Source organism: Cynocephalus volans, chromosome 11, assembly GCF_027409185.1.
Source record: "Cynocephalus volans isolate mCynVol1 chromosome 11, mCynVol1.pri, whole genome shotgun sequence".
NCBI classification, from domain to species: Eukaryota; Metazoa; Chordata; class Mammalia; order Dermoptera; family Cynocephalidae; genus Cynocephalus; species Cynocephalus volans.
Genome location: NC_084470.1, coordinates 28,654,657 through 29,231,372, shown reverse-complemented (window position 1 = coordinate 29,231,372; position 576,716 = coordinate 28,654,657). Strand labels below are relative to the sequence as shown.

At 40.2% G+C, this 576,716-nt stretch overlaps 4 protein-coding genes, 1 long non-coding RNA gene and 1 pseudogene across 16 annotated transcripts; 4 read left to right on the top strand and 2 right to left on the bottom strand.

Annotated features, from left to right (window-relative positions):
• Positions 1 to 19,643: 19,643 nt before the first annotated feature.
• On the top strand, positions 19,644 to 29,440 carry LOC134391153 (uncharacterized). The gene is made up of 4 exons (XR_010024921.1): positions 19,644 to 19,690; positions 22,718 to 22,872; positions 24,712 to 24,906; positions 29,317 to 29,440. It is a non-coding gene; the product is annotated as an uncharacterized LOC134391153 (long non-coding RNA).
• A 160,907-nt stretch (positions 29,441 to 190,347) lies between these two features.
• Positions 190,348 to 374,764, top strand: ANKRD28 (ankyrin repeat domain 28). Of its 5 annotated transcripts, XM_063113786.1 has the most exons (29): positions 190,382 to 190,455; positions 227,426 to 227,498; positions 251,836 to 251,919; positions 285,857 to 285,935; positions 308,865 to 308,935; positions 314,309 to 314,509; positions 315,772 to 315,859; positions 327,359 to 327,501; positions 330,426 to 330,638; positions 336,411 to 336,489; positions 337,490 to 337,604; positions 338,982 to 339,064; positions 340,304 to 340,367; positions 341,950 to 342,018; positions 344,215 to 344,355; positions 353,015 to 353,126; positions 354,064 to 354,090; positions 354,434 to 354,508; positions 357,723 to 357,924; positions 360,688 to 360,775; positions 361,019 to 361,136; positions 361,648 to 361,867; positions 364,868 to 364,955; positions 365,049 to 365,132; positions 366,044 to 366,189; positions 366,826 to 366,908; positions 367,540 to 367,622; positions 368,647 to 368,738; positions 372,810 to 374,761. In XM_063113786.1, exons 2-29 carry the CDS (start codon positions 227,481 to 227,483, stop codon positions 373,094 to 373,096), a joined length of 3,153 nt encoding a protein of 1,050 aa, XP_062969856.1. In that variant the 5' UTR covers positions 190,382 to 190,455; positions 227,426 to 227,480; the 3' UTR covers positions 373,097 to 374,761. The 5 variants fall into 5 exon arrangements, with proteins under 5 accessions (XP_062969855.1, XP_062969857.1, XP_062969856.1 ...); XM_063113785.1 differs by lacking the exon at positions 227,426 to 227,498 and having other exon boundaries at positions 190,348 to 190,455; XM_063113784.1 differs by lacking the exons at positions 190,382 to 190,455; positions 227,426 to 227,498 and adding an exon at positions 249,206 to 250,700 and having other exon boundaries at positions 372,810 to 374,764.
• LOC134390833 (small ribosomal subunit protein uS5-like) lies at positions 190,636 to 223,751 on the bottom strand (annotated as a pseudogene).
• Positions 374,765 to 396,944: 22,180 nt separating the features above from the next.
• Positions 396,945 to 433,020, bottom strand: BTD (biotinidase). Of its 2 annotated transcripts, XM_063114511.1 has the most exons (5): positions 432,929 to 432,973; positions 406,068 to 406,137; positions 404,296 to 404,560; positions 399,364 to 399,513; positions 396,945 to 398,444 (listed from the first exon to the last, which is right to left on the bottom strand). In XM_063114511.1, the coding sequence occupies exons 3-5, from the start codon at positions 404,542 to 404,544 to the stop codon at positions 397,272 to 397,274; spliced, it is 1,572 nt and encodes a 523-aa protein (XP_062970581.1). In that variant the 5' UTR covers positions 404,545 to 404,560; positions 406,068 to 406,137; positions 432,929 to 432,973; the 3' UTR covers positions 396,945 to 397,271. The 2 variants fall into 2 exon arrangements, with proteins under 2 accessions (XP_062970581.1, XP_062970580.1); XM_063114510.1 differs by lacking the exon at positions 406,068 to 406,137 and having other exon boundaries at positions 432,929 to 433,020.
• A 199-nt stretch (positions 433,021 to 433,219) lies between these two features.
• Positions 433,220 to 466,069, top strand: HACL1 (2-hydroxyacyl-CoA lyase 1). Its single transcript, XM_063114481.1, has 17 exons — positions 433,220 to 433,314; positions 433,534 to 433,638; positions 439,998 to 440,038; positions 441,736 to 441,816; positions 444,099 to 444,171; positions 445,710 to 445,787; positions 446,699 to 446,793; positions 448,580 to 448,692; positions 451,402 to 451,537; positions 455,401 to 455,506; positions 457,327 to 457,410; positions 458,351 to 458,452; positions 460,218 to 460,372; positions 460,805 to 460,963; positions 462,507 to 462,614; positions 463,599 to 463,785; positions 465,925 to 466,069. Exons 1-17 carry the CDS (start codon positions 433,225 to 433,227, stop codon positions 465,955 to 465,957), a joined length of 1,746 nt encoding a protein of 581 aa, XP_062970551.1. The 5' UTR covers positions 433,220 to 433,224; the 3' UTR covers positions 465,958 to 466,069.
• Positions 466,070 to 517,788: 51,719 nt separating this feature from the next.
• COLQ (collagen like tail subunit of asymmetric acetylcholinesterase) lies at positions 517,789 to 576,228 on the top strand. Of its 7 annotated transcripts, none has more exons than XM_063113828.1 (18): positions 517,789 to 517,956; positions 546,573 to 546,670; positions 547,819 to 547,920; positions 551,031 to 551,075; positions 551,405 to 551,431; positions 553,143 to 553,214; positions 554,826 to 554,888; positions 555,380 to 555,406; positions 556,067 to 556,111; positions 556,295 to 556,330; positions 559,007 to 559,087; positions 560,080 to 560,178; positions 563,233 to 563,338; positions 569,168 to 569,307; positions 570,457 to 570,576; positions 571,063 to 571,149; positions 572,666 to 572,768; positions 574,641 to 576,228. In XM_063113828.1, exons 1-17 carry the CDS (start codon positions 517,851 to 517,853, stop codon positions 572,744 to 572,746), a joined length of 1,335 nt encoding a protein of 444 aa, XP_062969898.1. In that variant the 5' UTR covers positions 517,789 to 517,850; the 3' UTR covers positions 572,747 to 572,768; positions 574,641 to 576,228. The 7 variants fall into 7 exon arrangements, with proteins under 7 accessions (XP_062969898.1, XP_062969893.1, XP_062969896.1 ...); XM_063113823.1 differs by having other exon boundaries at positions 571,029 to 571,149; XM_063113824.1 differs by lacking the exon at positions 517,789 to 517,956 and adding an exon at positions 538,585 to 538,667 and having other exon boundaries at positions 571,029 to 571,149.
• Positions 576,229 to 576,716: the final 488 nt, after the last annotated feature.

Sequence of the window (576,716 nt, the reverse complement as noted above, 5' to 3'; positions counted from 1 at the left end):
ACTGTCTTTTAACACTGACCATTTACTAGCTTGAATGAAATAGAACCATAAATAATACATCTATTTTGTAGCCAGAGATGCCTGAACTTGTATATACAAATTGCTGCTATCCTCTTCGAACAGCAGTTATGAAAGCTTTAATCCTATTTATTTATTTTCTGTCACAAAGGTGGAAACTTTATCCAGTGCTATGAATACATCTGGAGAAGGGGAGAGTTGTGGCAAACTAACAAGACCTCAAGTCTTGGAAAAATCAGGCCAGAAAATTAAGTCAGCAGGAAGGCCAGCTTTCCAGACTGGCCTGAAACAGAAAAACTGGGTTCAATGGGCAGACGAAGCACATACAGCCCAACCATGGCCTGGAGCTGCCACGTGGTCACGGCAAGGAAGTTACAGTGACAGAGTGGTGAGAGTATAGGCTTTGGATCAAACAAACCAGGTTCAAGTCTGGTTTCCCCACATACCAGCTGTGTGACCTTGGGTAAATTCCTTAACCCCTCAATTTTGTCACCTGTAAAAATAGTACTGCTTGTGGCAGAGGCAGCTAGAGGTCTATCTAAGATATGTATTTCTTTTAAATAGTGCAGTTGTGGCTGAGAAGCAGTTGCCCAGCATCTAAGTTGGTCCATGTCACTAGATGGACCAATGTGACCAGAGGAATATGAGCAGAGGTCATGTGTGTCACTACCAGGTTGAGGTGACTAAGTGTCCAATGTGCCTTGTCCAGGCTATCATCCCCTTCCACGGTGACCTGATAGGCCATGAGTTGAAGATGGTGACATTACAGGATAGAATGAGCCTGAATCCTTGTGTCACACTTGGAAGAGAGCCACTCAACCAGAAACATGTGCATTAAACTTTGTGTGAGTGAAAAATAAACTTTTACTATGTTAAGACACTGCTTGTTACAGCAGCTAGCCAACCCTGACTCATACATTGTTTTAGAGAATTGTTACATGCACAATTGTAGATAATTATAAAAGGTTGTTTACCATCTGTCTTCCCCATTTGACTGGATGCTCCTTGAGACTCTATTGGCCCAGGTGATCCCTATTCATCCTACTGACCCAGTGCCTTACGTGTATCTGGTGCACACAAAGTAATGAGTAAATTTGAACTGGTTGTCTACAGCTTGATTGGGAGAAGAGAATTAGAATCTGGACTCTTTAGAAATAGGAAAAAGAAAGGGTTGGCATTTAAAAAGAACATTACATCAACACTTTATTACTGAAAGTAGTTGTTTAAACAATTGTCAAAGTGTACACACATAAAACCCCCACCTAGCAGTAAAGTCATAATTTGCCAGTTTGGCACTTTGATGCCAAGTGGGACCAAAGAAATGAGTTTTACCATTAGAGAGTTTTGGAAATCAAAGTTTACTATTAGATTTTCTTTGAAGTTCCACAAAGTTGTGTTTTGTATTGTTTGGTTGGTTGTGTTTTGTTTTTTGGCAGCATGCTGATATGGGGATCAGAACTCATGACCTTGGTGTTGTACGACTGTTTTCTAACCAACTGAGGTAAGCAGCCAGCTTGACATAGTTCAGTTAATTGAATGGTTGGCTTAACCACTGGTTCATGTTTCTAGCAGATTAAGTGTTTTTATCTAGTGAAGAAAACAATTGTATAAATGCAAAATTGGTAGCAAGAATTGTACCTGAAATTGATACCTTATTAGTAACATCTGAGTTTTCTCTTTGAATTATCAATGTGAACAAACTTAACTTGATTTATACAGCACTTTTCTTTTTATTGCTCCCAGTCCATTCTCACAATAATCATGAGTTAGGGCACATTTTATTGTCATCATTTCACAGATGGAAAATCAATGAAACAGAGTTGTGATTTGGCCAACGCTTCGTGGCTCATGTGAAAATCAGAAGCCAGGTCCCCTGACGCTCAGCATAGAACTTTTTCTCCATCACACTTCCCAGGTTGATGTGTTCCATGTGGATGATAGCCCAATAGGAACCAAATCAAACAGAAAAACCATTTTTGAGCCCAGTCTGGGCAAGTTCTCATGCTTGAGTGTCTTACAGAATAAAAAGTAAACAAGATACAGTCCTACAGTCCAACAACAGCCAAGCTAAGGAGAAAATAATCTTAAAAGGTTAACAGTTAAAAAAATAAACAACAGAAGAGACAAGGTAAGTCAGTGTGAGACCAAATAACAAATATGAAGCACATTCAAGAAATGTGATGGTGGTAGGCTGCTCTCCCCTGGTGTAGCTGTTGCTTATTGCAACAGCAAGAGCCACCGCCACCACGGTTGATGTGGTTTGGCCTGGGCTGAGGAGGCTTCCAAGATGCTGCAGTCCAAGTCCCATTAGATCACGATCCTTGGCTACTGGTCTGTGGAAAAAATTTCAGAAAAAAATTACCTGCATGCATACAGGTTAAAAGACCTGGATTAATTTAATGGGGATTTGAGGCAGGAGCTGACAGCAGCCCCCTCCACCCTGAAGCAGGCAAGGAGCATACCCATGGTCCTAGGCAGGAGCCAAGGGCAGCCTCCGCACCTCGCCTGAAAGCAGGCTAGGAGCAGGCCCAGGGTCCTAGGCAGGAGCCAAGTTGCAGCCCCTACCCCACCCAGAAGCAGGCAAGGAGCATACTAAAAACACCACTTCCACACAGGTGGCCCCTCATAGCCACTGTCATAGCCACAGTTATCACAAAAGTGGCTTGATGCCAGAGCAGTAGCCACAGCCACAGTGCAGGCAGCCCACTTGACTGCATCAAACAAGGGGAGTCACCAGATGAGACCTGAAAAAGAAGAGAACATCTCTCTCCTCAAAGCCCACTCCAGAGCAATAGAAAAAGCAACTTCTGTACCAGATGGCCAGACATCAACATAAAGATACTAGAAACATGAAAATCCAAGAAAATATGACACCACCAAAAGAATACAGTAATTCTCAAATACCAGACCCTATACAGCAGGAAACTGTTGAAATGACTCAAAAGGAATTCTGAGCAACAATTTTAAGGAAACTCACTGCGATACCAGAGGACTCAGTTAGACAACATAACGAAAAGAGAAAAAATCCAAGATGTGAAGGAAGAAATTTACAAAGAGATTAATACATTGAAAAAGAATGTAGCAGAACTCATGGAACTGAAAGATTCACTCAATGAAACAAAAAACACAACTGATAGCTTAAGCAACAGGCTAGAACAAGCAGAAGAAAGAATTTCTGATCTTGAAGATAGTCTTTTGAAAATAACCTAGACAGACAGACAAAAAAAAAAAAAAGGAAGAAAGAATTTTTAAAAATGAAGAAAATCTAAGAGAGCTAGCAGACAACCTTAAGCATGCAAACATTCCAATCATGGGTGTTCCAGAAGTGAGGAGAAAAGAAAAGGCAAGGAAAAACAATTCACCAAAATAATAACAGAAAACTTCCCAGGTACAGGGAGAGACACAAACCTTCAGATCCAGGAAGATCAAAATTCCCCAAACAGATTCAACCCAAAAAGATCCTCTCCAAGACACATTGTATTCAAAGTGGCAAAGCTCAAAGACAAAGAGAAATCTTAAAAGAAGCAAAAGAAAAGCATCAAGTCAACTATAAGGGAGCCCCAATCAGACTAACAGTAGATTTCTCAACAGAAACTCTATAAGACAAAAGAAAATGGGATGATATATTCAAAATACAAGAAGAAAAAACCTGCCAGTCAAGAATACTATACCCAGCAAGGCTATCCTTCAGAAATGAAGGAGGAATAATGTATTTTCCAGACAAACAAAAACTGAACATTCACCATCATATACCGGCACTGCAAGAAATCCTCAAGGAAGTCCTGCATCTGGAATCTGAAAAATAATAATCACTACCATGAATACACAAGAAAGAACAAAACCCACTGGCAGAAAGAAAGTGCAAACAAGAAAGAGAAAGAAACTAAGTCTTACCACTACAAAAAACCATAATGACAATGAAACAAAAGCAAACAAACTCTGTCTCTTTGAAAGACGATAGGGAAACAATTCATTTTTCTAAAACTAGTAAGTAAAAGGGAAGAGATGAGCATTTATCCTGTCTTTCCTATATGAATTGTTCCCCAGGGTAACCATAAATAGCTGAGAAAGGAACATTTCTGTCTAGTGAAGTATCCCAGCTAGTAAATAAAGAGGAAATAAAATAGTTAGATTATAGTATTTTGCAAACCTCTTTTGAAATAATAGATCTAGCAAATGATCATCAATGTCTGCTAATGTCACAGAGAGATGATCAGGCATAATGGGCCTCCTGCAGTAAGAACATACACCTCTGAAGCCAAATCTAACCTGAGTGAGATCAAGCCTCAGGATCCAGCAACCAATCACCAAGAAATGCAAGGGACAGTGGAACATATTAAATGACACTACTGGGATTAGGCCAGCAAATCAGATTTTGGGAAACTTTATGGGGTAAAAGGGAAAAAATTAGATGAGGGGGGAACCTATAGATTAAAAGAAACTTAAGAGACAGGTGACATACAACCAATGCAGCAAGCAGAATTTGTTTGGATCCTGAAGTAAACAAATCAATTGTAAGAAAGAAAGAGGGAGAGGGAGAGAATTGGGGAAATGTAAACATGTTTAATGTTTGATTACATCAAGGAATTATTATTGATTTTTTTTTTTTTTTTTTTTTTTGTGACCGGTAAGGGGATTGCAACCCTTGGCTTGGTGTCGTCCGCACTGCGCTCAGCCAGTGAGTGCACCAGCTATCCCTATATAGGATCTGAACCCGCAGCGGGAGCACCGCTGCACTCCCAGCACCACACTATCCCGAGTGAGCCATGGGGTTGGCCCTAGTATTGATTTTTAAAATGTGAAAAAAAGAAGAAAAAGAGAACTTTACTCTAGAAGGACAGAGTTCTGTGCCTCAGTTCTTGGCTTTGTGAGCTGAGAGCAGGTTAGTTAGATATTTGGGCTGTTTCCAATCTGTTGCTAGCTCAAGCAATGTTGCCATAAATAATGGTGCTCATATATCAATTTTGCATCTCTGGGATATATCACTAGAAGTGAAATTGCAAACGGTGTGAATAACTGTATTTTTGATAGCTGTTACTTAATTCTATCCCTGCTCCCCATCCAAAATAGTGCTAATTTATACCTCCACAAAGAATTATGAAAATATTGTACCTGTTTCTCCACAGCATTAGCAAAACAACAGCCTGGGCATTAAAAAAAGAAAAGAAAAGAAAAGAAAAAGAAATGTAAAAATGTGATGGCCGTTCAGAGGAGGAAAAGAACATGGAAGGCTGGAATATCAGAAAAGATTGTGAAGGAATTGGGATTTTAGATAAAGGTGAAATTATGCAATACAAATCATCTTATCTGCTCATCACCCCTCCCTATTCTTCTGGAAATGTATCCTCCTTTCTTTTGGGAATTATCCACCCGCACCCCCCATTCCAGTCATTTGGGATTAATTCTAGATGAAGCTGCCAATTTTAGGATCCCGCACGTTGGCCACTGGAGTGGGCATAGTAGGCAATTCTAGACAATTGGGATTTTTTTAAAAAAACAACAACAACTACGAAAATTGGAGCTAAGAGAAAGGAACCAGGACTGCCTGCACAAGACATGAGGAAAAGATGCTGGTGGCCTAAGAAGACACTGGGCTCTAAGAGGAGATTGGTCTGAGAAAAGGCAGCCGAGTTTAGAGATTGAGCAAGAGAGTGCTGGGGATGTTGAAGTACTGGGTTGCAGTTGTCTCAGAAGCCCAGCAGACCTCTGTCATTCCTGCAGCTTATCACATTGAGCCAATCGCTTTCTCCTTTTCCCTAATGATGTGGAACCCATGCCGCTTGAGAACATAGTCTTGACTACGGAGAGCAGGTAGAAAGTAGAGGAAAAGCTGCCCAGGCAGAAGCTACTAAATGAGTCCAAATGGAAAGAGGCCAGTTACTAGACTTTCCTTGGGGATAATGAAGAAACCAATGTTTCTAGAGCTGAGGATTGAAATACCACAGTCCTCAAAGAGGAATACCAAGCTTTGAGCCCTTTGAATTTGAGACTACAGCAGAGCAAATCAATGGAGTCACTGCGTGGCCAACCATGATGCGGAAGTGGATCTGCAGAGAGAAATTGTGGCTGATGGAATGGGAGTGAAAAGAGCACTAGACTCAGAGTATAAAAAGACTCCAATGAGAAAAGGCTTGTGTGTGGATTAAAGAAGTTCATGAATTTGGGAGAATATTATTACAAGTAATTTGGGAGCCATCTACATGAAGGTCACTGTTGAAGTCATGAATATAGAAAATTATCAAAGAAAAGAGAGTCTTTGATAGATGCTCACAATTAGTCAAAGACAGTAGGATCATCAAGGAATTAAGAGCAAGCAGGTTCACAAAAGGCAGGAAAGCAAAGAGTTTGAGGAGGGAGAGGTTGAACACTGGTGAAAAGAACCAGGAAAGCCACTGAGAAAGTTACAGAGAGAGCCCATTGAATTTGAGAAGCAGGAAGTTTTTGGTGAACGTGGAGATGGCCGAATGCCAGGCAAATGGTGGAGAGAAGGGTAGTAAAAGGTGAAGTGAGGTAGCAGGTGCTGTCAGTGCCCACCCACATTCCTCGGGCTTTCCTGTGGGCTCCTGCTGACTTTCCAGTGTGGAATCTGCCTCTCTGCACCTGAGGGATTTTTTTCTCAGAACCACAAAAGGCCACTCTGCCCATGATGGCCAGAAGAGGTAGGGAAATAACAGCCGTCAGGAGCAGCCCTCTGACTCGTGAGTTGGTGTATAAACATCCTGGCTCCCTTGCCCTGAGTGGCACAATTCCAAAGCATGCATTTTGCACCATTTCCTGGAGTCCCCCCTAGATTAAGCTCCAGCCGGTCTGCTATGGTAGCTGGCTTAATAGCGACACTTTTTGTTAGCTGTGTTTCCTTCCTGGTCTTCTCCAGTCTCGCAGCAGTGTGTTCCCTGCACTTTCCAAACAAAACTACTTGTACTTGAATCCTTGTCTCAATGTCTGCTTCTGAGGGAACCCAAACTAAGACAGGTGATCCTGTCATTTATGGCCCAAACTAGGACACATGTGAGAGTGAATAGGGGATGGGACACCGTTAATAATTATACCAGGACAACTGGCACAAAGCACAACTCTTCATACCTGAAGGTATGGCCTCCCTAGTTATATGCCTCTCCTTTAAGAAGATGGAGCGGGACCTGAGGAGAGAGATATAAAATTCAAATACCAATGCCTTATAAAAACAGAGAGTAAAGATGCCTTTTATTTAGCGAGCATTTGTGCACCATGCACCATTACCTGGAGGGCTCAAAGGCATATGTCAGCTCAAGAACAGGCAAATATCTCAGCAGGAGAATGGACCATAAGAAGTGGGTCAGTGTCCAGCCCCCAGGAAAATGAAGCTCATGCATTTCTGAAGTCTTGTGATTCTGGGCTCCAGGGATGCAAGTAATCCTGTCAACCCTGGTCAATAAGACGGTCATCTAAAAGCATCGCTGGGCACCCCCTTCTTGCTTCTCTCGCTTTCCATTAGTGATGTGAGTGCCGTCCTCTCTGTATCTGCTCCAGCAGACAAACATCCTTTGACAGCACTTTTATACCCTCTCTGTTGGCCCCAGAAGCCCAAGGATACCATCTGGAAACCTGAATTCTTTGCAACTCAAGGCCTTTCCACTTGAGATGTTTCCACATTTATTGTTTTATCACCTCTCCCTTAAATAGATTTTTCTCTCCAAGAAAATCTTTCAAGAAAACCACTCCATTTCCTCGCATGGTTGGAGAGGAGCCGCTGCTGCAGGGAAGAGCAGTCTGGATGTGATGGTACTGAGAAAGGGCAAGACAAATTTGTTTCCTTCCCCGTGCACATATTAATCCTGTCCCTTGATTCAAGATGCGAGAGTTTCTATTGATGTCAGTGGTGTGGCCTCAGGCCTCTGCTGCAGAAGCGACCTCTGCTCTCCAGCACCAGGTGTCAAGCTGGCCTGTGGTAGGGCTGTTTTCAGTAGCCTCCAGGATGCCCTGTTCCTGAGAAAGCATCTCATCCTTCTCACTCCCTTCTCTTGACACTCTGGCTTGCAGGTGTCCCACTTGAGTTTGGTGTTGAGGTGTAAGTAGAGAGATCGACATGTGCTGTGCTGAGCATCTTCTATGTATTAACTCATTTCATCCACATGACAATTCTATGAAGTAGATCCTGTTATTAACCCTGTGTTACAAGTGAGAAGCTGAGACACAGAGAGGCCATACAGCTTGCTAGAGTTCTCCCAGATAGCAGAGTTTGCAGATGAGCAACTGAAAACAGAGAAGCCCCTAGGATATGCCATTGGACATATAGGCAAGGCTGGGTTGGTCAGCTGGGTTGGTTGAGAAAGGGCCTCAGTACCACAGAGTTCTCATTAGCTTTAATGAGTTAAAAGCTGTTCTGTAGCTACATTCCTGTCCTAGACTTTGATGCCTGGGGGTGTGATCTCCCACAGATAGCCCAGGAGAGAGTTTATCAGGACACCATATTGTGCTGGGGTACCCAGGTCCTTTCCTAGCTCTTAACTCTGCCTGGGTCTTACCATCTCTTGTTAAGAGCACCCCTGACTTTGTCCCTGCACCACAGGCAAATTCATTACCTCCTCAGGAAAGACCCTGAAGACTCTTGCAACTTCCCTCTGCCCCTAGAGCTTACCCTCCCTGCCTGCCTTTGCTTGTCTCAGGAGTGTCATGTCTACGTTCAGTGGACTACTCGCTGAGCCAAGCCTCTCAGTGCTTCCCAAACATAGTCACAATTTCCTGCCTTGCTGTTTTTGCCCATGCTATTCTCTCTACCACAAATGGCCCATCTCTTAAGGTCTAAACTTCATCTGTTTGTCAAGGCACAGAACCATGTAGCCTCCACATGACGCCTTCACTTAGTCTCCCATGGAAGTCCTCTGAACCTCCTCTAAAGCTCTGTGGGCTTTTTGCCTACACCCCTCATAGTAGTACCTGTGTGGTGTTCTTCTTTGGGTTATGCATATTTATGTTCACATTTTCCTTTCCAGTCTGTAAGTTCATCAAAGGCTGAATCACAGTGATTCAACTGTGCATCTTCCAATTTGCCTCGTGGAGAGTCTGGCACGTAGAGTGTTTTTTTAATTAAAAGGGGGTGCACTTATGCAGACAGGACAAAAAGCAATCTCTGGGAAGAAAACCTTTAGGAATTGAAAATAACATATTTGCGGAATAGATGATGTACTTGATGTATCAAATAAAATTATATTTATATTTCAATTCCTGTCCTTCCTTGGACATGGGGTCCAGGGTACCTTTGAAAATCAAACAGACCAACACTCCACTTAAAAGAGTAGATTCCATCATTTAAGTATTTATGAGAGGGGGCTAGAGAGGGGTTGTTTCAGAGCCAAAACTTCCTCAGCTTCCTTTCTCACTTCCATTTTCCTTTCTAATTAAAAATCAGTGGAATATTAAGAATCCAAATCCAAGGGTTTCATATTTCCTCTGTACTAATTTTTCTCTTAAAAAAGCGTAGTCTGATGCTGAATTGATTACATAAGATTTATAGCTGGCTCTTCATCCTTCACTCTTTAGAAGCCGTGCACTGTCTGAGCAGACCTGGGGGATAATGGCTAATAATAATAATAATATTGTAGTATAGTATTAATGATAATAATAATAACAACAACTACCAGCACTTTACAGAATGCATTAGTCAGGGCACTGTGGTCACAAGTAACAGAAACTAACTGTGGCTAATTTAAACAGAAAAGAGAGGCATCGAGAACTGTAATAGATGCTATTGGTGCCCCGCCCAGATCCTCTTGACCTTTGGCACACTCATCAGCTCCTGTTAACGGGAACCCCTCACCTGGGGGGTTACCTTCTATCTCTCATATGACTGATTTGAGAGTAAAAAAGGCCAAACACCTTGCCTGAAGGCAGAACTTACTGTGGGGTGCAATTTACACCCCACAGCCTTCTAGACCAAGGCCAGACTCAGCTGAGATAACGTCTTTACTTAGCTCTTTCCCCTGCCCTATCCTGCCTCCCTCACTTCCTTAAGATTTCTCCTGAGAGCGTCAATAAGTCATATGCCAAGAATCCCCACCTCCAATTCTGTTTCTAGGGAACCCAACCTAAGACAAAAGGACACTGGGAAACTGAGAGAGGACAGGGCCCATGGCAGTCCTGGGAGTCTCCAGAGAAGGAACAGGGACGGTCTCGTCAGTCTCTCTCCTTTGGCATGAATCAGCTCCAGCCATTTCAAGGGTTTTTGTTTCTTTGTTTGTTTGTTTATTCGCTGTATTGAAGATTCAAATTTTCATAAACAGGGTCTGACTGGCTTATCATGAGTCACACGTCCATCTTAGCACAAGGAGGGAACAGGGAATCTCCCTCAATCATCTTACCAAACTATTCAGTTTCCCTGAGCTAATATTTGGGTGCTTTACCAAAAGAACAACAAATATCATCTAGACAATTACCATCTCATTAAATCCTTAGGACAGTGTGTGAGGCAGATGCTGTTTTAGTTGTCCTCCAAATGAATAAACTGAGGCACATTCAGGAAAGGCCAAGGAGCTAACCCAGCTCCCCTCCTCACCCCAATTTCTTGTTCCAAGATCCTACTTTGTAGGGTTTACTCCCCAACATCCATCCCACCCTCCATGGTTAGTAAGCCTGTCCCATGACTGCCTTAGTCCATTTTGTGCTGCTGTAATAGAATAGCCCCAAACTGGGTAATTTATAATGAACAGAAACTTATTTTTCATTTTTCTGGAGACTGAGAAATCCAAGACTGAGGAGCCAGTATCTGGTAAGGGCTTTCTTGCTTCCTCATAACATAGCAGAAGGTATCACATGGTGGAAGGGCAAAGAGAGGGAAAGTGTGAGCAAAAGAGGGTGAGAGAGAATAAAAGAGAGAGATAAAGTAAAGGAGGTTGAGAGAGAGAGGGCTGAATTCCCCTTTTATAATGAATTCGCTCCACGGTAACAGCATTAATCCATTCACTCCACCCTCATGCCCTAATCACCTCTCATTAGTCCCCATCTCCCAACACTGTTGCACTGGGTATTAAGTTTCTAACACATGCTTTTTAGGGGACACATTCAAACCACAGCATGTGACCCTTGGCAGCTGTTGGTTAAGGGATGGGCATGTGTTTGTGTTCTGGCCAATGGGATATGACAGGAATTTTCCTGGGCCTTCTGAGAACCATCTCCTTGTTCCTAAGAAGGTGACCCAAGAAGAGACCATCCCCAACTCTTCCTCTAGACATTGCTGAGTCTGGGTCTAACAAGCAAAAACTACTTCCAACATCTTGCTCACACTGTGGTTAATGCCAGCACAGGGAGGAGAACAGGACCAGGAGAATCAGAGAAAAATGGAGCAGGTCCTTGTGTGCCCTACCTGGAGCCCCCTGAACCTCTGAGCTCTTTGTTACATGACAAAATTAAATTCCCTGTTGTTGAGATATAGCTCAAGCTGGGGACTTCTGATACTTTTAGCCAAAGCATCTTAACTGATGTACTCACTGCTCTGGGTTGAAAAAGATACCAAAGGAATAAGGACAGTTTCAAAGATAAGTCCCAGGACATCTCACGATTTTGAGAATTGCCATTTACTAGCTGTGTAGCCTTAGTCATGTGGCCTCTATGAATCACAGTTTCCTCATGAGTAAAATAGAGATAATACTGGGCTGGCCCCGTGGCTCACTCGGGAGAGTGCAGCGCTGGTAGCACCGAGGCCACGGGTTCAGATCATATATAGGGATGGCCGGTGCGCTCACTGGCTGAGTGTGGTGCAGACAACACGAAGCTAAGGCTTGCAATCCCCTTACCAGTCAAAAAAAAAAAAAAAAGAAATAGAGATAATACTTCTGTTATAGTCTGATCACAATGTTTAAACAGGATCAAGCATTTAGAATGAACAACCCACCACCTGATACATAGAAAGTGCCCAATAATAGCCACTACATATACTCTTGGAAGCAAAGTTGAAATGAAATTTAAAAAGTGAATATCTATTGCTTTAACCCTGTTAGTGAGTATTCAACAATTTTTCCGCCCCCCATCATTTCTGATATTTATGCACATTTGTACCTAACTCAGCCATTGCGTCATCTCCTGTCACCCAGCATTTCTGTCAGCGCATCCACTTACAAGTTTGAACATATTTAAATTGTGAAGGTCTAAAAGGCAAAGATTCCTCCCCTTCTATTTGTTTGAATAGCCCCTAGCATGATTCCAGAAACATGCGAGCACTTAATATATTCTTAGCTCAGTGGTTTTTAACCATGGGTCAAAAATCAGATTCAATTGCAGTGGTTCTTAAACATTTTGGGGTCATGAACGCTTTTTGAGAATCAAATGAATGTTATAGACCAATTCTTAGATGAATGCACAGCCAAGCAAAATGTTCCCACACTGGTTCCCTCCCCTTCCCTCAGGCATGAGACTCCCTGGATTAAAGTTATTAAAATAAATTAAACCCAAAACAAAACAGTTAATAAGCATCTCCACGTACCAGGGGCTTCACAAAATACATCTCATTTAATCTTTACAAAAATACCCAGGTGAGGGGACTACTCCTGCCTTTTGTGTAGGTCCAGAGATGTTAGGTATCATGAATGTGGTCACCCAGCTAAGTGGTCTCACTATCCTAGATTATAAATCCTCTTTGTTCCCTTACAACCTACCATAGATCATCAACCAAGGTGACAGGCAGGAGCAAGCATTTTCATGTCAGTTTTGCTAGTGAAGAAACTGAGGCATCATGAGGAAAAGGCCACATGAGAAGTAAGGATGGTAAAATAAAGTCGACCTAGGTCATCTGAGCCTGAGGAGGGCTTCATTCGTTGGCTCCCTCCTCCTTCCATGCTCTCATATGTGCTGAGCATTGCCACGTGCCAGGCACTCTGCCAGGAACTGACATCGTGCAGCATTATACAGAGAACACACAGCAAAGAGGCTGGACCTGAGTTCTAGCTCCATCACCTAGTTGCTGTGTGACCTAACGGAAGCTGATCAATACCCTGAGCCTTAATTTCCCTATCTGTAAAGCAGGGTTAGTTAGATCTTCACTGCAGGGTTGCCCTGCAGATCAGATGGGCCTGCACAGAATGGGCACTGGACACAGGCCGGTTGATGACAGATTTGGTCTAATTTAGGTCATCAAATGAGAGACCCTTAGTGAAAAAAACAAAGTCTTGCCCGGGAGAGGGGCCCAGTAGAAAGGGCAGAGAGCAGGGGCCTGAGCCAACACAGGGAACGTTGACTTCCTCTTACCCTTCAGACCACTCAGCTCACACTCCTCTTTGTTTTCATGCTAGAGGGGAAAAAATATTTTCCTGGCAATTGGGAGGAGAATTTCTCCATTAATCTTTCCTTTGCACATTATTTCACCAAGATCTAAAGCGACACAAAATTATCCACAGAACTTCACACCAAGGAGGATGGAAAAACACACCCCCGCCAGGGCTGGGTGAAGGAGCTGTCTCCAGGCAAAGGAACAAGGGGTCTTTTCATCAGGGAAATATGTCAGCACCCCCCACAGCTGTACCCCAAGAGCACACACGAAAGAAGCCTCCCACAGACCTCCCCAAAGTATCTGAACAGTCCTGAAAGCGTGCTTTACAAATTTCTGGACATCCATGTAAAAGCAACATTCTTAAGAAGGATGAAGGATACACAGGGTGGGTGTGACCACATGAGCCCTGTCTTCTGCCCCAGAGCCTCTATCAGAGGCTAACCTCAGCTTTTTAATCAGTTTCCTTCCAGACGTGAGGGATGATCTTTCAAATGGACTCCTTCAGCCAGTCTAGCCTAATAACTCACCCAGATGTGGGTACCCAGATCTGGCATGGATCCCTCCAAGAGCAAGTGATAAACCAAATAAACATGGAGGAGAGAACCAAGCCAGACCTGTTGGCCCTGAATCCAGTCAGGATTGGCCAGAATGTGCATTCCCAGTGTTTGACAGAAAATCAGCCTCCTTGATCAATGAGATGGTTGTTTTGCCCCTGTAGAGCTAGCTATTGATTGTGCCAGCTGGCCTTTCCTTGCACACTGGGGTGGATCCGAGGGCAAGGAGGGTCAGTCAGTCATCTGAAAGTGAAGCATCTTGGCTCTGGACACCGCTGCTTCAAAGGCACTAGGCAAGCAGGGGAATGAGGGGAGGAACTAAGACGCTGTTAACCTGTGCATCTGTGCCTCCCAGGGCAAGTGATAAAGGGAGCGAGGGGCTGGTTCCAGTTCAGGCCCCACAGCTCACATCACTTCAGCCTCTCTCTAGTCCATCTCCAGGCCCCTCTCCCAACCCCTTCCAAAGAAACTCATCTCTCCTTTTCCTTCAGCCAAAGAAAGAAGCTCTCGTGCATAGACTCAAGGATAGACACCCAGGAAGCTACAAACCACCAGTTCCACAAGTAGCCAGACTCCAAATTCCAGTTTGGGCTCATATGGGACACCCTGTTGTCATTTATTTATTTATTTTATGGTGGAGGGGACATCCTGTTGCTGTTGTCTTTGTACCCATAGGGCCTACGATCTGCATAGCATGGTTAAGAGTACAGCTGGAGTGTGCAGAGCACTGATCCCTACACAAGCATCTTCCCATTTAATCTTCACTCCAACCCTAGGAGGATGAGGAGGAAGTAGCTGCAGAAGGTGACCGAGCTGGTAAGCAGGGATCTGAACCCACCACAGCGGAATGCTTTACCACCATGCTCTGCTGCCACCAACGGGTGGATGAGAAAGTGGCCCCTCTGAGAGGCAGTTTTCTCATCTATAAATGGATTGTTCTGATGCTTGCATGACTTCATGCTTGTAAACAGCCTCCTTGTGCTTGGCACATAGTAGGCCTTTTCCCCCAGTCAAGTAAAGATGTGAGAAATAGTGGGAGACATATGTTGAGTAAGGAAACTTTCAAGACATTAAAGTGCATGAAATGCATCCTCTCTGCCCCTCACCTGCCCTTTGTGAACACAGTTTATTGGTCCCTCTCACTGCCCCTCACCCTCTATGCCCAGATGCCCAGTGTTTTCCTGCACCCCACCCTCCTGTCACAGAGGAAAACATCTAAGACGGTAATCCTACCACAATGTTAGAGAATTAGGCTGTTTATCTTCTCCGGGGCATTTGCATTTTTTAAAAGGCCATGGGAGAGGAATGCTGGATCTAAAGACTACAGTTCCCTGGAGTTTCAGGCACTGAGGCATTTGGGGTTCTGCCATTTAGATGACCTACTCATAGTTAGTTCCAGAGCAGACATAAACCAGATGTCACATTGACCAAGAACCAGAGATGGCCCTCTGGTGAGAAGTACAAGTCCAGATAGATACAAGGGTAGCAGAAGGGTTGACTGTACTCCAAAGTCACCACCACTACCAAAAAAGATTACAGTAAGGAAAGAGTGAGGTGGGGCCCACCCTGGGCCATGAAGCAGAGGACTTGATTTCAAGTTCTCCACACTTCATCCAGACCAGACCCGCACCCAGCACTTGCTCCGGCTGGCCAGACTCTCCACACAGGGTCCCAGGGATGTCTCACATCCAAGCATGGGCTTGTCCCCCCAACCCCACCTCACCCCAAACCCACCACTCCTCTTGAATTGCTCACCCCACGACAGACTGATCTAGGAACCCCTTCATCATCAAAGGTCCCTTCCTGCCCTTCTCTTCCACACCTTCCATCCATAATGCCTGTGTCAAAGACACCATTCAGCCATCCATTCACTCAAACACTAAAAGAGACCTGACCACAGTAGTGAGCAGGACTGATGTGACCATGCCCTCCCCATGTCTTGCCTGGACTGTAGCCATCCCTGATTGACAGGTCTCCTCGCTGTCACTCTCTCTTCCCTCTAGTCTGTCCCCACGGCTGGCAGAGGGATCTTTCTAAAGAACTGCTTTGATCCTATTACTCCCTCCCTCCCTCTTTAGCCCCAGAATTATCATCCATAAAAATTCACAAGGATAAGCAACTTCACAGCATTCAGGTGAGGATTAAAGAGGTCATATTCTCTGACAACTCTCGGCTACTTTGTCAAGAGTTTTTTGTTTGGCAACAGGTATTCAAGAACAATTTGCTGAATTCATCTGAATAGCCTGGCTTTTGCCAGATTAGCTAGCTACCAGTTACCAGTGCTTACTGGCTCCCAGGTGCTGAGCCAGGTATTTTGTATACATCACCCCTTTTTATCTTCTTATCAGACCTATGAGGAAGGTTCTTTCATTGTACCCATTTTATATCCAAGGAAACTACAGCCCAGAACGCTAATGTATCTGTCCATGGTGCCTTGAAGAGAAAAGGCAGAGCTAAGACTCAAATCCAGGTCATTCTGGTTTTAAAGTCTAACCATGAGACTGAACCATTTCATGAATACGACCCCAAAAGCACAGGCAACCAAAGGAAAAATAAACAAATGGGATTATATCAAACTAAAAAGCTTCTGCACAGCAAAAGAAACAATTAAAAGAGTTAAAAGACAACCAACAGAGTGGGAGAAAATATTTGCAAAATATACATCTGACAAAGGATTAATATCCAGAATATATAAGGAACTCAAACAACTTTACAAGAAGAAAACAAGCAACCCAATTAAAAAATGGGCAAAAGAGCTAAGTAGGCATTTCTCTAAGGAAAATATAGAAATGGCCAACAGAAATATGAAAAAATGCTCAACATCACTCAGCATCCGGGAAATGCAAATCAAAACTACACTGAGATACCATCTAACCCCAGTTAGGATGGCTAAAATCCAAAAGACTCTGAACGATAAATGCTGGCGAGGCTGCGGAGAAAAAGGAACTCTCATACATTGTTGGTGGGACTGCAAAATGGTGCAGCCTCTATGGAAAATGGTATGGAGGTTCCTCAAACAATTGCAGATAGATCTACCATACGACCCAGCTATCCCACTGTTGGGAATATACCCAGAGGAATGGAAATCATCAAGTCGAAGGTATACCTGTTCCCCAATGTTTATCGCAGCACTCTTTACAATAGCCAAGAGTTGGAACCAGCCCAAATGCCCATCATCAGATGAGTGGATACGGAAAATGTGGTACATCTACACAATGGAATAGTACTCAGCTATGAAAACGAATGAAATACTGCCATTTGCAACAACATGGATGGACCTTGAGAGAATTATATTAAGTGAAACAAGTCAGGCACAGAAAGAGAAATACCACATGTTCTCACTTATTGGTGGGAGCTAAAAATTAATATATAAATTCACACACACACACACACACACACACATACAAAAAAAAAAAACCGGGGGGGGGAGAAGATATATCAACCACAATTATTTGAAGTTGATACGACAAGCAAACAGAAAGGACATTGTTGGGGGGGAGGGGGAAGGGAGAAGGGAGGGAGGTTTTGGTGACGGGGAGCAATAATCAGCTACAATGTATATAGACAAAATAAAATAAAAAAAAATATAAAGCACATAGTGGCATAACAAAAAAATAAAAAATAAATAAAATCTAACCATGATACTATAGACCCTTTCTCAATGGTTTATTTCTTGTAAACATAATGTTGGGGATTCTCCTGTCCTCATAGAAAAGCTTGGAGAATCAAATGAGTTATAAACCCAGAGTGGTCAGCCAGGGAGGGGCCTCACAGATCATTGAGTCCAACCTCCTCATTTTATAGATGAGGAAATTGAGGTCCAGAGAGGCAATTTACCCAACAACCAATGGCCGATGGCAGAAGCTGGAACTGCAGGTTTCCTAACACTCCCTTCTACAATTGCAAAAAAAATAGCATGCATACAGAAGATAAAATAGCTTAACGGAATATCAAAACTGAACACTCTTGTAACCACCAGCCATTTCAAGACATAGAACATTCCAGCATCCCAGAAGCCCCCTCTCATGCTCCCTTTCCTGTTTCCCTCCTAAAGATAACCACTATCTGGACTTTTATCATTTATTTGCTTCTCATTATACTATCATCACAAAAGTATGGATCCCTAAACACTATAATTTAGTTTTTCCTGACTTTGAACTTTATGATGTAACATCATAATACATATTCTTTTGTGCCTAACTTCTTGTGCTAAATACTGTGTTTATGAGTTTCATCCACGTTGCTGCACGTAGCTGTAGTTTACATATTATCACTTTTGTATAGTGTCTGTACTGGATTGAATAGCATCCCCCCCAAAATTCATGTCCACCCAGAACCTCAGAATGTGACCTTATTTGGAAGCTGGACCTTCGCTGATGGTTAATTTTAACTGATTGTTAAGATGAGGTATGCTGGGTTAGGGTGGGCCCTAAATCCAGTGACTGGTGTCCTCACAAGACAGCCATGTGAAGACCAGGAGAAATAGAGACACCATGTGAAGACGGAGGCAGGGATTGGAATGATAACAGCGACAAGCCAAGGAATGCCAAGGACTGCCAAGGATTGCCAAGGATTGCCAAGGATTGTGGCAACCACCAGAAGCTAGTGGTGGTCGGGGTGGTATTGCAGCAATGAAAACAAGCTCAATGTTCAGGTCAGATAAACAATTGTAGTCAAATTTTCCCTTAGACCCTCCACTGCTGACACCTTGACTTCAGACATTTCTGCTCTTTTGAGCCAGCCAATATGGGGTAATTTGTTATGACAGCCCTAGGAAATTAATACAGTATTCCCCTTTATAAATCGGCCACAGTTTGCTTATGAATAAACCACCGTTTCTTGATCCATTCTGTCGTTGAGGTGGTTTGGTTATTTCATGTTTGGAGGTGTTATGAATAACAAATGCCAATGTGGACGTGGTTGTTCCCACATCCTGGTGCAAAAGGACATGTATTTCTCTGGATGACATGCCTCTGTTGCCACGCTGCTTCCTGGGTAGTCATCTTCTTTGGCCATGGCAGTAGAAACTCCTGGTCCTGGTCATGAAGCACACTCAGATGAAGGACAGAAGGACAATAGCAATGCACCCTCTATCTGCCTCAGCTCCAACCCAAGCTCCTCCTGCCTCAACTCTCCTCCATGCTTCCACCCCTGGACTTGCTGTGGCCCTGACTCCTGGCATCCCTTCCTGTTTGCAGGGTCCTCCCACTGACTTTGGCTCTGCCCTGCCTCCAGCCAGGGTCTCTGAGAGCGGCCACTTTCTTCCTTTGCTGGTTGGCTGGGTTTGGGACTGGTCTATTCTTTGTTGCCCCTTGGACTCAGCCACCAGCCTCTCAGACCAAAAGTCCCTAACAATGGGCCCTTCTTGCAAGTGGAGGCTTCCTGCAGTATTTTCTCTCCACGTACCAGGAAATCCATTGATTTTAGAGAACGGCCACCCCGAGGGACAGTGAGAGACTAAGGGCAGAGAGCACAAGGCATCACGGGGCAGGAGATGTGACTGACATACGTAGCAGAAGCCGGGATGCTGGTGCACATGGCTGCAACAGCATCTCCCAGTGGCCAAGTCATGAGGGAAGAAAGAATGTTTGTGCAAACCACCAAAGGCCTGAGGTAAACGGCTGCCTTCACTCAGTGCCCATTCCTGAGGATGAGTCACTTCCTGAAGTTCCAGGGCTATGACTACAATTGTTTATCTGACACGAACATTGAGCTGGTTTTCATTGCTGCAATACCATCCCGAAGCATTCCGAGTTGTCTTTCTTCTGAGTAACAACATCCTCTTATTATAAATTCCGTATTTCATCTGGACCCATCTCCACAGCATTTGTATTACTCTGTACAACTTGTTCTGGGAAATTGTGAAAATAGCAATATTGAGGTAAATAGGGTTTTTTTTTTTTTTTCCTTTTATTTTTAGGGTAAGTCTACTTTTTTTATTTTAAAATCTGATGACAAGTCTGTGGTTAACCCCACCCATTGGTGCTCTGAAGCCAGGAATTAGATCTTTTTTCCTTGGGGATTTCAGCAGTCAATGCTCCTCCCCTGTTGCTCAGAGTCCTACCACCAAGAAGTCTAGGAAGATGGTGAGGGGCGGGGAGTGGATTTGAGAGCCAACATGCTTAGAGTTATGGTAAATGCAACATTTTTTAAAAGGGTTAGGGTGGGCCCTAAATGTCTTATCTCTCAACTCATAAGGAAATGATACTACTGTCTTATCTCCCACCTCATAAGGAAATGGAAGAGGGGATCTATCAATCAGGGTCAATCAGGGAAGACACAATGCAGGATATAGAAGAACATAGATTTGTTATAGAGATTAGCCCTTGAGTAATGGCGGGAGCTGCTGAAGATGTCTGTGCAAGGCTATTGCCTCTGCTTTAAGTGGAGGTCAATCCTGAAGTTACTGAAGGTCAAGAGGCCTGGCAGTTTGGAAGGAAAGCTGGACATGAGTCTGTGAAGACAACAGGAATCCATGAGGACAAACCAAAATGCATGAGGACCAGCTGAGACCTGTATCTTCCTCTCACCATCTCAACCTTTTTTTTTTTTTTTAATTTTTTTTTTTTTTAATTTTATTTTGTCGATATACATTGTAGCTGATTATTGCTCCCCATCACCAAAACCTCCCTCCCTTCTCCCTCCCCCCCTCCCCCCCAACAATGTCCTTTCTGTTTGCTTGTTGTATCAACTTCCAATAATTGTGGTTGTTATATCTTCTTCCCCCCCCCCCCCCGGTTTGTGTGTGTGTGTGTGTGAATTTATATATTAATTTTTAGCTCCCTCCAATAAGTGAGAACATGTGGTATTTCTCTTTCTGTGCCTGACTTGTTTCACTTAATATAATTCTCTCAAGGTCCATCCATGTTGTTGCAAATGGCAGTATTTCATTCCTTTTTATAGCTGAGTAGTATTCCATTGTGTAGATGTACCACATCTTCCGTATCCACTCATCTGATGATGGGCATTTGGGCTGGTTCCAACTCTTGGCTATTGTAAAGAGTGCTGCGATGAACAGTGGGGAACAGGTATACCTTCGACTTGATGATTTCCATTCCTCTGGGTATATTCCCAACAGTGGGATGGCTGGGTCGTATGGTAGATCTATTTGCAATTGTTTAAGGAACCTCCATACCATTTTCCATAGAGGCTGCACCATTTTGCAGTCCCACCAACAATGTATGAGAGTTCCTTTTTCTCCGCAGCCTCGCCAGCATTTATCGTTCATAGTCTTTTGGATTTTAGCCATCCTAACTGGGGTTAGATGGTATCTCAATGTGGTTTTGATTTGCATTTCCCGGATGCTGAGTGATGTTGAGCATTTTTTCATATGTCTGTTGGCCATTTGGATATCTTCCTTAGAGAAATGCCTACTTAGCTCTTTTGCCCATTTTTTAATTGGGTTGCTTGTTTTCTTCTTGTAAAGTTGTTTGAGTTCCTTATATATTCTGGATATTAATCCTTTGTCAGATGTATATTTTGCAAATATTTTCTCCCACTCTGTTGGTTGTCTTTTAACTCTTTTAATTGTTTCTTTTGCTGTGCAGAAGCTTTTTAGTTTGATATAATCCCATTTGTTTATTTTTCCTGTGGTTGCCCGTGCTTTTGGGGTCGTATTCATGAAGTCTGTGCCCAGTCCTATTTCCTGAAGTGTTTCTCCTATGTTTTCTTTAAGAAGTTTTATTGTCTCAGGGTGTATATTTAAGTCCTTAATCCATTTTGAGTTGATTTTAGTATACGGTGAGAGGTATGGATCTAGTTTCATTCTCCTGCATATGGATATCCAGTTATCCCAGCACCACTTGCTGAAGAGGCAGTCCCTTCCCCAGTGAATAGGCTTGGTGCCTTTGTCAAAGATCAGATGGCAGTAAGTGTGTGGGTTGATTTCTGGATTCTCTATTCTATTCCATTGGTCAGTGTGTCTGGTTTTATGCCAGTACCATACTGTTTTGGTTATTATAGCTTTGTAGTATAGCTTAAAGTCAGGTAGTGTTATGCCTCCAGCTTTATTTTTTTTGCTGAGCATTGCTTTGGCTATGCGTGGTCTTTTATTGTTCCATATAAATGTCTGGATAGTTTTTTCCATTTCTGAGAAAAATGTCTTTGGAATTTTGATGGGGATTGCATTGAATTTGTATGTCACTTTGGGTAGTATTCACCATCTCAACCTTGACCACATGTGTGACCTGCAGGCTGGGACCCTTCATCAGGGAGCTACACACACACCTGGCCACAGCTCTACCCTGTGCCTGACACTGACCTTCAGAAAGTGATGGCTCCTGCTTTACTTCTCCCTTCCAAATCTCATGCAAATGTCTCACATGGCAATCCTAGACCAGACCGTAGAGGAAAGGGCATGCTGTGAAATGTTGTTCTAGTAGCTAAGTCGACACAATACAAAACCATCACAGCAGCAGAGTTAGAAAAACCAGGCAGACGTTAAGCATGGTACTGCCTTCTATAGGCACCACTAAGCTGACATGTATATACTGCTTACAATGTGCCAGACACTCTTCTAAACACTTCACATATATTAACTCATTTGATTTTCTCAAGAACTCTGTGAAGTAGTTATTTTTATTATCCCTATTTCACAGATGAGAAAACTGAGTTATGGGGAAGATCACAAAGCTAGCAAGTGGCAGACAAATTCTAGTGTGACAGCAGTAATGCTGGGGAGCCTTTCATTCAACCTTATAATTTATGGCTTGCCATTTTTTTAATCCTGAATCCTGCTTTTCTTTAGTTTTCTATTTTTAACATACTTGCTTCCTCTCTGTGAGATCTGGGGGGCCCTGACTGAATTTTCTTGTGAGTGAATTATTCTAGTATGATTGTAGCTCTCCTCTTCCCTGCAATCCATGTGAGAAAGAAACCTATGCATTTTCTCATCTTCATTTCATTCCAGGAAAAAAAAATCTGCCTGAAAAAAACTCACCAGTGTTTTTACCAGGTTCATTTCTCAAGATCATATAAGGAGGTCATAAAGAGCACAGAATTTAGATCCAGACTTGAATTCCATCTGCACTGGTCACAAGCTAAGTGACCTTGGACAGGTTAAAGGTAAGTTTGGCTATTATTATATTTCTATCAGTCAGCTATTGCTGTGTAATAAATCAACCCAAAACTCAGTGCCTTAAATTACAATCATTAATTCTTGCTTGTGTGTCTGGAGTTGGCTGTGGTTCTGCTGTTCTAGGCTGGCTTCATCTAGGTGGCTCTGTGTCAGGAAGGGTCCAGCTGGGCTTGGCTCCTCATTGATTTGGGCTCATGTCTGCTCTGTGTGTGTTCCTTGTTGCCAGGAGGCAGCAGCTACCCAAGACAAGTTCTTCCCATGGTGATGGCAGAGGTACAAGACAGTCAGGCAGAATCAGGTACTACCCCTTGAGACCTGGGCTTAAATCTGTCATACCATCACTTGTACCCACATTACATTGGCCAAAACACAAGTGTAGGTCAAGGGAGTACAGATATGAATGGCAAATACAGGTGGCAGAGGGTGTGGACAGAGGGAAGGGAAAGAATTGGAGACAATAATTTTCAATATTATTACTATTAAAAAGCAAATACCTATCCTCAGGTTCCCTTTTAAATACATTTCTAGATCTCAGAAGTTTAACTTTCAGAATAATTGCAGGAGTGGATAATTCAGATTTGGACAGTTGACTGAGTGGCATTCAGAGGTGAATTTTAGGCATGTTTCTTTGCTCTCCTCTCAATACCTCTAGATCAAATTCTGCGTGTCATATCCATCCTACATTCCCGCACTCCACTAACATAGGCCCATTTATTGGTGTCGTCTACATGTTGGTGTCCTTCCAGCATCAATTCCATGCCCTGGCCCAGGGGACAGGGGGCCCATTTTAGGTTCTCACCATGTTCCATTCCCTTCCTAAACATCTCACCCAGGGATATTTTCTCCCACACACATAGAATTGGAACCATGATTCTCAAGGATTTTAGGGACAGGTTGTGTGCCTCCAGGAAGAAAAATCTGCTCCATCCTTGTCACTGAGGTTTGCCAGAAGCACACAGTTTGAATTTCCTGATGGGCTTCTAAGTGTCTGCATCCTGCATCTTCTTATTTATCTGTTAAGGTATCATTTTTTTAAAAAGTTTTGTTTTCATGATGGGAGGATGTTGTCCACATTTACTCTCTTGGGTGAGCATTATGCTTTTTGTTTTATGCTTTCTGTTTTTCTTCTGGAAAAAGCAATTTAAAACATTTTTTGGAGCAGAATTAATGTTGGTCAACTGAGTTCCCAGTAAGTAGGGCAGTCCTCCCCACAGAAGAACCCTTTACTTGCAGATGTCTTAATATCAATAATAGCATTAAATCAAAACCACATCCCATTACCAACTCCCCACCGCACTACAAGCTCCTTGAGGCAAACAAGTCATGTTGTCATGTTTAAATATGCACAGGGCCTGCCACGGTTGGAGCTCAAAATATCTTTGTTAATTAAATGAGTCAATTCTAAACCTCTGTGACACAGTCCGTGGTGGCAACACTTCTAAAAACAAGAACACTGTTAGGTTGAGTTGCTGTGGATTTAGGTTCTCATGGGAGTTATTTTACAGAAAAGGATTCATTCTAGGCAAAATTATCACACGGACGTAAAGTTGTCTTCAGGTCTCAGGGTCTCAACTCTGTGGGCCTTTACTCTCAGAGCCCTGCTCGCCTACATTTCTCTGGCCCCTTCCCAAGATGCAAAAATGTAGATGGAGTTTAGGGTATTTGTTTATTTTGTATTCACAATGGTTTATCAAGCATCTATTATAAGCCAGGCACTGTGTGTTAGGTTTTAAGGATTAAAAAGTCAAACATAGCATGGTAACTGCCCTTAGGGGATTCACAGTTAGTGGCTTAGATACTCATGTAAACTGATAATTATTACACAGCATGACAAATTCTCAGATGCTGCGGGTATCCGGAGGAAGTGTTCCTAGTCCTTCCTGGAAGAGGTGATATCTGAGCTGATTCTTGGGAGTGAGATGCTGTTCCCGCAGAAAGAACAGCATGTACAAGGACTTATGCTGGAGAGCAATGAACATTCTTGGAACACCGTGGAGTTCGGCATAACTGGGGAAAAGAGGGTGAGTCTGGGTGTGGCCAGAGAGGTTGCTAGACAGGGAATTGGAGCTGGGTCATGCCTGTCAACTCTTAAGGCCTGTTGAGAAATGTTAATTTATCCTGAGGGCTAGGGAAGTCACCGAAAGCTCGCAAACAAGAGAATGACCTGATCAGATTTGTGATTTTAAAAGATGTAGATTCAAATAGGGGAGACCAGTTAGGAGACCATTGTGATTATCTGCACAAGAGATAAGGCGTCCTGTCTAGTGACAGGTCAGTTGAAGTGCAGGGTTCACCTGCTAATGCCCCGCAGGAGCTCTGGTCTCTGTGCCTTTAACACATTACAAACTTTGGCTACTTCATTCACTCTTGACTTGGATTTCCTCCCTCGGTGATCTTTATCCTGCCAAGTTTGAAGCTGACAGCCTCCAGTGTTTGATAGTTTTTCGGTACATGGTTTCCAGACTTATTTCTTTTTAAGTGGAAAACTGCAGGGATTTTTTTATACTTGAAACCCAAGATTGCGTGAATGACTTAGTTCAAACTTCTCCCAAAATATTGACTTTGGGTAAAGACCAAATATCTGAATTTCAGGCTGGATCCTGAAGTTTGGACATCTTGGTTGTTTCTTCTCTTTAATAAAAAAAAAAAAAAAAAAAAAAAGAATAGCATGAGCAAAAGAAAAAGAAGCAGAAACTGGAAGAGAAGGGGAGGTTTCTCATTTTACTGTTTGAAGAATTAGCATCTGAATAATAAAATAATATGCACTTGAACGTCCCCCATCCTATAGAAAACAAGTGTCAAATTCTGAGACTTCAGATCAGAATGTCAAAGACTCAGCATTCTCCGTCTACACCTGACTCCACTGGTGCCTTCTGCCTGCCCTTGCCTTCTATCCCTGCAGTCTCGCCCTAAATCGCCACCACCACCAGAACAGGATCAAGAGTGGCCTCAGCTGTTTGTCACTAGGCTATAAAGGAGTTTTCTTCTAATGATTCTCCAAAAAGAAACAACTACCAAGTAAAATGAAAATTTTGCTTTCAATTTCACAGGCCCACAGCCCTGGCTATCTGTATTTGATTCTGAAGCTTTATCAAGCCAAACGTGATGCACTGGGTATAATCTATTCGCTGTCCCCTCACAACTATTAACTATTCACTATTACTGTATAAAACCACCCTAAAACTTAGGGACTTAGAACAAAACCATTTATTATTTCTCATAATTCTGTGGGTTGGCCAGCAGTGCGTATGCTTCACTGGCATTGGCTGGGATATTAGGATGGTTAGAAGGTCCTAAATGGCTACACTTGCATGGCTCGCAGTTGGTGCTGAGTGTAGGCTGGAGTTGATCCGGGGCTGTTGGCTGGAGGCCTCAGTCCTCTTGCACTTGGGCCTCTCACATGGCTCGTTAGACTTCCTTACAGCATGAAGCTGGGTTCCAAAGAGGGGTGTTCCAACAGGTGAAGGCAAAGCTGCAGTTCTCTTCTCACATGGAGCACTTCTGCTGTGTTCTGCACGTTAGAGCCAGTCACACAGCCAGCCCAGATTCAAGCAGAGGGAAACAGCAAGAACACATTGCATAAAAGCTATGGGATGAGAGATGTGAGTGAGACCACCTGTGGCAGAAAAAAAGAGAGCCAGTCAGAAGAGGCTGATTGCACAGCTGACTTCTAAGTGCTTAGGCCTGGATGGTGAATGATCATTGGTCACTGGGGAAGCCTCAGTGAGTAGCTAAGAACTAGGCCCCTTGTAAAGAATCCTGTTAGGCTTGTTGCTTGAGGGGCAGTCCTAAATATACTTCCTATAAAAATTCTGTCAGCCTCTTTAATTTTGGCTCAGCCCATAACCTGATCTTTATTTAAGTAACCCTTATAGATTGCTTCAAAATTAGTTGCCAGCTCTAGGCCATGAGACCCTGGCCAAAACTGATTGAACCAGGGGCAGGGGCCAGAGAAGCTGGACCTGGGGGAGACCAGCAGCCAGTGGGCAGGCCCCCTGTGCACCTGTCCAACAGGACCACTTCTTACCGGGTAGTGATAAACTAACATATGCAGATCCCCACCCTCGGGAGAGTTTAATGAAAAATGAATTAAAAGAGGGATGGAGAAGTAGAAAGATGCCAGTAATTGAGCAAACAGAGAGAGAAGCGCAGGCAGAAAGCAACTGAGTTGTGAGGGTGACAGAGTTAATGGAGGCGAAAGAAGTGGACTCCTGATTCTGGGCCGACTAGATGTTTGGGACACTGGAGCTACTGTTGGGCTGAGGGGTGGACATACTGCAGTTTTCTCTGAGACTGACCTCATCTCCTAGTGCTCACCAGTGCTCCCTGTGCCCCTGCCCCACTGGCCTTCTTCGTGTTCCTGAAACTTGCCAAAGTTCTGGCTTAAGGGGCATTGCACTGGTTGTTCCTACGCCTGGAGGATTCTGCCCCCAGACCTTCTCCCAGCCGGCTCCGTCGGAACTTTCAAGTCTTAGTCACAATGCTGCCTCCTCAGAGGTCTTCCTGGACCATGCACCTAACGTAGCCTCACACCCTTCTCTCTTGTCCCTCTTTATCATATCACCAGATTCCCGTCTTCGTAGCACTTTACCACCATCTGAAATGACTATGTTCATCTGTACCCTTTATTGTCTATTGAGCCTCACTTGAGTGGAAACTCCAGGTCAGCAGGAACCTCACCTGTCTTGTTCACCATTAGAGTCCCCAGAGCCTAGAGCACAGTCGGCGCTCAGTAAACGTTGAGTGGATAACAACACACTTGCTGAGGCTGTTTTCTGTGTCTTCCACTTTCCTTGTGTATCCTTACAATAAATGACCATCATCAAAGTTCAACTGAGCATTTTCCTCCATTCCTCACAGATTGAAAGAATCTCGCACCAACAATGAGCCTAAAACCTTCCTGGTAGAAGTCGTCGTGATGCCGCAACCAAAAGTCCTCTGGCCAGATGACCAAAGTCATAGAGCCCATAGATGGGAAAGCACTGATGAATATTTGAGTTCCCTAAACACAAAACAAAAACTATTCCCAAAATAAAGGCAAACCTAAGAATATTGGCTCCCCCTTAATTATCAGTATTGAATACTTTCCATTCTCACCCATTTAGGATAGTCAGGGTAATTTCTTTTTTTTTTTTTTTTTTTTTTTTTTTTTACTTTTTTTTTAAAAAATTTTATTTTGTCGATATACATTGTAGCTGATTATTGCTCCCCATCACCAAAACCTCCAAATTTCTGTTTGCTGGAAACTTTTGAGGATCTTCTTCCCCCCAACAGCCTATTGCTTGCCCTCCCACCACTACAAATATACATTTCAAGGTAATGCTTATAAATATGTTTGAGTTTGCAGAGGACATGCCAAAGAGGTGTGCATAGTTTTCCACATCTCGTCCTCTAAACCAGCATTCAATACCTGGCACATTTTAGCCACTAGATTCTATAGGCAGAGTATTTGAGGACAAAAGCTTGGAATGCCCTAAAAAAAGTTTGAGATTTAAAAAAAGATGACATTGTCTCTCAAGTAAAATAAATATAATTCAATAAATGTTTAAGTTAAACACATGTTAAACATTACACAATGTCTACTTGTCAACTGCGGTGTTCCTGGACTTCCTGGGGAGGTGGCGGTATCTTTTACTACAGTGGGGTGATGGGGATGCCACCAGAGGTAGCCTGCCTGGGGCTCCTGAGCATCTTAAAAGAGCTCTCACACTATTTGGTATCCCTGTCTTGAATGACATGGCCTCATCTACACATGAATTCATCTGTATGGGAAATTCCTGCCACACTGACAAGCTCTAGAGAAGTAAACATGTACATACTTGATTTTTTAGTTAGGAGCTTAGTATGTGACCCACAACCAGGATTCCCAATTTCCTGGGTCAGAACCAGTCTCAAGAACACTGTGTCCCATTTTGCCCATAGGTGCACAAACCCTTGTCAGCTCCCATGTCCTTGCTTTGGTTCAGAAAACATGGCCAAGTGTAGAGGACAAGGGCGTGCAGTGTGACTGGGAGAAGGCAGAGGAAGTGAAGGGGGACTCAGGGTCAAGACTCCTCTGACCACCTCCCAGGCTGCCTCTCTCTCCCACTCTCCTGCAGCAACAGGGAGGGGTTCAATGACTCATCAAGAGAATCTTCTAGAAGTCTTGGGAACTAGATTAGGAAGGAGGTGAGGAAGTGAGGAAGGAGCCTGGGGAGAGGGTGCAGAGGTTACAAACTCCCTTATTCAATTAAATGGAGGTAGGAGGTCACTTAATGGAAAAATCCTGTCAGTCCCTTGGAGATGAGTTGTAAGCCTCTATTTGTGTGGACAGTTTTCCATTCAAAGTTATCTCCCTGAGATGTCAAATAGTAATTTCCTTCTTCCACATTGGAGCTCCAGTATTCGGGCATGTTGCAAAGCATCATTAATATGTGTTTAATATTTTACAGGCAGTTGAAGAATGTGGAAATTTGCAACAAATCTAAAACAGCTTAAAATCACGGGTTTTTGTAAATAAAGAGCTTTGCAGTCATCATGTTTTCTGGTTTTTTTACGGGCTGTCATTCCAGACCATTCCAGAATGAAGAGAAATCGTCCTATTTTGAAAGACCTCCAAAGTAGATTCTGCTGTCTTCCTTCACCGCCTGTTCTGGTGTCTATGAGCTCTCAATGTTGGCAAGTTCTCCTCGGGATCTAACTAAATTCTGCCCGTGCGGCTCAGGCCACCCAGCCATAGGAGCCAAAGGAAGCTTCCACCGCCTTCAATATCATCTTCCTCAGGTTTCCAAGATGGTCAGTAAGCCTTTGCAACCCCGATAATCCTAATTTCCACAACTTCCCTTGGGATTTGGAGTGTCTGTTGTTGTAGAAGCTCAACGCTGAACTTCCCCCTCACAGAAGAGACCTCTTCACCCACCAGAGGAGGAAGCCAGCACCAAGCAGCATTTCAAGCCATGCCCAGTTTGGAGGGTGAGTGGGGGACTGAGTGACCAGCCCCTGCCCCTGCACCTGCACGGGCCGGCCTGTTCACACTCCAGGGCCTGCCTGCTGCTCAAGGAGTAGAGGCCATGAGTGCCAAGGAAGCATGGCCTCACCCAACAGGAAAAGGAAGCTCAAAAGCTGGGTCAGAGGGTGGGACACTGCTGGGGGATAGGATGCATCTGGCCTTAATGTTTCTGAGGAAGGAAAGAGAGGAAATCAAGTGCTGGTGGCCGTCTGGAGGCTGCCCGGCCTCTGAGAATTTTCCCGTATGCCTCTGAAGGTTCAAAACTGGCTTGAAAACCTCTTCCAGCTCACATCCCAGTTCCAATATAAAGGCAACACAAGAAAGAGGATGGAAATGACAATGAGGCAGCACACGAGAAGCAAATACTCATGGATAAAAGCTGTGTGGGGCTGGGCTGCCAGTACTGGGAGAGTCCCCCGTACACACAGTTAGGAGTTCACGGATTCCCCCAAGCCTGGGTAGAGTGTACGCTTCAGAATGATCGTCATCCTAGCTCGCACAGTGGTGGGTGTAAAAAGAATTGATCTTGATGGGAGAGGTCTGGGTTCTACCCCAGTCTCTGGGGAGCCGCTGGGAGTTTTAGGTTTTCTGGGCTTGATCAGTGGTTTTCACTGAGGCTTCCTATTTTGGGCCAAAAAATTTCACAGTCCCTCCACATGTGGAGTAATATCCTCCATAGTGAGCTGGGTTCTATAAGACAAAACTATTGCCCATATAAAATCTCCCTTTAAAATCCCTTAGATTACTCACAAACACAGAAATACACTATATTTTGAGAGGCATTTGTAAGAGACCCATTGAGGGCAGGTGACCACATCTACCAACCCTTTCTCAGCCTCAGCATCCCATCATTGAGCCAAATTGCCAATGCTATTAAATGATCATGGGTTTAATTTTGTTTTGCTGTTTGTGGGTTTATTTTTCCTAAATCCATATCATCAACTTTGTGTAGGTTCAATATGCATATAATGCAACTCTATCTTGAATATATTTTTAAATATTTATTGATTAAGAATACATTATGATAAATGTGAAAGCTTTTATATGCATTTATGTTTTATTTATTGCAACAGCATCTATGCACATTTGCAAAATCAAAGAGGGAGAGAAAGAAAGAAAAGATAAGCATGTGTGGTGAAGTGTGAATTATCCAGGTATAGATGATGCTAGATGCAGATGAATTCACTGGCCCCAGGCAATGCAGCTGAGATGGCCAACGAGAGCCAAATAAATGAGATGGTCTAAACAGTCCACAGCTTGAAATCTCAACGCATCTACGCTCACTAAACAAGTTCCCGCTCATTGACCTAGAAGGATACGTTGGATTTCAACTCACATTTCAAAAAGCTAAGGTTGAACAAGGGAGGTTTGAAACTGTTTTTATTTAGCCCCTTGATTCTAATTATACTTTATTTGTTACCTTGTCATTTTAAGGATGTTTGTGTGCTTTCCTATCTGCAGGTATCAAAACTCTCCTGGGAGGCAGATAAGAGCATGTCACCCATTTGTCAGTTTCAGGAGCTAAACCTCCAAATCCAAGGGTCTTGTCTGAGATGAGACAAGCTAAATAATATTAGAGCTGGAACTAGAATCCAAGTTTTCGAATGTGAAGTCCGTCTAAATTCAAAAAAATGAAAACACTTTAAATGTCACTATGCTTACCTGCAAGGGTTTGTTTATTCTTGTCTAAAACAGTGAGATGGCCTACGTGACCACTGACCTTCCCTCACAGCCCTGGAATAATTCTTTCAGTTCTCACCCTGGAGTTCTGGATGGGTGCTATTCACTGGACCCTGTTCATCTGCCCCCCTCTGGTGGCCGTTATACAGATAACAGATCGTAGAGCATCGAAGGCAATGGTTGCTTTCTCTTTCAACATTCATACAAACAGCACCTAATATGTGCCAGGCTCTGCACTAGGACATACAAAAATAAACAAGATAGGGCTACCCTCAACGGTGGCAGACAAACAAGGGAATAGATTATTACAGTGCTGAGAATGGACAAAGCATACGTGGGACACGTCATGCAGAGCTATGCAAACAATGCTGAGAGTGGACAAAGCATACCCAGAGTGGCCTTGTAGGGGGGAAAAGCCGGCAGTGCCTGAGCTGAGTTCTGAAGGACAGATGGGAGCAGGCGACGGGAGGTGGCATTAGGCATTCTGAGATCTGCCAGGATGCTAGTTCACGATGGTGGAATTTGGAGCACAGGTTTCAAGGTGGGAGGGCACAAGGTGGGGTTGGAGAGATTGGTTGGGCCAGATTAGGAAAGGTTTTTTATGTCACAGTAGCTTTTGAGCTGATATATCCTAGGCTAGTGTCCCTAAACTTTCTTGATCATGTTCACATTGATAAAAATATTTGAGTGTGCATCCCCAATATATAGATATTTATTCATTTTTACATTTTATACCCAGGCAGTATAGCATAAATGGTTAAGAGCACGGGCTTTGGAGCTAGACTGACTCGGTCCAAATCCTGGCTTTGCTGCTTACTAGTACTGTGACGCTGAGAAAATAACTTCTCTGTACTTTAGCTTCCTCATCTGTAAACTGAGGATAATAGCAGACCTACCCACCCCCTAGGGTTGTGGAGGATTAAGGGAATGAATTCATGAGGAGAATTTAGGACAGTGCCTGGCACATAGTAAATGTTATATGTTAGCTAATATTATTATAGAAGTTTACTATTTGGTGCTATTATAAAGGTAGGGTTGGGAATTACACCAAGTAGGGGCTCCATCTATTCCCAGAAAGTTCGTTTTAACATAAACATACTTCAAAATGTCAAGAATTATTCTAGTCTTCAAAATCTCCAACCTGAAGAGCAGACTACTCCCAACCAACCCAGCACAGAGCAAAATAGCTTTGTCATCTGCTGGTGGTACTTATACCAAAACTCATAGATTCAGGTAATTCCTCCACTTAATGCAAAGCAATGAGGTGGGGCATGACAGCCTGCATTCCTAATAAGCTCCCAGGTGATGCTGATGTTGCTGGTATAAATTCCACAATCTGGAATTTTAAAAGAAAAAATGTAAATATCAAATAAACTATTTTTTATTTTATTTTTAATTATTAGGATATAGCATTTTTTGTTCTCACTTTAAAAGGTATATTTTAGGGGACTCCCCACCCCTACCCACACCCAGGCAAGCAACGGGGCATGCACAGAGGCCTGATACTGGCGCTGTGCACTGCCGCCACCCCACCTGCAAGAACATCTTAGAATGTGTTTATTAGCTACGTGTTTCTTTGGAGTATGTGACTTGTCTGCTCATGTCCTTCACCAAATTTCTAAGATTTTTCTAATTCATTTTTAAGAGGTCTTTATGCATTAAGGCTGTCAGTCTTTGTGTGTTAAATTTGTTCCTTATCAATTGACTTTAAATTCAATTTGTGATGTTTTCCTTCGTTTGTATGTTGAGAAAATAATTTTCTATCAAACATTAAATTGAAAAATAAATAAACGTTGTGTTTTAGCAAAGGTAAATACACTTGGCTTTTTTTTTTTTTCACCATCTTGGCTTAACGCATTGTGATGTAGCCATTCACAGTTCTAGTTCTAAATTCAGACTGTTCCAGTATGTGGTTTTGAAATAACTGAAAAGGAACTTCACCAACATGCACAGATACCAAACGAAAGAAATGCTTTATAAACTATGCCTAATAAATAGTAATAAATCATTTTCAGTCTCATTCACCAATTACACAAAGGTCTTCGTTGAAATTTAGCTAATAATTTCTATTTTCCCTGATGTCAATCAGCTGTTCTTACAAAATAATTAGAAGGTTGTATCTTTTCACATTATTAACAAATTAGTATATTTAAGAAGATTTTTAGTCAGGTGAGAATATCCTGTTTCTAAGCTTTGGGGATTTTTTATTTATTTTTATTTTAACATTTACTTTTACATATTTATGGGACACAGTGTGCTGTTTCAATACATGCATATCCTGCACCTGTTTCCAAGTTTTTAAAATAAGCAGATATGATAGTTTTTATAGATGGTCCACTTACATCATTTTCAGCCTCAAAATCACGTAACTCTGGAGACACTTCAGCATCTATTTTCAGGATACTCCCGCCAAAGCATGCGTTTATTTGGAAAGGCTATTACTCTCTCACACTTTGTTACAGCATAACCTTTGCCTTGAAAAGACACGTGTGTTTATTTTTTAGGTGCATTTTACTGACACCACTTTTATCACAGAAAAGGTCAGCAAATTTGGAACACTGTTTATAAAAGAAAAATTCATGACATTTTAAGTAACTCTTCTAAGTACATTGCCACAAAGAAACCCTTTTTGCCTCATCTAGTTTTGAGTGTAAGACAAGCTGTATTCCTCATCCCCATTTATTTTACTTCTAAATAGGAAGTTGTAATTTGCTTTTCTTCCCCTTTTGTTGAAAAAAAATGTACACACACACACACACACACACACACACACACACACACACACACACCTTCACTGGGCCTACAGATGAAATACATGTCACTCCTGCTAGCATAATTTTAACCCGGTGGTGTGCTGTTCAATGTTTAACCCCCAGCTCTCTGAAAAGAAGAAAAGAAAGACCTCAATTTGTAGCATTTGGCAACTTCTATGGTCTAAATATTCCCACCAAGGTTAATTTCAAGCTACTGACCTCTGATTGAATGTTTCCATCATCAATACGTAAATGACCTCAAGAGCAAACATAACAGCAAAATATAATGAAGTAACTAGGAAGTGATGAGTTTTACGTATTTATTACTTTTGTTTTTAAAATAATTTAATTATAAGTTTATGTGATCTGATTTTTAAAAATGGCTATGTTTATCAACCAGCCCGCAAAACTCCTGAAAATTTAATAATATGCTGTCATGATCCAGTATAAGCCAACTCCACGTGCCACTTTGACCTTATTAAGCTGAAAGGGCAGAGCTGTGTGTGTGTGTGTGTGTGTGTGTGTGTGTGTGTGTGTGATGTAGAGACAGACTGACAGAGAGAAACAGAGAGAGAGAATGCACACACTCAAACAATAGTGTTTACTTCTGAAGGAAATGTTTTACATGAAACACTTGACTTTTCTAATATAAAAAAATTAAATTTTGAAATTAGAAGTTTTTCTTAAGAGAATAATTTGGTCAAGTTCTCACAGAAATGTTATTTGGAATTTACATTATATTAGCAGGTTGGTTTGGGAATAATCGACATCTTTTCAATATCGACTTCCAGGCTATAAATGAGCATGTCTCTCCATGTATTCAAGTTTTCTCTGTCTCTCAATAAAGTTCTGAAGTTTTCCTTATGCTAATCCTTTTTAATTGTGGTACTGAAAGACTCCCGCAGTGGGTAGTCAGTCAGTTCAGGGAGACCCTCCCAAGGAACAGCGAGACCACGGCTTCGGATGCAAAAACAAGAGGTTTATTGAACACACAGGTACCCGGGCGACTCAGTCTTTCGAAAGACTGGCGCGCCGAGTAGAGCTCCTGGGTCCTTTTTATAGCAAAAAGCGCGGGTACAGAAGCGAGAAGCAAGTTTAATTGGTCAGTTCAAATAAGCGCGGGTACAGAAGCGAGAAGCAAGTTTAATTGGTTAGTTAAAATCAAGCCAGGGGTGAACTTCGGTCAAGTGGGAGTCCTTGAAACAGCTGAGGGGCACTCTTGAAACTTTAACTGACTTGTCTATTTCTGGGAACTATCCGCCCTTGGCTCCGGGCTGGGGCCCAGGTGCATAACTGCAGATATCTCAGACCTGCCCTCTTGGCTGTACTTTCCCTATACCCTTGTAAAAAGCACTTCCTTCATTCCCCCATTTCTCTTGTGGATCGCTCTAATCTTAGAGCGGAGTTAAAAGTTATTTTCATTATCTATAGTCTGATATTTTTGTCTAAGAACCAGGACTTTAATTGTACTTATTCTATCATTGATGAATTGGACTAACCTGTTGATGACACAGGGCCCCAGAATGAGCAACAGAAGAAGGAGTACTAGGGGCCCGGCGATGGTTGATAGTAGGGTAGTGAACCAAGGGGAGCTATTGAACCAACCTTCAAACCAGTTTTGATCTTTTTGGCGCTCTAACTGTCTTTTATCTAGTCTTTGTTTGAGTTTGGCCATGGTGTCTCGTATCACACCTGAATGGTCTACATAAAAACAGCACTCCTCTCTGAGGGCCGCGCAGAGGCCTCCCTCTCTTAAAAACAGTAAGTCAAGGCCTCGCCTATTTTGGAGTACTACCTCAGATAGAGAAGTCAATGAGTCCTCTAACTTGCTGACTGAATCCTGGAGGGCCCGGAGGTCAGTGTCCATGGCAGTCTGGAGCTCGGTTAGGCCCCGCTGGAGGTCTATAGGTCCTTTAATCAGAGCAGCCGAGCCGGTACCTATACCTGCCACAATTCCCAGTAGGACAGCTAGGGTAAGTGTGAGAGGTTCTCTCTTAAACCTGGGATGAGGGTTGTCATAGGCCTGCAACAAAGTTTCTTCAGGATGGTAATAGATGCGAGGAATCAGCTGAACCTGGACACAGAAATCCTTAGACTGATTAAAAACTGAGAGGGAAACGCAAGGGGTGAGACCGGTGCTGCAAGCCCACCAGCTATGGTTGGAGGGGAGAAGGTACTGATGGTCCCCGGAGGAATTGATGGATAGGGTCTGGTTGCAAAGATGTTGATGGGTAGAAGGTATTGTTCCTATACATAACCCTTGTCCTGTGACCTCTGTGAGAGTAAGCTTTCCCTGGGTCCCCCAACGGCAACTCTCGGCGCTGGTATAATTGGCCTCTCCCAAAAAGGCTATTCCTTCATAGTAGGGGGGGCTTATGGCCAGACAGAGCCAGCAATGCTCTGTGGCGTTCGGGTTGGTGGCATTTAGAGCTAGGAAGGCCCCCTGTACAAGACCAAAGAGCCTGTCACCCGTGGTGGGGGGTAGAGTGCCTGGTGATAGGAGGCTCTGTGTAGCAGTGCTCCTTTGTGCCGCGGGGGGTTGCCTGCTAGTCATTGGGAACAGCTTGTTGCTAGGAGGTCCCTGTTCTGCAAGGACGGGGTCGGGGCCCACTGCCACAGTTGGCATATTGGTGATATCTAGGCGAATGGTGAACAGTACACCTGGATCGTTTCCCGTCAAATAGAACCTTAGTCCCCAGGTTCTTCCTTGTGCCCAATCTCTGGAATTTTTTCCTTTCTCTGTGAATTTTATTTTAAGGGGGTTACACCAGCCGGAGTTGTCACAGCTTTTACTGCTACCGTTACGTTCTACAGTTATGAGGTCCCATGAGGAACTAGGTCCCCAGTAGACTGTCCCCGTGGTTTCACAACCCCATTCTTTGCAATATAGGGATTCCAGCCCTCCGCACCTTCTAGCTTCTGAAAGGGTCCGGCCATCCCGGGGGCACACGTAGAAGGGGGAAGCGGCAAGCCTGTTTCTAGCTCGGGGATAGCTGCACCCTGGGACCCCCCAGGTGATCTGATTATAAGCTTTTGTATAGTCTGAGTCAGGGGGTCTGATCTGGGCCTTGGAGGCCGATACACTGGATCCCGGGATATCCCAGGTTTCAATACCCGCCGCCAGGGCACATACATCAGGTTTAAGATCGGGCCACCAAGTCCAAGGAGGCTGGGCAGCCTGTTTGACCCAGACAACGTCTCCAGTTTGGGACAGTACCTTCCAGGTGAGGGTCACAGGCCGGTGAGGGTTCTTACCCGGTGGACTCATTTTTCCGCCGCCGAATACGCAGCTTAAGAGGATGATCAGTCCTTTCCAGCTCCCAGGTCTCGTTTGGTGCCGGGGGTGGTGCAGGCTTGAGATGGGAAGCATGGACCCAGGCAGCGATGCCATCAACTTTTACTGCGGTCGGGGTGGTCAGCAATACCAGATACGGGCCTTTCCACCGAGGCTCAAGGTTGCTGGGTCGATGGCGTCTGACCAGCACTCGGTCTCCGACCTGGAACGGGTGGGGGACAGCTATGGTACCGGGCTGATATGCCTCTTTGATCTGGTCCCAAATCTGGGTCTTCACAACTTCTAGAGCCTTTAAATGGGTAAATAAGACAGGGAGAAAATTATCATCGGGACCCAGTGTTTCTCCCATCTCAAGTATGGGGGGGGTCCCCCGTAGAGGATTTCATAGGGAGTTAGACCGTACTGGCCAGGGGTATTCCTGGCTCTGAACAGCGCTAAGGGAAGGAGGGCCACCCAGTCTTTTCCACCGGTCTCTAAGGCCAATTTAGTTAAGGTCTCTTTGATGGTTCTATTCATTCTCTCTACTTGACCTGAGCTCTGGGGCCTATACGCACAATGTAACTTCCAATTTATCCCCAGTTGTGTGGCCAGTCCCTGGCTTTTTTACTGGTAGCAGAGGGGTGTTCCAGGGCGACTGGCAGGGCACTAAGACCCCTAGGTCTAAGAACCTTTGGATGTGGGGTCTGATGCCTTCCCGGGCTTCTTTAGTCATTGGATACTGTCGGACGGCCACCGGTGAGGCACCCGATTTCAGCTCTACTACCACTGGTGGGACTTGATTGGCTAGCCCCATGCCTGCCCTTTCTGCCCATACAGTGGGAAAAAGCTGGAGCCAGGACGGGTCGATAGAGGAGGGAACTGGCTTTTCATGTAGCCGGTATTCTTCTTCTAGGTTTAGGACCAGGCACATGGTAGAGTGATCTCCCCATGTTACTTGTGGGCCCTCTGTAGAAAACTGGATTTGAGCTTTTAGTTTGGTCAGGATGTCCCGGCCCAACAGAGGAGTAGGGCACTCAGGTATGACCAAAAAGGAATGGGTCACTTGCTTATGTCCGACCCTTAAAAGTCTCTGTGTGGTCCAGGGGTAGACTTTGCTGCCGGTCGCTCCTACTACGACTGTCCGCCTGGACCCTACCTTCCCCATGGGTTGGGTCAGTACCGAATGTTCAGCCCCGGTATCGACCAGAAACTCGATGGGGGTCCCCTCCACAGTCAGTGTTACCCTAGGTTCGGGGAGGGGGTCCGAACCCCGACTCCCCTAGTCATCTAGGGATAGAACCTTGGCTTCTCTGATATTCTTTTTCCGGGGACATTCTCTTGCCCAGTGACCCTTCTCTTTACAGTACGCGCATTGGTCTTTGTCTAGAGGGGGTCTTCCATCCCTAGGTGTTTTCTTTGCCCGGTTGCTCAGGTTCCCTGTCTGCCTATCTCTAGACCCTCTTTCACCTACCACTGCGGCCAAAATCCTAGTCAAGTTTTTTTTTTTTTTTTTTTTTTTTTTTTTTTTTTTTTTTTTTTTTTTTTTCTTTTTTTTCTTGGCGCCTATCGCGCCGTCTCTCTCTCTCTTCTGTCTCTCTTTTTTCTCTTTCTTGTTTTTCCTCTTCTGTCTCTCTCTTGTGGTACACCTTTTCTGCCTCTCTCACTAAATCTTGTAAGGAAAAGTCTTGGAGCCCCTCTAGTCTTTGTAACTTTTTCTTGATATCTGGGGCTGACTGGCCGATAAAAGCCATGGCAACTGCCGCCTGCTGTCCCTCAGAAGAGGGGTCAAACGGAGTGTATCTCCTATATGCCTCCATCAGGCGTTCCAAGAAAACCGAGGGGGGTTCTACCGGTCCCTGCAAGACCTCTCTTACCTTAGCCAAATTGGTGGGGCGCCGGGCTGCCCCTTTGAGACCTGCCACTAGAGTCCGGCGGTAGACCAGGAGACGCTCCCTACCTGCAGCTGTGTTGTAATCCCACTGAGGTCGGTTGAGGGGAAAGGCGTCATTAATGAGGTTCTCGAGTTGAGTGGGGGCCCCGTTGTCCCCAAGGACATTTTTGCGGGCCTCTAGGAGAATCCTTTCTCGCTCCTCAGTGGTGAAAAGAATCTGTAGGAGCTGTTGGCAATCGTCCCAAGTGGGCTGATGAGAAAACATAAGAGACTCAAGGAGTCCCGTGAGTCCTGCTGGATTTTCAGAAAAAGAAGGATGGTTAGATTTCCAATTATAAAGATCTGCTGAGGAAAAAGGCCAATACTGCAAAGGGACCAAGCCACTTGGCTCGGCTGGGGGCCCTATGGCTCGGAGGGGCAAAGCTACGGTGGAGTCAGGACCCGAGTCGCCTTTCGGACTGCGAGGTTGGCGGCTCCTAGTCCCTGCAGCCGGTCCTTCAGGGTTGGGGTCACTGGGTGCTCGTCCTGGTGCCGATCTGTTTGGTTGAGGGGCCAGAGGGGGCAGCGGAGCCGCCGGGTAAGGTGGGGTTTCAGAGAGAGAAAATAGGTCATCTGGTGTCGGGAGGACGGGGGGTTGGGGAGGGGCGGAAGGCTTCCTTGTAGGTGGCCTTTGAGTATTTTCTGATCCCGAAACAACAGCGACTTTGCTGGAGGGTGGCACCCAGGGAGGGGGATTCTGGGCGAGGTCTTGCCATACCACGACATAGGCAACCTGGTCCGGGTGTCCTCCGGTCTCCTGAAAAACAATCTTTTTAACTGCAAAAATGACAGTAAGATCAAAGGTTCCCTCTGGCGGCCAACCTACGCCGAATGTGGGCCACTCAGACGAACAGAAAGTCCGCCATTTTCCTTTTTTGATCTCCACGGACAGATTGTGAGCCCTGGTTTTGACATCTTTCCAATGATCTAGAGTAAGGGAGAGAGGCGTAAGGGCACCTTGCCCCATCTCGAAAATTTCCAATAGGGGAACGACGACGCAAAGACCTATCACAACTAAGACAAAAAGAAACCAGAAACGGCGACGAGACCGAGTGCCGTAGAAATAGAAGAAAGAGTCCGATGGCAGAGCGCGCCTCCCGAGACGCGGTGAGACCAAAACACAATAATCCTCTGCCAAGGGGTCCACCAGGCGTCCCTGGTCCTCCCCTGATCCTGGGACGTCTCCCAGGATTGCCGGGTGGTGAGCCCCCGAACACGTCTGTTCGCTACTCACACATCAACCCGGAACAAACCCGAAACCAAAATGTGCGCACCCTGAGGGACAGTCGAAATCACTGAGTCAGACACAGAGACGAGACACAGAAACGAGACACAGAAACGAGACACAGAAACGAGACACAGAACGACTGCTGGCCAGCTTACCTCCCGTTGGTGGGTCGGTGGTCCCTGGGTGGGGGTCTCCGATCCCGGACGAGCCCCCAAATGAAAGACTCCCGCAGTGGGTAGTCAGTCAGTTCAGGGAGACCCTCCCAAGGAACAGCGAGACCACGGCTTCGGATGCAAAAACAAGAGGTTTATTGAACACACAGGTACCCGGGCGACTCAGTCTTTCGAAAGACTGGCGCGCCGAGTAGAGCTCCTGGGTCCTTTTTATAGCAAAAAGCGCGGGTACAGAAGCGAGAAGCAAGTTTAATTGGTCAGTTCAAATAAGCGCGGGTACAGAAGCGAGAAGCAAGTTTAATTGGTTAGTTAAAATCAAGCCAGGGGTGAACTTCGGTCAAGTGGGAGTCCTTGAAACAGCTGAGGGGCACTCTTGAAACTTTAACTGACTTGTCTATTTCTGGGAACTATCCGCCCTTGGCTCCGGGCTGGGGCCCAGGTGCATAACTGCAGATATCTCAGACCTGCCCTCTTGGCTGTACTTTCCCTATACCCTTGTAAAAAGCACTTCCTTCAGTACTTGATCATATATAACTCTAGTTGCCATGGTGAATAGAATATGTTTTTTCTCTGATAGTTCCAAATTGGCTGTCAATATTATATATGCATGCTATTGCTTTTTAAAATGTATTTGTCATATGTTGACTTCTTACTGAAAGATATCCTTTGGCTTTTAAACAGTGTGTAGCAGGGCTGCAGAATCTTGGGCATAATCTGAGCCAGAATCAGGTGGTTCAGGATGGATCCTGGCTCCACCTTCTCACCACTCGCTGCCTACTTAACCCTTTTGGAACTTTATTTCCTTATCTGATAAATGGAAAAAATCATAAATGTACCTCTTAGGGTTTTTGTGAGGATTAAATGAGATCATGCCCATGAAGCACTTAGAAAAAGGCCCGGTAGGCGCGATACACTTGGCATATAAAAATAATTTTTTATTGTTGAGATTCTCCAGTTTGCCATGTAGATGATCACATCTGTAATAAATAATAATAATTTTATATTCCTTCTTAACAACTTGACATTTCTTTTCTCTCTCTCTTTTAAACTAAGATTATCAGGTTCTTTTCCTTTACCTACTGAATCAAATTGACTAAAATTTTGAAAAGAGCGTTAAATGATTATCATGTTACCGACCTCTCCAGCCTTATGCCTGACTTTGTTAGATAATGATTTAACCTCCCACTATTAAGTATGATGATATCAATTTGAGAAAAATATTCTTGATTCCATTTGTTTAAAAAGTTTTATTCTCTTCCTTTTACTAAGATTTTTTTTTAAAGGAATAAGTAGAAGGTAGAATCTCTTTTGGAAACCATCAAGTGTAAGGGTTTTTTAATCTTTTGACTATCGATAGGATGAATTATTATAAAATATTTTGATTCTTTACTATTTTAGTTACACAAGTAATATTTGAGCCTCATATCCTCACTGTAAAAATGTTAAAGAATACAGAACTATACAGAAAAGACAAAAGTTCCATCCCTTTTGTCCCACTAGTATTTCCATCAACCCCATTCTCATCTTTCAAGTTATCTCCTGTTGACATATCTTCTTTATATCCATGTACATATACAGGTGTACATACACAAATATCTAGCTCTAGTTTTTTACATTGATGGGATCATTTTATAATATGATATATCTCACAAGTTTGGTTATTTTGTGTGTGTGTGTGTATGTTTCACTTAATGTAAGAGATGTTTCTGTTTCAGTACGTAGACACACATTCTTTTTTTTTTTTTTTTTTTTTTTTTGTATTTTTTCATGACCGGCACTCAGCCAGTGAGTGCACCGGCCATTCCTATATAGGATCCGAACCCGCGGCGGGAGTGTCGCTGCACCCTCCCAGCGCCGCACTCTCCCGAGTGCGCCACGGGCTCGGCCCAACACACATTCTTTTTAAACTACTACCTTGTATTCTTTAGTATGAAGGTACCACTCATTTATATAGTCATTCTCTTGTGAATATTTAGGTTATTTCTCTTTTTTGTATTATAAAAGAAAAAAAGCTGCAGTAAACATTCTTCTACAAGCATCTTGTGCCCATGTTTCCTTATGATACAGAAACTATAAGAGGAATTGCTAAGTCACAGATTATATGCATTTCTAAATGTGATAGATTCTGCCAAATCACTCTGCCAAAAAGCTGTATCAATTTATTTCTCCATCAAAAATTCTTAAGATTTTCCTATTATTGAACTATGCTGCATTCTTTGAAAAACATTACTCATATTACATTGTTCTTTTGTTGTACTATTGAATTTGATCTGTGTATAGTGGGAGCCCCAAATCTGAAAGGGCACTCGCATAGTGTTCACCTATTACAAAGAACTCACCCGGGCCAATAGGTAGCAACATTGGTTTATTAGACTTATGGGAGGTGCTGATGGCAGCCAGTCAGCTAGAAATCTGCACCACCTTGGGGTACATACAACAGTTATATAGTGAACAGTTCAATGGAGGGGTGTAAATCATTTACATGCTTATGTGTGGACCCTCACCCAGCTCAGAGTTTGCAGGAGATCTGGCTGAGTAGATAAGTTAACCCCTCCCGGCACCAGAGTAGTTAACACCAGTGTCCTAACTCCGTTTATGTGCTATTTTATTTACTCAAGGCTCCTGCTTCCTACTGTCTTCCATTTGTCTTAGAAGAGACATGCCTTTCTTTGGGTAAACTACCTTGGCCAGGGGTAGTTTCCCAGCGGGGAGGGGGAAATCTGGTATGCATGGGGAGGGGAGATAGGTCTACGTCCCACATTTACCTTACAATGTGTTAGTATTTTATTTAGTATTCTTGGAAGTATATTTATACTGAGATTAGTAGATTTCCACACATGTTTTAATATCAAGATCACGCTAGTTGAGTAAAATTAAGTGAAACATGCTCCATCTTTTTCTATGCCCTAGAACAGTCCAAATCACATGGCAATTATGTGCTCCATGAAGTTCCAGTAGAAATAGCTTGTAAAATCTAGGCACATTTTGACAAGTTTCAAAATTTCTTCTACCATCATGAGTATATTTACGTTTTTTCCTTCACTAATAAATCTTGATAACTTGTGTTTTATTAGAAAATTATTCATTTTTACTCAGATTTAACAATGTAATTTATAATTTTATAATTCAGCATAATAAAACCTGTAAGTCTCCTCTTTACCTTTGGTTATATTCTTATCCTTTTGCCTGTTCCAATTGCTTGTTTTTTCCTCTTATTTTTCTTGATTAGGTTTGCAAAAAGTTTCTCTTTTTTTCTGGTGTTTTAAAGAACCGTCTATTTGACTTATTTATCAAATTTACTGACTTTTTCTTTCTGAACAACTAATTTCTGCTTTAATCTTATCAGTTTCTTCTTCCTATTTTCCTTAGTCATATTCTCTTGGCTCTGTTTTTCACTTCTAGTTAAACAATTTATTTATATTCCTTTTTCTTGTTTAATTATAAAAGGCTTTAAAATCCCTAGTTGTTCTATGTGCACAACCTTGGCTTTCTCACTTACGCAATGTTCTCTTTATCATTGTTTTCAAAATAATCTATAATTGCAGTTTTGACTTCTCCTTGATCCAAAAGTTATGTAGGAGTGTGTTGAGCTTTTTTTCCCCTTTATTTTGGCATTAATGTTCAGTCTCTCTGCATTGTGGTCCAAGACTGCGGCCTGCATGATTTCTTATCCTTGGAATGTATTAAAATGTTCTTGTGGTCTAATAACTGATCACTCTTAGTAAATGTCTGATGGGCCTAGAACAGAGGAGAAATTCTCTGCAGGGAACAAAGTGTGATATATGTCTGGAGTTGGGAAAATATTTTGATATAACCTAGTTCAAGTAAGACAACTGAATTGCCGAATGGAATTTTTAACTTGCAACAGACGTAAAGTCCTTTTTCATCACAACAGCCAGGCTTTGCTGAGATTTTAGAGGAAGGCAAAGGAGGAAGATGAGGGGTAAGAAGAGGAGGAAAGAGAAAGAAGGAAGGAAGGATGGTAGTTTGCTCAGAATTCCAGAAACTAGGGTTAAATATCAAGAGCCAATCTTAGAGGACTAACTATAGAGATTTATACTTTGAACCACAAGCTTGTGAGGACACAAGAAATGAGGTAGAAGCAATTTCTCATTCTCAAAGAGATAAGTGCGTAGGGCAAGAAGGAGAGGGATTGGAGAGGAATAAAAAAGTCAGATGCAGGTGAGTGTTCCTGAGTGGGGGCTCTGGTCCTGTCCCCTCCTCATGTTGAAACTCTGAGATGAGGAAGGAGGGACCTAGGTCTGAGGGTCCTAGGAAAGCCCTGTTTCTCCCTGTTTCTCGTGGAGCCCGAGGAGGAAGAAAACTCTCCAAGTGTTCTGTGCTAACATGGAGTGACCACCACTGAAACAGAAACAATAGAAATAGTGACAGGGCCAGCCTAGACAGAGAAAGGACTCAGGTGGGTCTCTCAGATGGCAGTTGAGAAGGCTGGTGGGAGAGATCACGAGGGCAAGAGGTACAGGGACCTGCATTAGAGGGCCCAAGCCACAGACAGACCTCAAGGGGTCTGCCAGAACTGACGTGAGACTGAAGACTCCTAGGGACCCTCAAACATAGGTCAAGCCAAGAAAACAGACCAGCTGTTACCTTTGGCCACCAAGGAAGGAGGCCACTACCAAAGACCAGGGAGGATAAGGCTGTGCAGTAGAGGACAGTTTTGTCTCACAAAACCTACTGACAAGATATTCAACCCCAAGGCCATGAGATCATCTGAGCTTCTTAAACCCAAAAGAAAACTGGAGGAATGGGAGGGAAATCCAGAAAGATACAAATTTTCTTCATATTTTAATATCTCTGCAATGGAGATACGAATTACAATCAATGGCCTCTTACACTTACTCTTAGTTGGCCAGTTTGTAGTTATAACGTAGTTGCCATTGCCTATTCATGTTGAAACCAAAAGCACCAGCATCAAAGCTTGAAGAATGAGTAGGTGTCAGCATCTTGGAAGAAAATCCCAAAGTAATAGGGAAGCGGTCATTACTCTTAGGAATAAAATAGGAATAGAGAAGGGCAAGAGAAGCAGGCAATAAAACATTCCCAACAGGAGTCAAAAGTAGGTGTTGCAAGTTGGGTTCCCCAGGAAGCAGACTCTGAAATGGAGATAACCAGGCTGAAGCTTTAGTGACGGTGTGCCCTTGGGATTAACACCTATGGAAGGAATCAGGATTGGGCAGAGACGAAAACTGAGCTGTAACACAGCACAATGAAAGCCTCAGCCCACCCCATGGAAAGTTTTGAAGCTGGGATGACTCTTTCCAGTAGTTCCTATTTGGAGCATTAGTACAGATCTTTATACACGTGCCTTGTGTTGCCCGGTTTTTAAAAGGAGGCATAGCCCTGGGTGAGGTGGTGCTCTCAAATAAGCCAATCCCCAAAGGGGACGGACAAGTGAGGACCAACTGCCAGCAATCCTCCCAGCAGCTGAGGGGAAAAGAGCATCCTTGCTGAAGAAGCTGGGTGCAGCCTCACAGCTCCCACCACAGAAGCCTGGCTACCAGAGCTCCTGACGGCAGGGAGGATGACATTAGGTGGAAAACAGAACATCCGTGACTCTGAGTCAAAAAGTGATACAGAACAATGGGACTCTGAAAATGGACGTGTTTTAGAAATCCTCAACCAATTTATTTTGTTTGTGTTTTCCTTTGTTCATATGCCCAAGCATTTTATATGATAGAATTCAGCATCTACTAATGTCTAAAAGAGATTTTTCAATAAATATAAAAATTATAAGTGATTTAAAAAGCATAAGAAATCTGGGGAAAGATGGGGCAAGATGATGGACCAGAGGTGCCCAGGGCATGTTCCTCTCACAGAAAAGGACAAAAACAACTAACAGACAGCTAAATATTGATGGGAGCATTGGTGGAAGAGTGCACTAGTTTAGCAGGAGATTGGTAAGATCCCTGAGGAACACAAAATCCCAGGATGATGGCATAGAGAGGAGAGAGAGGCACACAGCCTCAGCATCACATCTCTAACACCACGATCAACACAGGAATAATTTTCTCTTGCCATGAAAAGGTAGGCAGAGAACCCACACCAACCCCCATCCTCACCACAGAGGCCTGCAGATCCTTTCACAGGACAAGCCCGGAGCCATGTGGGGAGTGTCCTAGAAAACACATACTGTATCACTCTTGAACACTAGCACAAATGGTTCACTCCCCACCCTCAGGACCCAAGCCAGTGCAGGACAGCACCATCCTGAAACCAGAGCTACTACACGAATGAGCCCTGCCCTGGGGCCAATAGCACTGCTGCTTTCCCAGTGCTAAGCTCTGCCCTCATCTGAGCATACCCACAGGGGAGGCAACAATGCCCTGATGCTGATGGCTTGAAGCCTGGGTACACAGCAGCTGTTCTCTAGTTCTGCAGTCTGGGAAGCCAACCTTAGTCCTGCTGACCTGATGCACCCTCATGCCCCCAGCCAGAGATCAGACTGGCAGACCCTCCTCAGACAGACCACCCCTCGTTCCTCCCCTTACCTCCCAGCCCCACCAGCAGACTGAGTTGTGTGCATCTGAGCCCCCAACCTGGAAAAACAGCTCATGGGTCTCTATCCTAATGAATATACCCTCAGGCTGGTGGAAATAAAGTGTATCCACCCCTCCCAGAGAAGCAGCCAGGTGATTCCATCCTGAACAGTCCTGCATAGCAGCCTTGCCAACAATCCCAGAAGTAGCTGCACTGGCTCCCTCACTGCAGGCCTGCCTAGTGACCCTGCCCACTGCCCAGAAGCAGCTGGACAGGTCATTTCACTGCAGGCAAGGAAACACCAGATTTAAATGGTACCGAGACCAGTTGGACCTAACAGACATATACAGAGCATTTCATCTAATAGCTGCAGAATACACCTTCTTTTCATCAGCACATGGAACATTCTCCAGGATTGACTATATGTAAGTGAGGCCACAAAATAAGTCTCAACAAGTTCCAAAAAAATCAAAATCATATGAAGTATTTTTTCTGACCATAATGGAATAAAACTAGATATCAGTAATAAGAGGAACTCATAAAACTGCACAAATACATGGAAATTAAACAACATGCTCTTGAATGACCATTGGGTCAAAAAAGAGAGTAAGAAGGAAATCACAAAATTCTTGAAACTAATTAAGACAGAAATACAATACCAAAACCTATGTGATACAACCAAGGTGGTATTAAGAGAAAAGTTTATAGCAATAAATGCCTACATCAAGAAAAATAGAAAGATTTCAAATAAACAAACTAACAATGCACCTTAGGAACTGGAAGAGCAAGAACAAACTAAACCCAAAATAAGGAAGAGAAAAAAATAATAAAAAGACATAATAAAAATAATAAAAAGCAGAAACAAATGAAATTGAGACTAAAAATATAGTATAAAAGATCAAATGAAAAATTCATTCTTTGAAGGTAAAATTCACAAACCATTATTAGCTGGACTAACCAAATAAAATAAAATAAAATAAAAGAACAAATAAATAAAATCAGAAATGCAAATGGAAATATTAAAACATCACTGAAATACAAAGGATCATCAGAGACTATTATGAACAACTACATGCCAATAAATACGAAAACCTAGGAAAAACAGATAAATTCCTGGACACATATGACCTACAAAGACTGAACAAAGAAGAAATGGAAAACCTAACTAGACCAATAACAAGTAAAGAGACTGAATAAAAAGTCAGTAATAAAAAGTCTCCCAACAAAGAAAAGCCCAAGACCAGATGGCTTTTCTGCTGAATTCTACCAAAAACTTAAAGAACTAATACCAATACTTCTTAAACAATTTTGAAAAATTGAGGTGGGAAGAATTTTTCCAAACTCATACTATGAGGCCAGGTTACTCTGATACCAAAACCTGGCAAGTACACAACAAAAAAAGAAAAGTACAAGCCAATATCCCTAATGAACAGAGATGTAAAAGTCTTCAGTAAAATACTAGCAAACCAAATCTAACAGCATATCAAAAAGATTATACACCATGATCAAGTGGAATTTACCCCAGGGATGCAAGGATTGTTCAACATATGCAAATCTATAAATGTAATACATCATATCAACAGAATGAAAGAAAAAAAAATATGGTCATTTCAATAGATGCAGAAAAAGCATTCGATAAAATTCAACATCCTTTCTTGATAAAGACTGACAACAAATTAGGTATAGAAGGAAAAAATCTTGGTACAATAAAGGCTGTATATGACAAACCCACACCTGACATCATACTGAGCAGGGAAAAGCTGAAAGCTTTGCTCCTAAGAACTGGAACAAGACAAGGATGCCCACTCTCACCACTTCCATTCAACATAGTACTGAAAGTCCTAGCCAGAGCAACTAGGCAAGAAAAAGAAATAAAGGGCATCCACACTGGACAGGAAGAAGTCAATTTGTACCTGTTTGCAGATGACTTTATCCTATATATAGAAAAACCTAAAGACTCCACCAAAAAACTCCCAGACCTGATAAACAAATTCAGTGAAGGTGCAGGATACAAAATCAACATACAAAAATCAGCAGCATTTCTATATACCAAAGATGAACTTGCAGAAAAAGAAGTCAAGAACTCTATCCCATTTATAACAGAAACAACAACAACAAAAAAAAATACCTAGGACTAAATTTAACCAAGGAGGTGAAAGATCTCACAATGAAAACTATAAAACATTGATTAAAGAAATTAAAGAAGAAACAAAATTGGAAAGCCATCCCCATGCTCATGGATTGGAATAATCAATATCATCAAAATGACCATACTAGCCAAAGTAATCTACAGAGTCAATGGAATCTCCATCAAACTACCAGTGACATACCTCACAGGAATAGAAAAAACAATTGAAAAATTTATATGGAACAAGAAATCCCAAATAGCCAAAGTAATCCTGAGCAAAAAGAAGAAAGTAGGGATTATCACACTTCCTGACTTCAAAATATACTACAAAGCAATAGTAATCTAACAGCATGGTACTGGCACAAAAACAGACACATAGTCCAATGGAACAGAATAGAGAATTCAGAAATAAATCCACATACTTACAGCCAACCGATTTTGACAAAGGAGCCAAGAACATATATTGGGGAAAAGACAGTCTGTTTCAAAAAATAGTGCTGGGAAATTGGAGATCCATATGCAGAAGAATAAAACTAGACCCCTAGCTCTCACCATATACCCAAATCAACTCAAAATGTATTGAAGACTTAAGTGTAAGACCAAAAACTATTAAACTACTAGAAGAAAACATAGGGGAAACACTTCATGATGTAGGTTTGGGCAAAGACTTTGTGAATAATACTTCAGAAGCATGGGGAACAAAAGCAAAAATTAACATATGGAATTATATCAAACTAAAAATCTCTGCACAGCAAAGGAAACAATCAACAGAGCAAAAAGACGACCTGCAGAATGAGAGAAAATATTGGAAATTTTGCATCTGACAGGGATTAATATCCAGAATATACAAAGAACTCAAACAACTCAATAGTAAAAAAAAAAAAACCCAAAAAACAAATAATCCAATTTTAAAATGGGCAGAGGAACTGAATGGACATTTTTCTAAAGAAGACATACGAATGGCCAACAGGCATGTGAAAAAATACTCAATATTGCTAATCATCAGAGAAATGCAAATCAAACCACCCCACCTAGAATGGGTATTATCCAAAAGATAGAAAATAACAAATGCTGGTGAGGATGTGGAGAAAGGGGAACTCTCACATTGCTGGTGAGAATGTAAATTAGTACAGCCACTATGGAAAACAATGGAGATTTTGCAAACAACTACAGATAGAACTACCATATAATCCAGCAATCCCACTGTTGGATATATATCCAAAGGAATGTAAATCATCAAGTTGAAGGGATGCACTCTCACATTTATCACAGCTCTATTCACAACAGACAAGAGTTGGAACTAACCTAGATGTCCTTCATAGATGATTGGATAAAGAAAATGTGGTATATATGCACAATGGAACACTATGCAGCCATGAAAAAAATGAAATTCTGCCATTTGCAGCAACATGGATGAGCTTGGAGAAAAGTATGATAAGTGAAATAAGTCAGGAATAGAGAGAGAAATACCACATGTTCTCACTCACATGTGGAAACTAAAAAAAATGGAAGTAGAAAGTACAATAGTGGTAAAAGTGGAGGGAAATAGAAGGAGGAAGAGGAAGAGGGTGGTCAGTAAATATAGAATATTAGAGAGAGAGGAATAATGGGATCTAGGCTTCTGTAGTGATATAGAGAGACTACAGTTAATGACAAAGTACTGTGTGTCTTTGAATAGCCAGTCAAGGTGCTGAATGTTCATAACACAAAGAAGTGACAAATGTGTGAGGTGATAGAATATGCTAAGCATCCTGATATGATCATTGCACACAGTAGGAATATACCCAAATATCATATGTACTCCATAAATATATACAATTATCATGGGTTGATCAAGAAAAATAAATTTAAAAACAGAGAAAAAAATATATAAGAAATCTGAAATTTTCTTCCAAGCTTCTGACACCTACCCTTTTTTGCCAGCTTTGAGGCCTGATGTTCACACATGTACAGGCAACAACAACTACATCATTAGGACAACCATATCATGACCACCACCTATTGTAACTCACATCACCATATCTGAGATATTAAAATGTGTAAATTGTGTGTCCTAGAATCAATAGAACACAGCACTATTCAGCAACCTATATAAAGTTGCATCTTAAGATCAATGACTTTAGATTTCTGTAAACTGTTTATTAGAGTATAATTATGCACATTCAGTAAAGTACATATATCTTAAGCATAAGGATTAATAAACTTTCAAGACTAACCCCCCATGTAATCAATACTTAGGTCAACAAACAGCATGAGCAGCACCCTGGAATCCTCCCATGTACTTTTAGTCACAAGCTCCCCAACTGCACTAAGGATAAACAGTCTCCTGGCACCACACAGCATGGATTAGTTTTCCCTGGATTGGAACTTTATATTACTGGAATCATTCAGTAGGTACTCTTTTGAGTACAGTTTCTTTTGGTTAACACTATATATGAGATTCAGCCACATTTTTGCATATGTTTGTAGCTCATTTGTTCTCATTGCTGTATAACATTCCATTCAGTGAATATACCACAATTTTTTTTATTCAAAATATTTTAAAGTTTACTTGTAAATATTTACAGCTACAGTGTGTTGTTTCAATACATGCATATACTGCACAATGATTCACTAAGGGCAGATAGCATAGTTTTGTACTCATTAGTCTACCATTTTTCCTCCTCCCTATCCCCATTCCCCAGCCTCTGGTACTCTGGTAACCATCATTCTACTCTCTACCTCTAAGACAACCACTCTTTTTTTTTAGATTCCATATATGAGTGATATTGTGTGGTATTTGTCTTTCTGCACCTGACTTACTTCACTTAAAGTTATGGTTTCCAGTTCCATCCACGTTGCTACAAATGATAGGGCACCATTTCTTTTTATAGATGAGTAGCATTCCATTGTGTATATATACCACAGTTTTTATTATCCATTCATCCATCGATGGACATTTAGATTGATTCTGTTGCTTTGCCTCCCACGGATTTGTCATCCCTCTTCCCCTGGGTGATGGAGCCACAAAGGATTACTCAAAGCCCATCTCTTCCGAGCAGTGAGAAGCCCCAAAGGGGTTAATCTCCTGGAACCCTCAAGAGAAAGGCATTCCTTCCATTTGGGAAATTAACCACGAATTGGGGTTCTCTTCCTGCATTTATTCTCCAGACCAGGAAGTTACAGGAACAGAACATATGTGGGGTTATACTTTAACAATATAGGCTGGTAACATTCAGTAAAACAACCAAGGTGACATTCCATAATGCAATTTGCAAGAGGTTAAGTCAATCCACCAACAAAAGCTTGATCTTAGCAAACATTCTCTCTCCTTACAGCAATTTCCCAGTATCTTTACATATCAATCAGTAACCTGTCTCTCCTTTAGCCAGCAACCTTGCTGTGCTGCAATTCTTTATCTTACAACAGAGACTATAGCCTGGGGAAAATTTCCTTTCTTTTGCAAGGTCAACATTTTATATGTACTTTTAAGAAGTTAGGCTAAACCTGAAACTACAAGAAACTAGGCCCTGTGAAATATATTTGCTTTATAAATATTGGTGTATTCCACAGATTTCATCTCTGGCTAGATGGAACAGTGAATAGTGCAATTGCTATAGTGCTGTGAGTGCTAATATTGCTAATCATCATGGGAGTGCAGGTGTTTCTTTGATATATTGATTTAGTTTCCTTTGGGTGTATACCAAGGAGTGGGATAACTGGGTCTCAGGGTAGATCTATTTTTAATTCTCTGAGGAACCTCCATACTGTTTTTCACAGTGGCTGTACCAATTTACACTCCCACCAGCAGTGTAGGAGTGTTCCTTTTTCTCTGCATCCTCACCAGTATTTGTTATTTTTTGTCTTGTTGATAATAACCATTCTAACTTTAAGATGATATCATTGTGGTTTTATTTGTATTTCCCTGATGATTAGTGATGTTGAGCATTTTTTTTTCATGTGCCTATTAGCCATTTTTATGTCTTCTTTTGAGAAATATCTGTTCAGGTCTTTTGAACATTTTTAAGTAGGATATTTGGTTTCTTGCTGTTGAGTTGTTTAAGTTCCTTACATATTCTGGATATCACCTCTTCTCTGATGCATAGTTTGCAAACACTTTCTCTCATTCTGTAGGTTGTTTCTTCATTTTGTTGATAGTGTCCCTCACTGTGCAGAAGACTTTCACTTTGATGTAGTCCCATTTGTGTATTTTTGTTTTAGTTGCCTGTGCCTCTCACTCAAAAAAGTATTGCCCACTCCCATTTTGTATAGCATTTCCCCTATGTATTCTTCTAGCAGTTTCATTGTTTTGGGTCTTAAATTTAGGTTTTTGATCCATTTTGAGTTGATTTTTGTGTACGGTGAGATAAGGGTCCAGTTTCAATTTTCTGCATGTGGATATCCAGTTTCCCCAGCACCATTTGTTGAAGAGGCTGTCATTTCCCATTGCATATTTTTGACACCTTTGTTGAAAATCAGTTACCTGTAAGTGCATGGTTTCATTCCAGGGCTCTCTATTCTATTCCATTGGTCAATTTGTCCATTTTTATGCCAGTGTCATGCTGGTTTGGTTACAATAGCTTTATATTATATTTTGAAGTCAGGAAATATGATGCCTCCAACTTTGTTATTTTTCTTCAAGATTGCTTTAGCTATATGGGGTCTTTTGTGGTTCCATACAAATTTTAAGATCATTTTTTCTATTTCTCTGAAGAATGTCATAAGTATTTTGATAGGGATTGTGCTGAATATATAGATTACTTGGGGTAATATGGACATTTTGATTACATTCATTCTTCTGACCCATGAACATGGGATATATTTCCATTTATTTGTGTCCTCTTCAATTTTTTTCACCAATGTTTTATAGTTTTCATTGTAGAGGTCTTTTACCTCCTTGGTTAAATTTACTCCTACGTATTTCACTTTTTTGATAGCTATTGATAATGGGATTACTTTCTTGATTTCTTCTTTGGCTATTTCAGTATTGGTGAACATACCACAATTTACCCATTCTTATATTGGTAGACATTTGGATACTTCACAGTTTTTTACTATTATGAAGAGTGTTGTGTCTAAGTATGTTCAGGCTACCATAACAAAATGCCACAGACTGGGTGGCTTAATGGAAATTTGTTTCTCACAGTTCTGGAGGCTGGGAAGTCCAAGATCAGGGTGCCATCATGGGTGGGTTCTAGTAAGGGCTCTTTTCCTGGCTTGCAGATGGCTACCTTCTTGCTGTGTCTTCACCGGGTAAAGAGAGAGGAAGAGAAAACTCTCTGCATATCTTTTTATAAGGGCACTAATCCCTTCATGAGGGCTCCACCCTCATGACCTCATCTAAACCTAATCACCCTTCAGTGGCCCCATCTCCAAATACTATCACTCTAAGGGTTAGGGATTCAGCATATGAATTTGGGGGGGGGACAAAATTCAGTTAATAGCATGTTTCTATGAGCAACTCTCTGGTGGATATATACATAGGAGTAAATTGCTGGGTCATAATTAATTCAAATGTTCAGCTTTAGTAGATACTCTCAAATGCTTTTCTCAACTGGTTGTACCAATTTTCACACCTACTAGCAGCAATATATATGAATTCAAGTTGCTCCACATCCCTGAATGACAACAGAGACATGAAAAAAACACATTATTTGCTTCAGAGAAATTGAATTTACCCCTAATCCAGAAGGAGCTCAGTTACTGCATAAGTTGAATCCTTGGGAAACAGATCCTGAGACAGTTAGAAGTGTAAGAGATTAATTGGGGATAATGCCTGTGGAAGATAAAAGAGAAAGAAAGCAGGAGTGAGATGGAAAGTCTTCAGACTCTACCGCAGACCTTAAAAGAAAAAGGAGAGAATGCAAAATTGGGCAGGGGGAATCTCAGATCATAGTGAATGTCTGCCAAAGTCTTCATCAACCCAATGGAAACTGACATTGCCTGTTAGAGGAATCCACACTGGGCAGAAATGGCAAGACCCTAAAACCCCCTGCCCTGTTTAGTCATCAGTAGGGCCTGCCAAGAAGACTGTTGTCTAGACATAAATGCTGAGGCAAATCCTGAAGGTACTGACAGCTGGACACTGTCAACTAACTGACCTCTTGATGGCTCAATGGCAATTTCTTTCATGAAGGAAAATCTGGGTGCCGCACCTCCATGACTACTACAGTCCTCTGCTTGTGCCCTGTGATTCCACTTCTTCTTGTGTGTTCAGAGAACAGCTCTTTCGCGGTTCCCATGGGCCTCACTTTCTGAGAGAAAATTTAGAAGAGGGAGGTTAGAGGGACAGACTGCAGCCCCACTTGCTGGTCTTCAACTTCTTTGTGTACCATCTATTCTGAATGCATCTCATTCTCAGCTATTACTCCCGCTGGTCTAGGCGACTCACCTGGTAATGTGACCCAAACCCTCATTCCTGAGGAGTCTGAGTCCCTGGTGATCATACCCTAATTAAACTGGATTAGCTGCACTTGTCCATTTAGTCATAAACTAGGCAAAAGGTGCTGCCTCGGTTCCACAAATATTCCTCCATGCCCTCACTATCTAACACAGTGCTGGGTCCTGACCAATAGAATGTGGTAGAAATGTCACTGCTGTGCAACTTCCAAGGCTTAACAGCATCATGCTGTGAGGAAGCCCAAGTCCCTGGAGAAAGAGCAGCCATATGGAGGAGGCAGATGTGTGTAAAGCCAAACTTACAGCTGAGCCCTGCCACCATCTGAATGCAGCCAAATGAATGATCCCAGCAGACATTACCTGGAGCAAAAAGACCACCCAGCTGAGCCGTGGGATCCTGACCCACAGAATTGTAAACAAATTAAACGGTTGCTGTTTTAACCCACTAAGTTTCGGGGTAATTTATTATGCAGCAATAAATAACTACAACAGGTCACCGTAGTGCTTAGTGATAGAGGACCTTATGGAAACCAATCTCAATGATGACTCATAAACCCCTTAGATAAATCAGAAACGAAATCATCATCAGTCTGAGAGAGAAGCAGCAGAAAGGGAATTTAGAGACGATGACTCAGTAAGTCTGTCTCTTTAAAAGAAAGTCTTCTATTTGGTTTCCCAGGGCTCCCTGTCATAAAGGAGGCACTGGCTTTATTAATAGAGCAGCTCACATGATTAAGCTAATGTTTCTCTACTCCCCGCCTTCAACAACACCTCCCCCTCCCACCTCCACCTCCGGCAACAACAACAAAAACCCCTTGCTTGAGATTTACTCTGCGAGTATTGACATACAAAATCATCCAAATAAAAAAAATTTTATTGGATGATTAACTGAAAACACCACATTTTAGAATTTTCACATGGCTTTCTTGAACTTGATAAACAAATAAATGCAGAAAAATCCCAAGGGCATCTGTACTAAGCTCTCTGGTGAACTCCTTGGAACTCTACCTGCTAAGTCCAGATGCCGATGTAAGAGAAGTGATGATTAGATGAGGGACATGGGTTCCAGCATGAATGATACTGATTTCTACCCCCAGATGCTTCAATGTTTGCGACTCTGAGTAGGCGTCAGATTCCCTATCTCAAAATGGGGTAGACTTCATTCAACAAGTATTTATTGAGCTCCTATTATGTGCTGGCACTGTTCTAGACATTTGAGAAACATCAGCAAACAAAATAGGTAAAAAAGACAAAAATCTATGTCTTCTTAGAGCTTAGGGTTTTACCAGGGAGAGATAAACTATCAACATGATAAATATGTAAATGATATGTTATGCTAGAAGATGGTAAATTCTATGGGAAATAATAGAGCAGGGTGAGGAGGAACAGTAATAGAAGGGAAGGGGCAATTTGCAGCACTCAATAGTATCATACAAGTTAGGGTGGACATCATTGTGAAGGTGACATTTGCACAAAGACTTGCAGGAGGTGAGGGAGTGAGCCATGTGGATACCTGAGAGAGAGTGTGTCCCAGACAAACAGAACAATGAGGGTTAAGGTGCTGCGGTGGGAAATGCTCGTGAGTTTAAGGGTCAAGAAGATTACTGTGGCTGTCGAGGACTGAGGGAGGGAGGGTCTGGCAGGAAATCAGATACATAAAGGGTTAGGGGGATAGGGGCCGATCAAGTAGAGCTGTTAGCCCTTTTAAGGCTTTGGCTTTACCTCTGACTGAAGCGTGAGCCCTTGGAGAGTTCTGAGCAAAGGAATGACATATTCTGATGTGCCTTTTAACAGGGCCCGTCTGGCCTCTGAATTGAGAACAGACTTGCAGGGGACAAGGGCAAAAGCAGGCAGGTTACTGCAGCAGTCCAGGGGACAGATGAGGATCCATGCCCTATTTAATTTGCTTTTGGGGGCTCTGTCGAGTAAATGGCAAATAAGACCACATGCCTACCCTGCGCTGGGCTGTGGCGGGAGGCTGGGCAGGTCCCAGGTGACCTTTCCTGGGGTTTATGACTAATGTGATGGAGGTAGTGAGGGAAAGAGGGAGACCATGTGTTTCCTCTCAAACTGTTGGCAACTGCTCACCTTAGAGGAGTGGTGCCCGGCCAGAGGAAATCTCATCCTGGCTGCATGTGCATTTGGGGGAGATGGGTGATCATGCACTCTTTGAACAGGAAACTCAGCCAGCCAGTCAATAAATGGCTGGGTTTTAAAGACTGAAAATACGTCTGAACTGAGAGGTCTGACATCCAGGTCCCTCCAAAAGGACACCGTGAGGAGCTTGCAGCCAGGATATGCAGCAGGTCATGTGGGCTGGGAGGAAAGTGGGTTCTCCTGGACTTTTGAGGTTCCATTGTCACTTCCCTTCCGCATGATGCATGGAAAATCCAGTGCCCGCCCCACCACATTCAAGAAAGTGTTCAATGAATGCTGAAAAGAAAACTTTGGTCACTGGGCTGAATTCACCTATGATACAGGTCAAATATCTGGAATAACATTACCTGGTGATCTGTCTTGTTCCTCTAATCATCCCTAAACAAATCCACTTCATTGAGGGTTCTTATTGGTTGTGGTTTGGTCAATTAAAGTTGGATGCAGTTTATACAGATCTTTAGAAACCTTAAGGAAATTTAAATTTTAAAAAGTGATCCATAGTATACTCCACTGTCCCTTTTTTATATATGTGACCTCCATCTTTTCTCTTTCTACCCATTCCCCCAATCCCCAAGGCTCTGTTTCTTTCAACCAACACCTTTTGGGAACCTCCTATGTACCAAGCACTGAGCTCAGCTCTAGATTTTCAGAGATGAATAATTCAAGGTCTCTGCCCTTCAGTTGTATTTGTTCTAGGAAGCAGAGGGATCTGCGCAGAACCCTAACGTACTGTGAGCAAGGGCTGCCACAAAGAAGGGGTAGCTTACCCTCTGAATTGGGTCTTGAAGGGTGAGATAAAGAGGGAAGGATCTTCACAGCAAAGGAAATAACAGCTAATTATTACAACAGGCTCTCCCCAAAAAAGTGTGTGTATATGGGCTAGCTGGTCAGCTCAGTTGGTTGGAGAGTGGTGCTGATAACACCAAGGTCTGGGGTTCAATCCCTGTACCAGCCAGCTGCAAAAAAAAAAAAAAAAAAAAAAAAGGTGTTGTGTATACATATAAACATATAAGTTTTCTATCAGTAAGTTTTACTGATGGAAAGGATGTGTAGCACACAATTTACAAATAATAGGGCCGGCCCCATGGCGCAATCGGGAGAGTGCAGCGCTTGGGAGTGCAGCCGCGCTCCCGCTGCAGGTTCAGATCCTATATATAGGAATGGACGGTGCGCGAACCCGCGGTGCGGGCGACACCAAGCCAAGGGTTGCGACCCCCTTACCGGTCACAAAAAGACAAAAAAAAAAAAAAACCGAATTTACAAATAATAAAGAAATACACAATACTCATCATTGTAAATTCCATTTAGCCAATTAAGTCTCAGAAAATGCTTTTATTGATTTTACTGAACTCCTGTATCCACAGTCAACCTATGGTTGCAACTGACAAATGAGTGTAGCTATGGCATGGATATGTAGGTCAATATTTTTGTTTGCATTAGTAACATAAACATGAGACAAAAATGTACATCAGAACTTTACTCATTAGTCAATGACATGAAAAGCTACAACTTCTTTGCTGAATTGGGTAATAGTTTCAAATGCTGGAATAATATTCTGTCAAATGTGTGTGCTATTCATAATATAACACCTACAGACATGACACGTTTATAAGTTTAATCTGTATTATTAACATTTTCTCCATCATTTTCTTAAGTCTAAACAATAAATCAAGACTTGGTTTGCAGCACTTGCTGATTTCTGTGGTGTAAATACACTGTGGCCAATTTCAAGCCATCCCTGTGATGGACAGATGCGCAGTAGCAAGTTATCCCACTGCATTTCCAACATACAGATACAGTAGACACAAATAACTTCAAGAGTATAAGTAACATGCAGTAAAATAATTAGAATGTGATGAGTTTTGAGTATTTATTACCTTTGTTTTTAATATAATTATAAGTTAAGACAATTTAATTTTTAATAATGGCTGTGTTCAACAGCTGTACTGCAAAATTCCTGGAAATGGAAAAATTGGTTCTCACAAGCCTGTCCAAGACATCTTCAGCACACTACTGGTCCTAGCACACAGGAATAATTCAATAAACGACAGTGGACTTTCTTTCATTAAGAAAGAAAAATAGAAATGGATTCGCTAAGGTGGCTAAAATAACGATTGGCATGAGTCCATGAAGAAAGGGCTTTCCAGAAAGTACTGGTAATGTTTGTTCCTCCTTTGTCTGAGTGCTTTCAGTGTCATTTTCTTCCAGAAGTGTCAGGCCTGCTTTGCTCTGTGAGGGAGACAAGGCTCGGCTCCGTGGAATGACCCACATGTGTCAGTCTTTCTCCCAAGCAGGCTGAGCGTGATGAGCCTCCCCACAGAGCAGATAATGCTCCGACTTTGTGTCCAGACAACAGTGTTCGCCCCCACCTGACCTCACAGACTGTGTCATATGACACCGATAGATTGTCTCCAGCAGCTCAGCCATCTCCATGCCCAGCAAGATCCGGAAATATGTGACTTTGCCACAAAGAGCACTTCTGCAGTGGAAAATCAGGAAAATACTCCCTCCTTCTGAAATTCATGTGGCAAAACCCATGGAGAGTAAACTGCTAATATGGAAATAACAACATCCGTATGTTCCCTGACAGCAGCTTGAGTTCTAAAATATACTTCACCATCTCTGTGAGCTGGGGCTTAACTACCCGAGACACTTCCACCAAGTATCAGTGTGCTTGCTCTCAGAATGGCAAAGGACCAAAGTCTCCCAAGTGATGGTCCTGAGGGCTTTGTAAAATGTGGCAGCACCTTTCCCTTGGAAGCATCAGCAAGACTCTATTTGCCTACAGGCTGGAGACTGGGGACAGGCAAAGAGAAACAAAGAAAGACCAAAGTAAGGCATGTCCATAAGCCAGGTAAAGTAATGGCCCAGCTAGTAATCAACTCCCACTTCCCTAGATGAGTGTTCAGGGAAGCCTGCTCCATCTTCTTTCTCAATGGCCACAAGAAGATGGCAGGGAGGACCAGCCACACTGGACATCTATTACATTGTCCTACCACTGGCCCTTCTTTTCCAGATCTTGCCTTCCCATTTTCTAAGAACCAAGCCACATGGTTTTCATAGGAGCCACCACTTCGTTCATCATTATCCTGTTCCTCTAGCCACAAGTTATCAATTCAGAGATAGGCAGCATCCCAATTTAGCCTAATCAATATTATCTCCTAGGAAATTTTAACTCTGGGCTTTGGAAAGGGATGGATCTCTCTCCAGGCTGCTGAACCTGCTACATTAAAAAACTTTGGTCCAGTTGGTGGCCATCTTCCTCTGTGTAGACTAAGTTGGAGACAAAGCCAGTCATTTCAAGAGAGGAAAAAGAAGACCACAGAGAGAAGTGAAGGCGAGCCACGGCAAGAAGTCATGATCGTTTTCAAGTCTGCAAGTCCATTGAGATCCTAAGCCCAAATGCACTGCTGTCTCTAGGTGCACGTATCATTTTTATAAGGCTGTTAAGATCCTGAGGAAAGGATAAAATAAAGAGACAGCTTCTCCAGAACATTCCATGTGGCCAGCAGTATTCTCTTGTCAGTTAACTGATCCACCATATTGCTTCCTGTTTATCACTATGAAAAATGGTTATTTTTGAACTGCCATCAATGATAATAATAACACAAATGGAGCATTTACAAGAAGCCAAACACTGCACTAAGTGCTGTACATGGATTAGTTCATTTCATCCTCCCAACAATTCCATGAACAATTCCATAAAAAAGAATTCCATAAACAATTCCATAAAGAATTGTTGGGAGGATGAAATGAACTAATAGGTTCATACGTGCCCAGAGGATGCTGTTTTCTAGGATAGATGGGCTCTGTGTCTTGGGGGGGGGGGCGTGGACAGGGAGCCTTCAGCAGCAGCCCATACCCCACCTTCCCCAGACTTGCACCGGGGTGGAATTTGGAGTGATGGGAAGGTTTATAAGGGCCAGGGATGGATCTCTTCTAAATGTTATTACTTGTAAATAAAGTCTATTTTTCTTCTTTGAAAAAAAAATAAGAAGAAGAAATTGGAAACTAAATATACATCTCACATGAAGAAGCAATATAAATTATGATACATTTGCTTGATGAAATATATCACAAAGTCAGATTAAAGACATTGGAAAATGTCCACAATATATTATTCATGAATAAAACAGAGAGTGGTGTAACACTAATTTTGTAAAAATTTAAGGGAAGTAGGGACAAATCTCAAGCCACACATTCATATCTTCAAGAAAGTACTTCTTTAATTTACATTTTTCATTGCTTTCAAGGGGTGGAAACCAAATGTCCTCACTCCCCAGAGCTTCAGAACTCTCATCTGGTGACAAAAATGCCAAAGCATCAGGATCGACATAGGTGTGGGGAAGAATTCTTCTCTAGGTCTTGTCATCTACTCACACTGGCACCGCTCAGATACCTTCATGTACACACAGTCTTTAATTATTGGTCCGGTGCACACAGCCTCCCCTCTGCTATTTTCGATGGTTCCATCATTGTCTCCCTTGGGGAAGAGAACCCAGGATGCAAGACTCCACCTCAGGTATCCTGCCAGTGCCTCAGCAATCTTTGTTTCCTCATCTGACTCCTGATCTCTAACATTATTGATTAGTTTTGCCTGGTTTCAAACTTACTATAAATGGAATTATTTAGTAAATACTCTTAAGAATTTTGTTTCTTTCATTCAACATTATATTTGTAAGATTCATCCATGCTGTTCCATGTAGCAGTAATTTATCCTTTTTCATTACTATATAGCATTCCTTTGTACCTCCACTGCATTTTATTTCTATAATACCATAGGAGAAAGACAAGGAAGGCAAGAGTCACAGGCATGGCTCAATCCATAAATTCAGCTGCACAAATAATAATAATAATAACCTTATTATTACAAAACTATAATTAATTTCTACTTCAAGCCTCCTTCATATGATAAAAACTTTTTTTTCCTTTTTTTTCATTTTGCCTATCCAGGTCCTTCTTCCTTCCCTATCTGAAACACATCTAATTTCTGGAGAAGGAGCTTATTAAGATATAAAGGAAACAAACGTTTCAGAAGATGGCGGAGGCTGCTGCGGCTGGCGCGGAATAGCTGAGGTGGAAAAGGTGGCCACTGGGCCTCAGGCAGCCGGGAAACTTGTGGACCTTCCTCTCGCCATCTCTTAAGGGAGGACCGCTGCTGCTGACCAGTCGTGGGGGGTGACCGCCACTTTACCCCCGGCAGGAAAGGCTGCCTCATTTACAGGCAACAGCTTTGAAGTGTGGAGCAGGAAAAGAACTGATTCTTAGCTGCAAAAGCGAGTCTCGAAACAGGGAACACGGCGCCAGGGCTGCTGTGGATGCAGACAGGATCCCGGAGGCCGGGGCCGCGCTGAAGGTGGCCAGCTGCCCTATTCAGGATTCGAGGTTTCAGGCCGGCATTAAAGAAGATTCCTGGGAGCGCCCGAGCCGCGCCGCGACTGAACAGCCCGAGGCGGCAGCGGCCGAGAACTGGGAAAGGTGGCAAACCAGAGACAGAGCGAGCGCCCGACCTGGCACAGCACTGTGAGTGACCCCTGGCACAGCTCTGTTCGGGGGGGGGGGAGGAGGGTGGATGCCCACGCGGCTCCCACCTGCACCACCAGGCCACTCACTGCCCCGGTGCTGCCTCCATTTTCCCAGGTGCGGGCAGCCCCGCCCAGCTCGGCCATCACTGAGCCCTCCCACTTGCTTGGCCTGGCGTGGGGCTTTCCAGAGCCTGCGGACCGGCCTCCGCTCCCACTCCCTCCGCGGTTCTCTGGCAGGGCTGGTGGCGGGAGGCGTTCCCGGCCAGTGTCGGGAGGGCAAGGAAGTACGGGCGGGCCGACTGTCACTCCACCACACCCTGGACTCTGGCCCCAGGTAAACTTCCTGTTACTGGGAGGCAGATACCATCTCTGCGGCCACCAGTTTGGAAAAAAGCCTAACGAATTTCTGGTTGGGAATAGTGTGGTAGGAGAGTTCCCAGGTCCGCTTGAACCTGCCGGAGAGCAGGCTGCAGGTGGGCGCTAGACTCGGTTTATACTGGGGGGATACAAAGGTGAACAAGACCCGAGAAAGATCTACATAGTGCTACAAAGGCACCCAGAGAGACCGGTCGTCTGTGCCTAGCAGAAACCTGGTAGACTTCCTGGGCGAGGCGGTGCCGAGCAGGGTCTTGAAGGCCCAGCTGATAGACGAGGGGTGCAGAAGACATGCCCCAGCCCAGCACAGTGCGCACAGAGTGGGGAGATGTGAGGCCAGGGAGGCGGAGACTCGACAGAAACCACACACCTGGTGGGGTCGCCACTGCAGGATCTAACAGTCTGGGCCAGAGCACACGGAACAGGGAGAAGTCCTGCACAGGAAGTGAAAGCTCAACAGAGATCACACACCCTGTGGTACGTGATCCACCAGCCCAGCAGAGTCCAAGCTGACCAGAAAGGTGGCTCCCCGGAGAAGCCCAAGACCCAAGGCAACCACACACACAAGGCACTAGAGGCCAACTGAGCAGTCACGGAGGGAGCCATACGAAATTGGCAACCACAGCAACATCCTAGTTAGTCATTAGTCTTAAACTGGTGGACTATGAAACCCCCGGCCACAATGAATAAACACCAAAAAAAAGATACCAGAAATACAAAAAAATCAAGAAAGTACACCACCAAAAGGTAATAAATCTCAAACTCTAGATCCTATAGAACAAGAAGCCCTTGAAATAACTGATAAGGAATTTCGAGTGATAATTCTAAGGAAACTGAATGAGATACAAGAAAACTCAGCTAGACATCATGATGAAATGAGGAAAAGTATACAGGATCTGAAAGAGGAAATGTACAAGGAAATCAATGTCCTGAAAAAAAATGCAGCAGAACTTGCTGAACTGAAGAAGTTATTCAAGGAAATAAAAAACACAACGGAGAGTTTAACCAGCAGGCTTGTCAAAGTTGAAGAGAGAACTTCTGAACTTGAAGATGGGCTGTTTGAAATAACACAAGCAGACAAAAAGAAAGAAAAAAGAATCAAGGACATTGAAGAAAATCTGAGAGAGATATCAGACAACCATAAGCGATCAAATATCCAAGTCATGGGTATTCCGGAAGGGGAGGAAAATGGAGATTCCATTGAAAACATATTCAACAAAATAGTGGCAGAAAACTTCCCAGGTATAGGAAAAATCACAGATCTTCAGATCCAGGAAGCTCAACGATCTCCAAATGTATTCAACCCAAAAAGGCCTTCTCCAAGACATGTCATAGTCAAACTGGCAAAACTCAGAGACAAAGAGAGAATCTTAAAAGCTGCAAGAGAGAAGTGTCAAATCACCTATAAGGGAGCCCCAATCAGGTTAACATCAGACTTTTCATCACAAACCCTAAAAGCTAGAAAGGAATGGGATGATATTTTCAAAATACTAAAAGACAAAGATTGCCAGCCAAGAATACTCTACCCTGCAAGGCTATCCTTCCGAAATGAGGGGCAAATAGTATATTTCTCAGACAAACAAAAACTGCGGGAGTTCACTACCACACGACCACCCTTACAAGAAATCCTCAAGGGAGTACTGGGTTTGGTTCCTGAAAAATAACTACCACTGCCATAAAATCCCAAGAAAAATCTCAACCCGCTAGTATAATAAAAATGGCATTCATGAAGAGAAAAAAAGCTAACAAAAACACTATCTACAACCTAAGGAACCAACAAACACAGAAAACAAACAGTAAATCAGAAAGCAAGGAACAAAAGACACCTAAGACAACCAAACAACCAATAAAATGCTAGGAATAAATCAACACCTTTCAATAACAACTCTTAATGTAAAAGGCTTAAATTCCCCAATTAAAAGACACAGACTGGCTGACTGGATCAAAAAGGAGGACCCAACTATATGCTGCCTACAAGAGACCCACCTCACCCATAAAGATTCACACAGACTAAGAGTGAAAGGATGGAAAAAGATTTACCATGCAAACAGAAAAGAAAAACGAGCTGGAGTAGCTATTCTTATATCTGACAAAATAGACTTTAAACTAAAAACCATAAAAAGAGACAATGAGGGACACTACTTAATGATAAAAGGACTGATCCATCAAGAAGACATAACAATCATAAATATGTATGCACCCAATGTTGGAGCAGCCAGATTTATAAAACAAACTCTATTAGACCTAAAGAAGGAAATAGACACTAATACCATAATAGCAGGGGACCTGAACACCCCACTGTCAATATTAGACAGATCATCTAGGCAAAGAATCAGTAGAGAAACACAAGATCTAAACAAGACTCTAGACCAATTGGAATTGGCAGATATCTACAGAACATTCCACACAACAACCTCAGAATATTCATTTTTCTCATCAGCACATGGATCATTCTCCAGGATAGATCACATATTAGGTCACAAATCAAGTCACAATAAATTCAAAAAAATTGGAATTATCCCATGTATCTTCTCAGACCACAATGGATTAAAACTAGAAATTAATAACAAACGAAACTCTGGAAACTATACAAACACATGGAAATTAAACAGCATTCTACTTAATGACATATGGGTCCAAGAAGAAATCAAGCAGGAAATCAAAAAATTTATTGAAACTAATGAAAATAATGATACATCATACCAAAATCTGTGGGATACTTCAAAAGCAGTATTGAGGGGAAAATTTATTGCATTAAACTCTCACTTCAGAAGAATAGAAAGATGGCAAGTGAACAACCTAACACTTCACCTTAAAGAACTAGAAAAACAAGAACAATCCAAACCTAAAGTTAGCAGATGGAAAGAAATCATTAAGATCAGAGCAGAACTGAATGAAATTGAAAACCAAAAAACAATTCAAAAGTTCAACGAATCAAAAAGTTGGTTTTTTGAAAAGATAAATAAAATAGACAAACCATTAGCATGGCTAACAAAAAAAAGAAGAGAGAAGACTCAAATAACAAAAATTAGAAATGAAAAAGGCGATGTTACAACTGATTCATCTGAAATACAAGGAATCATTCGAGACTACTATAAACAACTATACGCCAACAAATTTGAAAATCTGGAGGAAATGGATAAATTTCTGGACACACACAAGCTCCCAAAACTGAACCGTGAAGACGTAGAAAATTTGAACAGACCAATAACAATAAAGGAGATTGAAGCTGTTATCAGAAGGCTCCCAACAAAGAAAAGCCCAGGACCAGATGGATTCACAGCAGAATTTTACCAAACATTCAAACAGGAATTGACACCGATTCTTTACAAACTATTCCAAAAGATTGAAACGGATGCAAATCTCCCAAACTCATTCCATGAAGCAAACATCATCCTGATACCAAAACCAGGTAAAGATATAACCAAAAAAGAAAACTACAGGCCAATATCCTTGATGAATATAAATGCAAAAATCCTCACTAAAATACTAGCAAACAGAATACAGCAACACATACGTAAAATTATTCATCACGATCAAGTGGGATTCATCCCAGGGATGCAAGGTTGGTTCAACATACGCAAATCAATAAATGTGATACACCATATTAATAAACTCAAACACAAGGACCATATGATCATCTCTATAGATGCTGAAAAAGCATTTGATAAAGTTCAGCACTCATTCATGACAAAGACCCTCTATAAGTTAGGTATAGAGGGAAAGTATCTCAACATAATTAAAGCCATATATGCCAAACCCACTGCCAATATCATCCTGAATGGGGAAAAGCTGAAAGCTTTTCCTTTAAGAACAGGAACTAGACAAGGATGCCCACTCTCACCACTCCTATTCAACATAGTGTTGGAAGTACTAGCCAGAGCAATCAGAGAAGAGAAGGAAATAAAGGGCATCCAGATTGGAAAAGACGAAGTCAAACTGTCCCTGTTTGCAGATGACATGATCCTATATATCAAAGAGCCTAAAACCTCTACAAAAAAACTGTTGGAATTGATAAATGATTTCAGCACAGTAGCAGGATACAAAATCAACACACAAAAATCAGTAGCATTTCTTTTCTCCAATAGTGAACATGCAGAAAGAGAAATCAAGAAAGCCTGCCCATTTACAATAGCCACCAAAAAAATAAAATACTTAGGAATTGAGTTAACCAAGGAGGTGAAAAATCTCTATAATGAGAATTACAAACCACTGCTGAGAGAAATTAGAGAGGATACAAGAAGATGGAAAGATATCCCATGCTCTTGGATTGGAAGAATCAACATAGTGAAAATGTCCATACTACCCAAAGTGATATACAAATTCAATGCAATCCCCATCAAAATTCCAAAGACATTTTTCTCAGAAATGGAAAAAACTATCCAGACATTTATATGGAACAATAAAAGACCACGCATAGCCAAAGCAATGCTGAGCAAAAAAAATAAAGCTGGAGGCATAACACTACCTGACTTTAAGCTATACTACAAAGCTATAATAACCAAAACAGTATGGTACTGGCATAAAAACAGACACACTGACCAATGGAGTAGAATAGAGAATCCAGAAATCAACCCACACACTTACTGTCAGCTGATCTTTGACAAAGGCAAAAAGCCTATTCACTGGCGAAGGGGCTGCCTTTTCAGCAAATGGTGCTCAGATAACTGGATATCCATATGCAAGAGAATGAAACTAGATCCATACCTCTCGCCGTATACTAAAATCAACTCAAAATGGATTAAGGATTTAAATATACACCCTGAAACAATAAAATTTCTTAAAGAAAACATAGGAGAAACACTTCAGGAAATAGGACTGGGCACAGACTTCATGAATACGACCCCAAAAGCACGGGCAACCAAAGGAAAAATAAACAAATGGGATTATATCAAACTAAAAAGCTTCTGCACAGCAAAAGAAACAATTAACAGAGTTAAAAGACAACCAACAGAGTGGGAGAAAATATTTGCAAAATATATATCTGACAAAGGATTAATATCCAGAATATATAAGGAACTCAAACAACTGTACAAGAAGAAAACAAGCAACCCAATTAAAAAATGGGCAAAAGAGCTAAATAGGCATTTCTCTAAGGAAGATATCCAAATGGCCAACAGACATATGACAAAATGCTCAACATCACTCAGCATCCGGGAAATGCAAATCAAAACCACATTGAGATACCATCTAACCCCAGTTAGGATGGCTAAAATCCAAAAGACTATGAACGATAAATGCTGGCGAGGCTGCGGAGAAAAAGGAACTCTCATACATTGTTGGTGGGACTGCAAAATGGTGCAGCCTCTATGGAAAATGGTATGGAGGTTCCTCAAACAATTGCAGATAGATCTACCATACGACCCAGCTATCCCACTGTTGGGAATATACCCAGAGGAATGGAAATCATCAAGTCGAAGGTATACCTGTTTCCCAATGTTTATCGCAGCACTCTTTACAATAGCCAAGAGTTGGAACCAGCCCAAATGTCCATCATCAGATGAGTGGATACGGAAAATGTGGTACATCTACACAATGGAATACTACTCAGCTATAAAAACGAATGAAATACTGCCATTTGCAACAACATGGATGGACCTTGAGAGAATTATATTAAGTGAAACAAGTCAGGCACAGAAAGAAAAATACCACATGTTCTCACTTATTGGTGGGAGCTAAAAATTAATATATAAATTCACACACACACACACACACACACACACACAAACCGGGAGGGGGGGGGAGAAGATATAACAACCACAATTATTTGAAGTTGATACGACAAGCAAACAGAAAGGACATTGTCGGGGGGAGGGGGGGAGGGAGAAGGGAGGGAGGTTTTGGTGATGGGGAGCAATAATCAGCCACAATGTATATCGACAAAATAAAATTAAAAAAAAAAAAAAAAAAGATATAAAGGACACAAGCCAATTACACTTGAAAATTTTTTAAATTTCCCATAAAGTATAGTATATATGGTTAGTAATGCAATCCTACATAGGAAGAAGTATGAGAAAATATATAATGTGTACAGTTATATATATAATAAAATTAAAATGTTCCAAAAATACCCAGAATCATACTCAGCGTAGCAAATGACTTATTTACCCTTTTGTGTGATGGCTTGGAATTGAGGCTGACTGAGTTAGCAGCAAATTCATACCTCTCGATCCATGGAGACCACGCACCCCATGGTGCCAGCACACAACCAAGCAGGTAGGCCTCGCCACCACCACACTCCATCCCCAGCCCGGCCGAGTGCATGCTGACCAGAGAAGCACCCCACTGGAGAGGCCCAAGATCCACAGAGACCACACGCCCAGCGGTGCCTGTGCACAACCGAGTGGGTAGGCCTCGCCGCTGCCAGACTCCATCCCTAGCCTGGCCAAGTGTGCACCAACCAGAGAGGCACCTCCCCAGAGAGGCCCAAGACCTGAGGCATCAGTGTGTGACCAAGCAGACACTGAGGTAGCCATGCCAAATTGGCAGCCCCAGCAGCATCCTAGCCAGACAATAATGTCAAACCAGTGGACCATGAAATCCCCTGCCACAATGACTAAACATCAAAGGAAAGATACCAGAAATATGAAAAATCAAGAAAGTATACCATCTAAGAGTAATAACTATCAAGCTCTAGATCCTATAGAACAAGAAGACTTTGAAATGTCTCACAAGGAATTTCGAGTGATAATACTAAGGAAACTAAATGAGATACAAGAAAACTCAGCTAGACATCATGATGAAATGAGGAAAAGTATACAGGACCTGAAAGAAGAAATGTGCAAGGAAACCAATACCCTGAAAAAGAATGTAGCAGAGCTTGCTGAGCTGAAGAATTCAATGAAATAAAAAACACAACAGAGTTTAATCAGCAAGCTTGCAGAAGCAGAAGAGAGAACTTCTGACCTTGAAGATGGGCTGTTTGAAATAACACAGGCAGACAAAAAAGAGAAAAGAATTAAAAGCATTGAAGAAAATCTAAGAGAGATATCAGACAACCTTAAGTACTCAAATATCCAAGTCATGGGTATTCCAGAAGGGGAGGAAAATGGAGATTCCATTGAAAACATATTCAACAATATAGTGGTAGAAAACTTCCCAGGTATAGGAAAAGACACAGATCTTCAGATTCAGGAAGCTCAAAGATCCCCAAACGTATTCAACCCAAAAAGGTCTTCTCCAAGACATGTTATAGTCAAATTGGCAAAACTCAAAGACAAAGAGAGAACCTTAAAAGCTGCAAGAGAGAAGTGTCAAATCACCTGTAAGGGAGCCCCAATCAGACTAACATCAGACTTTTCATCACAAACCCTAAAAGCCAGAAAGGAATGGGATGATATATTCAAAATACTAAAAGACAGAGATTGCCAGCCAAGAATACTCTACCCTGCAAGGCTATCCTTCCAAAATGAAGGGCAAATAGTATATTTCTCAGACAAACAAAATCTGCAGGAGTTTACCACCACACAACCACCCTTACAAGAAATTCTCAAGGGAGTACTGGGTTTGGTTCCTGAAAAATAACCACCACTGCCATAAAAACTCAAGAAAAATAAAAACCCACTAGTAAAATTAAAATGCCAAAATGAAGAGAAAAAAAGGCTATCTACAACTACAGAAAACAAACAGCAAATCAGAAAGCAAGGAACAAAAGACACCTAAGACAAACAAACAATAATCAATAAAATGCTAGGAATAAATCAACACTTTTCAATAACAACTCTTAATGTAAAAGGATTAAATTCCCCAATCAAAAGACACAGACTGGCTGACTGGATTAAAAAGGAGGACCCAACCATATGCTGCCTTCAAGAGACCCACCTCACCTATAAAGACTCAATTAGACTAAGAGTGAAAGGAGGGAAAAAGATTTACCATGAAAACAGAAATGAAAATGAGCCGGAGTAGCTATTCTTATATCTGATAAAATAGACTTTAAACTAGAAACCATAAAAAGATATAATGAGGGCCACCACATAATGATAAAAGGATTCATCCATCAAGAAGACATAACAATCATAAATATATACGCACCCAATATCAGAGCGGCCAGATTTATAAAGCAAACTCTAGTAGACCTAAAGAAGGAAATAGAAACTAATACCATAATAGCAACGGACCTGAACACCCCACTGTCAATATTAGACAGATCATCTAGGCAAAGAATCAGCAGAGAAACACAAGATCCAAACAACACTCTAGACCGATTGGACTTGGCAGATATCTACAGAACATTCCATCCAACAACCTCAGAATATTCATTCTTCTCATCAGAACATGGATCTTTCTCCAGAATAGATCACATGTTAGGCCACAAATCAAGTCTCAACAAATCCAAAAAAATTGGAATTATCCCATGTATTTTTTCAGACCCTGATGGATTAAAATTAGAAATCAATAACAAATGAAATTCCGGAAACTATACAAACACATGGAAATTAAATGGCATTCTACTTAATGACATATAGGTCAAAGAAGAAATCAAACAGGAAATCAAAAAATTTCTTGAAACTAATGAAAACAATATTATATTATACCAAAACCTGTGGGATACTGCAAAAGCAGTAATAAGGGGGAAATTAATCGCATTAAATGCTTACTTCAGAAGAATGGTAAGATGGCAAGTGAACAACCTAATACTTCACCTTAAAGAACTAGAAAAACAAGAACAATCCAAACCCAAAGTTAGCAGACAGAAAGAAATCATTAAGATCAGAGCAGAACTTAATGAAATTGATACCCAAAAAATGAAACAAAAGATCAACGAATCAAAAAGTTGGCTTTTTGAAAAGATAAATGAAATTGACAAACCATTAGCATGGCTAACTAAAAAAAGAAGAGAGAAGACCCAAATAACAAAAATTAGAAATGAAAAAGGCGACATTACAACCGATACCTCTGAAATACAAGGAATCATTCGAGAGTACTATAAACAATTATATGCCAAAAAATTTGAAAATCTGGAGGAAATGGGGCCGAGCCCGTGGTGTACTAGGTAGCGTGTGGCACTGGGAGCGCAGCAACGCTCCCACCGCGGGTTCAGATCCTATATAGGAATGACCGGTGCACTCACTGGCTGAGTGCCAGTCACGAAAACGACAAACAAAAAAAATCTGGAGGAAATGGATAAATTTCTGTACACACAAACTACTAAAACTGAGCCAAGAAGATGTAGAAAATCTGAACAGACTAATAACAAAAGAGATTGAAGCTGTTCTCAGAAGGCTCCCAACAAAGAAAAGCCCATGACCAGATCGATTCACAGCAGAATCTTACCAAACATTCAAATTGACACCAATTCTCTACAAACTATTCCAAAAGATTGTAAACAGAGGCAATTCTCCCAAACTAATTCTATGAAGCAAACATCACCCTGATACCAAAACCAGGTAAAGATACAACTAAAAAAGAAAACTACAGGCCAATATCCTTGATGAATATAAACACAAAAATCCTCAATAAAATACTAGTTAACAGAATACAGCAACACATACACAAAATTATACACCATGATCAAGTGGGATTCATCCCAGGGATGCAAGGTTGGTTCAACATATGCAAATCCATAAATGTGATACACCATATCAATAAAATCAAACACAAGGACCATATAATCATATCTGTAGATGCTGAAAAAGCATTTGATAAAGTTCAGCACTCATTCATGACAAAGACCCTCTATAAGTTAGGTATAGAGGGAAAGTATCTCAACATATAAAGCCATATATGATAAACCCACTGCCAATATCATCCTGAATGGGGAAAAGCTGAAAGCTTTTTCTTTAAGAACAGGAACTAGACAAGGATGCCCACTCTCACCACTCCTATTCAACATAGTGTTGGAAGTACTAGCCAGGGTGATCAGAGAAGAGAAGGAAATAAATGGCATCCAGATTGGAAAAGATGAAGTCAAACTGTCCCTGTTTGCAGATGACATGATCCTATATATCGAACAGCCTAAAGCCTCTACAAAAAAACACTTGGAGGTGATAAATGATTTCAGCCCAGTAGCAGGACACAAAATCAACACACAAAAATCAGTAGCATTTCTATTCTCCAATAGTGAACATGCAGAAAGAGAAATCAAGAAAGCCTGCCCATTTACAATAGCCATCTCAAAAAGTAAAATACTTAGGACTTGAGTTAGCCAAGGATGTGAAAAATCTCTATAATGAGAACTACAAACCACTGCTGAGAGAAATTAGAGAGGATACAAGAAGATGGAACGATATCCCATGCTCTTGGATTGGAAGAATCAACATAGTGAAAATGTCCATACTACCCAAAGTGATATACAAATTCAATGCAATCCCCATCAAAATTCCAATGACATTTTTCTCAGAAATGGAAGGAACTATCGAGATATTTATATGGAATAACAAAAGACCACACATAGCCAAAGCAATGCTGAGCAAAAAAAATAAAGCTGGAGGCATAACACTACCTGACTTTAAACTATACTACAAAGCTATAATAATCAAAACAGTATGGTACTGGCATAAAAACAGACACACTGATCAATGGAATAGAATAGAGAATCCAGAAATCAACCCACACACCTACAGCCATCTGATCTTTCACAAAGGCTCCAAGCCTATACACTGGGGAAGAGACTGCCTCTTTAGAAAATGGTGCTGGAAGAACTGGATATCAATATGCAGGAGAATGAAACTAGACCCATACCTTTCACCATACACTAAAGTCAACTGAAAATGGATTAAAGAATTAAATATACACCCTGAAACAATAAAACTTCCTAAAGAAAATATAGGAGAAACCCTTCAGGAAATAGGACTGGACACAGACTTCATGAATACGACCCCAAAAGCATGGGCAACCAAAGGAAAAACAAACAAATGGGATTATGTCAAACTAAAAAGCTTCTGCACAGCAAAAGAAACAATTAACAGAGTTAAAAGACAGCCAACAGAGTGGGAGAAAATATTTGCAAAATATACATCTGACAAAGAATTAATATCCAGAATATACAAGAAACTGAAACAACTTTACAACAAAAAAACCAAGTAATCCATTTAAAAAATGGGCAAAAGAGCTAAGTAGGCATTTCTCTAAGGAAGATATACAAATGGCCAACAGACATATGAAAAAATGCTCAACATCACTCAGCATTCGGGAAATGCAAATCAAAACCACACTGATATACCATCTCACCCCAATTGGGATGGCTAATATCCAAAAGACAGTGAAGGATAAATGCTGGCGAGGTTGTGGAGAAAAAGGAACTATCATACATTGTTGGTGGGACTGCAATTTGGTGCAGCCTCTATGGAAAAGGGTATGGAGGTTCCTCAAACAATTGCAGATAGATCTACCTTATGACTTAGCTAACCCACTGCTGGGAATATACCCAGAGGAATGGAAATCATCAAGTTGAAGATATACCTATTCTCCAATGTTCATTGCAGCACTCTTTACAATAGCTAAGAGTTGGAAACAGCCCAAATGTCCATCATCAGATGAATGGATATTGAAAATGTGGTATATCTACACAATGGAATACTACTCTGCTATAAAAAATGAATGAAATACTGCCATTTGCAACAACATGGATGGACCTAGAGAGAAATATATTAAGTGAAACGAGTCAGGCACAGAAAGAGAAATATAACATGTTCTCAGTTATTTGTGGGAAATATAAATAAATAAATAAATAAATACACAAAAAACTGGGCGGGGGGGAGAAGACATAACAATTACAATTCCTTGAGGTTGATACAACAAGCAAACAGATATGAAGTTGTCGCAAGGGATGGGGAAGAGGGTGAAGGAAGGGAGGTTTCAGTAATGGGCCACAATAATCAAACATATTGTATATTGACAAAATAAAATTAAAAATTTTTTTAAAATCATACCTCCCATAGCCACACACACACACGTGCACGCACACCCATTTCACTTGCACACCAAGCAAAAATGAGGGAGTGGAATGATGGATAAAATTACCATTAATGTTTAGTCTCTCTCTCTCTCTCTTTCTCTCTCTCTCTCTCTCTCTCTCTCACACACACACACACACACACACACACACACACAGGGATATTTGAATCAGCATAAGTACAACATGCCTGGAACACAGCTGCACTCTATTTGGGTAGCACATAATTATCCCTTCCAGACCATGAATGCCTGTATTATGTGCCCACCACTCTTTTCTTCCCCAGGAATTCTCCCTCACTCATTCACATGGTGATAACAGTAATGTCTATTTCTTATGTGACCTGATGGCCATACTTTGTTGGCTTATTGCCATGAAACTGTGGCAGCAAGTTAGCTTGTTAACTTACCAGAAACTGCTTGTGCCAGACCCTCTTGATTGGTGAGAGGCATGAGAAGGAAAACTGAGTTACCATCAATGGCCATTGCATCAGCTAGCTATTGCTGCATAACAAACAACCCCAAGACCTCAGTGGGATACAACAATAAGCATTCATTTAGTTTCTATTTCTTTGAGTCATTTGGAAATTAGTTGCTCTTGGATAGGCTAAGGTGGGAAGCTCTGATTCACATGTCTTTTATCACCTCTGTTATTCTCTATGGTGCAGTGCTTGGCTCGTCATAGTAGCAACTTAAGAAATGATTCTTTGATTGAATTTGGCTTATGTTATACAGCTAAGTAAGTATAAACATCTAAGTCGATTCTGACATCATGTATACTTTGCATCAACATGCTTATCTATTACATGTAACACTAACAATATGATAACTTGGAATTGAAGGTATCCTAAAGCTTCCTGGTACCCCACTCCCATCTACCACATGGGTCTCTTTAAAAATAACCCAAGAGAAGCACTTTCAGAATGGCAGAGTAAGGACTTCTGAAAATCTACTCTTCCATAAAGCAATGAGAACACTGGAAAAAACTGTCAAAATAAACTTCTGGATTTCTGGAAATTAACGAAAGGCTTGCAATAATCTAATAATCATTTATTTGAGAAAAAATGGCTGAATCTCAGTAGGAGTCACAAGTTTTGTAGCATTTTAACTTGGCCTATTCTCATTCCCATCTCTTCAGCTCAACGGCTACTGTGAAAACCAACAGCCTCATGATCATAATAGCTGTGAAAACCAGTAATCTAGTAGATATCAGGGGGGACAGAACAGGTTTGGAGTTCTCCCAAAAGCCCCATCCTCAAAGAATTGTTGCTATTGGGTCTATATGGCAGCATTGTGGAAAATCTCCATTCTCAGGGTTGAAGAACTCATTTCCCAATTTCAAAACTTACTATAAAAACTATAGTAATCAAAACAGTATGATACTTGCATAAAGATACACATATAGATCAATGAAATAGAACTCAGAGTCCAAAAATAAACTCTCACACTCATGGTTAATTGATTTTTGGCAAAGGTACCAACATAATTCAATGGGGAAAGAATAATCTCTTCAATAAATGGCAATAAATGGGACAAATGGATGTCAATATACAAAGAAACGAAATTAGATCCCTACCTCACACCATTTATAAAAATTAATTCACAATGGATTTTTAGATGGGTAGATGATTTCAATAGAAACTTCTCCAAAGAAGATATTCAAATCCTTATTACTAAGGATAATGAAAAGATACCCACCATCATTAGCCATTAGGGAAATGCAAAACAAAACCACAATGAGATACCACTTTCATCCACTAAGATTTCTGAAAATAAAAAGACAATAACAAGTGTTGGCAAGGATCTGGAGAAATTGGAACCCTCATAAATTGCTGATGGAATATAAAATGGTGTAGCCACTTTGGCAAACAATTTGGAAGTTTCTTAAGATGTTAAACATAGGGTCATTATATGATCCAGCAACTCCACTCCTGGGTACATAACCAAAAGAACCAAAAACATATATTTACAAAAAAACTTATACATGCCTACTCATAGCATGGACCCAAATGTCCATCGACTGATGAGTGAATAACTCATATGTAGTATATTCATACAACTGAATGTTATTTAGCAATAAGAAAGTAAAGAAGTACTGATACATGCTATAATATGGATAATATTGAAAACATATTGCTGGCCCCACCCCAGCACCCTGAACCGGCACCATGCAGGTGAGCCCACCAGCACCAGTGAGCCAGAGGAACTGTGTGGCTCCACATGGCCCCTCATCCTGCCTGAGACCCAGGGGGGAGCACAAGCCTATGGATCCAACCCACTGAGTTTGGCCCAACAGAACTCCACATGCTAGGGGCTCATTTTATGACCACAGAGTCTCAAACAGGAACCAAGTTGGTTTAACATAACCACCACCGACTGTGAAGCAAAGACAGTTCACCCCACATAGTAGCAACCAAGGCCACTCCACAGCCAACCTCAGTGTAAAAGAAGAAGCAAACCCCCTACCAAATGACCAAGCACCAGGGAAAAAATTCTAGAAGTACAAACAATCCAGAAGAAAAGACACCACTGAAAGGATACAGGAATGCTCCAAAGTCAGACTCCATGGAACAGGGAATCCTTGAAATGTCTGAAAAAAGAATTTTGAGTAATGATCTTAAGAAAACTTGAAGAAATAAAGGAAGACTCAATTGAGAACACAATGAAACAAGAAAAAACATCCAGAATATGAAGGAGGAAATCAACAAAAAGATTAATACCATAAAAAATAGCATTGCAGAACTTCTAGAAATGAAAGACTCACTCAACAAAATAAAAACATGACTGAGAGCTTGAGCAGCAGGGTAGAGCAAGCAGAAGAAAGAGTTTTAGAGCTTGAAGATGGTCTTTTTGAAATAACTCAGGCAGACAAAAAAAGGAAAAAAGCATTTAAAATAATGAGGAAAACCTGAAAGAGACAGCAGACAATATGAAGCACTCTAACATTTAAATTGTGGGTATTCCTGAAGGGCAGAAGAAGGGAAAATGTATCAAAAACTTACTCAAGGAAATAGTAACAGAAAACTCCCCAGGTGTAGGGTGAGATACTGATCTTCAGATCCAGAAGCTCAAAGGTCCCCAAACAGATTCAACCCAAAAAGATCCTCCCCAAGACATATTATAGTTAAATTCACAAAGCTCAAAGACAAAGAGAGAATTCTAAAGGAAGCAAGAAAAAAGCATCAGGTCACTTATAGGGGAACCCCCATCAAACTAACAGCAGACTTCTCAACCAAAACCCTACAGGCCAGAAGAAAGTGGAATGATATATTCAAAATACTAAAAGAAAAAAACTGCCAGCCATGAATTCTTTACCCAGCAAGGCTCTCCTTCAGAAATGAAGGAGAAATAGTGTATTTCCCTGACAAACAAAAGTTGTGGGAGTTCACCACCACATTACCAGCCCTGCAAGAAATTCTCAAGGGAGTCATTCATCTGGAATCTGAATAATGGTGACCATCATCACGAATACACAAGAAAGAGCAAAACCCACAGTTAAAACAAAAATGCCAGCAAGAAAGAGAAAGAAGCTAAATCATTCCACCTTAAATTCCCAACTCACATTGAAGAAGAGACATAAAAGGGGAAATAATGATCAAAAGATATTTAAACCACCTAAACACATAGCAATTAAATGATAGGAATTAAACAACACTTCTCTATAACCACTCTGAATGTGAATGGACTAAACTTCCCATTCAAAAGACACAGACTACTGACTGGATTAAAAGGATAGACCCAAGTATATGCTGTCTTCAAGAGACCCACCTAACCTGTAAAGACACTCATAGACTAAAACTGAAGGGATGGAAAAAGATATACCATGCAAATGGAAACCAAAAAAGAGCAGGAGTAGCTATTCTTATATTGTACAAAATAGACTTTGAACCAAAAAACATTTAAAAAGACAAAGAAGGCCATTATATAATGATAAAGGGAACTATTCAGCTAGAAGACATAACAATCATAAACATGTATGCACCCAATACTGGAGCACCCAGATATATCAAGCAAACACTCTTAGACCTAAAGAAGGAGATAGGACCTAATACATTAATAGCAGGTGATCTGAACACCCCTCTCTCGGTATAGGACAGGACTTCCAGGCAATGAGTCAACAAAGAGACACAGGATTTAATCTACACCCTAGACCAACTGGACTTGGCAGATATATACAGAACATTTCACCCAACAGCTAAAGAATACACTTTCTTTTCATCAGCTCACAGTACATTCTCCAGGATAGACCACCCATTAGGTCACAAATCAATTCTCAGTAAATTTTTTAAAATTGAAATCATTCCAACAATCTTTTCAGACCACAATGGACTAAAACTGGAGATAAACAGTAAGCAAATCACTGGAAGATATACAAATACATGGAAAATAAATAATAGGCACCTGAATGACCTATGGGTCCAAGAAGAAATTAAACAGGAAATCAAAAAAATTCCTAGAAACTAATAAAAATAAAGATACATCATACAAAATTTGTGGGATACTGCAAAAGCAGTACTAAGAGGCAAATTTATTGCAGTAAATGCTTATATCAAAAAAATGGAAAGACTCCAAATAAACGACCTAACCCTACACCTCTAAGAACTTGAAAAACAACAGCAATCCAAACCTAAAGGCAATAGACAGAAAGAAATAATTAAGATCAGAGCAGAACTAAATGAAATAGAGACCCAAAAAACAACAGAAAAGATTAACAAAACTAAAAGTTGTTTTTTTCGAGAAGATAAACAAAATAGACACACCATTAGCTAGATTAACAAAAAAAAGAGAGAGAGAGAGAGAGAAGACCCAAATAACAAAAATCAGAAATGAAAAGGGAGACATTACAACTGACACCACAGAAATACAAAGAATCATTAGAGACTATTGTAAACAAGTGTATGACAATAAATTTGAAATTCTGGAAGATATGGATGTTTCTAGACACATATAAATTACGAAGACTGAACCAAAAAGAGATAGAAAACCTGAACAGACCAATAACAAGCAACTAGATTGAAGCAGTAATTATCAATCTTCCAACAAAAAAAAGCTCGGGTCCGGATGGCTTTACAACTGAATTCTATCAAACTTTTAAAGAGGAGTTAATACCAATTCTCATGAAACTGTTCCAAACAATCGAAACAGACGCTACTCTCCCAAACTCATTCTATGAGGCCACCATAACTCTGATGCCAAAACCAGATAAAGACACAACAACAACAACAACAAAATTACAGGCCAATTTCCTTGATGAACCTAGATGCTAAAATCCTCAACAATATGTTAGCAATTAGAATACAGCAACATATTAAAAAAAATTATACACTATGATCAAGTGTGATTCATCCTGGGGATGCAAGGATGGTTCAACATATGAAAGTCAATAAATGTGATACATCACATCAACAAGCTCAAGGACAAAGACCATATGATCATCTCAATAGATGCTGAAAAAGCATTTGACAAAATTCAACATCCTTTCATGATAAAGACTCTCAACAAATTAGGTATAGAAGGAAAATATCTCAATGAAGTAAAAGCCATTTATGACAAGCCCAAAACCAGTATCATTCTGAATGGGGAAAAACTGAGGGCCTTTCTCTTAAGAACAGGAACAAGACAAGGATGCCCACTCTCACCACTTCTATTTAACATATTACTGGAGGTACTAGCCAGAGCAATCAGGCAAGAGAAAGAAATAAAGGGAATCCAGATTGAAGAAGATGAAGTCAAACTTTCCCTATTTTCAGATGACATGATACTTGATGGAGTTTGGATGTGTTGTCCCCTCCAAACCTCATGTGGAAATTTGATCTCCAATGTGGCAGTGTTGGAAACTGATTGAGTCATGGGGGTGGATCCCTCATGAATGGATTAATGCTCTCCCTGGGGGAGGAGGGATTAATGAGTGAGTTCTTGCTCTTTTAGTTCACATGAGAGCTTGTTGCTTAAAAAGACCCTGGCACCTTCTCTCTCTCTCGTTTCCTCTCTTGCCATGTGATCTGCTTGTACCTGCCGGCTGCCTGCCACTTTCCACCATGAGTAGAAGTAGCCTGAGGCCCATGCCAGATGCAGCTGTCCCAGAATCGTAAGCCAAATAAACCTCTTTCCTTTATATATTACCCAGTTTCAGGTATTTCTGTTATAGCAACACAAAACAAACTAAAACAATACTATATAGAAAAAAAACGTAAAGGTTATCAAAAAACTTCTAGAGCTGGTAATAACTTGCGTAACGTTGCAGGATACAAAATAAATGCCCAGAAATCAGTAGCATTTATATACTCAAATAATGAATTAACAGAAAGAGAAATAAAGAAAGTAAGCCCATTTACAATTGTCACCAGAAAAATACGATACCTAGGGATCAATTTAACAAAGGAGGTGAAACACCTCTACAATGAGAATTACAAGCCATTTCTGAAAGAAATTAAAGAAGACACAAAAAGATGGAAAGATATTCCATGCTCTTGGATTGGAAGAGTTAACATTGTGAAAATGTCTATATTACCCAAAGTGATCTACAGATTCAATGCAATCCCCACCAAAATACCAATGACATTCTTCACAGAAATGGAAAAAACAATCTTACCTTTCATATGTAAAAATAAGAAACCCCAAACAGCCAAAGCAATCCTGAGCAAAAAAAACAAAGCTGGAGGCATAATTCTGCCTGACTTCAAATTATATCACAAAGCTGTTGTAACCAAAACAGCATGATACTGGTATAAAAATAGACATTCAGACCAATGGAGTAGAATAGAGAACCCAGAAATCACTCCTCAGGCTTATAGCCATCTGATATTAGACAAAGGCAACAAAAATCTACATTTGGGAAAAGATTCCCTCTTCAACAATGGTGCTGGGAAAACTGGATATCCATATGCAGAAGAATGAAACTAGATATGCATCTCTCACCATACACTAAAATCAACTCTAAATGGATTAAAGACCTAGGTATAAGACCCAAAACTGTAAAATTACTGAGGGAAAATGTAGGTGAAACACTTCAGCAGTTAGGTCAGGGCACAGGCTTTAAGAACATAACCCTGAAAGAACAAGCAGCAAAAGAAAAAATAAACAAATGGGACTATACCAAACTAAAAAGTCTCTGCACAGCAAAAGAAACAATCAACAGAGTGAAAAGACAACCTACAGAGTGGGAGAAAATTTTTGCCAACTATGCATCCGACAAGGGACTAATATCCAGAATATACATAGAACTCAAGAAATTATACAATAAAAAATTAATGACCCAATTAAAAAACAGGCAAAGGAGCTGAATAGATATTTTTCAAAGGAAGACATACAAATGGCCAAAAGAGACATGAAAAAATGCTCAATATCACTAGTCATCAGGGAAATGCAAATTAAAACCACATTGAGATACCACTTCACTGTTTATAATAAAAAAAACAGTGAATAACAAATGCTGGCGAGAGTGTGGAGAGAAGGGAACATTATTGCACTGTTGGTGGGACTGTAAATTAGTACAACCACTTTGGAAAACAATTTGGATGTTTCTCAAACAACTACAGATAGATCTTCCATATGATCTTCCAGCAATCCCTCTTCTGGGTATATATCCAGGGGAATGGAAATCATCATGTCAAAGAGATATCTGCACTCACAGGTTCATAGCAGCTCTGTTTACAATAGCCAAGATATGGAACCAACCTAAATGTCCATCAATGGATGAGTGGATAAGGAAACTGTGGTATATATACACTATGGAATACTACTCTGCCATAAAAAAGAATAAAATACTCCCATTTGCAACAACACAGATGAACCTGAAGAAACTTATGTTGAGTGAAATAAGCAAAACACGAGGGATAAATACCACATGTGCTCACTCATATGTGGGAGCTAAGAGAGAAAGGAAGGAAGGAAAGAAAGACCACAGTAGTGCCATGATCCAACAGAGGGAGGGAACATTCCTAGGGCTACAAATTAGAGTGGAGGGTTGAGGGGGAGGGGGAGGGATGTTGGGGAATAATTGGGAGGGGACAAAGGGTACAAAAGTAATTTCTGGTAATGGGTATGTCCCCAGTATGAATCTGGCCCTCACATCATGGGCAGGAAGGGGGCAATCAGCTTTGTATCTCATGAATATTTGTAATAAATAAATAAATAAACAAAAGCCAGAAAAATAAAAAAATTTTTAAAAAAGAAAACATATTGCCAAGTGAAAGAAGTCAGTCACGAAAGACCACATATTATATGATTTCATTTATAAAAAGTGTCCAGAACAGGTAAAAGCATAGAGACAGAAAATAGATTAGTGGCTACTGAGGGCTAAAGTTTGGCCAGGGTAGAATGGGGAAGGCAGAATGTGGAGTTACTTGCTAATGGACATGCGGTTTCTTTTTGGAATGATAAAGATGTTCTAAAATTAGGTAGTGGTGGTGGTTGCACAGCCATGAATTACTAAAAACCGCTTTTAAGAGGTGAATTTTATGGTTATGTGAATTACATCTCAATAAAGCTATTATAAAAAACAACTCAGCCTTGTATTAAAGATTAATACAGGGTATGATCAGTATTTAAAAAACAATGTCATAAAAGAAGATTGGAGCTACATACTCAGCACCTCAAAATAAGGCTAAGCATGCTTCCACAATGCTTCAAAGGTGAAAATCATGAAGTATTTATGGTGAAGGTCCTGTTCTAAAGTGCATGTAATTTATCTTGGCCTGAGACGATAGGTGAGGAAGGCTGTAGAGCTGAGGGTCTGGAAACCATGCTGGTGTTCCTGGGAACTGCACAATCAGAGTTGTTGGTGTGACAATCAGAAGCAGGGTCTGGATGCAAGTGGGGTGCTGACAAGAGAGAAGTATTCTAGAGCACTGAGCTACATGTAGTTGCTATGAAAAAAAAAGGACACCTTTTTCTAGTTGTCTCTGACACTCAGGTTTTCTTTCCTTTTGTCCAATAATAGGGTCTCAGTGAGTTTTTGTGAATAGCGTTAATTTTGTCAATCAGTGGCTATCAAGACGTCAAAATCTGCCAACAAATATTGGTGCAACAACCAATTTATCCCCCCACCCACCTTTGTTAATTAGTCAAATGATTTATCAGCTGTAAGTGAAATTCCTAGTTGATAGTTTTGTAACATCTTAGCAGATAATTGTTTTTTCTTTTAAAAACATTGCTTAGGTTTTTCCGGTCAAGATGGCAGAATACATGGTCCCTAGCATCACTCTCTCTGACAAATCAACCAATTTACAACTATGAAAATGCAAAAACAGCCAAGCTGGGGCTGCTGGAGCTCAGGGGAAGAGGAGGAGAGACCTACAGAGTTCATGAAGGGAGAAAACACAATGAGAGAAAGAAAAAACTACTTGGAGTGTTTTGGGCTGTGGCTGCTTTAAGGCTGGAGCTGCTGAGCACACAGAGCAGGAGCTGACAGAAGCTGTAGCTGTGTCCTTCGGATGGAGCTGCTTGAAGGCAGCAGGGAAGAAGGGGGCCTTGGTAGCCCCCAGGACAGCAAGACCACTGATAGGGTTCCTGTGGAGCCACTCAGGAGCGAGGAGCCAGAATAAGTGAAAAAAAGGAGTCATTCAGAGGCCGGTGAGTCATTGCAAGGGACTGGCACATGGCCCACCCCATGGGAAGTGTTTATAGCACAGGCAGTGGGGGAGATGGGCCCACTGGGAGAACACTGGGGCACAGCAAAGACAGCTGATCTGCCACCCCCCCCCCCCAGTCAGTGCAGGACCACTCAGAGGAAACTGGTCAGGAATATAGAATTGCATGGGGTGCAGTTTGATGAAAAGACTCAGGCCCAAATCAGAGTTTCTACACAACCCAGGTGCACCCAGTCTCTGGAGAGCTGGAAGTACCTATAAGATCAACCATTAAACCCTGAGCTGCACAAAAAGCCTTCCCTAGGGAAACAGCAGCAAAGCTGCAATTTAGCTCAAACACACAGCTCAAGTACTGGTTCCCACAGGAAGTTCCCCCATTTTAGAAATAAGCAAAGGACAAAAAATTAGTTCTGGCCCAGGCACACCACCAGTGCCTCAGGGACTTCCAGGGGACCTGAAGCATGGAGTCAGGGACCAGACCCCCCCCCCCCCACCCACAACCAGGCACACTGCCAGTGTCTCAGGGCCCACCTGGGGTCACGAGGCATCAAGCCAGGGACTGGACGCCCCCTACAACCAGGCACACCACCAGCACCAAGGAGCATGCCAAAAACATCACATCCATGTGGGTGGCCCACAGTAGCCACCACAGTAACCATGGCTGCCACAAAAGTGACTAGACGTCACAACCACCATGCAGATGATCCAGCAGCCACTGGAGTGCATTGGCACAAGGAGAGTCACCAGCAGTGACCAAAGAAAAGAAGAGGATGTCTCTCTCCACAAAGCCCATTCCAGAGTGACAGAAGAAGCGTCTGCTCTATGATAATATTGGGGAACCTGAACACACCTCTCAGCATTGGACAGATCATCTAGGCAACAAATCAACAGAGTAACCATTACTCTTTCAGAAGGAGAGAAGAAATCTAGTGTTATCAGTGGTGGGAGGAGGGTGGGACAGGGGGAAGGGGAGAGATTGGACAAGGGGCATAAAGAATAAGTACAATTTGTAACAATATATATACTAGTAATATTGATTTGATCAACACATGTCAACATTGAACTCCCAAAATATATATAATCAATTATGATTCAATAAAATAAAAACATTGGTTAGTCAAAGTAAAAAAGAAATTTTCTGTATCTTATACTCCTTTTATATGCTTAAAGCATTTGTGTCTTTCAGAACTTGAGGGGCTTTCTTTTCAGAAGTTAATGAATGAGCTCTAAAGCACTTTTGCAACTTTCCTGTTCTTCTTTGCATTTCTTTGTTGAACACACAAACACATACAGAAACACATCTACAGCGAGTTGTAGATACCTAGTATCCCGAGAACGTGAATGTGCTTCTCTACCCTCTCCCAACTGCCTGTGTTCCCAATGGCATCGACATTTATTTTGGCTACTTGAGAAAACCAGAGCAGAAACAAGAATCTGTTTAAAGAGATATTTATCAGAATTATAGTAGGGTACGTGTTACTTTGAATTATTAGTCCAAATTTGTCATTTTCCTGTGGTGGAATTATCTTCATCTTGCTGTAACTTCATGGAGCCCTCCTGACTTTGGGCTGGATCTTGTGACATGAACAGAGGCTTGCAATGTGCTTGTATGGCTGGGCTGCTCTTTGTGCTCTGGTGATCCCCAGGAGAAGGACATACTCCGGGTAGCTGCTGCCCGTTTGGCCTGGGCCCCAGAACATAACATGTGGAGCTTACCTGAACCCAATCCTCATCCTGGAAACTGGAACAAAATGCCAGCCCAGCTAAATTATGGCTGACCCACAGAACCATGAATAGAGAATTACTGTTATAAGGCACTGAATTTTGGGATGGCTTGTTATGTAGCATTATTGTGGTAATCGCTCACCAGTGCACTTACGCCACTGTCTCCCCCACAGCACCCGGCTACAAGAAAACCACTGGCTCCAACCCATTGAGAAGAAAAAGGCACAACAGAGGGATGTGCCCAATAAAGTTGTTTGATGTGAACAAAAAAATACCCTTATTGTCTTTCTGACTTGGTCTCCTTCCCCATCTTATGGGATCTATCTGAAGCGTGTGTATTCAGAGAAGAAACACATGAAGGTGGCCCTGCATGACCTCACTTCGCAGAGTCACATGCCAACTCCAACAGTTCAGGTGAACATCAAAACATTTGTTAAAAGACCCCATACCCCAGGGTATCATCCCATTTGGACAGTGATTGACTCCCATCTAAAGCACATTGCCCAATATCTCTGAAGATTAAACACAATCATGTTTGTAAAACTGCGTCTGACTGGCTAGCCCGAGGGAGAGTCCCAGCCACTCCATATTTAAAGCAGGAACAGGAAAGAGGCTGATCACTGGCCATAGGGCCAGGCCTGCAGCTGTGGGAGAGGCCAGTCAAGCCAAATGTTCAAAATGGGTCATCAAAGGGGTGGTGGTGTGAGGGCCCCTTCATCAGAAGCTGGAGAGCAGGGACAAATGGGGCCCAAGCAGCCATGAATGCAGAAGAAAGGAGCAGTGAATCATCATGGGTGAAAGGAAGATGGTCTGCAAAAATTCCAGAAAAGTGGGGAAAATCCCCAGGACTGGGCTTTCTGTGCTCCTCATGAAGACGTGAATGGCTCCCCTAGAGGCATACAACCTAGGCCCTAAGAGATGGGGTAGGGGTAGCCACTTTGTGGCAAAACTAGTAAATAACCAAGCCAATTGCCCCATTCAAAATAAATATTTGATAAATGTTTCCTTTTCTTGTTTTCCCTAAATCTCCCTCCCTCTGTGATTTTTCTGAGTGTTGAGGGATCTCCTTCTTGACTCAAGGGACCATCTGTCTTTTGACTCTCTAAGCCTGCCAATCATCAGTTTTGGCCAAGTCTTTAGATAACTGGTCTCTCACTTCTGCGAACACTGGGTATTACTGTGTGTCATAGAGTAAGAGAGTGTCAGGCTGGCTGGTTAGTTCAGCTGGTTATAAGCATGGTGTTGATAGCACTAAGGTCAAGTATTCAGATCCCCAAACTGGCCAGCCACCCAGAAAAAAAAAAGACTGTCTATAAAAAACAGAGTATTAGAGTATTCACCTGTGTTAATGAAAGGTACTAAAGATACCATGAAAATTTATAATCTTTCGAAGTTAAAGTTGACCAAAGAGCAATGCCAAAATTTGGGAACCAGTTTCTTTTTTCCAGCAAGGATATACTGGGGACAATTAAGAAGCTTAGGTGGTGGGGTGAGTTTTCCTTATTCAGAAAGACCATCTCTCCTATCTGGCCTCGCACTGGTTTCCTCCAAGCAGGCTCCTACAATAAGTAAGGAAAGTCAATGTTAACAACTGACCCCAAAAATGCAAAAGCTCTGGCAACCCCAGGAAGACCCAGGGGAAGAAACACTGCTATTTCCAAGTTTTACTGGTGATAAAAAGAGGATTCCAGCCCAAAGAGCTGCCCAAAGAGAGTCTGCCAGAGAGAGAAGTGCAGAGCTGATAGGCAACGACAGAATTGTTTTTATTCTCACTTACTTTGTACTTACAATCATCGCTGAATTTCATCCCCCCAATAACTATTATCATCTGAGGTAGCTATTATCATCTCTGTTTTACAGATGAGGAAATTAAAATTCAGAAAGGCTAAGTAAGTTGCCCAAAGTCACTGAGCAAGTAAGTGGCACAGTCAAAATTCAAACCAAGTCAGTTTCATTTCCAAATCCTACTTTTTTTTTTTTTTTTTTTTTTTTTGGCAGCTGACAAGTACAGGGATCAAACCCTAGTGTTATCAGCACCATGCTCTAACCTACTGAGCAAACTGGCCAGGCCCAAGTCCTAGCTCTTAACCATTACCATACTTTCTCTCTGGGTCACTGTTATGGGTTGCATTGTGCCCCCATAAAAATTCATATGTTGAAGTCCTAACACCCAGTACCTCAAAATATGACCTTATTTGTAAATAGGCCCATTGCAGATATAATTAGTTATGATGAGATCATTCTAGAGGAGACTGGGCCTGTAAGCCAATAGTGTGGTGTATGGTGTCCTTATACAAAAGGGGAATTTGGACACAGACATGCACACAGGGAGAATGCCATAAGAACGTGACAGCAGAGATATGGGTCATTCATCTATAATCCAAGGAACACCAAAGATTGCCAGCAAACTACCAGGAGCTAGAAGAGAGGCCTGGAGTAGATTTTCCTTCACAGCTGTCAAAAGGAATCAAACCTGCTGATGCCTTGATCTTAGACAATAAGTTTCTGTTGTTTAAGGCACCCAGTTTGTGGTACTTTGTTGTGGCAGCCCCAGAAAACTAATATAGTCACCACCCCCAAGTGCACAACAAAGAGAACAAATAAAAAAGGATTAAGTCATAGTGCTTAGGAGCAATGAGCCAAAAGTTTAAACAAACGTTTGGGCTTTCACCAGGACATGTGTCTCTTGAATCTGTCTTTTTAGAATGTTCTCATCTTATTTTCCTTGGGTCTAGGAAGGCAAGAAGGACCTGTGGCTGCTTCCTGCTATGAAGAGGCTTCAACCTTAGAATAACATCTGGAAAGGAGCCAAAAAAAGGCCACTTGGTTTATGTGTATCCTAAACAGTAGTCCAGGAACACAAAAGCAGTACTGTAACCTGTGCACGGTACAGACTATTTCACCAGGCCAAAGGGCTCCAGAAAGAGCTTGGAAGCAGCATGCTAATCAGATTTTCCTTTTCCAGGGTTTTTTCCCTTGCATGCTTCTCCTTTGGGGACCACTGGAGAAGCCAATCAAATGTCCCCACCTTATGAATAATATACTGGGGCTCACTTCAGGCTATGCTGTTTCTGAAACACTTGGCTGTTCATCACAGAAGAGCTGATAGTATCCAAAAACAAAAAAAACAACAAAAAACCCCCCAGTATCTATAAGAAGAAAAGATCTGACTGATCTTCATGAATTAACTCAGGCTCCCAGAAGCAGACTCCGAGACAAGGATCTGAGTGAAAGCACCGTACTTGGGTGGCACAGGGAACACTATGACTTCTCACTGTTCGGAGCTCATTGCCCCCAGCCCCCTACACTTCTCCCTCTCCAGACTCTCTCTGAGCATGTTTGAGCTAGAACCTTCCTTCCACCTTTAACAAAACTTGGAAATAGCAGTGTTTCTTTCCTTGGGTCTTCCTGGGGTTGCCAGGGCTTTTCCTTTTTCAGAGTCAATTGATAACATTGACATTCCTCACTTGATATATGAGCCTGCTCAGGGGAAGCCAGTGTACGGGGCATGGGAAGGTGAGACAGGGACAGGGCATCTGCAATCAGGGGCATGTTAGTGTATGGCCACCCCTAGGGCAACCGGAACTTGATGTTTGGGAGAAACTCTAGGAAACCTGTAGAACACATGTCTCAGTATTTTCTCGCCAGAGGAGTCATCAACCCCATCAATTCTTGGTTGAGAGCTCCTAGGAGGGAAAGGAACATTAATTTCTCGACAGCTCTGGCCTGCAAAGTGGGCAGACAGAGAGGCCTCCCACAGCCTCAAAGAAAGCCCTTGGGCAAGAGATGCAGATGCTGGCAGTTGGAATTTGTTCTGAGGCACAATGAAGGCCCGAGGGACGTGGAAGAGACAGTTCTGTAGAATTTTATCCTCATCCAAACCAGCATCCCAATGCATTGGTGAACTAAGTTATTGAGAAAATTCAAGCTGAGCTTGAAAGGCAAATGATCCAGGGACCTGTATCACAAGAGTCATCAAATTAACATAAAAACTTACAGAAAACACTCATTTCTCCTTAGCAGGAGCACTGCTACCATAAAAGCAAATTTATTATCTAAAAGATCCAGAGAACTCCATATGGGATTGGGATCATTAATTTCAATAAATCTGGTACCAAAAAGAAAGTGCCAATAACTCCAGGGTAATGGTCTCTTACTCTCTGAATATAAATTTAGGATTTGGTACTATGAGTAGGTGACTAAGGGGACTGGGCTAATTACAGACAAGTGGACGTCTCTATTGTTTCCAGCATCAGAGGAACACTCTACTCACAAAATAACTTCTGGACTTGGGCTCGGGATTCTCTTCAAGCCCTGCTGTACCTTTCTATTCATCCAGGGCCAGGACAATTTCACCACTCCCTGCCCGTCAACCCTGAAGAAAGCACTTCATCTAGACATTTTCTCAGAATATCCTTCTGCTCTGACAGGTGACAGCATGACACAGGACAGCAAGTAATAGGCTGCCCACAGAATCCACTGAAACCCAGCCTTTCACATCAGTCCTCCTTAACATGGGGACGGGCTGCATTAGAGTCCCCATCTCCTCAAAACATCTGCTCTGTCACTTATGTGGGTGATATGTTCCAAGACCCCCAGTGGGTCCCTAAAGCCACAGATCATACCTAATCATATATTACTATGTTTTTTCCTATACATACCTACAATAAATTTTAGTTTATAAATTAGGTACTGTAAGAGATTAACAACAATAACTAGTAATAAAATAGAACAATTATAACAGCTTAATGTAATATAAGTTACGTGAATGTAGTCTCTCCCTCTCTTTCACTCTCAAAATATTGTAATACTTTTAGATGGCAATTGATTGCAGGTAACTGAAACCACAAAAAGCAAAACGGTGGCTAAGGGGGGGGACAATATCCATGCATGTGTTTTGTCTCTACAAACCATATTAGATCCTTGAAGGCAGAGACCATGAACTCTATGCATTAGGGTACTCCCACACCTTTCCCCTTTCTTTCTTGGAGGTAGAATTCTAATTTTGTTCAGAACACAACATGCTCAATCTTGGACAGTGAGACCTGTAGGTAAATCATTGTGACGGATCCTGAGGAAATGTTCACCTTCTGATAAAAAGAAGCAGACATGGTTGGCATTGCTGTTCCCCATTCCCCTTTTCCTAGTTTGTCTTTGTCTTATTTTGTTTTGCCTTGAATATAGCTGTGATGGCTGTGGCTGCAACAATGGCCTCGTAACCATGAAGGAAAGTCCAAAAGAATTGCACAGCTACTGATCCTGATGGACTCTGATATTAGTAAACTCATGAACCAGTCCAGTGATTGCCTACATCCAAACTTCCTGCTGTGTGAGAATAAGCTCCTGTCTGTTTAAGCCACTGTAGGAGAGTTTACTACTACTTGCAGTTTCACAACCCTGCTGGCCAGAAGGAACAGTAGAAATAAGAGGAGCCCAACCTCCACCTCACTGTGTTCACTTCTGTTTCCCAGATCTCACACAAGTACAACCACCTAATAAAACCTGTGTCTCCTATGAAACCTGAACTAAAATGGGAAATAATGAAATATCTTTGCCTTTCTACAATTTACCTTGCACACTACAGAAGGGTTGAAATGGAGGTGAGTGAGCCAATCTGTGATATCTGCCATATCATGATCATACCATGATTAGCAGAGAAATGGGGGGTCCCTAGGCAGCATTCCTAAGCAATGCCTGTTGATGTAACACACCAGCTTCTATAACAGACAGGCCCCCAAATCTCAATTGTTTAGCACAATGGAAGTTTATTATTTAATTCTGTAAAATCCAAAATGGACCTAAATAATAGTAAAATGGGGATGAGAGTGCTCTGTTCTATACAGTCATTCTGAGATTCAGGCTGATCTCTCCAAATTTCAACTGGTAGACAGGGGAAGAAAGAAAGTAAAGAACACATGCCCGCTTCTTAAAAGCCTTGGCCTGAGGTATGTGAATAGGTCGATGATCATGATTTCTGTTAAAAGTAACAACCACCAGTCCAGCATGTAAGGAGCTTGGAAGTCATCACTTCATCCTAACAAAAAGTAAAAAGCTGAATAAACTGAAAAATCAACAACTCTTCTTAGAGAAGTGAGTTCACAAGGAAAACAGTTGTCTGCACAACTGGAGAGACAGGAAAATACAGAGAATCACAACTTATTGGAGCAGAAATCCACAAGTAGATAACTCTATAGGAACCAGTGCCAGGATAGGAAAACCTGATCTGTAATTGACTAATCACTGGAGGCTCGGTGTGGACAAGTCTGAGAATTAAAAACTCCTATCTTAAGGGGAGAACCCACACTTTTGTGAGTATTACCTCCAGGAGCTCAAACAGGTCCTCACAATGAATACTATGGAAAAATCCCCTTGTGCTTCCGGCAGGAGGAGGAGAAAAAGAGCCATTAGGAAACACACCAGAGCATTCCACTGTTTTTAACAAGGCCTGTCCTGAAAAAAAACAATTTTACCAGAGCTTAAACTATTGGCAGCTTTTTTTAGAGCCTAATCAACCTTGGGGAATGGAAACGCCCAACTCCAGCTCACTCTAACCATCCTGTCCCAAATAAGGTAAGGGAATGGGTGCACTAAGCAGCACTTGGGAAGTTCACAGTCCAGGGGCACAGGCTCCCTAAAAGACTGAGACCAAATCAGAGGTCTACAGTATGCTTCCTCTTCCCTACACTCTACCACCACATTATGAAAGGCCTATTTACCTCATTTTCTTCTACCCAATACATTATGTCCAATGATCGCAAAAAAATTACAAGGCATACTAAAAGGCAAAAAAACCATTTAGAAAGACAGAGCAAGCAAGGATATTGAATCATCAGTCCAGGAAATTAAAACAAGTATGGTTAATAGGCTAAATGTTCTAATAGAGAAACTAGACAGCATGCAAGAAAAGATGGGCAATGCCAGCAGAGAGACAGAAATTTCTAAGAAAGAATTTCTGTAACAGAAATGAAGAATGCCTTTGATGGGCTTGTTAGTAGACTGGACATGGCCAAAGTCCATGAGTGGATAACTTCAAAAGGTATGACATATGCTGAATGGGAATACCAGAGGGAGAAGAAAATGACAAAGGAAGAGAAGAAATATTTGAAGCAATAATGACTGAGAATTATCCCAAATTAATGTCAGACACCAAGGCACAGATCCAGGAAGCTCAGAGAACTCCAAGCAGAATAAATACCAAAAAAACTACACATAGGCAAATCATATCGATTTTCAGAGAAATCAAAGTTAAAGAAAAAATCTTAGAAAAGGCCAGAAAAAAAAGCACCTTACCTATACAGGAGAAAAAAATACATATATATATTCAATTTCTCCACAGAAACAATGCAAGCAAAAAGAGAGTAGAGAGGAATATTTATTGCTGAAAGGAAAATATCATCAATCTAGAATTTTGCAAAAAATTGACCTTCAAAAGTGAAGGAAAAATAAAGAATTTCTCAGATAAACAAACATTGAGAGAATGTGTTGCCAGGAGAATTGCTTTGTAAGAAATATTATAGGAAGTTCAGAGAGAAGTAAATTACATAGGTTAGAAATCCAGATCTTCATAAAGAAAGGAAGAGCATCCAAGAAGAAATAAGCAAAGTTAAAATAAAAACTTTGGTTTTTCATGTTCTTAATTGATCTAACAGATAAAAGTGTTCAAAATAATAACAACAATGTGTTCAGTTATGTATGCTATATATGTGTGTGCATACATATGTGTATGTGTATGCTTATGTATAAATGAAATAAATGATGGCAATGATACAAGAGACTTGAGGGAGGAACTGGAATTGTTTTATTACTAAAAGATACTCACACAGTCCATGAACTGGTGCAGTGTTATCTGAAGTGGACTTGGATTAGTTGTAAAAGTATACTGCAAACTCTAGGGAAACCACTAAAAAAAAAAGTAGTAGTAAAACTGACATGTTAACAATGGACAAAAAATAGAATCATATAAAATGCTTAATTAAAACCACAAAAGTCAGGAAAAGAGTGGAAGATAAAAAGAGGCACAAAGAACAAGTATAACAAGTAGAAACAGTAACAAATATGGTAGCTATTAATCTAACTATATCAAAAATCACTTTAAACATAAATGGTCTAAATATGCCAATTAAAAGACAGAAATTATTAGAACAGATCAAAAAACAAGACCCAACTAAATGTTGTCTACAAGAAACCCATTTTAAACATTGCATTAGTCAGGGTTCTCCAGAGAAACACAATCAATAGGATATATTATAATTATATGAGAGGGATTTATTAGGGGAATTAGCTCACATGGCTATGAAGAAAAGTCCCACAACAGCCATCTGTAAACTGGATGCCGGTAGCATGGCTCAGTCCAAGTCCAAAGGCCTCAGAAACAGGGAAGATGATGGTATCCTTGGTGTAAGTTCTGGAACCCGAAAGCTGAAGAGTCTCAAACTCTGATATCCATGGACAGGAGAGAAGAGAGCATCCCAGCTCCAGCGGATCGAGATAGCTTCACCTCTTTCTTCTGTCTTTTGTTCTCTCTGGACCCCCAGTGGATTGGATGGTTCCCACCCACACTGAGGGTGGGTCTTTCACACCCACGCCACTCAGACTCTCATACTAATCTCTGCTGGAAACACCCTCATGGACACACCTGAAAAGATTGCTTTACCAGGTTTCTCAGCATTCCTTCATCTAACCAAGTTGACATCTAGAATTAACCTTCACAAACATAAAGACACAGTTTTGTAAAGGGATGAAGAAAGATATACCATGCTAACAGTAATCAAAAGAACACAGCAGTACATATATTAATTTCAAACAGAACACTCTTCAAAGCAAGGAAAGTTATCAGGGATAAAAAAGGGGCATCACATATTAGTAAAGGGGTCAATTCTCTAAGAAGGTATAACAATCCTTAATATGCATGCACCTAAAAACAGAGCATCAAAATACATGAGGCAAAAAATGATATAAGTGCAACGAGAAGTAGATGAATCCACTATTATAGTTGGAGACTACCACACACCTCTATCAGAAATGGACTGATCCAGCAGGCAGAAAACCAGTAAGGACACAGTTGAACTCAACAATACCATCAATCACCTAATTATAACAGACATCTATAGACTAATTCATCCAACAACAGCAGAATACACATTCTTCTCAAGCTCACATGCAACATTCATCAAGATATTCATAAACCACACAGTTGGCCATAAAACACACCTTAAATTTAAAAGAATAAAAATCATACAATGCCTGCTCTCAGACCACAATGCAATTAAACTAGAAATAAATAACAGAAAGATAGCTGGAAAATTCCAAAATACTTGGAGATTAAACAACACTCTTCTAAATGACACATAGGTCAAGAAGAAATCTGAGGAGAAGTTTTAGAATATTTTGAACTAAGGGAAAAGGGAAATACAACTTATGGAAATTTGCTTCCACCTTAGGAAACAAGAAAAAGAAGAGCAAATTAATTCCAAAGTAAACAAAAAGAAAAAAGAAAAAAAAATTAGAGCAGAAATCAATGAAATTGAAAATAAGAAATCAATAGAGAGAATCAAAAAAACCCAAAAGCTGGTCCTGTGACAAGATTAATAAAATCAATAATTCTCTAGCCAAGCTAACTAAGAACAAAAGAGGATACAAATTATTAATATCAGAAATGTAAAAGTACATATTACTACAGGGCCCATGAACTTTAAAAGAACAATAAAAGAATATTATGAACTATGTGCCCACAAACTTAATAACCTAAATGAAGTGGACCAATTCCTTAAAAGACACAATCTACCAAAACTTACACAAGAAGAAATAGACAAGCTGAATAGGCTTATATCTATTTAAGAAATTAAATCAATAATTAATAACCTTCTAAAACAGAAAGCACCAGGCCAAGATAGGTTTTCTGGTAAATTCTACCAGTCACGGAAGAAATTATACCAATTCTCTACCATATCTTCCAGAAGACAGAAGCAGAAGAAATACTTCCTAACTCATTCCATGAAGCCAGCATTACCATAACACCAAAACCAGACAAAGGCACTACAAGAAAACTACAGACCAACTACAGACCAGAACATCTCTGTTCTTTCATGAACATAGATGCATAAATCCTCAACAAATTATAGCAAACCAAATCCAACAATGTATAAAAATAATTATTCAGCACAATCAAATGGAATTTATTCCAGGTATGCAAGGCTGGTTCAATATTCAAAAATCAACTTATGTAATTCATCATATCAACACACTAAGGAAAAAAATTACATGATCATATCACGTGATATATAAAGAAGAAAATATAAAAATCACATAATGCAGGAAAAGCCTTTGATAAAATCCAATACCCGTTCATGATAAAAACTCTAAGGAAACTAAGAATAGAAGGGAACTTCCCCAACTTGATGAAGAATATCTACAAAAACAAACAGCTAACATCCTAATTAATGGTGCAAAACCCTAAGCTTTCCCACTAAGATCAGGAACAAGTCAAGGATGTCCCCTCTCATCACTACTTTTCAACATTGTGCTGGAAGTTCTAGCTAATGCAATAAGGGAAAAAAAGGGGAATAAAAGGTATAGTAATTAGGAAGGAAGAATTAAAACTGTCTTTGTTCACAGATGACATAATTATCTATGTAGGAAATCTGAAAGAATCTTTAAAAAACTCCTGGAACTATTAAGTGATTATAACAAGATTTGCAGGAGACACAGTTAGTATATTAAAGTCAATCACTTTCCTGTATACCAGCAATGAACAAGTAGAATTTGAAATGAAAACATAATACCATTTACATTAGCACTCCCCAAAATGAAATACTTAGATGTTAATCTAACAAAGTATGTACAATATCTACATGAGGAAAAGTACAAAACTCTTGATAAATCAAAGAAAAAACTAAATAAATGAATAGATATTCCATGATCATGAATAAGAATACTCAATATTGTCCAGATGTGATTTCTTCCCAACTTGATCTATAGATTTAATGCAATCCCAATCAGAACACCACTAAGTTATTTTATGGATATAGGCAAAATAATTCTAAAGTTTCTATGGAGAGGCAAAAGACAAAGAATAGCCAATACATTATTGAAGGAGATGAACAAAGTCAGAGGACTGACACTATTCAACTTCAAGACCCATTATAAAGCTACAGTAATAAGACAGTGTGGTATTGGTGAAATAATAGACATATAGATCAATGGAACAGAATAGAGAACCCAGAAATACACCCACATAAATATAGTCAACTGATCTTTAACAAAGGAGTCCATGCATTACAACGGAGCAAAAACAGTCTTTCCACAAATGGTCCTGGAACAACTGGACATCCACATGCAAAAAAAAAAGACTCTATACACAGACCCTTCACAAAAATTAATTCAAAATGGGTCATAGACATAATATAAAACACAAGACTAAAAAACTCCTAGAAAATAACATAGGAGAAGACTTAGAAGACCTTTGGTATGGTTATGACTTTAGATACAACACCAAAGGCATGATCTATAAAAGAAAAAATTGATAAGCTGGAATTGATTAAAATTAAGTTTTTCAGCTCTGCAAAAGACACTGTCGATAGAATTAGAAATCAAGCCACAGATGGAGAAAATATTTGCAAAATATCTAATAAAGAACTGTCATCCAAAATAAACAAAGAACCTTGAAACACAGCTATAAAAAAACAAACAATCCAATTAAAATATGGGCAAAGACCTCAACAGATATCTCACCAAAGACAACATACAGATGGTAAATAAGTATGTGAAAAGATGCCCTCATTATATGTCATGAGGGAAACACAAATTGAAACAATGAGATACCACTACATAACTATCAGAATGGCCAAAATCCAGAACACTGACAACAGCAAATGCTGTTGAGTGTGTGGAACAGCGGGAACTCTCATGCATTGCTGGTGGGAATGCAAAATGGTACATCCATTATTTAAGATGGTTTGACAGTTTCTTACAAAACTAAACATACTCTTACTGTACAATCCAATAATTTCATTCCTCGGTATTTACCAAAAAGAGTTAAAAACTTATATCTCTACAAAAACCTGCACATGGATGTTCATAGCAGTTTTATTCATAATTGCCAAAGCCTTGAAGCGACCAGGATGTCCTTCAGTAGGTGAATAAACCGGGATACATCCAGACAATGGAATATTATTCTGCACTAAAAAGAAATGACCTACCATGCTATGAAAAGACATGGAAGAAATAAATGCATACTACTAAGTGAAAGAAGCCAGTCTGAAGAGGCTACGTACTGTATTGTTCCAGCTATACGACATTCTGGAAAAGGCATAACTACAGAGACAGTAAAAGGATCAGTGGCTGCTAGGAGCTGGGGTGAGGGAGGGGTGAATAGGTGGAGCACAGAGGATATTTAGGTCAGTGAAGTTACTCTGTATGATACTGAAATGGTGGGTGCGTGTCATTGTACATTTGTCAAAAACCATAGAAGGTACTACACAAAAAATAAACACTCATGTAAACTGTGGACTTTGAGTGATAAGGATATGTCAGTGTAGGTTCATCAGCTGTAACAAATGTACCACTCTGTTTGCGGATGCTGATAGTGGGGGAGGCTGTGAGGGTGAAGAGCAAAGTGTATATGGGATATCTCTGTATCTTCTACTCAATGTCACTGTGAACCTAAAACTGCTCTAAAAACAAAGTTCATTGAATAAAACAATGTCTTGGCCTGGAACACATTCTATTGACGAAAACTCATGATATCACTCCCCCTTACATGATACAAGGGGGAAGGAACTATGGTCCGTGGCTTGGTAGCAACTTTCCAGCACAAGTCCACTCGATGGAAGGAAAGAACAACTCTTTGGTGACCAGCTACCTGTCCGCCATCAGCTAAATAATGACATCACTATGGATAGTTTCATCCCTAATTAATGGATTGGTGCTCAGTACATCCTTCTTAGGTAGATGGATGAATGAATCTTTGCATCTTGATATGGGTACTCTAAAGAGGCATTAAAATCTTTTTAATGTCAATATCCATAAGAATAATTTTTTATAAGAATCATTTTAATTGTTGCTAAGTCTTTTGAAGCAAGGGAAACATTTATTAATAACCTTGAATATATCTTTTTAAATCCATTTTTATGCCATTGGTAAATGATATTAGACAAGGGATTCTTAATCTAAGGAATATGTGGTTAGAAGTTTGCTGGGGACAGGAAGGATGAAGAAAAAACAAGGAGTGGTTGGCCGACAGTTACAAAATTACAATTAGATAGGAGGAATAAGTTCCGGTGTTCTATTGCACAGTAGGGTGACTATGGTTAACAGTTAAGTTTTGCGTATTACATGACAGCTAGAGGAGAGGCTTTTGAATATTTCTGCCACACAGAAACAATAAATGCATGAGGTGGTGGTTACTAACAACCCTGACCTGATCATTATACAACATATATATTTATCAAAACATCAGATTGTATTCCATAAGCATGCACAATTACAATGTGTCAATTAAATATTTTTTAAAGAGTTAAAAAAAAGGCAGGAAGTTTGTAAAGGTGAATGGGAAAAAAGTTACATCTTTATTTTCACTAACCATCAAGGTTAGTTAATTTCACATTTCCTTCAATTATGAATTTAGGTAACACACCACAGGAAAGTTAGCAGCACCTGTGACTCTCACTAAGAGAAATTACAGATATTTTTGTATTATATTACATATGTAGATATCTTGAAGTATTGCTTATGCTCATCATTACTTTGAAACTATTGTAGTCATTGAATCTGCTACTGAATCTTGATAATTCATGTGTTAGTAAAAAAGCACATTTGTCACCATTATATTTTAAATATTTAGAGAGCTGTGCTTTAACATAATACTATATGTTATATTTTATACATTTAAAAATGTATTCTGAAAAGGGTTCCCTAGGCTTCCCTAAATAGCCAAAGGGATCCGTGGATCAGGTAAGATGAAGCCCACCCCCCGCTCTACAGTAAGACTATTAGTACAAACAACTTTTCGCCATTCTCAAAGTAATATTTTGTTTTCTTCTCCCTACCCCACCCCCACCCCCTAGCCTAGCCCCTTTCTTCCAGTTTTTTGGGGTCTTGGGTTGTCCTGGTCTCTTCTCGGAGGCTGGTGGGAGGATCTGTTATAGCACATTCAGAACTCATTAGGGCCTGGACCAGGCAGTGCCCCGAGGGAAGGGGAAGCAGCGCAGCTCATTCTCTGATTCCTCATCTCACTTCAAATCACTCCTCCAGCCTGAACTGTGTGGACACTTTTCCAGATGACCCGAAGGCACCAAAGCAGCCTTTCAGTTTCTGCTTCATTCTTCCCTCCCAGCAAGCCCAGGGTTTTTCGCCTGACCAGACACGCTTTTGCAATGAGGTGCACAAGTGTTGCTTTCCTCCCTGGCAAACACTCACAGATTGTCCTACATGGTCTTAGGAGATGTTAATAAGTGCTATTAATTGGGTCCTAATTTGCATACCTTATGGACTATTTGTGGTTTGTAGCTAATGGGGATCAAAGCTTACACAAAACCTCACCCCACCCACTCCTGCAGGGTCCTCGATTACCTCAATCTGCTCTTCCATGCTTAGTGAGAGCAAGAGAATAACAGATTTATCATGCTAGGGCCCGGGGCACCCCTGGAAATGGAATTGACACACTCCTCCCAATGCCTGCATGACACAAAGGAAGCCCTTACACACTACATGCTTGGAAGGATGGCTGCATGACGTAGGGCGCTGTGTGACTTAGTCAGTAGTAGATTTTTTCTGGCACCCCTATCCCCAAGCTATGCAATCACAGGCATGCTGGCATCAGAATTGTTTTTTTGTTATTTTTTTTTTTATCTTAGCCTTTAAGTGCTCTTTGTGTTTGTAATTAGTCATAAGCCCTAGGATGGCTCAATTCCCATCACTGTGCAGGCACCCGCCCCCCTTGCTTGCCCAAGTGCTGTTAATTAGCCCTGTAAAGATCAGCAAGCCTGATTGGCAGCAGCTTTTGCAAAAGGCTCCCAACCCTCTGGGCAACAAAGAAAACCATCTTAGCATTTCAGCATTATAACTGTCATCCCATTCTTTGCTTTTTCTCTCTGCCACTGCTGAGAATTTCACAAATGCATTTATTTATTTTGAAATGTTAGTACTAATGTTTTGGTAGAAATTTGTAAATCTTGCATGTGAAAGTCATGTTTGAGCTTTGTCACAACTCTTAAGAAGGGATAAAATGGGGGTAGAGGCATTCATTTTAAGATTAAGTATGCGGCTAACAGTTTGGAAAACTGCTTGGCAGTATCACTAACGCTAAACATAAATATATGGTATGACCCAGCAATTCCACTCCTAGGTAATTCCCACAGAAATACAGCATGTGTTTCCCCCAACAAAAGTACTAAGATGTACCTACCTGCACTATTCGTAATAGCCCCAAACTGGAAACTGCCCAAATGTCCATCAACAACATAATAAATTTTTAAAATTGTGGTGAATTCACACAATGTGAATGGAACATTGTGGTGGAACACTGTACAGCAATAAGAATACAAACTGCAGTTACACACAATCTGGATGAATCTCATAAATGTAAGCTTGAGCAAAAGAAGCTAGATACAAAAAAGAAATACTGTATCATTCTATTCATATAAAGAACAAAAACTGGTAAAAACTAATCTATGTTATTAGTCCAAATATTGTTAACCTTAGGTGAGATGAGGCATTAGTAACTAGTCGGTTTCCTGGTCACTGGTAATGTTCTATTCCTTGACCTGGGGGTTGGTTAAAAGAGTGTTAGTGCAAAAAAATGTATTGAGTTGTAAGCGTATATGTACACTTTCTTGCATGAATATTATACCTAAGTAAATAGTAAAAAAAAAAAAAAAAATGGGGCTAGAAAGCTTTCGTCAGTGGGAAGCATTAAGGTTGACCTGATCATTTAGTAATGGAATATCAAGATTGACTTTTGCCTCCCTGGCCAGTTGAACCAGGCCTGGGATGTGGTATCCTAGAAAGAGACCTGGGTCTGCTTTGAGGGCTGGGTCCCTCAGCCATGGGTTATGGTTCTGAAAGTATCCCCAAGGTGACAGCACTACAAAGTGGGGCTTTTGGAAGGTGATTAGGTCATAAGGGCCTTCATTAGGAATGAGATTAGTGTCCTTATAAAGAGACCCCAGAGAGATCCCTCACCCTTTCTACCATGTGAAGGCACAGCAAAAAGATGGCTCTCTGTGAATAGAGATCTCACCAGACACCGAATCTGCCAGCACCTTGATCTTGTACTTCCCAGCCTCCAGAACTGTTAGAAATAAATTTCTGTTGTTTATAAGCCGCCTAGTTTATGGCATTGTTTTTGCTGCCCAAATGGACTAAGACAATACCACATTTTGTTTACCTGTTCATCAGTCAATAGACTTTTGGTTTGTTTCTACCTTTTGGCTGTGGTGAATAATGGGTGAACAAATACATGCTCAAGTCTTTACTTTCAATTCTTTTGGGTATATACCCAGAAGTGGAATTGCTAGGTCATATGGTAATTCTATGTTTTCTTTTTTGAGGTACCAAACTAATAATTATTTAACTTTTCATAGACTGTCATTTTGATGATCCAGGTGAACACATTCCCCCAGTATTTATGCCCTTGTGCAGTTCCCTCCCACGATGCCGGTGGGCCATGCTTGTCACTGCTTTGACTAATAAAATATAGGGGAAGGAATACTATGCCAATTCCAGGACTAGCTTTTAATTGACCTAGCAGCTTCTGTTTCCTCTTTCTTGGAATTCAGTCACCATGCTATAAGGCAGTCCAAGCAGCCACATGAAGATGTCCTCATGGAAAAGAACCAAGGCCTCCAACCAACAGCCCCAGATGAACTCCCAGACAAGCTCCAGCTGACTCCTAAAGCCCAACTCTCTGTCTAGCCTTCAGATGATTGCAGTCATCCACTGTCCCATCTAGTACCACTTGAAGCAGAACCACGCCATGAAATAGAATACGTTATTGTTTTAAGACACTAGGTTTTGAGATGATTTGATACCCATCATTAGCTAACTGAAACAAAACCCTTTCAAATGTTTTAGAGCAAGAGCAAAATGCATTATACCTAATGTGAGATATGGGTAGAAATTAAGATATTTGATACAGAGTGAAGTAGGCCCAGAGTCTTCCAAGACCTTAAATATCTCAGGACCTAACAAAAGAGAAAAAAGCAGCTGGTGGGAGATGGGCCCTCAAATAACCCCAGTCCCTAGAGCCAGCAGCTGCAGATTTTTTGTAGATGTTGTGGTTGTTTTATTTGTGCTAAAGGCCCAGCTTGCTCAGAGCAGCATGCCAGTTAGCTGTTATCATCCTTATACCAGAGAAGGCAGCCAGGGATTTTTCCACATATGTGGCTTAGCATATGGCTTCTGGAGGACTTGAACTCTTAATTAGAAGCTTCCTTTTGCCCAGAAATTACTGTGCAGCTAACTGATAAGAATGAATTCAACCAGGTCTGATCTCAGATTCCCATAAGCACAGAAAATAAGCAGCCCAAACGTGAAGCTTGGAAAGGGGTGGCTGAAGCCTGATGCTCACTCACCCCGTCCATGAGTTCCTGAGCCCTCGCTCTCCGCCAGACTCTCAAGGCAAGGAATCCAGTTTCTGCCTCACTCTGTTCTCCCCATCCGGGATCCCTTGGCCCACACTTGCAGGAACTGCCTTGGCTTTAGGCAAGAATGGTGGGCAAAGGATCAGTCATTATTCATTGATATATATTAAGCACGTACTATGTTCCAGGCAGGAAGTAGGCAGGGCACTGGGAATATGTTGGTAAATAAAATAGATATGGTCCCTCTTGTCATAGAGCTTACAGGCCAGTGGAGGAGACAGGTGCAAAACAAGTAAACACAGTAATGCCACATTTGTTCCTGCGTTGGAGGCCCTTTGCATTGTTTCCTCTTCTTGAAGTGTTCTTCATTCTAATATTTTTGTCACTTAGGTGTCAGCTTAAATATAACCTCCTGGCAAAGGCCTTCCCTTCCACCCAGTCACTCCAGTACATCCCTCTGATCCATTCTCTGAGTAGCACTTAGTATTATCAGATCTTTTCTTATATATTTATTGCTTATCTCATTCACCCTCATAGAATGTAAACTCCAAGAAGTCAGGATCTTCTTTATCTCATTCATTGCTATTTCTGATGCTCCTAAAACAACCTGGTGTGTAATAGGTGCTCAATAAATTTGAATAAATGAATGAATAATGACATAAAGTTGGCACCTCACCTTTTCACCACCAAAGAAACCATTTGTTATCATGTGCAACTTAGTTGGTGATTTTAATTACTCCTCCTACCCCCCCCCAAAAATTGCACTTAAGCGATCATATGCATATATTTTTTTTAAAGACAAGGATATAATAGTAACAGCCAAACACATCTGCTCTTCATGAAAAAACTGAGTTCATCAGAGAGGGTTAATAGAATTCCAGCCAGGAACAATGCAAGTGGACATTTTTGTTAGGAGGTAAACGTGTGCTATCCAGGGGGCATTTGGAAATCTTGAAAATAGTGTGTAGGCCCTGTTACTATCGTCAGAATCTCCAGGTAGGCTTGATTGACTTGAGGTTCCTCCAGCCAACATGCTACAGTTAATTATCGAGATGTCCATGCAGCCGTCCACTGAGCACCTACCTGCCCGATGTGGACCAGGCACAGTGCTAGACTCGGGTGTACAAAGATGAACGAGACACAGCCTCTGACCTCAAGGCATTCCAACCCCACGGAGGAGACTAAGACTAAAACCAGCAAGTGCTATATACTGTGATTCATGCAATGATGGACCACAGCAGAGGTTATTGTAGGAACACACCGGAAAGTCACCCAACACAGCCTGGGAGAGCCAGGGTGGGAGGCTGCCTAGAGAAGGCATTTCCCGTGTTGAATGCTAGTGGATAGGAAGTAGTAGTCAGGGGGATGGAATGGGGATAGCTGGGCTAAAGGAACAGCAAGGGCATGGGCACCGAGGAGAGAAAGAGCTCGAGTATTCAGAGAATAATGAGCAGCTCGGGTTGCTGGAGCAGAGGGGAAGGAGGATGAGACCAGCCTGGCAGCAGGAACCATTTAGTCCAACACTGGACCCCAGTTCTAAGAATTAGATTCTATCTTGTTTCTTTTATCCTCCCTGTCTTAGCATCCCACCTGGGAACTAATAACCTGCAGTATGAGAACCTGGGTCCTGATTTAAGAAGAACAGCACGGGCATTTTTGTCATCGTTCATTTCTATAGGAAGAATTTTTTTTTGCCTATATGGGCGAATCTGAAAGTAAGCATTTTTCTGTTGTGCTTCTTTTTGCCCCTAGTAACAGCTAGCTTTTAAAAAGTCAGCATATGTTCTTTAGCTTTGAGAAAATGCAGTAAAGAATCCAGGAAATTTCCATTGTTTGGACACCTGTCAAAGAAAATAGCTTTCTCCAAGTAGCAGGCAACAGCTTTACTCATACTGCAATTAGATAGAAGGATAGAGAGCAAATTAGAGGAAGAGATTGGCATTTAATGGAACCCATCTTTTTCTGGTTTGTTAGAAACCTTGGAAATCCAAATTTTGTTTTCCCCTTCCACAACGAACAAGTGAATATTTCTCGTGGCTTCTTCTGTTCTGTTAACCAAAAATCTCGACCACTAAAATGGGATCCACTATACTGTAAAACCTGAAAGTGGAATTTCGGGAGAAGCCCAACAGGGATAGATTTCCAACTACTTTCCCAGGCTGCTCACTAAGGAGCAAACTAGATTCCTTTTGACATGAACTGCTCAGCAATAAATGTTTTGCCCACATTTAAACCCATACCCAGAGTCCTCCTTTAGTCTCAAAATCTGTCTGTCATGCTGGATTTACACACACTGACATTGTGGGTGCTTAGAGACTTGGAGGCACAGCACTCAAGAAGACTAGGTTGGGGGGCAAGTGCTACTAAACATGTTGGGGAGAGAGGGCGGGAGGGACTTGGATAAGCATGCAGCCACTGATTCCACAGTATGCTGCCCCTGGGGCTGCCTGGGGTTGGTGGCCAGGGGTTTGGGGCCCTGGGGCAACAGGGACAGGGGAAGAGAGCAGCAGGGGAGGAGGGCAGGATTAATGCCAAGAGCAGGGCCATCAGAAAGGGCAGGAAGCCCCTTTGTCCCCACAGCAATGTGACCCTCAGAGATGATAAGACAAATTCCAGGATGAAAGTGAGAGACTGACCTTGGAGTAGGGTTGCCAGATCTAGCAAATAAAAATACAGGACTCAGGTAAATTTGAATTGCAGGTAAACAACACTAATGTTTAGTCTAAGTATGTCTTAAGTATTTCACAGGATATACTTAAACTTTTCAAATTGTTTGTCTGCAATTCAAATTTAACTGACAGTCCTGTATTTTTGTTAAATCTGGCATTACAAATTTAACTGGATGTCATGTATTTTATCTGGCAACCATACTCCACAGGTCTCTAGCTCACCAGTTCTCCCACCTATCCCACCCTATTCCTGCCCTGGCAGTTCCTTTCCCGTTTGCCCCTCATTTTTCCTTGTTCTTCCCCATCAATACATGAAATGATCTGACAACAGGTCCCAAAAAACTGAAGCTCATTCAATACGAGTATGTTCTCTTGCCTCTGTTTGCATGTTTACTTTTTTATTCCTCTGAAAGTTGAGAGATTTTACTCCCTGCTAGCATTACCCTGCAAAATCTGCAACCGGTGAAGGGAGATCTAGGGGCGTCTGCTTTAAAAATTCGAGTCAACCATTCTGAAATGCTGGCAAGTTTGAGCTGTTCTCTCCAGGTGTTCTGCTATGTCAGCACCTCCCGTCAGGAATTCAGTTCACAGCCTCCTGACCCAATTGTTGCTACCTCAAGCCTGCTGCTGCTCAGGCGTTTTTCGTTTGCAGAGCAAGGGAGAAATGGAAAACACCAGGAAAAGGGGCAGAGACAAAGTACCCAACTATTGCACGATACTATCTAGAAGCTTTGTAATTTCGTTTATGTGAGTGTCAGAGTTTGCATGTGGCAAGATAATTAAGAGGTAGGTGGTATCAGAGAAAACTATCAGCGTGGAGGCTGATGATAGATACTGGCGACCCAAACAAATAGAAAGAGAAAAGCCAAGTGGGTTTGGCTGTGCAGAAGTAACACTAATTACAGTCTTTTCAGTGAGCCTATACCACATGGATGCCTAATTACCATATGGCGCCGTAATACTTGTGCGTATCATTATACATACCTTAAATTAACTTTGTTGTGGAGGGTAATTTGATTAGAACAGGAGACTCAACATGTATTGAATTGAGCCTTTATAGTTTGTTACTCGTGCAGAATGGCTATCTGCTACTCTTAAAAAGTTAGTGCAACTGAGGTCCAAGTCATAGCGAGCCAGGCACCCGCGGTAGGCAGCCTCTAAAACGACCCCCCACGACCCCTACTTCCTTGTATTCGTGCCTTTGGGTAACGCCCTCCCCTTCAGTGTGGGCCGGACTTCAAACCCGCCCTTCTGTGCTCAGCTCTGTGACGCTGGGGCTGGGACTCCGCAAACCAAATTCCAGGTTCGTCCGCGCCTCCCTGCGAGGCTCTGCCGACAGGGGGCGTCAGAGGGCGACTGCGCGGCTGGAGGAGGCGGGGACCTGCCTTTGTTCGCCTCGGTCTCTGCTGTTCCTCCCAGCGTCGCCCTAGCAGCTCCCATTCACCGCGGCGGCAGCAGCGCCTGTAGCAAAGGCAGAGTCTAGTTTGCAGTCTCTTCAACACTTGTAGGAGCAGCCTCGTGATGCCACTCTAGACAACAGCACCAGCCGGCAGCACCCACTCCTCAAAGGTTTGGGTCCCAGCCCTCAGGACCTTCCTCTGTGTTTCTAACTTTTAATAATTCCAACCTCTTCCTTTCGTTCCCCCAGCCCTAGGAGTGGTGGCTGCTTCCTGCAGTTGCTATTTCGGGATACCCTTAAAGTTCCAGTTTGCCTTTTTAGTTACCTAATGAACAATTATTTCTATTAATCCTCTCTGTTAAAAAACAAACTGTTGTGATTTGTCTCCTGGTTGTACCCTGATTGATGCAGGGGTTACACCTCTAACCCTGGCCAACCTCAGTCCCTGCTTCCCGTCTTAACCCTCCAAAGAGAGCAGCCCACCCCACACTTGGACAGCCACCGGGTGAGTATGTCCTTAACTCGTGTGCCCTGGGCTCCTGCCCTAGGAGATTCCAGGGAAGTGTGGACCAGAGACACCAGCCAGCCTCAGAGCTAGACACAGAGACAAGGGAGGGGGAGGGCACAGAAGCCAGATGCAGGCTGGGGGATAGCTGGTGCCAAATATGCCCAACCTCAGCTCTGAGAGCAAGTAGCGGTGAGGAGCAGCACTGTGCCACCCTGTCTAAGGACCATGGGGGTTAGGGATCGCCTGCTACTGGCTGGTGTTACTTGCTTATGCTGCACCTCGACTGTTGAAGCAAATATATGTGTGTGCGTGTGTATATATATATATATATATATTTGTGTGTGGCTTAGGGGGCCCTTATAAAACAGTTGCTTAATAAATAAATAAATAATAAAACACATGCTTAGGAGGGGAGGCCAGAATATAAACTGAAATTTAGATGCAAAATTCAGTATATATCAGGCAGTGTCTCACCAGGCAAACAGAACCCACTCTGCATAAACAGATGGGGATTTAATGCAGTGAATTAGTTACACAGGCAATGCAAGAGTGGAGTGTCCACCCAGAGATTAGCACCCGCAGGAAGCCACTGCCCTCTCCAGGCTGGGTGGGCAGAGGGGAGTAGTATCACAGTGCAAGGTGTGCATTAGGGGTCAAGCCCTGGGAAGAGAAAGGAGAAGCTGCATGATGATGAAGACAAAACCTCAGGCAAGTCTGGAGGACTGCATGCAGAGTGACCCTCATCCAGCCAAAATGGCTTGGCATTGATGCCCCATGTCCCTCAGTGCCGGCTGCTTCAGGAAGAGTGTGACCTTAAGCAAGGTGGCTGTCTGCAGTGCAGGCTGACCCTGCAGGAGCTGACAACTGGAGATTGGCTGCACCTCCTGTGATTGAGCATCAAGTCCTTCCTTACAGGACCTGAGTGCCTGCATCTACCTCAGTAATGTGGCCAGAGCCAGGTGCCAAGTTTCCCTGATGGGAGCTGGACCACAGCAGCCTGAACAGGAGAGCTGGAGCCAGGGAGGAGACAGAGCTGCTAATGGAGATCCTGCCCAAGGCACAGAGGGAGGAAAGAAATAAGCTGGTTTCTCCTTTCCTCCTGCTTATAATGTCTCCTCAGTGGCTCTGACTGACCAAGCCTGCCAGAGACCAGCTGATAGGGAACTTGAGCAATGCAGCCTCCAAGTGTCAGCACCTCTGAGCAGAGCCAGGAAAGGGAAGACTCAGAGCAAACAGGCCCAGGAAACCATCGCAGCCACTTTTTCTCGTTTTCTCTCCAAGGCAACAAGGTTTAGAGCAGGGTCTATTGTCTGCCCACCCCAGCCCAGCTGTGCTTGCCATCTCCATATGCCTCCCTGTCTCGTTGCAACAAGCACTGAGCTGATCCCCTGCAGGAAGGAGGGACTCACCCCCTCAGCTGCTGAGGAGCCACCACTCCTAGGGCTGGGAGAACAAAGGAGAGAAGTTGAAATTATTAAAGACAGGCAGCCCTCAGCTGGCAACCCTCTTTGGGGATTGCTGTGGCTGGGGACAGCCACTTTGCCTGAGGTTGTACCCCTTCCTGTGGTGGCCAGTATCTAATGACTGAGGCGAGGCATGAAGGCCCAGCCTCCTCATCCCAACTGGGGAACATTCTGAAGGGTCATCCCAGCTTCAGGACTCTCCGAGGACTGACGGACACCACTGAGCCTGCGTTGCAGTTCAACATTTTCCTCTGCCTAGTCATCCGCCTTCCTTCCTCCACAGGTGTTGACCCCACACACACTCCCTAATAAATCTCCTAAACACTGATCTTTACCTTGTAGTCTTCTTCCTGGGAAACCCAAGCTGTGGCACTCATGCTAAGCTCCTTAATTGAGTTAACTTCATTTCAGATCGATTTGGCCTTTGGGGAATCTCTTTTATGTCCCTCCTCTCATACCGGGGAGTGGAGACCCTCTACCTTCAGGCATCCATTCATGGCTGGAAAGTTCCTTCCCCAGACAATCAGCTGGCTCAGTCCTTCACTTCATTTAGGTCTATGCTCGAATATCAGCCACCTGTGAACAATGGCCTTCTCTAGTGCTATACTCTGCTTTATCTTTATAACACTTATCTGACCAATTATTTGCAATGTTTGGTGTGTGTCTCTGTCCACCCAAGAGCAGGGAATTTGGTCTTGTTCATAGCTATATGGCTCTACGGTGCCATTGTTTAGCACACAGTGTGAGTTCAATAAAATTTGCTAATGAATTCATTCATTTACTGGGGTGCCAAGCCCTGTACCAGACACTGATGATGCCCTTGGAAAGTTCTAGCATAGTGGGGAAATTAAGTAGAAAAACGATTACACAATGTGGCCAGTACTGTAATTAAGCATTCTTGTCAACCAATGTGAGCAACCTAGGCTGTCAGGGTGAAGCTTCAGCAAGCAAGTGACACAGGATTGGCTGTTTAAGGAGAAACCCTGGAATGGGTGAACCAGAGTGGTTTGGGAGGGCAGGCAGGTGACAGCAGAGGCCTCTAGGACATCAGGATCAAGAGGATAACCAGATGGGAAGGCCAGGCATGCCCTAAGATTCAGCACTGCCTCTTCTGGAAACTTGTTCCTCAAAACACTAGCTGACATGAATGTGCAAAGATTAGTGTACTTGGGGGGTAACTGCCACATTGTTTACAACAGCAAAAAATAAGGAGCAACATAAACACTGATCGGGAGAAAAAGAGCTGAATAAGGAACTTCCTCTCTTTGGACAATTGCCACTGTTAAAAAGAGTTAGAATAGTCTATATCTACTGACATGGAAAGATGTACACAATATTAAATGGAAAAGGAGATTGCAGAACTAAATGGACACGTAGATACCCAAATGTGTTTATGTAAGCGTGAAAAATCATCTGCAAGGAAACTGAGCTGCTCAGCTGTTGACAGTGGGGCTGTGGAATTGGAATAGACAAGGGAAGGCTTTCACTTTTTGTTATTATTTGAATTTGTTACAACTAACATAGATTAACTTTCGAATTAAAGGAAAGGAGGAGAAAAATCAAAGGAGTTTATGGTCACCAAGCATCAGGGACAAGCTGAAGGTCTGTAAATCCAAATAGGTCAGGATGATTGATCACAAGGATTACAACAAACAGGAGACAAGAAGGTAAGATAACTCAAGACAAGGTTACTGGCAGGGTGGGGGGAGGGGCAGAGACATGAGTGACCTGATTTCAGGAGAGTCACTGTTGACCCTCTGGCCTTGTGGCTGCTTCCCACAGGCCTTAGATATGTGCAGAGGCCTTGGAGGTTGGAGCCACCTGCAGTTACACTGTGACTCTGACCAGGACAGGATAGCAGAGTTAAGACGAGGACGTTCTCATAAGGTGGGACAAAGCCTCCCAGCTTTCTCTAACCCAGCCCCTCCTTGATATAATCCTGAGGAAAGAGAAGAGGAAGCATCTCGCCTGTTCTCTGCAGCTCCTTTCACCAAGGTCTTTGCTCATTTCAGGACCTCTCAGAGACTTTAGCAAGTTTTGGATTTTTTTTTTTCATTGGGAATTTCCAAGAGAAGATGCCATCTGCAGCATTTCCCAGAAGTAATTGACCACAGAGCACACTTTGTTATTTAATATTTTAATTGCCATCAACTTTTAATTACACAGTATTATGTGGATGCTTTCTCTTTGTAAAGAACTCCAGGCTATCCTGTTGGAGGGAAAGGCCGTGTGGAAAAAAAGAGGACCCAGAGGATGACACCACATGGAGAGAGAAGCCACGTGGAGAAAGCGTGAGGTACCCCCAGCCAACAAACACCAAGGACCCAGCCTTGAGGGTGGACCATCTTGGGCCCTGCAGCCCAGCTGAATGCAGACACACAAGTGAGCCAGAAGGTTCTAGATGGAGCATAGCCAAGCCACCCCACTGAGCCTTGCCTGAAGTCTTGACTCAGCAAATCGTGATCAATAATTGGGTGTTGTTTTAAGCCACTAAGTTTTGGGGTGGTTTGTTATACAGCAACAGACAACCGATACATTCTCCTGTACTATCTCCAAAGTCAATCTCCCCCTTTTTCAAGGAAATATCTTGAAGATCGTTTTCATCATCACTCTGCTTTTTTAAAGTAGTTAATCAGGTTTGTATATATTCTTACACAATTTATTTTATAATTTTGAGCTGCTTTTAGCTTCATAGATGTGGATTTATGGTACATGTATCATGAGAATGGAATTGTGCAATTCTCACCTAATAAAATATTACACCCATGAAAAATGAATGTTGCAACACACAGTCCCATGGGTGGAGGCTGATATGGATTGTATCCCCAAAATTTTAATTTTTAGTAGCTTGATCCACACTGTGACAGTGTTAAGAGGGTGGGAAATCCTATTATGGTAATTGCAAGGTGGGGCCTTGAAGAGGTGATTAGATTATAGGACCACGCCATAGTGAATGGATCAATAATGGTGGTCATGGGCATGGTTCTGGGGGCTTTAAAAGGAGAGCATGTGAGAGTCTCTCTCTCTCTGTTCTGCCATTTTCTGCTATGTGAGACCCTGGGTCACTGTCATCACCACCAAGACCCTCACCAAATGTATTCCGTCACTGTGGACTTCCCATCCTCCCAAACTGTAAGCAATAAATTTCATTTTCTTTACAGATCACCCAGTCCAGGTATTTTGTTATAAGCACCAGAAACAGAGGCACAGTGTTGTACTGAAAACAGCAAGTTGCAGAAGACTACAATGCATGTCATTCATCTTTTCATATGATCATGAGCCATTTTCTCTTCCTTGAGTTTCTGTTTCGTTTCCTGTATCCATTTCTCTTTGGGGTTGTTTGTCTTTTTCTAATTGATTTATTGGAATTTTTAATTTATTTTAAGAAGTGTCCCCCTAGGGTACAGTACTAGGAATTTCTTGAAGCTTGAGAAACATTTAAGAATAAAGTTTCAAATTACCAAACAAGCAAACAGACACACACCCTGGAAGGTATTTTTTTTTTTTTCTTAAATATTAACAAAATAACAAATCACACAGGCTCTTTGATTTTTTGGCTGAAAATTCCACGGGGTCGGAGACTCAGAGCTTTAGGCTGTATTGCCCATAAAAAGCCATTTACATAAATCCACAATGCACAGAGGCACCTATTTCATGTTTTCTTTGCTACCAATAGGACATGCATCACTTAACTTGAGATATGGCCTCGCTTTAAATATTTCCTAGGATAGACCGATGAATTACTGTTTTTCCTAGTAGCGAATTTATATTGCACTAAGGAAAAATACACTCCTTTAACCTCTGAAGAGTCACATTTCTTTCACTTAGGTCACTTGATAGGGCCATTATAGACTCAGATAAGACACGTGGGACTCTGTTTAATATCTGGCAATTTTCTTGTGCCTGTTCATTTATTAAAAGAATGTGTACATTAGAGGTCATTAGTATATTCTGTCAAGATGGCTCAATTATCTTCAACGCCTTAAGAGAAAATACATTTTCAAGAAAAACAGTGGCATTAATCGCTCAGTGGAATAGATAAGGCATTCTCTGCCATAGCCTCTCCCTCCTCCCCCCAGGAGGAGCCGGACACTGCTTACCTCTGTCAGAGATCCAAGCCATTTTCTCCCTACCCTATGAGTCAGCTGTCACTACAGCCTGTGGCCTCTCTGGTGGCAGGCCACTATCCACAGGAAATAAACAAAGCTTCTCAGTCATCACAGTGAGGAGCCTCAGACTGATTCTTCTTGCTCCCTAATTCATCCCAGGGAGAAAGGAAGGAGATGCCTCACTTAGCAAACAATCTCATTTGGAGGGACTGTGTTTTAGCAACAGGAAGCAAATCACATTAGAGAAATAATCATCCTCCTGTAGCTCCAAACTGAAACCGATCTCTTTTCTGACCTTTCGTTTGAAACATATGCTCTCCGGAAAATGCGCAAGGAGTGGTCCGAGGAAGGAGGTTGTCAGATGTGTGCATTGGGGGAGGAGGGGTATGTTTTCAAGATTACGTCAACTTTTCTATGCAGTTTTTAAGATTAAAAACCTTAAAGTTTTATTAGCAAAAAGCTTCCATCTCCTCAATATGGGTATATGTCCAGGCTTTCTTTCCTCCCCCTCAGATCATATCCATTGTCACAGGCATTAATAATTGCAGCACATCTATATCAGTTAAGATATAGCTGAAAGTAATAAGATGCCAGCTGACAGTGACTTAAATAATAATGACATTTAATGAATTTATCTGTACCAAGAAGTCTGGAGGTGGGTGATTCCAGGCTTGGGTCAGCGGATCAACAAGGCTGCCAGTGACTAAAGGTTCTTACCATGTTTCTGCTTCATCATCACCACGGTGTCACCACATCTCTCAAGACGGCTGCCCCGCTCCAAAGATCCCACACTCCCCTGAAAGGGTCACAAGCAAGAAGGAACGAAATGGAAGCAAATAACCTTCTCCTTATGGAGGTCTCTTTTATTAGGAAGAAAGATACCTCACAGAAGCCCTTTAGTGTGATGGGCCAGAATTAGATCACACTGTCACCCCTCGACCAATCAAAGGGAGAGGAGGTACCACCATATTTGAGCGTAGGACAATCATGGTTTATCCCCTCCAGCTGGGCACATTGCCACCCAAACACTGGTGGGATTCCATTAGGAAGGAAGGGTGAATCGCTGTTGAGAAGGCGACAGGTCCCAGTTCCTTCTTTCCACCTCTGACTGTTCTTCTCACCTGCGATTACTTCTTTCCAACTGCCTCCTGAGCAGCTACCTCACCGCCTTACTGTCACCCCAAACTCTGTCAAAGAACAAATTCATTTTCTTATCTCCTAATTCTGGCTCCTTTTTCTGCATTTCCTGATTTTTGCAAGGGGAGTTTCATCTACCCGTCCTGGAGGCTAGGAATCTTGGAATCATCCTGGATGCCCTCTCTATCTGGACTTCTTTTTCCAGTTGGTCCCCAAGAGCGACCAAATCTTCTTCTCCCTAACGTCTCTGACTCTGGCTCATCATTCCACTCTTCCTTCTACTCCTAAAGTCAAGCTGTTCCAGTCGCACACAGACCACTTCACTTTATCTGAAATGGGCCCAGGTTCACCTTCTGGAAGCTCTCATCCCTCCCACCAGCCTCCAGTGCTAGGCTCCCTTATGTCTACAGAAAGAAGAACATCTAAGCTTCTTAGTTTGGGTTTTAAGATTTTCTACAACATTTTCTTTCAAAAAGGATTCCCCCTTGTTCTCTGCTCCAGCCAGACTGGTCAGCTATTCCTGAAGTATGCTCCACGCATGCTCATCACCACACACTGGTCCACAGCATTCCCCTAGACAAGAATACCTTTCCGCTTTCTCTCTCCCAGCTAAATTCTATCTGGCCAACTCAGGTTTCACTGCTGAAACCTTCTCAATTATTCTAGGCTACGGTGAGTATTTTCTCCTTTAAAGTCCCAAATGTTAATTGTCCTTGTGGAATTATAAGCCAATTTTTAAAAGAGAAACTTCAAGATAAAATTGTTAGGCAAGTGTAACTCTGCCATGGCCATATTATCAGTTCTTGGCAATGCGTCACAATAATACTTGCTTGGTAAATAATAATGTGATACCCATTGTTGAATATGGAGAAAAGTTTTTAAAATATTCCATTCTAATTATTTAAATTCATAAAGTTCAGAGTCCTTTTTTAAAAATAAAGGTAGTAGCACTCTAAGCTCCGACAGATTCTTCTAGAGAGTTGCAGTGGATCTGTGTACAATATGACGTCATCTATCAGTGGAGACACGGTTCATTTGTTCATTTATAGCCAGGAAATTGTGATTTTATTGCCTGACAACTGTCACCAGAACTCTTCGCAGGAGAATTCTCTGTGTTTAGGAAAATATCTTGACAGATTGCTTGGAGATAGAGAAGGATATCAAGTTAGAATATGACTACATTATTTGTATCAGGGTGCCACACACATGTGTAGGCAAGTGGAGGACATATCTTCTTAGCCACTTCTTCATAAAGATACACCAAGCCACTTAAAGAAAAATGGCAAGGTTATCAAGACAGAACCTTGTATAGAAAAACAAGAAGACACACAGAACTATTCCCTGTTCAAATATTATGTAAGAACTATAGCAACAGAGTAGGAGGCCTTGGGATTAGCTGTTAATGTTAGGTAATGGTTATGTCTGGTATCAGGTTGCCCATAGGGTTTGTCTGAAGGAATTTATCAAAGTTCAGCTTTTTATACACACACACACACACACACACACACACACACACACACACACACACACACACACACACACACACACACACACACACACACACACACACACACACACACACACGGTTTATCAGCCTAGCAGTTATTCTGACTCCGCCACTTACAAGCTTTGTCAAAACTTGTTTCTGCATTTGGAAGATAGAGGAAGGGAGGACTGTACTACACTTAGGCCTGCTCTGTATTTTATTTTCTATATATACTCCCACTTTTATGTTTATATTTCATAAGACTGAGTATTTATTTTATGATTCACATTTCTCTGGTAAAATTGTCTCTATTGGTAAAAATGCTTTTGGCTGTAACAGAAAACTCTACTTCAACTGGCTTGTACCCTAAAGGGGATTTATTGGTTCATTTAACTGAAAAAGTCCAGATGCTGGGTAGCCATCAGGTGTGGTTCCAGCAGCCTGCAAATCTGCCTCTCTATGAACTGCTTGGCTCCTCCTCCTTTCATGGTTTGGCAGTGTACTAAGGCTGACGGCAAGGTGACTGTAGCATTTCCTGGCCTTGCAATCTAGCTGGGACCACCACCACAGGAAGAGGTACCATCTCATCCAGTAAAACCACTCTTAATCGTAGGAATCTAGCATACCTATGGTTGCAAAGTGGGATGGGGGAAAGGAGTAGAGAAAGAGAGGTCAGGGATTAATTGGATGGGGGACATGGAGTTCAATCACAATTTGTGGTAATAGGCATGCAGTCAGTATTGATCTGGCTGTCTCATCTTGGGCACAATTGGTGACAGTCAGCTTTGTACCCCATCAATATTCGTAACCAATAATAAATAAATTAATAAATTAATGGATAAATAAATAAATAAATAGTAGGAACCCTCTTATCCTGAAATGCCTACGAAACCTTCATTTCATCTCATTGACCAGAATTTGGTCACGTGCCACTCCTCAACCAATCCCGTTCGCCTGAGAATGCCACCCCCTGATTATCTAAGGTCTGGATTCCTAAACTGATCTCTATGGCAAGGGAGCAGGTACGCAGAGACCAGTCAGGCCCACCCTGCAGCTGGAGGTGGGTCAGCTTCCCTAAACCTCAGCTCTGCATGGGGGTGGAGGTGGCCCTGAACAAAAACCCGAGTGCCGTTAGAAACAGGCAAGAGGAAATGGATGCTGGGTAGGCTCTTCAAAGTCTGTTCTGTACAAAACCGTAAAATACGCTGCTGCATCCCAGAGGCCACTGAACAGGATACAGCCATGTCTGATAACCAAAGGCTGTGATGTTCACCAGATTAGAGTCTGCCAGATCTTTATCTAGCAAAGTCTAAGAATTTCCACAAGGAAATGAGAAACATGTAAACACTTACAGCTCTGTGGGTCTCTGCAGACCAGCATACGTGAAACCAATTGTTTCCACTTCATATGGGATTCCAATCAGCTTAATTACAAGGAAAGAAAAAAAACTCAAGAACCAAAACTGCTCAAATGTTTTATCAGAGGAAAACAGAAAAAGCCAAAAAATATACTCTCTTCAAACAGAAAAAAATAAAAGTGTTGTAAAGAATCAATCAGAAGTTAAACAGTCTGTAATTGCTATTTTTTTCTTTCACTAGGGAAACGTGAAAGAAGGTGGAAAACATATCTCTGCACATAGAAAAATAGGTATAATGTTGGAAAAGATTAATTAGAGACTGCACAGTTTTTAAATGCTATTTTAATTGTCAATCATTAATATCCATTTTCATTCCGCCACCAAGTTCACACTTAGAATTTGCTTAATGTTTTAAAAATGGTATGCTTATCAATTTTGTGAGTGTGCTGGGAAGTCTGTCAATACCTCCTTGCTTTGGGCTCACATTGACTTAGAAGTATAGTGGATTCATTCTCCCAGCAAACGTCTATTGAGAGCCTCTGATGTACCAGGCTGCCCTGTGCCAGTAGCACACTCATGAGGTCAGCCAGCTGCCTTCCTTTCCTTTCAGAGGAAGCGGGTGTCTTGGAGGCCATCATTGAATGTCTTTAGGCTTATGTCCCTAGGGACGTTAAATCCTTCTTTTCAGCAGCCTTGGTTCTTCCTCTGATGTTAACTCAGATGGATCACTGAGTTACTGAGCTCTCTCACTACCAAGAGAGAACTATACCAAATGTTGTGTGGAAAATAAGAGAGAAATTGCATTAGTCTGTTTCTGTTGCTTATAACAAAATACCTGGAACTGGGTGATTTATAAAGAAAACAAAATTTATTTGCTTACAGTTTCAGAGGCTAGGAAGTCCAAAGTCTGGGCAACACATCTGGTGAGCATCTTGGTGGTGGTGACAGTGACCCAGGGGTCTCACATTGCAAGATGGTGGGAGCAGAGAGAGAACAGAGAGCAACTCTTCATTCACTCTCCTTTCAAAGCCCTCATGCCCCTGACCACCATTTTTAATCCATTCACTACTGCACGGTCCTACAATCTAATCACCTCTTCAAGGCTCCACCTTTCAATTACCATAATAGGATTTCCCACCCTCTTAACAGTCACAGTGGGGGCGAAGTTTCTAATACATAAAACTTGGGGAACACAATTCAAGCCTCAATGAGTTTGGGGGGGACATTCAATCCACTACAGAATTCATTGAAATAGCTCTTACTCCTGAGAAACTCACAATCTTCCTGGAGAAAAAGCACCACCAGGAAAGCAAGAACAGCACATGCACATCAAAGAGTTGAGGAAGTGAGCCCCAAAGGGTAAGTAGTACAGGAGTGAGACATGTCTCCCCAGGTTAACGTGGTATGTGTGCAGAATGGGAAGGGAGACTAGCATGAATGGAGAACACTGGGAATGAATGAATAGGGTAAAGGCTAAATTGCAGAAGGCCTTGAAAGTCAGAGAGAGAATTAGACCCAGTAGGCTACGTGGTCTACATCTTAGAGGCGATAGTATGATACAGGCGCTTCCTCCACAGCCCCCAAAAGGTCATGCCCATTGGCGCAGCCAATGTGGTATAGTGGAAAGAGCAAAGCCTTCGGTGTCAGACAAACCTGAGGTTGAATCCTGGCTCGACAATTCACCAGCCATATAAACCTGGGAAAACTCTCTGAGCCTCAGTTTCCTCATGTAAATAAAGTCTATATTCTCAACTCGTGCTGTCCATGGTGGTAGCCACTAGACACATGTGGCTTTTGCACCTAAAATGTAGCTAGTCCAAATTCAGATGTGCTGTAGGTATGAAATATACACCAGGTTTGGGAAGCTTAGTATAAAAAAAAGAAAAAGAATATCTCCTAATTCTTTATACTGATTACATGTTTTAATGATAACATTGAATATATTGGGTTAAATAAAATACATTATGAATATTAATTTTATCTATTCTTTTTAGCCTTTTAAATATAGTTAGTAAAAATTTAAAATTACATAGCCATAACATAAGGCAAAGCAGGAAAGAGTTCTTTCTCTCTAATGAAAACTGGAAGTGAAATTTTGTTCTCTAATGTCTTTAAAATCAGTGAGTGTGGTAATTTGTAATTGTGGCCACAATTTCTAACTAGGCTCTTTGGCTGTGTCCTCCCACTCTGTCTCTGGGCTGGACTTGTTCCTTGCTTTTCCAGTGAGGCTTTAGCAAACATGATACAAGAGGAAACTGTCCAACTCCTTGCCCATCAGGGCTTGCTCTCTTGCTGCTCTTGGGAAACTCACTACCATTACCGTGTGAATAAGCCCAAGCTAGTCTGCTGGGTGATGAAACACACATGACCAAGTATTCTCATGGCCCCAGCTGACACTGAGCCAACTATCAGATACGTAAGTTAGGCCATTCTAAGCCATCTAGTCCCAATCGAGCTGGTCCATCTGACCCACAAAATCATGAGAAATAATAAAAGTTTGTTGCTTTAACATAAGTTCTGGGGTGTCTTATTATGCAGCAAAAGCTAAATGGTTGATTGTGGATGAATCTATGACAACTGTAATGTTAGTAGAATCTTCCCTGGAGCCTAAGGACAGATAGAGACTGGTAAAATCCATTTACTCTGGTCTCTATTAGAAGGTGAGCTTTGCAACCCCATTCAAACACATGTGCGTGCATGCGCGTGCACACACACTTCACAGGAGAATGGGAAATGTCAGTCCAGACAGATTGAAAATCTCGCCCAGGTTTTTCCAATGCTCTGGGGCATAAAGACCTCTTTTTCTGATAGCAAAAACCATTGGACACCTGTACTCTGGTACTTGTTTATTAATATCTGTTGATTGAAAACATATGTAATGCCTACAGAGTCCCTGCCACTACCTGCATGCCTTTATGAAATGAGGACTTTCTAGATGGATCAAGTAGAAAACAGTGTCAGTTCCTCTTAGGGCTGACTTAGTTCCAAAGTATAGAGGAGAATTGGGGCTGGCTTTCAGCCCTCAAATGAACCCCCTCAGCTGGGTGCCTTGGCCAGAACACGACTTCTGCAAACATAAGATGCCCCTCATGACCCGAAAACAGTATGGATTCAGCCTTTGAAGTGAAATTGTGTTTGATTTATAACAGTGTCTGGATGGATTTGAAAAATAGTCACTCTTTATCCTACAAAGCTTTGGGAGTTGAAATGGATTTAGACTTCTTGCCCTAACTTTCACCTTCCACATGGGTCTATAGTCACAGCTGGGTTCAGACCACTCAGGACTGTGTCTAATGGCCACAAGTGGCAGGAATCAGGAGTAGACATTGTCCCTCTCTGGCCCAAACTCACAGTTCGCAACTGCGGATCAAGTGTAAGAGTTGAGGAAGGAGGCAAGGTGGCACCTTACCACTTTGCTCCAACAAATGAATCATAGGATTAGGTGCTGAACAAATCCCTTTACATTTTGTTCACACATTTCTGTGTGTGTAAAAAAAAATGCCTACAAATAAATAATTTTAACATAAAATTCTGAGTTATTAATAACCTTTAGCTTTAGCCATGAGTTTATTCAGCCACTCAAGTTTCCCAGCATAACCAAAATGTGCCACTTGAAGAACTACTTCAGTTTATCAAGGATTCCCCCAAGGACAGAGGTGCCAAAGACAGGCACAGGAATGCTGTTCTGTCACTCCTCTCATCCAGCCAAACACTGAGGTAAAGAAAATAGCAAAAGTGGAAAACGTTACATTTTTTTTATTTCCTAGCTTTATGCCTTCATATCTGTTAACTATTCCCTTGAAACTGTGATCCTTTCTAACAATGCCTTGTGTTTACATAAGGTATTCACCTTTTCGAAGCCTTTTTATTAAACCACAAATAATAAACCACAGAACTATTTTTAAGAGTTAAAGATGAATTTTTGTTTTCACAGTATTCCTATGGGATAACAGGGAAAGTATTATACTCTTGCTTGCTGCAGATAGGGGTGAAATTGAGAGACAGAGATGGTGTTCTCAAGTTATTAGCAGAACTGGTCAATGCAGAGCTCTTTCCACTACATGAAACTACTTTATATAAATAGGGCAAGGAAAATTCACAAATACTATATTTTTCAGCTTTTCAGTTAATCCAAGCCAATGGTGTGCTGGTAAATGTTTAACAACCAGATCTCCAAGGGAAAAAGCCCTGATGTGTAGCAGTTGCCAATTTCCATGGTGTAAACACTCCCACTGTGGCTGATTTCCAGCTGCCATATGGTATCATTGAATACAGTAGCATACTATTACTTAGTATTTCTACCATACAGATACAATAGATGTAAATAACCTCAAGAACATGATAATAGTAAAATAATTAAGTGAAGAATTTTTAGTATGTGTTACCTTTGTTTTTAATGTAATGTATTCAATTATAAGTTTAATTTAATTTTTAGGAATGTGGTTTTTTTTTAATTGAAACATATTGATTGCACATATTTATGGGATACAGAATTATATTTTAATACATGTATACAATGTGTAAGATCAAATCAGGGCAGTTAGCAAATTCATATCATATCACAAAAATTTATCATTTCTTTGTGATGAGAACATTTGAGCTTCTCTCTTCTAACCATCTGAGAACATACAATAAATGGTTGTTAATTATAGATGCCTGGTTCTACTGTACACCACTAGAACTTACTTTTCTGATCTAGCTGTAATTTTGTGTCCATTAACCAACCTCTCAGTATCCCACTCCCTTTCCCAGCCTCTAGTAACCACAGTTCTACTCTCTACTTCTAAAAGTTCAGCTTTTTTTTTTTTTTAGCTCCCACATATAAGTGAGAATGTGAGGTATTTATCTTTCTTTGCCTGATTTCACTTAACGTAATGTGTTCTAGGTTCATCTATGTTGCCACAAATGACAGGATTTCATTCTTTTTCATAGCTGAATAGTATTGCATTGTGTATACATACCACATTTTCTTTATCCATTCATCCATTGATAGATACCTAGGTTGATTCCATGTCTTGGCTATTGTGAATAGTGCTGCAATAAATATAGGGGTGCGGATATCTCTTTGGTATGCTAATTTCCATTCCTTTGGATAAATACCCAGCAGTGGGACTGTTGGGTCATATGGTAGTTCTAGTTTTAGTTTTTTGAGGAACCTCCATACAGTTTTCCATAATCGCTAATTTCCATTCCCACAAACAGTGTATAATAGTTCCCCTTTCTCTGCATCCTCACCAGCATTTGTTATATTTTGTCTTTTTGATAACAGTCATTCTAACTGGGGTGAGATGACATCTCATTGTGATTTTAATTTGTATTTCCCTGATGATTAGTGATGTTGAGCATTTTTTCATATACATGTTGGCCATTTGTATGTCTTCTTTTGAGAAGCATCTATTCAGTCCATTTGCCCATTTTTTAATCAGATTATTTGTGGTTTCTTGCTGTTCAGTTGTTTAAGTTCTTCGCATATTCTGGATATTAATCCCTTGTGGAATGAACAGTTTGCAAATATTTTCTCCCGTTTTGCTGGTTGCCCCTTTGCTCTGTTGATTATTTCTTTTGCTGTGCAGAAGTTTTTTAGCTTGATATAATTCCATTTGTCTATTTTTGCTTTTGTTGCCTGTGCTTTAGATGTCTTCTCCATAAAATTTTTGTCCAGACCCTCGTCTTGGACTGTTCCCCTATGTTTTCTTCTAGGAGTTTTACAGTTTTAGGACTTACATTTAAGTCTTTAATCCATTTTAAGTTGATTTTTGTATATGTTAAGAGATAGGGGTCTAGTTTTTTCTTCTGCACGTGGATATCCAGTTTTCCTAGCACTATTTATTGAAGAGGCTATCCTTTCCTCAATGTATGTTCTCAGCACCTTTGTCAAAGATCAGTTGGTTGTAAATACATGGATTTATTTCTGGGTTCTCTATTATGTTTTATTATACCATGTGTCTGTTTTTATGCCAGTACCATGATGTGTTGATTACTACAGCTTTGTAATATATTTTGAATTCAGATAGTGTAATACCTCCAGCTTTGTGCTTTTTGCTCAGGATTGCTTTGGCTATTTGAGGTCTTTTGTTGTTCCATATGAATTTTAGGATTGTTTTTTCTATTTCTGTGAAGAATTTTTGATGTTTTGATAGGGATTGCATTGAATATGTAGATTGCTTTGGATAGTGTGGTATTTTGACAATGTTAGTGCTTCCAATCCATGAACAATGCTGTGGATTGAATGTCCTACCAAAACTCAATGAAGCCTGACACCAATTTTAACAGTGCTAAAAGAGTGGGAAATCTAAGTATGGTATTTGAAAGGTGGGTCTTTTAAGAGGTGATTCGATTGCAAGGACTGTGCCCTCATGAATGGATTTATCCATTTGTGGAATAAGTAGTGTGGTTGTGATGGCTTTACATGGAAAGCAAGTGAGAAGATTTGCTCTTTTGCTCAGCCCATTCTCTCTCCACGTGACACCCTGGTCACCGCAGCACCCTGTAGAGTTCCCACCAAGAACAAGGCCCTCATCAGATGTGTGCCTGGACCATGGACTTCCTAGCCTTCAAAACTATAAGAAATAAATTTCATTTTCTTGTAAATTACCCAGTTTTAGGTATTCCATTATAAGTGACAGAAAACAGACTAATATAAACATGGAATGTCTATATTTTTTGTGTGTCCTATTTAATTTCTTTCATCAGTGTTTTGTCATTTTCATTTTCAAATCATTCACCTCCTTGGATAAATTTATTCCAAGGTATTTTAGTTTCTTGGTAGCGATTGTAAACGGGATCACTTTCTTGATTTCTTTTTCAGCTAGTTCGTTGTTGGTGTATAGAAAGGCTACTGATTTTTGTATATTGACTTTTTATCCTGCAACTTTATGAATTCATTTATCAGTTCTAAGAGTTTTTTGGTGGAGTCTTTAGGTTTTTCTCTATATATGAGCATGTTGTCTGCAAACAGGGATGATTTGTCTTGCTCCTGTTCTTAGGGGAAAAGCATTCAACTTTTCCCCATTTCTGCATGATGTCAGCTGTGGGTTTGTCATATATGGCCTTTATTATGTTGAGATACTTTCCTTCTACACCTAATTTGAGAGTTTTTATCATGAAGCAATGATGAATTTTATCAAATGCTTTTTCTGCATCTATCGAGATGATCATATGGTTTTTGTTGATGTGGTATATCATATTTATTTATTTGTGTATGTTGAACCATCTTTTTATCTCTGGGATAAATGCCACTTGATCATGGTATATAATCTTTCTGATGTGCTGTTGACTTTAGTGTGCTAGTATTTTATTGAGACTTTTTGTATTTATGTTCATCAGTGACATTGTACTGTAGCTTTCCTTCTTATTGTGTAGTTGTCTGATTTTGGTATCTGGGTGATACTGGCCTCATAGAATGAGTTTGCGAGAATGGTCTCTGCTTTGATTTTCTGGAATAGTTTGAAAAGAAGTGATATTAATTCTTCTTTAGATGTTTGGTAGAATTCAGCAGTGAGACCATCCAGTCCTGGGCTTTCTTTGTTGGGAGACTGCTGATTACCATTTTAATCTTGTTACTCATTGATCTGTTCAGATATAAGTTAATTTTTAATGATGCTATATTTTAACAAGCAGCTTACCAAATTCTTGAAATTTTAACAATCAGCTCTTATCATACAGTAGGAGTCAACTCTGCATGCCACTGACCCAAGCCCTCCTTTCAAGTTATTTGAAATTTAAAATAAAATAAATATCACCCCTAGGGGGCACAGCTAGTTGTACAACTTAACACTACCCTCCCCCACCAAAACACACATTTTGAGAATTTTTGGATTGCACAAATGAATGTATCATCACAGGGAAAGAGATGACATGGCAATTTGTGGATGACCCGGGTTGAGAGTCAAAGAAACGTATTAGAGCCAGTGGGCTGAGGACTGTTGACATAATTAAGGTACAGGTGACTGAACATTGTCCCTACAACCTTCCTGAAATACAGAGGAAAATAAATTCACCTTTTGGTTTCAGAAAAACAGAGTATTTTTGGTCTGAAATACTCAGCATGGCTATTGATCTTATTCAAGTCTTACTTTGATTTATTCTATGTTAGCCTCAGCTTTAGGTTTGGGACATAAAATATTAGCAGTGGGAAGGACTATAGAGACAGTCAAACCCATCTCCTCATTTCATAGATGAGGAAATTGAGCAGACCTGGGAATAGAGTAAGGCAAATGAGACACTTGGGGCACAAAATTTAAGGAGGCTCTTATTCTCAGGATAAAGTAAATTCCTCAAATTCTGCACCCAAGACACCCATACTCCTTATCCTTTTCTTGGCCCTGAAGCTAATGCCCAAAGAGGCCAAATTCATATGGCTAGGTGGCACCAGAGCTGGAACTAATACAAGTCTTCTAAGTCTAGTCTGGAATCTTCTATCTAAAGTGGGCTGCCCCCAGCCTTGCCCACCCCTCCAAGGAAAGACCTCCAAAACTAAGCAGGAGGTTATATGCACAGGTAGAACAGTGGTTCTCAATCTATATGGCACATTAGAATATCCTGCGGGAGTTTTAAATTTTTTTAATCCCTAGGTCCTACTCTCTGAGATTTTTAATTCAACTGCTCTGGAGTAGGCCATAGGATAGTTCCTATTTGTTTGTTTTTAAAGATCCATTATAATTATTATATGCAGCCAAGGTTGAGAATCATTCTGCTGCTGCTGCAGCAGCAGCATAACAATAGTAAAAATTTTTTAAATATAAAAGGCCCACAAAATGCTATGACTGTGCTAGTAAAAGACTATGTAAGTTAAGAAAGGGCAGGTTTTATTTATGCCAGGAGTGTTGAAAATGTGTCTTTTCCCATTGTTATAGTTAATTCAATGCACTTTCTGCATCCATAAAGAACTATCTTAAGAAAAAACAAAAATAAAAACAAGCGGGGAGGACCTTAGCCTGGATTAAGACCTTGGGCCCAATTTGGTCATGGCATGGTGATCAGTAAGAGCACAAAAGACCTCGCCCACTACAAGGTAATCACAGTGTTGAAGCAGCCTGGACTTTTGTACTCTCAGTGGGAAAAATGCTTATAAGGCAAATCAATACGTGTAAACAAATATGTTTCTTAAGAAGGAAGGCCAACAAACTGTTTTTAAGTACTTGTTATTTTGAATAGAGCCATTGTGAGCCATGACTTTGCTAAGTTACAAATCACTCCTCCTAATGATTGAAGCACACAGATCCTCCGAGGCATAGACTGATTTTGCCCTTTACATCAGTGTTTGTCATATGGATTAGTCAGAGTTCTCCAGAGAAACAGAACCAATAGGCACTACACACACACACACAGACACGCACGCACACACACACACGCACACACACACACACACATGCATGATATATATGTATATATGAGATATACATATTATAGAGATGGAGATTTATTATAGGAATTAGCTTATGCAATTATAGAGGCCAAGATATCTACTGTCTACGACTGGAGGACCGGGAGAACCGATGTCCAAGGGCAGGAGAAGATGATGTCCCAGCTCAGAAAGAGAGAGAAAATTAATTGCCCTTCCTTGGGCTTTTTGTTCTATCCAAGCTGTCAACAGATTGGATGATGTTCACCCACATTGGGGAGGACCGTCCACTTTACTCAGTTCCAACACGTCATGGATTTAACAGTAATAGTTCTGCGTTTATTCAAGAATATTCTAAAATGTAGGTTTTTCTGTAATACAGGTAGACCCAGCAATCCAAACTTTACTCAAGAGAAACGTAAACTTAAGTGGTGACAGTTACCTGACTATGCATTTGTCAACACTCAGAACTGTACTCTAAAAAGGATGAATTTGACTGTATGTAAATTATGCTTTGATTTTTAAAAGATGAGCACAGGGATGGGCATAGATATTGAATAAATGTTTACTAAGGAGAAAAAAAAGACAGACTTTCTTTTTCATTTTGCTAAATTGGAAAGCTCTCACTTTCTAAATTAAACAACTAAATTGGTCTGTTATTAAAACAATTCTTCTGAAAGCATTGTTTGTGTTTCAGCCCAGCATCTCCTCTGCTCTGAAACTGAAAACCTACTCAGCTACCTTCATGATTGTGGGTGCCATGTTCTAAGCACAAGCCATTTGTCTTTGAGAACCAACAGCATCTGATATTAGAAATCATACAGTAGAATAAATAGCCTGTAAATTTAAATGCAATAATAAGTTAACAAAAATTGAATGTTTGCCATGTGCCAGACACTGTAGTATGCACAACAATCCTATGAGGTAAATGAAATAATCTAGTTTAGTTTTCAGAAGGACCGCTTGGGCTGCTATGCATAGAATTGACTATAGGTGTGTGGTGGTGGGGGGGGAGGTATGGATGACAGTGGACAATAGTGCGAGCAGTGTCTCCAAACTTCACACTCAGCGACATTGTGTTGGTAGCTGGAAATCAGCTATGGCAAGAATATTTATGCCACGAAATGAGCAATTTCTACAAATCAGGGCTCCCGCCTCCCCAGAGTCAGGTGTTCAACATCTGCCATCACACTACTGGTTATATTATATCTCCCACAAAAACTTCCAGTATGCAAACTTCTTTTTTTTATAGGGAAGAAATCCCTCTGCCCTCTGGAAGGCAGCATTTTCTCCTCTCGGTTTCTATCTTTCACCTGTGTGAGTGCCAGGTGGACAAAACCACCAGCAGGTTAACGAAATTTTTCTTTCCCTCCCACCCATGGTTTGCAGATGGCAAGTGTTTAGCACCATCAATCAAATGGGTTTCGACATTGCCTCTGATGACTTCATCCCGACCACCACCCTGCAACCCCTTCCACTGGGTTCTTCTGAGGGAAAATGTTTAGATTTATGCAAATCCACTCATTATTATTTAACTGGATCAGCAGCTCAGCTGGTTATGAAATGTGTGTCTAGATCAGAAATGCAGGTACAAGCTGCCAAGCTTTAAAGACTGAAAAAACATACATGGCAAATGTGTAAAAGGGTAGGACATTCCCTTTGCAAGCGATGATTCCAGTGTGACTCCTACTCGCGTTCCTTTCCAGCTTCCAGATGATGCCATTCACCTCACCCTAGAGTGCATTAGTCTCTCTTGAAAAACCCAGAGTTAATGGAATGCCGAGAAAATCAATCCCTTCTTATTATGCAGGCCTGCTGTCTGGTAAATGGAAAGCAAATTCCTTCCCCTCCTAAGTAGGCAGAAATACGCCCTGGGAGGCACCTTGATTATACCCTGCTCACGTCCTGAATGCCAGGCCACACTCCATTACTGCGCTTAACATACGTTTCATTCAAAGAAGACATGTGCGTATCCATGCACAGCTCAGTGAGGACACACAACTTCTTTTCTCTCCCCTTCTCCCCCGAAGAGGGCACATATCATAATGTAATGCTTTTTGAGGCAATATATTCAATTGACATCTAACATCCATAATCATATCGACCAGTTATTAAGCATTTACTATGTGCCAGGCCTCATGCTTTAAACATATTCTTTAAACAAACAAAAAAACTTGTGAGGCCGATTCTCTTTTTATCCCTATTTTACAGTTAAATACACTAGTTGAGATCAATGAACCAAGGTCATTTTAAGTAGTATGGTCTGGATTTGAATCAATTTCTGTTTGACTCCAAAACCAGGGCCTCTATACACTTTGTTAATACTAATAATCAGGTCTCAGAACTAGAACCAAGTGAAAGCTACAAGCAGTTTCAGGCTTAATCTGAGGCTCTCTGCTAAGAACCAGAAGCCTTGACAGGTAAGGAGCACTCTGATACTGAAGGTATTCAAGAAGAATTTGAAAGGACACTTCCCACTGTGGTGGGCTTCTTGCTTTGAGAAGATGGTTGATCAAATCTGCTGCTTGTCAAAGCTGATTGTTCACCAGGGAAACAGAATGTATTTTTGGTAAGAAAGTAGACTTGCTCCACAAGACGGAATTAGACATGACGGGCAAAACACAAAGATTTGGGCCATAGTGAGGAAAAACTTTTAATTTAGTTTTTAATTAACAAATGAAAGCTGTATATATTTATCATGTACAACATGATGTTTTCAAATATGTATACATTGTGGAAAGTCTAAATTGAGCTAATTAACATGTGTATTACCTCACCTACTTATTTTTTGTGGTGAGAACAGTTAAAACCATCTTTCCTAGTGATTTTCAAGAATGTGATACAATTGTTATTCACTACACTCACCATGTTGTGCTATATATACAGATCTTGAACGTATTCTTTCTATCTAACTGAAATTTTGTATCCTTTAGCCAGTACCTCCCCAGCCTCTCCCCCACCACCCTGAATAACAACCATTCTAGTCTCTACTTCTATGAGTTCAACCTTTTTAGATTCCACGTCAAAAGAGATGTGAGATCATGCAGTATTTGTCTTTCTATGCCTGGCTTATTTCTCTTAACATCCTGTCCTACAGGTTCATCCGTGTTGTTGCAAATGACTAGACTTCCTTCTTTTTTAAGACTTAAAAGTATTCCACCGTGTATATATACCACATTTTCTTTATCCGTTTGTCTGTGATGGACACTTAGGTTGATTCCATATCTTGGCAATTGTGAATAGTGCTACAATGCACTTGAGAGTGCAGATATCTGTTCAACATACCAATTTCATTTCCTTTGAATTTACACTCCTGTAGTAGGATTGTTGTATCATATGGTAGTTCATCTTTTCATTTTTTGAGGAATCTCCATACTCTTTTGCATAATGGCTGTACTAATTTATATTCCCACCAATAGTGTACAAGGGCTCCCTTTTCTCCACATCCTCACCAATGCTTATTATCTTTTGTGTTTTTGATAATAGCCATTCTAACAAGTATGAGGTGATAAACTCATTGTGGTTTTAACCTGCATTTTTCTGATGATTAGTAATGAGCATTTTTTCATATGCCTGTTAGCCGTTTTTATGTCTTCTTCTAAGAAATGTTTATTCAAGTCTTTTGCCCATTTTGTAATTGGATTGCTTTCTTGTTATTGCATTGTTTGAGTTCATTATATATTTTGGATATCAATCTCTTATCAGACATATGCTCTGCAAATATGTTCTCCCATTCCATAGGATGTCTTTACTTTGTTGACTGTTTCCTTTGCTGTGCAGAAACTTTTTAGTTTGATGTAATCTCATTTGTCTATTTTCACTTTTGTTCCTGTAAGGAAGAAATTCTTTTAAGTAACATGTTGTGGACCAAGCTCCTCTGGGAAAAATGACTTTCTATGAGTCTGTTTACGGAAAAGCTGCTGACTACACATAGAGTTCCTGTTGCCTCTGCCCTTGTCTAGGGCTTTATCATCTCTCACCTGGAATCTTGTCGCAGTTTCCTAACTGATCTCTCCTCCATTCTTTCCCCAACCTAGCTCATCCTCACACTAATCTGAGTTATCACCACCACCACCCAAATCAGTCTTACTTTTCATTTTCTTTCTTAAAGACCTTAGTTGTCATTGGTAGGTTGAGTTCCCAGGGAAGGAGAAAGAGACAGAGACTATCATGCAGGATATTTATTAGGAAGGGCTATTGGATTAATACCTGTGGAAGGAAGGGCAAGAGGCAGGACTGAACACATGGAAACATTGAGCCACAAAGTCATTGCAGCAAGGCTTTAGATAACACCACAGAGAGTTCAGAGCGTGGAATGGCCTTTTAGACTTCTCCTGATTCGGGGTGAGATGACAGAGTATACTCTTGTGTAGACCAGTCATTGGATGTAGGCTGCCCCAGGAAGCTGGCATGAGCTTGGGCCAGGCAGGTGTCTACAGAAAAAAGAGATTCCAAAAGAGGGCTGAGAGTAAGGGCCATTAGCCAACAGCGCTCCCCGGAGCTGGGAGAATACGCCCTTCAGGACTAAAGGGCAATCTGGATGGCACATCACAGCAGTCATTGCACTCCCGTACGTAAACAAATGCCGCTCAACTTTTTTGCATGACGTGCAAGGCACTTTGAAATCTAGCCCCTGCCACCTCTCAAACCCTATCTTTCTCCACTCCCTACCACCTAACCCAGGCACATTAAATTTCTCAGGGGATTCTTGAATGCACTGTCACTTTTGTGGTTTGTACATGTCATTCCCTCTCACTAGGATGCCGCTCCCTGCTATATTAGTTTTCTAGGGCTGCTGTAGCAAATTATCACAACAGTGGTGGCTTAAAACAACGCACATTTATTCTCATGGTTTTGGGGGTCAGAAATCCAAAATCAGTTTCACTGAGCTAAAATCAAGGTGTCAGCAGGGCCATGCTCCCTGCACGAGCTCTAGGGAAGAATCTGTTTCCTTGCCTTTTCCAGCTTCTAGAGCTCCATTCTTTGCATTCCTTGACTCGTAGCTCCTTCCTCCATTTTAAAAGCCAGTAGCACAGCATCTTGCTCTACTGTCACATTAACTGCTACTGTTGTTGCTGAATCTACCTTTGCCTCCCCCGTGAGAATACTTGTGATTATGTTTAGGGTCCCCCTGGATAATGCGGTAGGATCTCTTCGTCTCAAGATGCTCAGTGTAATCACATCTGTGAAGTCTCTTTCGCCAAATAATTCAAGACTCTAGGGATTATGACCTGCATATCTTTGGGGGCCATTATCCACCTGCCATATCTGCCTTGACCCACGACTTTAAGTCTCAGCTCAATTGTCACCTCTTGTGTGAAACTTTCCCTGCCACTCCCAGGTAGGTAGAATTGCATCCCTTTTTTGTTCCCTAACACTTTACCCATGTCTTTAACAGTTGTCCTGTTATGCTGTACTTCACTCATAAATAATAAATTGATTCATTCACTGAGCACCTTCTATGTGTCAGGCACTGTTGTTAGTTCTTGGGGTTAGAGCAGTGAACAAATTGGACAAAAAAATCCCTGCCTTTGTCTAGCGTCTATTCTTATGAAAGGAGACAATTTTTAAAAAATAAAATAAAAAATAAATACTGTGTTTAAAAGAAACAAGTGCTAAGGGGGGGAAAGTAGTGCAGGATGTAGGAGATTATGAGTGCTTCAGGGGGAGGGGGAGGTAGTTGCAATTTAAAACAGGTGGTCAAGGAAAGCCTCATTGAGATGGTGACATTTGAGTAAAGCCTTAAAGGAGATTACGATGGATACCTGGCAGAAGAGCCTTCTAGGTAGAGGGGACTGCCAGTGCAAAGGCTCTGAGGCCAGCACATGGCTTACGTGTTCAGAGAACAGAGAAGAGATCTCCTGGACAGTTTTGAGCAGGGTAGCAACATGATCTGACTTTTAACAGGACCACTTTACTAGAGCTGTCATATACAGCCACACTGAGTGTGCATTCCGTGGTACAATCTATAGGGTCCCTTCTCATAGACTACACTATGAGACTCTATACTTTAGAGTTGTAACATAGCAACTCTAAAGGCAACTGTCTGAGAAAAAAATGGAGGAAAGGCCAGGGTGGAAGCAGATAGACCAAGTAGGAGGCCTTTATAATAATCCCTCAATCCATCTACTTCCAGAACAGTTGCACCCCCAGCACTAGAGCATTGCCTGTACATAGCAGGCATGCAAAGAATGAATGACTATATTTTGCACTACGGCATAACCTAGACCTGGTGGGGAGCCAGATCTTCTTTGTATTCCCTGGGCACTGACTGGTTACTTGCTGGATTCATATTTCTTCAATGCCACCGGGGTCCCTCCACGAGGTTGTTCCACTGTCATCTCCAATCCCACATGTTTAAAACTGAATGCATCCCTCTCGCTCCTCCTCACCTGAAACAACTTCCCCCTGGCTTCCCTCACTTACTGATAGAGGCATCATTTTCCCACTGAGGATTGACACTTGTTGTCTTTACTAATGTTGTCCAGGCCCGAGTCCTGTGACACCTTCTCTTTCAATCCCACTGCCCACACCTCAGCCCTGCCCACACCACAGCTTCCCTGGATCTGCAGTGGTTCCTCATTCTCACTCTGTTCTCTACCTGCTACCATCCCTCCCACTCCTGGGAGGCTCACCTGTCTTTTCTCCACCTCCAGCCCTTTGGTAGTCTTCTCTGACCCCATCTCTTCATGATCTCATCCTCTGCAGAATTCCTCTGCCCTTTAGAGTGTGGAACTTGGCAATGTCTAGGGAGGAAGCAATGGATAGGAAAAAGAATGCAAGTTTCAGAGACAGACAGATGGGATTCAAATCCCTGCTCAGTCACTTCCCAGGATATGATCTTGGGAATTTACTCATCCTTAATTTATTCATATCAAGATCTTTTAAAGGATTAAAATTTTTAAAGTCTACTTCATAGATCTGTGTATCCAAAGACAATGTTTACAAAGCAACTAGTATGCAGTAGGTACTCAATAAGTGCTGATTCCTCCTTCCTTGCCTGCTTGCCCCTTGCCCACAGTTACACTGCCTGCAACTGGCATTTTGATTCTTTTCCCTATTGCCTTATTATATTTAATTAAATTTTTATCTATAAATATATGTCAGTAATACATTTTCTTCCAGGCCACAGCAACCCAGGTTAGAACATAAGATTATGGGAAACGCTTTTTGGTAAGTATCTACTCGAATGTACATTAAAATCACCTGTACGATTGCCCGTGTCAACTTTTTAACACTTATTTGGATATTTTCAAACATATTCCACAGGGGAAGAGAACAGTAGAACCAACCTCCATGTGGCTGTCACCCAGTTCCAATAATTGTCAGCTCCTAGCCAGTCTTGTTTTATTGATCTGCTACCCTCAATTTTTATTTCTGGAGTATTTTAAAGCAAATCTTAGATATCAAATAATTAAGTAGGTATCTCTACTATACAAGGATTCAGCTTGCTAGGGTGGCCATGACAAATACCACAGGCTGGGTGGCTCAAACAAGAAAAAGTTGTTTTCTTACAGTTCTGGAGGCTGGGAGTCCAGATGAAGGTGCCGGTGGGGGTGGTTTCCCCTGCAGTCTCTCTCCCTGGCTTGCAGCCTTTTCACTGTGTCTTCATGTGGCCTTTTCTCTATTTGAGTGCCTACCGCCACCCCCATGTCTCTTCCTCTTCTTATAAGGACACTAGTCCTTGGATTAGGGCCCCACCCTCTTTTAACCTCTGTTACCTCTTTAAAGGCCCTTCTCCGAATACAGTCACATTGGGGGTTAGGGCTTCAGCACATGAATTTGAGGGAACACAATTCAATCCACAACAGGACTTAAAAAAATATGACCACAACACCATCACTGTCTCTAATAATAATAATAATAGTAATAATAAATGCTTAATACTCTCAAGTATCCTGTCCACATTAAAACTTTTCTAGGTGTCCCCAAAACATTTTTTTATAGTTGACTTGTTTAAATTAGGGTTTAAAAGTTGGAGCCCTTTTTAGAAGTGCAGATCCCCAAGCCTCACCCTAGTGTGGTGATTGAGCTTCTGTCTTGTTGCCTTTCCTCAGGTGGCCCCTGAGGGGTCATCGTACCCTTCACTGTTATTTAACCCCAGTGGAAATTTGATTATGAACATTTTCATCAGAATTATGCCAACACTGATAGATTTCCATCAAGAAAGTAGTCTCTAGACCAAATGTCATTAAGTAACGAAATCAATTGAGCAATCTTCCATACAGTACCGTTCGTTTCCAGTTTTTACCATTTTTATTTACAGTTTGTTGAACTTATTTTCACTGGCATCAATTCTTTTTCGGTTAAATTTCACAATATAATTTGATTCATTATTCATTTTGTCCATGTCAAATTTTACCAATTATAGCATTTACCTCTGTGAGTTTTACTTTGTGGCCATTATTTCTATCAAATTCAATTTTTCTTGATCAGATTTGGATGTCTACATTCTTTACAAAAAGATCTGATTCCTCAGGCAATTTCTCATCAATAACTATTTTTTTCTATATGCAGTTTTATCTATTGCTAATCTTATTCTGTGTTGATTATTTCTGCCAGTAATATTCATTTAATTTTGATAAAAGGCTGAAAGCTTGGATTTGTTTCTTTACATATCCATGAAGAAAATGTCATGTATCAGATAGCAAGGGAGATAAAGTGTGGGAGTCAGAAAAAGACAAAAAGACACATGAACAGAGGGAGATGGAAATGGATTGAAAAAGAAGCTGCAGCTGTCTTGGAATAGTGTTTGCTAAGCTCTCAGAGGGGCCCAAATGTCTTGGGGGTCAAAATGGCAAGATTAAAACAATACAAAGGCTGCAATATGGTTGGTGAGAATGGACTGGACAAACAGCTCAGGACTTTAAATCCTGGGAAGTTAAACACACAGCTGTCATCTTGCCACCTCTACCCTCTCCGCCTTTATGGCTTTTTACTTCCCTCCTATGCCTATTCTCTCCTATTCCCCTCTCCTTCCATTGCCCATAAAGTACTTTAGCAGTGGTGACCTCCCGTTTGGGTTTGATCAGTGCCTAGCACAGTGCTCTGCACGTCGCAAGTGCTCAGTGATTACCTGTTGACTTCTTTATCTTAAAGCACCGCCCTTATGATTTAAACTCCCATAGCTAGGCCACTATTAACAAAACAAAACACGTTGAACTCAACCTGCCACTTCCTGGGGGGCAAGTGGGTGGATGGAGCCAGATTCAGCAATTCTGAACTGTTAGGAGGCCTCTCAATCTGTCTGCAGGATTGAAGCTTGAAAAGTTTTATTTTTTGCCGACGTTCCCTAGCAAGTGCCTGCTGCACACCCACACATTCAGCCAGCAAGAAAAGAAGAGCTGCTGGAAGAATTATTCCCTCTGGGACCAATAACCACGGGAGCAGCTTCCCGTCCAGCTGGGCTCCCCTTTCTAGTCCAGTCTTGCAGTTGCCGTGGGCTGAAGCAAGGGAGGAAGGTGGCTTGGTGAGAAGAACTGCAAATGGTAGTCCCCCCTGGGAGAGTGAGGCCCTGGCAGGGGTGACCCAGGGGGAAGGACGCAGAGATCCAGCCAAGCTGAGTGAGAAACAAGCAAATGAGAAGGGGATTCCACAGCCAAGTTTTTGACTAACATCTTACATGGCTTGGAAAGACAGCACCCTGAACGTAAACTGTGTGATTACAATGTTAAAACCTGAGGGTTAGCAAAAAGAAAACACGAGGAGCGAGAGGATGCTGGTCTTTAAGAGAATGGGAGAAATGAGAGAAAGAAGGGCTAGACCCCATGTAGGTTGGAACCACCTAAGGTGCTTTAAAAGACTGAAGCCTGGGCCCCACCCCCAGAGACTAATATAATTGGTCCGGGGGCGGTTCTAGGCATGGGATTTTTTAAAAGCTCCCTGGGGAGTCTAATGTGCAGCCAGAGCAGAAACCAATTGGGCTACATCATTGAAGATGAAAAAGGAAAAGAAAATATGATTTCCCTGTGTCTTCTGTGACTCAGCAGTGCAGAAGAGAGGGACCTTGGGCCTGACTACCCTCTGATGTTTCTGTGGTAATCCGGACAGCTCAGTAGAAAGAGCTGGGCATGTACACCTCAAGGCCTGAGCTCTCGATACAGATTGACCACTAGCCACCGTGTGACTTTGAGGGTGCTGGACAGAGAAGACTGAGTTCGTTAATTCCCTGTGCACTGGGCTGGTCACTTCCTCTCTCTGTCTTCTGTTCCCTCATGAAAACTAAGGGTGTTGATCTCCAGCTCTAAAACATTCCAAATCTCTACTTTCATTAAAATAGCCCAGTCACTTCTAGCTCACCAGATTTTTTTTTTCCATGAATTATTCAAACCTGGGAGTTGAATGTTAAAAATAACATGTTCACGGTGTCCTCATTAGGAAGCTTTTAGCTGTGAATCTTCTTTCTTCCACTGTATTTACAAAGCCTGATTTCTGCAGCGTTTGGGGGATGAACACAGTCAATCATTTACAAAGTCTCCAGAGAATGCCACGTGGAACTAAAGGAATAAACACCCACCTAATAAACAGAGATGGCAGATAAACAGAGCAGCCGTGGATGCCCAGAAGAGTTCCACAGCCTTCAACAGATCTCTTGGTCTCGCTGGCTTTAGTTTCTCTCATGTCTTTGAACATCTATTGTAGCATGCCGACCTTGTAGAAGGGAAATTAAACAGGTGATTCTTGCCCTTGAAGAGCCCCAGTCTGGAGGCTGAGGCAGACACACAACCAACCAATGATGACAGAGAATGTGAATGAAACAGAATGTGCTACAGACTTAACTTCTGGCTTTCTTCCTGACATTTAACCATCAAACAGGAAATTCAGGTGACACCTCTCAGAGGGGCCCAGTCTCTGCCTGTGAGACATCACTACATTACCACAGATGTTACCACATTCTAGACAACCCAAGCCTTCATTATAAAACTGCTTCTAGAGACGGGATTGTGAAGAGGTAGAAATAAAAACCTACTGATTTGTACAATTTACAATAAAGTTATAAATATATTATAAGTCTAGAGGAAAGGCATTTCTAAAGAACAGAAGTGACAGCAGATTCATTTGCTTAATTTTAAGAATCATTCTCCTATACTACTGCTTCGTGATTAAACAAATGCCACCCGAGGTAGTTGAGGAAGTTACACCTGATGACTGTGTCCATGCACATCTCCGCAAGAATCAGCAGACAACAATATCTAGGAATTTTCACAGTATATGTCAAGGAGGTAAGGAATTTAAAATGCTAAGACATTTATGATTTCATTTTACTTCACATTGGAAAAGGTAGTTGTAAGCTGTTATAATGTAAACCAGTAATTCTCAAACTCTAGAGTGCATCTGAATCACATGTAAGGCTTGCTTTAAACAGATTGCTGGCCCCACTCCCAGGGTTTCTGATTCAGCAGGTCTGGGGTAAAGCCAGGGAATGTGCATTTCTATCAAGTTCCCAGGTGATGCTGATGCTGCTGGTCAAGGACCACATTTTGAGAACCATTGATATTAACACATAATTTCACTATTCAAAGCAACCAGTGAAATGCATTTGTAGACTCCAGAGTTGTGCTCCTTCTGCTCCCCTGTACTAGGGGTCTTCAAAAAGTTCGTGGAAAAATTCATATTATCTTTTAATTCTATTTTTCCACAAAGTACCCTCATATTATCTCTCTCCTTCCATTCATGTTATGTCTTCTTAGTTCTACAACCCATAGCATTGGTCTGTGGCTGATCAGCTGTAGAGGGAAGTGTCCCTTCTTGGCCACCATCACCTTAAATTTTCATTGGCACCTAGGTGCTATTGTAAAATCTGAAACTTGGCTCATCGGTGCAGATTCTTTTCCCTCCAGTTTCTTCAGCAGCAAATGAGATAATTTTTAAGAACTTGCGCCAGCCTAAGATCCCACGATTTTGTGAAGTGATGATTTTAAGAAGCACTGTCCATTTGTTTTCAAAGGAGAAAAATCACTTTTATACAGCATCCAATTATCTACTTACATGCCACGTCTCACTTGATCCTCCCACAGCCATTTGAGTTGATGGCCATTGTAGAGACAGAGACACAGAAGTCCAGAGCGTTTAGGTAACTAAGTAGGGTTTGAACTCTGAGCCCTTCTTGCTTGATCCCACACATGGCAGGTTTTCCCGCTGTGGCAGCAAAGCTACAACAATGCTGGGAAAATGCTTCCTCCCACGGACGGCTCTTCTGCTTCCAAACACCACTGACACTTGGGTGTTTGCACCCAAGAGGGAGGCTTTGGCACCAGGCCCCCTTGTTTACAGATCGGGAATCCTACACACACGCAAAGCGAATGCAGAGCCAAAAGGGAGAGCAGAGGGCTAGGCCAAGCTTGGATGGCACAACTGTCAACACAGCGAAAATACAGAGAAAGGCAAAAACATTTCGAAAATACAATCAGCCATTTTTCTCCTTGCTAGATGCAGTCGCTTTTGGCCCTCTATTTGAATAGTCTTTTATTTTCCTTTTAAAAAAAACTATTCTATTTATAGCTCTCCTAATGACAAGGTCACAGTGTTCACAAGGATGATAGCAGGAAACCTCTGCATGACACAGGCGGATCTTACCAGTCTTAACATCCAGCAATTCAAAATCACAGGCTCCAGTGACACTGGGCGTGGGGGAGGATCTCTTACCCAAATCTGACCATTAGTGAGAGGGAAGTGATAGCTATCAGTTACCACTTACCAAGAGTCCCTCAGGGACCATTCAGTTTTTCATAAGGAGTCTTTAAATTATTTGCAGAGTCAGAAAGTCCAGCTCAGCAGGTCTCACAGCCTGCTAAAACAGAATCAGGTGACTTCTTGGAGAATTGAAGCCAGAATAATGAGTAGTAGATGCTCAAGAGGTATTTAAACGACTGCCTACACTGGGAAGGAATCTATACAAGAGCTAATACGTGCACTACAAGGTATTGAGGGGAAAGGAGAGGCAATGGTCTGGCCCAGTGTTTTCCAAACTTAATATGCTTATGAATCACCCTGAGATTTTGTTAAATGCAGATTCTGCTTCAATAGGTCTGGGCTGGGGCTGAGATTCTGCATTTCTAACAGCTCCCAGATATGCCAATGTTGCTGGTCCATAGATAACACTTCAAGTACCAAGAGTCTGGAGAAATTTCCCAGGTGGAATGTTAAGTAGTTTTAGGAATCAATTTCCAGATCCTCCAAGCCCATTTATACTCTTTCCTAAAATCTGCCTAAGAAAGAGTGAGGTCAAAGTTGTAGGTTCCCTTTTACAAAGGATTTCTTTCCACTTTACAGAAGAAAGGCCCATCTTCCATCCCAAATCTTACAATGGTGCATTGCCTCTGGGTGCAAAACCCCACAGGTTTCCAAGCAAAGCAACAATTTGAAATATTGGTATTACTGCTGAGTGATGGGGTTTGGATGTGTTGTCCCCTCCAAAACTCATGTGGAACTTTGGTCTCCAATGTGGCAGTGTTGGAAACTGATTGAGTCATGGGGGCGGATCCCTCATGAATGGATTAATGCTCTCCCTGGGGGAGGGGGGATTAATCAGTGAGTTCTCACTGTATTAGTTCCCACGAGAGCTCGTTGCTTAAAAAGACCCTGGCACCTTCTCTCTCTTGCTTCCTCTCGCCATGTGATCTGCTTTTACCCACCGGCTGCCTGCCACTTTCTGCCATGAGTAGAAGCAGCCTGAGGCCCATGCCAGATGCAGCTGTCCCAGAATCGTAAGCCAAATAACCCTATTTTCCTTATAAATTACCTAGTCTCAGGTATTTCTGTTATAGCAACACAAACAGACTAATACACTGAGAAAGTGACTGTTGGGAAAATATAGGAAAATGGTCAGGGCCCCTCAGATGTTCAGAATCTTGCCGAGCATTTGCTGTGGGTAGGTTGTATGTGGGCACAGTTAGTGCGCCTGCGTAGCACTGCCACCTTGGCTGGAGTTTACTGCCTCGGGCAGCTACCGCCCAACAACCTGTGGCTTCCAAGGACCTTTTGGCTGGTTACCTAGCTCGTAGACCTGCATGTGAGAGGTCTGGGGACCCAGCCTGGTGTATGAGGGGTCTGGGGACCCAGCCTGGCATGTGAGGGGTTTGTGACCCTGTCTGTGAACGGGCTTGAGGGGTCTGTGAGCTCCAACCCAGCCCTAGCTCGACAGTGACTAACTCTAATAACTGGTTAAAAATATTGTCAGAAATCAAATGGCATTGATTCATTGCTCCCAAGAAAGTTGCAAGAGATATGAATTATCCACTGATAGCTGTTTAAAAATGATTTTGAGGAAAGAAAGATCACTAAATGATTTTTGGTTTTTAACTCAAAAAAATATTCAGAGAATTTAATGACATTTCCACAACAAAACTTCCAATCCCACTGCTTAAATATGAACAAAATTTCTCAGCATTTATATCTATAAAAAAAGAAAAAAATAGGATGAATATTGATAATGATTCCTATTTCATTCTAGCAATAATAATAACAATAGATATAACTAACTGCAAAAAAAAAAAAAAAAAGAGCAAAGGAAAAATCCTACCCATCTCATTAAAAGACCAACTTCCAATAAAAATGTTGTTTTATAATCATCAGAACATATATTTATGTTCTTTTGACCATTTGTATGCCACTAATCATTTTAATGACTCAATCCAGAAGAGCTGTTTTAACACTTACAGGCTTAGGGACTCTGAGTTTTTGTATATATATATATATTTGTTGTTGTTGTTGTTGTTGTTGTTGTTGTTGTTGTTGCAGAAAAATATGACACAGAATATGTTTCATAAGGATAAAATTTTGTAAGGTAAAGGAATAGAAATATGAATCCAAAGAGGAAAAAGAATGATATAAAATTTAAGAAGACCTTCTTCTACTATTTCTAAATGATGATGTGTAAAGTAACTTGGTATATAGATTCCATCAGAAAAAAAATTTTTTTAATGACATGAAAGGCTGGCCAGTTGGCTCAGTTGGTTAGAACACGGCCATATAATGCTAAGGGCAAGGGTTCGGATACCCATACCGGCCAGCAGCCAAATAAACAAAAATGATATGAAAGTCTTATTTTAAAATATCAACATTTTAAGAAGAGCTTATTGTTGTATTTTTAGAAAGGATGAATATATATCAAATTACTATAGTATATAGATTCCATTTGAAACATTTTAAACACGCTCGTTTTAAAATGTCAATATTTGTTAATAAACAGGGAATTGCATTCTTTACTACTTAAACATGTGATGAAAAGTTTAGATATCAACATAAAAATTGTCAACAGTACGTAGCTTTTCAGATTTCCTTTAGAAGTTCAAAAGCAAAAGAAAATTAAAGTTTGAAGCTTCCATGTCTGAAAGCTTTTCCTCGGTCTTTCAGGACTCTTCAAGACAAGAGTCATCTCCTCTGTCTTAAAGCCCTCTGTGACCTCTCAGCCAGCAGAGCAAACCAGCAAACCACGTGTGACCTCGTGACCTCAACTCTGCTGGAGGCCTGACTGCCACCTCATACCATCATACTGCAGAGTGATTAGCTCTGCCTCCTCTTTTTGCAGTCTCCAGCACCTCCTTAGCTCTGGCATAAAGGATGAATTTAACAAATGCTAAGGAAAAATAAAGGATGGACAGATGGATGAACGGAGGCATGCACACATGGACAGATTCCAGGCTGTGTAGCTTGCTATTCTGAATTATTCTGAACAAAATCACTTACTCTTAGGGTTAAAAACAACAAGCTCTTCAAGATCCTGATTGCAAGGTTTCTCTCTGTGTAACTGCATTTCACTGGCTTATCACCACCTGATGCTCATGTCATACAGTACTAGGTAGACCTGGCTGTGAAGAGTCAATGTCACGGCAGAACATTTCCCTCAGTCTTTAGAAGGGTATCTTCTGTTTGGTATCTTGGTTTTACAGATCAGTTTTTTGTTTGGTTTGCTTTTTAAATGAGTGATTCAACCCTCATTATAAGTTACTTATTTATTTATTTGGGTTGGTTCTCGTTTTTGTTTGGCAAGCGGAAGTGGAAGAGATGGAGAAGGTTGATAGAGAAGATAAAAGAGTACATTGGGCTGGTATCTCCAAAAGATATCACTTTCTTGGGTTATTAAATATGTAGCTATTCATTCCAGTCATCTTCTCATCTCTTATCTTAATTTTTCTTTCTTATTTCACAGTTACAAAACTGTATTGAATGTACAAGGTATTAGTAAAAATAATACGAACCCCCATGGATATATCACTGTGCTCAAGACGAAGTATTTTCAGTTCTGCTGAAGTCCCCTCTGTGCCCCTCCTCCAAGCCATTCTCCTGCCTTCCCTTCTCCCAGAAGTAATTTTTGTTTATCATTCCATCACTTTTAGGATACCACAGGTCTTAAAGAATATATGGTTCAGTTTGCCTGTTTTGCACTTTATATAAATGTTATATTGCATATATTCTTCTGCAACTTGATTTTTTCATTCAACATTTTGTTTCAAACCCGCATCCACATCGACATATGTAGCTGAGTTCATTCATTTTCATTGCAACAAAGTATTCATTGCATAAGTACAGCAAAAAATATTCGTTCACCTGTTGATAGCCATTTAAGTTGTTTCTTATTGCTTTTTGCTACTAAAAAATAAAAGTTATTATAATCATCTTTATACATGCAATATGTTGCCCATGTGTAAGAGCTGGTGTAGGGTGTGTGTGTGTGTGTGCATGCATGTAGACACACATCCCTAGGAATTACTGGGTCATAGAACATTTTACATCCATGTTCAATTTTACTAGATAATGCCAAATTATTTTCAGAAGAGGTTGAAATAATTTATGCTCTACCAACAGTGTATAAGAGTTGTTGTTATTCTACAGCTTCATCAACATGTTCTTAAATACTTTACCAATTTGGGGGCTATAAAATAATCTCTCATTCTGGTTTAATTTGCATTTCCCTAATTATAAGTGAGCCTGAGCATGTTGCATATGTTTATTGAACATTCATGCTTTCTCTTCTTTGGGATGCCTTTTGTTTATTTTTTCAATTGGGTTTGGCCTTTTTCTTATTGATTTTAAATACATATGTTGTATCTGATACATATGTGTTATAAAAATGCATACACGCATCATATATTAAAATATATATATTATAAAACATGCATTTTTCCTGGATAAAATTCCTTTGTCAGTTATATGTTTTGAAATTTTTTTCTCCCAGATCATAGCCTTTTACATTCTTTCTCCCATCTTTCAGTAAACAGAAGTTCTTCATTTTAGTGGAGCTGAGTTTGAAAATACTTTCCTTCATGCTTTGCACTTTTTGTTCTTTGTTTGGGAAATTATTTCCTATACTGAGGTCAGACACATTTTCTCCTATATTTTCTTCTAAGAGTTTCAATTCTTTGATTTACCTAGAATTGATTGTTGTATACAGTGTGAGGTAGGAAGCTAATTTTTTTGCATATGGACATTTGATTTTCTTTACACCAACTGTTAAATGGTCCGTACTTTTTCCACCAACCTACAATACCAGCTCTGTTGCATGTAAAATTTTCGTCCGTACTTTTTCCACCAACCTACAATACCAGCTCTGTTGCATGTAAAATTTTCATCCATGCATGATGCTGTTTCCTACATTGGTTTCATTTCTTTTTCATCCTTCTTTCCTGTATCTTCTTTCCAATTGCGCCTCAATCAGTGTAGAGAAGTCATACCATTATCCCTACCTTACCTAAGCATTCTTAGGGATACCTGGCAATGCTATATCTTTCTCACAGCACTGGTGTAATCAAACAGGATACTATATATAAAGTGGTTAGTGAAATTCCTAGCACAGAGGAAGCCCTCAGTAAACTGTAATTATTATTATCAAGGTATCTTATAGTGTCCATAATTTATTTAATATCACAGTAGCTAGATTCCTCAAAATAAATTATTTGGGCATCTTTAGGAAGGGGCTAGCTATGTAGCATAAATTGCCACTTTATTCCAGCAAAACTAGTTAACGTAAAGGAAAAGAGGAGTTAAATCATGAAAAAATGTGTGTATCATGAAAGGGATATGAAAAGGAGAGGTGAGCTCCTTTGCCAATGACAAGCCACAGGTCAGACCTGAGTGTCTAAGAATTTAATTGAGATTTAAGTTTAAAGCATCTTATGAGGTGTGGTGGTTTTAAAATATGTCCAAAAATTCTTTAACACTCCCCCCAACAAATGGTAGAACCTAATTCCCTTCTACTTCAGTGTGGGCTAGACTTAGTGGCTTGTTTCTAATTAATAGAATGTGGTGGAAGAAACAGTGTGTAACTTCCAAGACTATAATCCAAGGCATAATGGTTTTCTCCTTGCTCACTTTTCAATCATTCACACTGGAGGAGCCAGGTGATACATTGTGACGACACTCAGGTAGCCCTAGGGAAAGGTTCCTATGGTGATGAACTGAAACTCCCTCCAACAGCCATGTGAGTGTGACATCTTGGCAGCAGATCACCAGCCCCAGTCAAGCCTTCAGCTGAAACATGAACAAAATCTTAACAAAAATCTCCTCATAAGAGACCCTGAGCCAGAACCACCCAGCTAAGCTGCTTCTGAATTTCTGACCCCCAGAGACTGTGAGATAATAAAATCTGTTGTTTTAAGACACTGAGTTTTGCAATGGGTAGCAAATACATTGGTCCTCCACAAGGATGAGGAGCTGAGATAGAGAAGGCAGTGACAAATGTAAGGAAATGAATTGGTGTTTGGATCATGACAGTGCCCAAGGAGGGTAGAGGTTTCTATATTCAAATGATATTTGCTCAAAAGGAGAAGAGGTACTCTCTCATCTGTTTATTTTGCTTATTTTTATGAGTAAGAAAGAGCAATACTTGGAATTGACATGGGATTAAGGAAAAAATGCCCCTGGACTCCATGGCAAATAAGAAAGGGGAAAAAGAGCAAATTCTACTCCCAGGTGTTGCAAAGCAGTGTGTACCGAAAGGGAGACCTACCTGAGTTTCAATTAAGGTTAAAAAAAAAAACAGTTTATTGTGTACCCGGCACATTTTAAAGCATTTTAAGTTCATCATGTCATCTCATCTTTATCGATAAATACCTCTCTTTTACAGATTAAGAAACTAAAGCTCAGAATTACAAGTAAGTGGGGTAGTCTGCCAAACTCCAGAGTCCACACTCTTAAATTTATTTTATACTGGAACTTTCTACAATACCATAGATAATCAGTCTTACATAGAATATCTAATTTCTACTATCTAATTTCATGAACACATTGAATAGCCACAATGTAGGCACCTCACTAGCCACTGTGATCCCAAATTAAAGCCGGGTCAGTCCCTGCATTGAGTTGTGCACAACCTCAGAATATACCTCAGAGTCATCTACTTATCTCCACCTCTGCTGGCACACTCTGGTCCAAGGCACCATCATTCCTCACCCGCATCTTTCCAGATACCCTTTCCTGACTGGTGGCCTTGCAGTATTTCTGCCCGGCTCACATCTATTTTCCACATGACAACCAAAGTGACCTTGTTAAATACCATTTTGAACATGCCACTCACCTGTTAATACTCGCCAATGGATTTCCATGGCACTTGGATTAAAATCCAATCCCCTCACCATGGTCTGCAAAGCCCCACAAGATCTAGTCCCTGCCTGTCTCCGACGCCCCTCTTTGCCCCATTGCACTCATCCTCCAGCCACACAGGCCACTTCTCCACTCCTCGGGCCTACCAGGCTCTCTTCTTCCCGGGAAACTTGTCTCAATCTTCCCATTCCTTGGGTGTCAGCTTAAACGTCACCTCCTCAGGGGAGGCTTTCCCAACCACCTATTTCTGTTGGGTCTACTCACCCCACCCACTTCTCTGTCCCACAGCATATCCTGGGTTTCCTTACAGCACTGTCACAGTTGTATGTATTAATACATTTGTTTGTTTATGTTTATTTTCTTTCTTGCCCATTGGAGTGTAAACTCCTTGAGGACAAAAACATGTTTATATAGGTCACACTATTTTATGTCCCACTTAGCTCTGTCCCTGCATAGAGTGGGTGCCAAATAAATATTTGTTGAAAGGGTGGATCAATCAACCTAGTAGGGGAGAGAGTTAACAAATAATTACAACGCAGGTGTCAACCATATGGTTACCATTTCTCAAATGTCCCTGATGCACCAGACAATGTATTCACACATTTAGAATCTTGATTTATTGGGTTTCTATAATATTACAAGAACTGTGCTAGGCCTTAAAATTTTTCTTGTTTCCACAAGAACTCTGCAAGTCATATGCTATCATCCTCAGTATTACAGGCTCACAGAATTTACACAATTTATAAAAAACTACTCGACCAGAAAATGGCAAAGCCAAGATGTGAATAGGACAGTCTTACCACAAAGACTTCATTTTTGCCTTATATTACATTGTCTCTCTAAAACTTGGTAACTTACAAAATCCATGGGCTAAGATCAAATCTTTGCATCACCATCACCCTATTCTAACCAACAAAGAACAAGCCATAACCAAGGGATATACAAAGTGCTGTAGAACTTCTTACATCATAAAATTATATATAAGATTATAATAATTAACAAAATTATAATAATTATATATGTTGATGTGTTTATGTATATGAAGTGCATAGTCACTCAACAACTGGTTACCATAACTGAGAGATAGACTCTCAAGGTGGTCAGTCGTATGGACTTTGGAGCCAAACTAAATTTGAATTGGAACTCTTGTCTCTTCAACATACTAGTTATGTGGCCATGAGAAAGTTGCCTGAATTTCATCACAAGTTTGCTGTAAAAATTAAATGTATTTCAAATGCTTAATACAATACCTAACACATAATAAACAGCCAATAGTCAATAATTTTCATTGTTGTTGGCTATTGAAGTATCACAGAAGAAGTATTTAACTCTCCTTGGGGCAGCTGCCTACTGTGTTACCTGATGTTAGCACCTTTACATTTCAGGGGTCACATAAAAAATGAGGCCCAGTTTACTTGACCATGGTGCTGACCTTGTCTTCTTTCACAAAGTCTTCTTCTCCATCATGGATTCTAGAGCATGGGTTGAAAAAGGTGGTTTCATTTGGACCACATGGGGTATTGAAAGCTTTTTAGTCTGTTGCCAACATTTAAAAACTGACAGACACATTAACTATTTGTTGACTTTCACCCTCTTCAAGGTACGTTTTCACTAGAAGCATTGGAAGAGGCAGGAAGTAGTATCTCCTATAAACTAAACATTATTGTAATAATTCACTAATTTACAACATAAAATGTTAACAGATTCAGGGATCAGGACACAAGTCTTCTCTTATCAGCTCACTCTCTTCTAAGAGGAAATGCACATGGTTGGCCAGACTGTATACAGAGGATTTTCTGGTGAAGAGAAAATCAGAGCAAAGGGAATGTTGAACCATGCCAATGACCAATGACATCTGTCTATGATGAACTCAAGCAGACATACCCTCTACTAGGAGAGGCCTCCCAGGGGCCTCTGATTCTGTTCCTCTCGTAATGGACAGTGTTGGACACTACCAACTTTTTATTCTCCTATACCCTTGACTCTTCTTTGACTAGACTCTATGCAGACGTAGTTAAAAAGTAAATTGAAAAAAGCTAATTTGAAAAAACTGAGGAAATTACAAAAAAGAATGCATTTAACATTTTATTCTAAAACATTTAAATGTACCTTAATTGCCAATCTTTTGATATAAGGCTAAGTTTTTTTTAAAAACCTACATAATTTCTCTTGCATAAAGCCCACCCATAAGGTATCATCTACAATTTCCAGCTTCTAAACCTCTTTATTTTTATTGAAATGCATTGATTATACTTATTTATAGGGTACAGAGTTATACTTCAATACACATATGTAATGTGTGATGATCATATTCATTATTGAAAAACTTAATCATTTATTTGTGATGTGGGCATTTGATCTCCTCTCTTCTACTATTTAATAACATGCAGTAAATCATTGTTAATATAGCTGCTTAGCTTGACTGTACACCAGTAGAACTTATTTTTCTTATCTAGCTATAATTTTGTGTCCTTTAAGCAACCTCTCACTATCCACTTTCTCCCTTCCTTTTTCCCACCTCTAGTATCCACAGTTCTACTCTCTCCTTCTAAAAGTTCAATTTATTAATTTTTTAATTTTTTAATTTTTTGCTCCCACGTATAAGTGAGAACATGTGGTATTTCTCTTTCTGTGTCTGACTTATTTCACTTAACGTCATTTTCCCCAAGCTCATCCATGTTGCTGTGAATGGCAGAATTTCATTCTTTTTTAAGGCTGAGTAGCGTTACACTGTGTATACATACCACATTTTCTTTATCCAATCATCCATGGAAGGACATTTAGGTTGGTTCCATGTCCTGGCTATTATGAATAGAACCATTATAAACATGGGAATGCAGGTATCACTTTAACATGAGGATTTCCATTCCTTTGAGAACATGCCCAGCAGTGGGATTGCTGGATCCTATGGTAGTTTTATCTGTAGTTCTATGAGAAACCTCCATACTGTTTTCCATAATGGCTATACTAACAATCCAACCAACAGTGTATAAGAGTTTCCCTTTCTCTGCACCCTTACCAGCATTTGTTATTTTACATCTTTTTGATAATAGCTAATCTAACTGGGGTGAGATGATATCTCATAGTTTTAATTTTCATTTCTCTGATAATTAGTGATGTTGAGCATTTCTTCATAAACCTGTTGGTCATTTATCTTCTTTAGAAAACTATCTATTCAGCTCCTTTGCCCGTGTTTTAATCACATATCTAAGATCAAAAGAATGATAACTACCATTATAAATACATGAAAAAGAGTAAAACTCACTGGTGAAGCAGATACACAAATGAGAAAGAGAAAGGAGCTATATCTTACTGCTACAAAAAACCACCAAATGGCAAAGACAAACAATAGAAGGGAAGGAAAGAAACAAAAGATATATAAAACAACCATTAAAAAATTAATAAGATTTCAAGAGTAAAGCAATACCTCTCAATAACAACCTCAAATGTAAACAGATTGAATTCCCCACTTAAAAGATATAGACTGGCTGAAAGGAGTAAAAAATTAGACCCAACTATATGCTTTAAACCTGTAAAGACACACACAGACTAATAATAAAGTGATGGGAAAAGATATTCCACACAAATCTAAACCAAAAACAAGCAGGAGTAATTATACTTATATTGGACAAAAAAGGCTTTAAAACAAAAACTATAGAAAGAGACAAAGAAGGATATTATACAATGATAAAGGGATCAATTCCGCAAGAGGATATAACAATCATAAATATATATGCACCCAACATCAGAACATGCAGGTATAAAAAGCAAATATTATTGGATCTAAAGAGAGAGATAGACCCCCCAATACAATAATAGTTGGGGATTTCAACTCTCCTCTCTCAGCATTGGACAGATCATCTAGACAAAATATCAGCAGCAAAGAAACATTGAATTAAAACTACACTTTAGGCAAAATGGGGTTGACAGACATTTGCAGAACATTTCATCCAACAACTACAGAATATACATTCTTCTCATCAGCCCATAGATCATCCTCCAGGATAGACCACATGTTAGGTCACAAATAAAGTCACAACAACAACAAAAAACTCCATCTCCACAGTTTCTGATCCAGTAGGTCTGGCATTAGGCCCCCAAACTTTGCATTTCCAAGTCCCTAGTTCATGCTGATGCTACAGGTGGGACCATACTTTGGGAATCATTCTCCTTAAGCCCTAGAATGCTAGTTTGGCTACCATATAATGAACACCTGCAATGTGCCAGGCTCTATGCTGGGAATACTGAGATGTGTGAGACTCAACCCATGCCCTTGAGGAGCTCATAGTCAAGGTGGGGCAAACAACAGACACATACATGAATTTTGAGAACTGATAAGGGAACACATCACACATCAGTGTTCTTTCTCTGGACCTCAGTTTCCCTCCCCACATCCCAGGCCTCCAGTAGTATCAATCATTCTACTGCCCTTTTCAATACTACTCCTTTCTTCTCTGATTGGGTGGCCAGGGTGGAGGGCTGTTCCCAGATCACAGTTGAAAAGAAACCCTGAGGGGTAAGTGTGTGGAAAACCCTGGAGCCAGTTTCTTCTTCTTAACATGTCAATGTAGCTGCCTTCTGGGCCAGGAAAGCACTGAGGAAAGATCCAGAGTGGCCTGAGCACACATCAGCAGCTCTTTGATGTGGGAGGCAGAATGAGTAAGTCAGGGATTACTGCTCACCCATTCTCTAAGCTACAAATCTTTATCTCTTCATGTACAAATGTCACCCTCAATTTAAGGTTTGGCTTAGATGGCACCATTTCTATGAGGCTTTTCCCAGCCCTCAACCCTCCACTGTTGCCAATGAGATCAACTCTGAACAATTAGAGCATCTTATTCTTGCCTCTACTGTGGCAGATGCTTCTTCCTGTCTCATAGAATAGTCCAGTCTTACCTCTCTTGCTGACTGTGAGTTCATCTTTTCTCAGAGCTCTCCATTGTGCATAGCATCATGACTAACACAGCATTCAGTAACATCAAATAATGAAAGAATGAATAAACAGAGAGTTCATGCTACAGACATTTCTTCAACCCCCAAACTCGCAATGTGAAAGCAGTGGGGCTAGAAGCAGAAAAGATGTTGGGACAGAAAGTGATCAGAAGTGGAGCAGGCCAGTTCCAGAATTTGGCTGCAGGCTGGAAAGAAGGGATTCCAGGTTTGCCAGAGATTATGATTCACCAGTGGAGGATTACAGGAATTACAGGATTCATTCATTCATTTGTTTGCTCAGCTTTTCTCTTGTTCTCTAGTATTCCAAGTGTGGCCAGGTTTCCTTGGGCAGCATCTGCTGTCATCCCAAACCCTTCTTGAAGCAGAATTCAGCATTTGGTGTGCCCTACAAAACAGAAGCACGATGCTTAAAAAAAAAGAATTAATTTACTGAAGATTTTCTTTGGAGGGAAGGGAGAGGGTATTGATTCACACACCATATAGCAAAAACTTCTCAAATTCCTCATTAGACATCTTGGTTTCTGCTATGGACTGTTTGCTCCCTTGAATGCTCATGTGGAAGCTTGATCCCCAGTGTGGCAGTGTTGAAAGGCAGGACCCTTTGGAGGTGATTGTATTGTGAGGGCTCTGCCATCATGAATGGATTAATATATTCATGGATTAATGGGCTAATGGATAAATGGGTTATCACTGGAGTGGCACTAGTGGCTCTATAGGGACAGCAAGTGAGCATGTTTGTACACTCTTCCCCTTCATCATATTACACCCTGTGCCACCTCAAGACTCTGCAGAGAGTTCCCAGAAACAAGGCCCTCACCAGATGTGCCCCCTTGACCCTGGACTTCCCAGCCTCCAGAACTTTAAGAAATAAATTTCATTTATGTATACATTACCTAGTTTCACATATTCTGTTATAAGCAACAGAAAATGGATTAATACAGTTCCCTTCAGAGTCCTCTTCAGTCAGCCCTCTCACCCCTCTTCATGTCCTCCCACACAGCCTCTGAAACTCTGTTTGCTGCCTCAGGCATCTCAGCTCTTCTCGGATGCAGCTCTGCAAAATGGAAGCCTATGAGTCAGCCCAACCACGTCATTTATGGCTCCCTGAGCGTGTCCCACTGGAAATCTTAGAGCATCCCTCCCCCCGTTCAGTGTACAGAACTGTATGAGCTCTTACTAGCCAGCCTCCAAGCAGCTCCCCTCCATGATCATGCCTCTAAGGTAGTCCCCTCCCAAACAGAATTAGAGCTGGTCCTATGTGACAAATAGAATCTGGTGGAACTAGACCGTGTAACTTCCGGGATTAGATCAAATTGGCATTGAAACTTCCACTTCATTCTTTTGGAGCACTTGCTTCTGGTGACCTGAATTGCTATGTGAGATGTCCAACTACCCTGAGGCCACCATGCTGGAAAGACCACATGAGAAACCTCACAGAGAGGCCCTGGAATTACATTAAGAGAGAGTGAGATGCCGAGCCAGCCCCAGCCATTTGAGTCATCCCAGCTGAGGCCCCAGAAATGGCATGCAGCAGGGACAAATTGTCCCTCAGGTTCTGCTCGAACTGCAGATTCCTGAGACATTCTTGTTGCCACAATATTTGGGGGTGATTTGTTACATAGAAACAGATAACAAGAATATCCTTCTACTTAAAAACCAGCTTACAGAGCACTGCGAAAGCCAGGAGGATTGAGGCTGTTGACACAGGGGGCACCTTGGAAGAGCCTACTTCTGTCCCTTGAGTCCTCAAGGCAGCTCCAAGGGCCCCAGATTGAAGACCACCCTATTTCTCTGCTCCTTCAACTTCCCCACCACACCTCTCTAAACTTCCACTCTAGGCCTCTGGCTAATCAAGCTCCTTGCTTAGAGTCTCCAATGCATTCGATAGCTCCCAGAATAAAATCCAAACTCTTTACTATGGCCTGAAAGTCTTTGCATGATTTAGCCCCAGCCTAGGTCTCTAACCTCATCTGAGATCATTTACTCCATATTTTCTCAGCTCACCACACCCCAGCCAAACTGGCTTCCTTCAGTTCCTCCAGCAAACTGAACTCTTTTCCACTGTAGGACCTTTGCGCACCCTGTCCCCTGCTCTTAATGCTCTCTACACTGCTTCCAGGGCTGCCCATTTTTCTCATCTGATAGCCCCTGCAAAAAGGCTTTTTCTGAGCCCCCATCTCAACAAGCCTATCTCAGCCCTGATTACTGTCCTGATACTTACCATAACTCAAAAATATTTTTAAAATCTATCTATCACCTTACGTGCTTTTAGTTTATCAGCCCCTTAGAATGTAAGCCCCGAGAGGTTAGGGATTATGTTCGTCTTATTGGCAGCACCCAGTAGTGTGCCTTACTCATAGTAGACGCTTAATAAACATTTATTGAATATTAATGTCAAGAACTCTTTTTGCACATGCAAGCATGGAAGCTTTCATACATCCACCAGAGCCTTCCTGGCAGGATCGCCATTGCTTGTAAAATCTGTCACTGTCAATACACTGTAAATAGCTTGTATTTCTAGATATTACTGAGACTGAGAGGAAATGATTTTCCTAGTTCTTATAAAATGATCCTTTTTTTTTTTTTACATTTTGTTATGGACAATTTCAAACACACAGAAATAGGGAGACTAGTACTACATAATGAACCCATCACCAACTTCAGCTATCAACTCATAGCCAATCTTATTTCATTTATTTTATCACCCACTGCCACCCATATTATTTTGAAACCAGTACCAGAAATCATATCATCTATAAATATTTGGTATATATCTGAATAGACTTTTTAAAATATAATCGCAATTTTATAATCATGCCTAAAAGAAATAATAAAATTTCCTTAATATCAAAAATATCCAGTGTTCACATTTGGAATTCTCTCTCTCTCTCTCTCTCTCTCTCTCTCTCTTCCCTGTTGCAACTTATTGAGGAAACCAGGTTGTTCATCCTGTAGAGTTTCCTACTGTATTAGTCTGCTTGGGCTGCCATAACAAAATAACACAAAATAACACAGACTGGGTAGCCTAAACAACAGTTTTTCTCAAAGGTCAAAGGTCTGGAGGCTAGGAGCCTGATAACAAGGTGTGAGCCTGATTGGTTTCTGGTGATGCCTCTCTTCCTGACTTGCAGCCACCTTCGCACTGTGGGTGTGCATGGGGAGATATATATACACACACACACACACACACACACACACATATATACACGTATATATATATATACATATGTATATATATAAAGAGAGAGATAACACCATTATAAGGACACCAGTCCTATAGGATTAGGGCCCCACCCTTATGATCTCATTTAACCTTAAGTACCTCCTTAAAGGCCCTATTGCCAAGCACAGTTACACTGGGAGTTAGGGCTTCAATATATGAATTTGGGGGGAACACAATTTAATCCATAACACCTACAGTCTGGATTTTGTTGATTGCATCCTCATGGTGGCATTTACCATGTTTATATAGCCTCTGTATTTTCTGTATCTTGGTAGTTAGATCTAGAGGCTTGATAAAATTAAGATTTAATTTTTTGATAAGATGCCTTCATAGTAGTATTGTATCCCTCCAATAATATACTAATATATATAAATGAATCCCATAATTATTAACCTTCTTATAGTTTAATTATCCAAAAATGGAATCCAATTCCTCAAAGCAATCAAAATACCAAGTTTTTTTTTATAACCCTCTCAAAATTTTCAAAGGTGAAATCATAGATAAGAATAATGATACTAATATTTATTAAGCACTGTGTGCCAGGTACTTTGTGTTTATTCTTCAGGACAATCTTATCATGCAAGAATATTGTTTCCTAATTTTTCTAATAGAGAAAATAAGATTTTAGGAAATTTTCTCAAACTGGCTTTTTAAAACATCTTCTCAAATATTTAGTCAAACACCGAGTGAATTAAATCCTCTTTTGGAAAAGTTTAAGATGTGAATTTGGTGGGGCATTAAGTCATAAGAGATTCATCCTGGGAGAGCTAGAGCAGGTTGTCAATAAATAGTCACCCATTTAATGATATCAAGTTTCTCTACAGCAGACTGACTCATGGCGAAATTGAAATGCAAAAATGTATGCAGATAGATATACCTTCCCCAATCTGATTCACTGTATTTCCTGTTATTTGAGTTCCTACCAGCTGCCTATATTTCCTTCCATTTTAATACATTTTCCACCAATTTTCGGTAAAAATCCTCATTTGGTTGGATTCTAACACTGAGTGGTTTTTTTAAAAAAAATTTTATATGGTGATTACTGTATACCAGATAGGGTTCTAAAATATACTTTGTGGATTAACTGACTTTGTCCTTATAACAACCCTATGACGTAGGTATTATTATCATCTCCCTTTTACAGATGAGAAAAATGAAGCTCAGAGAAGTTTAAAAACTTGCCCAAGGTCACCCAGCCAGTAAGTGGTGGTGTCTAGATTTGAATCCAAATAATTTCTCTCTAAAGTCTGTTCTCATAATGTCAAAGGCTCCGTCGACATTCAGATGGCCATGGTGTGGACCTCACAGACTGTTGTTCAGGGGCCATGGTGCCGCTGGTACCACAGGCACCGTGGTGCAGTATCTGGTCCACCACTGCCTCCCTCAGTCTATGAGTTCTGATCCTCCCAGGCATGGCTCGCACTCAGCTTCACACTGAAAAAATGCAAATCTTAAAAACTGGCTTAAACACCCAGAGAGTTGACGTGCAAGCACACCAGAATCCTCCAGTTGGCCAGTCCTCCATTTTCCTTATAGCAGGGAAGCCTCATTGGAAAAACAACTTTAGGTCAGAAAGCTCAGAGCCAAGGGAATGAATTATGCGGGTCGCACAGGATTGAGATTTGCAGCCCTCATATGAAATTAAAGTGGGTTGGAGAGAAGGGTCCGCCTAGTGTCGCTGGGATGGAAGGAAAGAACCGATGTGATCCTGTGCTTGTTCCTCCCTGCCTTGACCCTGACCTCCTCCATTCCCCCTCTACATTTCTCTGCCCTGTCCTGTGCTCTGTGGACTGCATCGTTCAGGCTTGCTGGCCAGCTGCCTTCTGACTGGACTCAGCAATGAAAGGCACTGGCAGGTGACCGGAAAGTGAAAGGAGAGAGAATTCATGGTATTTCTTCCCCTGTTTTTTCCTCTTTGCCCTACATCTCCAGCCTCGGCCTCATCCCTCCACAGCGACAGCTCACACAATCTCCAGTAACACTCTCTCTTCTCCTTGCCCTTTCCAAGCCTGAGGGTGGTAACAGCTTCCACTGCTGCTAGTCTCCACGTGTCTCAACATCGTTTGTTCCCTTGACCTGGATCACACCTCTATAAGTAGCTTCTTCATTAAAGTCTCTTCGTTTGTACCATCTGGGGTGAACTTGATTTCATGCTGGGACTGTCAGGCACCAAAATGATGCACACAAACTTGGAGAGGCTGGGCAAGGGTGGGTCAGAAGACCAAGCACAGGGCAGACTGGAGTGGGATTGTTTGGAAGCTGACTCTGCACCAAAATGCAAATGTCAGATACTCACGGTGCTTGCTGGGCCCAACATAGGATTTTATAAAGCCTTGTTATCATTCACTCATTATCTTCTCCTATATGAGAATGATAATCCCAAACCTCCTAAGGTCCTTATTGTGGCTGACAAGGACACTGTTAAACCAGGACAGAGCTGGAAAAATGCTCACAAATGCTTTTGCATTTGCTATGGTCCAAAACACTGCAACATGCCCTTTCTAGTGTAGAAATTAGAATCAGAGTGCCTCAGCTCAGACCATGGCTTTACCCCTTGCTAGCCCTGTGATTTTGAATAAGTAATCCCTCTAGGCCTCAGAGTTCTCATCTGTAAAATGGGGATAATAATGGAGTTGGAGCAAGGTCTAAATGTCCTGTTGGATATAAAGCTCTAAGCACAGTGTCTGACACCAGCAAATACTCAATAAATGTTATGTAGCCACACAACCTTGGGCAGTTTACTTCAACTTTCTGTACCTCCATTTCCTCCTCTATAAACTGGGATAATAACACTGACCTCCTGGTTTGTGTGGAGATCAAAAGGAAGAAAATGTCAATGAAAGTATTCTAGCAACTATAAATCATCTTATGAATGCAAGGTCTTTTAAAAAATACATAGTAATGGGCCGAGCCCGTGGCGCACTTGGTAGAGTGCTGCGCTGGGAGCGTGGCGACGCTCCCGCCGCGGGTTCGGATCCTATATAGGACTGACCGGTGCACTCACTGGCTGAGTGCCGGTCACGAAAAAACGACCAAAAAAAAAAAAAAAAAAAAAAAATACATAGTAATAAGTATCATAGTTTTAAAAATACGAGGGGCACCTAAGCAATGTTTTAATAAGCCTTAGCACCAATATACACAATAAGATAGAAGAGGAAATTTAACAGTGAGAAGGTCTTAGACAAAAACCAGATCATTAAAAAATAAACAAATAAAAATAAAATAAAACTCTAGAGAACCACTGAGAAATGGATTTGGTTCCATTCTGGGGCTCACAACTTAAAAGTAGCTGCTGCAAAGTGATTTCAACATAGTATCCAAACTAACTTGTCATTATATATAGTATACTACAACATAGTATCCAAACTAACTTGTCATTAAGCCAAGTGTGAACAATGACTATATAGCATGCAGGACCAGATGCATTAAAATGATTATAGTCTCCCAGGAGAACTACCAGAGGCCCCCTTCCTACTTCCCAAACATTCAGAGGGGGCCACACCCCTCCTCAGAGCAGTGCACCTCCCTGTTCCAAATGGCCCACATCTGCCCTCCTCCAGAAGGGCAGACAGCCACAGTCCGGGGCCCATGGCTACAACTTTGGAAGACTAGTCTCTCAAATTTGACTACCTTTCTTTTCCTGCCCTTCATTCTCTACCTTTTCTTTCCTAATAAAAGCATTGACTTCGGGGTCAGGGTTTTAACCTCTTACTACTCAAAGTATGGTCTGTGGACCAGCACTATCAGTATCACCTGGGAGCTTGTTAGAAATGTACAAGCTGCGGCCCACCCTAGATCTGTTGCATCAGAATCGGCATTTCAACACAATCCCCAAATGATTCATGTGCTCATTAAAGTTTGAGGAGCACGGTTTCAGTCTTTCTGAACCTCATATTTACCTTGCAAGGTTACTGTGAGAATGAAAAGTATTCAAAGTGCCTGGCAAATAGTAGGTGCTAAATATGTTATTTATTATGTTCCTTCACCCAGCACCTGGCACTGCCCATGCCTCTGACTGAGTCCTCCCTGGCCCGGGCTTCTGAATGGTGACCTTAACTTGCTTTCTCAGACCCCGCCACTTGGCCGATGCCCCAGAATCTGACCTCAGCTCTTCCTTTGGAGTCTCTGGCAAGCTGGCTGTGGCTTGTTGCTATACTTTTCAACACTCCTCACTGACCTACACCCTCCCCAAGTCCCACCTCTCTTGGCTTGTCCTTTCTTGTGGACACCAAAGACTCTACATCCACATTTATTTTAGTCATATTGCCATTGCTCAAAATGGCCTTGGAACTGCTCCTTAGGATTTGCCTTCACAGCCTTACATGGGGCCTGGTGCAGCATAGTCATTCAACTAAATACTCCTTAGGGGAATGAATTCCTCAGTGGAATGAAGAACAAGGATTTGTTTCATACTGGGCCATGGTGTTGGGGTTTAGTACCTCCCTCTGGGGATTCTCTTTGCTTTTCCTTATTCTCACTTTTCTTTTATATCCAAAATGTGTGATGCAGAAGGCTGAGATTTAATGTCTATCTAGGAAGAAAGGGCCAAGGAGAATGACTGATCTGTTTAGATCCTAGACCTGAAACCTCTATGCACTGGAACCCTTATGGCCCCACAGGGTCCAGCTCTGCTCACCGTGATTCCACGCTGAGAACTGAGAACAAGTCGATAGTAGGTAATAAAGTGTTCTGGTCCTGGCCTGGTTCTCTCCAGTGACTTCAGTCCCTATTGGCTGTTGGTATCCTGCCCAAATCTCCTTCATTAGCCGGTACACCCATCTCCCAGACACTGCAAGTACTATGGCTGAAAACTTCCACCTGTGACCTTCTTTGGACAATTGCTCTTGGATGAGCTGTCTCACCTAGAAAAGCTTGGGATGCGTCACCCCACTCTCACCCCAAGACAACACTATAGTGCAATTTGCATTCCAGAGTCCCCATGGAGGAGGTCAAGGCTAGAATTTACCAAAGACCACATTCCTGCTCAACTCCTTCTGCTGCCTATCCTGCTTCCCACACTCCCCTACAGCTTTCTTTCTAGAGCATCCCTCAATAAATTGTGCGCACCAAAACAGTCTCAGGCTGTTTCCAGGAGACCTAAGCTAATACAGTGCTCTTGAGATTTAGTGGATGATTAGCAGGACAAGATTCCTACATTCAGGATCCCAAGTGCTCACCAAACACCGTGTCAATGCCAGCTCAACATGACTTACACTGGGGTTTCCTCCCCTCTCCCATTGGCCCACCAGAGCCAAGGCCAAGGGAGAGGGATGAGGATCCAGAGCTTCACTGTCTAGAATGGTAGTCACTCACTACAGGTGGCTTTGGAACACTTGCAATGTGTGGTTAGTGCAAATAAAAAACTAAATGCTCAATTTTATTTAATTATAATTTATATTTTTAGAGTGGTAATTGAGTTATTGGAAAACTTCTAAGCATGTTTGGAACAACTGGGTGTATAAATCTACTTTTTCAATTGTAAATTTTATACAATTTAATACAGATCAAGAATTTCCAGTGAAAATATAGTTCAAAGTGTGATGTGCTGTTAAGTGTAAAAAAAAAAAAAAAAAATGAATTCCAAAGATCTAGTATTAAAAATAACATAAAAGTCATAATTAATATCTTTAACACTGGTTACATGTTGAAATGAAATATTTTAATTAATTTTGTTAAATAAAATGTTACTAAAATTAATTTCATAACATTTTTAATTAATTGCTATAAAAAATGTGGCTACTAGAAAATTTAAAATTACATATTACATTTCCATTGGTAGCCCTGGTCAAGAACCTCAGCCTGAACAGGCAGATGGAAAGGAAAAATAAGCTTCTATATATCTCCACATACCCAACACATGCCTTCCAGGACCCTCCGTTCCAGTGAGCTGTTAATCTTGAGATTCCTTAGCCACTAAAAGTCATGAAGAAACACTGAGTCTTTATCTGAATTTAACTCTTTAGCCATTCTCTTCACAGTTAGTGGTTAGGTTGAATAAACAAGATCAATGCCTTTGCAGTACTGTCAGGTGTGGTAGACAATTACCTTGGTGACCCCACAATCAATCATGCCTCCCAATATTCACACCTTTGTAGTCTGCTTCCCATGTGCTTGAGCTGGTCATGTGACTGGCTTCTACCAGCTGAAGTGATGCTGAGTCAGTTCTGGGCCTACGCCTTCAAAAGGCTTGGCAGCTTCCACTTTTGAGTTCAGCCAGCCACCATGTAACAATTTGGAATCAAGGTCCTGGCCATGAGCCCCCACTGAGTTCCCACTGGATAGTCGGCACCACCTGCCAGGCATGTGATTAAGGACATCTTAAAAGTGGATCCTCCAGCTCCAGTCAAGCTTCCTCACTTGACCATGTGAAGCACAGATGAGCCTTCTTCATTACAGAATCATGAAAGGGAAATGACATAGCTGTTGCTTCAGGCCCCTAAGTTTTGGTGTAGCTTGTTATATTGCAATAGATTACCTGAAACATTAAGGGTCCTGACAGTGAATTTCTGTATATATTACTGAAGACTTTTGCCTTCCCTTTTAAAACTTGAAGTACCAATCAACTCATGCTCTTGTATTTACATCTTTGATAAGTCAATAAGTAAGTACCTACTTCACCTGCCACTCTATTCTGAGGAAAATGGCCCAACTTGTTCTTTCTGCAAAAAGTTCCTGTGGCCCCCGCCATGTGATTTGAATGACCCCCACCATGATCTCCTGACTCCACTTGATAGGAATAGGGCCAGTAGCTGAGCACTTAAGTGGGAATCGGTCACGCAAAAGAGAGGCCAACTGCCTCTGAGGTGGCCAGGAGTGAAAACTCTACTCATTAGAGGTCTTCCATGGTGGGTGGTGGCACAGGCTAATCAGAGTCTCCTTTTGAAAAGAATTAATGTGAGGACCACAGGGGTCAGGTAGGGTACTGGAGCCCAGGCTGAGATGCGACCAACAAAGGACTTGGAAACACTGGGTCCCAGAGATGTTGAGATGTCTCGGTTTCCCACACATCTTCTCGGGAAACACCCATATCTCAAGTTGGGTTCCCTGAAACAGACATTGAAATCAGGACTAATGTGCATAGCAATTATTAAAGAAGTGTTCTCAAGAGAAGCTGGTAGAAAGTGGGGGAAGTAGGACAGGGAAGGGCAAAAAGCAACCATGGTATGATTTCAGGCAGTCCTGCAGAGGGTAGAGCAGCGTCAGCCTGATCTGGCTAGAAAATTCTGGAGTATGAGTTACACACCAGAGGTGGTCCCACAGTGAGGTTCTCAAACTGAGGGAGGTTGGTTTTGATACTCCCCCACCAATCAGTCCTTGACCAAAGGACCCCTCAGCAAGGAACATAAACTCCCAGATACCTCCAGCTCTCTATAGTAGGTAATGCAGTTCCAGTAGCCCAAGGAGAGAGAGTTCTTAGAAGAGTTACACATACAGACTATTGAAGGCAAAAGCACACTGAGGCCAGGGAGCAATGACCAGAAACAGTAAAGAGATTTGAGAATTCCAGGCAGTACACCAGCCATGTCCACTGCACTCCATCATAGAAGGTCACCTGGGTACATCTCTTCCCTGCAGCCTGAAGGATGTGTCTGGATCAGCATGCCTATGTTCTTTCTTCAGTTTAACTAATGGTTTTCAGACTGTTCTTTACAGTTTCCCCTTGGGCCACCGTAAATTCAGGAGAATCCCATCACTAGGGAATCCATTCCCTCTACCCAGGTGTAAATGGAGAAGTTCCTTTACTTATTTTATATTTTGGATTTCCGTGTGTGCCTTTGTTTAAACACAGACCTCCACAGCTAAAGACAGGCTTGAAAATCACTGTGATAGACCATGGTAAAAATGAGTATATTAGTTTTCTGTTGCTGCTTAACAAATTACCGAAAACTTAAAAGCTTATAATGACACACATTTATTCTCTCACAGTTTCTGCAGGTCAGAAGTCCAAGATCAGCTTAGCTGAGCCCTCTGCTTAGGCTCTCACAAGGCTGCAATCCAGATGTTGGCCAAGGCTGTGGACTCACCAGAGGCTTGACTGGGGAAAGATCTGCTTCCAAGCTCCTTCCAGTTGTTGGCAGAATTCATCTCCTATAGTTGTAGTACTGAGGTCCTGTTTTGTTGCTGGATGTCAGTTGAAGGCTGCTCTCAGCAAATATAGGTCACCTGGAGTTCCTTGTTATTGGCCCCTGCAAGTCCCTGTCATGACACAGCAGCTTACTTCTTCAAGGCAGCAATGGAAAGAGTCTCTCTAGTGCATGCTAGCAAGACAGAGCTACATATGAATAAAATAACATAACCATGGTTATTTTATGGGAGTTATCCCATCACCTTTGCCATATTCTACTTCTTAAAAGCAAGTCTTTGGTCCCATCCACACTGAAAAGGAGAGATTGTACAGGTCATGAAAATGGGACACACTGGGATGTGCCTATCACAATGGTTATGGAGGGAGGATATTTAATAGGAGGTCTCTTGCTCTTATTCCTCCATTCATACCAGGCTATTCTTAAGCAAGCAAGAAAGGTCTTTCCTGTGCCTGCTCTGAATGGTTTTGATCTATTGCCTTGCTTTCTGGCCTGTCATATCAGTGTGCATTTTGACAACACACTTTCTCCTGTCTCCTGACCACTGGTTCTGTCTCGGGCTCTCCCTCGCTATTTATGTAGCCTTGCCCTACCTCAGCATTCTTACAGCTGTAGCCTCTGGTATCACACTGATAACATTTTTTTTTCAGTTTGTTTCTGCTGCAGTTGTTATATATTTGATCATAACTATCATATGGGAAAAGGCTAACGCTCACTGGATCAAATATAGCACATTATAATTATTAAACAAGCAAATCTTGGTTACATTTCTTTAGATAAAAACCTATTTTAGATTAATTGTACTTGACTGCCTTGATTAATTTGACATCATTTAGATTTATTTTTAGCTTTGTGATAATTTTCTTAAAACCTATAGGATACCAGCTTTAGGGGATTTGGCTGTCATTACTAAAAATCACATTGTGTTGAAAGCTTTTTGGATTTAGAGCTCATACTTTATGTAAAATTTGAAGATTTTGATGCTTAGTAGCTCAAATTTATTATTTCTCTTTCTAAAGTCTTAAAGTGCTATCATACTTTATGTCACCAATGGAAACAGTTAATAGAAAACATTATGGAATGAGTAACATGCTATTCATCCAACATTTTCAGAAAAAAACTAAGAATTCACCAGGGAAACAGAGGGGATTTGAGAGTGAAAGATGATTTCAGAAACTGACTAATCAGGAATGGCAAAAGTTTAGCAAGGTGCTTGAACTCTCCCAGCCTGTGTCTATGACAGACATCATCAATCAATCACTACGTTCTTCTGCTCAGTCTGAAAAGAGCTTCAGAGTTCTTCTCAACTCTGGAAAACTCCTACTGATTTAAATAGGGCTCTTCAGTTACAAGTAATAGAAACCAACATGAGCCAGCTTGAGCAAATAGGGAGGAATTTCATACAATCAGACAAGGATGTCCCAAAAAAGTCAAGCACAAGAATGCAGCCAGCTTGAGCAAATAGGGAGGAATTTCATACAATCAGACAAGGATGTCCCAAAAAAGTCAAGCACAAGAATGCAGCTAGGCTTCAGGAACCAGGAAGCAAAAAGCCATCAGGACTCTGTCTCTCATCTCTGTGTGTTTCTGCCAGCTTGTTTCACTTTTTCTCTCTGCAGTCTGGCTTTCTCTGCATCTCCAATCTGCTTGATGTCATGCGACCACTTATAGCACCGGTGTTAATTTATTCCATTTACAGCTTTCTAGAGACTGTATCTGAACCTCAGTACCAAATTCCCAAGGGAGAGTCTCTCATTGACTGTGCTTGGGTCAGGTGACCACTCCTGGCCCAATCAGCTATCATTTAAAAGGAAGTGTCAGGGCCGAGCCCGTGGCGCACTTGGTAGAGTGCTGCGCTGGTAGCGCGGCGACGCTCCCGCCGCGGGTTCGGATCCTATATAGGACTGGCTGGGTGCCGGTCACGAAAAAAAACGAGAAAAAAAAAAAAATTGCTTAAAAGGAAATGTCATGCACACAAAATGGCCACCTAGTAAATTTTTAAGCTTATTTATTTTAAACTAATTTAAATTTAAATAGCCATATGTAGCAAGGGGTAACCATATCAGACAGTGTAAATCTAGGCCTTTCCCATTTACAGATCAGGAAACTAAGATCTTAGACCACATAGCTAGTTAATAGCACAACTGGAACTAAAAGCTTGGTCCCCTCTCCCTTTTTAATTTCCCATCCTATTAATTGGAATTGAGGAAATCTGCATAGGTGATTTTCCTGTATGATTCAAATTTGCCACTTTAGATGTCCAGATCTAGCCATTCTTTGATGTAAAGCTTTCTAAAATGTATTACATACTTCCTGGCCTTGGGAAATACTCATGTGGCCATAATTGTAGAGTTCTTTTAAAGGCACAGGGTTGTAATTATGAACCTCATTTGTCATTCTGAGTTATAACGATGCCCTTAAAATAGGACATAGTGAGGCTTACAGGGCTGTCTTCCCCACACTTAACATCTCTACAGCTGGGGAGTGACTTAGTTGCTTTCTCTGTCCTCGTCACATCTTGATGTGGTAGCTTCTGACAGCATCCCAGCTCCCTTCACTAGATTAGCAACGAACCAAGCACAGGAATTTGATTTGTCATTGGGCTTAATTTCACCCACAATTCCAAACCATTAGGCATGGGGGTGTGGAGCGGATAGTCACAACTGAATCGGGTATACAGAGGTTTGTCCAAAATTTTCCAAAATGCACAGGCTTTTTTCTTATAGGTTTATAGTGATGCAAATCTCGTAAAAGTTGATTGCTGTATAAATGGTATGGTGCTTTATTTTACTTTAATTGTGCCATTCTGGATATATCACTATTGCGATATCCAGGGTTCCAGGGCAGGGTAGAACTATGCACAAAATATTTTGAGAAATGAGATTGAAATGAAGTACAGATAATTTTATATGAGCTTCCTGGGCTGTTTTTCCTTAGTGCATTCTCAGTCCATGGAATATGAACAGTTTCATAAGTCTTTTGAAAATATTCAAAAACAAAAGTGAATTTTAAGAACGTGAAAAAAAATAGTAAATTCACTTCAGTAACTCTTCATTTCTATAGAGGCCAGATTTGCGGTAATTATATCTGTTCAAAACATATCTGCATGCATGGGAGCCAGAAGGGACTCAAAACAAAGGGAATAGTTGTCAAAAGTCCATGCATTAGAGCCCACCGTCTGTAGCCAGGCAAACCAAGACACCCCATGGCCTTATGCCTAGGTCTCATGATCCACACCTGGAGCTGAAACTGAGGTGTGTGAGAAGGGTGGTTGAGACGGAAATTCAGGTTCTGCTACCAAATCCTGGACTACCAAAAGCTAATAAATGACAATGCATTCTGTTCACCACCTCTGGGGAGAACATAATCCAGTTTAGAAAGATTTCCCTTAAAAAACTAAAACGTTGGGGGGTTGGCATCTACAAGGGTAGCTTTCAGTTATCTGGAAAAATTATTTATGTAAAGGCACCACTGCCAGACAGGTGTTCCTGTATTTTTACTTGGCCTTCTGGAGCAGCTTGAGGATTTGCTCAAGGAAAGCACTCCTGTTGCCTATACATTGCTTTAGAAAATAACTTCGCTAAACACGTTCGTCATCCCATTAGTTATTTATAGTCAAGTTCTGATTATCCACTAGGCAGGTTCCTGGCTCAGTTTTCAGCCCTCTGTTTGCCTTTCTCACCTCCTACTGATGCACACTGCTGCTGCTTGTAGCAACTTAGAATCCCCCTGAGTCACTGCTCCCCTTCTCCCAGTTCCAGTTCAGCCACTGCCCCCCCACCACCACCGAAGATGTCTACAAACCAAAACAACAGTTACCTACCTCTCCCTTCCACCTTTCCCAAGAATGGTACAAGGTAGCCAGAGAGAACTCTGCAACAGGGCGGCTGGCAGCACCCAGAGGGCCCCGGAGCTCACGAGCTCACGGGGAGCCTGGCAGCCTGAAGGCTGGGGAAGGGTCACCGGCTGGTCAGGGCAGGGATATTCAATAGCTTCCCATCTCTTTTCACAGCGTGGCATCATTTTGTTGTTTGAAGTGCTACGTATTCTCAAGACGTGACACACCTCCCCCTCCTCAAATTCTCGATGAGTACAAAAACACATTTCTAAATCTCATCAGAATTATTTTCTTTCTGATTATCTGCACTTTGGCCCTCAGTGAAAGTGGCCTTGGCACTTTTTCATACTGAGGGATTTCTTCCAGGTTTCCTAATTCCCCAGGCAGTGCATTTTTCCACGCTAGCTTAGAGCAGTGGGTCTCAACCTTGGAATTCTGATGCCTGGGCCTAAGCTCCAGACATTCTCATTTTAAGTGGCCTGAGATGAAGCTGTAATGTTGGGATTTTCAAACATTCCCTAAGGTTGAGAACCACTGGCTTAGAGCCTCACTGGGTTAACAGTGATTGCAAGTGTGGCTCTTCACTTGTACAGCTGTGGCTCTGCTGATTTAGAATAAATGTTTAAATAGGAAGGGGAGAATGAATATACGCACACACATAGACCAATTCAGGACCTATTGTGTATTGCCAAGGTCAACATTTCATTCACTCCTTCACTCAATAAACATTTACTCAGGGCTGCTACTAGGGTGGGTGAATGCAAAAATGCATGATGAAGTTACTGCTCTTGAGGACATAACAACTCCCAGGAAGAAACATTTAGACATGTTCTCTAGACCTCCAGAGTCTCCCACAGGCATGGTCAACTCTAGCCCATCTTTCTTCCCCACTCATCCCTGTTAGTGTCTGATAATTCCCCTAAATTTGCAAATGATTTGATTGAACATACATAATCCTAATGCTTCTGGTTGCTCTACTGAGTGCAATTGCTTGAATTATGACAGTTATCTCTGCTAATAAAGTTTGCTTTTCTACTGCAGAGTTATAAATATATATGCAGCTTGCATATTCCAGGAGGCATGTGGGAGGAAACGCTGAGCTGTGGGGCCCTTCTAGAACAGAAACCACTCCCTGGCACCTGCACATACATAACTTTCCTGATACCCTCCAAAAAGTCTTGTCCTCAGGGCTTCCTTATAAAAAGGATTTACTCTAAACAGCCCTGGTGACAAAAGCAGAAATTAGCATCCTTGACTTTTGCATTCTTCCCTGGGGCCTCCAAATGGACTCATAGCCATCAGCTTTCCTTTTCCCAGTGGAAAACTGGTCCTGCAGTCTCTGAGGAAACTGGAACGAAATTAAGTGGGATGTAAAGCAACAGGTAAATGGAGATCAAGGAGATCAGCAGCAGAGAGAGGGGATGGCCAGTCTTGTAAACTTGAGCCATGCAAATAGGTTCCTTAAATCGAGGATGGGTTGCTGATGAGGTATATATAGAAGCAGCAGACCAATAAATCTGGCCTGTCATCTGGAGAAGAGCTAATGGAGGGATTTTCTAAATTGAGCTTTAACTTTTTACCAGATACAGTCACACTATAAATTATCAATCAGCTGACTGTAATTTTACAATTTAGCCTGAAACTTGAACTGCTTGCTGGAGATTGTACCTTGCAGGTAATAACAGGTATGCATGGTGAATGTTATACAGCATATTTCTTTAAAATATATAGCTAGCTACTTTGGTAACAAGTATCTCTATGTATTTGCAAAGAAAATTATGATTATGGTGTAATACAGTCTGCAGTAGGCACTGATGGTTGTCTAACCAGCAGCTTTTTTTCCATTTTCCTTGCTAGCCAAGCCCTGATTTGGGAGGAGGGTGAGCATGTTTCAACTCTCCCCCATGTGACACAGGTGACAGTGACCATACCCTACTGCCAGGATCAAAGGTAAATCCTAGTGGGCCTAAGCCAACCCTTCCGGTGGCCTCTTCCCCTTGATGAGGCTAGTTTAGGGGTGGTATGTTGGATTGTCTGTTGCCAGCATGGTCCCAGCACATTCCCTTCTAAGTCTAGGAACTGTGCTTCCTAGAATCACCTTCTCGGTCCCGCTGTAGGTTATTACCCATGAGAGGAACTAAGCAAGATTTGGAAAGAGGAAGGCATTATACCTCTGGAGATGGTTGTAGCTGTGTAGATGGGCAGATGAGAATCCCAGCACCTTCCTGCACAAACCTGAGGAACTGCATGCCTAATTTCAAGCTAAGATCTTTCAGGGTCAACTCCTTTGACCTTCAAGGACAGAGTTTCTAACCTCTGCTTCCCCCACTCTCTCAGCAGTTTTGTATGCCCCTAATTCTATGTTAAGCCATTTATATCCAGAATGCATAGAGTGGCTTTAATTTTCCATCCTGAACCCTGACTGCAACAGTGGCCACGTGGTACAGTTCTGGCCAATAGGATGTGGGGGAGATTGGCTGAAGGACTTCTCCTTACTCCAGAGGAGACTCAGGAAGAGACAGCCCCTATTGGCATTTGGATGTGATGCCTGGTAAAGTTGTCACAACTTGCTGCCTGCCCAAAATAGAGCCAATATGCAAGTAGAAGGCAGAGCAAGGAGAACTGCCCAGCAAGAGAAGTTGAAGTCCTGAGGTACTTGCACCCAATGGCCTTCTAATTGGTATAGACTCATGCCTCAAGGAAGCAAAAGTTTAAGATAGTTCGACACTGGCTGTCATATTTCCTGAGGATGAGGTATTACATGTAATTCACACCTGCTCTCCCACTCTCCAGGCAAATGAGTACCCGGATAACCTCTGTCTCAAATGTATCACAAACCATTGAAATAGCTATGTGAGTTATTGGCATGCATTGGCAGATGTGTCTACAATATTATTGCACCTTTCGTCATTTTTCAAACTCCAGTTATACTTTAAAATACACTTCCATTGCTAAAATATTAATACAGTTCCCTCATTTTGAATTTCTTCTTCTTCACCCATCACCAGACAGTCCCCACCTTGCATGGTAGTGCAGAATCATAAAAATGATCTGGAAGCTGAAACTGTCTGTGCAAAATGATCTTAATAACAAATAGGAAAAATTGTCACTTCCAGAAAAACTTTTTCCATATAAACATTAAACTCTTTTACTTTCAGTTATAAATGTATAGGGATATTTTTTGTGTTTTCTTTCTTTCTTTTTTTTTTTTTTGGTGGTTGGCCAGCCTGGGATTCAAAGCCCTTGACCTTGGTGTTATCAGTACCACGTTGTAACCAACTGAGCTAACCAGCCAGCCCTACTTTATTTCTTTGTAAAAATCTTATCAAGAGTAGTTTGAACAGTGCTTACCTTCAGAGCATCTTTTCTATGTCTTGGCAAATTGTCACATTATTTCTAAGTTTGGATCAGCTTCCAACATTTTATCCTTCACAATTTCAATGTCATGAAATATCCCTGAGAATTCCTTTAATGTGAAGTTTTTTGCTGGTGTCACTTCCTCTTGGACACCATCCTTTTTGTCACAACCACTCATTTATGTTCGTAAATTTTCCTTCTGGCTGCATACTTAAAGTTTCTTGAATGGCAGCAGTGTCAACATTCCCACAGAGAGTGAGGAAAAGAAAGAGATAGAGAGAAAGATAGAGGTAGAGATAGAGGGAAAGATAGAGAGATAGAGATAGATGTTGCTTTGTTGCTTCGCCCCCCACAGATTTGTCACCCCACTTCCCCTGCGTAACAGAGATGCAAAGGATTACTCAAAGCCCATCTCTTCTGAGCACTGAGAGACTCCAAAGTGGTTAACTTCCCTTGGGAATGCTCAAGAGAGAGGCATCCCTTCTTCAGGAAATTAACCCTGAATTGGGGTTCTCATCCTTCATTTATTTTCCATACCAGGAAGTTCCAGGAAGAGAATATAGGTGGGATTATAGTTTAACAATATAGGCTGGTAACTTTCAGTGAAACAAGCCAGATGACTTTCCAGTAGACAATTAAGTGATCTTACAGCAATTTCTCAGTATCTTTACATAACAATCAGTAACTAGTCTGTCCTTGAGCCAGGAACCTTGCTGTGCCACAAATTTTTATCTTACACCAGAGACTTTATAGCCTGAGGAAAATTTCCAGTCCTCTACAAGGTCAATATTTGAAATTGCAAGGCTTTGGAAAACCAGGCCTTGTGAAGTACATTTGCTTTATAGTATATTCCACAGATAGAGATAGAGAGAGATAGAGAGGGAGAGAGGGAGAAGGGAAGAGAGGGAAAGGGGGGGAGAGAGAGAGAGAGAGAGAGAGAACACACAGGAGCTTGGGATTTGGAGTCAGATCTGGGTTGAAATATTGGCTTTGAGAATTTCATTCATCCATCAATATTTATTGTGTCCCTAGTATAAACTAGTTGCTGGTTTTCAAAAGTAAAAACAGAATGCAGTCTTTGTTCTCCAACAGAAAATAATCTAGTGAGCTAGTTACTTAATCTCCCCTAGCAGTCTGTTAAGTCACTGGCAAAATGAAGAGAATATCTATCCCCCAGGGCTGTGAAGAGTATAAAAGCCTGAGAAACTGAGGGGTCACTGGTGCAAGTCCTAAAGTCCAAAGGCCAGAGAACCTGGAGTCCTGATGTCCAAGGGCAGGAGAAGATGGGTGTCCCAGCTCCAGAAAAGAAAGTGAATTCACCTTTCCTCCACCTTTTTGTTCTCTTTGGGTCCTCAACAGATTGGATGGTGCCCACCCTCATTGAGTAAGAGCACATCTTCCTTACTCAGTCCACTGATTCAAATACCAGTCTCTTCTGGGAACACCCTCACAGACATACCCAGGAATAATGCTTTGCCAGATCTCTGGGTACCCCTTAACCCAGTCAAGTTGACACCTAAAATTAACCATCACGGAAGTCTAAAATGAGTTGTCAGGGCTGTGTTCCTTCTGGAGGCTCTAGGGGAGAATTTGATTCCTTGCCTTTTTCACTTCTGGAGGCTGCCTGCTTTCCTTGGCTTGTAGCCCCACATCCTTCCAATTTCTGCTCTGTCTTTACATCTTCTAGGGCTCTTTCATGCCTCTCTCTTATAAGGACCATTGATTATATTGGACACACACAGATAATGCAGCATAATCTCCCATCTGCAGGATCTCCAACTTAATCAAATCTGAAAAGTCCCTTTTGCCATGTAAGGTAACATATTCACAGGTTCTGAGCATTAGAACGGACATCTTGTGGGGAGCCATTATTCTGCTTACCACAACTCCTTAAACAGAAGATAGACAAATAGATAAATCCTTTTGTCCTTCCTCCTTCTTCTCTGGTGCAAATGTGTTTCAGCAGCCTCCTTGGCCAATTATTAGATGACCTAAGAGTAGAAGCTACACACTAAAAATGGCAAAATGATAGCAGAGATCTGTGTCCTTGATGACCTTGGAGTCACCATGCCAGTGTAGGCTTTCCTTCCTCTGGAGTTCTTTTATATGAAAGAAAGATAAACTATCTTGTTTAAGCTACTGTTTAGGGTGATTTCTATTATTTGCAGTCAAAATAATTCTAATGGATATAGAAACTATTATTACCATTACCATGGTAAATTCCATACAAAAACTTCCTGGTGCGTTCCAAATCATATATAGTAGTGGAATTTAAAGAGACCTGTATACAAACCTTTGGAGCTTGCCTCTGGAAAAGTGCTGTATGAATTCTCTTAATCTATTGAGTCTTGACTTCCTAAAATGCCATTTTTCTTCCCCAGGTCCCCATTGTGCACCACAAACCTTCTGGATTGGTATTAGAGCCTATCTACCAAGAAAAGAGGAGATTGAGGTCGGGGTTTCATCTGAGGAAAGCCAGCTGGAAGTTGAGGAAGAACAGTTTTGTTAGGTCACAATCATCCAGGCCAGCAAGGGGTGATCAAGGGCCAAGTGGTGGTAGCTTTCTGTAGCACAGTGTTAAAAAGGACTTTGAGGCTATGTCTAGGCTCATCAGAAAAGAGTGTCAAAACTGATTAGCAATGTCTGTTTTAGTTAAGGGAGAAGAGACTAAGCACATGTGCTCTATATAGGACTTTCCTGGACTAGAGTCTGGCTCTCAGTTGTTGGGGTCAGATATTAAAGTTTGCCAGCATATCAAAAGGTATTTGATCTCTTAGGGATGAACATATGTCAACCAAATTCATAAGACGTTGATCTGTAAATCAGAAGGCCAGTTTATTGATTTAAATAAGAAATAAAACCATAAATGTGCAGCTATTATTAAGTGGGAACTTGCATAGTATAATGAAGAAACAGTCTTTGGAGTCAAGCAGACCTAGCTTTGCACCCGGGCTGCACCCCTCAATATCTACATAACTTCTCAGAGCACAGTAGAAAAGGACCTTGATGCTGTGGCTGGAATCAGTAGGAAAAACATTCTGATTAACTAACTATGTCTAAAAGTAGCCAAGGTGGGAGGAATAGGAGTGGCATGTATTGTAATAGGTTCTAGTTTTTACCAATCAGTGAATTAGCTCCCAACAGGAAAGTCCATTTGCCTATTGAATTGAAAACTGCTTTGTGAAGATGGATATAAAAGATGTCTACAGCATAATTTTTATGGCTCATATTATTGAACTATCTTTACAATATAAACATAAATGATACAGGAATAAGAAATGATGGCTTATAATTTTGGATACCCACTGCCCTGCTCAGACCAGGAGGAAAAAAGGGTCAAATTCTGTCTCCTGACCACCCTCCATCTTATATATGCCTTATAGACTGGTGTTAATAGAAATATAATGCAAGTCATAAATGTGAGCTACGTATGTTATTTTAAATTTTCTAGTAGCCACGTAAAAGAAGGGAAAAGAAATAAATACATTTTTACAAAAATTTTATCATACAGTTTCATTACCTATTATACCTTCTCCTATGTATTCTCACTCTCAGAGGGTAACTTTTATACTTAGCTATTGGCCTCAGGTCTCTCTGGCTAAGGATTGGTATCTTGGAGAAGGATATTGGAGTCTTGGTCCCCACAAACCTTAGATCTCTCTAGTCTGCACTTGCTCCTGGACACCAGACAGCAGCTGCCCTGCCTGGTGTTTGTGGTTTTCTTTGTGGAGCACTGGTTTCCTCACAACCACTGCTCTGTCAGGCCCTCAGCCAAGCTAAACTGTTTTTCTACCTTAGATTCTCTCAAAATTTCCCTTGTAATCAGCAATTTTTTAAAACTTGGATAATAGGATAGGCTTATTTCTTCTTCTTTAAACTTTGCTAGTTTTCCCTAAACCATCGGTTCTCGAACTTGAGCAAGCATCAACATCACCTAGAGGGCTTATTAAAACATAGGCCACTGGCGCACCTCTGGAGTTGCAGATTCATCAGGTGTGGTGTGGAGCTCCAGTATTTGCATTAACCAGCTCCCAGGGGATGGTGATGCTGCTGACCCAGAGATCACACTTTGAGAACCCTAATAGATGTCATTTATTTGGTGCAGAGAGATGACAGGTATTTGAAAATGAAAGAATTTTGTAAATTAAAAAGCAACAGGTTACATCTTTCCTCCAAAATATGCCAAACCCAATTCTGTTGGTATTCTCTCCCCAGAACCAGCATCTTAGCAGGCCCCAACATGCCCTCTTCCAAGATCTCTCTTAGGGGCAGAGCAACTAGGACCTTCCTCTGTTCTTTCAAAGACCTTGATTACAGCCTTCTTTTATTCCATGGCATTGTAGGCATCTGGACATGCATGTTGACATTGTGTGCAGCAGGGCCAGAGACCCCTTTTGGCTAGCAGCACTCTCTCCCTAACACCAGCAGCTCTCATAGTAGGCACTCAAGAAAAAGAGTGTTGGTCAAGTCAATGAATGACACATGTTTGGAAGAGAAGAAAGGGAATAGTCACATGTTAGTTAAAACTTTTACTAGTGTAAGAGACAATAATGATGCTGGAAATTATTAAAAAACAAGAACAAAGCAAAACAACAAAAACACTTGGTCTTCTGAGAACTCATCATAACATTAAAATCACTTGCATGGTATCAATCACACACATTTCTAAATACCCATCATGGTTTTCCAGATACAACTTCCATATGATATAGACGCTGTTACTTAGAGTAATGGACCTAAGGAGTGATGTCATGAAGAAATTGGATTCAGTGCTCTTAAAATGCTGGGGCTCAGAGGCCCTCCTTTTTTATTTTAACTTTTTGGTTTGGAAAATTTCAAATACATGCAAAAGTAAAGAGGACAAAAGAATGAACTGTCATGAACCAATTGTCCAGATTCTTTAATTACCAACTCATGGCCAATCTTGTTTTCTGTACTTCACCAATCCACCTAATTATTTTGAAGCAACTCCCAGCATAGTATCATTTCATCCATAAAAATATCAGTGTGTACCTCTAATATATAAAGACTTTTAAGAAAATATAACCACATTATCATTATCATATATAAATAATAACTCCTTAATGTCATCAAATATCTAACCAGTGTTTAAATTTCATCACTGTCTTATAAACTTTTTCAGTTTATTCATTCAAATTAGAATACAAAAAAGTTTATAAATTGCAATTAGTTGATATGCCCCTTAAGTCCCTTTTAAAAAAAATCATTAGTTTCCCATTCCATCCTTTTCTGTTTTCTTTAAATATTATATGTAGAAGAAACTGGGTTGTTCTATAGTTTCCCACAGTCTAGAGTTTGCAGACTATATTCCTGCGTTATCATTTGCCCTATTCCCTCCCGCCCACTACAGATAATAATTTATTTTTAAATTTTTATATTTTATCCTTTCATTTAAAAAGTAAGAGAAAAAAACAAAAATAAATAAATTTTAAAAAATAAATAAGTTAAGAGCTGGCTAGTTATTTCAGATGGTTAGAACATAGTACTGATAACACCAAGGTCTGGGCTTCTATCCCTGTACTGGCCCAGCAAAAAACAACACAGAAAAAAACAAGTTAAACAATAGCATACCATACCATACAGACTTTTCTCTGCCTCGTTTTTTTTCATTCAGCCTTATATCCTGGTGATCACTCCATGGCAGTTTACGGAAGTATTCTTCACTCCTTTTATGCAGCTGTATATTACTACATCATGTGGATGTTACACAACTTGTTCAGTCAGTCCTCTACTGATAGGCATTTGAATTGCTTAAAATTTGTCGCTATTACAAATAGTGCTATAATGAATAGCCAATATATTTTCTTGTATTTTTGTCAGGATATCTTTGGAATAAATTCCTAGAAGGGAGGCTGCTGGGACAAGGAATAATTGCATCTCGAATTCTGCTAGAAATTGCAGAAGCTCTGCTTTGAAATGTAATGTGTTTCTGGAAGTTTTGACATAAAAGGGATCCTGAAACAGATCCTATTTCAGTTACCTACTGCTATATAACAAATCACCCCAAAATTAGTGGCTTAAAACAACAACAACCCTTTATTATTTCTCATGATTACACAATTTGGGTGAGACTCCTCAGGGATGGCTGGTCTCCGCTCCATGTGGTTGTCTGGGGCAGCTTGGCTGGGGGTGGAGAACTCAACTTTATTCACATGTTTCATACCTCACCTGCAGTGGCTGGAATTGTTGGGTGCTGCACGGACTTCTCTCTCTTTCCATGTGGTCTCACATCATCTAGAAGTCCAAGCTTCTTAAACATGATGCCTAGATCCCAAGACAGCAAAACCAGAAGATGCAAAGTCTCTTAAGACCCAGGCCCCCAAATCACCTAACATTAATTCTACTGCATTCTATTGGCCGAAGATAGTCATAAGGGCCGTCCAGATTCGAGGGAGGGGAAATAGACTCCATCTCTTGTTGGGAGGAGCAATGGGCACATGTAGAGATGAGAGAAATTGTTGATGGCCTTCTTTGCAGACAGTCTACCACAGATCCCAACTGCATATCTGCATTATACAGACCATAAACATGTGCCCTATTCTCATCTATTTCAGCTTCAGCAGAACCTGTGAAGAGTCCATAAAGGTGGTGAGAAGTGAAACACTTTTTCATATGGCAGTGTTAAGTGTATGGAGTGGTAAAGGTCAAGGGGACTAGAAGTGGTTACATCAACCAAGGAAAAGAGAGAAAGTCTTGTTTGAAGCCGGGCACTTGAACCTACCTAGAACATAAATCTTTCAATAGCTATTGTATTCTTTCATTCTGTCTGAGTTTATCAAGAACAGTTTCTGGCTTAAACAGCACAGTGGTGAACATAACAAAATCCTAGCTCTTGTGGTACTTACTTACATTCCAAATGGGGAAATGCAGAACATCATAAGGGACAGAAAGATATATAAGAATATCCTGCCCCAAGGAAGTTACAATGTTGTTGAAAGCAAGGACGATAAGCAATCATGACCTAGCTAGAACCAAACAGAGATAACAGAAAGACAAACACAACTTTGTATAAGCAGAGAGAAACACAGATTAGTGCATCTGCTCTGCATAAATAGCTACTACACCAGGAGGAATGTCTCAAGAGGTACAGTCAATAAAGAAGAAGAAAGAATTTGCAGACAGAGGAATCACTGTGGCCCCGGGGAGTTAGGGAAAACTTATAATGGGAGAGAGAGACATAGTGGGGACCAGAGCCTTTTCTTGTGCATCTGATGACATGTTGTCAAGTCCCAGGGGATGCTGTATGATTAGAGCTGCTCACCAAAATGACTTCCTTCCAAGGTGGCCTCCCACTACATGCTGAGAAGGGAAGACAAAATGGGGTTTTAAAACTGACAGATTTACCTGGTAGGTAATAAAGTTCTATATAAAATGTTCTATTACTCAAAGGCAAAACTGGAGTTCTATGATAGATATTCAGGGATTAGTCCTTGGTGTTCATATCTACACACCCTTCCTCCGTGATCTCACTCAGTCCTGTCATTTTACATAGCATCTAAATGCCAGTGACTCACAAAAGGATATCTTCAGCTCTGACATCTGACATAGCCACTGGGAGGTCTAATTTGCACTTCACATGGACGAAACCAAATTCTTAATTTTCCTGGGAAAACTGCTCATCCCCCAGTTTTGCTATTCGTTAGTGGCACCACTATTTCCAAGTTACTCAGGCTCAAACACTGGAGTCTTTCTCAACTCCTCTCTTTTTCTGGCACGCCACATCCAATCATCAACTAGTTCTGTTGCTCTATCTTCCGAATATATCTCAAATCCAACTACTTCTCAATACTTCTTCCCCTGCACCAAGCCACCATCACCTCTTGCCTCCTAACTGATCTCTTCCTTCCTCTCCTGCTGCTCTCGGTCTATTCCCCACAAAACTACCAGAGCAAACTTTTAAAAATAAAAATAAGATCATATAACATCCCTGATTCAAACCCTGCAATGGCATACCACAGCAATTACAATAAAATTCAAACTTCTAACCTTGGCTTACACGGTCTAACATTATTCTAGCCCCTGACTCTCACTCCAACGTCACCTTATGTTACATTTTCCCTCCCTTACAACTCTCCAGCCTCACTGGCTTTCTTTAAGTTCCTTAAACATGACGAACTTGTTGCTTCCTTGGGAACTTTATATTGCTCTTCCCCCAGAATGCTCCTTCCCCAGATCTTTGGCCATAAAGTCCTTACTTTTTAGCTCTCAGCTCAAGTGGCATCTTTCCTGACAACACTGTCTAAAGAAACTCAAGGTCAAAATTCACTAACCAAGCCGCAGAGGATACACTAATAAATGTAAGACAAAGTTCAAGCTCTTGTGGTACTTATATTTCAAATGGGAATGAAGAACACGGTAAGAGATTTCTTACTTCCCTGTCTTATACTCTTCATAGCACTGATCATGCTCTGAAAGATATCTTACTTATTCATTTTTTTGTTTATGTCGATCTCCCTCATTTAGTATACACTAGCAAAGGGAGCTAGGATAGAGACCTTAGCTATCTTGCTTGCTACAGTACTCCTAGCCTTTACAATGGTGCCTTGTGTATAGATGAATCTCAATAAATATTTGCTAAATATACGACTTGCATGTATTCAAAAATATAACAGTAACATCACAGTCATAAAGGAAAAATTTGTTATAAGGGAAAAACAATTAACATCCCCTTCATCCAAATAATACCCTTCCAAACCTTGATCTCCATTCCAACCCCAATATTATTCTGAAGTCAAGAGTTATTGGACCCATTCATACATGGGCCACGGGGAAATGTGTGTCAGCCTAATTACACCAGAGCAAAATACATTTCCTGGAGGGCAACATACCTCTTTGCTTCCTGTAAAAATGTATTCTTTCAAGGTTGTGTTAAACATCAGTGTTCCAGTTATGCGTTCTGATGGTATTTTCTTTGTTTCTTTGACCACTAGCAATCATAATCTAGCTAGAACCAAAGAGAGATAGTGGAAAGACAAACGCAACTTTGTGAAAGTGGGTGGAAACAAATACAGATTAGGGCACTTGCTCCGCACTCTTTATCACCTAAGACAAACAACAATGAACCTTACTTGACATTCTGATGATGGACAAATTATGTAGTCCTTCGTGGTTCAATTTCTTCTTTCTGTAAAATCTGGATAATTGTGCTTATTCTTCCTAACTTCCTTGTAAAAATAGGTATTATTTTTATATCACAGAATTGTGGAATGTTAGTCCCTGAGGAGTCTTGGGAATCTCCTAATCTATACCCAAATGTAGAAACTGAGGACTGATGAGGTTAAGAAATTTACCCAAGCTTACAGCTAACTGTTGGCAGGGCTGGAACTAGAACTCAGAACTTCTGACCCTGAGGCTGGGTTCTTTCTGCTTCACCATACTGCGATGTTTGCCCTATTGATTAGTTTTTGACGGGTATATGTGTTATCTTCCAGTTAGTGCATGTAATCCTTGAGGACATGATAATAATGTGTTTCTCCCACAGTGTTCAGTTGGTCATAGATAAGTAAATATTTATTAAATGAAGAAATAGTCTGTCATCAGCCGTGGTACCTGCCACCCCTCTCTGTTGCAATCATCTGCTGACTTTCCAATTACTTCCCCTCATTCATTGAAAATGCTAGCGTCTTGCTCACTGTCTTTCTCTCCACTGTGACTCCAGTTATTCTTGGTGATTTCAATGAGCTGTAAATGATCCATTTAAAACCCTGGCCACTCAGTTTCCTGACCTCCTCACCTCCAGTGATCTTTTCTACCTCCAGTGATCTTTTTCTCCAGCCCACCTCAGCTACTCACTCCCATGCTTATATACCATAACTCCAAAAATCTTGATTTTAAGCATTCTATTATTTGACTATCACCTCCTGTCTTTCTAGCTCATTTATTCCAATACCTCCACTCTGACCATTCTTTCATCCTACTCTGATCCTTTGACCCCATCAACATTTTGCTGGGCTTGCTCCCTTCACTCTCCTCTTAAACCAGCCTAGATTCCATGGTCCATCGATGGCCCATCACTGTCATCACTCCCTTGCATACCCATAATGCCCTTGCCACTTTCTTTCTCTATTATACGTGCCTGGAAAAAAAATCTAATCTTGGTTAAAGTCAACTCTCTGCCAACTCTTTCCTTGCACTCAAGCATGAAACAAACATGAATAAAACAGTCACAACTGTGCTGTTTAAATTTATGATCATAATCTACTAATTTAGCAAAAATCCTGAATACAATACACTATTATTAATTATAATCCTCATGTTGTACATGAGATCTCTCGACTTGTTCAGCATATACATCTGCTACTTTGTATCCTTTGGCCTACATCTCCCAATTCCTCCCTCCCCCTCAGTAACCACTGTTTTATTCTCTTTATATAGTTGACTTTTTTTTTTTAGGATTCCACTTATAAGTGAGATCGTGCCAGTTTTTCTGTGTCTGGCTTATTTCTCTTAGTATAATATCCTCCAGGTACATACATGTTTTGGCAAATGGCAGAAGCTTCTCCTTTTTAAATGCTAAATCATATTCCACTGTGTGTGTGTGTGTGTGTGTGTGTGTGTGTGTGTGTGTGTGTGTGTGTGTGTGTCTATCACAGTTTCTTTATCCATTCATCCATCGACGGATATTTAGGTTGTTTCCGTATCTTGGCTATTGTGAAGAATGCTGCAATGAACATGAGTGCAGGTATCACTACAAGGTAGTGATTTCATTTCCTTTGGGTATATACCCAGAAAAGGGATTGCTGGGTTATATGGTAGTTATACTTGAAATTTGTTTAAGAACCTTCATACAGTTTTTTATAATAGCTGCACCAATCTACATTACCACCAACAGTGCATAAGGGTTCCCTTTTCTGCACACCCTCACCAACACTTATCTTTTCTCTTTTTGATAACTGCTCTCCTAATGGGTATCATTAGTAGTTTTGGTTTACATTTTGATTCCCTGATGATTAGTGATATTGAGAATATTTTCATATACCTGTTGGCCATTAATGCCTTCTTTGGAGAAATGCTTATTCAGGTCTTTTGCTCATTTTTAAATCAGGTTTTATAATTTTCCTTGCTATGTGTTGTATGGTTTTGTTTTTTAAAAAAATACATTTTTGGATATTAGCCTCATATCAGATATATAGTTTGCAAATATTTTTTCCCAATCTGTAGATTGCCTTTTCATTTTGTTGATTGTTTCCTTTGCTGTGCAGAAGCTTTGAAGTAGTTCCACTTATTTATTTTTGCTTTTGTAGCCTGAGCTTTTAGTATGATATCCAAAAAATCATTGTCAAGGCCAATGTCAAGAAGATTTTCCCCTAGGTTTTTTTCTTGGAGTTTTATGGTTTCACATCTTATGTTCAAGTCTTTTATTGCTTTTGAGTTGATTTTTATGTATAGGGTAAGATAAGAAATCAATTTCATTCTTTTGCATGTTGGAAATCCAGTTTTCCCAGCACCTTTTATTACAGACACTATCCTTTCCCCATTGTATCTTCTTAGTGCCCTTGCTGAATATTAGTTGATCATTGTATTAGTCCATTTCTGTTGATTATAATAATACTTGAAATATTATAAAAATACCTGAAACGGGGTAATTTGTAAAGAAACAATATTTATTGTTTACAGTTTCAGAGGTTGGGAAGCCCAAAGTCCAGGGAACACATCTGCTGAGGTCCTTGGTGGGGATGCTATTCAGCCATGGAGGGTGTCACATAATGGATGGCTTGAGCAGAGAGAGCTTCTCATGCACTCTTCTTTTAAAGTCTTCAGAACCACACCCATGACCACCATTAAACTGTCAATGGATTAATCCTTTGACTTGTGCATGGTCCTCACAATCTAATCACCTCTTCAAGGCTGCACCTTTCAATTATCATAATAGGATTTCCCACCCTCAACAATTACAGTGGGGATTAAGCTTCTGAGTTTGGGGAGACATTCAATCCACAGCAACCATACATGTCTGGATTTATTTCTGGGCTTTCTATTCTATTCCACTGGTCTATGTGTTTGTCTTTATGCCAGTACCATACTGTTTTGATTACTATAGCTTTGTAATATAATTTTAAATCAGGAAGTGTGATGCCTCCAACTTTTCCTTTTCTTCTCAGAATTTCTTTGGCTATTTGGGGTTGCCTGTGGTTCCATACAAATTTTAGGATTGCTTTTTCTATTTCTGTGAAGAATGACATTGGTATTTTAATAAGGATTGCGCTGAATCTATAAATTTCTTTTGGTAGTATGGACATTTTAACAATATTAAATCTTCTGATCAATAAGCACAGGATATCTTTCCATTTATTTTTGTCTTCTTCAATTTCTTTCATCAATGTTTTACAGTTTTCAGAGTACAGTCTTTCACTTCCTTGGATAATTTATTCCTAAGCATTTTTTTTATGCTATTATGAATGGGATTGTTTTCTTGTGAAATCTCTATTACCGATAAATTGTCTATTTCTCCTTTAATTTCCACCAGTTTTTGCTTCATCCATTTTGGGGGTTAGTTCTTAAAAGATATTTATAATTGTATATCTTCTAGATATACTGACCCTTTATCAAAATGTGTCCAGTAGTATTTCTTGTCTTAAGCTTATTTTGTCTGATATTAATATAGCTACTCCTGATTGCTTATGGTTCTGCTTGTATGCTGTATCTTCTCCATTTTTCACTTTCAACATACTTATATCTTTTAATCTTAGGTGTGTCTCTTGTAGGCAACATGCAGTAGGGTCTTGCCATTTTATTCAGTAATAAGATCTGCCTTTTTTTTTTTGGTGGGGGTTGGCTGGCCTGTACAGGAATTGAACCCTGGACCTTGGTGTTATCAGCATCACACTCTAACCAATTGAGCTAACCAGCCAGCCCAATATCTGCCTTTTAAGTAGGGATGTTTAGTCCGTTCACATTTAATGTGCTTATTGGTAGTTAGAATTTCTTTTGCTATTTTGATAGTCATCTTCTATATGTTGTCTTTTTTACTCCAACAAATTAATGTAATCATTAAAAAAAGTAAGTTTATATAAAATGCCAGTACATTTGGAAACTACCTAAAAGACTTCTCACTAAAAAAAAAAAAAAAAATGCTAAATACAGAAAGAGAAGAAAAGAATTCAAACATAACTTCATTTAATATTGCAGTATACTTTCTCCTGGTCTTTCTTAGCTTTTTCTATTCATAGATGTATGCTTGCTTTTAAAAAAAAAAAAAAACAGAGTTTATATCATACTATGTATACAATTGTTGAATATTTTTATCTTATGCAGTCTATTATGTGCATGGTGGATGTATTTCAACCACCAAAGAGCAGTCACTAGCAGAAAGATACTTGTAGCATTTAAGCAGAAAAGAGCTTATAAATAAATGAAATGGTTCTGAATGACCCTATTGTTGAAATAATGGCACTTGTCAAAAATCAGATGTCAGAGGGTGGGGTTGGCAGACAAGGTGCCTGAGAAGTACCTGCTGCATAAGGATGAATCTCAATGTCAATTAGCTCCCTACTAACTTTGTGAAACAAAACAAAGCAAAAGCATTTTCTCTTCTAAGTTTGGTAAAATTCACCAGTAAAATGTCTGGACTTACCATGTTGGGGAAGTGGTGTGAACTAATTTTTACTATTGATTACATATATATGTATGCACATATAATCTCACATGCTATGAAGCTTATTGATTTTATGGTATTCAAACCTTTTGTCTGCTTGTCTACTAGTTTTTTATAAGGCATTTGCCAATTTCTCTAAGTAGTTCCATCAAATTTTGCTTTATGTGGTTAAATACACAAGTTTATAACTGTATGGTGACTTTATATCTTCTTGGTGGATAGTTCCTTGTATAATTACTACATATTACGTATTTATCCCTACCAATCCCTCTTGCCTTAAATCCTATGTCAGATATTAATGTTATTAGGTGAGAAATCTTTTGGTTAACGTTTTATCTGCATATAATTCTTTTTAATTCTTTCCCCCAACTTTTTGACATTGTGTTTTAACCATCTCGCTAATAGTACATACCTTTTTTTTGTTGGTTTTAAAAAAAAATCCAGTCTGAATGTATTTGTTGCAGTTTTTTATAGACAGGTCTAATCTACTTGTATTTATTGTGATTAACAATATACTGGACTTCTTTCTAGAATCTTATTGGAGTTTTCCATTTACCATGCTATTAATTTGCTTCTTCTTTTCTTCTTTTTTGCCTACTAATTCATTAACTAAGTTTTCTTTAGGCCATTTTTTTTTTCTCTAGTAGGTTTGTCAGCACCATGCTCACTCAATGAGCTAACCGGCCATCCCTATATGGGATCCGATCCCGGGGCCTTGGTGTTATCAGCACCGCATTCTCCCGAGTGAGCCACGGGCTGGCCCTTCTCTAGTAGGTTTGGAAGTTACATTTCTATTTCTCAAATTTTGGCAAATATCTTTAAATGTTTAAGAAGCATATGAGTAGTGGACTCTGTCATATTCAAGACTGTCATAGTCTTTTTAAATAGCCTTTCTATATCTGAAATAATTCCCTGTTCATTCGCCCCCTTTCCCAGTATAAAATTCAAAACTTGAATTTCCTGCTTCTATAGCAGCTAGGATGGAGGCCTGTGACATAGGCTCTGCTAACCAGAAGTATCCATGGAAGTGTGAAGAATGTGAGGACACAAGCACTGAGCACAGCTTCTATTTTCCTGGTTGCAAGGTCAAGTTCCCGATACAGAATTGGCATTGATGCTGACAACAGAGGCAAATAAAGAAAAGTTGAGTTCTTGGCATTTAGTGCTCGATGAGAGCAGCAGCAGTTTCTTTATCATGTCAGTTCTGTTGCACAGTTTAGGGCACTTTTTATAGAAGTTTAGTCCAAGCTTGTTTTTCTGGCTCTCCCCATGACTGTGGAAGCCATTATCACTTTGAGAAATTCTTGCATTAATTCTGTTGTTTATAACAAAGAACCTTAACCAACACAGTAACTTGTCAACATCTAAAGTTAAGGAATGTTTTACTACTTAATAAAAGATGTCTAGAGTACCTTAACTGAGAACTCTCTCTCCTACCATCATCTACCATATTTTTAAGGGCTAACATTTTAACTTCAACTGGTTTTTAAATTCTGAAATGCTAGCACTTAAAAAACAAAAGAACAGTACTGATTTAGATTAAACAATATATTTCCTAATTTATTTGTTTATCCTTTCTTCTCCCATGTCACTTTCTTTTGAATTCAGTGCTTTTCTTGTGGAAGTATATTCTTTAGGACTTCTTTCAGTGACAATCTGTGAGTTCTAAAGTATGAAAATGTGTTTATTTTGTCCTTTCTCTTGAAAGATGGTTTAGCTAGGTATAGAATTCTAGTCTCTCAGTTACCGTCTCTCAATACTTCAAAGATATTTTCCATCATCTTCTATCACCTATTGTTACTGATAAATCTGCTGACAGGATGATTGTTCTTCCTTTCAGTGTAATTTGACTTTTCTCAGTGGTAACTTTTAACACCTTCCCATTGTGTTTGATATTCTGTAGTTTCACTACTACATACAGGTCTCAATTTTTAAAATTCATTCTGCTTGAGATTTAGCATCTTTCTTTGATCTGATAACTCATGTTTGTCTTCAAGTCTGAAAAATTCTCAGATGTTATCTCTATAGATATTACCTGTCTTTCATTCCCTATTTTCTCTTCTCTCAGAACTCTTTTAGATACCTGTTGGGTCTTCTAATTCTATCTTCCAGGCCTCTGAACTTACCTTTGTCTATCACACACATTTTCTATGTATTTCAGACTCTTCATAAAAATCATTTTTATAAGATAAGGATTACCTGTCTCAAAAGCCCTTAATAGTTGTCTATTTCCTATCATGTAAGCTGCTCTTCTGGCTTTCAAGGCCCTCATGCATCCAGGCACTGCCACTGATTAGGTGGATAACTCTGGGAACACTTCTTTGGCTCCCAATTTCCTAACATAAAGAGATTAGTGAAAAACTTAAATGAGATGAAGCATATAAGATGCTGAACAAGTGCCTAACACATAGCAACAAAGTAAATAAAATTTGGTGTGGCTGCCTAGCTCATAGCACTTTCCCCAGTGGTCACATCTCTGTGACATCTTTCCTTCCATCATTTTAGACACAAATTCTGAATGGAGTCTGTCATCAATTCCAAGACCTTGCAGTAGTGATTGGCTGAGGCATGGGCACACGAGTCTAGTCCAACCAATTAGCTATTACTTGAGACTCATCAGGAACATTAGCTTTTCTTTTTATGACTGCAGAGTATTTAAAATGTGTGAATAAAGCTGCTGGCTGTAGTAAGGGAGAACAAATGTGACATGTAGAAAAAGAGGAAAGAGGTAAGGGAGGAGAGTAAGAGATTACCGACACCATTTAAGTTCCTGGCCCCATTGGCTTTGATGATTGGCATTTTCAGTACTATAGATTCCTTTAATATTTGAACATTTTATAAGGAGTAGGAATAACTTTATATTAAAGATTTTAAAAATAATACTAGAATTTGAACATAAATCTTATTTCATTTTATTGTTCCATTATATAGATTTTTTTATTCCTATTTTTCAGAATAAATAGTTGTTACCCTCTCACCAGCTATGGAAATGGAGTTGCTATAATAATATTAAATTTGAATGGTGTTTCAAATTTCCCACAGCCTTTCATATCATTATTTTAGTTGATTGCGTGAGATGAGTAGGCCCGGTAATGCTAACTTAGTTTTTTACAAATGGTGAAACCGAGACACAGAGAGGTTAAATGGTGTTCAGGGTGGAGAAAGGTGAGAACCTAGCAAGGCCTGAAGCATCCTCCATCAGGAGAACTCAGAGCCTACTATAATGAAGAGATAGTGCATTATAAAACATTTTCCTTAATTATTATTTAGAAAATTTCAAAGAGCCCTGAAAAGTTTCATTAGTTCAATCATAAAACCTACTATAAAATGCATATTCAATCCATAGTTTAAATTCATACTCTCAAAAACACGTTTGCCCAAAAGTTAAATCTTTCCTATGTTTCTAATCAAGTTCCTGTTTAACCCAGAGGAGAGGTTACTGGAGGTGTGGGGGTGTATTAATTCCTGGCCCGACATCTACAGGGCTTAACCAGCTTATATACAAATGAGGGTAAATTCTCACACCCCTTGACTAAGATAGAATTCTACTGGACATAGCACATGGGTAATTATTTACTAAGGTGACTTGTATTCACAAAGTAGCTAGTAATAGTATCACAACACCTTTGTTTTGGAGAACTCAAATGCTTTCACATTAACTCATTCACCTTCATTGAAGGGATAAGGAGAGGTTGGGTGACCACCAGAATCCCTATTTTACCTGCTGGAGTTGCTGAAGTAAAGGTGAAAGAAGTCAGGTCAGGTACTGAAAAGCATGCAAAGCAAGGCAGTTTGACTTCCTTTTTAGCCTCATCATGATTGTTAGACCAGGTATGAGAATTCCTGCATTCTAAGTAGACAACATCATAAACGATAAATTGTTTCGATAGAATCATGGAATGTGTCAAAAATATGGGAAGAACCATACTATTAGATAAGCAGCGGTGTTTTCGATCTTGCACTCTATTTTCATTTTTTACGGGGCTAAAGATAAGTATTTTTGTTTTAAGTGCAACATTATAATAAACTGACAGTCCTGGCATAAGTCCTCGTTTCTCTAGAACGCCATTAGGCTCAAATCGATCCTCTAAATAAAGTCTGTCCCAAGAGACACAACTGATGTAAGGAAAGGGGGACTTTTTAAAACCGAGCCTGACGTCACACGTTTGTGTTCCATCATCTCTTTTATTAACCAGGGGCTGGAGCCGCCCGGGCGGACAGACACAGGCGCACAACGATCTTCTCCCACACAAGCCCGGAACGGTAACAGTGTGCGGCAGCCTACGAAAGAAAAGCCGTTGCAGAGCTGTGGGGTGGCGAGGGGGTGTGTGTGGCAGGGCGAGGGAGTCATTCCTCTTCTGCTCCATCCAAGGATGCTATTTATTGGAAATCTTGCACATCTTGTCTTTTTTTTTTTTTTTAATCGATTTCTCTCGAGTGGGAGGCAAAACCTTGCGAAAGAAGAAAGGCAAAAAAATATGCAAGCCTGGCAGGGAAGCTTTCCAGAGAACCACACACAGCCTTGCTTAGATTGGGACTGCGGGAAGAGAAAGGCTCGGGCGTCCACAACCGGCTGGGCTGCAAAGACGACGCCCTTCTGTCCTGAGTGCCAGCATCAATCCCCCCAACCCTTGGCTCTGCCACCGCCCCCAGGAGGGCAGCAGCTCCCCTGTGACCACCTCTCACCCCATTCCCTTGGTCCTTCATCCACTCCGAACCTACGGGCGCATTCTCACTCCCCCTGCACGTGCGAGTCCCGTTCACCCCTGTCCACTAGCCGCTCCCAGGAAGGCAGCGGCCCCCAGGTGCCCACCTCTCATCTCCTCCCAGCCCCTTAACCCTCTCCTGCCTGAGGGGAGCATTTGCACTCTACCTCCACGAGCGAATCCTGGGCGGCTTCCCACCCCCGCTTTTCTGCTCCCCCACTTCCAGCCCCGGGCTCCGCCCACCGCGCCTAGGGCGCGCGCCCAGTAGCCGAGACACCTGGCCGCCCCTCCCCCGACTCCGCTCGGCTCCCGACTCCTCCGCCCCGCGCGCGCCGAGCTCCGCGCCCACCCCTCGCAGCTTCCTCCTCCCCGCCCCCTCCCTCCGCGGGGGGCGGGGGGCGGGGGCCCCAGCGAGCGCGGCGGCGTGGCCAATAGGCGCTCGGCTTACTCTGGCCTCTCCCCCGCGCAGCCGCCAATCGCGGCGGGCGGTGGTGGTAATATTGCGGAGTGGAGTTTGGATGCCGCCGCTGCCGCGGGTTGGAGCGGCGCGAGCGCGGGGGCTGCCAGGGTATTTCGGGAAGGGGGCGTGAGGAGGCGGCGGCAGCGGCAGCGGGGGCTGCGCGTGGAGGCAGCCGAGGGAAAGAGAAAGAAAGGACGGAAGAGGGCGGGGAGTCCTCAGAGGAGGAGGCGGGACCGGCCAGGCTCCTCACCTCTCGGCGGCGGCGGCAGCGGCGGGCGGCCCGGGAGGCGGCGCCGCCCCCTGCCCGCGGTCTCCTGAGCGCAGCCGGCCGCCGACCCGCCGGTCCCGGGCAGCGGCCGAGGCTAGTGGGGCGGGAGCGGTGGGCCGGGCGGCGGCGGAGGAGGCGGAGGCGGCCACCGCCATGGCGTTCCTCAAACTCCGCGACCAGGTAGGTGAGGGGCGGCAGGGCAGGATCGCGCCGCCCGCCGGGGGAGGACGGGAAGCGGGGCGGACTAGCGGTGTGGGCCGCCTGGGCGCCCGCTCGGCGGGGTGAGTGCGAGGGAAGTGGGGGTCCCGCCCAGGGGATGGGCGCGAGGCAGTGGGTCGGGGGCCACAGGCGACCCGCCTGTCAGAGAAGCCCGGGCCCGGTGCAGCCCACGTGCTGCCGGGGGTCTGCCGCTGCGATGAGAGGGGCGGGCTCCAAGCTCGTCGCCCTCGCGTCCGGCGACCTGCCGGGTAGGCGCCTCCTCTTTCCTGCCAGGTGAGGCTTGGGCCTAACAGGTGGCTTCCCGCTGCCGAGCCGGAGCGGTGCTGGCGGCAATGATCTGGGGTCACGACCTTGCTCTTCTGTTTGCTTCGCCGGGTAGTTCGAGGCATGCTTTCTCCGGGTAAAAGGCGGTTGATTCTGCTTAGAGACTGGTTACTCAGTGTGCAAGTTCCCAGACTTGTTTTCTTTTGACGTTTTGTGCACCATTTTAGTTACTTTTCTTGACTTAGGAAGAGCTGGTCAAAGAATATCTGAAGTACCAAAAAGACTTTTGACACTCTGGGACTGAAAACATACTGTGTCCTGGAGCGAAATCGCAACTCATTTGTACACCTAAAAACATGGAAAAATGGGTAATAAGGCTTTCAGAAGATGCAGACGCTTCCAGACATTTGTCTCTCTCTCTTAAGGAAAAGGAAAATTAACGTGTGACATTTACCAGCTCGTGGGGAACTTATTAGTGCTGAGTACTTATTTTGCCATTTTTCTGAACAGAAGATATTGAACAGATTTGAAGGAGAGTGACTTGCTTGCTTTGGGAAACTATTCCAAAACTGCAAAGTCCTTTTGCAAAAGCAATGGAGACAAACTTGAGATGTACTTTTTGTATTATCTTTTAGTAAATATTGTACTTTAAATTCTGAATCTAGTATCGTGAATTTTCATTTCATAACTGAATTTACTTTATGGTTAGGCTTGTGCCTGACCTTGTGTATCATATAGTATCAAGAGGATTTTAGCTGGTGTTAACAATATCAGGGCATGATACTTTGAAAAACTGTACTTCAGTCAAGTTTATGCTTTGTATTTCAGATTGTGGAACTGTGCTTTCCATATGATAGCCACTAGCCACTGTGTGGAAATTTAGATTTAAATTAATTAAAATTAAGTAAACAGTTTTTTAGTTTTGCTAGCCACATTGGCTATTGTATTGAACAGAACAGATGTAGAAGATTTCTGTCATTTCAGAAAGTTCAATGGGACAGCTCTGTTAGAATAACAGGTAAAACACAGTGGAAGCATAAACCGTATTCTGCTAATTCCTGTACAGTTAATGCACGTTATGCTCTTAATGGTGTGAAACTCAAGATCAAGGTTTTCTACTAATCTTTACCAATCTAATGGCACTTTGTGCTTCCATAAGTAATAGTTGACGTAACAATTGGTTGTTTTCTTTTGTTTCTAGTCCTGTACTTTTGAAAAAGTTCCTGTGATTGAGACCTTTGTGTGCATTAGAAATTTAGTGAACTTTTAGGAGAGCAGCCTATTTTATTCACCATCAGATTTAAACAGAAACAGGATTATGTTTTCAGTGGGCATAAAATCCAGTTACACCTTTGCATTTGTGTATTTAGGAATTGCAATTATGAAGCAATTGTGATGCTACTCCAGTTCTATATAATAACCGTTAATACTCAGTGGTAATCTGTAAACTTGAGGATAATTGGACAAGTTAATGAAATGGCATGGCAGGGAGTGGGGGAAGAACATTTACGTTTACCTCTAAACTGCTAAGTGATTGGACCATCTGGTCTCTTGGTAGACTTTGAGAAATGAGTTTGTTTTTGCCTAGTTTAAAGGGAATAGCTGTTTTTAGAAGTCATTTTATGTGGTTCCCCAATGTTCATCGCAGCACTCTTTACAATAGCCAAGAGTTGGAACCAGCTCAAATGTCCATCATCAGATGAGTGGATACGGAAAATGTGGTATATCTACACAATGGAATACTACTCTGCTATAAAAAAGAATGAAATACTCCCATTTGCAGCAAAATGAATGGACCTAAAGAGAATTATATGAAGTGAAACAAGTCAGGCACAGAAAGAGAAATACCACATGTTCTCACTTACTTGTGGGAGCTAAAAATAAATAAATAAATACACAAATAAACTGGAGGGGGAGGAAAGAAGACACAACAATTACAATTCCTTGAATTTAATACCACAAGCAAACAGATATGAGGTTGTTGGGAGGGAGCGGGGAGAGGGAGGAGGGAGGGAAGTTTCAGTAACTGGCCAAGATAATCAACCACATTGTATATTGACAAAATAAAATTAAATTAAAAAAAAAGAAACAAACCAGCAAAATGCACGCATATATAAAATCAAGAACAAACACTGTAAAGACCCTAAATACTCATCAATATTAAATTGGATAAATAAAAAATAAAAATAAATAAAATTTGGAAAAAAAACAAAAAGAAGTCATTTTATGTGATGATATTTAGTAGCTATTAGAATTGATGGTAAATATGAAATGTAATGCAAATACTCTTAACCTTTCCCACCTATAGGAAAAGGAATTCAGCTAGACGAATTATTTTATATGGAGGAAAGGAGATCTGGATAGGTACACAGAATTTTACAGCTGGAAGGTACTTGACATAGCTTTTAGCTCAAAAGCCTTATATGCACTTGAGATGAGAAGTAGTAGAATCTACTTTTCTAGGTCAGTTTCCACATTCACCTTGTATTTTGTTTCTGTCTAGCTTTGCAAAATAGAGTTTAATATATAGAGGTTACAAATGGGTAGGAGTTGTTTTTCTTTGTGCATTTAAGCACCAGGAGAGTTCTAGGTGGTTTAGATATAAAAATCAGTGGGTAAATAAAGCAGTTTGTTCTCATATCCAGTCAATAACAGCTTTCTCTCGTTTTGTGCCAATATGTAATTATGGGGTGAGAAGTCATTACTGTACTCCTTTCTGTCTGTGACTAGACGTGAATAATTTTTATTTTTATTTTTATTTTTTATTTTTTTTTCTTCGTGACCGGCACTCAGCCAGTGAGTGCACCGGTCAGTCCTATATAGGATCCGAACCCGCGGCGGGAGCGTCGCCGCGCTCCCAGCGCAGCACTCTACCAAGTGCGCCACGGGCTCGGCCCTAGACGTGAATAATTTTTAATTGTAGATAAAGTGAAAACAATTTGTCTTCTGTTTGTAGGAGTAGACACATGAATTTTTTTCCTGAATTATTTCACTTCAGTTTTTACAGCATCAGTCTATAACAATGGCAGGGTTTTTTCCAACAGGTGTCACTGTCACAATTATTATCTTTGCAGTTAGTAAAAATGTAATCATCATGTATGATTACATTTTAATTTGTCAGCGGTACACCCTAATAAGAAAGGTAGAAGGTCTTAGTTTAGATTAGGGGTCACAAGCTCACGACTGGCAGCCTAAATGGCAACTGACACATAGCTTCAGTGTTTAGAAGACAATAGGGAGTAGTGGAGATTAAGGCAAATAGGAGCAGGTTATGTTAGTTGCTTCTGGGTTCCAGGCCATTGTTGCTGTGTAAGTGTGCCTAGTATTTTTGGAATTCCCAGTTTTTTTTAAGGAAGCCAGAAATCCAGACTGTTATATGAAATCTCTCTATTTGTAAATATTGGCAGATTGGTAATTACAGTTGACAACAATTAATGCTGTAGTTTTAAAAGGGGCTAGTAAGAAGCCAGTTTGTAACCCACTGGTTTAGATCAGTTTGAGAAAACAAACTACAAAATAAGATTCCTATTAAAAAGTTTTCTTCTAGATAAAATAGCCAGAATGGTCATAAACTTTTAAAAATTGAGATAAAATTTGCATGTTATAAAATTCACCCTCTTAAAATGTACAATTCATTGGTTTTTAGTATATTCACAAAACTTGAAACAATTATTACTGTCCTATTTCAGAACATTGTTAGCACTCCAAAAAGAGACCCCACATCCATTAGTAGTCACTCTCCATTTTCCCCTCCATGCAGCCTCTGGCAACCACTAATCCACTCTGCGAATTTGCCTATTCTGGAAATTTCCTATAAATGGAATCATAAAATAGGTGGCCTTTTTGAGTCTGATTCCATTCACTTAGCATAATATTTTTAAGATTCATCCATGTTGCAACATGAATCTGTTGGTCATAAACTTTTATATAATGTTTAAGAGTTCCTAAAAAACTTTCCTATACTTATGCTATTTCACTGCCTCCTGTAGTGTGCATATGTATAATTTGGGATAGCATTTACTTCTGCTTTCGGAATTTGTTTTGTAACTGGAGTTACTCTTTGTTTGCACAAGTACTAAAGGCTAGTAGCTTTTACACTTGGATTATTTTTGTGTAGGCGCCATCTTTATGTACACCCTTCTGGGGTAGTGATCATCAGGTGAGGATTCTTGATATGTTGAAGTTTTTGTTTGTTTGAGCGGGGATAGCATATATCAGTGAGTAGGTGTTGGATGGATGAGAATAACTTAACTATTATTTTGGATAGTTAGTAAGCTCTCACTTGATCAAGTACCCACTGGGAGTAGATCATTATTTGACCTTTCAATAGAAAAAAAAATAGATAATCCTCGAGAAATCTTATAATTGGGGATACAGAATGCATGAAGTGTCTGTAGAACACTGATGCCCATAATTTCAAGTACTGTGTATCAGGTGTCCCTCTGCTTTGTACTGGAGACTGTGGGGGACAGACACATGGGTGAAGTAGTCACCATCTCTTGTCTTAAGGATCTTATAAAAGACACACATAAGTGCAGGGTGTGTGAAGTACTTTACCTGAAAAGGTTTATGGACGTTGAAGGAAAAAAAACATATGAAGCATATTATTTGAAAATGTAACTAACATACAGTTCAAAATTAAGTGTGTCCAGTGTTTCCTGACTTTTGGGATATCTTGTATAATACAAGGTAGAACCTCGTGAGCTCCATAAGAAGTGTAGATATGTTTCAGAATTCAGAAAGGATCAGATGATTTGATTGTAGGTAGAGAGAAACCCTCATGGCAAGGGAGGTGCTGTATTTTAGGTTCACCAGAAGGATTTTTTGCTGTTGAAAGCAAACCATTGTGCATGACAGCAACGGGAGGGAACCGTGAAGGCGAGCCAGGAGAAAGGATGGTAATCTGTATTGGGGTAGTGAGGGGTAGTGAGGAGATAGTCCTGACTGGTGTGTGTAGTTGGAAAGGATGGGAGATAGATTAGTGAGGTTAACAGTGACTACATTATAAAGTACTTTCAGTACCGTGCTGAGAAGTTTGGACTTTGTTGGTAGGTGGTGGGAAGTCGTAGCTGGGCCTTCTTAAAATAGGGTCTGTAAGGGTTTCAGTGGAAATGTGCATATATGCACTTTTTCTAAAGAGGGCTCATAACTTTATTAGATCTTCAGGGAGGTCTGTGGCACCCGAAAGTTAAATAATCACTACATTATAGGTTTTAGAATACTAGATTACAAAAGGCAAACAGACAGGGACACCTAAGACCAGTTTGGTAGTTACTGCTATAATTAAGAACATATGTAAACTATTTTAGTACAAACTTTGAATATTAAGTACTAAGCAAAAGTTTGAATGGGAATAAGTACATCTTCAGAGATTCCTCATGGCAATATTAATGGCCTACTTATATGTATAGTTGATAGTGTCTTAAATTCATATGATAATTGATTAAATGCAATTAAATATTTATTATGGTAGTAAAAGAAGAGCAGATAATCCAAGTAGTTAGATTTGGATTGCATTAAGGTTTTCAGCATTTTGTCTTATTTCCTTTTTATTTTTCTAGTCTAATTTAAAATTTATATTTAGTGAATGTATTTTGCCTGGGTGGGCTGAGGTGATATGTCCCTGGAAAATGTTTTGTGTCTAGAGAAAATAGTTCAGGATTAAGTTCTTTGTTCTGGATAGTGTATACTATGGACAGTTCACATCAAATCAAATCAATCATACAGTAATAATTCTAATTCAAAGCAAAAATTAATGAAATTTCCATTTACTTAAACCATTAATGTTTTAAACTGTTACTGGGATATTGTGCATGAATGTAAAGTTGGAATGATTAAAGTTCTCAAATATTTTAGGTTTAATTTCCACTCCTACTCCCTGCCTCTAATTCTTAGTTATATTAATAGTGATTTACGCACTCTTCTTATATGATATGATTTTTAAAAAGTTACCAGGTGTGTATATGATGATTGGCTTACAAAGCAGAGTCTGGATAGAATTACTACTTCTGTAACTTTAGTGAAAAAGTCACTTTGGAGGCAGAGGTTGGAGTTGTGCAGTTCCAAACCAACAAACACCTAGATCCACGAGAAGCTAGAAAAGGCAAGGAAGGATTTTCCCCTAAGGTCTTCAGAAGTACACCTTGATTTCAGACTTGTAACCTCCACAACTATAAATATATTTCTGTTGTTTTAAGCCACCAAATTTATTTGTTATGGTAGCCCTAGGAAACTAATACAAAGAATTGTATGATTTTAGCTCTTACATTTAGGTCCGCGATCCATTTTGGGTTAAGTTTTGTATATGCAATCAGGTAAGGTGTTCAACTTTATCTTTTTGCATGTAGACGTTCAGTTGTCCGAGTACCAGTTGTTGAAAAGACTATTCTTTCCCCCATTGAATTGTCTTGGCATTCTTATCACAAGTCAATTGACTGTAAATGTGAAAATTTTATTTCTGAACTTTCATTTCTATTCCATTGGTCTTTATGTGTTTTCTTATGCCAGTACCACATTATCTTGATTATTGTAGCTTTGTAGTAAGCTTGAAATTGGGAAGTGAGAATCCTTCAACTTTGTTTTTTAGGATTTTGGCTTTTGTGGGTTATTTGCATTCCCATATTAACTTTAGCATCCACTTGTCAATTTCTGCCAGAAAGACAGTTGGAATTTCAATAGGTATCACATTGAATCTGTAGATCAATTTGGGAAATATTGCCATCTTAATAGTAAGTGTTTCTATTTATAAACATGGGATACCTTCCATTTATTAAGGTTCTTAATTATTAATTTCTTTCAACGGTGTCCTGTTGTTTCCAGATAAAAATTTTGGACTTCTTTTGTTAAATTAATTGCTAAGATTTTTTTATGCTATTGTATATGGATTTTTTCCTTAATTTTATTTTCAGACTATTTATTGCTGATGTATAGAAATACAATTGATTTTATGTACTGTTCTTGTACCCTGCAATTTTGTTTAACTCATTTATTAGTACTAACAGATTACTGAGGCTTTTCTATATACAAATTGTGTTGTCTATGACTAGAGATAATTTTACTTTTTTCTTTCCAATCTGGATGCTTTTTATTTCTTGCTTACTCGCCCTGACTAGAACCTTCAGTACATGCTGAATATAAGTGGTGAGAGTAGGCACTCTTGTTTGTGATCTTCTGTCTCATCAAGTATGATGTTAGCTGTGGGTTTTTCATAGGTGGCTTTTATTAGGTTGAGGAAGTTCCCTTCTGTTCCTAGTTTGTTCTTAAACATGGATATTAACTACTAGTTCCTATTTGGGCAGTGTAGCTATTTGAATATAATGAAAGCTTAGACAGGAAAATCCCCTGGTTTCAGCCAAGATCACATTATTGTTAGAGCTTCTCCATGCTCAACACTTCCAAATATTGTGGGAGTTTTTTGTTTTGTTTTGTTTTTAATGGCGATTTCCAATTTTGTGATCCTGGTTTTGAGCTTTCACCTAAGCTTGAATCTCTCAGACATTTGCCTATTTGGTAATTCCAGTTAGCTACGTGTGTGTGATGCCAAATTCAACATGCCTGTTTATATATTCATTTGACTGACTCTGATTTTATTGTGCATCAAGTGCTATACCATAGTCCAAAGGATACAAGAATATGTTTGGAGAACTGTCAAGTAAGCATGGTTGCAGCACAGGGGACTTGGTGTGTCATGAGATGACCCAGTTAGAGATAGGAACCATATCATGTGGGTCTTTTGTGCTGATTTCTGAGATGGAATTTTATTCTGAAAGCAGTGATGATCCAATAAAAGATCAAAGTAGGGAGTCAGTGCCAGATTTGTGTTTTGCATGAATTCTGGAGGAGAGGTTACTATAGAATATAGATTGGTGCTGAGGGTGAAGCTGGAGGCAGGGAAACTGACAGGAAGTTCTGCCCATTTGAAGAGAACTGTTTGATATAAGACAATGGCAGTGGGGATGGATTCCAGAATACTTAGGAAGTAAATTTGATAGGACTTGCTAACTGGACTGTAGAGACTAAAGGAGAAGGATGACTCCTAGGGTTTTGAGTAGGGGGTCTAAGTGGGTAGGGCATGCTAGAAGAGGAGGTGTTTTGAAGCTAAGATGAATTCAGTTTTGGATATATTGAGGTCCTAGTGGGACATCTAAATGGAAAATTGTTGTTATATATAGTAGGCAGTTGAATAAGAGGCCGGGTTCCAAGAATGGTGTTTTCAGGTGGTAAGTGAAGTGAATGAGATTACTCAAGGAATGAGAGGAGCTCATGGCCAAGATAATATAATGGAGAATATGGAATGAATGGAGGAAAGAAAGTCTAAGGAGAAGCTACTAGAGTTAGGAAGAAAGCCATCAGAAACTGCAATCAGAGACCAAAGAGGAAAAGAGTTTCCCAAGTTGCACCTATGTTCTCTCAGCCACGAAGACTTAATTTTTTCATCGCCTTTCTGTTTTCCTTTTATCCGGTACATTGTTTTAAACTTTTCCATGGAAATGTTTTTCCTATTTGCCCCAAGCTCTTTACTTCCTAATCCACTATTTCTTAATTTGGGTATAAATCAGAATCACTTGGTGAGCTTAAATATAGATTCTTGGGGACCCGGTGAATGTGGATCACACCTGGCTAATGCCCCAGAATCTGTATTTTAAAACCTCTTATGGTGAAGATTGGCTTGCTCTTTACCAGTCTTGTTTTCTTTTCTCCTGGGCCCCAACCTAACTTTTTACTAGCCCCCTTTGTGTTTGGGGATAGCCATATGAAGTCTGGCCATATGAAATTAAGCAGAAATGTTGAGTGTTACTTCAGCCCTGGCAAATACAAACCTCCCTTAACGATCCTCTCTCTTCCCCACCTGCTGGCTGGGTGTTTGGAACTTTGGAAAAAATGGGTTAAAGAGCTGAACTTCTGTCCGCCTGGGTTTTCTCCAGCCTCTTCACACCCCCAGCTGATAATCATGGATTTTTGGACTTCATGCAAACATGAAATAAAGATAAACTAATGTGCTATGCTACAGTTTGGGGATTTATCTATTACAGCATATACTGTTAGTTACTTTAAAATAATACAGCTCCTTAGATTATAATACAAGGACCGGAATTTGGGAACCATTGTCCTTGGTTTGTACTATTTGTATTTTTAAGCTCATGATAGGTAAGTCTTCAGATGTTGTTTTTCAGACCTTGTATGTATTGTTTTCTTTGTAAAAATTTTAATGAAAAATGGTTGTAATTAACATCCTGACTATTTTGTTAGATAAATATTTGCATGTCTCCTACCTGCTGGTCCTTGATACTGAGGTTAAAACAGAGTCTCTGTCTCCTACTCTGGAATAAGATGGAATTATATAAGGGTAATTATTTTACCTGTCCTTTGAAAGCATTAAGGAAGAAATAGCTAATTGAACCCCAGGGGGAAAAGTATAGGGAGGAGGTCCTTATTGAAGTTTATTTTAATGGGATTTTACTTACCCACATTCCTCTTATAATTTTGTTTTCTCTTATCCTTGGTGAATGGGAACCATATATAACCTGTATAAAATACCCTTTTAGAGAAGCAAAAACTACAAGCACGTTTTTGGTAGATTTGTATTACATGGGAGTATATTGTTTGAGCGTGTGCTTTTTTTTAATCTCTACCATTAATAAAGAATCAAATACTTTATTTAGGAGAACTGAAAGTCTTAGTCTTGATGCAGAGTATATTGTTAAATTTTTCCTGAATTTAACTAAAATTTTTAAAAATGAAATATCTTGTCAATTGTTTCTTCCGATTTTCCTTTTCAGGGAAATTTTGGATTAGAAATGGTGAAAGTCAGAAAGGACCTACTTACTGTCTTTAGTATTAAATTCTTATTAGTGTAAATTAGGTTAAAATTATATAACTCAAACAGGACTTTGAAAAAGAGTGTATGTATGCGGGTGTGTTAGGTCTCTGAATGGTGAGTAGTTTCCCTATTTTTTGAAAGGTTGTATGGAAGGCAGTATGTAGTTCCAGAGTGTCAGACTGGATTATGCCCAGAGTGAGAAGAGTATCCCTAGGAGAACTATAAACAGCTAGGCAGGTGACAACCACATCCTGGAATAATAGGCATGTTCTTGGAGTTAGTTGAACCTGACAGTTAACAACAGCTGGCTCTTAAGTTTCAGGGTGAGTGGTGGAGTTGAAACTGGGTGAATAGATCAGCATAGCAACTCTGTAATATTAGTCAATCCAATTAAGTAGCCTAATCCAAGGTATGGGGAGGTAGTTAGAAATAAGCATGTCTTTGAAATCCTGAATGATTCAAATAGTGATATCTGGAATCAAGAGACTTCAATAGACAAGGTCAAGGATTTATATGTAACCTCTCAGACATTCTTATCTGATGCTGTAGCAGGGACAGTGACAAAGAACCTGACTGGAGTAGTTCCCAACTGAGAAGCTAGTCAAGAGGGGCAAATGAAATACGGTGTATATGTACTGTAGAAAGGTTCTGGTAGATTGTGTATATGTTAAATAACAGTTGATCCATTCATCTAACAGTGGGTGACTGCTACTTTAGAGAAATTTCTTGTTAATTTTATTAAGGAAAACAAATTATCATTAAAATATTAAAGCAAATTATCACTACCATTAATAAAAACAAATTATCATTTGTCTTTTATCATAAAGCTGAATTTCTATATATCACCTTCACTTAAGTTTAGATGCACGGACTGCGTCATTATTACAGATTATCAAAATATATTATTTTTATATCCTGGTGTGTATATTGGTTTTAGAGCCTTTTGTGCTTCAGCTGTTGAAATGTTGCTTTTAAAATGTCACTAATCAACCTGTTTGTATTTTCTTCTCCTTACTAATGATATTCCATCTTCTAAGCCTTCCAGGTTTTCTTATAAAGTCTAATGAACTCCTCACCTGCTCACCTTCTTGTTCCCTTAGCTCCTTGGAGCCATAGTTTTGACTTGAGATTTTTTTTTTTTCTGACTACAGCTTCTTTCATTGTTGGTTCTCCCACTTCTTCCCACAAAGTGAATCTGAGCTTACTTCACCTAGGCTTTTAGGTTTATTTGGCCACAAACTGACCTCTTGAGAAGCCTGGACCTTCTGATTTGAGCTGTGTTGTTTAGAGTAGTATTTTCAGAAGTGTGAGACAGCTTTTACTACTGGTGTGTTTCTTGAGATTTTATGTGGGTGACCAGTCTACTTCAGTTACCAGATGTTTACTTGACATTTCTTTGCTCCCAGTCCAGACTCAAGAGGATAGCCTGATATGGTAGGCATGGTCATCCCATGCCTACTTCATTCTTGCTTCCCTCTGGTCTATTTGGGTGTCTCCCAGCTCACCCTGTTGCAACCCTTCATAGCAACCATTCTGTAGCTTTATTCATTTTGTTCTTTTCAACACCCATCTCCCTTCCTTTCACCTGTCACCCCACTCCTGTTCATCTTTCAGCTTTCATTTCCGCTTTTCCACCTCATTCTATCTTCCTTTATTTGTCTAGGCCCAACCTCTTGAGGCTTAACTTCTACCTTATACACATGGTCCTAGACTTACATCGGGGCAACGTCCCAGTGAACCCATCATAAAGTCAAAAAGTCATGAGTCAGGGACCGTCTGTATATATCTTCAGTCTCTTCCCCTTCGTCTCAGTCTTCTGTCTCGTAACTTCTGCCCATTCTTTCATACCCCACTCCCAAATTTATTAAGAGAAGTTTACCTATTCATGTGAGCTTTCTTGTTGTAAATCATTTACTTCCACACTTTGCTGTCTCTTCTTTTTCTTCTTATTTTTGTCTCCAAGGAAGGCATTTTCCTTTCTCAAACTGTTTTTGTACTACTCTCCTAGTCCTAGCCTTATCTGAAATTTAGATAATGATATTTATCTTTTATTTTTGTTTATTCACTTTTTTGTAACTCCCACTGTCCTCACATATTGTTATATATTGGTGTCTGGATGGGCACTACCTATGATTTAAGATTTTAATACTCAGATTGGACAAAACCAGGTATGCAACACCCATTACAGAATTCAACTTTAACAATGCTTGTTTCTGTTTGGGTGTACCATATATTGCAGTATACCTTTAAAAATACCACTTACTTCAGTGTAAAGCAGTAAATCAAAGTTGTTTGAGCTGGGTTTATTTGATTAGACTAGTGAAAACATTTTCCTTTCCATTGCCATACATCAAGGTTAAATATATGCAATATTCAAAAAAGTATAAAAATTTATTTTTTGGTCATGTATCCTTTTATTATTATCCCACTCTTCGGGTAGCTTTTTCTCAGTCACACTGATTTTAAAATGTGCTGAGCTTATATAGTTTTCATTGTTTCCACATTCCTATGTGCCTAACATGTCAGAAAATCTTCCCTTTTACTCAATTCAGTTCTCTCCAGCTATAATTCAGTTGTTTTCTATTACGTTGTCTACAGCTAAGACCCTGAATAGCTGTACAGCCTTCAGGTTGGATTAAGGGAACAGGTGATTGGTTAGACCAGTGACTTTTAAAAAAAATTTTAACTGTTTATTGAGGTATAATTTACATATCATAAAATTCTCCTCTTTTAAGAGCACAGTTCAGTTATTTTTAGTAAACTTTGAGCTGTGCACCCATCATTACAATCCAGTTTTAGAACATTTCCATCACCCCAAAAAGATATCTTGTGACCATTTTGCAGTGACTTCTGGTCCCACCTCCAGCCCCAGGCCACCACTATTAGTGATCTGTCTATAGATTCACCTTTTCTGTACATTTCATATAAATGGAATTTGTATGATATGTGATCTTTTTTGTCTGACTTCTGCCATTTAGTTTAAATGTTTTTGAGGTTCATGCATGTTGTAGCATGTATTAGTTTTTCATTGTTGAATACTATTCCATGTATTTATCCATTTACCAGTTGATGGAAATTTGAATTGTTTCTCATTTTTGGCAATTTATGAGTAATGCTGCTGTAAATATTCACATATCAGTCTTGTGTAGACATATGTTTTAATTTCTTTTGGGAAGATTCCTGTGAGTGGAACTGCTGGGTCATATGTTAAGTTTAATGTTTTAAGAACAGCCAAACTGTATAATCCCTACTCTTATGTTGCTAGATTTGGTGCGCTTATGTTTTGTTGTGAATTTTTATATTTCTGCTCTTGTGATGTCTTTGGCTTTGGGATGAGGGTAATGCTGGCCTCATAGAATGAATTGGGAAGCGTTCTGTCCTATTTGAATATCTTAGATGAGTTTGTGAAGGATTAATATTATTAAGGTGTTTGGTGAAATTCATCATTGAAACTGTGTGGGCCAGGGCTTTCTTTTAGGGGAAGATTTTAATTACTAATGCAATTTTTTACTTGGTATTCAGATTTTCTATTTCCTTTTAAGTCAGTCTCAGTAATTTTTGTCTTTCTAGGAATTTGTTTATTTTTTCCAAGATGTTTACATTTGTTGGCATAAATTTGTTCATAGAATTCACTTATAATCATTTTAATTTCTCTAAGGTTGGTAGTGATACCTTCTCTTTCGTTCTTGATTTTGGTAATTTGTTTCTTCATTCTTTTTTTCCTGGTCAGTTTAGCTAAAGGTTTGTAGATTTTGTTGGTTTTTTCAAAGAACCAACTTTTGATCTTGACTTCTCATTATTATTATTTTTCTACTGTATTGATTCCTCTTTAATATTTGTCATTTCTTCTGCTTTCTTTGGGTTTATTTTGCTCTTCTTTTTGTATTTTCTTGAGGTAGAATCTCATTTGGGATTTTCCTTTTCTAATATTGGTGTGTACAGCTATGAATTTCCCTCTAAACACTGTGTTAATGATATCCTATAAGTTTTGATATGTTTTGTTTTCATTTTCATTCAGCTCAAAATATATTCAGATATTTCAAAAATATTCAAAATATGTTAAAAAGTAAATCACAAAATCCCTTTGTGATTTTCATCTTTGACCCATAGGTTATTTAGAAGTGTCTTGTTTAATTTTCAAATGTTTTTGAATTTCCCAAATTTTTTAGTTGTCAGTTTCTAATTTACCTACATTGTGATTGAAAAACGTTTTTTGTATCAATTCAGTTCTTTTAAATTTGAGACTTGTTTTATGGCCTAGCATATGGTCTGTTCTAGAGAGTGTTCCATGTGTGCTTGAAAAGAATGTGTGTTTGACTGTTGTTGGGTAGTCTTCTGTAGGTGTCAGGTCAAATTGGTTAATAGTGTTGTTCAAATCTTCATTATTTTTGTTAATTTTCTGCTTACTTGTTTATCCATTATTGAGGATGGGAGTAGAAGTCTCTACCATAACATTATTGTTAAATTACCTATTTCTCCCTTTATTTCTGTCATTTTTTGCTTTCCTATTTTGGGGCTGTTTTGTTAGTGCTTATATTTATATTTGTTATATCTTCCTGTTGAATTGATACTTTTAATATTGTACAATGTTTCTCTTTGTCTCTAGTAACTTCTTTTTGACTTAAAGTCTGTTTTGTCAGGTAATAGTATCGCTATTCCAGCTCTCTAATGGTTATTGTTTGTGTGGTATATCTTTTTCTCTCCTTTCAACCTATTTGTGTATTTGAATTTAAAGTATCTCTTGTAGACAGCGTACAATTGAGTATTGCTTTTTTAAAGTCCAGTCTGACAGTATCTTTTTAGTGGAGTGTTAATCCGTTTATACTTAATGTTGCTTTTGAGGTAGTTTGATTTATGTCTCTCCTTTATTATTTGTTTTCTATATATCTCATGTCTTTTTGTTCTTCTTTTATCACCTTTTGTATTTTCTATGTTGCCATTTTAATTTAATTTTTAAAAAATATACTTTTCTTAGTGTTTGGGATTACAGTATGCATCTGAATTTATTACAGTCTACTTAAGATAAATACTAAAAATGCTCCAGTATAGCTCCATTTCATCTCCTCTTCTTTGTGCTATTATTGTCATATATATTATGTTCATTTATGTAATAAACCCAACAATACAGTGTCTGAATTATTGCTTTATACAATGTATATCTTTTAAAAAAGACAAGAAAGGAGAAAAAAAGATTTATAGTCTTTTCTATTAACGTATATATTTATCACTTCCAATATTCTTTATTTTTTCCTGTGGATTCGAGTTACCATCTGGTGCCATTTTCTTTCTCTAGTGTAGCTTTGTTTCCTCCTCCCTTTCTTGTGCTGCTGTTATCATATATATTACATCTTTATATGTGATAAGCCCAACAGTATAATTTTATAATTGTTTTATGCAGTTACTTTTTAAATCAAAAGAACAAAAAGTAGGAATTATACTGTTTTTTATTTTATACTGTCGTTTTCCCTTTACCTGTAATAATCTTTATCAGTGCTCTCTATTTCTTCATATGGATTCCAGTTACTATCTGGTGTTACTTCCTTTCATCCTGGAGAACTTCATTTAGTATTTTGCTTTCATCTATACCCCCTAAAAATACATGTTAGACTTATGCAGCTCCCTATCATCTCAATTGGGGATCATATGCCTTATGATCTTGGTATTAGTTGAGTGAGGATTGGGAAGGGATGGCACGAGATGAGGCTGGAGGGGATGTAGGGGCCAATTCCTGGAGTATCTTGTGTTCTAAGCTACAGGACTTGAATCTTATTCTTACAGCTGTGGGGGCAACCACTGAAAGATTTTATACAGAGTTCTGTTGTCATATTTGAGCCTTGAGGAAAGTATGTTCCAAAAACTAGATTCTGAATGCTTGTTCACAGATGTCAGTGATGAACCACAGGCTCTAAGAGGGAGGTGAATCTGCCCTTTTCTCTGTAATTCCTTCTCCTTTTGCTTACGTTGCTTATATCGAAGTAGCTACTTCCTTGCAGCCATAAAATATTTACAGATTTGTGGCAGAGTGCTATATAATTTGTAGAGTGAGAACCATGGGAGCTCTCTGATATTTGTGAAACAACAGTTTGAGGACGGCTGTTGTACAGTGAACAGGTTGCTTACTGTTTGTGTACATAAAATGGGATGTATATTGAAAGATTAGATAAATGCTCTGGCATCTGATCTGTCTTCCCTTTTTTAAAAAAAAATTCTTAAAGGAAGCCTGGGTATATATCAGCAATGCCTTTTAGTAGTTTTGACATCATGGAAGTATTGGACATTTTTTTTTTTTTTACTTATTTGATACCTACAACTTTATTATTATTTTTTTAACCACAGAAATTATGTATAAGAGGCTTTGTTTTTGCTTCTTAGGAAGAATTGAAGAGCAGAAAAATTATTTGTTTATTCCTGGTTTTTGCTATCAGTTCTTTTAAGAAGTGTAAAATGAAAGGGAAAAAATGTCCTCTCTTCCAGTCTTACCAGAGTCTGTTGTAAACATTCCTTGTGATATTTAGCTTGTCAGTGGATGTTTTTTTCCTTTTAACTTCTGCAGAAGACCTTGTTTTTGGACTACCTCCACTTACTGCCTACAGTTGTCTTTGGGAAAGATAAAGAGCAGGAGCTCTTTTTCTCCTGATTCATAAAATCATTAAACTCTCCTGTTTTCATTCAAGAGTTTAGCATAGTGTTTTCATTGACTGATTGAAGTTAGAGTTGAAACTGAGGTAATTTACCTATTTAGTCTTAGAGCTTAAAATTTCCCAGAGTAGAGGGGGGATGACACAATTTTGTCCAGAATGAAATACATAACAAGAAAATTTGAATTTAGGCATATAATTATGTCATTGGCTTTCTAAATACTAAAATGCAAAACAACATTTTCACTCACTGCATTCAGTACTTTGAAAATATCTCTACTGATATTGATGAGAATGCAGGGAAATTGGTTCCATTATTCTGTTTTATTTTCCCGTAGCATTATCTGAAGTGATCTTATTTGTCTACATGTTTGTGGTCTGTCTCCCTCTACTGGAATGTGAGCTCTTAGAGGACAGAGACCATATCTATTATTATTGCTTATATCTCCATCACCTATAACAATGCTTAGTATGTAGGGGCACTCAAATAATTGCTGGATGAATAATGAATTCTAATTATGTGTGTCTGAGATGGGACCTGGCACCTATATTTTTAAAAATGTACTTCAGGTTATTTTTATGTGTACTCCCAAGGTTGAAAAACACTAGTCTATCTTTGATCTGAGGTGTACAGTCATGTGCATAAGATACAGGAGATATATATGTATTCTTACTGAGTGATCATTGTTAGAGGCTTTCCCCACTTTTGAAATTGGTAACCTGGCTGAGTTCCCTAGAAGGAAGAGTTTAGTTTACTTCTGGTATCCAAACAAATTTTTAGGTAGGTCTCAGAGTGAACAATTACTTTCTATCATGAAGTAATTATCTTTAGGAAAGGTGGGAAGATAGAGCCAAAAATGAGTTTATTTTTTTGTAAAAGAAAAAAAAAAAGGCAAGGTCAGGCTTCCTAGATGATTTTCCTCAAAAACAATGATTCTCAATGTTGCAGGGGTGTGGAGGGTGGATTTTGCTCCTTGGAGGAGATTTGGCAATGTCTGAAGATATTTTGTGATTGTTTTAACTGGGGAGGAGGGAAGGATACTACTGGATCTATTGGATAGAGGCCAGGGATGCAGCTGAGTGTCCTACAATGAACAGGACATCCCTCCAAAACCAAAAATCCTCTAGTTTAAAATATCAATATTGTAGAGATTGAGAACCCCTGCTCTGAAACAGGTTGCTTGAAGAAAGAGTTGGTAGTTATGTGGAGTTTTGCAGGGCAGTTTGGATCCCTGGATCCTGTTTGCTCTCTCTCTGTCTTTGTCTCTGTTTCTGTCTCTCTCTCTCACTCACTCACTCACTCACTCACTCACTCACTCACTCACTCACTCACTCACTCACTCTTACTAGTTTCTGGCCCTGGGAAAACTGAATGTCTTGTGACAAACCTGTATGTAGGTGGGGAATTGGCTTTTACATAATCAGGAGATTCTGTGACCGATCTTGTGCAGTTTGTGAGGTCCCCAAGACCACTCTCAAATTCGGTAATTTGCTAGAAGGACACAGGAAACTCAGCAAATTCACAGTATGGTTTATTACATTGAAAGGATACAGATTAAAATCAGCAGTGGGTAAAAGTGCATAGGGCAGGGTCCAGGAGAGTTCCAGGCACCAACTTCCAGTTGCTCTTTCCCAGTGTCATGCAGACAGTGCTTACCTCTCCCAGCAATATGTATGGCAACACTTGTGGAGTACTGAGAAACAGGGACTCCTACCTGAGCTTTGGTGTCTAGGGTTTTTATTGGGGGCGGGGCGGGGTGTCAGTCACATAGATATGGCTGTGACCACCCCTTTGGCTGATTTTAGACTCTATCCCCTCCAGAGGTCAAGTTGATAGTGCATGGCCTAAAGCCGTCCTCCCACTCCACCCATAAATCATATTGTTTATATCTGGCATGGACCAAGGTCCTCAATAAACAAAGACACTCTTATCAAGCCGGAAGTTCCAAGGGCTTAGAGGTTACCTCTCAGGAGCTACACAAGGGCCAAATCTTTCTCTGGCCAAGGTTAATCCTTTACTGGGCACTTTGGGCTTGCTCGTTGTTTTCTTTTATCATTTTTTTTTTTTTTTTTCTTTTGGAAACAAATAGCTGTCTGAGTGATTCTTAAAATCTAGTTTAGGGTGTTCTGTTTTTGAATTTAGTACCAGTTGTTTATACCCAAATCTTAGAGACTTGTTTGTACATGTAAACCAGTGGTTTCTAAGTGTGGTTCATGAATCCCTGGGAGTCCCTGAGGTCAAAACTGTTCTCATAATAACAATGAAGTGTTATATGCCTTTCTTACTTTGTTGACATTGTACTAATGGTACAAAAGTAATGGTACTTACTGCTGATGTATTATTAGGAATCAAGGCAGTGATACCAAACTGTCTAGTGGTGTGTGTTTTTTCACTGCCCTGCACTCCCAGCTAAGGGAAGGGGGAAAAAGCCTATTTCCAGTAAGACTCTTTTCAAGTATAATTTACTTTTATTACATGTGGCCCTATGTATCTGTATGATAAAATGCTAAGTGGACTAGGAATTTTTTTTTTAATAGAATACCTTTTTATTTGAAAGCACAACTCACAAATTATGATTATTCAGACTTGGATATTTAGCAAACTTTTTTAAAAAGGAACAAAGTGAACTCATCACTTTAAGGAAAGCAACTGTCAATATTTGTTACTAATGATGAAATTCAAACTTCTAAGCAAAAATTAGAATTTGGGATAATCTGTTTTGGCTACCTTAGCTTTGTAGTACTTAAAGGTTTTTCTGGTGATATGGGTAGTGATATTAATAAAGATGACTTTTGACATTGTATATAATGAAATGTGTCAGTAATTAGAAGATCTGCATAACTCAGTCAACCAGCATTTTTCAGATAACTCATGCATGACAGAATCACACATGGGTAAAAGAGCCATTAAAAGTGCAAGTTAAACCAATGGATTTTAATGTGAAAAAGTGTGAAATGTTCATTGATGTGACTTCTTATTTCATACTGTAGATAACTTTCAAGAGATATCGCTTGTCAGGTTTTGATGTAGTATCAAAGAAGAATATCCACAATTATCTGAAAAGGCTTTTTAGAATATGCCACTGTTTTCTTTCTGGTTATGAGTACAGATTTTCTGCATATACTTGAACCAGCAGAATGAATGCAGAAGGCAGCTATGAGACTCCAGCTATTTTCTGTTAAGCCAGACATTAAAGAGATTTGTAAAAATGTAAAACAATGTCAGTCTTCTTACTTAATATTTTCTAATAATTATTTTCATAAAGCTATTTATATTGATATGTAGCAGATATATTAAATGAATTAAAAATAAATAAGTAGTTTCTCAGTTTTAATTTTGAATACAGTAGACATCAATAGAAATAAACCTCATAAGCAAAACTTTTTAGGCTCCTCAGTAATTTAAAGTGTTTGTTTTTTTTAAACAGATGACCTCCTAAGATTGGTCACTCAGATATTTTTGAATCCTAAGTTTCTCTTTCCTGTTGGGTTAGGCTACCATAGGGTAGGAGATTTAAATTCCTTGGGCTTTGATGGAAAGTTCTGACTTTATATTTCAGACCTGAGTATACTTTTAATGTGTAAAATATATTGTAGAATTTAATGAGATGCTTAAATTTTGACTTCATATGGCTAAAAAAACATTACTTATAGATTAGATGAGTGGAGAATTATATCTGAAAGAATGACAAGAAGAATTGCAGGAAATGATAAATAAATAGGTCAAAATAGGCAAATGATCATAGAAAAAGTATTATGAATGTCAGAAAAACAAGATGAAGTTTTGCAAACATTTTAGATGTAAGAGATTACATACCTATGAAAAGGGGATATGATAGGAACGTTTAAATTGTTGACACATTACAGTTCTATTCTAACCTTAAGGAAACAGGAATATTAGGTTTTCTGTTTTTGTAAAGCCTGAAAATAAGCTCTGTGGGACTGAATGAATTGTTTTTAGGTACTGTGGAAGTAATTTCAGGCAACATTTAGGAAAAGCTTACTGAAAGCAATTTAGAGGAAAAGAGATTTTCCACAGATATTTTTACATACGTAAATTAGGATTACCTTGATTTGAAGTCCTGGTCTTGGCTACACCTTTGAAAAGAGTAAGTTTGGTTTGTGTTCAGGTAAGTCTTTGAGAAACATTTGTGAAGTCAGTGAGCAAGGCAATGTGGTGCAAAGCTGTTAAGGATCCAGAGGAAATCAGGAAAGAAAATTTGTCAGGAGTCAGGTTAAAAACATAAAGGTAATGATTTTTTTCCCCTTAGATAATAATATTTTTGTTAGGCTGACATTGTAAATATAATTTTTTATATTCAGTACTTTAATCTATGGGAAGCTTGTAACCCATAGCCACTTCATAGTGGGGGTTAAGAGCTAGAATATTAGAAGACCATACAATAATTTTTTTCCCAAGTGCCAGTACAAATAATACTTAGCACTGATATTTGTATATTTGAATGTTTTTCACTAAATGTGAGGAAGTTCTATTTTTAAAAACTAGCCTTGAAAAAAAGACTTGTTCTAATCACCAATGTGATTTTTGAAACATTTGAGTAGTTATAGTTATCTCTTGGGGTTCTGTGTTAACTTTTCTTTTACTTTCTGCTTTTCTTATTTGAGATCAGATGATTTATACTTACATTGCTATTTTTTCTGAACAGTGACATGATGTACTTAGGGGCATAGGTCTTTATAAATATGTTTTCTGTGATAGAATCAATCAGAATACTATTTTACCTTAGATGTTAAAAAAAAATTTTATCCTAAAATTAATCAAACAAAAATACCTATTATCCTAAACCCTAAATTATTCATTTATATAATTGTATATATTTATGAAAATTGTATATATTTATAGTATATAACGTGATATTTTGAAATATGTATACAGGTGGACTGGCTAAGTTGAGCTAATTCACGTATACATTATCTACCATTTTTTTTTTTTTTTTTGTAGTAAGAACACTTAAAATCTGCTCTCTTAGCAATTTCCAGATATACAGTACATTCTTATTAACTGTAACCACCATGATATACTATACATCTCTTGAACTTGTACCTCCTAAATGAAATTTTGTATCCTTTGACCAACATTTCCCCAGTCCTCCTTCCCCACCGCTACAAGCCCCTGGTAACCACAGTTCTACTGTTTGCTTCTAGGAGACTTTAAAAATTTCATATATAAGTGAGATCATGCAGTATTTTTCTGTCCCTGGCTTATCCTCCAGGTTTATCCATGTTATCTCAAATGACAGGATTTCCTTTTTTTTTTTTTTTTTTTTTTTAAGGCTCAATAGTATTCCATGTATATATACACACCATATTTTCTGTATCCATCCATTGATAAACAGATTGATTGTGTATCTTGGCTGTTATGAATAATGCTGCAGTGAACATGGAAGCGCAGATACCTATTTGATTTCATTTCCTTTGGATACATACCATGTAGTGGGATTGCTGGATCATATGGCAGTTCTGTTTTTAATTTTTTAAGTAATCTCCCTATTGTTTTCCTTAATGACTGTACTAATTTGCATTCCTTCCAACATTGCATGTCTTTTTCTCCACATCCTTGCTAACACTTATCTTTAGTCTTTTGGTAATAGCCATTCTGACAGGTGTGGGGTGAAATCTTATGGCTTTAATTTGCCTTTCTCTTAGTGATTTTGAGCATTTTTTTTCATGTACCTGTTGGCTATTTGTATGTCTTCTTTTGAGAAATGTCTAATATAGGAGATTTTAAAGAAAGGAAAATGACCCACAGTTATACCATTCTTGCATAACTGTATGAAGAATTCTCTAGTCCTAATTCATATTTATATGTAATATCGATCTCTCTCTTTCCCACTGTATTAGTCTGTTTTTCTTGCTTGTAACAAAATACATGGAACTAGGTAATTTGCAAGAAAACTAAATTTATTGCTTACAGTTCAGAGGCTGGGAAGTCTAAAGTCCAGGGAACACATCTGGTGAAGGTCTTCTTGCGTGGTGGCTTTACAGCAATGCAGAGGTCTCACATGGCAGATGGTAGAGCAGAGACATAGTTCCTCATGCATTCTCCTTTTAAAGCCTTCAGAATCATGCCCACTATTCCAAAAATGGATCAGTTTACTCTTGATGGTACAGTCCTCACAGTTCAATCACCCTGAGGCCCCACCTTTCAATTACCTACCCATAGCAGGATTTCAACCCTCATCAGTTACAGTGGGAATTAAGCTTTTAATATATGAAGTTTGAGGGACATAATTCCTTCAATCCACAGCATTCTGCCCTTGGCCCCCAAAGTTCATGTCCTTCTCACAGGTAAATACATTCATCCCATCCCCAAAGTCTTAACTTGTTTCAGCTCAAAAGGTCCAAAGTCCCATCTGTGAAATCAAAACAAGTAATCTAATTCCAAGATACAATGGTGGGACAAACATAGGGTACAAACTTCCATTCAAAAAGAGAGATATAGACCAAAAGAAAGGCGTAATAGGTCCCGAACAAGTCTGAAACACAGCAGGGCATGCCTTAAATCTCAAAGCTGGTGAATCATGTACCTTGACTTAGTGATCAATGTCCTCTTCATGCTGGTGTGAGGGTTAGGCACCCAAGTCCTCGAGCAGCTTGGCTCCTATGGCTTTCCTGGTTTCAGGCCACATTTCAGCTCTCCCAGGCTGGTGTTCCACTCTGGTAGCTCCACAGGTCTGGGATCTCCATGGCAGTCTCATTCTAATGGCTCCACTGATCATGGCACTGTTGGGATTTTTCTGCTGCGACTCTAATCCATGTTTCCATTCAGCATTGCTCTAGCAAAGGCTGTCTGCAACTCCACCCCTGTGACAGATCTCTTCCTGGGTCCCCAGGCTTTTCCATACATCCTTTGAAATTGGTGTCGAGGCTCCCAAGCCTGCACAGATCTGACATTCTGCAAACCTACAGACCTAATACCACGTGGATGCCAACAAGGCTTCCAGCTTGTATTTTTCACAGCTGCCTATCTAGCCACAGCTGGAGCAGCCAAAGCTGCCGGAGTGGAAGGTACTTCAGGTTTGTTCCACAGACCATTCTGTCTCCTTAGGCCTCTGGGCCTGTAATGGAAGAGTTGTCCCCAGAGACTTCTGCAATGCCTTCAGGGCCTTTTCTCCCTTCTTTTGATAGTCCCTTTGTACTAATCTTCTTTGCACCATTGCATTTTTCTACTGCAAATGCTCTCTGCTTCTCTATCACATGGCCAGGCTGCAAATTTTCTAAATCTTTACTCTCTGCTTCCCTTTTAAATTCTGGCTTTCTGTCATGCCTTTGCTGCCGTTACTCAGCATGGGCTGTTACAAGTAGCCATGCAGCTTCCTGAATAAAACATTCTTCCACCAAATACGCTGGTTCACAACTCTTAAGTTCCAACTTCCATGAAGTCCTAGGACATGGACACAGTGCAGCCAAGTTCCTTGCCAGTTCATAGCAAGGTTGATTTTTACCCCAGTTTCCAAAAAGCTCCTTCTCATTTACATCTGAGATCTCAGAATGGCCTTTACTGTACATATTTCTATCAACATTCTGCTCACTGCTATTTAACCAGTCTCCAAAAAGTTCCAAACTTTCCCTGGTTTACTCACTTTTTAAACTCCCACCAGCAGCTAGGCTTTTTCTAGCCTGATCCTTCAAATTCTTCCAGCTTCTCCTCAACACCCAGTTCCAAAGCTGCTTCCACATTTTTAAGTATTTTTTATAAGAAACACTCTACTGCTGGTACCAATTTTCTGTATTTGTCTGTTTCTGTTGCTTATAACAAAATACATGGAACAGGGTAATTTGTAAGAAAAAGATTTATTGCTTACAGTTCAGAGGTTGGGAAGTCCAAAGTCCAGGGACCACATCTGGTGAGGGTCTTCTTTGGTGGCTTTATAACAATGCACAGGTCTCACATGGCAGAAGATGGCAGAGCAGAGAGCTAGTTCCTCATGCACTTTCCTTTTCGAGCCCTCAGAACCATGTGCACTATTCCAAAAATGGATCAATCCACTCACCAGGGTCCAGTCCTCACAATTCAATCACCTCTCTGAGGCCCCACCTTTCAATAGGACTTCTTACCCTCAACAGTTACAGTGGGAATTAAGCTTCTAATATATGAATTTTGGGGAACACAATTCAATCAATCCATAGCACCCACTTTCATGGCCTTAGTTCATGCTGTTGTCATTTATTACTTAGATTAATGCAGTAGTTCTCTGACCTGTCTACCCTTCTTGAGTCTTGCCCCCATTTCAGTTTATCTTCTACACTCTTTAATTTCTTTCAGCATTGTTTTGTAGTTTTCTGTATACAAGTCTTGCACCTCCTTGGTTAAATTTTTTACTCAGTGTTTTATTTTTTTGTGATGCTATTGTAAATGGAATTTTTTTTTAAGTTTCTTAATTTTGGATTGTTCATTGCTATTGTATGGAAAGACGACTCATTTTGCGAGTTGATCTTATATTCTGCAACTGTGCTGAATATTGAACACTGTGTTCATTGGCTCTGATAGTTTTTTAAAAAATAATTCTTCAGGATTTTCTATGTGTAAGCTCTTATCCCCCCCCCTTGGGATTTTTTATTTATGAGATCATATCTGCAAATGGAGATGATTTTTTTTCTTTCCTTTTTTTTAGTTTTACTGCTTTCTTTCCAATTTGAAGGATTTTCTTTTTCTTGCCTAGTTGATCTGGTTAAAGCTTGCAGCATGATGTTGAATAGAGGCAGCAAAAGTTGGCATCCTTGTCTTGTGCCTGATCTTAGGAAGAAGCACTGAGTTTTTCACCATTAACTGTGATGTTATCTGTGTGTTTTTACATGTCTATCATGTAAGAAATTTCCCTCTACTCCTGTTTTAGTGTTTTTATCATGAAAGCATATTGGATTTTGTTAAAGCTTTTTGTCTGCATCAGTTGAGATTATTATGTGTTTATTCACTTTGTTCTATCCATGTGGTATTTTGTATTAATTGTTTTAAAAATGTTGAACCACCTTGCATTTCTGGCATAAATCCTTCTTGGCTATAGTTTTGTAAGAAAATAGCTTAAGTGATTCATTTTCAGAAATAGCCTAACAAAAGCTGCTTAACCAGATTATAGGTATGACAAAACCCAGGGAATGCACGTTCCTAGAAAGTCACTGGAATAGCATGTCACCTTTGAGAAATAACTTCTCAAGAGGTGGTTGGTCACCAGCCCTTTGTTCTTTTCATTTTCTGGTTCTCCTCCCTGCTCAGAACTTTCTGGTGGGCCTTTTTCTTGGGCTTGAGTCCATTCCTTTCTATCAGCAGGAAGTGAACAATAAATACCTTATAAGGAAATAATGAAACTTAGGTGATGTTTGGCAATATTATATACCCCATAGTACTCAGCCAGTGAGGAACTGGGGGAAGGACTTGCACACTAGGGTGTAAATTGCTCAATGTAACTGTTTCGGGTGTGCCTGCCATCAGAAACCCAATCTTGCAAGACCGCCATTAAAGTCTCGTTTCACCACATCTGGTATCTCCATGTCCATCCTTTGTCATTGGATGGGTGAGAGCGTTTCTCACAGTTCATAATCCTTTTAATATGCTGCTGAATTTAGTTTGCTAGTATTTTGTTGAGGGTTTTTATATCTCTAATCATAAGGGATGTTGGTCTGTAGTTGTCTTTTTTACACACACACACACACACACACACACACACACACACACACACACACACACACACACACACACACACACACACACACACACCCCACCCCACCCCACCCCACCCCACCCCACCCCACCCCCAGCATGATGTCTTTTTTCTAGCTTTGGTATCGGTAATTCTGGCTTAAGAAATGTAGATATCTGGTGGTCTCAGTACTGTTTGTTGAAGAGAGTATTCATGTGTTCCCTTCTCTTCCATCTTGGGAAATATTGATGTTAATTCTTTAAATTTTTGGTAGACTTCATCAGTGAAGTCATCCAGTCCTGGGCTTTTCTTTGTTGAAAGGTTTTTGATTATTAATTCAATCTCATTTGTTATAGGTCTGTTCAGGTTTTCTATTTCTTGTGTCAGTTTTGGTAGTTTGTATGTTTTTAGGAATTTGTCCATTTTGTGTAGATCTAATTAGTTGGCATATAGCTATAATAACCTTAATAACAACATTAATAACCTTTTTTTCCCCATATAAGGTCAATAGTAATGTGCCTACTTTTTTTTTCCGGTTTTAGTAATTTGAGTCTCCTCTCTTTTTCTTGGTCAGTCTAGCTAAGGGTTTGTCGATTTTGTTGATCTTTTAAAAGAACTAGATACTTTTTATTTCAGTTATTGTACTTTTCAGCTCTAGAATTTCTATTTGATTCCTTTTTAAAATTTCCATGTTTTTATTGGTATTCTCTATTTGGTGAGATTTTGTTCTGGTTCCCTCTAGTTCTTTGTCCAGTGTTTCCCTTAGTTTTCTGAGCATATTTAAGGCATTTGATTTAAAGTCTTTGGTAAGTACATTGTCTGGCCTTCCTCAGGAACAGTTTTTATTAATTTCTTTTTGTGTGTGTGTGAATAGGATATACTTTTGTGTTTATTTGCATGCCTCAAGGTTTTTTTGGTTGAAAACTGAACACTGAGTATTATAATGTAGTAGGAAATCCAGTTCTTCCCCATCCCCAGGAATTGTTATTGCTGCTTGTTATGGGTTGTTGTTTATTTAATGATTCTAATTTAAACTATTTTTGTAAATTCTGTATTCATCGTGTGTTACCACTGAATTCTCTGTTCCATTCTCTTAGTGGTCAGCTATGTTTTGGCAGAGATTTTCTTAAACAACTGGATCAAAAAAAAAAAAGGAAAAACTCTCCTAGTCTTTGCAAATTGCTCTGTGTTGGGGAACTCGATGCTCAGCCAAGGTGCTCACAACTCTGACTTAGCTTTCACATCCTGCCTGTACAGAGCTGAAAGGTGAGCCAGAGGTGGAAGTTTAGGGTTTTCTTGGGTCATTTCTGAGCACGTGTTCAGCCCTGGGCATGCATGTGGCCTTCTAGATTTCCCAGTATTAGTGGGAACTTTGCAAAGCTTTTTTCCCTTAACCATCTCCTTCCCCTGCCTCTTTTTTCCCCAGGCTTGTAGGTCTGTCTATTGCTTGCCCCAAGTGTTATCTCTTACCACAGGTGACTGTGGCTAAATACTTGCCTTAAATGCTTTTGAAAGACATCAGTGGGAAGCTGCTTCAGTCCTAGGAATCTCCTAGGCTGGTGGAACAAAGACAAGCCCTTGAGTCAATCCTTCAGGGAGCCGCCACATAGTTCAAAACACACAACCATAATTCTTTGAGAATAAGATCCACATTGGTCCCTTTGGTACCAACAACCTGCACCTATGTGGGCTTCTGTATCTTGGCTGCAGCCATGTGGAGGAGCTGGGAGTGGTAAATAGGTAAGTTAAAATGCTGCACGGCTTTCTTAACAAAACTCAGCAGCTTCTTTCTTCATTAAGCGTTCCCCTGGTTGTTCTATGTTTTTTATTAGATTCTAGGCTTATAAAAATGTTGATTCTGATTGATTTTGCCAGCTTATTTATTGCTTTTGTGGAGGGATGGAATTTTGAAGTTCACTACTCTGCCATATTTTGTGATGTCACTCCCACTTTTTTTTGGATGAGCTGAATATAAATGGGTATAGTGTTCATTACCTTGAATTATTAAAGAAGCCTAATTTGTTTAATACATTGTTGTAGGGAAAATGAAGGAAAATGGTCAGGGCCCTTCAGATGTTCAGAATCTTGCCGAGCATATGATGTAAATATGCACGTGCACCCAGGTGTTCCTTGGTTATTGTCTAATGTAATTGTGCATGTGCACCCAGGTGTCCTGGGTTATGGGCTTAAGTATGAAGGACGAGTGGCTCTGATCCACAGTGCCTCCCTGCCCCCTGGATGCCCCTAAGGGGGCCACGGGGAGGCTGCTACTGCTGCTGGAGACTGTTGCTGCAAGCTGTTGCTGCCAGGGCCCCGGGACCCTCTGGGAGACCACCACCATTGCTGCTGGAGACTGCTGTAAACTGGTGCTGAGGACTGAGTTTGTGTTGTCTGCCAATGGCTCCCGGGATCTTTCCCAATTACCTAGCATGGACCTGCATGTGAGGGGTCTGGTGGCCCAGCCTGGCATGTGAGGGGTCTGGTGATTCAGTCTGTACAATGGGGTTTGAAGAGACTGTGGGTCCTAACCCCTAGCCCAGACGATACAAATGGAAAACTGAGTGCAACTAATATAAAAATGGAACATTTTGAGTTTAGTTGTGAATTGCTTTAACAATACAATTGGCTACATTGGCAGGAGTCTGACAATAGCCCCAGTCAGCCAATTAGCCTAGCTATGGCCCTAACCCAACAATACAATTGTGTTTAAAGGTAAGGAAATGTACGTATTACTTACATTTTTAAAAAGGTGAAGTCTTTGTTTAAATATTTGAGTATTGGTATTAAGATGAAGAAAATATCTCGTCTGTTGGTAGTCTAATGCAGCTTTATTCAAAATGTTTTTGCTGGATTTTGAGGAACTTAACTACTAAGTTCCGTTTGCTTTTTATAGTAAGCTCACCATTTTAAGAAATAATTAATTTAGATCACTGTTTTTCCCAGGGGACATTTGGCAATATCTGGAGATGTTTCTGATCATCACAATTTGGGAACAGATTGTGCTACCATTTTCAGTAGAGACCAGGGATTACAGTGGATAGGATTGGGGACCAGCGATGCTGCTGAACATCGTGCAATGGATAGGACTGGACTCCACAATAAAGAATTATATGCCCTAAAATGTTGATGGTGCTGACACTGAGAAACCCTAATTTAGGTTGATCAGATCCCCTAGGTTGCTTAAATTGGCTGATATATGAGGGTACTTCAAAAAGTTCCTGGAAAAATGGAATTAAAAGATAATACAGGGCCAGCCCCTTGGCTCACTCGGAGAGTGCAGCGCTGGTAGCGCCGAGACCGCAGGTTCGGATCCTGTGTAGGGACGGCCAGTGTGCTCACTGGCTGAGCTGAGCGTGGTGCAGACCACTCCGTGCTGAGGGTTGCGATCCCCTTACCAGTCCAAAAAAAAAAAGAAAAAAAGGATAATACAAATCTTTCCATGAACTTTTTGAAGTATCCTTGTGGCTTGCTGTAAAGTTTAGTGACTACTTTCTTTTCTTTTTTGACTCCTCTGTCTGAAATAGTGTTATCTGTGAATAGAATAATAGACAGATATTGATCTAATATTGCTTCACTCTGTTTTTGATACATCACCATTATAATTGATTTTCTTTAATATAATTCTTAAACTTTCTATCATGCAGAAAGACATTAATGAATCCCTATGAATTGATTACCCAGCTTCAACAGTTATCAACATTTTACCATTCCCTTATGGTTTTGGAGTATTTTAAAGCATATTCAGTTTTCATTTTATTTTGTGTTGGATGTCTTTTGAAGGTTAGTTTGTTAGAATAGTATTGCACGTGATTGGTTTCTTAAGTCTCTATAACAAGTTCCTTCTCCCTTTTAAAAAAAATCTGTGTATTTTTTGAAGAACTTGTGTCATTTGTTGTGTAGAATTTCCCACATTCTAGCTTGGGTGATTGTATCATGGTATCACTTGACATATTCCTCTGTCCCTTATTTTATATTGTAAATTGGTAGCTTTAGAGATTTGATTAGATTCAGCTGTTTTTTTAAGAACGCAAGAATGTCAGCTATAATAAAGCAGGTGTCAATATATATATGGCCACCTATTTATTCTACATGTTATGTATATTATAGGTTGATGTATATGCATGTGTGTGTATATATATATATACACCCGTACATACACATATATACATACTCACATATATTGCTCCACAGCTGATGGCCACATAATGACAGTTTGTTCCATTCTTGGTGGTAATACTGATCTGTGCAGATGTCGTCAACTTGATTCATCATCATGTTTCCTGTTGGGAAAATATAGGAAAAATGGTCAGGGCCCCTCAGATGTTCAGAATCTTGCCGAGCATTTGATGTAAATAGGCATGTGTGCTCAGGTGTTCCTTGGTTATCGTCTAGTATAATTGCGTATGTGCACCCAGGTGTCCTGGCTTATGGACTTAAATATAAGGATGAGTGGCTCTGATCTGTGGTGCCTCCCATCCCCGGGATGCCCCCCCTATGGGGGGACACGGGGAGGTCACTAGTGTTGCTGGATGCTGCTGCTGCTAGTGCCCCTGGGACCCTCTGCAAGGCCACTGCCTGACCTGTAAGCTGCTGCCGCTGAGGTAGCTGAGGACTGAGCTCATGTTATCTGCCAACAGCTCCTGGAATCTTTCCCAATTACCTAGCATGAACATGCATGTGAGGGGTCAGTGACCCAGTCTGTACAATGGATTTGGAGGGTCGGAGCCCTAACTCTGACAATATAAATGGAAACTTAGTATAACTAAAATAATGAAACATTTTGGCTTTAGTTATGATTTGCCTTTACATTTCCTATCAAGCTTTTTTACCTAATGTTTTCATTGGAGGTTAGCAAAAATGATGATTGTTCTTAAATATTTCCTCTGCAGTACCATGTGACCAAATTAATGTTCCATATACAAATCAGTGTCTCTTGATCATTTGATTTGTGTCTTTGAGGGTGGGAAGTATATTGTATCAATTCAGTTTGGCTAGCACAGTGCTTTGTGCCTAATAACCATGCCTATCAATGGTTCTAAGCCTTGGCTCTGAATTAGAATCACTTGTTTAAAATTAGGTTCCTAGTCTCCATCCCTAGAGATTTCTGATTTACTTGGTCTGGGAATCTTTGTGTTGGAGGAAAACAGACTGGCAGAGTAAAATGAGTCTATTTTCATACATTTCATTTATTTATTGAGTGAAGCATTGTTCTAAGTCATTCTTATCACTGGTAGGCATCTGATTTATCTGTGTAACTTTTTTTTTTTTTTTTTTAATCTGTGTAACTTTTAAAACTTAAATCTAACTGGCAGTCTCATGGTTCACATTTAAAAGGAATAAAAAGTGTATAGTATAAAAATTGTCCCTTCTGCATCTATCCACATCATCTGGTTCCCCTTACTATAGCCAACCAACATTATTTTGTTTATACATAGAGATTTTATGACTGTATAAGCAAATATCCCTCATCTCCATTTTCCAAGTGGATTATCTATTTGTTCAGGGACCATTTGTTGGTCATATATTCTTTCTCTGTTGAATTGCCTTCGTGCCTTTGCCAAAAATCAATTGACCGTATACATGTGGATTTCTTTTTGGACTCTTCCCATCCCACTCCATTGGATTTATTTGTCTATCCTTCCTCTAGTATCACACTTTTTTTTTTTTTAAACAGGCTTAATTAATCTTCCTTGTATAAAAACCCTGTGTTGTAGCCACAGCTGGAACCAGGGTCCTCTGCACAGAGACTCTGGTGTGGGTCTTTACAATATGGTCAGTGAATTCCTGATAGGGAGACTTGATGAACACAGTCTCCTTCCAAGGTGGGGTCAGATAGCTGTAGCTCTAAGAGATGGCATCAAAGATGGCCTTGACGAAGTTGCCCAAGGTGGCTGTGCAACCCCTGGCTGAGGTGTATCAGTTATCAGTACAAGCCACCAGCAGCCGCTATTTGGGCACAGAGGCCAAGACTATGCCAGTCCCTCTGGGGACGGGGATGAGGTGCACCAGCACAGAGCCACAGTGGCCTGTAACCTTGCAAAGGACAGTGGGGGTCTTGCCAGTCTTGTTCCCTTGGTAGCCTCTCTGCACTGGGATGATGGAGAGCATGGCCAGGATGATGGCCCCTCGGATGGAGGTGGCTACCTCCTTGGAGCACTTAACACCCAGACTGACATGGCCATTGTAGTCCTCAATGGTGACAGATGCCTTGAACTTGGTCCGCTGGTCAGCATGGGTCTGCTTTTGCATTGGCATAGTTTTCAAAACCTCATTCTTGAGGGATGCCCCAAGGAAAATGTCAGTGATCTCAGACTCCTTAATGGGTAGGGAGAAGAGATAGATCTCCTCCAGGGACTTAATCTTCATGTCCTTGGCCAAGCGGCCCAGCTTGGTAATGGGGATCCACTCCTTGTCCTCAGCCTTGCCTCTTCAATGAGCATGAGACCTCCTGTTCCAGGGCCCCCAGGGCCTCTGGGCCCTCCAGCTGCAACCAGTGTCATCTGCTATTTGGTTTTCTCTTAGAGAAGTCACACTGTCTTGATTACTCTAACTTTCTAGTAGTGTGAATTGGGTTTATATGTCTATTCTTCCTCTAGTATCACACTGTCTTGATTACTTATAACTTTCTAGTAGTGTGAATTCTCCAACTTTATTCTTTTTCAAAATTGTTTTGGCTATTCTAGTTCCTTTGCGTTTTCACATGAATTTTTGAATCAGCTTATTGATTTCTACAAAAAACCCACTGGGATTTTGATTGGGATTGCATTTCGTCTATGGATTAAATGAGGTAAAATTGATTTTTTAAGAATACTGATTTTTCCCATCTATGAGCATGGTACAATAGTGTCCCCCTTTATCCATGGTTTTGCTTTCCATGGTTTCATTTGGCCATGGCCAATATTAAGATATTTTGAGAGAGGGGGACCACATTCACATAACTTAGTACAGTGTATTGTTATAGTTGTTTTTATTATTAGTTGTTATTAATCTCATACCTGATTTATAAATTAAACTTGATCATATATATGTATAGGAAATAACGTAGTATACGTAGAATTCGGTGCTATTAGTGGTTTCAGACATCCACTGGGGGTCTTGGAATGTATCCCCTGCAGATAAGGGGGGACACTGTTGTGTCTCTCTTCATTTATTTGTCATCTTTGATTTATTTCACCAATATTTTGTGGGTTTTAGCATGCAGATTCTATACGTATTTTGTTAAATTTATACCTTAGTATTTTGGGGGTTTTTTGGTGTTATAAATGATACTTTTCTTTTTATTTTGATTTCCAGTTCATTGGTCGATATAGAAGTAACAATTATAATGTATAAACTTGCTTATTCTAGAAACTTTTTTGTAGGTTCCATGGAATTTTCTACAGAGACAATTGTGTCTGCTAATACAGGCAGTTTTATTTCTTCCTTTCCAAATCGTTTGTCTTTAATTTCTTCTTACAGTCCTATTGCAGTTCTAGGCCTTCCAGTATGAAAGTGAATAGGAGTGGTAAGAGCAGACATCCCTGTCTTGTTTCCCATCATAAGAGGAAATCAGTCAGTAGTTTCCTGGTACTTTTATATTTCTTTAAATATGTAAATCTAAGTATTATGATCACTTAGCAAAGGAATCCTATTTAATTTTATTTTCCAGGTTGCCCCTCCAGTTTTCCTAATATTCATTGACTGGTATATGAGTATTTTGTGATTCCTAATGCACCATATATGTGTGTGTCTATATGAGAACTTATGTCATGAACAATTGGCATTACATTGGACCATATGAAATTGCCAATGTTAGTTTATAACCTGTAAAATCTTGTGTCTAGTTGGGTGGAAACAAAAAACAAGGGGAAAAAACATGGTACTTCTCTTCTGACAAAATACAGGTTGAGCATCCCTAATCCCAAAATCCAAAATCTGAAACATTTTGAGCACCAACATAACGCTCAAAGAAAATGCTTTTTGGAGCATTTTGGAATTATGATTTTTGGATTAGGGATTGCTCAACTGGTTAAATATTTGCAAATACTGCAAAATCCAAAAAAATCTGAAACCCAAAACACTTCTGGTCCCAAGCATTTTGGTAAGGGGGGGGATATACTCAATCTGTACAATCCTCAGTATGAGAAGTCTTCATGCATGAGAATTTGTTCATCACTGTTGTGTGTTAAGAAAAATCAGAGGTGGGTGTACTGATATGAATGAGATACAGCCCCTGTCCTTGAAGGAGGTGCTCACTCTGTAGAAGACTGGGCCTTTAATATATTCAGATGTGCTTAAGTCTATGATTAATCTGTCAGTATATGCACAAATTTAGTCTGTTTGAATCCACTTGTGATCCTAGCCTCATGCCTCTGTGTCTTGGACTATAAGACACTTTGGCAGTAACTTCTGTAACTAAATCACTGAGAAGTTTGACAATTTGCTATGTGATAATTCTGTATGAAAAGATGCTCTACTTATATTTTTTCAGTTGTTGAATATTGCTTATGTATTTCAGTCAATTATCTGGATTGAACAAACAGGGTAGTAAATACAGGGTATCAAACATTTTCCTTTTGAAATAACAATATTTCAACAGAGGAGAAAGATCTTAAGGCAATCATACTAGGAAAAAAAGAACACCTTAGTGGTATTTTCATACTCTAATTTTTTATGTGTAGTGTTTTTTTCATTGTAAATTATAGGTGGAGAGAAGCTATAATATTTTGGGTTCTTAGGCTCTCAAGCTGGTCGTTTACTACCCTATATTACAAAGCTAAGAAAAAGAAATACGAGGGTACGTGAAAAAGTTCTAGGAAAAATAGAATTAAGAGATAAAATGAATCTTTCCATAAACTTTTTGAGGACCCCTCATATGAGAGATTTTGTGTAACCTTCATGAACCCAGACACTATTTCTCTTGTTCAATGCTGTATATATACCTTGCACTTGGCACTTAAGTGGTTTATTAACAAACAGTTGTTGAATAAGTATTTGTGGGGGTAGGAGGCTAGGCTAGCTTGATTTGGTTAAAGTAAGAAAGTTTATTATTAGTACAAATAAAGTCATTGACATTACATGTTAATTGATAAGCATCAAAAGAGTCATAATTTTTAAGGCAATTGTATTGGTAAATACTATAGTAATATAAGTCTATTTTCAATCAGATTTGCTCATGATATTATTTTGAGCTTGATTATTAATATAACAAGATTAAAATATAACTATCAAAACCTATAAAGCTGCTTCTTTTATTTGAAACACTTGTTAAAATATGACTCAGGGAAGACTTTACCTTTGTGTTGGTAATACTGTAAATAGAAATACTCAGGAAATTTATTTTCTTTTGTATTTGCTGCCACCAAATGGCAAACTAATTATATTACCATGTCTGTTATATGCTGTAGAACACATATTAAAAATAACGTCTCTTTAATCTTTTTTGACAATGTTAATTTGCTCATGAATAATTTTGAAAAGAAGAGAAATAAATTTTAATATGTTTAAAACTGTAGTTAACCTTGCACCAGACTACATAGGATGGTTTTTATCTTCTAACTTTTTGGAAAGGCATATTAAGAAATCAGTAATGATTACTATGGCAAAGATGGTAAAAACTGATTCTTTCAGATCAATAGGAAATGTGGTTGGCAGCATATTATAGAAGGAATTCAATTCTGATGTTCTTTCCAGGTCAAAGCACCTGAGAATTATGTCTCCATAATTTTTTAGGATTAACTTTATTTATTTGAAGATAAGCCATTTTACTAAAATTAACTAAGGTAATTTATTTTTATTCTGGGGAAATTATTACATAACAATATATAGTATTTTTAGAAAAGGTACTCTATGAGAATAAAAAATTAGAAGCAACCTTAGGAAATGGCTTACAATAAAATAGTACCTTTGAATGGAATTTTGTATAGTCATTCAAAGTTTTATAGAGGAATATTAAAGGACATGAGTAAAGGTTCACATTGTTAAGTGGGGAGAAATGAGGAGAAGCAAGTTACTAAACAATATATATTATTCAGTTTTTTAAAAAGTACATCGTGCCAGTGTTTATCTTTCGGAGATATACTGATTGCTTAAATTTATGTATTTCTAAGATGAACATGTTTTACATGTTGAATAATAATATAGATTGATGTGACTATACTTTATAGGCAGCTTCTTAGATTAAGACATCCCCATGGATAAATATAATTATTGATTAGTAAGTAGTTGGATATGTTATTAATGAATATTTTTGAACAAGTGTGTGTGTGTGTGTGTGTGTGTACGTACGTAACATTTATGTGGCTGACTTGTTGCTAGCAGTTCTAGGAAACAAACTCCACTTTTTGGGTCTCTGGGAATCCAGTAAAGATTAGTTCATATATAAAGAAAGCCTTTAAATTTTTTTTTTCTTCATAGAAGGATAAAACTAAATTCTGAATTAGTAAAACCCAAAGTAAGTTTTTGAATATTACCTAATAATTCAATGTTTTCTTAAGGTACTAGTTTATAACAAAACCCTTTATTTCTAGAGTCAGTATATTCTTGCTTTTCATTTCTGTTTTCTGCCACAGGCCTGTGATTGGAATTGAAACAATACAACTACTGCTTCTACCAGAGGAAAATAGTATGGGAATTCCTATTATGGTAGGTTATTTACTAGTAGTCTCTCTGCAGTAATATAGGTAGCTCATGTAGTGTGTTAGTTTGTTGTTTATGCCTCTTCATAACTTAAACTTAGCTTGTATACATAACTGTATGTGAATAAATACTTAGTGTCAGCCAAAATCCTTTATCGTAGACATTTTGTTTATAGTAGTGGGGTCCTCTGTTAGTGGAAGACTTAGTATAGCAACCTAATAATTCAAATAGATTTTCAGTGGAAGGGGCTTATAATTTAATTTAAGACCTCTATGTTGTAGCTTGGAGAAGAAAATATTGAATAGCTGAAAATAACAGTATTGCAACTAGTTTTATTTTGTCCTGAAAAACTAATAAATTATTAGATATTTTTTATTTTTATCCTTTTGTCCAGCTGTATGCATCACTTTGCTCATGGCTTATTTTCTTAGAAGTTAAATGTTTGTGGTACACACATTAAACATTATCAGCCAGTCATTAATCACTGGGGAATCCCAATTATTTGAGTGACTCCTGTGTTTTTAGTGAAAGTGGTTTTAAAAATCTCATAAACCCTAGAGGTGTTAGACTGAAGGCACTAGTGAAGCTTGTTTGATATCATTGGTATTGTTAGGCTTTTATTTGAAATTCAAACATATTGAAAGATTTTGTAGAGTGTAAAGGAAGAAACTATGGCCCAGTAATCGGCTTCTTTACCATTACCAAGCTGTAATCTGCTGTACGTTTTGTTAAATCTTTTGAACCCAGACAACAATTACATTTGATATTAAATAGACTTGATAAGTTGTTTCAAAACAAAAAATTGTCCTTACTGGGCGTTTGTTATAATTTGTTCTTATTTGTATTAAACTTTTTTTTTAAAGATGTGGTTATTAGAAAGCTGTTATGTTGGATACTGAAAGAAGCTGAAAGTATATGAGATGACTCATTTGTTGTTACCTGGGATGGCTGGTGACTAGAATTCCATTGGAAATGCATCTCCCCCCCACCCCCCTCCATTTATTTCTGTTCTTTATAACCTACTTTCTAGCTTCTGGCTCAGAAAAGACTTCGGATGAATTTTACAATGCTCCTATCCTAATCCTGTTCTCAACAAAGTATTTTGTTAACTGGTAGGGGAAACAGAGGGAAAAAAAATGCAAACTTAAGGTAGTAAGGATAAGATTTAATTGGAAAAATAGTAACATAATAGCAGGCACTGTCAGTATCACACAACCCGTCTATTTTTTTCTTTTCTGGTAATGTGTCTTGGAGACCATGCCGAGTCACAAAGCATTTAACTGTGTACTTTTGCAGTGGTCATTGTATGAATTGTAATTATCACCTTTTACCACTGGGTGGTGCTTTTGCATTAGTTACTGCAAACCCTTTTTAAATTTACATAAGGGAACCATTTGAAAATTCATCCTTAAATAACAATGAAATTGAGATATGGATATAGTTGTTCATACAGATGGGCAAATTCAAACTAGTAAAACATAACCATCACCTGTGATATAATATACAAATTAAATTTTTTTTAAAAGCTAAGTCCCTATATAGAAAATTGTTATGAGCTGTGCCTAGCTGTAGTTTATAATATGATCTTCAATCACCACCTTAGGAGCATTTTAAATGTTTTGATTTTTTAGGTGGCACTGTTTAAATGGTATCTAAATAAAACCAGTTTCTTAATTTGTAATGTTAAAAAAAAATACAGGTAGCTTATGTTTTTAAAATTGTCCTTGATGATTTTTTCTTTCTCCTATCCAATAGCCATTCAGACTCCTTTAATTGAAATCTTTTTATTTCACAAATATTGTATTCAAATTCTGCTTTTTTAGCTACCAAATGATCTTCGAATTGAGTACTTAGGTCTGCAGAGTTTATTTGGGATTATAACAAGATTATGGAGATCCTAATTCAGGGAAGTAATTTCATGTAGTGTAAAGCATTCTCTTTCTCTCTCTCTCTCTTTAAAAAAAAAAAAAAAAAAAAGCAAAGTAAGTACAGATTCCAGGACATCAATGTCCATAAACAAGTCACTCTGAGGCCTTCTTTTCTCCAATATAGTCGGTCATTATTTCCTTTCCGGCTCTTTGAAGAGTTACGTACATAAATATAAAGTTATAAAAACAAGCTTCTTATATTACACCTTCTTGTAGTCTGCTCTTCACCAGCTACTCATGGTTTTTGAGGTATGAATGTAGAGGCTGTTGCAGCCCAGCAACCTTGTTTAAAGTCTAAAGTCTCAGCAGCCTTGGTCTGCCTTCGAGGTCCAACTATTATAGGTTCACAGGAGCTGTATGTTAAATGGTTTTGGCCTTGCAGGTTTGCTTCTTAGCAATGAGTCTTAGTGTTGAAGGCAGTGTTGAAGTTTTGGTCTTAACTCTTAGAATGTGAACGTCTGTCATTTCATATCTCTAGGTCTTATTTTTCTTAACTATAAGGTAGTGATTGAGTTGAGCAAGTAAGGATCATGGCTAAAGAGTAATGTTACTCAGAAAAAAATAAACGTACAAACACATGAAATAGAGAACAGATTACCCATAACCCTGCCACTGACCTAACTTGTCTATAGTTGTTGCTTAAAAAAAATCCCCTCTATTATCTAACATAAGAATATTTTGTATATAGTGTTGTGTTTTACATAACATTTTTTAGTATTATCCCATGTTTTTAGAAATTCTTTAAAAATTTGTTTTTTAAATATTAGGTACAATTTCATTGTGTAATATACTATCTTTTAAGTCATTCTTTTATTTAATATTTAGGTTGTTTCAATGTTTTGTTATAAATGATGCTTCAGTAAAATATCAGTATATAAATTTTGTAGGCCTCACATTATTTTCTTATGCCTACGTTCTTGCAAGTTGAAGTGCTAGCTTAAAGAGATTGAAGACTTATCAGTGCTATTGATAGCTATTGTCTATTAATATCTTTTTTTCTTTCCAGAGAAGTTGTCTCAGTTTACTCTTTCACCATCTCTTGTGGCCTCTGGCTTAGACTATTGCAATAAGATACTAACCGTTTTCTCTGCTTTTAGTCTCACCTCATTTTTTAAGTCACCCTTCACACTGGATCCATAGTGAGTCTTGTAAGATACAAGTCTGATTATGTCGTTTTTTGACTTAAAATCTTTTAATGGTCTCGCCATCATTCTTCAGGTTGAAGTATATATACTTCAACGTGGCATTCAGCACCCTTCATGATTTGACTGCTGTCTAATTTTCCACCTTATTTTATGGATAAGGAGGTGAGGGGGCATATTCTATGTAGAGGGAACAGCATATACAAGGGCAGAGCTGCATGAAATGGCCTGGTAAATTTCAGTTGCAACAAGCACATTGATATATGTGAAATTTAAAGACAGAGTAGTGGTGGAAGTCTTTAGTATACTTTAATAAAATTTAGTTGACTAAATAAAAGACAGTGTTATTTATGATTTAGAAAAGTAACTGGTGGTGCAGAAAATTGTTAATCAGGACTCTTAGTTACAAATGACAGAAATCCAACCCAAACTGGCTTAAATGGAAAAGGAAATTTATTGGCCAGGTAGTAGGGATGGTCAGGCAGAGCCAGATCCAGGACTTGATGACAGTGGATTCCCTATCCTCCCCACCCCTTTTATTTTATTTATTTTAAAAATAATTTTTAGTTTATTTTTATTATTATTATTTTTAAAATCTGAACATTTACTTGTACATATTTGTGGGCTGCAATGTGTTGTTTCAATACATGCATATACTGCACAATGATTCACTTAGGGTAGATAGCATAGTTTTATACTTACACCACTTAGTCTACTTCTCCTCCCTCCACCCTATCCCCTCGCCTCCCCTCCTGGCCTCTGGTAGCCATTCTATTCTCTACTTCTATGAGAACCACCTTTTTTTTTTTTTTTTAAAGATTCCACGTATGAGTGACATCATGTAGTATTTGTCTTTCTGTGCCTGACTTAACATGATTGTTTCCACTTCCATCCATGATGCTGCAAATGATAGGCTGTCATATCTTTTTATAGGTGAATAGTATTTTGTTGTGTATATACACCACAGTTTTTTAATTCATTCATCTGTTGATGAGCATTTAAATTGATTCATTCCATCTCTTGGCTGTTGTAAATAGTGCTGCAGTGAACATGGGAGTACAGGTGAATTTTTGATGTATTGATTTCATTTCCTTTGGGTATATACCCAGTAGTGGGATAGCTGAATTGTAAGGTAGATCTATTTTTAGTTCTGTGAGGAATCGCCATACTGTCTTCCACAGTGGCTGTACCAAATTACATTCCAACCAAGAATGTAGGAGGATTCTCTTTTCTCCATATCCTTGCCTGCATTTTTTTTAAATTTTGTCTTGTTGTTAATAGCCATTGTAACTGGATGGAGATGATATCTAATTGTGGTTTTAATTTGCATTTCCCTGATGATCAGTGCTTTTGAGCATTTTTTCATGTGCTTATTGGCCATTTATATGTTTTCTTTTGAGAAATGTCTATTCAGGTCCTTAACCCATTTATTAATTGGATTATTTGGGTTTTTTGCTTTTGAGTTGTTTAAATTCCTTATATGTTCTGGATATTAGTCCTTTGTCTGATGTGTAGTTTGCAAACACTTTCTCCCATTCTGTAGGTTGGTTGTTCACTTTGTTGATAGTGTCCCTTGCTGTGCAGAAGCTTCTCAGTTTGAGGTAGTCCCATTTGTGTATTTTTTCTTTAGTTGCTTGTGCCTTTGTAGTCTTGCTCAAAAAAGCGCTGCCCACTTCCATTTCATGTAACATTTCACCTATGTTTTTCTCTAGTAGTTTCATAGTTTTGGGTCTTAACTTTATGTCTTTGATCTGTTTGGAGTTGATTTTTGTGTATGGTGAGCGATAGGGGTCTAGTTTCAATCTTCTGCATGTGCATATCCAGTTTTCCTGGCACCATTTATTGAAGAGGCTGTCATTTCCCCCACTGTATATTCTTGGCACCTTTGTCAAAAATGAATTGGCTTGGAAGTGCATGGGTTTATTTCTGGGCTCTCTATTCTGTTCTGTTGGTCTATTTGTTTATTTTTATGCCAGTACCATACTGTTTTGGTTACTTTAGCTTTATAATATATTTTGAAGTCAGGAAGTGTGTGACACATCCAACTTTGTTCTTTTTGTTCAATTGCATTCTCTATATGGGGTGTTTTGTGGTTCCATACAAGTTTTAAGATTGTTTTTTCTATTTCTGTGAAGAATGCCATTGATATTTTAGGGATTGCGTTGAATGTGTAGAGTGCTTTGGGTAATGTGGGCATTATGATGATGTTAATTCTTCCAACCCAAGAACATGGTATGTCTTTTATTTGTGTCCTCCAGTTTTTTCCACCACTGTTTTATAGTTTTCATTGTAGAGGTCTTTCACCTCTTTGGTTAAATTTACTCCTACATATTTCATTTTTTTTGGTAGCCATTGTGAATGAGATTACTTTCTTGATTTCTTTTTTAGCTATTTCATTATTGGCATACAGGAAGGCTGTTAATTTTTGTGTCTTGATTTTGTATCCTGCCACTATACTGAATTCATTTATTCTAGTAATTGTTTGATGGAGTCATTAGGGTTTTCTATGTATATGATCATGTCATTTGCAAAGGGAATAGTTTGACTTCCTCCTTTCCAGTTTGGATGCCCTTTATTGCTTTCTCTTGCCTTATTACCCTGGCTAGAACTTCCAGTACTAAGTTGAATAAGAGTAGGGAAAGTGGGCATCCTTGTTTTGTTCCAGATCTTAGAGGAGAAGCCTCCAATTTTTGTTCATTCAGTATGATATTAGCTGTGGGTTTGTTGTACATGGCCTTTATTGTGGTGAGGTACATTCCTTCTATGCCTAATTTGTTGAGTGTTTTTATCATGAAGGGGTGTTGAATTTTATCAAATGTATTTTCTGCATCTATTGAAATGATCACATAGTTTTTTTCCCCTTTCTTCTGTTGATGTGGTATATCAAACTATTGATTTGTGTATGTTGAGCCATCCTTGGGGTGAATCCCACTTCATCATAGTGAATGATGTTTTTAATGTGTTGTTGGATTCTGTTTGCTAGTATTTTATTGACAATCTTTGCTTCTGTTTTCATTTGTGATATTGGTCTGTAGTTTTGTTGTTGTTGTTGTTGTGTCTTTCTGGTTTTGGGGTGAGGTTAATGTTGGCTTAGTAGAATGAGTTTGGAAGTATTCCCTCCTCTTCAGTTTTATGGAGGAATTTGAGAAGAATTGGTGTTAGTTTTTTAAATGTTTGGTAGAATTTGGCAGTGAAGCCATCTGGTCCTAGGTTTTTCTTTGTGAGAAGACTTTTTATTCTTCAATCTCACTACTTGTTTTTGGTCTGTTTAGGTTTGCTAGTTCTTCATGATTCAACCTTGGGAAGTTGTATGTGTTCAGGAATATATCCATTTCTTCTAAGTTTTCCAGTTTGTTCATGTATAGTTGTTTGTAGTAGTCTCATATGATTCTTTATATTTCTGTGGTATCAGTTATATTATCTCCTTTTTCTTTTCTGACTTTATTTATTTGAGTCTTCTTTTTTTCTTTGTTAGTCCGGTTAAAGGCTTATCAATCATTGTTTATCTTTTCGAAAAACCAACTCTTTGTTTTATCAGTCTTTTGTATTGTTTTTTAAATCTTGAATTCATTTATTTCTTCTCTGATCTTTGTTATTTCTCTCTAACTGATTTGGGGTTTGGTTTGTTCTTGTTTTTCCAGCTCCTCAAGGTGTAATGTTAGGTTGTTTATTTGAAATCTGTCTTCTTTTTTGATGTAGGCATTTATTCTTATAAATTTCCCTCTCAGAACTGTCTTTGCTGTATCCCATAGGTTCTGGTATGTTGTGTTTTATTTTCATTTGTCTCCAGGAATTTTTTAATTTCATTTTTTTTTTTTTTGACTCATTTGTTTAGGAACATGTTGTTTAATTTTCATGTATTTGTAAAGTTTCTAGTGTCCCTTTTGTTGTTGATTTCTAGTTTTATTCCATTGTAGTCAGACAAGGTAGTTGATATGATTTCAGTTTTTAAAAATTTGTTGAGACTTGATTAGTGACCTGAATAAAGTATGGTCTGTTCTAGAGAATGTTCCATGTGCTGTTGAGAAGAATGTGTATTCTGCAGCTGTTTGATGAAATGTTCTATATATATGCCTGTTAGGTCCAATCAGCCTAGAGTAGAGATTAATTCTGATGTTTCTTGCTTAATTTTCTGCCTGGATGATCTGTCCTTTGATGAAAGTGGGATGTTAAAGTCCCCAACTATTATTGTGTTGAAGTCTATTTCTCCTGTTAGGTCTAATAGTAATTGCTTTATATAACTACGTATTCTGGAGTTGGGTGTGTATATATTTAGAATTTGTATATCCTACCGTTGAATTGGTCCCTTTATCATTATATAGTGACTTTTCTTATCTTTTGTTACTTTCCTTGGCTTGAAGTCTATTTTATCTGATGTAAGTATAGCTATTCCTGTTCTTTTCTAGTTTCCATTTGCATGAAATATTTTTCTCCATCCCTTCACTTTCAGTCAGTGTACGTCTTTATAGGTGAAGTGAGTTTCTTGTAAGACAGCAAATTCTTGGTTCTTGTTTTATAATCCATTCAGCCACATTGTATCTTTTAATTGGAACATTTCATCCATTTATGTTTGGAGTTATTATTGATATATAGGTACTTGTTGCTAATTTGTTCCTTTTTTTTCTGGTTGTTTTTTTGATACTTGTTTCCTTTTTTTCCTATCTTACTGTCCTTTGTGATTGAGTAGTTGTTCTCTAGCAGTGTATTTTGATTTCTTGCTATTTGTTTTTAGTGTATTTCTTATAAGTTTTTGTGTTAGGGTTACTATGAGGCTTACAAAAAAACGTGTTATAAGTATACCAGATTATTTTAGAATAGTAACAATTTAACTTTGATAACTAAGAAAAAAGAAAAAAACCAAAGCCAACTTAGTGCTTTGGTGTCATTCCCCCCCACTTTTTGACAATTTGTTGTTTCAAGTTACATCTTTTCTCTTACATGGTTGTTGTATATGTTAGTGTCTTGTTAAATTTGTCCTTTAGTCTTTAAACTAGAGATGTAAGCGATTTATTCATCACCTGTACAACATTGTAGTATTCTGTGGTTGTCTGTGAACTTACTTTGCTAATGAATTATGTACCTTCAAATGTTTTCTTGCTGCTCCTTAGCAGCATCTTCTTTCAGACTGAAAAACTCCCTATAACATTTCTTGTACCGCGGGTCTAGTGTTGAAGAATTCCTTTAGCTTTTGTTTGTCTGGGAAAGACTTTATTTCTCTCTCATATTTGAAGGTTAGTTTTGCTGGATAGAGAATTCTTTGTTGACAGTCTTTTTCCTTTAGCACCTTGAATATATCCTTCTTTCTCTTTTGGCCTGTAGAGTTTCTGCTGAGAAATCTGCTGAGAGATGTATTAAGGCTCTGCGTTTTTTTTCTCTTGATGCTTTCAGTATTCTTTCTTTGTCTTTGCTTTTGATTAGTTGATTATGATGTACCTTGGGGTGTTCCTCCTTGGATTGAATTTGATTGGTAACCTCTGAGTTTCCTGTACCTGGATGCTATCATCTTTCTCCATACTTAGGAAATTTTTAGCCATTATTTTCTTGAATAGGCTTTCTACATCTCTTCCTTTTTCTTCTCATTCAGGTATGCAATTATGCAGAGGTTATTTCACATAAGGAAGTCTCATATTTGCTATATTTTTGTTTTAGTTTTTCTTATTCTTTTTTCTTGTTGCTTCTCTGAGTAATTTCATGTGTTTCATCTCTGAGCTCATTGATTTTTTTCCTCTCTTTGCTTAAGTCTGCAGTTGGGGCTTTCTATCAAGCTTTTCAGTTCAGATAATATATTCTTTATTTCTAGAATTTCTATGTGTTTTTTTTTAATTGATTCAATTCCTTTGTCAAGTTTCTCATTCTCCTCCTGTTTTAATTTTCTATCTGTATTTTTTTATGACTCCCTGAACATCCTTAAGAGGATTATTCTGAATTCTGTCAGACATTTCATAAATCCATTGTTTCTCTAGGTCCATTGCTGGTGCTTCATTTGTTTCCTTTGTTGGTTTCTTATTTCTCTGTTCTTTTTTGATCTTTGTGTCTTTATGTTGACACCTGGGCATTTGAAGAGACTGCTACCTGTTCTGGGTATCATAGGTATTCTTTTGGTGGTTTTAGACCTTCACATGTTAATATCAGAGCTTTATCTCTGGTCTGTGGTTTTGGTTAATTCCAAAATTGGGAGAACTTCCTGTGGGGACCAGCACTAAATTGCTACTTTCCTGCTTTTTCTCTGGGGAAGGCTTTTGTGCTAACTGGATTTTATTTGCTGGCCTTTTAATCACTTCCAGTACTTGAGGTCAGACACACCTGGGCTGTGTGGAAATTCTGGTCCAAGACTGAATCACTTCAACAAACTGCACCCCTGCCAGTTCTATTGCCCTGACCATTCTCCACTGAGTGTACCTGTGCTGATCGGAAGGCAGATCAGCAGCCCACTCTGCACCCCAATATTCTCCCGGTGGTCCAGCCTCTCCCTCCTGCACTCCAAACACTTCCCTTGGGGTGGGCCGAGCATGGTTCCCTCCTGATGACTCACCAGCTCTGGGTGGTTCCTTTCTTTGGTCAGCCGCAGCCCCTTGGGAACGTTGTCATTGCTCTCACTGGCCACTGGCCTGAGGGCTGGTATGGTGCACTCCAAGGCCCTCTTCTCCCCTGCAGAATTCAGGCAACTTCACACAAAGGGCTCAGCTGCAGTTTTTGCTGGCTCCTGTCTTGCCTCTCACAGGGCCAATCCTGAAGTGGCCAGGGCTTGAAATGGTTGGAGTAGTTTCTTCTTCCTCTCACTGTGGCTTCTCCCGCCATCCAGACAGCCTTTTGCACGTCTCTCCTCCTCTTCCCTTGAGCTTCAGCAGTTCCAGGTTGGAAGTCTTTGCTTTCTAATAGTTGTAAATTGGTCAGTTGTAGTGATGGAGTGATGCTGGGGACTGACTATTCTGCAGTCTTGATGATGTTAGTCCTCCCCTACCCTTTTTAAAATTTGTCCTTTTTTTCTTTCTGCAGGCAGTTTAGCTTACTGGGATTGTGTCCTTACAGTCCCAGAAGAAAAGAGAGTATTTTTCCTGATAGCCTTGGCAGGAAAGTGAAGTCCTGAATAAGGCTTTGTCCGGTTTCAGTCATGTGCTTGTTCCTGAACTAGACATGGGGCTAGGGGTAGGAGGTGCTGTGGTCAGGCCTGGGTTTTTTATGTCTCTGGACCAGAGTTACTGCATAAAGGAAGGGATTCTTGTGATAGAACTGTGTCTGCTGTAAAGGTGGATAGAACTAGAGGAAGGAGAATCAAAAGTTGTGAGACTGGTGTGGAGGTAGTTATGATACTGCTCAGGTGAGGACTGAAGTGGTTCCCAGAATTAGGTCACTGTGAGGAAAGAAAGTTCAGAAAGATTTTAGGTAAAATGCCTAGAACTTGAAGACTAACTAGAAGTGAGGGATGAAGTAAAGGAAGGCTACTGTGCATATGGTGATGCCATTAACCAGCTATTAACCACTATTAACAAACATAGGGATTCAGGAAAAGAACACTTTGGGGAGGTAGACTAGAGATGATATGTTGAATTTTGAAATGAGTTTGTCTAGAAAAACATCTGAAAAGAAAGCCAGTATTTATAAGTATGGTTGATAGAAAAAAAGCTAAGTAGAAGAGGCCAAAAAAGATTTAGAAAAATATATGAAAATTTTAGGGAAGCAGGAAGAAGAGAGTTTAATAAATGTCATTGCTATCCAGTATTATGGAGAAGTTGAGAATAATGATGATTTTGCAGCAGGTTATCATTGGTGCCCTTAGAGCAATTTCAGTTGGTTGGTCAGTAGGAAACCAGGTTGTAGTAGGTTGAAACAATTTTAAAAAGAGAGTGGTAATTTGTTTGGTACGGAGGCAGGAAAGTTTTCTGTAGGCCAACAGGAAGGAACAGAGAGAGCAATGAGGCCTAAATCAGAGCTGTATAAGAAAGGAATCAGAATCGATAAAGTAAGGTCTATAAGAAGATGGATATATTTTTGAAAGAAGTTACTTTTTCCTCTAAGTTCTTCCCATTAGACTGCAGAGTCATTGAGATTTGGTACCTGGCCTGTAAGAAGTGTTTAATAGATATCTATTGAATAAATGAAATAGGGGAAAAATTGAAAATACAAATATGTTTGGAAGTAACAGAGGGAAGTTGAAAGAATTCATCTTTGTTGTCCTTTTTCTCTTTGAGGTAGAATGCCAGGGGATGATGCCTCCCCAACTTCCCTTAGAGCTTTGCTGTGAAGAACCAATGGGAGAATAGATGTGAAAACATTCTTAATCTAGGAAGTATTGATACAAATGGAAGGGAGTAATACTTTTCATTTCTAGCATCTTAATTTTGAATAGGAATTCAAATTAGATATTTGTTTCTCACCAACTCAAAAATCCCATTTGTTTCCTTAACAACTGCTAATTTAACTTCTCTTAGGTGTGTGATGTGCTTTGGAGACAGATACTCCTGGGTTAGAATCCAGTTTTCCCCATGTCTGAGCCTTGTGATTTCCAGTATTTAACTTGTCCAACTCAGATTTTTAACTGTGAAATTGGAATTAAAAACTATTTTGCCCGCATGTTGTTACAGTTGAGTGCACATAAAGTGCCTAGAACCATAATAGCTATTCAGGTTACCTGGGATGTTCATCCCTGCCCCATATGAGGAGCCAACTTTGTTCCGTATCAGATTTTAAAATGGTAGATAAAAGTACTGTTTTATATTGAATCAGGTTTTATCTTCCTGTTTGTTTTTCATTGATCCTAGATCTTATCACTAGAACTGTGCCCTTTGGTATCTTTTCATAGTGACAGCACTTCAAATACTTTAAAGCTATCATACTCTCCCTGACCCCTTTTCAGACAAAACATCTTCAGCTTTATCAACCCTTATGACATGGTTTCTATATTCACCATTGTATGCCCTCCTTGAATGTGTTCTATTCTCATTACTCTAGATGTGATCTGCCTAGTGTCTAGTAATTAGCCTTGGTTTTCATAGAGGAGAAAAGTGAGATTAATAGGAGACATTTTAGAAATAAAACTTTTGTGTTAACTGGTCAAAATCAAGGTGTAATTTTACTATTTCGTATTCTAAGTTGTGCTATTCTCTTATTTGCTATTTTTCAGTGACATTTATAAAATGATTTCCTTTAGTCTGTTTTAAGATGAATTACTGATTACTGATTTTTTTCTCTTTTAAAAATCTCTAGAGCCCTCAAAGTGTCTTCCAGTACAAGTGTTATGATTAATTCATAATGGTGGGAAAATTAAACTACTGGAAGAAAATGCCACGGTTTAATTTTTCTATGTAATCATAGCATATTGTTGGTTGTCTTAGGCCATTACCCACTTCCTTCTTGCATGCTTACCTAACCCTCTGTTTTGTTTGGATGTCCACTATTCCACATGACTTGGGGAAATTCTGAATAGTGTAAGCTGATCACAGTAATTCTTTTCTACCTAGTAGTGATTTGTTTGGGAAGAGACGTGTGATTCAGGCCTGGCTCTTTGCATGTTAGGCAAAGTGAGCTTGTGGAGCTGCTAGGAATATCTTTCTTGAACCTAAAAAGGGAGACAGAGGGAAACTCCACTTTCCATTGGACAAACATACATGTTTGATGTAATGCCATGAAGTATGGCAGGTATTTTGTGGCTGTGAAGGGGGTTAACCTAAGGCATATGCTGAGTCTTAGGAAAAAACTAAAAGGAGCCTACGTCCTATGTGATGTCATTGAATAACTGAATCAGTCACCCTAAAGCCACCTTAATTCAATTCTTGCTGTTTGTGATGATAAATCCCTTCATTGTTTAAGCCAAGTGAGTGTTACATGCTATTTTATAAAGTATTTTCAGTTTAGGATAGCCCTAATATTAAAGAACAAACATTTAATATTCTATTACATTGAAAAGTAGACACTTTATGGGAGCCTCATTAAGATGTAATGATGAGCCTCATAATTTTAAGATCAGAATTATATTCTGTCAAAAGTTTTATAAGTATTCTTATAATACTGAATGCTCTGAATATAAACAAAACAGACAAAAACATTTCTACAATAACTGGAGAGCAGGTTTGCAACGCAGTTAGTCAGAAATGGACTAGTTTTCAATTCTGACAAGATCCTCTTTGCATTTAGAAGTTCAGAATTGACTACATCTGAAGGAATTGACATTGTTTTAGTGTGAATTAACGTTAATTATAAGCATGGCTTTTTATAAGTTTATCAAGGGCATGAAAATCTATTTATGCGTAAAAGAAACTCCACACCTGAAACATGTTGGAAACACACTTTCCTCCTTTTAACAATACAAGTTGATGTGTAAAATTATAGCACTCTTTGATAAAGGGAACTAAAGAATATGAAAAATGTACTAAACTATCTGAGTCATCACTTGAATTTTAAAATAATTATGTTCAGTATCTTTGTCTCCACCCTTTTGTGGTTCAAAAAGAATGAATCATTTTCTGTAGTATTTCCCAAACGATAGCTACTTTGAAATGGAAGTGATGTATGCAGTGTGTGAAATAACCAGTGTACACTTCAGCTATTGATCTTACTGTACTTGTGGGAATTCCATGGATGCCTCTCATAGTTATTGCTTGTAATGATAAACATTTGGTAACCATAGCAACTTATTTTTAAATTGAAAATTTTCTCCCTTCAGCTTTTAGAATACAGTAATTTGATACTACATTTACCCCAGTGTCACCACATTGTGGAAACCAGAATGAATTGCTGTAAACTTTCCTCAATCTTTTTTAAAGAATGCAAAAATTCAGCCTGCTTAAAATAAAAATTTTACACTCTACTAATTTGTGATATGGGAGTATTGTGAAATTGTTTTCACTGAAAGATAATTAACTGCAAATAATAATGTAATTATATTTCAGAAAATGTGTTTATCGTGGGTCTGATAGAACATAAGTCATATGCCAGGGATACTGCTAATCACATAAATCCTAGCTAAAAATTATACTAATAAGAAACAGATTGAATAGGATATTTGGAAGTAACAAAACTTTTTAAAAAAAGAAAATCTGTAATTCAAACTGGCCTTCAATCCCGTCTCAATGATGAATGTTTTTGCTTAATTTCAGACTCCCTCTCGAGTAATCTAAATTATGAAGAAAATAACTTTTAAAAATCTTAAATACAGAACTACACGTTTGCTAGCAGAGTAGTTTTTCCCTTTCTCCCTTAGTATTGGCATATTAGATATATTCTAGAAAATTTACCTGTTATGTTTGACTTTTTTTGTTGTTATGTTCTTTTGGGAGGAAATAATTACTTCTCTCAAGACTCAAATCTGAAAATGGTTATCTAAATAATAATTGTGAACTTAAGTTCTTATAACTCTAGTCTGTACTTCCACCGAAAGTCCATTGCACCTCTCAGCTTAACTGAAACTTGATGTTTTTGTAAGTACATGCTTCTCCAGAGGTCTTCTCAAGTATTAGCTGTTCCTTTGCTCACACCCAGAGTATCTTGGAAATGCCTGTGTCCTTGTGTTGGGAGGAGGAAAGGGGGCAAAGTCAGCATTCTTCTAGTCCTCCTATTATTGTCTTAAAATATTAAAATATTACTACTCTACCTATCTATAAAAACTTTTTTTTTTTTTTGAGGCACATGCCATCTGGCTAGGTGGCCGTTCTTGTTGCTATTATCTGTCAAGTCTCCTCAGTTCTACATCTGGATCATATTTGTCTTAGTTATCCAGGTGATTTCATTTCCTCATTAATGACATTTTAAACATCTTACTTAATTTAACAACCTCCACAGCAGTGATCTTCTCCACTTGGCTTTACCTACTCCAGTGACCACATCCCACCACTTGTCTCATCTGCTGAAACTACCTTCGCTTCTGTATATTTGTTCTTATTCAGCCTAGACACCAGGGGCCATTACTTTTAACTGCTCAACACTTGTATTTTTTTCAACTTAATCCTTTCCCTTCCATCTATTAACTTACCCACATCAACCCTTCTCTCTTGTTTCAGAGGAAGAAGATTCCCTCTTCATAACTCAAAATGAGTCTTTCATCTCTAGATGCCCCCACTTCCGCATCTTTGTTATCTTCCTTTACAAGTTATTCCCCTTTCCTGTATCTTTCCTTTTTGAATAACAAGTTATTTAGTCTTCAACAGTGTTATCTTGATCTTTAAAATAACCCTTCTTCAGCAGTTGCTCAATTTATTCTTTCTTCAGTCAAACTTAATAGGAAAAAAAAAAAACTAATCTGTGATCACTTCTACCTCCTTTTCATTAATCAACAACAGATAATTAATTATCAACGGAGAAAAGGGACATAAACTTATAAAATGTTAGAACTGAAAGCAGCTAGAAAAATCATTTGATCAGTTTCATTTTCAACAGTAAAATGAAATTACTTAAAGAAATGAACTAATGTGTTGGCAGATAGGTGGTTAACTTCAATTTATGAAACCTGTGTGGAACCCTAATGTTTGTTTTGCGAGAAAACATGTTGTCACCCTCAAGCCAGGGTTAACATTGTTTTACAGTTAAAAAGGTGTGCTTATGTTTTCAAAGAGACAAAGAAGAGAGAACTAGTAAGCCATTTTATAAGTTAGGACTGAAGTAATTAGGAAAACTAAACTAAAGCCTTTAGTTACTAATGTGGTTGTTGTTTACAAAAGTTTCTCAATGATATGAATATCGTATCTAAATCTTTACATATCATATCTGAATCTGTTGTTTAGATCGAGCTATCATAAAAATCTAAACCATGTTCTTTGCTTTAAGACAGTAATGTAGATAACATATTTTAGGTTTTTGTCCACAACGGTTTAATGTTTGAGAAATTGGCCCTTACAGATCTAAGCCAGTGTTGTACAGTATGATCGTCATTGGTCTAATGTGGCTGGTTAATGTAACTGAGGAACTAAATTCTTAATTTTGTTTAATTTTAATTTAATAGGTAGTGGGTATGCCCTCAGTATGAACCTGGCCCTCACATCATGGGCACGAGGGGTGACAATTAGCTTTGTATCTCATGAATATTCTTAATAAATATATTAAAAAATAATTTTAATTTAATAATAAAAAGACCTACTTATTGGAAAACTTTTAAACGTGTTTGGAACGACTTGGGCACATGTATCTACTTCTTCAACTGTAAATTTTATGAAATCTAAATACAGATCGGTTATGTTCAATGAAAATTTAGTGTTCATGTTAAGTGTAAGATATACAACGAATTTTGAAGATTCTGTAAAAAATATCTGATAACTTTTTATATTGATTGCAAGTTGAAATAATATTTTGGGTATGTGGGTTACATAAAATAGTAAAACTAATTTTACCAGTTATTTTTTAAAATGTAAAATTATATATGTGGCTGTCTTTACATTTCTGTTAGACCATAGACCATGCTGGTCTAAGCTTTGGGTAGCTAAATAAACAATTATTCATGCATTATAAATGATAGTTGTAAAATTTCAGTCATTTTCTCAAAAATGTAATTAAGATGTGATAAAAAATGTGATAATGTTCTGTCAGACAATTGATTTCTTTGAGAAAGCACCCTTTTAATAAAGGAGGGAAAAATAACAATAAAGTTTATGGATAGCTTTATAAAAGAGTTCTTTATTTTTCAGAGAAGGGACAGTTAAGTGTCTTTATATGACAGTGAATAAACTCATGTGTAGCACTTTTTCTCATGATGGAATTAGTGACAGGTATAGTCTATATCCTGTATTTAGGCTTTCAGTGTATACTTCCTTTTAATATGTTTTGTGTCCTTACCCTATACTGGATATATTGTTAGCTTTTCTCATATATGATGTATTCCCCTATTTAAGTAGCATAAGATCTTTGAAGGTGAAGGTGATATTTTGTAATTGCTTGGTGAGGTGTATATAGTAGAAATATGAATATAAAATATTTGTTGAATATTGATGCAACAAATTGTATTTTTGGTGAATGTTTTGAAAATAAGGTATTCTTGCTGAAAGGTTTTTAGATTATTTCAGTGTACTGGACTTTGAGTAGAGTTGGATCAGATCTCATCATCCTTTAGGAACTTCTTTATGTTCATCTAGATTTGGGTAAATTTGGGATTGTTAACACTCCATTTTCAAATCACGGAATCTTCAACTGCCATTGGTACTGTTCTCTAGTTTATATATGGGAAACATATGAAGTCTGTTTTAAACCTTAATCCAAAGCCCATATTGTAGAATCTGCCCTTATTATATATAAGGTAGCCAGTTATCCATGTTCTTTGAAGCAGGCTGGATATGCTAGTTGTCCTTTAAGGAAGTTTTCTGGAAGCCACACACTTCTATTTAAAATGCTGATCAGAACTTTGTTATGTGGCTCCTAGCTACCAGGGAGGCTGAGGAATGTAGTCTTTATTCTGTGAGGCCCTGTATTTACCTAAAGGCTGGATATTATAGTTCAGTGGAAGACTGGAAGAATGGGTGCAAGGTATAGATCTTTGCAAAGAATACATGTAATATTAATGTGTTAACAATTTGCAGTATATAAATTTTAGAAGGGTTAACAATTTATTGCTTATTACCACTGTAACATACCAGTGGGATCAAACCACTTGAGATCCTCAAATGACATTGGTTATTAGCCATTCTGGAAATCTAACTGGGTAAACATTTTTTAAAATGGCCTGGGTCATAAGTAGATGACATGCAGAGAGTTAAATTGGGTCTATTAAATTGGATCTATTATGAGGATTTTGAATTCATCATTTTTAAAATATCTAGTGACTTGCAGTGGCTTTCACTGATCCCATAGTTGCATAGATTCTGACTTGTAGCCTACAACACAGCTATTACTTGATTTTTTTTCCTCCCCTCTCTCTACCTCATTTTCTTTTAACTCTATTCAAAGACTTCTTTCTAAAGTATATGGATAAATGAGGCATAGCTCAAGAAGATTGTTCAGGATTCTTGATCTGTCAGAAATGTTTTCTAGAACATGGTTTGAACCCACTTCCTTACTATCTTTTACCACAACCTTTTTATTTTTGAATACTCAGAAAATAGCTTGGTACTTGGCACAGAGTAGCCACTTAATAAACCTTGAGTAAAGTATTTTATTCTGTGATAAGCGATAGGGAATTTATAGATGTGTAACAGGTAAGGCCAAGGTTTAGATTGAATCTCAGTGCAGAAAGGAAGAATAATTTGTGTCAGAAAAAAGAAATTCTGGTGTAACAAAATTAGGAACCTAAAAATAATCTTTGAGAACCTGAAGGTTTTGGTTTTTTTTATCAGTAAAATAAACGTTTGGACTAGCTTTACCATTATGTGATTCTATTAATAGTAGGAGTAAGCTCTTAATAGGATATGTTTTGGTATGAAGAATGGAAGGATTATGAAGTTGTCAGGGTTGAATTTGTTAGCTTATTAAAAACTTAATCTAATCTGGCCCCCCCCAAAAAAGTACCTAAAGAAAAAACTACATCCCCTTGCTATTTCTCTAACTGGGGAGAAAAATGTCAAACTTATAGTTGGCACAATCTTTGTCCGTAATTTTTCATCAGAAGTATTCTAGTTCTAATTTCTTATGTATTTATCTACTTGTCTTCTTGTCCTTTAAGATGTGAGTTCCTTGAGGGTAGAGACCTATCTTATTCAGTAGAAGTTAAGAAGATATAAGACAGTGCTATTCAATGCTGCTAATTTAAATAATAAAAAATACTGAAATTTTCTCTTAGTATTTTTCATCTATCTTTGATTTTATAGTTTATCATGGGTCAGTACTTTTCTACCCTTTTTCTTTCCCTAAACTGTAAAATACAGTGAATACATAAGAATGGAAAAACCCGTAGTCCTTCTTGTCTGAATTTACTGCTCCCATCCCCCACTTAACACTTAGTAAAAGCACTTGTCTAGTCACTAGGACAAGCTTTTAGCAGTCTCTCAAGAGGACTCTGAAAAGTGTGGGGACTTAGCAACTGAATGGGATCTCTAGACAGTGGTCTGAATTACCTAACTGTTGGGGGAAGGGGAGGGTTCTGCCTTCACAAGGGATCTCATTCAGTGACCCCAAATATCCGTAGTAATAAGATTGTCTTGTTTAAACTTCACAGTACTATGAAGCTGATACTGTTAATGTCATTTAGTAGATGTTGAAATGAACACAGAGAGGTTAAGTAACTTGCTCAGGGTGATAGGTTTAAGTTAGTTAGTGGGAAGTCTGGATTAGAATTCCAGGCAATTTGACTACAAAGCCTACATTCTCAAACACTATGCTATAACAGTATTTCTCCTTCGTAAAAATCTCTGGAAATTCTTGTTTATAAGTGTAAAGAAACTTAGGCTCATGGAATTTAAGTATCTTGCTCAAGGACACAGCTAGGAAGGAAGTGATGGATTCAGAATTTGAATTTCAGGTGGGCTGGCTCTTGAGTCCTTAGTTTTAGCCATCACCCAAAATATATTATTATTTTATATCCTGTCAACTTCTGAATTTTAGTTGTTCACTTACTAGAAGTACGAAACTCACATTGTTGCACCTTAATGCCTCCTGTGTTTTCTGATTAAAGTATATTAACACCCCTCCCACCCCTCTTCCACGCCCCAATTGTCTTTTATACTTCTACTCTGTTTCGGAGTCTTGTGACATAATAGAATTCATTTCAATGAAATTATTTACAGGAAGAATGTGGAAGGAATCAATATGTATATAACACACTCCCTGTCTTCAAGGAGCTTGCTTTCTGGTTGGGAAAGACCTAAGTATGGAAGTTGACCTAGAACAAGGAATAGGATGTACCTGCTTGAGTCTAGGTGAATTTATGCACTCCACACTTTGGAAGAAGTTAAAATTGTCCATATAAAAAGATTCCACTTTGCAGGGGGGAACCCCTGAAAATGGAATATAGGATATTATTACTATAGTGGTTTCATTTGATATTTCAAATGTTAAGATATTTTTGATTCAGTCCTGTCGAGATGGATAACATCATTTATGAATGTTAAAATATTTGCATGTTTTTAATTCATCTTAAAAGCATTTTATATATTTTAAAATGTAACTAGTAAATTTTAGCTTATTTTAGTTATCTTGGTTCAGATAGGTTAGGGTTACAGGTTCTTTCATAGATTGAGATTCTGTAGCTTTCAATGTTTTTGTTCCTAAATTATGGCATTCTTAAATTAACTATATCATACTGGGGTTTTTTGTTTGTTTTTCTTTCTTTTTTTGGTTTGATAAGTAAACTGGCTTGAATACATGAGGTGAGATTAGAGCTGAAGTATCCATTTAAAAATAACTTGTTTTGTAATATTATTGCAGTAAATAGTATATTCCTTTGTTACCTAAACTCTTCACAACCATTATAGGTTACCTGTCTTTTAAGATCACTTTTACAAGCTAGTATCATGGATTGCAAGGATTTTGAGAGAGGGGGAGATACAGTGTGTGTGTGCACACTCAGTGCAGGCATGCACTCAATGGAAGCAGAATAGATTAGAAAGGGCATGTGTTTGGAATTAAGCACAGCTTTACCAAACTGCATGACTTTGGGTAAAAATACTTCATTTCTGAATCTTTTTCCTCTATAATGTGGGAGTGTAGCAAGGTTATTGTGAGTATAAATGAGAATGTATGGCACCTAGCACATCATAAATATTTGAAAATGACTAGTGTGTTTACTAATAAAAATACTAGTTGATAGAAGAAAGAGCAGAGGTTGAAGGGAGGACTATTGTATTTTCTTTGTAATTTTTCTGTTGAGGAATATTCCCATTATTGGGTAAACAGAGACAGGCAGGGAAAGCCAACTATACAAAATGGTTGGTTTTGACAGTTTTTTGTAGCTTTTGGGAAAATTATTTTATAGGGAGGGAGATTCTTTGTTTTCTTTACATTACCCTGTGCCCTTTTGACATATAGATAAGTCAGGACCAAGGGCTTTAAACAATTGTTTTGTGTAGCTATTTAATAGATTTTGAAGGCTTTATTTCATATCCAGATGGGAAGGTAGGATTATTTAATTTCTTCAGTGAAAGTTCAAGTAATTCATAGAATTTTAGAGTTAGCATTTCCATACTATGAAATTTCTTTTTCCCCCCTTTAAAAATATGAATCAATAATGCATTAAATTTAACAACTTAGAAATTTTTAGAAAATTTTAAATTTCTTTTGTTGAAACTTCTTTGCATTCTAGAAAATAACATGCATCTAAAAATTAAAAATGGTCTTGGTAATAATAAGAATAAAACCTTACCTTCGTTTCATAGTTTCTATAGTCTCATAAAACATTTCTCTTTTATTCCTAAATATCTTTTATAAATTCACTGTAGTAGACATGTTCTTATTGCAGCTGTCATTATAGGGTTAAACATTTGCTATATTGTAACATACGAAAGCAGTTAAGCTGTTTGGAATTGTTTACTTGCTAAAACCGGTGTTAGTCAGCAGAGGCAGTACACCAGATTTCCTTGTGGCTTTTAGTGGAAAATGTTAAAAGCGCACTCATTTTTCAGTTATAGAATTTTTTGGTCTGATCTGGATTAGTCACGAACTGGCATGAACCTTCTAATTGTGAAGGCTGTCCAAATGCACTATTTTTTTCTCCTGCTAGAGGAAGTTACATCCTGAGCAGTAGCTCAGATCTCTGGTAAGTGTAACATGTGAGCATTACTAGGCATTTCATGCTGCGGGTCTGCAGTCTTTGCTCTTCAGACTGTTGCTCAGCTGGAATGCTTCTGTGGGGCCGATCCTGAGGTTCTGTAGATGTTTTTTTAAGGACCTACTCATTTGGGGATGTCAGTGGCGTTTTGCAAGATCATCTGAGGAACAGGAAAACATCTGAAATCTACAGAAAAGGATAACTACAACGGTTTTCACAGTGGAAGGAAACTATATTGGCACAGAGGCAGATGATTGAATAAAGTAGTTGGCTCAAAGAAGATGCACAGTCTGCTATTTTTTCCTCTGAATGAAGACTATTTAATGGAAGCTCTATTTATGTGGAGATCAGAGGAAACACTAAAATGATAAACTTTTTTTTTTCTTTCTCTCTTTTTTAAAAATGAAAAGCCAGAACCCTAGTTTGAGCTCAGATGCCTTCTAAATTCTTCGCAGCCTGCTTGTTCTATTAGGATTCTCCACCAACACCATTTCTGCCTGGTGCCTATGCCCTTCTTCTGGAGCAGCCACGGACAACTGCCTGATGGAGAAAGAATGAACGCTGTGCCTTGCTTGTGCTATCGATGGGAATAAAGCTATCTGTGTTTCTTCTATTATATGGGAAATCTGGATTAATCAAGCTGCATTCTAGTACCAAGAGTCCTTTTGTCTCGTGGTCTGACTCATCACATGTAAATGTACTGCAGCTTTGCTGTTAATGCAGAGTGGTTTTTTTTTCTTTACCAAACACAGAAAGAATTGTCAACCTCTGAGCTTCATTTTCAGATTGTGCTGAGCTCCAGATCTATTTATTTTTCTGGATAGTATCTGCATTAAACCAGTGAAGCTGAAGAAATGAAGACAAATTAGAAGTGGAAACAGAATAGTGAGATTTTATTTTTTATTTTCAATTATAAGCAAGCCAGCTACTGGTAACTATATGACCTTGCAGGCAAGAGTGGGTATAGCTGTGATCATCTCTGTCACAGCAGTTGTTTCTCATTTCATTTTACATTGTGTGGTGTTTCACCAAAAACAATGATCATTTTGTGCGAAGTAAATTTCGGAGAGAGAGCAATATGGCTATTTTGGTAGGGGGAAAATATTTTTAAGTGAGCTTGTACTGGACTCAGTTTTAGTTATTGACATATTGATGTGAAATTACTTTTAAGTACTGCAGTAACCCAACAGAAAATAACAGAATTTTGTTATTTTTAGGACATTACAAGTTATGTAGTCATAATTTAAAACTTCAGTTTTTCCGATAGTACTTATTAACTTTAAAAAACCAGCTGGTTTGTTCAGAGAATGTTTGTAAGTGTTGTACAGAAGAGGAGGAAAAACTACTTGTGCTCTTGCAACTGTGACTTTTATCACATAGCTTGGAATTTAGTGTTTTAAAAGAGCGAATGAGTCGAGTGTGTATTGTTGTTTTGGAGGAGGTAGAAGATGAATCTCCTGCATTCATTTCTAAATTGCCACAGGAAAATAAACCCCTACATTCTACACCTTCTGGAAATGTGTTGGTAAGATACGAGAGTTTATATGTTTACTATATTCTACGGAAGTAGTGGTGTAAATTTTATTTTTAAAGACTAAACATAGTTTCAACTAGTTTCATTAAACCCAAATTACAGAAATGTGTGTAAATATGATGCAATATTATTTGTGTACAAAAGGCACTTGTTTCTGGTTTTTACTTTTTCAAATACTTAGGTAACATTTCAGACTTTATTGTGTCTTAAAAAGACTTTTTAAAAATAATTTGAAAAATGGTAGTTATGGCAACCACGTTTCTGTTTTCATTTTGTGGTTCTAGAAACTGATGTAACAAGAATCAGGAACTCTGCATTATTTCAGGAAAGGTTAACTACTACCAGCAATACCAAGGCGCATAGCCTTTTCTGTAATGAATTTCATGTATTTACATGAAAGACTTTATTTGAAAAAGAGTCAGACTTTATCCTTAACCTTATTTTTAATGCTGTTGTCAACTGGCTCCTCATTTGACTAGTATAATGATACCTTATCAGAGAGGCTGTGCTGTTGATTAGGATATTATTGTATTTAGACATGCATGTGTTTGTCTTTTCATGTTATTCAGGAATACGGTATTTTTTGATCTTTGAATACTAGTTATTTTCATCAACTGCCAGGTTTGCTTTCTTGGAATTTATATCTTCATAAATGTATTGCTTATCCATGCAGATTATTCTGATGTCCCAAACAGACCTTTTCAAAAGGGCTTTCCTTCACAAGCCTCAGCATGGGGGGGGTGTAAATTGCTTGTTTGAAGCTTGATTCCACAAGTAGATGTTGAAATGTCACACTTGTATTTGGAAGAGGCTTTCTTTTTATCATACATGACTATGTAAACAAAAGTCTTCCACTTACAAGAAATAAAATCTGATTGTGTTTATTATACTACCTAATTTTGGTCAAACTGAATTGACTTTTGTTTTTTAAAATTAGCCCTTCTCCCTCCGCCCCCACAAGGAGGAAACCTGCACTTTGATACGATTTGGCTTCATGAAACTTCTAGTTAATGCCAAGAAGTGATTATTGCTATAGTGAAGAAAATTTTTGGATTCAGAAGTTATGCAATATCTTTAGAATTATCCATGTGGTATGACTAATGTTTTTCTTATTCTCATATTTTAGCCATCACTTGTGCAAGCTATATTTAACGGAGATCCTGATGAAGTTCGAGCACTAATATTTAAAAAAGAAGATGTTAACTTTCAGGTAAAACAATTAATTCACTGATACCAGATTTTAAACCTTTTAAAATTCTTTTGTAAAATTGTTGTTTTTATTTAAAAGACGTGATATAGTTCTGTAACAGTTTTAACTGAGAGCAGAAGGGTTGTGAGGCAAGAAAGAAACCACTGGACATACACAGGGCAGTAACTAAAAGAACAGGGGTACTAGAAGCCAGTGATATACACAGTTTTTCTTTTGCTGAACTTCATTTGAAAGTAAGTTGCAGAAATCATGACACTTCACCATTAAATACTTCAGTGTGCATTTCAGATGAGGGTTTTTTTTTTTGTGTGTGTGAACTTGAAATAAAAGACATTTCTATTAAGTTTATAATATATCTAACTTGATTATGAGATCAAATCTGCTTTCTGTAAATAATCGTGGTGAATGTTTTACACAGACTCTTGATTAATTTTTGTCTGGTTAGTTTCAGTAAATAAAAGCATGTTGTTTGAAAAGTTTTCAAACTTAAATATGTAGTAGATTTTTAATATTCAGGACTGACATGCAGGACAATTTTTAGGAGGACTGGATAAATGGATAATTTTCTTTTTTTGTGTCTTTCTCCAGTGGCCAATAGTTTCTTTAACATGCTAAATTGTGGCTGAAAGTACATAATTTGTTCTAATAAGATCAAATTCATTAATGTATATATTTTTACTGGAAACAAATGTACCCTGGAGTTATGAAGTGGGTGAAGAGTCATATGATTCATAAAGTTGCTGTAGCAACACCAAAACAGACAACCTAGAAATGATTGTAGTTCTAAGAAAGCATATTGTTCAAACTCATCTAGAACTTTAATCTTTCCTCCTATCTTTCATACAATACTACTGTGACCACTTAGGTAGATAGAAAAAATTTTTACCTTATTTTTAGAATTTGGATCTGAATAGATGTAAATCATTGGTTAAAATAGTTAATTCTAACATTGGGTACTGACCAAAATGCTATCATTACATTTTTTTCTTTAAAACCTTTACTAAGTGAATTGCCTTCAAGTCTATATTTAGTTGGAAACATGCACCTAATTCAGGATTTATTTATTAAAATGGAGTGCCTGGTCACTTTACCTAATTACAGTGTCCTGGAGACTCTACTTTTCTTGGATAGACAATAGCTATATATTTATGAAAAGAAAGAAAACAGGCTTTTTATTCTGTTTAACTCAGGGTATTTTGTTGTTTTTGTTTAATTTTGATAGTACTAACAAACTTATCTTGGTGAGAAATTTTGAATTATAATCCCACTTCCATTAGCTAATTTCTCCATCATTACAATGTTCATTTTAGCCAACATTGCTTTTCTGCTATATTTAAGCAAATTATCCTAAATTTTAAAAAATTGATTAGTTCTTAAATTGACACATAATTGCAGATGTTTATGGGGTACATGTAATATTTTGGGGTTTCATGTATACAGCATATAATCAAATCAGGGTAATTGAGGTATACATCACCTCAAACATTTATCATTTCTTTGTGTTGGGAACATTGCAAATCTTCTCTTTAGCTATTTTGAAATATACAATATATTGCTGTTAACTGTAGTCACTCTGCTGGGCTAAAGAACATTGGACCTTATTTCTCCTATCTAACTGTTTTTTTGTACTCGTTAACCAACCTCTCCCTGTCCCTCCCACCAACATCCCTCATCGTTCCCAGACTCTGGTAACTGCTAATCTGCTCTACTTCTATGAGATCAACATTTCTAACTGCCACATATGAGTGAGAACGTGTGATATTTGTCCTTCTGTGCCTGGTTTACCTCACTTAACATTATGTCTTCCAGGCTCATCCATGTTGCCACAAATGATAGGATTTCATTCTTCTTCTTTATGGCTGAATAATATTCCACTATTTATATATACCACATTTTCTTTATCCATTCATCTGTTGATGGATACCATATTTTGGCTGTTATGAATAGTGCTGCTATAAAAATGGAAGTATAAATATCTCTTTGACATACTGATCTCCTTTCCCGTGGGTATATACTCAGTAGTGGGATTGCTGGATCATATGGTAGTTCTGTTGGTGTTTTTTTTTTTTTTTTTTTTTTTTTTGAAACCTACATACTATTTTCCATAATGGCTGTACTAATTTACATTCCTACCAACAGTGTATGAGTTCCCCTTTCTCCACATCCTCACCAGCATTTATTTTTTGTCTTTTTGTAATTATCCTAAGTTTTAAAAAATTATTGAGTCATTTTAAGCATCAGTTTACTCATCAGTAGACCCTTCTTTAGGGTGACTGACCGTTGTCTTCAGTGATAAATAGTTTTTTGACAGATATTTTTATGGTTGCTTTTAGGCCTTTTGTGCCTTTTAGTAGTTGAGAGTATTGTCATAGTGTTAAGATTTGTTAAAGTTTTGGCCATTCTTCTAATTTAAGATCATAATTTTTTTCTATTTTTTGTTCTCCATGATAAGGAATCACATGGGGTTTTAAGAGGCAGTGTGTGTGTGAAAACATACTGTTTTGTCATATAAAATCTATTGACTTTTGATAAGTAATAAAATATTTTTAAGCTTTATGTCAGTGCGACAATGGTTTTTATCTAAAATAAATTTATTTAAATAAGTATTTGAGAATCACATCTGAGTTTTTGAAACTCAGCATTCTCTTATGTTTTTTGAAGTTCTTTTTATAAATATTAAGAATGGGTATTAAGTCCACATGTGTTTCTATATTGTTAAGTAGTCATTGTATACTTTGATTAGTTACTTTAGTCAAAATCTGAAGTTTTGAATTGTGTGGACCATTAAACAGCATCTTTCTTAGTAACACACCTAATTGATTTTTAGCAAAACTCTAATTTTAAAAAATTATATATTCATATTATTTAGTATGAGGTGGAAGACTTTTCTTCTATTGTAGAAGGTAAGTAAGATGATTTCTCTACACAATACTGGAGTTTTGTATTTGGAGGCTTTTGGCCACAAGTAATTGACTACCTGACTAAATAGAGGTTTATTGCTTTTGTAATAATTTAACCCAGAGCATGGTGATCTTTGGGTTGGTTAAGACAGCAGTTTCAGGGCTCTGGGTGAGCTTTTCTGTGAGACTTTTGGCTTTCTCCTCCTGATAAAGAGATGATTGCTGTATTATGTACTAATGACAGCCAAAGAAAGTGGAAAGGGGACTCTCCTATACATTTCCCTTTAAAAAAAAAAAAAAAAAAAAAAACCCCAAGGAAAAACATCTTTCCCAGAATCTCCCCACAGCACTCTCCCCTGAAGTTCCACTGGTTACAGGCCCACTCTGAATTAATCCTCCAGCAAAATAGAATGGGATTAGCTTTTTGCTTAAGTAAATCATGGTTCATTGCCTGGTACATCTTGTGGGGCAGGAATAGGGGTTCAGTTTCATTGACTGTATTACCATGTCTAGAATTAATAAGAATTTTCATACAAAGGAAGAAAGGAAAAATATTTGTTTGGATGGGTGACCTAACAGGAAGATTATTGATTGCCTAAAAACAGTTGAAATAGCAAACTTTGGGAAAAATAAAAGTATCCTGGATCTGAGAGGAGCACCAAAAACCAAAAAGGGGAAATACAGTCAAAATTTTTAAAAGGTAGAGTGGTATATACTGTATAAAGAATAGTTGGGCTGTAAGTTGAAAGACCTGTGTTTTTATTTCTTCTTAGCCTTATTAGTTGTACAGCAGAGCAAATTTATTTCACTTCTTTAGGACTCACTTTTGTTTTGTCGTAAACGTGTGGAGTTACATTAATGATCTCCATGGTCTTTCCCCACCCCAAATTTAGGGTGCTCTAAAAATTCTGAATGCCCTTGAATGACCTCCCGCCTTTGTCCAGAAGCTTTCAATTGTATTTCTAGATTTATGTGGCCAAAATAATAATAATTAAATGCCTTTACCTAGGATTTACTAGAACTTAATGCCAGGTAGTGAGACCCAAATAATTTAATCTGATATATTAATGATACCAAATTTCAGAGGAAAAGTTTGACTGTTCTTTGTAGGAAACTTATTTTTCACAGGTAGAAATTGTTTTTCTCTATCTAGACTGAGAAATTGGTGCTAGTTGTAGAATTTTACTTCTGAGACAGACATGCCTAAGCCTTTTTATGTTACTCAATTTAACTCATACAACACTCTTGTAAAGTTGGTAGGTTAACATTTCCCTTCTATTAATAGGTGACAAAACTGAAATTCACAAAAGTTAAACATCTGCAGGATCAATAAGTACAGCAGAAAAGGATTTTGAAACCTTGTCAAACTTGACAGTAACTGGGGAAAGAAAGCATATTGTTGAGAGTTTTGTTTTTTGTTTTTTCTTTTGCCAAATAGTATTATAAAACAATAATGGTTCAAAAATGGATTTTTCACCCAAAAGTTGTTTATGCCATATGAACTTCTGCCTTTTAAGTTATGATACAAATATGATACTAATTTTTGTAATACCAAGTGCTATTAAATTTTAGCATTGCAAACAAGTGAATACACAAGCCTCCCTTGGCATTTTTTATAGAGATTAAGTATCTATACTTGTGTACTCAGAAATAATGCTAATGGTTATTTATACTTACATATGAATAGTGATAGTTATGTAGTATAGCAAAAATAACATAAATTATGTCCTGAAATTCAGACTGAATGGAAATTACTAATTGGTCTGAAAGATCTCAGCTGGCACCTCAGCCTATTTTTTTTTTTAAACACTTACGTTGAGGTATAACTGACATATACTAAACTGTGTGTATTTAAAATGTATAATTTCATTAGTTTTGATATATGCATACATCTATGAAACCATCATCACCACAATCAACATAGTGAAAATTCCCATCACTCCCAAAGGATTCCATTTATGCCTTTGGAATCCCTTACTTCCTCCCTAATGACCGTTTACCTGCTTTGTGTAATTATAGATTAGTTTGTATTTTCAGGAGTTTGTAAATGGAGTTATACAATATGTCTTTTTGTCTAGCTTTTCTGTTTTAATAGACTTTATTTTTTAGAGCAGTTTTAGAATCCCGGCAAAATTGAGAGGAAGGTATAGAGATTTCCCATTTACCCCCTACTGCCACATGTGTTCAGAAAAGAAAAAAAAAAGCCTCCTCCATTATCAACATTCCCAACTAGAGTGGTACACTTGTTACAATTCATGAACCTATATTAACACATCATTATTGCTCAAAGACAATAGTTTACATTAGGGTTCACTCTTGGTGTTTGATAAAGTTTGGATGTGTTGTCCCCACCAAAACTCATGTGGAAGTCTGATCCCCAATGTGGTAGTGTTGGGAGCTGTTTGAGTCATGGGGGCGAGTTCTTCATGAATGGATTAATGCTGTCCTTGGGGGTGGGAGGCCTGAGTAAGATCTCGCTCTATTAGTTCCTGTGAGAGCTGGTTGTTTAAAAGACCCTGGCACCTCCCTCTCTCTCTCTTGCTTCCTCTTGCCATGTGATCTGCTTGTACCAGCTGGCTGCCTGCTGCTTTTCTATCATGAGTAGAAGCAGCCCGAGGCCCACACCAGATGCAGCTGTCCCAGAATCATAAGCCACTCTGTTCTTTATAAATTACCCAGTTTCGGGTATTCTGTTATGGCAACACAAAACAGACTAAGACAGTGTTGTACATTGAATGGGTTTGGACAAATGTGTAAAGACACGTATCCTTCATTATAGTTTAATACAGAGTAGTTTCACTTCCCTAAAAGTCCTCTGTGCTTTGCCTATTCATTTTTCCCTCCTCCCAACCCCTCGTAATCACTGATCTTTTTACAGTCTCCATAGTTTTGTCTTTTCCAGAACATCATATCATTGGAATCATACAGTGCATATAGCCTTTTCATTTCTTTTTAGTGTTGGATAATATTCCATTATCTGGATATACCAGCGTTTACCCATTCACCTACTGAAAGACATCTTGGTTGCTTCCAGGTTTTGGCAGTAAGGAATAAAGCTATTGTAAACATCTATGTGCAGGTTTTTGTGGGAACATAAGTTTTCAACTCCTTTGGGTAAAACCAAGGAGCACAATTGCTGGATCCTAAGGTAAAAGTATGTCTAGTTTTCTAAGAAACTGACAAGTGGCTGTACACCAATTTGCATTTACACTAAGTATGAATGAGAGCCCCTGTTGCTCCACATCTTGCCAGCATGTGGTGTTATTGGTGTCCTGGATTTTGGCCGTTCTCATTGGAGTGTAGTAGTATCTCATTTTAATTTGCATTTCTCTGGTGACATGATGTGCAGTATCTTTTCATATGCTTATTTGCCATCTGTATATCTTCTTTGGCGAGGCATCTATTCAGATCTTTGATCCTTTTTTTTTTTGAACAAATTGTGTTCTTATTGTTGGGTTTTGAAAGTTGTTTCTATGTTTTGGGTAACAGTTCTTTATCTGATATATCTTCTGCAAATATTTTCTCCCAGTCCATGGCTTGTCTTTTCATTCCCTGACAGTGTCTTGCAGAAGAGAATTATTTTAATGTTTAAATAAATTCCAGCTTATCAATTCTTTTTCATAGATGATGCCCTTGGTGCTGTATCTAAAAAGTCATTGCCTAACCCAACCAAGGCCATCTAGATTTTCTCCTGTGTTATCTCCTAGGATTTTTATAATTTTGCATTTTACATTTAGGTCTGTGATTCATTTTGGGCTAATTTTTGTAAAGAGTGTAAAGTCTGTATCTAGATTCATTTATTCTGCATGTGTATGTCCAGTTGTTCCAGCATCATCTGTTGAAAAGACTGTCTTTTCTCTTTTGTATTGTTTTTGCTCATTTTTGCTCCTTTGAATGGAACTCTGTTCTGTCCTATTGATCTGTTTGTTCTTTCACCAATATCACACTATCTTGATTACTTTAGCATTATAGTAATCTTGAAAACAGGTAGTAATCTTAAAACATTTTTAAGTGTGCATTTAGTGGTATTAGTACATTCATATTATTGTACATTCATCTCCAGAACTCTTCATCTTACAAAACAAATTCTGTACCCATCAAGCAAAATAACTCCTCCTTCATTCCTTCCCCCCCAGCCCCTGGCAACCACTGTTCTACTTTCTGTCTCTGATTTTGACTACTATTACTTTCTCTATATATAATTTTGACACTTTTAGTACCTCATATAAATGGATATATGCAGTATTTGTCTGTTTATGATTGGTTTATCTGTTATTTTACCTAGCATGATGTTCTCAAAGTTGATTCATATTGTAGCATGTATCAGAATTTTCTTCCATTTTTAAGGCTGACTGTTAAGGAGGGGCTTCTGTCATTTTGCTATTTGTTTTGTTTTTCATTTCCTGCATATTGTCTTCTTTTGTATTTAGTTTTTTTTTTAGTGAAGCATTTAAATTCCTTTCTCCTTTCCTTTTTTGTATATTCTCTATCAATTTTCTTTGTTACCATGGCAATTACATTTAATATCCTAAAATTATACGCTCTAATTTGGATTTATACTAGCTTAACTTCAGTAGATACAAAATGCTGCTGCTTTACATCTTCCATCTTCGCAGAATCCTCTCCATGCATTTACTTTTAATCGTTTTGCATCTTTATATTTAGAATGGGTTTCTTATAACAACATATAGTTGGATATTGTTTTTTGATTTAGTCTATCTTTGTTTTTTAATTTTAGACCATTGACATTCAAAGTGATTATTGATATAGTTGGATTAATATTTACCATTGTTGTTACTGTTCTGTGTTTGTTGCCTTTGTTCTTTGTTCATACTTTGTCTTCTACTGTCTCTGCCTTTGTGGTTTTAATTGAGGATTTTATGTGATCTACCTTTTCTCCTTTCTTAGAATATCAATCAAACCTCTTTTTTACCTTTTTAGTGGTTGCTGTACAGTTGACAATAGACATTTATAACTAATAGAAGTTGCTTTTAAATAACGCCATAACAGTTCACGGGTAGTGCAACTACCTAATAATAACATAATAATCCTAATTTCCTCCCTCTCAATTACTTTTGTTATTGCTGTCATTCATTTCATTCATATATGTGCATACATAAGCATATATACACACACGTAAGCATACATAATTATATTGTTGCTATTATTTTGAACAAATTATTATCTTTTAGATCAATTAAGAATAAGAAAAATAAAAAGATTTTTACCTTCACTTAGTCCTCTCCAGTGCTCTTCCTTTCTTTATGTAGATCTGAGTTTCTAACCATATCATTTCCTTCTCTGTAAAGAACTTCTATTAATATTTCTTGCAAGACAGGTCAACTAGAAACAAATTCCCTCAGTTTTTGTCTGTCTGAGAAAGTCTGTATTTCTCCTGTACTTTTGAAGGTAATTTTGTGGGGTACAGAATTCTAGGTTCATGGTATTTTTTTCTCTCACTGTTTAAATATTTCACTCTCTTTTGCATGGCTTCTGAGAAGGAGTCAGAGGTGATTATTATCTTTGCTCCTCTATATGTAAAGTGTTTTTTTCCTCTGGCTTCTTTTCAGGGTTTTTAAATTTATCTTTGATTTGGTGCAGTTTAAATATGATATGCCTAAGTGTATTCTGGGGGAACTTTTTCCTGCTTGGTGTTCTCCTGGATTTGTGGTTTGGTGTCTGACATTCATTTGGAGAAATTCTCAGTCATTATTGCTTCAAATATTTCTTCTTCTTTTTTTTTAAACTCAGCATAATTATTTTGATATTCATCCATGTTTGTGGTTTGTATCAATCAATTACTTCTTTCTGTTGCCAGGTAGTATTCCATTGTAGTGATATATACAATTTGTTTATCCACTCCCCTTGATAAACATTTGGGTTGTTTCTCTTTTTCACCTATTACAAATAAAGCTACTGTGAACTTTTGTGTACAGGTCTTTGTATGAACATGTGCTTTCCTTTATCTTGGGTAAATACCCATTGGTGGAATGGTTGGACCATGTAGTAAGTGAGCGTTTAACTGTTTAAGACTCTGCTCAGCTGTTTTCCATACTGGTTATGCCATTTTACATTCCCACTAGCGGGATATGAGAATTCCAATTTTTCCACATCCCCACCATTATTTGGTATAATTAGTCTTTGAAGATCTTAAACATTTTAACAACAGCAATATCTCATTGTGGCTTTAATTTGCATTTCTGTGATTGACTGCTAATGATGTTGACCATTTTTTCATGATCTTGTTGTCAATTCGTATATCTTTGATAAAATATCTTTTCAAATGTTTTTGTCAGGTTTTTTTTTTTTTTTTTCTGAATTGGATTGTTTTCTTACTCTTGAGTTTTCAGAGTTTATTATATGTTCTGGATACAAATCCTCAGTCTGTGGCTGTGTCTTCGTTCTCTTGAGTGTTTTGAAAAGCTGAAGTTTTTATTTTGATGTACAGTTTATGAATTTATTCTTTTATGGATCTTGGTTTTGATGTTATAATATAAAAAAATCTCTATCCTGATGTCACATAGTTTTTCTCACATCCTCTAGAAGTTTTACAGTTTTAAGTTCAGTATTTAAATCTGTAAGCTATATCGGGCCGCCGCCCTGGCGCACTCGGGAGAGTGCGGCGCTGGGAGCGCAGCGACGCTCCCGCTGCGGGTTCGGATCCTATATAGGAATGGCCGGTGCACTCACTGGCTGAGTGCCGGTCACGAAAAAGACAAATAAATCTGTAAGCTATTATGACTCAATATTTGTGTATGATGCAAGGTATATGACAAAGTTCATTAATTTCTCTCACCAGTGTTTTGTAGTTTCACTGTGAATGTCTTTTGTTTGATTTATCCATATTTTATAATTTTTTATAAATTTTTATATTTAGTAATGATATTTTATTTAATTTGAAAATAACCTAATTATTTTTCACTGCTGAAGCAAGTTTTTCTGAGTACTCTACCCCATGCTCCAGCAATTATGAATTTTCCCTGCCTGTCTGGTTGGAACAGGGTACTCTGTTGCCTGTAATCCATATATTCTCATTGGAAGCAATATCACTCCATGCTGAGCAAAAATAGATATTTTGTGGGCAGAGATGTGTGTGAAAAGTCTTATATATTCCAACAATTTGTAGCCTTCCAAAAAGGACAGTATTCTTACACACATGTAATGCTCAGTACTCAGCTGAGTACACAATGGTAATTATTCTGTAGATATTTCGGATTCTCTCTTTGTACCACTCTTTCCTCTCTCATTCTTTCCTGAGAGTTCTAGCTCTTTTGTTCTCTCCAGACTGTCACCTCAACTAGGGGAATTAAAGAAAACATAAGTGAATTTGTATAGTTAAGAAGAATTTTATTGAAACAGCTGACTGACATTCCACTGAATGTTTTTAGACTTACACCTTACATATTTTGTGAAATGGCAGTTTTCTGTTATTTTTCATCAAAAAGTTCATGGGAAATGGAAATGAAAGATAATGCATATCTCTCATGAACTTTTTGATGACTCCTTGTAATGCAGCAGTATTTTTGGAATAGAATTTCTTATTCATTAGTTTACCAAATAGTTGTATTGCATTTGATAATTAAATTGTCCAGTCACAGATGGCATTACCTCTACTTCCTCTTACTCTTTTTTAAAATTATTGTTAATATTAGTTTTAATTGACAAATCATAATGGTATACATTTAAGGAGTTCAATGTGATGTTTTGATATATGTGTACAATATGGAATAATGAAATTAAGCTAACATATCCGTCTGTGGTTAAGACCTTTGAACTCTGCACTCAGCTATTTTGAAGTATGCACTACATTATTATTCACTGCAGTCACCGTGCTGGGCAATAGATTTCAAACACTTATTTTTCCTTTCTAACTAAAACTTTGTACCCTTTGTCCAAAAATTTCCTATTTCTCCTCCCCTACCTCCCACTGCCCAGCCTTTGGTAACCACCTTTTTACTCTCTACTTCTGTGAGTTTAACTTTTAAATTCCACATATAAGTGAGATCGTGCAGCATTTGTCTTTCTGTTCCTGGCTTATTTCACTAAGCCTTGTATTTCGGATCATCCATGTTGTTGCAAATGACAGGATTTCCTTCCTTTTTATTGGATTAATAGTATTCCATTTTTTATGTAGACCATATTTTCTTTATCTGTTTGTCCAGACATTTAGGTTGATTCCATTTCTTGCCTATTGTGAATAATGCTGCAGTGAACATGGAAGTGCAGGTATCTCTTTGGCATATTGATTTCAATTGCTTTTGATTGATTGATTTCACTTCCAGAAGTGAAGTGCTATTGCTGGATCATATCATAGTTTAGTTTTTTGAGGAATCTCCATATTGTTTTCCATAATGGCTCTACTAATTTACATGTCCACCAGCAAGCAGCATACAAAGGATTCCCTTTTCTCCTCATCCTCACCAACACTTATCTTTTATCTTTTTGGTAATAGTCATTCTAACAGCTGTGTGGTGATCTCATTATGGTTTTAATTTGCTTTTCCCTGATAATTAGTGATATTGATTTTTTTTTCATGAGGCTCTTGGTGATTTGTATGTCTTTTCAGAAATGTCTGTTGAAGGCCTGTATTAGGGTTCTCCAGAGAAATAGAACCAATAGACTATATGTATATAGGTATATGAGAGGCGATTTATTAGGGGGATTGGCTCACACAATTATGAAGGCTGAGAATTTCCACAATAGCATGTCTGTCTGCAAGGTGGAGAACCAGGAAAGCTGGTAGTATGGTTCCGTCCAAGTCTGAAGGCCTTAGAACCAGGGCAGCCAGTGGTACAACTCTCAGTCCAAGGCCAAAGGCCCAAAGCTCAGGAGGGCCACTGGTGGGAGTACCAGAGTCCAAAAGCCAGAGAACTTGTAGTTCTGAAGTTCAAGGGCAGGAGAAGAAGGGCATCCTGGCTGTGGAAGAGAGAGAGAGAATTCACCCTTTTTTTTGCCTTTTTAAAATCGATTCGGGCGTGCCCACATTTAGGGTATATCTTCCCTGCTCACATGACAGTCTCTTCAGGAAACAACCTTACAGACACACTCAAATAATGCTTTACCAGCTATTTAGGTATTCCTTAGTTCAGTCCTATTGACACCTAAAATTAATCACCATCGGTCATTTGCCCATTTTTAGTTGGGTTATTTGTTTTCTTGCTATTGAGTTTTTGAGTTCCTTATATACAGAGGTACTTCAAAAAGTTTATGGAATAATACAATTAAAAGATAATATAAATCTTTCCATGAACTTTTTGAAGACTCCTCATATTTTGGATATTAACTCCTCATCAGATGTGCAGTTTGCAAAGATACTGGCTTGTAATTTTCTTGTGTCCTTATATGGCTTATATGTACATCATCAGATGTACAATTTGTAAATATTTTCTCCCACTCTGTGAGTCGCTGTCTCTTTGCTTTGTTCATTGTTTTACTTGCTGTGCAGAAGCTTTTCATTTTGATGCAATCCCCTTTGTCTATTTTTGCTTTTGTTGCTTGTGCTTTCAGAGTCATATTTAAAAAATCATTGCCCAGACCAGTATTGTGGAGCTTTTCCCCTGTGTTTTCTTCTCATAGTTTTACAGTGTCAGGTCTTACATTTAAGTATTTAATCTATTTTGAGCTAATTTTTTATATGGTGTGAGATAAGGATCCAATTTCATTCTTCTGCATGTGGATATCTAGTTTTTTAAACACCATTTATTGAAGAAACTGTCCTTTCCTCATTGTGTGTTCTTGGCACCTTTGTCAATCAATAGTCAGTTGACCATAAATGCTACTGATTTTTCTTTTAATGTTGATTTTGTATCCTGCAATTTTACTGAACTTGTTTGTTTATCAGTTCCAACAGTTTTTTGGTGGAGTCTTTAGTCTTTAGGGTTTTCTGTATATAAGATTACCTCTTCTGCAAACAATTTTGCTTCTTCTTTTCCTATTAGGAAGCCTTTTATTTCTTTCTCTTGTCTAATTGCTGTACCTGGGACTTCGAATACTGTGTTGAACAGAAGTGTTGAGAGTGGGCTTTGTCTTATCCCTGATCTTAGAGGAAAAGCTTTCAACTTTTCATCATTGAGTGTAATATTAGCTGTGGCCATGTCATATATGTCCTTTATTGTATTGAGGTACATTCTCTCTATACCTAATCTGTTGAGAGTTTTTATCGTGAAAGGGTATGGAATTTTGTCAGATGTTTTTTCTGCACCTGTAGAGATGATTATATGATTGTTATCCTTCATTCTTTTAATGTAATGATCACATTTATTGATTCGCAAATGTTGAACCATCCATGCATCCCAAGGATAAATCCCACGATGGTGAATCATTCTTTTAATGTGTTGTTGAGTTTGGTTTGCTAGTATTTTGTTGAGGATTTTTGTATCTTTTGTTCATCAGAGATATTGGCTTGTAATTTTTTTTCTTGTGTCATTATATGGCTTTGGTATCAGGGTAATAATGCTGCCGTTATGAGTTTGGATGTATTCCCTCCACTTAAATTTTTTGGAAGAGTTTGAGAAGGATTGATATAAGTTCTTTAAATGTTTGGAAGAATTCTGCATCGAAGCCATTAGAACATGGGCTTTTCTGTGATGAGAAACTTTTTACTAATTCAATCTCCTTTCTCATTTATTCATATTTTCTCTTTATTTTTGATTCAGTCTTGGTAGGTTGTTGCAAGCGTCTTGGAATTTATTCATGTCTTCTAGGTTATCCAGTTTGTTGGCATGTAATTGTTCATGATGGTTTCTTATGATTCTTTGTATTTCTGTGGTATCAGTGGTATGTCTCTTTTTTCATTTCAGATTTTACCTGAGTCTTAGTATTGCTGAGGGTTCGTTGATTTTGTTTATTTTTTTAAAAAACTACTTCTTAGTTTTAGTAATACTTTTGTGCTATTGTTTTTCTGGTCTTTATTTTATTGATTTCTGCTCTTTGTGTTCTTCCTTCTGCCAACTTTGGGTTTAGATTTTGGTTCTTTTTCTGGTTCCTTGAGGTGTAATGTTAGATTATTTTATATTTTCTTTTTTGATATAGGCATTTATTACTATAAATTTTTTTCTTAGAACTGCTTTTGCTGTATCCCATAAGTTTTGGTATATTGTGTTTTCATTTTTGTCTCAAGGTGTTTTTTGATTTCTTCTTTGACCCATTAGTTGTTTAGGAGCATGATGTTTAATTTCTACATATTTGTGAATTTTCAAAGATAGCTTTTGTTACTGATTTCTGGTTTTATATCATTGTGGTAGAAAAAAATACTTGATATGATTTCAGTCCTCTTAGATTTTATTTTTTTTATTTTTTTATTTTTTTTTATTTTTTATTTTTTTATTTTTTTTAATTTTTTTATTTTTTTTTTCCGGTGACCGGCGCTCAGCCAGGGAGTGCACCGATCATCCTTATATAGGATCTGAACCCGCGGCGGCGGGAGCGTCGCCGCGCTGCTAGCGCAGCACGCTACCGAGTGCGCCACGGGCTCAGCCCAGTCCTCTTAGATTTTAAGACTTGTTTTGTGGCCTAACATGATCTATTCTGGAGAATGTTTCGTGTGGGCTTGAGAAGAGTATGCATTCTGTTACTGTTGGATGAAATATTCTGTATATGTCTGTTAGGTACATGTGATCTAAAGCGTAATTCAAGACCAATGTGTCCTTATTGATTTTCTGTCTAGATTATTTGTCCATTATTGAAAGTGGAGTATTGAAGTCCTTACTATTAATTGTATTGTATTGCAATTTCTCTTTCCCTTCAGATCACTTAATAATTACGTTATGTATTTAGGTGCTCTGATGTTGGGTGATGTTGATGAGTTGACCACTTTATCATTATGTAATGATGTTCTTTGTCTCTTTTTACAGTTTTTGTCTGATAAAAGGATAACTACACCTTTTCTCTTTTGGTTTCCATTTGCGTGGAATATTTTTTGCCATCCCTTCACTTTCAGTCTGTGTGTGTCTTCTCTAGTAAAGTAAGTCTCTTGTAGGAAACGTATAGTTGTGTCTTTTTTTCTTTTTTTTTCCATTCAGCCACTCTATGTCTTTTGATTAGAGGATTTAATGTATTTACATTCAAGGTAATTATTGATAGGTAAAGAAATGCTACTGCCATTTTGTAATGTGGTTTTTGGTAGTTTTGTAGACCCTCTGTTTCTTTCTCTCTTGCTGTCTTCATTTGATGTTTGATGGTTTTCTGTGTGATATGCTTTGAATTTTTATGTTTTGTGCAACTACTATAGGTTGTTTTTTGGTGGCTGGCAAGTATGGAGAGCCAGACTCATGACTTTGGTGTTGCAAGGTTGCACTCTAACCAACTGAACTAACTGGTCGGCCACTACTGTAGGTTTTTACTTTGTGTTTATTAATGAGGTTTACATGAAACATCTTAGGCTTGTAACAGACTGTTCTAAGCTGATGACAACTTAACATTAATTGCATACAAAATGTCTACACTTCTACTCACTTCCCACATTTTATAATTTGATGTCAAAATTTACATCTTTTTGTAATTTGTATTCCTTAACAATTTATTGAAACTACAGGTGTTTTTAATAGTCTTATCTTTTTATACTCATTAGAGATAAAATTGCTTTGAACACCACCCTTATAGTATTATTCTGAATTTGACTAGTACTTATCACATTGAGTGTTGTACTTTCCTATGTTTTATGTTATTAATTAGCAGCATTTCATTTCAGCTTAAAGAACTCCTTTTAGCAGTTCCTGTAAGGCAGACCTAGTGGTGATGAACTTGTCTAGCTTTTTGTCTGGGAATTTTTTTATATCTCCCTCATTTTCTGAAAGACCACTTTGCCAGGTAAAGTATTCTTGGTTGGCAGTTTTTCTTCCTTCAGCAGTTTGAATACATCATCCTACTCTCTCCTGGCTTGCAGAGTTTCTGCTGACATATCTGCTGGTAGCCATATTGAGATTGCTTTGTATATGATATGTTTCTTATCTCTTGGTGCTTTCAGAATTCTTTCTTTGTCTTTAATTTTTGATAGTTTGATTATGATGTACTTTGGTGAACTCTTCTTTGGGTTGTATTTGATTGGAGACCTCTGAGCTTCCTGTACCTAGATACTGGTGTCTTTCCCCAGATTTGGAAATTTTTCAGCCATTTTTTCCTTAGGTATGTCTTTTCCTTTCTCTTTTCTTTCTCTAACTCATATTACATGAAAATTTGTTCTCTTGATTGTGTCTGGTAATTCCTGTCAGCCCTCTTCATTCTTTTTCAGTTATTATTTTTGCTTCTCTGACTGGATAATTTCAAATGTTGTTTCGAGCTCACTTATTCTGCTTGATCAAATGTGCCGTTGAAGGTTTCTGCTGAATTGTTTAGTTATTGTATTCTTTATTTCTACAATTTCTATTTTTTTTACCATTTGTATTTCTTTGTCCAGTTTTTGTTTTCTTTATGATTTTCTAAATGTCATTTAATTTTCTATCTGTACTTTTCTGTAGTTCCTTGAACTTCTTTAGGATGATTGTTCTGAATTCTTTGTCATTTTATAGGTCTTCATTTCCTCAAGGTTCTTGGTGCTTTATTTGTTTATTTTGGTGGTGTCATATTTCTTTTTTGTTTTTTTGTAATCCTTGTGTCCTGGATTTTTTGTGATTCTTGTGTCTGCACAGTTGAGGAAATGGCCACATCTTCTGGTTTTTCCAGGTGTTCTTTGCTGGTGATAGATCTTCACTACTTAGCCTGAGATTCTGAATGGGGTAGCTGGTAAGGACCATGGGCAGGCAGGCCTTGCTGTCAGGTTCTCTAGTTGGGCTGTGCTACTATCCATACTCCGAGATTGAGTGGAGCTGCTGGCTATGTTCTGTGGTCCATTGACATAGAGCTGCTGGCTGAGCTCTGCCATCACCTCTTACCAGGCAGAATTGTAGGCTGTATTCTGTGGCTGAGTACTAGTGCTGTTTGGAATAGTTGGGTAGGGTTGCAGGTTGGGTTTAGAGGCTGGACAAGGTCTCTGGTGGCACTTCTCAGCTATTGGGACAGGCAGGGACATAGGCTATGCTCTACAGATACATATAGATGTGGGTTTGCCTCCTGGACTAGGGAAGCCTTATACAGAGCACCAGAATTGGGTGGGGTTGTTGCTGTGTGCTGAGGTAAGGCAGCACCAGATGCTCCCCTATGCAAATGTTCGCACACTTGTACTTAATTCCTGGCCTTGGGAGGTTGTAAGCAGAGCACTGAGGCTGGGTAGGGAAGCTGTCTAGGGCCTGAAGCCTGGCTTAGTGTTACAAGAAATTTTTTCTTTTCTTCTTGTAGCTATAAGCCTGTAAGCTCTTTAGTAAATACTTGCTATTTCAATGTGATATAATTTGGTATGTTGGTTCATTGCCTTGACAAATAATATTTGCCAGTTACTATGCTGGGTCCTAGGGAGGCAAGCCCAGTCATACATACTTTTTCTCCTGCTCTTCCGTGCTGTTTCCTTTCTTAGTATATCATCTGTGCCTACATTCTCTCAAATTCTTTTTGCCTGATCTTCAACTTGTATTCATTCTTCAGGCTGCAGCTTATGTTTAGGCCGAATTCTAAGATAGTCCCTTGTATAATGTCTAATACTGTAAATATGATGAGATACCATTTCTCTGATTAGTTTATGTCATTTGGCATAACTGACTTTAGGAAAGTGGGTTTAGAGTCAAAAACAAAGGACATGAGAGGAATTCGATGTGAGAGATTTCTCTGTTGCTAGCTTTGAAAATGGACGTAGCCACATGGCAAGGACTGTAGGCAGTCTCTTGGAGCGGAGGGTGACCTCCGGGTGAGAGGGAGGAAGGAAAATGGGGACTCTAGTCTTAGAACCACAAAGAACTGAATATTGCTTATGTGAGCCTAGAAGAAGATTCTTATGTCAAGCCTCAAGGTGAGAATACAGTTCCTCAACACTGATTTCATCTTAAGGAGACCCTGAGAGAGGATACAACCACACCATGCCTGAACTTCTGCCCTATAGAACTGTGAACTAAAAAATTGACTATTGTTGTAAGCTGCTGAGCTTGTGGTAATTTGTTACAAATCAATGGAAAACTAATACATGCCTTAAACATATCTTTCTGGAACTCCTTTTCTGTTCTCCCACCTAGTAGGTGCTCATTGCACTCTGGAGCCTATTAGGTGCTCATAGCACTCTGGACTTCTTTATACACTCATATTAATTGACTTTTGACATGTTCAAGAACTTTAACTCTGGAGATAGAGACCTTGTTTGAATTATTCCCTGTATTTATTATACTCAGTATATGGTAAGTAGTAGTCATTTAAAAAGTGTTAGAAGTGAATGCATAAAAAGGAGACATAGCCCCTGACTTTAGCGAGTTTATAATTTAAAGGTATTTGGCTATGTTGTGTGTGTGGTGTTTTTTGTTTTTTGTTTTTTGTTTTTGTAATGGGTGGGAACAGTCAACTGTCAGTTGCCCAAGTGCAGTTAAGCTGGACTGGCTTCCTTCCAAATCAGATTTGACATAGAAAGGATGAGTTCCTTAAAAAAAAAAAAAAAAAATTGTGTGTGTGTATATGTATATGCGCACTTGAAATGCATGTGGAGAAAGGCACTATGTGGAACAAACAAAACGAACTTTTTCTCTGCTCTCACACTGCAATCAACACAGAAAACTTCTGTGACCAAATGTGTGGGAGCTTCCCCCACCTTCCCTGCACACCAAGCAAACAATCAATTCTGCAGCAGACACCAGCTATACATCCTATAATTCAATTCAATTCTGATAGTTATCTGTCTGAAGGTAGTGTCAGATCATACAGGTTGAGGGCTCAGTTTCCGAGACTGTCCCTCTCTTAACGTGCTAATTGCAAGTCCAGGCCTCTGGAACTTCTGACCACCAAGTTATAAATTGGAGCTCCCACCACCCTCTCTTCAGTTTCAATTAGTTTGCTAGAGCAGCACGCAGAACTCAGGGAAACCCTTACTTATGTTTACCAGTTTATTAACAAAGGATATTTTAAAGGATACAAATGCATGCAAATTAATAGCCAGATGAAAGAGATACATAGGGTAAAGTCTGGAAGGACTGTAAGCCCAGGAGCTTCTGTCCCTGTTGAGTTGAGGTCAGTTCCATTATGTGAATGTGTAAGCCCCTAAGGGTTTGCTATCAGCAAGCTCTCCCAACCCAGTCCTTTTGGATTTTTATGGAAGAATCCATTAAGTAGGCATGATTGATTAAGTCATTGGCCACTGATGATCAACTTAACCTTCAGCTCCTCTTTCCTCCCCAGAGGTTGAGGTATGAGACTGAAAGTTCCAACCCCCTGAGAAAGTGGCTGGTTCCTCTGTCAACTGGCCTCCCATCCTGTGGTATCTAGGGGCTTTCCATAAATCGCCTAATTAACATAAGCTCAGGTGTGTTTGAAAGGGTTTGTTGTAGGTAACAAGAGACTCACCTTTATTGCCCAGGAACTACTTTAGGAAGGAACCGAGGACAAAGGACCAAGTACTTTAACAAAGACATCCTTATTGCTGTAGTCGCTTAAGAAATAACAGGCTTACAGGAGCTGAGAAACAGGAATAGGTGGACAAAAACCAAAACATAAACATCATAATATCACAACAGTATGCTCTTATGAAATAATAACTTTGTTATCATTTGCAGATTTCCTTTGATGGTCTGTCAGAGGATTGACTTTAGAGATACAACTGAGATCTTTCTACCCTATTTTATGCAAATAGGGCAAGTTATGTTGAATCTCATTGTCTTAGTCCATTTATGCTACTGTAACAAATTACCTGAGACAGGTAGTTTATAAAGAACAGAAATTTATTTCCCACAGTTCTAGAGGCTGGGAAGTCTAAGATCAAGGCACCCACAAGTTCAGTTGTCTGATGAGGGCTGCATCCTCCACAGGGGAAGAATGCTGTGTGTCCTCACATGGCAAAAGGTAGAAGGGCAAGAGAACCAAATGCTCTGTGAATCCTCTTTTATAAGTGCCTAAATCCCATTCATGAGAGAGGAGTCCCTGTGGCCTAACCACCACCTCCACCTCTTAATACTGTCACACTGCCAGCACCTCAATTTTGGACAGGACATATTGAAACGGTTGCACCTGTCTTGCCCTCAATGCTCAGGAACCGTGGTTGCCTCTGTGGAAGGCATTTAGTGGAAGTTCTTAGCATTAGAACTTCTGTTAAGGAGCTAGAAAGTCTATTATTGTATTACAATTCCAAACGTAAAGATTATAGGATTGCTGAACACAGAGCACAAAAGCAACACAGGAAATAATGGAAACCTCAGGAGTGAAGAGGGGATATTGGGAGCTGCCATTCATTGTGAACTGCCTAGTGTATAGTTTTTAATAAAATGGGGTTCACTTTTCAGATCATACTGCCACAACGGTGGCATATATAAACAAGTCTAAATAGCTGATACATTGATAATTGTGTAAATCAAAGCATTTGTAATAGCCAAATTCAGAATCGAGGAAGGAAACTTGTCCCATCCCAAACAGGTATTCACAAGAATTACAAAATTTTAGATCATATACTATGAACTAAGTGATTTAATTAACAACAAATTACTAACTGAATGTATTTTTTTAATAAAATCACAATGAGAAAGCTTGAGGTATATTTTTTCATGTCTTACTGTAATTACTTGTTGAGTAAATAAATGTAGGTTACACAAATATTTTAAGCTGGTAATGCACTACTTTTTTCTTTGGTAATTTTTGTAGGGAATCAATGATTTGAATATTTTTTGCCAAAGTGATTTGAAGCATATTCTTTTATACCAGCTCAAAAAATAATAAACTCATCATTGTAGGACACATTTGCATATAAGAAAATATCAGTTACAAAATGCTGTAGGTCAGGTTTTTATCATTGGTTTGAATGATGAATATATACAAAGTTTTTGGGTTTTGTTTACATAGAAACTAGATTTTTTTTTTTTTTTAAAGATTGCCTTTTACACATTTCTACTAATAAAATTTCTACTTTTATTCTTAATTCCTTTGTAGACCCAAATTAATGGTTGGGGCAAGGGGCATGGGTACAAAGGGTGAGTATCTTTTAAAATTTTTAGGTGACTTTTTCATTTTCATTTTCACTTTGGACATTAGTTCAAGAGAACAAAATTTCCCAAACCAACAAAGGAAACTACTGTTCTTAAGCTGTAAATATAATTTTAGAGACTATATCTTCTGCCAGTTTTTTGATACACTTTTCCTTCTATTTCACATGTGTTATAATTGAGATTTTGGAAGAATGATTAAACACTTATGTCCAAATCTTTTTTTCCTCCTCTTTTTCAACGTTTTAAAAATTTTGAAATTTAATTCACAAAATATGTAAAACAAATGTAGAATTTAATGAATTATTTAAGTGTAATCACTACCCAGATCAAGAAACAACATTGCTAGCAGCTCGGAAGTGCCGTTTGTGCCTTCTGTATGATCAAAACTTACTACAGCCCCACCCCCTAATGTAGCCAGTTACCTGACTTTACATAATAGTCTCTTTCTTGGTTTTCTTTATAATTTTGCCACATAATTATTCATCCCTAAGCCATATAATTTAGTTTCACCTATATTGATTCAAATGGGACATAGCGTATGTATGCTTTTGGGTCTGGGTTCTTTTGTGCAACACTGTCTTATTTTTTAAATTTACCTGATTTCACTGAATGAATACAACACAGTTTGTCCATTCTGTTGCTGGTGGCTAGTTGGGTTGTTTCCAATCTTTGTCTATTACGAATCGCTCAGGTGTTTGTGTTCTGTTACACATAAGCATGCATTTCTATATATAGGGTATATATACTTGGCATATAGGCAGCACATTTATTCAGCTTTACTTGATAATGTTATACTATGATACAATTTACACTTCTGTGAGCACTGTATGAGAATTCTTGTTGGTCCACATCCTTGGTTTTTGGAGTATATAGTGTGTGATATTGTGAAATGTTTATTTGGTCTTCATCCCATTTCCTGGCATATAGCTCCTAAAACCCTTGGAATCTCTGGGGTGATAAGTGTCTTTTATAGTTAATAATATTACTGGTGGCTGAGGGGCTCCTAGATAGCTTCAGGACGGGGGCTGAACACCTGAAAGGCAAGGACATGATTAGAGGGCTGGTACTTTAAACCCCGCTCCCCAGCCTTTGGAGAGGAAAGAGGGCTAGAGGTGAGTTGATCACCAGTGGTCAATGATGTAATCAATCATGCCTAAGTAATGAAGCCTCTATAAGAGCCTTAAGGGACCGGGCTTTGAGAGCTACAGATAGCTGAACACGGGGAGGTGCCTGGAGGGTGCCAGAGAGGTCATGGAAGTTCCACACCCCTTTTTCCATACCTTGCCCTATGCATCTTTTCAGTATGGCTGTTCATCTATATCTTTTATTATATCCCTTGTTAATAAACCATTAAACATAAGTAATGTGTTTCACTGAGTTCTGTGAACCAATACCTGCTTGGTCAGAAGTATAGGTTACAACCTCCTACTTGTGACTAGCATCTGAAGTGGGGTGGAGGGGGTCTTAGTCTTGTGGGACTGAGCCCTCACTCTGTGGGATCTGACAGTATCTTCAGGTAGATAGTATCAGAATTGAATGGAATTAGAGGACAACCAGCTGATTTCTGCTGGAAAATTGCTTTTTGTGTGAGGAAACAACCCACACTAATCTGGTATCAGAAGTATTGAGTAGTGGGTGAGTAGAGGGAAGAAAACTTTTTTTCTTCTTACATAGTGGTGTGTCATTATTTGTTCAGTTTGCTTTTTTTTTTTTTTTGTCTTTTTCATGACCGGCACTCAGCCAGTGAGCGCACCGGCCATTCCTATATAGGATCCGAACCCGCGGCGGGAGCGTTGCTGCGCTCCCGAGTGCGCCACAGGGTCGGCCCCTCAAGCACCTTTTTATATGTTTATTAGATGCGTGTATGGCCAGTATTTTTTATGAAGTGCCTACTAAATCTCTTTTGCATTTTTCTTTTGAGTTGTCTCATTAATTTGCAGCAGTTCTCGTATAATCTGGATATATGAGCCCTTTTTGAGCTATATGTGTTGTGCGTGTCTTCTCCCATTTCCACTTGCCTTTTCAAAACTCTTCATGGTGTCATTGAACATGAGGTCTTAATTTCAATATAGTCTGATTTTTTCAGTGTTTTCCTGTATAGTCAATGCTTTTGATATCTTGTTTAAGAAGTCTTTCCCTAACTTGAGACATAAAGATAATATCCCATATTCATATCTGAGAACTTTTAACATTTTACCGTTTACATTTAGCTTTATGATATACTTGCAGTTAAATTATGCATATAATGTGAGGTAGTGGTTTAGGGTTTGTTTTTTAGTTTTGTTTTTCTTTTCCAGGTGGGTGCCAGATTGTTCCAGTACAATTTAACTGGCCATATTTTGTTGGTTTGTTTTCTTATTTTCGAGTTTTGAGTTTTTTATATATTTTGAATTCAAGTTCTCTGTCAAATATGTGATTTGCAAATGTTTTCTCCCAGTGTGTGCTTTATCTTTTCCTCTTCACTGTCTTCCTCAGAGCAAAAGTTTTATTATGTTTAATTTATCATCTTCATGGATTGTGCTTTTGGTGTTATATCTAAGAACACTCTTTCCTATCCACAATTTTCTCCTATTTTCTAAAAGTTTTATAATTTTAGATTTGGTAGTTAGGTCTGTGATCCCTTTTGAGTTAATATTTATATTTGGTGTTAGATATGGATAGAGGTTTATTTTTTGACATGTGGATATCCAGGACCATTTGTTGAAAAGATTATTTCTACATTGAATTGCCTTTGTACTTTAGTCAAATGTCAGTTGATCATACTTGTGTGGGTTGATTTCTGGACTCTATTCTGGGCATGTCTGTCTTTTTTCTTATTTTACTGAGTAGGTCTTAAATAGTAGTGAGAGTAGACATCCTTGCCTCATTCATGAGCATAGAAGGAAAGCATTGTCTTTCACTAGTAAACAGCCATGCCAACTGTAGGTTTTTGTAAATACCTCTTATCAGGTTAAAGAACTTCCATCTATTCTTAGTCTACTGAGAGTTTTTTTAAATGATGAACAGATGTTTTGTTAAATGTGGTGATTATATAATTTTTTTTCTTATTTACTCTGTTAATATGTTGAATTACCTTAGTTGATTCTAGCTGAATGAAACTTATGATCCCAGAATAAACCCCAGATAGTTATATGTTATTTTTTTTGTATATTGCTGAGTATAATTTTCTAACATTTAGCTGAGGATATTTATGTCTTTGTTGATGGGAGATACTACTAGTCTGTAGTTTTCTTGTAATATCTTGGTCTCATATTGGTATCAGGATAATAATGTTGGCTTCATGAAGTAGAAGTGGTCCCTTCCTTTCTGCTTTCTGGAAGATGTGCAAATTGTATTATTTCATCCTTAAATGTTCGGTAGAATTTGCAATTGAAACTGTCTGGGTTTGGAGTTTTCTTTGTTGGAGATTCAATTGTATTAATACAGTTTCTTTGATAGCTGTAAAACTATTCAGGTTATCTATTTTCTTCCTTGAGTAATTTTTGTGTCTTTTAATGAATTGGTCTTTTTATCCAAATAGATGAATTTATATGCATAGAATTGTTCATAATATCTCTTAATTTTTTGTGTATTTGGGATTTTTACTGATAACCCCCTTTCATTCCTGATACTGGTTCTGTTTTCTTAGGTCATTATCTTTTTTTTTTTTTGAAGAACAAGCTTTTGGATTCATTAATTTTCTCCATTGTTTTTCAGTTTTCACCTTCATTGATTTCTCTTTGTATCTTTATCATTTCCATCCTTTCGCTTGCTTGGTAGTTATTTTACTCTTTTTCTAGTTTCTTAAGTGAAAACTTAAGTTTATTGATTTGAGACCTTCTTTTCTGATACAAGCATTTAATAGGTAAATTGTCCCTTTATGTACCACTTTAACTTCATCCCACAACTTTTTGTTTTTCATTTTCTTCAAAATATTTTTCCAGTGTTTTCTCTTTACATGGGTTATTTAGAAGTAGTTTTCTACTCTTATTCTACTTTACTACTAAAGTATCTATTTTGATTTTTGAATACTTAGGGACTTTTCAGTATCTATTATTGATTTCCAATTTAATTGTTATGGTCAGAGGACATACTTTGTATGATTTTAATTCATTTTAATGTGTTAAGGTTTGGTTTTTCGCTCAGATTATGATTTATCTGATGAATGTTTTAAGTGCTATTGAAGATAATGTGTATTCTTTTGTTAAAAGTAGTGTTTTATAAATGTCAATTAGGTCCAGTTGATTGATAATGTTGTTCAGTTCATCTGTATCTTTACTGGCTTTTCTGTCTACTTATTTTGTCAGTGACTGGGAGAAGAGTGATGAAGTCTCTGCTTATGATGTGGATTCTCTCTCTCACTTCTTTTCTATTAGTTTTTGTTTGCATATACTAATAAGCTTTGTAATTAAGTGCATACACATTAGAGTTCTCATGTCTTTTTGGTGAATTGACCATTTTACCATTACATAATTTCCTTCTTTATCACTGGTAATTTTCCTGGTTCTGGATTCTACTCTGTAATTATTAATATAGCCACTTTAGCTTTCTTTTTGCTAGTGTTTGCATTATATATCTTTTTGCCTCTTTTTGATTTTTGATGTAGCTATATCATTATATTTTAAATGGTTTCATGTAGATAGTGTATTGTTAGGTCTTGGTTTTGTGTCCAAAATGACAGTCTCTGTCTTTTAATTAGTGTGTGTAGATCTTTTACATTTAATGTATTTATTAATATGGCTGCACTTAGGTCTACTATTTTATTACTTGGGTGGTTTGTCCCTTCTAATTTTTGTTCCTAGTCCCCCTTTCCTTCTTTTGAATTTTTCAGATATATTTTGTATTATATTTGAGTTAATTATTAGCATTTTGACTATGTATCTGCTTATTATTTTCTTAATATCTGATCTAGGGATTATAATATACACAGTCCAAGATTGTAACATATACAGTTAAAGATGTATCTTTTCACAGTCTACTTGTAGTTAGTATTTTACCATTTCAAGTTTATAAAAAGACAAAAACCATTATTCTCCCTGCTTTATATTATAGTTGCCATGTAGTATATATAATATAGTATATTGAACTTCTTTCCAAATAGTGTTAAATTTTTTTGCTTTCAACAGTCATACATATTTTTTAAAGTTTTTAAGAATGACATATTCTATTTACCCAGATATTTATCATTTTAATTGTTTTCTTCATATTTGAAGTTCTGTTTTACCCTCTAGTATCATTCCCTGCAGCCTGAAGAACTTCCTGTAGAATATTGATGTGTGCATAATTTATAAGCTAGTAAGAGTTCCCTTGTATGTTTAGAAGCAATAAGCTAGGTTTCAGCTTCCTTAAGTGTGGGAAACCATAGCCACCAGCCCAAATGGCTGAGCAATTCACATGCAGCAATTTTGTTGCTTTCAAGATTCCTAATGGAATTCACAAGCCGTTAAGCTTTGAATAATTAGGAACTGAACTGATGGTTTACATTTCATTGATTAGTTTTTAGTGTAGTATTTTGGTCAAGAGCCATGAGATTTGGAGGCAGTTTCTTCATCTTTAGGAATAACACACACTATAAATTACACAATAATTTTGCAAAGTGGTTTATGTAGTGCCTAGCACATAATAAAGATCTGTAGGGTTGCCCACCTTTTCTGTGAAGCTCTCCCTTTTCTCCATAATTACTATGGGAACATGTTAATCTTTCCTTACTCTCAGCTGATTGGTACACAAATAAGCATCAAACTGATGAGCAAATTTGAATACCAAATTGAGCCAATCAGAATACTCTTCTGGGATGCTGGAGTTAAGAGACTTCTCTTTGTGCTGCTGAAGTTCTAAGAGTAAATCTCAGGAGCAATGATGGTTTTGTTTCCTACTGTGAGGAAATATGTTGTGCTTGGTGAAGATAAAAAAAAGAAACTAATGCATGGAGAAGATATGGAGACAAAAGAGTCCTGAATGTTAGATTCCAGCTGTTCTTGTGACCCAGCCATACCCATTGCTTTCCTAAATTTTAGTTGTTTCGTGTCAACTCCACTGTCCTTCCAGTAAGTCCGTTTTACCTAAACTGGTTCAAGTTAGATTTCTGCCATTCACACCCAGTAATGCTATCTAATATATACATGTTCAATTAAGGATGATAATAGAAATGTAGACAGTTTAACTTTTATTTAAAGTTTATATTGCTCTGCTAAATGCTAATGATTTTTCATATTCTAATCTGAAACTTTAAGTTTCCACAGAGGTTTTCACAGTATTCCTTGGGGAAAAAGAATCACTGCATACATCTTGGAACTGGTTTTTAATTCATTTATGTACAGTTGTATGTCAGAGGCAGTTCTAGAATTTTATTCTCATACCCCCAAATCAGTAGAAAAGTCTTCTACAACATACAACATATTAGAATATCACTGATTCATGGCAAGTGTTCACTAACATTTTAATTTAGCCTCGCTAGTACCTACAAGGTATGTAACTTTAAGCCAGCAGTTGTATGGATATAGACAGTTTGCTTTCTCTAGATACTTATTACCTTATTATGAAGCCATGACATAAATCTGAAATTGAGCAGTAACAAGTATGCCACCTATATGGTGCAGATAATAATGTAATAAAAGCATAGGATAGAGAGATCTCAGTGGATTGACATGGCCCTGAAGACTTTGTGAAGGAAGTAGAAATGGAGCTGGGTCTTGAAGAGTAGAGGAGATTTGGGTAGGGGAAAGACATTCTGGCCAAGGGAATGTGTGTAAAGATGAAAATGTGCTGTGTATCCTATTAATGGAGATTGTTGTGGTTCCTTATATAGTTTAGTGGCTTTTGAATATCAGGTTAAGGAGGTAGAATGGAGGTGATTGGTGATGGTGATGACAGCCAATAAAAGTGATTGAGAGTGGCAAAGAATATGATGAAAGTGAAATTGTCTTCTAAGTTTAATATGCTGGAAGCTAAACCAATTGGATAGCTAATGTGATTTGAGAATGAGAGGTAAAGTTCTAGAAGGGTAATAGTGAACTTAAAAAGTGAAATTAATTAAAAACACAATCTAAAGAGTCTCCCAAATAGCTGTAAGAGTACGAAGCATCATTTCTGTACCACAGTACGCCGGAGTTCTTTTGTTTGAAGCAGTTACAGATATCCACCAATATCCTACAGAGCTATATCCCCAAGGCTGAGGTCATCATGGGGCTTCCCTGAGTGTATGATCGTGAATATAGATCGGCAGTCATAGCTTATTTTATAAGGGGGTAGAGAAGAGTGGGTCTGATAAGTAGTCCTAGGCAGTTCGAGATGAATTCTGTGGACCAGAAGCTGAGCACTGAAAGATAATTGTGCAAATATTCATCAGGGAAGTTTTAGGCTGATAGCTATAGGAGTAAATAAAAGTAAAACGATAGGAGCAAGAAGGAGAGTGACCATTAAAGTGTAAATGGGGAAGGTAGAGAAGGGAAAGAAAAAATTATAGTATTGTGCTGCATAATGACATTTCTGTCAATGATGGATTGTATATAAGATGGTGGTCCATAGGATTATAATGGAGCGGAAAAGTTCCTGTCACCTAGTGATGTCATAGCCATTGTAACGTCATAGTACAATTATTTTTTTTTAATGAATTTAGTGTAGCCTAAGTGTACAGTAATGTCTTAGATCTTCACATTCACTCAGCACTCACTCGTGACTCACTGAGAGCAATTTCCAGTCCTGCAAGCTCTATTCATTGTAAATGCCCTCTACAGGTGTACCATTTTTGAAAAAAACCTTTTATACCATATTTTTACTGCACCTTTTTCTGTGTTTAGGTATGTTTAGATACAAAAATACCGTTGTGTTAAAGTTGCCTATAGTATTCAATACAGTAACACGCTGTGCAGGTTTGTAGCTTAGGAGCAATAGGCTATACCGTATAGCCTAGGTTTATAAGTAAGCTTATCCATAAAATAAGTAAATATATTCACATACTTAACCCTATGCGGTAAAGTGCTTAAAGCTGTCCTAAGCATAAAGTATTAGAGTCCTAGCATAAAATAAGCACTAGTGTTTGTTGTTGTGACTGCTGTTATTGCTACTCTTCCTGAAGAGTTATAGCTAATGTACATGAACACTTTCAAGACTTGGAGAAAGGCAGAGTTATAGAATTGAGTCATTGCTATAAAAGCTGTGGTTGAATTTATGTAAGTGGATGAATTCTCTAAGTCACTTTTAAGTATTTCACCTTGTACAAATAGTCTGTCTCACTTTCTTTTACTTTATCATTTCTAACTTTTCCCTTCCCTATTACCCTCCCTTATAGGTTTCCTCTTATTCCAACTTGACTTTGAAATCTGCTTTAAGTTAGAAATTCCACAGAAAATGTTGACAATGTACAAGTTTAGTCTTAGTTGCAGATTTGATTTAAGGCACTTCTTAGATCTAACCCATTCCCTTTCCTGTGCTTGGAATCCACCATATATCTTCTTTTTCCTCACAGGCTCATTCTCTAGGTTGTCTAACCTTTCCTAGTGTTTTCTAGCTTGCTTCCAGAGTTCATTGTAATACAATGTATAAACTAAAGTATATTTCAGAGTGTTTCTGAACACTTTTTTTAAAACTTATTTTGAAGAAATTATTGAGACACCAGGAATTGCAGAAATGGTAGAGTGGTCCCATGTTTCTATCAATGAGTTTCCTTCAATGATGACATCTTCTAGTGCATTATTAAAACCAGGAAATTGATATTGGCACAATACAACTAATTAGACTACAGACCTTACTTGGATTTCAGCAGTTTTAGTAAGCACTCATTTGGGGGGAAGGTTGTATGTTTGTGGTAATGGTGGTAATGTCTTTGTATATAACTCTATGACATTTTGTCACATGTGTAGATAGATTTGTATAACCACCAGCATGTTCAAAATATAGAAACTCTTCTTCATGGTTCAACCACTTGTGTAGCTCTTTGGTAATGCTCCAGCCCAACATTGGTTAGCAATCATTGGTCTCTTTTAGCCCTTCTAATGTGTTTCATCTTCTGTTTTTCAGGATAATTGTTCATAAGAGCTAAAGCTATTTTTTGTTTGTTTTTATTTGGGGAGGGTCCACAATCACATTTTGTAGTCCTAATCATATTCACAAACTATCTTTTCATAGCACTTATGTAAGAGCTGTAAGGAAAATATATTTACTCCAACTTATGTGATGGAGTGAATTTGAAAACTTATTTGAATGTGCTATGGGTCTATTATTCCAGTTGGAATTATTTTGGAAAACTGCATTAAGATATAATGGTTTCTAAAATAAACTAACTTACAAAGAAACTTCTTTTTTTTTTTTTAAATGGGCACCCGGTACTAATAAAATGCCTGGTATGGGAAATTGTTTTTAGGATTTTTATTAAAATGCTTCTTGATTGATTGGAATAGGTTATTTTAAATTTTTTTCTTGTTTTTACTTTTTGAAACACGTACATGGTAAGAATTCCAAACAGTACAGAAGACCACAAATTGTGAAAAATAACTCTTTCTCACTCTTCAAACCCTAGTTAACCAGCTTTCTTCCCCAGAGGCAATCACTGTATTTGTTTCTTGAGTGTATTCTTCCTGATATATTTTATGCGTGTTCAAGCCTAAGTGTCTGTGTAATCTTTTCACAGTGGCTCTGAGCTTGTATTTGTCATTTAACACTGTGCTTTAGAGATTGTTTCATTGGTAAGGAACACTGAGGTCTACTCCTTATATTAAGTTGGAAGTGTAGTATTTCATTGTATGGATGTACAACTAGAAGACCTCTCATCTGATATGTTCATAAGTGGTAGTTGGGAATCATAAAAGTGATCTTTAAGCATTTCAGTGTGATAGTTTATTTTTTTAAATTGGGCCGAGGAATTTTCATAGACAATGTGGAGTCCACTGATGGGTTCAGTGTCCTCTTCCTTGGATAGGCCATATTCACAATTCATTATCTGTAACTTCCGTTTTGAGTTTCTTAAAGTGAGAAATTAGATCTTTAAAAAACAGTCTCAGAGCAAAACCCCTAAGATTTTTGTTTACCGTTTGCTTTAGTGTTTCAGTGATCTCATCTGCACCCAATTAAATAGCAGGGGTTTTTTTTTTGGTAGCTTGCCTTTATTAAATCTTTCCATAGTATTCAACCAAGTTATCATAGAAACAACTTGCTTTTTCACTCCTATTTCCTCATTTTAAATGGTATTTAAATGAATCATATAGTTAAGGTAGCAGATACAATTAGCACAAACAGTTGTGGTAACAAGCACACCTTACCTTTAATAAACATACATCCAGTCATGAGAGCAAAAATTTGTGGGCTTATTAGTGGTAGACAACAAGTCAAAATAATGTGCCCAAGTCGTCATTAATTTTGCTCAGGAAACTGAGAATATTGGTTAGTCATGTAAATCAGTTAAATAAAGGTTGATTAAGAGCTTCTTATGTTCCATCATTTTAGGTAACCATTTGGTGGACATTTAAATTGTTTCCAGCATTTTGCCCCCTGTAATGATTCAATAAATATACTTAACCATTTTAACTGCCCACGTGTAGGAATATCTTCATCTTTAAAAAATTCCTTGAAATAGAATTACTCTGTATAGTCATTTTGAGTATACACAAATGACATGAGGATAGTCATTTTTTTCATTTTAATAAATTTTGCTGAAGGGAATCTTAAATATTTTATTGCCTAATTTTCAGTGTTTAACTGTAGTAAAGTAAGATATGATGTATAAATTTTTTTGTTGAAAATTAACCAGTTTTGTTTACCGGTTTTCTTCAATTTGATTTGTAGAGGGAAAATCTGTCATAAAATATATTAATATGATTTGATGCATTGAGTCATAGAATTCCAGACATTTCTCACACACAAATGATTCATTTTCTGTGTCATTGTGCTATGTGTGTGGTTTATCCTGTGCAATAGATAAATTTCTCAGTCTGAGTAGGTCGGATTGTATTTAAAAGCTTCAGGAAGTTTATTGTGTTAATAAGTAACACTGAAAAGCCTAGGCAAAGAATCCTTGTTTTTAAGTGACTGACTACATTAGGACTCAGCTTTGGATAAATCCTGATATTATAGTGGTTCTTTGTTAGTGTTTTTTAATAACTATTTTTTGAGTAATTTCTGTGCAGAGCATTCTGTTTCCTGGGGGTATATATTGGAATAAAAAATATGGTCTTCTGGAAATTAATTGTCTTTAGAGAGATGAGAACTCTTAGCTTACTAAACAATTTAACATTAATAGCACTATAACAATCTTGCTTTATTGAAGTGTTGTTATTGTTAGGACAAAACCAATATCACAAATATATTAAACTTATAGGAAGAAGTGTGTGAGTAAGCCAGTGATAATTATATACATACATTTTTATAAATACTTTTATATACTACATCTAAGCCTTTTTTGGATTGCCTATAGATATTTAACCCTTCTTTTGCCTAGCAGTATTTTTTGTTTTGTTTTGTTTTGTTTTCTAATTTATTTTCGGTGGCCAAGCTCTTCTTTTCTTACAGTACTTGAGGGATTCCTAAACTAGAAAATTATTGCAAAATGAAGTAAAATGTTTATTTTTTTAAATCTTGAAAGCTGTAATGGTATTCAAATATGATGAATACCCCCAGAATACAGTATCTATTTTAAGGAAAAACTTTATTTCTCTGAATAGTCTGGACGTCAGTGATCCAAGCTGGTGGGGCAACTTTGTTCTGTAAAATCATTCAGGATCTTGTTGCTTGACGGTCTTCTGGGATATTGGCCTAAATCTGCATGATCAGTGCTGACTCAGTTTCACATCTGCCTTCCATCCTGTGGGAAGTATTAGTCCAGCTCCAGGGTTGTTGTCTTTTAATTTGAAAATGACCTGGAAGTTGTGTCTATTAACTTTCAATGACATACCGCTGGTCAGTAACATAGCTTCATGGGAGGCTAGGAATGTACCCTCTTGCTAGGTGGCTAATTGATCTGCTAAAACTTTATTCCTGTGGACAAAGGGGAGAAACGTAGTGGAAAACAAGTGACAATCTGTCACAAGCTTTCTTCAAAGGCATTGGATATAAATTTCAAAATAAGTATTTCTGAATGAATAGTTTTTTCAAATGCAGCCAAGTCAACAATATTCTATTGTAACTTTATGTAGGGTGTAAGTATGAATTAAAAATCCCTGAATGTGATGTTATCCTAAGGCCTTGCTTCTCGTACTGGAGAGCACTCTTTGCGGGGAGAGGGTCCACGAAGCCATGTTTTTTTTTTTTTTTTTTTTTTTGTCTTTTTCGTGACCGGCACTCAGCCAGTGAGTGCACCGGCCATTCCTATGTAGGATCCGAACCCGCAGCAGTAGCGTCGCTGCGCTCCCAGCGCCGCACTCTCCCGAGTGCGCCACGGGCTCGGCCCCGAAGCCATGTATTAAATGTAGCTTCTCTTCCTAGAGGAAGATTTGGAGGAATATATGTTTTTTGTATTAAAACAGACATGAATATATTTTGGAGCTGGAAGCAAAATTGGCAGGACCGTTAAGGAAAACCTTAAGATTGTTTTAAAGGATAATTTTGAATCCCTAGAGGTAATTTTTCTTTTTGCCACTATCGATACTCTTGTGGAAACATTTTGATAAGCACATCTTTTGGTTTCTTAAGGTTTGTTTTATTTAATTAGGTCAGCAGTTCTAACCTGTTTAAAGTTGTGGAAATATATTGGCAGAAAAAAGAGTAGTATGAATTAGTAGAAATTTGCCTATGTATATCAGCAGCATAGGCATCTTTATTCAAAGAAAGTCTAAGAAGCTATCTCTTTGTCATCATAGATTTTAATTTTTATTCTTTGTTGCACTTTATACCACTATTTTAAGGCCAGGAAAAAATTTTTTAGGCTGTTCTTCTCCTAGCAAGGAAACACCCTATGTTTTATTAATGGGACTTGCAGACTAGACTAGAATTGTGGAAGTAATAAGTTAGTAGTTAATGATGGTTTTTCTTCATTTAAACTACATTGGAATTAACCTTATTTTAAAACTTATGTCCCACCTTTCCTCATCACAGGACAATGAAAAGAGAACCCCTTTGCACGCTGCTGCCTATCTTGGAGATGCAGAAATCATTGAACTGCTTATTTTATCTGGTATAGTAACCTCTGTGTAATAAAAGCACATTACATCTGTTTATGTCATAATTAATTTTTCTTACATGTAATTGTCTATTTACTGCATTACCTGGCTTTTCATATTTGTTTCGTAATCTGAAGCTTATTGATTTAATTATTCTACAAATACTGATCACATATTCTGTTCTGTGTGTTTAGAGTACATTAAAGAACAAAACAAAGATTGTTGCCCCGTGGGGCTTATACTCTGATAAGGAAAAATAGGTGATAAATAGGAGTAAATTTTACAGTATGTTAAAAGATAAGTGCTATGGAAAGATTTAAAAGATCAGGATGAAGGGGATGGGATAGCATATATAGAGTATTTAGAGTATATATAGGAATAACTCACTTGAGTTATTAGGAAATGGTTGCAATTTTCCAAGTGGGAGGTGTTAGTGGCTCAGACCAAGTGCAGCAGTGGAGGAGGTGGTAAGAAATAGTCTGTAGATTATTTTGAAAGCAATGCCAGCAAGATTTCTGTCTTTAAATGGCTTTTATCTAATTCTATTTGAGGGCGCATAAAATGCTTTTCAGGAAATTGTACTTTATTTTTTCATTTCTTATAAACTATTTAAATCTTTACGATAGGAAGTAATGCTAGAACTTTCTCTTATAGAATAGCTTCTATTGTGGTCAGACTGCCTATAGTCCTAAAACAAGCATTCAAACAGCACTTAGAAATATGTTTATTATAGCCAGATTATCGTAATGATATTTATTGGGACAGGATTCATGTAGTTGAATTGAGCTTGTGTTGCCAGATTGTACAGATATATGCTTAATGAAATTGGAGAAGTATTATTTGATATTTTGGGGGAAGGAAGGCTGAAAGAGAGAAATTTTGTTTGAAGATCCTATTAAATATAGTAGCCCAACTAGAATTTGCCATTACAAATTTATAAAAAAATTTTAAATCTGGTTTTTATAACAAATTTCATGATTGTGTAGAATTAAATATGGTTAAACATGGACCCAGCTAACATTCTGTTGGTTTCTTTATGAATAGCTTCATCTCTGACACAGTTCCTTGAAGACGTCTATTCCTCTATGGATGCTAGCTCACTAGTTTTCAGCTGAAATTTACTAGACGAAGAAGTGAGGAGGTTTAAGAAAAAATCCTTTTTTCGTTTTAATTGAGGCATCTTTCTCAATAATATGAGTTGAATGGGACACTGGTTTATATATGGAATATTCTTTACAAACATTGTCTAAGAAACAGTTTTTTTTAATCTTAAGAAGTAGCTATGCAAGATACAGGACAGTCAGACAGTTAAATGTCTAGGACTCTGGGTAAGAATCCTACTACTGCATTTTTTTTCCTTTTAACACAGAAGTCTATTTTCATTTTGTCATAAACATTATTGTATATGTTTCAACATGGAGGGGTTTTTCCCCCGTCTTTAATATTTAGACCTTGGAGACACTTTTCAAATGCTCAAAGTTGACTTGATCCCTTTTTTTAAAAAGTGACTGTTTGCAACAGGGATTTTAAGTTATTGTAGAAGTTTTACTTCACGGTCTTTGTAAGTATGATAGTCAGGTGAGCCTCATGAGTATGATAGTATCAGATATCAGCTTTGAAATAAGCATTTGAGAGAATGCTTAGTTTCTTTTGAGTAATTCAAATAAGAATCATGTATAAAATTAACCATGGTACATGGTTAAAAAGCTATTTCAACTTTTCTTTGAAAAATACTTTTAATATTTTATCATTTTTATAAGGTAGTGTAGCTCATGTAGCTGTTTTTCATAGGAAAAATAAAGTTCTAAATGCATTTAGTTACTCACAGTTCTCAAAATAAAAAAATTAAGTTTTTACAAGGCTGTACGTCATCCCCCGACTCCAGATTTCTTCTTTAATTTCTGATACTGTCGTTTTTGTTTGCTCTGCTCTAAGTCCACTGGCTACCTCCTGCTTCTGGGTCTTTGCACTGCTGTTTCCTTTTAGCCTCAAACTGTCTTTTCTCAGATAACCACATGACTTACTCCCTCACCTTTTTCATGTCTTTGCTCAAATATCAACACCACCACCACCCAGTCCCCTTCTCCTGTGTTCATTTTTCCTCATACTTATTATTGTCTTACCTCCTTTTGAAATTATACTTGTTTACTGTCATTCTCTCCCCACTAGAGTGTAAACTCCACAAAGGCAGGGATTTGGTCTACTTTGCCTACCTAGCGTATTTATTCACAGTTCCTAGAATGGTGCTGAACAAACAGGCTGTGAGTGAATACTTGCTGAATGAAACTATGATTATAGCAGTGTAAATTTAGGCTCTGTCTCCCTTTCAGAAATTTGTTCAGATTTTGGTCCTAGTTTCCCAAATCCTTAACAAAAGTGAAAATGGGAGAGGTGGGAACAGGGTTTAGTGTAGGGTTGAAGCGAATCGGGAAACAAATCATTTGCTTTCTTTCCTATGGACGCAATTCAGGTTCTTCCTTAGGCTTTGTTTCTCTTCAGACTTACCAGTTATGCTCTAATTTAAGAAAATGAAATAAATAAAAACTTTACTTGGGTTTGGAGTAAAATGAGCTGTAGTACAATCCCAGGCTAGATTTCTATTAAACTAGAACCATAGTTTTCTAGTTACAGATGAAAAAATAAATAAACCAGGCTTTGTGTTGCCATGAAAAGCACTACAGATAGTGTAAAGGGCACAGGCTCTTCAGTCAAACAGATTTGGGTACAAATCTTGGCCCTACCTCTGTGATCTTTGGGAACTTATTTAATCTCTGAGCCTCAACTTCCTCATCTGAAAAACGGGAATAATATAAATTTTATAGGCTTGGAGAAACAAATGAGACAATATAATTAAGTTACCTAGAAAAGTACCTGACATATAACAGTTACTCAAAATTATGGCTATAATTTTTTAAGCAGTCTTTCTCTTTTTTTCTTAACTTTTTTGGTTCTACCAAATAAACAAATTGCTTGATGTCAGGAATTATCTTTCCTATGACTTTTACATATGCTTCCTTAAAAATTCTCTCCTACCAATTTTGAAATCCAGTCACATTCTGAAATGATAAAGAGGAGGGAGTGACTTACCTATGGGGGCAAGATGAAAAGTAGTTTATTTTCACAATCTTGAAAGACAAAATTTGAAAGAAAATATATACTTTTTAAAGATGGAACAGTGTATTCTTATTTAACAAATTCTAGAATCAGGAAAGAGCCTTTAAATCTCTATATAAGTACCTTGCTGAACAGGGCCCTCAGAAGCTGAGCAAATAGTAAAGGTTCGTGTAATTTATGGATAACAGAACTCTCTAATAAGTAAGAAGATAAGTAGTAATCAGGATGTGTACCTAATTTTAAAGTTGACACTATAGAGGATAATTGCCATGGCCTTTTATAAAAATACACCTTCATATATTTGAGGAAGGAACCAGAAGAGATGTTGAAACCTGAACCAGAATGAACCAGAGGAATTTTGGTCTGGTATATATTTCTTCAGTTCATTTATCGTATATCAATTTAAAATTCCCATTAACTCTTTAAATTGAAAGTTGATTGGAACAGTTTTATAGCAGATATGCTACACATTTTAGAAGTTAACAAGTATAAGCTAACTGATGAATTTTAAGTTATGTATTGGAAGTAGATTTCTAGCATAGCACTATAATAAAAGACTAATCATATCCAGATTTTCGTTCAGAATAGATACCAGCTGAGTAGTCTTCAAACAGTATATATAGACTCATAAGTTTTTATAGAGATGCTTCATGGGCTCTGCTTAAATTGGTTTGCATGCCATCGTTGCTGAGACCAGAGTTAGACTCACTGTTATCCATACCCCTGATTTAAAATTGTGGGTCCATCAAAATAGCCTTACAATGAATTTTTAAGAAGTTGATTTATAAATTAGAATTGAAACTATGTGTTTGACCTGATAAATTCACTGGGTAAAGAAGAGAACAAAATATGTGGCAAGAAAAATAGGCAGCAAAATTAGGCTAATTTGTTTGTAGTTAGTAATGACAACTTAGTGTAGGATAGTTTGTGGTAGATTGCTCATATACTTCATGTTAATTACTAGCAATACATTATAATAGTAATTAGGTTAACTTAAACTGGTGTAATCTTAAATAAATAAATTAAGCAATGTGAAATAACCTCCATTTAGATCTTGCATGCTATAAAGTCAATAAAGAACATGCTATAAAGTCAATTTCTATAACAAGAATATTTATAGTTAAAAGCTGCTGTTTTTGTTTTAATTTTTATTGAATCAGAATTGATTATACATACTTTGGGGGTTCAACATTGAGATATGTTGATCAAATCAATATTACTAGCATATATATTGTTACAAATCATAATTATTCTTTATGCCCCTTGTCCAATCTCTCCCCATCTCCCTCCCCCTTCTAATTACCATAGATTTCTTCTCTCCTTCTGAAAGAGTTACTCTGGTAACTCAGTGGTTACTCTGTTGATTTGTTGCCTAGATGATCTGTCCAGTGCTGAGAGGTGTGGTCAGGTCTCCCAATATTATCATAGAGCAGATGCTTCTTCTGTCACACTGAAATGGGCTTTGTGGAGAGAGACATCCTCTTCTTTTCTTTATCTCTGCTGGTGACTCTCCTTGTGTCAATGAACTCCAGTGGCTGGCAGACTATCTGCGTGGTTTGTGGCATCTAGGCACTTTCATAGCAGCCATGGTTGTGGTGGCTGTGGTGGGCCATCCACACAGAGGTGATGTTTTTGGCATGCTTCTTGGTGCTGGCGCTGTGCCTGGTTGTGGGGAGTGTCTGGTTCTCAGCTCCATGCCTCGGTTCCCCAGGCAGGCCCGGAGGTGCTGGCACAGTGTACCAGGTTGTGTGGGGGGGGGGAATCCGGTCCCCTTCTCCATGCCTCGGGTCCCTGGGCAGGGCGCTGAGGCACTGGTGATGTGCCTGGTTGGGGGGGGGGGGGGATCTGTTCCCCAGTTCCATACCTTGGATCACCAGGCAGGCACCAAGGTGCTGGCACAGTGTGCCTGGTTGTGGGAGGGGGTCCAGTCTCCTTCTCCATCCCTCAGGTCTGCAGGCAGGCCCTGAGGCACTTGCGTGGTGTGCCTGGTTGTGGGGGGGGGGGTCCAGTCCCGTTTTCCATGCCTCGAGTCCCCAGGCGGGCCCTGAGGCTCTGGCGATATGCCTGGATGTGGGAGTGGGGTCCGATCCTCAGCTCCATGCCTCATGTCCCCTGGCGGGCCCCAAGGTGCTGGTGTTGTGCCTGGGCTGGAACTAATTTTTTGTCCTTTGCTTACTTCTTAAAAAGGGGTACTTCCTGTGGGAACCAGTATTTGAGCTCTGTGGTTTAGCTAAATTGCTATTTTGCTGCTGTTTCCCTAGGGAAGGCTTTTTGTGCAGCTCAGGGTTTAATGGTTGACCTCATAGGTACTTCCAGCTCTCCAGAGACCCGATGCACCTGGGTTGTGTAGAAACTCTGATCCGAGCTTGAAGTTTTTCATCAAACTGCACCCCATGCAATTCTGCATTCCCAACCAGTCTCCTCTGTGTGGTCTTGTGCTGATTGGGGGGCAAATCAGCTGTCCTTGCTGTGTCCCAGTGTTCTCCCAGTGGGCCTGTCTCCCCCACCACCTGTGCTCCAAATACATCCCATGGAATGGGCCCTGCACCAGTCACTTGCAATGACTCACCAGCCTCTGAATGGCTCCCTTTTTACAGCTGTTCTGGTTCCTCGCTCCTGCGCATGTCCACAGGAACCCTATTAGTGGTCTTGCTGTTCTGGGGGCCAGCACAGCTCTCTTCTCACCTGCTGCCTCTAAGTAACTCCATCTCAAGGGCACAGCTGTGGCTTCTGCCAGCTCCTGCTCCATGCACTCAGCAGCTGGAGTCTTAAAGCACCGCAGCCCAAAATGCTCAGAACAGTTTTTTCTTTCTCTCATCATGGTTTCTCCCACCTTCATGAACTCTGTAGGCCTCTCCTCCTCTTCCCCTGAGCTCCAGCGGCCCCAGCTTGGCTGATGTTACATTTTTGTAGTTGTAAATTGGTTGATTTGTGGGAGAGAGTGACACTGAGGACCGTCTATTCTGCCATCTTGACTGGAACTCTCAAAAGCTACTTTGATATCCATGGCAAGGTGTTTTCTATTTTATTTTTTAATTTTTTAGTTGACACATAAAATTGTACATATTTATGGGGTACAAAGTGATATTTTGATACATGTATAGAATATGTAATGTTCAAATCAAGGTAATTAGCATATTCATCACCACAAACATTTATCATTTCTTTGTGTTGAAAACATTTGAACTCCTCTCTTCTAGCCATTTGGAAATACGTCATAAATTGTTAAAGGTACCTGGCACTATTGTATAACACTACTGTAGAACACTGGAACTTTTTCTTCCTATTTAGTTATAAGTCTGTGTCTGTTAACCAACTTCTTCCTATTGCTGACCATCACCATCCCCAGCCTCTAATAACCGAAATCCTACTCTCTACTTCTATGAGGTCAACTTTTTTAGTTCCCGTATATGAATAAGGACATGCAGTATTTATCTTTCTGTGCCTGGCTTATTTCACTTGACATAATGTCTTCCAGGCTCATCCATGTTGCCAGAAATTACAGGATTTCATTCTTTCTTATGGCTGAGCAGTATTCCATTGTGTATGTATACCACATTGTCTTTATCCATTCACCCATTTTTGGACACCTAGGATGATTCCATATCTTGGCTATCATGAATAGTACTGCAGTAAACATGAGTATGCAGATATCTTTTCTGTATACAGATTTCCTTTCCTTTGGATAAGTATGCAGTAGTGAGATTGTTGGATCATATAGTAGTTCTATTTGTAGTTTTTTGAGTAACCTCTGTACTGTTTTCCATAATGTCTGTACTAATTTCCATTCCGACCAACAGTGTATATTCCTTTTGTCTGCACCCTTGCTAGCATTTGTTATGTTTTGCCTTTTTGATGATAGCCCTTCTTACTGGCATGAGATAATATCTCATTGTGGTTTTGATTTGCATTTCCCTGGTGATTACTGATGTTAAGCATTTTTTCATATATCTGTTGGCCATTTCTGTGTCTTCTTTTGAGAAATGTCTGTTCAAGTCATTTGTCCACTTTTTTTTAATTGGATTTGTTTTTCTGCTGTTGAGTTGTTTGAGTTCCTTGTGTATTCTGGATATTAATCCCATGTCAGGTGAATAGTTTGCAAATATTTTCTGCCGTTCTTCAGGTTGCCTCTTTACTCTGTTGATTGTTTCTTTTTCTGTGGAGAAGCTTTTTATTTTGATTTAGTTGCGTTTGTGTATTTTTGCTTTTGTTGCCTGTGCTTTTGAAGTCTTCTCCATAAAAATCTTTGCCTAGTCCAGTGTCCTGAAGTGTTTCCATGTTTTCTTCTAGTAGTGCTATGGGTGCAGATCTTACATTTAACTCAAATCTATTTTGAGTTGATTTTAGGATATGGTGAGAGATAGTAGTCTAATTTCATTCTGCTTATGGATATCCAGTTTTCCCAGTACCATTTTTTGACGAGGCTGTCCTTTCCGCAACATATATTCTTGGCGCTTTTGTGGAAAATCAGTTGGCTGTAGATACATGGATTTGTTTCTGTGTTCTCTGTTATGTTCAACCATGTGTCTGTTTTTATGCCAGTATCATGCTGTTTTGATTACTATAGCTTTGTAGTATATTGTGAAATTGGAGATTTTGATGCTTCCAGCTTTGTTCTTTCTGCTAAGGATCGCTTTGGCTATTCAGGGTCTTTTGTGGTTCATATGAATTTTAGGATTGTTTTTTCTACTTCTGTGAAGAACATCATTAGTATTTTGATAGGGGTTGCATTGAATCTATAGATTGCTTTGGGTTGTATGATCATTTTGTCAGTATTCTTCTAATCCATGAACATGGACATCTTTCCTTTTTTTTGTGTCCTCTTTCATCAGTGTTTTGTAGTTTTCATTGTGGAGGTCTTTAAATTCTTTATTATGTTTAGGAATTGTAAATAGGAGTACTTTCTTGATTTTTTTTTTAAAGCTAGTTCGTTCTTGGTGTATGGAAATGCTACTGATTTTTGTATGTTGATTTTTTTATCCTACAACTTTACAGAATGCATGTATCAGTTCTAAGAGTTTTTTGGTGGAATCTTTAGTGTTTTCTATATGTAAGATGTCATCTGCAAAGAGGGACAGTTTGACTTTCTCTTTTCCCATTTGGATGCCCTGTATTTCTTTCTTTTGCCAGATTTCTCTGGCTAGGATTTCTGGTACTATATTGAATAAGAGTGGTGAAAGTGGGCATCCTTGTCTTGTTCCTGGTCTTAGAGGAAAAGCTTTCAACTTTTCCCTGCTCAGTATGATGTTTGCTGTGGTTTTGTCATATATGACTTTTACTGTGTTGAAGTATGCTCCTTCTCTACCTAATTTGTTGAGCATTTTTATCATGAAGGGATGTTGAATTTTATTGAATGCTTTTCTGCATCTATTGAGATGATCATATGGTTTTTGTCATTCATTCTGTTGATGTGATGTGATTTATTGATTTGTGAATGTTGAACCAACCTTGCATTCCTGGGATAAATCCCACTTGATGGTGGTGTATAATCTTTTTGATGTGCTGATGTCTTCACTTTGCTAGTATTTGTTGAGGAGTTTTCAATCTATGTTCATCAGGGATATGGGCTGGTAGTTTTCTTTTTTTGCTTTGTTGTTGCCTGATTTTGGTATCAGGTTAATACTGGCCTCGCAGAATGAGTATAGAAGAATTCCCTCCTTTTTGATTTTTTTGGAATAATTTCAGAATAATTGATATTAGTTTTTACTTAAATGTTTGTTAGAATTCAGCATTGAAGCCATTTGGTCCTGGACTTTTCTTTGTTGGAAGACTTTTTGTTAATGACTCAATCTCATTCTCATTATTGGTCTATTCAGGTTTTCTTCTTTCTTCTTAGTTTAGTTTTAGTAGGTTATATGTGTCCAGGAATTTATCCATATCCTCTGGGTTTCCTGATTTGTCGATGTGATTCATAATAGTCTCTAATGATCCTTTGTATTTCTGTGGCATCAGTTGTACAGTGTCCTTTTTCATTTCTGGTTTTATTTATTTGGGTCTTCTTTTTTTTTTTTTTTTTTTTTTAGTTAGTCTAGCTAATGGTTTGTCATTTTTGTTTATCTTTTCAGAACACCAATTTTTGTTTTGGGGGAGGAGTTGTCAGGGGAATGTACAGGACTTTGGTCCCCTGGGAGAAGCTCTGGGGTGCTTGAAGGCTTTTCTGTTGTAGGCACCACTGGGCAGGGTTGCTGGGGCAGTTGGAGGGACGTTCTACCCCTTGGAGAGGTGCTCATGGACTCTGCTGAAGTGGGACAGGCAGCCGCTGGCCCTAATAGGTCAGCTTTCAGGCTCTGGAGAGTGCTTTGCATTGGGCTTCCTTTGTTTTGAGGGTGGTCTCCCTGCTGTGCTGGACTACTTGTTCCCCAGGATACCAGGCACTGTGTGGTTTCAGGTGCCTAGGTCAAGGCTGCTTCAATGGATCCAGCTGGTGTTGCAACACTGCAGCCCTCTGGGTGGATTGGTGGGATGTAGGTGGGCTCCAGGTATGTGGAGATGCCGGGCCATTAGCCACAGGGCAGGATACACTCTAGTGGTGGCTCTGCCCTGAGTCAGCTTGGGGGGTTACAGGGGGACTTAGTGTGAATTCCCTCTCTAGAATAATGCAGTTGCATAGGCTATGGCCTGCAAGGCCTGTGAGCCTCTCTTGTAGCTAGGATTGCAGGCATCAGTGGTGGGAATGTGGACATCTTGGGATTTCTGGCTTAACTTTTTCCATAGTAGGTAGTTTCTGCTGGCTTCAAGCTGATCCTGGAGGGACTTCACTTCCCTTTCTATGCTGCCATCCCCATGCCTCTGGGAGTCTTCTTTACTTCTTTGCTGAATTTTAGTGTTCTCTCCTAGACCATTCTCTTTCATGTGTGATTATCTGTTGTTTTAATATTTCTTTGTGGCAGAAGCAGAACTTGATGCTTCTATCAGCCATCTTGATCCCCATGGCAAGGTTTTTATATTCTGTAGATATATTTCTCTAAAATGAAAAATGAAGAATATGAAAAGGTTGAGATCATTCTGTAGATCACATGATTCAGATTTTGATTGTGTCCAACTTCTTGCAAAGAAAAATTAGGAAATAAGGGCATTTGTATGTTCTGTAATCTGTTTCTTAAGTGTTTTCATTGTCAAGAATTATGAATTTATATTCTATTTTGAAATCATAATTGCCACATTTTTCACATCATCAAGTAGTTTTTGTTTTAATATTTTCAGTAAGAGCTTTTGGATGTCCTGTTCCTGGGTGTCTTACTTATTTGAAACTGTTAAGTTTTTTTTTTTTTTTTTTTTTTAACTGAATGGTAGATTGGCTAGTTATAAAATTCTGGAGTCACGCTCTTTCTCTGTTTTATAGCTGTTGCTCCAGTGTCTTTTAGCATTGAGTGAAGATCTTAGATCAAGCTGTTCTCTGCTTACCATGTCCATCTCCCCATCCTGCACACCTACCACTATGGTGATTTGCCTCTTCTGCCTGTAGGATTCAATTCTTTATCCCTGAAATTCAGTACTAACTATCCTAAGCTAAATCTATTGATTGTTTTTACTGGGACATAATATGAATGTTTACTTTTAGTTTTGAAATTTAGATTTTTTTTTCATTTATATCTTTCATTAAATATTTGAATCTTTATATGTGTTTATATTAATAATATCTAAGTTGCATCTCCTTCATCTGTCTTTATCAGCTTTTCTCTGATTATAATTGTCTTTTTCATTTAGTTTTAAGTTATTTCCTTATGCCTATCCTACATTCATTCAACAAGTAATTTGATGAGCATGTCTGTGTATCAGGCACTGTTCTAGGTGCTTGAGGTACAGCAGTGAATAAAGTAGGTGGAGCTTATGTTTTAATGGGGGGAGATAATTTTTCTTTTGCTCAGGATTGCTTTGGCTATGCATGGTCTTTTGTTCCATATAAATGTCTGGATAGCTTTTTCCATCTCAGAAAAAAAATGTCATTGGAATTTTGATGGGGATTGCATTGAATCTGTAGATAACTTTGGGTAATATGGACGTTTTCACAATGTTAATTCTTCCAATCCAAGAGCAAGGGATATCTTTCCATCTTCTTGTGTCCTCTTTAATTTCTCTCAACAGTGGTTTGTAGTTCTCTTCGTAGAGATTTTTCAAGGGTTGGGCGGGGGGTGGGGGAATAAGACAGAATAACCACAAAAATACCTTGAACTATTTAAGTCAAGTGAACAGATATGTGTGGGGGGATGGGAGGAAGTGGAGAGGAATGGGTAAAGGGGCATGAAAATCAACTACAATGTATATTGAGAAGTAAAATTTTAAAAAATTTTTAAAAAGAGGAAGCATGAATTAAAAAAAAATAATGGGGGAGATAGTAGTGTAGTGACAATTGCTATGTAAAATTAAAGGAATAGTGTCACCTCTCCCCCAGGGTGACGGAGACACAAAGGATTACTCAAAGCCCATTTCTTATGAGCAGTGAGAAGCCCCAAAGGGATTAATTTTCCACAAACCTTCAAGAGAGGCATTCCTCCTCAGAAAATTAACATTGAACTGGGGTCTTCTCTGAGTATTTATTCTCCAGGCCGGAAAGTTACAGAAAAGGAACATAGGTGGTTACAAAAAGAACAGTAAGATAATTGTCATGGCAGCAGTCATAGGTTTAGTTGCACCAAGGATATCTGCCCTTGGAGCTAGCAATTTTGCTGTGTTACAATTCTTTATCTACAACAGAGACCTTAGCCTGGGGAAAGTTTCCTGTCTTTTGCAAGCTTAATGTTTCTATGTGTAATTTTAAAAAGTTAGGCTATACCTGAAACTACAGGGCTTTGGAAGCTAGGCCCTGTGAAATACATTTACTTTATTAATGTTAGTACACTCCACAGAATAGTATGTGGGGTGGGGGGCAGTTGTTTTTTTATATTGTAGTATCAGGAAGGACTAAGTGGTAATATGACATTTGAGCAGATAACTGAAGGAAATAAGGGAGCCAGCTTCCCAGAACAGGCAGATATTGGGAGGAAATTGAGAGAACAGCAAGAATAAATTCTGTGAGGTGGTAGCATGTTTGGAGGCAAGTGAAAAGAGCAGTAGGAGATGAAGCAGAGAGGTGGCAGGGCTCCAGATCATGTGTGGCTTTGTAGGTCATGGCAAAGACTTGCTTTGCCCCTTTGTGATATGGAAAACCAGTGGAATTTTGTTCTGAGTGGAATGACATGGTCTGACAGGTTTTTAAAGACTCATGCTGGCTTTGGCTTCAGATGTTTTAGTCTGAAGCTACTATTTTAAGTCATGCTTATTCTGTGTATTGTTGTTTCTAGGCTTTTCTCTCCAATTGTTTTGTTTTCCTTCCCCCACTGATCTCTGCTAGCTTGCACAGTCTCTTTGCACTGTCTTATTTCTTCTTTTTTATAACTCTTCTTTGAAGTATCTCTTCAAAACTTAATTCCTCTGAAGGTGGGTATATAGAGTAGTTCACAAATTCATCCTCCTGTTTCTTGGGATAATTTCTTTCAACTATATTTCTTTCACTTTACCCTGCTCCATATATTTTTGCTCTAGTACTGTGCTGGATGCTTTCATATTCTTATGTATTTTTGAGGAATATTATTCTCTCCAGAACAGCTATTTGCTAAATAATAGAGTAAGGAAGGGGGCAAAAGGTGAGTATCAGTTAGCTTTGTTTCTTCAAATAGCTCTCAAACCAAATGTGTTTTCTTTCAGTCCTAGAGAAGTAACTTCCTTTAGTTGTTGATGTACTACAGGTAGTTGGGGTGGCTCAGCAGCTCCTTAGGTGAATAGGCTCTCAGGTAGTGATTTGCTGGTGATTGGCTGTTACCTTCTCTCATCTCAGCTGGGTGAAAAATAAAGATGCCTCTTGTTTCTGTCTTTAGCAGCTTGTTCTTCTCTGGTGTGAGGTTAGAGTTCTGTAGGGAGCTTTTCCTGTGCATTACCCAGACAGGTCTAGATTGTCTAAAAGATTGTTAGGGGTTTTAGGACACAGACAGCAGAGAGAAAGGAACAGATGGATAGCACACAAACACTTATTTTTAGAGGATTCAGTAGCCTTCCCAGCATCTGAAGAAGCTTCACTTGACTCATTGTCTTTCCTCATTTCAGTACATATTTCACTGTAATCAGTAGAGAATCTTCACAGTTTGGTTTGTGGTTATAACTGTTTCCTTGTCGTACTGAAGATGGTGTCTGTTCTCATTTTCTTTATATTGTGATGACTTGTTTTAGAGTAAAACTACTTGCTCTCTTTAACTTGCAGTCCAGAATTAAAATCATTGGAAATCACATGTTTTTACATGATGCACCTCCAAGATTTGTGGAGGAGGGGTATCGTTTTTGACGTGGTACGTGCAGTGAATCCTTTACTTCATAGAATTAGTAGCAACACTAGAGTCCACTGGAATTGATTTCATAATTATTAAGGAATGGGGTGAAATAATATCAAACAATGATTGCTTATTACATCTCAAACACTATGATAAATTTAGCCTTTTCATTTATCTCATTTTATTCTCTTAACTCTGAATATATTATTATAGATAAGGAAATGAGACATTTAGCTTTTGCTAGTAGTACAGCTTTGAGATGAAAGTTGAAATTTTCAAGGTTGTGTACTATTGTAGCTGAAGATTGTACTGCTAGTAAAGCTAGAGCCAGAATTCAGATACAGGCAATCTGAATACAGAATCCATATTTTTAACACTCCTGTAATCTGAATCTTACTTTCTTCCCTCTACCCACCATACTGCCCCACCACCACCACCACCACCACCTACTTAGCATTTAGTAAAAATTTGCATGCACAGTTACTTTTATTGAAGAACTTGTTTTAAATATTAAATTTTCTACCCACCTAGACACACATTTTGTTTAAGAGCTATTCTTTTAATGCTTACATTCAAAACCATATGTTTAGCAGTGCCTCCGACTGTCTAAATTTCTTTTTTATATAAAAAATACAAATCATGTTGGATTAGGACCCACCCTAGTGACCTCATTTCAACTAAATTACATCTGTAAAGACCCTATCACCAGATAAGGTCACATTCTGAGGTTCTAGAGGGTAAGACTTCAACATATAAACTTGGGGGGAGACAATTCAGCCACAATAGCTGGTATCCCTAACACTCTCTTAAAACATATAATGCAGAAGCTTTTTTTTTTTTTTTTTTGGTTACTGGTAAGGGAATTGTAACCCTTGGCTTGGAGTCGTCCGCACCGCACTCAGCCAGTGAGCGCACCGGCCATCACTATATAGGATCCGAACCTGCGGCCTCCGTGCTCCCAGCGCCGCACTCTCCCGAGTGAGCCACGGGGTCAGCCCCAGAAGCTGTTTTTTTGTTTTGTTTTTACCCCAGCGTTGTAGGTAGAAAAGTGGAAGTGTATTATTTTTTGCTCATTCCACTCCCAACCTGAAAACAGAATCTGAAACTTTTGCTGCTCCTTTTGCTAGGCAGCCCAAGGAAAGCGTTATTTCCAGTTTGGGAAGAGGGATGAAAGTACTTGGCTCCTGGCTCAGCTCACTGGGTATGGACTATCTATCTCCTCTGTGATTTAGGATTAGAGAGGAAAATGATTCCTTCCAAGTGGAAGTTTTGGATAATTAGTGAGACTGTGTATAATTTTTACAAACACATGTTGCTATGGTTTAAATGTGTTCCTCAAATTTCATGTGTTGGAAACTTAATCCCCAAATTAATATGTTGATTGGATGTGGGGCCTTTGGGAGGTAATTAGAATTAGATAAGGTCATTAGGGTAGGACCTCTGTGATGGGACTGTGGTGACTTTACAAGGACAGGAGGAGAGACCTGAGTTAGCACGCTTGCTCTGTCTCACCATATGATGCCTCCCACCATGTCATGATGTAGCAGAAGGGACCTCACCACGTGCCTGCACATGCTCTTGAACTTCCCATCCTCCAGAACTGTGAGCTAAATAAACTTCTAAATTACCCAGTCTGTGGTTTCCAGTTAGCAGCAGGACACAGACTAAGCCACTTACGAAAATAGAAATAACTTAAATAGTACCCTACTTTCAAATGTTTAGCCTAGATCAGAGGTTGGCACACTTTTTTTGTTAAGGGCTGAATAGTATTTGCAGGCTATATGGACTCCCTGGCAGCTACTCAACTCTTGTTGTAATGTGAAAGGTACGTACTTAAATAAATAGGCATAGCTGTGTTCCTGTAATTCTTTACAATTTACGTGACTGGCAGCCTTTGGGCCATAGTTTGAAGACCCCTGGCATAGATATAAAGATACTACCTCATCTATTTAATGTAAACTAGAGTAGGGTGTCTTAGTCTGTTTGGGTTGTTATAACAATACCATAGACTGGGTGACTTATAAACAGTAGAAATTTATTTCTCTCAGTTCTGGAGGCTAAGAAATCCAAGATCATAGCACCAAGAGATTTTGTGTCTGGTGTGGGCCCACTTGTTCACAGACCGCATTCTTTTCACTATAACCTCACATGAAAGAAGGGTTGAGGGAGCTCTCTCGTCTTTTATAAGGGCAATAATCCCATTCATGAGGGCTCTGCCATCATGACCTAGTCACTTCCCAAAGGCCCCACCTCCTAGTACCATCACATTGTGGTTAGGATTTCAACATATGAATTGGCGGGGAACACAATTCAACAAGGTATTTAATAAATATAAAATAATTTGTTCTGAGTGTTTGAAAATAGGATATGTTATGACTGGAAATGGATCATGAGGATCGGTTAGCACAGTCCCTTATTTTACAGGTAATTGAGGTTCAAAAATTGAAGACTTTGCAGAACTTGATGACTGATTAGATTAGGGAGAAAGCAGGTGGACTGGTTATCTTGCAGAATGAGACCTAGGGTCAAATGGGATATTCCTGATTTGAGTTGCTGACTGTAGAACTCACTTCATGGAAATAGTGCCCTGTATTGTTTAAACCTAGGGCCTATTATCAACCCCACCTTCCCTCTCCCCACCCCCCATCCCCCAACACACACAGCATCGGAGGCAGGGATTAACAAAATGAAGATCCAGGGAATAGCCCGAGGTCACACAGCCTCATGGTTACAGAGCCACTATTAGATCACAAGTCTCTCCTGCTCCTGGGTTCCTTCCACTAACCCCGGATTGTCTCTGCACAAGACCAGACCTCTCTTCAGCTACATCGCTGTCTGGAGCCCAAAATAGACTGATGTAAGTAAATTAGGTTGTTTTTGTTTTTTAATTACTTTCTGGTTTATCTCCAAATAGCTAGACGTTTAATTTTGGAAATCTACCGTAAGTAATTTTTTCTTTAAAAAAAAAAAAAATCTACTGGAGGAGATCCAATCAAGATGGCAGAATGGACGGTTCACAGCGTCACTCTCTCCCACAAATCAACCAATTTACAGCTATAAAAATGTAACGTCAGCCAAGCCGGGGGCGCTGGAGCTCATGGGAAGAGGAGGAGAGACCTATGGAGTTCATGAAGGCAAGAGAAACTACGATGAGAGAAAGAAAAAGCTGCTCTGAGCATTTCGGGCCACGGCTGCTTTAAGGCTGGAGCTGATGAGCACATGGAGCAGGAGGCGGCAGAAGCCGCAGCTGTGCCCTTCAGATGGAGTTACTTGGAGACGGCAGGAGAGAAGAGGGCCATGGTGGCCCCCTGGAGAGCAAGACCATTAATAGGGTTCACGTGGACCCACGCAGGAGCGAGGAGACAGAACTGAAAAAAGGGAACCATTCAGAGGCCGGTGAGTCATCGCAAGGGACCAGTGCAGGGCCCGTCCCATGGTAAGTGTTTGCAGCACGGGCGGTGGGGAAGACAGGCCCACCAGGGGAACACTGGGGCACAGCAAGGACAGCTGATCTGCCCCCCAATCAGCACGGGACCACTCAGAGGAGACTGGTCGGGAATACAGAATTGCATGGGGTGCAGTTTGATGAAAAAACTCAGGCCCAGATCAGAGATTCTACAGAACACAGATTCACCGGGTCTCTGGAGAGCTGGAAATACCTACCAGGTCAACCATTAAACCCTGAGCTGCACAAAAAGCCTTCCCTAGGGAAACAGCAGCAAAGTAGCAATTTAAACAACCGCACAGCTCAAGTACTGGTTCCCACAGGAAGTTCCCCTGTGTTAGAAGCAAAGGACAAAAAATTAGTTCCAGGCCAGGCACACCACCAGCACCTTGGGGCCTGCCTGGGAACTGGAGGCTTGGATCTGGGGACCGGACCCCACTCCCACTTTCAGGCAAACTGCAGCAGTGTGTCAGGGCCAGCCTGGGGACCTGAAGCATGGAGAAGAGGACTGGACCCCCTCCCACAACCAGGCACACCACGCCAGCACCTCGGAGCCCACCGGGGGACCCAGGGTATGGAGAAGGGGACTGGACCTCTCTCCCACAACCAGGCAGAAAAAGCCAGCACCTTGGGGCCCACCCACAGTCCCGGGGCATCGAGAAGGGGATCAGACCACCCTCCCACAACCACACATACCACGCCAGCACCTTGCGGCCTGCCCGGGGACCCGCGGCAAGGAGAAGGGGAATGGACCTCTCTCCCACAACCAGGCACACCACGCCAGCACCTTGGGCCCTGCCCAGGGACCCAGGACATGGAGAAGGGGACTGGACCCCTCTCCCACAACCAGGCACACGGCGCCAATGCCTTGGGCTCTGCCCAGGGACCAGAGGCATGGAGAAGGGGACCAACCACACCCCACAACCAGGCATACCACCATTGCCAAGGAGCATGCCAAAAAGAGCAACCCCACGTGGGTGGCCCACCACAATAACCATGGCTGCCGCAAAAGTGTCTAGACCCCGCAGCCACCACACAGATGGTCCACCAACCACTGGAGTGCATTCACAAAAGAAGAGTCACCAGCAGAGACAAAGAAAAGAAGAGGATGTCTCTTTACACAAAACCCATTTCAGAGTGACAGAAGAAGCATCTGCTCTATGATAATATTGGGGGACGTGATCACATCTCTCAGCATTGGACAGATCATCTAGGCAACAAGTTAACAGAGTAACCATTATTATTTCAGAAGGAGAGAAGAAATCTAGGGCAATTAGAGTGGGGAGGGGGAGAGAATGGGGGAAGGAGAGAGATTGGACAAGGGGCATAAATAATTACGATTTGTAACAATATATATGCTAGTAATACTGATTTAATCAACATATCTTAATGTTCAACCCCAAAAATATGTATAATCGATTTTGATTCAATAAATAAAATAAATTATTTTTTAAAAAAACCCAAAAAACTATTGTTTCAGAGTACACTTTTAAGTGGGTGATTTATTAAATGAAAAGGTTGGGTGGGAGGAAGCTGGTTACCTGAATTTTTGTATAGAATCCAACTGGTATAAAATGGATACAACCTGTTTAGGTTATCCTGCAGTTGATATTTGCTTGTTTGTGGTGTTATTGCATTTAATGTCAGAAATCCAACCACATCTCTACCCTGGAAAGGTGAATCCAAATTCAGATTTTTATATGTGAGTATAGGCTCTGGCTGCTTATTTATCTTAAGGGAATAGTCAGTTGATATACATAAATTTGTGGGGGGAAGGGAAGTCTAGTAAGGAAAATATTGATTATGCAATTGGCTGTAATCATTTTGGATTTAACGAGATGTGCTCCTGGCACGTAAGAGGTTTTCTGTTAATATTGGTTTGCAATAGTTATCCAAGACTTCTTTCTTAAATTGCTATCTTTATTGTCTTTAGTTTTCTTAGTAATGCTTTTTCCTACCACCTCAGGGTCTACGAGTAACCTAACATTAACAGTTGAGATGGGACTGCTGTTTTATATTCTTATCTGTTTTAGTGACTAGAGGGGCTGGCCAGTTAGCTCAGTTGCTAGAGCGTGCTGCTGATAACACCAAGATCCAGGGTACAATCTCTGTACTGGCCAGCACTGCCCCCCTGCTTCCCAGAAAATAATCTTGATGACTTAAGGTCATCCTGATAAATTACAAATATTATCTTCTACCATGTATAGAGCATATGATGATGCCACCACAGGCTGTTACATTTGGTTTTATTTCTCTCTATGAAGACTTTTGTGTTTCAAGTGGGTATGATTTCTTATTTTTTTCCCTTTTCCCCTAGCTCCATCCTCATTGTTAGCCTTTGTGGCTAGTTTTGATTTTGTTTTGTTTTGTTTTTTTTGAAAGATGACTGGTAAGGGGATCTTAACCTGTGACTTGGTGTTGTCAGCACCATGCTCTCCCATGTGAGCTAACCGGCCATCCCTATATAGGGATCCGAACCCGTGGCCTTGGCGTTATCAGCACCACACTCTCCCAAGTGAGCCACGGGCCAGCCCTGTGGCTAGTTTTCTATACAACAGCTAGCTGTTGGACTAGTTAACTGTACTCTAGAAATGTTTTTCCTTATTGGAATGACCTTGTAGTTTAATGTGTATATGAATATGTAGCACACTTTGGAATGGCCTATGTAGAACAGAAGTCTGTTTACCTTCAGAGAGTTCACTGAGGTGGGCTCTGAGAAACTAAGCCATTTTAAAGTGTGCTGCCTTTTTTGTTGCTCTTACACTGTTTTCTCTTTTACAAGAACATGGCCAACTGCTTGCTGCTCTTGAAGTGTGCATTGCTGTGTCATATTTCTTACTATGTGAATCACATACTAATTAATGTGGACAGGGGAGGTATGTGTTTCATTGGTGCCGTCAGATAGCCCCACCATTTCTCATATAGTTGACCTTTATTTTGCAAGGAATTAAAACATTTGATCAATGCTATTAGAAGAAACACATGATTTAACAAAAGATGAGTGTCTTCTGAGAAAGATTATGATCAGAGGTCTAAAATCCCATTGTGCTGATTTTCCTGCAGATAAGTATCTTTAGAATCAAAAGAATAAGCCAAATTTTTTACCAAATTGTCTATTAGTAATAAGTAGCAGTGTGATATGTCCTCAGTCAACCACTGTAGATTTTTTTATAGTCACTTATGTGTTTTGATATTAACTTTGATTATTATAAGTAAAAAGAAAGGCTAATTAATTATCATAACTTAAAATGACAGAATGAGGTCAGCAGAGGTTTTTTTTTTTTACTTTGGTTTACCAATTGCACCATTAAAATTAGATATACAAAAGAAAAAACTATATTTACCCTGTTCCTAGTTACTTCCCTATTTTTTTTTCTTTGCACTTGAAGTCAAAATCTTGGCATGTATTCTATAATCACTCCTTTTATTCCCTCTTAAATATAGGTCATTTTTGAATAGGCAATAATTCAATTTTGTTAAAAAAAATTACGCATTCACTCTGTATACATAGTAAATATACATAAATATTTAAGATTGCACAGTGTACAGTGAAGTTGCCCTTCGATCCCAGTCCCCCACATGCCCAGTTTTCAGTGTACCCCACCACCAACACAAATATATAGTCATCTACTCTTGTTAATGTCTTAGCATTCCTCTAGAGTTTCTTTATGCATATAAAGCAAATACAGTAGTTCCCCCTTGTCCTCAGGATATATGTTCAAAGACCCCCAGTGGATGCCTGAAACTGCAGGTAGTGCTGAACCCTATATAAACTATACACTAATTTCTTTTTCCTCTTTGTGATTTCACAGATAGAAGATTCATTCTTACCATAGATCTTAGCAACCTCAGCATGTGATTTTTTTTTTTTTTTTTCTTTCCTTACTAAGTTGAGAACTTATACCTTTTCACTTGAAGCATTTCACGCTTCTTTTGGCACATTCAAATTGCCAGCATCACTACTCTTGCGTTTTAGAGTTATTATTAAGTAAAATGAGTGTTACTTGAGTACAGGCACTGTGATACCACGACAGTTGATCTGATAATGGGGACAATACTAAGTGACTAATGAGGGGGGAGTGTCTAGAGCATCTACATTATGCATACAGGACAAAGGGATGATTCACATCCTGGGCTGGACAGGGCTGGCCGTGCCAGCTGTCATCACATTACTCAGAATGGTGTGCAATTTAAAACTTACGAATTGTTTATTTCTGGAATTTTTCATTTAGTATTTTTGGACTGCAGTTGACCACAGGTAACTGAAACTACAGATAAGGTAGTTATTTCTTTTTCTACATAAAGGTTAAACACATTATTTGTACAGTTATTGTTTTTATCACTTTTTATTTCTCAGATCTTAATCAGCACATAGCCTGCTCGCTTTTTGTGACAGCCACATTCTACAAAGGGTCTTCAAAAAGCTTATGGAAAGATTCGTATATTATCTTTTAATTTCATTCCATGAAATTTTTGAAGTACCTTCCTCATATTCTCTTGTTCATTAATACCTTGAGTCAGACTTCTGAAGGCCACTTATAAGACCTCATTCTTCTTGCCTTTGTTGATCCGATATACTGTCTCTTCTCAGTGTCTGTGTCAATACCCAAGAAGGCCCACTTTACAGTAGTCAGGCAGTCCATACTTTAGCCATCTTGGTCCCCACAGTGCCTGGTAGACAGTTGCCCAAAAGTTTATTACATGAATATACCACTCTTGACTGTTCTCTTTTGCTCACTCCCTTTCCTTCTCCCAAAGCCTAACTGAGCATTCTTAAAAGCTCCCTTATTGGCTCTGGATTCTTTTGTGTCCTCGCTGTCATTGCCTGCAGAGAATGCAGGTTACTCTCAGAATTTCAACTGCGTATTTGTGGATGTTTCCTACACCCCCATTTTATTTTATTTTCTCTCATGTTCAAGGCTTTTAAATCTACCTCTAACATATCTATGCCATGTGTACTAGGTATGTTTATTCTGTGTCAATCTTTGTAACAAGGTATTATGAAACCTGTTTTATAGATGACGAAACTTAGGTTCAGAGGGATCACACAGATAGGACCCATAGCTAGTAATTATTGGAGCCACAACATGAAGTCACTGCACTTGATTATCTCCCTGACCCTCACACTCAAAACACAGAATTACTGTAAGCATTAGGAAGTATGAGTTCTAGCCTTGGTTCTGCTATAGTTTACTCTGATGTTGAGCTATTTGCTGTACCTCTACTTTATAATCTAGAAAATAAGGACTTAGTTAGGATTTAGGATATAAATCTAGGCTTACAAGAAAGGATCTGTCAGCCAGCTCCTCTATATTTCCAAGAACCAAAGCTGTTTTTTCTCTTCTTAGGTATAGAGTGATCCTGCCATGTGCTACTTCTATTTGCTTGGGACATGGGTACCAAATTAGTGGATTTTATGTGGGAGGTAGACTTTTCCCCCCTTCAAATTATGTAATACACTTCTGTTGTACTACATCTGTTTGCATTCTGTTAGGAATAATTTTTGTCCATTGACTTAATGATTTTTAAACAATCGTACTGTATGTAGTTCATTTTCTTTCTTAATCTTTTGGTAACTCAGAAAGACATGTGGATTGGTTCACCTCTTTCTCATTTTTTTTAAATATCCATTTTATATAATAACTTGACTGTTTTTAACAATAGCAGCTGAACTATTTTTATATTGTTATTACTTTATGACATGATACATTCATTAGTAAAGAAAGGATGACTTTGGAATAGTCTGTGTTTTGTCTCTGAATACTCTTATGTTCATTTATTTAAGTATTTGAGTTTTTTAACACACATTCTAAAGTGGGATCTAATTTTTACCTTGGATATGCTCTGTATAAAGGTGACTTTTTTAGCCTATATATAAAATAATGTTTATTTTCTTTTTAATAGAGCCAATACCTTATTCAATAATTACATCAATTTAAAAGCATAGTTTTATTTTGTAGTATAAAGGTACTTTTTCAATAGTTATTTATCCAATTTGGACTATATATAACTATTATTTCAGGAGATTTATTTAAAATATTTTATGTAAAATATTTCAATTTATTTTTTTCTTCTTGTTGCAGGAGCTAGAGTTAATGCCAAAGACAGCAAATGGTTGACACCTTTACACAGAGCAGTTGCATCTTGTAGTGAGGTATGAAATTTCTCTTAGTAAATATATTGTGTATAAAAACATTAAGTAGGCCTGCTTATGAGTCCATATTCAAATTCTGTGTTTTCAAAAGAAGGAAAAAGCTACTGAAACACCTAGACTGGTCATTTTACTTTAGAATTTGTACAAACCAAGTTAAGTTTTTCATTTCTCCTTTTGTATGTAAGGCCTGTCAGAGAGTCTGAAGTAGTAGAAAGTAGAAAACCCTTCATCTGTCCCTTCTATGAAGTATTTTTCTATCTTACATAATCATTCTCTGAGCTTTTCTCCACGGATTCACAATAGACTGTTGCAAAGGTTCTGCTGATTGTGATCAAGAAATAATTTCATCAGTATATAATGATTAACTGAAATATTGTTTAAACAATGAAATTAGTTTCAAAAATATTACTTGATTGCACATTTTACCAGTTCTAAGTATATAACCTTAAAATATTGTTTACAGCCCTAAATATCGTTTGCTTGTCAAGATAACTGACATTTTTAGAGAACATTCATTATTTGCAAAGTATCTTTTATATTTTTTATATCTAGTCCTCATGACATTTTTGTAGGGTGGATATTTTGAGGAAACTGTGTAATGATTTGCCAGAGACTACCTGGCTGTTGAATGGTAGAGATGGACCAAAAACCTGGACCTCCATTTTCTCTGTCATTGTGCTGCCTTTGTAAAGTGTAGTGGGTGCTTTCTAAAATGCATTGTGCCCAGAACACTCTTACCTACCTTAAGATAGTTGTTGCTTGTTGCACATTTTTTAAAAAAATTTAAAATATCAAAGTATGTGGGGCTGGCCAGTTAGCTCAGTTGGTTAGAGCATGGTGCTGATAACACCAAGGTTCATGGTTCGATCCCTATTGCCAGCCAGCCACCCCCCAAAAAATAAAATAAAAGTATGTGGTTGTGTAAGTTAATGGTAGTTCAGTGTTTCTTTAGTTATTCAAATTGTGAGAGAAGAAAGGAATTCCTAAGTGTAGCTACTGCTCCTTCTCTCCATCATGGGACCAGGTAGTTCTGGAAAAGGAAAGGCAATTCTAACTAGTACCTCAGAAGAAACTGTGGGAGCTCCTGCCTCTTTATGCTGCTTTGTATTTGTCATTGTGAGCTGCAATCTTAAACCCAGAACAAGACCTGGGCAAATGAAGAGAAATAGAAGGAAAAAGTGATTGGGAAGGTTTACAAACCCTGCGATGTGACAGAGACAGTCTGTTAGCTGTTTAGCCTCCTAGTTAGGAAAAGGAGAACAATGAGTCCACTTGAACACAAAACCTAACTCCCATGTGGGTCTTTGATGTGCTATAGTTGATGAACTTATCTTATCGAACTTATATTTGGAGAAACTAGCTTTTTAGCTGTGTAATGTTGGACAAATCTGAGAGTTATGAAAAACCTAAGATATTATAGCCAAAATACTTTGAAATTCCATGTCATCATTTATTTTGTGGTTAGCCCTTCATAAAGATGTTTCTTTAAATAAAAGCAGTTAAGATAAATATTACTATTATTGGAACCTATTAATGTCAGTCATACTTACCCATTTTTCAGTATGATTCCTGGGAATATGGCTATTAAATTTAATGTAGTTTTACCAGATTAAATCATCAGAAGGTACACTTTGTATATTTGCAGAGACAGTAAAACAGACCAGAAATGCTTCAAAAATTAATGTTAGAGGAAGATGGCAGGTTCTTCCTAGAGACTTGACTCCTGATTTTTAAAAACTGTGTACTCAACCTGAACTTAAGGGCAAGCTGTAGGTTATAAAACAGTGATCCTAATAAGTTTCTTAAGGCTGCTCTTCAGTCTGAAAATTACTGGGCTATATAGTATCAATACTCTTTTGCAGAATTATGGGAAACAGCTATATAATGTGGCCATTCCATGAAAATATAACTTCTGTATACACTGAGTATCATTTTTCTTTTGAAAAGAAAATCTTGTAAGTAGCAAAACTGCTAGAAAACCTAGCCAAGAGTATCAGTTTCACCAATGTTCTTTTAATGATTTCCATTACATCCTGAGAGCAAAGAGATCTATACTTATTTCATTTAATAGAAAACATAGCTGTGACCACAGAGGGATTTGTAAAGAGAGGGGTCTCTCTAAGGCAAAATTTTATGGTTTTGGTTTATGGTTTTGTGATACCATGACAGAACTAAACCCTATGCAAGATGATTGAAGTGATTACTTTCTAAATTCTCCGAAGGACATACATGATGATTGGTGCATAGGAGAGAAGTTAATTTATCACATACAGTAATGTATTAGGGCTTAATTCCCTCACTGAACCTGGGTTGAGAAAGACTGCTTCATGTTAAATATCGTGTACTCTTCAATTCTCCTTCGGTGACGTGGTTTCCATATACCTCCTCCTACTGGCTGGCTGCCTCAATCTGTCTCCACTGCTCTGATTTGTAACTATCATTTTTCAAGAGTAGTATACTGTTCAGCTCTCTGTAAGTGCCGTGTATTCTTCTGAATATTTCTGAGTATTAGGGTTTTTTGGGGTTTTAAAAAATTTTTTATTTTTGTGTTTCAAGAAGCCACATCACACCGCTTGATCCTCTGGCAGTTGCACAATTTATTTTTTTTAACCCAATCAGGAATTAGGTTTTAGTTCTATCAAGATAACTAAGCTTAAACTTTATCACGTGAAATATCAGTGTTCCATCCAAACTTCGTGTTTATTTTGCAGTGTGTTAGCCCTTCTTCTTCTGTGCCTTCCTTCAAATCAGTGGTAAGAACTGCTAAAAAGGCAGAACCAAAGAGACAACCAGTGCCGTGAAGCCTCTTCTAGATTGACCCAAGATATTAATAAATACCCTTTGAGTACAATTGTTTAACCTTTTGTCTTCAACCCATATTTCATAATCTTATTTGATGTCATGAGTATTTATTTAGCTTTTTTCTTTTAGTCATGGCACACTGGGAGCATTTTTTACACATGTCCATCAGTAACTAAAAAACTGGAATTGAGGTTACAATAGGAGTATTTGTTGTTAGTGAAACCATCTATACTCTTGGTTATCCCCATGTTGTTTTCTATATGTTTATAATACGCTGATAATATGATCTAGAGTTATACTAGGATATGACAGGCTGTTTGGTTTGTAGTTCTAGAAAATCACCTTTTTTTTTTTTTTTTCCTTAACTAAAATTTCTAAAGTCTTTTTTTTTTTTTTTTTCATATTACTCTGAGTAGTAAATTGTGGACCTAGGATTCAAACCTTGATCTGTCTTGATTCTGGAGTCTTAGGTGTTGTATCGATAGCCGCCTTTAGGTGCCATCTTACCTACCCTCACCTACCATGAACTGTATTTATTCTTTCTTTTCAGTGAAACAAAAGAATAGTTTTGATTTTCCTATTTTTGCTAAAAATTCTTTCCAGATTTTCAGAAGCTTTAATGTTTGTATTGTGAATTCCAGAGTGGGAATGGACAAGGCAAGGCTGGCATCTCTAGCATGCTGTGTTTACCCACTTTCTCCAATTATAAATTCTTCATTTTATTTTAAATTATTTTCTAGTATATTCACTAACATGCCTACTAACATTTCCCAGTATAATGTTAGTTTTATCCCCTCTGTCACTGTATATCCTTCTCAGAGGGTGGGGATGGGGAATCCTGATAGTTTTTGTACCTTGTTTTCCATAATTTTGAGTACATATTCCTCTATGTATCTTTTTTGTATTTATTTTTAATAGAAATATAATTTATAATAAATGCACAGATTTTAAGTGTACACTCTTAAGTTCTGACAAATATATATACCTATGTAACCTTATCCCAGTCAAGACATAGATTTCCATTACCTTAGCAAGTTTCCTCATGTCCCTTTTTAGTCAGTCCTCCCTGTCCCCGGAGGCAACCAGTGTTCTTGATTTCTCTCACCAGAGTAATTTTCCCTGCTTTAGAACTTTATAGAAATGGAACCATACAATATGTATTTTTGTGTCTTAACTTCTTTTATTCACCATAACATTTTTGAGATTCATCCGTGTTGTTGCATGCATTATTGGTACATTGCTTGTTATTGCTGAGTAGTATCAGTGTACAGATGTACCATAGTTTGTTTATCCATTTTCCTATTGATGAACATTCACATTTCTGGTTTTTAGCTGTTGTAAATAAAACTGATTTGAGAGTTCTTGGATGGATCTCTTTTTTCTTTTTCTCTTGGATTAACTGGAGTGGAATTGTGGGGTCATAGGCCTCCGTGTATCTTGATTAGCTGGCTGACTTCCTTAGCAGCTTATAGATTATTGGCATCTCTCTAGTCTTTTGCCAGCCCTGTTAAATACTTTTGCTGTTTCTCATATTTCAAATAGTTCTGATTCTTTTTTATTTCAAAGGCTGAAAAAGCTACGGGTATTCATGGAGAATAGTGTTTTGTTTAGTCTTCCTTAATACATTGTATATTTATAGCTACTTATATTTTCTAACACTTTTCATATATATTAGTTTGTTGTACCTTAGAAGAGTGGTGGGCAAGTGGTATTTCCATTCTTCACAGATAAGAACACTGAGGATTGCTTTTTAAGACTCGATTAGTATACCTTTTAAATAATAGAATTGAAATAAGAACTCAGATTCTGTCCTGATTCTGCTCCTTTTCATTTTCTTACATAGTTTGACATTCATCTACCAAAGATAAGAATTATCACTGTAAGGAGAAAATTTTATTGCTTAGTGTTGATGGCATACTGAATTCCTTGGAATTCTGCCATGAGTCCAGTTTATAGATGTGGTTAGTGTTGATGGCATACTGAATTCCTTGGAATTCTGCCATGAGTCCAGTTTATAGATGTGGTGTTGTGAGGTTTTCCATATACTTCTAGGAGATATATCCCTTTGGACAGTAAACTCTCAAATTGCCTTCATACCAGCTTTTCCACAAAAGCTTGTGTATGTCTTTTTGTTTTATTTTTAATGAGCTAGATACTAGTAATTTTTTTATTTTGTAAAATATAGCATATATACTAATTTGGGAAATAGTGTGTTTTTAATTTTTATACATTTAACAGCAAAGAAATTAATCTACTTAATCTTCAGAGTATAAGTTAATTATACTTGCTGTCTAGAAAAAACAAGATAAGAAATGTATGTTTTTGAGGAATATTTATCAATGCTCTTATTGCATATTTTGGTAGGGATTGTTAGGCCTTTAATGGGAAGGTAGGGAAAGGAAATGTTTTATCTTGTTGTATCTTAAGTTCAGAATATTTTGTTTTGGGTGGTAAATTCTTATTGTAGCAGGTTCTATCAAAACTTTTTTATTTTCTTCATCTATCTCTATATATATTATTTCTAAAACTCAACTCATTTGTCTTTTATAACTTTTATCTTTATATGTTTAGGAAGCAGTTCAGGTACTTCTAAAGCATTCTGCAGATGTTAATGCTCGAGACAAAAATTGGCAAACCCCTTTACACATAGCTGCTGCTAATAAAGCTGTAAAGTGTGCTGAAGCCTTGGTACCTCTTCTGAGTAATGTAAACGTGTCTGATCGAGCAGGAAGAACTGCATTACATCATGCAGCTTTCAGTGGGCATGGTGAGGTAGGTGGCATTCAATTAGACAGTGATTTCTCTCCTTACATCCCTCCACCTCCCAGTTATTAATGAACTTGCCTTTTTTATCCATTAACCAGTTCATGGTAAAAGCAAACAAAAATTTCTGTCTTGCTCATTATTGTGTAATTTTGCCTCTGGCAAACACTCAAGATGTTTTTTCATGATACAACTTTCTTGAATTTAGAGATTTCTGTAGTAAATACTGTCCATGCACTTGAATTTCATACTCAGCGTGGGGTAACAAAGGAGAAAATTGCCAACTACAACATAACATGAAAAGTATGTTTTGTCATTGTGGGAAAAAATAACCTGGGAAGACAAAGCAGTTTCGTTGTTTTTACAAAAGGATAGTAGCAAAGGAAGGCAGAGTTCAGAAAACATGAGAAGTCTTTAGTGAAAGAACCACAAAAAGAAAACAATTTAAGAAAACTAGTTCTTACGTATCTTATACAACAAACATTGCTTATGCTAGGTGTTATCATAGTGAAAGGTGGGGTTTATGTGTACATATAAGACTTAGGGAAGAATGAAACCAAAGAACCTTTGAGGCCAACTTGTCCAGTTTTTCATTTTTGTTGCAGACACAGAAACTCAAAGAGATAAAATGACATTCCCAAGATTCCATTACTGGGAGTTGGTGGCTGCAGTGTTCTTCTCACTGTGCTTCTCTAATTTTGCAACATAAAAAAATCCTTGCCTGAATTGCAGTTACGGTCTCAAGATATGTCCCTATTTGAAATCTGGAATGCCCTTTCCAATGGAGAAATTATTATAAATATGGTTAGGCTAAATTATTATTCCTGGCATATTATGAGTTAAGACTGTGCCGTGACTTTCAGGTCTAATTGTAGATACTACGTTTGTGCTTGCATTACTAAGACATTCTGAAATGAAAATGCACTTTGCATTTTAACACTTTGGGCTATGAATAGGAATAAAACCCCTTGTTAAATATTCCAGGTTTAGACTTCCCAGATTTGTTCTTAATTGTTCATAAAATACCAGGACACAAAGTGGCATCTTAAAACAATGCTGATGCCTGAATTCAGTAACCCCACAGTGAACCTTTTTAAATATTTTGTCCTGTTGTTATGTTAAACAGCCTTCAATATTTAGTGTGGCACCTTCCTTTCTACAAGTGCAGAAATTGAGTGCCAGAGAAATTGAGATGAATAGTCTTCACAAGGGCTGTTCATGAACAGTTCTACTTGTGAGTTTTAATGAAACCATGTTCACTTTTATTCCAGATGGTCAAACTACTGTTGTCTAGAGGTGCCAATATTAATGCTTTTGACAAGAAAGATAGGCGTGCTATCCATTGGGCAGCATATATGGGTATGTATTTTTTTAATTTACTTTTGACATTATGTACTTACGAAAAGTTGTACGTTTTAATTCTTGCTGTTTGCATAATATTTGTCTTTTAGTATAGTGAAAAGTTATACTGTATCTGAGTTTGCTGCCCAAGTGTAGGTGTGGGGAGGGTGAGGTTTGGAGTGCTGTGGGTTCATTTCATCTAAAAGCTGCTTAAAATTAATTCTCTTTACCTTTAAAGGGAGAGACATCCCAGACACAGGCCCAGGATACATAATTTAGGGTTGATGTTTACTAAAAAGCCATTCTCATACCCATGCTTGTTTTCATGGGATATGTAGACAATTTGGATTTCACTTTTCTTAAAACAGCTGAAAGAACCCCTCCCTTTGCTTCCATGGAGCACAGGGCGTTTTAAAACTTTGCTTCTGCTATTTTGACTCCTGGCTAGGAAAAATCACATATGAACTGACATATCTTCTGTGTAATACTGGTGTCATTCCGTGATTTACATACCAGTCACACTACGTGATTACAAAGAAGTCTATTTAGCCACTCTTCTTGTGGGCATAGCTTATCCTCATCACCCCCCAGCTCTTATTTTTTTATTTTTCCCTGTCTCTCATTTAAAAATAAAAGATTAAAGGAAGGTTCTGTGGAAGATTAAGTAGAATGCATCAGGACTTTTACCTCCAAAGAAATAGTTGTTTTCATGAAATTGAAGGCTAGGGAAATTTTGTGTGTTGCTTCTAGTTGAGCTCCGAGAATAATTGTATATGTGTATCTCAGGGGGCCTAGGATGCTTTGTTGTCCCTGATCCACTGTGTCACTTTTCAAACCTCTTGATTGTTGTTGAAAAATGTATTCTGGGCAGTTTCAAGATGGCGGTAGCTGCGGCGGTTGGCGCGGAGTAGCTGAGATGGAAAAGGCGGCCACTGGGCCTCAGGCAGCCGGGAAACTTGTGGACCTTCCTCTTGCCATCTCTTAAGGGAGGACCGCTGCTGGGGGCCGGTCGTGGGGGGTGACCGCCACTTTGCCCCCGGCAGGAGAGGCTGCCTCATTTACAGGCAACAGCTTTGAAGTATGGAGCAGGAAAAGAAATATTTCTTAGCTGCAAAAGCGAGTCTTGAAACAGGGAACACGGCGCCAGGGCTGCTGTGGATGCAGACAGGATCCCAGAGGCCGGGGCCGCGCTGAAGGCGGCCAGCTGCCCTATTCAGGATTCGAGGTTTCAGGCCGGCATTAAAGAAGATTCCTGGGAGCACCCGAGCCGCGCCGCGACTGAACAGCCCGAGGCGGCAGCGGCCGAGAACGGGGAAGGCGACAAACCAGAGGCAGAGAGTGAGCGCCCGACCTGGCACAGCCCTGTGAGTGACCCCTGGCCAAGCCCTGTTCGGGGGGCTGACGCCCACCCGGCTCCCGCCTGCATCACCGGTTCACTCACCGCCCCGGGGCTGCCTCCATTTTCCCAGGTGCTGGCAGCTCCGCCTGGCTCAGCCGTCACTGAGCCTTCCCACTTGCTTGGCCTGGCACGAGGCTTTCCGGAGCCTGTGTGCCGGCCTCCCCTCCCACTCCCTCTGTGGTTCTCCGGCGGGGCTGGTGGTGTGGGGCGTCCCTGGCCAGTGTCGGGAGGGCAAGGAAGTATGGGCTGGCCGACTGTCACTCCACCACACCCTGGACTCTGGCCCCCGGTAAACTTCCTGTTACTGAGAGGCAGATACCATCTCTGCGGCCACCAGTTCGGAAAAAAGCCTAACGAATTTCTGGTTGGGAATAGTGTGGTAGGAGAGTTCCCAGGTCCGCTTGAACCTGCCGGAGAGCTGGCTGCAGGTGGGCGCTAGATTCGGTCTATGCTGGGGGGCTACAAAGGCACCCAGAGCGACCAGTCATCTGTGCCTACCAGAAACCTGGTAGACTTCCTGGGCGAGGCGGTGCCTAGCAGGGTCTTGAAGGCCCAGCTGATAGACGAGGGTTGCAGAAGACATGCCCCAGCCCAGCACAGTACGCACAGAGTGGGGAGACGTGCGGCCAGGGAGGCGGAGACACGACAGAAACCACACACCCTGTGGGGTCGCCACTGCACGATCCAACAGCCTGGGCCAGAGCACACGGAACAGGGAGAAGTCCTGCACAGGAAGTGAAAGCTCAACAGAGATCACACACCCTGTGGTATGTGATCCACCAGCCCAGCAGAGTCCAAGCTGACCAGAAAGGTGGCTCCCCGGAGAAGCCCAAGACCCGAGGCAACCACACACACAAGGCACTAGAGGCCAACTGAACAGTCACGGAGGGAGCCATACGAAATTGGCAACCACAGCAACATCCTAGTTAGTCAATAGTCTCAAACCGGTGGACTGTGAAACCCCCTGCCACAATGAATAAACATCAAAAAAAAGATACCAGAAATACAAAAAATCAAGAAAGTACACCACCAAAAGTTAATAAATCTCAAACTCTAGATCCTATAGAACAAGAAGCCCTTGAAATGACTGACAAGGAATTTCGAGTGATAATTCTAAGGAAACTGAATGAGATACAAGAAAACTCAGCTAGACATCATGATGAAATGAGGAAAAGTATACAGGATCTGAAAGAGGAAATGTACAAGGAAATCAGTGTCCTGAAAAAAAAAATGTAGCAGAACTTGCTGAACTGAAGAAGTTATTCAGCGAAATAAAAAACACAACGGAGAGTTTAACCAGCAGGCTTGTCGAAGTTGAAGAGAGAACCTCTGAACTTGAAGATGGGCTGTTTGAAATAACACAAGCAGACAAAAAGAAAGAAAAAGAATCAAGGACATTGAAGAAAATCTGAGAGAGATATCAGACAACCTTGAGCGCTCAAATATCCAAGTCATGGGTATTCCAGAAGGGGAGGAAAATGGAGATTCCATTGAAAACATATTCAACAAAATAGTGGCAGAAAATTTCCCAGGTATAGGAAAAATCACAGATCTTCAGATCCAGGAAGCTCAACGATCTCCAAACGTATTCAACCCAAAAAGGCCTTCTCCAAGACATGTCATAGTCAAATTGGCAAAACTCAGAGACAAAGAGAGAATCTTAAAAGCTGCAAGAGAGAAGCGTCAAATCACCTATAAGGGAGCCCCAATCAGGTTAACATCAGACTTTTCATCACAAACCCTAAAAGCTAGAAAGGAATGGGATGATATTTTCAAAATACTAAAAGACAAAGATTGCCAGCCAAGAATACTCTACCTTGCAAGGATATCCTTCCAAAATGAAGGGCAAATAGTATATTTCTCAGACAAACAAAAACTGCGGGAGTTCACTACCACAAGACCACCCTTACAAGAAATCCTCAAGGGAGTACTGGGTTTGGTTCCTGAAAAATAACTACCACTGCCATAAAAACCCCCCCAAAAATCAATACCCACTAGTATAATAAAAATGGCATTCATGAAGAGAAAACAAGCAAACAAAAACGCTATCTACAACCTAAGGAACCAACAAACACAGAAACCAAACTGTAAATCAGAAAGCAAGGAACAAAAGACACCTAAGACAACCAAACAACCAATAAAATGCTAGGAATAAATCAACACCTTTCAATAACAACTCTTAATATAAAAGGCTTAAATTCCCCAATCAAAAGACACAGACTGGCTGACTGGATCAAAAAGGAGGACCCAACTATATGCTGCCTACAAGAGACCCACCTCACCCATAAAGATTCACACAGACTAAGAGTGAAAGGATGGAAAAAGATTTACCATGCAAACAGAAAAGAAAAACGAGCTGGAGTAGCTATTCTTATATCTGACAAAATAGACTTTAAACTAAAAACCATAAAAAGAGACAATGAGGGACACTACTTAATGATAAAAGGACTGATCCATCAAGAAGACATAACAATCATAAATATGTACGCACCCAATGTTGGAGCAGCCAGATTTATAAAACAAACTCTATTAGACCTAAAGAAGGAAATAGACACTAATACCATAATAGCAGGGGACCTGAACACCCCACTGTCAATATTAGACAGATCATCTAGGCAAAGAATCAGTAGAGAAACACAAGATCTCAACAAGACTCTAGACCAATTGGAATTGGCAGATATCTACAGAACATTCCACCCAACAACCTCAGAATATTCATTCTTCTCATCAGCACATGGATCATTCTCCAGGATAGATCACATATTAGGTCACAAATCAAGTCTCAATAAATTCAAAAAAAAATTGGAATTATCCCATGTATCTTCTCAGACCACAATGGATTAAAACTAGAAATTAATAACAAATGAAACTCTGGAAACTATACAAACACATGGAAATTAAACAGCATTCTACTTAATGACATATGGGTCCAAGAAGAAATCAAGCAGGAAATCAAAAAATTTATTGAAACTAATGAAAACAATGATACATCATACCAAAACCTGTGGGATACTGCAAAAGCAGTATTGAGGGGAAAATTTATTGCATTAAACGCTCACTTCAGAAGAATGGAAAGATGGCAAGTGAACAACCTAACACTTCACCTTAAAGAACTAGAAAAACAAGAACAATCCAAACCTAAAGTTAGCAGACGGAAAGAAATCATTAAGATCAGAGCAGAACTGAATGAAATTGAAAACCAAAAAACAATTCAAAAGATCAACGAATCAGAAAGTTGGTTTTTTGAAAAGATAAATGAAATTGACAAACCATTAGCATGGCTAACAAAAAAAGAAGAGAGAAGACTCAAATAAGAAAAATTAGAAATGAAAAAGGCGATATTACAACTGATTCATCTGAAATACAAGGAATCATTCGAGACTACTATAAACAACTATACGCCAACAAATTTGAAAATCTGGAGGAAATGGATAAATTTCTGGACACACACAAGCTCCCAAAACTGAACCATGAAGACGTAGAAAATTTGAACAGACCAATAACAATAAAGGAGATTGAAGCTGTTATCAGAAGGCTCCCAACAAAGAAAAGCCCAGGACCAGATGGATTCACAGCAGAATTTTACCAAACATTCAAAGAGGAATTGACACCGATTCTTTACAAACTATTCCAAAAGATTGAAACGGACGCAAATCTCCCAAACTCATTCTATGAAGCAAACATCATCCTGATACCAAAACCAGGTAAAGATATAACCAAAAAAGAAAACTACAGGCCGATTTCCTTGATGAATATAGATGCAAAAATCCTCACTAAAATACTAGCAAACAGAATCCAGCAACACATACATAAAATTATTCATCACGATCAAGTGGGATTCATCCCAGGGATGCAAGGTTGGTTCAACATACGCAAATCAATAAATGTGATACACCATATTAATAAAGTCAAACACAAGGACCATATGATCATCTCTATAGATGCTGAAAAAGCATTTGATAAAGTTCAGCACTCATTCATGACAAAGACCCTCTATAAGTTAGGTATAGAGGGAAAGTATCTCAACAAAATTAAAGCCATATATGCCAAACCCACTGCCAATATCATCCTGAATGGGGAAAAGCTGAAAGCTTTTCCTTTAAGAACAGGAACTAGACAAGGATGCCCACTCTCACCACTCCTATTCAACATAGTGTTGGAAGTACTAGCCAGAGCAATCAGAGAAGAGAAGGAAATAAAGGGCATCCAGATTGTAAGAGATGAAGTCAAACTGTCCCTGTTTGCAGATGACATGATCCTATATATCGAACAGCCTAAAACCTCTACAAAAAAACTGTTGGAATTGATAAATGATTTCAGCACAGTAGCAGGATACAAAATCAACACACAAAAATCAGTAGCATTTCTTTTCTCCAATAGTGAACATGCAGAAAGAGAAATCAAGAAAGCCTGCCCATTTACAATAGCCACCAAAAAAATAAAATACTTAGGAATTGAGTTAACCAAGGAGGTGAAAAATCTCTATAATGAGAACTACAAACCACTGCTGAGAGAAATTAGAGAGGATACAAGAAGATGGAAAGATATCCCATGCTCTTGGATTGGAAGAATCAACATAGTGAAAATGTCCATACTACCCAAAGTGATATACAAATTCAATGCAATCCCCATCAAAATTCCAAAGACATTTTTCTCAGAAATGGAAAAAACTATCCAGACATTTATATGGAACAATAAAAGACCACGCATAGCCAAAGCAATGCTGAGCAAAAAAAATAAAGCTGGAGGCATAACACTACCTGACTTTAAGCTATACTACAAAGCTATAATAACCAAAACAGTATGGTACTGGCATAAAAACAGACACACTGACCAATGGAATAGAATAGAGAATCCAGAAATCAACCCACACACTTACTTCCATCTGATCTTTGACAAAGGCACCAAGCCTATTCAGTGGCGAAGGGACTGGCTCTTCAGCAAATGGTGCTGTGATAACTGGATATCCATATGCAGGAGAATGAAACTAGATCCATACCTCTCACCGTATACTAAAATCAACTCAAAATGGATTAAGGATTTAAATATACACCCTGAAACAATAAAACTTCTTAAAGAAAACATAGGAGAAACACTTCAGGAAATAGGACTGGGCACAGACTTCATGAATACGACCCCAAAAGCACGGGCAACCAAAGGAAAAATAAACAAATGGGATTATATCAAACTAAAAATCTTCTGCACAGCAAAAAAAACAATTAACAGAGTTAAAAGACAACCAACAGAGTGGGAGAAAATATTTGCAAAATATACATCTGACAAAGGATTAATATCCAGAATATATAAGGAACTCAAACAACTTTACAAGAAGAAAACAAGCAACCCAATTAAAAAATGGGCAAAAGAGCTAAGTAGGCATTTCTGTAAGGAAGATATACAAATGACCAACAGACATATGAAAAAATGCTCAACATCACTCAGCATCCGGGAAATGCAAATCAAAACCACATTGAGATACCATCTAACCCCATTTAGGATGGCTAAAATCCAAAAGACTCTGAACGATAAATGCTGGCAAGGTTGCAGAGAAAAAGGAACTCTCATACATTGTTGGTGGGACCGCAAAATGGTGCAGCCTCTATGGAAAATGGTATGGAGGTTCCTCAAACAATTGCAGATAGATCTGCCATACGACCCAGCTATCCCACTGTTGGGAATATACCCAGAGGAATGGAAATCATCAAGTCGAAGGTATACCTGTTCCTCAATGTTCATTGCAGCACTCTTTACAATAGCCAAGAGTTGGAACGAGCCCAAATGCCCATCATCAGATGAGTGGATACGGAAAATGTGGTATATCTACACAATGGAATACTACTCAGCTATAAAAACGAATGAAATACTGCCATATGCAACAACATGGATGGACCTTGAGAGAATTATATTAAGTGAAACAAGTCAGGCACAGAAAGGGAAATACCACATGTTCTCACTTATTGGTGGGAGCTAAAAATTAATATATAAATTCACACACACACACACACACACACACACACACACACACACAAAACCGGGGGCGGGGGAAGAAGATATAACAACCACAATTACTTAAAGTTGATACGACAAGCAAACAGAAAGGACATTGTTGGGGGGAGGGAGGAGGGAGGGAGGTTTTGGTGATGGGGAGCAATAATCAGCCACAATGTGTATCGACAAAATAAAATTAAAAAAAAAAAATGTATTCTGTGTTTCTTGGACCTCACTACATGTCTTAGTCCATTTTTTGCTGCTGTAACAGAATACCTGAGACTGGGTAATCTATAAAGAAGCAAAATTTGTTTTCACATAGTTCTGGTGGGTGGTAAGCGCAAGGTCAAGGCATTAGTATTTGACGAGGGCCTTCTTGCTGTGTCATTATCTGTCAGAAGCCATCATGTGATGGAGAGACAGAGAAAAGGGGGCCAACCTTGTCCTTTATAAGGAAATCGTTCCCAAAATAACAAACCCACTCCTCCCATGATAATGACATTAATCCATTCATGAGAACAGAGCCATCATGGCCTATTCATCTCTTAAAAGTCACACATCTTAACACTGTTGCACTGGGGATTAGTTCCAACACATGAACTTTGGGAAACATATTCAAACCATAGCACTGTCCATTTATTTTTGAGCATAAACATTCAGAGATTTGTAATTCTCCTTTTCCTGTCTCTTCCTTCTTTTAGGCATGGAATAGGATGAGTATCTACCCATAGCTTTTAAAATTGTTCAGCTATTCTAGGCATATAGGATTAAAGAGCTAAACATGTGAAAGGAGAAAGCTACTGACTGGTCACTGATCATATAGATAATCCTGAAGTCCAGGCCATTGTCACCTCTAGGTTATATTCAGAGAAAATTCATTAATATTAATGTAAGAGACATCAAGGATTACATGTAGTCTTTTTATAATTTATTTCTCACAGGATTCCTTATTAGCCCTGGCCTTCCATCCCTGGTTGAGGCTTCCTTAATTTTCTGTTAGACCTCACCTCTTATACTTATTCTATTATTGAATTCTTTGTTAGTGTTTCCCAGTCCCACCCCTGTTCCCACATGAATTGATGATTTCCCTCTCCCCACCCTGTGCTTGCTCCTAGCATCAGCCTCCATCAAGGTCTCTTTATACATTCATCTTTTCTATTGCTTTCAGTACTTCTAGCAATATCTACTCAAGTTTTGCCTCAAATTACCTTACTGGGGTGACTTTGACATAGAAGGTACTGAATAGGTATTAATTACCTTGATTAGCAACACATTGCAGTATTTCTTCTTGAAGCAATGCATAATTTGAATAAATGTGAAATGTTTTTTCTACTTCTTTCCCTGAACACTTTTAAATTCCAAACATAGCTCATTTTACTTTTCGCATACATTCATGGACAAAATAAAGATGAAGGGAATTTTCCAGATTTCTGAAGGATAGTGATTGCATTTGTCAAGTTCACATTGCATGGATATAATTTTTTAAGAGGATGTTATCATTGTGTACTGAATTATGGTTTTTTGGAGGGGGCGGGGGGTGACTGGCTGGTACAGGGATTCTGATCTGTGACCTTGGCGTTAGACTTCTGAATTATGTATACCATATGTGTTTGATAGGTGCCATTCTAAAAATAGACTTAGATAAATTAAATGAAACCTAGTTCACTTGGCAGCATCATTCTGTAAATTCACAAGGAAGACATACTTATTCTGGCCAGAGTCCACCTAGCTGGAACAGTATCATTTATTTCACTCTAGAACTTTCTTCCCTTTTTTCTTTTAAATAAGTCACCTCCAAGCTGGTTATGGAAAGGCCCCTTCTTCGTGTTCCCAGTGGTCCTTTATTTCTGAAATGTGCTCAAATAAATATTTGTCAATTTTGAGATTGCAGATTTACTTACACATAGCCCTCTTTTAAAATAGGGCTTTATCAGCGTTAGGAAGTGATCATACTTCTTGGAATCTGCTGGTTTGCACACACAATTAACATGATCTGCATTGTTTACTTAGAATGATGTGTTGGTTTTGAAGTTTCTCCAGTATATTTGTATATGTGCCTTTTAGTCTTAATGTCAAGAGACATTAGTTTCTTTTTGGCTTTTAGTGAATAATATGCACTCGCCCAATTTAAAAAGCTATATTTATGTGTGAGTGTTGTAAGTCCTAACTGTCACATTACAATAAACCCAAATAGCTGTCTTTTTAGAGCCATAGATCAGAGAGTAATGTGTAGTGAAGGATCTTTTATACCAGATAGTACGCTTTATACTATAGTAACGTTTAATTTGGTGCCTTATGATTTGATACTCTTTTTGGTTTTTTTCCTAGAAACATAATAGTAGATGTTTCTTTTTTATATTGAGATGAGGGAAAAGGCTGAAAATATCCACTTTAATTGATCATTTATATATAAACAACTAAATCTGCCTGATTCTTTAGGCATCTTATAGTATCCTGGCTTAATTTTGTTGGGGGAGGTGGGCCTTTATTTAAAGGTCATATTTTATAGTTTATTAATGTTTATGTACTCATATTTTATGAAGGAATTTTGACTATTTTTGGGTGGCTGGCCAGTACAGGGTTTGAACCGTTGACCTTGGTGTTATCAGCACCATGAGTAAAAGGATTTTAAAAACGGCATCACTAGCAATTTATTTAAAGTAACAGATATTGAGTGCCTGTTTTAACACTGTTCTTGGCCCTATGGAATATACCGAGTAGAACATAAAATCTTTGCCTTTGAAGGTACATATTTGAGAAATTAATTTTTTAAAAAAAGTTAGTTAACGATCCAATTTTAACAAACATTACAAGCACTATATAATTATTAGATGAGATTTATAGGTATTTGGTACTTTTGGTTTAGAAGGCTTCTAGAGAGGAGAGATGACTGGGTTGGTCAGAGAATGTGGGATTTGACATGGGCCTTCAAGGATTAGTAACAATGATTGGGAGGAGACGTCCAAGCAGAACAGTCCACATAAAGAAGAAATCTCATGAACAAAGACACAGAGGTAGGAAGGATTGTGGGGGAGAGAGAGAAAGCACTATATAATTTAATCTGATAAAAAGTAACGAGTTATAAAAGGAAAATAGTGGTTCAGATACCTTCAGATATCTGGCTCCCTTTTTGGCCTCCGTGTGTGGTTGGGAGGAGCCTGTGACTGGTTTTGGCTAGGGAATTGAAAGCAAAATCACTTCTGGGTCAGAGCATTTAATGATGTGAAACTCTGCAGTCTGTTCTCCCTCTGGCACAATGACTAGCCACATTTAAGATGATGTCAGCTGCATGAGCCTGGGTCCCTGCGTAACTGGGCAGAGTCTTCTTGCCAACCTATTATAGTGTGAATGAGAAGTAAAAATGTTAATTGTTGGGCTGGCCAGTTAGCTCAGTTGGTTAGAATGTGGTGTTGGTAGCACCAAGGTCAAGGGTTAGGATCCCTGTACTGGCCAGACACACACCCCACCATGTTAATTGCTTAAGCCACTGAGATTTGGAGCTGATTGTACAGCACAGTATAACCTAGCCTGTCCTGATTGTTACGAGGGCAAGTAGCAAACTAAATTAGACTAGGGAGATCTGTTGGAAATAATAAGGAGAAATGAGTTTTCATCTGCATGTTCTAACCCTAACATTCTTAAGAAACAAGCCCGTCACTTCCAGATTTGCGAGTAGAAGACAACTTTAATATGGCAGAGAAATATAAACCAATGTCTTATATTAGATATAAAAACTAACTTCAGAACTTAAGAATGTATTAAAACAATCTTGATCAGGGGTCTTTTGAGGCATTCTGTTATTCTGTTGAAACAGAGCTACAGGAACTGTTCAGTCGAAGAGTGGGGAAAGATCTAGGTGAAAGGAAGATTATAGATTGCAGGGTTACCGCTGGATAAAATCAATTAAATGTACTATTTTTAATTATTAGTTATTTATACCAACATTTATCAAAATTATTCTGAATTCTTATATTTTCCTTCTATCCTCTCTCAAATTATTTTTTGGTGGAAAAGTGTTCTTGTCATACTTTATCTAGTTAATTTATTTTTACCTTTAAAGATATTCAGGATTATATTTAATAGTTTCCATATGCTCATCTCTTTATTTTTCTTCATAAACACACTTTCAGGTCACATTGAAGTAGTGAAACTACTTGTGGCGCATGGAGCTGAAGTGACATGCAAGGATAAGAAGTCTTATACACCTCTTCATGCAGCAGCCTCTAGTGGAATGATCGGTGTAGTCAAGTACCTTCTAGATCTTGGAGTTGATGTAGGTATATAGATGGAACAGTATAAAATAATGGAGCATTTTACATTTTTGTTAATATGCTGTTGGTAGAGGTTATTTTAGGTTTAAAAGATGATTTTACGCAATAATATTTCTTTTAACCAGATATTCATAGTCCTTTATATAATACCTAGTGCACTGATTTATGATCAAGACATGAAATTAGTCAAAGTATGTTAAGAGGTAAAGTACATTCCAAAGGTGAATGATTAATTGCCAGAAATTTTTCTTCTCTATCACAATTCAGGTCCTGTAGTTCCATTTTAGCTGTGGGATCAAGCAGACACGCTTGGATTAGATGGGGAGGTTATTGCTAGTCTTATTTGGCTAGTTAGTCTAATATTCTCTAAGCGACTGTAGCAGTTCACATTAATAGGATATTGGCAAGAACTAGGTAGGAAAATGAAGCTTTTTGCCCACCAAGTGTTAGTGTTCCTTATTATATAATTCTGTTTGCTTAGTAAGGGATGCTGCTTTATCTGGGTATATTTGATTCCTGAATTGAGATATCTAAGAATACCTGCAACTTTCACAGGCCTTCTTTTAAACACATGTACTTTACTCCCACTGTTAGTATATTTACTTTTTTTAGATAGTTCTGACAAACTCACTGGTTCTTTAAAATACAGATTTTGAAAAATTGACTGGTTCTTCAAAACAGCAAGTTAGGACAGAGGGGGTAAGCCTTTGCTAGACGGAGGCAGTTTAGATCAGCTGCAAAAAACTAACAAATAGTAGGTGGTAGCCGGGTTGGACAAAAAAATACATGACAGAGCTATAGAGCCAGATAGCCTCTTAATTTAAGGACCATGTGAACCACTGCCTAAAACAAGCAAATAGTTATTGGAAATGTAGAAAAGAAGTTGCAAAAATCCAAACACATCGTTTTGTAGGATCTTGTAGAGTGCGAAAGGGATAAAAGTTTCACTTCAACTGAACAGTTCCTGTAGCTCTGTTTCAAAAGAATAACAGAATGCCTCAAAAGACCCCCATCAAGATGAATGAGGCAATCTTGTTACTGATTACTGTTTCAGGTCTATTCTGATACAGTTTTTAAAACTTATTTTATTGACAGTAAAATAACATTTGTGAAATGGTGGCAGAGTGCTCTTTAGACATAAGTGGTCAGACTTAGAGCCTTTTGGTGACATGTGGCCTCATTTTGTGGGGGTTTTTTTAGTTTCTAGAAATGCTATAACAAATTACCTGAAATGGGGCACAGGGCCGGGGAGGGGCTTAAAACAGCAGAATTTTAATCAAAGTTCTAGAGTACAGAAGTCCTAAATCAAGGTGTAGGCAAGGTAGGTGTTTCTTCTGCAGGAGAATCTGTGAGGGTACTTCAAAAAGTTCATGGAAAAATAGAATTAAAATATAATATAAATCTTTCCATAAATTTTTTGAAATACCCTTATATTCCTTGTCTCTCTCCTAGCTTATGGTGATGAAATCTCTAGGTACTTTGATTAAAGTTAAGTATTACTTTTTCCTTCCTCCAATTTTCTGTTACCAGTGATCTCAAAAAAGGTAATGTTAATTAAAGTTCCAATAAGTTGGGACCAGATATAAGAAGGTTTGAGGGCAGAGTCCACACAAGGCTAGCCTCACTTTTTACTGACTACAGGTTTGCAGGGGGTTCCCAAAACCACTTTTAGTTTTGATAATTCACTAGAAGGACTCAAAAAACTCACTAAAAGCTGTTATACTGACAGTTACGGTTTGTTACAGGACAAAGGTACAAATTAAAAAGAGCCAAAGGAAGAGACACATGGGGTAGAGTCCAGGAGTGTTCTAAAGGGAAGGTTTCCATTATCCCCTCCTTAAGGAGTCGGGAAACATTATTCTCTCAGCATCAGTGTGTGACAATATGCAGTATTGCCAACTAAGTATAGCCTAAGCTTCGTTTTCAGAGTTTTTATTGGGGCTGCATACATAGGCATGATTGATTGATTGATTGATTGATTGCTTTATGTGGTTGATTTCAGTCTCCAAGTCCACCAATATTCGTGATCCATTTTGGTTTTCCCCACCCTAAATCAACATTGTTGAGTTATATTTGGCATGGTTGGCCTATACCCTAAGACAATTAGTGTGGCATACCCTGCCTTAAAGTCCAGCGTAGCCACCTTCCACCCTAAACAAGGACACTCCTCTCATAGATTACCTCCCTGAAGCCAAGGGCAAAGCCCAGACCTGTGTTTGAGCAAGGTCAAATTCTTTTCTACAAGGAAGTCACAAAAGTACAAAAAGTAAGCAAAAGTATATTTTAAAGTATTCCTCCATTTTATTTATTAGAAACAAAAAGGAAAAGAAACCTGAGATGGGTGAATTATTTCACATTCTTTTGCCTTTCTGATAAAATATCAATAAGTGAAGCTGGAAAATATTTAGAGCCCAAGTTTGTAGCAAAAATTAACCAAATAAATTGCACATGCCATTCATTTTTAAAATCCTTGTCTCTGCTTCATTACTAACTTTAATCTTTTGTCATTGCAAAGTGAAAAAGCTGAAAATATGCATGTTATCAGAATCTTCAGTTTGTGTTCGTTTTTCATGATTCTTAAGAGTTAATTCTATAGTAAGTCCCTTCCCTAGAAGACGTAAAAATCTATTTTAGTTTTCATTTTCCTAAAATATCTGTTTTGGAACCATTTAGGTTTGCCATAAGGAGACATTGTACATATGAGTTATATTTACTGAATGTACAGAATTCATTTAACATAAAAATGCTTGTCATTAATGTTCATTATTTGAAAAGAACTTTAGAATTATAAGCCTCATCTGTTGTATTTATCCATCTCTGTTTCTCACTTTGATAATTTGATTGCAACCATAAGGTTGCTAAATAGCTCACAACAATGATAATTAGCAAGACTACTTTAACATTCACTTTTTTTTCCTTCTAATAGATGAATGAACCAAATGCCTATGGAAATACACCTCTTCATGTAGCCTGCTATAATGGTCAAGATGTTGTAGTGAATGAACTTATTGACTGTGGTGCTATTGTAAATCAAAAGAACGAAAAAGGATTTACTCCTTTGCACTTTGCTGCTGCATCAACTCATGGAGCATTGTGTTTAGAGCTTCTAGTTGGCAATGGGGCTGATGTCAATATGAAGGTATGAAACAAAATCGGAGTCTATAATTCAGGTATTTAGAAGTTCTCTGTTTAAAACAATATCAGTAGTGAATACCATTCAGCAATAAAAAGGAACTACTGGTAAACTCAAGAACATGGATAAATCTTAAAAATATTATGCTGAGTGGAAAGCCTTACACAACAGTATATACACTGTTTCCATTTATGTAAGTTTCTAGAATAGATGAAATTCCATTTATATGGGGTTCCAGAATCTATAGTTGAAAAAAATTAGAACAATTGTTACCTCTGGGAGGCAGGATCAACTGGGAAAGAGGCAGGAGGGAACTTTATGGAGTGATGGTAATGTTTTATATTTTGGCAGGGCTTTGTAATTACATAGATAAGCATTTGTCAAAGTTCATAAGGTAGTATATTTAAGATTTGTACTCTTTGTTGCATGTAAGTTTTTCTCTCAGAAGGAAAAAAACTTAAAAAATGTTGAATGCTAGTTAGTGATATGCTTATTGAAGGGTGTAGAAGTGTGTAATGATGACTGTGATTAAAAAGCATCAAATGGATGGATTGATGGGTACATGTATATGTGATAAAGGATATACAGTAGAATGTTAATGGTAGAATTTGGATGGTATGTATATGGTTGTGCAATCTACAATTCTTTTTAGAAGTTTTTCTGTTTTGAAATTTTTCACAATGTTAGAAAAAAGACAGTATCATTGTGTTACACATAAGGAGCAGTTGTTTTTTCGGTTTTTTGGTCACAATCACTTTCAAGAGTTAACATTTGGATTTTAGAAGTATGCGAAAATTGTGGAGTCAAAGTAAATGTACTTTCACTTTATAATTCTGTGGGATAGCATATTCAACCATGGTTTTGCACATCTCTATTTTATAGTATGTAATCATTGTTTTAGATTTTCTGAGATACTTTCCCTGGTTGCTTCTGTATTAATTCATAAATTCATCCTTTGTGCACTTGCCAAACTGTTATCTTGTGGTATGAAGAAAAGGACAAACAAAATTGAACCATTTAGGATTAGTAAAAATGTTTAAGCTTAAAATGTGGTTTTCAGAAAGTTTTAATCACATGAGATTTCAGTTCATTCTGTGCACATGATGAGCCAGTGTCTTTTAGACAGTTGGGGAAAGAGTTCGTTCTTTTCAATGAAGCCTTTAATGATGCCACTGACCCAGTCTGACAGCTGTAGCACCATCAAGTTCACCTATAATTAGATCATTGCTTTCAACTGAGCTCTCCCAACTAAGAGACAAAATTTATACCTATCACAACCAAGGATGGAAGGGCATGAGGTATAAAGATATGCCTAGGGCTCAGCTGTCCTTTTTAAGAATATGCGTTTAAAGCTTTTAGTTCTCAATCAAATCACCTACTAACATTTTTTTAAACAGTTTAAGCAATTAATTAATGGTAAATGCTTATTTTAATTTGAAGAATTCCTCCTGTTTGGATAGTCAGGGCTTAGAAAAGTATCTAAACTCTAGTGGGGAGAAAAATTAGTTATTTTTTTTTTCCTCAAAGGCCCAGTAATGATTTTCAATGAAAATTAGGCGATTTCAATAATAAAAATTTTGAAGTTATTTCAAAAGCAGAGATCACAACCAAATTTTTTCAGTCTCTGTTAACACCAGTCTCTATGATAAAATAGCTGTAATTAAAATCATCTTTGTGTGTTAAATATTAAGTATTATGAAAATAATGGAGACTTTCCTATATGATTAGCTGTTATACATTTTTCACTTTATATGGTGCTGTCTTTAAAGGGTAAGTAAGATTGGGCTTTCTACTGTAGACATTGCCATTTAGGCATAAATATTTAATATAAATGATGAGTAATGAGTCACTTGATTCATGTCAGTGTTAACACAGTTTGACTCTAGTACCTGGGATTATTTTTACACCTGTATTTTCTTTTGAAATTTAGGAGAATCAGTCCCGTGAGAGGCTCACTTATAGTAAAATGCTGAGACTGGTGGTCCTATTCAAAGTTACCTTCTTAATGATTTAGAAAATTCAGTGGTGGATTTCATACATACAATAAGAAGACTTTTTAACGAAGGGGTTAAGATTTGTTTAACTAGATTTGAAGTCAACAGCCAGCCTATGATGTTTGATTTAGAAATAGATTTCTTGAAAGTTTCCTTAATCTCACCTAGATGTGTATGACATCCACTTATATGCAGTAGTTTATTTTCTTGCTAAGTTCCATTTACACATGTTCCCATGTTTATGACTAAAGTCCCTTCCAGCTGTGAAATTACACAAAAATTGAAATAGGAATGTGAATTTAAGTTTGTAATAATTCTGTTTCTAATTTTTAATTGGTGTCCTAAAAAGTAGTAGAGGTAAAATGAATGGGGTTTAAAAGGCAGTTATAAGTCTGGTTTTTATAAGTGTGCTTACTATGAGCCCTACTACATTGATTGCTTCTCTAACACATCTTTTCCCACCCACTTTGTATTTGCTCTTTAAGAAATTTTGATCAGCTAAATAAAATACACCAAGTACTTGATTTAAAGTTTAAATCTTAAAAAATACTGTGACGTGTGGTTTTTTGGTTACTGTTGATCACATGTAAAACCAACTCTTAGAATTTTGTAGGTCTTTTTATGTTTTTTGTGTAAAACTTCTAATTTGATTCTAAAATGATTTGAGGTAATTAAGAGAAAAATCTCTATGCTGTTTCTTCAATTCAGAGAAAAGTAAATGTGGTCTTTCCCCCCCCCAACATGTATTAAGGCAGATTATTCTGTTAGTAATCTGAATCTCTTTTGTCTTTGTATATTTAGAATACATTTTGTGATCAGTATGTTAGAAAGTGAAAATGTTGCTCTAGTGTCACCGATAGGCTTATGAGAAAGGACTCTACCACTTATTAGCTGTGAGACCTGGTTAAATTACTTAACCACAGGACCTAAGTTTCCTCATCTATAAAACAGGATTAATGTTATCTACCTCATAGGGTTGTGACTGTTAAATGACTAATATATATGAAGTATTTTAAACCCGTGCCTGAAGAATGAAACTAGACCTACACCTCTCGCTGTATACCAAAATCAACAAAATCAGCAAAATGGATTAAAGACTTAAGTAGAAGACCTGAAACTATACAACTCCTAGAAGAAAACATAGGGGAAATACTTCAGGATGTAGGAGGTCAAAAACTTTATGAATAAGACCCCCATAGCACAGACAACAAAAGAAAAAATAAATGGGATTGTATCAAACTAAAAAGCTCTGTACAGCAAAGGAAACAACAGAGTGAAAAGATAACCTACAGAATGAGAGAGAATATTTCCAGACTATACATTCGACAAGGGGTTAATATCCAGAATATACAAGGAACTCAAACAACAATTAAAATAACCAAATAATCCAATTAGAAAGTGGGCAAAGAAGCTGAGTACATCTTTCTCAAAGGAAGACATACAAATGGCCAACACGTACATGAAAAAATTCTCAACATCACTAATCTTCAGGGAATGCAAATCAAAACCGCTTTGAGATATCACCTCACCTCAGTTAGACTGGCTATTATCAAAAAGACAGAATAACAAATGCTGGCGAGAATGTGGAGAAAAGGGAACCCTTCTACACTGTTGGTGGGACTGTAAATTAGTACAGTCATTATGGAAAACAGTATGGAGGTTTATCCAACAACTACAGATAGAACTCATACGATCCAGCAATCCCACTACTGGGTATATACCTAAAGGAGTGGAAATCATCATGTTGAAGGGATACCTGTACTCCCATGTTTATTGCAGCTCTGTTTACAATAGCCAAGTTATGGAACCAACCTAAATGTCCATTGAAGGATGACTGGATAAGTAAAATGTGGTATATATACACAGTGAAATACTACTCATCCATAAAACAGAATGAAATTCTGCCATTTGCAGCAACATGGATAAGCTTGGAGAAAATTGTAAGTGAAATAAGCCAGACACAGAAAGAGAAATACTGCATGTCCTTATAAGTGGGAGCTAGGAAAGAGAGAGAGAGAGAGAACAATGACAATAATACATTAAACTTTCGGAAGGAAAGAACAGAACTGAGGTGGGAAGGGGGGAGGGGAAGTGTTAATGAGAAATTTGTTAATGAACCCAAAGCACGATTGTCTTGTAATTATGAATATGCTAATTATCCTGATATGATCATCACATATTGTACAAAGGTATTGACAGTCAACTCTGTACTCCACAAATATGTATAATCAAGTATGGTTTTTTTGTTTGTTTGTTGGGGGTTTTTTTTGGCAGGTGGCCGATATGGGGATTTGAATTCGTCAAGTATGTTTTAATAAAAATAAAAAAATAAAACTGTGCCTGAAACATAGTGCTTACTTACTATGTATATAAATGTTAACAATAGTTATATCTTCCAAATTTTATCATTTTATGAATTCAAATTTTTATTACAAGTTTTTGTTTTGGTTTGTTTTTTGTCTGTGAAAAATGGCTATAGGTAAAAAATAAACATGAAAAATCAAGATATGTCATATAGGGAATATTTGAAAAGATGAAACTAGAATCCTTTTGTTAAAAATGCTTTTGTGGAGTTTTTTGTTTCTTTCTGGTTGAAAGAATAACAACTGGCACACTAAGAAATACCAAATAAAGATGGTACTTTATGTTTTTAACAAGCACTGGTGGGTTATATGGATGTTTTACAAAGATTATTGTATTCACTCTGTGTAACTTCACTTGAGGAAGTGAGAGATCAAAGAAGTTAAGTAACTTATTTAGAATCTAGATTTTTGCTCAGGTGGTTCTGACTCCAGAGCCCATGCATACTCTCTCTCTCCTTCCCTCTTTTCCTCACACTGCCTCAAAAAGATTGGAAATTCTTTAAAATTACTTGCCAATTGGATGGCTTGTTTGAAAAATTCATATAAAATTATGGAATCAAATATCTAGGGTAGGTATTTATTATGTTGCTCTAATACTTCATTATTATAATGACCTGAGATCTACACTGGACTGTGTTGGTATAAACTTAGGACACTTGTCACATTTCAGTTGCAGTGCAGACACAGAAGGCAGACTGAATATTGATGTGGAATTAGGAACTCCAGAACAGTTTTTTTCTTGTTTTGGTCATGTGTATGTTTTGATTATCCAAAAAATTTAATGGAAGAAAAGATATCACCTAACTCAGGTTGTTTTCTCGTATTTGGAACTCCTTTAGAATTTCTACATGAAATATAAACATGTAGAGACAGTCTGGTTTATTATTTTAAGTGATTTGAGCACATAACTATTTATTACAAATAATTGTAAAAAAATTAATATATACAGTTTTTAAATGAATTAGTGGCTGAAGTTTATTCTCATATTCAGTTTCCTTGGTCAAGGAAGGATTTGAGAATTTTTAGAACGAAAGCATTGGAACAACGTGAAATTGAGTCTGAAATTCAGGACACACATCCTTAGTATACCACACATGATTATGTGACCTTGGTTGAATCATTTAATATTCTTTTGCTTCAGTTTCCCCACCTGAGAAATAAGAATATTAAGATCATTACATACCACACAGAGCTTTTTATAAACTATGGATGTGGAATTTTTGTGTATTTGTGCATTATGATACACATGCTAAAAAAATTAGTTTATAATTTTGAACAGCTGGTTTTACCTCCATAGTCCTCAGTTAAACTCAGGGCTTCAGGAGTAGTTATACAAAGGATATTCAAGATAAAAGTAAAACAAAGGATTGCATATTGTGGATATAATAGTAATTGAAAACTTTTTTTTTTTTAAATTTCAGAGTAAAGATGGTAAAACCCCACTGCACATGACTGCCCTCCATGGTAGATTCTCCAGATCACAAACCATTATCCAGAGTGGTAAAAAGTATTTCTGTTTGGTTTTTTTTCTTAAATGGTATTGAGGAATTGTTATAGTAGTCTATATATTTTTAATATATGATTTCAGATCTCATGAAATTCAAATACTAGGTGTAAAATGCCATGTGTATGTATCTTTCATAATTTTGTTTTTTATTTTTGTTTCCCCTGAATTAAATATTATTTCTTTAGCAGTTAATGTTGATTCTTTTTTCCAGTACTGCTAAATAGAAAACTGCCTCTCTGCCACAAATTGTAGTATATATTAGTGTATATATACTTTGTTGCATTTATCATTTTCCCCTTTCGAATATTTTGAATTTTTTAGGATTTTAAGTTATTTTCTGAACTTGCATTCTTCTGTATTTGAGTTAGTACTAGGCAAGCTAAACTTTTAAATAAGAACTTTCAGGTGTATTACTTCCAATAATTGTTTTCCAAGCCGTGTTCCAAGGAACTTTTTATTAGTAGTCCTCAGGATAATAGGTGTTATGGTATTACTGGGGAAAAGTAGGAATAGGTTTGTGAAGCACTGCATGCAGTCTTTGCGGGGGGGGGGTGCGGGGGGGGTAATTTATTGAAACATGATTGTACCTATCTGTAGGGTACAGCATTGAATATCAATAACTGTGAGCAGTATGTGAGCATGCAGTTTTCTTGATGACACAAAGTATGCTTATTAAAGCTCTGAAAAGTCTTGCTCTGAAGAAATTTGTTTGGTTTTGTTTTAATACAGTGGTTTCCAAACTTATTGGACCCCAGAACCCTTTGGTCAGTTTAAAATCTGTTAAAATCTCATGCTCAATTTACAAAACTGCTTTAAGTATAAAATTTGTAAATCCCAGTGCCTGTTCCAATAAATGTGCTATAGATGAAATTTATTTAGAATTTCTATATCCATTAGTTTGTGCTTGAACAGCATTTGATACCACTCTCCATGTAATGGGTTTGACTTGCTCTGTATACAGTTTAGTGTCTGACAGTACATCCTTTATTGCAGGAGCTATAATTGACTGTGAAGATAAGAATGGAAACACTCCTTTGCACATAGCAGCACGGTACGGCCATGAACTGCTAATCAACACTCTTATTACAAGTGGTGCTGACACTGCAAAGTAAGTAGTACTTACTGAGGTGTTGATAGCTGTCGCAGGGAAGCACAAAAGGATGTGATCTGTAATTTTCTAGATATTTCAGGTAGAAATGTGGATTTTGTTCTCAATACTGTACAAATTACTTGAACTTTTTCCTTAACTTTTTATATTGATGGTGTGTTTAAATACAATTTTATAAGAATACAAGAATTTTTAAATACAATTTTATTTGATAAACCAGTGTAGAGTATTTTTATATACATTTTGTCCTAGTTCTTTCTCAATTATGAGTTATAATGCAGTTCTGATCAAAGCTTTTAGTTTTTGTAATCTCTTTATTTTTAATCTAGAGGTACTTAAAAGACCCAGAAAAGTTGTACATGCCAAATGCTTTTCTTTTTCAACCAGTACTATCTATAGATAATACTTTTCAGACTGTGCTGTGCAGAGCACGGGGAAACTCCTTGGTTGTTGCTACAAAGGATCCCTTGCCACCCCCACACACCCCCACACACACACCCCCCCCACACACACACACACTCACACACTTTGGTCAAAATAGTTTGCTTTTACTTATTTTATGTATTAAAGTTTCCATGTAAAATTTTGTTTGAAAGATGGGTTCTCCTCTATATTCGCTTCAAAAATAAACACCCTACTTAAATTGATACTTATCATTCCTATGTATGTTTTTATATACTTCGTTAACTAATTTTAAATCTTTTATACTGTCTGTAAATAGTATGCTACTGTATATATCTTTTTTGCAACTTAAAAAATTTTTTTTTACATTAACTTGTTGAGTTAGCTGTGTAGATATAAATTTGGACCTTTTTCACATCTCTACAAGTAGCTCTAGCTGATTTCTTTTATAGAATTTAGTTATTGTATAAATATTTCACCATTTACTCATTCTGATTTACAGATATAAATTGCTTCCAATTTTTCACTGTGACAGTATTACTGTAGTGAACATCCTTGAACACGCTGCCTTATGGGAATGGTTTTCAGTGACAGGACAACATTGGAATAAATTTTACTCCCTAAGCAAATGTCCAAAGATGATGTTAGTTGTCACAATTTGGGGAGGAAGGTGTCCTTGGCATCTAGTGGGTAGAGCCCAGCAATATGGCTGCTGTATATCCTATATGCACAGCACAGCACCCCTGCATCAAAGTCTATAGTGACAATAATGCTGAGATTGAAAAACCCTACTCTTGGAGAAAAATAGCTGGGCAATAAGTTATGCCCATCTTTAGCCTTTGGCCAGATTGTTCTCCAAAGTGTTTGAGATTTTGACTCATCTAGTTATATTTTACTTAAGAAGTTTCTTTGTAATTTATTTAAATGATTGTATTTTTCTTGTATTGTAATGAAGGTACTGTCCTATCACTTTAGGCGCGGCATACACGGCATGTTTCCCCTCCACTTGGCAGCCTTAAGCGGTTTTTCAGATTGCTGCAGAAAACTTCTTTCTTCAGGTAAGTGGAACCTTCATAGACCAGTTTTTCTTTGTCTTCCTAAACCCTCCAAAATTTTAAGGTGATCTCTTTATCCTGCTTTTCCAAAATTACATATAGATGGGTCCAAGTATGGATCATTTATTCACCCCTCTTAGAAGATGTTTGATTCTTTAATTTTAAGATGCAATTTTCTCTTCAAGTCTGGGAAATGTTTCATTTTTCTAGTGATTTCCTTTCATCTGTGAGTTTGGAAGTGGGGGGTAGAGTATTTCTAGAGAAGTTTCTATGAGTATTCATTGGATGTTAGTCTTTTTGGATTGTCCCTTTATGTCTGGAAGTAAAGTATCTTCATTTGCATGTCTTATTGGTCTTGGCTTCCATTTTAAGAGCTGAGAGAGAGCCTTTCTACAATATCGTTTAGGTTTATGAAATTATTTACCGTATCTAATAACTAGATTAAAATGCTGTAATCATAGTTGGTTTGAAACAAAACAGGACCAGTGGCTTTCCATAAATTTTACTACAAAACTGTGATCCTTATTAAATGCATAGAATTACTTTTGCATATTAATACTTGTGTTTACTGAAAGAATTATGAGCAAGTTTCAGTGAAAATTAACATTATAGAATAAGACAGACACTTCAGAGTTTTTCTTAGTGATATTTTTTAAGTAAGTTAATTCTGTTTTGAATTCAAGTATGTGCATATCCACAAATACTTATATACCCATTTTCCATGAAAGGGAATGTTAAAATCTCTTCTCATTGTTAGTAATAATCCACAGGTAACAAAGCACCTATGGCTCTTTTTTTTTAACAGTTTTATTAAGATATAATTTGCATACCATACAGTTCATCCATTTAAAGTATACAGTTCAAACAGTTCATATAAATAGAAATCATCTGACACGTGGTCTTTAATGACTGGCTTTCATTTAGCGAAATGTTCTCAAGGGTCATCCATGTATCGTTATCAGAACTTTATTTTTGTTGCAGAATAATATTTCATTGTGTCCTGTGGCCTTGTAAACAAGCACTGTAGCATTTGTCCTAAAACCCCCAATCCATTTGTGATAACTCTTTCGTAATATTGTACAGTATTAATATATTTTCTCTTCAGTCATTTTGTACCTACTCAGAACTCATAGTTTTGTTTGGGATTAGAGGGAGTATGTAATTCTTGCCATTTCTTGACATAATACTTTAAAGTAATACAACTATAATATATAGTAGATAACGATGTATTTGTTCTTGTAGGATTTGATATAGATACCCCAGATGATTTTGGCAGGACCTGTCTACATGCAGCTGCAGCTGGAGGGTATGTTAATACTATTTTTATTTCTTTAAGAAAAAGGGAGTTGGCATGGCAGTTTTTCTCTTATCTTTGTTCCTCTTTATTAATTCTGGGCTACCACAAAACAGAAAACTAAACATAATAGGAATGGTTTAAGAAAAGAGAGTCTGGGGTACAGAAATTGCTTTATTGTTTTCCACCTAAGTCATAGGTTGTAAGTGGGAGAGAAAGAATAAACCTACAAAAGGAAGTATTGCTTTCTTATAAGAGAAAATAATTCCTGGATAAATGAAAAAATTAATAAAGTGATTTCTTAAAATAAGGAATATATATTCTTAAATAAGAACATCAAAATATTGCGAATGTTCTCGATAATACCTACTACTCTTTTAAGTAGGTTTTTTTTTTTTTTTTTTTTTATATTGTATTTTCAGGGGAAAAATGTTGATGTTATGTTTACCTTTTGCCTTTATAAGGAAGAGGAAAATTTGAGATCAGAGGGTTTTGGACTGAGTTTTAAACAGTACTTCTAGGGAAAACCAGGCAGCTGGTTCAAATGAACAACAAACTAACTAAAACTCTTGGTCTCTGAAAGTATGCAGTTAATGTTACGCTTCTGATAATTTAGATCTGTAATAAGCCATTTAATTCATGATTTATCAAAAGGACATGCAAGAACTTTATTCCCAATGATTTCAGAGGACAAGTGTGCTGAAACAAGAATGCCACTAGGCCAGTCTGAGTTGTAGAGATGTATTGTGATCATGTGACTGGCTCACTCCCTTATTCTTCCAAGGTCACCAGAGAACCTTCCAGCTCAAACCTAACTTCCATGTAACTTGCCTACAAAGAGAGGGACAACAGACTTGATTGTCCTATCGGTTGGCAATTACAATTTTCATTGTAATGTAGTAAGTTGCTGTTCAGCTTTATAAAAGTTAAATTACAGAAATACCCCTGTATGTAATGCATTCTCCTCCAATTTTAACTAAAGATACATCTAAGTAAACAGTCATAGTATAGAAGATAAGGGAAAGCTGACTTGGGACATTATCTGTGTTTTCAGGTTGGTTTGATTTTTTAACCCATTTTAATTTAGTATTAAAAACTACTTAAATTTAAACCATTCAGTTATAAGCATGTTGTTTCCTAAAAATGTCTCAAGGTCTCTTTTATGAATGTGATCTTCCTTTTAAATAGTGACAGCATGATTCATTTGTATTTCCTATCAGTGTGCCAATATCTACATACCACTTTTAAATTCTAGATAAGATGGATTTTAATGTTTTCTTCTTCATAAAATGTAAACCACAACATTTTATTTACATTTATCCTCATTTAAAAACATGTTTTTAGGGCCGAGCCCGTGGCGCACTTGGTAGAGTGCTGCGCTAGGAGCGCGGCGACTCTCCCGCCGCGGGTTCGGATCCCATATAGGAATGGCCAGTGCGCTCACTGGCTGAGTGCTGGTCACGAAAAAGACAAAAAATAAAAATAAAAAAAAATAAAAATAAAAACATGTTTTTATGCTTATTTAAAGCTATACCAATTTCACTATAAAATCACTTTGACAATTAAATTTTCTAACTGTATTTTCCCAAAATAGGAATTTGGAGTGTCTAAACCTTCTGCTAAATACTGGTGCAGACTTCAACAAAAAGGACAAATTTGGGAGGTAGGATATAATACAGTTCTTCTATAGTTAATTTGATTTCATTTACTTAAAGACTTGTTTGACCTTACTGGCTTCTGAAAATTAACTGAACAATTCAGCATCTTTTGCTTTTTGATCATGATTCACTGAGAATCCCAACGAAAGTCAGTAACTTCTAAACATTCATTCTCATCCACGTTCACCACTTGGGTCCCTGCCACAGCTCCAGACTTCCAGCCACAGTCTTACCCTTATGACTATCTCTATACTTCTTGATGTCACTTCTCCCCTTCTCATAATTATGGTGATGGAAATGTAAAACACCACGGGACATATGTTCCTTCAAGAAACTTAAACTAGCTAGAACATGGTAATATAGTTCTTTCTTTCCCCAAGTTATTCCTATGTGAGAGATTCTATAGCCCATATCTGGTTACAGAGCATTAGGAAGAGGGAAGAAATAAGTTACATATTTGTATGTGTAATTTTTCTTTCTCCTCTTACATATAAATCTCACACACACACACATCCACACATCTCACCAAGTAAAATCAGCAGGAAGGCAGCTATGAAATGGCAGTCTCTTTGTAGTCATTCAGCCAAATGCTCTCTCTCACTGCTCAGCCCCAGGCTTCGTTTTTACTAGCATTTCTGTAGCAGTATTTAAAGCTATCATTATCTAATAAATTGCTTCGAGTAGGAATTGACACAGCGCATTAGAACCATACAGGAAAAAATTGAGGGCAGTTTAAATTAGTTTGAAAGATGGAGTGGGTGATATAAGTGAATTGTGTGTGTCAACAGTCTGAAAATTGTACATATCAAAGTGTATGGCAAGGAATGGTGTGTGTCAGAAGGAAATGTGTGAATGTATGTCAGTGCATGTAATTGTATCGGTGCAGAGAAGTAAAAAGAGTTATGTATGGTAGAAAATCAATGGTGAATAGAAGAACAGAAAAAACTACTATTTGACCACATAACTTTGAGGAACAGACTCTTCTCATAAGCTTGCTAATGGAAGGAACTAATGACCCACAAAATCAAAAATCACTTTGTTTGGCTTTAGAATGCAATATTTGTATAGCTGATTTGCTTTTACAATTATACTTTAAGTCAGTTTATATTAGTTTGTAGCACTTTAGGCATTCTGTACTACAAATAACAGAGAGGGCTTCTGAAGCATATTGAGTTTAGAGGCTTAAAAGTAATTCAGGGCTGATTGCATTTTTAAAAAATATTTTTTTTTTTTTTTTTTTTTTAAAGATGACCGGTAAGGGGATCTTAACCCTTGACTTGGTGTTGTCAGCACCACGCTCAGCCAGTGAGCGAACCGGCCATCCGTATAAGGGATCCGAACCCGGGGCCTTGGTGTTATCAGCACCGCACTCTCCCGAGTGAGCCACGGCCCGGCCCTAAAAAATATCTTTATAGTATTGTCCAGTAAGGCAAAGTAATGTTTTACTGTCATTTCACTAGGTAAATGTTTTAGAAAAAAATTTATACTTTGAAGACTCTAGACTAAAATTTATGATCCCTTTTCTGTTTCTTCTTTTTTTAAAATGAAGTCATGGAAATATCAGTTTTGTAATCCAAAAACAGGTACTCCTAAATTCAGTAACATTCTGTTTCACTTCAGTAACCAAAGAGAAAATCAGCTACAAGTATTGTCTTTAGAAATTAAAACAGTGCTCTAGCTCTTCTAAACAGTGAATAGTCTTGCATTTATTGCTTGAGAATCTGATATTACTGTTCAGCTCTACCATGCAGTTGATATGACTGAGCATTCTTTTTAATACTTCTATTTTTCTCTTCTTACTCCTCTGCCGAGACATGAACAGAGGCTACTACCTCTGTATGTGGAACATTTTTATTGGTATAGGTGAAGCTTTGTTAAAATGAAAGTTTTCAAGTTTCTGAGCAGAATATGAAGGTTTTTATTTCACTCAAGGGACTAGGATTGCTACTGTCTGGGGACCATGAAGTAATTTAACTGCATTTCAGTCTTATTTCATATACTTAATGGTTCTCTGACAGCTTACTTTCTTTTTCTAGCTTTATGTACAGCTCTCCAAAAGACTTAGTATATGGCAGAAGTCAATCTAGGGCTTACTGTAAATACAGTATTTGTAACTGGGTGGAGTAAGAGTCAACTGTGTTCTTGTTTACTAGTATATGTCCCTGGCTTTTATCTTTCTTATATTAACTTGGGCACAAAAGATCTCCACTGCACTATGCTGCTGCCAACTGCAATTACCAGTGCCTGTTTGCTCTTGTGGGATCAGGAGCAAGTGTGAATGACCTTGATGAAAGAGGTTGCACACCCCTGCACTATGCAGCTACATCCGACACAGATGGCAAGTAAGTACCATATGGATCAGAGTGAAGGATTATTGTTTTTATAAACTGACATCTCCCATATGAATGGCTATTTTTATTGTAGATTTATATTTCCTTTTTGTGTTTTTTGTTGTTGATTATCTTTACCTGAGTCTCTAGTGTGGGAAATAAATTAGTTTCATAATTATTCATAAGCCATAATTATTGCTACCTCTTCTCAGCAACCTGCCTTACTGACTGACCTGGTGGAAGAAAGCTAAAAGTCCCTTCTCATCCTCCCTGTCAAAAGAATATCTTAATATCATTTCCATGTTTTTTCCATCTGACTTCTCAGAGGCTTGAGTATATCATGGGAAAAGGGAGGGAGGAGAAATACATGAATAACGTCATCAGAAGATTGGGTAGAGATTGATATACGAGTGTTCTTCAGAGGTAGAGAATTTAAATTTGAAAGGAATCCTTGTAAATTGGTATCCAAAAAGGTAGTAATTGAACTGGCAGAATCTGGCACATAATAGGTACTACATGTTGCTGAAATAAGTAAGTTAATTGACAGTAAGTAAATGTTGGCTAAGAATGAATAATAACAAAGCATGAGTGATTGATAGACTGTTTTGTAACTATATTCACCTAAAGTTATCAGACCCATTTCTAGTAATTTCAATTTTTTTTTTTTTTTTTTTTTTTTTTTGCGTCCGGTTGGTATGGTGATCTGAACTGTGACCTTGGTGTTATAAGGCTGTGCTCTAACCAACTGAGCTAACTGGCCTGCCCCATATTTTTTTCTTTTTGGAAAAAAACTCATTGAAAACAGAAAAGAGGTCTTCAGTGTCTGGTATTCCCCATGTGTCTGGGTCATTGAAGAGAAAACATACCATTGGGAAAAATAAATAATGGTTTCGGGGGAAAGATGTTATAAAATATGCTTTAAAGAAGTTGCATTTAACAGAATTATTTCTTTGTTTTTTAATATTGACTTTTTACCCTCAAAATAAAAAGCATAATTCAAAGATGTTATTCACAAATGTTAATTTAGTATAAATTCTCTAACTAATTTCAAAGCCATTTCTACAAACAACATTTTATTATGTTGGATTTGTGGCTAAAATTCTATTCTTGAAGGCACTAGTAAAATGTACTTTCTATTTGAAGGAGTATGTCACTTGATACAATTTTACACATACCAGAAAAGTTAAGTGTAGATAGATCTTGGGAGAAGTCATATTATTTAAAGTATGTTTTTGGATAGTAGCTATTTAAAGAAAATCTGTGATAAAAACCGTAAATCAGAAAATACTTTGGTAAAACACTAACATCCAGGGTTCAATCCCTGTACTGGCCAGCTACCAAAAAAGAGAAAAGAAAATATTTTGATAAACTTGGATAAATAGATTATCTTCTAACTTATCAATTTTGTAATTTGAGAATTTATAGATTATCTTAAAATAGGTTATACCTGAAGTAACTTTTACCATCATCTGTAGTACTTTACCACTACTCCCACAGACTGAATACTGGTTACAGCTCAACATGATCTAAATTCCACTGAGAGGCTACCCTACTCCTACCCCCCCCCCCACACACACACAGATTACACTATGGTCCTCCTACTTTTAGGCAATTGCATTAAACCTGAATTCTTACGAAAAAAAAAATAGAAGAATAACATAGCATTCAACCCATAGTGTTCGGATTTGTGGTTCATTTCCAGCCAATCTCTTTTTTCTATAGAAGTGAACTAGTAAAAGGCGAAAGATTTATACGATCTGAAGAGAAACCAGAGTATAACAACTACAATTCCTTGAAGTTGATACGACAAGCAAACAGAAAGGACATTGTTGGGTGGGAGGGGGGAGAGGGAGGAGGGAGGGGGGTTTCGGTAATGGGCCACAATAATCTACCACATTGTATATCGACAAAATAAAATTAAGGGGAAAAAAAAGAACGCACAGATTAATGTGAAGAAAAAAAAAAAGTGAACTAGTACTACAGTTAACTAAATCACTAGTTTTCTCACCTAATATAAACTGTTTTGAGCAAGTAGCTTAGTGACTTTTATTATTTAAACATTTAATTCTCAGTATTTAAGCAGCTTTTGATGTCGTGGAAAGAACATGAGCTTTGGGATGAGAAAGACCATATTGTACCTGCTCAAGCCTGAGCAAGTAATTGCTAAGCAATGTTTCTTTATTTGTAAAATTAAAATGAAACCTACTTCTTAGAGTTGTGAGGAAAACTAAATGAGATTGTGTGTATAAATGACTCTAGCAGTCTATCTTGGAGCCTCTATTTTCTCTCTTTTTTAAGTATCAGAATCCCAGAGATTCTGTCTAATGCCATCATTTATTGATTCAGTTACTTCTTTCTTGGGAACCTCCTGAAAGGTATAAGCCACAGTAACCATTGTGTAGGGTACCAGAGACATCATTTTAATAATTGTTCTGGAGACTTATTTTTCTAAATTTCAAGGATTTAATTCCCAGGAATAAGTTGGATAATAACAGAATCTGGCATAATTAATTCATACTTCTGCCAAAGCAAGAGTGAAATGTTTTCTAAAAGAAGAAATAAATTTTTCATAGCTTCAAATTCATTATGTTCAATAATGTACATTTGCTTGTTTGTTTTTTAATGATTTTTTTACTAATCCCCTGTCAGCATTATAGTTTTTTTTGCCTGTAGATCTCCCTGGGGAAAGTTGTTTTTACTTCGGAGTTTTTGATGCTCTGGCATTGGTTTTCTGCTCTTCAGAAGTGACATACAGTAATTATAATTCTTCTCTGCCATATGTCTTCCCTGTCTTCACTTTCAGTAAATATTGGAAAAATATGTAAAATCTTTCCTGACTGATTTTACTCATTCTACTAATCACCCCCGTCATCCTGATGCCTGCATTCTCTGTAGACAGTCATGACTCAGCACATCCTCTGAAATGTCTTTAGTTTACATCATGTGTGAATCCAGCAAACATATGGCTGCTATCACAAGAAACATTATTAAACATGTTAAATATTAATAAATAAGATTCTCTTTGCCAGTTAAAGAGAAGTAGGGCTAGCTTTGAGCAAGATGGTGAATGTCCCCCTCTTACCTCTGTGTGGAGTGCATAAAAGAAGGGGAAAGTTGGGGTTGTTTTTTCTGATTATATATAAGGAAGAAATTCCTCCTCATGCCAACTCTCCTGAATAACCACATTTTGATTTCTGTATCTGTATGTAGATCATTTCATGTCCCTTGCATTCCTCTCAAAGTTAAAGGCCTGATATATGCCTTTCTATCGCCTTTTTTGTATCATATAATGATATGTAGTTTTAGAAAATGTTTTATGGAACGTGATATCTAGCATACACCTCAAAACTCTTCTAGCCTCTGTCATTACCGAGTCACAAAGCCATTTCCACATTTTAAGGTATTTGTTAGAGCAACACCCCCAATTCTTAGTATCAATTTTCTGTCTTAGTCTGTTCAGGCTACTATAACAAAATCCCATAAACTGGGTGGCTTATGAGCAACAGAAATTTATTTTTCGTAGCCCTTGGAGGCTAGGAAGTCCAAGATCAAGGGGCTGGCAGATTAAGTATCTGGTGAGGACCAGCTTTCTCATTGAGTGACATATTCTGCTATATGCTCCGTGGTGAACAGGGTGAAAGAGCTCCCTTGGGCCTTATTTATAAGGGCACTAATCTTATTCTCCCTGGGCAGAGCCCTCATGACTTAATCACCTCTCAAAAGCCCCGCCTCCTAATATCATCACCGTGGGGTTAGGATTCAACATATGAATGGAGGGGGGGCGGCGGACAAACATTCATACCATAGCAACAGTCTTGTAAAATGGGATCACATTTTGACTTCTCATAGCATTGTTTTGTTTGTTTGTTTTTTTGTCTGTTTTCATGGAATCATGCAGTTTTTTGTGTAGAGGTTTTGTAGTCTTAGATTTTTTTTCCTATGTATTTGATATTTTTATTGCCAAAATAAATCTGTCTTTAAATTTCCTTTTGTTTGTGGTGGCATAAAGAAAATATATATAATTTTTGTGTATGTCATATTCAACAACCTTGTTAAACTCATTTTGTATGTGTATGTAAGACAACGCTGCGTTTGATACTGGCTCTGCCTCTTACTATGGGACCTTGGGCAAGTTACTTAAGCTCTCCATGCCTATTTCTTCTGTGAAATGGAGATAATAGTCTGACCAACTCATGGCCATGTGAGGTTTAAGCGGTTTTAGGATATTTGAATTGCTTGAAACAGTACCTGACACATTATAGTCTTGAAAGGGTTAGCTGTATTTTTAACTATGCTTTACATATAAATTTATTTATTTATTTTATGTATTTATTTGGTAAGAACAGACACTGTCATACTCCATGATGTGAAGAATAGAGAAGGAGGGCCTCTGGGAGTAACAATGCCACATCTCTTCTTCTGGGCTGAGTGGTCCTCACATGGAGGGTTCTGACCAGCCATGGGACACGTGGACTTGAATCAGTGTGAACATCAAAACTGAGTGGTCGGGATAACATGAGTGATAGAAGAAGAGTAGGAAAAATTTAAATAGTTTGAAATGCACTCTGATTTAACTTTTAATTATACTTAGTTGGAACGAAGATACTTAAATTCATCTAACATATTAAACAAAGAAAAAATAACAGTTAAGAATAGTTTATTATGTAGCCATAAGTACTCTTCTAGATTTTGCATATATTTTTATTTCGGGGTATGGAAAGAGATAATAGAGAATCTTCATTTCTTAATTGTCATGGTTTTATAAAATGATCATGTATTAATGTACAGTGAATAAAAAGGTCAGAATAGGTGGACTCTTCCCTTTCCCCCATTATTTGCAGATTAAAATTGAGGTTCACATTTTCAAGATCAAGCAGTTTTGTGGCTCCCTATTTCATAAGCATCCAGGATAAATTATCACTGTAACTCATTAACTACTGTGCTGAAGCTTTGCATAGCATAGAAGGAGCAATAAAAGAAGAGTAGAAGGTCTGAGGTCTTGTTCTTGGCTTTGCCATATTCTAGCCAGAGGATTTAGGACAAGTTATTTAACTTTCCTGAACATTAGAATTTTTTTTCATTTGTTAAAGATAATACTTACCTAGCCTATCTCACAAAGTAATTATGAAATTCGTATTACTCAGCAAAGTCTAAAAGGCATGCCAATAAAAGGAATTTTATTATAAATCAGCTTTCTTTGTTACATGAACCCAAGTATCTGAATAATGTGAATGTAAAAAAATTAAATAGCGTAATTTGATAAGAAGTGCTTCATGTATATAACACATTATTTCAAACCATTTAGTGCTGTAAACTTGAAAGTAGTCACTGTAAATAATGTGTTGGGACATACTCTCCTACTTTTGGGAGTAAACATGAACTTAACCTACTTGCTTTGCTTTCCTTAAATAAATCTTTTCTTCAGTACTCATGTATTAGTGAATTGTCTTAAAATATTTTGTTCTACTGATAGAATCTATCTTGTGCTGAGGTCTCAGTGAGAACCATTTCTGTTTTCTTATTCACATCTAGAAAACTGGAATAAAGATTTTTTTAAATGCCCTTGGGGAATTGTTTGTGCCTCTAAAGTAATTACACTGCCCCACAGAACTGCAGGCCTTTTTTACATCCCAGTGAGCACTGTCCTCTGAATTGGGCACCGAAGAAGGCTATGTACAAACATGGCTGCCTGAAACCCTTCCTGTTCCTGAAGTGCCCTCAGAGCCAGTTTATGAAACTCCAAAAAAACAGTAGTCTTGTTAACTTTAGAGCCAGATTTGGGTTTTGTTTTATTTTCTTTTTTATCATGGTAAAACCTAGTTTAATCTTTATTCATTAAGTTTGACTCCAAGAATTTTAGCTGTATGTAAATATCAGAATCCCACATCTTGTCAGGATGGTGGGATAGACAGTCCCCAGTGTCACTGTCTCCCACAAATCAACTAATTTGCAACTATTAAAAAGCAACAACAGCCAAACTGGGCCTGCCAGAACTCAAGGGAAGAGGAAGCAAAACCTACGGAGTTTATGAAGGTGGAAGAAGCCACAATGAGAGAAATTAAAAACCGCTCCCACCGTTTTGAATGCTGACTGTTTTCAGGCTGGAGCTGCTGAGCACACGGAGCCAGAAGCCAGCAAAAGCCGCAGCTGTGCCCTTTGGATGAAGTTGCTTGGAGGCGGGAGAGGAGAAGAGGGCCTTGGTGGCTCCAGGCCAGCATTACCACTAATAGGGTTCCCATGGACCCACATAGTACTGAGGGAGCCACAACATGAAAAAAAGAAGCTACTCAGAGGCCGGTGAGTCATTGCAAGGGACCGGAGCATGGCCCATCCCATGGGAAGTGTTTGCAGCACGGGCTGTGGGGGAGATGGGCCCTCTAGGGGAGTACTGGGGCATGGCAAGGAAAGCTGATCTGCCCCTCAATAGGCATAAGACAACTCAGAGGAGATTGGTCAGGAATATAGAATTGCATGGGTACAGTTTGATGAAAAGACTCAGACCCAGACCAGTATTTCTGCACAACCCAGGTACGGTGGATTTCACTAAATCTGGAAGTGTAGAAGTCAACCATTAAAACGTGAGCTGCACAAAAAGCCTTCCCCTGGGAATCAGCAGCAAAGTAGCAATTTAGCTCAACCACTGGTCCCCACAGGAAATTCCCCCATTTTAGAAGTAAGCAAAGGACAACAAATTAGTTCCAGTGCAGAGTTTAAGTGGTGGGAATAGCGCATAATCCAACGTAGAACTGAAAGAAAAAAGAGTACCCATTGGGGCCCGCCTGGGGTCCTGAGGTATAGAGCTGAGGACTGGACCCTCTGCCCACAACCAGGCACAACAACAATGCCACAGGGCCCACCCAGGATCCTGAGGTATGAAACTGGGGACCAGACCCTCCTCCTGCCACCAACCACACCACCGGCACCGTGGGGCCCACCCATGGCCCTGAGGTATGGAGCCAGGAGCCACCAGCAACTAGGTAAAGAGTGCCAAAACATCACCTCCATGTGGGTGGCCCACCACACTACCACAGCTGCTGCAAAAGTAGCTGGATGCCACAACCACCATGCAGATGTCTGCCAGCCGCTGGAGTGCATTAACACAAGGAGAGTCACCAGCAGAGATCAAAGAAAAGAAGAGGATGTTTCTGTCCACAAAGCCCATTCCAGAGTGACAGAAGAAGCATCTGCTCTACTATAATATTGGGGGATCTGAACACACCTCTCAGCATTGGACAGATCATCTAGGCAACAAATCAACAGAGTAACCATTCCTCTTTCAGAAGGAGAGAAGAAATCTAGGATTGTCAGCAGTGGGAGGGGAGAAGGAGAGGGTGATGGCGAGAGATTGGACAAGGGGCATAAAGAATAAGTACGATTTGTAACAATATATTTGCTAGTAGTACTGATTTGATCAACATCTGTCAACATTGAACCCAAAAAATATGTATGATCAATTATGATTCAATAAAAAAAAATTTTTTTAATCCCACTTAAAAGGATGAGCATTTGCACCATTGAAGATGTTATAATAAAGATTCTAAAATTAATCCTAAGAGATGTAAAGGATTTTAAGCAATTCAGCACTACACTAAAGAAAAAGGGTTATCATGGAAAGAATGGCCTTTGTATATAGATGATAGAGTTACTGAAAGATCAATAACATTGTTTTAAGTTCCTTTTTATTTGTTTTTATATAATTTCAATATGATTTTGGAAACTGGAATTTTTAACAGGGAGTATTTGATTGAAGAATTTTTTCACCTAGTAGTATAATTAATATTTAGGTAGACGTTGGGATACTACACAAATTCTTACTGAGTTATATAGACTTGGAATTTCAATGGATTTTTGGATTATTTAGTTGCTATCCCCACCCCACCTATCAAATGAATAAACAGAGGTCATTTCACCATAAAAGGCAAAATAATTTGCCCAAGTTCACTGGTACCACACTAACTCTAGAGGCAAATCTTTGAACTTCTAATCCAGTACATTTTTTTTTTTTTTTTTTTTGCTACATTAACAGTTTGCTAAAATTATAATAGATTGTGAACTTTATAGTGTTTTTCAGATTGTTTTTCCTTGTATGTTAATTGCACAGAAGTGAAATGAAGTATCTCTTATGGGTAGGCCTTTCTTGTTACCTCTAAACCACTTCTACTCTGTTTATGCACCTCTCAGTCCTCTAATTCAAGATCACTGAATTCTGACCTTAGTTTCTTGAGGGGGGTGGGGGGGCAGTTTATATCCTTTCTTGGTGAGAATTATACTCATCTTTCTTCTAGATAGGTAAGCAGTAATGTTGCCAACATTGTATGCTCACTACCCACTGAAAGTTTAATCCTGTCAAACATTGAGTGGAATAGATGTTGCTATATAGGTAGTGACTATGTAAAAAAGAGCCTTCACATATGGTAAGCTTTCTGACAGACTTTGAAGGTGTCCACTTTGAATCAAGATTCTCTTATGAACATTTCATTTTTATTCGTGATACTTTAGTCAGTGTCATTAAATGACAGGTTTTTGTAGTATAGGTATATGTATGATTTTTATATTACTCAAGTATAAGAAAAATCGTAAGTTTTAAATTTGTTTTTATTTGTTTTATTAGTTTTATAAATTGGTTAAAATGCAGGATGTAGAGTTTTCAGTATGTTGTTACTGTATACAGGTGCCTGGAATACTTATTAAGAAATGATGCGAATCCAGGGATCAGGGACAAGCAAGGATACAATGCAGTTCATTATTCAGCAGCTTATGGTCACCGTCTCTGTCTTCAGCTGGTAAGATTCCTGAATTCTTGCAGAAGGACTAATGTAAATTTATAGTCTAATATTGTAATGAAAATGAGAATAAATTGATCAAGAAACAAATTCTACTTTGCCTTTTAACATTTTCAGAATCATAGTAAGATATATCTCATTCCCTTTTCCTTTTCAAAAAGAGAGGAGAAAATTAGATTTCTGGAAAGGGCCACTTACTTTTTTCCCTTGTATTACCCCATGTCTGTGTCTACAGCATTTACTCTTCCTACTCTTTTATTTTTTTTATCCCCCTCCCCCTGCCCCTTTAAATAAATGTTTTTCATAAGTTTCTAAAGAACTGTAACCATGTGACGGTTACCCCCATATGTTTAGGAAAGTTTGAAAAGTCCATTAATTTCACAGTCTCTTCTAATAAGAGACACTCTACTTCTACAAAGTAAGTTTTTATTTTTATTGTGGTCTCATGGTGGAATACACATACCATTCACTCCACTTTGCTGAACCAGAAGAAAAGTAAGGGACAAGCTAAAAGACACTCAGGTGTGTAACATGCTTCAGCTTAAAGTTTCTTTTATTTACACTTGACTTATAAATTAAAGTTTGCTTCCTTTCAAGGAGAAATAAAATTCAAGGATAGTGGATATAAAAGACAGAGAAAGGAGGTTGACGTATTTAATATAGAACATTTAGAACCCTGCTACAAAAATAAGAAATATTTTCTTAGATTATTATGGATCTTGAGACTAAAATCTTAGACCTATGTGTATAGATTTGTGGTCTATTATATAATTGTTTATTTAAAAGACTTATGGAAGTTGCTTATTTAAAAGACTTAAATTTTTTGGAGGCAAAGTAAGCACAGGTTTAAAAAAGAAGTTTAAAAAGCCCTATGTAAGTAGAGAATATATATGAATACTTCCTATACTAAATATTTTTGTTTTAACCTTTATTTCAGATTGCAAGTGAAACTCCTTTAGATGTTGTAAGTATTAGCAAATTTTCCCCTGCCATTTAGAATATTATATTTATTTCTTTTCTTTCATTTGAGTGAAGTTGTTTTTACATATACCGAGAAGCAAAGATGGAGAAAGAAATCATGTTTGCAGAGGCAGGGGAGGTATTTACCCCCAACTCTTAGTTTATAGCTCTTCAAACTTAGTATGTGATCCTTACCACACTTTCATGATGATCCTGTTTTGTAAGTTGGCTGAATTATCAATTTATACTCTAAAATGGACTTGAACTGGGGGAGTATGGGAAGTAGTTGCTATAGTATATATCTAAAAATGTCGTTTCTTACATTTAAAATGCCTCCTCTTTTTCAGTTAATGGAAACCTCGGGGACGGACATGCTGAGTGATTCAGATAATAGAGCAACAATAAGCCCTTTACACTTGGCTGTGAGTACTTCTTTCAGAGCCAACTTGATGGCTTGTTTACTGAAAATATCTAATATCTGTGTTAAATCAAACTAGTACCCTGAACTTTGGGTCCATGTAATAAATCATCATAAAATTAAAATTTTAGGAATTTTTTTAATTTAGAAAATTTATTAGTTCACTGTTATTTTTGGTTTTTGCTTTTTAAAAAAAAAAACAAAAAAAAAAAAAACAGTGGTCCTTGGGCTTCCCCCAGGGCCTACTTTGAGGGAGAGAATATGTCCATGAAGGTGAATTTAAAAATACTCTACCCTAGTGGAATGACTCCTGACTTGCTAAGTAGATTGTATACACATACAAATTTGTGGTATTTCTACAACTTTTTGCTTCCATTGTGATCTTGAGATGCTATCTAATTGTGTGTTCACTGATCCTTCAGCTGTTTTTTCTGTAGGATTTGGCTACAAGATCTGTAATGTCCCTTCCAATTTAAGATTCTTCTGAATTTTTTCTCTCAGTGTCAATCACTAAGAGGAGAAAGTTAGAGGAGAGTGTGACGATTCTTTAAATCAATTATGAGAATTAATTACCTTAGGAAATTTCAAGTCGAGCCCAATCTAGCTATTTCTGCACTTAAAGAATTTATTTTTGAAACAAAGCATTTTACAGTTGGCAGGGGGACTTTGGGAATCAGGAGACCAGGGTAATGTCACTAGCTGTTTGTGAGAGTTTTGCTTTTAAGTATAGTAAAATGTTTATGAGGGTGTATGCTTAATTTAATGTGGATCATCACTACGAGTTCAGTGATCCATTTAATTGTTTTACATGTACTATTTTTTTGTCTTAATATTCTCCTTGCATATGCTGTAATACTGACATACATATATAGAATTTTCTGTTCTGGCTTTCTACCCCTTTCTCCCCACTAGTACTTCCTATCATGTTGTAAATAACTAAGAAGGCATGCTTGAAGCTTCCTGCTTCATTGCTCGTTGAGTCCTTGGAAACAGTATCACCTCTCCCAGACCTGCATAGTAAATAAGTCTGAAAAGGCAAAAACAACATGGAGAAAATAGCTATTTTACTATTGGTGGCAAGAAATTAACCTGAGCAGCTGTGTGAGCAATTCTTGCATCATTATTATCATTCTCACCATAATAATAACACTGTCATTTCTTGAGCACTCACTTAGGTGCCTGACTGTTTTCCCCTCATGGAGATTTAACCATGAGGCAGAATATTAAATAGGCTCTCAAAAGTCTTGCAATTTGTAGGACTCTCTTATTAGCCTAATGGTATTATTTCTTTAGAAATTTCACATTTTTGTGCTCTTCCCCCCTCCCAGTTTGGCCTTTCTCTTACTGAGCTTGCAGATTAATAATGTGTTCTACATTGAATAGTGGTTTTTTTCTCTCTCTCAATTAGTTTTTTTTGGTCAAAGATTTTTGTGTGTGTGTGTGGTGGTTTAAAAAAAAAAATTTATCTTCTTAACCATTTCTAAGTGTACAGAGTGTACAATTCAGTAGTATTAAGTGTATTCACATTATCATGCAACCAATCTTCAGGACTTTTTCATCTTGCAAAACTGAAACTATATCCATTAAACAACAAGTTCCCATTTCCCTCTCCTCCTAGCCCCTGACAACTACTGTTCCACTTTCTGTTCCTTTGAATTTGACTAATCTAGATACCCCATTTAAGTGGAATCATACAGTATTTCTCCTTTTGTGATTGGCTTATTTTGCTTAGCACAGTGTCCTCAAGGTTCATCCATATTATAGCAGGCAGCAGAATTTTCTTCATTTTTAAGGCTGAATAATATTCCATTGTTATTTATATATATCACATTTTGTTTATCCGTTTATCTGTCAGTGGACACAGGTGTGCTGAAAAATGTTTTTAAGCTGAAAGGGAAACAATTTTGTAATTAGGCTCAATGAAATGTGGTTATACCACCACTTTTTCACTTTGGAGGTTTTCAGAAATTATTTGAAGTAGTTTTTCATTCCAGACTCTCCCATTCGGAAAAACTTGGTGCAGTGAAAATACACGGGCCTGAGGCTGAAGGAAATTGGTCTTGGTTCTTAACTTTGCTCTTACTACACATATGGGCTCCTTTTATACAAGGGCATCATGAAGGGAAGAGTTCTGTAGTTAATCATCATAGCTTCTAGCTGTCCTTATTTTCTCTCTTCTTTTTAAACTACCTTCGACATTTACTCTGGGGTTCCTCAGAGTTCATTCTTTGAGTAGCATAATTTCATTGACCTGGTATTGAGGAACAAAATTAGATGTGATCCTAGAACAGTAATGTTCTGTGATCCCAGAACAGTAATGTTCTATGATCTGCAGTCACTTTTATCTTTGAGGTAGTCAAGCTTGTAGGTAGTTGAACTTCCTATACAGAAGCATCAAAGAGATCAGTAAGGCCCAGAGCAAGTTTATTTCTTGCTGGTACTTTTGGACATTCTCCACAAAAAAATAGCTTTATAGTCCCTTGAAGCTTATTATTGCTTTATGTCCTGCTCAGCATTCAGTTCAGTGTAAATAATATATGTTCAGTTGACAAGTTGGTTTTTGGAATGAATTATCTGGAAAGCCCCTATATCAGACTGTATAAAGAAGGGAGCTTCAGTCTGACAAATCTTCTTACTCTCTTATACAGCTAGGACAATGCTTGATATGTGGCAGATATTCAAGCAGGGCTCAGTTAAGTGTTTCTGTGCTAAAAGAAATGTTTATTTTTGAGCTATGGCACATTATGGGGTTGGGATAGTCACTTCAATTTGAGAAATCAGAGGACTCAAGCACTGGCTCAACTCAAATTGCTATCTGTCCCTGTGATTTTTAAGTATAATAAAATTTTATCAGGGAATTAATATGGAGCACCGAACTATGATTAAGAACAAAGGCTTTGGAATCAAAGCTTTAAATGAATTCATTTCACACACCCATTGAATGCCGTCATGAACCAGGTGTTGTATGCTTATGAAAAGATCACCTCTCATTTGAGCTTTTATTATTTGCAGAATACTGTTTCTTATCACTGTAGCTTTCTGTGTTCATTATTAGAAAAATCTATAGTTAACTTTCTGAATTCGCAATACAGAAGTTTTGGATTATATCAAATATATAATAGTAATGTGAAGTCGTTTGCTTATTTACATCTTTTGAAGTATTTGGGGAGTCAGTGTAAATATGTATTTTTTTAATTTATATTTTTATTTATTTCTAGGCCTATCATGGTCACCATCAAGCACTAGAAGTGTTGGTACAGTCTTTGTTAGATCTTGATGTGAGAAATAGTAGTGGAAGAACACCCTTAGATCTTGCTGCATTTAAGGGCCATGTTGAATGTGTGGATGTACTCATTAATCAGGGAGCCTCCATCTTAGTAAAAGATTACATTTTGAAGAGAACACCTATACATGCAGCAGGTATGCCAAATATTATGCTTGATTTATTTACCATTTTCCATCTAACCTCTTTTCAATTTCTGATACATATTATTCCTGGTAGTTGTCTTTAAAATTTTGACTTTAAATGGTTAAATGATTGTATTCTCAGGGGAAAACCAACAGAACGACAGGAATTGCTTTAAAAAATTATCTGTCTTAGAAATTGGATTTATGAAATAGTCTAACTCTAAAATACTTTAACAAAACTACAGTATTTTTTTACTTCTTTCTGATAGGAAATGTTTTGGATTGATTGGTACATGCTTTTTCACTTAACAATAGGTAAACATTTTGACTTATTTTACCAGTGTACTCCGTTAAATGTTTATTCAAATAAGATTTATAGAGCACCTACTTTATGTAAGAACACTCCATGTTGTTTGTGGTTTTATGATGTAGCAAATGTGTGAAAAATACAAAGACCCCTAACCAAGCCATTGAAATGACTTGTTATCAGCTGTGTATCACTAGCAGATGCAGATTCACTCTCTGTACAGGAATTACTACAAGGCAGTATTCATTTTAAATAACTAAGACTGGTAAAATTGAAGAAATCTCAGACAAGTGTTTTTCTCATCTTCAATAGCGTTTTTATGTGATTAGATCCATTTCACTTAGTCTGTTCCTATAGAGTGATCTTTAAGAACACATTTGAATATACATCTTGGGTTTTATTTCTAGTCCTTTGGGAAGCTTGCAATTTCGAAGACTATAGGTAACACCCACTATTGCTTCCAGAGCAGCCTTTCAGAACTATCAGATATTCAAGCAGGGCTCAGAGACAAATAATTTAATAATGGATTAAAACGCCTAATAAATGTACATATAAATACACACACACACACTCACACACACACACACACACACTCACACACACACACACACACTCACACACACACACCTTGTTATGTGGTATGAATAAGGAGTCAAAATGCTATTACTTTCCCCTAATCTGAAAAAGAGTGAAGTTACATATCAGGCTACATCTAGAAAAATTGTATTTTAACTGTAGATCATATGCAGAGCTAATTTAAAGTTTTCATGAAGTATTTGCACTCTTAGTAGATAAATATTGAACTAAGACACTAGCCAGTCACTCAGAAGGGGCTAACTAATGGCATATAGTCCAGCATAAGTTCTACCCACAAAAGAGAGCTACAGGTTACTGTTAGTGCTTGCCTAGTCAATAAATGTAAGCTTTGATTCTATTGATGCCTTTCAGATTTGGAGGTCTGCTAGGGAGCATCTTGTTAGTCATAAGTCATGTAAAGAGCACTGAGTTGGTTTTTTTGTTGGTTTTGGTTTTGGGTGGGTCTTTTTGTTTTGTTTTTTGAGACTAAGCAGTCTTTTCCCACAGTGATGCTAGGCTTGGTGTTTTGGATAGTGAACCTAGTTGATGCTGACAGTCATCAGTAGCTACTATGCACTCTGTAAATGGTGGGCCAAATAAGATCTCCTTGAATCATCCCCATGTTCTTTGACAACTGTTGTTCATTACTGAGCTATGAGAGCTACTGGCAGAGTGCAGCATACAGATTGGGCAGGGTGGGAGGGGTGGTGATTTATAGCCATGAGTCTTAATTAATAACTATTAGAATTTAATATAGTTGTCAGAAAGTCCTGTAGAATATCAGGCACTTAGCTTGCCTTCACTAGTTATGCCATCTTTTGATTAAGAGGAATAGTGATAGACATTCCTTTCTGCATCATTATGTGGCTTATGTATTTCTTTAAACTTCAAACTTTATTATATATGAATGAGCAGAACCTGAATTTTCCAGAGGATTTAACTTACTTTAAAAGCTTTCTAGGTTAGGGTGCACTGTTGATAACACCAGGGTCAAGGGTTTGAACGCCTGTACTGGCTAACCTCCAAAAACAAACAAAACAAACAAAAAAAGCTTTGTTTTCTTTGGGTTACTTCTACATGAACTATTGTCCATTTTATGCATTGAGACATATAAGTGCATTCTTTAGGTGTGTCATTTTTCTTTTACTGTGTGCGTGTGCATGTGTGTGTGTGTTTATCATTTGGGATTCTTTCAGCCATAAGTAACAGAGTACCTAACTGAAAGTGTGGGGGTTTAGTCTTTCACATGAAATGTACAGAGGTAGATGTAGTCCCAGGGTTGGTTGGTGGGTTCTTCAGTGGTGTCAGAGCTCTGGACCAGATTCTCTATTATTCTCTTGCCTTTGCATTCATGTCACAGGATGGTGGCTGCCTTTTTACAGGATCACATCCAAAATCAGGAAAGAAAGGGAGACTTTTCGTTTTCAGGGATAAAATTATTTCCACAAACCCTCTAGACTTCACAGCATCTCATTGGTCAGACCTGGACCATGTGCTCACCTTGAAACCAATCACTGTCAAAGGAGAATGGGGTGTTGTGATTGACTTGTTCTAATCATGATATCATCCCTTGGCTGGAGGCAAGGCACCCTCCCTTGGCCACATTGCCAGAGAGCTAAATAAAGTGAGAATTCTATTAGTCAGGCAGATGATGAGGGATGAGTGCTAAACAGGCAACCTGTCTTCCATGATTTACCATGAGAAAGTTATATCTATTCAGCTTTAACAACCAAAGGTAGTAGAAACCTTCTTTGTACCTATAGGTAGTCTTTATTCTTGCATATTAAGTAAAACTATCTCAAAATTATATTTTACAGGATGTGCTCTAAGATGGACATTTTCTATTTTATCATTATATACAGTTACTGAAATTTTTAAATTTTACTTTACAGCAACAAATGGTCATTCAGAATGCTTACGGCTACTAATAGGAAATGCAGAACCACAGAATGCAGTAGATATTCAAGATGGAAATGGACAGTAAGTTTCAGTAATTTTTAAATTAAGGATCTTTGTTAATTTTCATACTTTTGCCTTTATTTTAGTAAGTCTGTCAGTGTGTAACTAACATCAAACATAGTTTTTAAACATAAGTATACTTTAAATTAAAGTTGCATCACAGAAATTCATATTTAGAAAAACAGCTTATCACATTCTTTAGCTGTTACTCATAGAGTGCGGTCTGAAGTGATAGTACTGAACCTATTTCATATTGTTGCTCAGGACGCCTCTGATGCTATCAGTTCTCAATGGGCACACAGACTGTGTTTACTCACTGCTGAACAAAGGAGCAAATGTAGATGCCAAAGATAAATGGGGAAGGACAGCATTGCATAGAGGGGTAAGCAAAAATATTCTCATTTCCTTCTAAAAGCTTTTATGACCTAGAATTGAACTATGTTTATTTTTCTTCATTAAGTTTTTACCAAAAAAATTTTTCAGTATATTTGTTTTTGAATGCTGATTTTCAACAATTATAGAGCACAACTTAATCCAGAAAAAAAAAAATAATATTGGAACAAAATTTTAAAACCCTAAAACCTGGAGTAGAATTAATGTCAATTTGACTTTTTCATTACTTCAACTGTTTTTATATACATTTTTATCTTAACTTTTTCACCTTTGAAATATTTTCATTGAATTATGTTTTACTGTTCCTGTTTTTCATACTGATTTTATTTTGATGGTTACTCCTTTAATTGAATTTTTAAACCACTTTCAATAAAAGTACAGAATTACTCAGAAAATGATAAATGGCCTTAATTAGTGAAGGATATGGGAGTATGGACTTTAAAACTTTTAAATCAGCTAAAGTTGACTATTCAACTACATGCAAATTATTTTTCTTTCAGGCAGTTACAGGCCATGAAGAATGTGTCGATGCATTGCTTCAACATGGTGCTAAGTGCTTACTTCGGGATAGTAGGGGCCGGACACCTATACACTTGTCAGCTGCCTGTGGACACATTGGTGTTCTTGGAGCTCTTCTGCAGTCAGCAGCATCTGTGGATGCAAATCCAGCCATAGCAGACAATCATGGATATACAGCACTTCACTGGGCTTGCTACAATGGTTAAGTATACATATACAAATTTACATTAAATGCCTGTTATGTACTGAGCAGAGACAACTAACTGCAGTACATTCTGATATTAATGAGAAAGACATATTTATAAGACAGACTTAAAGTTCAAGATTAGTAGGAAGCCTAGGAATAATCTACTATGTAGTTATAGCTCATTCCTGTCCTTTGTCATGCTAAAGCCAAGACAGTATAGCAGTCAAAGGTGTTTTGAGATAAGCCATGAAATTTTTTTGAAGTTTTTCTTAGACCTTTATTTCAACAAATATTTTGCATTTTTAACAGGTTTTTACAATATTTCCAATGCTTTTATGTAGTATGCTTGTATTTTGATTATGTTCTTTTACTTTGTAAATGCATTTGTGTTAGGGAAAAATGACCAAGGAAGAAACAATGAAATGCATCACATTCTAAGCTGAAATCTGTGTATGTTATATCACCATTAACATGCATGCTCAGTGTTTTAAAGGAATAAAAATCTAGCAGATCTTAGAAACTTTCATGAGTTAGCTTTGCTTCATGGGTTAATACAGACATTTTTAGCTTCCTAGAAGCTCACAGTCACAGTCACCCCTTTTACAAGTAGATTCACAAGGTCATTCAGAAAAGCATAAAGCTGTTTTTAGGGTATAGCTTAAAAATGGAGTTTGGCTTATGAAATGTCACTAATTAAAATTATATAATGAAGCATATTGATATTAATTTTTTCCTTGTGCAGGATCATAGATTTGATCATTTTAGAAAACACTCAGATGCATTATACACGTACAGTGTGAGCCTCACTCCCTGTCAAAGTTAGGGCTTAAAGCTTTAGCAGAGAAATGAGAGATTTGTTCTGATTTCAAGTGTAGCATTGAGATTAATGTTAGTTGTGACAGCATAACTACAGAGTTGTAGTTCATAATTCTAACAGTTTTCCCTCAAAATGTAGAGAAAATGTAAATTGCCTCTTCATATAAATATCCATTTGCTAAAAAAGTAAGTATAGTATTTGTTGTAAAATCATCTGACTGATTTTACATGGAGTTCAGTTTTGCTCTCTTTTTGTAATATGCTGTGCTTCATGAAGGTTCTTTCACTGGGAACCATTTTGACAAACAATGTTGTTGAGTTAGGGTGAAAGGAGAAATCTGAATCTTGCAAAATTATAGTTTAGTTAAATGTTTTTGTAAGTATTTTGGAGATGTTTTGATTTTCATATTAATCCTTATACCAGAGTTGAGGGTTCCACTCTTTTACCGTAAGAAAGTTTTGGGCTTTTTGGTGGATTGTCCTGTGATTATTATTGGTTATCCTTCAACTCTGAGTACTGATAGTACTATAAAAAATTTGAATAGTTAAGTCTATTGCCAATTCAAGGAGTCTAGTCTGTTTCATTTTACTATCTCAGATCCTTAACCAAAACACTTTTGAAAATTTTAAGAACCTTTGGGGTTTGACTTCTCTTTTTCCTTTTTCAAAGTTCCCTGGTGGTCTAGTGGTTAGGATTCGGTGCTCTCTTTTTCCTTTTTCAACTCACTAAATCTGGGGGTTTTTTTGTTTGTTTTTTGTTTTGTCTTTTTGTGACCGGTAAGGGGATCGCAACTCTTGGCTTGGTGTCGCCCGCACCGCGCTCAGCCAGTGAGCGCACCGGCCATTCCTATATAGGATCTGAACCCGTGGCAGGAGCGCCGCTGCGCCTCCAAGCACTGCACTCTCCCGAGTGCACCATGGGGCCGGCCCTAAATCTGGTTTTTAATAAATATGGTGAAGTGGCTGAAGATTAGTCCTAAGTCAAAGATGATACTGTATTTTGCCATTGAAATTTGATTAGTTTTTATAATGTGTCTTGACACTTTACAATTATAAGGAAAACCCACAATATCTAATATAGTGTGAAAACATCCACAAATGTGATTTTGTTAATGCAAAAAGATAAAACTGTTTTGAAGCAAAAACTTTTATTATTTGTTGGTTTTTTATTAGTGAGAATTAACCATTGGAAAAATCACACCGTAAGTATTTTTCCTCAGGAAGAACATTTAGTTGTAAATACAGTAAAGCCTGCAGTAACTGTCCTTTGGAGAGTTGCTCTCTATTATAACATTTCTTATCAGGTTTATATGTAGAACACTATTTCCCTAAAATGAGTTCCTATTCTAACACTTCTGAATTTAAACTCTCTAAGGACATTTTGTATGATAGAGAGAATTTTGCACAAAGTACATGCCTGGTTGCCATTTAAAGATCCTAACAGATGTGCCTAATTTTCAGAATGTAGCAAAGTTGTGATTCTGAATTGAGCTGGAAGGAATTAAATGTGTGTTGGCTATATGCAGTAAGACTATACAGACAGTCTAAAATTGATACCATGTTTATAGCCAAAAGCCTGTTTTATAATTTGGCATTCTGAAAGTATAATATGTAAAGTGGTTTACTTTGACTAGTAATTATTGTACGGCTGGAAAGAAAATTGGAAGCACTCCAACAGAACAGAAAACAACATTTCTCTCAAAATTAAAAGGAAGTGATGGCCAAGTTTTAGAAAAGAACTGGCTCTTTATACTAAACTTAAAGTTCAGAATTTCATTTTATATAGTTATTCAATCATGGAACTTCAGGGTTCCTTTTAAAAATTTATCAATTTTAATGAAACTAAGTAATACACTGATACTATGAAGCTCTTTGGAACATTAAAGAATAAAATTTCTATATATGCTATATGGAAATATATATACCATTTATTATATAAATAGCAAGTAGCAGAACAAAACATCCCACTTGCATAAAAAAAGAAAGTATGTGTTTGTGTGCATGCAATTGTATATTGCCTAAAAATTTTCTGCTACTGTTAAGATACCAGTGGTTATAGTTTAGAGAGTAGTACTGGGAAATGGGAGATAAGGTGGGGCAGGGACTTGTACTTTTTCCCTTTAAACACTTATATGTATTTGCGATTTTTGCCAACATATTTTTTGATTTTTATATCTGGTTCTTGTTCACCTATTTAGGTCATGAGACGTGTGTAGAACTTCTCTTAGAACAGGAAGTTTTCCAGAAAATGGAAGGAAATGCTTTTAGTCCATTGCATTGTGCTGTGTAAGTAAAAACCAAAATAAATCAGATGTGGTTTGAATGTTTTAAGAAATACACCATTGCTTGTGAGAGTGATCACCTTGTTACCTTATACAGGATAAATGACAATGAAGGTGCTGCTGAGATGTTAATTGACACATTAGGTGCCAGCATCGTGAATGCCACGGATTCAAAAGGAAGGTAAGAATTCAACTATGTAGGAAATAGTTTTGCTTTCATAGGAATTTTTTTTTTTTTTTTTTTTTACCTGTAAGGGGGATTGCAACCCTCGGCACGGTGTGGTCTGCACCACACTCAGCCAGTGAGCGCACCGGCCATCCCTATATAGGATCCGAACCTGCAGCCTCGACACTACCAGTGCTGCATTCTCTTGAGTGAGCCACGGGGCTGGCCCGGAAAAAATTTTAACTGCTCGCCTAGTGTGTGAGAGTTTATAGAGAACCTATTATTAGTTGAAGGTTAATTTTTTATATTTGCAAGTATAAATTATTAAAAATTTTAAATTATTTTTACATTATAAAGGTTTTTAGCCAGTCTTCCTTTTTTAAAAATTATTTTAAAATGCAAAGATTTCCACCCTTTTTTTAAGGAATATGTTTGTTACCTAAAGATCATTTGTTATAAAAGCTGTCCAAATAGGAATAAAGGCCGGAAGATAGTCCAGCACTTGTAATAAGTGTCAGTATTTGGGTCAGGATTTTTTTCTTTCAAAATTTCCTTTAGGAGTGGCTAGCTAGCTCACTTGGTGCTGAGAACACCAAGGTCAAGGGTTCGGATCCCCCTACTGGCCAGCTGTCAAAAAAAATAAGTTCAAAATTTTCTTTAATGTTGTAATGTTATTTTAGCAATTTTATAACTTATCCTTATTTTATACTAGTTCTAGTTTAATTAAGGCCTTTTAAATTATCAAAAGTACAAATATCTTTGGTGGAAATGATTAAGCTCCATTAAGCCTATTTGTATCCAGGCCGTGCTTTTATAGCCTAATATGTAAACCGTTGAAGATTTCTTGTCCTAACTTAAGGAATTTTTTTCCCCAGTATATATAACATTTAGGTTTAGTTATGTATTTCGTTTTCTCTCTACTGCAGAACAGCTCTCCACGCGGCCGCCTTCACAGACCATGTAGAGTGTTTACAGCTGCTGCTTAGCCATAATGCTCAAGTCAATTCTGTGGACTCCTCTGGGAAAACACCTCTTATGATGGCCGCAGAAAACGGACAAACAAATACAGTTGGTAAAGAAACTGTTTAAGGATTTTATTCTTCTAAGTATGTATAACTTAGATCCCAAGCCTTCTGACTTTCACTAGTTCTCTCACCACTCCTGAGATTTAAAACCTTTTACGTGCTTGCAACCCACATTTTTATTTAGGGACACAGTGTTTTAATTTGCCCTTACTGATTAAAGAGTTTGCTTTAACAAGGCAGTGTATCATAGTGGTTAAGAACACTGGCTCTGGAGTCAGATTGCCTAGATGTGAGTCCTAGATTTCCCAGCTAAGTGACCTTTTGCCTCAGTTTTTTCATTTATGAAATGAGAAAAATAATAGCACTTACTTTATAGGGTTGTTGGGGGGGTTAAATAAATTACCATAAATCCAGAGCACATAAAACAGTATTTGAAATTTAGTTAAACACTCACAAAATTTTAATTGCTGTTGATAGTGTCTGTGATTTACACAACAGTATAACAGTATAATTGTCAGACAATTATATGACAATATAGTATATTACAATATTTTTCATGCACTTAAATTTTTGTGAGAGGGATCTTTTTTTTTGCTTTATATCTTGGTTTCTCTACAGTGAGTTATTGGTAATCTAAGAAGCATGTTCATAAACATAAGAATTGATGCACTTTTTCCTCCCAGAGATGCTGGTTAGCAGTGCTAGTGCAGATCTGACTTTACAAGATAGCAGTAAAAACACCGCCCTCCATTTGGCTTGCAGCAAGGTATGTACACATGTTAAGGACATGTTTTCAACACAGTGGCATTAAAAGTTTCTCTGCTTCACTAAAATCAACAGAAGTAAGGACCAAACATTTCTAGTAATCACTGGCATCAGGTTTCTTGAATAAAAATAATGACTTATTAGGCACCATGGTGTATGAAAATCTTTAGTAAGCCAAGTAAGTTTTGGAGCACAAGCCTAAATAGAATTATCGTCTTTTTTTAATCTTAATTCTTCTTTTCCTCTCCATCTAACCCATTCCCACACACATTTGGGAAAATATTTTAAGGCATTAGCCAGGAAAATTCATGGCATAGGTATGGTGTTATACATAATTTATGGGCTAGGATTGGAGATTTTTTGGTATATAAATTTATCTTTAAATGTGCCTAAGTTTTAGGCCGGCCCGTGGCTCACTCGGTAGAGTGCGGTGCTGATAACACCAAGGCCACGGGTTCGGATCCTATATAGGGATGGCCGGTTTGCTCACTGGCTGAGCGTGGTGCTGACAACACCAAGCCAAGGGTTGAGATCCCCTTACCGGTCATCTTTTTTAAAAATAAAATAAAATAAATAAATAAATAAAAAATAAATGTGCCTAAGTTTTTAAGGGTTATTTGCCACAATTTTAGGGTCATGAAACCAGTGCCTTGTTAATACTGGAAAAGATAACAGATAGAAACCTCATCAATGCAACCAACGCAGCCCTGCAAACGTAAGTACTTTCAGTGTCTAGTGTAAACTTTGTGACCTATAGTTACAGAAATGATAAATGGATTTTTTTTTTTAACATGTGATCTTTGGAATAGGTCTCATTAGTCACAGAAGCAATTTAAATAGTGATAGCAATTTAAACAGCTTTTACACCTGACAAAACTCATTTCTAAAATTATCACAATTAAAAGGCAAATTACCAAAAAAGCTTTTGAACTGAAACGTTATTAGAACATTAACAGTAGTGTATTTTTTTCAATCCATTTACCCACATAATTTTCTGAAAGAAAGTAGTTACTTTTATGTGTATTTTATGGAAATCAACTGTAGTAGTATGTTATTTGACACTAGCAGTAAGTGAGGTCAGAAGCTTTATACGTGTCTGTAAACTAAAGAGATTTCAGAAAAAATCAAGTTCCTAATAATATGAGCAACCAGCCTCCAGATTGGCTGACAGAGATCTTAGATTGGTGTCTCCCATTGTCCTCTCCCAACTTTTATTTGCTATTTTACCCTGAGACTTGGTAAAGAGAAAAATCTTAGAATACTGGTTCCCATTCTGGAGTCAGTCAGATCCATTGAGGGTCCAAAAATTAGTCATGGCTTGTAAGCTGTTTTCAAAGCCTATTGGAATTTGTGCTACTGCAATTTACAGTTTTTATCATATATTCTATTATGTGTTTGCCAACCTCATTTCTTTAAAACAACAACTTAGATGCAGTTTCATTGGTAAAATATTTTTAAACATTGATTCTTAGAAGGAAAGTAACAAAAGGATTTGGTGAAGGTGGGAATCTGCTGAGGGAGCCCATGACTAATTTCATATGCATTGACAAGGTGTGACAGTGCACTGCACAGAGGTTCTGCTGTTCCCACCCCCATCTTTATTACTGTCAGGATTAGGTACCTCAAGTTTGTATCTCTGGGTCTTCACAACTTAGCGGAAATGCTCTTTGACAGCCAGGTGTGTATGTGTATTTGCGTGTACATGCACATACATGTACTTGTATAATTTTTTCCCCTAGACCTCTGCATGTTGCTGCCCGAAATGGGCTAACAATGGTGGTTCAGGAACTTTTGGGGAAAGGAGCAAGTGTGCTTGCTGTAGATGAAAATGGTAAGTAGATTCTGTGTTCTCTTCCCTTAATCTATATCTACTAAAAACTTTTATCTTTTGATGATCCATATTTGAAGAAAAATAAACTTGGATTTTTTTTTTTTTTTTTTGGTCAAAGAGGAGAGCTGAAATTAATATTGAATAATACTTACTTTGTGGCAAAGGAATAAGGGCAAGAGAAACAGGAAAAGTCCATCCAACAGATGAACTTCTGATTTCACATATCATCTATTAAACCAAGTTAGTGTTTACTACTTATACTTAACACTCTTGTTCATCTTAGTAGCCAAAGACTTTATTCTTTCAACAAACATTTATCAAGGTCCTACTTCAGTGCCATATTCTTATCTAAAGCCAATCCTTCCACTCATGCCCTAAATCCTGTCCGCTTTTGCCTACTTGAAAATATCACTTTAACAATTCTTCCCTTTTGTGTTTTGCAATAACAATTTTTTGCTCTTTCCTAGATCATTCCCCTCACTATATAAACATTAGTTCTCTCATTTAAAAAAGAAAATCTTCTATTAATCCCACTACTCCTGCCACCAGCTACTGAACTGCCATATTTCTCTGTTCCCCTTTGCAGCAAAACTATTCAAGAATTGGCGCCCTTCCTGTCCCCAACTGTCCTCTCTCATTCTTTCATTTTCTCATTCTCTCTTAAATCCAGTACTGTCAGGCCTTTGCTCCACCATCCCGCAAAATTGTCCTCATCATGATCACAGTGACCTCCACAATGTTAAGAATCAATTCTTAGTTCTCAGTTCTCATTTTACTTGTCTTTCAGGACCCCACACTTTCTTGCTTTTCCTCCTGCATTACTAATTATTCCTTCTCAATTGCTTTTACACAACTCTCCTTATCCCCAATTTCTTAATATTGGAGGGATCTAGGACTTAGTCCTTGGTTTTTTGTTTTGTGGGGTTTTTTTTGTTTTGGTTTGATTTTTGGGTTTTTTTGGTTTTTGTTTTTTTGTTTTTTTCCTTTCCTTATCTATGTTGACTCCCTAGGTGATTTCGTCTAGTCCCTTAGTTCTGAATAATACTTATATGCTGAGAATTCTCAAATTTATATCTCCAGCCCAGACACATCACAATCTCTGTATTTAGACATCCAGCTGCCTAATTGACCACACCACATTGTGTAATAAACAGCTCAAGTCTAACATGTCCAGAACTGAACTGTTGATCCCTTTTCTCCTCTCCACCACCAAACCTGCTCTCCCCACGGTCATCCTGACCTCAGTTGAAGACAATTCCTATCCTTATAGCTGCTCAGGGCAAAGACCTTAGAGTCATCCATGAATCCTCTCTCTCATACGCAATGTACAGTCCGTTAGCATATATTATTGATTCTACCTCTAAAGTATATCCAAAATATACCCTCTTTTTTTTTTCTACTGCTACAACTCTGGCCTGGGTCCTTTGAAAAATATATGAGAAGATGTTAACTCCTTTGAATCTCAGTTCACTAGTAGTTCTTATAGTAACCTACAAGTCTCTATATGATCTGTCTCCAACCTGTTACCTTTCTGACCTCATTTCCTACTCTTCTCTCATCTCTTACCTCATTCTGCCATGCCAGCCCCTCCACAGCAGGGTTGTACTTGCATTATGAACTTTGTTCTGGCTGTTTCCTCTTCCTAGAATACTCTGTTCCCAAGCATTCTCTGACTAAATCCTTCACTTGATTTAAATCTTAGCTCAAATTTCATCTTCTCAGTGAAACCTTTCCTGACTATCCTGTTGTGCCGCAACTTGCTACATACCCATCACAGCACTCACAGTTTGCGTTAACCTGCTCCACTCTTTCCTCTTTTCCGTAAAGCTTATCTTCTAATATGTTATATATAATTTACTTTTTTATTATGTTGATTGTGCGTCTCCCCCCACTAGAATGAATATAAGCTCCATAAGAGCAGTGAATCTTTGTCAGTTGTGTTCACTGATGTATTCTAAGTTCTTAGAAGAGTGCCTGGACATAGTGGGGCTCAGTGAGTATTTGTTGCATGAGTGATTATGCCAAGCACTGTGCTAAGTTCTGAGGATGCAGTGTAAAATAAGAGTCCACTCCTTTGAATGGAGACAAGAGTGTACACAGGCTGTTGCAATGCACTTGAAATAGTTTAATTGGAGTAAACCCAGAGTGCTATGAGAGCACATAAGAGGATCTTCAAACCCTTTCTGGCAGGATCAAAAAATGCATCCAAAAAAGTGACTTTTAAACCAAAATCCAAAGGACAAGTAGAAAGTGGGGAGGGAAATTTCTAAGCAGAAAGAGTGTCATGTTAAGAGATATAACTCCATAAAGGAGAGAGAAGCCTGTTTTTAGCTGTATTCTGATTAGAAGAAACATGCCTCTTTCCCCACACCCACTCTCATCCAAGCCATCAAGGCCTGTCTGATGAGTTGCTCTGCCTACCAGCAGCAGGAGCAGCAGCAGCAGATACCTTCAGATCTTCAGAACAACCCTTGAAAGAAGTGTGGGCAGTGAAGCACTCTCCTAGTTACTTTGAGCAAATTCGGTTTAATTGAAAATATGAACATTCTTCAGCCACTTCTGCCAAACTTGAAGGGACATCAGTTGTTCCCTTTGGCCCTTGACAAAATGGGAACTTTATGAAGAGAGAAAAAAATTATTTTTTCTTTATCAAGGCTAATATAGCACGGATGAAAGTATACAGGAGAGCTGGAAACAGACAAATGCCCAGTAGTTAAAATGTATAACTAAACCATGGTATAATCACATGATGAAATACTATATAACAATGAAAATGAACTGACTACATTTACGTACAACAACAGTGATAAATTTCACGCATAATCTTAAGCAAAGAAACCAGATATAAGATAATATACTATATGGTCCCATTTTAGCTTCAGAAGAAAATGTTAAAACTAATCTGCAGTGTAATCTGTAGTCATCACAAGTAGAGAGGAAAGGAAGAAAATGATCGCCACATAAGTCAGGATAGTGGTTACCATTGCAGAAGAGGAAAGGGGTAGTGATTGGGTAGAGGATACGAGGGGTTTCTGGTATTCTGGTGTGTTCTCTTTTTTGACCTGGATGGTGGTTATATGAATGTTTGTTTTGTGATAAATCACAAATGTGACTTTTCTTATAAATGTATACATTAGTGTGTGTGAAGGCTAAAACATGATTAATGTGGTAATAGGGAAAACAGTGTCTAGATGTGCATTAGATGTGCAACAACAAATGAAGCTATAGACTAAAACTTTAAGACGTTTGCTGCTCATGAATACCTGTTGGCTTCGTGTGGCTTAAAATAATGAGCGTGAACTACTTTAAAGTTCCATATGGTATAATTTGAAACTTGGCATCACACTGTATGTTCTTACCATCTTCTCTCCCACTCCATCCTCAAGACTGGGTCTTATACCAATGAGGTACCAAATGTTTCCTCCTCAGTTTGCTTTATTGATACTTTGTGGGGCCTTATGCCTAAGGTCAGTTTTCTTTTGCTAAAAAAATAATAGTTAAATATCTGTCTTGACTTAGGAGTTTTTAAAGTTTAGTTTATCTGCTGTTTTTCTTCAATGGACTGTGACTCCAAGAGAAAAGTTAAATTGACAACCAAGTATCATTCATTTAACACGTACCTTAAGCACCTGCTCAGTGCCTCATTCATGAATCTGTACACATTTAGATTTCTCAGCATGTAAAGGCTTACTTACATAAGTATGAATTAACAGTAAGTCTCAACCATTCTGAAGGAAAATATCAATCTATATATTTTTTCTTATTTTAGGCCAGTATCTTATATGAATTCAGATGGATATGGATAAGTTGTAGGATCTTGGGGAAATGGTCCATCTCTGGGCCCCAGTTTCCTCTTGTTATCTAGTCTGTAAGGTCTTCTTCTACCCTAGATTTCTATGGCTTTTTTCTCTACTTATTGGAAAGTTGTGAATCATTCTGGTTAAAACAATTTATTTTAAACCAACTAATTTAAAATATGTCTAAAGTTGAAGGCCTTTAGGGCTTATTTTCTCATATGTACTGGTATGAGTCTCAGGATGTTTAATTTTTTAATTTTATCTTTAACTCTAGGCTACACCCCAGCTTTGGCCTGTGCTCCCAATAAGGATGTGGCTGATTGCCTGGCTCTCATTTTGGCCACCATGATGCCTGTCTCATCAAGTAGCCCTTTATCATCCTTGACATTCAATGCCATTAACCGTTATACCAACACCTCAAAAACAGTCAGCTTTGAAGCCTTGCCCATCATGAGGAATGAACCTAGTTCCTACTGCAGTTTCAACAACATTGGCGGGGAACAGGAGTACTTATACACCGATGTAGACGAGCTTAATGACTCCGATTCTGAGACCTACTGAGAGGTTGAGCTGAAGGTCTAAGGAGGGAATTCTGACAATAAAACTTCAAACTGTGCTTTTTCAGGAAAAAGGCACTTTCATATTCACGTACAGATTCAGCCTTAGAGGAAAGATCACACAGTGAGCGAATGTAAGAGATGTGATGACATTAGGAAGAAGAATTTTAAAGGCAAGTTTTGCAAAAGGAACTTCTAGAATCTTGAAATAGACTTGACCAGAGGAAAACAAATTGATGTCAAATTGCCTTGTGGGATTATTTAATTTGGTTTTGCAGTGCCAGTAATAATTTGGAACACTGTGCACCCTAACCTGCTTACACAAAAGCAACACTGTTGTAAAAGAAGAGATAAAGACACTTGATTTAAATTTTATCAATAAAATTACAACTAAATTTAAAGGCAATAAAAGTTTGGTACAGTAGGCATTATGTGCACAGCAAATCGCCAAAGGACCAAATAACTTAAAGGTTTTTTAATAGAATGCCGTTTTGTGGAAACTGGAGTAGGTGAAATGCAACATTATCTAAACCAAACTTTAATATTTCTGAAAATGAAGCTGAGATTTGGCTTTAAATGTTAATTTTTTTAAAGAAAACATCTGAAAGCCTTCCAATAGTATTAAACCATGAGAGAAAGCAGACGTATTTTTACATTTTTTCTTTTACATAAAAATTTTAAAATTTCAATTTTTATAATATTTAGGATTGAAAACCAGCTGACTGGGTGCAGTGTGGGTGAAAATACTTGTGACGTAGACATGAGATGGATTGGGGTTGTGTTGTTGCCTAGTTTTTAATGGTTTGGGTTTAAAATTAAACTATTTTTGTTTAAAAATGTAAAGACTTTCCTAGGAAAAAAAATTCATTAAATCAAAAAGTAGATTATTTCACCGTGTTGCAGCTAAATGGTCCTGGAGAATGGGATTTGCAACCTCACTACTTTGGATGGTACGCTGTCATCCCTGTGTTACATCTGTGCCTCCGCAATGGGTTGGGGGATTTTCCTTGAGATTTTAAAAAGTAAAGAATCAGAAGGAAAAAGTCCCTTGCTGTTCATAAGTTAAACATCAAGTCTCTTGGAAGGCATTTCTTTATTGGGCTAGGTTTAAAATACTAAAGCCTTTAGGTCCTCTTCAGATTTAAAGTAGCATGTTTATAACCTGTTACCCTTTGGAAAGAGAAGCAATTGCCTGCCAAATTGATGACTACCTTTCAAATAACAACAAAAAAGGCTGACATTTAGGCTTTTAAATAACAATTGATGTGGTTCTGCTTTTACTGTAACTGTCACTTTCCCAATGAAAATGATTTCACATTTGTAGGGGGTCTTACAGGTCTGGATAAAGTTCCATAAATTGCAACAAAATGATACCCAATTTCATTTGATCCCTTTTGTATTGTGAAACTGGAAACTTTATGACATTGTAAATTATCAGCTGGTTTTTCTGAATATAAAGTGTGAAAACACAGAACAGTATTTTGATCTATTTGATAATTTTGTGGGTTTTTTGAAGAATTAATGAGCATGTACATAGAAAATAGTGACTGCTTGAATACTGTATTTACTTGCACTCTTTCAGTACATCAAAATTCCTGTATATTTTAGAGTATAATAAAAGAGATGTGAGTTGTATTTAATGAATAATGTATTTGTATCTGCATATTATCTAAAAAATCTATAGTTTCTAGGGCATTGACTACTAGATTTTAAGCATTTTTTCTAAAATATTTACAAAAATTATAGATGTAATCCTCCATCTTTTCTTTATAATATAAAGAAGTCATAATAAACCCTTCCTAATTATTAATGGTAGGAAGGTGAATATGCATTTTAAAGACAGTGGACTACATTTTCTATTGTACCTTTAAAAAAAAAATTCAAATGGATTCTAAAAGTATACGGATGTGTGCTTTTCTCTTTCCTTTTAGGAATTCTCCTCTGAATTCCCTGAGGGAATTTTGTAGAATCTCAGAATTGAAAGAGACCTGAGGTTCATCTAGTCTAACCTCTTAACAAATACAGGAGTCCCTTCTATAAGGGTGATCTTTCCACCTTGAACACTTCCAGTGACTCTACCTCACCAAGCAGTCCATTCAGTTGTTGAGCAGCTCTTAACTGTTAGGTCTTCCTTAGATGGAGTTGAAGCCTCCCTCCTGGTAACTTCTGTCCTTGGTCGCAGGTCTGTCCTCCAAGAAGAAAACCCTGAGAATGTTGAAAGGATGAATCTCGTACTCTCTGCCATGTCTTCTTTACAGGCTGTTTGACTCCTCTGCTGAACTGATTTCCAGACGAACTCATTAGACACACTATTAGATTTACCACATCTAATGAAATCCAAGGTGTAGTTATAAAGTAACAAGCTGTTTTTAATTTATCCTCATACATGCCAGAACTTAAACTCCTGCATCACTTATATGTATACGATGCTATTACTGAAAACATTTGTGAAGTAGTTCTTTCAATTGCCAACCCAATAGGAAAACTTCCATTGCTTTGTAATTGCATCTGTGACAGTCTGTCTCCCAGCTTGATCAACCACTTCCTTTGGTCCGCACCCAATGATGGGAAATCCCAAAGTACTGTCCCAAATAGTATTTGAACACCAGTATTGTTGGAACAAGTACGTGGACTTATTGAATGAACAAACACAGCACCACAGTAAGTTCCTTTATAGTTACACCTTGTATGTTCAAAGCATTCAGGCCCTGTTCTGTAGTGTTTTTATCTTCAAACAGAATAGAAAAGCCTGTTTGCTTTAACTTGTGCATGAAAGATGACATCTGATGTGTATTATAATGATACCAGCTTCTGCTCTAGAACTACTTGGGGGGATGGTGGCAAGAGCAAATGACCTCCTTTAACAAGACACTCAACTCAAACAGTGCCATTTTAGTTCAGGAGATCTCTAAGTGTAGCTGTAAATTTGGGGTTTAATTTGGCTTACATTGGACCTTTTAAATGAAATAAAGTTTTTTAATGCAATAAATCAAATGTTGTTCTTTTTTACATGGCAAATTTCCCATATTTTAAAATGTCTAATTAGTGTTCACTTATGACAAATTTTTACCTTTCTTTAAAAACTTAATGACTTTTCAGTAAAGCTGTTTGAGACTTTAGATGAACCTATCTATATGGGCTTTCCAGATGTATTTATTGAACAAGTATTGCTTGCCTCCTGTGTACTTGGATGTGGGAATGGGCAGAAACCTCAGAAATTGTAGTCTTGTCCTTTAGGAGCTTACACTTTCATCATGGAATGGTACTAGAAGAAAGTAATAAAAGTGCAATTGAGGCAGAGATGAATCACTAAAGAAGAAGAAGATCATGTTGGGAGGGAAGATCAGAACAGGCTTTATGGAAGAGGTGTTGCTAAGGCTGAACATGGAGGAACAAATATGGTTTAAGCAGGTAGAGAGGGAGCAAATGATATCCTAGTGGGAAATACAAAAAAAACCCCAGCAGTTCTTAAAATGGTTGATGGAAGGGCAGTTTGGGATAGAGTGGATATCAGCACTTACCATTCCTGAGCATAAAAAGATCATGAAAACATGCAAAAGAGCTAATTATAAATATGAGAGTGCTTCAAAAAGTTCATGGAAAATGGAACTAAAAGAATAGTCTTTCCATGAACTTTTTGAAGACCCCATGTACGTACAGAGATTAGAAAACACAAGGGAGAATAGATGTAAATAGGTCATTGGAGGGGCAAGTAAAGAGGGCTTTAATAACCTGTCTCAAAATCATCTGTATGCAGGTAATAATAGAAAATTCCTATACAGTGTTTATCATGTACCAGGCAAGGTTGTAAGTGCTTGAAATACATTATCTCTTAATCCACACAACTGTCCTATGAGGTAGGTGCTATGAATAGCACCATTTAACATGAGGAAAGAGACAGATGAAGTAACCACCCAAGGTCACCTGGCTGGTAATTCATGAAGACTAGATTCAGATCCAGGCAGTCATTTCCAGAGTCAGTGCTCTTAACCCCCCAGTGACCTCTAACATGCTTTCTGGTCCTTGCTGAAATCCTTGATTTTGAAGGTGGGACACACTTGACTACTAAATTATGTAAGTTGCCTTCAGTTTTATTCTCCTATGTCATTGTTTTTAGAAAAAAACATAAATCTGACTAGCAGATGTTTATTGAACACATCCTATGTGACAGGAACTATGCTAGTCTCTGGGCATACAGTAGTAAAAGAGGAGGTAACATAATTTGCCCTCATGATGGAATGGTTCCTAAAGAATGACATCTGCTGTGTTTCAGTTGCTATTGCTGTTTAACCACCCCAAATCTCAATTGCTTAAAATAATCTTTGCTCATGCCTTTGCAGGTTAGCTGACATAGGCTTATCCGGGTGACTTTGCTTCAAGATGGGACTCTGGCTGGGTTTAGCTGTATGCTATGAGTTGGGCTCTGGTCTGCTCCATCTGTGTTCATCCTTGTGCCTGGGCTGAAATATAAAAGTTATGTAAAAGTCCTCACAGTGATGGTAAAAGCACAAGAAGGCAAGCCTGTCCACACAAACATAGTTTGTACCTTCATGTGTTTTACATTTGGTAACACTCCAGTGGCCGTAGCAAGTTATGTGGTCAAGTCCAACCTCAATGGGATGGGGCAGTATTCTCTGCCAACTGGGGGAGGATAATTTGAGTTCAATTTCCACAATTCACCTATCCCCCAAAATGATGAGCCAATCAGTTCATCACAATTTTTCCATGGGCTTGCTTGGTTGGTGCTTTCTTTTATGACTGTTTTCTTCCTTTTTTGTGGTACTCTTCTAGTGTGGGTGGTCCAGATGTACAACTGGGTAGCAAAAATGTACTTTGAGTTAGAAAATTCTTCGTTGGCAGTGCAGGACTGACTGGTTGATTGCTGGATCTGCTCTTTTCCAAAGGTAAAGAACCAACCTCTTGTCTACCTCAATCTCTGGAAGAATGTAGCCCTAGTCTCTGGTGTCTTACTGCACCCATCCCTTCCAAAGCGTATCCTAATCTAAAGGAAGATAGAAAGGCTTGGCTAGTGACTGCTTTTAAACCCCCCCCCCCAAATATATAAAGCTCTTCACTCTAGATCAGTTCTCCATCTCTCCCTCTCTAGCACTTATATAAATCTCTATCTCTCTGCTTCCTTCCTCTTTTTGTGTTATTTTCATTTCCTTGTGGTTATCTCACTCCTCTTCCCTTTGTGATTCTTATCTGTCTTCTGCCTTAATTAGAATTGAAATACAGGCTGAAGTAGTATTTTCAGTTGTAAAAACAGTAATTTAATCTTAATGTAGTTCTTCACCCTTCTCTAAACTCTAAGAAATACCAAATTTTCATCTTTAAAGCCTATTTATCCATTGAGCAAACATTTCTTGATTACATACTCTGTAGAAGGCACTGTTTTTAATACTTGGGGTACACTAGAGATACAACAATGAACCAGATAAAGTCCTTGCCCTTGGGAAACATGTTTTAGTCAGGGATATGAACAAGAAAAATATCAGATGATTACTCTGCAGAGAAAGATTTGAGAGAGTAACGATAGGTACTGGAGTTCTGGTGTTTGGGGGAGGTCCTTGAGGATAAAAGGATTCATTGCCCATTTATGCACTAGGAGATTACACAAACACATTTCTTATGTGCCATATGACTTTTCTTAGTAAGTGAAAGAATTTTGAAGTGACAAACTAATAAAAGCAGGAAAGGATAGATACAGATGGTGAGGTAATCCACAAAAGCAAACTTGACGATTCTGCTCAGTGAGGTTTACCCAAAAGCATGTCATAAATTAACCCAAGGATCATTTGTCCTTTGAATAGAGAGGGGACTGGGTTTATTGAAGATGAGCCCTTTTTGAATGCCTGCTGGCTTTGTGGCATCTAATTTGCTTCACCTCAAGCTAGCAACAAAGATAGCACAATACTTGGTGTTGGACAGGGTAGCACTAAGCTCTAAAACATGGGCTTTATGCTAATGAAATAGCCAGTAAAAAAACGGGAAGTTGGTTCATTTCTGGTACCCAAAGTAACAGCAGTACTGTGAGTAACATTGGTTCAGATCTAGTGGGAACAAACAAAATGCATACAGGTGTTCCTCAACTTAGAATGGGACCACATTCCAGTAAACCCCTTGTTGAGTCAAAAATATCACAAGTCGAAATGCATTTTAATACCCCCAATGAGCCCACTGTAAAGTCAAGAAATAAGTCAGGGACCATCTATTCTATATTGATAATCTTACACTTCACTTCCTGCTTCTTGTGTAACCTGGTATGAGCCCTCATTTCTGTCACAAAAGTAGCAGGACTCAGTGTGCATGAGAGAAAAGTTACTTGTGGTTCTGATGTTTAAGCCTCAGGACACTAAGAAATACCAAAATCCAAGAGAATGTGAATCAAAATTCATGAAAAGGGGGTTTCTGGAGGAGAGCTTTGTTTCTTCTTGTGGCTGAGTAGCCAGTGAGTGTATGGAGGGATTTGGGAATAAAGGCCATCAGTCGCCTGCAGTTCAGTGACTAAGAAGAATAGAACCTGAGGTGCTATAAATGGTCAAAAAACTTTTGCCAAATGCTGTGTTGGTGAAAATGACTAAGAACCTGAAAATTTACATCTCCATAAAAGTGATGATAAAACTAGCAAGATTTGTCAGGATCAGCTCTCACAGAAGTCTAGAAATTAAAGGCTGTCAGCAACCTCGGGATTATTTTTTTACGAAGAACTTCTGAATCTCTAAGAACAGCAACCTTTCTAACATTTTAACCAGCACTAGTTGCATGCCTCACCCTACAGTTCTGTAGTAACCTTGAAAACTTAACAGCCCACATTCCTCGTATAGCCTGGCAGCCACCAGAGGGAACAAAACAAAGCTAGAGTTCTTTGAAAACCTCATTCTCAAAGAATTATGATTTGAGCAATGTGCCTAACAACAGAGCATCAAAATAAAACTTAATGTCATTAACCAGCTGGATATAGTGGATATCTATAGACTACTACAGCAATAGCAAAATACACATTTGTCTCAAGCTCACTTGGAACATTCACCAAGATAGACCACATTTGGGGCCCTAATACACACCTTAACAAATTTAAAGGTAGAAAATATATAATATCTGCTCTTAGACCATGATGAAATTAAATTAGAAATTAGTAACAAAGATAGCTGGAAATACCCAAAATACTTGAAGATTAAACAACATACTTCTAAATAAAACATGAGTAATGAAATCAGAAGAGAAGTTGAAAAAATACTTGGAGCTAAATGAAAATGAAAAACAATTTATCAGAATTTGTGGGATGAAGCAAAAGCAGCTCCAAGAGGGAAATTCATAGCATTGAATGCATATATTAGAAAAGAAGAAAGATCTAAAATCAGCCACCTTAGTGTCTGTCTAAGGAAACTAGAAAAAGAAGAGTAAATTAAAGTAAGCAGAAGACAAGAAATAATAAAAATTAGAGTAGAATTTGGAAACAGTTTCAATTTAAAAAATCAACAAAACCAACAAGCCCATTCTTTGAAAAGATTGATAAAATCAGTAGAATTTAGTTAGCCAGGCTAACTAAGAAAAAAAAAATGAGAAGACATAGCTAATATCAGAAATAAAAGAGGTTGTCACTACAGAACCCATGGACATTAAAACAATAATAATGAACAACTTTATGCCCATCAATTTGATAATCTAGATGAAACTGACCTTGGAAGACACAATCTGTCACTACCAATTCTCTACAATCTTTTCCATAAGTAGAAGCACAAAGAACACTTCCTAACATTCTACAATGCCAACATCACTGTAACACCAAAACCAGACAAAGATATTACAAGAAAATTAGGCAGTAATATTTCTCATGAAAATAGATGTAATAATCCTCAGCAAATCAAAATACTAGCAAACAAAATCCAACAATGTAAAAATTATACACCATGACCAAGCAGGATTTATCTCTGGTTTGCAAGGCTGGTTCAACATTAAAATATCAAAGATGTAATCCATCACATCAACAGGCTAAAGAAGAGAAATCACATGGTCATATCAATAGATGCAGAAGAAGCATTTGACAAAACTAGCACCTGGTTATGATAAAAACTTGAAAAAGAATATCTACAAAAATCTTACAGCTAATAGTATACTTAATAGAACCTCAAATCTTTTTCACTAAGATCAGAAAAAAGGCAGTCCAGCCAGCCGCAAAAAAAATAAAAGAAGGCAAGGATGTCCACTCTCACCACTTGCTATAGGTCAAATGTGTCCCCCAAAGGTTCATGTATTGGAAACTTAATACCTACTGTAAGTATTAAGAGGATGGGAAATCCTATTGTATTTGAATGGTGGGGCCTTAAAGAGGTGATTGTATTGTGAGGAATGTGTCTTTGTGAATGTATTGATCCATCATGAGGTAATGGTCATGGTCCTCATGGCTTTAAAAGGAGAGAGCTTAGCGCTCTCCTGCTCAGCCCATTTATCATGGGAGAGCCACCACCAAGAATAAGGCCCTCACCAGATGTGTTCTCTGGACTTTGGACTCCCCAGCCTCCAAAACTGTAAGAAATAAATTTTAATTTCTTTGTAAGTTATTCAGTTTCAGGTATTCTATTATAAGCAACAGAAACAGACAAACACACTACTGCTTTTCAACACTGTACTGAAAGCCCTAGCTAATGCAATTAAGACAATAAAAGGAAATAAAAGGCATACAGATTGGGAAGGAAGAGATAAAACTGTCTTTGTTCACAGATGATATGATCGTCTATGCAGAAAATCCAAAAAACTCCTGAAACAAGCAAGTGATTATAATAGGGTTACAGGATGCAAAGTTAATCCGCAAGTCAATCACTTTCCTACATACCAGCAATGAATAGTGGAATTTGAAATTAAAAACACAGGACCACTTACATTATTAGCACACCCCAAATTGAAATACTTAGGTATGAATCTAAAAAAATATGTACAAGGTCTAATATGAGGTAAACTACAAAACCCTGATTGAAGAAATCAATAAAAAACTAAATAAATGGAGCAATACTCCATGTTCATAGTTAGGAAGACTCAATATTGTGAAGATGTCAGTTCTTCCCATCTCAATCTATAGATTCACTGCAATCCAAATCAAAATCCCAGCAAGTTATTTTGTAGATACTAACAAACTGATTCCAAAGTTTATATGGACAGGCAAAAGGCCAAGAATAGCCAACACAATATTGAAGAATAAAGTTGGAGAACATTACCTGACTTAAACACATACTATAAAGCTACAGTAATCAAGAGTGTGGTATTGGCAAAAAATAGACAAACGGATCAATGGACCAGAATAGAAAGCCCAGAAATAGACCCACATAAATATAGTACACTGACCTTTGTCAAAGAGCATAGGCAATACAATGTTTTTTCAACAAATGGGGCTAGAACAACTGAACATCCAAATACAACAACAAAAAAGTAGACGCAGAATGTACACCTTTCACAAGAATTAACGCAAAATGGACCACAGACCTAAATGTAAAATGCAAAACTGTAAAACACTTAGAAAATAACATAGAAGAATCTAGATGACCTTGGGTTTGGCAATAACTTTTTAGATACAACAACAAAGCCATGATCCATGAAAGAAAGAATTGATAAGCTGGACTTCATTAAAATTTAAAATTTCTGCTGTGAAAGACACCATCAGAGAATGAAAAGACAAGCCATGGACTGGGAGAAAATATCTGCAAAAGATATATCAGATAAAGGACTGTTACCAAAAATATATGAAGAACTTTTTAAAACACCTCACCAAAGATTTACAGATGACAAATAAACACGTGAAAAGATGGTCCCCATAATATTTCATCAGGAGGACACAAAATGAGATACCACTACACACCAATTAGCATGGTGAAATCTAGAACTCTGACGCCACCAAAGGCTGTTGTGGATGTGGAGAACTGGGAACTCACTCATTGCTGGTAGTAATGCAGAATGGTTCAGCCACTTTGGAAAACAGTTCAGCAGTTTCTTACAAAACTAAACATACCTCCATGTGATCCAGCAATCAAGTTCCTTGGTATTTACCCAAAGGTCTTAAAAACTTATGTCCCCACAAAAACCTGTATATGGATGTATATAGCAGTTTTATTCATAATTGTTAAAACTTGGAAGCAACCAAGATGCTCTTTGGTAGATGAATGGATAAATAAACTGTGGTACATCCAGTCAACGGAGTATATTATTCAGTACTGTAAAGAAATGAGCTATCAAGACATGAAAAGACAGAGAAAACTTAAATGCATATTACTGTACTGAGTGAAAGAAGACAAAAAGGCTATATACTGTAAGATTTCAACTATATGACATGCTGGAAAAGGTAAAACTGTGGAGACAGTAAAAAGATTAGTGGTTGCCAGGGCTCAGAGGAAAGGAGGAATGAATAGGCAGAGCACAGAGGATTTTTAGGGCAACAAAACTATGACACTACGAACAAAGATATCCATAATCTTATCACTCAGAGACGATAAAAAACACTAAAATTTTTAATTTTATAACTATGAATACAAGTCATATTTTTTAAGTGGGGTTTTATTCTATATCATATTTGTAACTTTTTTTTTACTTATAAATGTCCATGTCAACACATTTCATAGAAATACGAAATAATAAATACAATAAATACATATGGTACTTAGTGGCTTCCTATTGTTCCATTTTAAGACACTAGATATGTAGGCTATTATGTTTTATGTGGATTCAAATTGTGGAAAAGCAGGGGTATAGTGTTCAGAAGTAAGATTAAAACCATGTCTGGCAAGGGAATCAGAAGAGGGGAGGGTCAGTTTTCCTTCGTTAGAATTTAAATGGCAGTTCAGGTGAAGCACCCTTCCAAATGACTGGGACAGTGTTGCCATGAGTGGGAGACGAGATGGAGGGAGAACATGGGCTCTGGAGCCAGACGACCCAGCAGGAATTCTGGCTCTGCCACCTCCCACATAGCTGGTAGGACAAACCTCTTCATTTTAAACCTGGACAAACCTCTTAATTTCTCCCTGCTGCAATCTTCTTGTTAGTGAAAAAAGGACAATAACAGTATCCCCCTCGTAGGGGTGTGGTGGGAATTAAATGAGAAAATACATGAGAGGTGCCAGGCACACAGTAAGCACATGGTAAGTGATAGCTGTTCTTATTCTTGCCTGTGTATTCTGTTGGTTCATGGGAAGGATTGAATGAGATGAATGAACAGCCCGGAATCTGAACTCTGCCACTTTCTGGCTGTATAACCTTTGGGCAGGAAACTTAACCTTCCTGAACCTCAGATGTTTTACCTATGACATGAAAGTCATCCTTCTGATATGACAGGGTTTTTGAAGAATGAAGGGAAGACTCAACATAAGGACTTAGCACACTGCCTGGCATGGAAGCACTCCCAAAAGGCAGCTTAGAACTTGATTTTTTTTTTTGGAGGCTGGCGCGTATGGGGAACTGAACCCTGGATCTTGGTGTTAAAAGGCTGCGCTCTCACCAACTGAGCTAACTACCCAGAGCAAGAATTTTTTTTTTTTTTTTTTTTTTTTTTTTGGCGGCAGCTGGCTGGCCAAAAGGCAGCTTAGAAAGGAAGGCTTTGGTGCCATGACATTCTGTTCGCCAATCTACATGGTCTTCTTAGAGGGAATAGAAGTAGTCAAATTCATTAATGATAAGGAAAGGAATCAAAGATTGAAATATCAACTGTTAGTCTGGGTCCTCCAACAAGCCGATGTCAAGACAGGATTAAATGTGCAAGAATTTTATTAGAGGAAGTTCCTGTGTAAAAGGAAATAGGGATGAGGGAGCCAGGGTGTCTGGAAAGCTGTCAAGCCACAATGCAGGTCTAACCCCAATGAAGGAGATCGAAATCAAAGGTTGGGTGGCAGTATCCTGCCTGCCATGTGAGCCTAAGGAAGGTTTGACAAAGCCTTTGGGAGTCCTTGAGCCAAAGTAGGCTGCTGACTTGGAGCACCCTCTTTCCCTGGAATGGGTCTGCCTTCGTGTCCCTGCCAGACTCAGTCATCGATCAGAAGCAGCCTGTGAATGGCCTCATTGCAAGCACAGCAATGGATTTCAAACTGCAGCAGCCTGGACCCTGGGTCAATCAGCCATGCTTGCTAGAATAGGAGTGCGTGAGACACATCAACTTAACTCTGTTAGGGTTCTTGGTCCCATACAGCCCTGAAGATTCCCTCAATCTTTATAAATTTGATTCAAGCATTTACTGAGAATGCACGAGATGCTGGAACCTTGCGCAGCATCAGTCTCGGCTCTGGTGGAGTTTACCATCTGATGGACAACTAGACATGGGGACAAATACATATTGATTTATGGAAGGCAGCAGGGCTGTGTGGTCAAATTCGTGGACTTCGGAGGCAGACAGGCCAACTTGTGTGATTGGGGGCAAATTACATAACCTCTCTGAGCTCTCATCAACTCTGTCAAATGTGGATGGGAGCACTCCATGGTCCTAATGTGGATTAGATGGGTTGATGCCCAGCAGTATTCAGTGGTAAAGGAGTTTCTTGAGTAAGTACTCAATAAGCTATCCTAGAGGAAAGCATTGAATACCGATTGGAGAGCAGTTAATTTTCCATGAAGAGTTTTGGGGAAGCTAAAGGAATGAGATGGCATTTAAAGTGTGCCTTGACTGAAAGGATTGAGCTCAGTTCCTGGAAATGTCAAGCAGCCTCACTGTTGGGTAGGGCAGCCTACCTCTGTGTATTGATAGGGGATCTTGGATTAAAGGGGATTGATTTCCATAAGACTTGATCTGAATATCTTGTTAAAAGGTGGTGCTTGCTGGAGCATGGGCAAGATGAAAACAGGCTACATGTTCCAAGGCTATGCCTGAGTGCCTGGCAAGATTGCCTTGGTGCCAATCACTATGGCACCTGACACTCCATCATTTCTCTCCATGGGGCAGCCTGGCATTAAGCAATTATCAGGTGCTGAAAGGAGGCACTCCGTTAACTGGATAATAGCCCATTCGGGGGCTGAGACACATGTTTAGTGGAGACCAGGACTTTGTTGTTTGTGCCGTGTTAGTTGTCAAGTGTCCACGGGAGACTGTGGACATGAATGCCAAGGTAACCTGTATTCTCTCTGAGTTATTCCCTTCAACTGTTTTTTTTGTCATACCAGTAATATCCTGGGTTCCTCGTACTCATTTTTTAAAAAATGCTATTTGGAGACTTTTATATTGCTTGCAAGATTCATGCCTAGAGAAACTGACAAAGATTCCTGGAGAAGGTGCCCTTGAGCAGTCCCTCACTTATCCACAGGCACCATCCCGTGGACCCACAGAAAAAACACCTGAGAAGGGTGTTTACCTAAAATATGGAAAGGCTATCTCCTTTCACAGAGCTTGTAATATGCTTTATCATTGCTGTTAATAATTATATGAAGTTATGATAATAAATAGCCTAATTAATTCATTAATTTCCCAAGCACAGACTGCCCAGGTTCAAAACCTGGCTCACATACAGCTGGGTGGCCTGGAGCCAGTTGTTTAGCCTCCCTGTGTCTTCAGTTTACTCATCTGTAAAATGGGGATGATAAAGATATCTTAAAGTTACTGGAAAGATTAAATGAGTTACTATGCCTGGCAGTAGTAAGCTCTCAGTAAATGAAAACTGATATCAGTATAGCAGCCTACTTTGAGGTAGATTTAAAATAGCCACAGGGGGGAGGAGGGAGGGAGGGGGGATGGGGAGAGATTGGACAAGGGGCATAAAAAATAAGTACGATTTGTAACAATATATATGCTAGTAATATTGATTTGATCAACATATCTCAACATTGAACCCCCAAAATATGTATAATCAATTATGATTCAATAAAAATTAAAAAATAAAATAGCCACAAATTCTTTTACACTCCTCCCACTGACAGGCGGGGTCTATGTATTCTTCCCTTGAATCTCTAGGAGGGCTCTGTAGTGACTTTACCAATAGAATATAGCAGGAGAGCCACTGTGCCTGTTTCTGGCCCCAGCCTGAAGAAATTGGCAGTTTCCCCTTCCTGTCTCTTGTAACGCCCTCTGTGGGAACCCTGAGATGTCCTCTTAGAAATCTCACTATCCTGAGACCAGCACGCTGGAAGACCATGTGGAGAGGCCTGAAGACCATAGAGAAAGGAGGGGCCCAGAGGGGCCTTCCAGCCCCGTCAGTGTGCAGGGGCCTGAGTGGAGACGCTCTCGGGAAGTGGGTTCTCCAGCCCTTGCCACTCCAGCTGGAAAGAGACGAGATGTACAGCTGAGCCCGTCCCAAACTCACAAGCAAAATAAAATGGTTGTTTCAAGCCATTACGTTTTACAGGAGTTCCTTCACTTAGCAATAGATAATCACAACCCTGATCATGAAAATCTAAACACACTAAACAGATGGATGAGCTGGGAGGGGCTGGGTCCCTCCAGCATGGGGGAGAGACGACTCATATTACAAACTGAGTCTTTGTTTTTGTTTATTGTACAAAGCATTCTATAATAAGAACTTCCCTGTCCTATGTGGATACTGTTTACTTGCTTTTTTACTATTAGAAAGAGCAGAGAGAAAGAAAGTCTCCAGGATTGTTTGAGCCGAAATCATCTGGTTTAGCCTGCTCTTTGACAGAGACAGGACCCAAGGTCTAGAGACGTAAAGGTACACAGGTGCCGGAGCAGTTTAGGAGGGGGCTAGGCCTGGTGTGTGGACTCCCAAGCCAGCACTCTAAAATCTGTGTGCATTTTTTAACTTCTTGTTTTCTTTATTTTTTGTTATGTTACTTTGGAGGAACAAATCTGTTTTATGACCTGTGTCCTTTTTACATATTCAACATACATTGCCCATTCCTAGGAAAGGTCTGCAACAGAATTTTCAGGACCTGGTAGAATACAGGGGCCACACTGTAGTGTATTAATTATAAAACAATGAAATTCTTCACGCTTTTCACATTCATTCATCATAATGCCAAAAAAAATAGCTCTTACTGTAAGTGTATCTTTCTTTTTATATTCCAACAACCCAGTCATTTTCCTTATGTACGTCAGGCTCCCAGCAGGGTTCACCCCCGTGCGCAGCAGTTTAGATGAAACACATAACATGATTCAAAGGACATGTCCTCCTTTGTTCTTTTAATGGTTGCTGAAAAATCTGGATTGCAAACATTCTTTGAAGATGTGTATTTTTACTGAAAACAAATGCCTTTCTGTTATCTGTGAATGTAGGTGTTTTTCCCCCTTGGTTTTGATGTGTCTAATAGTTTTTAAAAAACTGACACAGGACTATATTAAAAATGTCAAGTTTAAAATGGATACTCCAGGGGTGGGGAGACGAGGGCAAGGGCCTCGCTGCATTGCCCGGGGCGGTCCAGCGGGGCAGCTTTTGGAGTCAGCCTCGCTGCAAGGCTGGGGCGTGCCATTTTCGATTAAACCTTGATTAAGCACCTGCCTATGCCATGCACGGTGCTGGGGACAAAAATAAACAAATAGGATAATTCCAAAGAACTACTGTCTTTTTCCCCCTTAAATTGCTATACATTTAAAAATTTTTTCTTAAATTGCTGTTTATTACACTCCCCCTTGCCAGTGGTGACTTGTGACTGACGCAGAAGGAGGTGGAGCTTCTGAAAACCTGTCAGCAGCTAGAGGAATCATTTTTTTTTATGTTTTTATTTTTAATTTCTTCTTCTTATTATTTTTGAAAGATGACCAGTAAGGGGATCTTAACCCCTGACTTGGTGTTGTCAGCACCACGCTCTCCCAAGTGAGCCATGGGATGGCCCTTAGAGGAATCATTTTAAATGACCATGTCATTCCCCTGCTTAATACCCTCCAACCGCTGCCCATGTGACCCAAACCCCTGCCCCAGCCTGCAGGTTCCCCGTGACCTCCCCTGACTTCACGTTCCTTCACTTGCTGTTGCTGAGGCTGCGGGGTCTGTTTCCAAGGGGCTCCCGCTCCCTCGGATGGCCAGATGGCCAACAAGCTGGTTGTGCCTTCAGCTTGAAGCTCCACTGGGGCTGAGGGCTGGGGACCACGATTCCCCGTCACGTGAGCCTCCCCAAGTGGCCTGCGCTTCATCAGAATATGATGTTTGGGTTCCCAGGGCTCAAGCCTGGAGAGAGCCAGACAGAAGTGGTGTCATCGCTCAGCCTAGCTTTGGAAGTCACGCAGCAGCATTTCTGCTACATTCTGATCTCTGAGGCCTCGTAATGTCCTGCCCAGGGTCAAAGGAAGGAGCATAGACTCCACCTCTTGATGGGGACTGGCAAAGTTCTGGAAGAGCAAGTGACACTGGAATATTGTGGCCATTTTGGGAAAATACAATCTGCGACAATATCCTTCACAGATTTGTTTTGGGGTATATGTGTGTATTGAAATCCTGTGTTCATATGAACACTAGGTAATAAGCTCTCTCCAAAGGTAACAGTGTTTTATTAGATGACTTTGCACGCTCCACAATTTCTGGCACAGTATTTTATACGAAGCTAATGCTTAATTTTTACACCTGATTTTTTGAAAGTTGCAAGATATCCATAGCTGGGTCATCAATTTTTTTTTTTTTTTTTGTCTTTTTTTCGTGACCGGCACTCAGCCAGTGAGTGCACTGGTCAGTCCTATATAGGATCCGAACCCGCGGCGGGAGTGTCGCCGCGCTGCCAGCGCAGCACTCTACCAAGTGCGCCACGGGCTCGGCCCTGGGTCATCAATTTTTAAAGACTCAGACCCTCCACCCCACCCCCATTCAATAGAGACGTGTCCACTAAGCATAAAAAGAAACAACCTTCATATTTGATTCAAAATGTTGAAGCAGTAGGTTAAAATATTTCAAAAAACGTTCCAGTGCCAGTTCTCCCAAACTGAACTGAATAAAGGGATTATTCTCAAAATAATTGCAAAGAAATTGATTGGCTCGATAAGATTTCTGCATTCCCATGAAGCCTCCCATGAATTTCAAAAACAATGAACTAAATTGTCTTTTCCCACTAATCTGCCTTTAGTCAAACAAAACAAAAATAGAATAATATATTTGGATGACAAAAAAGTCATCCAAATTATTACCCAGGAAAGGAAATAATGTGTTGAAAACTAAATGGGGAGGAGAGAAAAGTTCTGGGCTGGTGATGTGAAAACTCCAGCTCCGCTGCTGGGGTGCTGTTTAGCCTCGATCAAGGCACTTCCCTTCCAAGCCTCATTTTCCTCTTCTGTAAAATGGACACAATTGCCTGTTTCAGAGAAGTGGTGTGAGGAGCTGATGATTAAGGCCTGTGCACCTGCTCTGGGAACTGCATAGTGTTAGAGCAGTGGGCTCACACCTGGTCAGGACCAGAATCTCATGAACGGCTTGTTAAACACAGATTGCTGGGCCCTACCCCCAGAGAGAATGATGAAGTCGGTCTGATGTGGGACCCAAGAATTTGCATTTCTAAAATCTCCCCAGGGGCTGCTCCCGCTGTTGCTTTGGTAACCACCCTTTGAGAACTGGTCTGCACCACACCAGGCTGGTGGAGAACTCTCTGCCTGGGTGGGTTAGGCAAAATTCTGGGGACAGGAGGTTTTCCCGGCCACTGTCAGAATACCTCTTCCAGAACTTCCAATTTCAAAGCATCCAAGGTCTGTTAGTGTGGACCCCTCTTTTTGTTGTTGTCCTCCCATCTGAGAACATCTTCCTGGTGCATTTCACTATTCAAAACCAGAGGAAAAGAAAATAGATCATCGCTGGCTTTGTGTAGTCCAACAAATAACAGCCACTAGTAGCACTTGACTTGTATATAGTGGGAGAGAGACCTGTGCAGGAGCAGGCAGGACAGCGGGGAGATTGAGCATTGGATGGATGTGAATTTTGGCAGGGGATTAAGGTGCTGGTAGAAAGATTATTGTATTAGTAATCTATTACTGCAGAATAAATCACCCCCAAACCTAGAAGCTTAAAACAACAAGCATTTACTATCCCATAGTTTCTGAGGGTTAGGAATTCAAGAGTGGCTTAGCTGGGTGGTTCTGGGTCAGGGTCTCTCATGAGGTTGCAGTTTGGATGTCCCCCGGGGCAGAGTCATCTGAGAGCTTGACTGAGGCTGGATGATCCCCTTCCATCACGCCTCGCTCATGTGGCCAGTTGCAGGAGGCTTAAGTTCCTTGCCAAATGGGCCTGTCCCTAGGGCTCCTTGGGACATGGCAACTGACTTTCTTCTGAAGGAGTGACCCAAGATAGAGAGTGAGTGACCAATCTAGGAGGTGCAGTATCTTTTATCACCTAATCTCAGAAGTGACCTGCCATTACATCTGCCCTATTCTATTGGTCACACTGAACGACCTGGAACGCTGTGGAAGGGCACTCCACACAAGCGTACTGGAGGCTGTCTGGAGGCGAGCTACTGCAGGTATGCTCATTAAGAAGCCCATCTGTTCACCAGCCTCTCTGTCCCCTAACTGCTCTGTTCTCAAATGGACTGGTTTGCGAGCTTCCAGAATGTTCTGGGAGAACCATGTCTGAGCTGCATTTGTCTTTCCTGCAGGGCTCCCCTCTTCTCCATCCTGTTCTGTGACCCTAACACTGACTTCTATAAACAGCACGAACCAGACTCTCGCCCTCTACCTTCCTGTTGGATACAGCCAATGGGAAGCAGCTGCAGGAGTTGGGAGGGTGGGAGAAGAGAGAGAAGACGAGATAGTCATCGCCCGGGTCCCTCCTTGTCACGTCACCATAGTCTGGCTGTGCCTTTACTCACAGCCCCAGCTCCTGCCGGGCTGCTGTCTGCACAAGCTTCCCTCTCTTGCTTCCAGTAGCCCTTCCCACCTGTAGGCCTGGGGTGAATGGCTCCTGCTGTTGCTAGCCCCAGTGTAGGGCACTGTCCTTTCTTGGTTTTCTACCCTCTGCCCACTGTGTACCTTACTCTGGTATCGAACTCTCCTCATTTAATCAGGATGTGCAGTCTCCTTCCTGCCGTGGCTCTGACTGCAACAGTACCTAACCGGCAGCAGATGGAACTTCTTAGAGGAAGCAGGCCCGAGGGACACTCATGTGCTTGACCACACCCAACCCCCCTTTCCCTGTAACACTGCCCCAGTCTTCCATTGGGGAACCACCTTTCCCGCCTCTCAAACTGTGGGCGTGTGAGCCAGTGTTAGCTGATCAGAATATCACAGCCTCTGGCCAATAACTGGCTCAGAAATGGGCAGGTGGCTCCAGCAAGAGCCAACAAGGTTCAGTTCTGAGACTCTTCTAGGGACTGTGTGAAAAACAAGCTTTTTCTTTGAGCTGCTAAGAGGGTCGGAAGAAGCCTGAGCTATCGTGACCATCGTTACAACTACATGGAGAGTCCGTCTGGGAAAGAACATGATAGAAGAATTCAGAGTGGAGAGAGCCCAGTGCCGTGTCCAGACATATTTGAACACTAGATCCAGCCATGTCTGGAAGAGATCTCTTTTTCAGACCCTCCAGTTATATGAGTCAAGTCTTTTTTTCTTCAAGCAAAAAAAAAAAAAAAACAAAAGCAAAGAAAATGAGAAGTTATATGTGAAAAAGTTATATATACATGAAGCCTACAGTTCATAGATCGACTGATTTTATTTTTAACAGTTTAGCTGTTATTCAGATTTTTGTTTTCCGTCGGTAGTAGAACACTAAAATGGGAAAACATTCCAAAGAAAAAAGAAAGTTTGTTGTTTTGTCTCAGCCTGTCTAAATGGGATAAACACTCTTTGTGACTACCCAGTTATTCGTTCATTCAGTGGTCAACAAGTATAGAGCACAGATTTTATAACCGTGCCGGGCGCTGCAGATACGACGATGAATAGGACATTGGCTCCGCTCTCAGAGGGTGGGTCTCCTCTGAGTCACTGTGAAGATGCAAGTCTTAGCATCGGCACAAATTTACATGTGGATTTGCTAAGATCTCTGCGTCAGTCTTCCCCATCTGCAGGACAGCCATACCCAACCTTCTCTGGGGCTCATGGAAGTTAAGGGAGGCCGTTTATGAGCATCGGCACTGAGCTGACACTGGCGGCAGGGTGGCGACTCCAGTCGCGGCTCGCGTTCTGGCGAAAGCGCTCAGATGAACAGTACAGCCAGCGAGGAGGCTGAGGGAACGGGGCGGCAAAGCCAGACCAACGGGAGAAGCCGTGGTGAGCGGGGACACCTGGAAGGGTGGATTAGTGTCATCAGAACAGGCCACTGCAAGCAAAGACAACGGTTCAGAGGCCAGGCTGTGCTCAGAGTGTTGGGGGAGCTGAGGGGACTGGCCATGGCCGGACAGAGCCCTGGGTTCACGTGAGGCAGTTGGGCAGGAGAGAGGTTGCACAGCATGTGAACTTCAGTCTGAGGACGGGAGCTTCTGGGAGGTGAGACACAGGAGAAATGTGATTTGAATTGAGATTGGTAGTCAGTCTCCAAGATGGTCTCCAGTGGTCACTTCGTGACATCTATGCCCCGTGTCCCTTCCCACGGGGGCAGTGCTGACCTGCATAATCCATTAGGATAGTGCAAAAATGAGGCAGTGTGACCTCTGAGACTAGGTCATAAAAGACATGTGGCTTCCACCTGCTCTCCTTGGATCACTTGCTCCAGGGGAAACCAGGTGCCACATCGTGAGGACACATAGATATCCCTATGGAAAGGTCCTTCTAGCAGCCAGCTCCAACTTAGCAGCCATGTGAATGAGCCACCTCGGAACTGATCCTCTGAGCCACCATGACAAAGTACCACAAATTGGGTGGCTTAGAACAACAGAAATGTACAGTTGTGGAGTCTACAAATCTAAAATCAAGTTGTCGGCAGGCCCGTGCTTCCTCCAAAACCTGCGAGGAGTGTCCTTCCTTGCCTCTTCTAGCGTTGGGTGGTTTGCTGGAAGCAGTCCCCGGTGCCCTTGTCTTGCAGATGCATCCCGGCAATCTCAGCCTCCGTCCTCACGTGGCCACCTTCTCCCTGGGTGTCTGTGTCCTCTCGGGTAAGGACATGCTCATATTGGACTACAGGCACACCCCGCTCTAGTACGACCTCCTCTTACCATACGTCTTAATCACAAAGACCCTATTTCCAAATATGGTCACATTCACAGGAAATAGGGATTAGGACTTCAACATATCTTTTTGGGGGGGAAAAGGAACAATTCAACCAATATTCTACAAATCCCATGTAGCCTTCAGCTGACTCCAGCCGTGGCTGACTTCTTGACTGCAGCCTCATGAGAGGCCCTGAGCCAGAACGACTCGGCTAAACCCTCCCCAGATTCCTGACCCACAGAAACTGTGAGTTAACAATGCTCATGACTGTTTTAAGCCACTAAGTTCGGGGTGACTTGTTACGTGGGGTAGACAACTACCACAGGAGGGAGGCTGGGCGATGGAGAAGCCGGCAGCCAGGAGGCCGGGGCCATGCTCTGGCCTGAGGAGTGACACAGCCTGCACAGCCGCCTCCTCTCACACCCCCACACGTGCCAGCATTTGCTCCAAACCCAGGCTTTTTTTGCAGGATACGACATTGCATACTGCTGTAACTTAACTTCTACTTCACCACACAGAAACCTGCTTTGTTGAGACACCATTTGTTCACTGAGTGGTAATGTGTGTTGAGCAGTTCTGAGTTTCATTGAGCGGCTGACTCACCACTGTCCCTCTCTGGGCAGAACTTCTGTGCCAGGCCACCTCACAAGCCACCAGCCAGCCCTCTGATTGGCTGGTCTTGGGTCAGGTGCCCACTCCTGGTCCAATGTGCTATGGGGTGGCCCAGATGGGTTTTTCTCAGCAGGGGCTGTGGACAGGCCTGCCCCTCTGGAGCAGGTATGGGGGGCACTGGGACTGGACAGCCTGTGAGGAGGGTGTGGTTTCTGCCTACTCTGAAAAATTCAAAGGTCTTTTTAGGTCCAATGTGAACACAGCTCATTGTGCCTCTCATTTCCTTTGTGAGAAAAACCACAGACAGGCACAGCTGCACCTACCTGAGAAACCACGTGGACCGAGCTACTTCCCCCAGTCTGATACCACCAAAAATACATTTGATTTCCTGCCTCTATGTTATGGTCAAGATTGCCATTTGTTTCCTGAATTGCAGGATCACAGTTGACAAAAGCATATCACAACTGTTAGTCATAGGTGTATTTATTCATTTTCTCATTCTTCACTTTGTTCTGCCACCTGGCAGCTACTTCTTTTAATGGCAAAATCACTTTGTTCTACCACCATTATTTGCTTTTCCTCTACTTTATGAGCAATTCATTTAAAATTGTCAGTAGAAAGTAATTGCTCAGGGAAAGTTCACAGTGCTCTGCTCAGAGGGCAGAATGTGCACGCAGCAGATGCTTATTAAATGTTTATTGGGTAGTTCCACCAAGTCTGAATTTAGGACTGGCCTGTGTCCCTCTTTCTTAGGCTGATCTGAATCATCTTGGCACAAAGCAGCAATATGCATTTTTAAGATAATTTTTGTCTCCCTGGGGTTTGCAGCAGGGAAGCAGAGTGGGCAGTAGACAGCCACATCTGGAGCCACATCCGGCCTGCCTGGATGGGGAGGGCAGGCAAGCACTGTCATCTGGTGGGAGAGGTCCCACTCCCATTCCAGGGGGACTTCCCAGGGTGTGGGGTTCCCAAGGCTTCCTCAGGAATTCTGAGTCATTCCTGCTTATTCCCTGCAGACTTGCCTCATTCCAGCCTTTGCGAGGGTGCAGTGAGTCACGGGCTGGTTCCAGCTTTGCTTCTTTCCCACGTGGCTTGTTCAATCCACATTCTACACATGAGAAAATGCGGGCACAAGAAGGTTTAAATAAAGTGCCCAAGGCCTTCCAGTGAAGAGTCAATGGTGAGGCCATGCATATAAGCCCTGTCCGTCTGACTCTGGAATCCATGCTTTTCTGTCTCTAAGCCAGAAAAGGCTACCCGGTAGGGAAATGGAAAGAGAACTGCATCTTTACACAATTCAGAATTTTTAAAAAAGCATGTTTTTTTTCAAAAAAAACTAATTTAAAAAGGAGTTAAAACTAAATGGCCACAACATTTAAGAGGCAAATTACTGATAACAAATGATCCATTCTGCATTTAAAAAATGATCAGAAACTGTTACTAGGCATGGAGTCAAAATCCATTCTGAAATGGCTTGGAAATGTTGGATACACGTTATACAGAAATCAGTGGCCTAAAAATGTCTTCACCATACTGAATATAATGATTTTGCGTCTGGAACTAATATTGGGGGAAGTCCCTGCTCTATACCTGGTGCACACTCCAAAAACCCTTGACGAGTGATTAAATAAATGCAGGACTACTGTGGGCTAACCGCCCTGGCAGTCCTTGCAGTTTACCTTTGTGGGGTGCTGTGCCTTGCTGCAAACGGGAGGCCCTCCATGGGGCTGCAAATTGAATTATATTAGCATCATCCCATCCTGTGCAGGTGGCAGCTTGCCCAACTCTTGCCCAAAGCCAACTGGATTTATGAAGGCCCCTGGAATCCCTGGCTGAGATGCACTGTACAGAAGGAATTCTATGACTCAGATCTTCCCATCGCTGCCCCTCTTTTCTGAACATTTTCCAGCCCACCCTTGCCCCCACCCCAGAGCACTGTACTCCCTCTTTCCAGTTATTCCAAGTCCTGCCTACACATTCTGCTTGCTGACAGAAAGGCAGCTTGAGGAGAACTTCTTTTCTATTTTTAAAAGCTGTTTCAAGGACTACGTTTCTGACATTGCTGTAACTGACATGACATGTAATGACATGACTGCCATTTCATCTGGAGACAGTTCTAGTGGACCGCGATGGGAAAGGTCCCCACAACAGCTAATACACCTTTCGCTTTCTTGCCTTAGAAAATGTTTGAGACTTCCCGGGTGTCCCTGATCAACAACGAGAAAAAAAAATATATACAAAAAACCCCCCAAACTACTGCTTTGTGGATGTGTAAAATATAAACTGACATTTATTTCTGTTTTACCTCTTAAAACCAAATGTGTACTGAGAGATTTGCTAGCGGCAGATGTGTCTTGAAAAAGACAAATGTGAGTAGAGAATACCAGAAAATGTCTAACTGATGTTTAAGAGGAGGAGACACTGAGGGAATCTGCCTCTCCTCCTTCCTCCCACAGTTCCCAGGGTGGGATCTGGTGCCACAAAAGTGGGCGTCCACCCTTAGCACAGGGAGGGGGTCTCAATGTTTATCTGTGGGCTGTGGAGGTGCGTGGTGGTCCACATGATGGCCAGAGTTCACCCCAAAGAGCACACACTTTTCCTAGTCCCTCTCATACAACCGCCCGTAGAGAGCTGCTGTCACCAGGCCAGAGGACAGTCCACTCTTCCTCAGGAAATAGTGGTCATTCTCCCAGCCGAGCTGGTCAGGGGTTTCTAGGGTCATCCCTGAGGTCAGAAACAAAGGAAAGATATAGGAAGTACTGAAGTTTCCCCACAGGTGAAACTCAAATATCCCTGTGGCCTCTGTGATCTCCTGCCCACAGGTGTCAAAGCCAAGACCCCCACACTTGACCAGGGCACACACTTGAACGTAGTAAGTGCCGTGCACTGTGTGAAGGCCATCGAAGACCCCCAGGGCATACAGCTCTCTGGACAAGGTGGGCCTTTCGTAAAGTAAATGACAGCAGAGGCCATTCGAGCAGACTTGGAGGTAGCCGTCCTTTCCCCAGACAGGGACCAGGGTGAAGTTGTCATACATCATCTCAGAGTGAAATGTGGGAGGAGCATTCATGTTCCATTTGGCGGCTTCGCCACACTGGACTTCCTGAGCATCCTTTGCACAGTATGGATCGCCTGACAAGATTTTTAAAAACTTACTGTGGGGTGGGTCCATTTTAGCTGTTGCATTCTCTGTACCCATGAGACCCTGTGGATTTTTGGCTACCTGGGCAATTATAAGGTGACCTGTGGAGTTTTCCATGTTATGGTACCAAAAGGACTTCAGAGGGGCGTGTATGCCACTCCCTGTCATCCCCAGAGACGGGTGGTGGATGTTAGCTGCCAGGAAATTGACGCTAAAAGCGATGGCAAAAGCTTTCTGAATCTCAATAGCTGCCAAGAGTGGGAGCTGGTTCATCCAGGCGGTGGGAAACACAATGTGCTTCACCTCAGAGTCTCTGAGGAGCCTGACAGCAGGGTCAAAGAACAATATATCAAAGCAAGTGAAGACGCCAAACTTGCCAGCAAAGGGGGTATCAAAGGTGACGTGGTCCACTTTAAGAGGGGTATCAAAAGCTGCCTCAAAGTAGAGGTTGTGTTTTCGGTAGCGATCAACAAGTGTTCCGTTACTGCTGAACACGACATTCGTGTTAAACTGGTATCTCCCATCGTTTGGGCACCCTGGGTCACTGCTATGACAAGGCTGCTTCGTCCCAAGATTGGCCACCAAGAACATCTCTCCTTTGATGGCCATACAACTCAGGCGCTGGAGGACCTAGAGGGAAAAAAGTTAAAATGCATTTTTGAAATCCTGCCTTTTGCCTCATATTAAAAAAAAAAAAAAAGGATTTGTTCATGTCCATAATATATAAACAGCCATCATAAATAAGAAAAAAGCAACCACCACTAGAAATATTCAAAGGATATGAACAGGCGATTCACAGAATACAAGTGGCCAAACATGTGAAAAGATGCTCAATCTTGTCATTTTTCACTTTCATAAGACTGTCAAAAATTCAAGATTATTCTATCTTGCATTGACCTAAAGGATGGGAAAACAGGCACTCATACACTATAACTGGGGATGTAGAGTGAAATCAAAGTTTTTTAAAGGAGAAACTTGGTACTCTTTAATGTGATTTAAACTGTGTACATCCTTTGAGGAATTCCATTTCTAGGAATTTTATCTTGCAAAAAACTTGGACATGATTGCAAAAATATGTGTACAAAGATATTCATTGAAACTTTGCTTATAATAGCAAGAGTTAAAAAAGAATAAGCACATAGCATGCTAAAAAAGAGGATGCCAACAATGGAAGAGCAGAAAAAATATAGTTGAATGCCCAAATAGTTGATGGCAGTTTCTCTAGGAAAGGAAATAGGATGAGGGGCGGTCCGTGGTGAAAGCAAACTTTCACTTTTTTACTTCTGTTTGGTTTGCTTTTTTAATATGTAGTTGTTTATGTATTTCTTATGTCACTAATAAATGGAAAGATCCATAGATGAGAAATGCCTTGTGATACCAGACATTCTTTAACTGAATGAACATGTGGCACATAGGGTTTGGGTTTGATTTTTCGGATCCCAGGGTCTCCTTTGAATCTCAGTTAACGTGCTGTGGCTTTTGGCCCCTGGCTTGGTTCATTTCTGTGTGCCCTTGGCCCACTGAGAAGGAAGCCTGAATCCTTACACACCTCTGTGTCATTGAAACGGTGGGGCTCCAGGCATGGGTTCCACCTGACCAACCGGGGAGACGGCATGAAGTCCAAAAATGGGTACAATGATGTTCTTGTAAAGTTGAATCCATGAATGCCATCTTCTGGAAACACTATGATCTGTACACCCTGTAAATCAAAACATCAAAGTACAATCCATCTGTCATCAGATGATAGGAAGCACCACTTCATTCATTTGTTCATTCATTTGGCAACCATCAAGAAATTGCTCTGTACCAGGAACCAGAAGTACAAAGACGGTGGCTCTACTCTCATCGGGGATCTTAGTTTCAGGGAAGCTGTCTCACTTGGCCTAATAAGCTGTCTCACTTGGCCTAAACCCAAGGGGAGACAAAATCCTCTAGGAACCAGTAGCTGTGCCTGAGGGCATGTCGGGGAAGGAGGGAAGGAGTAAGCCCTTTTGAAGGGTGCCAGCATTTGCCAAGCAAACAATTAGGAGGGGTATGGTGTTCTTGGTGGTACAATGAAAGATGGAGCTGATCATAAAGGACCTTGAATTTGGGGTCCATTAACAGACATGGTATCTCCAGTCCAGTGGTTCTCAACCTTCACCGTTCCTCTGAATCAGCTAGGGAACTTCTGAAAAAACATTGATGCTGGGGCCCAAACCTAAAAAGTCTGATTCAATTGATTGTGAGTGGGGTCTGGCAAAAATGTGTGTTTAAAGGTTCCCCAGGCAATTCTAATGTGCAGCCAAAGTTGGGACCCACTGAGCCAGTGGGTAAGTCAAGTGTGTTGATTTCAGCATAAAAACAAGGACTCCCTGGAAATCTCAATTCCCCAAAAGGGAATTAGGAGGCTCCCTGGCTCTGATGGCCTGGGGCTGTCTGCAGCAAGCTAAGGAAATACAAACAAGGCAGCCCTCAGCTCCCAGCTCCAGGGCCTTTGCTCTCCACTTACATGGCTTAAAATGTCAAGCCTGGAACATTGGCTGGCCCCAGTGTGGAAGGTGGAGAAGGCAGGCAGAGAAGGCATGAATAGTCTAAAACAGCAGGCAGTTTGAGGCTCTTATTTCTGGAATGCATTGAAAACTCTTTAAAAAATTTTTTTCTGGTCATAAAAACTTTAAAAGTTTAACAGGAGAAAATTTGGAAAACAAAAATAAAGAATTCATAATCTAATATCACAAGGATACTTATTTTTAATATCTTATTTTCATTTTTTTCTCTCTCTGTATATGTGTGTGTACAATTGAGAAAATAATAAATATATGGTTTTGGATCTTCAGTAAGATCCATGGTGGTGACCATCCTCATATAGTATGTTCAAAACACTACTGAATGAGTGTTGTACTCAGATCTTTGATCGAATCTCTGATGATTTCTTTAGAATAAAGTCTTACAAGTGAAATTTCTGGGTCAAAGAGTATGAAACATTTCAAGTTCTTAACACACATTGCCAAATAGCTTTCCAGAAAGGTTATATCAACATCGGCTCCCTTCAGCATAATATGCTAGGCTCGTTCACTGCACACTTACCGATGATTGTGTAAAGAAAAACTGTCACAGACTTGGAAATAAAGCAAGATAAAGAATGCTTGCCTAGGGCTGGCTGCTTAGCTCAGTTCGTTAGAGTGCAGCCTTGTAACAACAAGGTCAAGGATTCGTTCCCCATACCAGCCAGCTGCCAACTAAAAAAAAAAAAAAAGAACACATGCCTTTCTGAATTATACTGGGTACCGTTTAACAGGCTCTCTCAAGGATTATCTAATTATCTGGAGAATGTACCACTGTTTGACTTTATTATTTAAAAGATCACCCCAAACATTACAATTGTATTGCCCTGTAGAATATTAGTTTTCTATCTGTGAGCAAATGTATTTCAACATTCGTTGGACTTAACTGACATACACATACACATTTGTGTTCCTCAAATTCTTCTTTGAACCAGCTTTACCAACTTACCAGTTATTTCACTAAATAATGAGTTAAATAAAAGCTTTGGTCATTCTGTATTTCTGTAAGAGATATGTAGTTAACTTTTTTGAAAATTATACATGGGCAGATATTTTCCTTTATTAAAGACAAAACAAAACTTTGAGATCACTGAATGGCTTCTTGTTTTATTTTGGTGCTAGCCAGTACGGGGATCCGAACCCTCAACCTTGGTGTTACAACACCGTCCTCTAACCAACTGAGCTAATTGGCCAGTCCTGAACGGCTTCTTATGGAGACAAACATTTAATTATATATACATATTAGATTAATATGAAAATGAAATGGCATTCCCTGAGCACACAGCCAGAAATAAGAAGAGGAACCAAACCTAGCTGGGGCAGAACTTCGGGTCTGATGTGACGAGTAATCCTTTCTAGGAAGTAATTAGCATTCCTGATAAATAGCTTCAGCTGTTTTCTGATAGACCTTAATGAGACCAAGAACACCTGAGGAATGAAGGTCACCAACCCAGGGGACTGGTCAGCCTAATCATCTTTAAACCGGACTCCTTTTTTCCCCCTATGGATGCCTCTACCAAGACGGGAATATTTCAATTGGCTTGTTCAGAAACCTCTACCCTATAGCAAGTTTGACATGAAACTTTGACACATGCTCGCCATCAGTCTGCCTTAGAAGTTGCTCTAATACATATAAGCAGGTAGTGGAGCTGAGATATCTGTAAGTACTAAAAGCAAACACATCAACAGCTTCGTCCCTGCTCCTGGACCACAAATAAAGAAAGAATGATTCCTTGCGACTGGCATGGATTCAACAAAATCATGTTATGTGTTTCCTTTTTGGGGCAGGTTATTAAAATGTGAAAACAGGGGAATTCTGCAGTCCTAGTCTCTGGGTTTTAGTGTGGCAAATGTCTCCTGATGGTCTGTGGACAGGATCGAGAGGCAAGAGGTAAGTGACACTCAGGTGCTGGATTCAGCACCACACAGGCAAACACCTCTATCCACACAACGCCCGCCCTTGAGTGGATTGGTGTCATAAGGAGGCCTGAGGGCACAGCCTAGGATTTTTTTACACTGACTTCAGCATAGACATAAATGAGGTGTGTATCAAACGTGTGAATGACGTGAAGGTAACTGATATGCAGATGTCAGTAAAGATCCCTGAATAGCCCACCAGGCTGCAATGATGACATTTAATGGCATAAATGTGAAGTCTTGCTCTCAAGTGAAATAAATCAACTTTGTAAGTACAGGATGGCAATAGCAGCATGTGTCTGTGTGTGTAAAAAGGGCAGGGGTTTAAGATGACAGCAAGTGCTTATGAATCCACAGTGAGATGTGGCTGCCAAAGTTTTCTGGGGACAACGTCTAGAGCAAGAGGTGTGACTTCTACTCCACTCTGCCCTCATCAGACATTATCAGGAGAGTTGCTTACAGTTCTGAGCACAGAGAAAAGCCTGGAAAGTTGTTAGAAGAGCTGGAAACCAAATCTCCCAAGGAACTGTGGGAGGGACAGGGGACATAGAGCCTAGAGGAGAGATGCCGGCGGGGGGAATGATGACTTCCATCCTCAAATGTGAAGATGGCGTTTGTGGTAAGGGACTCTGTTCTCCTTAGTTCCGAGGACAGAACTATGGGTGCAGTTACAGGGAGGCCTGTTACTGCTCATTGATGGGAAGACCTTTCCAGAAGTTCCCACTGCTGGAACTAGTAAGACAATGAGTTCTGGGCCACTGAAGGTGTTCAAGGAGAAACCAGATGTCAGGTTGGAACAAAAAGTGTCACCCATCAGAAGAAGCCAGATGAGGTCTTTAAGCTCTCTTCCAACATCCGTTTTCTATATTTACATAATATTTTATACTTACAGTATTTATACTTATATTTTTATATGTGTCTATGTGTGTGTCATAGGCTAGAATTTTAAGATGTAGCAACAGATGGTGGCTATGGCCGTCCAGGCCACCTGACCACTCTGCTCAGAAACAGGGGCTATTTGCGGCAGGACCTGCAGGCCTGACTGGCTCTGCCCTTTATGCTCCCAGACAGCAGGGAAGTTTTGCTCTCACAGAGTTTACTTCCTTTTGAGGCACAGAGGGGCTTCCTCAAGCAGCTGGGCTTGGTCACCCCACCAAGAAGGTTAAAGCCCAAACTTCCCTTTGGTTATGGATTTCCCAGCAGGGCACTTTCTTAACGTCCGGCACTGGCACCAACATTTCCCTCTCTGCCCCAAGGGGCTACCTCCATCCCCACCCTTCCTGGCAGGAGAGAGAAATGTGGGCCAAGCAGGAAGCTTTCACAAAGGCTGGCACCGACCTTCCCTTTGTCAGTTTGGGGTTGGTTCTGTCTGGGCTGAGGTCTCAGACTGTTCACCGTCTAGCACAGAGACCAGAAATGAGCCCCAAATAATCTGAAGGCAGAAAGGGCGGTTTTGAGGGTGGTTACTATTTCAGTTAAGCTTTGAATGTCTCAGCCTGAGAGTTCATCATGCCCAGTGGTTTTCATATTCTTCTGCACATTAGAATCTCTAGGGAACCTTAAAAATTTCCAATGCCCAGACCACACTCCATCCAGACCAATTACAAATGATGCTCTGGGGCCAAGGCACCGTATTTGTTTACAATTTGTAGGTGATTCCTGTGCACGGACCACGTTTGAGAACCAATGATCTAGCCAGCCCAGGCCTTCTCAAACTTGAAGTGCAAAAGCATCACCTGGGGATCTTGCTAAAATGCAGGTTCTAATTCGGGGGTGGGGGTGGGGCCAAGATTCTGCATTTCTAACAAACTCCCAGGTGCTGCTGATGCTGCTGGTCCACAGATACTCTGCGTAGCAAGACTCTAGCCAACTAACTCAACTCAGGTTTACTAGCTGGACTGACTTTCCAAAGGAATTGTAGGAAGCCTGGGGTTACCCAACAACTGACCATGGTTTAAAGTACAATTAGTTTTGTTCTATGAGAAAAGTTCAGGTGGTAACTGAGCAGCATTTCTTGCCTTTTTGGCTGCGGTCATCACTTGCTGTTCGTAGATGTCGAGGTTCTGGTTCATTAGCTCCAAGGCCTGCTTGCGGTTGGTGAGCGCCCGAGGGTCAGGACTCAAGATCGAATGGTGCTCGTACACGGCAGCCACATAATACTCAGCCTCGTGACACCCAGCCGTGCAATGCTCCCCGGCGCGGACTCCCAGGGCAGCCAAGTAACAGCCGCAGAGGAAAAGCGCAAGCTTACTGCTGGCTCCAAACATAATGCAGACCGTAAGTCTGGAATGTAATGGGGCAAGGGAAAAACAGCTGAGTAAAGAATCCTGCCAAGAATTTAACTTTCACAGCTGTGATTTATTACTCCCAGCAATTAAACTCACCCGCAGCGATACTGCAACTCAAAGAGTTTGTTTCATGTCCCTAATAAAAGAGTATGTGTTTCTCTCCAAACACGTAGCGAGCTACATTTACAATGGCTCACTGTGTTAACAGTCTGGTTTTAGAACACTTCCAAAACAGGCTCAGTGTTTGCCATGATTTTTTTACCCAGTGTTCAGCAAGACTGTAGTGCACCACTACTTGCTTTTTCTAGCTGTGCACTTGAGGTTTAAGCATATAAGCATGTTATAGTTCCACTCCACCTCTGCCCTCTATATGCGCAGACATGCTACAGGTCAGCTGTCTACACCAGCTATGCTGGTCATGATCCTCACAACACAGCCTGGCTCTCCTTACCATAAAAGCCTAATGCATTAAAATTCTCTCTGCATTTCTTTGGTTAGTAGTGAACGTAATGAATAACTCTCCCTTTGTCCGGCACAACATTCTTTATTTAGTGCCAAGAAACTGCTAACTTCTACTTAAATGCCAGAATCTACTCTCGGTTATGGACTGGCAAGAAGTTGTCTCCCGATCAAAGCACAGCTTTTTCCCCTCATTGAACTTGAGAGTTGCCATTGCAAGCCATCGCTTTCTCCACATTTGTGACTCCAAAACTCCTGCTCGAAAGCATATGCATTTAAAAATAAAATTCTAGGGCTGGCCCGTGGCTCACTCGGGAGAGTGTGGTGCTGATAACACCAAGGCCACAGGTTCGGATCCTATATAGGGAAGGCCGGTTGCTCACTGGCTGAGTGTGGTGCTGACAACACCAAGCCAAGGGTTAAGATCCCCTTATTGGTTGTCTTTTTAAAAAAAAGATAAAAATAAAATTCTTTTTTCAGTGATAAAATGCAATTTTCTAGAAAATAAGCTAGAATTTTCTAGAAAGTAAACAGCTTTAGAGCTCCTACCATAAGAGACTAGAAGTAAATGACACTTCTGTATGTGTCTGAGTGTTTTAGAGTGAATGGTACAATTCTGTCTTGAAAGTCGGCCCGGCCTCTCAGATGAAGCCCCCTCCCCTGGCACAGAGATTTACCAGGCGGTGTGCCAAAGTCAGGCCACCTGCCCTGTGGAGATGTGCTGGGCTGACCAACTGCCCAGAAATCTAGATTAAATCTCAAGATAACAAAGACATATTGACGAACCATATCCTTTAAAAAGAAAATGACACTCTGTCCAAGTCTCAACTCATAATTCCTGTGTTTGCCTTTCAAAACAAAACTTTCCAGGCTGAAAAGTTCTTTTTACTTTTTTTGTCAAAAGTTTCAGAAACAAACCGTAATTATTTTCAGCAACAGAATAAGGACTAGGGATGCTCATTCAGAACCCCTTGCAAAATTAAATATTTCTCAGAATGGGAAGCATTCTCCCACCATAACCCTGCCCCATTTCAAACTGTTACCTCTTTCCCCAGGGAATAAAGTATCATCCAAACACCAAGCCTCGGGATTTGTTCCCATTCATCTGGGACGCTGTAAACAATGTTTTAAGAACAAGAAGCCTTTCAGTGAACGGTCATGAGTTTTTGAGTAGAAACAAAAGTATAATTGATAAGCTTTCTTATCTGAATTTTGCCTCTAAAGACAAGTAATATTTAAATTTTAAATATGTCTCAAAAATCTATTTTCCATTCCATCTCTGGTTTCATAATGATGACAATGGGGAATAGTTTTGGGAGAGAACTTTCATCTTCAAAGTCACAGAAGCAGTATTTATAACGTATAAGGCAATGGCCTAAGAGGTGTGGAAACTGAGGCCACGTGGGGGAGGGATGTATGAACTGGTCCTGGGTAGAGGCATGTCAGGAGTTCCCAGGGCCAAGAGTGGCATTCACAGTATCCCCCTCTCTCAACTGAGGGCTGTGCACCCCCAATTTGAAGACACAACATTTATTTAAGTCAAAGGTACTTGCAATCCAGCAAAACAAGGATACTACGGAACCTGCAAGATGTCACATTTCTTTCTATTTTGAGAAAATAAAATTTATATTATTTACAAAGGGAGCCTGGTAGGAGAGCTGTAAGTGGCAATCATTTGTGCGTGAACAAAGGTAGATCAATAATAAAAGGTTATGCAGATTCAACCAGGTATTCATGCTTGAAAGAAGGAAAGCTTAATGAGGCAGGAGGGACTAAGTAATTACAATAAAAATAGATACAACCGTTTGCCCTTCCCAAAGAGTGGTGAAATAGGAGACATTTTAACCAAATTTGCAAGTGCTGGTTGCCTCTTTATTTGGCATGAGACACACCGTCTCAGGAAAAAAACAGAGTCCCAGACAAAGACTTCGAAGGGCTTAGCAGGCAGGAGGGCAGGGTGCTTGGTTAAGGTGGCAGGACTAGAGGAGCTGAGGCATCCCTAGACACTTGCCAGTGGTTACCAGGAGCTGGCTCACGACAGTATGCACAGGTAGACTGGGGTCAGGGGCTCCATGAGTGAGAAGCTCTGGAAGTCATGGGGTTCTGGCAAATTCAGCTACCAAGCCATCTTCAGTGCTGGCCAGGACCTGGGCCATAAAGAAAATGGTAACTAGAGGCCTGTGAGGGGCATCAGACATTGGAGACCCAACTGTAGGGAGGGCTGGCATGAATACATAACTGTGGTGCCAATGTGTGTGCCCTGTGGGTGCCCTGAACCCACCACAGCAGGGCCAGGAGGGCATTTGTTTCAGACGCCCATGCCACACCTGACTGTGAGCCAGACCAGGGTGCTGGTGTAGGGATGGCCCTCCCTTGCGGAGCTCACACTCTGGATGAGTGGAGAGACTGACCATAATCAAATACCTAGTATGTCAGATGGTGACAGGCACAAAGGAGAAATAGGCAGTGAAGGGGGTGGGAGGGCCCGGGGCTGTGTGGGTGACAAAGTGTGGTCAGGGAAGGCCTCAATGAGGAAGCACGTGGTTTCTGGGGAAGAGCCTTCCAGATGAGGGCCTGAAGTGCGAGCCTGCCTCGTGGGCTCAGGAGACAGCAAGGAGAGCCACGAGGCTGGAGCCAGGGAAAAAGGGAAAGTGGCAGGAAATGGGATCACAGAGGGAAAAACTGCAGAGAGCCGCCCACTGGCCTCCTAACGTCTCCCACATTCACCCTGTCCTCTTCCATTCTGGTCTTATCAGAGCAGCCCATGAGATCCAAGAAAGCCTGAGTCAACCATGGCACTGCTCTCAAAATCTCCCAGTGATTTCGTGCAAAATCAGTAAAAGCCAAAGTCCTAGGAAGGAAGCAGGAGACGGGAAATCACTGACTGGGGGTGGGGTGAGGGAACTGCTGCAGTGGCATCTGTAAGCAAGCGTCCTGATCTCTGAATGGCCCCGCAGGGGCTTCTCATGTCATAAGGAAAAGTGTTCCCCCAATACCAGTCCTGATCAAGGAGGAAAAGAAATCAACGTCTAAATTACATGGAAATCTGTTTTGTAGAAATTTGGTAACATGTCAATCACTAGATATTTTTACACACAAAGGACTTTTTTCCCACCTTGCTAAATGATTCATCGTGATAATTAGCTGTACTTCCTCCCTAGCCACGCTATTACAATAGGGTCTTTGGCAATAAAATGGAAGGATTATTATTAAGGCATTCTTAATAAGATAATTTCAGAGGCAGGGATATACATTTTAAAAATTTATATATAGACCTATTGATCTTTTTAATAAAAGATCTTGTCACTCTTGTCAGGGAAAATAACAGTGCCATGATTGGAAAGGAGTCAGGAAGAGTCGGCTGAAGAAATGTCACATCCTGTGGAGCAAAGCCTGAGGGACCCGCTAAGTCACTAGGAATCAGCGTAGTATGCTTTCTATATATAGCTGACAGAATGCCAAGAAAAACATTGTCAAGGTCCAAATAATTTTAAAACTATTCTCACGAATTTGGGATTCCTCACCTAAATTCTTTTACATAAGGAGGAAAGAATGTCTATCTCCACCTACTTTACATAATCTGAATTTAAAGAAACCATTAAAGAGACCTTATTTCCCAGGAAGTCTTAGAACTGCCTCTTGTTTTCTGGTTCTCCCATCTGAGTCTGCTAGTCATGAGCTTGTCCGTGACTGGCCACTGGATCAAGAAACTCCTCAATGGTTTTAGCTAGGACCACGTTGTTCCAAACCACCCACCACCAAGACTTCTGACATCGCAGTTGTAAAGGTCAAGTGTGAATAACTGTGAGTGGCAGCTGATTATGATGTCAAAATTCATGGCTGAACTTTAGCGAGTAAATCCTCTGAGTTGAACTGCTAAATTGTGATTCCAGTTATTATCTTCAACATAGAGAATGATATACAAAGTGTAACATTTGATTAGGGCCAATATCTGCTTCATTGATTACAATAATTTATTCTAGAAAACTAAATGAGCAAAATTTATCCTAGAAAACTAAATGAGCAATCAAAGGAACTTGACTCTTTAACCTAAATATCATCTAATTTTCATCTTTCTTTTTCTCAAATGGGAAATTAGCATCACAATTTAAGTCAAAATTTCTTTCTGAATTGCCCAAGTGTTTAATGCGTTCTCTTTTGGGGGCGGGGGTGGGGGGAGCAGCTGGCTGGTATGAGGATCTGAACCCATGACCTTGGTGTTATAAAGCTGTGCTCTAACCAAATGAGCTAGCCCGCCAGCCCCCCAGGTGTTTAATGTAGAAAGGCTTTTTTGCATGTGGTATTTGGATAAAAGTCAGTCTATTTGACTTTGACTATAGGGACATAAAGAACCCCAGCTGAGACTGATTCTACAGGTTTGCTACTGCCACCCTGTGGACAAACTGAGCTCTTTTTTTTTTTTTTTTTTTTGGCAGCAGTCCAGTAAGGGGATCCAAACCCTTGCCCTTGATGTTATAACACAGCGCTCTAACCAATGAAGCTAACCAGCCAGCCCCCAAATTGAATATCATTAACCTAAGTGGGTATTTGATCTTAAGTATCACAATAGTAGAGCAATTCTCAAGCAGTAAATGGTTATCTTTTTCCCTCTCCTCCTTTTCATATCTAATACTTCATCTATCTCTTTTACAGTGAAAAAATCAGAAAGCATTTTACTTGATTTTTCCAAGATTTGGGTTTCATGAAAGCTGTTTTTCATTCACCACACTCCCACAACGGTTGCATCTCTTATATTCACAAGTTCTAAATTTGCTGCAATGTCTCACAGCTGTACACTCCAGAGGATGTGACTGGAAGTAAAAAGTGATGCTGCCCACCCGTACTGTGACACAGCATTCTGTGTGAGGAAACATGATGAGTTAAGGGAACTACAGGGACATTTTGCATCAATGCCACAATGTATTTTACATGCAAAGTAAACCATTCTAACATCCATTATTTCTTTTTATCTTTCTGCCACATAAAGCAGTGAAAGCAGATGGTAAAATTACATTTTCATGGTGAGGAAAAAACTCCAGGACTAGTTAGTGATTAGAATGAGACTGGAAACCAGGTCTCCTGGCTTCTGGTCCAGTCCACCCAACACATGTTGAAGAACTGGGACAATTTACTGGTCAGACCTTCAAAGACCACTGTGGAGTCTTCGATGTAGCTGTGGGAGAAATAAATAGAAATTCCAAGACAGCACTTTCTGGGGGAGATTCTGCGTGATCAGACCAGAGAAGGGGTTCTCAAATGTACACAAGCCATCAGAGTCACCTGGAGGGCTTGAACACGTAGATCCCTGCACTCCATGCTCAGGAGTTTTGATTTACTAGGTCTGGCGTAGGGCCTGAGAATCTGCATTTTCTAACAAATTCCCATGGGATGCTGGTGCTCCTGGACCAGGTCACATCAGTATTACTAAAAGGCTATAAAGTCCTTTTAGAAAAGAAAATATGGGGCCGTGCCCATGGCGCACTCGGTAGAGTGCTGCGCTGGGAGCGCGGCGACGCTCCCGCCGCGGGTTCGGATCCTATATAGGACTGACCGGTGCACTCACTGGCTGAGTGCCGGTCACGAAAAAACGACAAAAAAAAAAAAAAAAAAAAAGAAAAGAAAATATGAACCAGAAATTTTATACTATGCCAAGCTGTGGTTGAAGTATAAAAATAACAAATAATAGGTTTGAAAATACAAGAAAGTAAGGAATATTATTCTCATCAGTCTTTCTTAAAAAAAAAAAATGCATAGAGGATAAACTTCTGGTAACCAAGAGGTGAATGGAAAAGCTATGGCAAGAGGTTTGGATATGAAATAAATATGAGAACTCAATAAAAGCCATATATGACAAACCCGCAGCTAACATCATACTGAACAGGGAAAAGCTTTCAGCTAAGAACTGGAACAGGACAAGGAAGCCCACTCTCATGACTTACTCAACATAGTAATACAAGTCCTGGCCCAAGCAATTAGGCAAGTGAAAAAAATAAAGGGCATCCCTACTGGAAAGGAAGAAGTCAAATTTTCCCTGTTTGCAAATGACATAATCTTATATACAAAAAAGCCTATAGATTCCACCAAAAAAACTCTGAGAAATAAAAAAAAATTCAGTAAAGTTTCAGTACAAAATCAACATACAAAAATCAGTAGCATTTTCTATACTTTAACAACAAACTAGCTGAAAAAGAAATCAAGAAAGCAATCCCATTTACAATAGCTAAAAAAACTTAAGTACCTAGGAATAAATTTAACCAAGAAGGTGAATGATCTCTACAAGGAAAACTATAAAACACTGATGAAAATAATTGAAGAGGACACAAAAAATAGACATCACATGTTCATGAATTGGAAGAACCAATATTGTTAAAATGACCATGCTACCTGATATGGTTTGAATGTTTGTCCTCTCCGAAGTTCATGTTCAAGCTTAATTCCCTATATGGTAATTAAAATGTGGGGCCTCTAAAAGTTGACTGGACCATGAGAGCTATGTCCTCATGAACAAATTAATCCATTCATGGATTAAGGGGTTAACAGATTAATGGGTTATCAAGGGAGTAGACCTGTGGCTTTACAAGGAGAGGAAGAGAGCACATGAATGTACTCTTACCACTCTTGCCATGTGATACCTTGTGCTGCCTTGGGACTCTGCAGAGAGTCCCCACCAGGAAGAAGGCCTTTACCAGATGCACCCCTCAACCTTTGGCCTCCAAAACTATAAGAAATAAATGTTGTTTCATTATAAATTATCCAGTTTCAGGTATTCTCTTATAAGTGACAGAAAACTGACTAATATACTACCCAAAGGGATCTACAGATTCAATGCAATCCCTATGAAAATTCCAATGCCATTCCTCCAGAAATAGAAAAAACAATCCTAAAATTCATATGAAACCACAAAAGACCCTGAATAGCCAAAGAAATCCAGAGTAAAAAGAACAAAGCTGGAGGCATCACAATATCTGACTTCAAATTACACTACAAAGCTATAGTAATTAAAACAGCATAGTACCGGCACAAAAACACCCAGACCAGTGGAACAGAATGGAGAACCCAGAAGTAAATCCATGTATTTATGGCCAACTAATTTTTTATAAAGGCAATAGAACATACACTGCAGAAAGTACAATCTGTTCAGTAAATGGTGCTGGGAAAACTGGATATCCATATGAAGAAGAATAAAACTAGACCCTTCTCCCTCACCATATACAAAAATCAACTCAAAATGGATTAAAGACCTAAATTTAGGACCCCAAACTATGAAACCTACTAGAAAAAAACATAGTGGAAATGCTTCAGAACATTGGTATAGGCAAAGGCTTTATGGATAATACCTCAAAGGCATAGGCAACAAAAGCAAAAACAGAAGGTGGATTACATCAAACTAAAAAACTTCTACATAGCAAAGGAAACAATCAACAGAATGAAGACACAACCTGCAGAAAGGGAGAAAATATCTTCAAACTATTCATCTGACAAGGGATTAATATTTAGAATATACAAGGAACTAAAACAACTCAACAGCAGAAAAACAAATTTTTTTTTTTTTTTTTTTTGTCTTTTTTGTGACTGGCACTCAGCCAGTGAGTGCACCGGCCATTCCCATATAGGATCTGAACCCGCGGCGGGAGCGTCGCTGCGCTCCCAGTGCCGCACTCTCCCGAGTACGCCACGGGCTCGACCCAAAACAAATAATTTCAATTAAAAAAAGGGCAAATGATCTGAACAGACATTTCTCAAAAGAAGATATGCAAATGGCCAACAAGTATATGAAAAAATATTCAACAACATTAATCATCTGGGAAATGCAAATCAAAACCACAATGAGATATCATCTCACCCCAGTTAGAAAGGCTATAATCAAAAAAGACAAAAAATAAATGCTGGCAAGGATAGGGAGAAAGGGAAGCTCTCGTACACTATTGGTGGGAATACAAATTAGTTCAGCCATTATGGAAAAGTGTAGAGTTTCTCAGAAAACTATAAATAGAATTACTATATAATCCAGCAATCCCTCTGCTGGGTATATATCCAAAGGAAAGGAAATCAGTATGTTGAAAACATATCTACACTCCCATGTTTATTTCAGTACTATTCACAATAGCCAAGATATGGAATCAACTTAAGGTGGTGTTATAACACCAAGGTCAAGGGTTCAGATCTCTGTACTGGCCAGCCACCCCCCCCCAAAAAAAAAACCTAAGTGTTAGTCCACAAATGAATGGATTAAAAAAAAAAAAAGTGGTATATACACAGAATGGAATACTACTCATCCATAAAAAGAATAAAATCCTGTCATTTATGCAACACGGAGAGCCTGGAGGACACTACGTTAAGTGAAACAAGCCAGGAACAGTAAGATAAATATTGTGAGTTCTCACTCATATGTGGAAGCTTAAAAAGTTGATCTCAGAGAAGCAGAGAGTAGAACAGTGGTTACTAGAGGCTGGGAAGGGTGGGGGGCGGAGGATAGGGAGAGGCTGGTTAATGGATACAAACAGCTAGATAGGAAGCCTAAGTTCTAGTGTTCTATAGCACTGTAGAGTGACTATAGTTAACAATAATTTATTATTTAATTTCAAATAGCTAGAAGAGGGAATTTTGAATGTTCCTAACACAAAGAAATGATAAATGTTTGAGGTGATGAATACGCTAATTACCCTGACGTGATCATTACACATTGTATACATGTATTGGAATATCACACTGTACCCCATAAATATGTACAATTATTGTGTCGATTTAAAATATTAATAAAGTAAATTTTAAAAATAACTAATAAAATAAATACAAGGATTATGTTTGCAGAACGAAATGCAAATGTTATGAAGTCTGGCAATGTAGAAATTATACAACAAATAAAAGGTGGCCAGAGGGAGATAAAGAGTAGCATAGTGCTCAAGAAAGCAGAGGAAGGAAAAAAAGTGGAAATTAAATTAGAAAACAGAAAAATACTAGAATAAATAAGTCAAAGAAGTTGTTGCTAAAAAAAAAAAGACATAGATAAATCATTGGCTAACCTAATTTAAAAAAAAGAGAAGCAAATATACAAAATAAGCTATAATAAAAAGGAAATATCTACAAATGCAGAAGAAATTAAAAGAGTAATAAATAACCTCATTCAATTCTATATTGATAAACTTGAAAATTTAGATAAAATGAATAACTTCCTAGAAAAACGGATTTTATCAAAACTTCAGATAACAGAGAAAACTGAACCAAACCAATAATCACAGAAGAAATAAAATTATCAAACAACTATTTCCTCCCATCCTCCACCCTCAAAACAGGCCCAGATAGTTTTTAGAGGAATTCTTTCTAATATTAGAGGAATTCTTTCTAATATAAAGGAGTAAACAATCCCAACACTACTTAATGTGTCCCAGAATATAGTAAAAAAAGAAAGATATTGTCTTGAAGTGACAAAGTTCTGATTTAAAAAGCTGACAAAGGCAGGAGCTCCATGATGTAATGCAGGACCCAGGATCCTTCTCTTTTCGTGCTTCACTGTCCTTAGCACGCAGCTTCCATCTTCAGGGTCACCTTGTGGTTGCAAGATGACTGCTACAACACCAGTTACCAGGCTGTACAGAAGAGCAGGAAGGTATCTGCCAGCTTCATCAGCTTTCCAAAAAGCCCTACTCAGTGACGTCCATTTAAATTGCTTTGGCCCACGTGGGACAGATGACCACTCCTAGCTACAAGGAAGGCCAGACAATGTAAGCAACATTACCATCTTGAATAAAATCAGGATTTTGCTAAATAAAATACAGGAAGCCCAGTTAAATTTGAACTTCGGATAAATAAGTATGTTGAAACTTATTTCTACTAAAAAGTTATTCACTGTTCATCTGAAATTCAAATTTCACTGGGAGTCTTGGGTATCTTGCTTTTTGTTTTCTAAACCTGATAACACTACCTAAAAGTGAGCAAGTAACCATAACCCTGACTTTTATAGTTATCAGTTTTTTGGGGTTTTTTTTTTTGGCAGCTAGCTGGTACAGGGATCTGAACCCTTCACCTTGGTGTTATAATACCATGCTCTAGCCAACTGAGCTAACTGGCCAGCCCTCTGTTTTTTAAAATAGCTTTATCACCCAATGTCCATCCATAGACATTACAATTTGGTTGTGCCCATTAAAAAATTAATATATCTTTTAGGGCCGACCCGTGGCTCACTTGTGGGAGTGTGGTGCTGATAACACCAAGGCCACGGGTTCGGATCCTGTATAGGGATGGCTGGTTGGCTCACTTGGGAGAGCGTGGTGCTGACAACACCAAGTCAAGGGTTAAGATCCCCTTACCAGTTATCTTAAAAAAAAATTTAAAAAAAAATATATATATATCTTCTAAGTCTCTTTTAATCTATAGGTTCCTTCCCTGTACTGGCCAGCCACCACCAAATAAATAAATAAATAAATAATATATAAAAATAAATAAATCTTCCATCCCTTCTATTTCCTTAAAACTAATACAAACAAGATGGCTTCAAAAGAACAAAGTAGATGGACTACTTGTCCTACCAACATCAACTTATTTTAAAAATACAGAAATTGATAGTGTGGGATTGGTGTTGGGGTAGGAAAAGAACAGAAAGCCCAGAAACAGACCACAGATATGGGGGGAACTTGATATATGACAGATGTCACATTGTGTATCACTGTGATAAGAATGAACTATTCTATAAATGGTTCTCGGACGAATGGATGTTATAGTAAATTGGCTACAAAAATGGCTGGCAATTATTCTCCTTGCTGTACCCGTGTTTCATTATCATGTAACTTTCATGCCTTTAACTCAGAGTCTGAGCCCAGCCATGTAACCTGCTTTGGCTAATGGGATGTTAGCAAACATGACACACAAAGGCTTGCACAAGGGGGCATGTGCCCTTTTCTGACCTGCTGCCATCATGTGAAGAAGCCCTGGTAGCCTGCTGACTGATGAGGGATATGCGGCTCAGTGGCAATAAGCCTGCCACCCCAGTGGACAACATTTCAACCTCCAGTGGCAGAGCGACCTGGCTGCTGCAGTTCTAGGTCTCCCATAGTGCTCTCTGTTGCAGTTCTAGGTCTCCCTGGCATGAAAATGCAGACCAAAAGTCAAGGGCTTGCCAGCCCAAGCCAAGGGCAGGAATCCAACCCTTTTCTAGGTCACAGAGTACCTGGGAATAACTCCAAGTGCCTGTCAACTGGCAACTGACCACAGAGCCATGAGTGAATGCAGTTGAGCCCAGCCTCACAGGTGTATAAGTTAAATAAATGGTGGTGGCTTTAAGCCACTAAATTTCAGGATGGTTAATTACACAGAAAATCTAATTTATATATATATACACTATATATATTTATATATTTATATTTATATATTTTATAATATATATATAGCTGGATTCCTACCTCCCATCATATATGAAAATTAATTCCAGGTAGAGACGTAAATATGAAAAATAAAACTTTAAACTTTTTTTTTTGGTAGTTGGCCAGTATGGTGATCTGAACCCTTGACCTTGGTGTTATCAACGCCGTGCTCTAAGCATCTGAGATAACTGGCCAGCCCCTAAACTTTTTGTACAGGAAAAAAATCTTCATAACCTCAGGTTACAGAAAGTTTTCTTAAGGAAGACACAAAAGTATAAAACATAAAGGAAAAGAATTGTCAAATGTGACTATTAAAAAAACACTTTATCCCTCAAAAGTAAGTATAAACAAAGTTAAGAGACAAAGGATTAGCATTCAGAATACATAAAGAACATCTACAAATCAATAAGAAAAAGATAATCCAATAAAGAAATGGGTAACAGATGTAAACAGGTAAATTCACGGAAAAAGAAACCCACATGGCCAATATGGATATGCAAACATAACTTAGCCTCATTAGTAGTTAGGGAAATGGAAGTGAGAAGCCATTACACAGTGATCAGATTGTCACAAATTTGTAAAGCTCCACAATGAGGATGTGGAGAAAGGGGAGATCTCATACACCGATGTTGGGAGTATAAATTAGTACAATGACTTTGGAGATCAATTTGGCAACCTCTAGCAAAAGTGATGAACAACACCCCCCTCCCAAACTTACACACATGTGTACAAGGAGGAGACCTGCAACAATGTTTAGAGCACACTTTTTATACACTGAACAGCTGAAAATGATGACAATGTCCACCATCTAAAGAACGGATAACGTGAGTATTATAAACACCAATTTCAAGTTAGTGGGTACCTCTGTGGGATGGGGAAGGACAGGTAACAGGGAAGGGACACACAGGAGGCTTCACTGAATTTGTAATGTTGTATTTCTAAAGCTGGGGGCTGGTACATGGGTGTGAATTAATCTCTGTTCCTATTCATGTGTCTGAAAGATGTCATAAATGTTAAATGTACTTTAGAAAGTGAATAAAACAATAAATCACAGCTAATCTCTGAAGAGGAACGCAAAGGTTACGGTGCAAAAAGAAGTGTGAAAGCTTACGCTCTTCATCATAATGCTGTCACTCACAGGGTTGCACCCAAGTTCAACCCCACGTGCTGGGAAGCACTCAGGGATTTCGCCCTGGAGAGGATGCTTTGTTTTGCTGACACAGAGAACAGGTGAAGAGCAGAGCAAAGCGATAGGGTACAATTAAAAAAGCTAAAGCGAGGGGATGTAATCAATGTTAACAGTAGAACAGAAGTAACAAATGAAAACAGAAAACATTTCAATACTGGTACCATACTTATTTCATGGGTGATAGCTGCCCCTCTACCCTGTGGGCCAACCCCAAGTGTGGAGTTCTATCATATTGAGGAAAACGTACTATATTATTATTTCTAAGCTATTTGAGATAAATCTCTCATGTCCTCACAGCACAACATATAGTTGTCACCATTTCCTGGTGCATTTTACACAAGTAAACATCCTTGTCGGTAACGTAATGACAGCTGATGTCAAACTATCCCAAATTTGCTTTTAAAAAAGCCCATAATGGAAGAACACAAAGCTGAAACAAGGAGACAGCTTTCTTTCAGTTTTCTTCCTATAGTGCTCCTTGCTCCAGTTAAAGATCTTCCTGGCATTAAAATGCAGACCAAAAGTAAAGGGTTTGCCAGCCCAAGCTAAGGGCAGGAATCCAACCTTCCTCTAGGTCAGAGTATCTGGGAAAAACTCCCAGTGCCTGTCAACTGGCAAAAGGCACTGAGAGCATTTATTATCAAGTTATTATTAATATTAATTCCTGACAGCTTGATAATAAAGTTGCTTTAAGCCTATCTCTGAGCTTTGGTACTTTGCTGTCTGTAAATTTAATGAGAAGCAAACAAAACCAATTTAACCGGTTTTATTCAAAGAATCATTTCATTATTTCATTTCCTGCTCTATATTGACATATCACCTACAGCACATTTCCTGCTGTACAGTTTTCAGTGTTGCTTTTAAAACTAGTGTTCTATGTAGATTTCCTTTCTATTTGTTTCTGGCTTTTTGTTTGTTTTTATGATAGTTTCATTTTTAGCCATTCTACAATGTATCACAAATAACCCTAATTCATTTCTTCATTTGATAACTAAACAGTTCATATTTTGATAAAACATGTCTGTGAGAATATTTCTCACAGATTCAGCTAGTGTTATACCTTAACAAGGATTCTTAGTGTCCTAGTTAAGACTACTGAAATTAAAATGTACTATCACAAAACAAACAAACAAAATATACTATCACAGTTTTGGGCTTTAGGAGTTACTGCCTGTAGAAGCTGCAATCTTTAGAGAGTATACTTTCTCCAGGCACTATATTTGCAACTCTTACTAAGTTACCTGGTTGCTTGGACAGAAGGAAGAAAGCCACCAAATTGCTTTCTCATCTCAAACCCAGAACCCACAAAGAGTAATTGGTATGCAGACTCTTTGATGACTGGCTCTGCTTTTTGGAGAGCACATTACTGATATTTTAGCCTTTTCTTTTAAAAAAAATTAGATTTATTCCTCCTTTGACCTCCTCCCACCAATAAATAAATAAATACACGAAAACAAATAAAATTTCAATTAAAATATCTAACAAATAAAATTCCATGCCTATTGCCAATGAAAATAATAAAGAATGTGGTTAATGCTTGCAAAGTCCACACCAAGGGCCTTGGATAAATTAGGAAGGAATCCTGGAATCCTGGAATCCTGTATTTACAACTGGATTGAAGAGGAATTGTTCCTTAGCTTTATTAATCCTGGGGCAAGGACTGAAATCAGTTCTGCTGAATCATCAGACCCAAGTTAACAGTGGAACGCTGCATAGCCAACTGGAAGGTGGAAAGGTAAAAGCAAGCTTAAACAACCACCACTGGCTTTTCTCTGTTACATGGCAGAATCCACCCTGTCGAGAATTTATCCTTTGTAAAACTACATCTAAATTCTGGGGATTTGTTCCAATTCAGAGTTCAGTTCTTAACACAATTCATACTGAGTGGTTCTGTCAGTGATTCTTTTGACACAGAAGTAGATGCAAGGTCCTGTGAACTGATTAAGTACCATCTACACAGCTTGTGTTATCAATGTCAAACCAGCCTTGAGCCTGTAAATCCAAATTAATCAACAGTATTGCGGTGGTAACAGGCAATCATACATTTAATTTAGGCCTCCAGCATGAGGACAGAGTTAGTGGTTCTCAACTTGGAGCTGCAAATCAAAATCAGGTAGCAGCTTTAAAATACAGATGCCTGACTTGTCCTAAAACGCTAATTTGGAAGATCTAGGGTAGGGTCCAAGCAATGAAAAAGCTTTCCAAGTGATTCTGATGCAATGGGGGCAGAGACTGTCACACAGATACTGATATAAATAATACCACATGGTGGGGATGGGGTGGGGTCCATGCTTCTTAAACAGGGACAGGAGGCAGTTGTGCCAAGGACTATTCAAAGCACACAAAGAATGTTTTACATCTTTCTGGAATATCAATTTTACTTGACAGAGAAGCAGTTTAAAATGTCATTTTTATTTTGGGTGGTGGTTACATAGATATATAAAACTGTCAAAACTCATCTAACTGACATTTAAGATCTGTGTATCTAACTGAATATTATACCTCAATAAATTGTCATTTTTATATTAAAATATGGATACATTCTGGAGTAGAATGCAAAAGCTGCATTTACTTTTTAAATGAACTGAGACTTCAAAGAAATCTCCCTTTTAGGTGGGCCCCCCTATCCAGGGAAGCAACATTTTACCTTCCTCTGCTTGGAGTGGGATGAGGGATTGAAACGAAGGAGGAAGACCTTTCGAAATGGCCTAGGACTAGTTTGAAATTCTCTGGGTTTAGAAATCCCTTCACTTCCAATGCTTCTCATTCATTTCACTCCCCATGACCTGTTCTCCTCTTGTCTTTTTATTGTCCACCTACCACGGGTCTTTTGCTTAAGAAGACTCCAAATTCACAAAAAATTTAAGTTCCATTCTTTGTATGATTGGAGATTTTATGTTTACTGTTACTGAGCAAATGGTCTAATGACTTTGAGGTGGTAGCCTCAGAAATCACACACTGCAAGCATCTTTTCACTCAAAAATGTTTTAAAAGGCTATCGGGTGCAGGGGCTGGTTACAGGTAGGGACTAAATCTAAGAATTATGAAAAGCCATATTTCCTGACTTTGCAAAGATAATAATGGAGAGTAATGTGGGTTAGTAATAAGGGCTAGAGAAAACAGTGCTCAAGGTTTAAGGGCTCATCTTATCTGTTGTGCCTAAGGGCTGAACAGTGGATAGGGAACAGGATTCAGAGTCTGAAGCATGGTCTGGGACCAATGGCTCTGTGCAAGTTATTTTTATCTCTTGCTGGGAATCTCTGTGTCCTCATGTATAAAACAGAAGTAAAGAGTACATATCTTTGATAACCAAAAAATCTATCCTTGGGCTGGCTGGTTAGCTCAGTTGGTTAGAATGTGGTGTTAAAACACCAACGTCAAGGATTTGGATCCCTATACTGGCCAGTCGCACACTCCCCACCCACCCACCCCCACCACCAAAAAAAGAATCTGCCCTGATCAGGTGGTCAACTAAACTATAGTGCCTTGGGAGATCTGGGATAGGTCAGTAACCACGTCTACCTGTCCTGAAAAATGTTTATCATGAGACCATTTCACTTAAAAGCACCTAAATGGCTCCAGAAAGCCATAAAATAACGTAATGGTAAACCTTATCCTAGAACCCTGCATGTAGGATGTAACCTAATAACAATCTCCAAATCTATATGTCATGTACAACCAATAGAAAAACTATGAAGAGCTGGCCGGTTAGCTCAGTTGGTTAGAGCACAGCTTTATCCCCAGATGGGCCAGCCACCAAAAAAAAAAAAAAAATCTTAGCCAATTGAAAAACTGATGAAGTGGTTAGGAGGGCTGTCCTTCTACCTCTCTTCTTTGATTTCTTCCCCTTCTTGTGATTATAAAATGCTAAGCTCTGTTGGCCTTCTTTGGAACATATTTTTCAGGATGACCTGACCTATGTTTCTCCCTGGTTGCAATCGTCATATTGGCTCAACAACTTCTTGCTATGTGTATTTATTTGGCCTCAGTTTCTTTTTAAGTCAACATCTTGGTGACCATAAACAGGGACTCCAGAACAACTCCCTTGACCGCTCAGTGTTTGCTCTTGAGTTCAAGCTTCTGTACTGGCAAAATAAAGGGGGTCCATTGTGGCCTCTGATTCCAGGGGCTTCTCTGGTGCAGAAGGGGTGAGTTTCTCCTGGATTCTAGATCTCCCTCCTTTTGGTTGAGATAAGAGGATCTATTGAGCTGTTTTTTTTTCCCCCAACCCTCTATTTTCCCTTTGAGAATGAGGGTTTCCGTCTTATGCATGGGGGTTTCAGGTAAAGGTACTGCTAATTTCCACTCTCCCTGCACAGTGGGAGATTCTAGGTTATGGTTTAGCAGCTGTCTCTGTTTTTGGATAGGAGGATGGGGAAAAGGGGAATTCTGTCATTCCAATTTCTGCCACTAGGTGGGCCTATTGGGTAACAGTGTTGACAGATGGTGCCGGTTGTATTTCAGTTTTTCGGATGAGGGAAAATTACATAGCATGCTTTGAAATAACAGCTGTTTCTTATGGTGTTTTATTTTGCAAATACTTAAAAATGGGCCCATATAATTCAAGGTGACCTCAAAATTACAATGGCAAAACATGTATACTTTAAAATTAATTGGTTGTGTAGGGCTGGCCCGTGGCTCACTTGGGAGAGTGTGGTGCTGACAACACCAAGTCAAGGGTTAAGATCCCCTTACCGGTCATCTTTAAAAAAATAAATAAAAATAAATTGGTTGTGTTAAAAAAAATAAAAATAAATTAAAAAATATATATATATATACACACACACACACTTTTTAGAGAGCTCTCATCTTAAACAGTGGCCTGATAGGTATCTATGGAAAAAAAATTAACAGCCTTTTAAACAAAGATTACATTTGAAATAAAGTTCTTTACACCTGCCACAAAAATTCCTTTAACTTATGAAATACTTATAAAAATTAATTTAAATTAGTTTTAAAATTATGAATCTTAACCTTTTGCGGTACACATATATGATCCTTCCACCCCCACAGACAGCTTTTGATTTCCTGTTTATCCTACCAATAATTTTGATTTTTCATCTATAGGGACACACAGGAACTTTATGTACAAATGTTCAGCTAAGAAGCAAGCATATTAGAGTGAACTAGACTAAAGCCATGTTGGGACCTAAAAACCACCTACGCTTTAGAAAAATTTTAAAAGACACAGTTCTTTTTCTTAGCATGCACTTCTCTGAGTTTCCTCTCTTCCCATGTTTACTTCATATTTTAAACCTTGGTTTTGGGGCAGGATGACATTATTGGCATAAATGTAAAGTTGTTTTCCAGTCAGCCTGGAGCTACAGACTTGCTATGAGGCGTATACCATCCAGACCCTGAAAAACTGAGAAAGACATCAATAAAGGTATGCTGATTCTACCCCAAAGCAAATCAAAATCATGCAGGACCCTAAGATAACACCAAGAACATGAACAGAACCCATATGGAGCCTTTGTGAGATTTTGCACCTGGCTGTTTACACAGAGCCCCCATAGCTCACATCTCCCTCCCTCCTGCTTTCCACTTCCCCCTTCTGACCTCAAAAAAATCCTCAGTTAAGTTGAGAATATGAAATAGGTTAGCCTACCATCTCCTCAGGTTACTACTGGTCCTGAATAAAGCTGCCTTCCTTTTTTACCAACATTTGACTTATGAGTCATTTGTTTGTTTGGTGGCGGGCAGACAGACATGAGTTTGGTAACAAGCTGAGAACCTAGAAATTATGGCCAAACAAAAACATGTGTTACACCCATTTACAGTTAAGGAAACTTCTAAACTTTCCTCTTCAAGTTGTCAATAAAAAGAGTCTAGGTGGTGGAAGGATATAAAATTCTTATTTGTTTTGGATTTTGAGGCATTTGTTCAAATATACTTTTAATTTAAAATTTGGTTTATAATATGTTAAAAACTTCTGTTGTTTAATTTCTCTCCTGAGCTAAATAAATAGGAACATTTGCAGCTAGTGTACTGTCCATTGCCAGCTCTCAGGGCCTTGTTTTTGGGAGTGGTGCTGGATCCTGAGAGGGCTTCTTTACACCTCTTTGGTTTTATATTAGTCTCTTGGTAGCTACCTTAAAATTTAAAAACCAAAAATATATACTGTTTGTTCTGACTAGAAAAACATATATATATAGATTTAAAAGAAATGTTTTTAGAGATCTATGATTAAATCTGGCTTAATTAAAAGCCAATAATTCAAGCTATAATATTTATTTTTTCAGCCAACTAAACCTTTTCTTTTTTTTCCAGCTAAACCCTTTTTCTTCTTTCCCTTCATAATGGGCTTCACTCTTATCTCTGCAGTCCAGTTAAGAAACAGAAACTAAGCTGAAAAAGTCACCTGTCTAATTGTTTAAAAATATGACTTTCTGACATTCAACTGGTTATATTCAACAGAATTCTAAATTCTCTATGTATTTCCTTGTAAAATTCCTGTTGCTATTTGCTAAGATTTTATGTTGCCTGGACACCGGTCCTCCTCTGTGTCTTATCAAAATGACATACTTAAACCTAATTTTGCCACTATCAGAGCACTCCTTGACAATGGCTGATAAACCTGTCAGGCCACAACTAGAGTTTATAGCCACTTCCAGAGAGAATTCTCAAGGCAAATTTTAAAAAAATGCAACTAATCCATTTTTTTTAAAAATGGATATTTCGTCCATCCAGATGAGCTCTGAAAGCATTCAGACCTTATAGACAATATGCCTTAAGCTCTTTGTTGGGAGAACTTACATGACTTCTTTGTGTCTTGAGATACAAATCTACCTTGTTTCCCCCAGGAGTTATTCCCTTTGGAAATACAAATTTAGGGTGACGTAACCTAAAATTGCTTTAGGACAATTGAACAGGTAATTAAAGATTAATAGTATGGGAGAGGGAAAAAAGCTCTTTAAGAACTAACAAATAAACAATCTTAATGAAAGTTATAAGATCTTTGCTTCTGTCTGTGTTTTCATGTGGATATGTATACATCTGTATGCAATGTCTACATTTATATGTCTATATTTGTGTTTGTATATTGTCTACACGATACCAAGTTGGCTTATAAATAATGCATGATTATAAATTAAGTAAATAAACCTATCTGCTTTTAAAGTTGACTTTAATAATCTTTGATAAAGTTAATCTCTATTATTTTAGTATTATTTTTATATTACTTTATTTTTATTTTTGAACACAAAACAAGTCTTAATGAATTTAAAAAGACTAAGATCATAGAAAATAATAGAAAACATGTTCTCTGACCACAATAAGAGAAGGAAATTTAGAAAATTCACAAATGTGTGCAAATTAAAAACCACTTTCCTAAACAAACAATGGGTGTGAAGAAAAATCACAAGCAAATTAGAGAGTACTTTGAGATAAAAATCGAAGCTGCATTTATAGGATTTGGGGCTCATGCAGTGCTTAGAGGAAAATTTATACTTGTAATCATCTATATTAGAAATTTAAAAAATCTCAAATCAGTAATGTAATTGCCTACCTTAAGAAAATAGGAAAAAAAAAAAAAAAACTAAACCAAAAGAAAATATAAGTAGGAAATAACAAAGATTACAACAGAAATATATGAAATAGGGAATTAAAAAACAATAGAGAAAAACAACAAAACCAAAAGTTTTGTTTATGTAAAAAGCTCAACAAAATTTTCAAACCTTTTTCTAGACTGACAAAGAAAAAAAGATCAAAATTATCAAAATCAGAAACAAAGCAGGGGCAACATTACATTGTTATTATGGCTTTTTGTGAAGATAATTTCAGTTTCTTTCTCTTGCTCATTTGCATTTTTGTTCTGTCAGTAGGCTTTGTTCTTTCTTGTGTATTTGTGGTAGTGATTATCATTTTTCAGATTCCAGATGCAGCACTTCCTTGAGGATTTCTCATAGGACTGCTCATGTGGTGGAGAACTCCTGCAGTTTTTGTTTGTCTGGAAAATATACTATTTTCCCCTCATTTCTAAAGGATAGCCTTGCTGAGTGTAGTATTCTTTGCTGGAAGATTTTTCTTTTTAGTATTTTGAATATATTGTCCCATTTTCTTCTGGCCTGTAGAATTTCTGTTGAAAAGTCTGCTCTTCATCTGACAGGGTCTCCCTTATAGGTGACTTGACGCTTTTCTCTTGCTTCCTTTAAGATTCTGTCTTTGCCTTTGAGCTTTGCCAGTCTGACTATAATGTGTTGTGAAGAGGATCTTTTTGAGTTTAATCTGCTTGAGGATCTTTGAGCCTCCTGGATCTGAAGGTCTATATCTCTCCCTATACTTGGGAAGTTTTCTGTTATTATTTCATTGAGTAGGTTTTCCATGTCTTTTCCTTTCTCCTCCCCTTCTGGAACACCCATGATTTGGATGTTTGTGCGCTTAAGGTTGTCTGCTAGCTCTCTTAGATTTTCTTCATTTTTTTAAATTATTTTTTCCTTTTTTCTTTTGTCTGCCTGGGTTATTTCAAAAAGATTATATTCAAGATCAGAAATTCTTCTGCTTGTTCTAGCCTGCTGCTTAAGCTATCAGCTGTGTTTTTTATTTCACTGAGTGAATCTTTAAGTTCCATGAGTTCTGCTACATTCTTTTTTAAGGTATTAATCTCTTTGTAAATTTCCTCCTTCATATCCTGGATTTTTTTCTTGTTTCATTATGTTCTCTGTCTTCTCATCTCTCAGTGATCTTCCTTATGATTGTTGCTCAGAATTCCTTTTCAGTCATTTCAAGGGTTTCCTGCTCTATAGGGTCTGGTATTTGAGAATTACTGTATTCTTTTGGTGGTATCATATTTTCTTGGTTTTTCATATTTCTAGTATCTTTACATTGATGTCTGGTCACTGGTAGAGCAGTTCCTTCTTCTACCACTCTGCAGTAGGGTTTGAGGAGAGAGATGTCCTCTCTTTTTCTGGTCTCTGCTAGTGACTCTCCTTGTGTCAATGCAGTCAAGTGTCTGACAGGCCACCTGCATGCTGGCTGTGGCTACCACTGTGGCATCAAGCCACTTTTTCGGCAGCCATGCCTGTGATGGTGGTTGTGGCAGGCCACCTGCATGAAAGGGGTGTTTTCAGCATTCTCTCTTGCCTGCTTCTGGGTGGTGGAGTGCTGCTGTCAGCTCCTGCCTAGTATCTCAGGTGTTACTGTCTTGCCTGCTTCCAGGTGGAGGAGGCAGCTGCCCTTGGCTCCTGCCTAGGACCCTGATAAAGCTAATTTTTTTTTTTTTTTTTTTTTTTGTCGTTTTCGTGACCGGCACTCAGCCAGTGAGTGCACCAGTCATTCCTATATAGGATCCGAACCCGCGGCGGGAGCATCACCGCGCTCCCAGCTCCGCACTCTACCGAGTGCGCCAGGGACTCGGCCCTAAAGCTAATTTTTAAAATGGTAAAATAAATAAAAATGTTTTCTAATTTAATTTAGACACTTTTGCCTAGCTCTACTGGTCAGGTAAAATTTTATGCTGTCTCTGCTAGACATTTTAAAACTCATAAAAGCTTCTATTAACCTCGCTCATATGTGGAATCAAAGGGAAAAAATATTTGATTTTATAGAGGCAGAGAATAAAAGAGTGGTTACCAGAGACTAGGTGCTGGGGGTAGAAAGGGAGGGAAAACAGGGAGAGACTGGGGGGCGAGGAGGAAGGGGAGGAAAACAGGGAGAGGCTGGTCAATGGGTACAAAATTACAATTAGGCAGGAGGAGTAAGTTCTGATACTCTATTGCACAGTAGAGTGATCATATTTAACAGTTAAGTTTTGTTTACTACATAATAGCTAGAAGAGAGGCTTTTGAATGTTTTGCCACAAAGAAATCATAAGTGCATGAAAAGACTGATACATTAACTACCCTAACCTTATTATTATACAACATATATGTGTATCAAAATATCAGATTGTACCCCATGAGTTTTTATAATTACAATGTGTAAGTTAAAATAAAAATAAATAAGTAAATAAGTAAATAAAATCTTCTATTGTATTTTTAAAATGACTTGATTTATTTGTAAGCTAAAGCTGTAACAACTGCCCACTGGGCCACACTAGAATTGGACATTATCTTTGTAGTTCTGCCTTCAGTCATGAGGATTCACTCCAGTTACATAAATCTAGCACTTGAATGGGCCCTGCCATCACAGCCACCCTGGATGCCATGTGGGTACTTCAGACCCAGGACAACTAAGGGGGGAAACCTGGAAAAGGGTATCTATATCCAGTATCTAAAAGACCTTGGTTAAGAGGAGACTGGTTATAAATTAATTGTGCAACTACCCAGACTCATTATTGTGTTAATTTGGCTAACCAGCTCTCTAAAACTCCACAAAACAAACAAACAACAAAAAAAACCCCACAAACCAACAAGGCTTCTAAAGTCATGAGCTTACAGTTTTAGCGGCTAGCTAGTCAAACTGGATCTTTAAAAAGAATGCAAACTGTCCCAAGCAACCGAGAGGGGTCTGTTTTTACTACAATGAACTGATTACAGGTAATTTAAGGGGCTAATTTTGTTTTCCAAAAGGCAGTTCAAATATACCGTTTTAAAAATGGGTAAATTAGATAAATGTGATAAGGATAAATGTTTATACATAACCTTACTATAGTTTCAAAATCTTTTAGTAATTTAAAATCTTGTGGGATGGCTAATTAGCTCAGTTGGTTAGAGTGTGGTGTTATAACCCTAAGGTCAAGGGTTCAGATCCCCTTTCTCACCAGCCCCCCCAAAAGATTAAAATCTTAAAGTCATTTTATATTAGATTCAGCAATAGGTAATCATAAGATTATTGAGTCATTTCTAAGTAAGTTAAAATATAAAAACATTAATTATTAAACAAGGTGTATTAGTCCATTTGTGTTGCTATAACAGAAATACCTGAGACTGGGTAATTTACAAAGAACAGAGGTTTATTTGGCTCATGATTCTGGGACAGCTGCATCAGATATGGGCCTCAGGCTGCTTCTACTCATGGCTGAAAGCGGTAGGCAGCCAGTGGGTACAAGCAGATCACATGGTGAGAAGAAACAAGAGGGCAGGGGAGGTGACAGTGTCTTTTAAACAACCAGCTCTTGTGGAACGAACAGAGTGAGATATCACTCAGGACCCTCATCCCCCAGGGAGAGCATTAATCCATTCATGAGGGATCTGTCCCCATGACTCAAACAGCTTCCAGCACTGCCACATTGGGGATCAGATTTCCACATGAGTTTTGGTGGGGACAACACATTCAAATGCTATCATTCCACCCCTGGCTCCTCAAAACTCATGCCACTCTCACATACAAAATACAATTATTCCATTCCAATAGTCCCAAAAGTCTTAGCTTGTTCCAGCACCAACTTAAAAGTCCAAAGTCCAAAGTCTCATCTGAGACCAAAAGCAAAAGTCCTTCCAGCAGGAAACCTGTAAAAATCAAAAACAAATTTACCTACTTCCTAGATACAATGGTGGAACAGACATTGGGTATACATTCCCATTCCAAAAGGGAGAAATAGGCCAAAAGAAAGGAGAAACAGCCCCCAAACAAGTCTGAAACCCAACAGGGCAGACATTAAATCTTAAAGCTCCAAAATAATCTTTGATTCCAAGTCCTGTATCCTGGGCACAATGGGGCATCTGGGCCTGCAAAGCCTTGAGCAGTCTCGCTCCCACAGCTCTGCCAGGCACAGCCCACTGGGCAGCGCTGGTGCCTGTGACTTTTCCAGGCCAGCATTGTACATTGCCAGTGGCCCTAAAGTTCTGAGGTCCTGGCAGCAGCCCTGCTGCCTTGGCTCTACTAGACATTTCCCTGGTGGGGCCCTCTATGGGGTCTCTGACCCCATTTTCCTGCTCAGCATTGCTCTAGTAGATGGCCTCTGTGGTAGCTCCACCTCTGAGGTAGTTCTCTGCCTGGGCCCCCAGGCTTTTCCATACATCCTCTGAAACCTGGGTGGAGGCTGCCACGCCTCCACTGCTCTCATGTCCTTCTGGCCTGCAGACTTAACATGACGTGGATGGCACCAAGGTTTCAGGCTTCTACTCTTCAGAGCTGCTGCACAAACCATACTTGGGGCTGCCTGAGGCAGGGCTGCTCCAGCCAGAGCAACTGGGATGCTGGGAGCTGGTTCCTGAGGGCAGCTGTGCCCCAGGTCTGTCCTCCAGGGCAACTCTGCCCTTCTGGGCCTCAGGGTCTGTGATGGGAGGAGCACCCTTCCAGACTTCTGAAATGCCTTCAGGGCTTTACTCTCATTGTCTTGGCTGTTAGCATCTGGCTGCCTCATTGCCAAACTAATGTCTTTAGCAACCAGTTTATCTGCTTCACCCTTGCAATGTTCTCCTGAGCTCTGCTTCTCTACCCCATGGCCAGGCTGCAAATTTTTCAAATCTTTACACTCTGCTTCCCTTTTAAATTCTGGGTTTACATCATGCCTTTGCCACCATAACTCAGAGTACGCTGTTAAAAGTAACCATACAGCTTCCTTAGTGCTTTGATGAGTAGAAATTTCTTCCACCAAACATTCTGGTTCACAGCTCTTAAGTCCCACCTTCCACAAAGTCCAAGGGTATGGACACAATGCAGCCAAGTTTCTTCCTATGGTGTAGCAAGGGTGATCTTTTGTCCAATTCCCAATAAGTTCCTCATTTCTTTCTGAGACCTCATTACCTGCATGGTCTTTACTGTCCACGTTTCTGTCAACATTCTGGTCTCAACCATTTAACTATTTAACTCTAAAATGTTCCAAACTTTCTCTCATCTCTTTGTCTTCTTCTGAGTCCTCCAAATTCCTCCAACCTTTGCCCATTACCCAGTTCCAAAGCTGCATCCACATTTTCAGGTATCTGTATAGCAACACCCTACTCTTGGTACCGATTTTCTGTATTAGTCTGTTAATGTTGCTATAACAGAAAATCTGAGACTGGGTAATTTACAAAGAACAGAAGTTTATTTGGCTCATGATTCTGGGACAGTTGCATCTGGCATGGACCTCAGGCTGCTTCTCCTCATGATGGAAAGCAACAGGCTGCCAGCGGGTACAAGCAGATCACATGGTGAGAGGAAGCAAGAGAGAGAGAGGGGAAGTACCAGGGTCTTTTAAACAACCAGCTCTCGTGGGAATAGAGCAAAATCTCATTCAGGACCCTCACCCTTCACAGAGAAAATTAATCCATTCATGAGGGATCCACCCCCATGACTCAAACAGCTTCCAGCACTGCCACATTGGAGATCAGATTTCCACATGAATTTTGACAGGAACAGCACATCCAAATCTATCACATAGGTTAGAGTTTATATACTTTGATATCTTATTTTATATGATATTAAAAAGGCTAAATATATCTTAATCTGTTAAGAAATTATAAAAACATGTCTTTTCAAAAATTAAAAAAGGGTTTTTCTCTACAAATATTGATATACAACAGTTCAAAATTGCTTGCTTCCTAGGTTTTTCACTGGAAATTAGGGTTACTAAGAGTTAAAATTATAGTTCATATATGTAATTAATACTATTAGGTATAAGAAAAACACTTCTATATACAAAGTATATTAAAAATGGGATATAAGAAAAATAAAAGGTATTTTTGGTAAAAAAAAAAAAAAGTTATAAAAAAGACATAGGATATGGTTTTCATTGAAAGAAAAAACTTTACGGCTGACCCTGTGGCTCACTCGGGAGAGTGCGGCGCTGGGAGCGCCGAGGCCGCGGGTTTGGATCCTATATAGGAATGGCCGGTGCGCTCACTGGCTGAGCGTGGTGCGGGCGACCCCCAGCCAAGGGTTGCGATCCCTTTACTGGTCACAATTAAAAAAAAAAAAGAAAACAAAAAACTTTACTAGTTTACAGAGTATTCAACGATTGTTTCGAGTTTTAAAAATGTTATTAACAAATCCCTCCTTGAGGAGGTCCCTCTGAGCTCCATAATGATTGAGAGATAGATTTCACTGGTCAAAATTTGGGCCATTTACAATATACGGTGAAAGACTCTTGCACTGGTATTGCTTAACTCGCATTTTACCCCATTTGCAAAGCATCAGCTTTCTCCCTTTAAAATAATAATGGACTTTTACTTTTACTCTGAAGAATTCTTTTAAGTCTTAGGCTTTTGACAGACTGTGGGTCTCATCTCTTAGTCCACTTTCTAAGCAGGCCATATGCCTCAAGATTACTTACAAAGTTAAACTCTTTCTTTTATATACATTTTCCCAGGCCTACGGCAAGTTTTGAATTGTGAAAGTGCCCTTTGCTGTTTTTTTCCTGTTTTTGACCTCACTCTTTTGCCCAAGGGCACAATTGTCAGATATGCCACAAACAGCAGTCTAGTCTTTCAGGTTTAACAAGAGTGAAAGGATCTGATTACTGTCCCATCCCAATTCCCATGTTTCTTAGATTCAGACTTAGACCTAAAGGCCAAAGTCTAATTTCTTCCCCTCCTATGTGGGACATGACTTTCTGGGAATGAGTCTTCCCAGTGACAAGGGAACAAAATGTCTACCCGTGTCGATCATCAATGATTTCAGATGAAAGATTTTTGCTCAAAAGGGGAAAATAATCACCAAAAGCATCTGCTCTGACCAGGTGAGCTACATTATAGTGCCTTGGGAGAGCTAAGGCAGTAATCAGATCCACCTGTCCTGAAAGTTATCACAAGACGATTTCACTTAACGGCACCTATAATGACACCAGAAAGCCATAAAATAACCTAATACTTCTTGTAAACCTTACCCTAGAACCCTGCATGTAGGATGTAACCTAACAGCAATCCCCAAATCTATACGTCATGTACAACCCATAGAAAAACTGATGAAGTGATTAGGAGGGCTGTTCTACCTCTCCTCCTTGATTTCTACCTTCTTCCGATTATAAAATGCCAAGCTCTGTTGGCCCTCTTTGGAACACGTTTTTCAGGGTGACCTGACCTATATGTCTCCTGGTTCCAATCGTCGTATTGGCTCAATAAATCCTTGCTATATGTATTTAGCCTCAGTTTCTTTTCAGGTCAACATCTTAGTAATTTAAGTAACGACATAACTGTGATTACGGAGTGCAAAGCCATGAAGTTATGAAAGCAGAAATCACAAAGCTGTAGGTAAAAGCTTAGAAAACAGGGGACACGGTAGCATAACAACGATCCAAGGAAGACTTTGTCCAATACGGGCCAGCTCCTGCCCAACCCGGGCCCACCAGCCTTTGCACATCCTGCCTGCAGCGTCCGCTGGGCCCCGACGCGGGGGCGGGGCCGGGTCGCACGCCCGCGCCACGCCCCTTCCTCACCAGCTCCTCGCCCATCCCCCGCCCCGACTGTGCGCATGCGCCCCTTGCCCTTCGCGGTCCTGAAAAGCCTCGGGAAGGCAGTTAGAGACAACGGCGACAGGCCTCCGAAGTTGGGCTTCTTACCTGCTCGGCACAGGCCGCGGCCTCCTGCTAGTCCCACCTCAGTAGAATGGAGGAGGGAAAAGGGCACGGTTCTGATTGGCGACCGGGCGTGTTTACGTCCTCGCCTCACCCGCAGAGCGGACCAGCTTTAGCCCCGCCTCTTCCTCCCCGTGGTTTAAAGCGGTTGGTTGCCTCCTCCTGTCCGTCAGAGGCGCAGTCCCCTCAGGGTGCCGCGGTGTTTTCAGTTTGGTTTACCGGGATCCTTTGTGTCAGCGTGGCTGTCGGCTGCGAGAGTGCCTTGAACTTTTGGGTTGAAGATGCCGGAAAGTAACTTCGCAGAGGGCAGCGACAGAAGCGAGGAGCAGGTGTCTGGTGCTACAGTCATCGCCCAGGCCCTGAAAACGCAAGTACGACGACCTTCCTGGCCGAAAGGCTCCTACGAAGCCGCGGGGACCGAGGTGTTGTCTTGGAGACGAGAAGAACGGGGGGGGGGGGGGGGCGGAGGAGAGGAAGAAGAGGGGAGGAAGGGATGTCGGAGGTTTTCCCTTTAGCGTCCCGGAGAGGGGGAAGGATGTGTCCGTGTGTCGGGGGCCCGGGCGTTTATTGCCCTGTCCTTCGGCCTCCAGGACGTGGAGTACATGTTCGGCATCGTAGGCATCCCAGTGACCGAAATTGCCATTGCCGCCCAGGAGCTGGGCATCAGGTACATCGGGATGAGGAACGAGCAAGCGGTGAGTATGGACGCAGGTACCCAAGTGCATTATTGGGAATGATCAAAGATTATGGCAGATACTCACTGCGGGCACTCAGCGCTTACCGCTCTGCTAGTGCTTTTCACATAGCCAGTGCTGTTAACTGTTGTTAATCCCAGTTGACAGATGAGAAGAGTGAGACAGAGAGGTGAAGTCAAAGTTGCCCGAGGTGACGCAGCTGGTAGCGGCAGAGTCAGAATCTGAACCTAGGTATTCTGGGTCCAAGTCCATGCTCTTACTGCTATACTGTATTGTGCTCCAAGTCTAGAGTGTCACAATTGGAAAGGGCAAGTTCTGAATAAAGTCTGACTTCCCTGTTAGTGAGCTCCAGGAGAGCAGGGATGTTATTTTTTCACGACACATCTGTACTCCCTAGTGCCTAGTGTGGCGCCTCCAGATGATAGGTGCTCAGAGAGTACCTGGGGGATGAATGAGTGAAGGCCACGTCTTGTGTTATACAGTAGGTGTGGGGCAAGATGAAGGACATCACCAATGTGAAAGCCATGATTGAAATGCAGGTATCCAAAAACCCAGTCTAGTGCTTTTTCTACCATGTCATGCTGCCACCTTTCTGAGAGCCTTATTTGGAAGCAGGGAAAGGAAGATGTGACATTTTGTTAACCCACTTTTAGTGCCTCCCCTGCCAATACAGCCTTTCCCTTCTCTCAGCCATGCTCGCTTAAAAGATCAAGAATCCACTTCTGTGATGTCACATACTGTCAGTCCATCTGACGCTAAATATTCCTGCTTTCCCCTCCTACTATTGCCCTCTAATTTAGGCTCTTGCCACCTCTTGGCCAGAGGTGGCCTTTACTTCCTTAAGGTGCTCTTTCTCTGCCATTAGATGTGAACTCCTGGAAAGCAGAAATTGTGGTTCATTTATTAAATCCCCACAGTTCCTGGCTTGGTTGGGGCTTTTGCATGATGTAGATGCTTAATACATTAGTTATTAATTGAATGATATTCCTTATTTACAAGGTTTGAGACTGTATTTTTTTATCTTAAAACTAACAGATCTTGAGTTTGTGTTGCTTTTACCTTTTACTTTTCTTAGTTGTAACAGCATTCCATTTGTTCGTCCGCTTGAGAAGATGATGGTATTGACCTTTTAATGGGACCCATATTTTACTGTTTTTCTAGAGATGGCATGTCTGCCACTGATTTCTTCTTCATACAGCAAACATTTATCGAGTATGTACTAATGCTAGGTACTCTTGTAAATAACCTGTGAGAGAGGGATATAAAGATGGAATGAGGTTTAGTCTTGACCTTCAGGTTGATCACACTCAGGAAAGATAAGGGCAAAAGATACAGAAAAAACTTATGCAGTGTAATAACTTTCACAATAAGTGTACATAGTATAAGGAACAGTAGTAGCACAGGGGTGATTAGTTCTTTATGAGTGGGACAAGTAAGATTACCTGAGGAGGTAATTATTTTTGTTCATGCTGTTCCAATAAGATATGGGTTGAATATTCCTTATCTGAAATGTGTAGGACCAGAAATGTTTTGGATTTCAAATTTTTTGTGGATTCTGGAATATTTACATATATTTAATTGGTTGAACATCCTAATCAAAAGCCCCAAATCCAAAATGCTCCAATGAGCATCTCCTTTGAGCATCATGTTGGTGCTCATCAAGTTTCAGATTTTAGAACATTTCAGATTTTGGATTTTTGGATTAGGAATGTTCAGCCTGTAATTTATAAAGGCATGGTGGGCAGTAAGACTGGATAGGTAGGCTGAGAGGAGGTTGTGGAGAATCCTCTCTAGTTGGAAAGGAGTTTGGACTTTCTTCACAGTAGGCAGTGGGTGTTTTAGTCCGTTTTGTGTTACTATAACAGAAATACCTGAGACTGGGTAACTTATAGAGAAGAGAGTTTTATTTGGCTTACGATTCTGGGACAGCTGCATCTGGCATGGGCCTCAGGTTGCTTCTACTCATGGCAGAAAGTGGCAGGCAGCCAGCGGGTACAAGCAGATCACATGGCGACAGGAAGCAAGAGAGAGAAGGTGCCAGGGTCTTTTTAAGCAACGAGCTCTCGCGGGAACTAATAGAGCAAGAACTCACTCATTAATGCCCCCTCCCCCAGAGAGAGCATTAATGCAGTCATGAGGGATCTGCCCCCATGACTCAATCAGTTTCCAACACTGCCACATTGGAGATCAAATTTCCACATGAGTTTTGGAGGGGGCAACACATCCAAACTCCATCAACGGGGGACTCTGTAAAGGTTTTATTAAATAGGTGGGAGACATAATTAGGTTTGTAATTTAGAAAGATGATATTCATGGTAGTATAGAGTATAGAACAGCGTGTAGGAGCCAGAAGACAGACTGCAGCTTGAAATTTTATTTCAGTCCCTATATGCTTAGTTGAGGGTTCTTTAGATCCTGCATGCTATGTTGGGCACCAGATACAGAGCTGAAATGATATTCAGTTCCTGGCCTTGAGGGCCTTATAACCTAACTGTGGAGGCAGACACAGACAGTTTTATTATAATGTGATAAGTGCTGTGGTAGAGATGCATCCAGGGTGATACAGAAGCCCAGAGAAGAGGTGCCCAGCTCAGATTAAGACTTCAGGGAAAGCTTCCCACAGAGATTGTGTTTGAACTGTCTTAAAGAATGAGTAGGCATTAACAAGCTAGGAAGGAGAGGGCAGGCTCTTCTGGAGGTGATTCCTAGATTTTGGGCCTGCATGACTGACTATGTGGATCATAGTGCTACTGACTGAGATTGGCAATCTAGAGGAAAGAGCCAGTTTGTAGGGGAAAGATGATGAGTTCAATTTGAACACGTGAGTGGAGATTCCTGTGGGACATCACAGTGCATATGTCTCCAAGGCAGCCTGACTGTTTGTGGTAGTCAGAGGAAGACTTACATAGTGCCTGAACTAAGGGTAGTGACAGAATGATTCAGAGGACATGTGAGAACAGGCTAAGGCATTCAGGACCAGGTTTGTGCTAAAGAGAAAGGTGTAGTTGGGTTGTGATTTGATTGCTCTTCATCAGATCCTTAGAGTAATAAAGACATATATTGACCAATTGATAGGCAAGTAGGCAGACTGTCAAGAAGTTAACTGCTGTTGAGAGCATTCTGTGTGCAGGCACTATTCTGAGTGTTTTACATGTGTTAACCAATTTCATCCTCACAGCAATGCTCAGAATTATGTTTATTTTGTAGATGAGGAAGCTGAGGTACAGAGTAACTCGCCAAAATCACAGTATAAAGTAAGGGAGCTGGGATTTGAATCAAAATGGTTTGGCTCCAGACCCTGCTGTATTAAAGTACTATGTACACTCTTCTGCCTGTGAGTGGAGGTAGTTTGGTAGAGAAATAGATTTTTATGGTTGTAAACCAGTTACCTCTCAACTTTGACACATATTACAAGAGGAATATACTTTTTGTTATATGTTGTTTTATATTTTGCATTGCATTGCAATATTTCTTACCCTGCTGTAATAAGTGATTAGTGTTTCTAAGTGTCTAAATAAATGTTCTTATTGCGGCAGGTCTTTCTTTTATTTACTTGCATTTCTTAGGAGTGATCTTATTATTGTTTCATATGAATTTGGCCTTATGTGCAAAAGGGAAAAGTCATAGGGCCAATAGAGAATAGCAACACAGAAGAAGAGCAGAGCCTTTGTGCAGCTTCTTAGTGGGTATATGATAGTGATACCATTAATATTATGATTCATAAACTTTTATTTTTTACATTTATGTCCTTAATGTGGATTTATTTATGTGCAGTATACTACTTCAGTTAAAGCTTGGTGATTTGTTGAAATTTCCTTTTTTTTTTTGGCGGCTGACTGCTATAGGGATCTGAAGCGTTGACCTTGGTGTTATAACACCACATTCTAACCAACTGAGCTAACTGGCCAGCCCAAATTTCCTTTATGGAAAATTGGCGGTTAGTTTTTACTTTTTACCGCACTTCGGCTCAGCTCATAATCAGGAAGAGAGACGAGGCTTAAATTAAGTTAAATACAAGATAACCTGGAAAAACGTTGAGTGCAATTGGTCAATATATATCTTGATTACTCTAAGGATCTGATGAAAGACAATCAAGTCAAACCCAACTATACCTTTCTCTTTAGCACAAACACAGTCCTGAATGTCTTAGCCTGTTCTCATGTGGCTAATAGCTTCCATATTAGACTATACAGATACAGAACATTTCTATTACTGCAGAAATTTTTGTTGGGATAGTATGTTCTAGAAAGTTAATTTACTTGGTGATAGTTAAGCTAAATGAAGGCTAGAAAATATCCTTTATTTATTTATTTTTATTTCTAAAGAAATGAGAAGAAATAATACTGGAAAAAATGATGTCCCAGACTAAAAAGAAGAATTTGTTTGAGAGCACGCAGCATTTTTCCATGTTATCTTGCATTTAATTTAGTGCCTCCTTTCTCTTCCTGGTTATGAGTTGAAGTGCAGTTAGAAACTAAAGGCTAACCACAGGCAGGCCATAAAGGAAATTTCAACAAATTGCCAAGGATTGAAAACTTTCAGTATATATTAACCTGAGCATGGGGAGATAAACTAGAGCTAAATACCAGAAAGAAGACTAGAAAATCCCCAACATTTGAAAATTAAGCAACACTCTTGTTGGTGCTTTGTAAATATTTGAAAAGGTTAATAAAATCAATAAACTTCAAGCTGGAGCTGGCTTGTTAGCTCAGTTGGCTAGAGTGTGGTGCTGGTGACACCAGGGTCCAGGGTATAATCCCCGTGCTGGCCAGCTGCAACAAAACAAAACAAAACAAAAAATCTTTAATCTGATCAAGAATAAAATACTGATCAAGAATAAAAGAGAAAATACAGATTACCAATAGCAGGGGGGAAAAAGATACATCACTACAGACCCTAACAAACTAGTGGGTTGAAGAAGAAATCATGATTAAAGATAGAAAATATTTTGAACTGGATGATAACGAAAAGATGAGATATCAAACTTGTAGGATATAGCTAAAGCAGTTCTTAGAGGGAATAGCTTTAAATGAATCTATTAGTAAATAAGATTAAAAACCAATGCTCTAAGCTTATATTATTAGAAGCTAGAAAAAGAAAAGCAAAGCAAACTCAAAATGAAAGGAATGAAATAATAAAAAGCAGAATCAATGAAATAGAGAAGTAAACCGTAAAAACCAACAACACTGAAAAATTAGTTCTTTGAAAACATTAGTAAATCTGATAAACCGCTCATGAGACTCATGAAGAATAAAAGAAAACACATGTTACCAATATCAGTAATAAAAAAAAGAAGACATTCTGATGGACCCTGCATATATTTAATCAGTTATAAGAGGATATTTTGAATAACAGAAATGACATGGACAAATTCCTTGAAAAACTAAAAATTGATCCCCAAACCATTATTTGAAATTTATGGGTAGAGTATTTCTTGTTAATATGGAAAGTGTTTCAATTCCTGTTTATCATTAAGTTTTGGTTTCATACTTAATAATAAATTTTTTAACTCTACATATTTATGGTGCACAGAGTGATACTTCAGTACGTGTATCCAATGTATGATGTTCAAAACAGGGAAATTAGTATATTCATCATGCTAACCTTTTGTCATTTCTTTGAGTTGAGAACATTTGAACTTTCCCGGCCATTAGAAAGTATATGATAGGGGGCCGAGCCCGTGGCGCACTCGGGAGAGTGCAGCTCTGGGAGTGCAGTGACACTCCCGCTGTGGGTTTGGATCCTATATAGGAATGGCCAGTGTGCTCACTGGCTGAGTACCGGTCACGAAAAAGAAAAAAAAAAAAAAGGAATGGCCGGTGCACTCACTGGCTGAGTGCCGGTCACGAAAAAGACAAAAAAAAAGAAAAAAAGAAAGTATATGATAAATTATTGTTAATTATAGATACCTAGCACTACTATAGAACACTAGAACTTAATCTTGCTATCTAGCTGTAAGTTCATATCCATTAACCAATCTCTTCTTATCCCTCCTCCCCTCTACCGTTCCCAGCTGCTGGTAACCACAGTTCTACTCTCTTCTGTGAGCTCAACTTTTTTAGCTTCCACATGTGAGTGAGAACATGCAGTATTTATCTTTCTGTGCCTGACTTATTTCATTTAACATATTGTCTTCCAAGCTTATCCGTGTTGCTGCAAATGATAAGATTTCTTTCTTTTATATGGCTGAATAGGATTCCGCTGTGAATATATACCACATGTTCTTTATCTATTCATCTATCTGTTAATGGGCACTTAGGTTGATTCCTTAATAGTAAACTATTCTTGTACTTGTACAGTAAGTATCCCAACATGCTTAAGTCCCAGTGTTCTTTTTTTTTTTTTTTTTTTTTTTGTAGGCTTGTTATGCTGCCTCCGCAGTTGGATATCTGACAGGCAGGTAAACTAAAGTCTGTTTTATTTCAATTGCTTTGATATTTTGGGATAGAACTATTATCTTTCAGTTGAAAGATTATTTGATTTGAAAAGACTATAAATGATGGTATTAATAAAGAAAAATAAAGAAATTTAGAACTCTTCGAGGGTCAGATCTAAAGGATAATACCAGAGAAGTATTTTAGGGTGGAAACACATTGCAGTTTTGCAAAGTGAATCAGTGGTGATCAGATAGTGAGTTGATGTGTCATACCTTGTCTTGGATCTCGTAACTACCCCAGCACACTCAATACAAAAATGCTTGGTTCAAAAATGCGATTGCTGGGCCTTGTTCCATTTGTTCAGATTTTTTAATGCATGTCCATGCTACCTGACTTATCACCCCTCTTTAATTATTAAAAACACATTTAAAGAAAAATATGCCCATTTTAGAAAACTTGGAAGATGTGGAAAAGTATAAAGAAGAAAATTAAAATCACCTATGATTCCGAAACTGTTAAGAATTTGTATTTTCTTTCAGTTTTGTTTTCTACATAGACCTTTTTTTTAAAAGCAGAATTTGGACTCTGTCTATAATTCATATTGTACTTCTTTCACTTAGGTTAGCTTTAATAAATTTTTTTATTTCCAAAAATGAAATTAGTTAGTAAATTGCTAAGAAATATAAACTAATAAATTCTCAAAATCTAGACCTAACCAAAATAGTTCTTCCTCTCTGATAGGAACCTTCTGAATTTGAGACTGAGGAACATAGGCCATCCAAATAATATCTTCACCATTTCTGTCACTTTATTTACATATAAACAATATTTTAATCTTTTTATTTTATGTGGAAAAACTTTAATTTACGGAGTCATTGGTGCCAGAATGATTAGGATGATGAGTAGGGAATAGTCTAAAGTTTATACTTTAAAAAATTGTGTTATTTTAATAAACTTCTAGAACTACTTACATTTAAATTAATTAAAGTTAAACAACATTTAAATTACAGTTCCTCAGTTACAGTGGCCACATTTCACATGTGGCTATTGGCTACCATATCAGATTAAACAGATATAGAACATTTCTATTACTGCAGAAAGATCTGTTGGGTAGTTTGTTCTAGCAGGTTAATTTAATTGATGACAAGTTTTCTTAAAGTAAGCCTTAAATAGAGATTCTTAAGAGATTATTTTATAAATATAAAATGGCAAACTGAATTCTACGGAGATACCTTTTCCTTGAGTGCTATCAGTTTAGAAAGTCACATTGAGGGTAAACCATTCAAGTTTGATTAAGAAAGATTTTGGGCAGAGCACCACATTCAGAATTACTTTCCTCTCAAAGATCAATTGACATTATATTTATTTGTTAAGAAATGACAAAAATCACATTTTTCCATACAAAATATACTCAGCAGTCAAAAATTTGCTTCTGCATGCAGTCAACTTGATTTAACCCAAATATAATAGGAGCAATATAGGAAGAAGTTAGTGAAATACAATATGAAGATGATAGATACCTTATTTCTTGCAAGAAGACTGATACAATCTAATTTTTTAATTCAGAAAAATTCCAGTAATTGTTTTATCAATTATAGTAAAGACCTATATGTCCTTCCTTTGAAGTCCAAGAAGATTGCCATGCTTCACCCTAAAGTGATATGAATCAGTTGTTACATTTGATCTGCTTTTAATAAAATAAATTCTGCTTTGCTTCTAGGCCAGGAGTATGCCTTGTTGTTTCTGGCCCGGGTCTCATCCACGCCTTGGGTGGTATGGCAAATGCAAACATGAACTGCTGGTAATCGTTATTATTACTGAAAACATTTTCTTAGACATGTCACTGCATGATTTTACTGAATAGAGGTAGTACTCATCTGGGACAGAAAGACCTGTAAAAACCCTCGGATTCATAGAAACCAAGGAATAGAAAGGTGGTTATCAGGGATTGGGGGTAGGATGTGGGCAGGGACAATGGAGAGGTGGAGGTCGAAGGGTACAAAGTTTGAGTTATGTAGGATTAATAAGCCTAAAGGGCTAATATAAAGCATAAGGACTATAGTAAATAATATTGTATTGTATATGGAAATTTGCTGAGAGAGTCGATTTTAGGTGCTTTTACCACAAAACAAAAAGTAACTATGAGAGGTAATGAATACTTTTTTTTTCTTTTTTTTGTATTTAAAAAAATTTTTTCTTATTGAATCAAAATTGATTATGTATATGTTGGGGTTCAGCATTGAGATATGTTGATCAAATCAGTATTACTAGCATATATGTTGTTACAAATCGTAATTATTCTTTATGTCCCTTGTCTAATCCCTCCCCATCCCCCTTTCCCTTCCCCCTCCACCCTCTAATCACCCTAGATTTCTTCTCTCCCTCTCAAAGAATAATGGTTACACTGTTGATTTGCTGCCCAAATGATTTGTCCAATGCTGAGAGGTGTGATCAGGTTCCCCAATATTATCAAAGAGCAGGTGCTTCTTCTGTCACTATGAAATGGGCTTTGTGGAGAGAGACATCCTCCTCCTTTCTTTACCTCTGCTGGTGACTCTCCTTGTGCCAACTCACTCTGGTGGTTGGCAGACCATCTGTGTGGTGGTTGTGGCGTCTAGCCGCCTTTGGTAGTGGCTGTGGTATGCCACCCACATGGAGGAGATGTGTTTGGCCTGCTTCTTGGTGCTGGTGGTGTGTCTGGTTGTGGAGAGTGTCCAATCCCCAGCTCCATGCCTCAGGTCCCTGAGTGGTTCCTGAGGTGCTGGCATGGTGTGCTTGGTTGTGGGAAGGGGGTCCGGTCCCCTTCTCCATGCCCTGTGTCCCTGAGCAGGCCCCAAGGTGCTGGCAAGGTGTGCCTGGTTGTGGTGGGGGGGGGTCTGGTCCCCGGGTCCATACCCTGGGTCCCCGGGTGGGTCCCAAGGCGCTGGTGTGGTGTGTTTGGTTGTGGGAGGGGAGTCCGCTCCTCTTCTCTGTGCCCCAGGTCCCTCAGCAGGCCCCAAGGTGCTGGCACTGTGAGCCTGGTTGTGGGAGGGGGGTCCGGTCCACTTCTTCATGCCCCAGGATCTTGAATACATTAATTTACTTGACTGTAGTAATTTCACTATGCACATATAAAAGCATCATGTTGTATACCTTAAATATACACGATGAAAAAAAGTATTAGGAAAAAAAACACCAGTAATTCCTTTACTTAGAGATAAACATCATTAATATTTTGGCGTTTCCTTCTTTGTATATGTACATATGTGTGTGTATATATACGTACATGTGTAAATATAACTGTGTATATAGTTCCTTTGCTTTAAGTGAAAAATTATTTTTTAAAGATCCCAGCTTAGTATGTAAAAATGTGTCTAATTCTTCACCTTGTCTTGCATTGTTAGCAAGACAATTGAAATTCGTATGTTTATTGAGTTTGCTTTATATACTGATTAGCACTTATTCTCTGACCTTGGCCTAAATGCCATCTCTGGTACTTTACCAATAAGATTGGATTGGAGGGGGTTATGCTCTAATCAATTCGTAACATATTTAATTTTCCTCGTGAGAAGTACAGTGTTTTCTTTCTTGCCCTGTGTTTCTTACAGTTCCTTCTTTCCTAGTCTTTCTCTTCTTTATCTACCTGAGGGTCTGATATTTTTTGAATTTATTGTATCTTTTCCTTTTTTTCACCTTGAAGGATGAGAATTCTGTTGCTGAGGAATATCACTTATTCTGTCATTTCCAAATAAACTCATTTAAGAAAGTGTAAAATATTTCTTCTCCCTATTCCAAGAATAGTAGTAAGGGTGTAAAAATTCATTTTACATCACAACACCTGGAGGTTTAACATCAGAATCCAAAAGAGGCAGAGAGAGGGTGAAAGAAAAACATTTTCTATAAATTTTGTGTTTTTGTGAAGTTGAGGGAAGGGTTCTCTCACATCAGGTTGCTTCCTAAATATTTTTTAAGGGAAAATGTAATCTTTCTCTCCTTTTTAAAAAAAACATTTATTGAGTGGTTGTTATGCATTGAGCACTCTGCAGAGTGTTTTACATGATGATCTCATTTGTAATTCTCTTTAAAACTGATTGACTATTTCAGGCCATTGATTGTGATTGGTGGTTCCTCTGAAAGAAATCAAGAAACAATGGGGGCCTTCCAGGAGTTTCCTCAGGTACCCAGATCTAGTAACACAGTTACAAACCATTAGGAGTTACAGAGAAGAACAAAAAAACTGCCTGCCTGCGAAATAAAAAATTAAAATAAATAAATTAGAAGTCCCTGAGGTAATTTAAAGGTAATTTTCCTGAACTACTACAAAACAATTAAGAAAGAGCTTAGGCCCTAGAGGCTGGCTGGTTACATCACTTGGTTAGGTCAAATGTTTGGATCACCTTACTGGCCAGCTGCCAAAAAAAAAGAAGAAAGGAAAGAGCTTCAGCCTTGCTTAGGAACAATCTTTTACTAAATATACCTTCTTAACAGGATTTTAAACTGAAAATATATTCTTCAAAGAGTCAAAAAGATGTAGGAATAAAAATGACTTGGGACTATGCCTGCTAGACATTAGGAAAATAAAAAGTTGAGAGGAAAAATCCTACTCAAAATGATTATCAATAAACTATGGACAAGTTTATTTTTATTTTTGAAGGAGGAAGGAGAATATTTCAGAATTAAAGGAAATTTGAAAGAATTTGTGAACAAAATACTACAGTTTCAAGAAAAGCAAATAGGTGAGAGTGAATGATTGACAAGTTATAAATATATTTGAGGGAATTGAAGTTTTACTTAGTTTATAGTAGACAGTAACAACAGTTATTTAAAAGATGCTGATGTATTTGAAAAATAGAGCAGATAAGTTATTTAAAAGGAAATTTAGTTATCACAAAAACTATATAGATGAACAAGCAAAGCAGAGGAGAATGTCTATTACAAATATTTTTTCCTGAGGTGGAAAAAAATAGTTTATTAAATGAAATTTAAAAACTGAAGAAAAAGATCACTGATTTGATTTAAAATCCAGATATCTGTTTCTCATGGAAGTCCTTAAAACAAAAGGACATGAACATGAACAGATTGAAAGTTGAGGATAATCCTAATTCTCTCATGCCTGTGAGACTAAGACTACCACTGTTCCATAGATTTCATGCCAAAAAAGTATCAAGAGAAATAATTTCTTTATAATGTTTCTTTTAACCTTAGACAGTGAAAAGTTAACACTACTGAATTCACATGTTCCAAACAGCATAGCAACAAAGTATATAAAAGGAAAACTGGCAGAAATATAAGAATAGATTATTATTGTAACAAGATGTAAAAGATGAAGTTATGTATTCCTACTTGTGGAATCTCTGGGTCCAAGGGTATGCTTATTTTAATTTTTCATAGACCTTGTCAACTTCCCATTTATATTCTCACCAGCAGCTTATGAGAGTGTCTGTTCCTGTTGTGTGGTAGATGGTGGGTATTATTAAAGTTTATTTTTGTCAATCTGAGAAAAGTAGTTGGTTTCTTGTTTTGATTTGCTTCCTGAATCATACTGAGGGAGAAATTTGTGCTTTGAATAGGCTTTTAAGGGACAGTCTAGGTAATACATTTTCTCCATCTTGCCTCTAAACATAATGGAAAGTAATGACGTAACATTTTGTCTTTCTTAAGAAGAGTAATGTAATATTTGAGCTGAATTTTAAGTGATTTTCTTTTTCCATATAGGTTGAAGCTTGTAGATTATATAGCAAGTTCTCTGCTCGGCCAAGCAGCATAGAAGCTATTCCATCTGTTATCGAAAAGGTACAGTACTTAATAACAAGCTCTCCAAGTCAACTTGTTTTTTGTCAGTTGCTCATACTTATGTTATTTTTTAGTCTCAATAGAATGAGTGACAATTAGGAATATACCCAAGCAGTTAAAAATGACATTGTTAAAAAGCTATTTACATTTTAATGTTCACTGTCATTACATTTTAATTATAGAAACAGAGAGGTAAAATAAGTTGTTTTTGGAGAAAGTTTTTCTTGTTCTTTAGTTTTTAAAGTCACCTTTTTAATTATATAACAGTAAAAAGAAAGGTATAATGAACTTTTGGGTACCCTTTCTGTTAAGCTTTTGCAAAATATTATTTTTGAAAATTGGGACTAATGCATATAAGACCATCTCTTAGTAAATTAAACAGCTTATTATAAATTAATTTCAGTTATCCAGCCTTTATCTGTGAAGTTACATTTTAGCTGTTTGAAAACCATGAATTATAGAAACAATTTGACACATATAACATCACTGTTCCTGAAAACTCTGCCAAGTCATTAGGATTAGGAAGCAGGTGAGAGTACATTTTACAGCATAAAAACTTGGCAGGCTGAACCTAGTGAATAATTTCCAAGGCTAAAGTGTAATAGAGCGTTGAATTTTAAAGCCCTAAGTGAATACTTTCTTTCTTAATCTCTTTCCTTTTAAACAAAAATATCTTTAAAAATACACAGACTCAATAGATGACATTTCAGGACATGAAAATCAACTACATTGCATATTGATAAATTTTTAAAAAAAGGACATTTCAATTTTAGTTAAAATGTGTTTTTCTCCATCTAAGGATGTACAGAAAAAATAGTGTTCATTTCACACTTTTAAATTATCTTTGAGTGGAATATGATAATAAGGATTGAAGTTTTAAAAGTCTTTTTTCCTATTTGTAATAAACATAGGCAGTTAGGAGCAGTATCTATGGTCGTCCAGGTGCTTGCTATGTTGACATACCTGCAGATTTTGTGAACCTCCAGGTGAATGTGAATTCTATAAAGTAAGTAATAGTTGTACTGGAATTCTTAATTGTATTACTGTAATGCTTACGTTTTAAAAATAATTTACAAAGCAGTTTATAAGTTAATCTCAACTTGTCTTAACTTTTGATGATTTAGTAATTAAACTGAATCCTAGCCATAGGGCTTAATTCTTTTAATTAAAGTGGTATTAATAAGTAATTATTTTGGGGTTTAATTACTTAATCAAATATGTGGAGCTTCCTGAACTCCTTATTTGGTATTGTTCTCCAGTAACCGTAAATATATATTCCAATTAATTTAGTATGGGTTATTGACAATCTTCATAGTGTAGACCAAGAGATAAGGTGATTATTGAATAATTCTTAGGACTCAGCACAAAAAATGTTTGTCTAGCTGTCTCTCTGTGATTTAAAAATATTCCAGCACTGATGCTTCTATGATTTGTCATTTCCTCTTATTTCTTAAATTAACACTGAAAGAAAAGAAGTCCAAAGGAACATTTTTTCGCTGATATCTAAGTCACCCCCAATAAGGATGGGTACTTGGGTTAATCAGCCTGGGTACCATTTAGTGCATTCTTGCTGTTGTGGACCATATGATTCTTTAGTGACCACAGAAAGACAGTGGACCTTATTCAGTATACCAAGGAGTGATTTCTATTTGGGAGAGGCAGACAAAAAGAACATCTATTCTGCATAATACCTGAACATGATAATCAAAATAATGTTGAGGAGGGGGGAGGGTGAGCCTCAGGTAAGTTAACTCTATAAGCCTTCTTTTAAATTTTTGTAAATGTTCAGTGTTATTTTTTCTTGTATGTCCAAATATTTGCATAATATTATCTGTCCAAATTTTGTACAGATTTTTATTAATTAGAATAAATGAAATAACACAATGAGGACTTGGTGTCCAGAAATACTTAACTGTGACAAACAGTTTTTTTGTTTTTTTTTTTAAAAAGATGACCGGTAAGGGGATCTTAACCCTTGACTTGGTGTTGTCAGCACCAAGCTCACCCAGTGAGCAAACCGGCCATCCCTATATGGGATCCGAACCCGTGGCCTTGGTGTTATCAGCACCACACTCTCCCGAGTGAGCCACAGGCCGGCCCGTGACAAACAGTTTTAATATTTCTTTTATTAATATATAGTATTATTAAAATATTAACTTACCCAGTGAATAGAAATATAGTGAGATAGATAAAAGCATGGACTTTGGAGATAGAATGACATGTTCAATCCAGTCTCTGCCACGTGCCATCTTGTGACCTTGGGCAAGTTATTTACTTTCTCTGAGACTTTTTTCTTTGATGGCAAAGTAGAGATAATGGTAATACCTAACCTCATTGTTTTGAAAATTAAATGAGAACAAATAACACATAGGAAGTATTAAATACTAGCTTTCAGTGTGGTTTTTACTGTTACAAGATGACAAATTTCCTGTTAGCGAGTTACCCATTTGACTAGCTGTTATATGATATTAGGGAATAACTGTTAATTTACTAGACGTGATAAGGATGTTATGGTTGTTTAGGAGAAGGTCTTTATCTTTTAGAATTTCATGGGGCAGTTTTTAAGAATGAAATGTCCTGATGCCTATAATTTAATTTAAAATGGTTTAGGAAAAAAATGGATGTTTATGTGTGTATGCGTGAAGTAAATATGGTAAAACGATGTTAGTTGTTGAATCTTTATGATGGGAATATGGGATTTATTGTACTATTTTTTCTACATTTTTATATAATTGAAAATTTCACCATAAATTTTAGAGTTGGCCTCCTTTAACAGAGCTCTTTATTTCCAGGTACGTGGAGTGCTGCATGCCACCTCCTGTTAGCATGGCAGACACCTCAGCTGTCTGTATGGCAGCATCTGTTATTAGGAATGCCAAGCAGCCCCTTCTTATCATCGGGAAAGGTAGCACTGAATAGAACTCTAAATCTTGTTAGGCTTTTTTTTGTTTGTTTTTTGGAGTTTTTTTGGCGGCTGCCCGGTACAGGGATTGAACCCTGGACCTTGGTGTTATCAGTACTGTGCTCTAACCAACTGAGCTATTTAGCCAGCCCTAAATCCTGTTAGGTTTTTGAAAGAATGGTAAGTCTTTTTAGAAGTTGTCTTCATTATTTTTTAACATCTGGTCTAATGTTTGAGATTGGAATATGAGTTCTCTTCATCATTTGGCATTTTTTATTAGTTTTGAAATCATAGAATTAACCTTGAATGCCCAGAGAACTTGCCCTTTTAAGGAAATATCACCCATTACATGGTCCTGTGAGTGAAATGTGTCTTATCTATTATAAAAACTTTGGGAAATCTAGAAGGGTAGAAAAAAGAAATCCCTTCATTCAACCATTTTTAACATTTAGTACTTTCCTATTCCTTTTTTCATTCATATTTTAAATACTCATATTGTGATTATACTGTACAGTCTTATATGCTACCTTATTCATTTCACATTACAACTTTTTTTATTGTCTTAAAATTACTTCCTAAATATAATTTTTAATGTCTATTTATGTGTATATTAACACTTACTTTACTGGCAGATATTTAAGTCTTTGCCAGTTGTTATTTGTTTGTTTGTTTAGGGTAGCTGTGACAAACATATTTGTACCTAAAGCTTTTTCCATATTTAGGATTTAAGATAGATCCTCAGAAAGAAAATTAAGTTAAAAGGTATGAATGTAATTAAGGCTTTTGATACATATTGTCAAGTTGCTTTCTCCCATGGTTTTATACCAATTTATACCCCTGTCAGCAATTTATTATAGTATTCATTTTGTGTTCTAGAACTGAGGCTGCTGGGATCGCCTATGACCATGCTAGTTAATTATCAACTACTTAGCAACTAACAACATAGAAACTAAAAATAATTTTAATGAAAATGGTGGACAACAGAAAAAAAATTAAGGTCAAAGCTGAGTTGAATTCTGTTATATGATATATTTACTCTGTGACTTTGGCAAACAGCTTCTTTGAGTCTCAGTTACCTCACTTGTTTGTTTTGAGCTTTTTTGGTGGCTGGCCGGTTCGGTGATCCAAACCCTTAACACCACGCTCTAACCAACTGAGCTAACTGGCCACCTCTCAACTACCTCACTTATAAAATGGGGGTGGGGCCGGCCCGTGGCTCACTTGGGAGAGTGTGGTGCTGATAACACCAAGGCCACGGGTTCAGATCCCTATGTAGGGATGGCCAGTTGGCTCACTGGGGAGAGTGTGGTGCTGAAAATACCAAGTCAAGGGTTAAGATCCCCTTACCGGTCATCTTTAAAAAAATAAAATAAATAAAATAAAATATGGATATTAACTACCTCAATAGGATATAATTAAATAGCAAAATATTAAATATTCACTCAGTGAATGCTAGTTTTCATTCTTCCTTTAATGAACATTTGATGAGTACTTATGAGAAGGCAGGGATTATAGAGTCATGAGGAATGCAGAGAAATAATGGTCTCTCCTTATGGGTGAGATAGACCTGGCAACAAATAAATGCAATATATATACTCTTAAGTGGTGTGTACAGAGAGAGTGAGGTAGATTCTCAAGGAGGACAGCAACAATTTGCTTGTATACGTAGTATGGAAAGACTATCCAAAAGAGATGGCACAGCAGCTGTACCTTGAAAAAATGGATAATAGTTCACCAAGTGGACAAAGAGACCAAAGACGGTCTAGGAGGAGAGAACCAAGTGTACAAAGACATTGTGGCAAGAAAGAGAATATAAGAAAACTATCTGGATGAAAATAAAAGAATTATTTTTCATCATACATGTACTATGAGAAAGGATTCTAAGGTGGTTTTGTAGGCAGGAGCATTGTATTGAATCTGAAAGTGTACTATACTATTTACTAGGTTTCAGTAGAGAATTATAAGTTCTGAATATAGAGTAATATTCTATGAGTTCAGAAAAAGAGTATAAAATTAAATAGCTAAAACATAGTGGCCTTGATGACATCAAAAATGGAATCATTCCTATATTTAAATAGTAAGTTGTTTTCAGTGTCATCAAGTACATAGGGCATGTGGTTATGTCTCAGGCACACAGCTGTAAAAACAAACGATACATGTCCCACTGTCACAGTCACAGAATTGTAAAACCTATGGAAAGATCTGCAGAGTCTTAGAAATATATGCCCCTTAGAACTTCCACACCTGAACTTGGAGACTCTGTGCAATCCAGGTTTGCTGATAATAGGTAGCAAGGTGTGAAGGTGGAGAGAGCCTTTCTCTTTCAGGGCAAAGTTCTTGCCTGCCCACCAGGGCCTCCCAGTAAAGACAGTTTGTTCAGGGAATTGTGGGTAGTAGTTCAGTAGGACCATAGCCTCTTACCCATTCTAATGTAAGTGACACCAGCAAGAGATGTACTACACAACTTTTGGGGTAGACATCCTTCAGAATAATTGAAAATATTATTGAGGGGAAATTAGAACTATTGCTTTTTTAAGCATTTTAAAATACCAAAGATAAAAACCATAGTCACAATTTGTTTTGAGTTTAAGCCCATACATAAGCAGATGAGAGTATTTGAGGAGATCTAAAAGCAATTTTACATGAACCATGTTAAGGGTCACAGTGCCTGGAGCTTAACTGAATCACCCAACTCATTTACATTTCTTGTAGGTGCTGCTTATGCCCATGCAGAGGAGAATATCAGGAAATTGGTGGAGCAGTGTAAATTGCCATTTTTGCCCACCCCTATGGGGAAGGGTGTTGTCCCTGACAACCATCCAAACTGTGTAGGTGCAGCCAGATCGAGGTGCGTGGCATTACAGATTTCAAATACAGTCACTTGGCAAATTTAAATTATTGTGTGACCTTAATTAACCTAGGGAGAAGTTCTGAAAGAACTGTGTAATTATAAGCTTGCCAGTTTATTTTTGGACTTTTCAGCATTTTAAAGGTGCTATTTATTGACTGTCTTCTGGACCTCATGGTTTCAGATGAGAAATCTGCAGACATTTGGATCACTGTTTCCCTATTTGTTTATAATATATTGCTTATCTCTGGCTGTTTTCAAAGTTTATCTTTGGTTTTCAGCAGTTTAATTATGATGTATCTGGACATGGTTTTCTTTTAGTTTCTTTAGTTTATCCAAATCTTCTTGAATCCGTAAATTTATGTCTTTCTCCAAATTTGGAAAGTTTATCACCAATATTTCCTCAAATATTTTTTTTCTAGACCAATCTCTTTCTCCTCTCTTCTTGAAATTCCAGTGATACAAATATTAGACATTTTGATATTGTCCCACAGGTCCTGAATATCTGTTTATTTCTTTTCAGTCCTTTTGTCTCTTATATTTTCTATTTCTCTACTGAGAACTTCTATCTTTACATTTATTTCAAGAATGTTTTTCTTTACTTTATGGAGCACAGTTATAATTCCAGCATCTGAGTCATTTTAGGATTGGCATCTATTCATTATTTTTTCTTTTGAGAATTGGTCATATTTTTCTGGTTCTTTTTGAACTGAGTAATTTTGAATTGTATCCTAGATTGTTGAATATTATGTCTTGAGAATCTGAGTCATATTAAAATCCTCTGTAGGCAGGTTAGCTCAGTTGGTTAGAGTGTGGCCTTGTAACACCAAGGTCAAGGGTTCAGTTCCCCGTACCAGCCAGCCACCAAAAAAAAAAGTCCTTTGTAGATTGTTGATTTTTGTTTGTTTGTTTTACCAAGCAATCAGCCTAATAGGTTAAGTTCAGACTGCAAGTTCTCTCTTACTTACTGTGGGCAGTAGTTCCAGGGCAGTTTCAGAGCCTTTGCTTCTTTGGGCCTATCTGCACATGTACAGCTCAGGGGTGAGCCCCAGACATGTGCTGGTTAATTCCCAGAATGAGGGATTTCTTTTCTCTCCTCTCTAAGACCTCCCTGTTCCCCATCCCCACTCTCTGATTCCCAGGAGTCCCTTTTCCTAGCCCTCACTGCTGTCGTATAGTACAACACAACTGGGGCTGCCCTCTAGGCAAGCAGCAGAAGAAAAAAATAATGAGGATTGTCCCATACTCTTCAGACCACAGGGTCCCCTTTTCCCAGTTTCCTCTCACCTGAAAGTTAAAGTTTCTCTTGGAATTTTCACTGCTTGGAAGCCACCACAATGCAGCTGTGCAACAGGGCTGCCCTCAGAAGGGGGCTGGGAGAGGAGAAAAAGAAGCAAAATCTGAACTTTTCACTCCATAGTCTCCAGCTTGCAGGGGTTCTTTCCCCCTATTCTCTGGAGGAAAAGACAGGGTTCCTCACCAAGTTTTTGCTGCCTGAAATTCTGCAATTAGGGCTGCCCTTGGTTCAAAGCCAGGAGATAGAGAGGAGGAGGGGGAAAAACTCGGAAACTGACCCCCTGTGTGGGTTGCGTCTTCAAACTTTTAGCTACCCTCCTAATCTGCCTAATATTGTTTACTTTACAAGATCTTCAGGTAGTGCTTTTTCTATTTTGTTCAGAGTTTTTAGTTGTAAAAAGTGGGAGAGCTTGGCTGTAGTGGGCTTACCCAATCTTGGCTGACACTGGAAGCCTCCTCTTTTTAGACTTTTAAAACACACTTTTTGAAGTATTTTTTTCTTTTAATTTCTTAAATTTTTTTAAGAAATTTATTTTAAGAAATATTCTAAATATACAGACAGGAAGAGAGAATAACTTAATGAACACTTATAAAGCCACCACTTAACTTTATCATATGTTAACATTGTGTTATATTTCTTTAGGGTTTTATTTGTTTGTTTTTTAAGAAATAAGAAATTACAGACTCGTTTGCAGTCCCCTCTATGTCTTTCTTGATTACAATCCCTCCCTCCCTCCCCGTATCTACCACCATCATGCATTTGGTGTTTTTCATATTCTCATGCATGGAATAAAGTTAATTTGGAGGGTTTTTTAAATGTAATGTTTGCAGCTCAGTCTTTAATTGTTCATTTAATGCTATCTTAGTAGATCATGCCTTTACTTTTTGTTCATATTAGCACACTTTGTATAGTAACCAAATTAATTTGGATTCAATTAATTTTTTAAATAACTTAGGTTGGACTGAAGTTTATTTTTAGTCAAGTTTTAAGAACAAAATCTTAACAAAATTAATAGTGTAAAAAGATTGCAAAGGGCTAGAAATAATTGAATCAACAATTTTAAGGGTTTTACAAAATAAGCAAATCTACCCGACGAATGGCAGTATTTATCTGTTTGTGGAATTGGGTCTCTTAGGACTGATGTAGTATATGAAGATGCTTTTTTGAGTATATACTTGAAATGATAACTCAATTTCTTTGAAAAATTGCATTTATCACTGAAGAAGACAAAACAATAAAAACAGATTCTGTATAGCAAAAGATAGGAAAAATGGGGAAAAGATAGAAGCAGAAAAATGAGAAGTAAAAACCAAAACAAAACCCACAGCAATTATGATAATAAACTCTCCTGAAAAAAGGTAGAGATACTCAGATTGGATTAATAACAGTGACTATATGTGTTACATCTAAAATAAAATCGTACAGCTTAAAAACAAGACTGAGCAAAGATATATTGCAGCAGACAAAAAGAAAGCAAGGGTAATCATGTTATCAAAGTAAAAATCATTAAAGAGTAGAAGTTATATTGACAAAAATACTAGGATACAAGAAGTCTTCAAAGAGTTCATGGAGTGATTTGTATTATCTTTTAATTACATTTGTCCATTAACTTTTTGAAGTACGCTTGTATAAAATAAAACTATTGGTAATACACTTGGTATAATTTTTTGGAAAGAAATTCAGGAATATGAATCAGTAGTCTTAACAATACATGTTTCTTGGAATCAATGTAAAGTGTTCATTAAGATGCAAGCATAAAGATGTGAAACTCAGTACTATTAATAGCAAAGAAAATATCCAGCAATTGAGAAAATATTAAATAAATCATAGTATATGTGTTCAGCAAAATATGTAGCTTTTAAAAATTGTGTTTAAGAATTTAATGACAAAGGAAAGTGTTTCTGATAAGCAAAAGTGCACAAGACAGTATTATAGCATATGAACTCAACTATGTAAAAATATACTTACATAGAGAAAAAGGCTAGATGAAAATATGCCAAGATATTAATAATAGTTTATATATTGATAGTATTATGGGGTGATTTTGTTTTTTCTTTATACTTTTTCTGTTTTTTCCAGTTTATGTATAGTGGACTTGCATTAATTTTTCTTTTTTTCTTTCCTGACTGGTAAGGGGATTATAACCCTCTGCACGGTGTTGTCTGCGCCATGCTCAGCCAGCGAGCGCACCGGCCATCCCTATGTAGGATCTGAACCCGTGGCCTCGGCGCTACCAGCGCCGCACTCTCCCGAGTGAGCCACGGGGCCGGCCCTACATTAATTTTTCTAATGACAAAAATGTAAGCAAAGGAAATCGAGTATAGATACAGCTTATGGTAATATTTTACTACTTATTTCATCTTTTAGATTGCTATTTAAATAGAATGGTTTCATAAGTTATTTTAGTTTGAAAGATCGAATTTACCATAGAAGCTGATTCTGAAGTCTACTGTAAGCTCCAAATTATTAAGACTTTTCTAAATACTTTAGAAATTTATTTTAGAATAATTCAAATAAGAAATATAGATATCCTTCTTGTGTTATATCAGATTTTGTTTTTTAATAGGGCTTTGCAATTTGCTGATGTAATTGTGTTGTTTGGTGCCAGACTAAATTGGATTTTACATTTTGGACTGCCTCCAAGATATCAGCCAGATGTGAAGTTTATCCAGGTACTTAGGAAAGATTTAAAATTAGAGCTATCTACGGTTCATTGTTCTCCCTCTCAACCATTACCAGCTCTGCTTTTTTCTTGGCTTTTGTAAAGAACGATTTCTCTTTATACAAAAGTAGAATTTTATAAATTGTCTAACATAATTACAGGTACCAAAGTAAGCTGCCTTTTCAAGCCTCTGAAACACAATGTGCCCCTTTACTTCTAACCAGAAAACCTTTCAAAATCAAGTTTCAAGTAGTTTGAAAAGCATAATTTTCCTCTTCTTCACAGTTCAGGTATATTTAAAGGTAGAGAAAAGAGGTTTAAGTAGGATGGTAGATGAGAACGAAACATTCAGCATTGTTAGGGAGCGAGTTTTTCTTTTAGGTGCCAAAACTTACTTTCATTCTTTGGTTGGAAATCTCTAAACTACACTGTTTACCTATGTCATTAAATAGAGTGTCTGGAATATACTCTGACCTCTCTTTGATGACTTGTGTATGGTGATAACCCTCTTTATAAGCCAGTTTTCTAAAATAAAGGAAGAAAGAGTGAGAAAGAACACAATAAAACATTGAGCTTTCAGAAAGAAGGATCAGAACTGTGGTTACTAGAGGGGGTGAGGGGGAAGGAAAGGGAGGTTAGGTAGGAATTGATTAATGGACACAAAGAATGAATGCATACATCTTGTAATGATGAATATGCTAATTTTCATGATTTGATCATCATATATTGTATGCAAATACCGTTAGTCAATTCTGTACCCCACAAATATGTACAATCAATTAAGTTCTAATTTTTTAAAAAAGCCAGTTTTCTACTGGTGGGGAAAATACTACCTACATAGTGACATGCAAAACTGTTATCCATACCCAGATTGGCCCCATTCCATTTGATGTCTGGTGACCGAAGCTATAATTGCTATCTTCTTCCAATCTACCTTTTACTTCTAAAGTTTGCTGTCTTCCCAGTCTACCTTCTTAAGGAGTCAACTTCTAATAGTCCCATTCCCACCTGAGAACATTGAGAACTAAAACCACAAACAAGCAAGACTGTGGGTTGTACCTGGAAGGTGCTGCCACCTCTTGGTTGCCTCTCCTCATTACAGAATAGAATGCATTCCCTTTGGGGTGGCTAAATTATTCCTCCTTGCAGAAGCTATTTTTACTTGCCCATGGCCATCCAGAAATAGATCTTCTGAGTAAATGGAGAAGAAGTCATGCCATGTCCCAGGAGTGGTTCTCAAAATGTGGTTTCCAGGGCCAGAAGCATCAACACCACCTGGGAAACCTGTTAGAAATGCACATTTCCGGACCCCACCCAGACCTATTGAAATCTGAAACCCTGAGGTGGACTACTACAATCTATAGTTTAAAAGCCCACCAGGTGATTGTGATACATGCTCAACTTTGAAAACTCCTGCTCTAGATAGGAATTCCAAATATAATTCAGTAGCACCTTATTATTGATTAGATTCAAAACTATAATTGATCAGGTCAGACGCCTTCCTGTGGCGTAATGGAACAATACCAAAATTCCACAGAGTAGATTTTAAAATGAGGGACTATGACAAGGCTCTCTATACTAGCTATGATACTTATATAGTTCTATGGACTTTTATTAAGGAACTTCTTGAATATCAAATTTTCTTTATTGTATACGAAGGCACTTCAAAAAGTTCACTGGAATGATTTGTATTATCTTTCAATTCAGTTTTTCCAATGAACTCTTTGAAGTATCCTCATATATACACTTTATTTATTCAGCCTTAAATTGATTTCTCAAAAATTTTTAAGAATAAACATGACTTATTCTTCAGCCTTGTCTGTTTTTTAGGTTGATATCTGTGCAGAAGAATTGGGAAATAATGTAAAGCCTGCTGTGACTTTGCTAGGAGACATAAATGCTGTCACTAAGCAGGTAAGAACGTTTGTCTGGGTTTTAGTTTATATGGGATTGGTCTTAAGGGAACAGTCAATTCTTGAAAATGTTTTAATCTTGGTTTGCTTGGTAATACTATTAATATGAATTTTAAACAAAATTTGTGATGGAAAACTATTCTTAAATATAACTGGAACTTGGTAAATCAACCTTATTGTACATAGTTCATTTCTATGTGAGATAAGCATTTTTGGAAGGCAGTTGAAAGAGTTTTTTCAGAGGGCAAACAGTGATTTACAAAATAGGATCCAGCTTTCTGAAAAAATAATAAAACTTGCAAAGGAACTGAACTTGCAGCCAAGAAATGGCTAACACACTGGAAATACCTAACAGTATTTCTTTAGGTGATAAAGAGCTTTTCACTCTTCAAACTGTAAGCAGTGACTTGCCCAGGGTCTTATTATTTGTTCATAGTTTACACATTTCACTGTGACAGGAGATAAAATATAGTGATATTTATCACTTGATTTTGGATAATACAAATTGGTACTGTTATCTTGATTACACAGTGTTAGAATGCAGTGCTCAAACATATTTTACATCACGCTGGAGCATTTGGTCTGTATCATAGGAATCCATAGGTATTTGTCGGCTTTCTGCAAGGTTTCTATAGAGGGAGGGGGTGGTTTTTCTTTTACTTAGAAGGGCCTCAGAGCCCCTGCTTGTGACTGTTGGAGGAGATAGCATTTCACTCTGTGCTATGGGAATGCCAACAGCTGGCAGAAATCCACACTGGCTGAAACAAAAGCTTATGACCTGTTTATCTTCTATCAGTTGTTTGCTAACTAGAGAAAAAACAAAGAGTATGAGTGATGGGAATGGTAGAAGAGTACATCACTATTGTCTCCTTTAAGAAGAGATTTTTATGTTAATATGATTTAAGTTTATTTTCAAAAAGGAAAAAAGTTTGTTTTCTTAGCTTTTAGAACAATTTGATAAAAAACTGTGGCAGTACCCTTCAGAGAGCAAGTGGTGGAAGACACTGAGAGAAAAAATGAAGAGAAACGAAGCTGCGTCCAAGGTAACACAGGACCCACTGAAACTCAAGAATGCAGTTCTGCCATAACATGACATATACATTTCTAAAAATCACCTCCCTATGCAAAACCATGTAGTAAAAACCACAGGGCTCATGGGGGAAAAGGGCTAGGGTACAGCTCTCAAAAACTTCGTGAAACATAAACATAAGATAGGAACCTAATGTGTGTACACTGCAGTAAATATGGCACTTTACTTTGAAAAAGATTGAAATTTCTTATGGAATTGGGCATCAGAAGGGTTGCAACTTGTGAGTTACTGTGTGATGGTGGAAGGAGGGTGATCCAATGTTGGACAGAAAGTTGTAATAGTAGATGTGTGTGGCTCATTGTCCTTAGCGTGATTTTGGCACAGAGTATCACAATTAAGTGATCTTTTAGAATCGTAAATCCTGGGGCATATTGGGGCATGTTTTTCTCACTTTAAGATATAGGTCCTTCAAGGCATATGATTGTGTTAGATAGTGGTTTCATTAAAATTGAAAATTTGATCCAATGTATAGCCTTTTTCATTTAACTTTTTTATCGGTGCTGAAACTCTTTTACAGCTTTCTCATCTGCACTCACGGCTTTGCCTGATAGCTAATGCTTTGGAAACTGTCTTGATGTTTGAAACGACCAAACCATTTACTACTAGCACTAAAATGAGCCACTTGTACATGATTTGGTGATTTCTGTTTAAAGTCTTTGTGTGTATATATAGTGCTTTCTCTTTGACTATGAGAAATGCTGTTCCTGATTTTTTTCACTGTTTTATGTATTCCTATGTATCTTGGTTCAGCTGGGTGCAATTTTCTGTGTTCACTAGTGTTTCTTGCTGGTGGAATCATGCATAAGCAAATGTGAAATGTGAGTTATTTGGTTCCTTAATATATCAGTCATCTTAGAAGAAATGACTATTTCTCTTATCAGGAGCCAGCCTCAATTCTTTTTCATGAATCATATCATAACAAATCCCTTCGTTTCCCTAGGAATCACCTTAGTTTAAGATGGAAGGAATTTGCCTCTCTTCTCTGGTGCAGGAGTATAGGAAGGTCCCTCATCCATCTTGGGTGTAATCTCCAACAGAACAAAGTGGCATAGGTGAACAGACAGTGCTGGGGCCGGATGGGACTGTTGCTGCTAGTGCCCCATGCAGCTTTCTCTCAATTCTAAAAGGCATTTGGCTAGACAAAGGCATTTACCTTGCTGTTTTTCCCTTCATTCTGGGACTCTTTAGAATATGGGTGTAGCTTATCTCTGTTCCTCTGCAGTGTGTGGGAAGAATAACCAGGATTTCAGATGTTTTTTAAAATCCTGAGATTTTTTAGTTTAGGGCCATTTTTTCAGATGAAAATATTCTGAAATAAAAATTTCACTTTTTCAGAAGCAGTGTTATCCTAAGTGCTCAAATAAGAATGTTTAGTTTTGTTTAATCCAGTGTTTCCTAGCTGTCTTTACTATAGCACTTCTCAGAGTTTCTCACATGCTAACATACATTGTGGATTTCCACAAGGAGCGATATTCCCCTACTTATTTGTGTCCCAAATTAGGGCTGTGAGACACATGTTCCTTAGCATGTCCCCCAGGACTGTTCACAGGTCAGTTGGCTTCTCACAATGACTGACCATTTTCAGCCATTTGGGAACCTTGTAACTTGCAGCTGTTGTCTAACTATTTACAAGTAAGTTTGATAGTAACTTACTGACATTGGTTATTTTTATTGTATCCCAATCTAATTTGATTATATTCCACTCTGTATTGTTTTAGGAATTAGCTTCCAAAAAATCCCTGCCTATGAATTATTACACAGTATTCTATCATGTTCAAGAACAACTACCCAGAGACTGTTTTGTGGTAAGTGAAGGAGCAAATACTATGGACATTGGACGCACTGTGCTTCAAAACTACCTTCCCCGTCATAGGTAAGGCTTCCAAGGAAGCAATTGCAATTAATTACAATGTGTTTAATTGAAACTATAATAATGCAGATTAAGAAAACATTTAAGAATTATACATGTTCAGTGTATAAGGACATATTTCATTAAAGTATTCTTAGGTGAGGTTTTGTAGAGTTTGTGTACTTGATATGTCCTTGGTATCATGTGATAATTTATATACTCAGTGTTCTAAGTATATATTGATAGTCTTCCAAGTAATCACACATGGTTTTTCTGTCTCATTCTGCTTTGACAGATTAGTTCTTCACAGTCTAAAAATTTTATATTAAAGAAGGCGAATGTTTTTATGTTCTTTATTTTTCTATGAACCATGTGGATATGACTAGAAAGTTTGTGCCAACCTGACACTCTGTGACATGCCCCAGAAAGTTTCATTTGAGCTTTGTTCTCCAACAGGCTTGATGCTGGTACTTTTGGAACAATGGGAGTTGGTTTGGGATTTGCTATTGCAGCTGCCGTAGTGGCTAAAGATAGAAACCCTGAGCAACGGGTCATCTGTGTGGAAGGAGACAGTGCATTTGGGTTTTCTGGCATGGAGGTAGAAACCATCTGCAGGTAAAACAGCATCCTGAACCAGAGCATTTCATTCTCCAAAGTATGAAAAATTACAGAAGAGACCTATTCACCTAACAAATACTTTCTAAGCATTTAGCATATGCCAGGTGCCCTGTGCATAGCACTGTGCTATGTCCTGAGGATTCTAGTGTAAATAATCCAGGGTCTTTCTCTTCCAGGACAGTGTGTTTGTGGCCTTCTCATGACATCTGCAAAATCTGCAAAACTGTGGGGAATAGTTTTGAAGTCACTGAAAAAAATATGTTTTGGCCTGAGAGCAGCTTGTTTTCTGCAGGGAGATAGAAGAGCTTGGTGGTTAAGAGCATGGCCTCTGGAACAGACAGCCTGGATTTAAATATAGGTTCTGTCACATCAGATCCAAGTGACTTTGGTTAAGTCACTTAACCAAGCCTCTGTCTCCTCTCCTCCAAAATTGAAAGAGTAATAATAGGAACAAATGAGATAATCCAGTGAAGTTTCGAGATGACGCTCACTGAATGTGAGCCATTCAGATTTGGTTTGTGGTTATGAGGATTCATGGAAAAACTCATCAATTGTAGGTCCTACTACAGAAGTATGGGTTTTTTTCTTTTTCCCAACTATATTTAAACTGTAGTAAAATCATTCTATTCTTAGACAGGGTTCTTATTAGGGCCTTTGGTGAATCATGTTTTGGGGCTTTCAAAGCTTTGATAATATAAAACTTTGAAAATCAGGGTGAAAGTATGTGCCTGTTAGAGTGTCTGTATTGACAACCTAGTGATATACACCGAAAACATGATTTGTGGGGAAGTCAGCAGTCTAGAGAATAATGATTCCCTTCAAGCAGGGAGAGCAAAATAGTTACCACACCCTGTTATTTTACAGTATGCAGTTTAGTTTTGTTTTTACCACTTGCCATTAGAAATTATGTCTATAGAAAATAAACCCGTGTTCTTTTTCAGTTGTTAATAAAGTTTAATCAGCTTTTTTTAAATCTTAGCTGTACTGTTTAGCACTTTGTTAGGTACTCTTTTTTCCTATTGATTATGCCAAGTAAAGTATTTTTAATTAGGGGTGTGGTGGTTTGAGCACAGATTGTGTATACTAGTCTCTTGTCTATCTCCCACAGCATGTAGCAAGGATTTGTAGTCTATGAGGAGCTCAGTAAGTAGAAAGTATTTTTCAAACAGTGCTCCTAGGAACCACCTAGAAGTGATGCTTCAGAGGGTATTAAGTAGGGAAGGCATTTACTACCATCCAGATTTGTGAAAACCCAGATTTAGAGCAGCTAAGTGATCTGCCCAAGATTAATGGCTAAGTAGTGGTAAAATTAGGTCTACCAACCCCCAATCTTGCATTCTTTCTACCATTGGATGATGTTTCTGTTAATGATTTAATATTCTTTATTAGGATAATAAATGTTTAACTTTTAGTCTTCCTCTAATATTACAAAAAACTTAGAGAAAACTTTATTCATTTTTAAGTTCAAATTTCAGCCCAAAGGAGAAAAATTGCTTTAGAATGAAGAATGATTTTCCTCATATTTTGCTCTCTCTTTGAGGTATAACTTGCCGATCATACTCTTGGTGGTGAATAATAATGGAATTTACCAAGGTTTTGATTCAGATACTTGGAAAGAAATATTAAAATTTCAAGATGCTACTGCAGTGTAAGTAACCCAGAACAATGTATATATACTTTCTCTCATCTATTTTGATCTCTTTTTAAAAAGTCTGCTGTTTTGGAATGTGCTTACAGGGATTGAGTATCATTTGTGTAGATTGTCAGCCCCTGTAAAGGGCAGGAACCATGTCTTCGTGGTTTTTCTTTGCACAAATATCCATGATTAGGTGCTTCAATAAAGAGGTTAAGATCAGAGAGCACTGAAGACTCAAGATGAGTGTGTATGATGATGTCTGAGCCTTGTTAATGACAAGGCTTATTGCAAAATGCTCCCAGTCCTACTATTCATGTTACACTAGGTAGGAATATGGATGTTTACATATTATTTATGATCTAGAGGTCTTCCTTCCTTTTACCACTTAGCTAAATCTTGGTCATGTGATGACAGATCCAAACTAAGACAGTGTTGTATTTAGCTGGCCGTACAGTGTGAAATAGAAGTGAATTTGTGGGCCATCCTGGGGGCAGAACAGGGTAGGGTATGTTTATGCCTCACTGACTTCATTTGTTCTGTTGGTATTTGTTTTGCCATAACCATTCCTCTTTCCCCTTTTTCTTTCGCATTCGTGATAGTTGATAGTGTAGCCTATGCTGTCTAGTACAATAGGTACTAGCCACATGTTGCTCTTTAAATTGAAGTTAATTAATATTAAATGAAATTAAAAATTCAGTTCCTCATTTTAACTAGTCACATTACAAGTGCTCATAGCAACAGGTGGTCAGTGGCTACTGTATTGGATAGCACAGATACAAAACATTTCTATCATCACAGGAAGTTCTATTGGACATTGCTATATAAACAAACAAACAAAAAAAGGGAAAATTTAGTGTACTTGCATCTCAGCTTATGTGTTGGAGATAAAAGTAAAGCTCTCAGTTCACCGTAAATTTTTTCTTGAAATATTTCAGAGAATGACTTTTTTCTAAAAGCAAGGTTTAAATTTCATTGACTCATGACCTTGTTTTTTAGGGCCCCTCCAATGTGTCTTCTGCCAAACTCGCACTATGAGCAGGTCATGACTGCATTTGGTGGCAAAGGGTATTTTGTACAAACACCAGAAGAACTCCAAAAATCCCTGAGGCAGACCCTGGAAGATGTCACTAACCCCTCTCTTATCAACATCATGATTGATCCACAAGCCGCACGGAAGGCCCAGGTAAACGCAGGTGCTAAGCTGAAAGAAAGAAATGCATCTGTCCCCACACCCCTCAAAGAAGTACCTACCAAACAGAACACCCTCCAGTGTCCACAGAAGTCTTTCTAAACTATTTCTGAGTTTGGCAGTTTCATTTGTTTATTCAATGAATATTTATCGAGATACATGTTAGGTTCTAAGAATAGAATGGTGAGCAAAACCAGGCTCAGTCCTCACCTTCATGGAACTTACAGTCCATTAGGGAAGAAGGATAGTCCACTAACCCCACAACTGAATGAACGCATCATGACGGAGTGAGGTAATTGCTTGGAAGGAAAGGAACCCAGTTCTAAGCAAACCAAGGCATCTGATTTATATTGGGTTACAGGGAAGGATTCTCAGAGGAAATGACACTTAAACTGAAGGATGACAAGGGACTAACTCAGCAAAGAGGAGAAGGAAGAGATGTGCAGAGGCTCTGTGGCAAGAGGCAGCGTGGCAAGTATGAGGAACTGGAGGAAGGCAGAGTAGCTGGAAGACAGGGAGTGGAGGAAGCCCAGTGGGAGTTTGATGCAGTTACATTCAAACTTAGTTACTTTGACCTCTAAAACAAAACTATAGTGTAGATTACAGCAGTGAAATAAATGTCAGTGTGTGCAGCATGATCCTCTCCCACCCAGATGAAGTTGATTTTTATACTTAATTTTGTACGCTGGTCCTGGGCCTGCCATTTGCCTCCTCTTATATACCTGTCCCTTGTGCTTACACCTTGCATATTAGCCACTCTTTTCAGGGAAGATATTTTTTTCAAGTACTTTATGCCTTGGTTCTTATACCTATATCCACTGTGGGATCTCTGTCTTTTTTGAACGAGGCAGGGGACGAATGGGTGAACAGACACCTGGACAATCAATGAAATATAAATTAATTTGGAAACTGTAAAATACATAGGATTCTAATGAAATTCTGTTTGTATGGAAACAGACGTCAGAGACTTTGGCATTTACCTCGTAGCAGAGAGAAGAGATACTCAAGAAGACTGGTGATAAGGAAGCACAGAAAGACTAGGCCAGTAAGGCATTGAGTGGGTGACATTAGCAGGGATTTCTGTGAAGCAAGCAGGCAGACTGTTTTAAGGTACAGTTAACAACTTTCAGAATACTCTGTACCCTTGTGGGCTTATTGATTGCCTTTTCTTCTTTAAAGCTTTATGTGTTGAAATAATTTTTGCCAGCCAGACACCCAATAGACAGGTTTTAAAATCTCTTGTGATTTTATTAATTTATAACTGGGTATACATTTTCCAGTGACTAGAACGTTAGTTTTGCAACCCAGGATGCCCTCCTTCTGGCATCAGGGCATCAGAGTACTAGGGAAACTAAAGCCACTATAAATAACTTGATGAATACATATAATAAAAATAATTTTGAGACCTGTGTTAGTGAATTGCCCCGTCTGCTAGTGAGTTTACCCTTCTAAAGATCTGCTTCCAGTGATCTGCTCTACAACTTCTCTGTGAATTTTATTCAGATATTGCTGGAGAAATATAAGTTCTTATCTTCCTTTTTTATAATTTGATGAGGATTATTCTTTATTTCTTGCATTTATCACTTCAGCTTTATTTATATTCATTCCAGTGGAATTCTACATATATTGTAGTTTCCAAGCTGTTGATTTCTCATTGATTGTCTGTCTGTCCATCTGCCATTTGTCATTGACTGACAGTGTAGGCTGGCTGCTTCCTGCTTTAATAACTAAATCTCTGCAGTAGCCTGTGTCCAGGCTATATGTGTAGGATGATAGGCCTGGAAAAGGCTTCCATGCACATTTCTTTCTACCCATGTCCCTCTCCAGGAGCTCGGCCCTTTGTGGGCCTCGTTCCTTTCCTCTCTCCTTTTGAGTGTGCTTCTGCTTCTTTCAGACTCTAGTTTTTTGTGCCCTGATCAGTCTTAGTGGAAGAGGACCCAGCAAGCCATTATAGATTGTTTTGTATGACAAGGTGGCAAGGATCACTAATGGATTTTTAGCAACTCTTTGGGAAAAGCACTAGACCAAAGACAAACCTCATTTTACCACCATTGTGTGGGGCTTTTAGATCAGTGTGGATATAGTTTGAGACAAATATTTCTTTTGACTGAATGTTATCTTTTCTTTTTCTAGGATTTTCAGTGGCTGACCCGCTCTAATATGTAAATACAGATGCCAGTGGGTGGTATTGAGGAATTTTCTCTTTTCTGCAAGATGGAATTTTATTTGCCACAACAAAATTACTATAATGTTAAAATCATGCAAAGAAAAATAAAAAAAAATTTTTTAAATGACATTTTATAGTAAAGGAATTGATTAAAAACAGAAAAAGTTACCAGTATTCTACCTCAGAAATAACCATTTAAAGATAAAAGTGGAAGAGTTTTATTAAACAATAGCACTGTAACTGCCTAACCACTGAGTTATTCATCGGTATTCTTTTAAGTAAATTCACTGTGAAAGTACATATCTTTTAAAACATCTTCCAAAGAAAAAAGCTCTAGGAGTTGTCTGATGTAGAGACACATTCAGTAAGTTGAAGCACTTAGGCTCTTTCTACTTCAAATTTTATCTTTTGACCACTTAGTACCTTAGTCTCCCCAGGATTTAGTGGGACTTGTCCTATACTTATGAGGGGTTTTTTTTCCCACCCTGGAAAGAACTTTTTTTTTTTCCTGGTGGCTGGTTGGTCCAGGGATTCCGAACCTGTGATCTTGGTGTTACAAGACTACGCTTCCTGGAAAGAACTTACTGAGCCAAAGGAGAAGTCACATCATACCCAAACTAATAGTTACAGGGTGTATTTGAATTAACAAGCTTAGTTTATGCATACCGCAGTAAGACCAAAAGAGTTAGCCTTAATATATGAAGAACTCTTATAAATATGAAAAATATTAATGTCTCAGTAGAAAAATAGGAAAAGGGCATGAATGTATAATTCATAGAAAAAATACAAATGGTCAACAAAAGTATGAGTGTGAATAAATGTGAATATGTAAGTTATACTGAAAATCCTTTTTATTGCTTATTCACTTGGTAAAGAGCTTTTTAAATTGTTCTCAGCACAGGTGAGGGTGAAGTGAATGGGGACTCCAATGCTGCTGATGGAAGCTGAAATTGGTACATTTCTGTAGAGTAATTCTAGCAGTGCTTGTGTTTGGAATCTTAAAAATGTTCATACCTGAAAACTTTCGACCCAGTGAGCCTCTGTATCTCACTTATCTTAAAGAAATGTATCTTGAAGAAACAATAAATATTTGGTCAAATATTTATATACAAGGCCATTCAGCATAGTTTTATTTAGGTAAGTAATATTTATTAATGGAGAAATAATCACAGTATAATATGTGAAAATGGCAAGCTAGAAGTGGAATGGGGCCAAGTAAGCAAATACACCCTACATACATATATAGAGAAAAAAGACGGACACAAAATAAACTGAAATTTTAATACAACTTGATAATGGAATTATAGGTAATTTTTTTCTTTTTACAAAGTTTTAAACAATTATGTAATTTTATTATCAGAAACATTTTTAAAGAATATTACAAATAGAAAATTATAATTTATTTTAAGAGTCATTCATGTTTATTATCTGCAATTTCATATGAATTGAGCATAGGACTTTATATCAAAACTTGGCTTGTTTGCACCGTTTGTATCAGACTGTCTACATTGGCTAGTTAGGTGCAAACCAGGAGATACTTGCAGGGAGCTGTGATTGGCCCCTGACAGGCCCCTGGAAACAGGCCCACTCAGCAGATATTCTTATGTACTTTTAAGTATAAAGTAGCCTGGGCTACACAGGAGAAAGAGAACATGAAAAGGAGCATTCGGACTGGGTAGCTTATGTAGTCTCATCAGTTCTTTGCCTATGGATGCCTTCCTCTGGCAGCCAAATGCAATACAAGACTTTGCCGTAAGGTGGTATAGAGGACTTGATGAATATTTGTGAATTGAACTATATAAATGTTCCTCAATAGTAGATATACAATAGTCCCCCCTTATTCGTGGTTTCACTTTCCATGGTTTCAGTTTTCCATGCTCAACTGTGGTTTGAAAATATTAAATGGAAAATTCCAGAAATAAACAATTTATAAGTTTTAAATTGCTGTTCTGAGTAACGTGATGAGATCTCACACTGTCTCACACCATCCCGCTCCATCCTGCTGGGTACATGAATCATTCCCTTGTCCAATGTATCTGCACTGTGTATGCTACCTTCCCCTTAGTCATTGACATTGTCTGCTCCTTTCTGACATCCAACCATAGATGTTGTCATGGCTTGATGATCCAGGATCGCCCTAGGCAGATGGTCCACCTGCTCATGTATCATCAGAAGGTCAGTAGTAGCCTACCTTTGTTACCTGCCTGCATCACTCACCTCACTTCCCCTCATTGCGTGGCATTTCATCATTTCACATCATCACAAGAAGCAGGGGTAAAGTACAGTAAGGTGTTTTGAGAGAGAGAGACCACATTTACATCGTTACAATTTTTTTATTAGTTATTGTCATTATCTATTACTATGCCTAATTTATAAATTAAACTTTATCATATGTGTGTATGTATGTATAGAAAAAAACGTAGCATCTCTAGGGTTTGGGACTATTGGTGGTTTTAGCACCCACTAGTCTTGGAACGTACTGCCCGCTGATAAGGGGTGACTGCTGTAATTTGGGAAAAATGCCTCTTTCCTAACCATATTATCTTAAGAGGAAAAAAAAAGTTGAGAAGTTATTAGACTGTCCAGCAGAGGTCAGTCTGAACGTATAAAAACCAAATTAGTCCAGAAGCACTTTTCAGACATTGGAGGGGAGCAGTGCTATGCCTGGGAGATGTGGGTGATCTCAGCATAAATGCAGGTGACAGGTTTCAGAGAGGCATGTGGGGCTCTTGGTCAGTCACTCTCCGATAGTTGGAGGAAGATTCTCATGTTTGCTACATACACCTTCTGACAGTCTCTTTGCTGCCTTTAGATTGTTAAAGCTGAAAAATTGGGGGGCAAAGTTCATTCAGCAGACTTAAAATCCAAGGATCCAGAAAATCCAAGTCCACCTGCAGCTGTCCCTCTTGGACAGACAGATAGTGTCTCAGAAAAAGCTTTGAGTATGTCAAGCCTGAGTTTCCATCCTGGCCCCACTTTGATAGTTATACAGCCTCCCTGAGCCTCAGTTTCCACATCTCTATAATGGGGGTAATAAAATGCCTGACTTACAGAGTTGCTGTAGCATATGCTACTCGTAGAAATGCTTAGCAAGAAACCTGCCACAAAATAGCTTCTTGATAACCATTAGCCCCTCTCCCTTCACTCCCTCTTCACACCTCTGGACCCCAACCCTGACAGAGTAAATGATCAGGAGAAAGCTGGCTTTACTTCATTGTGGAACCCTCTGGTAAGAAAAGTCCCCGCATCTGTACAGTTACTGTGTGTCTTTGACAGCCAGTTTGTTGCCCCCTGGGGAGCTGGCCATGGTCCACACTTAATTTGGCCGCCTTCTTTCCACGCTTCAGCGCAGGGCTGCGTTGTCAGTGTAAACTCAGGAAAAGGCACATTCATTTGGGCCAAACTGAATTAGCCAGGCCAGTCGGCAGCCAGGAAGTCATGCGCTGCTTTCCCAAACTGAAGATAAATTATTTTGAGATTATTCACTGTTTGGTGTTATCTATGCCACAGCTCCCGCCTATTAGAACACATCAGAGAAAATTGGCTGTAGCCTGTTAATGGATCTTCATCAAACCATTTGCCAGTCCTGCTCCTCTGTGTTCTCATTTGTGAGAAGAGTTTTGGAAATCCACTCAGGGTTCTCAACCCTGGCAGCATGTTAAGATCACCTGGGGAGCTTTAAGAATTCCTAGGCCACACCTCAAACCAATTACATCAGAATCTCTGGGGTGGGACTCAGGCATCAGTATTTTTTAAAACTCTCCAGGTATTCCAATGTGCAGCCTAGTTTGAGAACCAGTGAAAGATGATTTCAAAGCTTCCTTCCATGTCTAATTCCAGGGACAGTGACTTTGAAGAGGGTACAGTCTACTTGTAATTTAGTTCATTCAAATAGGAATTGTAAGAATGAATATTCCAGCAATTTTATAGTTTTATACTCTTAAATTCCCTGCTCTCAGTTATGTTCCTCTTTGGCATCTTGGTCACTAAATGTTTAGACTCACAATTAATACTTTTTTCCTACATAAATATTTGTTTACTTCTTGCATCTGTTATAATCCCTTGTTTTCACTTCTATAATATGTTTGTGGCAGGTCTACATTTCACAGAATTGGTGAACATTTCTTTATTACTCAATAATAGAAATTGGCTCCTGAACTCCATTTCCTCATGGTATTTAGGTGCACAGCCTGATGAATTTTTACATATGTATGAGTCCATGTAACTACCAACAAGATTAAGATAAGAAACATTTCCAGCAATTCAGAAAGCACCTCATGCCCTCTCCAGTCAACCCCTCCATCCCCCAGAGGAACCACTCTTCTGATTTCTACCACCAGAATTGAAACTCAAGTTTCCTTTTTTATGTGCGTTTGGCTGGTGGGTAAAGGGATCTGAGCCCTTAAACTTGGTGTTACCAGTACCACGCTCCCACATCTAACCAACTGGGCTAACCGGACAGCCCTCAAGTCTCTTTTAAGCAAGTCCTTAGTCAGATTCAGGCTCATTCCTCTCCCCTGCCTCCTCCTCCTCTGGGGATCTAATTTGGGGGTGTCTTATTATCATCCTGCCATCAGGGGAGAGGTCTGCTTCAAGCATGACTGGTTCAATAACCTGTTTATGTGTAACAAACCATCGCAAAACTTAGTGGCTAAACACAAGACATTACGATCTTTCACATTTTTGTGGGGTGACTGGGCTCAGTGGATTCTTCTGCTTAGTTAGCTTGAGGTCTTTTATGCAGCTGCAGTCAGATGGCAGTTGAGCTGGGTCCTAAAGGATAGCACTGGGCTGGAAGGTCTGGGTTGCCTTCCTGAGAAAGTAAAAATGAGCTCAGGCTAAGAATGTAAAAAATCTGCCCACCCATTCATTAGGCTGGAATAAGAGATGTGGATAAAGCCAGATGTAAAGTTACAGGAAGAGATTTTTCATCCATGGGCACGCTGCAGCTGTAAATGGCTAACAACTGCCTTTCTTATTCACTGAGAAACTTTGTTTTCTAAAATCATAGATTTTCAGAAACTTTGATCAATAAGAGTGACATGCCCTGCTTTTGCCTGGAGGGGCTAAGTAACCTTAACACAGAGAAACAACCTTAGTTTGCACCTCAAATGCAGAGGTTTCTGGACACAGCATTCTACATCTATCATAGCTTTCTAATATCCAAGGAAACGGGACCCTGGAGACCCCTTCACAGTCCAGACCTGATGCTGAACCCTTTACACAGAGCCTGCTTTGCTTTAAGCCTAATAAACACTTGGATTCAGTACAAAAAATCACTGAACTGTGTAGTCTAAAATGGGGACTTTTATGTACATGAATTTATGGTCTGTTGGATATGGCATTTCACTTTTAGAAAATGATAGACATTGTAAGACTTGGAATGCTGTGTACAGCTTTGAATCTGTTGGCATTTCCCAGGCCCACCCTGCGCAGTATTGTCTTATTCCTATTACACAGCTCCTGGCGGATCTCCAGTGCTCCAGTTTGTAACTGGGCTAGGATACTAAGGTTTCCTTATCCCCCGCATCTCCCATCTTCTTTCTGCACCCCTCTCGTCCTTGTTGAGCCCCCTCCTCCTCTACATAATGTACGTATATTCTCTAAAGGCTTTGCGTGAAAATTATTTGGCTCTTATTGTCACTTTGCACTGATTTTCCCTGATGACCTCAATTTGTGAAACAGTATTTCAGTTCAAAAACAAACAGAAAAACTGCTTCATTTACATTCCACCTAAATTCTACCTTCTTCCAAGTCCATACTGACTCTGCTTACCCTTTGCTTGCTGAGCTGCCCAGGGCTCCTCTGGGGTGCGGTCTCCCTCGTTGCAGTGGGTCAGTAAACCTGACTTTGTCAGACTGCTGGTGTGTTCCTGGCAGTCTCAAGCTGATTAGTCTAGGACAACTCTGGCACCTCAGTACTCCTCCACATGGTCTCTCTCCATGCATGGCGTCTCCCCTCACATCCAGAGCCCTTCCACAGGGTTTCTCTCTCCAGCAGGGTAAGTGTCTTACATGAGGGCAAAAGTAAAAGCTGCCAGACTTTCCTAAAGCTTAGGCCTGGAACTGTCATTGTTAATTCTGCTGCATTCTATTGGTTACAGTGAGTGCTGGGGCCAACCCAGATTCAGTGTGGGAAGGGACTACACCAGGATGTGACCATTGGGAGGTGTAGCTCATTGGGGGCCATCTTTGGAGACCAGCTACCACAGCTATCCTCTTTCCTCATGGCATTCCCATCCTGCTGAAGCTCTACCTGCCTTGGGTTTCATCTTTAGGCCCTGCTAATCATCTAATGGCATCCACTCTTTGCAGATAGGGCTCTTCCAGTTTGCTATCTGCTCAGCCCCTTCCACATCCCTCTGGGGACACAGGGAATTTCTGGAAGCATTCTGCACACTATACTGGGATGCACAGATCTCTGCAGGTCTCTCTCCAGCCCATCTGCCTGACTTTTCTCTCAGACGTTGTAATTCTAGCACTGGATGCCATGTTGGACATGGCTTCTCTTTGAAGGCCACACCCTGGGAAGTCAGGCAATGGCCTCTTCTGCTCAGGGATCCCCCAAACATGACTGTGTCTGCCCACTCCCCAAGACAGTGAATACCACTGACTCAAGGATTGGGCTTTGGAAACAAAAAACTGTGGAAGCAAAAATGGCTAATATTCTGCTTTAGGTAGCTATCAGTGTTGATTATCGGTATTGTTTTGATCTAAATATGAGGCAAAAATGATTATCAAGTTTGCACAGCCCTTAAGAGATTTTACACACATAATTTTATTTCATCTTCACAGAAGCCTTTTGAAAGGAACGATTATTATTATCTCCATATTACAGGTAAGGAAATGGGCTTAGGGAAATTAAGTGACTTTTCCAAGGTCATAGTATGAGGTTTTATCTTGAAGGGTATGCAATTTTAACAGCAAAGATTTGAAAGAATAAATGGGCCTGTGATTTTGAAATTTGAACTTTTCAATTTTTTTCATTTCGATTATCTTGAAAAATCCTGGGCTTAAAATTTAGAAGACAAAGCTCAGAATTACCTAAAGAACAGCAATGGCAAAATATAAAGAAGAGCTGTGACAAAGTGACAAATAGATCATAAAGTTTCTATTCAGTTTTCATTGAGTTGCTATCGTGTGCTAAGCACTTTGCTAACCCTGTGGGTGGCAGGTGTGAGCCTCCAGATTGCTCATCTGAGAAAAGACATGAGACACAATTCCCACCCTGGAACAGCTAGTGGGGCCCCCAAACAAACTGTGAGCTGAGATTTGATTCAATGAGATTGGTAAAGAAGAGTGTGCAGGGGAGATGGTGCTTCTTGAATTGTAGGAGATCATGAGGTGGGCTTCTCCAGGGATGTAGGATTCAGGGCAGTGGCCGCCTAAGGGATAAGTCTAGATCCGAAGCAATGATAACACATGGCAGTGTGCCTGACTCTGTGTATCTGAACCTGCTCCTCAAATTCATGGCAACATGGAACTCAGTGCAACAGGAGATAGCTTTAGTGAGACCCAACCAATGTGGGAGAGAAGGTACTCACAAAAGGCTCTGGCTTTGGGGTCTTAACTTTGAAAATTTCCTCCCAACAGATCTTTTAATATATTTGATCCTGCCATTAAATCATTATGCGGTAAACACTCTGCAGTCTTTTATTTAAAGACTTTTTTTTTTTTTTTTTTTGTCTTTTTTTCGTGACCGGTAAGGGGAACGCAACCCTTGGCTTGGTGTCATCTGCACCGCGCTCAGCCAGTGAGCGCACTGGCCATTCCTATATAGGATCCGAACCTGCAGTGGGAGCGTCACTGTGCTCCCAGCGCCGCACTCTCCTGAGTTCGCCACGGGGTCGGCCCTTTAAAGACTTTTTTAAGAGCAGCTTTAGGTTCACAGCAAAATTGAGAGGAAGGTACAGAGATATCTCATAACCTCCTGCCCCCAGATGTGCACAGCCTCCCCCATTATCAACAGTATTCATTATTTTTAAAAAGCCAACTCCATTTTAAGTAAAAATAGAGTACCAGATGCCTGAAGAGAGAATGGTCACCAGAAGAAACAAATGTTATGTGTTGGTGTAGTTTTCTCTTTCCTTTTTCTGTAAATATGTTTAAAATTGTACATCAGGACTAATGAGTCTGGGATATTTGAATATAAACCATTCCAGCTTTCCTTAACAGTGCAACTCAACTGATGCAAATAGGACTGAGAATGATCCAGAGAAAAGCAGAACCAATTGGCTACTTATGGAGCCAACTACTAATATAAATGGAAATGCTTTTAGCACATGTTCTTTCCAGAAATCTCCCAGACTGACTGAAATAGGGCAGAATAGAAATGGAAAATTACTTTAGAAGGTCATTTGCATATTAGAAGCTACCATTATCAGTTGCCTGAGTTTGTGACGTTCCTAAGTCAAGTACTGTTCAGATTCAAACAGATATTTGGAGCATATAAGACCTGCCTACCCCCCTGATAATCAGATGTGTTTTTAAGTTGGCCTCAATTCAAAATGTTTTTAAATTTGCAAACCATAGGCCTCCTTAGGGGGTCTCAATTCTGAGAATTTGTATATCAATAAAGTGAAATATAGTTATAAACAAAAACCTAAAAGTAGAGTCATATATGCTTTCAGTGTGAATATGATGTTTAAAAGGAGGAGAGGAACACCGGCAGAAGATGAGACCAGAAGAACATAGCAATGGAATAGAATTTTCCAGGGAAGCTGTTAGTTTACCCAAATTTCCCTGCTGAAATGGTCATCTGGATAAGTATGCCCCAGTAATGCAATCGCTGTAGGTACAGTGATTTTTTTGGTCACTTAATCCTTAGAACAGAGGTTCTCAAAGTGTGGCCTATGGACTAGCAGCAGCAGCAGCAGCACTTGGAAACATGTAAGAAATGGAAATCCTCACCCAACTCCCAAGACTTTCTGAGTCGGAAACTCAGAAATCTGTGTGTTTTAACAAGCTGTCTAGATGATCTTACCCACAGTTTTCAAGTATTTTCAGTTTTAGGTTTCTAAGAAAGAGAAGCTGGCCCATTTTCTCCCTGTCCAGCTGTGCGTGGATTTTTTGCCTCATTTTTGAAGCTCAGGTTGTCAGGATAGGGAAATGGGTATGGGTGTGAGTTTGTTCTGGGCCACAGTGGCATACAAATTGGAGGAAAATATACTGGACTCAAGAGAAGGACCAGGCTGTGTGCCCCCTGCAGATTCAGTCTGGAGGGCTGGCAGGAGGATGTTAGGATCCATTTGCATAAGGAACCAAGGAGCTTTATGAGAAAGAAGTCACCCTAAGGAAAAAGAAAGTCGGTATGCACAAGCTTACCTCAAGAAGAGCAGACAAGTGGGAGAACAGGGTGATTTTGAAATGTGTTCACAATTTTTTAGTACTCTTTCCTTCAAGTGGTGAAACTTAATTCTCCTCTCCTTGAGTGTGGCTGAACTTGGTAACTTGGCTCTAGGGATAGTGTGTCACTTCCAGGAGTCCATCAAAAAGCATTGTGCCATTTTCCTTGTTTCTGCTCTTGGGGAAGCCAGTTGACATGTCGCGAAGGCACTCATGAAGCCCTATGAAAGAGTCCATGTGGCAAGGGAATGAGATTTCTGAGGATCCTCCAGCCCCAACCAAGATAACTACAGAGACTGAGTCAATTGAACCTTCTTCAACCTGACTCAGATTGCCCTCTGCCCTTCCTCTACCTGCCTCCCACCACCTGCACTTGCAATGCAGCCCTCAGTTGCAGTCTATGTTACACTGTAACATGGTTTTTAAAAAATGCTTTGTAAGACATTTGGGCTTTTCTGTGGGACAAATGGTAAAATCAAGTGAGATACAAAATTTTATTCAAAGGGGATAACTGAATTAGTAGAGTCGTTTATATTGACCCTTGTATTGCTGGAAAAGTTAGAAGACCTGAATTTTTGGTGCTTTGAGAGGATACTGGGGATGTAAGACACCAAAAAGACAAGAAATAATAAGTAATGATAACACATTTATTGAAAGTAAACAAGCTTTATAATATCTCCCTTTCCCAGATTTTGGGCTATAGTTCAAGCACAAATCATAGCTTTTTGCTCTCAATTTCAGGCCCGAGTCAAGTACACTCACAGGCCCAGCCCCACCAAACTATACCCACGGGCCCAGCTCCCACCCAACTGCACCCATGGGCACAGAACCCACCAAAGTGCATCCACAGGCCCAGCCCCCCACCAAATGCACCCACGGGCAGAGCCCCCTCGTGTCTAGCCCCCCCTCAAAAGCACCAATGGGTCTAGTCCCCACCAAAGAAACCTGATGGGCACAGCCCCTCCCAAACTACCCCCTCGAGCCCAATCCTCCCCAAAGTACACCCGCAGACCCAGCACTGACCTAATGCGTCCATGGGGCCAGCCCCCACCCAATTGTGCCCATGGGCCCAGCCTCCCCAAATTATGCCCTTTGGCCTGGCCCCCACCAAAGTGCACCCCCATCCTAGACCTCCACACAACTGCACCCACAGGCCCGGCCCATCCCAACAGCACCCACATGCCCAGATCCAACAAGGTACACCCACTGCCCCAGTTCTCCCCCAATTGTACCCAAGGGCTCGGCCCCCGCCCAAGTGTACCCACAGGCCCATAGCCACCCCCTAACTTCACCCACAGGCCCAGCCCTCACCCAGCTTCATGCAAGGACCCATACCTCCGAAAGTTCACCCATGGGTCCAGGCCCCCAAAAAGTGCACCCACGAACCCAGCCCCCACCTAACTGCACTCATGAGCCCAGCCCCCACCCAACTGTACCCACAGACCCAGCCCCCACCCAACTTCATGAACAGGCCCAGCCATCACCAACTGCAGCTACAGTTCCAGACCCATCAAAGTGCAGCCACAGGCCCTGCTCGCCCCTGACTGCACCCACAGGCCCAGGCCACACCTAAGTTCAACAACAGGCCCAGCCCCACCAAAGTGTACAAACGGACCCAGGCCCCCCGAACTCTACCCAAGGGCCCTGCCCCCAGAAAGGTGCAGCAATGGGCCCAGCCCCAATCCAAATGCACACGTGTCCAGCCCCCACCCAATTGCACCCACGGGCCCACACAGGCCCACCCCCACCAAAGTGCACCCACTGTCCATCCCAAACCTAACTGCCTCCATGGGCCCAAGCCCAACCAACTGCATCCATGGGACAAGCCTCTACCAAAGTGCACCCATGGAATCAGCACCCCAATCACACCCACGGCCCCAGCACCCACCAACTGTACCCACTGGCCTATTCCCCCGCAAATTGCACCCACAGGCCTGTCCCCCACCAAACTGCACCTACAGACCCAATCCCATCCCCATCTGTGCCCACATGCCCAGCCCCTACACAACTGCACCCACTGGCCCAGCTCCCCCCAACTGAACCCAGAGGCACAGCCTCTGCATGCCAAGCCCTTCCCTAACTGCACCCACAGGTCTAGCTGCACCAAACGGCACCCATGGGCCCAGCCCCGACTAAAGTACTTCTACAGGCCCAGCCCCCACCCAACTGTGCCCATGGACCAGGACCCCCCCCAACTATGGCCACTTGCCCAGCCTCCCAAAATTATGCCCATGGGCTCAGATGGCGCGGTCCACGCCATGGCGGGGTCTTGAAAAGAATAGCTTGGGCTGCCCTTTCTGAGTTGGCAAGGCCCTGGAGGGAGAGCTGCTGGCAGGGCCACAGCTACCAGCACTTGCTTTCACTGTAAAGATCTCTGCCTTGGCATAGTGGTGCGGCTTTCGCTTTCTCTTTTGATGTTTTGGTCAGCGTGGCAGTTTCCTGAGTTTCCAAAAGATGTAAAAAATGACACACAAACAGTTGTTGTCATAAAATTAGATTATCCCACAAAAGATATGGGAAGATTGAACAATTCCAAATTGTCCCTTTTGAGTCAATTTATTACACCAATGGATGTTTTAAAAACACCTTATGAGTAGCCATGAGCAATTGTTTTTACCGAAGAAATTAATAAACAATAGAAATCCCCATCCTCTTCCCACCATCTGGGTAAATGGTTATATGGATTATAAAATGGGGTAAGAAAAAATTTGGTACCCTCCTAGGGGACATCCTAAGTATAACTTAAGTTGGCAAATGTCACTTACAGGGGATTATATTAATGGTAAGAGAATGGTTGGAATTAATGGAAAAAGATACTATAAAAAGAATTAAGTTTATGAGAAAGAATGCGTAGAAAACCTGTTACTCATTGGTGTCCTAAGTTAAATAAGAACATCTTAGTAAGATATTGGGACAAAAACATATGATGCGCAACTTTCCCTCCTAAAAATAAAGATTATAGATGGAATTTAGAATGCACCTGGTTTTGTGAGGGATGGTGCTGTGCACTTTGACACTTTACATTGGTCCACAAAGCCGCTATATTAAGTACATGCATGATAAAGCTGTTCAAATATCTTTTATTTCTTTTCCAAATAAACAATAGGTTCATGCATATAGAAATATGAGAATCATTAAATCAAAGTTAAAAATATATATAAGGTTTGTTTAACACTTTGAAACTGCAATCGCTGCTGTCTCAATTTTGAGTCAGACATATAATTTATGCTTGTTGGTAGTAATAAGTTTAAGGTTAATACGAGGACAAGAAAAAAAAAGAAACACAATGGTGAAAAACGTCAAGAACAGCGAGTCACAGACTAATTGACCACAACAGATATTATCACCAGAAAGGATTGGCTGACCACCGAGTTTTATTTAACTTTGTGGATTATTAATTTTATGAGAACTGACGTAATTTTAAGAAAAGTTTCCGTTTAAGTATTGGCTTAATAATTTTAAAGGTTTATGTAGTTAAAATGCCCACATTAAACCCCCCGTGTTGTGTAACAAATAAAAATGCTGTTTTCAGTCTAAAGGCTGCTTCAGCTGCTTTAGCTGCTCTGGCTGCAACAGCGCTGACAGCCCACAGTGTGAGAATGTGCTTCAAAGGAACCGAGGTCTCTGCCTGTGTTTTTTATTTTCACCGCCTTTCCATTCCTCTTTCAAAGACCCCCAACTCGACTGGAGCTGGTCTCCGGCACTCAGACTCCTCCAACTGCACCCATATGTGCAGCCCCCACCCAACTGCACCCATGGGCCAAGCCCCCACCCAACTGCACCCATGGGCCCAAACCACCGCAACTGTACCCACTGGCACAGCCTCCTCTGGCCAAGCCCTTCCCCAATTGCACCCATGGGCCCAGCCCCCACCAAAGTAAGCCCATGGGCCCAGTCCTCCCCAAAGTACACACTCGGGCCCAGCCCCCACCAACTGCACCCACGGCTCCTGTACCCCAGAAGCTGCAACCACGGGCCCAGTGCCCACCCAACTGCAATGGTGATTAATAAAAAGCAATATAAAAATCATAAGGAAATCCTATTGCATGTACACTGATAGACAAAAATTAATAAACGAGGCAATCCCAATGCTGTCAATCTTGTGGAATAAATTATCATGTGAAGAGATGGTGGGTCTGTTCACACACTCATTGGCATTTCCTCTAAGTTTGAAATTGCACATAATCTACAACCCAGTAGTTTCTCTCTAATGGGTTGAGAAGTTGTTATATGTGGGCATTTGAAAACAAACATGACTTATAGGTGCAGTATTTTCACAATAGCAAAAAATGAACTTGAAACAGCCCAAACATTATAAGCACTAGAACAGAGGGGTAAGTTGGACGACCCACAATCGCAAACACCAGCATGTGTGAAACAGACTGAGGCATTGAGAAAACAGTGATGACCATGTTCAGGGTAATTCTATTAATATCCTTTCATGGAAAGGTTAAACGAGGCAAAATTAAACAAAACACTTCTTAATGATGCATAATAGATGGTAAAGACAAAAACAATAACTATAAAATTTCTGACAGTGGTCACATCTGGGGATGGGACAGAAATGAAGTCAGGATGGACACGCTGGGAGCCTAATATCTTGCCCAGTCTATTCATTAGTGTGTGTCCAGTCTGCAGAGTTTATATGACATTAATGTTTAAATGTAAAACATTCTATGTAATCTTTTCTAAGTATGATATACTTCCCTAAAAATTTTTAAAGAACTATTTACATGTGAAAAAATGTACAATTTAAAAATATTTTACCTTATTATCTGACTACCTCCCCAGTTTTGCTATCAGTCTTAGTTTGGAAGGAGTTCTCAAGCCTTTTGTACCAGGTCCATTTAAATTTATATCTATATTCATTTGAGCAGGTTTGGGTAGCAAAAGATTGAGAACCAGCCAGTGTCTGTTTAGAGATAACCAGTTACATAAACATGTATTATTAACTTTTATAAAAATTAAGGAAGTCACCTATTCATAATGAAAAGAGCTTCAGGACTGATGTCTAATTGAACAAAAAACAAAGCATGCATCATTATATAAACCAGAGGGCATAATAGAGTTGTGGAAACAATAATTACATAAATTGGAATTTCAGAGAGGGAGACTTCTAGGACAGGGTTTTTGTTAATTCTCAGCAGGGACTGATGATCACACTTAGCCCACATGGGGGACAGAGAAACTGGGGAAATATTGGTTGGTCACTCAGGACTGGTGCTGGTGTGAGAGATCACACAACTTGAGCACCAGCACAGTCAGTGTTTTCCACAGGACATTCTCTGTGTTCTGGGGATGAACATGGAGGATTGAGGAGACAGGCCAAGGGTTCCTAAAAAAGTCAGAGTAAAACTGCCTGAATCTCATAGTGCTTGGGAGATAATGTTTCTCCAGAAGGACAGGGCCTGCTGATTATTACCTCAAGATTTCTTCCATATTTGAAAAAGCTGCAAGGTGTGGGTGATAAAGCAGCAAGCTGAAACCTCCAAAGGTCACAAGTGGATTTGCCACAGTCTTTCATGGTTGACCAGTGACCTAATAGACTTTCCATCCAATTCCCTGAAGGGCCTTACCTGAGGAAGACAGAAGCAGAGATGGTTAAGCCTCATTACAACTGCGTATGGGTAAATGGACTCAGGGGGACAGAGAGGGGAGAGAAAAGGGGGAAGAAGCCATCACTGAAGGTGTAATGGCTGAGGATTTCCAAAATGGGTATAATATATCAATCCACAGATTAAAGAACACCAAATAGATCGGCAAACTCCAACTAGGAATAAAAAAGAAAAGAGGAGAAAATCATACTAAAGTCCATCATAATTAAATTGCTAAAAACAAAGCAGATAAGGTCAAATTTCTTTTCTAAAGAAAATTCACACCATTATATGTCATTATTAAATAATAAATACCAAAATATTCTAAAACTACTTATTCATTAGAAGAAGGTAAGAAAACAATAACAAACCTAAGATTCACAGGAGAATGGATATACGAGGCACAAAAAAATAAAATCAAATTATCAGGAGGGGGAAATGACAGAATCGACAGACTAATAAATCTGAAAGCTGTTTATTTGAATGATAAAAACCCTACAAAAACCGTGTATTCGCTTTCAGTGTTTATTTTAATGAAGTAAATTGGACTCAAGTAAAAATACACAAATGTGGGAGTGGAAAAAAACATAAATGTAGATTCTGAAGAAACTATAAAAATAAGGATAATTATTAAAATACACATTTTATAAATAAGTTTGATAGTTTAATGAAAAAGAGAATTTTCTGGCCAAGTATAAATGATAAAATATTGCCAAGGGCCCCCCTACCCCCAGCCTGGCCTGCCACTAAGGGCCCCCTTCAAATGGCCTGCCCTACCACTAAGAGTGGCTCTGGCCTTTCCTGGCCTGCTGCTAAGGGCAGGCCTGATCAGGCATACACAAGAGACCCACTGGCCTGGCCTGCCTCAGGGCCCCTGTTTTAGTCCGTTTTGTATTGCTATAACAGAATACTCAGAACTGGGTAATTTATAAAGAAAAATGATATTTATTGCTTATAGTTTCTGAGGCTAAGAAGAACAAAATCCATCTGGTGGTGGCAACAGTGATCCTGGGGTCTCACATTGCAAGATGGTGGAAACAGAGCAGAGAGAGAGAGAGACTCTCATGTGCTCTTCTTTTAAAAAGCCCTCAGAACCACATACCTGGCCATTATTTAAAACCCATTTACTGTGGCATGGTCCACTCCTGGCCCCATAACTCATGTCATTTTCACATGCAAATATATTCATTTCATCACCTCAGTCTTAACTTGTTTCAACTCAAGAGTCCAAAGTTCAAAGTCCCATCTGTGAAATCAATACAATTTATCTACTTCCAAGATACAATGGCGGAACAAACATAGGGTACATATTCCCCATTCAAAAAAGGAAAAATAGGCCAAAAGAAAGCGGTATCAGGTCCTAAGTAAGTCTGAAATCTGGCAGGCAGACATTAAAAGTCAAAGATGGTGAATCATGTACCTTGATTCCACGTTCCATGTCCTCTGCATGTTGGGGTTGGATCCCCAAGTCCTTGGGCAGCTCTATTTCTATGGCTTTCCTGGTCTCAGGACACTTCAGCTCTCCCAGGCTATCATTCCACTCTGTAGCTCCACAGGTCTGGAGGCTCCATGATGGTCCTGCTCTTATGGCTCCACTGGACATGGAATTTCTCTGCTGCAACTCTGACCCCATGTTTCCACTTGGGGTTGCTCTAGTGAAGGCTGTCTGCAGTGACTCCGCCCCTGCAACAGATCTCTTCCTGGGCCCCCAGACTTTTCCATACACCATTTGAAATCTGGGTGGAGGCTCCCAAGCCTTCTGAGCTCTGGCATTCTGTGAGCCTGAAGACCTAACACCACATGGACTTCACCAAGGCTTCTGGCTTGTATTTTCCAAAGCTGCAGGTCTAGCCACAGCTGGGGCCAATTTAGCCACAGCTGGGGCTGCCAAAGCAGCTGGGGTGATGGTGCTGGAAGCAGTTTCCCAAGGTAGCCCTGAGCATTGAGCCCATGGAGGGTTCCTCAAGCCAGTTCCCCAAGACCATTTTGTCTCCCTAGATCTTTGGTCCTGAAATTGAAGAGTTGGCCCCAGAGGCTTCTGCAATGCCTTGAGGGCCTTTTCTCCTTCTCTTGATAATCCCATTCTTTTGTGTTAATCTTCTTAGTACCATTGAATTTTCCTTCTGCAAAAGCTCTCTGCTTCTCTACCACATGGCCAGACTGCAAATTTTCCAAATCTTTACACTCTGCTTCCCTTTTCAGGTCTGGCTTTATTTTTATTTATTTATTTATTTATTTATTTATTTATTATTATTATTATTTTGTCTTTTTTGTGACTGGTAAGGGGATTGCAACCCATGGCATGGTGTCGCCCGCACTGTGCTCAGCCAGTGAGCGCACTGGCCATTCCTGTATAGGATCCGAACCTGCGGCGGGAGCACTGCTGCACTCCCAAGCACTGCACTCTCCTGAGTGTGCCACGGGGCTGGCCCAGGTCTGACTTTATATCATGCCTTTGGTGCCATAATTCAGAGTAGCCATGCAGCTTCCTTAATGCTTTGCTGCTTAGAAATTTCTTCCACCAAATACTCTAGTTCAAAACTCTTAAGGGCTGACCCTGTGGCTCACTTGGGAGAGTGCGGCGCTGGGAGTGCAGTGACGCTGGGAGCGCCGAGGCCGCAGGTTCGGATCCTATATAGGAATGGCTGGTGTGCTCACTGGCATGGTGTGGGCGACACCAAGCCAAGGGTTACGATCCCCTTACCAGTCACACACACACACACACACACACACACACACACACACACACACACACACACACACACACACACACAAAAAAAACCCCTCAAGTTCCAGCTTCCACAAAGTTCTAGGGCATGGACACAATGCAGCCAAGTTCTTTGCCAGTTCACAGCAAGGATGACCTTTGCCCCAGTTTCCAATAAACTCATTATTTCTATCTGAGACTTCCTTGGGATGATCTTTACAGTCCATATTTCCATAAGCATTCTGCTCACCACAATTTAACTGGTCTCTAAGACATTCCAAACTTTCTCTCATCTTTTTGTCTTCTTCTCCATCCTCCAAAATCTCAACACCCAGTTCCAAAGCTGTTTCCACATTTTCAAGTGTCTGTTATAAGCAACATCCACTCCTGGTACCAATTTTTTGTTTTAGTCTGTTTTGTGTGGCTATAACAGAATACTTGACACTAAAGGTCTCCATGGCCAGGCTTACTATTCAGGGCTGCCCTGCCACTAATGGTCTCCATTCTGCTAAGGGCCCACCAGGCCTGTCCCAAGTGCTTCCCTGGCCTTACCTGGTACAAAGGGGTCCCCTGGCTGGCCTGCCACTAGGGCTCCCCTGGTCAGGCAGGCCTACCACAGTGCCTCCTAACCTGGCCTGGCCTGATCCTAATGAAGCCCTGGCCCTGCCTGGCCTTCTGCTTGGACTCCCCTAGCCTGGCCTGGCCTGTCCCTAGGACCCTGCTTGACTGGCCTGGCTTGGTGCAGAGCCAAGGACCCCCCACCCCCGACCTGTCCTGGGCTATCCCCAGGGCTCTGCTGGCCTGATCTGGCACTATGGGTCACCTCTGTCCTGGCCTGGTATGCTGCTAGGAGCACCCCTGTCTGGGCTTTCCTTCCATTAAGGGAAACCATTGCCTGGCCTGCCCCTAGGGCCCCTGTGTCCTCGCCTGCCACTAAGGACTGCCATGGCCTGAACTGCCCAAGGAACCCACTGGTTGTCCTGCCATAGGGCCCCCCTTTACTGTTCTGCCCCTAGTGGACCACAGTCATAATGGCCACCCTGCAACTAAGGACATGCCTGCCATTAAGTGCTCCCCTCGACTGGCCTGTTCCTGGACCCCCTTGGCCTGTATTGGTGCTAAGAGCCCCCCTGGCCTGCCTCTAAGAGATCACCTGGCCTGGCTTGCTCTGCCACTAAGGGCCCTCTTTTCAGTCAAATGCTCTACCACTGAGCTATACCCCCTAAGGGCCCTCTTTGAATGGCCATTCTTGGCCCCCTTGGCCTGCTTAGTGCTGTGGCCATGCTGGCCTGGCTTGCCTGCCTGTAAGAGACCCCCTGGACTGGGCTGGCCTGTCTCTTAGAGGCAGGCCCAGCCAGTGGGTCTCTTCTGTAAACCTGGTCAGGTCCAGTGGGGCCCTTAACAGCAGTCCTGGCCAAAGCACCATTAGAAGCAGGCTAGGAAAGTCCAGAAGCACCATTAGTGGCAGTCCAGTCCAGGCCAGGGTGTCTCTTAGAGGCAGGCCAGGCTGGTGGTGCCCTAGAGGGGGTATTTCTTTCTTTCTTGGGGGCCCAATTGGAGTCCAGGCCAGGAGAGACTGGGAAAGAAAGAAAGAAGAAGAAAAGAAGGAAGGAAAGAAAGAATGAAAGAAAGAGACCCCAAAGAAAGAAAGAAGGAAAGAAAAAGGAAGGATGTAAGGAAAGAAAAAAGGAAGGAAGGAAGTAATCAAAGAAAGGAAAGGAAGAAAGAAAAGGAAGGGAGGACAGAAAGGAAGAAAATGTAGAAAGGGAAGGAAGGCAAGGTAAGAAGGGAGGGCGGGAAGAAAGGAAGGCAGGAAGGGAAAGGAGGAAGGAAGGGAAGGAAGGGAAAGAAAGAAGGGGAGGAAGGGAAGAAAAGAAGGGAAGAAAGAAGGAAAGAACGTGAAGGAAGGAAGGAAAGAAAGAAAGAAAAAGGAAAAAAGGAAGGGAAGGCAGGAAGGGAGGGCAGGAAGAGAAGGAAGGCAGCAAGGGAGAGAAGGAAGGAAGGGAGGGAAGGAAGAAAGGGAGGGAAGGGCAGAAAGGAGGGAAGGGAGGATTGGAGGGAAGGGGAGAGAGAGAGAGAGAAAGAGAGAGAGAGAGAACCCCCTCTAGAGCCCCCTTTGCCTGGCCTGGTCTGCCTCTAAGAGAGCCCCTGGCCTCACCTGCCCTGCCACTAAGGGCACCTTTGGCATTTCCTGGCCTGCCACTAATGGCTGCCCTGGCCAGACCTTCTTCTAATGGCCCCACTGCCACCAAGGGTGGGCATGGCCAGGCCTGCACCAGAGACCCACTGCCTCAAAGCCACCCTGGCCTGGCCTGCTCCTAGGACCCCTGTGGCCTAAACTGGCCTGTTACTAGGTCTCTCCTGGTCAGGCAGGCCTACCCCAAGTACTCCCTAGCCTGGCCTGGCCTATCCCTAGGATACTGCAGGCTTGGCCTGACCTGGTACTATGGGCCACCTCTGTCCTGACCTGCTGCTAAGGGCACCCCTGCCTGGGCTTCCCTTCCACTAAGGGAACCCATGTCCTGACCTGCCCCTAAGGGCTGTCCTGCCTAGACATGCTGCCAAGGGCCTCTTACCATTAAGGACTGGCCTGGCCTGTCCTGCCCAAGGAATCCACTGGCCTGATCTGCCACATGGCCCTCCTTTATTGGTCTGCCCCTAGTGGACCAGTGCCATAAGGGTCCTCCTGCCACTAAATGCCCCCTTGACTGGCCTGTCCAGGGACCCCTTGGCCTGTCTTGGTGCTAAGGGCCACCTTGGCCTGGCCTGCCTCTAAGACACCCATGGTCTTTTCTGGCCTGGTCTGCCAGTAAGGGCACCCTTGGCCTGCCAGGCCTGCCTTAAGTGCTTCCTTGGCCTGCCCTGGCACTAAAGGCCTCCCTGCCCTTGCCTGACCCTAGGGCCCCCTGGCCTAGCCTGCCCAAGGGACCAATTGTATTGGTCTTCCCTTACAGGCTTCTGAGGATGGACTACTAGTAAGGGCACCCTACTGCTTTCTTTTCTTTTTTTGTTGTTTTTACTTTTTTGGTTTTTTCTTGTTTTTTTTTAATTGTTGTTTTTATGGTTTTTTCTTTCTTTTTCTTGCTTTTTGTTCTCTCTCTCTCTCTCTCTCTTTACTATTGGTCTTTGTTATATTTTTTCTGGGTTTTTTTGTGATTTTTTTGTTTTTTGTACTTTTCCTGTCTTTTTTTTTTTTCTCCTTTGTTTGGTGCTCTTCTTTTTTTGGTTTTCTCCTTTTCATTGAGATTTTCTTTTCAGGGGGTTCTACTTTTGGGGAGTTCTTTTTGTTAGTGTTTTCTTGTTTTTGTGGGAGTTCTTAGGGAGTATTGACTTTCTTCTTTATTTTGGTTTTCTTCTTTTGGGGCTATTCTGAGGTTTTTCTTGTTTTCATGGGGGGGATCTTATTCTTTTTTGGGGGGTTTTCTTCTTTTTATGGGGGGTTTCTTCTTTCTGTTGGAGTTTTCTTCTTTCCATTGGGATTTCGTCCTATTTGGGTTCTTTTTCTTCTTTTATGGAAGTTTTCTTTTTTTTGTTAGGATTTTGTTTTAGGGAGGGTTTCTTTTGGAGGGGGGTTCTTATTTTGTTAGGGTTTTCTTCTTTTGCAGGATTTCTTTCTTTTGGGCATGGTTTCTTCTTTTTGTTGGGGTTTTCCTTTTGGGGGTGTTTTCTTGTTGTGGGTGTTTTCTACTTCTTTGTGGTGTTTTCTTCATGTTGTGGGTGTTTTAATCTTGTTTGGGGTGTTTTCTTCTTATTTTGTGTGTTTTCTTCTGCTTGGGGTTTTCTTCTGTTTTTGGTTATTTTCTTCTTTTGTGTGTTTTCTTCCTATGTTGGGTGTTTTCTTCTTTTTATGGGTGTTTTCTCCTTCATCTTGGTGTTTTCTTTTTCTTTTTTTTTTTTTTTAAAGATGATCAGCCAGTAAGGGGATCTTAACACTTGACTTGGTGTTCCCAAGTGAGCAAACTGGCCGTCACAATATAGGGATCAAAACCTGTGGTCTTGGTGTTATCAGCACCACACTCTCCCAAGTGAGCCACGGGCCGGCCCTTCATCTTGGGGTTTTCTCCTTCTTGGGGTTTTCCTCTCCTTTTTTTTTTTTTCTTTTCTGGCCCAACTTCTAAGCGAGCTCCATCTTCACATGCTGCCCTGACTGCACTGCACTGGTGACCTCCATGTTCTAATAGGTCTGGATGGAGAGAAGTAATCTGCAGCCACCTCATGCAGCTGGAGACCCATGGCACAGGGAAGAGGGCACAGGGCACTGCCTCACAGGGTGCCTTTTCAGGTACCATTTCATGGGAGGTCTCCAATTACAGGTGGGGAAACAAAGGCTCAGGGGGTGAGGGTGGAGGGCAGGCTGGCAGGACAGGTGGCACACCAGCCTCATGAAGCCAGTTTACAGCTTAGCCAGCTGCTCCTGGAACTCATGAGCCTGGGACAGCACACAGCTGGTGGTGGCATGGTGGTGCTGCATGGTCTCCAGCATCTGCGTGTGCTGCTTGCCTCAGAGCCCAGCAGCCTGCCCCAGCTCCAGCAGCCACTCCTCCTGCTCCTGGTTCAGGTGGCTTGGACCCTCATTGTCCTTCACCTGAGCCTGGAGCTGACCTGCCAGGCTCTCCAGCTGCTTCTGTAGCTGCTCAGTCTCCACCTGCAGCCACTATTCTTCCTTCCTGGGCCTTGCTGGAGGCTAAGGTGATGGAGGCTCAGCTGAGAAAGGAATCAGGTGATAAGGGCCTCTGGCCTCTGGAGTTGCAAAAATCCCTCTTCTTGACCCACAGCTCCTAATTCAGGCTACTTGCCCCACCATAGCTTCCTAGTTAATCATTCCTCATGCCCAGATGATGGTCAGTCATTCAAACCACTTTCAAATAGAGTTCTTCACATTCTTGTGTTCAAGACAACTGTGGGTGGCTGACAATAGGCACTCCACCCCTCTTTGCAAACAGGAACACTGAAGCTCAGATGAGCAGACTTGCCATCTGCTGGCACATGCCCCTTTCTCTTTCCCCACCTGCTCCCAGGCCATCCCAGCCCCAACTTACCTGTCTGCCTGCTTACATCAGCCAAGCAGGTCTCTGGCTTCTGGACCTGACTCAGGCCATGCTCCTCCCTTGAAGCGTGCACCTGCCCAGAGCATAGGGGCATGAGTCATGGAGGAAGTGGCTGCAGAATGGACAGGCTGCCACCTCCCTCTCTATCCCACCCCCATAAAACCAAAACTCTGTGTTGTAGCCACTCATTTGTGGCAGGAGTTTAGATGTCTCGAGCTTTTTCATATGGAGCTGCAAGGCTGCCTTCTCTATCACAAGGACCTGAAGCTTCCCCTTCAGTTGGGACTGGTGACACTTGAGGTCTTCATAGTTGTTCCTTTGGCCAGAGGTGGTGGAGAATGGACAAAATGAGGAACAGAAAGGACCACTTTGGTGATCAACACACTGACTTTGGCACACAACCAAAGGACCATGGCATGGGTAGGAGACCCCAGGAATCAAGAGTCACAGTGCCAATCCAAAGAGTGGACATGAATTGAATGAGGTCACACACGAGTCACTGGCACAGCTGGGGCCAGAGCTTTGCTCTGCACATGTCCAAACCTGTGCATGCACCTCATCATGCTCACCTGTACCCCTCCCACCAGCCACAACATCACCTGCACTGAGGACCCTCAGACCTGCTATCCACCTTCCCCCTCCTACTTGTACTCCAAGTGCAGATGGAGAGCATCTCCTTCTTTTATCAAGTCATGGTAGGACTGAAAATACAGAAAGGTGAAGTCAGGATTCAGAAGGGAGAAGATGTAGTCGGGGTGCACTAACACTGACACCTATGGTAAAAATTCGGCAGTAACATTTCCTCCCCCGAATCACACTTGGCATCTTTTTCAAGGCATTTCCAAGCCCGTGTTCTTAGTTGGCTTTACTAAGAAATCAATAAGTGTGAAAGAGGCAGGGAAAGAGATCTGATTTACAGCTGGCTGACAGAGGCCCAGGGATATCAGGTCATGTTGCCATTGTTCTGACTGTCATCACCATCATTTGACTCTGTTTTAAGTACATCACCAGCACCATGCTAACAATCCACTGAATCTTTACAACCACCATAGGAGGGAGTCACTATTATTTTCTCCATTTTGTAGATGAAATACAAAGTATTAGAGGTTAAGTGCTAGAATCACTTACAGCTGGGATGTGAACATCCAGGTCTATCTAATTCTCTAAGCCCACTTTTTCCCCTGGAGGTGGAGGCACAAGCATGAGGGCAGGTGGCTGGGCTCACCCTCTCGGCCTCCTTCTGCCATGTGAAGACAGCAGTCAGATTCCACTGCTGCTCTTTTATCTGCTGCTCACATGAGCACAGGCAGCTCATCAGATGTTCACACTCCCCTGGAATGACAGAGGTCAAGATGAAGCCCAAAGAACTCCCCCAAAGGCCTGCCGAGGCACCAGGTTGAGGAGGAAGGATGCCCAGATTTGCATCTGCTTTCTGCCAGACTGCATGGTGAGTGTCAGCCAGAGCTTTCTGTAACTGTGCCTTTTCAGATATTAAGATGTCAGTGGTCTGAATCTGAGCCTTTGGGAGAAAAGCCAAACAGGTGCTGAGAGAGAGGGAAAGGAAAGTTCTCTAGGGGATGTGAGGGATGCCATATGGTCCACTCACCTGCAGTTGTTCCTGTGGGGAATTTGCCTGCTGACACCTACTCTCCTGCTATAGGAAGAGGAAAGAAACATCTCTTACCAGTGAGGCAGAGATGCAACAGCAAGGGAAAGGCCCCAGGAATGCCACCAATGGCCCAGGACAGGCCCACAAGTGAGACCAGATTCTCAGGGACCTTGTGGGGCTGAGGGTGGGGTACAGGGAGTGAGCATTGTCCAGGTTGGGAGTGGGCAAGACGAGCCTGCGGTTTCTCCATCTGAGTCTTTCCCCAAACCCATCAGCCATGGAATGAGCAAACAAAGAAATCATGTTCCTCTTTCCAGTTGATCCAGAGTTTCCTGGTGCCTTTTTTTCTGTGTGGAGAATCACAGGAAAGTGACTGAGGTTGTCCCCCTTGGCTCCATTCCCCAGACCAGAGTGGTGGGCAGGGGACAGGAATGGATTTTCAAGGAAAATCTCTCAGACTCTATGGGGATGCAAATTGACAAACTCTCTTCGAACTCCCAAGGAAAGACAATTTGGGTCTTTGTTAGTTTTCACTGACATCTACAGAGCTGTATGTCTGAATCGGGATTCTCTTTAAAAGACAACCACCCAAACCTCTAGAAATGGAGGCTGACGAAGGAAAGACTACCCTTCTCCCAGCTTGTGATTCACAAGTCCATGTATCCACCAAAAACCACACACTATGGGGCAGGGACTGTTCTTAATAGTAGGAATCCAGGAATGAAAAGGACAGGCAAGATCCCTGTCTTCAAGTGTGCCTAGAAGTCTTTCATTCTTAGAAATGAAAGGGATCTTTGACACCCTCTAATTCTATCTTAAGACACTCAAACCCAGGCAGGAGAGGTGGCTTGTCCAAAACCAAAGACAAAGCAAAGCAGGAACTAAGTCATGGTGGGAACACAGGGCTTCTGACAACAGCCAGCCTAGTGTTTCCAGCAGGGGGACAGGCCATGGCATGTGTGGCGAGGACTCAAGCAGGGGTGTCTGGAGAAGAGAGAGTGGGCAGACAGGGCGGCAACAGAAAGAGCCATGCTGTATGGTCTGAGATCCCTCCCACTGAGACCTAGGCCCCCCAGAACCCCATTCTGCCTTGGCACCAGGGGCCCCCGTCCCTTTTCTTCAGAGTGTCAAGGGGAAATTGGAGCCCAGGATTGGCAGCGTGGAATCGGGGGACCCTATTGGACTCTTACCAATTCCTGTATCATGTTTCTTAGATGTTTGTTTTCTAGATAGCTGAAGTACCAGGCAACTGCCAGATCTAGGCACTGGCTCTGAGGCACATGCAGAGATGAGGAGTTGGAGGAGGGTTGAGGGGAGAGGTAGAGAGAGTAATCATTAGGGGTGGGGGTGGGGGCTGTCTCAGCTGGCAGTGGGGTGCCCAGCCCCCACCATGAGAGGTGGTTGGGAGGCTGACCTGCAGGGGCACTTACCTCCAGCTCCTTCATGTAAACTGATGTCACAAAGGCCTTCCCACTGATGTTGATGTGGGCTAGAAGAGAGAGAGAGCACACATGGAGACACTCTGTCCCCCTCAATGGCTAAGCCTTCTGGCGTCCTTTCTTCCCCATCAACTGGCAAAAGTCTCTTTCCTGCCTGACCAGGACCAGGCCCTCCTCCTATAGCCCCTTTGTGCCCACTTCTCAAGGTCTCTCTCCCCCGTCTTCCCTCCCCTCCCAAGCAGCTCTCATCCTGTACTTTTTTTTTTTTTTTTTTGATGGTGGTGGCCAGTACAGGGATTGAGCCCTGGACCTTGGTGTTATCAACATCATCCTGTGCTTCCTGCAGCAGGACCCAATGAGAACCAAGCTCATGGTCCATCTTTGTGTGTAGAGCTTCAAGGGAGGAGACTCAGAGAAAAATCCTAACTCATATCCCTAGCAGGGGAAGAGGTAGGATTCAAACCCAGACTTCTTAACCAGTGCCTGACACTTCTTCCATGATCATTGCCATTACCCCCTACTGCCCCTTGAGCCCCCTGTTCCCAAGAGCCTGACCAGCCAAGACTCACCTCCTTAGGCAACTGTCAACTCCCAGAAGTGGTTGAATCAGAGCTACTGCCAGTTTTCATTTTGTTCTCTGCTCCTGGAGGACCATCAGGGCTGTTTCTCTGTTGGTAATCTCTTAATCATGAAGAGGAAAAGCAGTTAATATTCAGGAGACCTATAAGCCCCTATACTTGCATCCTACTATAGTTTTTACAAAATATTCTTACTTGTACCATCTGATTTAATGCCACCAGCAGTCCTATAAGGTGCTGTAAAGATCACTAAATGGCTGAAGTAGATTGATAACATGACTAAAAAAAGGCAATAATGGAATTTAACTTCAGTCTTCTGGGGCTTTATCATGAATTAGCAGCTGCCAGGTGGCAAAATACAAATCAGACACTGGGGTCTTCTCTTACAGAGCTGCACACCAGTACTTCTCAAATGTTTATGTCAATGTATCCTAATGGCAGAAGTCGGTGGGGGCACACCTCTAGGATCTTGGGACCTAACAAAAAGAGGACAACACAAGCATCATTTCAGAGAGGTCTATTATGATCCTACAAATCTAGGTGAATGTCACCACTAAGTACACATTAATAGGTTTTTACTCTCTCAAAAGAATCAAGCAAATCTGATTCTTCAGAAAGAGACCCCCTATGAATCCTGTGGCACCACAGATTGAAATGATCTGGGCAAGATTCAGTCTGTGAAATTCAGTTGCCCAGTTCCACAGAAGATAAGCACATCTCCCTCCAGAAATTACTGACTGAAAGTCACTCTGGTCCTAGAATCCTAGGGAATTTTAATGTGAGATACAGACCCAGAAATAAAATGGAAAGTGTCTCTAGATAATAGAAACTTGGGAGAAAGCCAAACAAAACCCATTCTCCCAATTGTCACCCAGAGATATTGTCAACATTTCAAGCTCACTGGTGAAGTGTAGGCTTTTTAGGTAGTCAATGTCTAAGTGAAGGGAGTAAGGGAGCCAGAAACCTCTCAGTCCCGGTTCCCCTAGTCCCAAGTACCCTTCCAAATGGAAATTTTTGCCATGACCAGAGAAGCCAGAAAGAGGGTGAAAACGCTTAAGGGACTGGTCATCAGGTCAAAGGCTGGTCTACAGGCGGTAATGACAGGGGGCGCCTGGTGAGGGCAGAGGCTGGGCTGTCTAGGGGGCAGGGATGACTGAGAAGACTTTGGTGAGGGGAGTCCTGAGGTGCAGATGGGCAAGCCCTGTGTGCCTCAAAAGTGACACCGAGTCCTGCCCCTGTCCTGCCATTAGAGGGTCCTCGGGCTGGTCTGGGGCCTGCGACCCAACAAGCTATACTTTTTTCTTGGCCACAGCCAATTTCCTCTGTCAGGTTTCCTCTGACATCTCGGGGCAGGAGAAAAAAAGGGGGGCTGCATCACCATCATCCAAGCACTGGGGAATTGCTTCCTTCAGCTAATGGTGCAGATGTGCAACTGAGCCAGAGCTGGTGGGAGCAGGTGGTGCTAGGCAATACTGAAGTGGGTGTGGCTTCGATGCTCACAGCCCATTGGTGGATGAGAAATATGAAACTAATGGGGGTGTGGCCAAGACACAGGGAAGGGTGGAGTCACAATGAAAGCTGTGATTGCTGGCCCCGCCCACCCCAGGGGGGTCCCCCTTGGGGAAATGGGTGGGCCTCTTGCTTGATGCCCTTGCAGCTCCTATATGATGCTTCATGGTGGTTGTCACAGAATTTGAGGCACCTGGAAGAGCAGAAAAGCCACTGTCCAGCCCCTGCCCTGGACCTTCCTGTGCCAGTTCAACCCCTGACCCGGGGTCAGGGCCCCAGGGCTCAGGAGGCGGGTGAGGAATGGACAGCAAGGTAGAGCATATCATTTTCACAGTCCCTTTCCAGACTCCTCACAGCTCTGCCCCAGACTTTCTCATCCCAGAAACCACCTCCAAAGACCCCCATTCAGTCATCCAGATGCTTCTCCACTCGCCCCCTTCCTTGAGGGTCCCTTCACTGACCCCGGGAGTGTAGTTGCCCCCTCCCAGCTGGGTCCCATCCAGGTCACTCCTGCTTGCCAGCTGCTCCTCCTCTCATACCCCACAGCACCCCCTTCCTCCCAGCATGGGCTCTGGGTCACATCAGCCTTTCCCGTTGGATGCCTCAAGACCAAACGGGTTGGGGGAGCTAAAACTATAAAACTCTCAGAAGAACACATAAGTGTAAATCCATGATCTTAGATTAGGCAATGGTTTTCTAGGTGTGACATCAAAAGCACAAGCAATGAAAGAAAAAATGGATAAACTGAACATCATCAAAATTAAAAACTTTTGTGGTTCAAAGAATGTCATCAAGAAAGTCAAAAGAAAAATGAAAGAAAGTTAAAAGAAAACCACAGAATTAGAGAAAAGTTTTACAAGTCTTGTGTCTTATAAGAAGCTTGTATCTTGAAGGCGGTCATCTATGAACAAGGAAACAGGCCCTCACCAGACACCAAATCTTCCAGTGCCTTGATCTTGGACATCCAGCCTCCAGAACTGTGAGAAACAAATTTCTGTTGTTTTTAAGCCACCCAGTCTATGGTATTCTGTTACAGCAGCCCTGTGATATTGTGAAATATACATTGGTCTTCATTCCATAGTCTACAGTATGGATACGAGTGGTCTTCAAAAAATTCATGAGAATATTCGTATTATCTTTTAATTCTATTTTTCTGTGAATTTTTTACAATATCATTGTACATATAAGTATTCACATTTTTTAATGGTCTAGAGCACTCCTGCAAAGTGGCAAGGCATTGCAGATGCAGAATATCTATCCATACTATTGAAGAGGAGACTCCTCTCCCCATACTTCCACCCTGGCCACCCCCATCTAAATCCATGTCTCCATCCCCTGCAAAAAAATGGAGTTATCAGTCTGATCGGTCAGACCCAGGACACTCATTGTGCCATTTTACTTGTGGGTGGGGGTCACCCTTCTGTAAAGATCAGCACCATGGCCTGGGGCCACCCTTCTCCAGTGCACATGGTCAGGAGGCTTCCTAGTGGCTGCTCACCCAGGTCTGGGCTATGTGTCACCTCCCTTATTCTTATCCCTGGCAGTGGGGTTGGGGGGATGGGCAGACAGGAGCCTCAGATTCCACTGAGAGGAAGCAGGCAGCCCTCTGTGGCCTCCAGGCCTAATCCACATTTCCTGAGTCATCTTTCACCAGCATCTGTTAAGGTGTCATCCCATTTCCACTTGGCTACCAGGGCTTGCAAGGAGCTCCCCTAGTCAGGAGTCCTCAGGGAGGAGGTAGGATGCCAACTCCTGAGATCTGGATAGTTCTCATCCAGGGAGCCTCAGCTTAATCCCTGGCACTTCATCAGAACCCCAGAAGGGAATATTATCTCTGTTGGACTCTGAAGAGTTTCCTCCGCTGGTGAGTGGCACAGCCAGGATTCAAACCAGGAACCGTCTGCTGTAGACCACGGTGCTCCTGCCACCTTGCATGCTGCCTTCCACGTGCCAAGGATGGAAAGCAGAGGATGCACTAGGGAAGCTCCCAAGAGGGAACCATCCCTCCTGGCAAAGGCTTCATGGAGGGGGAAAAGGTTAAACCTGGGAGCACTGGGATGTGAAGGGTGGAGATGGGGAGTTTTCCAGGTGGGGGAGAACAGGGATTCTGGAATAGGCTGTCAGGCTGGGGAAAACACAAGGCTCACCTTCTCTGCTGCCAGCTCCCTGCATGAGCAAGAGCTGGAGCTCACTGAACCCAAATAAAATGTCCCCCCACTGTCCAGCCACTCAAATTTGGAAGTGATGCCAGGCCACCAGAATCTGCCTGCAGACTACCATCCAAGCTCATTTTGTTCTATTCCCTTCCAAGGACTCCAGCCAGGAGGCCATGCTGCCGGCCCCCAGAGGGCCATGATCATGCCTGCTCTGTGCCCTGGGTTGGGGTAGGTTCCCTCATCTGGCTTCCCATCCCCCTGTAGTGTCAGGACCTGGGTCTGGGTAGTGTGGTATAGAGAACACAGGCTTTGGGGGGTGAGGGCCACCTTTGTGTTCCAGCTCTGCGGCCTTGTGCAGATTACCTAAGCTGCCCTTATCAAATCTGTCTCGTCCTCCATACCATGGAGATAGCAATGCCTACCTCATAGGGTTGCTGTGAGGCTTTCAAGAAATAATATCTGCACAGACATAATAGGCATTGAATGAGTGGTGGTTGGTGTCAGTATTTTCACCCCTTAAGGTCAGAATTGACTCTTCCATAAATCCTTCCCTGAGAACTACAATAGAAAGTCATCTCTTGCCTTCCTCAATTAATGCTGGCACTCCTTTCAAATTCCTATAACCCAGGTGGTAGCTGGGCTCCCCAGATTGCCTCTGACCCTGGTTCCATAGCTCTAGTCATGCTAAGTCTTCTCAAGATTTCTGCAGATTCAGGGGAAAGACTTTTCTCTCCTGTCCAGTCTCTATGTTGTCCTGAGCCAGCCTAGAGGCAAAGGTTGGCCCCTGTACCTGTGTCTGTGGGAAGGTTGCTCACCGCAAGCTCTTCCTGAGTTCTAGCAACTTTATTAAAGAGCTGGGGGGTGGGGAGGAAGAGGCATTTGGGTGGGTGAGTGGGACCTGGAAAACAGTAGAGCTGCAGAGAGTTGAGGGGATGTGGGGGATCATTCAAGGAAGTGTAGAGACACCACCTCTCACAGAGGTGTGGCAGCATTCCACTGTGAAAAGACCGTGGAGGTGGACACACAGCACTCTGGCTGTCCTTGGAAATGACATCTGATCATTATTCACCACCTACATCTTCCCTTCTTGAAAAGCCAGCCACCATCATCTCTTCCTTCAGGTCCTCCTAATGGGTCTCCTCTTTCACCCTACTCTCTATTTCTATGGTGAAGCCAGGGTGATCCCAAGGAAACACAAGTCAGAGCCTGTTACTTCCTGTCCAACCCCCTCTGCTGGCTTCCATCTCAAAACAAAGTCCAGACTCCTTGTTGTGGCCTGCAAACTCCGTGTGACCAGGCCCCAGTGGCTTCTCAGACCATATGTCCCTTACTTTCCCCCTTGCTTACTCTGCTTCAGCCACATGGGTCTCCTTTCTGCTCCTGGAACACACCAAGCTTATGAATGCCACAGGACTTTTGCAACTGATGGAACGGTTCCCTTGGTCTTACAATCCTTTCCTCCCAGATATGTGAATGGCTCAGAGAGGCTGTCTCTGATTAATTATATCTCTCTATTATTCTGCATTATATTGAACACCACTAGACTCATATATGCTTCTGTCTTAAGAAACCCTTAGAACATAAGTTCCTGAGGGCAAAGATTTTTGTATATTCTGTTCATGCTGAGTTCCCAACTCCTAGATCTTGGCCTGTGGTACAGTAGGAACTTCATATTTGTATTTGTTGAATGAATGAATAATGAACAAATGAGTGAATGAATCCTCTGATCTCTCTCTTACCTTCCTGAATCCTTATTTTTTGCTTCTATCATCTCTGGTTTAGCCTTGTTCATCCACTTCCTAGGACACACATGTTTTTAAAACATCACGGTGGGGGGAGGGGTCAAGATGGCAGAGTAGTCAGTTCCTGGTGTCGCTCTATCCCACAGAGTGACCAATTTGCAGCTTTTGAGGAGCAGCAACAGAGGACCTGAAACCTGTGCTGGAATGGACAGGAGCCTCCCACCACAGGACCCCAGTTTAGGTTTCTCCCCATTTCGTAGGGAGATTTTAGAGCTTTTGGGCCCACATGCCCCGAGACTGCCAGCCAGAGAAGGCAGGTGGGGCAGGGGTGGGACTTCCAGCACAAGCTGTCCCATCCCTGTGAGCAAACTAGGAGGCACGGGTTCCCAAGCCCTGAGCCAGATGAGCTGGTGAAGGCTGATGGGGTGGGAATTTTGGCCCAGGCCGTCCATCTCCGTGAGCGACCTGAGAGGCATGGGTTCCCAAGCCCCAAGCCAGATGAGCTGGTGAAGGCTGACGGGGTGGGAATTTTGGCCCAGGCTGTCCCATCTCTGTGAGTGACCTGAGAGGCACAGGTTCACAAGCCCCCAGCCTGACAAGCTGGTGAAGGCAGGTGGGGTGTGACTTCAGGCCCAGGCCCTCTGTCTCCATGAGCGACATGAGAGGCTCTGGACCCTGCCAGACCAGCTGGGTCTGGAATTCCAGACCAGGCTAGTTTCTGCTGTCCAGAAGCAGCAGACCCTTCAGGATCCAAGCTAGACATCAGGGTGAAACAAGTGAACAGGGATACCCCCGGCCACATTGACAAAACACCAAAGGAAAGAAACCAGAAATATGAAAAATCAAGAAAGTTCATTGCCACCAAAGGAAATTAATAACTTTCAAGTGCTAGATCCTATAGAACAGGAAGTCTTTGAAATGACACACAAAGAATTTAGAGTAACAATTCTAAAGAAACTAAATGAGATACAAGAAAACTCAATGAAACAGCACAATGAAATGAGAAAAAACACACAGGATCTGAAAGAAGAAATGTACAAAGAAATCAATGCCTTGAAAAAGAATGTAGCTGAGCTTGTGGAGCTGAAGGATTCATTCAATGAAATAAAAAATGCAACAGAGATTAACCAGCAGACTTGAATAAGCAGAAGAGAGAATGTCTGACCTCGAAGACAGGCTGTTTGAATTACCACAGGCAGACCAGAAAAAAGAAAAAAGAATCAAAAAAGTTGAAGAAAATATAAGAGAGACAACTGACAACCTTAAGCACTCAAATATCCGAATCATGGGTATTCCAGAAGGGGAGGGAAAAGGAAATGGCATTAAAAACATATTCAATGAGATAATCACAGAAAACTTCCCAGGTATAGGGAAAGTCACAGATCCCACATTCAGGAAGCCCAAAGATCACCAAACACATTCAACCCAAAAAGGTCTTCTCCAAGACATGTGATAATCAAACTGACAAAAATCAAAGACAAAGAGAGAATCTTAAAAGCTACAAGAGAGAAGCAGCAAGTCACTTATAAGGGATCCCCAATCTGAATAACATCAGACTTTTCATCAGAAATTCTAAAAGCTAGAAAATAATGGGATGATATATTGAAAACACTAAAGGACAAAAATTGCCAGCCAAGAATACATTACCCAGCAAGGCTATCCTTCTGAAATGAAGGACAAATAGTATATTTCTCAGACAAACAAAAACTATGGGAGTTCACTACCACATGACCAGCCCTACAAGAAATTCTCAAGGAAGTATCAAGTTTGATACCACAGAAACAACCATCACTACCATGAATACACAAGAAAGGAAAATATCTACCAGCAAAACATAAATGCTAACAAAAGAGAGAAAAAAGTTTATCACCCCAAGAAGCCAACAAACACAGAAGACAAACAGAAAATTTGAAAGAAAGGAACAAAAGATACTTAAGATATCTAAACAAAAATCATTATAATGCTAGGAGTAAATCAACACCTGACACTAACAACTCTAAATGTAAAGGGACTAAATTCCCCATTCAAAAGACACAGACTGACTGGGTTAAAAAGATGGACCCAACAATATTCTCTCTCCAAGACACTCACTTGACCTGTAAAGACACACAAAAACTAAGAGTGAAAGGATGGAAAAAGATATATCATGCAAATAGAAAAGAAAAACGAGCTGGAGTAGCTATTCTTATATCAGATAAAATAGACTTTAAAGCAAAAACCATTAAGAGAGATAAAGATAGCCAATAATGATAAAAGGATCTATCCATCAAGAAGACATAACAATCATAAATATATATGCACCTAATGTTGGAGCAGCCAGACTTACAAAGCAAACACTATTAGATCTAAAAAAAGAAATAGACACTAACACCATAATAGTGGGGGACCTGAACACCCCATTCTCATCATTGGACAGATCATCTAGGCACAAAATCAACAGAGAAACACAGATCTAAACAATACTTTAGACCAATTGGATTTGGCAGATATCTACAGAACATTCCACCCAACAATCTCAGGATATTCATTCTTCTCATTAGCACATGGAACATTCTCCAGGATAGACCACATGTTAGGTCACAAAGCAAGTCTTAACAAACTCAAAAAAAATTGGAATTATTCCATGTATTTTTTCTGATCACAATGGATTAAAATTAGAAACCAATAATAAACAAAACTCTGAAAACTATACAAACTCATTGAAATTAAACAACATTCTACTTAATGACATATGGGTTCAAGAAGAAATTAAACAGGAAATCAAAAAATTTCTTGAAACTAATGAAAATAATGACACATCATACCTAAACCTGTGGGATACTGCAAAAGCAGTTTTAAGTGGGAAATTTATTGAATTAAATGCTTACTTCAGAAGAATGAAAAGATGGCAAATAAATAACCTAACACTTCACCTTAAAGATCTAGAAAACAAGAACAATCCAAACCTAAAGTTAGTAGACAGAAAGAAATAATTAAGATCAGAGCAGAACTAAATGAAATGGAAACACAAAAACAATACAAAGGTCAATGAAGCAAAAAGTTGGTTCTTTGAAAAGATTAATAAAATTGACAAAACTTTAGCAAGACTAAGAAAAGAAGAGAGAAGACCCAAATAACAAAAATTAGAAACAAAAAAGGTGACATTACAACTGACACCTCAGAAATACAAGGAATCATTAGAGACTACTATAAACATCTATATGCCAACAAATTTGAAAATCTGGAGGCAATGGATAAATTTCTGGCTGCATACAAATTACCAAAACTGAGCCAAGAAGATATAGAAAATCTGAACAGACCAATAACAATAAAAAAAGATTGAAGCTGTTATCAGAAGGCTCCCAACAAAGAAAAGCCCAGGACAGGATGGGTTCATTGAAGAGTTCTACCAAATCTTCAAAGAGGAACTGATACCAATTCTCTACAAAATGTTCCAAAAGATTGAAACAGAGGCCATTCTCCCAAACTCATTCTATGAGGCAAATATCACCCTGATACCAAAACCAGACAAAGATGCATCAAAAATAGAAAACTACAAGCCAATATCCTTGATGAATGTAGATGCAAAAATCCTCAATAAAATACTAGCTAACAGAATACAGCAATACCTACAGAAATTTGTACACCATGATCAAGTGGGATTCATCCCAGGGATGCAAGGTTGGTTCAACATATGCAAATCAATAAATGTGATACACCATGTTAATAAAAGCAAAAACAAAAACCACATGATCATCTCTATTGATGCTGAAAAAGTGTTTGACAAAATTCAACATCATTTCATGATAAAGACTCTTTACAAATTAGGCATAGATGGAAAGTATCTCAATGTAATTAAAGCTGTATACGATAAGCACACTGCCAATATTATCCTGAACGGATGAAACAGGAACTAGACAAGGATGCCCACTCTCACCACTCCTATTCAACATAGTGTTGGAAGTACTAGCCAGAGCAATCAGAGAAGAGAAGGAAATAAAGGGCATACAGACTGGAAACGATGAAGTAAAGCTGTCCCTTTCTGCAGATGATATGATCCTATATATTGAACAGCCTAAAGCTTCTATAAAAAGAACTCCTAGAGTTGATAAATGATTTCAGCAAAGTTGCAGGGTAAAAATCAACACACAAAAGTCAGTAGCATTTCTATACTCCATCAGTGAACATGCAGACAAAGAAATCAAGAAAGCTAGCCCATTTACAATAGCCACCAAAAAATAAAATATTTAGGAATAAAGCTGACCAAGGACGTGAAAAATCTATACAAAGAGAACTACCAAACACTGTTGAGAGAAATTAAAGAGGACACAAGAAGATGGAAAGATATCCCATGCTCTTGGATCAGAAGAATTAACATTGTGAATATGTCCATATTACCCAAAGTGATCTACAAATTCAATGCAATCCCCATCAAAATTCCAATGTCATTTTTCTCTGAGATGGAAAAAGCTGTCTAGAAATTTATATGGAACAACAAAAGGCCACGCATAGCCAAAGCAATCCCGAGCAAAAATAAATAAATAAATATAAATAAAAATAAAACTGGTGGCATAACACTATCTGACTTTAAACTATATTACAAAGCTATAATAACCAAAACAGCATGGTACTGGCATAAAAACAGACACATGGATCAATGGAACAGAATAGAGAACTCAGAAATAAACCCATATGCCTACAGCCATCTGATCTTTGACAAAGGCAGCAAGTCTACGTACTGGGGAAGAGACTGCCTTTTCAACAAATGGTGCTGGGAAAACTGGATAATCATATGTAGGAGAATGAAACTAGATCTGTATCTTTCACCATATACCAAAATCAACTCAAAATGGATTAAAAAACATTTAACCCTGAAACAATAAAACTCCTTAAAGAAAACATAAGGGAAACACTCCAGGAAATAGGAGTGGGTACAGAATTCATGAATAGGACCCCAAAAGCACAGACAACTAAAGGTAAAATAAACAAATGGGATTTTTCAAACTAAAAAGCTTCTGCACAGCAAAAGAAACAATCAAGAGTAAAGAAACAACTAACAGAGTGGGAGAAATATTTGCTAAATATACATCTGACAAAGGATTAATATCTAGCATATACAAGGAACTCAACTTTGCAACATAAAAACAAATAACCCAATTAAAAAATGGGCAAAGGAGCTGAACAGACATTTCTCAAAAGAAGATATACGAATGGCCAACAGACACATGAAAAAGTGCTCAATATCACTCAGCATCCGGGAAATGTAAATCGAAACCACACTGAGATACCACCTCACTCCATTTAGGATAGCTAACATCCAAAAGACTGAGAACAATAATTGTTCTGGAGAAGTTGCGGAGAAAAAGGAACTCTTATCCACTGTTGGTGGGGTTGCAAAATGGTGCAGGCTTTATGGAAAATGATATGGAGGTTCTTCAAACAATTGCAGATAGATCTACCATATGACCCAGTGATCCCACTGCTGGGAATATACCCAGAGGAATGGAAATCATCATGCCAAAGGGATACCTGTACTCCAATGTTTATTGCAGCTCTATATACAATAGCCAAGAGCTGGAACCAGCCAAAATGTCCATCATCAGATGAGTGGACAAGGAAACTGTGGTATATCTACACAATGGAATACTACTTGCTATAAAAAAGAACAAAATACAACCATTCACAACAACATGGATGGACTTAGAGAGAATTATATTAAGTGAAACAAGTCAGGCACAGAAAGAGAAATACCACATGTTCTCACTTATTTGTGGGTGCTAAAAATTAATAAATAAATAAACACAAACAAATAAAGGGTGGGGGGAAGAAGACAGAATAACCACAAAAATTCCTTGAACTGTTTAAGCCAAGTGCATAGATATGATGTTGCGGGGGGAGAGGAGGAGGGGAGAGGAACGGGTAAAGGGGCATGAAAATCAAGTACATTGTATTTTGAGAAGTAAAATTAAATTAAAGTAAATAAAAAAACAAAACATCATGGTTATACTTGGTAACTGATTTTTTTTTTTTTTTTTTTTGCAGCTGGTGGGTACTGGGATCTGAAGCCTTGACTTTGGTGTTATTAGCATTCTGCTCTAACCAAGTGAGCTAACCAGCCAGCTCCTGGTAACTCTGATTATAAGGAAACGGGTTATCTTGTAATCCACGATAGCTGGTTGGAAAGCTTTTTTTATCTCGCAAGTGTTAATCACCTGTTCCTATTATCCCAGACTGTGTATGTACTGTATACATTTTGGCCTTGGAGATAACCCTTTCCCTTTGGTGAGTATTTTTAAAGTACTTTAAAGCCTAAAGGAGTGGGTTAAATACAGAATGTACTGAGGCCTCAGATCTGCACGACTTGTTTTTCCGCAAGCTGCCGGGTGGGGAGAGCTTCCCTGCTGCGGATATTCCAGGTCCTCACTGGAAGGCGGCCACCAAAGCAGCATGGGCTGCAGTGACTATGTGTGTTCTCCTCCTCCACCTCTTAGGTGATTGCGCCCTAAACAGCCTGCCTCTGCTAGCCGGATTCTAAATGCCCTCCAGTGGCTCCTGATTATAACCCATTTTGGCCATGATCTCTCTTGTCACAACAGGGATGAGAGTGTGTGTGATTACACATGGCAAGGACAGGCCCTCTCACCCTTGACTACGGAGTCTTGCTCTGCATTGGCTTATCGGTGTGTTAGGAATGGTCCTGTTCTGAGGCCTTGCGGGACGCAGCTGCATGCCCTTGATCTCCACCTTTCACTGTACAGTGATTAGATCCAAGCTTTGAAAATTACCTCGGGCCAAATCAAATTGCTAGGTAGGCCTCCCTCCCCACCCCATGCAATCTCTTCAAACACAAGAGGAATCATCTCTCCAGGAGGCATGGTGGTGGAAGTGAGGGGGTGAGGGAGTGGGACTGAGGTTGGGAGAGGTGACAAGATAGAGGGGAGGTGATAGAGTGGGGTAGAGGTGATGGGGTTGCAGGTGGTAATGTTATTCCAGTAAATATATAAAAATAAAATTTTGCAATTAACATGTGGTAAGTACAAATAGCAAACTAGGAATAGACATTTGGACTGGCTAGAAGAGTTTACAGTGAACCTCAACTAAGTTTTCTAGGACTCGCCCTAGGGGAAATATGGGGCAAACCCACCACTCCACATGACAGGGTGAGACAGATTTGTTCTGTCCTTTGGTGGCTTAACAAGTATTTTGAACTCATCTGTTTCTATAGTTCTTTTTTTTTTTTTTTTTTTTTTTTTTTTTTAAATTTTATTTTGTCGATATACATTGTAGCTGATTAATGCTCCCCATCACCAAAACCTCCCTCCCTTCTCCCTCCCCCCCTCCCCCCCAACAATGTCCTTTCTGTTTGCTTGTTGTATCAACTTCAAATAATTGTGGTTGTTATATCTTCTTCCCTCCCCCCCCGATTTGTGTGTGTGTGTGTGTATGTGTGTGTGTGAATTTATATATTAATGTTTAGCTCCCTCCAATAAGTGAGAACATGTGGTATTTCTCTTTCTGTGCCTGACTTGTTTCACTTAATATAATTCTCTCAAGGTCCATCCATGTTGTTGCAAAAGGCAGTATTTCATTCGTTTTTATAGCTGAGTAGTATTCCATTGTGTAGATGTACCACATTTTCCGTATCCACTCATCTGATGATGGGCATTTGGGCTGGTTCCAACTCTTGGCTATTGTAAAGAGTGCTGCGATGAACATTGGGGAACAGGTATACCTTCGACTTGATGATTTCCATTCCTCTGGGTATATTCCCAACAGTGGGATGGCTGGGTCGTATGGTAGATCTATCTGCAATTGTTTGAGGAACCTCCATACCATTTTCCATAGAGGCTGCACCATTTTGCAGTCCCACCAACAATGTATGAGAGTTCCTTTTTCTCCGCAGCCTCGCCAGCATTTATCGTTCATAGTCTTTTGGATTTTAGCCATCCTAACTGGGGTTAGATGGTATCTCAATGTGGTTTTGATTTGCATTTCCCGGATGCTGAGTGATGTTGAGCATTTTTTCATATGTCTGTTGGCCATTTGGATATCTTCCTTAGAGAAATGCCTACTTAGCTCTTTTGCCCATTTTTTAATTGGGTTGCTTGTTTTCTTCTTGTAAAGTTGTTTGAGTACCTTATATATTCTGGATATTAATCCTTTGTCAGATGTATATTTTGCAAATATTTTCTCCCACTCTGTTGGTTGTCTTTTTTTTTTTTTTTTTTTTTTGTCGTTTTTTCGTGACCGGCACTCAGCCAGTGAGTGCACCGGTCAGTCATATATAGGATCCGAACCCGCGGCGGGAAGGTCGCCGCGCTCCCAGCGCAGCACTCTACCAGGTGCGCCATGGGCTCGGCCCTGTTGGTTGTCTTTTAACTCTTTTAATTGTTTCTTTTGCTGTGCAGAAGCTTTTTAGTTTGATATAATCCCATTTGTTTATTTTTCCTTTGGTGGCCCGTGCTTTTGGGGTCGTATTCATGAAGTCTGTGCCCAGTCCTATTTCCTGAAGTGTTTCCCCTATGTTTTCTTTAAGAAGTTTTATTGTCTCAGGGTGTATATTTAAATCCTTAATCCATTTTGAGTTGATTTTAGTATACGGTGAGAGGTATGGATCTAGTTTCATTCTCCTGCATATCGATATCCAGTTATCCCAACACCACTTGCTGAAGAGGCAGTCCCTTCCCCAGTGAATAGGCTTGGTGCCTTTGTCAAAGATCAGATGGCAGTAAGTGTGTGGGTTGATTTCTGGATTCTCTATTCTATTCCATTGGTCAGTGTGTCTGTTTTTATGCCAGTACCATACTGTTTTGGTTATTATAGCTTTGTAGTATAGCTTAAAGTCAGGTAGTGTTATGCCTCCAGCTTTATTTTTTTTGCTGAGCATTGCTTTGGCTATTCGTGGTCTTTTATTGTTCCATATAAATGTCTGAATAGTTTTTTCCATTTCTGAGAAAAATGTCTTTGGAATTTTGATGGGGATTGCATTGAATTTGTATATCACTTTGGGTAGTATGGACATTTTCACTATGTTGATTCTTCCAATCCAAGAGCATGGAATATCTTTCCATCTTCTTGTATCCTCTCTAATTTCTCTCAGCAGTGGTTTGTAGTTCTCATTATAGAGATTTTTCACCTCCTTGGTTAACTCAATTCCTAAGTATTTTATTTTTTTGGTGGCTATTGTAAATGGGCAGGCTTTCTTGATTTCTTGTTCTGCCTGTTCACTATTGGAGAAAAGAAATGCTACTGATTTTTGTGTGTTGATTTTGTATCCTGCTACTGTGCTGAAATCATTTATCAATTCCAACAGTTTTTTTGTAGAGGTTTTAGGCTGTTTGATATATAGGATCATGTCATCTGCAAACAGGGACAGTTTGACTTCATCTTTTCCAATCTGGATGCCCTTTATTTCCTTCTCTTCTCTGATTGCTCTGGCTAGTACTTCCCACACTATGTTGAATAGGAGTGGTGAGAGTGGGCATCCTTGTCTAGTGCCTGTTCTTAAAGGAAAAGCTTTCAGCTTTTCCCCATTCAGGATGATATTGGCAGTGGGTTTGTCATATATGGCTTTAATTATGTTGAGATACTTTCCCTCTATACCTAACTTATAGAGGGTCTTTGTCATGAATGAGTGCTGAACTTTATCAAATGCTTTTTCAGCATCTATAGAGATGATCATATGGTCCTTGTGTTTGAGTTTATTAATATGGTGTATCACATTTATTGATTTGCGTATGTTGAACCAACCTTGCATCCCTGGGATGAATCCCACTTGATCGTGATGAATAATTTTTCGTATGTGTTGCTGTATTCTGTTTGCTAGTATTTTAGTGAGGATTTTTGCATCTATATTCATCAAGGATATCGGCCTGTAGTTTTCTTTTTTGGTTATATCTTTACCTGGTTTTGGTATCAGGATGATGTTTGCTTCATAGAATGAGTTTGGGAGATTTGCGTCCGTTTCAATCTTTTGGAATAGTTTGTAAAGAATCGGTGTCAATTCCTCTTTGAATGTTTGGTCAAATTCTGCTGTGAATCCATCTGGTCCTGGGCTTTTCTTTGTTGGGAGCCTTCTGATAACAGCTTCAATCTCCTTTATTGTTATTGGTCTGTTCAAATTTTCTACGTCTTCACGGTTCAGTTTTGGGAGCTTGTGTGTGTCCAGAAATTTATCCATTTCCTCCAGATTTTCAAATTTGTTGGTGTATAGTTGTTTATAGTAGTCTCGAATGATTCCTTGTATTTCAGATGAATCAGTTGTAATATCGCCTTTTTCATTTCTAATTTTTGTTATTTGAGTCTTCTCTCTTCTTTTTTTTGTTAGCCATGCTAATGGTTTGTCAATTTTATTTATCTTTTCAAAAAACCAACTTTTTGATTCGTTGATCTTTTGAATTGTTTTTTGGTTTTCAATTTCATTCAGTTCTGCTGTGATCTTAATGATTTCTTTCCGTCTGCTAACTTTAGGATTGGATTGTTCTTGTTTTTCTAGTTCTTTAAGGTGAAGTGTTAGGTTGTTCACTTGCCATCTTTCCATTCTTCTGAAGTGAGCATTTAATGCAATAAATTTTCCCCTCAATACTGCTTTTGCAGTATCCCACAGGTTTTGGTATGATGTATCATTGTTTTCATTAGTTTCAATAAACTTTTTGATTTCCTGCTTGATTTCTTCTTGGACCCATATGTCATTAAGTAGAATGCTGTTTAATTTCCATGTGTTTGTATAGTTTCCAGAGTTTTGTTTGTTATTAATTTCTAGTTTTAATCCATTGTGGTCTGAGAAGATACATGGGATAATTCCAATTTTTTTGAATTTATTGAGACTTGATTTGTGACCTAATATGTGATCTATCTTGGAGAATGATCCATGTGCTGATGAGAAGAATGAATATTCTGAGGTTGTTGGGTGGAATGTTCTGTAGATATCTGCCAATTCCAATTGGTCTAGAGTCTTGTTTAGATCTTGTGTTTCTCTACTGATTCTTTGCCTAGATGATCTGTCTAATATTGACAGTGGAGTGTTCAGGTCCCCTGCTATTATGGTATTAGTGTCTATTTCCTTCTTTAGGTCTAATAGAGTTTGTTTTATAAATCTGGCTGCTGCAACATTGGGTGCGTACATATTTATGATTGTTATGTCTTCTTGATGGATCAGTCCTTTTATCATTAAGTAGTGTCCCTCATTGTCTGTTTTTATGGTTTTTAGTTTAAAGTCTATTTTGTCAGATATAAGAATAGCCACTCCAGCTCGTTTTTCTTTTCTGTTTGCATGGTAAATCTTTTTCCATCCTTTCACTCTTAGTCTGTGTGAATCTTTATGGGTGAGGTGGGTCTCTTGTAGGCAGCATATAGTTGGGTCCTGCTTTTTGATCCAGTCAGCCAGTCTGTGTCTTTTAATTGGGGAATTTAAGCCTTTAACATTAAGAGTTGTTATTGAAAGGTGTTGATTTATTCCTAGCATTTTATTGGTTGTTTGGTTGTCTTAGGTGTCTTTGTTCCTTGCTTTCTGATTTACTGTTTGGTTTCTTTGTTTGTTGGTTCCTTAGGTTGTAGATAGTGTTTTTGTTAGCTTGTTTTCTCTTCATGAATGCCATTTTTATTGTACTAGCGGGTTTAGATTTTTCTTAGGTTTTTATGGCAGTGGTAGTTATTTTTCAGGAACCAAACCCAGTACTCCCTTGAGGATTTCTTGTAAGGGTGGTCTTGTGGTAGTGAACTCCCGCAGTTTTTGTTTGTCTGAGAAATATACTATTTGCCCCTCATTTCGGAAGGATAGCCTTGCAGGGTAGAGTATTCTTGGCTGGCAATCTTTGTCTTTTAGTATTTTGAAAATATCATCCCATTCCTTTCTAGCTTTTAGGGTTTGTGATGAGAAGTCTGATGTTAACCTGATTGGGGCTCCCTTATAGGTGATTTGACGCTTCTCTCTTGCAGCTTTTAAGATTCTCTCTTTGTCTCTGAGTTTTGCCAATTTGACTATGACATGTCTTGGAGAAGGCCTTTTTGGGTTGAATACGTTTGGAGATCGTTGAGCTTCCTGGATCTGAAGATTTGTGATTTTTCCTATACCTAGGAAGTTTTCTGCCACTATTTTGTTGAATATGTTTTCAATGGAATCTCCATTTTCCTCCCCTTCTGGAATACCCATGACTCGGATATTTGAGCGCTTGAGGTTGTCTGATATCTCTCTCAGATTTTCTTCCATGTCCTTGATTCTTTTTTCTTTCTTTTTTTTTGTCTGCTTGTGTTATTTCAAACAGCCCATCTTCAAGTTCAGAGGTTCTCTCTTCAACTTCGACAAGCCTGCTGGTTAAACTCTCCGTTGTGTTTTTTATTTCGCTGAATAACTTCTTCAGTTCAGCAAGTTCTGCTACATTTTTTTTCAGGACATTGATTTCCTTGTATATTTCCTCTTTCAGATCCTGTATACTTTTCCTCATTTCATCATGGTGTCTAGCTGAGTTTTCTTGTATCTCATTCAGTTTCCTTAGAATTATCACTCGAAATTCCTTGTCAGTTATTTCAAGGGCTTCTTGTTCTATAGGATCTAGAGTATGAGATTTATTAACTTTTGGTGGTGTACTTTCTTGATTTTTTGTATTTCTGGTGTCTTTTTTTTGGTGTTTATTCATTGTGGCAGGGGGTTTCACAGTCCACCGGTTTGAGACTAATGACTAACTAGGATGTTGCTGTGGTTGCCAATTTGGTATGGCTCCCGCCGTGACTGCTCAGTTGGCCTCTAGTGTCTTGTGTGTGTGGTTGCCTCAGGTCTTGGGCTTCTCCGGGGATCCACCTTTCTGGTCAGCTTGTACTCTGCTGGGCTGGTGGATCACGTACCACAGGGTGTGTGATCTCTGTTGAGCTTTCACTTCCTGTACAGGACTTCTCCCCGTTCAGTGTGCTCTGGCCCAGGCTGTTAGATCGTGCAGTGGCGACCCCACCGGGTGTGTGGTTTCTGTCGAGTCTCCGCCTCCCTGGCCGCACGTCTCCCCCCTCTGTGCACACTGTGCTGGGCTGGGGAGTGTCTTCTGCACCCCTCGTCTATCAGCTGGGCCTTCAAGACCCTGCTCAGCACCGCCTCGCCCAGGAAGTCTACCAGGTTTCTGCTAGGCACAGACGACCGGTCTCTCTGGGTGCCTTTGTAGCACTGTGTAGATCTTTCTCGGGTCTTGTTCACCTTTGTATCCCCCCGGTATAAACCGAGTCTAGTGCCCGCCTGCAGCCTGCTCTCCGGCAGGTTCAAGCGGACCTGGGAACTCTCCTACCACACTATTCCCAACCAGAAATTCGTTAGGCTTTTTTCCAAACTGGTGGTCGCAGAGATGTTATCTGCCTCCCAGTAACAGGAAGTTTACCGGGGCCGGAGTCCAGGGTGTGGTGGAGTGACAGTCGGCCCGCCCGTACTTCCTAGCCCTCCCAACACTGGTCGGGACGCCCCACACCCCCAGCCCCACCAGAGGACCGCGGAGGGAGTGGGAGAGGAGGCCGGCCGCAGGGTCCGGAAAGCCCCGCGCCAGGCCAAGCAAATGGGCTCAGTGATGGCCGAGCAGGGCGGAGCTGCCCGCACCTGGGAAAATGGAGGCAGCACCGGGGCACTGAGTGGCCTGGTGGTGCAGGCAGGAGCCGCATGGGCATCCACCCCCCGAACAGAGCTGTGCCAGGGATCACTCACAGTGCTGTGCCAGGTCGGGCGCTCGCTCTGTCTCTGGTTTGTTGCCTTCCGTGTTCTCGGCGCTGCCGCCTCGGGCTGTTCAGTCGCGGCGCCGCTCGGGCGCTCCCAGGAATCTTCTTTACTGCCGGCCTGAAACCTCGAATCCTGAATAGGGCAGCTGGCCGCCTTCAGTGCGGCCCCGGCCTCCGGGATCCTGGCTGCATCCACAGCAGCCCTGGCGCCGTGTTCCCTGTTTCAAGACTCGCTTTTGCAGCTAAGAATCAGTTCTTTTCCTGCTCCACACTTCAAAGCTGTTGCCTGTAAATGAGGCAGCCTCTCCTGCCGGGGGCAAAGTGGCGTTGAGCCCCCACGACCGGCCAGCAGCAGCAGTCCTCCCTTAAGAGATGGCCAGAGGAAGGTCCACAAGTTTCCCGGCTGCCTGAGGCCCAGTGGCCACCTTTTCCACCTCAGCTACTCCGCGCCAGCCGCCGCAGCCGCCGCCATCTTGAAACCAATCTCTGTTTCTATAGTTCTTGAAATAAAATAGCATTAGGAAACTGGATTTGTTCAAGATTCAGGATGTTTTCCCTTCTATGGGCTTTAGTTCAAGAACCATCAATCCCTGGGTTGTCATAAACCATTTGGGATCTACTCTGAAGTCTCTGGCCTTCCCCGGCTTCCTGTCTCCCTGCCAAGAATGTAGTTTTGCATCTTCAGAGCTGAATGATTCTTGGACTCACAGCCTTTCTGAGTCTGGTTTCAGGTAAAGACGAGGTTGATTGATATCCCATGGGGAGAAGTCTAACCCTGAAGGCCCCAGAGCACTGGTGACATCTGGCTTGCTTAGTTATTCAGCAGCCTGGAGGGTTCAGGACCAACCTTGCCAACCACTCTGGCTTACCAGACAGTGACTAAATCTCTGCTGCCATCCCCAGAACTTCACATAAGCCTCAGTTTTCTCACCTGTAAAATGGGAATTATAATTCTAGTCATCCTGCCTCACTTCAATCAAATCAAAAAAATATGATAAAATATTTTATGAAAAACCAAAGCCCTACATAAGAATTATTTATCTGTCACACCAGTAACATGTTTAGTGTATAAAACGTAGGTAAGAAAAAAGGGAGGAGTTAGACAATAGGAATTAAATAAAAATGGGTTTAGGGGTCAACTATGTTTAGGGATAAAAGCAAAGTCAATTGGTTTCTTTATTGCAAGACTCCTCAACGGCTTTGATATGCTAATATATATTGTAAATTTCCAAGAGGGACATGAAATAGGCAGTGTTTCCCAATGTTTGTGAGTGCCTCTGCTTTTTAAAGACAGATTGTCTCATAGAATGAGTGCACATCACAGTACAGTTTGGGAAACCCTGTATTGGATTGATTTTTGTCACTATTGTTGTGATTGGACTCCAGATGGCTCAAGGCCAGCCCAGTGCCAATGCTCCCCTGAAAGTGAGGAAAACCAAGCCCCCCAGGCTTGGAGATGTGACTGCGGGCTCAGTGTCTGACGCGCTCCTCTGGTTCTCTGATGGAGCTCTCCTTTGATCGTGAGGCACCATCCGTTCTGGCTCTGATTTAAGCTCCGGTTGCCAGGGCACAGCGAGCTGTGGGGAGGGGCTGTCCAGGGGCTTGTCAGCAGCCCAGGCTTGCCCCCCACATGCTGATGCTGCGGCCGGCAGGAGGCGACCGGCACCTCCGCATAACTGAACCGGCATTAATTCTGGGCCAGAAAGACTAAGCTCTCATCTCAGTTTCTCTGCCAGGACCATCAGTAACTCTGTCTGCTCCTCGCAGCATGTTGGCAAAGGACTCGCTGGGCCTCAGACATGTAGGGAAGATGCCTTTTTCCTTTCTGCCTTCTTTACTCCTAAAGTTGCCAGAATTTGATTTTGTAAAAATAAAAAAATCTTTTGATTTTGTAATTACAAATTAAATAATACCTTTTGTAAAAACTTCAAAAGATACATATATGTGTAAGATTAAAAAGGAAAGTCTCCCTCCGTCTTCACTCATCTCATATACTGTGGGGTGTACATCCTTCTAGAGCTTTCTCTGCACATACAGATAATTGATAGATTTGCTTGTTTGTTCAGAAGTTTGGTCAGATGTAGTACCACTTTCCTATTTCACTCAACAATATTCCACTGACAGCCTCCCATGTGAGTGCTTAAATGTGAACTATCTTTTTTAAAAGATTTTTTAAAAGTCAAATTTATTAAGGGAAAATTTACATACAATAAAACTCACGCTTTCTGAGTACAATTTGATGAGTTTTTGACAAAGTGTACAAACCACCACTCCAATCAAGAGAAAAAACATTTCCATCACCATGAAGAGTTCTCTCGGCCCCCTTGCCATAACTCTCTTCTTGCATCCCTATATAGTTTTGCCTTTTCCAGAATGCTATATAAATGGAATTATACAGTATGTGGCCTGTGGTGTCTGGCATCTTCCACTTAGCATATTGTGCTTGAGTTTCTTCCATGTTACTTAGTTCATTCCATTTTATTGCTGAATAGTTTTCATTGTTTGTATATATGCAATTTGTTTATCCATTCACCAGTTGGTGACTATTGGGTTGTTTCTAGTTTTAGCTATTACAAATAAAATGATTATAAACATTCAGGTACAAGTCTTTGTGTTTTGTTTCTCTTGGATAAATACTGAAGGGTAGAATTGTTTTGTTGTATAGTAAGTGTATATTTGACCTTATAAGAAACTGAGAAGTTATTTTCCAAAGTGGCTGTACCATTTTGCATTCCCATTAGTACTGTACGAGAGTTCCAATTGCTCCACATCCTCACCAACACTTGGTATTGTCAGTCTTTGAAATTTTAGCCATTCTATTAGGTATGTAGTGGTAGCTCACTGTGTGGTTTTTTTTGTTTGTTTGTTTTTCTTTTTTGGCAGCTGGCTGGTGTGGGGATCTGAATCGTTATAACAATCTAACCAATGGAGCTAACCAGCCAGCCCCCTCTCACTTGGTTTTAATTTGCATTTTCCTAATAACTTAAGATGTTGAGTATATTTTCAAGTGCTTATTTGCCATTCATTGATATTCTTTGGTGAAGTACCTATTCACATCTTTTGCCCATTCATTTTAATTGGGCTGTTTATCTTATTATTATTAAGTTCTAAGTGTTCTTTATATATTCTGGACACAAGTCCTTTATCATATATGTGATTTGCAAATATTTTCTCATAGTTTTTTGTTTGGCTTTTGAATTAGTATTGTATTTTGAAAAGCAGAAATTTAAAAATTTTTATGAAGTCCAATTTCACATCTTTTTGTTTAAGATTTGTGCTTTTTGTCCTATTTAAGAAATCTTTGCCTAACCCAAAGTTGCTAAGATTTTCTCCTGTTTTCCTCTAGATATTTAATAGTTTTAGCTCTTAAATTTAGGTCAGTGTTCTACTTTGAACTAATTTTTATATATGGAACAAGGTAAGGGTTAAGCTTCAGTTCTGTTTGTTTTGCTTATGGAAGTCCAATTTTTCCAGGACCATGTCTTGCAAAAACAACCTTATTCTTTTAATGACTGCATAATATTTAATTGAATAGATATCCCATGATTTATTCCACCAATGTCATCTTCATGGACAGTTAGATGTTTCCAGCCTGAGCCAGTAAAGTCCATCCATGTACCTAAACCACTGGGCAGTTGAATGAGTATTTCCTTGGGTCTTCTGGGTCAAATGGCACATGCATTTTAAGTTTGATGGGACCAACAGATTGTTCTTCAGTATACACTCCCACCTACAAGGTCTGAAAATGAAGGCTCTGACTTTGATTGGCTTTATTGGTGTGAGCCTTTCTCAAAACTCAGATAATTTCCTTCTGGACAAATCTAACAGTCTGTGTTATTAGAGCCTGAAAGAATCAGAGCCCTTCCAGGAGGGTTTGAAGAAAGACAATATTTTCTGCCTTGGCCAGTTAGGGTAACCTCATAAGAAATAAGCTCATAAAAATACATGATTCCTAGAGAAATAGAAATTTACTAAAAATTGTTTAATAGGTATTGGGGGCATATAAATACTTCTGTATTGGGACCTACCCAAAGGGTAGAGGTTCCTGTAGTAACATCCCATCAGCAGTGAATTGCTCCCCAGCAGCCCGAATGTGCACATTTAGCCACTTCATGACGGGAGTCCACCTTCTCTCTCACTCTCTGACCATACTCGCCAGAGTCCTGCCTGTACCAGGCCTGGGCCAGCCAGCTGCATGTGTAAAGGCACAGAGAAGCGCTGGGAAAGCACAAGTTGTACAGTGTGCTGGAGTGTGAAGTTATGCCCCTTTTCCTGCTTTCTTTTCTTTTCGTCCTATCCGTGGTGTGATTTGATCAAATTCACTGACATTGTTGAGGATCTGTTAGGTGACAAGGACTGTCCTGGGGCTGTGGGACAGTCTGTCATCTTCAGAGATGTTAACACAGCCTAAATAGCGACACAAGGTGATTTAGAAGCAGTTCAAAAACAATAGCAACAGGTGTCATAGATAGGACATATTGGCCTAATTTGTACCAAATGCATGGTCAGTGGTGAACTCTGTGCTGAGAGAAGGAAGAAATCATGCTGGCTCTGCAGAGGAGGGATCTGAGCAGGATGGTAAAAGTTCGGATTCTGACACCAAGTTACTCAAGAGTTACCTTCCTCCCAGGTAGACTGTACCTTCTCCAGGGCACCAAAAGCCCACTGCTGGGGCTGTAGCCTCTGAGTAACAGGAGCACACCTGAGAATGTCCTGGGTAGGTTTAGCTGACAATCAATCAGCTCTTTCTGTTAAACATATCGGAAACTACATGGAGGTAACCTCTCTTTAGGCTGTTCTGTACATGTAGCCCAAGTGTACTCTTCATGCTTTCAAAAGCTTTTCTTATCAACTCTGCATCAGTTAGCTATTGCTGCCTAACAAGTCATCCTAAAACTAACTGGTCTTACCTGGGGTCACTCCTGTGGCCGCTGTCATCTGGAGACCTGGATGGCACCAGATGGTGCAAAGGGGCCTCACTCACACATCTAGTGCCTCCTCTGGGCTGGTAAGAACAGGTGGGGGCTGGCTGCTCCTACCTGCATGTGACCTCTTCAATGGTCCAGATTTTTTTTTACATGGCAACTGGTTTCCAAGGAAACACAAAAGTGGAAGAAGCTACTCAAAGCCCAGCATCCCTTCAGCCACATTCTATTGGTCAAAGCAAGTCACTAGACCAGCCCAGATTCGAGGGAGGGGAAATAGACTCCACCTTTTGATGGGAAGAGTGGCATGCACATATGGCCATGGAGGGATTTGGGTGGCCTTCTTTGCACCCACTCCCCCATGGCTCCCTGGTTTCCTTTGTGCTGTCTCTATCTACAAGTTCTAATTCATGTATGATTCATTCCAAATTACCTCATTTAACCTTTGCAACAAACCTGTAAAGGGAACATTGTCTCCATTTTATGGATGAGAAAACTGAGGCTTACAGAGGTCAATTTGTCCACAGCCACTCAGAGCTGAGAGGAAAGCTTTAGCCTGGTGCTTCAGCTGCAGAGTACAGCCTTGTATTGGGCCCTGTCCCAGCCACCTGTCCCCAGATGAAATCACTGCTCTTCTTCAGGGCTGCCACCCAGCATCCAGCACCTACCAAACTGTTTCTGAATTAACTCCTAGGAGGCAGTGGGAATATGTAAGTTAAAGCAAAATGAACAACTCTGTGGATTATTATTTTAATCATTTTATTCATTTAAAGATCTCTAGAACAGGCTTAACAAACTCATAAAAGGCATTCATTTATGAGTGCAATAATCTTTATTTGAAGAATTTTGTCTAGCCAAAGATCAAGTTAATGATGCTATTTCTCCAAATATGGTTTGATAAATAATCATTCACTTTCCTATCCATTTATTGTTTTCATTTATTTTGCTTTACATGGCATTAAAAGGTTGCAGTTTCTGGAGAGAGAGAAAAACTTTCTCACAGAGAAAGCTTTTGAAAATATAAACTATCTCCCCTCCTTTTTATTGGATGATTAAAGAAAAAAATTAAATGTCAACTTTGCATTTGTCACCCAATGGGTAAGAAGGTCACAGGCTAAGGGCAGAGGGGTTTGTCTCCGTGAAATTCAGTTTGGATCAGGAGAGCTGCTCCTGCGGGACATGTCGTTCCCAGCAGGAGGTGATGCACACAGCCATCAGGAGAGCTGTCTGCCCTTGAGGGCTGTGAACGTCTGAGACGCGGCTGCCTTTTCGCCACCTCTTCAATAGCCACTTACCTCAGTCTCCAAAAAAGAAAATTCTGACGTCTTAATTTTAATGTGGGCATTTGATCCAGTGCTTGAGATAAATATAAGCCTGTGTAGTATGGAGAAGGTTTACTGGGGAATGGTTGGCATTCTTTCTTGGTAAAGGCATGGGGGCCGGCGGGGGAGAGAGAGAGAGAGAAAGGGGGGAGGGGGAGAGAGAGATTGATTGAGGGAGAGGCAGGCAGCAGTGAGAAGACAAAGCAGAGATAAGCAGGGCTCGCTGACGTGACACTTGCCAGCCTCTGGCCAGCATGGTTGTCCTGAATCCAATGACTTTGGGAATTTATCTCCAGCTTTTCTTCCGCTCCATCGTGTCTCAGGCGACTTTCGACAACAGCACCCTCCCAATCTCAGCAGGTAAATGATGACCACAACTTTCCTCTCCTCCATGTGTCAGGGGGCAGGGGAGGACGGCAGACAGCTGTGCAATGTGTCCTGATATTTTTGCTATTCTACTCTTGCTGGAGGGAGGCTGGAAGGGAGACGGCTACTTCAGCAGCTTCCTGTCACCTGAGCTTGTGGCAGAAGCCCCTTCTGTCCTTGTTCCAAGCAGCCCCTACCTAGCTGTTCAAAGCCAGAGACCCTTTAAAAAATTGTGTCTGCCTCCCCCACTCCTTCTCTACATTTGCTGCATGATTTCATTTTGGGCAAGAATTGGGGGAGCTTGGATGGGACAGAGAAGTGCAAGTGAGAGAGAGGTGAGCCCCACGTTTCTGTAAATATAGCTCTGACCTCCAGGGGGCTTGAGTCGAAGGGGATGTTGTGGAGTAAACATGCCTCTGGCCAAGCCCAGGCAGTGTCCCCAGCCAGGACAGTCCCGCTGAAGGAAAAGGGAGTCCAGCTGGTTCTCCTGAGGCCAGGCCCCCTGCAGCCCCAGGACTGGACTTTCCCTTTCTCCAGCCCTGCCTGCTTTCTGGCTGTGCTTTCTTCTTGGGCTGAGACTTCCCTTCAGCTTCAAACAAGGCAATTAGTGGCCCTGGGAGAAGGGGATTCCAGAGTGACAGCCGGCCCTGGAGCTGGGTGTGTCTGCCAGGTACGGGCTGGGAGATTTGGGGAAGAGGCTTGGTCTGCCAGTCAGGCAACGTGTTCTGCAGGCACCAGGCTGTTGCCCTTGTCCTGTCTGACCTGGAGCAGAGGAAGTATTGGGTTACTATTATGGCTTATTTAAACCTTTCTGAGGAAACTCAAATGTTTCTGGGGGGGTTGGGGGAGGCAGGCAGAACCCCAGCCTTGATGCCTGTCCCCTCACTGTCCCCACAATTCACCTCAGCTATCCCCGGATCTCCCTAGCCAAGGCCGTCTTAGTCATGTCCTCCCATGGGAGCCTCATAAATACTTCAATTGGGACAAAAATTTCACTGCCACAGCCTCTGCTGGAAACACAGAGAGGGCCAGAAATGCCAGGCTCTCACAGAGGGCATATCTCTGAATCCAGCCCCCAACTGCTGTCCATTCATAAAAACAGCTCATCGACAAGTTGTGCTGCCAGTATTTATGCGCCCTGAGGGAGTGACTCAGAGACCGGTGTGTGGCTAATTATAAAAGTGTGAGGAACAGAAGGAGGACAGGAGGGAGGATAGTGGAGAATACCAGGGGTGGAGGGTAGGCAGGAAAGGTGGGTGTTTGTGTCACCACGAGTGTGGGGCCACATGCACCCACAAATTCAAGCTGCTTCTGGGAATGAGTGGGTCATTATTTCCCTATTCAAGGGGGAATACCTGGTAGTTAATTTGGTCTAATTCAGTGGTTCTTAATCTTGTTTGGGTCATAAATTCCTTTGAGAATCTGCAGAAGGTTTAGGACTTAAGGAAACTCAGTTTTCTGGTCCCAGCCCTGCCTCTCATGGGCTCTCTGACTTCTGGGAGGCAGTTGGCATTAGACTATAAGCACCATGTGGGCAAGGACTGTGTCTTTCTTGTACATCATCAATGTTTCCCCGGGGTCAGAACAGTGCCTGGCACATAGTAGGTGCTCAATAAATATTTGGTGAATGAATAAATAAAAACTTTTCTCATCTGTAGATGGAGTTTACCATTATCTTGTGTTACTTAATTTAGATAGAGCCAAAGTGGCTGAGGAGTTCTGAAAACTAGAGAGGAAAGAATCTCTGATTTTCTTTGGACTTCATGCTCTGGAGAGAGCCCTGGGACAGCATAGACATCTCTTAGGTGAGGTTTGCTGTGGATTGTACTGGTCAGGGCAACAGTAGGAAAAAGAAGCAACTCAGAGGGGTCAGATGAAAAGACTTCACTGAGGGAGTCACTTTCAGAGCTGTGGGTGGAGTTACGAGAACCAACAAGGAATGTTGAGGCACCTGGAGGTTAGCAGGTACAGGAAGCCTTCCCCATCCTGTGCTAGAAAAGGCAAGGGGAGGAAATAGGGAAATGTAACCCAGGGAGATCTGGAGCCTTGGAGAAGGGGCCACTGAGCAGGAGTGTTGGTCACGGAGGGACCCACAGCAGGGAGCAAGTGGAGAAGAAATACCCCGACCTCTGTCTCCTTCCATCCAACTGCCTATTGGTAGGGCCTCCCACTGGCCAAACCCACCCTGAAGCCAGCGGGCAGGGGAGCCCCTTGATGCAGGCCAGGGGGGTCAGCCTCTGGGGCACAGTGGGGACTAGAATACTGAGGCCACATATCCTCAGGCACTTCTTGTTGGATTGCTGAGTCTAGATATTCTTTCTGGCTGGGAATGTGGTCTTTAGACATTTGGTAAAACAATGGGGTAGACGTAGGGGAATCACTAAGTAACAACTCAGTATAGCAGAAGTGTCTGCTTTCTCCTGTAGAGTCATTTGGCTTGATCCTCCTCACTTGTCACCATGGCTTCGTGATAGAACAGTTCAAAAATAAATGTAGGTCTTTGTATTAGTCTGTTTCTGTTGCTTATAACAGAATACCTCAAACTGGGTAGTCTATAAAGAAATAAAATTTGTTTCTTACAGTTTCAGAGGCTGGGAAGTACAAAGTCCAGGGGGCACATCTGGTGAGGGCCTTCTACAGTAACACGGGTATCACATGGTGAGAATGGGCTGAGCAAGAGAGAGTTAATCTTCTCACTTGCCCTCCTTATAAAGCCATCACAACCATGTCCATGACCACTCAGTAAACAATCAACTCATTGCTCCAGGAATGGATCAATCCATTCACTAGTGATCCAAACACCTCTCAAAGGGATCCTTGGATCCAATCACCCCTTAAGGACCCCACTTTTCAATTACCATAGTAGGATCTTCCACCTTCTTAACACTGTTACAACGGAGATTAAGTTTCCAGTACATGAACTTTTGGGGGACACATTTGACCTATAGGCATTCTGCTCCTGGCCCCCAAAGTTCATGTCCTTCTCACAGGCAGATACATTCATTCCATCCCCAAAGTCTTAATTTGCTTCAACTCAAAAGTCCAAAGTCTCATCTGTGAAATCAGACAAGTTATCCACCTCCAAGATACAATGAGGGGACAGGCATAAGACAGAAATTCTCATTCCAAAATGGAGAAATGAGCCAAAAGGAAGGGGTAATAGGTCCCAAACAAGTCTGAAACTCAGCAAAGCAGGCATCACATCTCAAAGCTGGCAAATAATCTACCTTGACTCCATGTCTGGCATTCTCTCTGCAGGCTAGTGTGGGGTCGGGCCTCCAAGTCCTTGGTCAGCCCCACTCCTATGGCTTTCCTGTGCTCAGCCCGCACTTTAGTTCTCACAGGCTGGCATTGCACACTAGTAGCTCTACAATTCTGGAGTCTCCAAGGTTGTCCCACTCCCATGGCTCCAATGGGCGTGGCCCCAGTGGGAATTCTCTGCTGTAACATTGCGCCCAGCATTGCTCTAGTGAAGGTTGTCTACAGTGACTCTGCCCCTATGACAAATCTCTTCCTGGGTACCCAGGATTTTCCATATGTCCTTTGAAATGTGGGTGTGATGCCTTCACAAGCTCTTGTATTCTGTGAGCCTGCAGACTTAAAACCACATGGATGCCGCCAAGGTTTCCAGCTTAAATTTTCTGAAGCTGTGGGTCTAGCCACACCTGGGGCCAAATTAACCACAGCTGGAGCAGCTGGAGCATCCAGGCTGTGGGAAGTAGCATCCTGAGGTGGCCCTGGGCAGCGAGCCTGTGGAGGGTGCCTCAGGCCTGCTCCCCGAAACCATTCTGTCTCACTAGGCCTCTGGGTCTGTGATGGGAGCAGACACTTCAAAGATCTCTGAAATGCCTTCAGGGTCTTTCTTCCATTTTCTTGATGATCCCTTCCTTCTGTCCTGATCTTTTCAGCAAACGGTCAATGGGCTACACCCTTGGTTTACTTTCCCAAAGACACTTTTTCACTCTTTACGTGCCCAGGCTGAGAGTTTTCCAATGTTTTACCCTCTGCTTCCTTTTTAATTATAAATTTTGGCTTTACATCATGCCTTTGCTGCCGTAATTCAGCTTAGGCTGTCACAAGTAGCGACGCAGCTGCCTGAATGCTTTGCTGCTTAGAGATTTCTTCCACCAAATGCTCTCACCACTTTAAGTTCTATATTTCATAAAACTTTCAGGCATGAACAGAATGCAGCCAAGTTCTTTGCAACTCTGTAACAAGGGTGACTTGCTCCAGTTTCTAATAAGCTTTTTCTCATTCCCATCTGAGACCTCTTCAGAATGGCCTTTACTGTCCATATTTCTGTCATTTTGGTCACCACCATTTTGGTCATCATCCTTTAACTGGTCTCTAGGATGTTTCAAACTTTCCCTGGTCTTCTTGTCTTCTAAGCCCTCACCAGAATCTAGGCTTTTTGTAGCTTGCTCCTCCAAATTCTTCCAGCCTCTGCCCACCACCCAGTTCCAAAGCCACTTCCACATTTTCAGGTATTTGTTATAAGCAACATCCCAATTCTGGCACCAATTTTTTTTTTTATTAGTCCATTTTCTGTTGCTTATAACAGAATGCTTGAAACTGGGTAATTTATAAAAGAAACAAAATTTCGTTTACAGTTTTGGAGGCTGAGAAGTCCAAAGTCCAGGGAACACATCTGGTGAGGACCTTTTTCTTGGGGGACTTGATTCTCTACAGCAACTCAGAGTGTCACATGGTGAGAATGGGCTGAGCAAGAGAGAGTTAATCTTCTCACTCACTTTCCTTGTAAAGCTATCAGAGCCATGCCCAGGACTACCCATTAAACCATCAACCCATTACTTCATGAACAGATCAATCTGTTCACTAGGGCACAGTCCTCGAATCCAATCACTTCTTAAAGGCCCTTCCTTTCAATTACCAGAATAGAATTTTCCATCTGCTTAACACTGTTAAAATGGACATTAACTTTATAATACATGAAATTTTGGGGAACACATATGATGCATAGCAGTCTTGATATGGGAACTACTCCTTGACACAAGACAAAAAAGTTTAATTAATTAATTAATTATTATTATTATTATTTTTACACTCTAAGATGTTGCAGAGCAGTTGGTGGGGAGGGGAAAAGGAGAAAGGGGAGGAGGACAGGGTAGGAGGAGGAGGAAGCAGGGGCATGGTCATGGTCGAGGCCCAGACACAGGACAAAATTAATGCTTTAAAAATATTTTCCAACAATTTGATGTGAAATATTCTATGCAGACAGTTTCCAACTTACAAATGACTTATGGTTTTTCGACTTTACAGTGATGCAAAAGTGATATGAGGTCAGCAGAAATGCGGCTCCTAGTCAGCCACGTGATCATGAGAGTGAACAACTGATAGTCCATGATATACGTGTTGCCAGGTGATTGTGCCCAACTGTAGGCTACTGTAAGTGTCTGAGCACGTGGAAGGTAGGCTAGGCTAAACTATGTGGTTCAGTAGGTTAGGGGTATTAAATGCATTTTCGACTTAATGATATTTTCAGCTTACATTGGGTTTATCGGGACGTAATCCCATTGTAAATTGAGGAGCATACTGAATGCATACGGCTTTCACACTAACATAAAGTCAAACTATAAGTCGAACCATTGCAAATCGGGGACCCTCTGCATATTCTGAAGAAGACAAGCCGTGCATACACAGAAAAAGGGAGGCCAGGAAAATCTTTTCACTCTACCCACTATACTCAGTGAGTACCTGCTGTGTGCCTGGTGCTGTGATAAGTGCTTTAGGGGACATGGAAACAAGTAGGATGCAGCCTCTGCTCTGGGGGAACCCCTGGCTCCTGCTGTTGAAACAGCAGCAGCATGTGCCAAATGCCTCCAAGAAAGGCTGTGACAGAGGAGCAGAGCCTCTTGCAGGGCTGCAGGCAGGTGCTTACTTCCAGGTTGGGCCACACTTCACTCTTTTCAGGAAGGACTGTACTTCAGGAGCGCCAGACACAGTGTCAGCTCTCCGCATCAGATGCCTGTTACTTGGCAACCTCCACTGCTGGATCCCAGAGGGGAACCAGGAAGGGAGCAGAAAGCATCAAAAAAGCCAAAACTGATAATGGAAATCCAGCACTAAAGCACATGCATTTGACACACAGTAAATGACCTTGGGCCCTTTCTCTAAGGCTCTTACCTCTCACTTTGGACACCATTCTAACACGTTTAGATGGCAGATGTCTTGAAGTGTGGTGAATTAGGTGTAGCATATTAGATTGGGGAGAGAGGGGTTGCTGCTTAAGATAGACACAATGACAATAAGAAGTACAGCTGATAAAATTAATTCCAAGAAAAATGATAAAGAACTAGGGAGTAGTTTTGAGATTTATCTCTAGAGCCTCTGTTTTGTACTCCTGAGGGAGTCATCGACTTACAGCCCACTGACTGGTTTTCATTATGATGAGCATGAATAGTCCAGCGAAGACTGAATTGTGTTCACTTTATTTTGCTTAAGAAGCAGATAAGTGTCAGGTCTATATTAGAATGATATTGAACATGGCAATTATTAAAAATGTAGGGAGCCCTAAGTTTGGTGGATTGTCTTAATCTTTATTGGGCAATAAACCATCTGAGCACTCGGTGGCTTAAAAAAATAATCATTTATCATTGAAGTTCATGGGTTTGCAGGTTAACTGAGGGTCAGCTGATCTAGCCCGGGTTTGGCTCACTTATGGGTCTGTGGACTGACTCAGCTCCAATATCCATCCTCAGATGTAGCTCAGTAGTTGTACAATTTCCGGAATGTGAAGGCACAGACCAAAGGACAGTGATATTTGTAGAGGGGCAGACCTTCCACAGTTCAGTTTATGTAAGTCCCACAGCTCCCCTGCAATGGGTATGGCATCACTCCCACTTTTCAGATGAGGAAATGGAGGCTCAGAGAGGGTAAGTGACTTGCCCAAGGTCACACAGCTGGTACATCAAAGAGCTAGAGAATGGAATCCTGCCTCTTGACTCTAAGTCCAGGGCTTTTACCAATATAAACCAAATCTGCTTATGGCCTTGGATAAATAGTGTATTGGCTTTTAAGGTGCTGCAGGCTACCCTTATATCCTCTGGAAACCTTATCCTCTGGAAACTTTATCCTCTGGATTCTTTATTCCCCATTCCCTTCTACCTCCTCCTCAGGGTATCAGTGCCCAATATTCTGACAAAAGATTGAATATTGCTGAAGTGTGCATCACTTGCCAGTGTACTGATTTATTGCTCCATTGACAGTATTTGCATTTTAGTGGGAATTAGAGGTCTAATCTAAAGGATGCTCCAGTGAGATGAGTTTCAGCTGGGGTGTTTTGGGGGATGGGGACCTTCCTGGAGCCAGGGGAATCCCGCTTCACAAACCTTCTCTACCTTTTCTTCAGGCATTGTGAGCCAAACTACCCTCTGCCCACACAGACTCACGTGGCTTCTCTCTTCTGATACAAGATCTTCCAGGTAGACAGGAACTCTCTTGGTGATGTTTGGATCCAGGTCTCAGAGACAAGATGATGAGAAGACCCAAATCCAGTCCCGTAGAGTGAGATCATGGAGAAGGCTGTGATTTCTCCTGTTGCCTGCTAGGATAGGACCCAGGGCAGGTGTTTTGTGGCCTATAGAGCCTGATGTCCAGCCTTATTCTCTGCTGCCTGGAAGCCAGCCAGGCCACCACTTGGGAACCATCCATGCTCTTGGCACTAAATTATGGGCCATTTATTTGTGTCTGATGCTCATCAGCTATTGTTTAATGTCCCGTAATGCACTTGCCAGTCATCTCCTCTGATTTAGCTCCCCATATTTCCTCTGGATAATAAAATCAGAAAGGGTTCTTAAATTAGAGGGCTCTCTAGGGGTCCCAGGCTTCCCACCTCACTCCATCCCAAGCATAAAGCGATGAGCTCATCTCCAGCTAAGACCCAGAGAGAGGTGGGTGTGAGGGATGGGGGGGCTTTCCCCTCAGATATCCTGGGCCAAGCCCCCACATTGCCATTCACCACACTCAAGCCTGCCTTCTTCAGATCCACAGACACCACTGCCACAACCATTCAACAGCAACACAGCTCCAGAGTGAACAGAGAGCCCCTCTGGCTTCACTGAGACACCAAATAAGCTGGTGTCCTGTTCTTGAAATGCAATTCACAGTCATATGCACTACTCGTATTGCTCTTATGATCAGGACCAGTGATCCCCGAAACCTCTCATTCTACAAAGCACTTTCACAGCTACAGTTGTATTTGCCCTTCACAGTCCTGGGTTCGAATCTTGGCTTCCTTGGTTATGATCTGTGTGATGGTGGGATGGTAACTTCACTGCAGTGAGCCCCAAGGTGTGCATGTGTGAAGTGCACCTGGGATTGCAAACTCACTGTCAGGTAAAAGAATCACCTGGGGTGCTTCACACAAGCCCAGCATCCAAGCTGAAGAGCCAGTTAAGTCAGAATCTCTGGGGTATGGGATCAGGCATCAATATTGTTTATAGTTCTCCAGGGATTCTAATGCATAGCCAGGGTTAACCACTGAACTACAGCCAGCATCAGAATCACCTGGAGTGCTTTGTTAAAACACAGGCCACCGAGACCCATCCCAGGGAGTTTCTAGTTCAGTAGACTCGGGGTGGGCCCAAGGGTTTGCATCTCTTATAAGCTCCCAGGTGCAGCCGATGCTGCTAGTCCATGGACCACACTTTGAGAAGCGCTGCTCCAGCTTGCCTGAGTTACAGTGTTAGTTTCCTAGCATGGCCATTTTAACAAATCACCACAAACTTAGTGCCTTAAAACAACACACATCTATTCTCTTCCGGTCTGGAGGTGAGAAGTCTGAAGTCAAGATGCTGGAGAGGCTGAGTGCTCTCCGAAGGGCCCAGGGAAGAATGAGCTTTCTCGCCTTCCTAACTCTGGAGCTTCATCCCGGGCCCCTTTGTCCACTCTTCAAAGCTGGCAGGGCAGCATCTAGCTTCAGTGGTCACACTGCCTTCTTCTGTGTCAAATCTCCTCTGCCTCTTTCATAAGGACACTTGTGATTGATTTTAGAGCAATCCAGATAATGCAGGATGAGCTCTTCATTTTACATTTCTTAATTAATCACATCAACAAGTTTCTTTCTCCATGTAAGGTAACATTTACAGGTCCCAGGGATTAGGATCTGGGTATCTGTGGGGGCCATTATTCAGCCTCCCACAGCTACCTCTTCCCGACCCACAAGTGCTTTGTTTAAGTAACATCAGAATCAAAGGTGCAGGTATGTGCATCGACTTCATTTGGGTTTCTTCCCAGCAGGGGACCCTGAGACAGGGATTTGTGTGCAAATCATTTATTTGAAAGGTGATCCTAGTGGGCTGTGGGGAAGTGAGACAGGGAAGAGCAGATGGTCAATCCAGGGTATGTTCGTGAGCAGGTCACTGCTGTGGGCAACTGGGGCTCAGTTCTTCTGGGGACCTGAGGGAGACAGGGAACCGGGATATTTGTTCACCAGCTCCAGGGAACTTTAATCACTCTGTTCTTCCTGCTTGCCCCAAACAACTTTCTATGGCTTGGAGAAGCCCTCTGGGATAGTCGCAAGTGCCTGTGGCAGGAAGCTGCAAGCATGGACGAGATTGATGGATGCTGAGGAATAGGGGCAGAGAAGTGACAGCATCTGCTGCAGATGCTTTAAGAGACCAGCTGGGGTCCTGAAGGCCCTTATACAGTCCTCTGCCTCAGTTGCCCCTCTGAGCAGCAGTAGTTACAGCTCAGCAACCCTTCCCGCCATGATGCAGAAGTTGGGATCCAGTTGCCACATGAACCTTCTTTATCGGTAATAAATCAACCATTCATTGAGTGTGTTCTATTTACTAGACTCTTCATACTTGTTATTTCTAACTTTCACAACACTGTCACAAGGTAGCCCTTAGTGACCCCCATTCTACCAAAGAGGAACTAACATTCAGAGAGGTGCGGTCACTTGCCTGAAGTCACACAGTGCCAGTGTCAAAATTCAAGATCAGGACTCTTTGACCCCCAGATCATTGCAGAGGCAGAAACCCATTGAAATCATCTAGGAAATGGGACTAAAAGTAAGATTTACTCACAAGAAGTTATGAAGATTAAGTGGGCTAATTATGAACATAAAGTACTTTCAGTAGTGCCTGGCATACAATGTGTGATATACATACATATTCTGTCACTATTTCCAGAACCTCTCGGTGTCTCTACACATGCCAAGAGGTCATAGTTTCCTCTGCAATTCATTTGTGTCAAAAGGCAAAAATTGCATATGCTTTTTGCTTAAAATATCCCGTGAGTTAAGGCAAAAAGAAGAGACTCAGCTTTCATCTACTTTGCATTTGCAAACGCGTCCCTAAAGAAGGAACATGTTGGCTGCAGAAGGAGGCTCTTCTCATGCTGACTGGCTTTCCCAGATGCTTTAAAAATACACCTGGCCCTCTTCCATCTCCCAGCCTGGAGCATTTAGCTCCATTCAAGCCTGCACTTATCTCTCCGGGGCAACCAACACAAACACAGGCGTGAGGCGTGTGTTTGGGAACCAGTGACAGCTGAAGGGGAGGCCTCCTGGCTGCTGCAGGCTTTACACTGTCAGCCAGCCGGGGGCTGGAATAAAAAGGAAAGAAAAGAAGGAAACATTAATGTGAGTTGGACAGGTTCCTTCCCTCTTAGGTCTTCCCACACCTTCCTCCTGTGGCACCAGCCCGGCTCACCAGATCTTCTTGGTTGTCTTTCTGAGAAGTTTGCAGAAAGGCCCGGGAGCTTTCCTGCTGCTGTGGGTAGTTCTTTCCTGGGACGCGTGTTCCAGGGAGGACTTTCCAGGAGTCTCAGGCCTGGCAGGGGGCTTCTTGGGGACCCAGGGGGACAGAGGAGGAGGTGATGATGGCCATCCTACTTGTAGGACCTTCCTGTCCAACTGGGGCTCTTCCTACTTTACTGTGAATCAGGTCAGGTTTGTTCTCGTGTTTGAACTTATCCCCTATATGAGGGTCTGCATCATTATCACGGGGGTTGTAACTGAACTGTCCCTTTGTGTCCAAACAGGACCAGCTCTGTTTCTGAGACCATCCTGAGTGGGGGACCTCATGGAGTGGCCCACAGAAGGCTTCCAGATTCTCTGTGGTCATATCTAGAAACCAAATTCTCAATTATTGAGATGAGTCTTCAGGATTTAGGGGGGCTCTGAGTGAAGACGACAACCCTTTTCCCCTCTGTCTGTCTTTCTGAGAGCTGCAACAGGCGAGATCATGTGGGGAAAGTTCAAGGTGGAAAAGAAGAACGTCCCCCATGTCTAGAGAGCAGCAGGGCCCCAGGGAGGGGCGCTGGGGTGAATGGCACGTGCCCTCACTCTTTGTGTCTGCCTGTGGAGCGAGGGCAGAGGGTCCGGGTGGCTTTAGGGACAGTTAAGGCTCTGGAAATGCTTTCCTGAGAGTATCTGAGGTAAATGGTTTTTCTTTTCTTCAATTTTCTGAGTCCACCACTTTGACCCTTTCTTGCCTCTGCTGGGCAGCCCTGAAAGTAAGATGTGTCTGCAGGACAGGCTCAGGAGCTGGCCGCATGGTGACTGCCGCTAAGGTTCTTTTGCTCACGTCCGTGGAAGGTGGTGTGGGACATCTCCCTGACCCACTAGACGAAGGGTCTTGGCCAAATAGTCTTGGTTTAATCTTTTAGCAACTCAGTTTCTACTTCCATAAAATGGGAATAATAAGAATATCCACTTGGTCAGATGGAGATGAGGATGAAATGTGCTAATACACACCAAGCTTTGCACAGCTCCTGCAACATACTTAGCTCTCAGCTACTGGTTGCAACCATTATTCCAAGTGGAAGAGAGAGAACTGGAATCCAGGCCACTTGCCTCTACCTGGGATGCTTCCACTGTAATCCTACCTGCTCTTATTTAGTGCTGAAGATTCCAGTTTCAGAATGGAAAGACTTCATCCAAAGCCAGAGGTTGAGTCAGAGACATAACAGTGCACAGGCTTTGGAACCGGAGGTCTGGGGTCAGAATCCCAGCTCCACTGGACCCTGTATATCACAGCCTCAGTTTCTCTCACCTGGAAAAGTAGAAATAAAATATAATTCATAGGGTCATTGTGAGAATCAAAGGAGAGGACCCAGGAAAGGCCTAGCCCTGGGCCCAGTGCAGAATGTGTACTCAAGAGCTGAGCAACCCTAGAATTTCAAGACATGGGACATGTAGCTCACACCTGAGGATGGCACCTCAGCCAGATTGAATTCTCAGCAGAAAGGCCTGCTGATGAGCCATGTCCACTCGCAGGGGCTCCTCCTGTGGCAGGGAGGGAGACAGCTTTGCACCTCCCCAGACAGGAATGATTTTACTAAGAAATCCCCCAGGGCACTGCAATCCCGAGAGTGTCCAGTCATTGAAATTGCGCAGCCCTGTGTGGAATGCAGAGGGGAAGGCAAGCCACTTCCTCTATCTAGTTCATCTGTGTCAAGGGAATAGGGCCCTCTGTCCACGTGGCATCTGCCTTGTATGACAGCCTTGCCCCCTTCAAGATGGACAGTGGCCACTAAATCACCAGGCCGCGCAGTGCAGGTCCTCCTGGGCAATCAGAGGAGATTCCTAAATATGAGATTTTATGTTATATATTTTTGGCAGCTGGCAGGTACAGAGATGGAACCCTGGACCTTGGTGTTATCAGCACCATGCTCTAACTAACTGAGCTAACCAGCCAGCCTTAAAAATGAGATTTTAAAATGGAATGCCAGCAGATGGTGGCTGATTTGACACAGATGCTCAATTTTCTGGCCATATACCCATCTGCTGCCACTTTGCATTTTGCTCAATTTTTTTTCTAATTAGGGCAATAAAATCCACTTGAATTGATTCAGATTCTCCTCCTCCTCCTCCTTCTTCAATCTGTCCTTCTGTCTCTAAATTCATTATGACTATTACCAGAGATACATAGCATTTGAGATACTTCCCATCAATCAAGTGACCAATATTTACTGTGCCTCCTACTATATACTTGTCTGTTCTATTGAACAAGAAGATTCATGAGACAAACTGGCTCAACTCATAAGACAATCCATAAAACAGCCTAATCTAACTCAAGGCACCCATAATCTATTTGTGATGTTATGATAACACAAATGAATAATTAATGAGGAGTGAAGTGGATGACCTTGGCGATGTCTCAGGGTACACAAGTAGTTGCAGCTTGTGTGGGAGCAGAGCAACTAAGACAAGAAAACAACCCATCTGGTGCAAGTCATGACTCTGCCGTTTACCTGGGCACTTCTTTGAGCCTCAGTTTACTTATGTGTCAGAAGGAGAAAATATTAACCATCCTTAGGGCTGTTGTAGGCTGGTGCTTAGCCTATAAGTGCTCAGGACATGTTATTAAGTGTTGTGACAGCTGACGTTTGCGGGCTACATAAAGGTAGTTTAAAGACTGTTTTTGTTTTCTGCTTTAGGTAGCAGTTAAAATGTCTTCTGGAAAACTAGCAAACAAACTTTCATCTTACACCAAAATAAGTTACAAATGACTTAAAACTTAAATATAAAATATGAAACTATAAAACTAGTAGGAGAAACTTTGAGAGATTTTTTGAGTAACTTTGGTGTGGGGAACCCAGAAACTATTAAAGAAAAGGCTTACATATTAAATATTACTACATGAAAAATTTATATGTGGCAAAAACAAAGTCAAAAGGCCAAAACAAACTGGGGGAAAATATTTGCAGGTCATATAGTGAAGTGCTACTTTTCTTCTATCTAAGAAAAAGTTATAAGAGAAGGACCAACAACCCAATGGACAAAGGGAAGAGGTACAAATGGCTCTAAAATGTATGAAAATATCCTTAGTTTCATTCACTGTAAGAGAAATACAAATTAAAACTACACTGAAATACTGTTTTTCATGTATGAGATGGGTGAAATTCAAAAAGCCTGACATCAGACTGTTGGTAAGGGTGTGTGGAAACAGAGACCCTAACCCACTGCTTGTGGGAGGGAATGCAGATTGACGGAGGCTTTGTGTAGATGAGTTAGGCAACATGTGTAAAAATTACAAGGGCACACACTCTTTAACCCAGCATTTCCATTTCTAGGACGACATCCAAAGGACACGCTTACTAACATCCTCAACAGTGCACATGGAACATTTATTTAATTGCATCATTTGCATCAGCAAATGTTTGCAAAGCACCCAAATGCACATGAATAGGGGAAAGAGTGAAAAAATTATGGTTCGTCCAAACAAAGGAATATTATGCAGCTATAGAAAAGGATGTGGATACATTTTATGTAGTTACACAGAATAATTGCAGAAATAATGAGAAGAAACCAAGAGGGAGAATCACGTATACAATATAATATTACTTTTTGAGTAAGAGTGGGAAAATATTATACCTACTTGTTTATGCATAAAATATTCCCAGAAGTATACATAGGAAACTTAGTAATTGACTGATAATGAGTAATTGGAATTGAGTGGCTTGTGGAGAGGGGTGGGAGAGAGAGTTTTCATGTATAGCTGTTTATACTTTTGAATTTTGAATCACATGCATGCATTACCTATTCTAAACTGTTAAACAAAACACCATATGTATATACAAAGCACTGCCTCTCATCTGGACCACAACATGGTATTTTTCTATCTCTAAAAGTTTGTTAGACCCAAAGCAGCAAGGGGAATTGAGATCTCAGAGAATGGTAGAATTGCACAGCTTTAGTGCTACAAAAAGCCTAAGGTTAATTTTGCCCATGTGCTCAGTTGAGAAGCTCTATTGCTCAGTTAAGTCCAAAGAGGTCAGATGCAGGTTCCACAATTTCCAGAATCCAGGGGTTTGAGCAACGCAGTGAACCCCTAGGTAGAGATGCCTGTCTGTGCCAGTTGGCAGCCCAGGGGCTCCCAGGACCCTGGCTTCCCTCCTCTCCACCTGTGGTGGATCCTCAAACAACAGATACAGGGACGGTGGAAGTGGGGGCAGGAGCAGAGATGGGGGCTCTGGGGAAAGGGTTAAGTGGGCCACGTGGTTTTGAATTACAAGTACCCGTGCAGCTAAGATGTCACCATGGAAAAATGAAGGCATGGAAACATAGCGGCTGGAAACACAGGGTCTTTCCACTCAGCCACAGTTGTTAGCAGGTGTTGGAAATAACCCACCCTTTGGGCTTGATGCAGCTGGGGGGGTTTTGTCTCTGACCTATGGCCAGATCTCCCAAATAATTCTACAATCTTGGCCTCCCCTGTCAAGCCCTAGCAGAAGATTTAATAGCACTTGCTGATTTATGCTGGCCGCTCTAATCAAATTCAGAGCCAGGGCGCAGCCAGCCATCGGGAGGTTTCTTTATGTTCCCTTGGCTCCTAATAACATTGTCTCCTCCTTCCTCTGTATTTACCACATGCCATTTGGTCAAATTAGAACTTGAACTCAAAAAGCAGATGCCTTCCTTTAGATAAGGTCCAAAATAATTCCCTTGTGGGAGGAAAGGGGGATGGGTTTGTTTCCTTGGATCTATGAGTACAAGGGAGGCACTTTTGATATATGACTGATATAAAATAATTAGAAGTATGAGATGATTTTCTTTCATCCTTGTAGCTAGGGCAGATTTTTCCTCCTCGAGGCATGGGGCATGGGGGGAGGGGGTCGGAGAAAGCAGAGGAGAACGTCTTTCCCATGTCGTTTGTGAAGATTCAATGACCTGCTCCGGGTATCGGGGTGAGGGGCTGCAGGCTCGTCCTGGCAATGCTGCTGTCTTAGCCCTATGCAGCCCCTGGGCCCCCAGATCTTTGCCAACAAGGGCGTCGGGCCGAACTACCCCCACCCCTAACCCTTGTAGAGATATCTTGTGGTTCTCTGTTGCCTACCTAAATGTTTTAAAGTTTATTCTTTTTTACTATGAACAATTTCAAACATTCAAAAAATGAAAAGAATTATGCAAGGAACACCAATATGCCCACTGTTATGGGCTGAATGGAGTCTCCCCAAAATTTATACATTGAAGCCCTGATAATACCCAGTACCTCAGAATGTAACGATATTTGGAGGTGGGGGTCTTTAAAGAGGTGATTAAGTTAAAATGGACCCTAATCCAATCTGACTGGTGTCGTTATAAGAGGAAGAGATTTGGACACACAAAGACACAGCAGGGATGTGCACACAGAGGAAAGACAATTCACAGGCAAAGGAGAGAGACCTCAGGCGAAACCAAATGTGCTGGCACCTTGATTTTGGACTTCTAGCTTCCAGACCTACGAGAAACAAGTGTGTGTTATTTAAGCCACCCCGTCTGTGGTACTTTGTTATGGCTGCCCTAGCAAACAATACACCCACCACGTACATTCTGCAACGGTTATCATTTTGCTTTACATACTCTATCATGTATCTGTTTACCCATTCATCTTATTTTTTGTTGGGTTTCAAAGCAAGTTGTGGATCTGTTGCCCACTGAAGAGTAGACTAGAGAAGGCAAATGTGTGTTCGATTGGAAGCCACCAGCACACTTGATTGAAGCCTCTCTGTGGCCTGGATAGTCAGGGAGGCAACCAGGATTGTCTACTCACAGGAGTTTACAAACCAGGAAACTGCAACCCAAAGATGAATGATTGTAAGGTTTGATTAGAAAGACATGATTCTGGGAATCGTGCTTTGATTCTGGGAGCTGGTTAAGGCAACACCTCTGGCTCCTTTAGGTCCTGCTTTTTCCGAGGTTTCCTGCTCATTCTCTCCAGATGGCCTTGGGGGAAGGATTATCACTTTGTGCTGGTAACTGAATCTCCAGAAGTCTCCAGAGTCAGAGGTCTGGATTTAATCCTTGCCTATTACCTACTGGTTGTATGTGAACTTAGGTATATCCCTTAATCTCTCTGAGCCTTGTCTGCAGATGAGGATAATAATACTGATACATATTTTGTGGAGTTGCTGTAGGAATCAAAGAAGGACAGAATGTTTCATCATTGTTTCATGAGGAGGATTTTGCTAAACAAGGGCCAGTAAGTATGCAGCACAGGCACCCCTTCCTCTCATCTCAGGGAGGACGATCCTAAGAAGTCACAGGAAATCTGTGCCAATCAGTGCAAGTCAGCTCATGAAATGAAAACTCTTTGCCCTCCAGAGGTTAGACCATGAGCTTATTCACCTCTGTACATGGGTGGCAGAGCAAGGGCTTGGCACAGAGTGAGTGTTCAATAAATGTTTGTGGGCTTAATATAATTTGTTATAGGGCTCCCCTGAGTAAACAAAAACATTGGATCTGGAGGTAATATTAAGGACAACCATTCTGACACTTGTTAAAATGGCAAGGAAGACATTATTCAATGCTATTGCAATAGGTGTCAAGACTATCACAATAGTAGGCAGAGATCAAGCTAAGCTTCAATACAACAAGGACAAGTGAAGATTTATAGCCAAGGAGCAGGTTGGGTGGGTCAGTGGACTGAAAATTACTAAGAGGTGACATAAAGTGTAGGGGGATTCTGGCTAAACCAACTTAATAGGATTCCTGCTGAAGGCAAATCAGGTGATCAGATATCAAGGGTAAGGGATTCTCTCTGAACTGACTTATCAGGATTCTTACTACAATGGGACTCTGCAAGGATGGATACAGAAACCCATGGTCGAGGCCTAGTCAAGAAGAGGGCTCAGAGGAACGTGACTAAGCTTTGGTCAAGGACAGAGTATTTGTCAGTGGGAAAGTAGAACCCAGGTCCTCCTGCCTACCCCTCTGCCCACCAAGGTTTTGGGATGTGATAGAAGACTTGAAGTGCCCCAGGGCTGGTGGGACCCTAGGCTCTGCCCCAAACATGTGGATGTCTTTGCCTCACACTGGAACTCTGGACCCCTGGGAAGGGAGCCTGAGTAATCTAGGCCACAAAATCTCTCTGTGCAATAGTGATGGGAGACAAATGGGAGGAAGATGGAAAGCAGGATCTGTGCTGGCCCCAATTGGCAAGGAACAGGCCTGTGTGTGGCAGCAGAAGGGACAGGAGATTCTGGACCAGAGCCCAAGAAGGCAGTATTCCAGAAGTGGTCTTCTGGCCCAGCTGATAAATCCCAGAGCTGCAATTAAGACAAAATACTGTGAATATGACACCTGCTGACAGCTGCAGTAAGGCTCCAGAAACTTGTATTATGAATTAGATTTTGCAGGGAGCTCTGCTGTGTTGAGCTGGTGTCTGGGCTAAGGTACCTGAGGAAACTCAAGGGCAAAGATTGCTCACCAGGGGAAAGAGGGGAGATCCTCCATTCCTGAACTGGGCCCTTACAAGGGACCATTTAGGTCTCAAGAATCACAGCCCCTGGTAGAAGCCAAAGCTGGAAAGAGCCTAGAGCTCATCTGATCCAATGTTCCCATTTTACATCTGGCAAAATCAGGGCCCAGAGAGGGACTGAGTTGTCCAAGGTCACACAGCAAGTTATTGCCAGGGCTAGAGACCAGGGTTCCTAATTCCAGGCTGGCACACTTGGCTGAGTTAAAAGTAGTTGAGCATACATCCAGGTGTTTGACTTAAGAAATTCAATTATTAGAGCTCGGAAAGACAGAGCGAAAGACAGAGACTGATACAAAGTTAGAGATAAAGAGACACAGAGACTGAGAGAATAAGACTGAGACAGAAATAATAAGACTGAGCAGCAGAGGGCAAGGAATGCAGAGAAGAGAGAGATGGAAAGAAACATGCATGAGCCTGACTCATCAGGTTCAAAATACAGGTTCAAATGCCTGCAGAGTCGGACAGAACCCCAGCCATCGTCTAGTCCAGTCACCTTCATTTTTACAACAAATGAAACTAAGTACAGCTGAGTGGTTTACATGTGTAAAACTCTGTAGGAAGAGTTCGATGCCACATGGTCAAAACATAAATGATTTTGGTGTGAAAAGAGGCAAAACTTCCATCTCCAAGAGTTTGTGAAATGAAGTTTGAAGAATGAAGATCTGCAGGAATATGACCCAGAATGGGGGAATTTGGAAAACTGTGATACAGATATTTCTGCAACTGTCCAGGGCTCAGGACTGAGCACTGCTGCTTCCTCTGATGTCTTAGACCCTGTTTCTGAAAACAAGGGAAATTCTTCAGAGAAGGAACAGAGCCTAAGCCTTCCTGCCCTCATTTCTCCCATCTTGGTAACAGCGAATCTTCTGTTTTCAAGGGTAAGCTCAAACACCACCTCTTCCAGGAAGCCTTCCCTGATTTCTCTCTTGTACCCCCTCCCTCTCAACTGGTACCCAACTCTTCCTCCTGTAAATCCCTCCAGTCATCTCAGCCCCATGTAAGCCACTTCTCTTTTTCCACCTTATATAATAGTTATCCAAGAACATATTGACAAAAGAGCCCCTCTTCTGCACCAGGAACTCCAAAAGCCTTAGCTCTAATCCTCACAACAAACTGGCAAGGTAGGTTTTGCCAAACCCTTTACAGGTTAGACAGCTGAGATTTAGGGAGAATGAATAACTTCCTCAAGGTCACACAGCTACTAAGTAGCAAAACCAGAACCTGAGCCCAAGTTTGTGTGACTCCAGGGACAGTACTCTTTCCTTGACATTGAACAACATTCCGAGGGCAGGAACTGTGTCTAGGCATTGTATCTTGCACAATTTTGTATGCACTGTGTGTTTCTGAATGTATGAAACAGTAAATGAATGAGTGAATACAGTAAGTGTCCATTCATCTGAAGGCTATGGCCCAGGAGTCAGAAAACTACAGCCTGAGGGCCGAATCCAGCCTGCCTCCTATTTTTGCAAATAAAGTTTTATTGGAACACAGCTACACTCATTCCTTTATGTATTGTCTATGGCTGCTTTCACATACAATGGCAAAGTTAAGTTGTAACAGAGATCATGCGACCCACAAAGTCTAAAATGTTTTCTATTTGGCCCTTTATAGCAAAAGTTTATTGACTCCTGCTATAGCTTATGCTCTTTACTCAGCTGGTTAAAACAAAGTGCATATTGCTAAGTACTAATAATCCTGTCTTATATAAGCAGGATTGTATATGTGCACCCTCGTGCATTAGGTATGCCTATCAAGTATCAGATTTTGGTGCATATCTGGTATATGCCACTTCATTATTTTATAGGCAGGCTTCATCTAAAAAGTTTTTCCCACCTGCCCTTCAGAAATATATATCCTTATATATATGTTGGTGTTTTTTAAAAAATTAAACTTAACTAGTTGGCAGCTCCTTGGCATAGACATGGTGATAGCTGGGAGCCCTTGCCACGAGGGTCTTCTCTGGAGCAGATGAAGGTGACTCCCCTTGGACAGTCTCAGCACGGGGTTGACTTTGAGGCTGACCAGAGCAGTATTGATGCAGCAATTTTTGAGTCAAATGAAAAGCAGCCTGTTTGATTGCGCTCCGTTTCCTCTTGGCTTGCAGGGGTGATAAGTATGCCCGGGCTCCTAACCTCACGTCCCCTGGGGCTGAGGGCACTCTTCACGTTCCAAGCCTCCCCTAGAGTAGTGTTTATGGGTGGCCAGAGCAGGGCTGTGTACCCATTCCCGCTCTTGGGAGCCCAGGACTGACCCCCAGACCCCTGGCATCTGGGGCAGAAACAACATCAAAGCAGGGATTGGCCGTCTCCCACCCCAAATGCCAAGCAGGCCAGGCTCTGGGAGTACTCAGGGGCGTGACAAGTCTCAGCCTGTCTCCAGCTTGTGTTCCCTGGCCAGTCCTCCTTGGGCCTTGCCCCACGATGACGGGCCCATCATTCAGCCTTGCTCATCTGCTCACCCTTTCAGGACTGCTCTGTTACTCAGCTTGCTGCTTGGGTGAGTCGTGCATGTGTACGTGCGTGCGTGTGCATTGTTTCTGAAAAAAGACTATGGAAAGAAGGCTTATTCTGGGAGCTTTTAGCAGCCTTTAAGTTTTAAACTTCTTGGCCAGTTTGGAATTGCAACATAGAGGAGTTGACGGTGGAGTTGTTAGGAATCTGGCGTATATGCTTGTGTGTAAGCACTTGTGTGTGCCCCTCGTGTGACCCTGACTTCAGGGTGGCAGGCTGGCAGCTGCTACTCCCTTGGCTTTGAAGTAAAATCATGTTCTGTGGGTCCCCCTACACCCCACCCCCAGCTTTGGGTAGCTGAGACGCTGTCCATCAATGTCCAGGCTGATGGCTTGGGTATCGTGGCTCAGAGGCAGCAGCCACCAAACTGCCAAGTCATTTTCTTTGTCTGTTGTGTCCTCACCTGCCCCCCATGCCCACCCAGGGGCAAATGGCAGATAGCAAACTTCTACTACGGCCTTTCAAAGATATTCAAATTACCTGCAACTGTTAGGATCAGAATTTGTTTTTCAAGGTCTGTGTGCTATGTGTGGAGGTTGAAGTAAAGTTGTAAGGCGAAGTTTTCTCTGGTATTCATGAGTCAGGGCAAACTGCAGTCAGTTACTATGAGAACTTCACTGCAGCTGAGACGTCCAACTCATGGTCAGAGCGCTGGGCAATGCCGTGGGGGAGTCCCCTTCAGCTTCCCTCATCCCCAGCTCTCTCAGCACAAGTTCCAACAGGCAGAGAAAGGCCCCAGAGCAGCAGGAGGAGGAAGTGAAAGGCTGACTAGTCCACCAACTGGACAAGCAGGGCAGGATGGTAGCACACGGCTGCACCTGCAACTATCCCATCCTGCTAAGGCAGGGTGTTTATGTCACTTCTTTCCTTTGGTGGCTTCTAATGACACATTTGCTTGATTTGAGGAGTGCTGCTTGATGCAAAGACAGGAGGTAGAAATGGAAAATGCTGTCTCTAGTAACCTATTGATGGGCTAGTCTTGCCAGTGGGGAGATGAAGATGGGCACATTAGTGATCCTTTTACCGTATTTATAAAAAAGCTTTGGAGATGGTTTAGGCCAAACCCCTCATGGTACAGATGAGGAAACTGGTTCTCATGTTGAGAAAGTGAGTTGTACCAGTTCACAAGGCCACTTGCACCTGGACTCACACTTTCTGATATAAGTCTTTGTATTTCCAAGAGTGAGTTGGGGTGAATCATTTTCCAAGGATGTGCCTTAGTTTCTCGAAATGAAACAGGAGAAAGGCTCCTTTCCAAGAGTGGATATTGAGTCCAAAGGGCAAAAACAGCATCAACAACAGCAAAAAACCCCCAAACACTTGCCAAAAGCCTGTATTAGACAACTACCCATAATGTGGCAATGCAGTGGCCATATACAACACGTCTTTGGTGTCTTTAAGTCAGGGCCGGTGGCCCTGCAATTCTGTGATAGTTGGTATTTCCAGGGCAGCTGCCTCTGGCTTTGCCATGCAGGGCACCCAGATTTCTGCAGGCTCCGTATACACACACACATGGCTGTTTCCATCACAACAGAGCCTTCTGTGGCTTTCCCAGACTGGACCCTGAGCTCAGACACGATTCCACGGAGACAGCATGGTCCTGAGAGAGACCTACAGGCCACTAGGATGACACCAAAATAGACATGTGAAGTCCTGGCTTAGTTGACTGGGAGGGAGAGAGGGGGAAGCTGCTCGCAAACACGTCCACCTGATGGAAATATTCTGAACTGGAATGAGCTGTGAATAACTAGACTGTGCTAAAAACAAACAGCTCCAGGGAGTGGGGGGAGGGGTGGAAATAGATGTGGCCTTCACCTGCTGAAAATGAAGTAGGTCAAGGGGGAAAGGGTGTGGAGGAATGGGGTGGGGTGGGGATTGAGCAGTGCAGATGTCTCAGCAGGAAAAGCAAGTGATAATTTCCGTTCACTGAAGAGGTCTCCAGTTTCCAGGAAGAGAATAAGAGAAGTGATGGCTTTAAATGATACAAGGTCTTTTGTCCGTGGAAGGCCACACAGGGTACTGGGTGAAGGAAGGTGTTGGAGGTCGTATATGGCCTGGAAAAATAAATGGTGATATATGTGAATTAGCCGTGTGGACCTGCCAGCTTCCCAGGTGTTCCTGGCTAAGGGAGGCTTTGTGGAAAACCATAGCTGTCTGCTTTGGCAGAAGAGAAACTAGCTGGGGGTCTTACAAGGTTCTGGGGCTAATGCAAGCCTGCCAGCCTTCTCCACATACCAAGGTGGGGTGGAGCAACTGAGGGTCCTAGCTATGCAATGCTCTAGGAAAGAAACTGGAAGAGGAATACCATTGGCGTTAATGTCAAGTTCTGTAACAATATAGCTGTATTATTTTCTTACCACTAAGAAAGAGAAAAGCAGCCCATAACAGCTGGAGCTGATCTGATACTCACAGTTCAGCACGGTGTTCTCCTACAGCACATCAACACTTTCACAGAACACCAACATCAGACAGGGCCACTCTGTGACATCAAGACGAAAGCAAGAATCACTCTATAATCGTGTCTGAATACAGATGAAAACAAGACTACCTCTGCTATGGGTTAAATGTGTCCCCCAGAAGTTCACGTGTTGGAAATTTGATTCCCACTGTAACAGCGTTAAGAGGGTGGGAAATCCGAGTATGGTATTTGAAAGGTGGGGCTTTAAAGAGGTGATTGAATCATGAGGATTGTGCCCTCCTGAATGGATTAATCCATACATGGAGTAGGGGTTAATGGTTTCATGGGTTATCAGGCAGTGGTTCTGACGGCTTTATAAGGAGAGCAAGCGAGCATGTTAACTCTTTTGCTCATGACACTCTCACCGCGTGATACCTTTCGTTGCCTCTGGACTGTGTACACAGCCCCCATCAAGCAGAAGGCCCCCACCAAATGCACCTTCTGGACTGTGGACTTCCCAGGCTCCAAAAGTGTAAGAAATAAATTTTGTTTCTTTATAAACTACCCAGTAACAGGTATTCTGTTATAAGCAATAGAAAATGGATTAATATCCAGCCACATTCCCCTATCCTTGCTAATATGGGTGATTGCTGCTTTTTCTTTTTTCCTTTCTTGCTTTTGCTTTTTCTCTCTTCTTTTCTTTTTCTTTCTTTCTTTCTTTCTTTTTTTTAACCAATCACAGCTTTGGTCCTGCTCTGTTCTCTTCCAGATAAGAATTAAGATACCCAATAATAGAAAAGCCCTTGCTTTCTGACAGCATCCAACCTAGAGCAAAGCCAGACTTTGCCTCCCCATAGTCTCTCCCCAAATCACCCAGAAAAAGCCCCAATCCCAGAATAAATCTTTTGCAACATCCTCTTACTGAGCTCCTCCTCTGTTCCCTCTGGTGTGTGTTCTCCCTCGTTGTAACGAGTCAGTAAACCCGTCCTGGCTCAACTACAGGTGCGTCCTCCGTAGTCTTTGGCTGGAGGGCACTGATACTATAGTCTCAAGCAGTTCTTACGCGAGCCCCTTGCCTTCTTCTTAGTTCCTGACCTCCATTTCTACCCACAGGCAGCCAAAGTGTAGTGTTCAAGAGGAAGGACTCTGGAACCTGGCTGCCTGGGTTCAAATCCTGACTCTGTCACTTACTAGCTATATTGCTTAACCTCTTTGTCTCAGTTAATTGATATGTAAAGTGGGGATGATTATGATAACAATAGTACTTAGCTCGCAGGGCTGCTGTGAGGATTAGGTGAGTTTATACGTGTGAACTGCTTAAATAGTGCCTTGTACTTAGTGTTTGTTGTTAATATTATTAATTCAGCAGACATTTGTTGAGTGCCTAGGTGCAGTACTAGACCCTGGGGATAAAAACTGGCTCTCTCTCTCCCAGAAAGCACAGTTTTGTCAGGGAGATACAAGGAAACAGTTTCACCCCATGGAGAAGAGCTAACATAGGGGTAAACCCAGAGAAACACGTGGCAGGGCCACTCAACCTTGGCCTGGGAAGTCAAGGAAATCTTCCTGGCTGAGGTGGCATCTGAGTAGTTCCTGATGAATGAGTGAGAGTAGACAGGGCTGGGCTGGGTGTGGGAGGGCAGAGAGTGGGGTGTGGGCAGGAAGGCCGCCAAGCTCTCAAAGCCTTTCATCTACAGTAAGGGGCACCATTTAGGCATCTTTCTGCCTCCCACAAGGCCTGGCCCAGTGCCGGGCAAAGCATGTACTCAAACAAATAAATGTCTAACACCAAATCTGGCAACTTTCCTCATAAACTAGTGCCTCATTTGTCTTTTCTATCTCATGCTCTGACCACGTTGCCTGGGTCCCCTACAACTTCAAAATCATCCTTGATTCTCCCTCCTCTTTCCTTCCTACATGGCAATGGTCTCCAGTTTCTTTCTCCCTATTACTGTTTGCATCAGTCCCTGCTTTCCAGTCCTCACTGCTCCTGCACCTGAACAGGCCCTGATGTACTGACTCCACTTCTGTGCAGGCTCTCCATTCTCCAAGCTCATCCTCGCCCCACCTTTTCTGCACACAGTGCTCTCTCAGCACCACTTTGATCATGTCAGTCTTTCACTGTGCACCTGCTGTGGCTCTCTACTGCTTTCTGCATCAAGCCCAAACCCTTTGGTGGGGCATTCAAAACTGCACAATCTTGCCCCAAACTAGCTTTCCTGCCTCTCTTCCTGCCCCTCTTCCTCCCCAGTGTTCTTTCCTGCTAGATCACCACCTTGAACCTTCTCACTTCTGTGCTGTATTTGACATATTTTGGAGTGTCTGCTGCCCTTGCCTCCTCTGGAGAATCTCTTTCCACAGCCTCTGTTGAGCCGACAACAGTCCCTGAGATCCTGCTGAAGACTGGGCCTGAGCCTGGTCATGGGCGGGCTCTGAACAGCCATCCCAGTGACCTGTCACCTAGCTGGACAATCAGAGTCTCTGTTATGGATATTTGAAATAAGAGCTACAAAGGACTGTTCCCGACAACACAGATGCTAGTAGTAAAAGAGCTGAGGCAAGGCTGGATCCGCTGTCATGGGGGGACAGGGAAGAGTGAAGGAGACACAAAAGAAGATTGAACAGAACAGAGGCACAAAAAGAAGTATAAAAGAGGATATGGGGAGACAGGCAGGGTGGGGGGGGAGAGAAGTACCAGGAGAGTGTCATGTCCCAGTGGATGTCTGGATTGCAGCTCTTTCTGAAATTTGTTAGCTTTATGGTAAATCTCCCTATCCCCTGTGCCAGTGTGAGTGGACTTCTGCTTCTTACAATCAAAGTAGCTCCGAACAGAACACTGTCCCTTTCCCTGGGAGGGCTTCCTTCCTTCCATCACCCCCTCCCCATCCCAAGGCCTAGCTTAAGTACTCATGACTTCCCCACATAGTTGGTTTGGAAGACTTTCTGTCTGAATCTTCCCTAATCTTCCAGAATTAGCACAATTGCTGACTTTTCCAGGAAGCATCCCATGTCCACCCCAGCTGGTGGTCACTTGTTGCTCTTGCTTCTCTGAATTCCTTCAGTCACTTGTTAACTTATATGTCCTGAAGCACATGCTGCTTTGGTGTTGAGGTGCTGGATTTTTGGAAATGTTTGTGACCAAGCCAATCACCAAGCATCGGATAGGCCAACTATTTTCAAGGGGCCATTTTGGACATTTTCAAGGGTATCTGTGGTTGTTTCAGTGGCTGGGATGGGTGGCACCACTGCCTTTGTTGAGCTGGGCCAGGGGTGAAAGATGTCTTGCAAAGGGTGGGACAGAATCATACATCGTACAAAATTGTCCCCGTCCTATATGACTTTGAAATGTCCCATGGAATATTCGTACCTGTATATAATCATCTTGTTCTAAAACCAAATTCTCTTTTACACAAATATTTTTTTGCACTGTTATGAACTGATTTTTCTGAGACTACAACTACTGACTGATGATTGTGCTTTGTCTGGTTGGGAATTTTACCCAGTGTTGTTTATCATTTCAGAAAATCACTTCACATGGTGGACATATCCCTTGTAACATTTGAGCTGCTGATTCCACAACCTGTATTTGTAGCTGTTACATTCACTGTGATTTCACATATAGGGGCAAGCATCTGACTACAGCATCATGTATTCTGATGTGGTTGTGCCTGCCCACTTAGAATAAAAATGTACATTTTTACATCATAAATCACTTTCTTATATTTCTCCTTTATATCAGATTCAGAGAATTATATTGATTTTTTAAATTGTATGTTGGTATGTTGTACTACTTATGAATTTCATTTCAGGATAATAAAAGTGTCTTTACAAAATATTTCTCACAAAAGGAAGCACTGGGTCTGAGAGGGCTGAGGACGATTGGCACAGGCTAGTGGCACGAATGCTCCTCCATCAAGGATGTAGTTGTGCACGAGCAACCATTCCTGGGGTGCTGGAGCTCACGCAAGTAGCTCACGCAAGTAGCTCCCACAGCATGGCAACTTCCGAGAGCACCCAGCACTTGCCTGATGTCTGAGGCAGGGTGGAAAGAGCAGGCAGACACTGGTTGCTGGGAGATCAGACTGAAAACTGGGATCCAGGCTATGTTGCCTGTGAGGGGCGACCTGCAGCGGTGTTCTGTGAGGTCAGAGGCTCTGCATATGGTGGAGGTGAGGCTACAGTCATGAGACCAAAACTCGGAGCTGAAAAATTATAGCTTTTGGTGATCATAGATACTGCTGCTACAAACATTCTCCTGCATGTGTTTCGAAGAAAATACACCCACTTGTCTGCTGGAAAATACTTAGGATTGAAATTGTTAGGCTATGGTGTATGTCTGTGTTTAGCTTTAAAATAAACTATAAAGCAATTTTCCAAGAGGTTGCACCAAGTTACACTCCCACCAGCCAAGGTATGATAGTTCCGGTTGTTTCACATCTTTGCCATGTTAGTTATTTTCTGTCCTTTTCATTTTAGCCATTCTGGTGGGTGTGTGGTGGTATCAACCCAATGAACGCCATCAACGTTTGGCAGAACGGACAAGTAGATTATGGTACAGTCACATGACAGAACTCTACTCAGCAGTAACAACTACAAACAACCTGGATCAATCCCACAAACACATGTTGAGCAAGGAAAGCCAAACAAAAGAATTCATACTGTATGATTCTACTTATACAGAGTTCAAAATTAGGCAAAAAAAAAAAAAAAAAAAAAAAATCCTGGGATTAGAATTCAGGATGGGGTGGGGAGTGCAGAGACTGGAGCCTCAAGGGGCTTCTGGGTGCTGGGGAGTTCAGTGTCTTGATCTGGGTGCTGGTTTCTACAGTATGTTCACTTTGTAGAAATCTATCAGGCTGTAATTTAGGAAGTGCGTACTTTTTGTAAGGCAAACTTCAACATCTAGCATTTACCACATTGACACAGGCGAGTTTCCACGTGAAAATAAAACTCTAAAGGTCAGGGCCCTCTCTTCCTCTCCTCACATTTGGGATTAGGCCGCCCACAGACTGAGACATGAAACTGACTCTGGTGGGACAGGTGGCACTCGAACGTGTGTGTACAGCGTGGCGTCAATACACGTGTTTTAAATCACGGGTCTGGGCTCCGTTAATAGATGAATGCTCCCTCCAGCCCTGGCGGCCTCCCTATCTAGACAAAGTTGAGTACAGTATCAAAGTGATTAACGCACACTCCCTTCTCCCCGACTAATGGGGGCACACTATGCGTCTGTGTGACCTCGGCATTCCCTGCCACCTCTACCAAGTGACAAGTCAGTCTCTGAAGAAGCGCTCATAGCCTCTGCACCATCCAGGAACCATCCTAATTTGGCAAAGGCAAGGGGAGGGTCCAGCAGCAGACAGACGTCCGCTCACACCTGACGGGCAGGACACCAGCTGGGAGGTGCGGGCTGGCGCGGGTGTCCCCGGGCCGGCGGGGAGGCGGAGGCCCCTCGCGGAGCCCAGGCTGACGAGCGCGGTTCTCTCCGCACAGCCCTGCCCGGCCCGGCCCCGAAGCGGCCCTGCTGCCCGCCCACGCCGCCGCCGCCGCCGCTCTGCCCGCCGCCCCTCTTCCGCGCCGGACGCAGCCCGGTGAGTAGCACGAGCTTCCTGCGAGAGCGCATGCGCGGGCTCCTCGGCCCCGCCCCCCTCCCGCGACGCCGTTGAGGACCCGTCAGTCACTCACGCGGGGGTGGAGCCCTGCACGGACGTTCTGCGTCGCTGGGGCGCGTCCGTGCCCCGTGGCTTCCCGGTGACGGTGGGAGTTTCTCCCCAGCAGGGAACTGGACTGAGCAAAGTGCCCCCTGGTCTCACAAACAAGGAGATCGGTGATTTATAATTTATAATTTATACTTTCTGGGTGCTCCTCAGCTACTCAGATATGGAATGTCACCTTTGGTTTCTCTTCTCCCCAAGTATTTACGAAATTCCCTTCCACAGCCCATGTCTAACGTAGACCATTTCCATGAAGGGACCGGGAAACAGGCCTCCTGCAGCCACACTGAGGTGTGAGAGGGAAAAAGTGAGGGAAAGAAGGGATTCGGGAGGCTGTCCTGGAGGACGACAGGCAGGAGCATTGTAGGGACTTGGGAGTCTCAGATCTTTCTGGAAGCTCTTAGAACTGTACTGTCCAATCCACTAGCTACTAGCCATACATGGCTATCGAGCACTTTTAATGTGGCCAGTTCAAGTTGAAATGTGCTGGAAGTGTACAAAAGACATCGCATTTTGAAGATTTAATATGAAAAAAAGAATGTAAAATATCTCAGTCATTTTTATATTGAATACATGTTAAATTGATAATATTTGAGGTCTGTTGGATTAAATAAAATATATTAGTAAAATTAATTTCACTCGTTTCTTTTTGCCATTTTAAAAGGTAAAAATTTGGCTACTAGAAAATTTAAAACTGCAATGTGGCCGTCATTGGTGACATGCCTTATATTTCTATTGGACAGTGCTGTCCTACAAATTGGATAAAGGCTCTTGAAATGAGCTTCCCAACTCCATCCAAAGTGGCCATTGTATCTCTGTAATCTATTCAAGCCAGACACATTTCAAGAGCAAATGAGAGAATAGAAACTGTTGGCCCAAAAGGTCATCTTCCTGGGACACTCACTGGGGTGTCAGGGACCTCCAGTCTTGGGGACCTGCCCGTGGAGCAGGTCTGTATTCAGGGTGGCGACCCTTCCTCTGTCCCCAAGGTCTGACCTATAACGCTGTGTTGCTTTGCACTGAAGCTTCTCTCCCCAGACATGAAGAATCTCATTCTGGAACTCGAGACATCGCAGTCCCCATGCATGAAAGGCTCGCTTGGCTCCCCTGGGCCTCCTGGCCCCCAGGTTAGTGCACTCTACCAAGCCCCTCTTGCTGTCTTCTGTTTAGAGCAGGGATGTCCACTGGGCAGACCCTCTTAGTGTCTGCCCCTTTTAATGCAATGTGGGGCTATTTTTTCCTTCTCTAGCTTGCCTCCCTCCAGAGCCACATGGATAGAACACTGGTTCTCCTCTGAGTGAATTCTGGCCACTCAGCCTTGATTTCCTCACCACGGGGATTTTAATTCCCCCTGCCACACTGGGTGTTGGGGGGATCAAATGAGATGTTGTCTATATGGATGTGGTTTTTACAACAGTTATCATCAAACATTTGATGACAGTGCCCCTTATGTGAGCACTGACCCCAACTGTAAACCCAGAGGTGCCTGCGTTTAGTGCAGGAAAGTCGAAGGAAAGAGGAACTTGTTACCCTGAGCTTCACTGGGCCCCCAGATATTGCTACCAAGCAGCCCCCCCCCCTCCACCAAAGCTAAAGGGAAGAGTGAGGAACAGGCAAAATGCTAGAGAAGTGACTTCCTGGACAAACAAAAGAGTACCGTCCAGGAGTCCCATCTCACAGCCTCGCAGCTTCTCTGGCTGCCTCAGAGGGAGCTCCATCAGTGGGCTGGGGCTCCGGGCCTGCCATGGGGAGGAGAAGGAGAGGGTAAGGAGCAGTTCCCCAAGTGCCTTCTCATGCAGAGGCATAGAAATTGTGACCCACTCCTGGGAAAGCCCTTCTGTGGCTTCCCATCACTGGAAGACCAAGAGCCAAACGCCTGACCTGGGATTGCAGGGCCCCCCAGAAGTCGACCTGCATCTCCTGCATCTTGACTCAGCCACAGTGACCATCTTTGGGATCCTCAAACACTTCAAGCTTGCTTTAGCCTTAGGGCCTTTGCACTTGCGGTTCCTGCTGTTTGGGGTGTTCTTCCCTCTGATTTTTATCATGGCCAGCTCCTTCTGATCACTCAGAACTCAGTTTACATGCCACCTCCAAAGAAATGTCTTCTTCAGCCACCACTACCACCACCAGTGCTGTCTGTCACAATGACATATTTTAATTCTCTGCATAATTTTCTCATCCTGTTTTTGTTCTTGGTCTGTTTGGTCTCCCCTCTGTAAAATGTAAGCTCTATGGCAGGGGTTGGCAAACCACGCCTGTGGATCAAATCCCACAGCAGCCCATTTTCTGTAACTAGCATTTCATTGTCTGTGGCTGCTTTTGCACTAAAAGGGCAGAGTTGAGTAGTTGTGACAGAGACAAAATATGGCCTCTGCAAAGCCTGAGTTGTTTGCTATCTGGCCCCCTTACAGAAAAAGTTTACCAACCCTTGGAGACAGGGACATTGTCCATTTGGCTCACTGTTGCATTCCCAGGCTACAACACTGCATGGGTTGTAGTAGGTTCTCCATAAATATTTGTTGAATGCAGTAAATAAAACAACCTCGAACCCACAGCTGGCCAGAGGCTGCCACAGAAAGCTGGGAAGTCTGCAGAAAGTCAAGCTGGAAATCCACTAAGGTGGATTTCTACCTTCCCACCACCAGCAGTCTATCCCGACAGATCTCAGACACATGAGAACCCATGGAGCATGGAAAAGAATGGGGACTTTCTGCTGACCTCAGAACAGCAGATCTCCAGTCACATTTGCACATCTCTGACCTCATGCAATCCCATTCGAGTCATATGGAGGCTGTGCTGCCGAACTGTGGTGGTCTGTACAGCCACTTCAGCTGCCTCGGAGCACAATGTCAATGCTGGCCCTACTCAAAGTGAGATCTGTGGACCAGCAACATTGGCATCATATGGGAGCTGGTTAAAAATGCAAAATCTCACCCCCACCCAAGCCCATTCAACGAGAATTTCCATTTTAACAACACATTGTCCCTCCACCAAGTGAATCTAGTGACTCATCTGCACATTGAAGTTTGAGAAGCACTGAGCCAGAGTAAAATAGTTCTCATAAAATAGTTCTGGTCCATTTCAAGAAATGAAAAAGCTAAGGCTTGAGGGAATCAAAAGAATGGAATGAAAACTCTCTCTCCTTCCCTTTCTGGCACAGAAAGTGCATAAACCAAAGACGGTGGTTTTCAAACCTGTCTGCACATTACAATCCCCTGGGAAGCCTCAAAAATTACGCATGCTTGTGCCTCTTCTGGAGACTGTTATTTAATTGGTGTGGGGTATGGCCTGAGCTTTGGGATTTTTCAAAGATCCCCAGGGGATTGTAATGTGCTGATAGGTTTGGGAACCACTCGGTGAGGGGGCTGTGTGTTATTGGGACAAATCCTGTAGAAATCATATCTCAAACGGGCTTTGCACTATGCGTGCTCACCTATGCATCTAGGGGATGCAGCAAGGGCCTGGGGGAGTTTGATGGATTTCTTCTCTGCTGTCCTGGGGAATTTGGAAAACAGTTACTGACTGAGTATTTCCCAAACTTGTGAGCAGTCAGCAGCTGTGTTCTGGCTGTGGATGTGCAAAGCTTTGGTGCAATGGGCTCTAGAGTCCCTGAGCTGAGTCACCCCACTCTTGTGGCAATGGGACAAAAAAGTACTGTTTACTTGCCTACCTTGTTAATATCTTACTTAAAAAAGCAGACTTTTGCTGCTGAAGGAGAGAAGGGGGAATTATTTGGCACTTGATCCTCACAGATCAACCGTGGGAATTTCTAAGTCGGCTGCTGCTGTGTGCAAAACTTAACTTCCCTCTCATCAGGTCTCTGGGGAAGAGTAAGAGTAGGATGAGTTGAAAAGATATGAAAGGTGGTAAAGCAGCTTGTTTTCAGCAAATGGGATTTCTTCAAGACTCTTTAGTTGCTCTCACCAAGCACTCAGGATGTTTTAGGCAACCAGAATACTCCAGGGAGAAAATTAAAATCACAGAGAGTCCCTGTGTAAGCATTGCAATCATGGTGCCACTGGGAACACAGCTCAGAGAAAACTAATGAGGAGAGAGAATGGAGAGGAGGGAACTGGGCTGGAGGGCTTGAGAGGGCCCTCCATGGGGCCCTGGAGCCTGGCATCTGCACAGAGAACAGGCTGCTGACGCAGGAGCCCGGTGCACCAAGATCCTCCCTCCCAGTCCTGCCTTGGTTTAATATATACTTTCTTCACTTCTTATCTTGATTGTTTAGGGTCCACCGGGGCTTCCTGGCAAGACAGGACCAAAGGGAGAAAAGGTAGGAGCCACCACTTTCCTCACCCCACCTCTCCTTGGTGATTCTGGCCTGCTTTCTGGGGGTGCCACTGAGAATTTTCCGGTTGAGATTTCAAACGTGCTGATTCTGCCTTAGTGCATGAGGATGGGCTCCAGGATGACTGGGCTTCTGCTGCAGATGTGGGATGCCACTGGCTGTTGTGACTTGGCCCACTGATGTGGCAGGGGTGCTGTGTTCAGCCAGGCAACTGAGCCATGTGGTCATGCCCAGTCTTCAGCCCTATTAAGCCCTCTGCTTCCAGAACTTCTCTTCGAAAGGAGCCTCTCCTTATGTGTGTTCTCCATCCACAGGGGGAGCTTGGCCGACCAGGAAGGAAGGTATGGTCCATGCTGTTCTGTTAGCATCACACAGGCAACTGTGCTCCACATGTGTATGAGTGTGTGTGCACTCCTAGGGGCGGGGGCCCAGCAATCACTTCAGGGGCCACCAATGCCCAGGTGGACAGTGATGGTGCTGCCATCCCAGTGATGACAGCAGTAACCTTGCCCTTTATGCCAATTCCTTTGGCCAGGAGCTGGAGCATGCTACTGCCAGGCATTCAGATTTCTCCCAGGGGCCAAATTTCCCCCAGCCTCAGACCATCTCAGCCTGCCACCCATCAGAGAAACCCTCCAAGGCCCTAACCAATGACATAAAATGACTCTGTCAATTTGATTAAACTGAAATAAAGTGCCAGAGCAGACAGAAACAAATGGCTTTTGCTTTTTGGCTCAGCTGAAATAAACAGGAATTACTTAAGGTCACAGTAGCTCTGAGTGAACAAAACGCATGTTGTCAAGACTCTCATAAGTGTCAAAAGGGAGTAAACCAGCAGCCTGTTTTACATGCTGTGGTCAGTGGATACTGGCACTGAATTTCTAGGTCTTGGTGATAGAAGGAGGTAAAAAACTTAGGCCAAGAAAGATGTCCAGGGCTCTGAATATAAATTACCATAATTCTGGTTAGATGTTTTATTCAAATGGTTTCACTGTTGACAAAAGCCTTAAATGAGTCTTTGCAAGGCAAACTTACAACACTTTAGGGCACAGATGACAACTCCAGCCAAGGCACAGCTGCTGTCTGGTATGTCCAGCTGGAAAGGATCCTGGAGTTGTCTCCATGCTCAGACCTAACAAGGGCCATGACTGATTAGTGATGTCTACCAAGGATGTGGAGACAAGAGTAGAAACCAGTAACCATGCCAGCATTTGGCTTCTCTAGTTTAGGGGCTAAGCCCTTCACATCTCCAGCTAACTGTGAAATTAGCCAATGCATGCAGAGGTTAAAATAGACCCCTAGTCCCTGCTCCCACTCTCTTTTGCAGAGCTTGCTCTTCCATAGCCCCTGGCTTAGGTTGGGTTCCCTAGAAGCAAAGACAGAGATGGCATGTACAAGTGAATAAGTTACTGAGGGGGCACTGTCATCAGGAGCCCATAGGCGAGTAGGAGAGGCTAGGCAAGTGTGGTATCAGGTGAAGTCCAGCCTTAGCAGCCTGATCCCTAGGGAGCTCGGGGGTGTGACTAGCCCCACAGTTTGTCCTGCCTTGAAGTAAGGGAGCTGCAGGAAGGGAAGGTCCATAAGTTACTGGAATGAGTTGTAGCACAGGGGGATGGGTGTCCCGAGCAGGTGAAAAAGATCCTGAGGGAGTACCAGCAGCATCTGCCGCTGCTCCCCAAACATAATCCTGTCTCATTCCACAGCACATCCTTGGGGAGAACCCACTAGAATGAAGGGAATGCTTGGCTGGGCAGGTGTGTGGAGGTGATAGAGGTCGAAAGCTCAAGAAGTATAGAATCCCTTTCCCACCACCCTCTATTTCTTGAGGAGAATAAGATCTTGTTTGGTGATGCAATGTGACACTAAGGGCTTTCACTTGCACCTAAGTGACCCAAGTATTTAGGCTGTCAGTCTTTGCAGGGTGTGGATGAGGGTCCTGGGGGCCGTGCTTAGAGGCTCCACACTGCCCTCTGGGCCCCAGAAATAAATATTATTTCTTGGAAGTAGGGAAACAAACCCAGTTGTCCTGACTTTTGTTCTTGGTCTTTGAAGGGCAGACCTGGTCCCCCAGGTGTTCCTGGCATGCCTGGGCCTGTTGGCTGGCCAGGCCCTGAAGGACCCAGGGTAAGTGTGGTATACTCCTGGGGCTCATGTGGTGTCAGAACAGGGGGGAAGATGGCAGCTGCCCTGGCCCCTGGCACAAAGTCAGTGAGTCACTTACTCAAGAGGCGGAAGAAGAGGAGAGCTGGAGAACTGTCCACAGGTCCCCAGGCACTTTCTTCTTCCCTTGGACTGCAAGAGCTTGGTCCCTGCAGCAGCTCTGCTCCTGAGGGAGGAGAAATGGGGTCTGCTCCCCTCTTTTCTGGGGTCCTGGTTCTCCTTTGTCCTGAGAACTAGCACCCTATTCTTTGGTTTCCCTGAGATGAGCTAAGAAAGACTTGTGTCTGAGAAGCTGTCTGATTTGGCAGGGGGTAATCATACTACCCAGTCTCACTGGTGGTCATAGACTGAAGGGTGCAGGGACCGTGACTCAGGAATGTTAACTGAGGAAGGCAGGGGAGGGCACGTGAATGTCCCATCTGCTCTGATTCACTTACTGGCTGTATTACGGGAGCAGAAAACCATGTTTCCAGTCCTCTTAGGAAAAGTCCCAAGGATATTTCTTTTAAAAATCCACTGTGTAAAGCTGAGCTTTCCAATGTGGCAGCCACTAGCCACACGTGGCTATTGAGCCCTTGAAATGTGGCTAGTGCAACAGAGGAACTGAATTTTTAATTTTAATTAAAGTTTGAATTTAAAAGCCTTTACTCAGTTCAGTTATTTGAAAACGCTTAAGTATGTTTGGAGCAGCTTGAATGTGTGAATCTGCTTTTTCAACTATAAATTTTATGAAATCTAAATACAGATCGACTATTTTGGATGAAAATTAAGCACCTGAATTGAGATGTGCTTTAAACATAACATGCACAAAGATTTCAAGTATTTATTATGAAAAATGGAATACAAAATATCTCATTAAAAATTTTTTATATTGATTACATGTTGAAATGATAAGATTAAATTAATTACATTAAATAAAATATATTGTTAAAATTAATTTCACTTTAGTTTTACTTTTAATGTGATTTCTAAAAAAATTTTAAATTAAGTATGTGACTCACCTTGTATTTCTACTGGTTAGCACTGGTATAGAGTTTTTTAGTGTAGAGGGTGCTGGAAGTTCCAACTGCAAAGCATTCTGAGGGGCCGCAGAGCCCACCCATGAGTCTAAGTCCCTCGCCTCTGTAGTACGCATTCAAAGGCTGCCGTTCACTCTACTTGGCTGCAAACCTAGGGTGAGAGTATATGGAGATGTTTGAAAGGCCCTCCCTATGCAAAGAGCAAAGCAGGTGGAGTTTTTTTTGGGGGTGCTGACACCTTATTCTCTGAGGCTCCAGTGCCCTCATGCTTCTTCCTACCCTCTCTAGGAAAAGATCAAGTATCACCATTTACAGCATCCTAGTGAGCATCCACCTTGGGTGTTTTCATTTTATATTTCATTTCAAATATAAGAATGAAAGGTGAAGTATGGAGCCTTGGGAAGGAGCAAGGGGCATTTGGGGACCTCAGATTCATAAGCCAGCCCCGATGTCCCCAGTTCTATCCCGATCTTGCCCATGACTCACCTGGTTCAGTTTCTCTAAGAAATATCATCATGGGCCTTTTTTTCCCTCCTCCTCCTTCTAATTCCCACAGGGTGAAAAAGGTGACCTGGGTATGACGGGATTGCCAGGGTCAAGAGGACCAATGGGCTCCAAGGTCAGTGTGTGGTCCAGATGAACATCCCCAGGTCTTTTCACTAGAGCTCTGGAGCAGCTGCTGTCTGCAAAGATGGGGCCTGGGAGGGGCTGCTGTCCCGGGCTGGGAAATGTCACTGATGTTGGAGAGCTCGGTGCCCGGGTGCTTGCCTTTACTAGCCCTTTGGGGGACATCATGCCCTGGGATGCAGGGACGTAGTGATATGATTTCTGCTGTTCTCCTGGGCAGTGAAGGTCAAGCCTCTGGACAACAGAGCAGATGGAAACCTTTGTTCAGGTCTTTGTGGGGTGAGAAAAGTAATGTTTTTGTAGGCATGGTGTAAACACAGCTCTCTGGGACATCTTTGTGTTTACTGCCGCAGCCCCACTAAAACCTGAAGTGCAGTGTGGAGACACATACCTTGCTACCTCATTCAGGGATTTCTTTACTCTTGCTCCAAACCTAAAGCTATTACAGGGCTGATGGTAAATGCACCTTCTGCTTTTTTTTAGGGCTACCCTGGATCCAGAGGGGAAAAGGTTAGTGCTTCTCTCTGGTGGCATCCCAGAGCCTGGTCTGGGCTATAGGCTCTGGAGTCAGTGATGGGCAGAGGATGGGCCTGGGCCTCTCTTTGGTCAGCAACTGAAGTGACCATTCCTAGATATTCCCTTGTCCTTGGTCAGTGGGCTGAGAGACAAGTAAGGGGCCTCCTGAAGCAGGGCAAGCAGGCTGGGGCGAGCTCCCAGTGGAGGTAGAGGCCCCTCACGTGCAGCAGATGAGCACATGAAGGTTGTGCCGGGCAGAGAATGAAAACAGTTTGTGTGGGGCACTGGAGGAAGATGGTGAGTGTGTGTCTGTAGATCACGCTTCCAGCACACAACCTCCTCATCTGTCCCCAAAACAAAAACCAGCAGGAAACTGGGGAGACATTTCCTACAAGATGGGAGGGAATCTGGGACTCAGAATTTTCTGTGAGTTGTCCTTTATTAATGCAAGAGGACTTTGGGTTCCAAACAGAAGGTAGATCACAAAGCATACCTTCCCTGGGCAAGTTGCCTAACATCTCTGAGTCTGTTTCTCTGCCTGTAAAATGAGGGTGTTGGCTTAGGGAGCTTTTCAGTTTGAAATGCTCCAATTTCCCCCTCCACCCCCACCCCATGGTATTAGCTCATTGACTCTCTCCTGTGGTTTCCTCCTAGGGATCCAGAGGTGAAAGGGGTGACTTGGGTCCCAAAGGAGAAAAGGTAATGGCCATTCCATAGAAATGATAAACTGCAATGGAAGTGGTGGCCCTGACCCCACCCGCCATGGGCTGGAAGATCGACTGACTGGCAGGCCTCTGTTTTGAGAACGTCTGACCAGGCTCGTCACAGCCCTATCGAGTGTCGTTTCAGAGGTGGCCACAATATTTGTTGCTCTTTTCACAGGGTTTCCCGGGATTTCCTGGAATGTTGGGGCAGAAAGTAAGTACCCAGAAGTAATGAAAATAGGCCTTGGTAAAAAAAAAATCAGCCCTTTAAGCACAGCAAAAAAAGAACACCACATCTTTGTTCATCAGACTGGAACAGTGGGTTTACCTGTGAAGGTTCCGATTTGGGGTGGGGAGCAAGTTGCCTTACAGGTTGGGGAGAGAGTGGCAGGATGGTCTGAGACCTACCTGCAGTCCCATGGGAGGGAAAGTATGTCCCATCGACGTGCAGAGCGGCCCTTCTGTACTTTTCCTGCTTCTTAGAGGACTATGGAAATATTCAAAAGTGGAACATTTCATGGCAAGGGACTCAGATAGGAGCTGCAATGGTCAGGGTCCCTCTCAGCCCACAGGCCCTGGTGCAAAACACAGGCGTCTTTGGGTTAATGTTACTGCTGCTTGAACTCTAAACTCTGTCCTCTTCCACATGCTGCCAGAGGGAGGTACACAAAGTAATGTCAATTGGATGACAGTAAAGTTTTTTTGATAGTTACATTTTTTATTTAAATAGTTAACTATTTAATGGATGTCTTGCTTGGGACAAGGCTTAATTAAAAAAAGGAGTCAGTTTCAGGTAACTTTAAAAAAATTCAGTAAACAACAATAGAGGGGTGCAGGTATGACAAAAATTGTGAAGGTAGAAATTGACTGACAGATTTTTGCAAACTTTTACTTAGGGTTAAGGTTTGGGGAAGAAAAATGGGGTGAGCTGAGGGGAGGTGTCAGAGAATGAGAGAGAAGTGCATAAATGACCATTTAGAACAACTCCTAAGCTAACATTCCAATGTAAGGCACTAACATTGGAAATTGTTATTTTAACCTAGGTCTCAGACCATAATATTCTTCAAACATGCAAATGGGATGTTTTCTTAGTAGTTTTAATTTTTTAAGTTCATCTTAAAGTTTTATTTTCCAAACTTGAATGATTTTTATCTAACCATATCCAGTCAGCAAAGCATATTTAAACATTTTCAGTCATCATGCATCAATTTATTATCATTTATTACTTACCTTAAGCTGTTACCCTAGATGGAGTATTGGGTTAAAAAAAAAATAGATGAATGATATAAGAAAATTAAATAAAACATTAAAAGAGAAAAATTTCATTAAAAAAATGTAAGCTAGGTTTTCATTCAGTGTAACAGTGAACATCAAGGAATAATAAATTACTGTAAAATTAAGTATGACAGCTTCTCTGGCCTCTGCACCATTTACTAGACTTGCCATTTAAAGAGTTTTCTTCCCTTTTCATGGCAGGCTGTTTTAAGACAGAGCTGATATGATAACCATAATTAGGTCTTAGGAGAGAAATTAGATCAAGAAATTACTGGCTGCTCTCAGCTGGTGAAGAGAAGAGCCACACTTCCTTCTGACAATCTCTTTAAAACATTTATACTGTTTATGTTGCTGTTTTCTCCCAGCCAAACAAGACATCCCTTGGACCCCTCTAAACAGCCAGGGAAAAACTGCAACCATCTCCCTGGCCACATGGAATCTGTCCTATCCTGAATGCTGAAGGACACCATGAGTTGCAAAGAAATCATAAATTTAAGGACAGTTCTTGATGAGGCAGGACATTGGTGGCTTGGGAAGGGACAAATCCATGACACTGTCTGAACTGACATAATTTCACAGATTTATGTGTGATCCTTATTGTATAGTGGTGTTCCCTAGAATTTTCCACTGTTATACCTCCTCTGATCTCCCCATGGAAAGGTGCCTGGTGATCATTGTTCTCTCTGAGCGGTTGGGGCAGCTCTTCATAGTTTCCGCTGACTAACAGAAACTCTCTTGGTTGCTATTGCTAAACTTATCTTGTTGGTGGTGCATTCTGGGCTGTAGGAGGATTACGGAGGGTAGGAATGATGTGCCCTGTGAGTTCACGAGGCAAAGAAACAGGAAGTGGGGCTGGAATCCCACAAGAAGGAGAGAAGCTAAGGTGGAGAAATGGGTTTTGGAAAAGTTGGCCCTGAACTATGAAATTCTGCAGTTGGTGCATTTGGTTCTGATAGTTTGACATAGGGCTTTTCAATTAGGAATATTGTTCATATTGTTTTCTGTGCCTTTCACAATAATTATATTGAATATTTGATCATATGTTTGGAACATCTCTCTCCACAAAAGGAGTTTTCATCTCAATCAAATGGAAGTGAACTGGAACTCCAACCAATCTTTACTGAAGAGCGGGGGAATATATAATGCTAAGTAAAAGTCATTAAATAAGCAGAAACTTCCCAAAGGTGATAGTTGGCAAAACTGTGTGCAGTCATTCAAAAACCTTATATTTGGATTTGTGCTAAAACCAAAACCTACAAAGCACAACATATCAGTCCAATTTCAACTAAAAGAGAAGCATTTTCCCCAGACAGCTTATGGTGTTACAGGCATGCATGTGACTGAAATACACAAACCTTTGGGTATTCTGGATGGTGGTTTGTCTCTCTCAGGCAATAAATTACCCACCTGGGGTAACCTTCTCCTTCCCTTCCTCTTCCTTAAAAAAATGTGTCTACCTTTCACATGACCAAATCACTCTCCCAATCTCCCAGGGCAGCCCATCTGTAAGAGATTTGCAATGCTCAAGTAGACTGCCCCCGTGGCCAGTGATTGGATGGACCTGCTTAGATGTGCCCACTCTGCATGCCCTACTTTCTCTGTTTCTTCTTTCCAGGGTGAAATGGGTCCAAAGGGTGAGCCTGGCATAGCAGGACACCGAGGGCCCACGGGAAGACCAGGAAAACGAGGCAAGCAGGTAAGAATCCCAGAGCTTCCCAGAACCCTCTCAGATCAAGACCTCCCGGCCTGGGGGTGTGTGGAGAGGCAGGAGGTGGGCTCAATCAGAGATGTTCCATAGTCCCAGACTCCAGTGTCCTTTGCGCTGGTGCTTTCAGGAACTGCTGGCTTCTCTAGGCACACCATAGTTCCAGGCAAATGAAACAGGATGCCCCATTCAAACTGCGTCCAAGGCTAGAAGCAAGAATGGGTCTTTGATTCATAAGAACAAGTCTATCTGAACCCAAGCAAGTGGGAGAGGAAGCCAGATATGGGAATTACCCAGAAAACCTGCTTTTTGCCTCAGTGTCCCAGACACAAACAGAGTTTTAGAGAAGAACCCAGATATTTCTCTGCTATTGAAGGATCTTCTGGGTCTCAACAATAGGGTGGTTTTTCCCCAGTCAGGCCCCCAGTTTGTAAGTGACCCTTTTAATTGAGCTTGTTAAGGGTTTGGGAAAATCATTCATTCTGAGCTCTCCCTGGTCAGCAGCTCTCGTGTTAAGCCACATGATGTAACAAGAGGAAGGTGCATTTGCCTTGGCTGGCTGTGGTGCTGACTGAGTGCCTCGGAGAAACGTCTGGTCTTTCCTCTAGTGGACAGGCATTCCTGAGAGAAGATGTGCCCCTTTACTGTTTTGGTTGTCAAAATTGGCTTTTTACCTCCCTTCCACTGTAAATGTAATGTATAATCACCACAGAAAACTTGGAAAATTTAGAAATATGGGGGGGGGGAATCATCTAAAGACCTAACACCCAAGCATAACCACTGTTGGTGATTGTGGTGTCATTCTGGTATATTTCCTTCCAGTATTATTTCTTTTTATACTTTTTAGGTGTTTGTTTCTTTTACATCCAATATATTGTTATTATAATCCTAAATTTTTAACTTAAGATCACAATAAAAACTCTTTTTTTTTACTGCAGATATTAAGTATTTTTAATCCTCTTTTATTTTTTTTATTTTTTTAGTGTCTACATTTCATCTTAGTAAATGAGTCAGCAGTAGATTGCTTGGACAAGAGAGGCCTAACCAGATTATATATAATGCTGAGAGGTGAACATCTTTGGGTACAAAACTTTTTCCATTCTTTAAACTATTTCCTTAGGCTATATTTGTGACTCTCAGACTTTAGCTTATATCAGAATCACCTGGGAGGCTGATTAAATACAGATTCCCCACAGTAAGTACAATGGTTGTAGTTCCACATTTGCCTCTCAAGGTATCCAATGCATAGGCCTTATTTCCCAAGACTCTGATATAATTGACCTGGAATGGGCTCTCAGCATGGGTTTTTTTGTTTGTTTGTTTGTTTTAAGCTGTGCATGTGATTCTATTGTGCAGCCAGGGTCCAGGACCTTGGTAACACTGTGAAGCCAATTGTGTTCTTTTCCAAGTGAGTTTAGAAATGACACAGGCTGCAATCTGGAGAATTCAGACTGCATAATAACTTTTGAAGTCACAATATTCCTTGTGACTTCACAAGGATGCCGCAGATTCTAATTTTCTAAAAACTAGGCTCAGAAAAAGAAAAAAAGGGGGGGATGGGGTGTTTCTTTTATCACTCTCTCCCCTACTGATGATTTCCATCCAAAATATTTTATGCTTGGAGTCCAAGAAACCTGCCAGCTTCTACCCTACAGTTCTTTTCTTGGGCAGTGTTTGTCTTTTCCTGGTGAGAGCCAAAACCAGGAAGGCTATTTCTTGACGCTGCTGAGATCGATTCAGTCGCAGTAATCACAAAAGCTATACCAAAACCACAATGGGGAGCTCAGAGAAGTTAGAGAAATGAGCTCAACCTTCCTACAAGATGTTATAAACAAGCTTAGTGTGCTCCGAATCCTTGGTGTCTTTCTAGTCACCAGATACTTGAGTCATTAGCCTTGGAAGCCTACCATGGTATTTTCTTCTTACTGTGAATTAATTTCCTAGCGTGCAGTCTTATACATTGAGTGTTTGTTGGGCCAGTGGTACTAAGAGTTGTTGGAGGTTATTGTAAATTAATCCAAAGCTGAGAATCAGAAATCCAAAAGGGATTTCAGGTTAGACTTTCTGAGCCAGAAGGATTTTAGAGACCACTAAGTCCAATCTCCTCAGTTTATTCACAAGGAAACAGAGGGTCAGGGAGGTGGAGTTGCTTACCCAAGACCCCTTCACTTCAAAGCCAGAGCTGAGAGACCCGCTGTTTCCCACACCAACTTTGTGGCAAATAAGGAATAAAGAATGCCTTTCCTGGAAAGTGCTGTTCAGTGAGTCTGGCTGATGGAGACATGGCCCATTCTGAGCAGATGACCGATAAGCAGAATATTCCATTACTGCTGGTGTAGAATCGAGGAACATTTCCAGCTCCTCCAAGCTGTGGCACTTCCTGTGCTCAGAGCCAGCTGACGTGGCTGTTAGAAAAACAAGCCTTAACCATGGCTATATTAAGACGGTGTGACTTCCTTTGCCATTCTGGGACCCATCTTGGTTACTGCATGGAATGCTTCAGCTTGGGCTAAGGCTTAAGAACACCCTCCATAAGGATGGAACTGGAAATGAGCTGTCCTCAAGGGTCCCATATTAAGAGTTTAGGAACTCCTTGGACATTACCAGGAGGGCTCCCAGGGCCATGTTGACATGGTGGCAGGTCACATGTCACTGTTGTGTTGGAAAGGTGTCCCCAGCATACTTGCTTCCCAGACTGGAGGAAGATTATGTTTCATCAGGTGAGCAAGACTGCCAGGGTACAAGTGTAGTAAGGAGGGCCAGGCCAAAGATGTCAGGTATCAATCATTGTCCTGATTAGGCCCAGGGCAAGAGTAGACAATCAGCAAATTGCTCAGAGGAAGAACCTACAGCATGCAGCAGCCTTGATTTTGATGTCACTCCCATGGGCAGCCCTTGGGGGGACCAAGAGCCTGACTTTTGCTCTTGAAGCTCTCAGAGTAGGCAACGAAGAGGACACTCCATGTGGAAAGGCTGTAGCTGTAGGTGTGTCTTTAAGAATTTAAGAAATACTTTGTGAGAAAAAGATGAAACCAGGCCAGTTGCTGTGAGAATCAGCTTGTCCTCCCCCCTCCACCCCGTAGACCTTTGTTCTGTGCAAACCACATTTTCACCTCTAGATCCTTCTCAGCCTCACACAAACCTATGTGGGTGTGTACTTACTGGCCTCATTTTACAGATGACAAATCTGAGGCACAAAGCAATGGTGTGAGTTACCCAGGGTCTCATGGTTAAGGTGAAATCTCCTGATTTACAGATCAGCAAAGCTATCTTCAACTTCTTTCTTCCCCCTCATTTGATCTGGAGAAGGGAGGTGAACAAGGCACATTCCAGTCCCCAGGGAGCTTATGTCTCATGGGCAGACATTGAAGAAATGACCACACAAATAATCTAGATGCTATGATCTGGAATAAATGCCATGGAGGAAAAGGGCTGAGTTATGAGAGCCTATGACAGGGAGAAATCACTCAGTCTGGGAAGGCTTGGTTGTGACACCATTTGAGCTGAGAGCTGAAGGGTGGGTGGGAGTTAACTAAGCAGAGGGGAGGGAAGAGGAGTTGGGGGCAGAAAGAAGGGTCTCGAGAGGGAGGATAACAGGCACAGTGCCCCTGAAGACCAAAAAGACCAAAAGGCTGGTATGAGACTGGAAAGCCTGGCCATGCAGGGCTTTGTGGCTGAAGTAAGGAGCTGGGTCTTTCTCCTGAGAGCAATGGGAAGCCATTAAGGGGGAACAGCTTTTGCAGTGAAGTAAAAATTGTCCTGACAAGCAAGCAGAAGGCCCGATTTCCACTCCCAACTCTGCCACCTCAGTGCTAGGTGACTTGTGTAAACCCTTGCTCTTTTCTGAGCCTCTGTTTCCTCATCTGCCCAGTGAGGGGAGTGGGTTCCTTGCAGCAGTCATGTGCTATGTTTCTAGGACAAAGCAAGAACAAAAGTCTGCAAACTTACAACTGTCACTATCTTAAATGTCACTTACCTTGAGCTTTTTAGAAGCTTGGTGGTCAAGACCTCTGGGGCTGTATCCTGCCCTGGGCTCTTGCTCCCAAGTGCAAGGTGGTCCCTGATTTAGAGACAAATGGGGAATGAGGTTTGCCATTTCATGCTGTCATAACAGGCTCTGCCTTTCTCTCTTTCAGGGACAGAAAGGAGACAGTGGAGTTATGGGCCCACCTGGCAAGCCTGGGCCTTCCGGTCAACCCGGCCGTCCAGGCCCCCCAGGGCCCCCAGGTCCACCATCTGCAGGTAAGAGCTACACTGCTTCACTCGATCTCCAATGTTACTCTCCTGGCCAGCCTCCCCAGAGAGGGTGCAGGGGATGCCAGCAGAGCTCTGCTTTTGTTTTGAGTTAGAAACTGCCTGAGGCACTTTAATAATTATAATTTTTCCACAATTTGACTCATTCAACTTTTACACAAGAGAGATAAATGCCATTCTGGCCTTGTTTTAGCATTCTGGAGAACAAATAGAGGAAAGAAAAAGAAAAAAGTGATATTGGTGATGTCATTTATACTTTAAGTGAAAAATAACAGGCAAATATTTAATCAATTTGCACCTTTTTCTATAAAAAAAATGTTTTATGGCTCTAAGCAATTCTCTTAAACCTAGAAGTAAAGATGATATTGTAGATTTTAATAGCCTTTGGTGTTATGAAAGAGCCCTCATTTATTTGCAGGAAATATAGAAATTACTAAAAAGAAATCAAAAGTCTACTACTGAAGAGGGCATAGGTACACTAGTATCTTGTTTAACCTTATTTAATTTGATTAGCAAAACTCTTTATTTTATTCACTTGTCAGCTCATAATAAGACCTTTCATAGCAAATCTGTATAAAGACAACATCTCTAGGTCCAAGAAGGCTGTTTACTGACTATGCAAGACTTTTTATCCTCAGTTACACAAAAGGAATCAAAACAATTTTTATTCCAACTTTTTTCTTAAGAAAATAAAGATTTAAAAAAATTCTATAGTGCTCATTTCCCCCTGTGTTTATGGAAATATATTTGCAGCCACATCATAGGATGGGCAAGAAATGCCATATTTTGTTAGATCCTTCAAACAAAATCTAAGCTGACTCTGAGGCTTCGACCTGCCAGGATGCCAGGAAAATTCAATCTCAGGCATTATTGGGGTTCTCTCCACTCTTCTAACTGCCACGATAGGATTGGGCAAAAATCCTGGTAATTTATGGCAGAAAAATATCAGGAAAGGTCCCTGCAGCCTTTGATCTACCCTATTTACCTCCGAAAAGCCTGTGTCATGTCCAAGACCATGTGATCTGCTGCCCTCATGCTGTGCATGGATATCAAAACATTTCCAAGGCTGAGAACCCTGGTACTATGGCTCAGTTTCCCGAGGAGCACCCCACAATTCTTTCTGAGACCACCTCTTCTCTTCTCCAGGATTTAGGGGGTCCCTATCCTGTCCATGCCTAGGGAAATCCCTCCTCTTCCACCCTCTCTTCATACTCCCCAGACACCAGCAGCCCAATTAGGAGCTTTGTCCTTCTGAGAACAGAAGGCAGAAAGGCAAGTTTGTCTTCAAACAGTACCTGCTTTTAGCAAGGGCAAGGAAGCACAAAGCCTCGCTGCCTCCTTGAAATTGGGAGAGATGGAAATAATGGGAGAACAAATGTCAACTTAGTATGGCACTAGCTTATCTTGCCACACCTGTTTCCATGTTGTTAGGGGAACTGGATTTGAGATGCAGCCCAGGCCATACGTTCCATGATCCATAGTCCATTTCTCTTAAGTCAGCTGGCTGATCTGGAGGGGGTTCTGAACCTCCTTGGTTTTGGCATGCATAACATTCCCCTGGAGCCCTGTGACCATAAGCTGCCAACCCCAGAGACCGAGAGCATGGCCTGAAGCCTGGATTTTGCCTTTGGAAGGGACTTTCTTGGCCTTTGGGGTGCTTAGGGGCACACAAAACTGAGGAGTAATGTGGGGACATGGGGTGGGGTAGATGCATAGGGAGGTCCTTAGCAGACTGTGACTTGAATGGACTCACTGTGTGTGTCTATTTGCAGAGACCATCTCACTTCTTTTTTTTTTTTTTTTTTTTTTTTTTAAGAAGGTGACCGGTAAGGAGATCTTAACCCTTGACTTGGTGTTGTCAGCACCACGCTCACCCTGTGAGCTAACCGGCCATCCCTATATGGGATCTGAACCCGTGGCCTTGGTGTTATCATCACCGCACTCTCCCGAGTGAGCCACGGGCTGGCACAAGACCATCTCCCTTCTGACTTCTGGTTCCCTCCTGGGGCCTCTGGTTGGATGAGACAGGCAGGGCCTGGGGAATGTCACAGCCTCTTGGATGCCCACTGTTTTGTCTTGTGAGTCCTTTATGCACGGCAGCCCTATCCTGTTAGCAGGCCCAGAATGGTCCTATTTTCTCTCCCTGGCCTTCCAGCTCCTTCTCTTCCAGTCCAATATACTCACCTCTTCTCCTCCTCCATCACCTCACCCTCTGCCAGGTCCCGGCCTTACTGTCCCCTGCACTCCAGCAGACACCCTACTCTCTGCCGAGTTGGAGCATATCCTGTGGTCTCCCTGGGTCCATTTGGCCTGATATGGCACTCCTGTCACCCCTTTGCCCACCTAACAAAATCCTCTACTTCTTTCAAACCCCTCTCTTCAATAAAGCCTTCCTTAGGCCCTAACAGGATAGGTCGTTCTCTCCTGAGCCCTGGTCGCATGTGCCCTCTGTTATGGCCCCTCCGTTGGTAGCAGTTTTCTGCAGACGTGTTTCATCTTCCTGCTGGATGGCAAGTTCCTTGAGGGCAGGGTCTGTGGCTAAGCCAGCTCCACATCCCCCATGCCACCTGGCAGGAGGGGTGGGTGGGCTGGTCCCTGCAGCTTCTCACAGACATGGGATACATTGGTTCAGTCTGTCCCTCCTGGGTACAGCCAGCAGCCGAGCACGATGTGGACCATCTCTCTGGACTGACGTTCCCTCCCTGTGCCTTCCTGTGAGTCACTTCCTTTTTGAGGAACCTCCTAGAGTGAAGGGGCTGAAGATGGGAAAGAGGCAAAATGGGGCAATAATCCTGCTCTTTGGAAAAGTTTGGTGTTGGGGGGGTGGAGGCAGATAAGGAGAGGGAGGAGTTTAAAAAATGCATCCCTGTGCTGGAGACCAGTCAGGTAATCTTCAAGAATTGGAACATGTCCCCTAAAGTGATTCCTGAGGCCACCTTTGAGAGTCAGATAAAAGTCCCAAACCCACTCTCAGGAAAAAACGATGTGTGTGCCTTCACTCAAAATTCTACACATAATTTCCCAGAGTCCTAGAACCCCCACCCCAAGTCCATCTTGGGATATCCTTGGGTTTTATAGACCACAGGTTAAACTCCCCTGGTCTAGTTCAACCCTTCCTTTATAGATAAGAATCTTGAGCCTCAGAGCGAAGTGACTTCTGCACAGTCACCGAGCTGACTGGTGGCCACCCTGGCCCAGAATCAGTGCCTGGCTCCTGTGACTCCTCAGCTGGCCATACTGGAGATTGTTGTGGGGGTTCCTGCTCCCACCACAGCGGCCGGTGGAGGTGAGAGGCTATCTGGGCAAAGACGGAGAGCCACGTCCTCTGGCTGCAGGGTTAGGTGATGAGGCCAAGGGAGAAGTTCAGGTCACTGTGCCCTTCACTGCAGCCTGGCAGGAAGCAGGCAGGGTAACAGATGCCCTCAGACAGCTGAGAGGAAGCGGCAGGGAAACTGCAGTGGTGGCAGCAGGCTCCCTGCCACGTCCTGTTGGGAGGAAACCTCAGCTTCTGGTGCCCAGCACTATGGGGCTGGATGGTGCTGGGGGAAGTGGAGAGGGTGGGAGCTTTTAAATTGCCCAAGTTATAGGAAAAAAGGGACTGGGGGGTGGGGGTGGGGAAGGAATAAAGACAAAATGCCTTTAGGATGTAATTTGCAATAATCAAGTTACGAATTTGGCTGAGTCCTTCCTGCACCCAGGCAGGGTATAAGTGAATCAGCGTGGTACCTGGGAATTGCCAGCTTCCTAAGGGCATCAATATCGTTGGATGCTTGTCTTTGGAAATGCATAGTGTTAAGTCAAACATGAATTCACATCTCAGCCTCACCACCAATTAGCTGGATAATGAGACAAACTCCTGATTCTGTCTGAGGCCATGGTCCTGGAGGGATCTGGGGGTCACAGGGCCTTCCAGAAGCCTGTTCCAATGCCACTCTCATGTCCTTGGTTACAGACCACTCCCACCTCAGTTTCCCCAGGTGCTTAATTACCCAGTGCATTCCTGGACTGGCAGAGTCTTTATTTCTCTGGGCTCTTCTGAAAATATAGTAATGTAAGACTGGCGCTCTTCCTGCAGAGTTGTATTCCTGTTTCTTGTTAGAACAAAAATCATAACATGGCATGAGATGCTGGCACACCTCCCTCCCCCTCATGCTGTCAGCATTCTGATCTTATACATATCTGTTGACCAGCTCAGGAAGCTGGGGTCTTTCCATGCAGGTTTCCTCCTCCAACTGCAGCTGCTTCTCTGGGGTCTTGAGCAGCTCTCTCTCCTGGGGGCATGTTATTTCCTGCCCTTCTAGGATCTGAGAACTGTGTTCCCAGTTCCTGGCTGTCCCAGCTGTCATACTACCTGAAACCAATGACTAGCTGGTCTCCAAAATACCCCTTATTTTCCCAGGAGGAGGGGTACTTATTTATTTCTTTTTCCAGTCCCCATCTTTTCTTCTCTGTCCCCTCTTCCTGTTGGATGGCTCTTGCTCTAGTTAGTGCTTTTCTGCCAGCCAGAGTATGACTTCTAGCCTTTTCCAAAAACCTTTACTCTCCAACTAGTGTGCATTCATTCACTCACTCACTGGATTCTCAGACATGTACCATGCCCCTACCATGTGTCATGCCCTGCCCTTGTGGAGCTTACATTCTCCTGGGGGAGATAGACCTTGATTGAATAGTCTCACAATACACAGGATCACACACAGATAAGAGCTGTGTGAAGAAAAGGCACAGGGAGCTATGTAATTGTAGCAAGGTGAACACAACAGATATTCAGAAGGGTTCCCTGATGAAGTGATATTTGAACCCAGATCAGAGGATGTTAGGATGCACCTGGGGAGGGGAGAGATGGAGGTGAAGAGAGGACAATCTGGCAGAAGAATGGCCTGTGTAGAGACCCTTTCCCTAGACCGGCAGTGCTCAATCTTGGTGCACACTGGAATCATCTTGAAAGCTTTAAAAAGTACAGATGCATGTGTGCTATTCTCAGAAGTCTTGATGGAATGGGTCGGGGGTGTGGCCTGGGCATCAGGGCCTTTAAAAGTTAAGGTGAGGGCTGTTCAGTTACCTGAGTTGGTTGGAGCATGATGTTGATAACACAGAGGTCATATTGGTCAGCTGCCAAAAAAACAGTCAAGGTGAGAACTACTACCCTAGCTAGCAGTTCTCTCACATTGTAAGGAAGTGTTTCCTGCTCCTATCTTTTCCAGACATGTACTCTTCTCAGTACCAGGGGAGAGTAAGTGGGCTGAGCATTTACAAAAGTTCCATTTTTCTTCCGGAAGAAATAAAAGAAACCCACACCCAGAAATTCTTCTGTAAAGAAAAACAAAATAAAAAAACAATAAAAGTTATCAGTTGGCAGTGTGTTCTCCTGCAAGAACCCACCTGTTAATAATGGTCTCAACAAATAGGCATTGTTTTCTCCAACAAGGAAATCCAGAGGTGGACAGCAGCCAGCTTTGGTTCAGCCTCTAAGTGTCATTGTCAGGAGCCCAGGCCCCGTGAACGCCTTGTCTTTGCTGAATGTCGGCTTCTCTTCTCATGCTTGTTACTTCACGGTTGCAACATAGCTACTGCAGCATCTGCCATCTCTTCTGTCTTCAAGGCAGGAAGAAGGGAGAAGCTATGTCTCCTACCACCTATGTTTCTCCCCTTATCTCCTCTATATCCTGGATCAAAAGCACCTCTTTGGATCTCTCCCTCAGGCCTACCCTGAAATGTTGTGGACTTTAACCTTTCTGTTGTGAAGTTGCTCACATCTACCTGGGCTGTTTGGTTTTCTTTCCTTTGGCTCTAGTAACACTGCAGTCTGTTGCTTCCTAGGACAACTTGTAATGGGACCCAAAGGGGAAAGAGGATTTCCCGGGCCTCCAGGAAGATGTCTTTGTGGACCCTCTATGAATGTGAATAACCCTTCCTACGGGGAATCCGTGTACGGGTCCAGTTCCCCGCGAGTTCCTGTGGTAAGGTTTTTCTGGGTGAAGTCTGGGGTGGTTTATCCATAAGGACTTCTCACCTGATCCTCTTGGGGCTCTATAAAATCCTTTTAGGAAATTTTACTTTCCCCCATTACTCTGGGTACACACTCATTATAGGAAATTAGAAAATATGGGAAAATCAAAAGAAGAAAACCAAATTATCCATTTGGTTGTAGGTCCATTTGGGGGTATTTTCTTTCTTTTTTTTTTTTTAAGAATAACTTTTATATGGTAGAGATTATATTGTACAAAAATGTGCTGTAGTTATCTCAGATGAAATCCTGCCATGTTTTCATGCTCTATAAATATTATTTTAAAGTTTTTTATTGTAGAAAATTCCAAATAAATATAAAAGCAGAACAGTGTAGCGAACCCTTATGTACCCTTCACCCAGCTTTAACAATTATCAACTCATGGCTAACCTTGTTTCCTTGTTTTCTCTTTATGCCTACTTACCACTGCCCACCCTCCCTTGGATTATTTTGAAATAAACTCTGAACATCAAGTCATAAACATTGTTTGATGACTGCATAATTATCCATCTGCTGTGTGGCTGATTTATTTAAACAGTGCCCTATTGTTGGATATTTATAGGGTGTGCCCGAGCTTTTTTTTTTTTGACCAGTAAGGGGATCGTAACCCTTGGCTTGGTGTCACTTGCACCACACTCAGCCAGTGAGTGCACCGGCCATCCCCATATAGGATTCCAAACCCGCGGCCTTGGCGCTACCAGCACCACACTCATGCAAGTGAGCCACCGGGCTGGGCCCCGAGCTTTTCGCTAACATAAATAACACTAATGAAAACCTTTGAGTAGATGATTTTGTTAAGAATCATTTCCAGATGTGAAATTACTTGACTGTATGACATCACCTATCAATTTTAGTCTTGAGAACATTTAAAATGTTTAAAAGTGTTAAATCACAGTGGATATTTCCATTTCAAACTCAGACATTAGGAACTGGATTGAGAAGCTGTGGGAATCCAGATGTTCCTGCCCCTTTCAGAAGAATGCTAGAGTGTAATGTGCAGTCCCTCTTCCCAGGGTTAACCAGCCCAAGGATAGAGATTCCAGCTTTGCCTGCCCCCTGTAGAAGTGTGTTCCAGAATCCTCACCAGTGTGCTCTCTGGCAGATTTTCGTGGTCAACAACCAGGAGGAGCTTGAGAGGCTGAACACCCAAAATGCCATTGCATTCCGCAGAGACCAGAGATCTCTGTACTTCAAGGACAGCCTTGGCTGGCTCCCCATCCAGGTACCCGGAGGCAGGCACCTCAGGACATACTCCCCATCCCCACCCAGGAAAGGGGCACACCCATTAGAGAAAGGGAAGGCCGAATGTTTGGGCCTGGGGCAGAGCTTTCTGCAGTCTGTCTCTGCGGCAGGGCTGAGCATCCTCCCTCACACTTCTGAGCAGCTCTCATGCCCCATTCCCCAGACAGAAGTTCCGCTCTGAGCCGAGGTCCAGACGGTCTCCATATCCCTGAACTGCCAGGCTGCCATCTTGATCCAACCCTGCATTCCTTCCACTACAGAGCTCTGGGTGACAGGAAGGAAGTACATTTCCCACCCTCCAGGAGGAAGTCAAGGGATGCCCGCTGCAGAGCCCCCCGGACCCAGAGTGCCTGTCCCCAGTGCCAGCAACCTCCCTGCTGAGGCTGCCTGTGTGTGCCATGCCCCAGTTAACGCGTGTGTTTCTCTGGCCAGCTAACCCCTTTCTACCCTATGGACTACACTGTAGACCAGCGTGGCACCTGTGGGGACGGGGTCCTGCAGCCTGGGGAGGAGTGTGACGACGGCAACAGTGATAAGGGTGACGACTGCATCAGTGAGTGGACCCTGCCGGGAGGACCTTGGGCCTGAACAGTTAGCAGGGTGGGGGTCAGACAAGCCCTGGACACCAGCTGTGTCAGTTTGGGACCATTTTTGGGCCACAGAGGGTATACTGGGCTCTCTTAGGAACCCTTCTCAATATCAGGCCAAATGTCACCCAAGCACCACCCGAGCATGTCAGTGGGCGTAGGCGTCAGGATCTGGCCCCCGAGAGCGGCCTTCCTTTCCACAGTGGAGCTACCAGGCCCTCCCTTTTCTCCTGGTCCTACTTCTTGGCAAAACCCATGTTCTAGGCTCAAAAGATAAAGGTGATGGGCCCTTGCTTTGCATACAGGAGTGAGAGGTGAAGGGGAGAGGCCACGAATCGGAGTCAGGACTCACTTTGACCAGGTAGAGCTCCAGCCTGAGGCCCTGCTCAAGGGAAGCTGCCCAGCAGCGTGGCCTCTGGGCTTCTGGGCTGCTGCCGAGTCAGGCAGGTGGCCCGTGCTTGAGGTTCGCCTTTTTTTTTTTTTTTTTCTTTTTAAATCAAGTGACAAAAGCAGGAGGTGAGGTGAAGCAGGGGCTTTAGAATGAGGTCAGAGTTCGAGTGCGGGCTCAGTGGCTGCTGCCTCACCTTTGGCTCAGGGAGGAGGCACCACGAGCCTCACTCGCCTTGACCGTGGAGCAGGTGTGACTCCAGAGCCGCTGGAGCTTCTACAGCTCCCATATGCAGGGATGTGGCATCCGGTCCCTGAGTTCCTCTATGACTGGTTTCTTAAGCCCCTCCTGTGAAGAGCCAGGCTTGGGCTTAGGATATAGAGTTGTGGTCCTTGCCCTCAAGAAGCTCAGGGGAAAGGTGACGGTGCGGAGTGATGAAGGTGTGCACAGGGCTGGGTGCAGGGGAGACGCTGCCGATTTCTCTCTGTCGCTGCACTGTCCCCTGCCAACTCCCAGATGGCAGCCCCACAGGTGCTGGTTTTGCATGGAACCAAGGGAGTCTCTATGGCCTGTAAAAATGAGGGTGGGGTTCATACTCCAAGACGCTCCCCTCATGTGAGAGCAGAGGTCTTTGCTGAAGATCACATGGCTCCCCAGGACACAGGCTGGGCCCACCTGTGTCACCCACCCCGGAGGCTCTCTGTTGACAGACAGAGTCACCATGCCCCCTCACGGGTGCCTGATGCTCAGCAGTCTCCTAACCCTCACCTCGGGAACCCCGCAGCAGTCCTGAGAGCGGAGGCAGTGCCCATGTCTCCGTTTTGCAGATAAGGACACAGAGGCTCCCCACTCCTCAGCTACTGAGTAGCTGGGCCGGAGCCCAGGGCTCCTTGTCCTTGTTCCGCAGCACGTCGGTGTGGGACGCAGGGTCTGAGGGGTTGTCCCCAGACGAGGCTGAAGCTTTGTGGAGGTCGGTGCTTCAAGCATGTGCGGGGCTCTGGGTGGATCCTGTGGGCCACACAGTCCTTACAGGCTGAGGCAAGCCTGTCCCGCCCCTGCCCCTTCTCAGGGCTGCACTGCTTGTGTCCCCTCAGGCTGTCACCGGGCCTACTGTGGAGATGGTCACCGGCACGAGGGTGTGGAGGACTGTGATGGCTCCGACTTCGGCTATGTGACGTGTGAGACCTATCTCCCTGGGTAGGGAAGCCTTGCGTGTTATCATGACACCCCTCCCCTCCCCCTCCTTTCCTTCACAGATATTTTTGAGTGCCTCTGATGTTCCTGGCACCTTCTAGACACTGAGGTATGGGGACGAATAACACAACACATGGCCCCTGCTCCCCTGGAGCTTTCTGTACAATGGGGAGACGGGCAGTAATCACATAGTCCCCAAGTGCCCTCTCATCAGAGCAGCCTGCGTGCCTCTGGGGCTGGGCTGGGCAGGCACAGCCACCAGCAGCCGTCTCTGCACTCGGCTGCTGCCATTGGAAGAGCAGTTCCAATCCGCTGGTCACCATGACCACACTGGTCTCCTGGGCAGTGGGCCTGGGACAGAAGCCCAGTGGAGGGTAGAGTCAGGTCTTTTCAAAGCATCTATGCTTCTACATAACCTGAATTCTCTGAAATACCCTGCCCACTCCTTGGGCAGGCCTGTGGGTACAAGTGAGATCATACCAGCATTAATATCTAAATTGGCTGGCTCATGGCCCCTCCAGGAAAATATTCCCTTCTAGAGCCCCTCTAGTTGTTTCTGAGAATCCTCAGTGAGTGTTTATGTTGCTCAGGGCAAATATTCGTGTCCTGGCCTCCCCGTTGACATCTCCCAAGCCAACTGAGAGCCACTGGCCCCATGAGGTGCTGATGCCATGCCCAGAATGTAGCCTTCTGGGCTCCTTTCAAGGTGCAAGATGGCACCATGATCCCCCTAATCCTTACAGAGCCAGGGTTATATAATGTTCTAGGGAAAATGGGGAACCCACTCCCTTCTTACTCTGTCCATGTCCTGCTCTTCCTTTGACTCCAGAGTGGACCTGCCATCCCCTCAGACCTCATATGGCTCTTATGAGCCCAGTCTCATCAGCTTTTGCTTCCAGCCCTTTTCCTCTTGCAGACTCAGACACATTCCCTCTGCAGGGATGGGAAGCAGACACGAGGCCTGTCTCTCTATTGCCCCTTCTCTGCTCCTTCTTCCAAGGGGGTCTCCTCAGTGCCCACCCTCCAGACACATATCAGCATATTCAACCAGGCTGGGAGAACTACAGACCTGTGGTCACCCCCGGACTGAAAGCCCATTTAGGCTCAGTTAGGACCACGCCTTATATGTGTCTGGGTGCACTGCCCCCTCCCTGAAGTAAGGAAGGCTCTTACAGGCACCTGGCAGTTGGCAGGTCTGAGCTATTGATGACTCCACGGAGACAGCTGAGTGTAGACAGACATGGAGCACAGGACCGAGCGAAGCCCAGGGTCTGCTCACTGGCCACCATGATTACTGACCTAGCTCCTAGAGGCTTCAGAGGGGTGCTTGCGAGTGTGTGTATAATGTACAACACCCTGTCTCGGGATTGTCATTTGGGCTTACAGAGGTATAGACTGCACTGTCCAATATGATAGCCCCCAGTCACATGTGGCTATTAAAATTTTAAATAGTTAAAATTAAATTTAAAATTTAGTTCTTCAGTCACACTAGCCATATTTCAAGAGCTCAGTAGCCACACCTGGCCCATGGCTGCTGTCTTGGACTGCACAGATACAGAACATTTGCATCAGTGCAGTGCATTCTAATGCACAGCACTGGAGACCTTTCAGGCTGTGTTAACAGCAGGGCCACCATCTCCTGCTATCCAGATCCCTCAGCTGTGTCTCAAGGCAAAAAACCCCAGAAACCTGACTCAGCTCCCCCAAAACCCTCATCCCACATGAGAATGAGGAACGTTTTTACAGGACCCTTGGCCCTTGGTAAGAAGCAGCAGTGGCTGCTGTTTGGTGAGATTTAACCAAGAGTCACCAGAGATGGCCTTTTGGAATGTGAGGCATGTCCATCACCCTGACGTGTGTCCTTGCCTCCCTCAGGTCGTATGGAGACCTGCGGTGCACGCAGTACTGCTACATTGACTCCACACCGTGCCGCTACTTCACCTGAGGGCCGTGAGGGGAAGGTGGGCTGTGACCCACGCAACCGGCAGCAGCTTCTCCACCCTCAGCAAACTGGCCTTGCACCATCCCGGTCCAGTTTCCACCACACTTTGTGTGATAAAAACAAGGACAAATTCTTTCTGCTAAGACATGCTTTTAACTGAGTCTGGCTGGAAGAATTTAGGACCACTGCATCCTGTCTTAATCCAAAGTACCAGAAAACCTTCCACATGCCCAGCCTGGGAACTGCTCCCCACTGCTACCATCTGGCCAAGTAGCCAGCTACAATGCCCTTTCTCTTCTGGAATGTCACCAACCCAGGCAACCCAGGCCATGGACTTGGCTTAGCACTGTTAGACACACATAGACCTGCGGGGCTGTTTTAGTTTGTTCTGATCTCGTGTGGGGAGTCTGGTGTACAGGCCTCCAGCCCCTCTGACTGCTGGACATGTGGGCACTCTCACCCAGGGCAACCAGCTGTCAGGTTTCTCAAGGCCTGTGAACCATGAGGCAGGAACATGGGCACGTTCTCTCAGTGTGGCTCACAGCTCTGGACCTGCCGAGACCCCTCAACTGGCCACAGCCCAGACCAGCCTCATGTGGCTCCCCCCAGGAAGAGACCCAACTGTGAAAAGGTACTGAGAAAGCCACCAGACCATGCCCAACCCTGAGAGTGGAGGCTCAGCTGGGTCACTTGCTGGGTGAGCAATAGCAGACCAGTGACCTTCATCTTCTCCATGTTTCCCACAGGGGTGGCTTTTGTGGTTTCAAAATCCATCTTGACTTCGTGGCTCTCTCTGCACTTTGACCTCTGTCTTGCGAATGCCCCTCATGTCCATCTCCTGTTTGGGGGACTCACTAGCACGGTGTGACCTTCACAAGTCCACACCTGGGCAGGCTGTTGGTGTTTCGTGGTCATTAGGAAGATACCGCCCTGGGTTTCCCTGTCCAGGGCCCCACTGCTTGAACACACTCTGGGCAAAGACTGTTTCTGTCCTGCACACCATCTCCTCGCTTCCTGCTGACTCGTGCGTGTGCCTTGTGACCTCCCTTTGTGTCCACATATTGTATAGCCTTGTCCTCGTGTCTGTGTGCCTGAGCCCCTCACGTTTCTGTAGGATCATTAGTCTTGCATGTCTGCAAGCTGCCTTTTATTGCCATCCTTCCTGAGTGGGGCTTGGCTTTGTTTTGGAAAGACATCTCCAAGCAGGAATTTGCCTGCTTTTTACCAGATTGGGGGACACTTCTGGGCTTTTGTACGATGCTATTTAATGAGCCCAAGTCTTAGGGACTCAGCAGGCAGGAGCTTCTGGCCCAGTGGGACATCTGCTGGTGGTCTGTAGGTGGACCATGTCTCTCACAGGTGACCTCAGCCTGAGGGTGTCTTCAGAGGTGGGCACATTGGTCAGCCAGTTGCCTCAGATGCTACTGCAAGTCCTGGGGAGATGTCACTTCCATGCTGCTTCCATCCACATACTGGGATTTCCCGATGACAAATCAAGAAATAAAGGCAGTTTGTTTCCCCTCTGTGTCTCTTTCTTCCTTCAGGGGATGGGGCCAGTGTTTCAGCATTGCTGGATAGAATGAGGGGTCTTAATTCACGTCTGTTTCCTGAACTGCAGAGGGTTCTAGAATGTGGAAGCATTCCAGCTCCCTCAAGGACAAGACAGGAAACCGAGGTCCAGAGATGTAGTAGGACTTGCCTAAAGTCACAAAGCCCTGTCTTGCTAGCCCAGCCCTGTCCTCAGCCTTGTTTTAGAATCTTGTTTAGGACAGGATGGAGATCCAGTATTACCCTTGGCCCTGGCCAAGAGAGGCCCTGTCTTGGGCCCCACATAGTGGAGGGCACCACTCTGGCCCTACTCTGGCCATGACTCTACCCACAGGGTGAGAAGTCTATGGGGCTGAGGTGACATGCTCACGGAAGCTTGCTCACCCCTCTCCTAGACCATGCTCCAGGTACCCAGGAAACCACACTTCCCCAGCCAGTGGTGCTGAGCCTGCCTCCAGGGC

Excerpts from the sequence above, each read along its gene's own strand:
- HACL1 (XM_063114481.1), top strand. The coding sequence starts at position 433,225 with ATGCCGGAAAGTAACTTCGCAGAGGGCAGCGACAGAAGCGAGGAGCAG. Across the intron at positions 440,039-441,735 it reads GTTGGATATCTGACAGGCAG|GCCAGGAGTATGCCTTGTTG; the intron begins GTAAACTAAAGT and ends CTTTGCTTCTAG. Across the intron at positions 462,615-463,598 it reads TTTCAAGATGCTACTGCAGT|GGCCCCTCCAATGTGTCTTC; the intron begins GTAAGTAACCCA and ends CTTGTTTTTTAG.
- BTD (XM_063114510.1), bottom strand. The coding sequence starts at position 404,544 with ATGTTTGGAGCCAGCAGTAAGCTTGCGCTTTTCCTCTGCGGCTGTTAC. Across the intron at positions 399,514-404,295 it reads TGATGACCGCAGCCAAAAAG|GGTGTACAGATCATAGTGTT; the intron begins GCAAGAAATGCT and ends TTTGATTTACAG. Across the intron at positions 398,445-399,363 it reads ACCGTTTCAATGACACAGAG|GTCCTCCAGCGCCTGAGTTG; the intron begins GTGTGTAAGGAT and ends TTTTCCCTCTAG.
- COLQ (XM_063113823.1), top strand. The coding sequence starts at position 517,851 with ATGGTTGTCCTGAATCCAATGACTTTGGGAATTTATCTCCAGCTTTTC. Across the intron at positions 560,179-563,232 it reads TGAGAGGTGAACATCTTTGG|GGACAGAAAGGAGACAGTGG; the intron begins GTACAAAACTTT and ends TCTCTCTTTCAG. Across the intron at positions 572,769-574,640 it reads TGTGAGACCTATCTCCCTGG|GTCGTATGGAGACCTGCGGT; the intron begins GTAGGGAAGCCT and ends TGCCTCCCTCAG.
- ANKRD28 (XM_063113784.1), top strand. The coding sequence starts at position 250,584 with ATGAGTCGAGTGTGTATTGTTGTTTTGGAGGAGGTAGAAGATGAATCT. Across the intron at positions 354,091-354,433 it reads GTGAAACTCCTTTAGATGTT|TTAATGGAAACCTCGGGGAC; the intron begins GTAAGTATTAGC and ends CCTCTTTTTCAG. Across the intron at positions 354,509-357,722 it reads TAAGCCCTTTACACTTGGCT|GCCTATCATGGTCACCATCA; the intron begins GTGAGTACTTCT and ends ATTTATTTCTAG.